A 552,460-nucleotide genomic window follows, 5' to 3' on the forward strand; every position below is an offset into this window, starting at 1 on the left:
CGGAGCGGAGCCGCGTGTGTACGAGGTGTACGGAGCAGAGCCGCGCGTGTACGAGGTGTACGGAGCGGAGCAGCGTGGGTACGAGGTGTACGGAGCAGAGCCGTGTGTGTACGAGGTGTACGGAGCGGAGCCGCGTGTGTACGAGGTGTACGGAGCAGAGCCGCGCGTGTACGAGGTGTACGGAGCGGAGCAGCGTGGGTACGAGGTGTAGGGAGCGGAGCCGCGTGTGTACGAGGTGTACGGAGCAGAGCCGCGCATGTACGAGGTGTACGGAGCGGAGCAGCGTGGGTACGAGGTGTAGGGAGCGGAGCCGTGTGTGTGCGAGGTGTACGGAGCGGAGCCGCGTGTGTACGAGGTGTGCGGAGCGGAGCCGTGTGTGTACGAGGTGTAGGGAGCGGAGCAGCGTGGGTACGAGGTGTAGGGAGCGGAGCCGCGTGTGTACGGAGCAGAGCCGCATGTGTACGAGGTGTAGTGGAGCCGAGCCATGTGTGTAACTATTACTATTTAGGATATATACAGTCCTGCTCATTGTTATTGGCACCCATGAAGTTTAAGTACATAATGTGGAATATCTCCTGAAAAAAGTGTAACAGTTTTTTGTATAGAGCACTCATGTTAAATACAAAAGAGCAAATGATAAATAATAATTTAAAACATAAAACAATGGGAGGGAAAAATAGAAAAACCTAAAGCTTGCTTTGTCACTGGTATTGGCACCCTTTACATTAATTTAGTATGGAAACACATTTTGACTCGCCTTTGGTAAATCACAAAAGAGTTTCACCTGTGATTAATTGTCAGTGTCCATGTGACATGAATAAGCCAATGAATGATGACTTCGGTGTTTTAAAAAGTCACATGGTAGGCCCTGTTCCTTTGTCACAATGGTGAAGACAAAGGAGCTGTCTGAGGACATCATACTGCTATTATTAGGAAACACAAGACTTCCAAAGGGTATATGGTCATCTCCAAAGACCTTGGTATCCCAGTTTCAATAGTGCGCAATGTTATTAAGAAGTTTTCCAAGCATGGAATTGTCAAGAACCTCCCTGGATGTGGGGGAAAGAGGAAAACTGACAAGAGATGTCTTCAAAAGTTGGTACGAATGGTGGAAAAAACACCATGTTAAACATCTAAAGACCTGAAAGCCAACCTGGAACAGTCTGGGGTCATGGTTTCAACAAGTACTATATGCCCCACACTACACAAAGCTGAGCTTTATGGGCGAAGGCCAAGGAAGAAACCATTGCTGAAGAAAAGACATAAAAAGGAACAACTGATCTTTGAAAAAGAGTACCTTGACAAACCACAATCCTTCTGAGAAAATGTTCTGCGGACAGAGAAAACAAAAATAGAGCTTTTTGGCAATGCAAAGCAACAATTTGTTTACAAATGGCATAATGAAGCTTATAAGGAAAAGAATACCTTACCAACAGTTAAGCATGGTGGATGAGCCATAATGCTGTGGGGTTTCTTTGCTGCGTCTGGCACAGGAGGCCTTGACCGTAGCACAGGAATCATGAAATCAGAGAATTATCAAGAGATTTTAGAGCGAAATGTCCTACCCAGTGTAAGAAAACTTGGTTTGAGTGGAAGATCATGGGTCCTCCAGCAAGACAATGACCCAAAGCCCACATCCAAAAGTACACAGGAATGTTTGAAAAAGAAAAAAATGGACTGTTTTAAAATGGCCAGCAATGAGTCCTGACCTCAATCCCATTGAAAATCTTTGGGGTGAGCTGAAATCTGCCATTGGAAAAGAACCCTGCAAACATTCAAGAGCTTGAACAAACTGCAAAGGAAGAGTGGGAGAAAATTCCTGCTGAGAAGTGCAAGAAGCTTATAGATGATTACAAGAAACGTTTGGAGGCTGTCAGCAATGCCAAAGGGTGTGCAACCAAGTATTAATTAGGGGTGCCTTTATTGCTGCACATGCTGTTTCTTCCGTTTCTTCTTTGAAATTGCAAATGGAAGTTGAAAAACAATGTTTTATTGTTGTATTATTTTTGACCACTAATTAAAAAATCCTTAGGATATAACTTTCATACATTTCCATTTATTTCTGAAGATATTGTACAGTCTATAAAAAAATGAAGGGGTGCCAATAATGGTGAGCAGCACTGTATATGTGCTTGTTGCCACTGGTTATGGAAAGTTGTGTAATGTTATCGTATGTGACAAAGTCACTGCCAGAGTGATGGATGGGAGATATGTTTCACTGAGGCTATTAGCTTCAGTGATGTGAAACCAGGAAGTCTTCCCCAGCATGTTATGTGCTGAGAGGGTTAAACCGCCATTTTAAAAGGGCTATTTTTTTGTGAATGACCATAATGTGGGTAGGAGGTCATTCACCATATCTCCACCCCAGGGTGCGGTCTGGGCTATAAATAGCCAGCTTTTTCACTCAGGTGTTGTTCAGTCTCTGGAGGCCAGCTCCAGAGAGAGGAGCTTGTGTTATTTTGTGCTAATCTGAACCGTGTGTTTTGCTAACCCTGAGTGGCCGGACCCCGGAAGGTACAAGGACTATGCTGGACATTTTTCTTTTGTTTTGCTATTATGCCAGAAGGGCCGTGGTTATTTTTATGAACTCTATATTGGTTTATGCTGATTAATAAACCAACAAGAAATTTAAAGAGATAGTGTTCTGTGTCTACCTCCGAGTGCAGCCGAGTGAGCCAATCTACCACAGTTGGTGGAGAATGCGGGCAGCGTTCTTAGCAAACATGTGTGGCTGCTACATGAGGGTCTGCATGTCCTGGGTAAAGGTGGCAGTGAGCCAGAAAGTGGAGTCAGACAGCATGGAGGACCTGATTAAGCACCTTGTGATGGCCCAACAGCATCAACAACTGGCACAAAGGGAGATGAGTAAGCTGCTGATGCAACAGATTAAACAGCAGCAGCACCTGCTGCAGCAGCAGCAAGACCAGTACCGACAGCAGCAGCAGCAACAAGACCAGTACCGACAACAGCAGCAACAGATTGAGTTGCTCACAGTGGCGGTTCATGGGAGGCCAGCAGCCCCTCCCCCAAGTCCAGGTGATGACAACACTTATGTCCGGAAGGCAGTAAGATGAGCGATGCAAAAAATGACCCCAGGAGATGATGTGGAAACCTTTTTTACTATGATTGAAAGGGTTGCAGAGCGGGAGAAGATGCAGCAGGAGCCGTGGGCAGAGGTGATGGCCCCCTATTTGACTGGTGAGCCCCAGAAGGCTTATTATGACTTGGCTTTAAAGGATGCTCAGGAATATTCCAAACTAAAAACTGAGATACTCAGGGGTGACTATGTCTATCCGAGCTCAAAGGGTCCACCACTGCTGTGATAAACCCCCTCGCTCCCAAATGTTTGATCTGCTGCATATGCTACAGAAGTTGTTTCAGTCCTCCACCCCCAGCCCAGATGGTGGAGCGGGTCGTAATGGACAGATTTATCCACTCCCTTCCCCAGACTGGTGCAGACCTGGGTTGCCCAGGAGACCCCTGAAATGCAGATGGTCTAGTGGGCCTAGTAGAAAGGTACCAGCTGGTTGAGAGGTCCCTGAGCAAGGCGGACATTGTTGCATCCCTGTACTGGGGTACATAGAAGGAGCCCGAATCTCATAAGAGGGGTAGTAGAACCACCACTGGGGGGAGTTTGAGGTCCCAAGGGGTCGTTGAGTTGCCAAAGGCCGCTGGTAAGGACTTGACCTGTTGATGTCACGGTCCTGGACACATAGCCGCCCATTGTCCTATGTTCTTCGAACAGATGGACTGCAGCATGGGGAGTCGCTGTTCATATTATGCCTATCCAGCCTGCAGTGTGGACTGTCAGCCCGGTGAGGGGCCTCAGGAATGGCCGGTAACAATAAATGGGATACTGGTGATGGGACTCTTGGACTCGGGGAGTTTGGTGACTTTGATAAGGCCACATTCCCCCACCAGTTGATCCCCGGGAAAAACTTGGGCATCCGTTGTATTCACAGGGACGCCAAAAACTACCCTGTTGCCAGAGTGACTATCAAAACGAACTGCAGCACTGAGTCCCATGAGGTTGGAGTAGATAAGGACCTGCTACACCCAGTAATAATAGGGCCGAACTTTAGCCGATTCTGGAAATTATGGTGGAAAGCAGGCGTAACACGTGACTCAGGAAGGAGCCGGTTCCACCATGTTGAATTCCCAACATAGTGAGAGACAGAGTGCCCTTGCTGGTGACGAGGACAAGACGCTGACCCAAGAGGCCGAGTTTCCTGAGTTGGGTGTTTATAGGGGGAATTTTGGTTCTGCTCAGATGCGGGATCTCACATTGAAAACTGCATTTGATAATGTGTCTGTAATAAATGGGGTTTCTCAAGAGCCAGGGGCTGACACCAGGTTCCCATATTTCATACTAATTGAGGAACTGCTTTATCGGGTCACTAAACCAAGACTGGAAGTGGTAGAGTAGTTGGTGGTGCCAGGTCCCTATAGGCATAGGGTGTTAGACCAGGCTCGTTCTCATATCTTAGGTAGGCATCTGGGAGTAGAGAAAACCGAAGAGTGGGTCCTGCAGAGGCTCTACTGACGTGGATGTCAGAAAGATTGTTAACTACTGCCAGTGCTGCCCCACCTGTCAGATAACTGCTCCCGTGTCCCACTTCCAAATCCCTCTAGTGCCATTGCCCATTATAGAGGTTTCATTTGTCTGGATCGCCATGGACCATGTTGGGCCCTTGGTTAAGTCTGCCAGGAGACACCAATACATCCTGGTAGTGCTGGACTATGCCACTCGGTATCAGGAGGCGGTACCACTGAGAAACTCTTCCGCCAGTAGTATAGCCAGAGGGCTAGTTCATATTTTGTCCTGGACAGGCCTGCCAAAGGAGATCCTGACTGACCAGGGAGCTCCTTTTTTTGTCCAAGGTAATGAAGGAGTTGTGTAAAGCTCTCCAGATTACACAGCTTCGGACGTCAGTATACCTTCCGCAGACAGACAGCCTGGTGGAGAGATTTAACACAACCTTGAAGTCTATGCTGAAGAAGGTCGTGGAGAAGGATAGATGAGACTGGGATTGCCTACTGCCGTACCTGTTGTTCTACATCAGGGAAGTTCCCCAGAGCTCTACAGGATTCTCACCATTTGAGCTGCTATACGGAAGTCACCCTCGGGGACTTCTGGATATAGCGAAGGAGACCTGGGAAGCAGAACTTATCGAAAGGCTAGGGCCAGCCAGATACATCACCCCCCTGGACCTAACAAAAGGGTATTGGCAAATCCTCCTGTCTCCAAGTGCCAAGGAGAAGACAGCTTTCTCTACATCCAATGGGTGTTTTCAGTATGCCAGGATGCCGTTCAATCTGCTGGGTGCCCCAGCTACCTTCCCGAGAGCCATGGACCGGATCCTAGCCTCGCACAAAAAGTACGCCGCCTCTTACCTGGATGACATCATGATCTTCAGTCAAGATTGGGGAAGTCACCTACAGAAGGTCCAGATGGTACTGGATGCACTAAGGAAGGCTGGCTTTACTGTAAACCTGAAGAAGTGCGTATGGGAAAAGAAGAGGCAAAATACTTGGGCTACATCGTCGAAAGGGGCGAAATAAAGCTGTAAGTGAAAACGGGTTCAGGTGTTTCTAGAAATTGTGGGATACTATCAGCGATATATCACGAATTTCGCCATGATAGCGACACCCCTGACCGACCTGCTTAAAGGGACGAAGACGGCGATGGCCAAATGGTCTGAAGTAGAGAGAGCGTTTGAGGAATTGAAGCTCTCCATGTGTTAGCAGTCGGTCTTCATTCCTGGCTTCAATAAGGAGTTTGTGATCCAGACGGACGCCTCAGAGGTTGGGTTAGGAGCTGTGTTGTCCCAACAATTGACCGGGAGAAACATCCCATCCTGTATCGAAGCAGAAAACTCTCTGCCAGTGAGAAAAACTACGCCATTGTGGAAAGAGAGTGCTTGGCCGCCAAGTGGGCAGTTGACACCCTGAGGTATTACCTTTTAGGCCGGAAGTTCAGGTTAGTGTCAGACCATGCACCCCTTAGATGGATGAGGGAAAGGATGGGGAAGAATGCCCGAGTGACTAGGTGGTTTCTAGCGCTCCAGGACTTTAGTTTCCATGTGGAACACAGGCCCAGGAAACTACATGGAAATGCAGATGCTCTGTCCAGACTTCCCTGTTTCGCAAGTGAAGGTGCCAAAACCCCCGGCTTTGGGCAGAGGGGGGATATGTGACAAAGTCACTGACAGTGATGGACAGGAGATATGTTTCACTGAGGCTATTAGCTTCAGTAATGTGAAATCAGGAAGTCTTCCCCAGCATGTTATGTGCTGAAAGGGTTAAACCGCCATATTAAAAGGGCTGTTTTTTTGTGAATGACCATAGTGCGGGTGGGAGGTCATTCACCATATCTCCACCCCAGGGTGTGGTCTGGGCAATAAATAGCCAGCCTTTTAACTCAGGTGTTGTTCAGTATCTGGAGGCCAGCTCCAGAGAGAGGAGCTTGTGTTATTTTGTGCTATTCTGAACCGTGTGTTTTGCTAACCCTGAGTGGCCGGATCCCAGTAGGTACAAGGACTATGCTGGACATTTTTTTTATTTATCTATTATGCCAGAAGGGCCGTGTTTATGTTTAGGAACTCTATATTGATTTATGCTGTTTAATAAACCAACAAGAAAGTTAAAGATACAGTGTTCCGTGTCTACCTCCGTGTGCAGCCGAGTGAGCCGATCTACCACACGTGTAAAGGAAAATCTCCCACAACACCACTCTCTAAAGGGAACCTGTCATGTCAAAATCTGCTGTTAACCTGCAAATATGGGGTTAATCTGCAGGTTATCGGTTTAAAGCCTGTTGCCGCTGCACTGATAGTCCGGTGCCAGAAAGAAATAATCTTTATTCCTCTTGGCAGCCTCCAGCTTTCAGTCATGAAGGAGCAGTTTCCTTCCCCGCTCATTACATGGTGAGCGGCGGCTGTGACTGCGCCCTGGCACTGGCTGACAGCCAGCTCAGCAGTGCATGAGTACGGAGAGAGAATCCTGGTATAAAAAGCTGTGAAGTCGCATAATTTTGTTGCACCTATGTTAAAATTGTGCAACTTTTGATGTTCTCACGCCATTTTTGCACAGCTCTGGCAATGTGGGTGGAGCTGAGGCATTACAGGGGCATGGCGACCTCCACTTGTCAAATTAATGACGAATGGCTCGTTTGCTATGCCACAAATCTTACTCCAGCAGGGACCGAGTCCATCGCTCTTGATTCATGAAGAGGCATACGCATTACTCCAGCACATCTACTCATCGAGGCCAGCATTAGCAAAGCAGATCTTAATAAATCGAGCCCTGTATGTTCTTTGTCAAGACCTAGTGGCACTTCCCACATGATGTATTGTCCAAATGATCATCTACCATTATATCCAGGGGGCAGCACAGTGGCTCAGTGGTTAGCTCTGTTGCTTTGCAGCTCTAATACCACCAAAGACAACATCTGCAATGAGTTGGAAGGTTTTGTTTGTTTTCTCCAAGCTCTCTGGATTTCGCTCACACACTAAAGACACACTGATAGGGAATTTAGATTGTCCTCCAATTTGGATAGTGATGATTATGTGTGTAACGTACTGTTGAATATGATGGTGTTATAAAAGAGAGCAAATATTTTAATATCCTGTGGCCACATACAATACACTGCAGGCTTCTGTGTAGCCCCCTCCTTTAACCCTTGAACTGCTGACACAGGGCAGCTTTGGGTGCTATGATTTCAGTGATCTGCAACAATGACACGTGTGGCGTGTGGATGTTTATTCTTTTTGGCATCAGTCATGACGTGTCTGCTTTTGCACCAAAATGTATGCCGTAGAGGAAAATTAAAATCCATTAAGACTTCTCCAGAGAGGGAACATATCACCCTCTCATTGAACATATGGGATTAATTATGACTGGGGAAGTGAGAGAGCTGACACTTCAACCTCCATGGAAGTAGGGACCTCCTGCAATGAACAGGCATTTACAACTGGAGATCTGCTCTGGAAACCAGCTACCAAGATGTAGATTTTTTACTCAGAGGCAAGAGCTTCTTCTGTTCAAAGCAACAATTGCAGACTTTTTGGAGCCAGGGGTCAGGGATAAAGATTGGGATTTACATCGATCCGATATTTCTGGGAGATATATTTTTGGTGTCGTAGGGAAGGAAGGAACATAACACATTCTCTCACATCACCGAAAAGCCATTCTAAACCGTGCAATTGAATACTGGGGTAATGGATGTGCTACATATGCTATGTTTCATCTCTATAGAAAGGTAAAATCGTGACAGGAAACATGACGACAATATCTACCGCCTGGGACCTCCAGGGGCAAAGATATCCTGGAAGTTGGGGATGTTATAATCTTCTAAAAGACCTAGTACATCCCACAACCAGCCCCCATATGAGCTCACCAAGGGGAAGTATGTGGGCGTAACCTTGATCTAATAAAAAGCAGAATTTGGGTTTTTGGATTTGGTCAGTCCTAGAAGGTTCAGCTTGCTGTGGGTTCTATCCATTTTCCTAAGAATTACCTCCCTCCGCTAAGCTCTGAGCCATTTCTGTGACAAAGGTTTAGTAATTTACTTTTGTTATCCTTTTTACTCCATGTAATTGTATATACCGTATTGTTTTGTTTTCAGTTTGTATCATCTTTGTATATTTTTTTTTTATAAACACTGCCTACCTTTCCAGAATAAATATATAAAATGTACTGTATATATATATATATATATATATATATATATATATATATATATATATATACACACATACATACACACATATACACAGTACAGACCAAAAGTTTGGACACACCTTCTCATTTAAAGATTTTTCTGTATTTTCATGACTTTGAAAATCGTACATTCACACTGAAGGCATCAAAACTATGAATTAACACATGTGGAATTATATACTTAACAAAAAAGTGTGAAACAACTGAAAATATGTCTTATATTCTAGGTTCTTCAAAGTAGCCACCTTTTGCTTTGATGACTGCTTTGCACACTCTTGGCATTCTCTTGATGAGCTTCAAGAGGTAGTCACCGGAAATGGTTTTCATTTCACTGGTGTGCCCTGTCAGTTTTAATAAGTGGGATTTCTTGCCTTATAAATGGGTTGGGACCATTAGTTGTGTTGTGCAGAAGTCAAGTGGATACACAGCTGATAGTCCTACTGAATAGACTGTTAGAATTTGTATTATGGCAAGAAAAAAGCTAAGTAAAGAAAAACGAGTGGCCATCATTACTTTAAGAAATGAAGGTCAGTCAGTCCAAAAAATTGGGAAAACTTTGAAAGTGTCCCCAAGTGCAGTTGCAAAAACCATCAAGCGCTACAAAGAAACTGGCTCACATGAGGACCGCCCCAGGAAAGGAAGACCAAGAGTCACCTCTGCTTCTGAGGATAAGTTTATCCGAGTCACCAGCCTCAGAAATTGCAGGTTAACAGCAGCTCAGATTAGAGACCAGGTCAATGCCACACAGAGTTCTAGCAGCAGACACATCTCTTCAACAACTGTTAAGAGGAGACTTTGTGCAGCAGGCCTTCATGGTAAAATAGCTGCTAGGAAACCACTGCTAAGGACAGGCAACAAGCAGAAGAGACTTGTTTGGGCTAAAGAACACAAGGAATGGACATTAGACCAGTGGAAATCTGTGCTTTGGTCTGATGAGTCCAAATTTGAGATCTTTGGTTCCAACCACGTGTCTTTGTGCGACGCAGAAAAGGTGAACGGATGGACTGTACATGCCTGGTTCTAACCGTGAAGCATGGAGGAGGAGGTGTGATGGTGTGGTGGTGCTTTGCTGGTAACACTGTTGGGGATTTATTCAAAATTGAAGGCATACTGAACCATCATGACTACCATAGCATCTTGCAGCGGCATGCTATTCCATCCGGTTTGAGTTTAGTTGGACCATCATTTATTTTTCAACAGGACAATGACCCCAAACACACCTCCAGGCTGTGTAAGGGCTATTTGACCAAGAAGGTGAGTGATGGGGTGCTACGCCAGATGCCCTGGACTCCACAGTCACCAGACCTGAACGCAATCGAGATGGTTTGGGGTGAGCTGGACCGCAGAGTGAAGGCAAAAGGGCTAATAAGTGCAAAACCCCTCTGGGAACTCCTTTGAGATTGTTGGAAGACCATTTCCGGTGACTACCTCTTGAAGCTCATCAAGAGAATGCAAAGCAGTCATCAAAGCAAAAGGTGGCTACTTTGAAGAACCTAGAATATAAGACATATTTTCAGTTGTTTCACACTTTTTTGTTAAGTATATAATTCCCATGTGTTAATTCATAGTTTTGATGCCTTCAGTGTGAATGTACAATTTTCATAGTCATGAAAATACAGAAAAATCTGTAAATGAGAAGGTGTGTCCAAACTTTTGGTCTGTACTGTATATATATATATATATATATATATAATATAAAATATATATATATATATATATATATATATTCCATGAGTTGGAATCGGAGGTTTATATACCATACACTGTGAATTCCCCAATAACTGGCCTAGCAGTGGAAACAGCCATGGCTTCATCCATCACTCATCAGTCCTGTAGTCGTACTGACGATTGTAGGTAGCAGAGTTGTGCCTCCTGACAAACTGGTGACAACGGTGGGATTTGCGCAGCTCCCACCCAGCTGTTATCCATAAAAAATTGGGGTGAGCAGTCATTTGTGTCACTAAAAACTTGCATGTTCCCTGCGAGGATTCTGTGCAGAGTTTTGAGGATCAGACTCAGTGTTTATTTATACATAGGACAATACTATATGTGTAGCAATTGCATCCCTCTCCCCTCTCTTGTTTTTATGATTCTATCATTTAATTGACGAGTGACTGCTAAGATAGCAGCTGCTTGTAAGAAGTATGAGAAAGCTGTGCTTATCCGTTTGTGTGAGAAACAAGGTCTCGATGGGTTCCGACAAGACCAAAGAGATGTTGATCTGTGCCTTGGTGGAGGATGATGCCAGGCACCAACATGATGTGTCACCAGAGCCTGGGACCAGTGGAGCACCAGGATGCCCTGTTGTGGATCCAGTTCCAGAACTGTGCGACTCAGAAGAGCCCAGTACTAGCCATAGCTACCAGACTAGAATGGATGCTTGCTTGCCACTCATTCTGCAGCATATGGATGTGACCCTAAAATGCAGATGCAGCATGTTCTACAGAAAAGCAGAGCGTGAGTTTGCAGAGCGGCAGGCCCAGCCCGAGCGAGAGGCTTCAGCATGAAAGAGACAATTTGATAGAGAAACTGGTGAGCGACAAGCCAAATTGTTTGATCATCTTAGAGGTGCCAGGATCTTCATCAAGCTGGATCTGAAAGGAGCTTACAACCTAATCCACATATGACAGAGATGAGTGGAAGACTGCTTTTAACACCCGGGATGGTAATTATGAGTACCGTGTTATGCCATTTGAGCTCCGTAATGCCCCAGCTGTCTTCCAGGTGCTTGCGAATGACATCTTACAAGATCTCCTTTACTCTTGCGTGGTTGTTTATCTAGATGATATCCTGTTCTTCTCTCCAGATTTGCCTTCTCATAGGAGGAACGTTCGCCAGGTCTTGCAAAGACTTAGAGAGAATCGCCTGTATACTAAGTTTGATAAATGCATCTTTGAACAGTCCTCTTTGCCTTTCCTAGGATATATGATCTCGGACATGGGTTTAAAGATGAATCCTGAGAAATTGTCGGCAATTCTCAAATGGCTTGTTCCTGATGACGTTAAGACTATTCAGCGATTTTTAGTATTTGCTAATTATTAAAGCCAGTTTATTCCTCACTTCTCGTTCCGGACTGCCTTCATGTCAGCAATGATCTGTAAGGGCGCCAATCCAAGGGTTTGGACTCTGGAGGCTGAGAACGCATTTCTCTCCCTAAAAAAAGCCTTCTTCACTGCTCCTGTACTACTGTACATAGGCCTGAGATCAACAAACAATTCTTCCTGGAAGTGGATGCTTCATGCTCTGGGACAGCAGCTGTTTTCACCCAGAAGTCTTTCTCCAGTCGAATGGGCACCATTTGGTTTCTTCTCTAAGCCCTTCTTTGGTCCTGAATGTAACTACTCGATTGGCGATCTTGAGTTATTGTTGATTAAGATGGCTTTAGAGGACTGGCGTTACCTTCTCGAAAGGGCAGTTCACCCAGTCATCATACACACTGATCATAAGAACTTGGCTTACTTGCAGTCTGCACCAAGACTGAATCCGTACCAAGCTAGGTGGTCACTGTTCATAACCTTCTGTAACATACCTGGCGGCGTCCTTGCATAGTGGTCCATCTCCCACTGTGCAAGAGCGTGCACTTGATCTCCAGTCCAGAATGTCTCTCTGGCTTCCCTCCATGCTGTCTGTTTGTGTCTGTTTCTGCTGCTTAAGGGCGGCGCCAGATCACTTCCTGCTTTTTGTACCTGCTGTGGGTCACACCCCTTGTGCGTCCTCAGCCTATTGCTGTCTGTCACCTGGTATTTAACCCAGCTGCCCCAATCAATCCCTGCCTGAGCATTGTGTTTCTTTCAGTGTGTGCTTTCACTCTGAAGGTGCCAGGTCCCGTTCTGTGTTCTCTTGTCTGCCTATCCTGGAGGCTGTATTTCCAGGCCTGTCTGAACACGCTCTTAGCCTGTTCTTCCCGCCTTCTAGGGGCCGATTACCTAGACCCGCTCCTGTATCCTGTCCTGTCTGAACACGCTCCTTGCCTGTTCGTCCCGCCTCTCTGGGGGCCGTATTCCCAGACCCGCTCCCCTATTCCGCTGCAGTGTCGGTCTCCTCCGTACACTCAGTTCCAGTCTGAACTCTCTCCTATCTTTTACCTGTTTTTTCTCTATGTCCGTTCCTTTCCTTTTTCTGCAGAGTCTGAACTCGTACCTAACTCCTGCTTGTTGTCTCTGTACTCCCGTTTGTGAGTTTGTGGTCCACTCGCTACTTCTCTGCAAGTACCCTGTGGGTATCTGGCTCTGCCTTTCCCTTCCTGTCTGTTCCGTGTGAACAGAGCCCTGTCCCCCCTGCTCTGCCTTGCTCACCGCTCCGGCGGTTCTAGCCTGCTCTGCCTTGCTCACTGCTCCGGCAGCCTTGCTCCGCTCTGACCCTTTTGCTCGCTGCTCCGGCAGCCTTGCTCCGCTCTGACCCTTTTGCTCGCTGCTCCGGCAGCCTTGCTCTGCTCTGACCCTTTTGCTCGCTGCTCCGGCAGCCTTGCTCCGCTCTGACTCTTTTGCTCGCTGCTCCGGCAGCCTTGCTCCGCTCTGACCCTTTTGCTCGCTGCTCCGGCAGTCTCGCTCCGCTCTTATCCTTTTGCTCACTGCTCCGGCAGTCCTGCTCTACTCTTGCTCACCGCTCCAGATGGCCTCGTCCTGCTCTACTCTTGCTCACCGCTCCAGGCGGCCTCGTCCTGCTCTACTCTTGCTCACCGCTCCAGGCGGCCTCGTCCTGCTCTACTCTTGCTCACCGCTCCAGGCGGCCTCGTCCTGCTCTACTCTTGCTCACCGCTCCAGGCGGCCTCGTCCTGCTCTGCTCTTGCTCACCGCTCCAGGCGGCCTCGGCCTGCTCTGCTCTTGCTCACCGCTCCAGGAGGCCTCGTCCTGCTCTGCTCTTGCTCACCGCTCCAGGCGGCCTCGTCCTGCTCTGCTCTTGCTCACCGCTCCAGGCGACCTCGTCCTGCTCACCGCTCCAGGCGGCCTCGTCCTGCTCTGCTCTTGCCCACCGCTCCAGGCGGTCTCGTCCTGCTCTGCTCTTGCCCACCGCTCCAGGCGGTCTCGTCCTGCTCTGCCCTTGCTCACCGCTTCGGGCGGTCTCGTCCTGCTCTGCCCTTGCTCACCGCTTCGGGCGGTCTCGTCCTGCCCTGCTCTTGCTCACCGCTTCGGGCGGTCTCGTCCTGCCCTGCTCTTGCTCACCGCTTCGGGCAGTCTCGTCCTGCCCTGCTCTTGCTCACCGCTCCGGGCGGTCTCGTCCTGCCCTGCTCTCGCTCACCTCTCTGGGCGGCCTCACTCTGCTGTGTTTGTCCGCCACATCTGTGGTTCTGCTCCAGAGTCCCAGTGTGTACTGGGTCCTATCCCGCCTGTGTTCCTACCTGCTAGTGCCTTCCTGTCTGCACTCTAGCCGTGCTTGCCTGTACTCCCCTGCCTGCATACCCGCCTGCCTGCATACCAGTTGTGCCAGCCTAACCAGTCTGTTCCTGTATTCCCCTGTGTGGGTCAACAGCCGTGTCCGGGGTCTGTCCTGGAGTAGCACCTGGTCCCTCTGCTCGGTTCCTCCTTGGTGCACTGGCGTCGTATGCCGTCGTGCGACCCTGGTCGGATCGGGTGAATACCTAGTTACGCCCCTCCAGGCATTCACTCTCCGGCACGGTCCAGTGGAATCACACGCACACGCCGCTCAGCCCGGGCGTGTGCATTACACCTTCTTTGACTTCGTTCTACATTTTCGGTCAGCTGACAAGAGCGTCAAAGCGGATGTGCTTTCTAGGTCATTTCCTACCCAGTGACCAAGAGCAAGAATCCAAAATTATCATCAAGTCTTCTAATATGGTTACTGTGGATCCGGTAAACTTGTCTCAGCTTTCTCCAGGGAAGACTTTAGTGTTGGAATCGCATAGGAGGTAAGTCTTGGACCCCTTCTTGAAGATGGTTCACTTTATCCCATTACCTGGTCTTCCATCAGCTACTGCGTTTGCTTAGAGATTTATTCAGCACATCTTCCACCTCCACTTGTTCCCTTTGCACATTGTATCTGACAGGGGCATTCAGTTCACATTCAGAATCTGGAGAGCCATTTGTAAACTCTTTAATGTGTTCTTGGACTTCTCTTCTGCATATCATCCTCAATCCAACCGTCAGGTGGAGAGGATCAACCATATTTTGTCAAATTTACTGCAGCATTTCACAAGTGTACACCATGATGACTTGGTCAAGCTTTTGCCCTGGACAGAGTTCTCCTATAATAATCGTGTAAGCGAGGCCTATGCGAAGTCATCGTTCGACATAGTCTATGGCCAACAGCCTGGTATTCCTCTTCTGGTGTCGGACGCTTCTTGCGTTCCTGCAGCCGATGGTCTCACTAAAGATTTCTCCAAGATCTGGGAGTACACCAAAGCCACTCTTAAGAAGTTGTCCAAATGGATGAAAAAGCATGCTGACAAAAGATACATGGATCCACCATGTTTTTGTCCAGGAGATAAAGTGTGTCTCTCTTCGAGATCCATTTGTCTCAAAATTCCATCTTACAAATTGGGTCCTCACTTTATCAGACTATTTGAGGTCGCTAAGCAAATCAATGCCAAGTCCTACAAATTGAAGCTTCTGGCCTCATTACATGTACCTAACTCCTTTCACGTATCTCTCCTGAAGAAAGCCATTCTGAGCCACTCGTTCAAGAATCCTGGTTTCACACCAGCATCTGCCTGCTCGGAGGATATCTTAGAGCTGAAGAGCATCATGGCCATGAAGAAAGTGAGAGGTAAAACTTTTTTTTTCTTGTGGATTGGAAAGAATTTGTTCCTGAAGAGAGATCATGGTAGCCCAGAGAAAATATGCATGCCCCACTTCTGAAGAATTTCCTTTCGGGCTTGGAGAGGGGGGGAGTGTAAGAGGGAAGTACTGAAATGACATGCTCATCATCACGGTCGTCCGCCTGTATCTCCTGCTTCCGCCGTGGCTCCTAGGTTCCTAGGGCCTGCACACGTCGCACAAGTCTCCTGGCAACGTGCTTGGTGCGGAAACTCCGGAAATGTCCCCAACCGATAGCTGGGAGGCATTGAGCATGTAATGCCCCTTCCCTGTAGAGAGGTACGTAAGCAACTTTAGTATCTAGTGAGTCTTTAGTTCCCAGATAGTTAGCTTCTTACTAGTTCATTGTCAGGTCCCTGTTCCTTTACATGTCCCGAGATTCTGAGTCCGTGCTGTCAGAACCTGCATTTCTGTCCAAACCTGAACCTGCTGTGTCTGAACAGGCTTCAGTAACATACTGCCAGTGATTCTAATCCTGTCCGGCCCGACACCCGAGGCAATATCTGTGTTCCTGACCCCTGGGGTCATCTGCTGCAGTACTGGGGACTGCCCGGGAGTGGTACCTGGCGGCTACCTGTAGCTCAAGCCAAACCTCATCATCCACACCCACCAGCGTGACATCAGCTGTTGCCAGCTGGAAAGGGGTGTTCGTTGACCTTTACCGATGGCCCGGGTTTTCCTAGACTGGGATGCTGGGAGAGGGTTAAGGGAAGTGAGGGTGTCCGAAATCCTCCCCACAAATGTTTTATTGGTGACAAATCTGGGATAGTTGGTCACTAAGTACGTTCCTGACAACCCTTCTAGATCTGGTACTTCATGTGATTCAAATGTCAATGTTTTGCATGCTGATATTGTTTCTTTGTACAGGAGAACTCAGCCATGTCACGCTGCAGGGTGATGTTGCTGAGGATCCCCTAAAAGGAGCGAACATCAGTGCTAAGGGCGATGGGAACAGGCATGAGGATCATGAAGCAGGTAGTCCCGTGAACCTGACCAGTATCACGACGGACTGTGACATGACCGGTGGTAACTGTCCCATAATTAGCACTGCTCCAGAAGTAATAGGGGAGGATGGGAACAGGCACAGGGATAAGGAAGGTGTTCACGTGCAGCTGACCAGTGTCATGACGAACTGTGACATGGCTGGTGGTAGCTGCCCCATGATTAGCACTGCTCCTGAGGTATCGGGAGACAGGGAAAGTTTTATCCACAGCCTGTAAGGGAGGTGGGAAAGTGTGTCCCACAGCCTGTAAGGGAAAAGTGTTAGCCACAGCTTATGAGGTTGATGGGAAAATGGAACGCATAGCCTGTCAGGGTGATGGGAAAGTGTTATGCACTACCCATAGATGCCAGTCTTGAGGCACTGAGTGACCTCACAGAGAAGCCCATCTCTGAGTCCAAGAAGGAAAGGGTATAATGGGATCCAGGGTGGTTGTGCCATGACATGGGCTTAGGAGATGATCTGCAAATTAGTCTCACATGCCATCCATCTAAAAGGTGGAGCTGCCATAGAGGAAAATTAAAATCCATAAAGACATCTCCAGAGAGGGGACATATCACCCTAACATTGAACATATGGGATTAATTATAACTGGGGAAGTGAGAAAGAGCTGTCACTTCAACCTCTATTGAAGTAGGGACCTTCTGCAGTGACCAGGTAATTACAACAAGAGATCTGCTCTGAAAATCAGTCATAAAAGACACAGATTAATTTACCCAGATTCAAAAGCTTCCTCTGTTCAAAGCACTGACTTCACACATTTTTTGGAGCCAGTGGTCAGTGATGGATATTGGGGTTTGAATCGCTCCAAAATTTCTGGGAGATATGTTTATCCCTTAGTTAAGACGCCGAAAATGTAACGCGTTCACTCACATCAGTGAAAGATCATCCTAACCCCTCCAACTTAATACCGTGAAGATGGATGATGCTATCCATGCCATATTTTATCTCTATAGCAAGGTAATATTGTGCCAAGAAACATGACGATAATATCTCCCACCTGGAACCTCCAGGGCCAAAGATATCCTGGAAGTTGGGGATCTCATAATCTTCTAAAAGATCTAGCACACCCCACAACCAGCCCCATATGAGCTCACCAAGGGAAGGTATGTGGGCGTAACCTTGATGTAATAAAAAGCAAAATTTGTGATTTTGTATTTGGTCAGTCCTGGAAGGTACAGCTTGCTGTGGGTTCTGTCCATTTTCGAAGGAGTACCTCCCTCAACTAAGCTCTGAGCCATTTCTGTGACACAGGTTTCACAATTTTCTTTTGCTATCCCTTTTATTTTAATGTAATTGTATATAAGGTATTGTTTTGTTCCCATTGTGCATCATCTTTGTATTTTCTTTTTTTTATCAACACTGCCTACCTGTCCGGATTAAGTATATAAAAATTAAAAGGTCTGTTCCTCTAGCTCTTTAAAACCTCACCCGTGAAGCCATATGCTACCTGTAACGGGTGTCCAATTGGTCTGTATAAACAAATGGTGGTGGTGGCAGCTAATAGCTCTTTTTGTTATTGTGGAGTTGGCAGTGACTGTACCTGGGTATATACAGTTATATGAAAAAGTTTGGGCACCCCTATTAATCTTAAGCTTAATGTTTTCTTAAAATTGGTGTTTTTGCAACAGCTATTTCAGTTTGATATATGTAATAACTGTTGGACACAGTAATGTTTCTGCCTTGAAATGAGGTTTATTGTACTAACAGAAAATGTGCAATCTGCATTTAAACAAAATTTGACAGGTGCATAAGTATGGGCACCCTTATCATTTTCTTGTTTTAAATACTCCTACCTACTTTTTACCGACTTACTAAAGCCCTTTTTTTTGTTTTGTAACCTCATTGAGCTTTGAACTTCATAGCCAGGTGTATGCAATCATGAGAAAAGCTACTTAAAGTGGCCACTTGCAAGTTGTTCTCCTGTTTGAATATCCTCTGAAGAGTGGCATCATGGGCTCCTCAAAACAACTGTCAAATGATCTGAAAACAAAGATTATTCAACAAAGTTGTTCAGGGGAAGGATACAAAAAGCTGTCTCAGAGATTTAACCTGTCAGTTTCCACTGTGAGGAACATAGTAAGGAAATGGAAGAACACAGGGACAGTTCTTGTTAAGGCCAGAAGTGGCAGGCCAAGAAAAACATCAGAAAGGCAGAGAAGAAGAATGGTGAGATCAGTCAAGGACAATCCTCAGACCACCTCCAGAGAGCTGCAGCATCAACTTGCTGCAGATGGTGTCACTGTGCATCGGTCAACTATACAACGCACTTTGCACAAGGAGAAGCTGTATGGGAGAGTGATGAGAAAGAAGCCGTTTCTGCAAGCACGCCACAAACAGAGTCGGCTGAGGTATGCAAAAGCACATTTGGAGAAGCCAATTTCTTTTTGGAAGAAGGTCCTGTGGACTGATGAAACCAAGATTGAGTTGTTTGGTCATACAAAAAGGCGTTATGCATGGCGGCAAAAAAACACAGCATTCCAAGAAAAACACTTGCTACCCACAGTAAAATTTGGTGGAGGTTCCATCATGCTTTGGGGCTGTGTGGCCAATGCCGGCACCGGGAATCTTGTTAAAGTTGAGGGACGCATGGATTCCACTCAGTATCAGCAGATTCTTGACAATAATGTTCAAGAATCAGTGATAAAGTTGAAGTTACGCAGGGGATGGATCTTTCAGCAAGACAATGATCCAAAACACCGCTCCAAATCTACTCAGGCATTCATGCAGAGGACCAATTACAATGTTCTGGAATGGCCATCCCAGTCCCCAGACCTGAATATCATTGAACATCTGTGGGATCATTTGAAGAGGGCTCTCCATGCTCGGCGACCATCAAACTTAACTGAACTGGAATTGTTTTGTAAAGAGGAATGGTCAAAATACCTTCATCCAGGATCCAGGAACTCATTAAAAGCTACAGGAAGCGACTAGAGGCTGTTATTTTTGCAAAAGGAGGATCTACTAAATATTAATGTCACTTTTCTGGTGAGGTGCCCATACTTATGCACCTGTCAAATTGTGTTTGAATGCAGATTGCACATTTTCTGTTAGTACAATAAACCTCATTTCTAGGCAGAAACATTACTGTGTCCAGCAGTTATTACATATATCAAACTGAAATAGCTGTTGCAAAAACACCAATTTTTATAAAACATTAAGCTTAAGATTAATAGGGGTGCCCAAACTTTTTCATATAACTGTATGTATATTCCATGCATTGAAATCAGAGGTGTATGTAGCATACACTCACTGTGAGTTCCCCAATAACTGGCCTAGTAGTGGAAACAGCCACGGCCTCGTCCATAACTCATCAATCAATTGCATAATTGTCCTGATGACTGGAGATGCAGTTGCGTCTCCTAACAAACTGGTGACAGAGGTGAGATCTGTGTGACCCCCCCGTGGCTGTTATCCCTGACAACATGTAAACTTACTGGACTGGATAGGTCCAGAAATTGTTGATTAGAATATTTGCGTGTTTCTGTGAATGATCCTGTGTGTTAGTGATCGGCTTTCTCTGTCATAATGCTCCATGTTCTACCCTCACACACTGCATTACTTCCCTAAAGAGAGAACCACCCAACTGGTAAGGAATGATAGAAGAAGCCTGATTGGCTGCTCTGGGAAAATGAAAGCTACAGTCAGGGTTTTTTTTGCTATGCGTAACATAAACTGTGTAATTTGAGACAGTTCTGATGAACGAGGCAATAGTAAGCATCATCCAGTACAACCCAAAAAAAGTCTACAAGGGTCCAATTTTTACCCTTTTAAAATACTCTCACTCCCATCGTCACAGCAGACGATCGTCACAGCTGACACCCGGTACTATGTGCTAGGAGCGGTGCCACACCACTCCCAGCACATTAACCCCTGAAATGCTACGATCGAAGTCAATCGCAGCATTGCCGGGGCAAGCAGCGGTGATAGTGCCCCCTCTTACCTCTATCCGGCGTTCCGTGCTGTGTAAGCCGGGTCCGGATAGTTGCCAGGATGAACCGATGTCGTCATGACGGCATCCGGGTCACCAGGCATCAGCAAGATAGGTAGATTGTGCTCAGTGCACAATCTACCTAGCTTGTGTGTGCATGGGCTGACAGCCTACACATCATAGGGGATGATGCTTCATCCTCATGCTGTACAAGAGATCAGACTCCAAAAAATGAAAGTCCCATAGTGGGACAAAGTGTAAAAGTTAAAAAAAACGAAAAAATAATCCGAAAAAAATAAAAATATACTGTATCCATAAATAAATATTATAATGAAGAAAAAAAACAAAAAATAAAAGTACCCATATTTGGTATCGCCGCGTCCATAATGACCTGACTTATAAAGCTGTCCCACTAGTTAACCCCTTTAGTGAACAAGGTACAAAAAAATAAAAATGATGCTTTATCATCATACCGCCAAACAAAAAGTGGAATAAAACGCGATCAAAAAGACGAATGTAAATAAAAATGGTACCGCTGAAAACGTCATCTTGTCCCGCAAAAAAACAAGCCAAAATACAGCTCCATCAGCAGACAAATAAAAAAGTTATAGCTCTCAGAATAAAGCGATGCTAAAAAAATTCTTTTTTTCTATAAAATAGTTTTATTGCGTAAATTCGCCAAAACATAAAAAAGTTATATAAATGTGGTACCGCTGTAAACTTACTGACCCAAAGAATAACGCTGCCTTATCAATTTTATGACACATGGAACAGCATAAAAAAAAACATAAAAACAATTCCTGAATTGTTGTTTTTTGTTTATTCTGCCTCCCAAAAATCGGAATATAAAGCGATCAAAAAATGTCATGTGCCCGAAAATGGTATTAATAAAACACTCTGACTGTCAGCCGAAATATGGAAAAATTATAGCTCTCAAAATATGGCAATGCAAAAACTAGTCTTTGCAAAAAAAAGGGTTTTTTTTAGTGTGTGACAACTGTCAATCATAAAAACCCGATATGAATCTGGTATCACTGTACTCACACCGACCCGAAGAGTAAAGTCGTGTAATCACTTATACCGCATGAGGAAAGGCGTAAAAAAAACCTCTAGGGTTAGGGTTGTGCTAGAGTTAAGGTTGTGCTAGAGTAAAGGTTGGGCTAGAGTAAAGGTTGGGCTAGAGTAAAGGTTGGGCTAGAGTTAAGGTTGGGCTAGAGTTAAGGTTGGGCTAGAGTTAAGGTTGGGCTAGAGTTAAGGTTGGGCTAGAGTTAAGGTTGGGCTAGAGTTAAGGTTGGGCTAGAGTTAAGGTTGGGCTAGAGTTAAGGTTGGGCTAGAGTTAAGGTTGGGCTAGAGTTAAGGTTGGGCTAGAGTTAAGGTTGGGCTAGAGTTAAGGTTGGGCTAGAGTTAAGGTTGGGCTAGAGTTAAGGTTGGGCTAGAGTTAAGGTTGGGCTAGAGTTAAGGTTGGGCTAGAGTTAAGGTTGGGCTAGAGTTAAGGTTGGGCTAGAGTTAGGGTTGGGCTAGAGTTAGGGTTGGGCTAGAGTTAGGGTTGGGCTAGAGTTAGGGTTGGGCTAGAGTTAGGGTTGGGCTAGAGTTAGGGTTGGGCTAGAGTTAGGGTTGGGCTAGAGTTAGAGTTGGGCTAGGGTTAGGTTGGGCTAGGGATAGGCTAGGGTTAGGGTTGGGGTTGTGTTGGACGACGATATGGCGACTAGTGTTGTGCGCAAGTGCTCGCTACTTCAGTTTGCATCAGGTGCTCGGGTATGCACTGAGTATCACAGGTGCTCGACTGACATGCTCAAGTCTCCGCCCCATATGTTTTGCAGCTGTTATACAACCAAAAAAAACTTGCAGGGATTGCCTGCCATACACGAGCGATCCTCGCGAGAACTCGAGCATGTCACTTGAGCACCCGTGATACTTGACACATACCCGACTACCCGATGCAAACTCAAGTAGCGAGCACTTGCGCTCAAGACTAATGACAGCTTATTCAGTATATGATGACCTAATCAAATTCTGTGTCGTACCTATGGGTTCAAAATGTTCACTATACCCCTTGATAAAATCCTTGAGGGGTGTAGTTTCCAAAATGGGGTCAGTTGTGTGGGGGTTTCCACTGTTTAGGCGCATCAGTGGCTCTCCAAATGCGACAAGGCGTCCGCTCTCGATTCCAGTCAATTTTGCGCTCAAAAAGTCACACAGTGCTCCTTCCTTTCTGAACCTTGCCGTGCACCCAAACAGTGTATTTTCCCCACATATGGGGTATCGGCGTACTCAGGAGAAATTGCACAACAGTTTTTGGGGTCCATTTTCTCCTCTTACCCTTGTGAAAATAAAAAATTTGGGCTAAAAGATAATTTTTGAGGAAAACATTTGATTTTTTTATTTTCACGGCTCTACGCTATAAACTTTTGTGAAGCACCTGGGGGTTCAGGGTGCTCACCACACATCTAAGGAAGCTCCTTGAGGGGTCTAGTTTCCAAAATGGTGTCACTAGTGGGGGGTTTGCATTATTTAGGCACATCAGGGGCTCCCCAAATGCAACATGGCGTTTGCTAATTATTCAAGCAAATTTTACATTCAAAAAGTCAAATGGCGCTCATTCCCTTTCGAACCCTGTCGTGCGCCCAAACAGTGGTTTCCCACACATATGGGGAATCGGCTTACTCAGGAGAAATTGCACAACAAATTGCATGGTGCAATTTCTCCTGTTACCCTTATGAAAATGCAAAATTGGGGGCTGAAAAACATTTTTGTGGGAAAAATATGAAAATTTTATGTTTACGGCTCAATGTTATAAACTTCTGTGAAGCACCTGGGAGTTCAAGGTGCTCACCACACAACTAGATAAGTTACCTGAGGGGTCTAGTCTCCAAAATGGTGTCACTTTTGGGGAGATTCCACTGTTTAGGCACATCAGGGGCTCCCCAAACACAACATGGCATCCGCTAATTATTTAAGCAAATTTACATTCAAGAAGTCAAATAGTACTCTTTCCCTTCCGAACTCTGCCGTCTGCCCAAACAGTGGTTTTCCCCCACATATGGTGTATCGGCGTGCTCAGGAGGAATTGCACAATACATTTTGGGGTCCATTTTTTCCTGATACTCATGCGAAAATAAAAAAATTGGGGTCTGAAATAACTTTTTTGTGAAAAAAATTAAATGTTCATTTTTTTCTTCCACATTCCAAAAATTCCTGTGAAGCACCTGAAGGGTTCATAAACTTCTTGAATGTGGTTTTGAACACCTTGAGGGGTGCAGTTTTAAGAATGGTGTCACTTTTGGGTATTTTCTGTCATAAAGACCCCTCAAAGTCACTTCAAATGTGATGTGGTCCCTAAAAAAATGGTTTTGTAAATTTTCTTGGAAAAATGAGAAATCGCTGGTCAACGTTTAACCCTTATAACTTCCTAACAAAAGAAAAATTGGTTTTAAAATTGTGCTGATGTAAAGTAGACATGTGGGAAATGTTATTTATTAACTATTTTGTGTGACATATCTCTCTGATTTAAGGGCATGAAAATTCAAAGTCTGAAAATTGCCAAATTTTCTACATTTTTGCCAAATTTCCGATTTTTTCACAAATAAACGCAAGTGATATCGAAGAAATTTTACCAATATCATGAAGTACAATATGTCACAAAAAAAAAACATATCAAAATCAGTGGGATCCGTTGAAGCGTTCCAGAGTTATTACCTCAAAGTGACAATGGTCAGAATTGTAAAAATTGGCCTAATCATTAACGTGCAAACCACCCTCGGGGGTAAAGGGGTTAAAAAAAAGTGGGTAACAAATTGTTGGGTCAATTTACTCATCTTTCTCCTTGTGGAAATGAATAATTTGTTTAAAACAGTAATTTAAGTGGAAAAATTTTAAATTTTCAATGCGATGGCCCAATGTTGTAACATTTTGTGTAGTACTTGTGGGTTCAAAATGCTCACTATACCCCTAGATGAAATCTTTGGGGTGCGTAGTTTACAAAATGGCATCACCTATCTGGGGTGGGGGAGGTTCTGTTGTTTTGGCAACTTAGGGGCCCTGCAAACGCATCATGGCTCCCGTGATTTGTTCCAGCCAAATTTATGCACCAAAAGTCAAATAGTGCTACTTCCCCTCCAAGTTCTGCCATTTTCCCAAACAGTAGTTTCTGATCACATATGGGGTATCATCATGTTCAGGAGAAAGTGGGTAACAAACTTTGTGTCCATTCTTTAATGTTACCCTTTGTAAAACGACAAAAAAATAGGGCTAAACATTTTAAAAGGAAAACATAATTGTTTACAATTTCATTCTATTTTAAATTAATTCCTGTGAAACATCTAAAAGGAGTAAAAGATTTCTGAAAGCAGTTTTGAATACTTTGAGTGGTGCGTTTTTAAAAATGGTATAACTTTCGGGGAGTTTCCAGTATATATAGATTTTATACGTCTCTTTAAAAAAATAAAAAAATGCTGCTAAGCTTTTAATCCTTCTAATACCCTACCAAAATAAAATTACATTTGAAAAATTATGCTGTTGTTAATATTGTAAATGTTACTAAGTATTTTGTATGGCGTGGAGCTCTAATTTAAGGATATAAAAATTTCTTGGGATTATATTTGATTTTTCCTTCACTCCCTATATCTGATCACTAGCTTACTCATGTCACCTGCACCTCAAAAAATATTTCTAGAACCCAAACTTTTCTTAACGCTGAAACCGAAAAAAACTATTTCTGTCACATTTATTCATTATCGCCTCGACTACTACAATCTTGACTAATTTATCCAGAATGCAACATCCAGACTCATATTTCTGTCCAGCTGCTGCTCCTTGTGCCAGTCATTGCACTGGTTGCCAATCTGCTATGGAATACAACATAAACTTATCACACTCATCCACAAAGCTCTCAACAGTTCCACACCACCCCATATTTCTTTTCTTATTTGTGCTTTCTATTCTGGTAATGATTTAAGACTAACATATTCCATAATCTGAATTTTTCACTCTCATATCTAAAACTTCTCTCATGCTGTACAAGTTCTCTGTAATGCACAACCCCAGACAATAAGTCTAATTCCCAGTATCCGCAAATCTCTTTAGACAGAAATATCAGCTCACCTAACTGTTCTATGTAATCCCTTTCTAAATTTTCAGCAGAATCTTGTCCTTTCTATCATCTGTTCCCAGACACTCCATGCACGAAGTAGCACTCCATACCCTTATTTATTATATTGATGGCTGGACTATATTCTACAAGCACTTTTTACCTGTATTGTCTTCCCTATTTGCTTATAGGTTGAAAGTTTGCGAGCACTGGTTGCATTGTGTGTTATTTTATAATGTCTTATATTATTTGTAGATGTACCCATATCTCCCAACTTTTACAGAACAGAAAGAGGGACAAACTATTCGTCGTGCATAGTGCCACACGGCAGTTTTGGCCACACCCCATAGCCACACCCATTTGCCATTTCTTTCTACCCTGGCAGTTGGAGATGTCACAGGGGGCATGTTGGCAGTAAGGGACATTCAGCAGACCTCCCCAGACGCCAGCAGGGCGTACACCCAAATCCGGGATTATCCTGCTGTATCTGGGATGGTTGGGTCTTATGGATTTTTTGCTCATTCATTCACAGTTGTGGCAGCCATAACCTTTTCATTTTTAGTTTCACTATGTGAGATTGCTTTTTTATGTCTCTAAGGCCTCTATGTGGAGCCTTAAAAAATGCATATAAAAGAAATGCAGTTGCGAATGTAAGTGCAGAATCAGAGCTTTCCTGTATTATAAAAAAAAAACATTAATACACTGCTTCAAATCTGTACCAAATGCCCATTAATAAAGGGGTAAAAGCAATTTAAAAAAATGCAGCAAAAACTCAGAGAAGATTGATATTGCATAGTGTTGTGCAGAAAAAAAAAATGCAGCATTTACACTACGTTTTAAAAAATGTAATGCTGAGGCCGTGTTATTACATTTTCTGTATTTAATGGAGAAAAAAAAAATCAATCACAGCATTTTTTAACCACCATTTAACTATCACTATAAATAATCTTACCGCTGTATTGTAAGGGGTTGATATGATATCAGGGATATAAAATGTGTGTCATTTGCTGATTTGCGTATTTTGATCACTTCAATACTTTTTATACATGTTGTCCTACTCCAAGCTGCATAGGCTTGAGAGCCAACTACCAATTAAGTAAATATGGTGATATGCATCTCTGCAATGAGGAGAGGTGTTGTCTAATGACATCAGCACCCTATATAAGGTGTGCTTAATTATTAGGCAACTTCCTTTCCTTTGGCAAAATGGGTCAGAAGAGAGATTTGACGGGCTCTGAAAAGTCCAAAATTGTGAGATGTCTTGCAGAGGGATGCAGCAGTCTTGAAATTTCCAAACTTTTGAAGCGTGATCACCGAACAATCAAGCGTTTCATGGCAAATAGCCAACAGGGTCGCAAGAAGCGTGTTGGCCAAAAAAGGCGCAAAATAACTGCCCATGAATTGAGGAAAATCAAGAATGAAGCTGCCAAGATGCCATTCGCCACCAGTTTTTCCATATATCAGAGCTGCTACGTTACTGGAGTATCAAAAAGCACAAGGTGCGCAATACTCAGGGACATGGGCAAGGTATGGAAGGCTGAAAAACGACCACCTTTGAACAAGAAACATAAGATAAAACGTCAAGAATGGGCCAACAAATATCTTAAGCCTGATTTTTCAAAGGTTTTATGGACTGATGAAATGAGAGTGACTCTTGATGGGCCAGATGGATGGGCCAGATGCTGGACCAATAAAGGGCAGAGAGCTCCACACAGACTCAGACGCCAGCAAGGTGGAGGTGGGGTACTGGTATGGGCTGGTATCATCAAAGATGAACTTGTGGGACCTTTTCGGGTTGAGGATGAAGTGAAGCTCAACTCACAGACCTACTGCCAGTTTCTGGAAGACAACTTCTTCAAGCAGTGGTACAGGAAGAAGTCGGTATCGTTCAAGAAAAACATGATTTTCATGCAGGACAATGCTCCATCACATGCATCCAACTACTCCACAGCGTGGCTGGCCAGTAAAGGTCTAAAAGAAGAAAAAATAATGACATGGCCCCCTTGTTCACCTGATCTGAACCCCATAGAGAACCTGTGGTCCATCATAAAATGTGAGATCTACAGGGAGGGAAAACATTACACCTCTCAGAACAGTGTCTGGGAGGCTGTGGTGGCTGCTGCACGCAATGTTGATCGAAAACAGATCAAACAACTGACAGAATCTATGGATGGAAGGCTGTTGAGTGTCATCATAAAGAAAGGTGGCTATACTGATCACTAATTTTTTTGGTTTTTGTTTTTGCATGTCAGAAATGTTTATTTCTAAATTTTGTGCACTGATATTGGTTTACCTGGTGAAAATAAACAAATGAGATGGGATTATATTTGGTTTTTATTAAGTTGCCTAATAATTCTGCACAGTAAGAGTTACCTGCACAAACAGATATTCTCCTAAGATAGCAAAATCTAAAAAAAAAACACTCCAACTTCCAAAAATATTAAGCTTGGATATTTTTAAATCTTTTGGGTTGATTGAGAACATAGTTATTGATCAATAATAAAAATAATCCTCTAAAATACAACTTGCCTAATAATTCTGCACACAGTGTATATATATATATAAAAGGAACAATCTCACCAAATAGTTGTCCTAGCAAATACAGATCAGCTCCAGATAAAGCAATTTTCAAATGCCTTACTGGAAAAAGACAGGGGGTGGGTAATTATTATCAAACCCCTACACATTTCTCCAAACATCATAGAATATGAATGGCCGTTGAAACTCCCGATGCGTATAGTTAAGTACTCATCAGATGAGATGGGGAAATAGTCATAACAGCCAGTAAGGCAGGAGCACAAAAATCGCCACCCTAAGAAAGTGGTGAACGATTACCTATTAGTATGAAGCTGCATCCATGTTCCATATATATAAGTTTCCCGCCAAGACCAGGGCGCTACTTCCTGTGCATCCTGTGTTGGAATGCACAAGTGACACGCATGCGTCACTTCCGGTGCGCTCTCCATGGGGAGAATCGTCACATCCGAATCAATCTCTCCATGGAGCGCGGGCTTGTATCACAAGCTTAAATGACCAACGTCATTACCACAGCGTCCCATCCTGAAACGCACCAGTGGCACACACACGTTGCCCCTGGTGCGCTATCAAGGAGATCTCCCTGTGGAATGCAAAATTCTGCTCATCACTAAGCGGCGTCTAAAATAGGGGTTGCCATCATGAGACATATGAATCTTTAATACAATAACTTGTGGTATATGTGCCTGCCAGTTTGGGAGCCAAACTAAAAATACCAATACAGATATTTAAAAGGTATCTTTCAATTTTACAGATAAAAAGTATGTTTCAAATATTCAAATAGGTGGAGAGTAGGAGTAACATTTGTAAAATGTAAAAAGGGTACATCCAACCCACTAACACCCTATAACAAAATAAAGGGATAACACCCAATTTTTGTCTATAATTGTTCCTACAACTTCAAAGATATTTCTTGGAGGAAGGAGTGCCAGCAATTTAGCATTGACAAACTTTTCAAAGGCATCACCACAAGAAGGTGTAATATATTGGCAAGTCAGCGATGGCAGGGAATGGGAGATGGCTGGAGAGCGGAGGAAATTTATATAAAGAGTGTAAGAGAATAATAATAATAATCTTTTTATTTATATAGCGCCAACATATTCCGCATCGCTTTACAATTCAGAGAATTTACAGACATTATGGGCGCTGTCCCCATTGGAGCTCACAATCTACATTCCCTATCAGTATGTCTTTGGAGTGTGGGAGGAAACCGGAGAACCCGGAGGAAACCCACGCAAACGCGGGGAGAACATACAAACTCCTTGCAGATGTTGTCCTTGGTGGGATTTGAACCCAGGACCCCAGCGCTGCAAGGCTGCAGTGCTAACCACTGAGCCACCGTGCTGCCCAGTATGCCCAGAATGCCTAGTAAGCCCTTGATTAAACTATTGAAATGATCCTACCTGGCAGTGGAGGTTGGCACCCTAGAGGAAACAAGATTGGCGCCCCCACTCACCGGTGGCTGTCCCTAAAGATCCCTATGAGTCCCTATATTAAAGGAAACAGCTGAAAGTAAGAATCTCATTGAGACCCGATGGAACTTGCATCCTAAGACGGTATATCAATCTTGTTTCACGTTGTAAAATAAGTTGGTTACAATTTCCTCGCTCCTCCTGTACCAGTCGCTGTCACATTGTGTTCAAGATTATTGTAATTGTTCTTGTATTATACCCCTTTTTCACATGTAAAGCGCCATGGAATAAATGGCGCTATAATAATAAATAATAATAATAATTTCCTCCCCTCCAGGGGATATTGACTTTGTCAATACCCATGAATGACAGAATTGAAATGTCCCCATTGTGGTTGATGTTGATGTGTCTCGCTATAGAAGTGTCCCTCTTATTGATGAAATCTCAGAGATGTTCCCCTATTCTTCTTCTCAGTTCTCGGGCTGTCTTTCCTATGTATTCGAGACCACATTGGAAACCCTTAACATTGGAAGATAGCCAGGTGGTATGTTGTGGGGGAACAGAATAGCTATGGACTAATCTATCGCCAATAGATTAATCACTTTAAAAAAAAAGGAAAAAGGCCATGAACCAACCATCTCCCCAATGTCCCCATTCATTTGTAAGACCGGCCAATGTTTCTGAAGAATTGAGCGTACTTGATGGGAACCATTGTCAAAAGTGGTAATACAGCGAATCGGGGTCTGACTTTCTTGGGGAGGTTTTGGGATAAGAAGATCATTCCTGTTTCTTTTTTTGAGTCCTTGTTTGCTCATTGTAAGATACCATCAAGATAACCCCTATCTGGAAAACATCTACAGAGATTACTTGAATGGGTCTCAAAGGCACTTTCAGAAGAACAATTACGTTGATTCCTCAAATATTGGCCCTTGGGGATTCCTTTTTTCAGAGATGTGGGATGATAGCTATCCCATTGTAAAAGGGCATTTGAGGAGGTGAGTTTTCTATAACTTTTTATTTGTAAAAAACCTGCAGATGTTTTTTGAATAAGTATGTCCAGAAATGGAAGCTCTGTATCATGGCATTCAGATGTAAAGGACGAGCCTATGGTATTGTTGTTCAGATTGGTCACAAATTTTGAGGAACTGGCTGAATCACCCTTCCAAATGATCAGAATGTCATCGATGTAACGTGACCATAGGACAACTCGCTGAGAGACCGCCATGCTGTTCTCACCAAAAACCACAGTCTCTTCCCAAAAGCCCAGAAGTAAATTGGCATATCAGGGTGCGCATTGGCTACCCATAGCCGTGCCCCTGAGCTGGTGGTGAAAATGATAATTGAAGAGAAAGAAGTTTCTGGCGAGACAGAACTCCAGTAGAGTCAAGAGGAATTCACTATGTCCCGTACATTGTCGACCCCTACTTTGCAGAAAAAATATGACTGCCTCATGACCCTTTGAATGAGTAATGGAGGAATACAGGGCCTCCACATCGAAGCTTCTAGGAATCATATCCTGTTCAAGATTGATCCCTTCCAATTTTCTTAATAAGTCTGTGGAATTCTTGGTATATGAATTTAGTGAGAGCAAGTACGGTTTTAATAACTCATCAAGATAAATGCCAAAATTTTGACATAGGCTCCCCACTCCAGAGACTATTGGTCTACCTTTTAGGGGTCCCAACCCTTTGTGAATTTTTGGAAGGCAGTAAAAGGTAGCCCCTATGGAAGAAGATATCCTGTCTGTGTGGGACAATATTCCTGCATTTAAAATCTTTGTCACAGCAAATTACTGTGATACCAAAGGTCAAAGAAGGTCTAACATACTAATAAGATTGGTGTCTTTCTCAGTGTACAGATGTGTTTTTTAGATTCTATTTGATTCTTGATAACAGATGTTTACTGATAATTGCATAATTTTTAATCTTGATTTAGTGCTTAAAAGATTAGAACTCCAGGTAAATCATTCTCCTCATTATTAACATGAAAATGGCTTCTCCTCTACGTGAACCCTCTGATATTTAGAATGATCAAGGTCCTTAAACAACATTTCATAAACTCTGAACATGTAAATCACATTTTTCCTGGTGTGAATGCTCAGATTTGTAACAAGAATTATTTTCTGAATAAAACATTTTCCACTTTCTGCATATGAAAATCACTTGTGTGAATCACGTGTGTGAATTCTCTGATGTCTAACAAGATTTGATTTATCTATAAAACATTTCCCACATTCTGAACATGAAAATAATTTCTTCCTTGTATGAAATCTTTGATGTTTAACGTGATTTGATTTATCTGTAAAACATTTACCACATTCTGAACATGAAAATGGTTTCTCCCCTGTGTGAATTCTCTGATGTTTAGCAAGATCAGATTTTTTATAACAACGTCTCCCACATTCTGAACATGAAAATGGCTTCTCTCCTGTATGAGTTCTGTGATGTATAATAAGTTTTGATTTCTCTGTAAAACATTTTGCACATTCTGAGCATGAGAATGGCTTCTCTCCTGTGTGAATTCTCTGATGTATAATAAGTTTTGATTTCTCTGTAAAACATTTCCCACATTCTGAACATGAAAATATCTTCTCCCCTGTGTGAATTTTCTGATGTTTAACAAGTTTTGATTTCTCGGTAAAACATTTCCCACATTCCGAACATGAAAATGGCTTCTCCCCTGTGTGAATTTTCTGATGTTTAACAAGTTTTGATTTATCTGTATAACATTTCCCACAGTCTGAACATGAAAATGGCTTTTCCCCTGTGTGACTTCTCTCATGTATTACAAGGTTTGATTTCCTTGTAAAACATTTCCCACATACTGAACATGAATATGGCTTTTCTCCTGTGTGAATTCTGTGATGTTGAACAAATTCGGATTTATAAGTAAAACATTTCCCACATTCTGAACATGAAAATGGTTTCTCCCCTGTGTGACTTCTCTCATGTGTTACAATAGTTGATTTCTTTGTAAAACATTTCCCACATTCTAAACGTGCTGGTAGCTTCTTTCTTTTGCTAACTCTTTGATGCTCACCATCTTTTCTGTTATTTTTGTTGTGTTTAACAGTCTTTGATGAAAATTGGAGCTGTTGAAAATAATCAGATGACAGACTTTTGCTGTGTAGGGCTGGAGCTGTATCTGAGATAATGGCACCGTTTTCATATATCTCTGCTTTAACTCCGTAATCATTTGCTTTCAAATTTGAAACTAACAGATAATTCTCTGAACTCTTGGTACAGTCATCTGCCAACAATAAAAACAATTTTATTAATTTCAATAACATGTCAATGAAAGTTTATTTAGTCTATTATTTATAAGCTTTATAGAAAATGTCTATACAATTTGTAATAAAATAACATTTTCAATTGACTAGGTCAATGTTTTCAATGTTTACCACAACAGAGCTCATACTACTGATTTTGACTTTGGCTTAATCTGACCTGCATCATGCCTCATTCTCCTCTTCGTCATCCACCTGCCTGACTTATGTGTATGACGTAACTAAATTTTTAGTAGTTATCGGGGTAAAAATGAAATGAGTGCATAGCGCCACCGAGTCCAATAAACACAATGCGTTTCAGTAGAATACTGCTCACTTCTTCAGGTTTAATACATATAACAAACAACCGTCATTTTAAAATATACAACATTCAAACGCAAATCCCCAAATGGTAAATCTGCCCCCAACACAAATAAATAAAACTGTATTCCAATATGAATAAGTAATAAACATTCTACAATGCATATATCAGAACCATTAGTCACAATTCAAGTAAACAAAAAATGAAAATAGGATAAAGAAAAAGCTGAAAAATTCATAAACATATCCAAATATACATCGATTGGAAAAATACTTTTTTAAACAAAAGCAAATTCATATTTGTATTATACATCTAAAAATCGAAAAGCTTTTGAACAAAAAAAATAACTTAAAAACTATAAAAAAGATGACTGAATTATGTCACACAATTTCTAAATAAAAACGTTCTGGATCATCCTTGTTGCTAAGAAACAAATACGTATGCAAAATTTCTACGAAAGCCAAGGTTCAGAAAACCTACATTCACAATAGTTTGGAGATACCCAAAATAAAACAGGTGAGTAATCTTTCTAAGTTGTCAAATAATTAATTGTAACCACAATCAATTTTTTTTTAAATATGGAGGGAGAGCTGAAACCAGGGCTTGAATCATTGAGCAACTGATACATATTCAAAAAAACAGTTGTGAGAAATCAGTGTTTTCCAAGATGCAAAGTCTAAATGCTTGGTATAGGACCTGTGACTGGAGTTGCTGTATGGCAAAACCAGAGAGTCATGTGGCGCTTGCTTTCCACTGTGAGTGCATTGAAATTGTTGGGTAGATGGCATGCTAGGGATGCCGTGAACTAGTGACCTGAAGTTTGAGTATAGTGAAGTTTAAGTGAGACAGGTTTATTGGCTTCCTCCACAAATTATAGCCCAGGTATTGGGGCAAAGAACTTTGTACCGCCATGGAGGAGTGAACTAGTAAAATGATGATCGGAGCGGAACATCTGATTCTCTACTGCTCTTTACCTGGACGGATTGTGGATTTTCCCATGTTCCCCTGTCTACCCCACTTTAGAAGATGGAATAAAGTATCTGGGATGAAGTTTGCTTGAAACGTAACTATTTATTGTGGTCCCTTTATCTACTATCTCTGGAAGACTCTACTAGCAGCATTGAATGGGCAGGGTATAGACATTTAGCTTAAAATTTAACCTATAACAACAACCTCACCAAAAGAACATAATAAGAGCAAAAACTAAGGTGTTAAAAATAAAAAAAAAATTCTAAAAAAAAAAAACAGGCTGTGAAAAAAAGCTCACAAAACCTACAAAAATCTGTTGGTGTAGTAATTCAAAATTTTCACCATGGTCCAGATTTTTGGTGTTGGAATAGAAGGAATCACAGAATGTCGAAAGAATGGGTTAAACTAGCTAACTTGGGGAGATTCTCTTTGCAGTGCAAAAACGCAACCTAAGGCCCTAGAAATTCAGCAAAGGGGGAAATCTGGGGAAATTTTAAAACAATATGAACAAAGTTGAGATTCATAGAAATTACAACTTTAAGATACAAGGTGGCAGAATTAAAGAAGTAAATTAATAATTTCACTGCAGAAAATACCTTCTTGAAAGTTAGAAAAGTTGACATGGATAGGTTAGGTTCCATCTCTACCAATTGTGCTTTTTGTATACAACCAAATCAAAGAAAGTAATACAAACAGGGATGAACTCCGAACAAGGACTTTTTCCCAGAAGTCCGTTTTACTATTCAGGTTTGGTGCTAAATAAACTTTGTTGAAGGGCTGCAGCACAGCCAAACAACAAGCTTTTAGGCTGTAGGCACTTCCGGAGCCATCACAGCCATGCTAAGTATTGGAATGGCTGTGATTGGCCAGCGCACCACGTGACCCGGCCTGTATAGATGACTGATCACGGGTGTCTCCACCATTCTGCTCTGATTAGCGTAGGGACAGGACACAGCTCAAGTGAGGGACAGTGTTAGTTTCTGTGTGTTTACTCTGAACCTGTCTCTGTGGGAATACTGTGCCAAAAAACCTCTGCATGCTCTGCACCAGTCTATGTGGGAGTACTGTTCCAAAAAGCTTATGTGTGCACTCAGCACATGTCTCTGTGGGAGTACTATGCCAAAAAGCCTGTGTGTGTGTACTCTGCACCCGTCTCTGTGGGAGTACTCTGCCAAAAAGCCTGTGTGTGTACTCTCTGCAACCATCTCTGTGTGAGTACTCTCTCAAAAAAAACTCTCTCTCTTCTCCACTGTGCACTTTTTTGGGTGGAAAAAATGAGAATATCAAAAAGGATATGTGAACGTGGTACTGCTGGTGGTGGGGTAGCTGCTGGTGGTGTAGCTGCTGCAGGGAGATGATGTGGTCGTTCTGTGCCTGCTATGAGCCCAAATGAAACACCTTCCTCTGGTGAAAGCATGTGATAGAACGTTATGCTCATTCCGTAGGGTCGAGTATCGCTGCAAGAATGGTGAGGCCAGAACATGTTGAAGCTGTTTTAGATTGGATGGGTGGGAGTGCCTCCAGTTCCTTCACATTTTCTTCCACCCGGTCCTCTGCTGAAAGTGCAGAGTTGGTACTTGCAGACTCTGGTCTTTTGGGAAAAGAGGACTCATCGTATTACTTGAAAGAAACCATTGTGATCCAGAGAGAATTCTCGTGGTTTGGTAGCATAAATATTCTCAAAATGACAATATTACCTAGACTATTATACCTCTTGCAAACCATTCCAGTATACATACCCTCCTCCTTCTGGACTAAAATACAATGCAGTTTCAGCCGATTTGTTTGGGCAACGAACCGTCCAAGGATTCAGAATGGCATTCTTGTGCGTCCAAAAGAAGCTGGAGGGGTCGGTCTCCCTGACTGCCGCTGATATTACATAGCATCCTCTCATGCAAGGATTCTTGACTTGTTACGTTGCTCCAAGTCTAAATTATGGGTCCGTAACGCACAAGATACCTCTTCCGTGTACGGCTCCACTCTGCCATGGACCTGGTCCTCCCTAACTCGCAATAAAATCTCAGTGTCATTTAGTATAAAGCAAATGCTTAAATCAATATGCATTCCCAGTGTGAGAGGTATTTTAATTGATCCAAATGGACCACTGTTGCCAGTAACTGACAATCCTGTATTCCCCCGGGAGCTTCTGCAAACCTTTTTCTTGGCAGCTCAAGGAACTTACCTCTACGCCTCTTTCAAGTAGCCCCAGGAGGGCTACTCATGCCTCTTTCCGCAATTTTGGGATGTTGGGCTCCTAAGGCACATCTCACCTTTGAATATACCCAACTTAAACACTTCTGCTTGTCGCTAGATAAACATAACTTCACGAGGCCCTTATACTCTTTTGAAGATACTTGTGTAGCCTCATCTAGTTCTGCACCCGCTATTTCAGTTAATTCTAAATTATTAACGGATTCAGACTTGGGACACTCCTTTCTTTTTGTAGGGCTTGGGAGGCTGAACTTCAACAATCATTTACGCGAAGGCAATGGGACAAATGCTTCCATCTCTCTCATAAATCTATAATTCCTACTAAATCCCAAGAAACAAGTTACAAAATAATCTCTAGGTGGTATCGGGTCTCTTCTGCCTCGCACAAATGGTTCCCAGAGGTTTATGCTTATGATTTATGCTGGAAGTATGAGAATCACGAGGGAACAATGTCGCACATATGGTGGTCATGTCCGGTTTTGAAGGCTTTCGGGGAAAAGGTTATTACGGCCACCCAAGAGATGACAGGTGTAGCAATCCCTAAAACTCCTGAGGCAGTTCTCTTATACATGTTCCCTATGTCTAAGAATGTTTTTTTTTTAAAAATCATTACTAAGACATCTGCTTCAAGCTGGGAAAACTTTAATCCCTCGTCACTGAAAGAAAATTGAGCCCCCTTCTATAGAAGAATGGTTTGCATAGATAGAGATTCCATATGATGTGATATTGCTAATAACCCAATTGCCAGATGAAATCAGTGCAGTTGCTTCCAAGTGGTTCCACTGGGAATCCTTCCTTTCCTCTCCAACCTTTCGGAATGTTGCATGACGACCCCTGGAAAGCCATCTTTCTAACCAGCTGTAAATTATCTCTGACCTCTGATTTGGCTGGCCGTTTTTCTTATCTATTATGTTGCAGGCTGACTATTGATTTGATAAATCATATTGGTCATCTTGATCTCCTTGGTATACCTTGGCTTCCCTCCTCATCCTTCAACCCTCTTTCCTCCATTCTTTTTTTTATCCTTCAATGTGCATTTACGCTTATAAACACAGGGTCAATTGAATGAATGTTATGTTATTAACATCCTTTATGCAGCTTAACTTTGGACTTGTTAAATGACTTGTTTTATCGTTCTGCATTTTCTTATCTCTTGATTGTGGATTATATTTTGTTTATTGGTTGATCTGTTTAAGATCTGTACATATTAAATGAATTTGAAAGAAACCATTGCCTGATTACCTACTACAAAGTGTCATAGTGAAGATCCTTTGTTCAAAAGATAGGGGAGGGGGTGCGGAAACAATTGTTGGAATTAGAATAAGTGTCTATCCTGATTTAAAAAAAAAAAAAAAAAAGATTTTTTTTAAATACCTCAGACGATATTATGGTTGGGCTCTAGAGGTTTTTAGAGGTCTTTCACTTAGAGGATTTCTTTGACTTTACTAGACATAAGCTTTATCATCTGGATATGATATATAACAGGTTATCAATTGGGGAGAGAGTATGCTGTTGGATGATACTGCTGCTTGGGTGATGGAGAGCTGTAACAATGATAGTGATATATATGCCATATAATATTTATATATATTTTGTCAAAGATCACAGCCAAGAAGGTCATGACAAACCTACGATGCTGTTACCTTTTTGTCACGAGCAGCCCTCTGCTGCCCCCTATCGTTTGGACAATTACCAAATTGACCAATGATTATCGGAGGAGGCTGCTGTTGTTTCCTCTATTAGGCCGGTTATTGGAGAACTAACAGTGAGTGTATGGGATATACAGCTCTGATTCCAACGCATAGATATGTATATACCCCCGGTACAGCCACTACTAGCTCCGCAATAACAAAAGTAACTACACACTGCCACCATCAATTGTTTATACAGGCAGATTGGATACCTGACAGGTAGCATATGGCTTTAGGGGTGCTGTTTACAGAACAGAAGGAACAGAACTATTAAATTGTATGTTTAATCCAGAAAGATAGCCAGTGTTTATAAAAAATATACAAAAGATTTTACAAAGGGGACAAAACAATAGAGCATGTACAATTATATCAAATAAAAAGGATTAACAAACGAAACTTACTAAACTCTTGTCACAGAGATAACTCAGAGCTTAGCGCACGGAAGCATTGCGATTGAAAAACATCTGGTTAACACGGATCAAACCTACACTGGTATGCATCTTCCTCAGCAATGAACACAAATCATAATTTTCCTTGTCTTTTCATCAGCACCTAAGTTACACCAACACACATCCCTTTGAAGACTCAAAAGGGCTGGTCATGGGATGTGTGTCAGTTTCAGAAAATTATGAGATTCCCATCATTCACAATATCTTCACTCCTGATGATCACAGGCATTCGATATTGCCATCATATTTTATATCGTGATTTTACCTTTTTAAAGATAGGAAACATGGCATGGCTGTTGTCAGCGATCGGTTACTATTAAACTGGGGCCGATTTGAATGTATCACAGTTAGGAAAAAATATGCATATTCTTCCCCTATTAATCCCAAATTTGAAAATGTACAGTACAGACCAAAAGTTTGGACTCACCTTCTCATTTAAAGATTTTTCTGTATTTTCATGACTATGAAAATTATACGTTCACACTGAAGGCATCAAAACTATTAATTAACACATGTGGAATTATATAACAACTGAAAATATGTCTTATATTCTAGGTTCTTCAAAGTAGCCACCTTTTGCTTTGATGACTGCTTTGCACACTCTTGGCATTCCCTTGATGAGCTTCAAGAGGTAGTCACCGGAAATGGTTTTCACTTCACAGGTGTGCCCTGTTAGGTTTAATAAGTGGGATTTCTTGCCTTATAAATGGGGTTGGGACCATCAGTTGTGTTGTGCAGAAGTCTGGTGGATACACAGCTGATAGTCCTACTGAATAGACTGTTAGAATTTGTATTATGGCAAGAAAAAAGCAGCTAAGTAAAGAAAAACGAGTGGCCATCATTACTTTAAGAAATGAAGGTCAGTCAGTGCGAAAAATTGTGCAAACTGAGTGTGTCCCCAAGTGCAGTTGCAAAAACCATCAAGCGCTACAAAGAAACTGGCTCACATGAGGACCGCCCCAGGAAAGGAAGACCAAGAGTCACCTCTGCTTCTGAGGATAAGTTTATCCCAGTCACCAGCCTCAGAAATCGCAGGTTAACAGCAGCTCAGATTAGAGACCAGGTCAATGCAACACAGAGTTCTAGCAGCAGACACATCTCTTCAACAACTGTTAAGAGGAGACTTTGTGCAGCAGGCCTTCATGGTAAAATTGCTGCTAGGAAACCACAGGCAACAAGCAGAAGAGACTTGTTTGGGCTAAAGAACACAAGGAATGGACATTAGACCAGTGGAAATCTGTGCTTTGGTCTGATGAGTCCAAATTTGAGATCTTTGGTTCCAACCACCGTGTCTTTGTGCGATGCAGAAAAGGTGAACGGATGGACTCTACATGCCTGGTTCCCACCGTGAAGCATGGAGGAGGAGGTGTGATGGTGTGGGGGTGCTTTGCTGGTGACACTGTTGGGGATTTATTCAAAATTGAAAGCATACTGAACCAGCATGACTACCACAGCATCTTGCAGCGGCATGCTATTCCATCCGGTTTGCGTTTAGTTGGACCATCAATTATTTTTCAACAGGACAATGACCCCAAACACACCTCCAGGCTGTGTAAGGGCTATTTGACCAAGACGGAGAGTGATGGGGTGCTACGCCAGATGACCTGGCCTCCACAGTCACCAGACCTGAACCCAATCGAGATGGTTTGGGGTGAGCTGGACAGCAGACTGAAGGCAAAAGGGCCAACAAGTGCTATGCATCTCTGGGAATTCCTTCAAGATTGTTGGAAGACCATTTCCAGTGACTACCTCTTGAAGCTCATCAAGAGAATGCCAAGAGTGTGCAAAGCAGTCATCAAAGCAAAAGGTGGCTACTTTGAAGAACCTAGAATATAAGACATATTTTCAGTTGTTTCACACTTTTTTGTTAAGTATATAATTCCACATGTGTTAATTCATAGTTTTGATGCCTTCAGTGTGAATGTACAATTTTCATAGTCAGGAAAATACAGAAAAATCTTTAAATGAGAAGGTGTGTCCAAACTTTTGATCTGTACTGTACATAAAGTGAAGCACAAATTTATCTCAACTAAAAGCCTTGATCCTTAGAGACATTTATAGGACATTTCAGAACGTTCCCAAATTCTTAATAAAACATTTACAGCACAGACTACATTGTACTAATTCTATATTTAAATTTTAAATGAGAAGTTGTGTCCAAACTTTTTGTCTATACTAATATATATATATATACACTGCTCAAAAAAATTAAGGGAACACTCAAGTAACACATCCTAGATCTGAATGAATGAAATATTCTCATTGAATACTTTGTTCTGTACAAAGTTGAATGTGCTGACAACAAAATCACACAAAAATCATCAATGGAAATCAAATTTATTAACCAATGGAGGCCTGGATTTGGAGTCACCCCCAAAATTAAAGTGGAAAAACACACTACAGGCTGATCCAACTTTGATGTGATGTCCTTAAAACAAGTCAAAATGAGGTTCATTATTGTGAGTGGCCTCCACGTGCCTGTATGACCTCCCTACAACGCCTGGGCATGCTCCTGATGAGGTTGTGGATGGTCTCCTGTGGGATCTCCTCCCAGACCTGGACTAAAGAATCCGCCAACTCCTGGACAGTCTGTGGTGCAACGTGATGTTGGTGGATGGAGCGAGACATGATGTCCCAGATGTGCTCAATCGGATTCAGGTCTGGAGAACGGGCGGGCCAGTCCATAGCTTCAATGCCTTCATCTTGCAGGAACTGCTGACACACTCCAGCCACATGACATCTGGCATTGTCCTGCATTAGGGGGAACCCAGGGCCAATCGCACCAGCATATGGTCTCACAAGAGGTCTGAGGATCTCATCTCGGTACCTAATGGCAGTCAGGCTACCTCTGGCAAGCACATGGAGGGCTGTGCGGCCCTCCAAAGAAATGCCACCCCACACCATTACTGACCCACTGCCAAACCGGTCATGCTGAAGGATGTTGCAGGCAGCAGATTGCTCTCCACGGCGTCTCCAGACTCTGTCACATCTGTCACATGTGCTCAGTGTGAACCTGCTTTCATCTGTGAAGAGCACAGGGTACCAGTGGCGACTTTGCCAATCCTGGTGTTCTGTGGCAAATGCCAAGCGTCCTGCACGGTGTTGGGCTGTGAGCACAACAACCTTCTGTGGACGTCGGGCCCTCATACCACCCTCATAGAGTCGGTTTCTAACCATTTGTGCAGACACATGCACATTTGTGGCCTGCTGGAGGTCATTTTGCAGGGCTCTGGCAGTGCTCCTCCTGTTCCTCCTTGCACAAAGGCGGAGGTAGCGGTCTTGCTGCTGGGTTGTTGCCCTCCTACGGCCCCCTCCACGTCTCCTGGTGTACTGGCCTCCTGGTAGTGCCTCCAGCCTCTGGACACTTTGCTGACAGACAGCAAACTTTCTTGCCACAGCTCACATTGATGTGCCACCCTGGATGAGCTGCACTACCTGAGCAAATTCTGTGGGTTGTAGAGTCCGTCTCATGGTACCACGAGTGTGAAAGCACAACCAACATTCAAAAGTGACCAAAACATCAGCCAGAAAGCATTGGTGATCTGTGGTCTCCACCTGCAGAACCACTCCTTTATTGAGGGTGTCTTGATAATTGCCAATAATTTCCATCTATTGTCTATTCCATTTGCACAACAGCATGTGAAATTGATTGTCAATCAGTGTTGCTTCCTAAGTGGACAGTTTGATTTCACAGAAGTTTGATTTACTTGGAGTTATATTCTGTTGTTTAAGGGTTCCCTTTATTTTTTTGAGCAGTGTATATGAGTTTAAATTTTAGTATTGAAGAACTAAAATAAATTAACTTTTTGATGATATTCTAATTTAGTGAGATGCATTCTCTTGGAGAATGTGTGGATCGCGAAGAAACAAAATTAGGCATAATATGCTGATCGCTGAGATTCAAATTGATCCTGGGATTGGAGTTGTGCAGCCACATCCTGAATAGGGTGAATTTGCCAATTCTCTGCCTGCAATCCATTCATCGTCTATGGGCCTGCCGAGTACAATGCTTGGCTATTTCCAGCTGTCCCATAGACAGTAAATTGAAAGGACGTTGAACATGTGCACCTCTATTGCATTCAAGATGGGGCTGCAGCACCGTATTATCAGAATCACTGGTGTTCAGCAGTCATAATTTGTGTTTTTGGAATAACCTTTTCAGTCATCCAAAAATGTTCCCTTTTTGAGGATGAGCAACAGGTTTTGTTTGTAAAGTGAAAAAAAAGCTATTTAACAAACCATCCAAATAGTACAGCAGTTTCTTATATTTACCGTATTTTTCAGACCATAAGACGCACTTTTTTCCCCCCAAATTTGGGAGGAAAATGGGGGGTGCGTCTTATGGCCCGAACGCAACTTACCGGTGGTGGTGGAGCGGGATCGCAGGGCGGCGGCGGAAGAAGAGGTGAGGCGGGCCGGTATCTGGCTGGGGGCCGGTATCTGGCTGGGGGCCGGACCTGGCCGGGTACCGGGGCCGGTGTATTGCTGTGAGCGGAATGGCAGAGCAGAGTGAGCGGCTTCCGGTGGCCGTGGCCATGTTCCTAGAGCTGTGCTCTACAGGAAAATGGCCGCCGGAGTCGGCGCATGCGCTCTGCCGAGTCGGCGGCCATTTTCCTGTAGAGCACAGCTTCAGAAAGATGGCCGCGGCCACCGGAAGCCGCTCACTCTGCTCTCTGCCACTCCGCTCACAGCAATATCCCAGCCCCGGTACCCAGCCAGGCCTGGCCCCGGTACCTGGCCAGGCCCGGCCCCTAGCCAGATACCAGCCCACCGCACCTCTTCTTCCGCCGCCGCCCTGCGATCCCGCTCCACCACCACAGCAATACACCGGCACCAGGCCCCCGGCACCCCAGGTACGAGGCCACCAGGATCAGGGCACCAGACCACCAGCACCCCAGGTACCAGGCCACCGCACCCCGGCCCCAAGCACCAGGCCACCAGTACCCCAGGTACCAGGCCACCAGCACCCCGGCCCCCAGGCACCAGCACCAGGCTACCAGCACCCCGGCCCCCAGCACCCCAGGTACCAGAGCACCAAGCCCCCAGCGCCAGGCCCCCAGCCACCAGGTACCAGCATGCCTCCACTTCCGCCGGCTTCCTGAAGGACCCTGCCTCCTGTGACCCCAGCTCCACCGCTCCCCCAGGTAAGATACCTATTCAGACTATAAGACGAACCCCCATCTTATAAAAAATATTTTTTTTCCTATTTTCCACCCTAAAATTTGGGGTGCGTCTTATGGTCTGGTGCGTCTTATAGTCCGAAAAATACGGTACTCTATGAAGCGAAGGGCAGCAGTGCAGGATAAAACACAACAAACAGGCAGGTATGTCTGGCTGTGTAGAGCCAGCACTGAAAGCCTTGTCAGCAGCACAGAATAGAACATGATGGACAAGCAGGCAGATGCTGTGGCCAATCTAATCATTGACCTCAGCCTAAGTGTATAAAAATAGTCAACGTATAATTGTAGCAGCAAGTGACTGAGTAGAATCTGTGACTTCTCTCCATTTAGTGGTCACTTACCTGGGTAGTCATATGTAGGAATCTCTTCTTTACACCACTCATCAGCCCTCACATAGGTCTCTATAGTATTGATATGGTGGGGGTTATACTGTGGACATTTCTCTGGTGTTGTCCTATTACTGGATAGAACTGGAGGAAACATATACAATTCATTCGTTACATACAGGTAATTATAGGCAGTGTGTATTTAGCCCTATCTATTACCTGGTGGTGTGCGGGGCTGGGGAACCTCCATCATGACGTCCTTGTACAGATCTTTGTGTCCTTCTAAATACTCCCACTCCTCCATGGAGAAATAGACGGTGACATCCTGACACCTTATAGGAACCTGACACATACAATGATACTGTCATCCCCCCGATCCCTTCATAGCGTTACTGTATAATGTCCCAGCAGTGTCACCTCTCCAGTCAGCAGCTCAATCATCTTGTAGGTGAGTTCTAGGATCTTCTGCTCATTGATGTCCTCGTGTATCAGGGGGTGAGGTGGAGGCCCCATGATTGGGCTCAGGGGTCTTCCCCATCCCTCAGACACAGGGTCCTGACAGCGCTCACTAGAGGTCTTCTTCACTACTGTGTAATCCTGGTTATGGACAGTCACATTAATAAATCTCACTACAGACATCTCCAGAGTCCTCACCTCTCCAGTTCTATCCATCTGTTATTCCCATAGATAAGAATGATGTAATGTGACGTCATCAGAATCTCTCACCTCTCCAGTAAGCCGGAAGAGGATCTCTAGGGTGAGGTGTAATATCCTCTCTGCCATCTTGTCCCTGTCCCTATCCATCCTTGATGGGTCACTCAGGAAAATTCTCTTATATAGAAGATCTCCACTGAGAGGATCCGATATTGTAGGGACCTGAATGGGAAGAAGATAATGATGTAACATCATAAAGATGTAAGAAATCTCCGGAGCTGTTACCGGCTTCACATGATCACTACATCCAGTCATGGCTCCGTCCTGCCCCCGGTATAACACACAATCACATTATAGTCACATACAGAGATTTATCACATAATGTCTCCAATCCAGCACCAAAAACACAGAACAAATCTAAAAGCTAAAATATCTTTCTTAAAATGCCACTGTGGAAGATTCTTATTATTTCACTGCTGGGATGTTATCACTCATGTCTGTTCCCTGCCCTTAGCAAAAATACTTACCAGCTGTCATCTTCAGCTTTTGCGAGCGCTGCTCTGGTCTCATTCTCCCAACTTCTAATCGCAGTTCATGACTGACCAGAAATCAGAGGTAACGATCACAATCTGTCAGTGTAAATGTATGAGAGATTCGTTCTGGCCTTGTTCTCGCTCTCATAGCTTTTCATTGAGTAGTGACCCCCGGTCCGTCCAGCAACCACCAGAGCGATCCAGCAGGTAACAACCTGCAGAACAGGATGGAGGGGCGCCGAGGACAGAAGATGAAGGCTGGTAAGTGTTTTACTAGGGGCAGAGAACTGACATTAATAACACTACGTGGTGTGAACAGCGAGCGAAGTCAGGAGGGAAGTGACCCAATCTAATTCAATACAGACAGATCCTGATATAGAGACACAGACGGGAACACGTTCTGTCTCCTGGAATGTGACCGCAGCACTGAGGGGGTTAAAGGAGTTGTCCACTACTTTCACATTGATGCCCTATCTGTAGGACAGGGCATCAATGTATGATTGGCCGGGGTCCTGCACTAGGCACCCCCGCAGGACAGCGGGCCGGAAGTCCTTACCTGCGGTGCTTGGCCGTCCATCTGTAGTGGCTGGGGTGGGGTACTACACAAGCACCTCCCACACAATTGAATAGGAGCCGCATGTGCAGTGACAAGCGCCGGCCACTACAATAAGCACAGCAGGCAAGGACTTCCGGCCGGCGGACTCCGCCGCCGGCACCAATAGCAGCTGATTGGTGGGGGTGCCAGGTGCGGGACCCCAGCCGATCATACATTGATGCCCTGAAAGTAGTGGACAACTCCTTAAATAGCAATGGGGAATCTCCACATACCTCCACCTGCAGAGCCGCCACCACATATATGGCTGTTCTGTGCGCACAGGACCTGTGATGAGGTCACAGGAGGGGAGGAGTCAGGGGTCACATGATCAGGGGCCTCAGTGGATGCAGGACTCTGCTGTGCTGGTTGTCATGGTGCTGGATGAGGTGAAGGTTATGTGTGGGGTCAGGAGGGGTTTACAGTGTGGATGTAGCAGAGCCGCGTGTGTACGAGGTGTACGGAGCGGAGCCGCGCGTGTACGAGGTGTACGGAGCGGAGCCGCGCGTATACGTGGTGTACGGAGCGGAGCCGTGTGTGTACGAGGTGTACGGAGTGGAGCCGCGCGTGTACGAGGTGTACGGAGCGGAGCCGCGCGTGTACGAGGTGTACGGAGCGGAGCCGCGTGTGTACGAGGTGTACGGAGCAGAGCCGCGTGTGTACGAGGTGTGCGGAGCGCGTGTGTACGAGGTGTACGGAGTGGAGCCGCGCGTGTACGAGGTGTACGGAGCGGAGCCGCGCGTGTACGAGGTGTACGGAGCGGAGCCGCGCGTGTACGAGGTGTACGGAGCGGAGCCGCGCGTGTACGAGGTGTACGGAGCGGAGCCGCGCGTGTACGAGGTGTACGGAGCGGAGCCGCGCGTGTACGAAGCGGAGCCGCGTGTGTACGAGGTGTATGGAGCGGAGCCGCGTGTGTACAAGGTGTACGAAGCGGAGATGCGTGTGTACGAGGTGTACAGAGCGGAGTCGCGTGTGTACGAGGGTGTACGGAGCGGAGCCGCGTGTGTACGAGGTGTACGAAGCGGAGCCGCGTGTGTACGAGGTGTACAGAGCGGAGTCGCGTGTGTACGACGAGTACGGAGCACTGTCCTACCCTGTTCCCAGCCCTGAAGACAACAAACGCGCCATGTGAATACCGTTGTTCTGTTTTATATGTAAAAGTAATGTGTGTCTAACTTAATGTATTATGGTGATGTACAGTATGTAAAGTGTTTATGCATAACGTAAAGCATAGGATAGGCTTAGGACAGCATAAGACATAGAGTAAGGATAATAGGTTTAGCATATGAGATAAGAAAAGGTTAAGTATAGAACTAGCCCAGGGGGTGTGCAGTGGGAGGCATTACTGGGCTGCCAAGCCATAGCTCCTGTCATGTCCGGAGCCTAAGCATCGGGTCTGCTGTACACATCGTGTCCTCTGAAGCCTATGGAAGATGGACAGGGACCTGCATAGACTGAAGGTGATGGCCGGTCCCTGGTGCACTTCCGAGGTGGACGAGAAATCCCTGAGACTGACCTAATCAGTGGACTTGGGGGTAGTCCAGGATGAGCTAGTGACAGGACTGAAGAGGATTTGTGCTAAGAAGAAGGAAAATATGAATTGCTGTGCCTATCCCACCTGTCACCACCTGATGAACTTGGACTGTTTAGTAATAGTTTGACTGTTACAAAGAACTTAGTGGCTCCTGAGTACAGAACCCTAGAGACAGCAGAGGCCTGAGGCCTACAAGTGAGTGTGATGCACCCCACACCCTACAGCACACAGGGACTGGGACAACCCTTGTCTGTAAAGTGCCAGGGTGAAGCTGGACAGCCGCTTAGTCACGACTACTGCTCTGCCACACTTGACATGTACTGAGTGGAACCGTGTGTGTAAGGTGTGTACAGAGTGGAGCTGTGTAGGAATGTAGGTATGTGCACTGTCCTACCCTGCTCCTAGCCCTGAAGACAACAAACGCGCCATGTGAATACCGTTGTTCGGTTTTATATGTAAAAGTAATGTGTGTCTAATGTAATGTATTATGGTGATGTACAGTATGTAAAGTGTTTATGCATAACGTAAAGCATAGGATAGGCTTAGGACAGCATAAGACATAGAGTAAGGATAATAGATTTAGCATATGAGATAAGAAAAAGCCATGACCTTCTCTATCACTCGTCAGTCAATTGTGTAATTGTCCTGATGATTGGAGACAGCGGAGTTGCGTCCCCTGACAAACAGGTGACAGTGGTAGGATCTGCGCAATTCTCCTGGCTGTTATCCCTGACAATATGTAAACTGCTAATTACTGGACTGAATAGGTCCAAAAATTGTTGATCAGAATATTGGCGTGTTTCTGTGAATGATCCTGTGTGATAGTGATTGGCCTTTGTAACATACCTGGCGGCGTCCTTGCATAGTGGTCCATCTCCCACTGTGCAAGAGCGCGCACTTGATCTCCTGTCCAGAATGTCTCTCTGGCTTCCCTCCATGCTGTCTGTTTGTGTCTGTTTCTGCTGCTTAAGGGCGGCGCCCGATCACTTCCTGCTTTTTTTGTACCTGCTGGGGGTCACACCCCTTGTGCGTCCTCAGCCTATTGCTGTCTGTCACCTGGTATATAGCTCAGCTGCTCCAATCAATCCCTGCCTGAGCATAGTGTTTTATTCAGTGTGTGCTTGCACTCTGAAGGTGGCAGGTTCCGTTCTGTGTTCTCTTGTCTGCCTATCCTGGAGGCTGTATTTCCAGGCCTGTCTGAACACGCTCCTAGCCTGTTCCTCCTGCCTTCTAGGGGCCGATTACCTAGACCCGCTCCTGTATCTTGTCTGGCCTGTCTGAACACGCTCCTAGCCTGTTCCTCCTGCCTTCTAGGGGCCGATTACTTAGACCCGCTCCTGTATCTTGTCTGTCCTGTCTGAACATGCTCCTAGCCTGTTCCTCCCGCCTTCTAGGGGCCGATTACCTAGACCCGCTCCTGTATCTTGTCTGTCCTGTCTGAACACGCTCCTTGCCTGTTCGTCCTGCCTCTCTGGGGGCTGTATTCCCAGACCCGCTCCTGTATTCCGCTGCAGTGTCGGTCTCCTCTGTACACTCAGTTCCAGTCTGAACTCTCTCCTATCCTTTACCTGTTTTGCCTCTATGTCCCTTCCCTTCCCTTCCCTTTTCTGCAGAGTCTGAACTCGTACCTAACTCCTGCTTGTTGTCTCTGTACTCCCGTTTGTGAGTTTGTGGTCCACTCGCTACTTCACTGTAAGTACCCTGTGGGTATCTGGCTCTGCCTTTCCCTTCCTGTCTGTTCCGTGTGAACAGAGCCCTGTCCCCCCTGCTCAGCCTTGCCTGCTCTGACTCCTTTGCTCGCCGCTCCGGCGGTTCTAGCCTGCTCTGACTCCTTTTTGCTCGCCGCTCCGGCGGTTCTAGCCTGCTCTGACTCCTTTTGCTCGCCGCTCCGGCGGTTCTAGCCTGCTCTGACTCCTTTTGCTCGCCGCTCCGGCGGTTCTAGCCTGCTCTGACTCCTTTTGCTCGCCGCTCCGGCGGTTCTAGCCTGCTCTGACTCCTTTTGCTCGCCGCTCCGGCGGTTCTAGCCTGCTCTGACTCCTTTTGCTCGTCGCTCCGGCGGTTCTAGCCTGCTCTGACTCCTTTTGCTTGCCGCTCCGGCGGTTCTAGCCTGCTCTGACTCCTTTTGCTTGCCGCTCCGGCGGTTCTAGCCTGCTCTGACTCCTTTTGCTTGCCGCTCCGGCGGTTCTAGCCTGCTCTGACTCCTTTTGCTTGCCGCTCCGGCGGTTCTAGCCTGCTCTGACTCCTTTTGCTTGCCGCTCCGGCGGTTCTAGCCTGCTCTGACTCCTTTTGCTTGCCGCTCCGGCGGTTCTAGCCTGCTCTGACTCCTTTTGCTTGCCGCTCCGGCGGTTCTAGCCTGCTCTGACTCCTTTTGCTTGCCGCTCCGGCGGTTCTAGCCTGCTCTGACTCCTTTTGCTTGCCGCTCCGGCGGTTCTAGCCTGCTCTGACTCCTTTTGCTTGCCGCTCCGGCGGTTCTAGCCTGCTCTGACTCCTTTTGCTTGCCGCTCCGGCGGTTCTAGCCTGCTCTGACTCCTTTTGCTTGCCGCTCCGGCGGTTCTAGCCTGCTCTGACTCCTTTTGCTTGCCGCTCCGGCGGTTCTAGCCTGCTCTGACTCCTTTTGCTTGCCGCTCCGGCGGTTCTAGCCTGCTCTGACTCCTTTTGCTTGCCGCTCCGGCGGTTCTAGCCTGCTCGGACTCCTTTTGCTTTCCGCTCCGGCGGTTCTAGCCTGCTCGGACTCCTTTTGCTTGCCGCTCCGGCGGTTCTAGCCTGCTCTGACTCCTTTTGCTTGCCGCTCCGGCGGTTCTAGCCTGCTCTGACTCCTTTTGCTTGCCGCTCCGGCGGTTCTAGCCTGCTCTGACTCCTTTTGCTTGCCGCTCCGGCGGTTCTAGCCTGCTCTGACTCCTTTTGCTCGCCGCTCCGGCGGTTCTAGCCTGCTCTGACTCCTTTTGCTCGCCGCTCCGGCGGTTCTAGCCTGCTCTGACTCCTTTTGCTCGCCGCTCCGGCGGTTCTAGCCTGCTCTGACTCCTTTTGCTCGCCGCTCCGGCGGTTCTAGCCTGCTCTGACTCCTTTTGCTCGCCGCTCCGGCGGTTCTAGCCTGCTCTGACTCCTTTTGCTCGCCGCTCCGGCGGTTCTAGCCTGCTCTGACTCCTTTTGCTCGCCGCTCCGGCGGTTCTAGCCTGCTCTGACTCCTTTTGCTCGCCGCTCCGGCGGTTCTAGCCTGCTCTGACTCCTTTTGCTCGCCGCTCCGGCGGTTCTAGCCTGCTCTGACTCCTTTTGCTCGCCGCTCCGGCGGTTCTAGCCTGCTCTGACTCCTTTTGCTTGCCGCTCCGGCGGTTCTAGCCTGCTCTGACTCCTTTTGCTTGCCGCTCCGGCGGTTCTAGCCTGCTCTGACTCCTTTTGCTTGCCGCTCCGGCGGTTCTAGCCTGCTCTGACTCCTTTTGCTTGCCGCTCCGGCGGTTCTAGCCTGCTCTGACTCCTTTTGCTTGCCGCTCCGGCGGTTCTAGCCTGCTCTGACTCCTTTTGCTTGCCGCTCCGGCGGTTCTAGCCTGCTCTGACTCCTTTTGCTTGCCGCTCCGGCGGTTCTAGCCTGTTCTGACTCCTTTTGCTTGCCGCTCCGGCGGTTCTAGCCTGCTCTGACTCCTTTTGCTTGCCGCTCCGGCGGTTCTAGCCTGCTCTGACTCCTTTTGCTTGCCGCTCCGGCGGTTCTAGCCTGCTCTGACTCCTTTTGCTCGCCGCTCCGGCGGTTCTAGCCTGCTCTGACTCCTTTTGCTCGCCGCTCCGGCGGTTCTAGCCTGCTCTGACTCCTTTTGCTCGCCGCTCCGGCGGTTCTAGCCTGCTCTGACTCCTTTTGCTCGCCGCTCCGGCGGTTCTAGCCTGCTCTGACTCCTTTTGCTCGCCGCTCCGGCGGTTCTAGCCTGCTCTGACTCCTTTTGCTCGCCGCTCCGGCGGTTCTAGCCTGCTCTGACTCCTTTTGCTCGCCGCTCCGGCGGTTCTAGCCTGCTCTGACTCCTTTTGCTCGCCGCTCCGGCGGTTCTAGCCTGCTCTGACTCCTTTTGCTCGCCGCTCCGGCGGTCTTGCTCCGCTCTGACCCTTTGCTCACCGCTCCTGGCGGCCTTGTCCTGCTGTAGCTCACCGCTCCAGGCGGTCTTGTCCTGCCCTGTTCTCGCTCAGCTCTCTGGGCGGCCTCACTCTGCTGTGTTTGTCCGCCACATCTGTGGTTCTGTTCCTGAGTCCCAGTGTGTACTGGGTCCTATCCCGCCAGTGTCCCTACCTGCTAGTGCCTCCCTGTTTGCACTCTAGCTGTGCTTGCCTGTACCCCTCTGCCTGTATTGTTCCTGAGTCCCAGTGTGTACTGGGTCCTATCCTGCCAGTGTTCCTACCTGCTAGTGCATCCCTGTCTGCACTCTAGCTGTGCTTGCCTGTACCCCCCTGCCTGCATACCCGCCTGCCTGCATACCAGTCGTGCCTGCCTATACCCACCAGTCTGTGCGCCAGCCTGTTCCTGTATTCCCCTGTGTGGGTCAACAGCCGTGTCCGGGGTCTGTCCTGGAGTAGCACCTGGTCCCTCTGCTCGGTTCCTCCTTGGTGCACTGGCGTCGTATGCCGTCGTGCGACCCTGGTCGGATTGGGTGAATACCTAGTTACGCCCCTCCAGGCATTCACTCTCTGGCACGGTCCAGTGGAATCACACGCACACGCCGCTCAGCCCGGGCGTGTGCATTACAGCCTTCACTGTCTCAATACTTCATGTTCTACACTCATACACTACATTATTGCCCTAGGGAGAGAGCCACCCAACTAGTAAGGAATGATAGAAGGATCCTTCTTGGCTTCTCTAGGAAAGTGAAAGATAAAATGAGGGGTTTTTTTGCTTTGCGTAGCAAAGACTGTTTAATGTGAGACTGTTCTGGTGAACGAGGCAATAGTAAGCATCATCCAGTACAACCCAAAAACTAGGGTCTGTTTTTTATCCTTTTAAAATACTAGATCCCTTCTTCTCGTGCCCCGTTTTCAGATTAGAATAATTCTTATCCTTATCCTCTGGATTTAGAACCAACATGCTCTGAATTCCAGAGTCCTTATTTATTCAGCTGGCAAAATGTGGAGCAGATTTTATTTGTGTGTACATTGTGGGGTATATTTGTGTTCAGGGGAAACACTGAGGGTTTTTTATTTAGTGACACAGTGTAAGGCATATTAGTATTTAGAGGCAGAGTGCGGAGCAATTTTTACTCTGGAAAGTGAGGGGGATATAGTCCTTTGCATAAATAAATATACCCCAACAGATTTGTCAGAAGTTTCCTTTAGTTTACTTCCAGAATCAACATTTTCTATGGGATACCATAATATAAAATACTCCCACAAATATGGGCCATTGATTACAAACAAGATTTCTTATTTTGCACATCTAAAAAAGTAATTTTCTTAGCAAATTCATTCAAGACCATGTTGCAAAATTGAGTACACCCCAATGAAAGTCTATGTGGAGTTCAAAAATTACTGTCTTCTGGAGGTAGGTGATTGACAAGATAACCACAATCTCCCAAATTTCCCTTTAATGAGTCTCCATTCGTGTGTATTTCTGGTTATGTGGAGGATATTTATCCACATACAGTAAGTGGGTAAAAACTGCAGTAGCTAGACTTCTATATGTAGCAAGGAAACTATTAGCTCACCATTGGATTGATGTGTTGTCCCCAACAATGACTGATTTTAAAAATTAAAATTGTTGTTGATGAAAAAACATGTCCATCATAAAAGAGGAACTTCAGCTAAACACGATAAACTATGGGCTCCGTGGTTGAACACCCTAGGATTGGCCCCAAACATGTTTGTAAGAGAAAGAGGTTTATGGAGTTGTTTGATGTCTAATTTAAGATAATTTTGTAATTAGTGAATTAATTAGGGCATTTTTCTTTCTGAGTTTCTTACTTTTTCAAGATACTGCTGTTATTTGATATATACACTGCTCAAAAAAATAAAGGGAACACTTAAACAACAGAATATAACTCCAAGTAAATCAAACTTCTGTGAAATCAAACTGTCCACTTAGGAAGCAACACTGATTGACAATCAATTTCACATGCTGTTGTGCAAATGGAATAGACAATCGATGGAAATTATTGGCAATTATCAAGACACTCAATAAAGGAGTGGTTCTGCAGGTGGAGACCACAGACCACATCTCAGCACCAATGCTTTCTAGCTGATGTTTTGGTCACTTTTGAATGTTGGTTGTGCTTTCACACTCGTGGTGTTAAAGATAAGATTCTAAAATCTACTAAAAAACATTATATGAAACTCTGATGTATACTAAATATCTATACTTATATTTTGTTAAATGTTATGAATCTTGTTTTGCATATATCTGTTATATTGGATATCATTTAGTCATATATACCCACACTTTAATATATTATGAAAACCTTGATATATATATATATATTAGATATCTGCACTCGTGTGTCACTATATATATATATATATATATATATATATATATATCCTGAAAGACCTAGTTGGAGCTGGTTATAGAAGTGGACTTTCAAACTGTTTACAAGAAGAAGACAAAGGATTCAACATGACACCTCCCAAGAGAATACCCTGGCGAATGAGGAGAATACCTGGGATGAAACACTTAACCCCATAGGGCAACATAATAAGACTTATCTATACCATGGGCCCGAGACTACTGTGATTGCTCAATTGCCTCAGGGCGACACCCTATTGGGACCTTCCTTTATACTGAATATATATATATATGTTGTGCTGGAATAATAAACACACCTTTTTCTGCGCCATCTCTCTTCAAGAGAAGTTCAGTATCTGACTCTGTCTGTCTGATATCAAAGCTTCACGTATACACTTGAATGCCCAATTAGTTCCTCCACCAGTTTCTATATATCCAGTTGTGACTATGCAAGGACAATACTACACCCCACCTCAGCAATCTACCTCCGCATCTCCCCCCACCTCCGACACCAATGTTCCCAGCTCTTACATCACCTGTCTCTCAGTCAGGTGAAGGGGCTCCATCTGTTGCCCCATCATATCAACATGTGGATAATGGCAGCTTTGTGTCGGGCCCCGCAGAGGACTGGGATCCTATTTTTGAGAAAATGATTACCCAGGGACAGACAGGGGCTGGGGTACTAATCTCTGTGGGTGTAGGGATCATGGTCACTCAGTGGGTGGATGCTATAGTGAATGGTACCAATAGCCACTTGCAGCACAGGGGTGGCTTGGCTAGAGATATTGTTATGGCAGGGGGAGACAGTATTTAAAGGGAAAGTGATAATATTGTACGATGACATGGTCCTTTCCAGCCAGGAATGGTCACGGTTACAGAATCAGGCGATTTACCCTGTAACACTATTATTCATGCAGTGGGGCCCATCTATGACCCTTCCTATCCAGATAATAGTGCATGGATCTTGCGCCAGACTGTACACGCAGCATTAGACACTGCAAACAAGACTGCTGGCATTAAGACTATAGCACTTCCTTTAATTAGCTCCGGTATCTTTGGATACCCAGTCAGAGCATGTGCAAGGGAGCAAGAGCAATGAAAGATGCTTGTCAAACAAATGTGACTCCCATCACACCAGTACCAATTAAAAAATGCTGTGGATGAAGAAGAGTTGCTGCCAGGCCTACCTAGACCACCATCTAATTTAACCCCTAAGCCTATCATGCCACCACCTGCTCTTGGCAAACCAGAACCTATCATGTATGTAAAATTCACACCGACGCAGGCCATGACACTCTGCAACCAATTGCCAGACCCAGAAAAACAGCCCATGCCTTTCTACCATGCAGTTTTCGCTATTCAGAAGACATATTCAGCTACGTGGCAAAATTTGTCCTCTCTTGTGTCTGTTAAATCGGGAGATGCATATTGGCCTGTAATATAAAGATCTCTGGATAATGTCTGGTTAGTCTCTGATACTACATGGGAATCGGGACAGGATTTCTGCCAGCAACTTAAAACATGGGCCCAGGAGAAATTAAGCGACCAGTCGACCAATTTATCAGATATTACACAGGAGGAGAAAGAATCAGTGGAAAGGTATGCAGCCAGAATGACTCAAATGTTCCAAGACATGGGCTTCAGTGAACAAATTAAAGTTCAGCAGGGTATTTTAGTTTCTTCCTTTGTTCGTGGTCTTAGAGATTACCTTAAGAAATTGATCACTACAGCTAGGCCAGAAATCGAGACTCTAGATATGAAAACTGCAGTGCTCATAGCTAAAGGATTCCAAAATATTACTCCAAAGCAGATGAAAGCAGTCACTGCCATGTTAACTACAGATGAAGAAGATTATCCCATGATGCCCAATATCTCAGCAGACTCGTGCCAAGTTCCCTATGGTCAGCCACAGGGACAGCAATACTCCCAGCACCAGACTCCAGTTGTTTATTATCCACCACAACAATCTTATCAAGGAAGGCAACAAAGATCTTTTACTGGCCCCTGCTATAGATGTGGCAAGATTGGCCACATGAGGAATGATTGTAGAGCGCCCAAAAATCTTTGTAACCCACTCCCGAGATCAAGACAACCCACAGGACAAGATTACAGACAACATCAAGATGCGAGGAATCAGCCTCACTCCCAGCAATAGGAATTCGGCGGTCTCGTGTCAACAATGGTGTCTAAATCTGGCTTCACGTGTCCCAAGGTACCCTTACAGAAGGGCAAATGCTTGAATTTATGGTTGACACGGGCGCTGCCAGGACTGTTATACGCCAAGATGAGTTGCCATTTTCTAATATGACTACTAAAAACTTTATTACGTGCATAGGGGTGGATGGGAAACCTACTAAAGCCCATTTGACTCAACCGGTACAGATTGGACCCTATGAAGAGGTGCTCGCCAGGTTGGTTGTCTCCCCCACCTGCCCTGTTAATCTCCTTGGAGCTGACCTACTCGCCAGATTACGAGCAAATATCCAATATACTTCTACAGGTCTCCAGTTGATCCTACACAACCCGCGCACAGAGCATATTCTTCAAGATGAAGATATGTGTGTGCTGCAAGCCGTGCCTCTGCTTCTTTTTGAACTAACAATGGGATATGGAGTACCAGACCACATTGTCTCCCAAGTACCCGTTCATCTCTGGTCAAAGGGACCAGATGATATTAGGTGCCTCAGGGTACCCCCTGTTTCTGTGCCACTGAAGGAAGGGGCACAATTACCCCAAGTGCCCCAATACCCTCTCAAGGCAATACATGAATCTTCTCTCAAAGAACAGATCATGGCCCTATTAAAGAATGGTGCTCTCATCAGATGCGTTTCTCCCTGCAACACACCCTTGTTTCCAGTAAAGAAGAAACCAGTGAAAGGTCAGCCAGATAAATTTAGACTTGTACAAGATCTCAGAGCCGTTAATGATGCAACAGGGTTGGAATCTCCAGTGGTCCCAAACCCACACACTCTTCTTTCTGGAGTACCCCCAGATGCCACGCACTTTACCGTTATTGATCTTGCAAATGCTTTTTTCAGCATACCGCTCCACGAAACCAGTCATTTCTTGTTTGCCTTTACTTTTCAAGGGTCCCAATTCACTTGGACAGTAATGCCACAGGGAGCTCAAAATTCTCCAAATCAGTTCACTCAGGCCTTGTCAGTATGTCTCCAACCATGGAAAGATTTACATCCAGACTCTACGCTGCTACAGTATGTTGATGACCTTCTTCTCTGCTCCCCAACCTTCGAGGATTGTGAGAGTCTATCTCTTGATCTCCTTCTACATCTTGCTGCACAGAACTGTAAAGTCTCCAAGGACAAGGTTCAATGGTGCCACCAGAAGGTTGTCTTTTTAGGCCATTGTCTATCTCAGGGCCTCCGACATTTAACGGATGAAAGAAAACAAGCCATTGTGGGTATACCTTTCCCTAAAGAGTATAAACAACTCCAAGCCTTCTTAGGCCTTGTCACCTACTGTAGACAATGGATCCCCGATGCTTCAAGACTCATACAACCTCTCTATGATGCCCTAAGAGAAGGTAATCTTATCGCCTATGGTCGTAACATACCCAGCCAGATGTATGACTCCTTTGAGAAGCTAAAAGAAGCCATCATATCTGCCCCAGCCTTGGGCATACCTGTTTATACCAAGCCCTTCTACCTTTTTGTACACGAAGTCAAGGGACATGCCTCTGGAGTTCTCGCCCAGAAACATGGAGGCAGCATGAGACCCGTTGCCTACTACTAAGGCTTGATCCTGTTGCCAGAGCTGCCCCTTCATGTCTCAGAGCTGTTCAGGCTGCACACTTGCTTCTTGACAAGACGGCTGATGTGATCCTCGGACATGAAACCCGTGTTATGGCTCCTCACGACCTCAAGGCTATCCTTGCTCAGACACAGCCAAGATTCCTATCTGCGCAAAGACATGTCCGTCTTGAGTGTTCCCTTTTGCTTCCTGAGAACATCACTCTCCACAGATGTACAGTACTCAACCCTGCCACTCAGCTGCCTCTTTCCAGGGGGGATGATGTGGACAATTCTCCTCCCGTTAAGCTCAGGCCCCATGATTTTGACCCAGACGGCCCGGAAATAGAAGATCTCCTTGAGCATGATTCAATTGAACAGATGATGTCAGAAGCACAACATAATTTGAAGAGCCCCTCCCCAATCCAGACCTCCAGATGTGGATGGATGGCTCTAGGTTTGCTGATAAAGCAGGAAGGTTCCACACGGGCTACGTGGTAGTCACGATGGACCAGCCTGTCTCAGTAGGCCCATTGCCCCTGTCCATGTCAGCTCAGGAGGCGGAGCTAGTTGCACTCACAGAGGCTTGCAAGGCAGGGGAGGGCAAGTAGATCAATATCTATACGGATTCAAACTATGCTTTTGGTGTGGCACATGATTTCTGTTATCTGTGGAAGAACAGAGGATTTCTTACAGCCCTCGGGACACCCATCAAATACGCAGATCTTGTAAAAGACCTTTTGGAGGCATTGAAGTTGCAGAAGAAGTAGCTGTAATCAAAGTCCGAGCACACAGACACTTGGATACAGAAGAAGCCCTGGGTAATCATTATGCAGATGAAGCAGCCAAGGACGCAGCCCTTCAGTGGTGCCCAGGGAAAGAGACAGCAGACGTGGCACGACAGGAACAACAAATCCCAGCCCAAACAATGGTTATGACAAGAAGTCAGAGACAAATCCAAGATCAGAATGAGAGTGAACATATAACACCACCGTGGACCTTACTATACAAACATCAGGCAGAAGCTGGAGCAAAAGAAAAAGAAGAGTGGAAGAAGTCGGGAGCCAAGCAGGACAAGTATGGCCTATAGATGTTAGGTCCAAGAATATGTCTTCCACGAACACTATACCCAGCGGCAATCTCATGGGCCCATGGAGCCACACACCTGGGAAAAGGATCAGATGTTGTAAAAGATAAACAAATTATACTTGGCACCTGGAATATCAACACCCATTCTGCGATACACAAAGGCCTGCTTGATCTGTGCAACTTGCAATCAAGGAAAAACAGAAAAGACTCCACCAAAACATCTGGCAAAACCACTATACCCATTTCAGAGAATCCAAGTTGACCATATTCAGATGCCCAAAGTAGGGAAATATGAATACGTTCTGGTAATAGTGGATATGTTTTCAGGCTGGCCTGAGGCCTACCATTCACTAACATGACAGCCCGCACCACAGCTAAGAAACTCATGACAGAGGTTGTGTGTAGGTTTGGGGTAACAGAAGTAGTAGAAAGTGATCAGGGACCAGCATTCACGGCCCAACTCTACAGGGATCTGTGGAGTATGGTAGGAACCAGCTTAGGCCTTCATACGCCTTACAACCCCAAAAGTAGTGGGAAGGTTGAGAGGCTAAATGGTACTTTAAAGTCCTAATTGTTGAAGATTAATCAGGAGACACAAATTCCCTGGCCAGATGGCCTTCCCATTGCCCTGTACTCAATCAGAAACACCCCTACAGGCCAACACAAACTGACTCCCTATGAGATTTTGTTTGGAGGAGCCCCAAGGTTGGGAGGGTATTTCCCCCAAGAGATGGTTGCAGGTAGTGATACCTTTGTTAACTATGTAATACTAGTTATTGAACTTGCAATAACACATGCTGCAGTTTTGTCTTCTATCCCAGATCCTGACAGTGACGAGCATACTCGCTCAATCAAACCTGGAGACTGGGTGGTCGTTAAGAAGCACGTACGGAAGTCCTGCCTGGATCCCAGATACGAGGGCCCATTCCAAGTGATCTTGGTGACACCTACATCAGTCAAAGTCGAAAGGAAGGCCACTTGGATCCACGCTTCACATTGCAAGAAGACCCCAGCACCAGCACAGCCATGAGACTGTATATCCTTTCCTGCATTGTTTTTGTGAGCGCTCAGAATCCCGAGTCCCAGGTAGCAATTACTAAAACGGGAGGTGTACCTACCTTCTGGTATAATGCCACCAGCATTCAAGTGGCAACGTTTAGATTTGATTATTGTAGCATTGTTCCCTGTTATCATGAATATGCTCCACAAATAGGTAGGGCCGCCCAATTGAGGGGAGGGCAACAATATATATGTGTAACAGAAGGGGGATGGGGAGAGAGTTGTAGTTCATGGAAAGCGGCTGGGTGGAACACAGGGGATGATTGGGGGTACAGACCTCAGGTAGCACTAAATAAGCAGGACGCCAAACGAAGATTCCTCCTGATCAGAATGACCCTCACCAAACAGCAGACAACACGTAATTATGGGAACGTAGGAAGTTGTAACCCCCTAATTTTAAATATTGACTCTCCCCAACCTGGAGATGCAGGATTATATGTGATGGAAACATATATAAGTGGAGGTTGCTATGGTTGTTCTTATCTTGGGAAGTTTAAATTAGCTGACATGAACTCGCATGAGTGGCAAACTTATCAGAAGTCATTGAAACCTATAAATCCAAATCGCCTGATGCCTCACATTCTAACTTTCCTAGGAATGACCGCAATCATGAACCTTACTTTTGAAGATGTTTTTGCTATTGAAACATGGTTTTCAGAGACTAATGTATGGTTAGAATGGATGAAATATACAGCCAGCCAATATAATAAATCTAATTTGCTTTGTGTGTGCAGGAGCTAGACCCCATTTAGGCTCTGTCCCTCTGAATGTACCATCTGAAATAGAAAAATGTTTTCTAAGTTTATTCACTAATCAGTCTTCTGATGACCCTGTATGTGAGAAATGGAAGCAGAAATATCCTATTGTTACCAAGGCACCCAGTTCAGTTAATGGTATTACTATCTACAAAGGTAATTACACTTGTTTTCACAGTGAAGGAACTGGTAGATTTCTAGGGAATTTTGCTGAAGGGTATTGTGCCAGGTTTAGCAGTGCCACTAAGAAACAAATCACTAATCAGATCCAATCTGTGGCAGACGTTTTCTGGATATGTGGAGATATGAAAATTAGGTCCAGACTTGAAGGTGATTGGACAGGACAGTGTGCATTGGCCAAATCTATCATGCCTTTCCATATAGTAACAGAAGGAGAGGGTGTCAAGAAAGTCAAGAAATCAGAAGGTCTCCATAGGACAAGAAGGGGAGTGGGAATAAATATCAAAGGAAATCTGGATCCCCATGTCTATATTGATGCTATAGGAGTGCCAAGGGGGGTACCAGACGAGTTTAAAGCCAGAGATCAAGTTAAAGCAGGATTTGAATCCTTCATCGTGCCCCTGGTAACTATCAACAAGAATGTAGATTGGATTAATTATCTGTATTATAACCAGCAGAGATTTGTAAATGCTACTAAAGATGCCCTACAAGGTTTGACAGATCAACTAGGTCCTACATCAGTAATGGCATACCAGAATAGAATGGCCCTGGATATTATTTTAGCAGAAAAACGGGGCGTATGTAAGATGTTTGGAGACTCTTGTTATACCTAAATTCCAGATAATGTTGGCCCTACAGGCAAAGTAACAATTGCTCTAAAGAAACTTACTAGTTTATCAGAAGAACTCAAAGAAAATTCAGGGATCAAGGATCCATGGGACCAGTATTTCTCATGGATGAGTGGCTGGCAGAAATGGTTAGTTCAGGTGGGGATGGCAATTCTTGTAATAATGATTATATTAGCGATGATGGCATGTTGTGTTGTTCCTTGTATACGGAAACTAATACAAAAAACTGTGGATCCTATAATGGTAATGACTGATGAGGAAACAACTGGACAGAAGAATCTTTGACAAAAATCCTGATTAAACAGTCAATAAGTCTAACACTTGATTGTGGCCCCTGTATAGTTCCCTTGTTTGTCGTGGTTTGTGTGTGTTCGTGTCCATCCGGCAGTGTAGCGGACAGGCTTGTCTGGGGAATCCGGCCTCTGCTGGCTCCTCCTACTAGGGGAGGAGAAGTACGTGGGCGGGTCTGTGTGTTTGCACTTCGGCTGGAGCGTTCACCCACTGCCAAAGGAGAAGGGAGCAGTGAAAGCAGTATTAATTTTGTTATATCTAGAATTTATATTATAAAATGTAACCTCTATATTCTTTTGTGTGAAAATTTTTGCTATGTATTTCTACAAGTGCTAAACAGAGAGGGGATCTAATGAAGGGTATCAAAAATGTTTTTAGGGGGGACTGTTAAAGATAAGATTCTAAAATCTACTAAAAACATTATATGAAACTCTGATGTATACTAAATATCTATACTTATATTTTGTTATATGTTATGAATCTTGTTTTGCATATATCTGTTATATTGGATATCATTTAGTCATATATACCCACACTTTAATATATTATGAAAACCTTGATATATATATATTAGATATCTGCACTTGTGTGTCACTATATATATATATCCTGAAAGAACTAGTTGGAACTGGTTATAGAAGTGGACTTTCAAACTGTTTACAAGAAGAAGACTGTAGCAGCGGCGTCTCTGCCCCCTGCCAGGCAGAGACGCCGTCCCTCTCACCGCCGCGCTCCCCGCCCGGCGTTCTCCAGCGCTCCTCTTCCTGCTGCTGCCAACGCGCGCTGCTTCCCGGGCACGGTGCTTAGGGCCGCCCTAAGGAGTCCCCGGCCAATTGTCGGAGGTCCTCCCATATATAAGGCACCTCCTCCAAAATGGAGGTGCCCGAGCAATAGTTGTTGCACAGTGTACTTACCTTTGCTTCAGCCCTCAGGTCCCACTGCTAGCCTGACTACTAGTCCTGCCCGCCAGCCTGACTCCAAGTCTAGTCCGCCAGCCTGACTACTCTCCAGCCCGACAGTCTGTCTTTCCGTTCAGTCCGCCAGTCTGTCTATGGGCTTTGCCCACCTGCTTACCTGGAAGCACCTGCCTGCTACCTGCCGTGCCTACCTGGAGGCTCCCGCTTGCTACCTGCTGTGCCTACCTAGAGGCTCATGCCTGTCACTTGCCGTGACCACCTGTCAGCCTACCTGGAGGCTCCTGCCTGTTACTTGCCGTGACCACCTGTCAGCCTACCTGGAGGCTCCTGCCCGTCACTTGCCGTGACCACCTGACAGCCTACCTAGAGGCTCCTGCTTGTCACTTGCCATGACCACCTGACAGCCTACCTAGAGGCTCCCGCCTGCCGTGTCTGCCAGTCCATCCACCCGGAGCACTCGTCAGCCTGCCTGCTGTGCCCATCTGCATTACCGGTCAGTCCCTGCCATCTGTACCATGGGAGTCACCTGCTCCCTTACAAGGTCGTCCCCAGAGTAGCACCTGGTCCCTCTGCTCGGATCCTCCCTGGTCACAGAGTCGATTGAGCCGCCGTACGACCTAGGTCGCTCCGAGTTGATACCTAGTTACGACACCTCTGGGTCCCTCCTTGCACCGCAGCACAGAGGTACCACCACCCGGATCCGTAACAAAGACAAAGGATTCAATATGACACCTCCCAAGAGAATACACTGGCGAATGAGGAGAATACCTGGGAGGAAACACTTAACCCCATAGGGCAACATAATAAGACTTATATATACCATGGGCCAGAGACTACTGTGATTGTTCAATTGCCTCAGGGCGACACCCTATTGGGACCTTCCTTTATACTGAATATATATATGTTGTGCTGGAATAATAAACACACCTTTTTCTGCGCCATCTCTCTTCAAGAGAAGTTCAGTATCTGACTCTGTCTGTCCGATATCAAAGCTTCACGTATACACTTGAATAAGTTAATTTGGCAAGGGATAGGCAAAGAGTTGGGGTCTTCTGAACCCCACTTCCACAGTGGTAGCATGAGACGGACTCTACAACCCACAGAAGTTGCTCAGGTAGTGCAGCTCATCCAGGATGGCACATCAATGCGAGCTGTGGCAAGAAGGTTTGCTGTGTCTGTCAGTGTAGTGTCCAGAGGCTAGAGGTGCTACCAGGAGACAGGCCAGTACACCATGAGACGTGGAGGAGGCCGTAGGAGGGCAACAACCCAGCAGCAGGACCGCTACCTCCGCCTTTGTGCAAGGAGGAACAAGAGGAGCACTGCCAGAGCCCTGCAAAATGACCTCCAGCAGGCCACAAATGTGCATGTGTCTGCACAAACGGCTAGAAACCGACTCCATGAGGGTGGTATGAGGGCCCGATGTCCACAGATGGGGGTTGTGCCCAAAGCCCAACACCGTCCAGGACGCTTGGCATTTGCCACAGAACACCAGAATTGGCAAAGTCGCCACTGGCGCCCTGTGCTCTTCACAGATGAAAGCAGGTTCACACTGAGCACATGTGACAGAGTCTAGAGACACCGTGGAGAGCGATCTGTTGCCTGCAACATCCTTCACCATGACCGGTTTGGCAGTGGGTCAGAATTGGTGTGGGGTGGCATTTCTTTGGAGGGCCGCACAGCCATCTATGTGATCGCCAGAGGTAGCCTGACTGCCATTAGGTACCGAGATGAGATCCTCAGACCCCTTGTGACACCATATGCTGGTGCGGTTGGCCCTGGGTTCCTCCTAATGCAGGACAATGCCAGACCTCATGTGGCTGAAGTGTGTCAGCAGTTCCTGCAAGATGAAGGCATTGAACCTATGGACTGGCCCGCCCGTTCCCGAGACCTGAATCCGATTGAGCACATCTGGGACACATGTTTCGCTCCATCCACCAATGTCACGCTGCACCACAGACTGTCCAGGAGTTGGCGGATGCTTTAGTCCAGGTCTGGGAGGAGATCCCACAGGAGACCATCTGCAATCTCATCACGAGCATGCCCAGGCATTGTAGGGAGGTCATACAGGCACGTGGAGGCCACATACAATACTGAGGCTTATTTTGACTTGTTTTAAGGACATTATATCAAAGTTGGGATGACTCCAAATCCAGGCCTCCATTGGTTAATAAATTTGATTTCCATTGATGATTTTTGTGTGATTTTGTTGTCAGCACATTCAACTCTGTACAGAACAAAGTATTCAATGAGAATATTTCATTCATTCAGATCTAGGATGTGTTATTTCAGTGTTCCCTTTATTTTTTTGAGCAGTGTATTAGTCTGCTATGTATCCAGCAGTGCGGGTTACATTGAGTTATTTCTGTACAGACTGAAAAAAGAAAAACAGTGGCACTCACTGATCCTTTAAAATCCAACGGTTTATTTAAGACATCCAATTAAAACTGTCCGCAAGGGAGAGTGAGGCAGATAGGACGGACGACTGCTATTTCGCGCCTGTTTGCGCTTCAACAGGTTCTGGAGTGGAAGCCTATATAGAAAAAAAATGCATGCGCAAAGAATAGTATATACAACAAAACATGTTTTGCAGGAAATAAAATCCCGAACCTGATGAGTGATGTCTCCCATTGTAATCTGCTTAGAAGTAAAATGAAGATTGCAAAAGGGGCAACCTCCACATCTGATTCCACTTAGGCTGCAAATCTCTCAACCAATAGGAATTAGGCTGTATTTGATTCTGTATAAGTAAATTTTTCAGGCTAGTACATTTTCTGTAAGTGACCAGTGGTTTACGCCCTGTAACCTCTGCTAAATCATGATCTTGTTCCAAACGGTGCCAGTTCTTATAAATGGCAGAACGAATTTGTCTTTCCATGGGACCATATCTAAAATGAAAACGAAATCTTTTATCTTGATTTTTGGTATATTGCCCTTTACGATTCCTATATTTTATTTGAATATTGGTTGATGGAAAATTAGGACATAGCTGTGTGGTGGGGGGTTGATGGAAAATTAGGACATAGCTGTGTGGTGGGGGGTGGGTTTATCTAAAAATGGGTTGTACACTCCAAGACTCATTGAAGCGCAGACAGGCACAAAACGGCCGCCGTCAGTCTTATTTGTCTCACGCTCCCTTGCAGCCAGTTTTAGTGTGATGTCTTGAATAAAACGTTGGATTGTAAAGGACTGGTGAGTGCCACCATTTTTTCTTTTTTCAGCTTGCATGGACTTTTACTGATGTACACCCAGTGCCCAATGGTTTGATTACTCTGTCCAGCTTCAGTTATATAAGGAAACGCACAGGTTTTTGGTAAAGAGCATACAATCATGTCACAATAAATCACAGTACATCCAGGTACTCGGACATCTGTTTGAAATTCCAGCCATTGAAACCAGGTATGACGACATTTTGTGTACAGGTAGGAGTCATGGATGGAGGAAGGTAAGTCCTCCATATACATAATCTCATTAACGTTTGCCAGCCAAAAGGAAATAGGAGAATAAGAAGATTTATTTAAAAAATAGGAATACAAGATCTAGCTACCATAACCAGGAATCTTAGCGCAAGGAGCATTTGTAGACAGAAAAAGGAGTCCCGCAGTGAAGTATGAACAATAGGCCCAGACCCATTTCACCAGTGAGAAGAAAAGGATCCTCCAGCAGAGCGGCACGTAATGGTAGATAAAACTTCACTTTTATTATGTCATAAAATCATGGCAGTTGTAGAACTGATAGAGGACTTATGTGTGAGGGCAAAGATACAAGATCTTTGTTCGGAGGTAAGGATAATATCTAAATTTCAATACCCTCAATGTCATTGTTTGCTCTTACATGTCTAAGGAAAGGTTCAATTGTTAGAATGGCAACCCTGGCGTATGCCATTGTAGATATTAAGAGTCTGCAGGAATTCTATTCTTCCTAACTCTAGCTGAGGGAGAGGAGTATAAAGACCAGATCCATTGCAGCATTCTGTTTCGTAGGCCCAAGTATCTTAATGTCTCCTCGAAAAATACCCAATTGACCCTATCGGAGGCTTTCTCAGCATCTGTGGAAAGGAGCATCAATGGCATATTACATGATTTAGCTTTATACACACTGTTCAAAAAATAGTGAACACTAAAATACCTAGATATATCACTGAATGAAATATTCCAGTTGCAAATCTTTATTCATTAAATGGCGGAATGCATTGAGAACAATAAAACATAAACACGATCAATGTAAATAAAAATGATTATCCGATGGAGGTCTGGATTTGGAATGATACTCAAAATCAAAGTTGAAAATCAAATTACAAACACTCTCAGCCTCTCACTCCATGGAGGGGGTGATTGCCTAGCACTAAATGAATTTTGGATTTTTAAAAAAATTATGTTTATTGCTTTGGCTGTGCGGTTTGTTTTTAACTATAGAGTAGGGACTCGCAAAACAGTGAGGACCCTTGACGTGGATTGCGAGCTTGCGTATTTTGGCCAAAATATTTACTAATACCTATTATATTTTTGCACTTTTCTAATCTGACAGGGTGCAGCCAGGTCCATCAATGGTGACCTTGTGAATTAGGGGCTTGCACCTCTGTGATGCACTGATAGGGTGCTGGACATCCTGCCTAATCAAAGGCGTGTAATAGGTTGCTGGCTAGGAACGATGCTATATGTGTGTGACTTGCGCCCTATTTCAAGCTTCATCTGTGTGCAGTTTTATTGCTAGGCAATCACCCCCTCCATGGAGTGAGAGACTGAGAGTGGTTGTTCATCAGCATTCTGCACCTGTTAACTTTTTCTAACAAAAGGGGGCCTGCTGCATCCTGTTGTGCATTTTCCTTGATACCTTGGCTGGTAACTACCATTGCCTTTTTGCAATTTCATAATCAAATTACAGGCTGATCCAACTTCAGTGGAAATGCCTCAAGACAAGTAAATAATGTTCAGTAGTGTGTGTGGCCTCCAAGTGCCAGTATGACCTCCCTACAATGTCTGGGCATGCTACTGATGAGGCGGCAGATGTTCTCCTGAGGCTCTCCTCCCAGACCTGCATTAAAGCATCAGTCAACTCCTGGACAGTCTGTGGTGCAACGTGGCATTGGTGGATGGAACGAGACATAATGGCCCAGATGTACTCTATTGGATTCAGGTCTGGGGAATGGGCAGGCCAGTCCAAAGCATCAATGCTTTCATCATGCAGGAACTGCTGACACACTTCAGCCACATGAGTCCTTGCATTATCATGCATCAGAAGGAACCCAGGGCCCACTGCTCCTGCATATGGCCTCACAATGGGTATGAGGATCTCATCCCGGTACCTAATGGCAGTCAGGGTACCTCTGGCTAGCACATGGATGGCTGTGCGGTCCTCCAAAGAAATGCCTCCCAACACCATTACTGACCCACTGCCAAACTGGTCATGATGGAGGATGTTGCAGGTAGAGAACATTCTCCACAGTGCATCCAGACTCTGTCACATGTGTTCAGTGTGAACCTGCTCTCAGCCGGGGAGAACACAGGGCGCCAATGTCAAATCTGCCAATCTTGGTGTTCTCTGGCAAATGCCAATTGCCCTGCATGGTGTTTGGCTCTAAACACAACACCCACTTGTGGATGTCAGGCCCTCGTGTAACATACCTGGCGGCGTCCTTGCATAGTGGTCCATCTCCCACTGTGCAAGAGCGCGCACTTGATCTCCAGTCCAGGGTGTCTCTCTGGCTTCCCTCCATGCTGTCTGTTTGCTTCTGTGTCTGCTGCTTAAGGGCGGCGCCCGATGACTTCCTGCTTTTTGTACCTGCTGCAGGCACACCCCTTGTGCGTCCTCAGCCTATTGCTGTCTGTCACCTGGTATTTAAACCAGTTGCCCCAATTAACCCATGCCTGAGCACCTTGTCCTGTCAGTTGGCTTTTTTCTCTGACATGCCAGGTCCTGTCTATGTTACCTGTCTTGCAGTATCTGTTCCCATGTCTGTACTGTGTCCTATCTGTGTACCTTAACCTGCAGTCTGTACTCGTTCCTTGCCTGTTCGTTCCGCCTTCCTGGAGGCTGTATTTCCAGGCCAGTCTGAACACGCTCCTTGCCTGTTCGTCCTGCCTCTCTGGGGGCCGTATTCCCAGACCCGCTCCTGTATCCCGCTGCAGTGTCGGTCTCCTCTGTACACTCAGTTCCAGTCTGAACTCTCTCCTATCTTTTACCTGTTTTTTCTCTATGTCCGTTCCATTCCTTTTTCTGCAGAGTCTGAACTCGTACCTAACTCCTGCTCGTTGTCACTGTACTTCCGTTTGTGAGTTTGTGGTCCACTCGCTACTTCTCTGCAAGTACCCTGTGGGTATCTGGTTCTGCCTTTCCCTTCTAGTCTGTTCCGTGTGAACAGAGCCCTGTTCCCACCGCGTCTGCGGTTTTCGCTTTGCTCGGCTCTGTCCGCCGCGTCTGCGGTTTTCGCTTTGCTCGGCTCTGCCCGCCGCGTCTGCGGTTTTCGCTTTGCTCGGCTCTGCCCGCCGCGTCTGCGGTTTTCGCTTTGCTCGGCTCTGCCCGCCGCGTCTGCGGTTTTCGCTTTGCTCGGCTCTGCCCGCCGCGTCTGCGGTTTCCGCTTTGCTCGGCTCTGCCCGCCGCGTCTGCGGTTTCCGCTTTGCTCGGCTCTGCCCGCCGCGTCTGCGGTTTCCGCTTTGCTCGGCTCTGCCCGCCGCGTCTGCGGTTTTCGCTTTGCTCGGCTCTGCCCGCCGCGTCTGCGGTTTTCGCTTTGCTCGGCTCTGCCCGCCGCGTCTGCGGTTTTCGCTTTGCTCGGCTCTGCCCGCCGCGTCTGCGGTTTTCGCTTTGCTCGGCTCTGCCCGCCGCGTCTGCGGTTTTCGCTTTGCTCGGCTCTGCCCGCCGCGTCTGCGGTTTTAGCTTTGCTCGGCTCTGCCCGCCGCGTCTGCGGTTTTCGCTTTGCTCGGCTCTGCCCGCCGCGTCTGCGGTTTTCGCTTTGCTCGGCTCTGCCCGCCGCGTCTGCGGTTTTCGCTTTGCTCGGCTCTGCCCGCCGCGTCTGCGGTTTTCGCTTTGCTCGGCTCTGCCCGCCGCGTCTGCGGTTTTCGCTTTGCTCGGCTCTGCCCGCCGCGTCTGCGGTTTTCGCTTTGCTCGGCTCTGCCCGCCGCGTCTGCGGTTTTCGCTTTGCTCGGCTCTGCCCGCCGCGTCTGCGGTTTTCGCTTTGCTCGGCTCTGCCCGCCGCGTCTGCGGTTTTCGCTTTGCTCGGCTCTGCCCGCCGCGTCTGCGGTTTTCGCTTTGCTCGGCTCTGCCCGCCGCGTCTGCGGTTTTCGCTTTGCTCGGCTCTGCCCGCCGCGTCTGCGGTTTTCGCTTTGCTCGGCTCTGCCCGCCGCGTCTGCGGTTTTCGCTTTGCTCGGCTCTGCCCGCCGCGTCTGCGGTTTTCGCTTTGCTCGGCTCTGCCCGCCGCGTCTGCGGTTTTCGCTTTGCTCGGCTCTGCCCGCCGCGTCTGCGGTTTTCGCTTTGCTCGGCTCTGCCCGCCGCGTCTGCGGTTTTCGCTTTGCTCGGCTCTGCCCGCCGCGTCTGCGGTTTTCGCTTTGCTCGGCTCTGCCCGCCGCGTCTGCGGTTTTCGCTTTGCTCGGCTCTGCCCGCCGCGTCTGCGGTTTTCGCTTTGCTCGGCTCTGCCCGCCGCGTCTGCGGTTTTCGCTTTGCTCGGCTCTGCCCGCCGCGTCTGCGGTTTTCGCTTTGCTCGGCTCTGCCCGCCGCGTCTGCGGTTTTCGCTTTGCTCGGCTCTGCCCGCCGCGTCTGCGGTTTTCGCTTTGCTCGGCTCTGCCCGCCGCGTCTGCGGTTTTCGCTTTGCTCGGCTCTGCCCGCCGCGTCTGCGGTTTTCGCTTTGCTCGGCTCTGCCCGCCGCGTCTGCGGTTTTCGCTTTGCTCGGCTCTGCCCGCCGCGTCTGCGGTTTTCGCTTTGCTCGGCTCTGCCCGCCGCGTCTGCGGTTTTCGCTTTGCTCGGCTCTGCCTGCCGCGTCTGCGGTTTTCGCTTTGCTCGGCTCTGCCTGCCGCGTCTGCGGTTTTCGCTTTGCTCGGCTCTGCCTGCCGCGTCTGCGGTTTTCGCTTTGCTCGGCTCTGTCTGCCGCGTCTGCGGTTTTCGCTTTGCTCGGCTCTGTCTGCCGCGTCTGCGGTTTTCGCTTTGCTCGGCTCTGCCCGCCGCGTCTGCGGTTTTCGCTTTGCTCGGCTCTGCCCGCCGCGTCTGCGGTTTTCGCTTTGCTCGGCTCTGCCCGCCGCGTCTGCGGTTTTCGCTTTGCTCGGCTCTGCCCGCCGCGTCTGCGGTTTTCGCTTTGCTCGGCTCTGCCCGCCGCGTCTGCGGTTTTCGCTTTGCTCGGCTCTGCCCGCCGCGTCTGCGGTTTCCGCTTTGCTCGGCTCTGCCCGCCGCGTCTGCGGTTTCCGCTTTGCTCGGCTCTGCCCGCCGCGTCTGCGGTTTCCGCTTTGCTCGGCTCTGCCCGCCGCGTCTGCGGTTTTCGCTTTGCTCGGCTCTGCCCGCCGCGTCTGCGGTTTTCGCTTTGCTCGGCTCTGCCCGCCGCGTCTGCGGTTTTCGCTTTGCTCGGCTCTGCCCGCCGCGTCTGCGGTTTTCGCTTTGCTCGGCTCTGCCCGCCGCGTCTGCGGTTTTCGCTTTGCTCGGCTCTGCCCGCCGCGTCTGCGGTTTTCGCTTTGCTCGGCTCTGCCCGCCGCGTCTGCGGTTTTCGCTTTGCTCGGCTCTGCCCGCCGCGTCTGCGGTTTTCGCTTTGCTCGGCTCTGCCCGCCGCGTCTGCGGTTTTCGCTTTGCTCGGCTCTGCCCGCCGCGTCTGCGGTTTTAGCTTTGCTCGGCTCTGCCCGCCGCGTCTGCGGTTTTCGCTTTGCTCGGCTCTGCCCGCCGCGTCTGCGGTTTTCGCTTTGCTCGGCTCTGCCCGCCGCGTCTGCGGTTTTCGCTTTGCTCGGCTCTGCCCGCCGCGTCTGCGGTTTTCGCTTTGCTCGGCTCTGCCCGCCGCGTCTGCGGTTTTCGCTTTGCTCGGCTCTGCCCGCCGCGTCTGCGGTTTTCGCTTTGCTCGGCTCTGCCCGCCGCGTCTGCGGTTTTCGCTTTGCTCGGCTCTGCCCGCCGCGTCTGCGGTTTTCGCTTTGCTCGGCTCTGCCCGCCGCGTCTGCGGTTTTCGCTTTGCTCGGCTCTGCCCGCCGCGTCTGCGGTTTTCGCTTTGCTCGGCTCTGCCCGCCGCGTCTGCGGTTTTCGCTTTGCTCGGCTCTGCCCGCCGCGTCTGCGGTTTTCGCTTTGCTCGGTTCTGCCCGCCGCGTCTGCGGTTTTCGCTTTGCTCGGTTCTGCCCGCCGCGTCTGCGGTTTTCGCTTTGCTCGGCTCTGCCCGCCGCGTCTGCGGTTTTCGCTTTGCTCGGCTCTGCCCGCCGCGTCTGCGGTTTTCGCTTTGCTCGGCTCTGCCCGCCGCGTCTGCGGTTTTCGCTTTGCTCGGCTCTGCCCGCCGCGTCTGCGGTTTTCGCTTTGCTCGGCTCTGCCCGCCGCGTCTGCGGTTTTCGCTTTGCTCGGCTCTGCCCGCCGCGTCTGCGGTTTTCGCTTTGCTCGGCTCTGCCCGCCGCGTCTGCGGTTTTCGCTTTGCTCGGCTCTGCCCGCCGCGTCTGCGGTTTTCGCTTTGCTCGGCTCTGCCCGCCGCGTCTGCGGTTTTCGCTTTGCTCGGCTCTGCCTGCCGCGTCTGCGGTTTTCGCTTTGCTCGGCTCTGCCTGCCGCGTCTGCGGTTTTCGCTTTGCTCGGCTCTGCCTGCCGCGTCTGCGGTTTTCGCTTTGCTCGGCTCTGCCTGCCGCGTCTGCGGTTTTCGCTTTGCTCGGCTCTGCCTGCCGCGTCTGCGGTTTTCGCTTTGCTCGGCTCTGCCTGCCGCGTCTGCGGTTTTCGCTTTGCTCGGCTCTGCCTGCCGCGTCTGCGGTTTTCGCTTTGCTCGGCTCTGCCTGCCGCGTCTGCGGTTTTCGCTTTGCTCGGCTCTGTCTGCCGCGTCTGCGGTTTTCGCTTTGCTCGGCTCTGTCTGCCGCGTCTGCGGTTTTCGCTTTGCTCGGCTCTGCCTGCCGCGTCTGCGGTTTTCGCTTTGCTCGGCTCTGTCTGCCGCGTCTGCGGTTTTCGCTTTGCTCGGCTCTGTCTGCCGCGTCTGCGGTTTTCGCTTTGCTCGGCTCTGTCTGCCGCGTCTGCGGTTTTCGCTTTGCTCGGCTCTGTCTGCCGCGTCTGCGGTTTTCGCTTTGCTCGGCTCTGTCTGCGTCTGCGGTTTTCGCTTTGCTCGGCTCTGTCTGCCGCGTCTGCGGTTTTCGCTTTGCTCGGCTCTGTCTGCCGCGTCTGCGGTTTTCGCTTTGCTCGGCTCTGTCTGCCGCGTCTGCGGTTTTCGCTTTGCTCGGCTCTGTCTGCCGCGTCTGCGGTTTTCGCTTTGCTCGGCTCTGTCTGCCGCGTCTGCGGTTTTCGCTTTGCTCGGCTCTGTCTGCCGCGTCTGCGGTTTTCGCTTTGCTCGGCTCTGTCTGCCGCGTCTGCGGTTTTCGCTTTGCTCAGCCCTGTCCGCCGCGTCTGCGGTTTCGAATTTGTCTCCCAGTCTGTACTGGACCCTACCCAGCCTGCGCTCTAGTCTGCCTGTTCCAGTATTCCCCGGTGTGGGTCAACAGCCGTGTCCGGAGTCTGACCTGGAGTAGACCCTGGTTCCTCTGCTCGGTTCCTCCCTGGTGCACTGGCGTCGTAGGCCGTCGTGCGACCTTGGTCGGATCGGGCAGATACTTAGTTACGCCCCTCCAGGCACTCTCCGGTTCATGGCACAGTGGAATCACTACATAAACACCCACACGCCAGTCAGTCCGGGCGTGTGCCTTACACCTCGTACCACACTCATGGAGTCTGTTTCAGTTTGAGCAAACACATGGATATTAGTGGCCTGCTGGGGGACCTTTTGCAGGGCTCTGGCACTGCTTCTCCTGTTCCTCCTTGCACAAAGGAGGAGGTAGCGGTCCTGCGACTTGGTTGTTGCCCTCCCACTGACCCCTCCACGTCTCCGGGGGTACTGGCCTGTCTCCTGGTACAGTATCTGCTCCATCTACCTACCCATCTTGCCCCACAGCTCTCATTGATGTGCCATCCTGGATGAGCTGCACTACATGAGCAACTTGTGTGGGTTGTAGAACCTGCCTCATGCTACTGTACCTCTAGGGGTGAGAGCAATGACAAAATGCAAAAGTGACCAAAACAGCCAAAAAGGATGAGAACAGAGAAATGGTCTGTGGTCACCACCTGCAGAACCACTCCTTTATAGGGGTTGTCTTTCTCATTGCCTATCATTTCTACTGGTTGTCTGTTCCATTTGCACAATAGCAGGAGAAATTTATTTGCAATCAGTGTTGCTTCATAACCGGGCAGGTTGATGTCACAGAAGTGTGATTGACTCGGAGTTATATTGTGTTGTTTAAGTGTTCCCTTTATTTTTTTTGAGCAGTATATACAAGGTTGATACATTTAGTGGTGTTGTTTCGAGCTTCACGACCCATCATAAAACCTGCCAGGTCTGGGTGAAAGGAATTTGGTAACAAAGGGGATAGTCTGGTGATGAGTATCTTTGCAAAGAGTTTTATGTCAACATTTAAGAGGGATAGGCGGGTAACTGGAGCATTGTGATGGGTCTTTCCCAGGTTTATGAATTTCCAAGATATGAGCCCTAAAGGAGGCTGAGGAGGGAGGAGAAATTTTGAACATGGAGTTAATTGAAGACATTAAGTAAGGTTAAATGCTCTGAGTTGTTTTTTTTTATATAGTAGAGTAGGGGAAAGCCATCAGGGCCAAGTGCTTCACCAGTTTTGGAAGTGAAAATCACATGAGTAATATCCTGTGCCGAGATCGGTTCTTCAAGTGAACTAATATAGTCAGGTTTAAATTTGTGGAGCCTTGCAGTCTTGATGTAATTTTTAATTCAGGCACTAAATTCCGAAGAAATAGTTAGAGGATTTTTACCATCGATATTGTAAAATGAAGCATAATATTTATGAAAGGCTGAGGCAATTTCTGTCGAGGACTGTGAAAGGTTGGGCGAGTAGAAACGATCTCTGCTACATATGTTTTGGCTCTTTGATGTCGTACGGCCCTTGCCAACAATTTACTACATTTGTTGCCAAACTCAGTCATCCAACCTAGAATAGGAATTATGAACCGATGAGTAAAAAGAGAAATCCTTATCACTTGGGTGTAGTAATTGCCATGAGTTATTTAGTTGGTGTTCGTGTAACAGTAGTCTGAATTTACGCAGGGCAGAAGAGGGAAGTGCGGATACACCAGAGACAGTATCAAGAGTCAGGTCTAACGCCATGTTAAAATCACCCCCAGCCTCCTCATTAGACACAGTTCTTGTGGATAAGGATTCGTGATCACTTCTAGCAGCTGTAAGTGCCCGTTACTATGTAGCTTCCACTCTAGCAATTAAAGTATCCAGATTATGCCTTGTTAGTAAAGCTTTAATCTGGACATGAATCTATATATTTGTCTGCGTACTAGGGCAAGCATCTACGCCATCATGGTTGTGCAGCATGTCAGACTCTCTCCTCTCCACCCCGAACAGGAGCACCTTCGTTGGAGTGAAGGCCTCTGAGGCATCAAAGGAACCAGGACTTCGTGTGGAAACGCCAGCTCCACTCCCCTCCTCATTTTCGGTAAGCGATACATTGCTGTATTGAAACAGGAGGGCAAGCGATTAGTTACTGGTGTTTCTTCTAGGTACTGCGGCGGTGGGGGGGGGGGTGCGAGGGTTAGAGATAGTTTTGTCATCTTGATACGCGGAGCTCCTGAGATTATGCTTCCTCACACTGCAATAGGTAAGACACGCCCCCTCTCCACAGTTTTACACCACCTCATATCTCCTCTATTATTTGCGCTCTCCATTCTCTTAATGATCTAAGACTAACATCCTCCATAATCCGAATTTCCCACTCCTGCCTCCAAAAATTTTCTCATGCTGCACCAGTTCTTTGTAATGCACAACCCCAGTCTCACGGGGTTACCACGATAATGTGGAGCCAGAAGGCCACAGCGTCGGATGGCTCCTACTCCAGCTCCGAGAAGAAGCACTTCTCCGTCATTTTAAAAGTGTTTATTTTCTTCTGGCAGAACAGGGGTTAAACGGCCATGTTGGAAATCCCTGTGTTCACAGCTGAGCTCGGTTAGCCACTCCTTTTCCCTTTATAATCTGGGTTCTGATACTAATCCTTGTCAGAGCTAGCTCTTTCTACATGGCTAACAGAGGGAGAGGAGTTGTACTGAGAATGTGAGTTAGAGGAGTAATCGGTGACTATTGTTTGGTTTGCATGCATGATTATCCCTTAACCTCCTCTACTTTGGTTTATTTCTTTACCTTCACACCCCGGTGCATTCCTCTCTTATATGTGAGTGAATATTTTGTGTGCCTGAAGTTTTTCTGTTTACCCTTGATGGTGTTGCCCTGTTCGTTGGGTTAGTGTACTATGGTGCACAGTAGCGCCCCTCTTCCTTGGGTGGAAAAGGTGAACAGAAGGAGGACTTATTCAGGAGGTAGGGCGAGGGCAGAGGCCCCGGCGTCCTCACTATCAGAGGTATCCCGGGGAATAGGGCGAGCTAGGGGTAGGTGCCCCTGGTCCCCGAGATCTTTCAACAGCTGTGTCGTGACACCCAGTCCGTCTAATTCCCAGTATCCACATATCTCTTTAAAGAGGTATATCCGCTCATAAAACTGTCCTGTTATCCCTTTCTACCATCAGTTCCCAGACATGAAGTAGCACTCCATACCCTTATTTGTTATACTGATGGCTGGATTATACTCTACAAGCACTTTTTACCAGTATTGTCTCCCTTATTTGCTTATAGGTTGTAAGTTTCTAAGCAGGGCCCTTACTCCTTTTGTTTTAATTGTTGAATTACCGTATATACTCAAGTATAAGCCGACTTTTTCAGCCCATTTTTTAGCCTGAAAAAGTCCCCATCGGCTTATACTCGAGTGAATACTTACGGTGTATATATATATATATATATCAGCTATGGAAGGTGGTGGGGGGTTGCAGCGGTGGAGAAGAGGTGCACAGGCAGTAGCCGGTGGCTGCAGCTACCACGTGTGCCTGCTGCTAAAGGGAAATGAATATTCACTCTTCTCCACGCCCATGGAAGTGGAGAGGGGTGAATATTCATTTTCTTTAATAGCGGCGCACACTGTCACCGCTGCCCATCTGCGCAGCCCCCCATGTATTGCTGCCTCAGTCACCGCAGCCCGCCATGTACTGCTGCCCCAGTCTGCCCAGCCCCCCATGTACTGCTGTCTCAGTCACTGCAGCCCACCATGTACCGCTGCCCCCCATCCTCCTCTCCGCCATCTTACCCGACTTTCTCAGTTCTCCGATCTGGGATACTGCCGCCTCCATGTCATGTCAGTGATGACCCGCACCCGGCTGCCATGGAGTAACAGTACGTGGTGAAGATGCAGAGCTCCATCGAGCTCAACGCCCCAAGGAACCGCCTGAACAGCGCCCAGTCCGTGCGGTGAAGTAACTGGCAGAAGCAGTGGTTCCTGGGCCTCAGCAGTGGCTCCGCACACACGCTGCCACACAGAGCCTCCTCCAGGACACCGCGGGGACCATGACAGCGGGGGGCGGGACCTGACAAGTGAAGCCTCAGGGCCATGGGGGGCTGTGGTGACTGAGGCAGCAGGACATGGGAGGTCTGCACAGACTGGGGCAGCGGTACATGGTGGGTGCGGTGACTGTGTGTGCCAGCTATTAGAGTATGAATATTCACTCCTCTCCACTCCCATGGGCGTGGAAAAGGGTGAATATTCATTCGCTATTAAAGAACATGGATATTCACTCTTCTCCACTACCATAGTCTCGGGTGGAGAGGAGTGAATATCCCCACAGCGCACCTCAGCGTCTGAGGGCACATGGCAGTGATGTCATGCGCTGTGCAGATGCTGAGGTGAGCTGCTGCTGGATGACAGGACGCAGCGCTGGAGCGCTGGAGCACAGGGAAGAAAGGTGAGTAGGAGTGTTTATTTTATTGATGTGTGCAGTGATGGGAAGCCATCCATACCAGGATTAGGGATGAGGGGGGCAATGTATAGCAGGATTGGGGAGGAGGGGGCCATGCATGCCAGGATTGGGGAGGAGGGGGGCCATGCATACCAGGATGGGGAAATTTACCAGTAGCTGCTGCATTTGGGCGGCACGGTGGCGCAGTAGTTAGCCCTGCAGCGCTGGGGTCCTGGGTTCAAATCCCACCAAGGACAACATCTGCAAGGAGTTTGTATGTTCTCCCCGTGTTTGCGTGGGTTTCCTCCGGGTTCTCCAGTTTCCTCCCACACTTTAAAGACATACTGATAGGGTATCTAGATTGTGAGCCCCAATGGGGACAGCGACGATAATGTATGTAAAGCGCTGCGGAATATGTTAGCGCGATATAACAATAAAGATTATTATTATTATTTCCCACCCTAGGCTTATACTCGAGTCAATAAGTTTTCCCAGTTTTTTTGTGGTAAAATTAGGTACCTCGGCTTATACTCCAGTATATACGGTATGTGTTATTTTGTAATGTCTTATTTTATTTATAGATATACCCATACCTCACAACTTTTACAGGACAAAAAGAGGGACAAACTAATCGTCGTCTTCCGAGATCTAAATCTGCGCAAGCGCCGCCTTCAGCAGCCATTTTCCCAAGGCCCACAGTGGGGAAAGCATTGGGAAAATGGACTGCGCTCACTGGCGCTGACATCGTATGAAAGCCCAGAACCCACAGTATCGCTGTGCTCCTACCGCTGGCCTCCTCAAGCAGCGACCCTGCCTGCTGTGACCCCAGGTAAGCTACTGTTAAAACTGACTAAAAGATGCCCCACCATTTTATTTAAAAAAAAAAAGTTTATCTTAATTTCCACCCCAAAATAAGGTACCGTAATCTTTTTTCTAATATACTAAAATTCTCTATCGTTCCCTCTCTACTTTAACTGCTTTATTTTGTTTTTACCAACTTCCTGTTTAATGTCACTTTGAAAATGTGCAGTGCATGCCGAAATACTCAAACAAAACGCCATCAGGGTGCAGAGGCTGCGGTCACTGCTGCAGCCTCTGTACCCACACTGAAACGAAGCAACATCAGTGATGTCCGTTTCAGGGTCTGAGCTAGTCCCTGCTCTACTGAGAATGCGTTATCAATTCTCACGTATGTTCAGTAAGATCTTGTCACTGTGCAATGTTCTTTTTTAATGCACAGACAGTGCACTCTGTTTCTGGCTCTGCTGAGAAATTGCGAGCCTTCAAGAGAGCGCGCTATTAATGTGCATTGTAAGGAGATTATCCAGCGAGTAGGAAATGCAGAGACCAGCCACATCCCTGAAAGTGACTTTGTGTTACAAAGTGCACGGATGGTGCGCCCTCTTGCCTGCTTGTCATCTCACCAGAGATGGGGAGGGAGCGCACTGTCACTGTGCATTAAAAAGAATATTGTCAAACAATAATTCTTATGAAAAGCTAATGCACAGTGAAGCAAATTACAGCCAAGAACAACTCTTATGCTCTAATTAATGTGTTTTGAACACAACTTATTGCTCCTTAGCCTGAATAGACTAGAACAGCAAATTACCAGCTCCAGTGCCACTGATGTCTAAGGGAAAATAAAGACTCAAGTAAGCAGTGATCCAATTTTTGCAGCATATGCGAGAAGATAACCTGTCTGCGGTGGACAATTCCTACATTTATAATCTTTGTCACAGCTAATTACTGTGATACGAAAGGTGAAAGAAGGTCTAACATACTAATAGATCGGTGCCTCTCTCAGTGTACAGGTGTGTTTTTTTAAGACTCTGATTCTTGATAACACGTTTACTGATAATTGCATAGATTTTAATCATGTTTTAGTGCTTAAAAGATTAGACCTCTAGGTAAAACATTCCTCTTATTACTAATATGAAAATGGCTTTTCCTCTGCGTGAACGCTCTGATGTTTAGCATAATCAAAGTCCTTAAACAACATTTCATAAACTCTGTACATGTAAATCACATTTTCCCTGGTGTGAATTCTCAGATTTGTAACAAGAATTATTTTCTGATTAAAACATTTTCCACTTTCTGCATATGAAAATCACTTGTGTGAATCACGTGTGTGAATTCTCTGATGTTTAACAAGAATTGATTTATATATAAAACTTTTCCCACATTCTGAACATGAAAATGGCTTCTCCCCTGTGTGAATTCTCTGATGTTTATCAAGATCAGATTTTTTAGAAAAACATCTCCCACATTCTGAACATGAAAATGGTTTGTTCCCTGTGTGACTTCTCTCATGTATTACAAGAGTTGATTTCCTTGTAAAACAGTTCCCACATTCTGAACATGAATATGGCTTTTCTCCTGTGTGAATTCTGTGATGCTGAACAAGACTTGATTTGTCTGTAAAACATTTTCCACATTCCGAACAAGAAAATGGTTTCTCCCTTGTATGACTTTTCTCAGGTGTTACAACAGATGATTTCTTTGAAAAACATTTCCCACATTCTAAACATGAATGTAGCTTATTTCTTTTGTGAACTCTTTGATTTTCATCATCTTTTCTGTTATTTTTCTTTTGTTTAACAGTCTGTGATGAAGATTGGAGCTGTTGAAAATAATCAGATGATAAACTATTGCTGTGTAGGTCTGGAGCTGTATCTGAGATAATGGCAGGCTTTTCATATATATCTGCTTTGATTCCGTGATCATTTGCTTTCAACTTTGAAGCTAACAGATCATTCTCTGAACTCTTGGTACAGTCATCAGCCAAAAATAAAAGCAATTTTATTATTTTTCAATAGCATGTCATTGAAAGTTTAGTATTCTATATATTTATAATTTTTACTACAAATTGTATAGACATTTTTCTATAAAAACAACATTTTCAATCGACTAGGTCAGTTTTCCACAATAGACCTCGTACTACTGATATTGACCTTAGCTTACATCGGAACTGCATCATGCCTCATTCTCTTAGACATCCACCTGCCTTACATACAAGTGCTTCTCACTAAATTAGAATATCATCAAAAAGTTAATTTATTTCAGTTCTTCAATACAAAAAGTGAAACTCATATATTATATAGAGACATTACAAACAGAGTGATCTATTTCAAGTGTTTATTTCTGTTAATGTTGATGATTATGGCTTACAGCCAATGAAAACACAACAGTCATTATCTCAGTAAATTAGAATACTTTATAACACCAGCTTGAAAAATGTTTTTAAAATCTGAAATGTTGGCCTACTGAAATGTATGTTCAATAAATGCACTCAATACTTGGTCGTGGCTCCTTTTGCATCAATTACCGCATCAATGCTGCGTGGCATGGAGGCGATCAGCCTGTGGCACTGTTGAGGTATTATGGAAGCCCAGATTGCTTTGATAGCAGCCTTCAGCTTGTCTGCATTGTTGGGTCTGGTGTCTCTCATCCTCCTCTTGACAATACCCCATAGATTCTCTATGGGGTTAAGGTCAGACGAGTTTGCTGGCCAATCAAGCACAGTGATACTGTTGTTTTTAAACCAGGTATTGGTACTTTTGGCAGTGTGGACAGGTGCCAAGTCCTGCTGGAGAATGAAATTTCCATCTCCAAAAAGCTTGTTGACAGAGGGAAGCATAAAGTACTCTAAAATTTCCTGGTAGACGGCTGTGCTGACGTTGGTCTTGATAAAACACAGTGGACCTACACCAGCAGATGACATGGCTCCCCAAACCATCACTGATTGTGGAAACTTCACACTAGACCTCAAGCAGCTTGGATTGTGTTCCTCTCCACTCTTCCTCCAGACTCTGAGACCTTGATTTCCAAATGAAAATAGGAACTCTGGGACCTTGTGGAGTGTGTCAATGACTGCCTTCTGGACATCTGTCAAGTCAGCAGTCTTCTCCATGATTGTGGAGCCTACTGAAACAGACTAAGGGGCCTTTTTAAACACTTAGGAAGCTTTTGCAGGTGTTTTTTGTTAAATATTCTAATTTACTGAGATAATGACTTTTGTGTTTTCATTGGCTGTAAGCCATAATCATCAACATTACCAGAAATAAACACTTGAAGTAGATCACTCTGTTTGTAATGACCCTATATAATATGAGTTTCGCTTTTTGTATTGAAGAACTGAAATAAATTAACTTTTTGATGATATACTAATTTAGTGAGATGCACCTGTATGTGTATGACACAAATCAATGTTTAGTAGTTATCGGGGTAAAAATTAGATGAGTGCATAGCACCCCTGGATCCAATATAAACAAGGGATTTTATTAACAATGTGTTTTAGGAGAATACAGGTTTAATACATATAGCAAACAATCGTCGTCATAAAATATACAACAAAGACGCAAATCCCCAAATGGGAACTCCACCCCTAACACAAAATAAACTGTATTCCAATATACATAAGTAATAATAATGATCCAGATAGCAGAACCATTAGTCACAACTTAAGTAAACAAAAAATTAAAATAGGATAAAAAAAAGCTGAAAAATTCATAAACATATGCAAATATGCCTCGATTGGGAAAATACTTTTTTAAACAAAAGCATATATTATATATGCAGTGTCACAGCATTATATATTATAATGCAGTGTCACAGCAAAATTATATGTATTATATATACCTACATACATACAGTGGGTACGGGAAGTATTCAGACCCCTTTAAATTTTTCACTCTTTGTTTCATTGCAGCCATTTGGTAAATTCTAAAAAGTTAATTTTTTTTCTCATTAAAGTACACTCTGCACCCCATCTTGATTGAAAAAAAAAAAAAAACAGAAATGTAGAAATTGTCACAGTGAATGTCAAACCAAATGAGAATGATGCGCTCAAAGGAACTGCCCAAGGAGCTCAGAGACAGAATTGTGGCAAGGCACAGATCTGGCCATGGTTACAAAAGAATTTCTGCAGTACTCAAGGTTCCTAAGGGCACAGTGGCCTCCATAATACTTAAATGAAAGAAGTTTGGGAGCACCAGAAGTCTTCCTAGACCTGGCTGTCCAGCCCAACTGAGCAATCGTGGGAGAAGAGCCTTTGTGAGAGAGGTAAAGAAGAACCCCAAGATCACTGTGACTGAACTCCAGAAATGCAATAGGGAGATGAGAGAAAGTTCCACAAAGTCAACTATCACTGCAGCCCTTCACCAGTCGGGCCTTTATGGCAGAGTGGCCCGACGGAAGCCTCTCATCAGTGCAAGAAATATAAAAGCCCACATAGAGTTTGCTCAAAAACACATGAAGGACTCCCAGACTATAAGAAATTAGATTCTCTGGTTTGATGAGACCAAGATAGAACTTTTTGGTGATAATTCTAAGCGGTATGTGTGGAGAAAACCAGGAACTGCTCATCACCTGCCCAATACAATCCCAACAGTGAAACATGGTGGTGGTAGCATCATGCTATGGGGGTGTTTTTCAGCTGCAGGACGACTGGTTGCAATTAAAGGAAACATGAATGCAGCCAAGTACAGAGATATCCTGGATGAAAACTTCTTCTAGAGTGCTCTGGACCTCAGACTTGGCCGAAGGTTCACCTTCCAACAAGACAATGACCCTAAGTACACAGCTAAAATAACAAAGCAGTGGCTTCAGATCAACTCTGTGACCATTCTTGACTGGCTCAGCCAGAGCCCTGACCTAAACCCAATTGATCTCTGGAGAGACCTGAAAATGGCTGTCCACCAATGTTCACCATCCAACCTGATGGAACTGGAGAGGATCTGCAAGGAAGAATGGCAGAGGATCCCCAAATCCAGGTGTGAAAAAATTGTTGCATCATTCTCATGGCTGTACTAGCTCAAAAGGGTGCGTCTATTCAATACTGAGCAAAGGGTCTGAATACTTATGACCATGTGATATTTCAGTTTTTCTTTTTTAATAAATTTGCAAAAATGTCTACATTTCTGTTTTTTTTTTCAGTCAAGATGGGGTGCAGAGTGTACTTTATTGAGAAAAAAAAGAATTTACCAAATGGCTGCAATGAAACAAAGAGTGAAAAATTTAAAGGGGCCTGAATACTTTCCGTACCCACTGCATATTAAATATAAATATATATATATATATATATATATAAATATATATATACACACACTGTGTGCAGAATTATTAGGCAACTTGTATTTTAGAGGATTATTTTTATTATTGATCAACAACTATGTTCTCAATCAACCGAAAAGACTGATAAATATCCAAGCTTAATATTTTTGGAAGTTGGAGTGTTTTTTTTTTAGATTTGGCTATTTTAGGAGGATATCTGTTTGTGCAGGCAACTATTACTGTGCAGAATTATTAGGCAACTTAATAAAAACCAAATATAATCCCATCTCACTCGTTTATTTTCACCAGGTATACCAATATCAGTGCACAAAATTTAGAAATAAACATTTCTGACAGGCAAAAACAAGAACCAAAAAAATTAGTGATGAATATAGCCACCTTTCTTTATGATGACACTCAACAGCCTTCCATCCATAGATTCTGTCAGTTGCTTGATCTGTTTTCGATCAACATTGCATGCAGCAGTCACCACAGCCTCCCAGACACTGTTCCCAGAGGTGTACTGTTTTCCCTCCCTGTAGATCTCACATTTTATGATGGACCACAGGTTCTCTATGGGGTTCAGATCAGGTGAACAAGGGGGCCATGTCATTATTTTTTCTTCTTTTAGACCTTTACTGGCCAGCCACGCTGTGGAGTAGTTGGATGCATGTGATGGAGCATTGTCCTGAATGAAAATCATGATACCGACTTCTTCCTTACCACTGCTTGAAGAAGTTGTCTTCCAGAAACTGGCAGTAGGTCTGGGAGTTGAGCTTCACTCCATCCTCAACCCTAAAAGGTCCCACAAGTTCATCTTTGATGATACCAGCCCATACCAGTAACCCCCCTCCACCTTGCTGGCGTCTGAGTCGGAGTGGAGCTCTCTGCCCTATATTGAGCCAAGCTCTGGCCCATCCATCTGGCCCATCAAGAATCACTCTCATTTCATCAGTCCATAAAACCTTTGAAAAATCAGTCTTAAGATATTTCTTGACCCATTATTGACATTTTATCTTATGTTTCTTGTTCAAAGGTGGTCGTTTTTAAGCCTTCCTTACCTTGGCCATGTCCCTGAGTATCACACACTTTGTGCTTTTTGATACTCCAGTAACGTTGCAGGTCTAGAATATGGCAAAACTGTTGGCGAATGGCATCTTGGCAGCTTCACGCATGATTTTCCTCAATTCATGGACAGTTATTTTGCGCCTTTTTTGGCCAACACGCTTCTTGCGACCCTGTTGGCTATTTGCCATGAAACGTTTGATTGTTTGGTGATCACGCATCAAAAGTTTGGAAATTTCAAGACTGCTGCATCCCTCTGCAAGACATCTCACAATTTTGGACTTTTCAGCGCCCGTCAAATCTCTCTTCTGACCCATTTTGCCAAAGGAAAGGAAGTTGCCTAATAATTAAGCACACCTTATATAGGGTGTTGATGTCATTAGTCAACAGCCCTCCTCATTACATAGATGCACATCACCAGATTTACTTAATTGGTAGTTGGCTCTCAAGCCTATGCAGCTTGGAGTAGGACAACATGTATAAAAAGTATCAAAGTGATCAAAATATGCATTTGCCTAATAATTCTGCACGCGGTGTATATATATATATATATATATATATATATATATATATATATATATATATATATATATATATATATATATATATATGCACACACACGCACACATACATACATATATACACTAGCTATTGAACCTGTTCTAAGCCCGGGTGGCGAGCATTTTTATTGGTGTATGGTCTCCTATGACGGTATGTGCTGCCCCCATCCTGTCCCCACCATCCTATCCTGGTATGCATGGCACCCCTCATCCCTATCCTGGTATGCATGGCACCTCTCATCCTTATCTTGGTATGCATGGCACCCCTCATCCCTATCCTGGAATGCTTGGCACCCCTCACCCCCAATCCTGGTATGCATGGGCCCTTCACCCCCATCCTGGTATGCATAGCACTCCTCATCCCTATCTTGGTATGCATGGTACCCCATCCCTCATCCCTATCCTGGTATACATGGCACCCCATCCCTCATCCTGGTATGCATGGTACCCCTCATCCCTATCCTAGTATGTACGGTACCCCTCATCCCTATTCTGGTATGTATGGCACCCCTCATCCTCCACTCCTTGTATATATGGCCTCCTCATCCACCAAATCCTGGTATGCATGGTACCCTGCATTTCTATCCTGGTATGCATGGTTCCCATCATCCCTATTCTGGTATGTATGGTACCCCTCATCCTGGTATGAATGGCACCCCATCCCTCATCTTGGTATGCGTGGCACCCCTCAGCCCTAATCCTGGTATGTATGGCCCCCTCATCCCTATCCTGGTATGCATGGCACCCCATCCCTTATCCTGGTATGCATGGTACCCCATCCCTCATCCCTATCCTGGTATGTTTGGTACCCCTCATCCTGGTATGCATGGTACCCCTCATCCCTATCCTGGTATGCATGATACCCCCTCATCCCCCAATCCTGGTATGCATGGCATCCCTCATCCCCAATCCTGGTATGCATGGCACCCCTCTTCCCCAATCCTGGTATGCATGGCACCCCATCTCTCATCCTGGTATGCATGGCCCCACTCATTCCAAATCTGGTATACATGGCACCCCTCATCCCCAATCCTGGTATACATGGCACCCCATCTCTCATCCTGGTATGCATGGCACCCCTCATTCCAAATCTGGTATACATGGCACCCCTCATTCCTATCCTGGTATGCATGGCCCCTCATCCAAATCCTGGTATGCATGGTCCCCCCACATCCCTATCCTGGTATGCATGGTACCCCTCATCTCTATCCTGGTATGCATGGCACCCCACATCCCCAATCCTGGTATGCATGGCACCCCTCATCCCCCAATCCTGGCATGCATGACACCCCTCATCCCCCAATCCTGGTATGCATGGCATCCCTCATCCCCAATCCTGGTATGCATGGCACCCCTCATCCCCAATCCTGGTATACATGGCACCCCATCTCTCATCCTGGTATGCATGGCACCCCTCATTCCAAATCTGGTATACATGGCACCACTCATCCCTCAATCCTGGTATGTATGATACCCAATCCCTCATCCTGGTATGCATGGCACCACTCATCCCCCAATCCTGGTATGCATGGCACCCCATCCCTCATCCTGGTATGTATGGTACCCCTCATCCCTATTCTGGTATGTATGGTACCCCTCATCCTGGTAAGCATGGCACCCCATCCCTCATCTTGGTATGCATGGTACCCCGCATCCCTAATTCTGGTATGTATAGCCTTCTCATCCCAGAAACCTGGCATGCATGGCACCCAATCCCTCATCCTGGTATGCGTGGCACCCCTCATCCCCAATCCTGGTATGTATGGCTCCCTCAACCCTAACCTGGTATGCATGGCACCCCATCCCTTAGCCTGGTATGCATGGTACCCCTTATCCCTATTTTGGTATGCATGGCACCCCTCATCCCTATTCTGGTATGCATGGCACCCCTCATCCTGGTATGCATGGCACCCCAACCCTCATCCTGGTATGCATGGTACCCCGCATTCCTATCCTGGTATATATGGTACCCCTCATCCTTATTCTGGTATGCTGGGTACCCCTCATCCCCCAATCCTGGTATGTGTGGCCCCCTCATACCCAATCCTGGTATGCATGGCACGACTCATCCCCCAATGCTGGTACGGATTTGTGCCCTCACCCCCCAATGCTGGTACGGATTTGTGCCCTCACCCCCCAATCCTGGTATGTATAGTACCCCTCATCCCCCAATCCTGGTATGTGTGGCCCCCTCACCTCCAAATCCTGGTATATAAGGCACCCCTCATCCCCCAATCCTGATATGCATGGCACCCCTCATCCCCCAATCCTAGCATGCATGGTCCCCTCACCCCTCAATCCTGGTATGTGTGGTACCCCTCATCCTGGTATTAATGGCACCCCATTCCTCATCCCGGTATGCATGGTACCCCTCATCCCCCCAATCCTGGTATGCTCGGTACCCCTCATCCCCCAATCCTGGTATGTGTGGCCACCTCACCCCCCAATCCTGGTATATATGGCACCCCTCATCCCCCAATCCCTGTATGCATGACACCCCTCATCCCCCAATCCTGGTATGCATGGTCCCCTCACCCCCCAATCCTGGCATGCATGGTCCCCTCACCCCCCAATCCTGGCATGCATGGTCCCCTCACTCCTCAATCCTGGCATGCATGGACCCCTCAATCCTGGCATGTGTGGTACCCCTCATCCTGGTATGCATGGCACCCCTTTCGTCATCCTGGTATGCATGGTACCCGTCACCTCCCCCAATCCTGGTATGCTTGGTACCCCTCATCCCCCAATCCTGGTATGTGTGGCCCCCTCATCCCCCAATCCTGGTATGCATGGCACCCCTCATCCCCCAATCCTGGTATGTGTGGCCTCCTCACCTCCCAATACTGGTATGTATGGCACCCCTCATCCCCCAATCCTGATATGCATGGCAACCCTCATCCCCCAATCCTGGTATGCATGGTCCCCTCACCCCCCAATCCTGGCATGCATGTTCCCCTCACGCCTCAATCCTGGTATGTGTGGTACCCCTAACCCTGGTATGCATGGCACCCCATTCCTCATCCTGGTATGCATGGGTACCCCTCATCCCCCAATCCTGGTATGCTTGGTACCCCTCATCCATCAATCCTGGTATGTGTGGCCCCCTCATCCCCCAATCCTGATATATGTGGCCCCCTCATCCCCCAATCCTGATATATGTGGCCCCCTCATCCCCCAATCTTGGTATGCTTCGTACCCCTCATCCCCCAATCCTGGTATGCTTGGTACCCCTCATCCATCAATCCTGGCATGCATGGTCCCCTCACCCTTCAATCCTGGTATGTGTGGTACCCCTCATCCTGGTATGCATGGCACCCCTTTCCTCATCCTGGTATGCATGGTACCCCTCATCCCCCCAATCCTGGTATGCTTGGTACCCCTCATCCCCCAAACCTGGTATGTGTGGCCCCCTCATCCCCCAATCCTGGTATGCATGGCACCCCTCATCCCCCAATCCTGGTATGCATGGCACCCTGCATCCCCCAATCCTGGTATGTGTGGCCCCCTCACCTCCCAATCCTGGTAGGTATGGCACCCCTCATCCCCCAATCCTGATATGCATGGTCCCCTCACCCCCAATCCTGGCATGCATGGTCCCTTCACCCCTCAATCCTGGTATGCGTGGTACCCCTCATCCTGGTATGCATGGCACCCCATTCCTCATCCTGGTATGCATGGTACCCCTCATCCCCCCAATCCTGGTATGCTTGGTACCCCTCATCCACCAATCCTGGTATGCGTGGCCCACTCATCCCCCAATCCTGATATGTGGCCCCCTCACCCCCCAATCCTGGTATGTATGGCACCCCTCATCCGCCAATCCTGGAATGCATGGTCCCCTCACCCCCCTCCTGACATGCATGGTCCCCTCACCCTTCAATCCTGGCATGCATGGTCACCTTACCCCTCAATCCTGGCATGCATGGTCCCCTCACCCCTCAATCCTGGTATGTGTGGTACCCCTCATTCCCCAATCCTGGTATGTGTGGCCCCCTCACCCCCCAATCCTGGTATGCATGGCACCCCTTATCCCCCAATCCTGGTATGCATGGTGCCCTCACCCCCCAATCCTGGTATGCATGGTGCCCTCATCCCCCAATCCTGGTATGTATGGTACCCCTCATCCCCCAATCCTGATATGCATGGCACCCCTCACCCCCCAATCCTGGCATGCATGGTCCCCTCACCCCTCAATCCTGGTATGTGTGGTACCCCTCATCCTGGTATGCATGGCACCCCATTCCTCATCCTGGTATGCATGGTACCCCTCATCCCCCCAATCCTGGTATGTGTGGCCCCCACACACCCCAATCCTGGTATATATGGCACCCCTCATCCCCCAATCCCGGTATGCATGATCCCCTCACCCCCCAATCCTGGTATGCATGGTCCCCTCACCCCCCAATCCTGATATGCATGGTCCCCTCACCCCCCAATCCTGGTATGTGGGGTACCCCTCATCCTGGTAAGCATGGCACCCTATTCCTCATCCTGGTATGCATGGTAACCCTCATCCCCCAATCCCGGTATGCATAGCACCCCTCATCCCCCAATCCCGGTATGCATAGCACCCATCTTCCCCCAATCCTGGTATGCATGTTCCCCTCACCCCCCAATCCTGGTATGTGGGGTACCCCTCATTCTGGTAAGCATGGCACCATATTCCTCATCCTGGTATGCATGGTACCCCTCATCCCCCCAATCCTGGTATACTTGGTACCCCTCATCCCCCAATCCTGGTATGTGTGGCCCCCACACACCCCAATCCCGGTATATATGGCACCCCTTATCCCCCAATCCCGGTATGCATAGCACCCCTCATCCCCCAATTCCGGTATGCATAGCACCCCTCATCCCCCAATTCCGGTATGCATAGCACCCCTCTTCCCCCAATCCTGGTATGCATGGTCCCCTCATCCCCCAATCCTGGCATGCATGGTCCCCTCACCCCTCAATCCTGTTATGTGTGGTACCCCTCATCCTGGTATGCATGGCACCCCATTCCTCATCCTCGTATGCATGGTACCCCTCATCCCCCCAATCCTGGTATGCTTGGTACCCCTCATCCCCCAATCCTGGTATGCTTGGTACCCCTCATCCCCCAATCCTGGTATGCATGGCATCCCTCATCTCCCAATCCTGGTATGCATGGCATCCCTCATCTCCCAATCCTGGTATGCATGGTGCCCCTCATCCCGCAATCCTGGTATGCATGGTGCCCCTCATCCCGCAATCCTGGTATGCATGGTGCCCTTCATTCCCCAATCCTGGTATGCATGGTGCCCTTCATTCCCCAATCCTGGTATGCATGGTGCCTCTCATTTCCCAATCCTGGTATGTGTGGCCCCCTCACACCCCAATCCTGGTATGTATGGCACCCCTCATCCCCCAATCCTGGCATGCATGGTCCCTTCACCCCCCAATCCTGGCATGCATGGTCCCCTCACCCCCCAATCCTGGTATGTGGGGTACCCCTCATCCTGGTAAGCATGGCACCCTATTCCTCATTCTGGCATGCGTGGTACCCTTCATCCCCCAATCCTGGTATGTGTGGCCCCCTCATCCCCCAATCCTGGTATGCAAGGCACCCCTCATCCCCCAATCCTGGTATGCATGACACCCCTCATCCCCCAATCCTGGTATGTGTGGCCCCCTCACCTCTCAATCCTGATATGCATGGCACCCATCATCCCCCAATCCTGGTATGCATGGTCCCCTCACCCCCAATCCGGGCATGCATGGTCCCCACACCCCTCAATCCTGGTATGTGTGGTACCCCTCATCCTGGTATGCATAGCACCCCATTTCTCATCCTAGTATGCATGGTACCCCTCATCCCCCCAATCCTGGTATGTGTGGCCCCCTCATCCCCCAATCCTGGTATGCATGGCATCCCTCATCTTCCAATCCTGGTATGCATGGTGCCCCTCATCCCCCAATCCTGGTATGCATGGTGCCCCTCATTCCCCAATCCTGGTATGTGTGGCCCCCTCACCCCCCCAATCCTGGTATGTATGGCACCCCTCATCCCCCAATCATGGCATGCATGGTCCCTTCACCCCCCAATCCTGGTATGCTTGGTACCCCTCATCCCCCAATCCTGGTATGCTTGGTACCCCTCATCCCCCAATCCTGGTATGCATGGCATCCCTCATCTTCCAATCCTGGTATGCATGGTGCCCCTCATCCTGCAATCCTGGTATGCATGGTGCCCTTCATTCCCCAATCCTGGTATGCATGGTGCCCCTCATTCCCCAATCCTGGTATGTGTGGCCCCCTCACACCCCAATCCTGGTATGTATGGCACCCCTCATCCCCCAATCCTGGCATGCATGGTCCCTACACCCCCCAATCCTGGCATGCATGGTCCCCTCACCCCCCAATCCCGGTATGCATGGTCCCCTCACCCCCCAATCCTGGTATGTGGGGTACCCCTCATCCTGGTAAGCATGGCACCCTATTCCTCATCCTGGCATGCGTGGTACCACTCATCCCCCAATCCTGGTATGTGTGACCCCCTCATCCCCCAATCCTGGTATGTGTGGCCCCCTCACCTCCCAATCCTGATATGCATGGCACCCCTCATCCCCCAATCCTGGTATGCATGGTCCCCTCACCCCCCAATCCGGGGTGCATTGATAAACATATATTATGCATTGATGCTGCTATTGACTTGTTATATATACTCTGTATACAATCTTGGGGTAGACATCAAAATATTCATAGCACTGACACTTTCTAATATCTCACTGTGCACCTTATTTATTATTCACAATTATTCTTTATTTATTTTATCTATTTATAGACTATTTATTCAATTATTATTATATATATATTTTTTTCTATTTTTCTTTCCCACACGGAATATCATATCGGACACTCGCCCCTGTTTTTAGATGTTTTTAGTTATTTTTATCATGTATTTGATCTGCTATTCATTGTTGTCACCTGTTGTTAATAAATATGAAATTATTCACTACATTTGATATTTGGGACTTTATGGTCGGCTTCCCTCTCTCCCCTTCTTCTTGTGGTGTTTTTTCCGATTGTCCCTTTTGCTTATATTGGTCCCTTATTCTGGCTGGTTGAATATTTATGTACTCTGTATTTATACACTTATATTTATTTCCGCCGGAAGTACATCTTGTTTTTTGGTTTCCTTGTTTTATTCTATCAAAGTATTATAGTGAAGATCCTTTGTTCAAAAGAAAGGGAAGGGGGGAGCAGAAACAATATACGCATGTCATTTAATGTGATTAGAATAAGTGTCTATCCTGCTTTAAAAAGAAAAATAATGATTTTTTTTAATTCCTCAGACAAGATTATGGTTGGGCTCTAGAGGTCTATTACTTACAGGATTTCTTTGACTTTACTCGTCATAGTCTGTTATATCCAGATGATAAATCCTATCAATCGGGGAGAGAGTCTGCTGGAGGATGATACTGCTGCTTGGGTGATGAAGGGCTGTAACAATGATGGTGGTATATATGCCATATAATATGCACAGTATGTACAGTTGAAACCAGAAGTTGCATACACTATATAAAAAGACACACATGCATGTTTTTCTCAATATCTGACATAAAATCAGAATAAACTTTTCCAGTTTTAGGTCAATTAAGATTACCATGATTTGTAATATTTGCCAAATGCCATAATAATGAGAGAGAGAGAATGTTTTAAGGCATTTTTATTACTTACTGCAAAGTCAAAACTTTACATACATTTCATTAGTATTTGGTACCATTGGCCTTAAACTGAATGACTTGGGTCAAACGTTTGGGATATCCTTCCACAAGCTTCTCACAATAGTTAGGTCGGAATTTGGGCCCATTCCTCCTGACAAAACTGGTGTAACTGATCCAGGTTTGTGGGTCGCCTTGCTCGCACTTGCCGTTTCAGCTTTGCCCATAAATTTTCAATAGGCTTTAGATCAGGGCTTTGTGATGGCCACTCCGAAACATTGACTTTGTTATCCTTAAGCCACCTTGTTACCATTTTGGCAGTATGCTTTGGGTCATTGTCCATTTGAAAGACCCATTTCCGCCCAAGCTTTAACTTCCTAGCTGATGTCTTGAGATGTTGCTTCAGTATTGCCACATAATCTTCTTTTCTCATGATGTCATCTATTTTGTGAGGTGCACCAGTCCCTCCCGCAGCAAAACAACCCCATAACATGATGCTGCCACCCCCATGTTTCATAGTTGGGATGGTGTACTTAGGCTTCAAAGCTTCTCCCTTTCCCTCCAAAGGTAACGATGGTCATTATACCCAAAATGTTCAATTTTAGTTTCATCACCCACAGGATACAGTGGGGAAAAAAAGTATTTAGTCAGTCACCAATTGTGCAAGTTTTCCCAGTTAAAAAGTTGAGAGAGGTCTGTAATTGACATCATAGGTAGACTTCAACTATGACAGACAAAAGGAGAAAACAAATCCTGAAAATCACATTGTCTGATTTGGAAAGAATTTTTCTTAAAATCCCCCTGACGAAGGAGACCGTGACCTCGGAAACGCGTCGGATAAGCGCTGCACTGTTTTTCCCTCAGTGGAATCCCCCAGTCACACAGATACTAAGTGCTCACATCCTTGATCATCAGCTGTCCTGCAGGTGTGACCGGCCGGCACACCTATCAGGCTGTCTGCAGTTCTTCTCACCCATGATCTTCATCCCTGTATCCACCTAGTGCAATGGCTGCATGTGCCTGAAAGCCCGAGTCTCTGAGAGTCTCTGTAGCCCTCTATCTCTGGCATTAACACGCCGTCTGAACCCATTCTCTGCAATACTCACGGCTTGTTCTACAGACTCCGCCACGCATCCATCACCTCCAGTTGCAGTTGTGACTTCTTCAAAGGACCCCTGGAAGCTGCACGCGTATATCTGAAGTGCTTCATTTGGACTACCATTTTCTCTAAGACAGGTAGAAATCACTCTTTTTGTATTTTACGATTGGTTTGCAGCACATCTCTTTTAACCACTTCGCACCAGAGCCTGTTTTTGCCTTCGTGACAGGGCCAATTTTTTCAATTCTGACCACTGTCACTTTATGAGGTAATTACTCTGAAACGCTTCAACGGATTCCCCTAATTCTGAGAATGTTTTTTCATGACATATTGTACTTCATGATAGTGGTAAAATTTCTTCGATATCACTTGCGTTTATTTGTGAAAAAATCGGAAATTTGGCGAAAATTTTGAAAATTTTGCAATTTTCAAACTTTGAATTTTCATGCCCTTAAATCAGAGAGATATGTCACACAAAATAGTTAATAAATAACATTTCCCACATGTCTACTTCACATCAGCACAATTTTGGAACCAAAATTTTTTTTTGTTAGGAAGCTATAAGGGTTAAAAGTTGACCAGTGATTTCTCATTTTTACAACAAAATTTACAAAAACATTTTTTTAGGGACCACATCTTATTTGAAGTGACTTTGAGGGGCCTTTATGACAGAAAATACCCAAAAGTGATACCATTCTAAAAACTTCACCCCTCAAGGTGCTCAAAACCACATTCAAGAAGTTTATTAACCCTTCAGGTGCTTCACAGGAATTTTTGGAATGTGGAAGAAAACAATGAACATTTAACTTTTTTTCACAAAACTGCTACTTTAACCTCAAATTTTTAATTTTCACAAGGGCAGCCAGAAAAAATGGACCCCAAAATGGGTTGTTCAATTTCTCCTGAGCACGCTGATACCCCATATGTGGTGCAAAACCACTGTTTGGGCGCACGGCATGGCTCGGAAGGTAAGGAGCGCCATTTGACTTTTGGAATGGAAATTTGACTGGAATCGATAGTGGACGCCATTTTGCATTTGGAGAGCCCCTGAGGTGCCTAAACAGTGGAAACCCCCAACAAGTGACCCCATTTTGGAAACTAGACCCCTCAAGGAACTTATGTAGATGTGTGGTGAGCACCTTGAACCCCCAGGGGCTTCACAGAATTTTATAATGTTGAAGTGTGAAAATAAAAAAACACATTTTTAACACAAAACTGCTACTTTAGCCTCAAATTTTTAATTTTCACAAGGGCAGCCAGAAAAAATGGACCCCAAAATGGGTTGTTCAATTTCTCCTGAGCACGCTGATACCCCATATGTGGTGCAAAACCACTGTTTGGGCGCACGGCATGGCTCGGAAGGTAAGGAGCGCCATTTGACTTTTGGAATGGAAATTTGACTGGAATCGATAGCGGACGCCATGTTGCATTTGGAGAGCCCCTGAGGTGCCTAAACAGTGGAAACCCCCAACAAGTGACCCCATTTTGGAAACTAGACCCCTCAAGGAACTTATGTAGATGTGTGGTGAGCACCTTGAACCCCCAGGGGCTTCACAGAATTTTATAATGTTGAAGTGTGAAAATAAAAAAACACATTTTTAACACAAAACTGCTACTTTAGCCTCAAATTTTTAATTTTCACAAGGGCAGCCAGAAAAAATGGACCCCAAAATGTGTTGTGCAATTTCTCCTGAGCACGCTGATACCCCATATGTGGTGCAAAACCACTGTTTGGGCGCACGGCATGGCTCGGAAGGTAAGGAGCGCCATTTGACTTTTGGAATGGAAATTTGGCTGGAATCGATAGCGGACGCCATGTTGCATTTGGAGAGCCCCCGAGGTGCCTAAACAGAGGAAACCCCCAACAAGTGACCCCATTTTGGAAATGACACCCCTCTGGGAATTCATCTATGGGTTTAGTGACCATTTTAACTCAATGGATGATTTCCAGAAACAAGCACGCAATGGAAGGTTTAGATTCTGGAGAACCCCCCCTGGAAATTAAGTGAGCTCTACTCGAATGTGTCATTCACTAAATGAACCAAATGTTTGTATGACAAATTTGGATACATTTTTACAGTTTAAAAACGTGGTTCTGTGTGGAAGATTTTAAAGCAGTCAGTGACCCATAAGGCTGGCAATTATGGGCATTGTGGGCAATAGTAGCGGGTATCACGCCTCATTCCTCTCTTAGTACATACACGACATCTTTTCTGGGGGTTCCTTCTTGTTTCCGTTGCTGGAATAAGTGCAATAAAATGTCGCTCAGTGAGTCTTTTCACATCCTCGGATTCTAATGGATGAGCGGGGCTAACACTTTGAAAGACAAGATTTTCAATTACCTTTTCTTGATAATCAAGAAAAGGATCTGAATTTCCTGCTTTTTTGTACAACACAAAAGAATTGTATGTGGCCACCTGAAACAAATAAATAACCAACTTTTTATACCAGGTATAGGACTTTCTTGATACCTGGTATGGCTGTAGAACCTGGTCTGCAAGGTCCACACCCCCCATGTGTTTGTTGTAGTCAATGACTGACACAGGTTTTTGCTTCGGAGTGGTGGATCCTAGTTCTACAATGGCCCTTGTGGCATCTGTGTGGATCGAGCAGAGGACAAAAATATCCCTCTTATCCCTATATTTCAGGGCGAGCAGCTCTCCGATGCGTACAGCCCCTGACTGCCCCTTTTGGAACTTTTGGTTGACCAATGGCTGTGGAAACCCCTGACGGTTTTTACGAATGGTCCCACAAGCCCCGATGTTGTGTTCAACCAGACTTTTAAATAGGGGTATGCAGGTGTAATAATTGTCCACATATAGATTGTAGCCTTTTTGAAAAAATGGACTTATCAGCTCCCAAACAATTTTTCCAGATGTCCCCAGATAAGTAGGGCATCCTGGTGGGTTTAGTTGGCTATCTTTCCCCTCGTATATGCGAAAAGCAGATGTGTATCCGGTTGAACTTTCGCACATTTTATAGATCTTTATTCCAAACCTTGCCCTTTTAGATGGGATAAATTGCTTGAGGTGCAGTCTTCCTTTGAATTTTACAAGGGACTCATCTATAGAAATATTTTGTGTTGGGGTGTAGAGCCTTAAGAATTTTTCTGACAAATTTTCAATGATGGGTCTAATTTTATATAACCTGTCATGTTCTGGGGCATTTCTGGGCAGGCATTGACTATTGTCGTTAAAATGCCAAAACCGCATGAGCATTTCATAACGGGTCCCAGGCAGAACGACTGAAAACATAGGGGTGGCTTGAACAGGGTGGTTGGACCAGTAGGATCGAATGCTTGGTTTTTTAACAAGCTCCATGGCAAATGTAAGTCCTAAAATTTTTTTTTATTTCCGGGACATTAGTTGGTGTCCATAAATTTGCCCTAGCATAGTAAGATCGGGGATTCTGGCTTATGAATTGGGATGCATATAAATTTGTTTGCACGACAATATGCTCTAGCAAGCTGTCTGTAAAAAACAAATTAAAAAAATGAATTGGTCCAAAATCTTCCACCTCCACATTTATACCAGGAATGGCGTTGAAATCAGGGCTGAATGGAGCAGCCGAATCCGAAGCCTCCCATCTGGGAAATGCTAGATCATGTGGCAAAACTCCTTGTACACTGGCGTGCGCCAATTCACTAGTAGCAGGGACAGCGCTTGTACTGGGCAGTGTTCCCTGATTTGGAGACGTTTCTCCAGTAGCGCTATTTGCCCCTATTGCTGTACTGGTCCTTGGGCTTGAGGATGGAACAGAATCACTGCTCATTTCTGAGCTCTCAGTGTCGCCACTACTAAAGCCCTCAAAATCCATATCTCCATCTGAGATTGCACTGTCATCAGTGTCAGAACATAGCAGGGCATACACCTCTTCTGCAGTATAAGTCTGCAGAAGAGGTGTATATATTTTTATATTTTTTGACTGGACTGAACGGACCGGACTGAACGGACGGGACCGGACTGGACTGACCGGACTGACTGACTGATCTGACCGGACTGACTGACTGACTGATCTGACCGGACTGACTGACTGATCTGACTGATCTGACAGGACTGACTGACTGATCTGACAGGACTGACTGACTGATCTGACAGGACTGACTGACTGATCTGACAGGACTGACTGACTGATCTGACAGGACTGACTGACTGATCTGACAGGACTGACTGACTGATCTGACAGGACTGACTGACTGATCTGACAAGACTGACTGACTGATCTGACAAGACTGACTGACTGATCTGACAGGACTGACTGACTGATCTGACAGGACTGACTGACTGATCTGACAGGACTGACTGACTGATCTGACTGACTGATCTGACAGGACTGACTGACAGGACAGACTGACAGGACAGACTGACAGGACAGACTGACAGGACAGACTGACAGGACAGACTGACAGGACAGACTGATCTGACAGGACAGACTGATCTGACAGGACAGACTGATCTGACAGGACAGACTGATCTGACAGGACAGACTGATCTGACAGGACTAACAGGACTGACTGACAGGACAGACTGATCTGACAGGACTGACTGACTGACAGGACTGACTGACTGATCTGACAGGACTGACTGACTGATCTGACAGGACTGACTGACTGATCTGACAGGACTGACTGATCTGACAGGACTGACTGATCTGACAGGACTGACTGATCTGACAGGACTGACTGACTGATCTGACAGGACTGACTGACAGGACAGACTGACAGGACAGACTGACAGGACAGACTGACAGGACAGACTGATCTGACAGGACAGACTGATCTGACAGGACAGACTGATCTGACAGGACAGACTGATCTGACAGGACTGACAGGACTGACTGACTGATCTGACAGGACAGACTGATCTGACAGGACAGACTGATCTGACAGGACAGACTGATCTGACAGGACTGACAGGACTGACTGACAGGACAGACTGATCTGACAGGACTGACTGACTGACAGGACTGACTGATCTGACAGGACTGACTGATCTGACAGGACTGACTAATCTGACAGGACTGACTAATCTGACAGGACTGACTAATCTGACAGGACTGACTAATCTGACAGGACTGACTAATCTGACAGGACTGACTAATCTGACAGGACTGACTAATCTGACAGACTCACTAACCCTAACCTTACTTTCTTTTTGATTTTTTTTTTCACTTTCCCAGTGGCAAGGCTGACACAGCTCTTGTCACAGTGTTTCTCCTCTGCTCTCTCACTGAGATCGGAGGAGAAACAGTGCATTTATCAGCCAGATCGCCCGGGAAAGTTTGTTGCTAAAACAAACTTCCCTGGTGATCTCTCTGATTGGCTGGTGTGACGCTGACATCATCGAGACCTGAGCCAATCAGGTCTCGATGATGTCAGAGGTCACAGCACCGGGATCCCCGCCGCTGCTGAGGTATGTGTAGGGTCCCGATCGCCGACCACCGGCTGTCACTATCTTTTAAATGCCGCGATCGCTATGGATCGCGGCATCTAGAAGATAGGAACAGGTTAACATCATGGGGACCTGATCCAATCAGGTCCCCATGATGCCACATGTCAGAGCTATCGCTCTGAACCGGTACCGCAGCGCTAGCAGGACCCTGGGGGTCCTGAGCGCTGCGGGACCACCCACCGTTTTTAAACGCCGGCGCTGCACAGAGCCCAGCAAGCGCCGACGTTTATGTACAGTGGGCGGTCGGGAACCGGTTAATCATTTCAAGTATGAAAAATGGTTGTAAACTGATGGCAACAGCTATGTTCTACAAGAAGTACATTCTATAAAATAAGAAGAACCACCCCACACATTATCTAACGAGCCCAGACCCAGTGTAAATGCTGTGTACAACTGTAAAAATACTAGGAAGTAGGAGGATATCATCCAGTAGCTACTGAATAAATCTAACAGTTAACAGCCAATTAAGAAACAAAAGCCCCTATCACATTTCACTGTGGGTCGCCTAGTGAAGATCCCAATACACATTAGGCGATCATCAGGTTTGGCCGTGAGTCTAATGTTGTGGAGATTAGGATCCAGCATGTCTGATATTCGACTGCAGATCCTTTTGTTCTCTAAGAGATAAGGACTTTCTCATACAAGAATATGAGAACCCTTGGCCAGCTGAGCACTTCTGAATATGGGAGAGTAGATAAATATAAATACATACTTCCGGCCAGAACCTGACTAGTGTGCAGGGCCTCCCTCCACACACTTGTATGGAGTGAGGCCGTGCCCACTAGTCGGGTTCTGGACGGCAGTATGTATAAGGCATACGTACCCGTCAGTACCGGATCAGAAACCGGCTAATGCCCACAGCACATAGTGCGTGCGCTGGCAGGATTCAGAGTGACTACAGACTTATCATTTTGGACCAGACAACCTCTCTAAGCACAGCTCCTTTCTAAGCTCTGCCCATCTGCATGATTTACGTTATTTAGACTCGCTTCTCCTCACACTTTGCTAACTTGCTGAGCTCCCCTACACATTTGAAATGAAGCAATTGCACAGACAGCACCCCCTCCCCTCTGCTGGAAATCATTTTCAGACTTTGCAGTGATAAAGCACAAGAGAAATGCTCTGGGACCCAGCAGAAAGCAAGTCTAGAACTGATTTGCTCACATTGAGTATTTGGTCAGTATTTTACATCAGTAGTTGGAAGCCAAAACAAGGAGTGGGTGATAAATACAGACGTGGTGACGTGTTTCTATTATACTTTTCCTGTGATTGTTCCACTCCTGATTTTGGCTTAAAAATACTGACCAAATATTGAACATGTGAATGTGGCCTAAGGCTTGATTTCTATATGCAGGGTGGGCAGTTCTTCTCCTCTGCTGGAGTGCAGTGATGGGCTCACAGCTCTTGACTGCAACGTGCATGTGGAGAATAAACATCTGAAAGCACAACCTACCATGAATTTGACTGTTAGGGCAGATTGACAGTCCCGGCCTGGCATGGCTCATGAAAAAGCTATAGCTTATTATTATTTTATCCTTGGCCCTTTAATGAATTTTTTGGGAGGCAGAAATAAAAGCTGAAGCAATGGCTTATTTCATCGACCCTTGACAACAATGAAACTTTTTTTGGGCAGCTGAGCAATAAACTTGGTTGGAAAAAAGTCTAAAGTCTCTTGGAGAATGTGTGAATTGCGAAGAAACAAAATAAGGCATAATATGCTGATCGCTGAGATTCAAAGTGATCCTGGGATTGGAGTTGTGCAGCCACATCCTGAATAGGGTGAGTGTGCCATTGCTCGGCCTGCAACCCATTCATTGTCTTTGGGCCTGCTGAGTACAATGCTTGGCTATTTCCAGCAGTCCCATAGACAGTAAATTGAGAGGAGGTTGAACATGCGCTCCTCTACTCCATTCATGATGGGGCTGCAGCACCAGCACCAGGATCAATGGAGGGCCAGCTGTCATAATCACAGTGATCAACAAGTTATAACTTGTGTTTTTGGAATAACCTTTTTTAAGTCATCCAAAAACATTCCCTTTTTGGGGATGAGCAACCGGTTTATTTGTAACGTGAAAAAAAAAAGCTATTTAACAAACCATCCAAAAATTAATCTTTTCTGGGGAGCAGCTTCTTATATTTACTCTATGCAAGGGAGGGCAGCAGTACAGGATAAAACACAACGGACAGGCAGGCATGTCTGGCTGTGTAGAGCCAGCACTGAAAGCCTCGTCAGCAGCAAAGTATAGAACATGATGGACAAGCAGGCAGATGCTGTGGCCAATCTAATCATTGACCTCAGCCTAAGTGTATAAAAATAGTCAACATATAATTGTAGCAGCCAGTGACTGAGTAGAATCTGTGACTTCTCTCAATTTAGTGGTCACTTACCTGGGTAGTCATATGTAGGAATCTCTTCTTTACACCACTCATCACCCATCACATATGTCTCTGTAGTATTGATATGGGGCAAGTAGTCCTGTGGAAGAAGATGATGGGGGCATCTCTCTAGTGTTGTCCTCTTACTGGACAGAACTGGAGGAAACACATACAGGGACTGAATTAATACTTTACATACAGATAATTATAGGGCAGGTGTATTTAGTCCTGTCTATTACCTGGAGATGTGAGGGGCTGGGAAACCTCCATTATGACATCCTTGTACAGATCTTTGTGTCCTTCTAAATACTCCCACTCCTCCATGGAGAAATAGACAGTGACATCCTGACATCTTATAGGAACCTGACAAATACAATGATACCTTCATCCCCCAATCCCTTCATAAAGTTACTGTATAATGTCCCAGCATTTCCAGCAGTGTCACCTCTCCAGTCAGCAGCTCAATAATTTTGTCTGTGAGTTCTAGGATCTTCTGGTCATTGATGCCCTCATGTATCAGGGGGTGACAGGGATCACTAGAGGTCTTCACTAATATGTAATCCTGGTTATGGAGAAACACATTAATAAATCTCACTACAGACATTTCCAGAGTCCTCACCTCTCCAGTTCTGTCCATCTGTTATTCCCATAGATAAGAATGATGTAATGTGATGTCATCAGAATCTCTCACCTCTCCAGTAAGCCGGAAGAGGATCTCTAGGGTGAGGTGTAATATCCTCTCCGCCATCTTGTCCCTGTCCCTATCCATCCTTGACGGGTCACTCAGGAAAATTCTGTTATATAGAAGATCTCCAGTGAGAGGATCCAATTTTGTACGGACCTGAATGGGGAGAAGATGACGATGTAACATCATAAATCTCCGGAGCTGTTACCGGCTTCACATGATCACTACATACAGTCATGGCCCCGTCCTGCCCCCGGTATAACACACAATCACATTATAGTTACATACAGAGATTCATCACATATCTCCGATCCAGCACCAAAAACTAAGAGCAAATCTAAAAGAAAAAAATCTTAAATATCTTTCTTAAAACGCCACTGTGGAAGATTCTTATTATTGACAGGCACTGTACTAAATAAGGAAAGTGCCTCTGACTGTGGTGCCTCTCCCCAGGCGGCTGTGACAATTTGTGACCCCCTCCACCACCCTTTACTTGCCAAGTCCCCGAAGGGACCAATAGAATAAAAGGGGACGTCTGTCACAGGCCGTCCTATAAGTATAAAACTTAATGATGCCCCAGCCTCCTTCCTTTCCCCTATGAGTGCTGGAATAGCTTGGTCATCACTGTCCGTTGTCCGGTATAGAGAAACAGGTTACAGGTCAAGTTATGGAGGCTCTGTGTGCTAGGTTAGTGACACGACAGGCGTACTCGCCGCAGTTCCTCTGACTCCACTTCCAAATCCTCTCACAAACGTCACGAACACCAGCGCACATGCCAGTGAGGGAAGCGGTCTTCATAGTTATGGCGGAGATCAGTATCCCACAGGAGGGATCATAAATCTCGGTCCTCGAGGTGGTGCTCTCCATCTTCAACAACCGAGAAGTCGAGCACATCGGAGAGCCCCCGTCAAACGGTTGCGTCGATCCCAGGGGACATAAGCGAGACAAGGGCACCCTCCAGGGCTTCCAGCCTGCTCGAGCCACCGACATCGTCCAGGACTTCAAACCGAGGCACGCCACACACATCAAACGATACTGGTGCCGGAGTTCTTCCATACCTCTGAGTCTCTCCTCCAACCGCAGGCATGAGTGAGTACGATATAACGGTAACACCTACTCGGTCACTGCCCTTAAGGCCCTAGTGGGCCAATTATCTGTGCCAGCAAGCCCAGTAATTAGTGATGAGCGAGCATGCTTGTTACTCGAGATTTACGAGCATGCTCAGGTGTTTTCCGAATATCTTCAGCGTACTCGGGTGTTATGTTTTAGTTACTCAGTGCTCATGATTGGCGACTGTTTGACAGCTTTAATACATGTGAGGAATGCCTGTTTCTTAGGCATTCCTCACATGTATTAAAGCTGTCAAACAGTTGCAAATTATGAGCACCGAGTGACTAAAACAACATAACACCGAGCACCGCTGAAGATACTCGGCGAGCCCCCGAGCATGCTCGCTGAAAGAGTTAACAGAACATACTCGCTCATCACTCCCAGTAACCAATACCATGTAAGTGACACTGCCCTTAGCTGGTGTGCATAAAGATGCATTTTGTTTGTGGGATTAGCCCATTGAGATCTCATATAGATAAGGAAACCAAAATTAAGATATGGAATAACAAGTACATCGATATATGGTCACTCATATCTGCTGACCAGCATATGATCGACAAAGAGAAAAACAGCCGACAGACCGTTCGAAAAGCACAGACAAAAGGTCGCAAAAACAATGAACAACTGGTTACAAGCGTTTTCTGTGCTGGACTGGGTTGCATTATGGGCCAAAAGCATCCGGAACGCTGTTCAGAACTATTCATATACCAAGATATGGTTTACAACTCCTACAAAGCCAACGGCGGTTCCACATGGTGGCGCTATGACAAAGAGTTCCAGTGGCGGTTGGCCCTGCAACGTCTATTAGGCTGGGGGGTAAATGCAACCAACGTTTGGCTGCGCCTTATGTTGTCGCAAAAGCACCACCCCTTTTCACAGCGGCTACTGGACAACCGACAACAGCAGGCCAAAATTCAGTGGTCGTACAGGGGCTTAACGAGGGACACTGTCGCTTTTTCGGACAATGCAAATGCAAACACGATTACTCAGCCTACGGGGGAGCCCACCCTGCCGCAAGATGCTCTTGCCCAACAAGCAAATTAACAACCAAACTCCCACAGCCAGAATCTAAGGACCCCTGTGAGCGTAACCGCGATGGGCCCCTGGTTAGACCGTTATCCTAAGAAGGAAGGGGAGGGACAGTTACGCTTTGGCTTAATATACAGTTTTTTCATTCCTTTCAAGTTCAATAAATCGCCCACCTTCGCAAACAACCTAAAATCTGCAAGAGAACACCCCAAAATACTCAGAAATAAAATTCAAAAAGAAGTAGCCATAGGCAGAAAGGCAGGCCCCTTCACAAATCCACCTTTCAGGAACCTGAGAGTTCCCGGTTGGGTGTAATCCCCAAAAAAGACCCAGGTACATTCCGCCTGATCCACTATCTATCATACCCCAAAGGAGATTTCGTGAACGACGGAATTTCGATGGAAGATGCCTCGGTCTCCTACACGTCCTTGCAGTAACGCTAGTACAGGACGCGGGACCAGGAGCGCAACTCGCAAAATCCGACGTAGAATCCGCTTTTCACCTATTTCCAGTACACCTGGATTGCTACCACCTGTTGGGATGCCAAGTGGACAACGACTACTTCTACGACACTTGCCTCTCAATGGGTTGTTCAATCTCTTGCTATTACTTCGAGCTATTCAGTTCCTTCCAGGAGTGGGTACTAAGGCACGAAACCGGCAATAGGTCCATCACCCATTACTTGGACGACTTCCTATTTGTTGGACCAAAAAACACAAACCTATGCCAATCACTACTGAACGAATTTAAAAACATCTCGCGACGGTTCGGAATTCCACTATCCCCAGAAAAGACCGAAGGCCCAACAATAAAGCTGTCATTTTTAGGCATAAAAATTGACACCTCGGCGATGTTGTTCCGCCTCCCGATGTAAAAAATACAAAAAACAATACACCTGATAGAAGGTTTTTGCGCGGTACGGAAAGTAACCCTACAGCAGATGCAAGCATTACTAGAACTTCTCGTGTTCGAAAGCCGGGTGATGCAGGTCAGCATTTTCAGAGTTTTCTCTCGTCGCTTATCACTCGCAACAAAAGGCGTGTCCAAACCAAACCATAAAATCAGAATCAACAGGCAAGTACGGGCGGACTTAGAAGTGTGGAAAACCTTCTTACAGTCATTCAACGGTCACACGTTCTTCATGTCAGTAGAAACATCCAACCATGACCTAAAACTATTCACCGGGGCGTCAGAATCCAGTGGCTACGCAGCAATACTAGACATCCAGTGGAGCACAGGCCTATGGCCGTTCTACTGGAAAGAGCAAGAACTGACTGAAAACCATACCCTCCTAGAACTCTTTCAGATAGTAGCAGTGCTAGAACTCTGGGGCACGCACCTGGCTAACAAAAACATCCTTTTTCAAACAGAAAACGCCAACCTGGCACACTGCATAAACAAGATCGCATCATCGTCCCTGCCAGTACTAGGCCTCCTGCGCCAGCTAGCATTTAATTTCCAATTACTGAACTGGGAAGACGTGAAAAAAATATTCATCATTAATCAAGCCTTAAATGGGTGGAAAAGGGCTCAGCCAAGCAAGGAATGTAGACGCCCCATTTCGATACACCTGCTTACTCACATCATATCCCTAACGGCAGTAATATGCTACTCCCAATTTGAGTCGACACTCCTGTCTGTCACCTTTGGGATCGCCTTCTTTGGGGCGCTACACATCAGCGAATTAGTCCCTCAATCAAAGAACAGCGCCAGCGGAGGGTTAATCCACAAAGATGTAGTCATAGCCAATAATGTTATACGCTTACGCATACACAAATACAAAGTAGATCCATCCGGCAGGGGCACCTGGTTGCTATTGCACCTTCAAACAGGGCAGTCTGTCCGGTCAAACTAGTCAAAACCTATCTATCCAATAGACCACTAGGCAGTTTCTTCTTATCCCACCTCGACAGCTATCCACTAACGAGGTACCAGTTCCAATCAATATTTAATAAATGTTTAACAGCGGTAAGGACCCACCCCAAAGATTACAGGACACACTCATTCCGCATAGGCGCTGCAATGGAAGCAACAAAAGCAGGATTGCCAGAAACGGAAGTTCAGAGGATAGGGAGATGGCACTCCGCGTATTTTTGGAGATACATAAGACCGGACTTGTTAACTTAACGTGGTTTATTTTCTTCCAGGTGTCACAAAGCCAACAGTTTGGCTATTAGGCGATTCATTTATATACTGGGCAGAACAATGGGCAAAATTCCACTCAGGCAGGAGGAATTTGGGTGTTTGGGGAATCAAATTTAATTGGACAGGTAAAAGAGGCCTACAGTGGCCACAGTTACTCCTGAGGTGGTTGAAATCGGCACTGAAGGGGTTAATAGTAATGGGGAATCTCCACATACCTCCACCTGCAGAGCCGCCACCACATATATGGCTGCTCTGTGCGCACAGGACCTGTGATGAGGTCACAGGAGGGGAGGAGTCAGGGGTCACATGATCAGGGGCCTCAGTGGATGCAGGACTCTGCTGTGCTGGTTGTCATGGTGCTGGATGAGCTGAAGGTTATGTGTGGGGTCAGGAGGGGTTTACAGTGTGGATGTAGCAGAGCTGCGTGTGTACGAGGTGTAGGGAGCGGAGCCGTGTGTGTACGAGGTGTACGGAGCGGAGCCGCGTGTGTACGAGGTGTACGGAGCGGAGCCGCGTGTGTACGAGGTGTACGGAGCGGAGCCGCGTGTGTACGAGGTGTACGGAGCGGAGCCGCGTGTGTACGAGGTGTACGGAGCGGAGCCGCGTGTGTACGAGGTGTACGGAGCGGAGCCGCGTGTGTACGAGGTGTAGGGAGCGGAGCCGCGTGTGTACGAGGTGTAGGGAGCGGAGCCGCGTGTGTACGAGGTGTAGGGAGCGGAGCCGCGTGTGTACGAGGTGTACGGAGCGGAGCCGCGTGTGTACGAGGTGTACGGAGCGGAGCCGCGTGTGTACGAGGTGTACGGAGCGGAGCCGCGTGTGTACGAGGTGTGCGGAGCCGCGCGTGTACGAGGTGTACGGAGCGGAGCCGCGCGTGTACGAGGTGTACGGAGCGGAGCCGCGCGTGTACGAGGTGTACGGAGCGGAGCCGCGCGTGTACGAGGTGTACGGAGCGGAGCCGCGCGTGTACGAGGGGTACGGAGCGGAGCCGCGCGTGTACGAGGGGTACGGAGCGGAGCCGCGCGTGTACGAGGTGTACGGAGCGGAGCCGCGCGTGTACGAGGTGTACGGAGCGGAGCCGCGTGTGTACGACGTGTACGGAGCGGAGCCACGTGTGTACAATGTGTGCAGAGTGGAGCCGAGTGTGTACGACGTGTGCGGAGTGGAGTGTGTACAACGTATACGGAGCAGAGCTGTGTATGTAATTATTACTATATAGGGTATATATGTACTTTAGTGTAATATACTCGCTAAAGGGTACCTGTCATGTCAAAAAACGCTATTAACCTGCACATATGGGGTTAATCTGTAGGTTAGTATTGGTGTAAAGCCTTGCTTCCGCTGCACTGATAGTCCGGTGCGGGGAAGAAATGATCTTTATTCCTCCCGGCAGCCTCCAGCTTTCAGTCATGAAGGAGCAGCTTCCATCACCGTTCATTAAATAGTGAGCGGCGGCTGTGACCGTGCCCCGGCACTAACTGACAGCCAGCTCAGCAGTGCATCAGTACAGAGACAGAATTCTGGTGTAAAAAGATGTGAAAAGTCACAAAATTTTGTCACACCTGTGCTAAAATTATGCGACTTTTGGAGTTCTCATGCCATTTTTGCACAGCTCTGGTAATGTGGGCGGAGCTGGCACAATACAGGATCATGGCGACCTCTACTTGTCCAATTTATGATGAACAGCGGCATTCGCTATGCCACAAATCTTACTCCAGCAGGGACCAAGGTGTACGCTGCTTATCCGACACTCTTGATTAATGAAAAGGCATACATATGTCTCCAGCATATCTACTCATCGAGGCTGGCATTAACAACCAATCTTGATAAATCGGGCCCTGTGTGTTCTTTGTCAGGACCTATAGACACTTGGAGCCAGTCCTCTTCATACATGATGTAGTGTACAGGGTTCAAATGACCATCTACCATCATATCCAGGGGGCAGAACGGTGGCTCAGTGGTTAGCTCTGATGCTTTGCAGCTCTAATACCACCTAAGACAACATCTGCAATGAGTTGAAAGGTTTTGTGTTTGTGTTCTCCGGGTTCTCTGGATTTCTTCCACGCTCCAAAGACATACTGATAGGGAATTTATAATTGTCCTCCAACGGGGACAGTGTTGATGATGTCTATAACATGCTGTGGAATATGATGGTGTTATATAAGCAAAAAAATATTTTAATATCCTGTGGCCACACAATACACTGCTGGCTTTTATGTAGCCCCTCCTTTAACCCTTGAACTTCTGATACAGGGCAGCTTTGGGTGATGTGATTTCAGTGATCTGTAATAACGACAGGTATCAGGGCATGTGGATGTTTATTTTTTTGGCATCAGCCATGACTTTTCTGCTTTTGCACCAAACTGTATGTCATAGAGGAAAATTAAAATCCATGGACCTCTCCAGAGAGGGGACATATCACTCTCACATTGAACATATAGAATTAATTATAACTGTGGAAGTAAGAAAGAGCTGACACTTCAACCTCAATTTAAGTACAGACCTCCTACATTGACCAGGTAATTACAACATGAAATCTGCTCTGAAAACCAGCCATCAAGGTGCAGATTTGTTTATTCAGAGGCAAAAGCTTCATCTGTTCAAAGCACTGATCACAGACTTTTTGAAGCCAATGGTCAGTGACCAATATTGGGGTTTGCATCGATCCGATATTTATGGGAGATATAGTTTCGGCATCGTATCGAAGGAATAAACATAACGCATTCACTCACATCACCGAAAGGCCATTCTAACTCCTCCAACTTAATATTGGGAAGATGGATGATGCTATCAATGCCATGTTTCATTGCTGTAAAACGTAATATTGTGACAGGAAACATGATGACAATATCTCCTGCCTGGGACCTCCAGGGGTGAAGATATCCTTGAAAAGGGGGATCTCATAGTCTTCTAAAAGACCTAGAACATCCCACAACCAGCCCCATATGAGCTCATCAAGGGGAGATATGTGGGCACAACCTTGAGCTAATAAAAAGCAGAATTTACCCCTTTTTCACATGTAAAGCGTCATGGAATAAATGGCGCTATAACAATACATAATAATAATTTGGGTTTTTGGATTTGGTCAGTCCTGGAAGATACAGCTTGCTGTGGGTTCTGTTTTCCTAAGGAGTAGCTCCTTCCGTTAAACTCTTAAGTATTTTCCGTGACACAAATTTAGAAATTTTCTTTTGCTATCCCTTTTATTTTATGCAATTGTATATAATGAATTATTCTGTTCCCATTGTGTATCATCTTTGTATATTTTATTATAAACAGTGCCTACCTTTCCAGATTAAATATATAAAATTTAATAGCCATATGCTACATGTAACGGGTATCCAGTCAACCTGTGTAAACAATTGGTGGTGGCAGCTAGTAGCTCTTTTTGGTATTGTGGAGTTGGCAGTAACCGTACCAGGGTATATATGTATATTCCATGCATTGGAGTCAGAGGTGTATGTACCATAGACAAACTGGTGACAGTGGTGGAATCTGTGAGACACCCCCAGCTGTTATCCTTGACAATATGTAAACTGCTTATTATTGGACTGAATAGGTCCAGAAATTGTTCATCAGAATATTGGTGTGTTTCTGTGAATGATCCTGTGTGATGGTGATCGGCCTTCACTGTCACAATACTCCATGTTCTACATTCACACACTACATTACTTCCCTAATGAGAGGACCACCCGACTCTTAAGAAATTATAGAAGGAGCCCGATTGGCTGCTCTAGGAAAATGAAAGCTCAAGTCAGGGTTTTTTTTCCTATGCGTAACAAAGAATGTTTAATGTGAAACTGTTATGATGAACGAGGCAATAGTAAGCATCATTCAGTACAACCCAAAAAAAGGCAACATGGGTCTATTTTTTTTTATCCTCTTAAAATACTTTCACTCTCTGGTTTTAAAGATCCCTTCTTCTTGTGCCCCATTTTCAGATCAGAATAATTCAAAGCCTTATCTTCTGGATGTGGAACCAACATGCTCCGAATTCAAGAGTCCTTATTTACTGAGCTGGCAAAATGCTGGCAAAATGTAGTGCAGATTTTACTCGTGTGTATATTGTGGGGTATATTTTGGTGCAAGGGGCACACTGAGGTTTTTTTATTTAGTTACACAGTGTCAGGCGTCTTTCAGACGTCCGGATATTTCCGATACTGGAAAACCCAGTACCGGAGATATCCGTGTGCACCTGTGTGGCACATGTGTGGCAACCGTGTGCCGCATCAAGATCATGTGTACCCGCGCTTGGGAATCAGCGGTACACTTAGCACTGTTCCCAAGTGCCGGGTGCTGAACGCTGCCCTCATCATTATCCCCTGCTTGTGTTGCGATCAGCACCTGCAGGGGACAATGTTGAGAGAATGTGCTGCGAGATAAAAAGGACATGTCAGCGTGTTTTGCCCATGGACACATGTTCCGTGGAAATACTAACATGAGCACAGACCCATTCATTTGAATGGGTCTATGTGTGTCAGTGTGTCCAGTACGTGTGGAAACAGACACCACACGTACTCGAAACACTGATGTTTGAAAGGCCATTACTTAGCAAAAGAAAACCTTTCCCATGGTTGGGGGGCGTGGCCTGGGCTCTGGCATGGCTGGTCGTGCCTGATCTTCGCTCCTGCTCCCAGGTCACGAAAAGTGTTTAAAAACCCGGCTTTTTCCCTACTTCAGCTCCTGCAACCTCCAGTGTCCCCTCTCTATCACCTTGTGGGGACACCAGATTGTTTTTTACCTCAGTGAAGGCCAGGAGGTCTGGAGAAGACATAGCGGGGACCCTGGAGCGGCGTGGCTGTATCCGTAGTGGAGATCCCCGGCCGGTCTGCACCGCCTACACCCCATCGGATAACCCGCCGGCGCGACAGTGAGCTGTGAGGCCTCAGGTGATCCTGGGTAATTGCTCCGGCCGGTCCGCCGGCAATTGAGGAACGCCAGCACGGAGGACGGCTGTGGAGCCCAAGCTGCCTGGTGAGCACGGGACAAGGGGGCGGCGACAGTTTACCCGGCTTCGCTCCCAGAGCAGAGCGGGAGCCATTGCCGGGTGTCGGGGCCTCTGTGCCCACATCGGACGGGTGGGAGCACTAGGCGAGGTCCGGTGGTGGATGCCTCTGCCTCCCCTGGATTACAAGAGCCAGGCACCATCTTTCCCTGCATAGCTCCGCCCACGAAGCCTTAGGAGCGGGATAGGTGCCATTACACTGCTACCACTGCCTCTGTTACTGCTCTCCTCAGCTAACGAGCCCAGTTAACCCCCAAGCGCCTGAAGGGGAATTTGTTCTGAGAAATCCCAGCACTGGGTTGATAAATACACCATATAAACTGTGAGCAGCTGAACTGTGTATTCTTTAACCCCTAACTGCCTGGTGGGGAAACAGTCTACAGTGTCTGCGACACCTATAGGACACAAATTCTGATAGCAACCTCTGGAGGTGCACATCCCTGTGGCAGTGACAAACTGCTGGAGGGGAAGAGCTGAGACCTTCTTATTGTGCTTTGATCATATACAGGCACCGGCACCATTTCAGATTTTCTTATGCACATCTTCTCTGTCTGAGTGCTGGGTCCCACCAATTTTTGGAGTGAGAGCTCCACCTGCTGGAAGAACTGGGTTACTACACTTCTACACTTTTGGGTTTATAAACTCCACAACTATGCCCAGAGCCACATAAATATGCTGATATATTGACTTTCTGATGTAACCAAGTGGTGTCTATAATCGCCCGTAATCAGCCGCCTTATGATGGTTCGCACAGATCATAAAATTTGGGCAAAAAGCCTTCAACGGCAAACCTCTACAACTCTGTCTATCACACCTAAGGGAGATTTGGATAAATTCCTAAAAAAAAAATCGGGAATGTCACAGCCATCAGACAAACAAAAGGACCGTAGTGATGCAACCTCTGTGGTTAATGATCACTCTGACGAAGGTCCGGTTGACTCAGACTGCGGGTCCACTTCGGAGGACTCGGCGCCTCTCTCCAGGTCCTATATGGAATCTACTGTACAACCCTTGCTCAAGGAATTGGCTGAACTCAGATCCGACGTAAAACATATAGGGCATAGGGTTGAAACACTTGAGAACACACAGACGGACTTAATAGACGCCTCTAACACCCTTGGCGATCATATTCTTGTCCACCAGCAACACCTCAATTCCGTCTATCTGACGCTAGAGGACCAGGAGCCGGAGAAAAAACGTGCGTCTCCGCGGCATTCCCGAGTCATTCGCACCAGAATCCCTTAAAAAGGTGTCCAAAGAGATATTCGCAGCTATACTAGGCACTGAAAGGGCGGACGCTGTTATCATCGAGAGGGTTCATAGGGCTCTTAGACCAAAGCCCAAACCTAATGAACGCCCAAGGGATATAATTTGTGGTCTCCTCAGCTATGTCGACACGGCGGCCATTTTGTCTGGAGCAAGGGAAAAATCTCCCCTGACGTATGGAGACGTCAATTACCAAATCTTCCAGGATATCTCCCCAACTACGTTGGCCAAGAGAAAAATTCTCAAACCATTGACAGATGCAGTACTAAGCCAAGGCTTCCGTTTCAGGTGGTTGTTCCCCTTTGGGGTGGGTACCACTAAGGAGGATCGTCAGATCACCATTCGCACACCGGAGGATCTTGAGGCTGCCTGGGAATCCTTACAAATAGACCCCATATCCATTCCCTCGTGGATGCCACTTGATATTGGTTTGCCCATTCCACGGCTGGATAAGCCCGACGATTGGTCGATAAAAAAAAAGCCGACATCACCAAAGGCCAAAAAGCAAGCAAACAGACAGCAACACACATGAATGTGTCTATCACCTTTCTTTAAATGGACATTGAGACTGATCGCCTATGCTGTCCTTTTCCCTCTTGGGGGCGTTTGGGTGATGGTGGGGTTCCTCGTACTTTCACTTAGACGCCTGGGAGTATATGGACATTGGTCCCCTCCAATCATGGATGTGGACCATGTAGGTGTAGGGTTGCGCTTGCCACTTACAATTCTTTTCTGGCTTATAGCTAATAGTTTAATGTGTGCATGTCACTCTCTTGTTACACGTTAATAATTATTTTAATTATATTTGACACCACTTGGTTGCTATGGAACTCATCTTCAACAATTGGGTCTTTACAACCCCCCCTTCCCCCTGCGGAAGATGAGACTAGTCTTGTTTATGTACATAATTCTGTTTTGAATTTGTTTAATTCCCATTACAGGTCTATTTTGCAGGTAGAGATCACCGATGACATGTCTGAATATGGCTAGTGGCGTTAGGAAAGGTTCGCTCACTGTGGCGTTTCTCAACACAAAGGGACTGAATAGCCCCGCCAAACGTAGCCAGATCTTGTCCCTTCTGAATAAGGCTCATTCCCAGGTAATTTTTTTTCCAGGAAACCCATTTTAAGAGGGGCAGATCCCCCAACATGTCCTTTTCTAAGTACCCAATTTGGTTTCATAGCTGCCCAGGGTCTGCCTCTAAGGGGGTTAGTATATCCTTTAAGAGGGGACTCCCCTTTACCCTAAAAGATAGCATCTCGGACTCGGAGGGCAGATACATTTTTGTGAAGGGTTTTCTGACTAATACCCCAATTACATTTGCAAACGTTTATGCTCCAAACCAGGGACAGGTGGAGTGGTTGTCAGACACTTTGGACGTGCTCTCACTGTTCATGGAAGGACTATTAATTTTAGGGAGGGATCTTAATTTGATGTTACAACCAGATTTGGACTCCTCCTCAGGGAAGTCTACAATTTCCCATAAAGACTGGAGAAAACTGATCAATAAATTGCAAATTATCCACTTAATAGATCTCTGGAGATTGGCCCACCCCAATGAAAAGGATTATATGTTTTACTCCTCCCCTCACGACACGTACCACAGAATCGATTATTTACTAGTTCAATCCTCGGCCATTAAACTGATCACTTCCACATCGATCGGATCCATAACATTATCGGACCACGCCCCGATTTTCCTGTCGGTTAAAATAGACTCCTTATCGCGGCACCCACCCTCGTGGCGTTTGAATGGAACACTCTTAGGTAACGCTGACAATGTTTCCCAGATTACCTTCTCATTGCAAAGATTTTTTAGGGAGAATAAGGTCAATGGGAAACTTACCCCCATGATATGGGAACCCATAAAGCCGTCCTAAGGGGGGAACTGATTTCCTTGGGTTCCCACATAAAAAAGGAAAGGGATAAAGAAATTTTCTCTCTTTTACACCAAATCAATGTCATGGAGCGTTTGCATAAACAAAAGAAAACGGACAGCATCCGAACAGAGTTGAGGGATCTGAGAGAAAAACTAAAAGACTTACTTAATGTGCGTTCAGCCAAAATGTATGCTCGTTGCAAGCAAAAAATATATGTACATGGCAACAGAGGTAGCAAACTTACTTCCAGAATGCTAAAGGCACAGAGGGACAAATGCTTCATCAGGCAGATTCGATCAGAGGCGGGGGGGGGGTGGTTTCAGAAGTAGAGGGGATAGCAGAGGCCTTCTGCACATATTATCACTCCCTGTACAATCTAAACCCCCATGATTCCATGTCCGAACCTCCTACTGCACTCCACCGCATATATGACTTTCTCTCTACTCTTGCGCTACCTGAGATCTCCACTTCGGCGGGACATTCTGTTTTACTTGCCCCAATTTCCTCTCGAGAGGTTGAGGAAGCACTTGCCTCTACTCCGGGTGGAAAGACCCCGGGTCCGGACGGCTTCCCCATCATATACTACAAGATGTTCGCGGAGGTATTTGATCCTCATCTGGTTGAACTGTTTAACCTTTTCCTCTTGGGTTCGGTAACCCCACCACAGGCTCTAGGGGCACATATCACTGTGCTTCCTAAGGAGGGGAGAGACGGCACCCTATGCAGTAGTTACCGCCCTATTTCCCTGCTGAATGCGGACCTCAAACTCTGGGCCAAAATTTTAGCTAATAGAATACACCTAGTGTTGGCCGACCTAGTTCACCCTGATCAGGCTGGTTTCGTTCGTGGAAGAGAGGGAAGGGACAATACTATTAAAGTCTTACAGGCAATTTCTTATGCTAAGCACAATCGTCAGCTGCTTATATTACTCTCCACGGATGCTGAAAAGGCATTCGATCGCATCAGTTGGCACTATATGGCGTGTGTCCTGCATAGGTTTGCCTTTCCCCCTCTTTTCATAGACGCAATCATGTCACTGTATACCTTCCCCACGGCTAGGGTCAGGGTGAATGGGACTCTATCAACACCTTTTAATATCACTAATGGCACTAGGCAGGGTTGCCCTCTCTCCCCTTCTTTATTTGTCCTAGTGATGGAATCATTTATCCAAGCAATCAGGCAACAGCCTGAGATTGAGGGGTTGAGGATTAACCATTTAGAGTTGAGGGCGGTTGCCTTCGCGGATGACCTCTTGCTCCTCCTTTCCAACCCAAAAATTGCAGTCCCAAAGATTTTGGAGCTCTCCTCCTTATTTAGAGAACTCTCCAATTTCAAGATTAATCTGGACAAATCGGAGGCTCTGAATATATCGGCGTCCGGAAAGGATGTACAAATGCTGAAGGGCCTTGCCCCCTTTAAATGGCAACAACCAAAACTTAAATATCTTGGGATATATATAACGGACGACGCCAGTACGCTTTTCCAACACAATTTCTCCCCATTGGTAGGACAAACTGAAACTCTCCTACGTTCCTATGATACTCCTCTCCTGTCCTGGCTCGGCAAGGTTAACGTGTTCAAGTCTTACGTTTTCCCCAAGATTTTCTATGTGATGAGCATGATCCCAATCCAACTTCCCGTTTCTTTTATGCGCTCTCTCAACCAATTAATAGCCAAATTTGTTTGGAAGTACAAAATAGCCAGATTGCCTTTGAAACTCTTGATGCGCTCAAAATGCAAGGGAGGTGCAGGTCTACCTAACCTGGCTTTTTATCATCAAGCCATCCTTCTGGCAAATTGGCTAAAATTAATAAGATGTGCGGAGAAGGGTTATGACTCGCACATTGAAATGCAACTCCTGGGAAAACATGCATTGAAATATTTATGGACAGGCTGCTCCCTTCCAAGAGAGGGATTGGGAGACATTCTCCTAGCCACTCTACAAACCAGACGTGCACTGATTCCAATCCAAGCACCAACTTGTAATTTTCTAGATAAAATACCAATAGGACTTGCCCCCTACCTCTTCTCTCCAGATTTTACAGATCACTATGAACTGTGGTCCTCTCTTCCACATAAACCCATTTCACATTTGCTACAGGGGAAAACTCCGTGTGTTAACGGTTGGCCGTTGGCGGCAGGGAAACGCCCTCTCAATTATCTACAACATCTACATATTGTCCACTATATGAACTTAACCAAAAAATTATCTCAACCCCATATCAAATGGCTTTGGTTAGAGATTTTAACAAAAGTCAATCATCCTGTTCCGAAATTGTATCTAAATTTTACTCTAATCTCATGAATATGGCAGACAATGCCCTACCGTTATTCTTACACTCCTGGGAGACTGAACTGAACACCCATCTTTCTCCACAAGATAAACAAATGATATGCTTCAATTCACATGGATTTTCACGATGCGTGGTGTCCCAGTAAATGGCGTACAAATTGCTCTCGCGATGGTACTACACGCCGGATAAACACTATCATTTGGGGCTAATTAGCTCCCCTCAATGCTGGAGGTGTGAGGGATCGCGAGGCACTTTGTCCCATGTCTTCTGGTATTGCCCGGCCCTTCGATAATTTTGGTCTGAGGTTATGGGGGTTATGCGCCCTCTCAAACTAATTGAGACAGATTTGACGGCAGTAGAGGTGCTCTTGTCCCTTCCCACAAATAACTTCCACCCCAAAATGCATGAGTTGGCCCCACTGATGTTAGGGGCAGCAAAACAATTGATAGCCCTTAAATGGAAGCAATGAACCCCATCGACACTAGATGAATGGAAATGTAAAATGAGAGACCTATTCAGGTTGGAGGAACTAATGAGTTGGGACTCTCTGACCCATGAGAAGTTTAGAAAGATCTGGGCACCGTGGATACAATATACAGGGTGCATCGCCTCTTAGTCCCTGGTGTCTGGGGGCGCCACAGTGGTCGACTGAGCAGCCAATCACCGTTGGGTGTTACATGTAGCAATGTTAACTCCCCATATATATATTGCCAAATTTCGTAAGGGGATCCGGGGGCATGCTGCCCTGTGGGTGCTAATTTGACGGGGGTCAGGTATTTCAGATCTCTCTCATGTATACTCAACATCGGTATACCTCAGGAATTGCTTAAATTTTAGGGATGCGCTAACGCATTACTGATACTCTCCTATAATTGGGAATGTTTTGACTTGTTGCGATTGGTATTATTTCTCTGTTTGTTAAGAGAAAATTGTTAAATACTGTATTTACTGTATCAAGACGGTGTAACGCAGTGATTATGTTTTCTTTACTAATGAAACTGATATGTGTCTCTGTGTTACATAGTATTTCTTCTTTGATTTTAAAATACAAAATAAAGAATTAAAAAAAAAAAAGAAAACCTTTCCCATTTCATGCTGTCAGCATTGGCACCACATGGAAGAGAAATGTCACAAGACTTGAAAAAGAAAATAATTTATTTACACAAAAATGATGAAGGCTACAAGAAGGTCAGCAAAGCTTTACTTATCAGTCAGAATACTGGAGCAAAAGTGATGCAAAAAGAAAAATTAACAAAGGTGGAACTGTTCTTTATGTCCAAGGTGTGGAATTGAATCTGGTACTCTCCTTCACATGATGTGGAGTTGTTCCAAAATTACTGTCTTCTGTAGGGAGGTGATTGACATGATCATCACAATCTCCCAAATTTCCCTTAATGAGTCTCTATTCGTGTGTATTCCTGGGTATGTGCAGGATAATTCTCCACATACAGTAACTGTGTAAAAACTCCAGTAGCTAGACTTCTATATGTAGCAAGGAAATTTTGGGCTCACCATTAGATTGACGTGTTGCCACCAAAAATAACTGATTTTAAAAATAAAGTGAATTGGTTGTTGTTGATGAAAAAACATGACCATCATAAAAGAGGAACTTCAGCTAAACACGATAAACTATGGGCTCCGTGGTTAAACACGATAGGGTTGGCCCCAGACACGTTTGTAAGGGATAGAAGTTTATGGAGCTGCTTGGTGTCTAATTTAAGGTAACTTGGTAATTAGTGAATTTAATGAGGGCATTTTTCTTTCTGAGTTTGTCTTACTTTTGCAAGATACTGCTGCTATTTCATATATATTTGTCCTTTATTAATCTGTTATGTATCCAGCAGTGCTAATTACATTGATTTATTTCTGTGTTAGTATCATATGACTGAATATGATTTTCTTGGTAATTTTATTAACAAAATATTTTTAACTTTTGTATTTCTGATCATGCTAGTCTCACATATGGTAATAAGGGGTTTTATGCTGTGTGGGGGATATATCATTTTTATTTACAGTACAGACCAAAAGTTTGGACACACCTTCTCATTTAAAGATTTTTCTGTATTTTCATGAATATGAAAATTGTACATTCACACTGAAGGCATCAAAACTATGAATTAACACATATGGAATTATATACTTAACAAAGTGTGAAACAACTGAAAATATGTCTTATATTCTAGGTTCTTCAAAGTAGCCACCTTTTGCTTTGATGACTGCTTTGCACACTCTTGGCATTCTCTTGATGAGCTTCAAGAGGTAGTCACCGGAAATGGTTTTCACTTCACAGGTGTGCCCTGTCAGGTTTAATAAGTGGGATTTCTTGCCTTATAATTGGGGTTCGGACCATCAGTTGTGTTGTGCAGAAGTCAGGTGGATACACAGCTGATAGTCCTACTGAATAGACTGTTAGCTGCTTTTTTCTTGCCATAATACAAATTCTAAGTAAAGAAAAATGAGTAGCCATTATTACGTTAAGAAATGAAGGTCAGTCAGTCCGAAAAATTGGGCAAACTTTGAAAGTGTCCCCAAGTGCAGTTGCAAAAACCATCAAGCGCTACAAAGAAACTGGCTCACATGAGGACCGCCCAAGGAAAGGAAGACCAAGAGTCATCTCTGCTTCTGAGGATAAGTTTATCCGAGTCACCAGCCTCAGAAATCGCAGGTTAACAGCAGCTCAGATTAGAGACCAGGTCAATGCCACACAGAGTTCTAGCAGCAGACACATCTCTTCAACAACTGTTAAGAGTAGACTTTGTGCAGCAGGCCTTCATGGTAAAATAGCTGCTAGGAAACCACTGCTAAGGGCAGGCAACAAGCAAAAGAGACTTGTTTGGGCTAAAGAACACAAGGAATGGACATTAGACCAGTGGAAATCTGTGCTTTGGTGTGATGAGTCCAAATTTGAGATCTTTGGTTCCAACCACTGTGTCTTTGTGCGACCAGAAAAGGTGAACGAATGGACTCTACATGCCTGGTTCCCACCGTGAAGCATGGAGGAGGAGGTGTGATGGTGTGGGGGTGCTTTGCTGGTGACACTGTTGGGGATTTATTCAAAATTGAAGGCATACTGAAACAGCATGGCTACCACAGCATCTTGCAGCGGCATGCTATTCCATTCGGTTTACGTTTAGTTGGACCATCATTTATTTTTCACAGGACAAAGACCCCAAACACACCTCCAGGCTGTGTAAGGGCTATTTGACCAAGAGGGAGAGTGATGGGGTGCTACGCCAGATGACCTGGCCTCCACAGTCACCAGACCTGAACCCAATCGAGATGGTTCGGGGTGAGCTGGACCGCAGAGTGAAGGCAACAGGGCCAACAAGTGCTAAGCATCTCTGGGAACTCCTTCAAGATTGTTGGAAGACCATTTCCGGTGACTACCTCTTGAAGCTCATCAAGAGAATGCCAAGAGTGTGCAAAGCAGTCATCAAAGCAAAAGGTGGCTACCTTGAAGAACCTAGAATATAAGACATATTTTCAGTTGTTTCACACTTTTTTGTTAAGCATATAATTCCACATGTGTTAATTCATAGTTTTGATGCCTTCAGTGTGAATGTACAATTTTCATAGTCATGAAAATACAGAAAAATCTTTAAATGAGAAGGTGTGTCCAAACTTTTGGTCTGTACTGTATGTGTTTGTATTTGTCAAGAACAGCATACCTCTTGCCAACAATTCAGTCAGGGAGATCACATAATTTTTCCACTGCTGCCACCAATGGTGAGAGGACAATTACACAATTGACTGATGGACGATGCAACAGCTGCTTTTCTACTTAGCAGATTATTGAACGTATAGTATATACACATCCCATTACAACACATGGATATACAGTGCTACTCACCATTATTGGCACCCCTTCATTTTTTTCATAGACTATACAATATCTTCAGAAATAAATGGAAATGTACCAAAGTTATATTTTTTTTAATTAGCGGTCCAAAGTAATGCAACAATAAAACATTGAAATTTCAACATGGAAGTTGAAAAACAAAGAAGAAAGAATAAACAGCATCTGCTGCAATAAAGTCACCCCTAATTAATACTTGGTTGCACACTTTTTGGCATTGATGACAGCCTCCAACGTTTCTTGTAATCATCTATAAGCTTCTTGCAGTTCTCAGCTGGAATTTTCTCCTACTCTTCCTTTGTAGTTTGTTCAAGCTCTTGAATGTTTGCAGGGTTCTTTTCCCAATGGCAGATTTCAGCTCACCCCAAAGATTTTCAGTGCGATTGAGGTTAGGACTCATTGCTGGCCATTTTAAAACAGTCCATCTTTTCTTTTTCAACCATTCTTGTGTACTTTTGGATGTGGGCTTTGGGTCATTGACCTTCTGGAGAACTCATGATCTTTGACTCAAATCAAATTTTCTTAAACTGGGTAGGACATTACACTCTAAAATCTCTTCATAATTCTCTGATTCCTGTGATACGATCAAAGCCTCCAGTACTGGATGCAGCAAAGCAACCCCACAGCATTATGGATCCTCCACCATGCTTAACTTTTAGAAAGGTGTTCTTTTCCTTATAAGCTTCATTGAGCTGTCTGTAAACAAACTGTTGCTTTGCATTCCCAAAAAGCTCTATTTTTGTTTCATCTGTCCACAGAACATTTTCCCAAAAGGATTGTGGTTTGTCAATGTACTCTTTGGCAAAGATCAGTCGTTCGTTTTTATGTCTTTTCTTCACCAATGGTTTTTTCCTTGGCCTTCACCCATAAAACTCTTCTTTGTTTAGTGTGCAGCATGTGGAACTTGTTGAAACCATGACCCCAGACTGTTCCAGGTTGGCCTTCAGGTCTTTGGATGTTTGACGTGGTGTTTTTTTCACCATTCGCACCAACCTTTCAAGACATCGCTTGTCAATTTTCCTCTTTCCCCCAGGTCCAGAGAGGTCCTTGATGGTTCCATGCTTGGCAAACTTCTTAATAATATTGCACCCTGTTGAAACTGGGATATCAAGGTCTTTGGAGATGGCCTTATATCCTTTGAAAGTCTTGTGCTAGCTAATAATAGCACTGTCTCTTTAAATTCTTCACGGATTTATTAGGCATCTTAAACCATGAGAAGTAAAACAAACACAGCCCTTTGGGCAAAAACAGGAAGCACAAAACAAAGTGGTGATACCAAACACAGTCCTTGTGGTAGCGGGGATCCACCCTCTTAGAGTCCAGCAAACACAGGGTTCAGATTAGCACAGAACACACAAGCTCCTCTCTGGAGCTAGCTTCTCCAGACCCTGAACACCCAAGTGCCTCAGCAGGTCCAGTATTTAAACCCCCAGACCACACGCTGACGTGGAGATATGGAGAAAAACCTCCCACCCGCTCTATGGTTGTTCTCAGTAAAGCACGCCCTTTTACAAAACATATCTCCCCTCCAGCACTTTACCGGTGACTTTGTCACAATATATTTACACACACACATTTACTGCCACCACCAATCATGTGCTTTATAATAGAGTAAGAGGAGCAAAGCTATTCAATTTTGTATATTTAATCCAACATCAATAAATAATAAAAATTCTAATCTAAAAATATACAAGAGATGTTACAAAGGGGACAAGACAATACAGTATATACAGTCACAAAAGGGATAAACTAAAGAAAGTTACTACACCTGTTGTCATAGGAATGGCAGATATATTGCAAAGGGAAGCTCTTCATTTGGAAAATGGTACAGTCCTTACAGCATGCTGCATCTCTCAGCACTGAACAAGAGTGCCAAGCCAGAATCTACTTTTAAAAAAGTAACAGCCACTCCCCTTGTGACCTCAGATGTGGGGCGGTAAATGAGATGCGGACTCAGGTACCAATTATTATAACATTTCTGACCTTAAGGACATCTTAAGGATGTCTGACCCCTTGGAGGTCCCAGGAGGGAGATATTAACACCATATTTCATATCATGATTTTAGCTTTCTAAACATATGAGACATAAAATACACAACTTTATCCATTTGGCAGATATTAATTCTGGGCTGATGCGCAGACCGCACAGCAATGTAAATGTATGAATTGCGTTTGGCACTGCTCCATGATGCCAAAAATATGTCTACACCTGTCACAAAAAAAACCAAATATTTCTAGCTGGTATCTGACACTATCCTGTCTGCCACTATTAGCCATGTGTTGCTTTGAAGCCAGGAAGGAGCTGTTTACATGGAGACATAAAATATCACCATACAAACCTGTTAGTCACTATTCCCACTGACCACTCTTTTTCCTTTACAATTTATAAAGAAGTCATGCTTTTAAACTCAGTATGATAAATAATAATTCTGATATAATAAAAAATTACTTGATATAAAAAAAGATGGAACTACAGCCATCTCACAGAGACGTCCAGGTCGATACAATATGGAGTATACTGCAAAGGAATGGCATGCAAGGGTGTTGTCTACGAAGGAAGCCTCACCTAAAGCCCATGCACAAAAAATCCTGTTTACAATTTGCCGATTTCTCTCTATACTCTGGAGTAATTAGACCAAGAAAAAATGTTGGAACTGATGGCTTCAAACCTATATGGTGTCACAAAGCTGAGGAGTAAAAAGAAAACTGCATGGTGCCAACAATGAAATGTGGTGGCAGTGTCCTTATGTGAGGCTGCATGAATGCTGCTGGTGTTGAGTTGCATTTCATTGATGGCATCTTGAATTCACAGATGTACTGCTCTATATTTAAAGAGAAGATGCTGCCATCACTCTGTGCCCTTGGTAGACGTGCACTTTTCCATCATAATGATCAAAAACACACATCTAAAGCCACCGATGCATTACCAAAGAAGAATAGTGAGAAAGTAATACAGTGGCCAAGTGTCTTCTGATCTGAACCCAACCCAACACCTGTGGGGAATTCAGAAGAAACAAGTTGAGAATCACTCTCCATCCAGCCTCTAAAAGAGGTCTTTTTTAAGAATGCATTAAGATAGATGTTGCAATATGTCACCAAATTGTTCATAAGGTAACTAGAGATGAGCGTTGTTCTACTCGAACTGTTCGCCAATCTCAAATTCGAGCTGTTTTGGGTGGTGTTCGAGCCGTTCGGCGAACACGAACAATTTGATAAAAATTCGGCTGTTCGAGGTTATGTTCGATAACTGTTCGTGCACCAAAATCATAACTGGATTTTTTCTCAGTAATGATGAAAATTAATGTTAATACGCAGTTTGAGTGTACAGCGGGGTGGGGGGAGGGGCAGGGGATGGATCTCTGCAGGAACAATGAAGATCTCCATTTTTTTTTCTCTTTCCCGCATTTGCAGTGGGGAGGTGCAATCTGTCAGCCTATCAGCAGCGCACACACGGAGCGAAGTGCTTTTTTTCACACAAGCAAGGGCATGTGTCATTGGCAGTGTATGTCACATGTCCTTGCCCTATAAGACCAAGCCATTTTCCCCGTCGCCACCATTTTCTCACTGCTGCAGCTGCGTGTTAGACGGCACCGCTGTTGCTGTGTGCGCTATACCTTGTTAATTTCAAGCCAATTTTCGCACAAATCTACAGATAGCTTGGGAGTAGGGAATAGTTGTGATTGCAGTCCTTTTAAGGACTAGGTTACAGCATTTCCTACGACTTTTATCAGGGAGGTCTGTGCTCTTAAATAGATAGGTTGTGGGAGTAAAGACTAATTGTAATTGGAGTCCTTTTCAGGACTAGGTTACATCAGTTCCTATCAGTTTTTGCCAGGCAGGTCTGTGCCAGTGCTGTGCAAGTTTTTTTCACAGCATTTGGCTGAATCTAGCAAAGCTAATCCTTTTTGGCCTATTGCAGAGTGTGTTAGTCAGTGGAGTAGCCTATCTGTGCTGCAAGATATACCACCTGTGTATAGAATACCAATTTTTTTACTGCACCTAGTGAAGTAAAATCTTTTGGGCATAGCATCATTCTATTAGTCCATCTATACTGACCTCCATCAGGTTGCAAATTAAAACTAATTTTTATCTGCATCTACAGTACCTCTGAAAAAATATTTGGGCTTCTAGCTGTGTGTGGGACTTGTTGTATTAGTCCATCTATACTGACCTCCATCAGGTTGCAAACTGAATATATTTTTTTCTGCATCTACCGCTGAAAAAATATTTGGGCTTCTAGCTGTGTGTGGGTCTTGTTCTATTAATCCATCTATACTGACCTCCATCAGGTTGCAAACTGAATATAATTTTTTTCTGCATCTAGCTCTGAAAAAATATTTGGCCTTCTAGCAGTGTGTCGGACTTTCTCTATTAGTCCATCTATACTGACCTCCATCAGGTTGCAAATTAAAAATAATTTGTATCTGCATCTACAGTACCTCTGAAAAAATATTTGGGCTTCTAGCAGTGTGTGGGACTTGTTGTATTAGTCCATCTATACTGACCTCCATCAGGTTGCAAATTAAAAATAATTTTTATCTGCATCTACAGTACCTCTGAAAAAATATTTGGGCTTCTAGCTGTGTGTGGGACTTGTTGTATTAGTCCATCTATACTGACCTCCATCAGGTTGCAAACTGAATATATTTTTTTCTGCATCTACCTCTGAAAAAATATTGGGCTTCTAGCTGTGTGTGGGTCTTGTTCTATTAATCCATCTATACTGACCTCCATCAGGTTGCAAACTGAATATAATTTTTTTCTGCATCTAGCTCTGAAAAAATATTTGGCCTTCTAGCAGTGTGTCGGACTTTCTCTATTAGTCCATCTATACTGACCTCCATCAGGTTGCAAATTAAAAATAATTTTTATCTGCATCTACAGTACCTCTGAAAAAATATTTGGGCTTCTAGCTGTGTGTGGGACTTGTTGTATTAGTCCATCTATACTGACCTCCATCAGGTTGCAAATTAAAAATAATTTGTATCTGCATCTACAGTACCTCTGAAAAAATATTTGGGCTTCTAGCTGTGTGTGGGACTTGTTGTATTAGTCCATCTATACTGACCTCCATCAGGTTGCAAACTGAATATATTTTTTTCTGCATCTACCTCTGAAAAAATATTTGGGCTTCTAGCTGTGTGTGGAACTTGTTGTATTAGTCCATCTATACTGACCTCCATCAGGTTGCAAATTAAAAATAATTTGTATCTGCATCTACAGTACCTCTGAAAAAATATTTGGGCTTCTAGCTGTGTGTGGGACTTGTTGTATTAGTCCATCTATACTGACCTCCATCAGGTTGCAAATTAAAAATAATTTTTATCTGCATCTACAGTACCTCTGAAAAAATATTTGGGCTTCTAGCTGTGTGTGGGACTTGTTGTATAAGTCCATCTATACTGACCTCCATCAGGTTGCAAACTGAATATATTTTTTTCTGCATCTACCTCTGAAAAAATATTGGGCTTCTAGCTGTGTGTGGGTCTTGTTCTATTAATCCATCTATACTGACCTCCATCAGGTTGCAAACTGAATATAATTTTTTTCTGCATCTAGCTCTGAAAAAATATTTGGCCTTCTAGCAGTGTGTCGGACTTTCTCTATTAGTCCATCTATACTGACCTCCATCAGGTTGCAAATTAAAAATAATTTTTATCTGCATCTACAGTACCTCTGAAAAAATATTTGGGCTTCTAGCTGTGTGTGGGACTTGTTGTATTAGTCCATCTATACTGACCTCCATCAGGTTGCAAACTGAATATATTTTTTTCTGCATCTACCTCTGAAAAAATATTGGGCTTCTAGCTGTGTGTGGGACTTGTTGTATTAGTCCATCTATACTGACCTCCATCAGGTTGCAAACTGAATATATTTTTTTCTGCATCTACCTCTGAAAAAATATTGGGCTTCTAGCTGTGTGTGGGTCTTGTTCTATTAATCCATCTATACAGACCTCCATCAGGTTGCAAACTGAATATAATTTTTTTCTGCATCTACCTCTGAAAAAATATTTGGCCTTGTAGCAGTGTGTCGGACTTTCTCTATTAGTCCATCTATACTGACCTCCATCAGGTTGCAAATTAAAAATAATTTGTATCTGCATCTACAGTACCTCTGAAAAAATATTTGGGCTTCTAGCTGTGTGTGGGACTTGTTGTATTAGTCCATCTATACTGACCTCCATCAGGTTGCAAATTAAAAATAATTTTTATCTGCATCTACAGTACCTCTGAAAAAATATTTGGGCTTCTAGCTGTGTGTGGGACTTGTTGTATTAGTCCATCTATACTGACCTCCATCAGGTTGCAAACTGAATATATTTTTTTCTGCATCTACCTCTGAAAAAATATTTGGGCTTCTAGCTGTGTGTGGGACTTGTTGTATTAGTCCATCTATACTGACCTCCATCAGGTTGCAAATTAAAAATAATTTGTATCTGCATCTACAGTACCTCTGAAAAAATATTTGGGCTTCTAGCTGTGTGTGGGACTTGTTGTATTAGTCCATCTATACTGACCTCCATCAGGTTGCAAACTGAATATATTTTTTTCTGCATCTACCTCTGAAAAAATATTTGGGCTTCTAGCTGTGTGTGGGACTTGTTGTATTAGTCCATCTATACTGACCTCCATCAGGTTGCAAATTAAAAATAATTTTATCTGCATCTACAGTACCTCTGAAAAAATATTTGGGCTTCTAGCTGTGTGTGGGACTTGTTGTATTAGTCCATCTATACTGACCTCCATCAGGTTGCAAACTGAATATATTTTTTTCTGCATCTACCTCTGAAAAAATATTGGGCTTCTAGCTGTGTGTGGGTCTTGTTCTATTAATCCATCTATACTGACCTCCATCAGGTTGCAAACTGAATATAATTTTTTTCTCCATCTAGCTCTGAAAAAATATTTGGCCTTCTAGCAGTGTGTCGGACTTTCTCTATTAGTCCATCTATACTGACCTCCATCAGGTTGCAAATTAAAACTAATTTTTATCTGCATCTACAGTACCTCTGAAAAAATATTTGGGCTTCTAGCTGTGTGTGGGACATGTTGTATTAGTCCATCTATACTGACCTCCATCAGGTTGCAAACTGAATATATTTTTTTCTGCATCTACCTCTGAAAAAATATTGGGCTTCTAGCTGTGTGTGGGACTTGTTGTATTAGTCCATCTATACTGACCTCCATCAGGTTGCAAACTGAATATATTTTTTTCTGCATCTACCTCTGAAAAAATATTGGGCTTCTAGCTGTGTGTGGGTCTTGTTCTATTAATCCATCTATACAGACCTCCATCAGGTTGCAAACTGAATATAATTTTTTTCTGCATCTACCTCTGAAAAAATATTTGGCCTTGTAGCAGTGTGTCGGACTTTCTCTATTAGTCCATCTATACTGACCTCCATCAGGTTGCAAACTGAATATATTTTTTTCTGCATCTAACCCAGCCAATAGTTTTGGCCTAATACCACAGTTTGGCCACTCAGCTCTGCTCGGTTACCATCCATTGTTTTTTTGTGCAAACAACTCCAGAGTTGTGAATTAGTTAACCACCAAAATGAGTGGAAAAAGGCCTGCTGCTGGTGGAAAGGGGAATAGGCGTGTTGGGAAGGGGAAAAAAGGTTGTGTCTGTGGGGTAGGTGTTAAAGCAACAGTAACATCTGCAGAAGAAAGACCATCTTCCAGCCAAACTAAAATGTCTACTTCTTTTAGCGGACAATATGATAAGATCCCTTTCTTACGGCCACGCCAATCGCTACAAATTCCAGATGAGGCACAAAAACAGCAGGTGCTTCAACGGATATCAAGTGCTCCTTTAAGTGGGCTCTCCTCCACATCAACTTCAACATCACAAATACTCCAGTCCTCAAAGGTGTCACCCAAATCGCACTTGCTTCCTCACAGCTCCCAAATCTCCAGCTGCCCGTCTGAGTATGAGGTAGAACAGATGGTTGAGTCTGCAGAGCTGTTTACTCATACTATAGCCTGGGAATCAGAGGTCGACTCCAGCGCTTCTGTGAATCCAGACGAGGAAATGATCTGCACTGATGCCCAGAATCTTTATGAGTCGGATCCAGGACCAGACGCAGAAGGTTCTGACCATAATGTAGACCCTCATTCCCAAACTGTAACTCCTGTTGGTGGAGACAATGAGGAAGACGATGATAAGACTCAAATACCTGATTGGAGCGACAACTTTAGTTTTTTGTCAGGGCAGGAACAGGTTGGCTCTGAGGACGACGGGTGTGATAACACACAGGGTGATGATGATGAGGTTGGAGATCCCACTTACTGTCAACCCACAGTCAGCCAAGAGATGAGGTCAGCAGAGGAGGTGGAGGAAGATGCTAGTGACGATGAGGTCAGGTTGCGCCTTCCTGGACAGAGACGTAGTACTGGAAGCACGTCAACAACTGCATCCTCAAACACAACTCTGCCTCTCACCACAAGTCGTGGTGGCTCTTCAGGTCGCATGGGTGCTAAGCCTTGCATAGCCTGGGCATTTTTTCAGATCGATAAAGATGACCCAACTCGTGTTATCTGTAACATTTGTCAGCAAAAGCTAAGTAGAGGCCAAAAAATACATAGTTTGAGTACTTCATGCATGAACCGGCACATGGACATGAAGCATAAGTTGCAGTGGGAAGCTCAGTGTGCTACAATGCGGCCTAGCCGGCCGGGCCAACCACCGTCTGCCATATCTTGTGCATCCGCGGCCTCTTCATCCTCTGTGACTGGGGGGACAGCAGTCACACCTGTTTTGGGGCGCAGACCTGCCACCTCTTTACCCGCAACAGCCAGCGTGATTGGCAGGTCATCATTTTCTTTGGAGGTGGTAACAGCAGCTGGTGTTGAGCGCTGTCCGACATCGATAGCACCACCTTTGGATCAAGGCAACCTAACATGTCCGCCTGCATCTTCCTCACAGACCGGCAGTTTGCCGGGGACACCCTTATCAACCCCGTCTAAGCACAATAGCCAGCCCTCGGTCCCTCAGATGTGGACAAGTAAAAGACCATTTCCTCCTAGCCATGAGAAAGCTAAGAGGTTGAATTTCACCATCTGCAAGCTCTTGGCTACAGAAATGCTGCCTTTCCGCCTGGTGGACACAGAGGATTTTCGAGACCTTATGTCCGTCGCAGTGCCCCAGTACCAGATGCCCAGTCGGCACTACTTCTCAAAGAAAGGTATGCCTGCGCTCCACCAGCATGTCGCACACAACATCACCGCTTCTTTGAGAAACTCTGTGTGTGACAGGGTGCATTTCACCACAGACACTTGGACGAGTAGGCATGGACAGGGGCGTTACATGTCGCTGACTGGGCACTGGGTAACTATGGTGACAGCAGGACAAGGGGCTGCTGTCCAAGTCTTGCCGTCCCCACGAGTTGTGCGTCAATCCTCTTTATGTCAAAGTTCCTCCACTGCTTCTGCCTCCTCAACCTCCTCTCGGTCTTCCACCTGCACCCAAAGCCTGTCTGGTCATGCCACAAGCTTTCTTACTGCGCAGAAGGGATCCTGCACACCTCCTTACTATGCTGGCAGTAGGGCTCAACGTCATCAGGCGGTTTTTACATTGAAATGTGAGTCACACAGCTGAGGAGTTGTGGTCAGCTCTGGAGAACCAATTTCATGAATGGTTGTCTCCACTGGACCTGAAACCAAGGAAGGCCGTGTGCGACAATGCTGCAAACCTGGGTGCGGCCCTTCGCCGGGGCAATGTCACACACGTGCCTTGTATGGCTCACGTGTTGAACCTGGTTGTCCAGCAATTTTTAGCCCACTATCCCAGACTAGATGGCCTTCTGCAGAGGGCACGGTCGCTGTGTGCTCACTTCCGCCGTTCGCATCCCGCAGCTCAGCGACTTACATCTCTACAGAAGTCGTTGGGCCTGCCACTTCACCGGCTAAAATGCGATGTGCCTACCCGGTGGAATTCAACTCTGCACATGTTGCAGCGACTGTGGCAGCACCGACAAGCCCTGGTGCAATACGTTCTGACGTATAGCCTGGGCCAACGAGATTCAGAGGTGGGGCAAATCACGCTGGAGGAGTGGTCTCAGATCAGGGACCTATGCACCCTTCTGCACAGTTTTGAAATGGCGACGAAGATGTTTAATGCTGACGATGCCATTATCAGCATGACTATTCCGGTGATTTACATGCTGGAGCACATGTTAAACAGAATTCGGAGTCAGGTGGTGGCACAAGAGGAGGTGGAGGAAGTAGAGGAGGAGGAGTTGTATGCGGAAGGGCTAACATCTGCAAGGTCCAGACGGTCGGCAGCACCAAGGCGGCAGGCATGTGAGGGTGGGGGAGATGGTTTTACCAGGGCGCATGGTAGCAGCCAAACTAGTGAAGAAGGTGCAGGAGCCCAGGAAGAAGTGGAGGACGAACTGATGGAAGACTCATCAGATGAGGGAGACCTTGATCACATTTCTGTTGTGCGAGGTTGGGGGGAGAGGACAGAGGAAGGAAGCATGATTGTTACCTCGCCACCAACACAACAGGGACTTGGTGCTCCTGGATGCGCAACACACATGAGTGCCTTCTTGCTGCACTACCTGCAACATGACCCTCGAATTGTGAGAATTAGAAATAATCCTGACTACTGGGTTGCCACACTGTTAGATCCCTGGTACAAAAGTAAATTTGCAGAAATTATTCCTGCCATAGAAAGGGATGCACGCATGCAGAAGTATCAGCAGAGACTGTTGCAGAATCTTACATGTGCTTTTCCACAAAATACCAGTGGTGCACGTAGTGAATCTCACAGTTCCAACTTGCCAACCGTGGGACCGTCAAGTGTTCAGCACTCAAACCGTAACAGAACCACAGTATCTGGTGGTAACATCAATTTTGCGGAATCATTTCACCACTTTTTTAGCCCATCCTTTGCAAGGCCACAGGAGACAAGAAGTCTGACACATAGTCAACGCCTAGAGACGATGGTACAGGAGTATCTCCAAGTAAACATTGAAGCCATGACTGTGTCACTGGACCCTTGCTCTTTTTGGGCTTCCAATCTGGATAAATGGCCGGAGCTAGCCACTTACGCCTTGGAGATCTTGTCATGCCCCGCAGCCAGCGTTCTGTCTGAATGTGTATTCAGCGCTGCTGGTGGTGTGCTGACAGATAAGCGCACGCGGCTCTCCACTGATAATGTAGACAGACTCACGTTCATAAAGATGAACAAATCATGGATCCGAAACGACTTTTCTACCCCTGTGTCATCCTGGGGAGAGTAAAAGCTTGATGATTGGTTAAAATCACCCTACCAACCGTTTTAAGCTTTCAAATTACTAATCATGTTTATCTGTATCTTGACTGGAAAATAATTTGGGCTTTGTAGCAGTGTGCAGCACTGATCCTATTAGGTCATCTATAATAAGCTCCACCAGATTTAAAATTAAAAATAATTTTTAGCTGCATCTAGCCCGGAAAATAATTTTGGGGCTCCGAGATGCGCAAGACACATAAGTGCCTTCTTGCTGCACTACCTGCAGCATGACCCTCATATTGTCAGAATTCGAAGTAATCATGACTACTGGGTTGCCACACTCTTAGATCCCCCAAACTTTTCGATCAACCTTTTCATTTTAATAAAGACCAAAAAAATGGTCATTTTTGAAATTATAAGCATTAGCAGGTTGTTAGAAACTGAAATCAAACAGTTTTCAACTCAAAACTTTATTCTAGGTGATGTTACATTTTCACATAGGACCCCTTGTTCGAAAGGAGCTTCTGAACTCTCTCGTCCATTGAATTTGTCAGGTTTTGGATGGTTTCTGCTTCAATTGTTTTGCATGAGGACAGAATACCCTCCCAGAGCTGTTGCTTAGATGTGAACTGCCTCCCGCCATCATAGACACTCCTTTTAATGATGCTCCAAAGGTTCTGAATGGGGTAGAGGTCAGGGGAGCATGGGGGTCACACCATAAGTTTGTCCCCTTTTATGCCCATATCAGCCAGAGATGCAGATGTTTTATGTGCAGCATGAGATGGTGCATTATCATGCAGAAAAATGATCTTGCTGTGAAATACACGGTTCTTCTTCTTGAACCATGGCAGGAAGTGCTGTTTGAGAAAATCCACATACATTATGGAGTTCATCTTTAGCGCCTTCAGGGATCCTAAAGGGGCCGACAATCTCTCTCCCCATGATTCCAGCCCAAAACATTACTCCACCTCCTCCTTGTTGGCGCTGTAGCCGTGTTTGCGTGGGGTGTCCATCAACCAGCCATCCTCCACTCCATCCATCTGGACCATCGAGCGCTGCACGGCACTCATCCGTGAACAAAACAGTTTTGAAATCAGTCTTCATGTAATGTTTGGCCCACTGGAGCCGTTTCTGCTTGTGTGAAGTGGATAGAGGAGGTCGACAGGATGGCGTATGCACAGCTGCAAACCTCTGAAGGACCCTGCATCTTGTTGTTCGGGGGACGTTGGAGGCACAAGCAGCTTCAAAAACTTGTCTGCTGCTATGACAAGGCTTTTTTGCCGCTGCTCTTTCAACCTGACGTAATTGCCTGTAGGAAAGAGTCCTCAATTTGCCCTTATCAGCACGCACACGTGTGTACTGTGAATCAGCTACATACTTCTTGATTGCCAAGACACTTCATCCTGATCATCGCACAATGTTGATTGTAGTCATGCCTTGACCTAAACACTCCACAATTTGTTGCTTCTCAGCAGCCGACACATCCTTTTTCTTTCCCATTTTGGCAGAAAATGTAGGCTGCTGAATAATGTGAGAGAGCCTTCTTAAGTAGTCTTGCCTTTCATTGGACACACCTGCCAAACTAATTAGCACTGGTGTCTGCAATTGCTTACAGTGATATAAAGAGCCCTGACACACATCACCATCAATGAGTTTAACTGACAAACAAACAAATTCTTCCCTTATCACTCCTAAACACTTTTTGCATAATAATTTGGAACACAGTGTACATGTGCTTTTCCACAAAACACCAGTGGTTCACGTAGTGAATCTTACAGTTCTAACTTGCCAACCGTGGTCTGTATCGAGTTGTTCAATAAAGGGCCCAAAATTAAGATAACATAGATGGGAGAGGTCTCTATGAATAGGAATTCCTAAGTATTTGATACCCTGTGAGGGCCAGGCAAAGGGAAAGTTGGACTGGATGGAATTCTATATGGATTTGGGGAGGGAGACATCGAGGGCCTCAGACTTCGCTGCATTGATTTTAAAATTTGACCATGTAACAAAGTGATCTATTTCAGCCATAACAGCATGGATGGATATATGTGATTGAGTGATATATACTAGGACATCATCAGCAAATAGAGAGCACTTGTACTCGGTGCCTCCCACCTCAATCCACCTAATATTGGGGTTATGGCGAATTGATGAGAGCAGGTGCTCCGTCACTAGGATGTATAAGAGAGGGGACAGAGAACATCCCTGCCTTGTCCCATTGGTGATTGTGAAAGGTGATGAAAATGTTCTGACGCGCCCCCTGGGCCTTGGGACACCCGGAGCCGGACCCTTTTTGGTGGATGCTGGTGGTTGTAGTCTCCGTGGCGGCAACCCGGTTCCGTGGCTCAGGGCGGTCAAACCAGTGGCGGAACTATTTATGTGGTTTTGATGTTTAAATGTCCGACTACGCCACCCGTGGATTGCGGTCAGAGTGAACCGCCGCTCCAGGGCAGACCGCTGAGGCTGGTGTTGTGGGTGCAGCAGAGCGTAGCATAACTCCCCACGGGAGGAGTATAGCCTCAGGGCAGTGTATGCGGAGGATGGGGGCGATGGTGCAGGGCAGCAGCAGTAATGACACGGAGTCAGTGATGCAGTCCAGGGCCTTTACTCACAGTTCTTATTATCCAGACCACGTCTGCAGGTAACGGCTGCCCACGTCGTACTGTGCTCACCAGGTGAGGGGCTCAGACAACTCCCAGATAACTTTGGAGCGCTTCACAGGACCCCCTTTGTGTGTCCTTTGTCTGGCCTTTCTTACCAACCCTTCTGTCCGGCTGCCTCGGGCCTCCTCTTGGTAAACTTGGCGCCAGTTTCCCTGACCCTATGTGGTGCCTTCCTAGCGGGTGTAGCGAGGGGCTGCGCCACATAAAATGTCACAGCCTCCTGTTTCTAGCTGAGGGTCGTTTCCTGCCTCCACTAGTTTCGGGGACCGGTCTCCCCCTTTGGCCTGACCCCTCCACGCAGGTGGATTCTGGCGTGCGGTGGCGACTCGCCCGTCCGCACCCCTGAGATCCCTTCGTTCCTCGTTCCTGGAGCCTTCTCCGCTCCTCTTCCTTCCTTCTCCCTCTTCCAGGCCTGGGCCTCTGTTACTAGGCCCGCCTCCGGAGCAGAGCTCATGCAGAGCCCCTGCTCCCTGTCACTTCTGCTCAGACTTCTCTGCACTGAACTAAGATGGTGCCCACCTTTTATACTCCCTTCTCAATGCACCCAGGAACTGCTTCCTCCCTGCTCCTGCACTACAGGGTTCCCCTTCCTCAGTGTTCCCTCCCCCCACTCCAGCCAGGGACAGGGACTGTCGTGCCCATCTCAGGGGCATATTGGTCGCCCTGCCCCACGGCAATGTGGTGTAATGCATGCAGGTGTCGGGTCCTGATCCACACTACATCCTTACCTGAGAGTGAGATATCACACCTCTGGGTGAGGTGCAATACCTCTGTAGCAACCGAGCCCTCAGGGTGCTACAGTTCCATTTATCTTCAGCCTAGGTGACGTATTGCGATACAGGGCCGTGATTTTGGCTATAAAAGGGTCCCCTAGACCCCTACCCCAAGCTTTTTAAGAGAATCATATATGGCGTGCCAGGAGACTCTATGGAATGCTTTCTCAGCATCCAACGAGAGTATCTAATTACAAATTTTTAACTGCATCTAGCCCAGGAAATACTTTGTGCCTAGTAGCAGGGTCTGCTAGTCAGCGGATTATCCCGGCTGTTAAGCAAGCTACACCACCTGTAGTTTGGACACTTCATTTTTTCAAAGGAAATGCTTCGGGACCACGGGATACTCAGTGAAGAGCATCAGGAGGCACCCCAAGGCATACGGGCTGGGACTGGCAGTAGGATGCCTTGCGGTGGACAGTCGAGCTCGATCCTTATAAAAGCTTTTTAACTGCAGCAGCTTTAGTGGACGCTACTGGAGCTGGAATTACGCGGCTGCTGGCATGAGACTTGCCCTCCAATAGATCCTTGTAAATGGATTTAAAGTGTATTCATTCAAATTAGAGAGACAATTTAAATTAAAAAGCTTAGAGCTGCCTCCACCACAGGGGGGCTCGCTCGACCCACCAGCGGACAGGCACCAGTATTGGGAGAGGGGGGCTGGCCGTCAGGGTCCACCGCGGCTCTGGCACAAACCCGGCGACACGGAGGTGGCACGGGCAGGAACGGACTGGCCGTGTCGGCTTCTCACTTTTTGGATTTTAGAAGGGCATGACATGCCTATATCTGTGTCTCCCCCTCCTTTTACTCCTCCACCTCTTTTCTTTTCGCATGACTATATGTACTTGTCACTTTTCCATGTGTTAGTTATGTCTTCTGAGCAGTTTGTCAGCTTCTGGACACCTTTGAAGGTGTTTTCTATGTGTTTCTATGTGTTTTTGTTTGCCTGCCATTGGTTTTAACGGTGTTCGAAGGTGTTCGACGAACAGTTCGGCGAACACACGGGTGTTCGACGAACCGAACTCGAACACTACGGGGGTGGCTCAACACTAAAGGTAACTAGAAGGAATATAGAGCGCACATAGGGTCTTATCCGAGATAAAGGAAATATATGTGAAAGATAAATCAAATTCACTCACCTATTGGGGTTGTGTAAGACACAACCACTGTACTTAGCATTGGCGGCTGCTGCAAACCCCGAAACAATGATTCTTTGTTGGGTGAAGAGAACGGGGTATCAGACTGCGCTGCTCGCCTGTCAGAGTTATGTACCAGAGGAATCCAAGTCGATGTAATAATAAAATAGACTTTATTTCTACGCGTTTCGTGGTGATCACACCACTTCCTCAGGACAGTCTATACACATACACATACAGGGTCTGTTATTTATAGCAAAAGGATACACATGGAGAAGCCTCCCTTACAAAAAATCACCACACCCAGTGGGCGGGGAATCAGACTAAATGAATGTATACACCATAAAGCACACACAAGACAATCATAAAGCATAATGGAATATATTGCTTAAACATTTAAAAATATGACTGCTGTTTTTTTTTTTTGTTTTGTTTTTTTTAATATATTAAAAAATGATTAAATAAATTGTATTAAATTTTACAAGCTAGGGGCGTGCTTGAACCTATGATGTTGACCCATTTGTTCTTTGTCAGCACCCTGCTGCTACTGCTGCTTTAAACCAGTGAGCCATGGGTGAATTTGATTTGATCTCTTTATTTGGTAATGGTTTCACAAGAATCAAAATAAATGATAATAATATTAATGATAATAATAATACTAATGGATAAAAGGAGCTCCAAAGCTCTTAGACTAGGTTAAAACAAGGGATATTCAATTTTATAAGAAATTGCAGTTAGGTGATCCTTATAAAAATCACATAGCAATTGATGGGTCAAAAATAATGGAAAAAACGGGGGTTAGATAAAAGGAAGCAAAGACAAACCACACTGAAAGGGATGAAACCCCTTCCTAGAAAGAGCTGATTTTTTTCAGTAACATTCATTATTACAAAATACAAAGAAAAAAAGGAGGTGGGTTGTACAGAGGAACAAAGCAGAGTCCATAAATATATCTCAATTAATTGAACAAATCAGTTGTTTCATTGAGTCCATGTGGATTTATAGTGTTCAGCTTGTGAATCCAGAAGATCTCTTTCCTGTTAAGAGTCTGGACTCGGTTGGAGGTCTCATGGGGGACATGGTCAATGGGGATCACCCGAAATGAGATCCTTTTATTGTGATATATCGCATAATGCCTAGAAAGGCCATGTTGTAAAAATCCTTCTTTTATATTATACCTGTGTGAGTTTATTCTTTTATGTAGCTGTTGTGTTGTCCTTCCCACATATAATTTCTTACATTCGCATATAATGACATAGATGACGAAACTGGATTGGCAAGTCAAATGATATTTGATTTGGAACTCACCGGGATTTTCACTGTCTGGTGGAAAATTTTTCGCATTATGAATGATGTTGGAGCAACATAGGCATCTCGGGATGCCACATCTATAGGAGCCTTGTCTGGGCTTTTCTACAGAGGGAGTAAAATCCTCTTTTTTCTTTAGCCGACTTGGGGCCAACATATTTTTTAATGTCGGGGCCCTTCGGAAGGTTATCAGGGGGTTGTTGGGTAGAAGCCTCCCCAATATGGGATCATTGAGAAGTATACCCCAATGTTTTTTCAGAACTAAACGAATTCTCTTGTTCTGGGCTGAAAAAGTGGTGATAAAATTAAAATTAAACGTAGTGTTGGATGCTGATTTTTTTGTTTTTGTATTATTAGAGATTAAATCTATCTGTTCTATTTTTTTGCTTTCAGAGAATGCTCTCTGGATCAATTTTTTCGGGTAACTTCTTTCAAGAAATCTATGTGATAAAACTTTTGATTGGTTGATGAAATCTATGTCCATACTACAGTTCCTCTTAATTCTTTTGTATTGGTTGAGTGGGATATTCCTCAACCATTTAGTGTAGTGTCCACTTTGATAATGGACATAACTGTTCGCATCTACAGGTTTAAAGTAGGTTCTTGTGTGAATTTCTTTATTGTCATGAAAGAAAGTAAGGTCAAGGAAGTCGACTTTGTCCGGGTTTACTATGGGGGTGAAACCCAAACCCCAGGTATTATTTTCAATGCTCCTGAGGAAAGACCCCACATCATCCTTTGAATTATCATAAATAAAAAATAAATCATCTATGTAACGTTTGTAAATGATGATATTGGGTGCATGTATACTACTGTATATGAAGATGGACTCGAAGATGGCCATGAACAAATTTGCATAAGTTGGTGCCACCTTCGAGCCCATTGCGGTCCCAAGTATCTGATGGTATAAGGTATCTTGAAAAGTAAAGAAATTGTTATAAAGTATAAACTGCATGCTTTCATACAGAAAATCTTTTTGTATGGGTGTCAACCGTGGATCAATGTCTATGAACGTTTTGAAACACACCAGTCCCAAATCATGTGGGATTCTGGAATAAAGGGCAGAAACATCCATGGAAATAAAAACAAATGTGTTCTTCCATGGAATGCCCTTCGTAAGTCTGATTAAATGACTGGAGTCCCTCAAGTAACTGTGTAGTTGGTCTACATGTGTGTACCCCAATACTTACAAAAAGGTTAATAACACTCAATATAATAATGCAGTGATCACTTATAACGCTTTAATATCAAAAGCGGATAGACAGAACATTCTGAACAAATCAGAGAAAAATTTTCTAAAAGTTGTTAATCCACAGATCGCTTTCTTCTATCACCTCCCCAAAATCCATAAGGATGCTGTAAGACCCCCTGGGAGACCCATAATTTCAGGGATAGGGTCCCTGACATCAAATCTTGCCAATTATGTGGATGTAGTAATGCACACACATGTAGACCAACTACACAGTTACTTGAGGGACTCCAGTCATTTAATCAGACTTACGAAGGGCATTCCATGGAAGAACACATTTGTTTTTATTTCCATGGATGTTTCTGCCCTTTATTCCAGTATCCCACATGATTTGGGACTGGTGTGTTTCAAAACGTTCATAGACATTGATCCACGGTTGACACCCATACAAAAAGATTTTCTGTATGAAAGCATGCAGTTTATACTTTATAACAATTTCTTTACTTTTCAAGATACCTTATACCATCAGATACTTGGGACCGCAATGGGCTCGAAGGTGGCACCAACTTATGCAAATTTGTTCATGGCCATCTTCGAGTCCATCTTCATATACAGTAGTATACATGCACCCAATATCATCATTTACAAACGTTACATAGATGATTTATTTTTTATTTATGATAATTCAAAGGATGATGTGGGGTCTTTCCTCAGGAGCATTGAAAATAATACCTGGGGTTTGGGTTTCACCCCCATAGTAAACCCGGACAAAGTCGACTTCCTTGACCTCACTTTCTTTCATGACAATAAAGAAATTCACACAAGAACCTACTTTAAACCTGTAGATGCGAACAGTTATGTCCATTATCAAAGTGGACACTACACTAAATGGTTGAGGAATATCCCACTCAACCAATACAAAAGATTTAAGAGGAACTGTAGTATGGACATAGATTTCATCAACCAATCAAAAGTTTTATCACATAGATTTCTTGAAAGAAGTTACCCGAAAAAATTGATCCAGAGAGCATTCTCTGAAAGCAAAAAAATAGAACAGATAGATTTAATCTCTAATAATACAAAAACAAAAAAATCAGCATCCAACACTACGTTTAATTTTAATTTTATCACCACTTTTTCAGCCCAGAACAAGAGAATTCGTTTAGTTCTGAAAAAACATTGGGGTATACTTCTCAATGATCCCATATTGGGGAGGCTTCTACCCAACAACCCCCTGATAACCTTCCGAAGGGCCCCGACATTAAAAAATATGTTGGCCCCAAGTCGGCTAAAGAAAAAAGAGGATTTTACTCCCTCTGTAGAAAAGCCCAGACAAGGCTCCTATAGATGTGGCATCCCGAGATGCCTATGTTGCTCCAACATCATTCATAATGCGAAAAATTTTCCACCAGACAGTGAAAATCCCGGTGAGTTCCAAATCAAATATCATTTGACTTGCCAATCCAGTTTCGTCATTTATGTCATTATATGCGAATGTAAGAAATTATATGTGGGAAGGACAACACAACAGCTACATAAAAGAATAAACTCACACAGGTTAAAACAAGGGATATTCAATTTTATAAGAAATTGCAGTTAGGTGATCCTTATAAAAATCACATAGCAATTGATGGGTCAAAAATAATGGAAAAAACGGGGGTTAGATAAAAGGAAGCAAAGACAAACCACACTGAAAGGGATGAAACCCCTTCCTAGAAAGAGCTGATTTTTTTCAGTAACATTCATTATTACAAAATACAAAGAAAAAAAGGAGGTGGGTTGTACAGAGGAACAAAGCAGAGTCCATAAATATATCTCAATTAATTGAACAAATCAGTTGTTTCATTGAGTCCATGTGGATTTATAGTGTTCAGCTTGTGAATCCAGAAGATCTCTTTCCTGTTAAGAGTCTGGACTCGGTTGGAGGTCTCATGGGGGACATGGTCAATGGGGATAAAAGAAGGATTTTTACAACATGGCCTTTCTAGGCATTATGCGATATATCACAATAAAAGGATCTCATTTCGGGTGATCCCCATTGACCATGTCCCCCATGAGACCTCCAACCGAGTCCAGACTCTTAACAGGAAAGAGATCTTCTGGATTCACAAGCTGAACACTATAAATCCACATGGACTCAATGAAACAACTGATTTGTTCAATTAATTGAGATATATTTATGGACTCTGCTTTGTTCCTCTGTACAACCCACCTCCTTTTTTTCTTTGTATTTTGTAATAATGAATGTTACTGAAAAAAATCAGCTCTTTCTAGGAAGGGGTTTCATCCCTTTCAGTGTGGTTTGTCTTTGCTTCCTTTTATCTAACCCCCGTTTTTTCCATTATTTTTGACCCATCAATTGCTATGTGATTTTTATAAGGATCACCTAACTGCAATTTCTTATAAAATTGAATATCCCTTGTTTTAACCTAGTCTAAGAGCTTTGGAGCTCCTTTTATCCATTAGTATTATTATTATCATTAATATTATTATCATTTATTTTGATTCTTGTGAAACCATTACCAAATAAAGAGATCAAATCAAATTCACCCATGGCTCACTGGTTTAAAGCAGCAGTAGCAGCAGGGTGCTGACAAAGAACAAATGGGTCAACATCATAGGTTCAAGCACGCCCCTAGCTTGTAAAATTTAATACAATTTATTTAATCATTTTTTAATATATTAAAAAAAAAAAAAAAAAAACAACAAAAAAAAAAAAAAACAGCAGTCATATTTTTAAATGTTTAAGCAATATATTCCATTATGCTTTATGATTGTCTTGTGTGTGCTTTATGGTGTATACATTCATTTAGTCTGATTCCCCGCCCACTGGGTGTGGTGATTTTTTGTAAGGGAGGCTTCTCCATGTGTATCCTTTTGCTATAAATAACAGACCCTGTATGTGTATGTGTATAGACTGTCCTGAGGAAGTGGTGTGATCACCACGAAACGCGTAGAAATAAAGTCTATTTTATTATTACATCGACTTGGATTCCTCTGGTACATAACTCTGACAGGCGAGCAGCGCAGTCTGATGCCCCGTTCTCTTCACCCAACAAAGAACCAAATTGTTCATTGCATACTTAGAAGACTTTGTCCTTCGTGATTTTTAAGGACCGCACTTACAATATACTAGATGTAGTAGTTATTGGTGTAGGGCAAATTAATTTTTGCATCAACTAATTTGATTTAAACGGAAGATCTTGTAATGAAAGTCATCTGGTGAAGTGATCAATTTTCTCATATTTCCCCTTGTGAAAATGAAACATTTTGGGCTAAAACAGTAATTTAGTGGAAAAATTTTAAAACTTCAATATGAAGGCCCAATGTTGTAAAATTTTGTGTAGTATTTGTGGGTTCAAAATGTTCATTATACCCCTATTGAAATCTTTGGGGTGTGTAGTTTACAAAATGGGGTCACCTATGTGGGGGTGTGTGAGGTTCTTTTGTTTTGGCAACTTAGGGGCCCTGCAAATGCATTATGGCTAGATCAATCTGTTCCAGACAAATTTGGGCTCCAAAAGTCAAATTATGCTTCTTCCGTTCCAAGTTCTGACATTTTTCCCAAACAGTAGTTTTTGATCACATATGAGGTACTGTCATGTTCAGGAGAAAGTTGGTAACAAATTGTGTGTCCCATCTTTCATGTTACCCTTTGTAAAATGAAAAAAATTATAATAAATAGATAAATAATAGGACAAAATTAAAATTTTAAAGGAAAAATTATAATTTTTCATAATTTTATTCTGCTTTGAATTAATTCCTGTGAAGCATCTAAAAGGGGTAAAGAATTTCTGACAGCAGTTTTGAATACTTTAAGGGGTGCTTTTTCTAAAATGATTTAACTTTTGGGGAGTTTCCAATACATAAGCCACTTAAAGATCCTTCAAGCTTTTAATCCTTCAATGTAATTATTTTGTATGGCTTGGCAATCTGATTTAAGGATATACAAATTTCTTGAGGTTGTATTTGATTTTTCCTTCACTCCCTATATCTGATCACTCACTAACATGTCACCTGCACCTCAAAAACATCTCTAGAACCAAAACTTTTCTTAACATTGAAACCGAAAAAAAACTCTTACTGTCACGCTTATTCATTCTCGCCTTGACTACTACAATTTTGACTAATTGGTTTTCCCTTTCACTCAACTACCCCCCTCTCCTATTTATCCAGAATGCAACAGCCAGACTCATATTTCTGTCCAGCTGCTGTTTCTTGTGCCAGTCATTGCACTGGTTGCCAATTTACTATGGAATACAACATAAACTTATAAAACTCATTCACAAATCTCTACACAGTTCCACACCGCCCCATGTCTCCTCCCTAATTTGTGCTCTTCAGTCTGCTAATGATCCTAGACTAACATCCTTCCTAATCTGAATTTCCTATTCCCATCTCCAAAATGTCTCTCATGCTGTACAAGTTCTCTGTAATGCACAACCCCAGAAAATCTGTTTAATTCCCAGTATCCACAAATCTCTTTAGACAGAAATATCAGCTCACCTAACTGTTCTATGTAATCCCTAAATTTTCATCAGAATCTTGTCCTTTCTATCATCTGTTCCCAGACGATCCAGGCACAAAGTAGCACTCCATACCCTTATTTATTATATTGATGGACTATACTACTACTCTAGAAGCACTTTTTACCTGTATTGTCTTCCCTATTTGGTTATAGGTTGAAAGTTTGCAAGCAGTGCCCTCACTCCTTTTAATTGTTGAATTATGTGGGTTTTTTTGTAATATCTTATATTATTTGTAGATGTACCCATATCTCCCAACTTTTACAGAACAGAAAGAGGGACAAACTATGCATCGCGCATAGTGCCACACACCATAGCCACACCCATTTAACATTTCTTGCTACCCTAGCAGAAGGAGATGTCACAGGGGGCATAGTGTCAGTGAGGGACATTCAGCAGACCTCCCAGGACAGCAGGGCGTACACCCAAAACTGAGATTATCCTGCTGTATCCAGTTATGTTTTTTTTGCTCATTTAGGGTATGTGCACACGATGCAGAAATGAAGCAGAAAATTTCTGCATCATTTCTGCATCTCCCTGGCAGAAAAAACGCATGCAGATTGTGCATGCGTTTTTCCTGCAGAATACATGCGGATCCACATGCAGATTCACATGCGTTTCCGCATGCAGATTGACAAGCGCTTTCCAGGCGATTTTAGCATCACCTGGAAAGTGCTTGACAACTAGGTCACACTATATAAATCCATGCAAACAGCATGGATTTATATAATGTGACCCGAGAGAGTGTATATACTTACCTCCGATGGCCCGCGCTGTCCTGCTTTACAAAGTTCCCGGCTGCCGGCAACTTTGAATTGAAAGACCTGCCGACGTCAGCGTCACGTGACCCGTCACATGACTCTGACGTCAGCGCAGGTCCTACAACTCACTGCAAGTGCCGGGAACCAAGCGGGAGCGCTGCGCGGGCCGACAGAAGGTAAGAATACATTTATTTTTTATTTTATTCTTTTTTTACAGCTTTTTTAATGGTACCTGGGTGTGGATGAGACTCTCCTCTCCTCCACACCCGGGTACCATCCGCATATTAGAACGCGCCAATAGCGCAAGTACAGATGCTGTCTTGCGGAATTGGCGCGTTCTAATGCAAGTCAATGGCGGCGAAATAGCCGCGTTTCCGCAAAATTAATTGACATGCTGCGGATTTTTGACCGCAGCGTTCACGCTGCGGAAAAATCCGCATCATGGGCACAGCACATGCGGATTTCCATTGGGGAACATTGCTTCCCTTCTACCATGCGTTTCCGCGGCGTTTACGCAACTGCAAAAACGCCGCGGAAACGCATGAAATACGCATCGTGTGAACTCAGCCTTATTCACAGTTGTGGCAGCCATAACCTTTTCATTTTTAGCTTCACTAATATGAGACCTTGCTTTTTTTCGTCTCTAAAACCTCTTTGTGGAGCCTGAAAAAAACGCATGTAAAAGAAACGCAGTTGCGAATGTAAGTGCAGAATCAAAGCTTTTCTGTATTATAAAAAAAAGCATTAAAACACTGCCTCAAATCTGCACCAAATACCCATAAAGGGAGAAAAGCAATTTAAAAATACAGTGAAAACTCATAGAAGATTGATATTGCATAGTGTGGTGCAGACACCTGCAGAAAAAAAATGCAACATTTACACTGTGTGAACACGGCTTCAGCGTTACATTTTTTGTATTTAATGAAAAAAAAAAATCAAATCACACCATTTTTTTAACACCATTTAACTTTCACTATAAATAATCTTAGCACTGTATTCTAAGACGTTGATATATTAGGAATACCAAATATGCGTGTTGCTGATTTGTGTTTATTTTAAGTGTGTTAACAGATTGGTCCAAAACTAATACTGACTTAATTCTAAATATCCATCTATTTAATGTAATAATCTAATCTTGTTTCTAATTTACTTTAATTAAAAATTCTCTAGCATTCCCTCTCTCCATTAACTGCTTTATTTTTTTTTTACCAACTTCCTGTTTAATGACGCTTTATTTGAGAATGCGCAGTGCATGATAGGATACTAAAACAAGATACCATCAGGGGGTGAAGGCTGCAGTCACTGCCACAGCCTCTGTCCCCACACTGAAACAAAGCGTTATCAGGGACGTCCAGTTCGGGTGCAAGGCTAGTCCCTGCTCTACTGAGAATGCGTTGTTTGTCAATTCTCAAGTATGTTCAGTAGGAACTTGTCACTGTACAATATTATTTTTTATGCACAGAGACAGTGCGCTCTATCTCTGGCTCTGATGAAAAATTACAAGCCGTGGAGAGCGCTCTGTCAGTGAGCATTATAAGGAAGTTACCCAGACAGTAGGAAATGCAGAGACCAGCCCCACCCCTGAAAGTAACATTGCATTACAATGTGTACTGACATTGCCCTCTCTTGCCTGCTTGTCATTTCTCATCAGAGATGGTGAGGGAGCGCACTGTCACTGTGCATTAAAAAGAATATTGACAAACAATAATTCTTATGAAAAGCTAATGCACAGTGAAGCAAATTAAAGCCAAGAACAACTTTTATGCTCCAATTAATGTGTTTGAACATGCAACTAATGGCTCCTTAGCAAGAATAGACTATAACAGCAAATTACCAGCTGCAGTGACACTAATGTCTAAGAGAAATTACAGACTGTGATCCAATTTTTGCAGCATATGCGAGAAGATATCCTGTCTGCTTGAGACAATCCTGAATTTAAAATTTGGCCCAGCAAATTACTGTGATACCAAAGAAAGTCTAACATACTGATAGATCGGTGTCTTTCTCCGTGCACAGGTGTGTTTTTTAGATTCTGTTTGATTCTTGATAAAAGATGTTTACTGATAATTGCATACATTTTAATCATGATTTAGTGCTTAAAAAATTAGACCTCTAGGTAAAACATTCCTCTCATTATTAACTTGAAAATGGCTACTCCTCTGCATGAACTCTCTGATGTTTAGCATAATCAAGGTCCTTAAACAACATTTCATTAACTCTGAACATGTAAATCACATTTCCCCAGTGTGAATGCTCAGATTTGTAACAAGAATTATTTTCTGATTAAAGCATTTTCCATTTTATGCACATGAAAATCATTTGGGTGAATCACGTGTGTGAATTCTCTGGTGTTTAATAAAGATTTTATTATCCATAAATCATTTCCCACATTTTGAACATGAAAATGGCTTCTCCCTTGTGTGAATTCTCTGATGTGTAATAAGACCTATTTTTTGATTAGAACATTTCCCACATTCTGAACATGAAAATAATTCCTTCCCTGTATGAAATCTTTGATGCCTAACGAGATTTGATTTATCTGTAAAACATTTCCCACATTCTAAACATGAAAATGGCTTCTCCCCTGTGTGAATTCTCTGATGTTTAGCAAGATTAGATTTTGTAGAACAAAGTCTCCCACATTCTGAACATGAAAATGGCTTCTCTCCTGTGTGACTTCTCTGATGTATAATAAGTTTTGATTTCTGTCTAAAACATTTTGCACATTCTGAGCAGGAGTATGGCTTCTCTCCTGTGTGAATTCTCTGATGTATAATAAGTTTAGATTTCCTTGTAAAACATTTCCCACATTCTGTACATGAAAATGGCTTTTCTCCTGTGTGAATTCTGTGATGTTGAACAAGTTCAGATTTATATATAAAACATTTCCCACATTCACAACATGAAAATGGTTTCTCCCCTATGTGACTTCTCTCATGTGTTACATCAGTTGATTTCTTTGTAAAACATTTCTCAAATTCTAAATTTGCATGTAGCTTCTTTTACTTGTCAATTCTTTGATGCTCACCATCTTTTCTGTTATTTTTCTTTTGTTTAACAGTCTGTGATGAAGATTGGAGCTGTTGAAAATAATCAGATGACAGACTTTTGCTGTGTAGGGCTGGAGCTGTATCTGAGATAATGGCAGGCTTTTCATATATATCTGCTTTGATTCCGTGATCATTTGCTTTCAAATTTGAAACTAACAGATATTTCTCTGAACTCTTTGTACGGTCATCTGTCAAAAATAAAAACAATTTTATTATTTATCAATAACATTTAATTGAAAGTTTTATTCTATTACGTATTTATAACTTTTTTTTAAAGAAAATGTCTATACAATTTGTAATAAAATAAAATTTTCAATTGACTAGGTCAATGTTTGCCACAATAGACCTCGTACTACTGATATTGACCTTGGCTTACATCATCTGACTTGCATCATGCCTCATTCTCCACTTATGTGTATGACACAACTCAACTGGATCAAATATACAAAATGGATTTTATTGACAATGCGTTTCAGGAGCATACAGCCTCCTTCTTCAGGTTTAATACATACAACAAACAATCGTCGTCTTAAAATATACAACGTACAATCAAGACGCAAATCCGCATATGGTAACTCTGGCCCCAACACATAAATAAAACTGTATTCCAATATGCATAATTAATAATAATGATTTTACAATGCATATCTCAAAACCATTAGTCACAATTCAAGTAAACAAAAAATGAAACCATAATTTAAAAAAAAAAAAAAAAAAAGCTGAAAAGTTCGAACATATACAAATACACTTCGATTGGAGAAATAAGTTTTCAAATAAAAGCCGATATATGTATAGTACATTTGCAGAATAAAAATAAGATGAATTGATTATATCACACAGTTTCTAAAAAAAAGAAAGATCTGAACTGTCCTTGTCACTAAGAAATGAGTATGTATGCAAGATTTCTACAGAGGTCAAAAAGTTTCAGAAAACCTACATTCACAATGGTTTGGAGCCACCTCAGTCCTCAAGAGCCACCAACAGGTCATGTTTTCAGGATTTCCTTAGTATTGCCCAGGTGATAATTGTATCAACTCCACAGGCAAGAATTCCATCAACTGTGCAATACTAAGGAAATCCTGATCTGTTGGTGGCACTTGAAGATGAGGTGCTGGGGAACACTGGTTTGGAGATACCCCAAAAAAAACAATTGAGTAATCTTTCTAAGTTGTCAAATAATTAATTGTAACCACATTTAATTTTTGAATTATGGAGGCAGAGCTGAAATCAGGGCTTGAACCATTGTGCAAGTGATATATACAGTGCTGGCCAAAAGTATTGGCACCCCTGCAATTCTGTCAGATAATACTCAGTTTCTTCCTGAAAATGATTGCAATCACAAATTCTTTGGTATTATTCTCTTCATTTAATTTGTCTTCAATGAAAAAAACACAAAAAGAATTGTCCTAAAGCCAAATTGGATATAATTCCACACCAAACCTTAAAAAGGGGGTGGACAAAAGTATTGGCACCCTTTGAAAAATCATGTGATGCTTCTCTAATTCGTGTAATTAACAGCACCTGTAACTTACCTGTGGCACCTAACAGGTGTTGGCAATAACTAAATCACACTTGCTGCCAGTTAACATGGATTAAAGTTGACTCAACCTCTGTCCTGTGTCCTTGTGTGTACCACATTGAGCATGGAGAAAAGAAAGAAGACCAAAGAACTGTCTGAGGACTTGAGAAACCAAATTGTGAGGAAGCATTAGCAATTTCAAGGCTACAAGTCCATCTCCAAAGACCTGAATGTTCCTGTGTCTTCCGTGCACAGTGTCATCAAGCAGTTTAAAGCCCATGGCACTGTGGCTAACCTCCCTAGATGTGGACGGAAAAGAAAAATTGACGAGAGATTTCAACACAAGATTGTGCGGATGGTGGATAAAGAACCTCGACTAACATCCAAACAAGTTCAAGCTGCCCTGCAGTCCGAGGGTACAACAGTGTCAACCTGTACTATCCGTCGACGTCTGAATGAAAAGGGACTGTATGGTAGGATACCCAGGAAGACCCCACTTCTTACCCAGAGACATAAAAAAGCCAGGCTGGAGTTTGCCAAAACTTACCTGAGAAAGCCTAAAACGTTTTGGAAGAATGTTCTCTGGTCAGATGAGACAAAAGTAGACCTTTTTGGGGAAAAGCATCAACATAGAGTGTACAGGAAAAAAAAAGAGCCATTCAAAGAAAAGAACACGGTCCCTACAGTCAAACATGGCGGAGGTTCCCTGATGTTTTGGGGTTGCTTTGCTGCCTCTGGCACTGGACTGCTTGACCGTGTGCATGGCATTATGAAGTCTGAAGACTACCAACAAATTTTGCAGCATAATGTAGGGCCAAGGGTGAGAAAGCTGAGTCTCCCTCAGAGGTCATTGGTCTTCCAGCAGGACAATGACCCAAAACACACTTCCAAAAGCACTATAAAATGGTTTTAGAGAAAGCACTGGAGACTTCTAAGGTGGCCAGCAATGAGTCCAGACCTAAATCCCATAGAACACCTGTGGAGAGATCTCAAAATGGCAGTTTGGAGAAGGCACCCTTCAAATATCAGGGACCTGGAGCAGTTTGCCAAGAAGAATGGTCTACAATTCCAGCAGAGCATTGTTAGAAACTCATTGATGGTTACCGGAAGAGGTTGTTCGCAGTTATTTTGGCTAAAGGTTGTGCAACCAAGTATTAGGCTGAGGGTGCCAATACTTTTGTCCGGCCCTTTTTTGGAGTTTTGTGTGAAATGATCAATGATTTGATTTTTGCTTCATTCTCTTTTGTGTTTTTTCCTTGCAAGCAAATTAAATGAAGATAGTAATACCAAAGAATTTGTGATTGCAATCATTTTCAGGAAGAAACTGAGTATTATCTGACAGAATTGCAGGGGTGCCAATACTTTTGGCCAGCACTGTATATATATACAGGACAGTCATGAGAAATCAGTGGTTGTCAAGATCAGGGCTGTGGAGTCGGTAAGCCAAACCTGGGACTCCTCAATTTCCATGACACCAACTCCGACTCAGACTCCTCGACTCCGACTCCCTCATACATGGCTCATGTTTAAGTGATAAATTTACTGTAGCACAGATTCATCTCAGCAAAAAGTCTAGACCCTTAGATCAGGAATAGGACAGACATTTATAGGACATTTCATAACTTTACAAAATTCTTATGAAAAAATATTCCCCACAAACCTGCATTGAACTACTGTACCCAATTTATTATATATTCTAGGCGCTGGAGTCGGTCCATTTTATACCGACTCCACCAAAATGGACACAGACTCCGACTCCACGACTTCGACTCCACAGCCCTGGTCAAGATGTATAGTCTACATGCTTGGCATAGGACCCGTGACTGGATTTGCTGCATGACAGAACCAGAGAGTCATGTGGTATTGACTTTCCACTGTGTGTGAGTCCATTGAAATGGTTGGGTAGATGGCATGCTGGGAATGCAGTGGCATTGTAGTGCTGCAACTGGTGGCCTGAAGTATTGGCATGGCTGTTATTGGCCAAAGTACCAGGTGACCCCGCCTGTATAAATGCCAGATCATGGGTGTCGGTGCCATTCTACTCTGATTAGTGTAGGGGCAGGATGCAGCTCGAGTGAGGTACAGTGTTATGTTCTGATGTGTACTCTGCTCCCATCTCTGTGGGAGTATGGTACCAAAAAACCTGCGTTTGTACTCTGCAGCCGTCTCTGTGGGAGTACTGTGCCAAAAAGCCTGCGTGTGTACTCTGCACCCATCTCTGTGGGAGTACGATGCCATAAAGCCTCGCTCTATTCTACTATGCACTTTTTTGGTGTGGAAAAAATGGGAAGAGCATCAAATTGGATATGTGGTGAAGTGGCTGCTGCTAGTGTAGATGCTGCATGCAGATTAGGTGGTAGTTCTGTGTCGGCTACGTGCCCAAATGAAACACATTCCTCTGGTGCACTCAGGCGACAGGACTTTTTTCTAAGTCTTTTCATAGGGCAGAGTACCACTGCATGAATGGTGAGGCAAGAACATGTTGACGCGGTTTTAGATTGGATGACTGAGAGTGCCTCTACTTCCTTCGCATTTTCTTCCATCTGGTCCCCTGCTGAAATCGCAGAGTTGGCACCTGTGGACCACTGGTCATCTGGCTTCTTGATGACTCCGCTGGCTGTGGTTCCATGGGCCATCTATCTAGCCCTGCCCTACTAGTGGAAGAGATCGAGTGAACTGATGCTGAACACCTTGTTCAGTTGGAGGAGGAGTATGTGGGAAGGTTAGTGAACACAGTCAGCGGACCACCGCAGCACATCTCTGAAGATGACGATACACGGGTGCCAACTGCTGCGTCTTTCTGTAGTGTGCAGGGGCGAGGAGTGGGTGGAAGATTACGAGGTCCTAGACCCACATACAGTGAAGGCCATCCGTGTTATGTGCTCAGTTCGGAGGAAGAGGAGGTGGCCACGCTGCCCCATCTGCACAGCAAAAGATGGAGCAAGATGCAAAAGCACAGTGACCAGTCCCTAGTCAGTACGTCGGCTGCAACTGCACACTGCGCCAATGAAAGGAACACACCAAAGCCTGCTCAAAAAGAGCCCTCCGGGTTCTTCAAGAAATGTGCTGAAGACATGAAATGGGATGTTTGCACGCTGTGCTATCAGAGAGTGAAATTATATATATATCTGATAACCAGCTGCATGATGAGGCATCTGAATTCTAAGCACGAGCTTAGTGGAGTACATATCTGAAAAAAACAGGAAATATCTGAGGCTCCTCCTGCTCCCTTTTCTGCTGCAGTTTCGGCCTCTTCCTCCCGCTCCCAATCAACAGGGCCACCTAGCTCACTGCAAAGAGAGGATGTGACAGCGCCACCAACACAAGCAGTGTCACCAAGCATCTCCTCACCATCCCATGGAAGCTTCAGCTGTCCATCCCTCAAACACTGGAGAGAAAGAGAAAGTACTCCCCTATACACCCGCGGAGTCATGGTCCTGAATGAGATCATTTCAAAATTCCTGGCCTTTTTGAAATGCTGCCATTCCGGCTGGTGGAGACAGTTTTATAAAACTGATGGACAGGGATCAAGCAACAGATCGATGAGTGGTTGGTGCCACTGAACCTCAAGCCCAGCCTGGTGGTGTGCGATAATGGGCAAAATCTCGTACCAGCTCTGGGCCTAACCAGTTTGACGTACATCCCTTGCCTGGCGCATGTGCTGAATTTGGTGGTGCAGAGCTTCCTTAAAAATTACCCCGATATGTCAAAGCTGCTGCTGAAATTTGGGTCGTCTGTGCGCGCTTTTGGTGTTCTCACTAGAGATGAGTGTTGTTCTACTCGAACTGTTCGCCAATCTCAAATTCGAGCTGTTTTGGGCGGTGTTCGAGCCGTTCGGCGAACACGAACAATTTGAGAAAAATTCGGCTGTTCGAGGTTATGTTCGATAACTGTTCGTGCACCAAAATCATAACTGGATTTTTTCTCAGTAATGATGAAAATTAATGTTAATACGCAGTTTGAGTGTACAGCGGGGTGGGGGGAGGGGCAGGGGATGGATCTCTGCAGGAACAATGAAGATCTCCATTTTTTTTTCTCTTTCCCGCATTTACAGTGGGGAGGTGCAATCTGTCAGCCTATCAGCAGCGCACACACGGAGCGAAGTGCTTTTTTTCACACAAGCAAGGGCATGTGTTATTGGCAGTGTATATCACATGTCCTTGCCCTATAAGACCAAGCCATTTTCCCCGTCGCCACCATTTTCTCACTGCTGCAGCTGCGTGTTAGACGGCACCGCTGTTGCTGTGTGCGCTATACCTTGTTAATTTCAAGCCAATTTTCACACAAATCTACAGATAGCTTGGGAGTAGGGAATAGTTGTGATTGCAGTCCTTTTAGGGACTAGGTTACAGCATTTCCTACGACTTTTATCAGGCAGGTCTGTGCTCTTAAATAGATAGATTGTGGGAGTAAAGACTAATTGTAATTGGAGTCCTTTTCAGGACTAGGTTACATCAGTTCCTATCAGTTTTTGCCAGGCAGGTCTGTGCCAGTGCTGTGCAAGTTTTTTTCACAGCATTTGGCTGAATCTAGCAAAGCTAATCCTTTTTGGCCTATTGCAGAGTGTGTTAGTCAGTGGAGTAGCCCATCTGTGTTGCAAGATATACCACCTGTGTATAGAATACCAATTTTTTTACTGCACCTAGTGAAGTAAAATCTTTTGGGCATAGCATCATTCTATTAGTCCATCTATACTGACCTCCATCAGGTTGCAAATTGAATATAATTTTTTTCTGCATCTAGCTCTGAAAAAATATTGGGCTTCTAGCTGTGTGTGGGACTTGTTGTATTAGTCCATCTATACTGACCTCCATCAGGTTGCAAACTGAATATATTTTTTTCTGCATCTACCTCTGAAAAAATATTGGGCTTCTAGCTGTGTGTGGGACTTGTTCTATTAATCCATCTATACAGACCTCCATCAGGTTGCAAACTGAATATATTTTTTTCTGCATCTACCTCTGAAAAAATATTGGGCTTCTAGCTGTGTGTGGGACTTGTTGTATTAGTCCATCTATACTGACCTCCATCAGGTTGCAAACTGAATATATTTTTTTCTGCATCTACCTCTGAAAAAATATTGGGCTTCTAGCTGTGTGTGGGACTTGTTGTATTAGTCCATCTATACTGACCTCCATCAGGTTGCAAATTAAAAATAATTTTTATCTGCATCTACAGTACCTCTGAAAAAATATTTGGGCTTCTAGCTGTGTGTGGGACTTGTTCTATTAGTCCATCTATACTGACCTCCATCAGGTTGCAAATTGAATATAATTTTTATCTGCATCTAGCTCTGAAAAAATATTTGGCCTTCTAGCAGTGTGTGGGACTTTCTCTATTAGTCCATCTATACTGACCTCCATCAGGTTGCAAATTAAAAATAATTTTTATCTGCATCTACGTCTGAAAAAATATTTGGGCTTCTAGCAGTGTGTGGGACTCATTGTATTAGGCCATCTATACCAAGCTCCACCAGCTTTGAAATTAATAATAATTTTTAGCTGCATCTAGCCCTGAAAATAATTTTTCCCAATAGTGGTAGCAATAGAAATATGGGGCGCGCGCCTGGCTAACAAAAATATACGCTTCATAACACAAAACACCAGCCTAGCGCACTGCATTAATAAGATGGCATCATCGTCTCTCCCAGTGCTAGGCCTACTATGCAGGCTAGTATTCCTGTGCCTAACACACAATGTATGGGTCCGCGCTAGCCACTATGCTGAGGGGTATAAAGCTGCTGCTAACGCTTTATAACAACGCTCTTCCACAACGCCCACCCATCGGGCAACAGTTGCCCACCCTCCCTATGGGATCTAGTGGCGAATAGTTGATGCCATTAATCAGAGCGTCAGTTGCCCCGTCAACGTGGCAAGCATACGGTAAGGCATGGGAAGAGTGGACACGACTAGTAGCAGGCAGACGGGTTGACCAATGTGAACAAGCCAGATCACAAGTCACCATAGAATTTCTCCACCAGCTAATGATGAGGGGCATATCAGGGGCGTCAGCGCAGCGGTGTCTGACCGGAGTAGCATTTCACTTCTAACTACTGAATTGGGGAGATGTGACAAAGATTCATCATCAGACAATCCATAAAAGGGTAGAAAAGGGGTCAGCCAAGTCAGGAATGTAGACGTCCCGTCCCGTGTCACTAAAACTGATTTCTCACATCTTATCCCTAACACCATTAACATGACACTCACAATTTGAAGCAACACTAATGTCTACTGCATTTGTGATCGCCTTCTTCGGGGCGCTATGTATAAGCGAATTAGTCCCTCAATCCAAAATTACCACCAGTGGACGCTTATTACACCAGGAAGTAGTCATAGCCAATAATGCAATACGTGTACGCATACACCAATCGAAAACGGTTCCAGCGGGCAGGGGTACTTGGGTACTTCTACAACCCACAAACGGTACACTGAGTCGGGTAACAATAGTAAAAACATATCTAACCATCAGATCACAAAGTAATTTCTTCGTATCACACATTGATGGAACGCCATTATCAAGATACCTGTTCCAACCTATATTTAATAAATGCATAACATCGGCAGGGAACCACCCCAAAGATTACGGGACACACTCATTCCGCATAGGTGCGGCCACGGAAGCAGCAAGAGCAGGACTGTCAGAAACGGAAGTTCAGAGGATAGGGATATGGCGATCCACGTGTTTGGCGAGATACATAAGACCGGACTTGTTATCCTAACGTGGTTTGTTTCTTTTACAGGTGACGCTAAGCCAACAGTGTGAGTGATAGGCCACTCGTATATATATTGGGCACAAAAAAGGGCGAAAGTCCGCCCAGGCGGGAGGAAATTAGAGTTTCATAACACATATTTCAACTGGAGAGGTATTAGAGGCCTGCTATGGCCACAGGTACTAATGGAGGTAATCAAGGTAGGGAGAGAGGCAAGAGGTCCGGTCATCTTAGTTATACAGGCCGGGGGAAACAACCTAGGTCATCACAAGAGCGCATAACTAATGGCAATAATGAAACTAGACACTGAGCGCTTCAGAGAATTTTTCACAAAATTAGCTATAGTATGGTCAGAGATTGTGCCGATAGCGGTATGGCAAGGTGCGCGAGACATCACGGCCATCGAATGGACAAGGCGGGTAATAAATATTCGGATGGCAAAATTTAGAAGAGACAGAGGCGGTGTAGTGATACGACACTGACAACTGGAAGGAGATAAAGCAGGCCTCATACGGCCCGACGGTGTTCACTTAATAGATATTGGACTGGATATATTCCTGTCAGGACTCCAGGACGGAGTGGAACAAGCGTTAAGAGTGATGGGTGGGGGTCAGAGTCCTGCATACGAGTACGCTGGATCCTCCGTGGCCTGGAAATAGAAAGGACATGTTGGAGAGTTACACTTGTTGGCCAACTTGCCGGAGTGGGGACCCAGGGCATGCTGCAACAAGCTGAATTATTTTAGAAATAAAATGCCTTTCTAATGGAATGAGTATAAAGAGTTAATAAAGCTGTGACCGATCCTCACCCATCCAGTTGTAAGAGTTACATTATTGGGTTGTCCATGAAAGGGGGGCGGTAGGGGGGCTGAGCATCTGGGTTTGGTTGGGGGTCCCCACAGTCTGCCTAGGCTAGATTAATTTAAAAATTCTTATTAGATACACAGGCGGTGCAGCTTGCTTCGCAGCTGGGCTACTACGCCCAAAGTATTGCCTAGGCTAGATGCAGTTAAAAATTCTACGCTGACTAGCAGACACTGAAGATTTGGAGCAGACCTCTGAGTAAACAGCTCTTCAGACTCAACCATCTGTGTTACCCCAAGCCATAGTGTATGTAGTTTCTTACAGTTAAAAGGGGGGGTGCGACCCAACCCACCTGGAATTGACGATGCCAACGTCACGTAAGACACAGCAAGGGGACTCCCAAAATTGTGGCACAGACACCACTTATCCCTAGAACGCATACCTGTAGCCTTGCAGGCCCACCCAGTTAATTGTTTTCTATTTTCTGCAAGATTGCTTTAGTTAGAATTTTGAAACTCTAGGTATTCTTCATGTATATAGTTGTTTGTCATTTGAGTTTGAGTTATTCCATGTTATTTGCACACGGGCCTAAAGGGCCCCAGGTATGTGAAAGTGTAGATTTTTATGGTCATGCGTTCTAGGGTTAAGTGGCATCAATTGCCCCACTGTTGCTTAAAACGGTTGGTGAGGTGATTTTACCAAATCCCCAAGCTTTTAGTCTCCCAAGGATGACACAGGGGTAGAAATGTCCTTGCGAATCCATGATTTGATCATCTTTATGAACGTGAGTCTGTCTACATTCTCAGTGGACAGCCGCGTGCGCTTATCTGTCAGCACACCACCAGCAGCGCTGAACACACGTTCAGAGAGAACGCTGGCTGCATGGCATGACAAGATCTCCAAGGCGTGAGTGGCGAGCTCCGGCGATTTTTCAAGATTGGAATACCAAAATGAGCAAGGGTCCAGTGACACAGTCATGGCTTCGATGTTCACTTGGAGATTCTCCTGTACCATCCTCTCTAGGCATTGACTATGTGTCAGACTTCTTGTCTCCTGTGGCCTTGCAAAGGATGGTCTAAAAAAGTGGTGAAACGATTCCACAAAATTGCTGTTACCAGCAGATACTGTGTTACTGTTACTGTTTGAGTGATGAAGACTCGACAGTCCCACCGTTGGCAAGTTAGAACTGTGAGATTCACTACGTGCACCACTGGTGTTTTGTGGAAAAGCACATGTAAGATTCTGCAACAGATACTCCTGCATTCGTCAATACCTTTTTATGGCAGGAATTATTTCGGCAAATATACTTTTGTACCGGGGATCTAAGAGTGTGGCAACCCAGTAGTCGGGATTACTTCGAATTCTGACAATCCGGGGGTCATGTTGCAGGTAGTGCAGCAAGAAGGCACTCATGTGTCTTGCGCATCCAGAAGGACCAAGTCCTTGTTGTGTTGGTAGCGAGGTAAGAATCATGCTTCCTTCCTCTGCCCTCTCCCTCCAACCTCGCACAACAGAAATGTGATCAAGGTCTCCCTCATCTGATGAGTCTTCCATGCCCATTGCCAGTTCGTCCTCCACTTCTTCCTCGGCTCCTGCACCTTCCTCAACAGTTTGGCTGCTACCATGCGCCCTGGTTAATCCCTCTCCCCCACCCTCCCATGCCTGCCGCCTTGGTGCTGCCAACCGTCTGGACCTTGGAGATGTTATCCCTTCCGCATACGACTCCTCCTCTACTTCCTCCACCTCCTCTTGTCCCACCACCTGACTCCGAATTCTGTTTAACATGTGCTCCAGCATGTAAATCACCGTAATAGTCATGCTGATAATGGCATCGTCAGCACTAAACATCTTTGTCGCCATTTCAAGACTGTGCAGAAGGGTGCATAGATCCCTGATCTGAGACCACTCCTCCAGCGTGATTTGCCCCACCTCTGGATCTCGTTGGCCCAGGCTATACGTCAGAACGTATTGCACCAGGGCTTGTCGGTGCTGCCACAGTCGCTGCAACATGTGCAGAGTTGAATTCCACCGTGTCGGCACATCGCATTTCAGCCAGTGAACTGGCAGGCCCAACGACTTCTGTAGAGATGTAAGTCATTGAACTGCGGGATGCGAACGGCGGAAGTGAGCACACAGCGACCGTGCACTCTGCAGAAGGCCATCTAGTCCGGGATAGTGGGCTAAAAATTGCTGGACAACCAGGTTCAACACGTGAGCCATACAAGGCACGTGTGTGACATTGCCCCGGCGAAGGGCCGCACCCAGGTTTGCAGCATTGTCGCACATGGCCTTCCCTGGTTGCAGGTCCAGTGGAGACAACCTTTCATGAAACTGGGTCTCCAGAGCTGACCAAAACTCCTCAGCTGTGTGACTCACATTTCCCAGACATTTCAAAGTAAACACTGATGCGTTGAGCCCTGCTGCCAGCATAGTAAGGAGGTGTGCAGGATTCCTTCTGCGCAGTTAGAAAGCAGGTGGCATTACCAGACAGGCTTTGGGTGCAGGTGGAGGACCGAGAGGAGGTTGAGGAGGCAGAAGCAGTGGAGGAAGTTCAAGATAAAGAGGATTAACACACAACTCGTGGGGACGGTAAGACTTGGACAGCAGCCCCTTGTCCTGCTGTCACCATAGTTACCCAGTGCCCAGTCAGCGACATGTAACGCCCCTGTCCATGCCTTCTCGTCCAAGTGTCTGTGGTGAAGTGCACCCTGTTACACACAGAGTTTCTCAAAGAAGCGGTGATGTTGTGTGCGACATGCTAGTGGAGCGCAGGCACACCTTTCTTTGAGAAGTAGTGCCGACTGGGCATCTGGTACTGGGGCACTGTGACGGACATAAGGTCTTGAAAATCCTCTGTGTCCTCCAGGTGGAAAGGCAGCATTTCTGTAGCCAACAGCTTGCAGATGGTGAAATTCAACCTCTTAGCTTTCTCATGGCTAGGAGGAAATGGTCTTTTACTTTTCCACATCTGAGGGACCGAGGGCTGGCTGTTGTGCTTAGACGGTGTTGAGTAGGGTGTCCCCGGCAACTGCCGGTCTGTGAGGAAGATGCAGGCGGACATGTTTGGTTGCCTTGATCCAAAGGTGGTGCTCTCGATGTCGGAGAGCGCTCAACACTAGCAGGTGTTTCCACTTCCCAATGAACTGACGACCTGCCAATCACACTGGCTGTTGCGGGTAAAGAGGTGGCAGGTCTGCGTCCAAAAACATGTGTGACTGCTGTCCCCCCAGTCACAGAGGATGAAGAGGCTGCGGATGCACAAGATGGGGCAGACGGTGGTTGGCCCAGCCGGCTAGGCCGCATTGTAGCACAGTGAGCTTCCCACTGCAACTTATGCTTCATATCCATGTGACGGTACATGCATGAAGTACTCAAACTATGTATTTTTTGGCCTCTACTTAGCTTTTGCTGACAAATATTACAGATAACACGAGTTGGGTCATCCTTATCGATCTGAATAAATGCCCAGGCTATGCAAGGCTTAGAGCCCATGTGACCTGAAGAGCCACTACGACTTGTGGTCAGAGGCAGAGTTGTGGTTGAGGATGCAGTTGTTGACGTGCTTCCAGTACTCCGTCTCTGTTCAGGAAGGCGCAACCTAACCTCGTCGTCAATAGCATCTGTGATGCCCCGCTGCGCTTGGTATCACAGATCCTACAAGAGTGCATTGATGGAATCCTCCACAAGACGCCCCCATAAACATTCACACATCTCCACCTTCCACCTCAGACCAGCAGAGGGAGCCCGTTAGGGATATAAATAGGGAAGGTGGAGCTAGGCAGTTCAGTTCCTCTGAAGAGTTCCTGCAGTAGAGAAGCCTAAGAGAGGTCAGTCTGCAGTGGAGCTCAGTCTAGTCTAGAGAACGCAGTTAATAGTTCAGCAGTGGAGCACGAGGCTCCTGCTTGCTAGATTCAGGGAGCCCAGATAGAGCTTAAGGTGTGCCGGTGCCGTAAGATCAGTGAAGCGCGGCAAGCTGCCGTTAGTGTGTATAGCCTAGTGAGGGCCCGAGTAGGCCGAAGGCGAGTGGTGAGTTAGTACATAAGGGGCAGAGGAGCTTAACCAGCTCACCCCGAAGCATTTACCGGACACAGGATCCGAGCTTACCGGTATCTCTATGACCCAGTAAGGCATAACCGGAATCCCTGGAGAACTACAAGCCAGGATCGCTAAGGTGCTGATATGTAACAGAGCCAGGAGACGCTTAGGCCCCGCATACTGGGAGCGTGAACTCCAAGAGAAGGCCCTACCACAAGGTCAGCCAGCGCAGGACAGAGACAAAGTTAGGCCTAGCTCCAGGCAGGTCAGAAACTTACTATGCAGAGGCAAGAAACAGGAGGCCCTACACCCGCTCATTGGGGAGGATCCTGATATGCACCCTTCACCCTACAGTGCTCCGGGATGTGCCTGAATTTCCACCAGTAAAAGGTACTGAAGTGACTACCGTGTCCGTTCCCGTTCTTGCTCTGACCCAGCTGGGTCTCGCCTGTCCTGCATTCCCCCTGCATACGCTGCCCTGAGACCTAGCTCCACCTGTGGGGAGCTATACCATCGAGCTGCCTTATCACCGGCCTCAGTGGACTGCTGCAGCGCTGGTGCTTGTCACCAGATACCACAGGTGGCGTCATGAACTCTTATAAAATTAACAATTATCCACCCTTTTAAAGAGAGACCCCAGGGTACGGGCCAGGGAGCCGACCACCGCGACATCCCCAAGGCCAGGCAAATGCCCGGGTACCGAGTCATCCCCATCCCCAGGGCTAGTCACATCCTCCTCCACCTCCTCTGCTGACCTCATCGACTGTCTGACTGTGGGTTGACAGTAAGTGGGATCTCCAACCTCGTCATCATCACCCTGTGTGTTATCACACCCGTCGCCCTCAGAGCCAACCTCTTCCTGCCCTGACCGAAAAGTCAAGTTGTCGCTCCAATCAGGTATTTGAGTCTCATCATCGTCTTCATCATTGTCTCCACCAACAGGAGTTACAGTTTGGGAACAAGGGTCTACATTATGCTCAGAACCTTCTTCATCTGGTCCTGGATCCAACTTATAAAGATTCTGGGCATCGGATCAGATCATTTCCTCATCTGGATTAACAGAAGCTCTGGAGCAGACCTCCATTTCCCAGGCTATAGTATGAGTAAACAGCTGGGCAGACTCAGCCATCTGTGTTACCCCATACTCAGACGGGCAGCTGGAGACTTGGGAGCTGTGAGGAAGCAAGTGCGATTGGGGTGACACCTCTGAGGACTGGAGTATTTGTGATGTTGAAATTGAGGTGATGGAGAGCCCACTTGAAGGAGCACTTGATATCCGTTGAAGCACCTGCTGTTTTTGTGCCTCATCTAGAATTTGTAGCAATGGGCGTGTCCGTAAGAATGGGATCGTATCACATTGTCCACGAAAAGAAGTCGACATCTTAGTTTGGCTGGAAGATGGTCTTTCTTCTGCAGATGTTACCCCCCCCCCCACCGTGGGGGGCCTCGACCCACCGGCGGACAGGCACCAGTATTGGGATAGGGGGGCTGGCCGTCAGGGTCCACCGCGGCTCTGGCACAAACCCGGCGACACAGAGGTGGCACAGGCAGGAACGGACTGGCCGTGTCGGCTTCTCACTTTTTGGATTTTAGAAGGGCATGACATGCCTATATCTGTGTCTCCCCCTCCTTTTACTCCTCCACCTCTTTTCTTTTCGCATGACTATATGTACTTGTCACTTTTCCATGTGTTAGTTGTGTCTTCTGAGCAGTTTGTCAGCTTTTGGACACCTTTGAAGGTGTTTTCTATGTGTTTCTATGTGTTTTTGTTTGCCTGCCATTGGTTTTAACGGTGTTCGAAGGTGTTCGACGAACAGTTCGACGAACAGTTCGGCGAACACACGGGTGTTCGACGAACCGAACCGAACTCGAACACTACGGGGGTGGCTCAACACTAGTTCTCACCCTGCTGCTGCTCACCTGTCTGCGCTGCAGTGTCACTTCTGCCTTCTCGCTTACCGCCTCATATGCGACATAGCCACAAGATGGAACTCCACCTTACATATGCTGGACAGACTGTGCGAGCTGTAGCAGGCAATAGTGAGCGCAGGTGAGTCGCTCTGCGGAACAACACCACTTCACCACCGAGTGTGACTCCATGCAGGAATCAGGTGCCGTGTTGCACTGCTTTGAGTGCTCCACCAACATGGCCAACGCTGATGACATCATCATCAGTGTTACTATCCCACTTCCATGCCTGCTTGAAAAAACGCTTCAGGATGATGGATGAGGTGGAGGCACAAGAGGAGGAACAGAGACCATTCACACTGTTATCAGGCCTGTTATCCACGCATGGCTTGCAGGGTGGGTTTCTGTACCAACAGAGGCCAGGTACCCAACTGTCCAGCCAGGGAACAGTTTTGGAGGATGAGAAGGAGGAGCAGAGTTCACAGCAGGGTGGCACTCAAATCAGCTCATGGGCATCACTGGAGTGTGGCTGGGGGATACAGAGGACCCAGATGATATACCTCCCACCGAGGACAGTTTGTCATTACCTCTGGGCAGCCTGGCATCCAGAGCTGTGGAGTCGGAGTTGTGGAGTCGTAGTCGGTGTCCATTTTGGTGGAGTCGGAGTCAGTATAAAATGGACCGACTCCAACTCCTAAAATATATAATAAATTGGGTGCAGTAGTTCAATGCAGTTTATGGGGAATATTTTTTCATAAGAATTTGGGAAACTTATGAAATGTCCTATAAATGTCTGTTCTATTCCTGATCTAAGGGTCTAGACTTTTAGCTGAGATGAGTCTGTGCTACAGTAAATTTATCACTTAAACATGAGCCATGTATGAGGTAGTCGGAGTCGTGGAGTCGAAGTCATGGAAATTGAGGAGTCAGAGTTGGAGTCGGAGGTTTGGCTTACCGACTCCACAGCCCTGCTGGCACCCATGAGCCAATATATGCTGCCCTGGCACCCATGAGCCTGCATAATGACCCTCAAGTTGCCCGAATTGTTACCAGTGCTGATTATTGGGTGGTCACTCTGCTGGACCCCCACTACAAGGACAACGTACCAGCCTTACTTCTGTCACTGTAGCGGGATCGGAAAATGCTGGAATACAAGCGCACGCAGTGGACACACTACTTACGGCGTTCCCACCTGAGGAGGAAGTCGCCAATGCAGCTGGGGCACCAGCACCGCCTCGGAAGGGAGGGTTAGCATGGCCAAAATGTGGAAAGTCTTCCTCAGCACGCCACAACATCTGGCACCACCATCTGATACGTTCCATATTAGCATGAGGCAGCGTTTCAACAATATAGTGGAAGAGTACGTTTCCACATGTCTCCACGTACTGACTGATGGGTCTGCCCCATTTAACTTCTGGGTCTCCAAATTGGACACATGGCCTGAGCTTGCCCTTTACGCCTTTGGAGGTGCTGGCCTGCCCTGCGGCAAGTGTACTGTCGGTGTGTTTAGCACGCTAGGAGGTGTGATCACAGAGTGGCGCATCTGCCTGTCCACAGCTCACATTCATTAAAATGAACTAAGCGTGGATCCCACAGGACTTGTCCGTACCTTTGGCTCACTAGAGAAGTATACCAGCCGCACGAAGCCATTGTTATACTCCACCGCAGTTTGTTTGTTCTATTTGCTATTCCCAATGTTTTGGGGCCTCCCCAAATATATCTAAAAAAGTAAATAAATAAAAAAAGTAAAAACCAAAAACAGCGTTGGCTACCTTCTTCTCCGCATCTTCTACCTACACCGCCACTTGGACCTTGCCTCCTGATTCCAGATTATTTTTATTTTTTGCTATTTTAAGTCATTTTCCTATCCACATTTGTTTGTAGGGCAAGTGTCTTGCTCTTACCCCCATTTTGCTTCCTTTTTCAGACCCCCAGCCTTTACTACGATCATTTTACAGCACAGAAGTTCGGGTCCTCATTGACTTCTATTGGGTTCGGGGTCAAGTTCGGGTCAAGTTATGATGCCTAAACCGAAATTTAAATGACAGTTCGGCCGAACCTGAACATCCACGAGTCTGCTCATCCCTAAATACAACCATGGAGTTCATTCAGCAGTGTATTTTAACCCCTTAAAGACTGCCGTAATGGATTTTCACGGCGGTTGTTAAGGGTACTTGTGCCTCAGTGCCGCTCTTTCATGGCGCTGAGGCATAAGTGAATAGCGCTGATCATGGCCAATTAACCCCTTGAATACAGCTGTCAATCGTGACGGTGCTATCTAAGTGGTTACAAGGGGGTCGCAAGACCACCTTAGTAACCATCGGACCCCCGCAATGAGAATCGTGGGTCCCGATGGTTACCATGGTACCCTGAGATTGTGTGATGACCCCAAGGTATGGGTGGCCTGTGAGATCTAGCAATAAGCTGAATCTCACAGGCACAGTCAGGATGAGTCAGTGACTCACTGACAGGTCTCATACACTGCAGTACAGGAGTACTGCAGTGTATTAAACCAGCGATCAAAGTGAAAATTGCACATGATCCCATGTCCCACAGTGGGACTTAATGAAAAAGTAAAAAAAAAAAAAAGTGCACACAAATTACTAAAATCCGTTTCGCCGCTCAAAATGCAGCTTTTGTGATAAAACAAAAATAGTATACATAATTGGTATCGCAGCATCTGGAACGACCTGCTCTATAAAACTGTCACGTTATTTATTCTGTTTGGCGAACACCGCAAAAAACATAAATAAAAAACACGTCTAAAATGGTGCTCTTTCATCATACTGACTCATAAAAAAGTTACAGCTCTCAGAATATGATGGTGCAAAATCAAATTATTTTTTGTAAAATACTGTTTTTAGTGTATAAACATAGCAAATCCTAAAATAAAAAATATAAATCTGGTATCACTGTAATTGTACCGACCCCACGGACAAATCAGTCTTATCACTATTACTGGACGGTGAACGGCGCAAAAAATAAAAACAATAACTGAACTGCTGGCTTTTGTTCATTCTGTGTCTGAAAAATCTGAATAAAAAGCGATCAAAAATTACTATGTGCCCCAAAATGGTACCAAAAAATCTGCAACTCGTCCCGCAAAAAATAAGCCCTCATGCAGCTCTGTTCACCAAAAAATAAAAAAAAAGTTACAACTCTCAGAACATGGCAACGAAAATTACTACTTTTTATATAAAAAAAGCATTTTTACTGTGTGATAGCAGCAAAACTTAAAAAAAATATATAAATCAGGTATCATTGTAATCACACCAACCCGAAGAATAAATCCGCCTAATACTTATACCGCACAGTGAACGACACAAAAATAAAAATAAGGACTATTCTTGTACTGTTGTCTATTTGTTCATTCTGCCTCCAAAAAAGAAAATCGGAATAAGGCTCGGCTTACATTTATTCTGTGCTCTCCGCTGAGCACATACGTTGGGGTTTCCGTGTAAATTCACCAAAATTGCAATTCAGACAAAAAAACCCAGAAGGAGCTACTCACTTTGAAGCCGATGGAGTCCCTTTGGACTGGTCTCTGTTCCGGCGGCGTCCCATCATTTTAAGCTTTTTTTAGCGCACAAGTGTGGCCGACCACAGATCTGTGCTCGCCTAAAAAGATGCAGACAACCGGAGCAGACGTCAAACAGACTCCAAAGTGTCTCCATCTGCCTCATTATAGTGGGTGGTTCAGTTGGGGGTTTCGTCTGAATCGGATTTTTGTGGAATTTACATGGAAACCCCGACGTAAGTGCTCAGCGTAGAACACAAGAAGGCGATCCAGTCTTATTCTGGAAGCAATTGAAAATTATGTACCGTATTTTTCGGACTATAAGATGCACCCCAAATTTTGGGGTGGAAAATAGGAAAAAAATGTTTTTTATAAGATGGGGGTCCATCTTATAGTCTGAATAGGTATCTTACCTGGGGGACGTTGGAGCGAGGGTCACAGGAGGCAGGGTCCTTCAGGAAGCCGGCGGAAGTAGGGCCTGGGCCTGTGGCCTGTGGTGGGGCCTGGGCCTGTGATGGGGCCTGTGGCCGGGCCTGGGCCTGTGGTGAGACCTGGGCCTGTGGTGGGGCCTGGGCCTGTGCTGGGGCCTGGAGCTGGAGCCTGGCTGGGGCTGGAGCCTGGCTGGGGCCTGTGGTCCGGATGGGGCCGAGTCCTGGGCCTGTGAGCGGCGTGCGCTGCTGTGCAGCGGTGTGGCAGAGCGGTGGTGGGTGCTGCGGTGCGGCTTTCCGGTGACCGCGGCCATTTTCATGAAGCTGTGATCCACAGAAAAATGGCCGCCCGAGCTCCCAGACGGCGCATGCGGCCATTTTCCTGTAGATCACTGTGCACCCAGAGCCGCTCTGCCTTGCCACCATAGTGCTGCCTCGCAGCCGCACAGCCGCTCTGCCTCCCCGCCGCTCTCCTACATCGGCCCTACCGCCGCACCCACCACCGCAACTATGTGGTAAGGTTTGGACCATAAGACGCACCCCCCATTTTCTTCCTAAATTTGGGGAGAAAAAAGTGCGTCTTATGGTCCGAAAAATACGGTACCCCAAAATGTTACCAATAAAACCCCTAATTTATCCCACACAAAACCAGCCCCCTCTCAGGTCCATCATCTGTCACTGGAACTATAGAGGGGTCCCACATTACTGGTGGAACAAAGACTCCGGAAAAGCGACAGCTTCCATCCCCTCAAATAAAATCCAGTGAATTCTGCGCTCCCAAATCCAAATGCCCTCCTCCTTCTGAGCCCCACTGTGCCTAAACTGCAGTAAGCGACCACATGTTTGGCATTATTGTAGCGGGGAGAGCACTTAATTTATGGGGTGTGTGTCACCAGGAGAAATGTATAGCGGCGCTACACTTTATGGGGGCACTAAACTAGCATATTTGCAATACTCCAGAATAAAGCCTGGCGTGGATGTTACATAATTGTCACTGCAGTCGTAGATAAATTCATTGAGATGTGTAGTTTCTACAAAGGGGTCACTTTTGGGGCTCCGCAAATTTCGCCCACAAACTCATACCAAAATCTATGCTCAAAAAGACAAATAGCTCTCCTTCCTTCTCAGCACTGACGTGTGGACTAACAGTAATTTCAGATGACATAATAGGCATCATCGCGTTTGGGAGAAATAACAAATTACGGGGTCCATTTTCTACTATTTTTTTCCCATTGTAAAAATTACAAATTTGGGGCTAAAACTACATTTTCGTGAAAAATATGAAATTTTTCAATATGACGACCTAATGTTATTAAATTCTGTGCAGTACCTGTGGGTTCAAAATGCTCACTAAACACCTGCATAAAATCCTTAAGGGGTGTAATTTCCAAAAAGGGGTAACTTGTCTGGGTTTTCCACTGTTTAGGCACATCAGGGGCTCTCCAAACGTGACATGACACCTGCAGACCATTCCATGAAAGTCTGCGTTCCAAACGTCACTCCTTACTTTCTAAGCCCTGCCGTGCGCAAAAACAATAATTTTACCCTACATATGAGGTATGTCCGTACTCAGGAGCAATTGCACAACAAATTTTGGGGTCCATTTTCTCCTGTTACCCTTGTGAAAGTAAAAAAAATTGGGGTTAAAAGCACATTTTTATGGAAAAAAATTTGATTTCTTAATTTCACGGCTCTACATTATAAACTTCTGTGAAGCACCTGGCGGTCCAAGGTGCTTACCACTTATCTAGATAGATTCCTTGAGGGGTCTAGTTTCCAAAATGGGGGGGTTTCCACTGTTTAAGCACATCAGGGGCTCTCCAAATCCAACATGGCGTCTGTTCTCGATTACAGCCAATTTTGCGTTCAAAAACTCAAACAGTGCTCCTTCCCTTCTGAGCTCTGTAGTGCACCCAAACAGTGGTTTTCCCCCACATATGAGGTATCGGCATGCTCAGTATGCAGTTTTTAGAATGGTGTAATTTTTGGGTATTTTCTGTCATATACAACCCCTAAAAGTCACTTCACATATGATGTGGTTCGTAAAAAAATGGTTTATGGTTTAAATTTTGTTGGAAAAATGAGAAAACGCTGGTCAACTTTTAACCCTTATAACTTCCTAACAAAAAAAATTTTGTTTCAAAACTTGTGCTGATGTAAAGTAGACATGTGAGAAATGTTATTGTGAAGACCTGGGGTCTTCCGAGGGCATAACACTACTCAGACAACACAGGTTGATGGTAAAACAGCGTGTCAATACTTTATTGAACCACAAAGCGGACAATAAACACACAGAACAGTCCCAGCAAATACCCAAGATGGTACAACATTACACAGTCTTACCCTTCCTTCTTCGCCCGCCTGGGACAGAACAGCTGCGACTTTGGAGACTTCCAGGGCCGACTACCTCAACCAGTGGCCCCCCACATCTGGCGGGCCCCCACAGAGAGAAGGTAGCAGCAAACTTAGGAAGCTAGCAATCCATCAAGGTACAAGGCCAGAAGACCCGAGGTTCCCAACCTGGCCTCTCCGAAAATTTCCATGGAGCCAGATGACCGGATGGATCCCAATCTGGCTTCTCCGAATGTCTCCGTGGGTTGCAGTCAACCGGTGGGTCCCTTCTGGCAACCCCAAACAACATATCCATGGGGCCAGGTGACTTCTTCGTTCCAACCTGGTCGCCCCAAAATGTATCCATATCTCTCTGATGGTTAATGGAGCAGATCCGGATCTTTCCAGTCAGGGCTGTACCCTTAGGCTAGAATCATAAAGAATTCAAATCTGTGTCTCTTTTGGTAATGCCATGCAATTCATCTGCTGTCCTGAAGGATGTCTCTCATTCTCCTTGTAAAGTCTTTCTGATGCTCCTTGATTCTGTTTCCCAAGTCTGACTGCTACAAAAACACATGTCCCTCTGCTTCTCTGGGCTCAGCCCCCTGAATGGCAGAACTGATCTCACCCTCCCCCCCAAAGCTAAGTGTGCATTAGTGGAGGTATCTTTCTCAGGTCAACCAAATCACCTGGGTCTACATGTGAGACTCATTGTGGTTAAGGCTCCGCTGGATCTTCTTTCAACACTTACACAATTGGCCTAGATGATTTTTGAACAATGGTCAGAGGCTCCTGAGATACTAATGAGATTAGTGGAATGCTGGACACTTTACAAGTTAAATTAGTGTACATAAACTGATGAGCAAGCAGAACATTAATAAAACACAGCCAGCAATCTCTAATAAAACACAATAAGGTATTTCTCATGGATTAACAAATCTAATCATCTGGCTTATTAAGATTTTAGGCTGCATTGTCACAGTTATTTATTAACTATTTTGTGCAACATAACTTTTTAACTTCAGGGCATAAGAATTCAAAGTTTGAAAAAATTTCACCAAATTTCCATTTTTTTCACAAGTAGATGCAAGTGATATCAAAGAAGTTTTACCACTATCATGAAGTACAATATGTCACGAAAAAAACAGTCTCAGAATCAGTGGGAGTCATTGAAATGTTCCAGAGTTATTACCTCATAAAGTGACACTGGTCAGAATTGTAAAATTTGGCCTGTTCATTAAGGATATACAGGTGAATCCAGAAGATTACATACATTATATAAAAAGAAACATATGCATGTTTTTCTCAATATCTGACATGAAATCAGAATAAACCTTTCCCGTTTTAGGTCAATTAGGATTATCATCATTTCTAATATTTGCTAAATGCCAGAATAATATGAGAGAGAGAAAGAGAGAGAGAGAGAGAGAGAGAATGTTTTAAGGCATTTTTATTACTTACTGCAAAGTCAAAAGTTTACATACATTTCATTAGTATTTGGTACCATTGCCCTTTTTTTTCAACAAATCTTTTTATTACATTTCTTGAGAATACAAAAAGTCACGTTTGGATGAATATAAGAAGTCAAAATGATGATGTGTATCAATAAACATTGCATTCTTACATAGTTCAGATGAAAGACTATGATAGACTCATAGAGTGTTTTAACGAGTAAAAATTTAGAATGGTAGCACAAATTAGTAAACGTATAAAGCACAAGTTAAACAGGGGTAGAACCTAAGAATAGGCGAGAGGTGGATAGGGGAGTTTGGAGGAGGGGGAATCAGGTGGTATTTTACTAAGCTGTTATTTGTTCACATTAGTTTGTTTTATGTCTGTATTGATCTATACTTGTCTCTGTGTGTTATCCAGGGCACCAGTATTCTGCGAAAGCCTTTTGAGAGTGATTGACTTCCGTTGCTAGTTCAGCTGCACAATATAGTTGGTCTATTTTTTCTATTAGTTGGTGCCTCGATGGGATGAGAGGAGATCTCCAGAAGGTGGGAATAAGTATTTTCGCTGCGGCTAGAATATTTAGGGCTATAGTGGAAAAATTTTTATGGTCTGGCCATATGGGAAAGTTCAAGAGAGCCACCTCAGGGGTTAGTCGGACGTCCTGTAATATCTTGAATAGTGTTCTCAGTCACTTTCCAAAAGGGGATCAAAGTCGAACATTGCCACCATAAATGAAAGAAGCTCCCATCTACCTCCCCACATCTCCAGCAGTTGGTCTGTGTACTATGTTTCCAGATTTTCGATTGAAGAGGTGAAATGTACCATCTGGATACTACTTTATAGGAGTTTTCTTGGGTTTTTACACAGCTTGTCGGACCATGAGAGTGTTTGTAGATATAGAGGGTTACTCGGGTGTAAGCTGGTATCCCAGATCTTTCTCCCAATTAGTAATGTAAGCTCTTTTCAGGCACAAGTCACTTGTCAGGAGGGACAGGTAGATCGTGGAGAGGGTTTTGGTAGGTTTAGTGCTTCTGGCACACAGTACCTCAAATGGAGCTAATTTATGTGTTATATCTAAGGTATAATGAGTTTTTTGAAGCATGTTCTTAAGTGGGTTATATTGGAGAAAATTGAGATTCGACAGACCTGGGAGCTTTTGCAGATCAGGGAAGGAGAGGAGGGCTCCATCGGATAGAATCTGGTCAATTGGAATATTGTCTATCTGAGAAATGCGTTTATCGCTTGTGTATGACAATTGATCTGCTCTCATCAGAACATCCGATAGTTTTAGTAATGGAGTTGAGGGTGGAACTAGTAGCTTGTGGGATTTTGACCAAATTTTTAGCATCGTGCAGGTTAGAGGGTTGGTTTGGATATGATAAGGGTATTCCTTAGAGTAGGTTAATAGTAAAGCCCTGAGAGGGTGTGAGGACAGAGTATTTTCTATATCAATCCATGGTTTATTATGGTTATTCCGGATTATATCAACTTACCTTGAGAGTATTGCCGCGAAGTAATAAGTCCTAATGTCCGGGGCTCCCATGCCTCCGTTCGATCTGTGTAACATCAATGCGCATGCATTTATGCCAGGTTTTGCGGTTTTCCATATATAGGGAAAAAAAAGTGAGTTTACTATTTTGATGTAAGAATCTGGTATTTGGATAGGAAGAATAGAAAATAGATATATGAATTTTGGGAGAATTAAACTTTTAAGTATATTCTTACGTCCTGTCCAGGAGAGGAAGGAATCCTGCCATGTTTTAATAGTTTTAGTTATTTTATCTAACAATGGATGGTAGTTAAGGGAAAATAGGTCTTTTTGGGATCTGCTCAGTTTGATACCTAAATAGGATATGTAATGTTTGGGCCAGGAAAAGGCGTATAAAGATTTCAGTTTGGATAAAGTTTTGGGGGGGATATTTAAGTCTATTGCTTCTGACTTTGACATATTCACCTTAAAGTTAGTTAGTGAGCTATATTCCTTTAGTATTTGCATTAAGGCCGGGAAGCTTTTAATAGGGTTGGACATAAGGATTAATAAGTCATCTGTTTTGTGTTGTGTTCCGCCTACTGTAACACCCGTTATTTCTCTGTTGAGTTGTATTGCTGCTAAAAGAGGTTCCATTGTTAGAATAAATAATATTGGGGATAGTAGGCAGCCTTGTCCCGTGCCATTATGGATGGTGAATGATTCAGTTAAAGAGCCATTGATTCTAATGCGTGCTGAAGGGTTTGTATACATACTTAGGATGGCCTTGACTAGTTGAGCTGGAAAGCCAAAGCTAAAGAGTGTTTCTTCCAGATAGATCCAGTCCACCCTGTCAAAGGCCTTCTCTGCATCAGTCCCCAGCAACACTAGGGGGAGTTTCTGTTTGTTAACGTAATGCATTAGGTGTAGTATTTTATGGGCATTATCTTTCCCTTCTCTTCCTCCTACAAAGCCTGTATGGCTCAAAGATATTATATTAGAAAGAAGTTTTGAGATACGACCAGCGATCAGGCTGGCGAATAGTTTTAAATCCACGTTTAATAAAGAGATCGGTCGATAGCTACTGCACAGTTCCTGGTCCTTACCCACCTTATAAATCAAGGATATTCTAGCTTCAAGAGCTTGAGCTGGGAACTTGTCGCCATCTAATAATGAACTGAATGAAGCCAGCAAGCGAGGCAAGAGGATCGAAGGGAACGACTTGTAGTATGTGACTGTAAAGCCGTCTGGGCCTGGTGCTTTGCCTGAAGGGCATCTTGACAGGGCAGACCAGAGCTCATTTATTTGGAAGGGTCTAGTTAGCTGCTGTTTTTGTAGGGTTGTAATTTTTGGCATGTTAAGTTTGGATAGGAAGGATTGAATTTTATGTCTTCTTTCTGCTTTTTCCCTAGAATTTTCATTTGGTCGTAAATTATACAATTGCTTATAGTAGTTTAAAAATTCCATTTCTATCTGGTCGCAATTAGACATGGAGGTCCCTTTCGGGTTTTTAATTGTGTGTATGTAAGTTCGGGGTTTTCTTTGTCTAATTCTTGAGAGCACAAATTTAGATGCTTTATCACCATGTACATACATTCTATTCCGCCAAGACGCATACCATTTTGCAGCTCCAACGTTTAAAATATCTTTAAGCTGTTGTCTTTTTTGAGATAGCAGCCTTAGCGCTTGAGGGTCCATGTGCTTCTTATGTTTGAGTTCAAGGTCAGAAATTTCCATATATAATGTATTTATTCGATGTTGCTTTTTTTGTTAATAAATGTGTTAAGAGATATCTATTCTCCTCTCATCACGGATTTGTGGGCTTCCCACAGAATCGGCGCCGATGCCTCACCATTGTCATTCTGCTCAAAGTACTGATTCAGTACCTTGGTGATGCGATCATGGGCATTAGGTAGGTTCAGCACCGATTCATTGAGCCGCCATGATCTATGAGTGGGGTAGGGTTTATGTAGCATCATTTCTAAGGTTACTATACAGTGGTCGGAGTAAACATTCGGTAGTATTGAGGATTTTTTAATCATGGAGAAAGTATTTTTAGGCGCTAGTAAGAAGTTAATTCTATGGTAGGATTTGTGCGGGTGAGAGTAGAAGGTGTAATCGCGATCATTTGGGTGCATGTACCTCCACACGTCAATCATTTGTAGTGACTGAATATGTGATTTTATTCTATTTAAATCTCTCTGGGAGAATTTACTTTTCTTTTTTGTGGTGTCTATTAGAGGTTCCAAAGCTACGTTGAGGTCACATCCTCTAATAAGGACTCCCTCTCTGAATTCGTTAATTTTCCTCAAGGTCGCTATTAGCCATTTCATAAGCTTTTTATTAGGGGCGTATAGACTGCATCTTGTTACCAGATTTCCTGCTAATAGTCCTTTTATGACAATGAAGAATTCATTCGCATCTATGAGGGTTTCTTGGATCTGGAGTAGTATTCCTTTCGCGATTGCTATTGAGACGCCTCTCAACCCTGTTTGTGTAGAGGTGGCATGGAACCATGTGTCATAATGTGTTTGTTCAAAGTTAGGGAGTTTGGAAAGTTTGAAGTGTGTTTCTTGAATTAACAAGATGTCCGCTTTCTATTTTTTTAAGTAGATTTAGTGTGTGTCGTCTATTTACTGGAGAATTTAGCCCCTTAACGTTGAGAGTGGCAATGGTATATACCTTATCTTGCGAGTCCATCATTGTGCTAAATGTAACATTGGGACTGGTGACTGGATTGTTGACCACCTGGGTATGTACTCTTATCCTGGTAGGTAGGAATCAGAGGGTATGGGTTGGAGAGGTTGGAGAAGGAAACGGGGCTTAGATGTGAAAGAAAAATTATTACTATCGATAACCAGTTTAACATAACACAATCTTATAGATTTGAACGAAGTCTCCCAATTTCTGTAGGCTCTTAGGGAGATACAAGTTATTTATCCCATCATTAAAACAGTGATGACAACTTCTTAAAGGTTGGGTTAGGGGGGCGGGATAGGGAGGAGGAGTAGGGAGGAGGGGTGGGAAGGGGGGGATAGGGAGGAGTAGGGAGGAGGGGGGGGGATTATTCGACATGGGGAATCAAGCAGGTTTTATAACCATAGAAAAACATTTCTAGCCAGTAAAGATATTGGCTTGAGGCACTAAAGGTTTCTTGCTCATGTTACATCGGTTCCTTCCTTGGATGGCGTTCTTCTGGCAGATTTCATTTTTTGTCTCTGAGATTTGGGAGATCCAGCTTGTTGCCATTCAAATGGGTTTTGCAAGGGATGATGTAGTGAGGCTGAATGGAATTCCTCCAAGTCTGGATAGGTTGATAGTGTAATATCCAGTGACTGGCAAGCCTCTTTTATTTCAGCGGAGGATCTGACAGAGAGTTTTTTTATCTCCTGCCGTGATGAGCAGGCCAAAGGGAAAAAGCCATCTGAAGCGGTGGCCTTTTTGTAGTAGGGCTCCTGTAAATGGTTTTAACATCCATCTCTTCTTTAAAGTTGTGGTCGATAGATCTTGGAAGAGTTTTAGTTGGGCCTCTTCGTATGTTATCTCCTCTACTTCTCGAGCTCTGCGTAGAATGAGGTCCTTTGTTCTATAGTCTAAGAATCGGCATAGAACGTCTCGCGGAGGTTCATTCTGTTTTGGTCTGGGCCTTAAAGACCTATGTACTCTAATCAGTTCTATGTCTTTAGGGTCTTCTTCGAGCAGTTTACGGAAAATTTCTTTTGCTGCTGTATTTAAGGCTTCTGGGGCGATCGATTCCGGTAGGCCCTTAATGCGGATGTTTTTTCTTCGTTCTCGGTTCTCATGATCCTCTATTGTGGATAATATGTTCTGAAGCTGAGTTTCATGTGAGATGAGACAGTCCAGTAGGTTGTTGGAATGGTGTGTCATGATTGCTTGATTGTGTTCTACTGTTTCCAATCTGTGGCCCTGTTGTACTAGGTCATGTTTGATCTCCGCTAGTTCCTTGCAGATGGGTTCTAATGATTTGGACAGAATTCTCTTTATAAATCAGCGGGTTACCGTGTTGTCTCTCATGTCCCCTCTAATATCCGAATCACTGTCTGGACGAGAATCTGAGTCCTCCACTTGATGTGGGTCATTGCGTTTAGAGGACTTGTCAAGGTCTGGCATTCCTGCTTGTTTTTTCAAGAATTTGTCCACGTCTGCTTGTGTGACTACTTTGGTTGGTTTAGAAGACATTCGAGGTGTTTTAACTCCTGATTTCCCCATGTTTAATGTTTGTGTGATAGGATTTGTTAGAAAAGAAAAAAAGAGAGCTACGATTGAATCTCCTTTTGCCTACATGTGGAGACTTTTAATCAGAATCGGGTCATTGTCTGTTCAGGGGTTGTTAGCTGAGTTGAGACTGTTTAGCTCTTTCTTTAGTGGTGGATGTCAGATTTTTCTTTGGCCACTAGATGTCAGCAGAGCTCTGTCTCCGATATTGGTTGTTGCAGCTATAAGAATCTTGCTATTTTCCGTACTAAGGCTGAAAGTTATTTATAATGGCCTATGGTGTTTATAGAGAGTGTGATCCTGTATACTGAGATAGGCTGAAGGGGCTATCTTTGTCTCTGATATTTTTGCTTACTCTCTCCTTCCAAAAGCACTCAGTGCTCTGTCCCAATTACACTCTCTGAGACACCAGTGTCTCCCTCTCAATAGAAATTTTGTTTATGGGTGAGTTGGGGGTATTTGTGAGAGTGAGAGTCGGGGGGGGAGGGGTGCAACGGCTGTGGTGGGGCACCAAAGATTCTTACGGCCGCAGGTGAGCCTCTGCACAGTACCTCAGACACTCTTTTGCCTCCTTCTTCTTATTGTCCTTAGACGTTCACTGGGGGAGGGGGGACTTCTCCTGTATGCAGGGCCAGCCAACACCAGTCCCCCTGGTGACCCCTGTGTAACGCAGAGCCGGGGGGGGGGGATAACACGTGGACCGGCAGTGTGGCGCTAATGCCTTCAATGTCCCAGGCACCAGTCCGAACCACAGGCGTCGCAAGATGGCGGTGCCCAGTGACACCGCGTCTCCTCTCCTAGCCACCCGCTGGTGGGCGCTGTATGAGTGGGCCGCTCCCAACGAAACCCCGCTTGAGGGAGCTGGCTTCTCCGGACCGGTAGTGCTGGTGGGACCGGTGTGGGTTGTTAGAACGTTGTGGCCGGACTGGCGGGGGGGGGGACGAGAGCGATACGGGCCGACCGTCGGTCGCGGCACGAGCGGCGGCTCCGATTGCCTCTTGTCACCTCACTCCTCCTCACGCTCCCCACGGCCTCAGGACAATCCTCAGTCCTCAGCCAAGGGGCGATGCGGGGGCGTCTCCCCTCAGCGGTCCCAGGAGCTGCCCGGGTGAGTACAGGCTTAAAGTCCACAGGTAGGCCTCAGTATGGCTCCAGGCCTACATACAGGCCGCAAGGCTCTGATGCTTCCTTAAGAAAGATGGCCCACACAAGAGGGTGCCTAAACTACGCAGTCCCTCTCCAGGGTCTTCCAGGTGCTGATTAATAGGTTAATCCTGCTTATTTGCAAAGATGTTGGAGGATTACTTGAGGAGCTCTAAACCATGCTACCTGCTCCTTCCCGTGCTAGCCACGCCCCGGTACCATTGCCCTTAAAGTGAATAACTTGGGTCAAACGTTTGAGATATCCTTCCACAAGCTTCTCACAATAGTTGGCTGGAATTTGGGCCCATTCCTCCTGACAAAACTGGTGTAACTGATCCCTTGCTGGCACCTGCCTTTTCAGATTTGCCCATAAATTTTCAATAGGACTGAGATAAGGGCTTAGTAATGGCCACTCCAAAACATTGACTTTGCTATCCTTAAGCCACTATGTTACCATTTTGGCAGTATGCTTCGGGTTATTGTCCTATTTCTGCCCAAGCCTTATCTTCCTGGCTGAAGTCTTGAGATGTTGCTTCAGTATTGCCACATAATCTTCTTTTCTCATGATGCCATTTATTTTGTGAAGTGCACCATTTCCTCTTGCAGCAAATTAACTCCACAACATGATGCTGCCACCCCCGTGTTTCACAGTTGGGATGGTGTTCTTAGGCTTCCAAGCTTCTCCTTTTTTCCTCCTAAAGTAACGATGGTTATTATGCCCAAAAAGTTAAATTTTAGTTTCATCAGACCACAGGACATGTCTCTCATTGGCCACTCACAGGCATCACATGCATCCACCGCGCGCTTTCCCAATGAATGGGGAGAGGAAGAGCGTGCGGTGGATGCTGGGTGTGACGCGCAAGGTAACCCTGCCCACAGCCCAGCAACCACCGTGGAACGCAGAATAGAGAGACGCTCGGCTGCATCCGGAACATGACGTGACATCATCGGATGTCAGAGCCGGTTGCAGCCGGGGGTCACGTGATGCCTGAGAGCGGCCAGTGATAGCGCTGCTCACAGGCAGTAACACCAGCGCAAGTTATTTACAAAGAAACTTATTTTCATCATAAAAATACATTGGCCTATTTTAAATAGTAGTGGACAACCCCTTTAAGCTCCCCTAAACACTTTAGAAAGCTGATCAGTCACCTAGGAAGCAGTCTTCTCCCTGACTTTCCCATATTAAGGAGTGCTCAGCTGGCCAAGCGTTCTCCTGTTCTGTATGAGAGAGCCCCAGAGGCAAAAGGATCTGCAGTCGAATATCAGACATGCTGGATCCCGATCTACAGAAACATTAGACCAGGGGTCTCAAACACGCGGCCCGCGGGCCGCATGCGGCCCCTGAGGCAGGCATCTGCGGCCCGCGATGCACCAGAAGTCTCACCCTAGCAGAGAGGAGTGCGCTGCTCCGTAGTGGCTGTGTCCCTCTGGCGCTGCGTGATGACATCACGCCAGTGCACAGAGAGCGGAGGCGTGACTCTCCCCCCCCATTGCTGGATTTTGCAGGTGACATATGCTGTGGCTGTACGTTTACAGCACGATGATAGCGCCGGCTCACACACAGAGCCGACACTATCATCAGCTGAACCGAGCACATGTCAGCTGATTATTACAGCTGACATGTGCCCGCAGCAGGCGCGGGTGGAATCGCGATCCACCCGCGGCTGTTAACCTGTTAAATGCCGCTGTCAATCTCTGACAGCGGCATTTAACGCGCGCTTCCTGGAAGCGCGACCTAAGCCCCGCCCATCGGCGACCCCGTCACGTGATCGCGGGTCGCCGTTGGGTGGTCATGACAACCCTGGGTCTGCAGCAGACACCAGTGGTTGTAATGATCCTGTCGCTATGAGCGCCACCTAGTGGTCGGCGCTCATAGCACAGGAGCATTTCTGCTGCATGCAGGGGATCTGCTGGTCCCCTGTATGTAGCAGAGGCGATCGGACAGTTGCTGCTTATAGTCTCCTATGGAGACTACAGAAGCATGCAACAAGTGAAAAAAAAAAAGTTTTAAAAAATATGAAAAAAATATTAAAGTTTAAATCACCCCCCTTTCGCCCCATTCAAAATAAAATCATAAAAAAAAAACCCACATACACATATCTGGTATCGCCGCGTTCAGAATCACCCGATCTATCAATATAAAAAAAGAATAAATCGATCGGTAAATGGCGTAACGAGAAAAAAATTCTAAACGCCAGAATTACGTTTTTTGGTCGCCGTAAAATTGTAATAAAATGCAATAACGGGCGATCAAAGCATCGGATCTACCCCAAAATAGCATCAATAAAAACTTCAGCTCGGTGCGCAAAAAATAAGCGCTCACCCAGCCCCAGATCCCAAAAAATGGAGACGCTACGGGTCTTGGAAAATGGCACCATTTTTTTTCACCACTTAAATAAAAAAAAACCTATACATGTTTGGTGTTTATGAACTCGTAATGACCTGGAGAATAATAATGGCAGGTCAGTTTTAGCATTCAGTGAACGTGGTAAACAAAATAAAAAAAAAACCTCAGTGGTATTGCACTTTTTTTGCAATTTCACGGTGCTTGGAATTTTTTTCCCGTTTTCCTGTACACAACATGGTAAAACTAGTAATGCTCTGCCAGCACCATTATAGTCCATACTCTGCATATGCCCGCAGACTATGATGCATTTCTATGGGAGCAGGACGGTGTTGCTAACAGACATATTTTTCTATACACAGAGCACCTGTTTAAAATCATAAATGGCATCGTCATCAAAAAAGCGCAAGATTGCTGATGAAAAACGAATATTTCAGGAAAAGTGGGAAAACTTATATTTTGTTACAGAAGTAGGAGAGAGAGTCCAGTGTCTGATTTGTCTTCAGTTTGTTGCAGCTTAAGGACTACAATGTGCGTCGACATTACATGACGCAGCATGGAGAACAGTATGAAGCACTGTCTGGCAAACTGAGAGAGGAAAAGCTTCATCAGCTGAAAGCATCTCTTCAAAAACAGCGAAACTTCTTCTCAAGTATTAACAGGTCAAGTGAAGCTTCTGTAAAAGCGAGTTTTGTACTTAGTAACATGATAGCAAAACATTCACGACCATTTACTGAGGGTCAGTTTATTAAAGACTGTTTTATAAAAGCAAGTGAAATTATTTGTCCGGAAAAAAAAAAACTGTTTGAAGGTATAAGCTTGTCAGCAAATACTGTTGCTAGTAGAATCACTGAATCTGCTAGTGACGTTCATCAGCAACTGATTGCAGCAGCAGAAAGTTTTGAAGCATTTTCCATAGCGCTTGACGAGAGCACCGGGGTAACAGATACTCCATACTGTGCTGTGTTCATTCGTGGGGTTGATGAAAACCTAAACATCACCGAAGAATTATTGGATTTATTACCAATGAAAGGCACAACGACCGGTCGGGACATTTTTAAAGAACTTGAAGGCTGTATTAACACAGCAGGACTGCCATGGGATAAACTGGTGTCTGTGGTAGCGGATGGTGCACCAGCAATGTGTTCTGAAAACATTGGTGTTGTGGGATTATTGAAAGCAAAACGAGGCCAGCTTTCATTGTCAGGTCCTTTCAGTGCTATACACTGCATTCTGCATCAGGAAGCGCTGTGCGGAAAAAGTGTACAAATGAAAGAAGTTATGGACTTTGTGATTAAGACTGTTAACTTTATACGGGCAAGAGGTCTTAACCATAGGCAGTTCACTTCATTCCTGTCTGATATGGACAGTGAATATGGAGACTTGCTGTATCATACCGAGGTCAGATGGTTGAGTCGGGGAAGAGTGTTGAAAAGATTTTTTGCTTTGAGACAGGAGATAGCGCTTTTTATGGCACTTAAAGATAAAGACGCTTTCCAACTTTCTGACCCAGCTTTTCTATCTGACTTAGCATTTCTAACAGATGTCACAGAACACCTCAACGCACTCAACGTGAAGCTCCAGGGCCCAAAGCAGATGATTACAATGATGTTTGATAATATAAAAGCATTCAGATGTAAGCTGTCTTTGTGGGCTCAACAGCTGCAGTCTGGCAATTTGGCTCATTTCTCAGCTATGCAGTCGCTGGTACGAGCTGAACCAGAACGCTTGAACTACTATTCCAATATAATTTCTCAGTTACTACAAGAGTTTGATAGACGTTTTCATGAGTTTCAGGATCTTGAAGCTGAATTTACACTCTTCGCCACTCCATTTGCGGTAGACATTGCTTGTGTTTCAGAAGATCTGCAGATGGAGATTGTGGACTTGCAATGCGACACAGTTCTTAAACAGAAGTATATGGACATTGGTGTTCCAGATTTCTATAGGTTTGTCGCACGAGAAAAATTTCCAAATCTTCTTAAAGCCGCTGCCAGGATCATGGCCATGTTTGGAAGTACATACGTATGCGAACAGTTTTTCTCTTCAATGAAGCTTAACAAATCAGCATTACGCTCAAGACTTACAGATGAACATCTTCGTGAAACATTGCGATTGGCCAATGCTCATGATTTCAAGCCCAATCTTGACATTCACGTATCTGGCAAACGCTGCCAACTGAGCAGCCAGACTGAATTTTGCGACACTTGAACTGGAAAACTGGATTGTTAAAATAAGCATGTGGAGTAAGCCTGCAAATTTCCGTTAAGTTTAAACCTAGCAGTATTATAGTACACTAATGTAGAATTGTTATAGTAGTTCAAATAAATAATTGTTTAACAATAATTTTGTACTGTATTAAATTTGAAAGGAATGTGGCCCGTCAGCTGAAATTTTTTTTTTATGTGCGGCCCATTTACTCTACCGAGTTTGAGACCCCTGCATTAGACTGTCGGCCAAATGATAGCCTAATGTGTATGGGGATCTTGAGTAGTCCTCCCACATTGGAAGGTGATAGGGGCTTTTGCTTCTTAATTGGCTGCTATCTATTAGATTTATTCAGTAGATAATGGATGATATTCTTCTACTTTCTAGTATCTTCTACACAACATTCACAATGGGTCCAGGAGCGTTAGATAATGTGTGGCAGTGGTTCTTATTATTTGATAGAATGTACTTCTTGCAGAAAATAGTTGCTGCCATCAGTTTACATCATTTTTCATATTTTCTGTTATCTGAATATTTTTCGTTTTGTAGTGATGGTGGGCTGAAAGGCGCTTCTAAGTAAAATAAAACGTGAAAAAGCGAATTTCAGCAATGTTTTTGTGATATGAGAGGTATACCTTGTATGTTGGCTCGTCAGGTTTGTGTGCCTCGGCTGCTCTTTACTCCCAGTCCGGCCATACTGCCTGGGCCCTGGACTGGTTCTTCAAGCATGTCTTCCCTGCTTTTATAAAGTACCGCTGTATTTGTTGTCCAAGTATGTATGAAAAAAAGCACCTTTAGCCTACGGACATGGTGAGTGCTGCTGTTCTATTTATCTTCAATTCTGCCTAGACGTTGTATTAGCAATGCACCACCAGTATTGTCCCATTCAGCTGCTGGTTCAGAACTTTGTAAAATTCACACACTGGTGCCTAAAAGACTTTCCAATACCTCTTTGTGCTGCTAGTAACCTAGTAGAGCACATCACCCACATTGGAATACTTACCCGTTTTTTTTTTACCCAGTTGATCCTAGGAAACTGGCAGGACTGTTGCAGGCCATAGGTATCTGGGCTTGAGACTCTATTCTAATGCAAAGCTGGAGATGTACAAGTAAGAGGGGTTGTCCATTCCAAAATGATAAGTCGGCAGTCACTCTATGTGACTGTAGACTTCTGAATCCCCCTCCAGCATGCACTGTGCGCCGAGCAGATTAGCCAGTTTCTTAGCCAGGATCGGCAGGTATGTATGCGCTATACATACTCCCGGCCAGAACCGGACTATCGGGAGCGGCTTCGCTCAATACAAGTGTAGTAGGTGTAGGAGAAGAGATTCAGGTGTTTCTATTATACTTTTCCTTTGATTGTTCCACTCTTGATTTTGGCTTACAAATACTGATGAAAAAATACTGACCAAATACTGAACGTGTGACTGTGGCCTAAGGCCCGATTTCTTTACGCAGAGTGGGCAGTTGTTCTCCTCTTCTAGAATGCAGTGATGGGCTCATAGCTCTTTACTGCAATGTGCATGTGCAGAACAAATATCTCCCTGCTAACTCCAAATCAGTGGAGATTTAGTTTTGAACTCCAAGCCCAATGGGAAATCTTATGTTGTGATGTAGCTCAATGCCAGAAAAGAAACATGTATTAAACACATGTAACACATACATGGCCTAATGTGTGTTCAGCAAGTGCAGCCTACCATGAATTTGATCACTAGGGCAGATTGACAGTCCTGGCCTGGTATGACTCATGAAATAGCTTATTATTATTTTATCCTTGGCCCTTTAATGACATTTTTTGGGGGACAGAAATAAAAGCTTTATTCATTTTTTTTTGCCTGCACCAAAAATGGTAATAAAAAAATGAAGCTGAAGCAATGGCTTATTTCATCGGCCCTTGACAACAACATTGAAACTTTTTTTTAGGTAGCTGAGCAATAAACTTTGGGGTGGGAAAAGTCTAAAGTCTCTTGGCGAACATATGGAACAGGAAGGAACAAAATGAGGTATAATATGCTGATCACGGAGATTCAAAGTGATCCTGGGATTGGAGCTTTCAGCCACATCCTGAATAGGGTGAGTGTGCCATTTCTCTGCCTGCAATCCATTCATCGTCTTTGGCCCTGCCGAGTACAATGCTTGGTTATTTCCAGCAATTCCATAGACAGTAAATGGAACTGAGCATTTTTAACGGCTTTTGATGATTTGTGCGCCCTTTTTTTATATATTTTAATTTAGTTTTTTACTTAGTCCCTCTGTGGGACATGTATAATTTTTATTTTTGGTCTAATACACTGAGGTATTCGTGTACTGCAGTGCATGACAATGTCAGTGTCTCACTGACACAGCCCGTGAGACCCAGTTTATGGCTAAAGCCCCACTATCAGTATTTGGTCAGTATTTTTTCTCAGTATTTGTAAGCCAAAACCAGGAGTGGGTGAAAAATGCAGAATCGGTGCACTTGTTTCTACTATACCTTTTCTCTGATTGTTCCTCACCTGGTTTTAGCTTACAAATACTGATAGTGGGGCCGTAGCCTATAGCTGGATCTCACAGGCCACCGTACCCTGGGGTCATCATATCTCTAGGGTGAGGTGTAATATCCTCTCCGCCATCTTGTCCCTGTCCCTATCCATCCTTCACGGGTCATTCAGGAAAATTCTCTTATATAGAAGATCTCCACTGAGAGGATCCGATATTGTAGGGACCTGAATGGGAAGAAGATGATGATGTAACATCATAAAGATCCCATGTAAGAAATCTCCGAAGCTGTTACCGGCTTCACATGATCACTACATCCAGTCATGGCCCCGTCCTGCCCCCGGTATAACACACAATCACATTATAGTCACATACAGAGATTTATCACAGAATATCTCCAATCCAACACCAAAAACACAGAACAAATCTAAAAGAAAATAAAAATCTAAAATATCTGTCTTAAAAAGCCACTGTGAAAGGTTTTTATTACTTCACTGCCGGGATGCTATCACTCATGTCCATTCCCTGCTTTTCCGAGCGCCACTCCGGTCTCATTCTCCCAACTTCTAATCGCAGTTCATGACTGACAAGAAATCAGAGGTAACGATCACAATCTCTCAGTGTAAATGTATGAGAGATTCGTTCTGGCCTTGTTCTCGCTCTCATAGCTTTTCATTGAGTAGTGACCCCCGGTCCGTCCAGCAACCACCAGAGCGATCCAGCAGGTAACAACCTGCAGAACAGGACGGAGGGGCGCCGAGGACAGAAGATGAAGGCTGGTAAGTGTTTTACTAGGGGCAGAGAACTGACATTAATAACACCACATGGTGTGAACAGCGAGCGAAGTCAGGAGGGAAGTGACCTAATCTAATCCAATACAGACAGACCCTGATAGAGCGACACTGACGGGAACACGTTCTGTCTCCTGGAATGTGACCGCAGCACTGAGGGGGTTAATAGTAATGGGGAATCTCCACATACCTCCACCTGCAGAGGCGCCACCACATATATGGCTGTTCTGTGCGCACAGGACCTGTGATGAGGTCACAGGAGGGGAGGAGTCAGGGGTCACATGATCAGGGGCCTCACTGGATGCAGGACTCTGCTGTGCTGGTTGTCATGGTGCTGGATGAGGTGAAGGTTATGTGTGGGGTCAGGAGGGGTTTACAGTGTGGATGTAGCAGAGCCGCGTGTGTACGAGGTGTACGGAGCGGAGCCGCGTGTGTACGAGGTGTACGGAGCGGAGCCGCGTGTGTACGAGGTGTACGGAGCAGAGCCGCGTGTGTACGAGGTGTACGGAGCAGAGCCGCGTGTGTACGAGGTGTACGGAGCGGAGCCGCACGTGTACGAGGTGTACGGAGCGGAGCCACGTGTGTACGAGGTGTACGGAGCGGAGCCGCGCGTGTACGAGGTGTACGTAGCGGAGCCGCGCGTGTACGAGGTGTATGGAGCAGAGCCACGTGTGTACATAGCGGAGCCAAGCCGCGCGTGTACGAGGTGTACGTAGCGGAGCCGCGCGTGTACGAGGTGTACGTAGCGGAGCCGCGCGTGTACGAGGTGTACGTAGCAGAGCCGCGCGTGTACGAGGTGTATGTAGCGTAGCCGCGCGAGTATGAGGTGTACGGAGCGGAGCCGCACGAGTACGAAGTGTACGGAGCGGAGCCGCGCGCGTACGAGGTGTACGGAGCAGAGCCGCTCGAGTACGAGGTGTACGGAGAGGAGCCGCGCGTGTACGAGGTGTACGGAGCAGAGCCGCTCGAGTACGAGGTGTACGGAGCGGAGCCGCTCGAGTACGAGGTGTACGGAGCGGAGCCACGCGCGTACGAGGTGTACGGAGCAGAGCCGCTCGAGTACGAGGTGTACGGAGCGGAGCCGCGCGAGTACGAAGTGTACGGAGCGGAGCCGCGCGTGTACGAGGTGTACGGAGCAGAGCCGCTCGAGTACGAGGTGTACGGAGAGGAGCCGCGCGTGTACGAGGTGTACGGAGCGGAGCCACGCATGTATGAGGTCGGGGTTGTTTGCATACATTGGGACCTCCGAGAATACCCGACCGCGGAGGTTACTTTTTCCACTCCGTGTGGGGAGGTGAATCATGTGGTGGGAGTGGTGAAGACCCTTCCCTATGGGTCTGTGTTGGAAAGAGACTTGCCGCTGTTCTGGTCCCTGTGGGAGAACAAAATTAACCCTCCCAGGGTAAATGTCATTCCGGGCACGGAACCCGAAGATCCCAAGTCAGGGATACCTGCCATAGGGGTCGCCAACCTAGGGACAGAGTGTAACCCCAATAGGTTTTCCCTAGAGGTGTTGGCAGGAGAGGTCGAAGAGACCTCATCGATTCCAGAGCTGGAAGTGTCCCCTGGTACGTTTGGGACAGCTCAGCTCCAGGATCCCACTCTAGCCTGGGCACGAGAAAGGGTGGTACAAATAAATGGAGTGCCTCAGCAACCGGATGCAGAGTCGGTTTTCCCCCACATGGCTGTCAACCAGGAGTTATTATATAGGGTTGATAAAATCCGGGATGAAGTAGTGGAACAGCAGGTAGTGCCCCAGTCGTGCCATCGGGCGGTGCTAGAGATGGCCCACACACACCTGCTGGGTGGACACTTAAGCGTAAAGAAAACACAAGAACGTATTCTGCAGCGGTTCTTTTGGCCCGGGATTTATGCCGAGGTGCAGAGCTTATGTCCCGAGTATCAACTTACCACACCCACTGCAAATTTCCGGAGTTCATTGGTACCTCTGCCCATTATAGAGGTACCATTTGATCAGATTGCGATGGATCTGGTGGGGCCCATAGTAAAATCCGTCCGTGGCCACCAACATATTTTGGTGGTAGTAGATTATGCCACCCGTTACCCAGAGGCAATACCACTTCGCCACACTTCGGCAAAATGTATCGCCCGCGAGCTGTTTGCAATGTTCTGCTGCCTTGGGCTACTAAAGGAGATCCTTAAAGATCAGGGGACTCCTTTATGTCCAAGGTGACAAGAGAGCTATGTAAGCTGCTCTGGATTAAACAGTTGTGCACATCGGTGTACTACCCACAGACTGATGGGTTGGTGGAGAAATTTAATAAGACACTTAAATCTATGCTAAAAAAGTGGTCTCCAAGGACGGGAGGGATTGGGACATGTTACTTCCCTACTTGATGTTCGCTGTCCACGAGGTACTACAGGCTTCCACGAGCTTCTCACCCTTTGAGCTGTTGTATGGCATGCATCCTAGGGGGTTGCTGGACATAGCCAAGGAGACGTGGGAACAGGAGCCAACTCCACATAGGAGTGTAATTGAGCACGTGGCAAGCATACAGGATCTGATCACGACGGTTATGCCTATATTAAAAGAGCATCTAATGGATGCCCAGGCAACGCAGAGTCACACTTATAATAAAAGAGCCACGGTCAGGTCCTTTAAAGAAGGGGATTGGGTGTTAGCGCTGTGCCCACAGCAGAGAGTAAACTCATGGCCAAGTGGCAACGGCCATATGAATAACGGGAAAAGGTGGGGGAGGTGAATTACAGAGTGAACCAGCCTGGAAAGAGAAAACCGGAACAACTGTATAATGTGAACCTGCTAAAAGCCTGGAAAGACCGGGAATGTTTGGTTACAGATGCCACTACGGTCATACCATCGGGGAACCCTCTGTCTCCAGCCAGGGACTTGGCCAGGGTTGAGGTTAAGATAAGTGATGCTCTCACTAAACAGCAGCGACGGGAGGCTCGGAATCTGGTGCAGCAGAATACTGACGTATTCTCAGAACTGCCTGGCCGGACCTCGGTGATCCAACATGACATTGTCACCAAGCTAAGGGTACGAATGAAACCGTAGCATGTGTCAGAAGCCAGGAGGCAAACCATCGCGGCTGAAGTAAAGCAAATGCTTCAGTTAGGAGTCATCGAGGAATCCAGGAGCGAGTGGCTAACCCCATTGTGCTGATTCCAACGCCAGACAGGTAATTACGATTCTGTAATGACTTCTGAAAATTGAATGAGGTGTCAAAGTTTGACCTTTATCCAATGCCCTGGGTAGACAAGCTAGTTGAGAGACTGAGGCAGGCCCAGTACTTCACCGCGCTCGATCTTACCAAGGGTTACTGGCAGGTGCCACTGACAGAATCGGCGAAAGAAAAGACCGCCTTTATAACACCAGATGATCTCTATCACTATGTCATCTTGCCTTTTGGATTACATGGGGCTCCTGCCACCTTCCAGAGGTTGATGGACATAGTGTTAGAGTCTCATCAGAAGTATGCGTCAGCATATTTAGATGATATCATCATCTTTAGTACCGACGCAATCTACCATCCAGGATCCCAGGAAAAGATGGGTGAATCTCAACTATTAAGCTGGACAATCACTCTGTAACTATTTAACTATTTTATGTAACTACTGCAATCATTCTTTTTAATGGACAATCCAAGAATAAATCAATACATTTTTTTATAAGAATATTGTGATATAGTCTGTGATCGATCGCATCTGATAAGAAGTCCTTGATACAAAAAATATACGGAAATAAGTATTTTTTTACATTGGCGAGCCTCAGCCAGTCCCGATTTTTCGTGTTTTCAAGTGAATTTCCTTCTTGAACAAAGGGGGGAGAGACGAGACGAGCTGAACAGCTGTTGTTCACGTGTCAGGAAATCCACTAACTTTTTCACAAGAATCAGAAAGAACCTACCGATTGAGGACTGATATATTCTCCAGATGGATTGACAGGCACCAGAGGTATTACAAAGATCAGACGAGCTGAAGATAATACGTGCTGATCATCAGAAGCTAAGAAATCTGAAAGTAAACAAAATATGGATAGAATTTCTTCTTTTGCCAAGCAAAGTAAAGTGAAATTTAAAGATACTAACGAAACTGACTTAGATGTTTTGTGGCTTAGTTTATATAGAGAACGTGAATTGGAGAATTTACAGTTAGATTCTAAGTTGGTATCTTTTTATAGAGACAAAGAAAAATTGAGAAATATTCTACAGTTGGTAGATGCATTTCATAGTCTTGTGTTAGAAAAGTCTAAGCAGGACAATTGTGTAAAAATAGTGTCAAATGGTGATACTGATTCTGAATGTAATGTGGAAATTGAGCAAAATGCAAGACACGTGTCTGTAACAAGAACTGAAGGTGACCTTGCGTCTGAGGAATAGACGGACATACCAAAAACTGACAAGGGAGGAGACATGATTGACATACGAGAAACTGACATAGTAGGTGATTTGGGAGGAGACATGAGTGATGTAGGAGGAGCTGATGTACAAGGACCACTAAAAATAGCAGAAAACTACATAGCAACTACAGAGGCCCAACTCCAAATAAAAGTTGGGAAAAAATGTTAAAATTATACAAAATCATGCCAAAATATGATGTAAAAATTCATGTCTGTAGAAATTCAGAGTTATTTGAGAGCTTTTCTGATAAGTTTGATTTATCCAATCAGGAGAGGAATCAACTATTTAAAATGTGGATTCCAGTCACATTTGCCAGACGTTTAATTTTAATGCCCTGTGAAAATTACTCTTCTAATGAATGGAAAAATGATTCAGACAGATTAAAATATTTGATTTATTGTGCCACAAAGGATTTCCCAGATATAGATGATCTGCAAAAATTAAGGATTGGTAGGAAAGAATGTACATATACATTCATGTCCATATTTGAACGGTTGTACAAAGCGCTCATCAAAAATGGAAAATTACAACAAATGATAACTTTTGTACAAAAATTCTAATTCTTAAATCCAGTATCTCGAGTTATGCGTCACAAAAAGTTTCTCTATTTAAATGTGCGCAGTTGTTTCATTTTGTTAGAAAACATGAAAATTGTGAAAAGAAAATAAATCAAGCTAAATTTGTAAAACCATAAAAGGAAAAATATCAAAAGCCAATGAATCATCCTCTAAATAAATTCTATGAAATGCGGAGAAGATTTCATATGTTATAAGCCATATCAGATGATTCAAAAGTCAATTTCTCCACAGAAAGAGTTAAAAATTTAAAACTGTAACTCTCTAAAAAGGAAAATGGCCAAAATTGACGGACAGAGGTAGGTGAGGCGACCAGCTCACAGTGACATCATGGAATGTAGACTGAAGAACAGGCAATTACTGAGCTTTTGAAGGATAGGAAAATGTCTTTTCTAAACAGAGATTTTCTGGAGATTTTTGACAGAGACATAAGATTTGGTTTAGGGAGTGGCTAAGAAAAATCTGTAGTTATACAATACAGACCAAAAGTTTGGACACACCTTCTCATTTAAAGATTTTTCTGTATTTTCATGACTATGAAAAATGTACATTCACACTGAAGGCATCAAAACTATGAATTAACACATGTGGAATTATATACTTAACAAAAAGTGTGAAACAACTGAAAATATGTCTTATATTCTAGGTTCTTCAAAGTAGCCACCTTTTGCTTTGATGACTGCTTTACAAACTCTTGGCATTCTCTTGATGAGCTTCAAGAGGTAGTCACCGGAAATGGATTTCACTTCACAGGTGTGCCCTGTCAGAAATTAAGGTCAGTCAGTCCGAAAAATTGGGAAAATTTGAAAGTGTTCCCAAGTGCAGTTGCAAAAACCATCAAGCGCTACAAAGAAACTAGCTCACATGAGGACCGTCCCAGGAAAGGAAGACCAAGAGTCACCTCTGCTTCTGGGGATAAGTTTATCCGAGTCACCAGCTTCAGAAATCTCAGGTTAACAGCAGCTCAGATTAGAGACCAGGTCAATGCCACACAGAGTTCTAGCAGCAGACACATCTCTACAACAACTGTTAAGAGGAGACTTCGTGCAGCGAGCCTTCATGGTAAAATAGCTGCTAGGAAACCACTGCTAAGGACAGGCAACAAGCAGAAGAGACTTGTTTGGGCAAAGAATGGACATTAGACCAGTGGAAATCTGTGCTTTGGTCTGATGAGTCCAAATTTGAGATCTTTGGTTCCAACCACCGTGTCTTTGTGCGAAGCAGAAAAGGTGAACGGATGTACTCTACATGCCTGGTTCCCATCCTGAAGCATGGAGGAGGAGGTGTGATGGTGTGGGGGTGCTTTGCTGGTGACACTGTTGGGGATTTATTTAAAATTGAAGGCATACTGAACCAGCATGGCTACCACAGCATCTTGCAGCGTCATGCTATTCCATCCGGTTTGCGTTTAGTTGGACCATCATTTATTTTTCAACAGGACAATGACCTCAAACACACCTCCAGGCTGTGTTAGGGCTATTTGAACAAGAAGGAGAGTGATGGATGGGGTGCTACGCCAGATGACCTGGCCTCCACAGTCACCAGACCTGAACCCAGCATCTCTGGGAACTCCTTCAAGATTGTTGGAAGACCATTTCCGGTGACAACCTCTTGAAGCTCATCAAGAGAATGCCAAGAGTGTGCAAAGCAGTCATCAAAGCAAAAGGTGGCTACTTTGAAGAACCTAGAATATAAGACATATTTTCAGTTGTTTCACACTTTTTTGTTAAGTATATAATTCCACATGTGTTAATTCATAGTTTTGATGCCTTCAGTGTGAATGTACAATTTTCATAGTCATGAAAATACAGAAAAATCTTTAAATGAGGTGTGTCCAAACTTTGGGTCTGTACTGTATGTTGTATCAAAGTGTTATATAATGTATCATTAGTCATTTATAATCTTATACAGTAAAATTGTATAATTGCATAGTTTTTGTAAATTCATATATTATACTTGTTTAAGTAGAGAGAAAGCTGGGTCTCCCATGACCTCTGAGGGAGACCCAGCTTTCTCACACTGGGCCCTACATTATGCTGCAAAATTTGTTGGTAGTCTTCAGACTTCATAATGCCATGCACACGGTCAAGCAGTCCAGTGCCAGAGGCAGCAAAGCAACCCCAAAACATCAGGGAACCTCCGCCATGTTTGACTGTAGGGACCGTGTTCTTTTCTTTGAATGCCTCTTTTTTTTTCCTGTACACTCTATGTTGATGCTTTTTCCCAAAAAGCTCGGCTTTTGTCTCATCTGACCCGAGAACATTCTTCCAAAACGTTTTAGGCTTTCTCAGGTAATTTTTGGCAAACTCCAGCCTTGTTTTTTTTTTGTCTCGGGGTAAGAAGTGGGGTCTTCCTGGGTATCCTACCATACAGTCCCTTTTCATTCAGATGCCAATGGATAGTACGGGTTGACACTGTTGTACCCTCGGACTGCAGGGCAGCTTGAACTTGTTTGGATGTTAGTCAAGGTTCTTTATCCACCATCCGCACAATCTTGCATTGAAATCTCTCGTCAATTTTTCTTTTCCGTCCACATCTAGGGAGGTTAGCCACAGTGCCATGGGCTTTAAACTTCTTGATGACACTGCGCACAGAAGACACAGGAACATTCAGGTCTTTGGAGATGGACTTGTAGCCTTGAGATTGCTCATGCTTCCTAACAATTTGGTTTCTCAAGTCCTCAGACAGTTCTTTGGTCTTCTTTCTTTTCTCCATGCTCAATGTGGTACACACAAGGACACAGGACAGAGGTTGAGTCAACTTTAATCCATGTTAACTGGCTGCAAGTGTGATTTAGTTATTGCCAACACCTGTTAGGTGCCACAGGTAAGTTACAGGTGCTGCTTACAATGCTCTGCTGGAATTGTAGACCATTCTTCTTTGGCAAACTGCTCCAGGTCCCTGATATTTGAAGGGTGCCTTCTCCAAACTGCCATTTTGAGATCTCTCCACAGGTGTTCTATGGGATTCAGGTCTGGACTCATTGCTGGCCACCTTAGAAGTCTCCAGTGCTTTCTCTTAAACCATTTTATAGTGCTTTTGGAAGTGTGTTTTGGGTCATTGTCCTGCTGGAAACGCATGTAAAAACGCTGAAAAAACGCTTCTCTCTGGCAGAAAAAACGCATGTAAATCTGCATGCGTTTTTTTCTGCCAGAGAGAGGCAAAAACGCACTGCATCAAATCTGCTACGTGGGCACATAGCCTAACAGTGACTCACTTTGTGCCACTACTGTTTTCCCTGCCCCCGGCCTGCAGCACTTGGTACCTGCTGGCTGGAAACCTTGGCTGCAGTCTTTGCCCTCCCTTGTCAATTGTACCCCTTTCACCGCCATGGCCTGCATGATTGCTGTGCCTAGTCCTCCGTTCCATGGGTGCGTGTATGATGTCATCATTCTGCGTCCCGCACTTATGATGCTGTGACACAGGGCTAGGTCTTAAACGCTGTGGAGCTCTAGCACGGCGGCGGGGCCTGCCGTGCTTCGGGGTCCTCGTTTCCTTTGATCCATCCATCTGCTGATTCCAGGTCAAGAAACGTTGCAGCTATCCCAGGCCCTCTTGCTCAATCCTGGCCCGAATCTGGTCTTCCAAGCCTGCCATCCTGTTCTTCTGGTAAGACACGTCCCCAACTGGGGTTTTGGTGCCAAACACCCCATATATACCACTTATCCACACCCCCTAAAAAAACAGTACAGCCTTCATTTTTCCAGCACTTTTATTAACCCTCTCTTAACTCATTTGCAGTCCCTGGGCCTATCCTTATACCAGTTCATGCCCTATTATTCTAGGAAACAATGAAAGCAGATTGGTTTGGAAAGTAGTTGGGTAATGCCAGGAAGAGGCCTTCACAAGGGAACATCACACTGGTCCTAGTCCTGGAATTATGGTGTATGGCAGCTTGGCGTTGTTTTGGCCATGGAACCTGTTCTATGGCCACTTTAAAGTATTCTAGGAGCAATCTGCAAAAAGTCAACACCAGGCCACATATATTACTGTGAGCAGCTTACCTGGCCTAAACGAGCTCCCATGGCCTGCAGCATCTCCCATCAAGCACATCTGGGACTTCATTGGTCACCAAGTACACAGGGAGCTGCAAGATTTTCTGAAGATTTTCTTGGCCACGTAGATTGTGCGAGGTAGAACCTTTCCCAAAGAATCATTAATAACTTATTTTGTAGCAGCTAAGGCTTTCTATGGGAGCAGTGGTGTAATGTGTGACCCCACTCTGTTTACTTTTATGGGAGCAGTGGTGTAATATATGACCCTGTTCCCCCCACTTCTATGGGAGCAGTAATGTAATGTATGACTCTACTCCCTCTACTTCTATGGGAGCAGTAGCATAATATGTGACCCTGCTCCCTCCACTTCTATGGGAGCAGTGGTGTAATATGTGACCCTGCTCCCTCCACTTCTATGGGAGCAGTGGTGTAATGTGTGACCCCACTCAGTCCACTTCTGTGGGAGCAGTGGTGTAATGTGTGACCCTGCTCCCTCCACTTCTATGGGGGCAGTGGTGTAATGTGTGACCCAGCTCAGTCCACTACTATGGGAGCAGTGGTGTAATGTGTGACTCTGCTCAGTCCATTTCTATGGGAGCAGTGGTGTAATGTGTATCCCTGCTCCATCCACTTCTATGGGAACAGTGGTGTAATGTGTGATCCTGCTCCCTCCACTTCTATGGGAGCAGTGGTGTAATGTGTGACCCCGCTCTCTCTACTTCTATGGGAGCAGTGCTGTAATGTGTGACCCCGCCTAGTCCACTTCTATGGGTGCAGTGGTGTAATGTGTGAGCCCGCTCCATCCACTTCTATGGGAGCAGTGGTGTAATGTGTGACCCCGAATCATCTACTTCTATGGGAGCAGGGGTTTAATGTGTGACCCCACTTTGTCCTCTTCTATGGAAGCAGTAATGTAATGTGTCACCCTCCGCTCCGTCCACTTTTATGGGAGCAGTGGTGGCTCCATCCACTTCTATAGGAGCAGTGGTGCAATGTGTCACCCCTCCGTCCACTTCTATGGGAGCAAAGGTGTAATGTGTGACCCCCGCTCCATGCAGTTCTATGGGAGCAGTAGTGTAATGCGTGACCCCTCTCCGTCCATATCTATGGGAGCAGTAGTGTAATATGTGACCCTGCTCCATCCACTTCTATGGGAGCTGTGGTGTAATGTGTGACTCCCGCTCCATCCACTTCTATGGGAGCAGTGGTGTAATATGTGACCCTGCTGCTTCCACTTCTACGGCAGCAGTAGTTTAATGTGTGACCCTGCTCCATCCACTTCTATAGGAACAGTGGTGTAATGTGTGACCCCGCTCTCTCTACTTCCATGGGAGAAGAGGTGTAATGCGTGACCCTGCTCCCTCCACTTCTATGGGAGCAGTAGTGTAATGTGTGACCCTGCTCCCTCCGCTTCTATGGGAGCAGTGGTGTAATATGTGACCCCACTCAGTCCACTTCTATGTGAGCAGTGGTGTAACATGTGACCCCGCTCAGTCCACTTCTGTGGGAGCAGTGGTGTAATGTGTGACCCCACGCTGTCCACTTCTATGGGAGCAGTGGTGTAATGTGTTTCCCTGCTCTGTCCACTTCTATGGGATCAGTGGTGTAATGTGTGACCCAGCTCTCTCCAATTCTATGGGAGCAGTGGTGTAATGTGTTCAGTCCACTTCTATGGGAGCAGCGGTGTAACTTGTGACCCCGCTTCATCCACTTTTATGGGAGCAGTGCTGTAATATGTGACCCCGCTCTGCTCTATCCACTTCTATGGGAGCAGTGGTATAATGTGTGACCCCGCTTTGTATACTTCTCTGGGAGCAGTGGTGTAATGTGTGACCCTGCTCTCTCTACTTCTATGGGAGCAGTGGTGTAATGTGTCACCCTCTGCTCCGTCCACTTCTATGGGAGCAGTGATGTAATATGTGACCCTGCTCTGTCCACTTCTATGGCAGCAGTGGTGTAATGTGTGACCCTCCTCTCTCTACTGCTATGGAAGCTGTGGTATAATGTGTGACCCCGCTCTGCTCTGTCCACTTCTATGGGAGCAGTGGTGTAATATGTCATCCTCTGCTCCATCCACTTCTATGGGAGCAGTGGTGTAATGTGTGACCCTGTTCTCTCTACTTCTATGGGAGCAGTGGTGTAATGTGTGACCCCGCTCTGCTCTATCCACTTTTATGGGAGCAGTGGTGTAATATGTGACCCCTCTCTCTCTACTTCTCTGGGAGCAGTGGTGTAATGTGTGACCCCTCTCTCTCTACTTCTATGGGAGCAGTGGTGTAATGTGTGACCCCGCTCTGCTCTATCCACTTCTATGGGAGCAGTGGTGTAATATGTGACCCTCCTCTCTCTACTGCTATGGAAGCTGTGGTGTAATGTGTGACCCCGCTCTGCTCTGTCCACTTCTATGGGAGCAGTGGTGTAAAGTGTCACCCTCTGCTCCATCCACTTCTATGGGAGCAGTGGTGTAATGTGTGACCCCGTTCTCTCTACTTCTATGGGAGCAGTGGTGTAATGTGTGACCCCGCTCTGCTCTATCCACTTTTATGGGAGCAGTGGTGTAATGTGTGACCCCTCTTTCTCTACTTCTATGGGAGCAGTGGTGTAATGTGTGACCCCGCTCTCTCTACTTCTGTGGGACCAGTGGTGTAATGTGTGACCCCGCTCTCTCTACTTCTATGGGACCAGTGGTGTAATGTGTGACCCCGCTCTCTCTACTTCTATGGGACCAGTGGTGTAATGTGTGACCCCGCTCTGCTCTATCCACTTTTATGGGAGCAGTGGTGTAATGTGTGACCCCTCTTTCTCTACTTCTATGGGAGCAGTGGTGTAATGTGTGACCCCGCTCTCTCTACTTCTATGGGACCAGTGGTGTAATGTGTGACCCCGCTCTCTACTTCTCTGGGAGCAGTGGTGTAATGTGTGATCCCGCTCTCTCTACTTCTATGGGACCAGTGGTGTAATGTGTGACCCCTCTCTCTCTACTTCTATGGGAGCAGTGGTGTAATGTGTGACCCCGCTCTGCTCTATCCACTTGTATGGGAGCAGTGGTGTAATGTGTGACCCCTCTCTCTCTACTTCTATGGGAGCAGTGGTATAATGTGTGACCCCTCTCACTCTACTTCTATGGGAGCAGTGGTGTAATGTGTGACCCTCTGCTCCATCCACTTCTATGGGAGCAATGGTGTAATGTGTCACCCTCTGCTCCGTCCACTTCTATGGGAGCAGTGGTGTAATGTGTGACCCCGCTCTCTCTACTTCTATGGGAGCAGTGGTGTGATGTGTGACCCCGCTCTCTCTACTTCTATGGGAGCAGTGGTGTAATGTGTGACCCTGCTCTCTCTACTTCTATGGGAGCAGTGGTGTAATGTGTGACCCCGCTCTGCTTTATCCACTTCTATGGGAGCAGTGGTGTAATGTGTGACCCCGGTCGGCTCTATCCACTTCTATGGGAGCAGTGGTGTAATGTGTGACCCCTCTCTCTATACATCTATGGGAGCAGTAGTATAATGTGTGACCCCTCTCTCTCTACTTCTATGGGAGCAGTGGTGTAATGTGTCACCCTCTGCTCCGTCCACTTCTATGGGAGAAATGGTGTAATGTGTGACCCCGCTCTGCTCTGTCCACTTCTATGGGAGCAGTGGTGTAAAGTGTCACCCTCTGCTCCATCCACTTCTATGGGAGCAGTGGTGTAATGTGTGACCCCGTTCTCTCTACTTCTATGGGAGCAGTGGTGTAATGTGTGACCCCGCTCTGCTCTATCCACTTTTATGGGAGCAGTGGTGTAATGTGTGACCCCTCTTTCTCTACTTCTATGGGAGCAGTGGTGTAATGTGTGACCCCGCTCTCTCTACTTCTATGGGACCAGTGGTGTAATGTGTGACCCCGCTCTCTCTACTTCTATGGGACCAGTGGTGTAATGTGTGACCCCGCTCTCTCTACTTCTATGGGACCAGTGGTGTAATGTGTGACCCCGCTCTGCTCTATCCACTTTTATGGGAGCAGTGGTGTAATGTGTGACCCCTCTTTCTCTACTTCTATGGGAGCAGTGGTGTAATGTGTGACCCCGCTCTCTCTACTTCTATGGGACCAGTGGTGTAATGTGTGACCCCGCTCTCTCTACTTCTCTGGGAGCAGTGGTGTAATGTGTGATCCCGCTCTCTCTACTTCTATGGGACCAGTGGTGTAATGTGTGACCCCTCTCTCTCTACTTCTATGGGAGCAGTGGTGTAATGTGTGACCCCGCTCTGCTCTATCCACTTGTATGGGAGCAGTGGTGTAATGTGTGACCCCTCTCTCTCTACTTCTATGGGAGCAGTGGTATAATGTGTGACCCCTCTCACTCTACTTCTATGGGAGCAGTGGTGTAATGTGTGACCCTCTGCTCCATCCACTTCTATGGGAGCAATGGTGTAATGTGTCACCCTCTGCTCCGTCCACTTCTATGGGAGCAGTGGTGTAATGTGTGACCCCGCTCTCTCTACTTCTATGGGAGCAGTGGTGTGATGTGTGACCCCGCTCTCTCTACTTCTATGGGAGCAGTGGTGTAATGTGTGACCCCGCTCTCTCTACTTCTATGGGAGCAGTGGTGTAATGTGTGACCCCGCTCTGCTTTATCCACTTCTATGGGAGCAGTGGTGTAATGTGTGACCCCGGTCGGCTCTATCCACTTCTATGGGAGCAGTGGTGTAATGTGTGACCCCTCTCTCTATACATCTATGGGAGCAGTAGTATAATGTGTGACCCCTCTCTCTCTACTTCTATGGGAGCAGTGGTGTAATGTGTCACCCTCTGCTCCGTCCACTTCTATGGGAGAAATGGTGTAATGTGTGACCCCGCTCTGCTCTATCCACTTCTTTGGGAGCAATGGTGTAATGTGTGACCCCGCTCTCTCTACTTCTATGGGAGCAGTGGTGTAATGTGTGAACCCGCTCTGCTCTATCCACTTCTATGGGAGCAGTGGTGTATTGTGTGACCCCTCTCTCTCTACTTCTATGGGAGCAGTGGTGTAATGTGTGACCCCACCCTCTCTATTTCTATGGGAGCAGTGGTGTAATGTGTGACCCCGCTCTCTCTACTTCTATGGGAGCAGTGGTGTAATGTGTGACCCCGCTCTGCTTTATCCACTTCTATGGGAGCAGTGGTGTAATGTGTGACCCCGGTCGGCTCTATCCACTTCTATGGGAGCAGTGGTGTAATGTGTGACCCCTCTCTCTATACATCTATGGGAGCAGTGGTATAATGTGTGACCCCTCTCTCTCTACTTCTATGGGAGCAGTGGTGTAATGTGTCACCCTCTGCTCCGTCCACTTCTATGGGAGAAATGGTGTAATGTGTGACCCCGCTCTGCTCTATCCACTTCTTTGGGAGCAATGGTGTAATGTGTGACACCGCTCTCTCTACTTCTATGGGAGCAGTGGTGTAATGTGTGAACCCGCTCTGCTCTATCCACTTCTATGGGAGCAGTGGTGTATTGTGTGACCCCTCTCTCTCTACTTCTATGGGAGCAGTGGTGTAATGTGTGACCCCTCTCTCTCTACTTCTGTGGGAGCAGTGGTGTAATATGTGACCCCACTCTCTCTATTTCTATGGGAGCAGTGGTGTAATGTGTGACCCCTCTCTCTCTACTTCTATGGGAGCAGTGGTATAATGTGTGACCCCTCTCTCTCTACTTCTATGGGAGAAGTGGTGTAATGTGTCACCCTCTGCTCCGTCCACTTCTATGGGAGAAATGGTGTAATGTGTGACCCTGCTCTGCTCTATCCACTTCTTTGGGAGCAATGGTGTAATGTGTGACCCCGCTCTCTCTACTTCTATGGGAGCAGTGGTGTAATGTGTGAACCCGCTCTGCTCTATCCACTTCTATGGGAGCAGTGGTGTAATGTGTGACCCCTCGCTCTCTACTTGTATGGGAGCAGTGGTGTAATTTGTGACCCTGCTCTCTCTACTTCTCTGGGAGCAGTGGTGTAATGTGTGACTCCGCTCTCTCTACTTCTATGGGAGCAGTGGTGTAACGTGTGACCCCTCCCCATCCACTTCTATGGGAGCAGTGGTGTAATGTGTGACCCCGCTCAGTCCACTTGTATGGGAGTAGTGGTGTAATGTGTGACACCGCTCCGTCCACTTCTATAGGAGCAGTGGTGAAATGTGTGAACCCGCCCTGTCCACTTCTATGGGAGCAGTGGTGTAATGTGTGACCCCGCTTCATCCACTTCTATGGGAGCAGTGGTATAATGTGTGGCCCCGCCTCATCCACTTCTATGGGAGCAGTGGTGAAATGTGTGACCCCGCTCTGCTCCACTCACTTCTATAGGAGTAGTGGTGTAATGTGTGACCCCGCTCTGTCCACTTCTATGGGAGCAGTGGTGAAATGTGTGACCCCGCCCTGTCCACTTCTATGGGAACAGTGGTGTAATGTGACCCCACTCTCTCTACTGTACTTCTATGAGAGCAGTGGTGTAATGTGACCCTGCTCTCTCTACTTCTATGGGAGCAGTGGTGTAATGTGTGACCCCGCTCCACCCACTTCTATGGGAACAGTGGTGTAATGTGTGACTCCACTTTCTCTACTTCTATGGGAGCAGTGGTGTAATGTGTGACCTCGCTCTGTACATTATATAGGAGCAGTGGTGTAATGTGTCACCCTCTGCTCCGTCCACTTCTATGGGAGCAGTGGTGTAATGTGTGACCCGCTCTCTCTACTTCCATGGGCGCAGTGGTGTAATGTGTGACTCCGCTCTCTCTACTTCTATGGGAGAAGAGGTGTAATGTGTGACCCTGCTCCGTCCACTTCTATGAGTGCAGTGGTGTAATGTGTGACCCTGCTCCGTCCACTTCTGTGGGTGCAGTGGTGTAATGTGTGACCCTGCTCCGTCCACTTCGATGGGAGCATTGGTGTAATGTGTGACCCTGCTCCGTCCACTTCTACGGGAGCAGTAGTGTAATGTGTGACCCCGCTCTGTTCACTTCTGAGAGCAATAGTGTAATGTGATGGAATTAGATACATGGCTCTGGGGCGTATCACGTATGATGGGGATTAGATACATGGCACCTCCCACAAAACTTTACACACTCTGACGGCACCACACTTCATCCCTTTGCACCTGCAACTTCTCATTGATGCACAAAACGAGCAGTAAAGATGGAGCCGTGTGTCACAGCTTTCTACTACGATTAAGGCTGCGTGCCCACTATGCGTTTTTTAAGCTTTTCCGCACCATAATTTCCGCTGCGGAAACGCTTAATATCCGCAGCATGTCCATTAATTTTGCGGAATCGCGGCGTTTTAGCCGCCATTGACTTGCATTGAATCGCATAACATCCGCATGACTACACGTGCACATGCGGATATTAAGTGATTCAATGCGCGGATGGTACCCGAGTCTGAAGAAGAGGAGACTCTCATCCAGACCCGGGTTCCATAGTACCTGTTAAAAAACAAAGAATTAAAATAAAAAATAAAGATATACAGTACTTACCTTCTGATGGCCCCCTGTCTGCTCCCTGTGGCGCTGCTGGCTCTTCGGCTGCTTGCGGTGGTGTAAAAGGACCTTCCATGACGTCATTTAGTTATGTGACAGGTCACCGACTGCTGACGACGGCGTCGCCTGACTTGTCGCATGACTAAATGACTTCACCGCAGGTCCTTTTACACCACCGCGTGCAGCCGAAGACGCCGGACGCAGCGGGGGCCATCGGAAGGTGAGTATAATGTGTTTTTTTTATTTTTCACAATTTTTAACCTTTTTTTTTTTTACTATTGATGCTGCATTTGCAGCATCGTTACTTGGTCACACAACATAAATCCATTCTGGTTGCATGGATTTATATAGTGTGACCAAGTTGTCAAGTACTTTTCCAAGTGATGCTAAAAATCGCTTGTCAACCCGCATGTGGAAATGCAAGTGAAGAACGCTTCACATCCGCTTGTCCCTGGCAGGAAAAATGCATGTACAATCAGCATGTACAATCCGCAGCATTTCTGCATCGTGGGCACATAGCCTGATGGCGCGATGAGGAAACCAAAGCACACCCACAGCACATAAAGTCATATGAGGCAAGAGCGCATACATTTTAGCATCTACCATCCACTGAGGCCCCTGATCATGTGACCCCTGACTCCTCCCCTCCTGTGACCTCATCACAGGTCCTGTGTGCACAGAACAGCCATATATGTGGTGGCGGCTCTGCAGGTGGAGGTATGTGGAGACCCCCATTACTATTAACCACCGCAGTGCTGAGCCTGTGATAAATCTCTGTATGTGACTATAATGTGATTGTGTGTTATACCGGGGGCAGGACGGGGCCATGACTGGATGTAGTGATCATGTGAAGCCGATAACAGCTCCGGAGATTTCTTACATGGGATCTTTATGATGTTACATCGTCATCTTCTCCCCATTCAGGTCCCTACAATATCGGATCCTCTCAGTGGAGATCTTCTATATAAGAGAATATTCCTGATTGACCCATCAAGGATGGATAGGGACAGGGACAAGATGGCGGAGAGGATATTACACTTCACCCTAGAGATCCTCTTCCGGCTTACTGGAGAGGTGAGAGATTCTGATGATGTCACAATACATCATTCTTATCTATGGGAATAACAGATGGACAGAACTGGAGAGGTGAGGACTCTGGAAATGTCTGTAGTGAGATTTATTAATGTGTCTCTCCATAACCAGGATTACACAGTAGTGAAGAAGACCTCTAGTGATCACTGTCAGGACCCTGTGTCTGAGGGATGGGGAAGACCACTGAGCCCAATCACAGGGCCTCCACCTCAGCCCCTGATACATGAGGACATCAATGTCCAGAAGATCCTAGAACTCACCTACAAGATGATTGAGCTGCTGACTGGAGAGGTGACACTGCTGGGAATGCTGGGACATTATACAGTATCGCTATGAGGGGATTGGGGGATGACGGTATCATTGTATGTGTCAGGTTCCTATAAGATGTCAGGATGTCACTGTCTATTTCTCCATGGAGGAGTGGGAGTATTTAGAAGGACACAAAGATCTGTACAAGGACGTCATGATGGAGGTTCCCCAGCCCCTAACATCACCAGGTAATAGACAGGACTAAATACACACGACCTATAATTATCTGTTTGTAAAGAATGAATTCAGTCCCTGTATGTGTTTCCTCCAGTTCTATCCAGTAAGAGGACAACACCAGAGAGATGTCCCCGACCTCTTCTTCCGCAGGACTGTAAACAAGAAGATCCCAATGTTCCTCAGGATCATCAGGTAGATGGAGACAAAGTGTCATGAGATCTCCCCTATGATGTGTAGATGGCTATGAAGGTCTTGTGCTCAGTCTTGTTTTATCCACCAGTATTATATGTTTTATACTTGTGTAATGAGGACAGTCAAGATGGCAGGATTAGAGCTGATCATAGATGTGACTTCTTCATCTGTCTGTGACTTTTACAATATTTCTTTCAGGATGAAGATCTGACCCATATTAATACTACAGAGATATATGTAAGGGGTGATAAGCAATGGAAAGAGGAGATTCCTACAAACAGCACAGGTGAGTAGTGATGAGCGAGCACTAAAATGCTCGGGTACTCGTTGCTCGGGTCTAACAAATTGAAATACTCGGGTGCTCGAGTAAACGAGCCCAATGTAAGTCTATGGGAAACTCGAGTGTTTGTCAGTTTGTCAGGCGGCCCCCCCCCCCGGCGGTCTGCAGAGGGCCTAAAAATTGCCCAAATCGATGGGAACAGTGCTCAAATGACATGGGAACAGCATGGGAAAGACCCCTGGACCCATTTCTGACTCCCAGGTCACTGCTGTCAACAACGTTGTCAGAGGTATTACGCCTTTCCTTGGAAATATGTTAAGGAACATCCTTTCCAGGGTAATGACTTGTGTATAAGACAAAATAAATAACCAAAACCAAAAATACTCCTCCACACCTTGGGCTATGTTCACACATAGCGTTTTTGATGCTTTTTTGCACTTTTGCATTGCTTTCAACCAAGACAAATGCATTCACTGGGAAATGTTATTTTAACATTTTACAACCTTATCTGGCCATGTGGTGTGTGACACATCATCAGACACATGCATACAGTGCTGAAAAGACATGGGAACAGCATGGGGAAGACCCCTGGAAGCCTCTCTGACTCCCAGGTTACTGCCTAAACGTGTGCTCATCATAAGTGATCCTTGGTGCATGCGAAGATGCCTCCCGCCATACACCTGTCGTTGCAGACTTGCAACAATCACCGTCCACGTCCTTGTCCCAGTGCAGCATTCAGTTGTCCCTACCCCATTCCTTGGAATGCAAACGCAAATATGCTGCCAGCCACCCACCCTCCCACAGGCTGCAATACTATACTGACAAATTTTTGACAGCTGCTTGCACTTGAAATGTGGCCTTTTAGGCTCGTGGAGGCGGAAGCTGTCCACAATCTTATGGTGGCGGCGATCGGGTATCCATACTCGGTCCCCAGCCACCACTATTTGTCCAGGTGTTGTCTCCGCCTTCCACAAGCACGGGTTCCACAACATTACCCGTGCCCTCCCCAGTGAACTTACTGAGAAGGACCGCCTACCCACAAACACGTGGTCAAGTGAATGTGGCCAGGGACGGTACGGAGCCAGTCCACATCTTTTTTTACTGAGTTGTATTTCACCACAGCCATATTCTTTAGCTTGGTGAAAGGACTTGGGAAACCATATCTACTCCAGCTGTCATTTTTCCCAGGAAGTCCTCTAAAGCTGCTTTCACTTGAAATGTGGCCTTTTAGGTTCGTGGAGGCGTAAGCTTTTCACAACCTCATGCCGGCGGCGGCCGGGTGTCTATACTCGGTCCGCAGCCGCCACTATTTCTCCCGGTATCGTCTCCGCCTTCCACAAGCACGGATCCCACAACATTACCCCCACCCTCCCCAGTGCACTTACTGGGAAGGACCGCTTAACCACAAACATGTGGACAGGTGAATGTGGCCAGGGATGGTACGGAGCCAGTCCACAGCTCTTTTTTGCTGAGTTGTATTTCACAACAGCCATATTCTTTAGCTTGGTGAAAGGACTTGGGAGACCATATCTACTCCAGCTGTCATTTCTCCCAGGAAGTCCTCTAAAGCTGCTTTCACTTGAAATGTGGCCTTTTAGGCTCGTGGAGGCGGAAGCTTTTCACAACCTCATGCCTCGTGTCCATACTCGGTCCCCAGCCGCCACTATTTCTCCCTGTGTTGTCTCCGCCTTCTACAAGCGCGGGTCCCTGAACATTACTGCTGGTACTTTTCTGTGGGAATATGCTTGCCTCCTACCAGCCTGGAATATTTCCTGTAAACTATGGTACGACGCCATGGTATTAGCACTGCCCCCAGTAGTAGTAGCGAAGCCATCCCCAATTTCCTTCTCAGGAATTTTATTTGGTAGACTGAGTGGCTGCCCAAATACATTAGTTTCTCACAAAGGAGCTGAAGATAGAGTGGCAGTAGGTGCAAGTTTCTCCAGCCTGTTAGATATCAGAGGGTGAACGGCAGCACATTGGATCAATGGTTAGCACTGAAGCCTTGCAGCGCTGGGATCCTGGGTTCAAATCCCAGCAAGGACAACATCTGCAAGGATTTTGTATGTTCTCCCCGTGTTTGCGTGGGTTTCCACTTCAGTAAAAAAGCAGCCATAGAGTGTCCAGGAACCTTCCCACACACTTTTCTTAACCAGGACTGCTTCTTGGCAGGGTTAGACAGTCCCACCAGAGAATCCTCTGGTGTGCCCTGGCTTCTACATCAGGAGAGTTCATGATAGCTCTAGCTTTGCAGCGGCTATGGTGTTCTTGAGCGAGGGAGAAAGGTGAGCCCTCAGAATCAAATCCTCTGCTAGGCCCAATGTTTTTCAATCTGAAACAGCTTCTCTGGGAGTTGCATTTAATCACAGCCATATTCTTTAGCTCGGTGAAAGGACTGGCATAGAGGGAAACCGTATCTACTCCGGTTGTCATTTCTCCGTCACCAGGTTCCACCCATTGTCACACATGACCATGCCTGGCTGTATGTTCAGTGGTGAGAGCCACAGATCAGGCTGCTGTGTTACAGCTTTCAACAACTCTGCAGCGCTGGGCGGTTTGTCACCTAAGCATTAAGCATGTTATCTTCAGCACAGCCTGTTGCCGCTTGGCCAAGGCACTCCTGCAGTGCTTTCAGCTTGCGACTGATGTGGTCATTTCGGAGTTGGAGGAGGAGGTGCAGGACCTGAACAATGTGATTACATTGAGGTTAAATTGGCGACGCTGTTTTTTATACTAAAGAAAGATCCTAATGGGTTTTTTTTTTACGTTAGTTTTTAAGACAAATGCATTCGCCGGGAAATGTCATTTTAACATTTTACAACCTTATCTGGCAATGTGGTGTGTGACACTTCAGACACATCCTGTTTCATTTATAATAGAGGGACTCTAAAAGTCACAAAGCCTATTTTTATAGTGCCATCAGGCGGCCCTTACTATTCTTAAAAGGCCAGCAGTCGGCCTTCGCTATTGTTAGAGAGCCATCAGCCGGCTATGCTTTGTTATTCCCATTAATAACGAGTGGGTCTCCTATACTGTTATTGCGTATGCAGTGACTGCAAGGGCTGCCAAAAATTCGGACGCAACCCAATACCTCTTTGAAGAGACATAGAGGAGGGTCTCAGTAAAAAAAAAATGTTCCCATTATAAAATGTTCCCATTATAAAGGAGCGGGTCTCCTATAGTGGTAATGACTGCAAGGGCTGCCAAAATTTGGGAAAAACCCCACTAAGAATTTAAAGACACATAGAGCAGGGCCACAGTAACGAGTACTACATGTTCCCATTAGAAAGGAGAGAGTCTGCTATACAGTTATAGGGTATGCAGTGAGTCGAACGGCTGACCAAATTTAGGAAAAATCCCACTAAGAATTTAAAGACACATAGAGCAGGGCCACAGTAACGACAAATTCCCATTAGAAAGGAGAGGGTCTCCCATAATGTTGGCTTATGCAGTGAACGCAAGGGCTGCCAAAAGTTGGGAGGCACTCCAATGCCCCTTGGAAGAGACTTAGAGGGCCTCATAAAACAATGTTCCCATTAGAAAGGAGTGGGTCTCCTATCCTTGTAATGCCCATTCACTAAGTTTATGGGCTGATAAACATTTACCCCTGGGGGTATACATGAACCTACTGTATAAAAAATCTTTTTTACGGGCATCATAAACACCCTTTAAAAAAATTATGTGGGTGTTGCATCACGGACCACAGTCACCCTGGTGATATGGTGGTGGAGGATGAGGAGAAGGAGGAGGTCAAGAGCAAATAGCCAAAATCAGGAAGCGTATACCCATGTGTGGGTGTGAAAAGGTGCATGGGAATACACCTCCCAAAAAAAGACACTGGATTTGAGTTTGTTACGCTGCTATCATTCGGGGGTGTTGAGAAGTCTGGCCCAATCCAGCCCTTGTTCATTTTTATAAGAGTCAGCCTGTCAGCATTTTCAGTTGACAGGCGGATGAGTTTATCAGTTATAATTCCATCAGCGGCACTAAAAACCCGCTCTCATAAAACGCTGGCGGCAGGGCAGGCCAGGACCTCCAAGGCGTAGAGAGCCAGTTTATTCCACGTATCCACCTTGGATACCCAATAACTATAAGGCACAGAGGAATCACGGAGGATGTTGGTACGGTCGGCAAGGTACTCCCTCAGCATCTTTCCAAACTTTGCACTCCTTGTGAGAGTACCCCGCGCCTCAGGGCTTGTGCGAAGGGAGAGGCTGAGAAAATTCTCCCAGAACTTGGACAGTGTTCCCCTGCTGGATTGGAGTTGTCTCTCTCGCCTGTAGTCCTTGGTTGTCCAACGAACTATGACCTCTGCCACCAGCGTTTTCAGATGGGAATTTTTTTAATAGTTCCGCAACAAGGGCCTTCTGGTACTGCCCCATTTTTGTAGACCTGTCCGCCTCAGGAATAAGAGATATAAAGTTCTCCTTGTAGCGTGGGTCTAGAAGTGTCACCAACCACTAGTGACTGTCACCCAAAATTTTGAGCATGAGAGGGTCATGGGAAAGGCAGCGTAACATAAACTTAGCCATGCGTGCCAGACTGCTATGCTAACAGGCAAGACTTCCGTGTCACTTGGCCAAGGCAGTGAATCCAGTTTGTGACTGATGTGGTCATTTCGGAGATGGAGGCTGAAGAGGAGGAGGGGGCTGAGGAGGATGAGGTGTAGGAGCTGTAGACTGTGGAAGCAACCCTACTTGACCTAGGGCCTGCAATCCTTGGTGTCGGGAGGACGTGTTCCGTCCCAAGGTCCGACTGGGTCCAGGCTTTCACTAAGTTAACCCAGTGTGCCGTCAGCGAGATGTACCGTCCCTGCCCACAAGCACTTGTCAACGTGTCTGTGGTTAGGTGGACTTTCCCAGTAACTGCGTTGTTGAGGGCACGGCTAATGTTTTGGGACACGTGCTTGTGTAATGCGGGGACGGCACACCGGGGTAAATAGTGGTGGCTGGGGACCGAGTACCGAGGAACGGCCACCGCCATCAAGTTGCGGAATGCTTCCGTCTCCACGAGCCTAAAAGGCAACATTTCTAGCGCAAGCAGTCGCAAAATATGGGGATTTAGTAGTGTGGCCTGTGGGGCGTTGGCAGCGTATTTTCACTTGCGTTCCAAGGACTTGGGTATGGACAACTGAACGTTGCGCTGGGACAAGGATGTGGACGTGCTTCCTGATGCTGCTACTTGAGAGTGTGCAATGACAGGTGCAGGGCAGGAGGCATCTTCGCATGCACCATGGACAGGGGATTGGCTTGCATGCACAACAGTGGAAGAAGCAATGGTGCCACCCGCAGACACTGTTCCTGGACCCTGGGGTTCGGCCCACAAAGTCGGGTGCTTTGCTGCCATGTGCCTGATCATGCTGATGGTGGTCAGGCTGGTCGTTTTGCCACCTCTGCTGATGCTGGCCTGGCAGGTGGTGCAAATGGCCTTTTTGGGGTTATCGGCAGAGTCGTTAAAAAAACAACCAGACTTGGGAAGACCTAACAGTTGTACTGGCAACTTCCTTCGTGTTGGTGTTGCGGGAAACGGTTGCCTGCCTTCTTTTTGCGGCCACCACACTGCTTCTTCCTGCCTTTTGCGGTGCTCTGCCTCCCTCCCCCCTGTGTGCTGCTCTCCTTGCTCTGCATGTCCTCCTGCCAGGTTGGGTCAGTTACTATATCATCCACCACCTCGTCTTCCACTTCCGCACTCTGGTCCTCCTCCTGACTTTCTGGCAATTGTGTCTCATCATCATCCCCCTCTTGTGACACTTTCCCACTGTCTCCTTCGTGTGACCGTGGCTGCTCAAATATTTGGGCATCGCTACATGCGATCTCCTCTTGCTCCGCTTCAAGTGGACCGGGCAAGAGGCCTGAATCTATTAATGGAAAAGTGAACAGCTCTTCTGAGTGTCCAAGTGTGGGATCAGTTGTCTTCGGGCACTCGGCATGGTGGGAGGAAGGAGGTTCAGGGTGAGGAATATGCGGTCCAGACTCACGGCTACTGAGACTTGACCGTGTGGAAGACAAGGTGGTGGTGGCTAAGTGACTGGAAGCATTATCTGCTATTCAACCAATAACCTTTTCACACAGCTCTGTGTTCAATAGTGGTGTTCTGCAGTCCCCTTTTAATTGGGACAGGAAGGTCAAGCGAGAAAATGTGGGTGTTTGTTGTGGCACAATATCAGCTTGCCCACGGCCTCGGCCTCTGCATGCACCATCACCATCATGTCCAGTTCCCCGTCCCTTGCCACGTGCCTTGCCCATTTTAAATGGAGGACAATATCTTCCACGCTCACTACAAATGACATGACTGAATTTGGAGCGAACTTATATGTGATCCGTGTGACGGACAAACCACAGTTTTAAATAGCATAGGTTTATTTTGCCAGTAAAAGCTATTTGTTAACCACTTAGGAAAAAACACAAGCTTTTTCCAATTTTGTTTACTAAAATGTTTGTAGCGACAAAATTTCAATAGGAAAAACTGACATGACGATTGTTTTCCACTTTGAAAAATATCCATTGATTCAATCATCTTCAGAACGATGCTGGAATGCCCTAAAGCATACAAGCCTGCAAGCAATGTGCGCTCTTTTGAGACTACAGAGGTGGCCAGTAACCTAGGAAAAGAGCTGTGCACTATAGAATTAAAAATCCCTCTATCAAGTGGAGAGAGGTTTTTTATAAGAGGTAAATTGCAAAGTTGCTAGTTTTTACAAGCACTTCATAATTTTTCCCATTAATGAACAGGAGACAACCTTTTAAACCATGCTAGATTGTTTTATAAAAAAAATTAAAATTAGACGCGGACACCCTTTAATGTTGTCCACATAGTCATTTTTTTCCATTCCAAGACAAAATAGCTTTTCTCTGGATCTTATTGTGATGAATGCCGGCCGGTGGGTGCAGCTCTCTGGCGCCCTCCTACCTCTCAGGTGAGTCAAGGTACTTTACCTAGAGTAAGTGGTGCAAGGAAGCTGCTACCAGCGGGGGAAAACACGGTGGTGTGTTGTCCCTTACACGTCACCAATCCGCGACGCCACGATACAGGCACAACTCTCTGGCACCCCCTTGCCTCTCAGGTCAGTCAAGGTACTGCACCGAGAGTGAGTGGTCGCTGGAGAGGCCGTCCTGTAGCCCTCTGGGTATTTGAGGCCCTCTGCAGTGAGGGAGGTATATATATATTCCCCTGGCTGCGCCAGTAATATATATCCACACCTCCGACAGTCACTGCCAGCCTTCCTCAAATCCCCCAGATGGTATGCTGCCATCAGTTCTCGTTTGATACATGCCCGGTCCGTTAATAGACTTGTATCGGGTCAGGAACCAACCCAGTAGCGTTTCAGCCAAGCGTTTCCGGACCAATGGATTCGTATATGCAGAGTAAAGGATACAGCCCACGATTAATTTATTATTTAATCGATTATAAGAATGCACTAGATTACAAGGCTATACAATTAACTATACAACGGTATTTGGCCAGAATAAGAGCTATAACAATTAGAAATACAAAACACAGGAATAACAGCGATAAATCAGTTACCGTTCTTGTGGTGCAAGGGAGGATTTGCGATCCCACAGGTTCAAGCTTAGTTGCAGTCGTCCTAGCCTCAGTAGCACATGGCAAAGGTGCTCCTCCCACTCAGAGACCTGGACCCGACGTTAGGAGTTGTTCACATCATCTCCTGGGTCAAACTGAAGGGATTTCTGGCTGTCGGCTATACTAAAGTCCTGTCATGCCCACTCTTGGTGATGTCAGTTTACTAAGCCCCACCCCCCTACCAATGCTCGTTTTAGCTCCATTTTAGAAAAGTACCCATAACTTTCCCTGGGGTGATCTCATCGTATCACCAGAGGTCTCGTCGTGATCCTCCTCTTGTGGGGAAGCCATTGACTCTAAACATGCCTCCCCTGGGACCTTGTATATGGTTCTTCTAAATATCCAGCTTTCCAGGCCACTCATGGATTTATAAGTCCCATGATTGTGTCCGCGGGCACCTTCCTCACATGATACATTTTATTTGGGTTCCCTAACTTGTATCGTGTGGTTATGAATTGATATTGTATCTTGTAGCTTTTGGTGGCCATTTTCCACAAAGAAAGCACATGGTTCCTGGACAATGGAGAGGTTTGCAGGCTTGCACAAATGGTTTGCTTCTGGTTTCAAGTGACATCCAGGTGCTGATTACCCCCCTGGAGCCTAGCTGACTCTGTCCTGCTTGGACACAGCAAAAACTGGCCCATCTATTTACCATCTCAAAGGAGTTTCTGGAGACTGATCTCCAGAGGTGGGGGCAAATTGCTCTGTTTGCCAGGGTCTGCAGAAATGTGACATGGTAGAAGCTGTGTGACAATAGGGAATATCTTCAGGTATGACGTATCATATCTAAGCTGGCGGCTAACTTTCATGACACCTCCCCCCTATAAGATGGCGCGAGGGGGTAACACACTCCTGTGTTCTCCCATGCGTCCTTCTGCACCCTCCCCTTGCCGGGATAACCCGTCAGTGTTACCGTGGTCACGGCCTCTTCTGTGGCGAATGGAGAAGTGATACTGCTGGAGAGCGAGGCTCCATCGTAGCAACCTTCCATTCGACCCAGAGACCATGTGTAAACAGCTGAGGGGGTTGTGGTCCGTCTCCACGGTGAAATGGCTCCAGTACAAGTAGGGCTGCAGACGCTGCAGGGCCCATACAATTGCCAGGCATTCCTTTTCCACCATGGAGTAGGCCACCTCCCGTGGCAGTAGCTTCCTGCTCAGGTACAAGACAGGATGTTCCTGGCCTGTCGTGTTGACCTGACTTAGCACAGCACCGAGGCCAAAATCACTGGCGTCGGTCTGTACCACAAACGGCCGGTCGAAGTCAGCAGCTTGAAGTACAGGGGAGCTACTTAGGGCGGTCTTGAGTGCCCTGAAGGCTGTCTCGCAGGCGACTGTCCAGTCGACTGCGACGGGCAGCTTCTTCTTGGTGAGGTCCGTCAGGGGCTTGGCCAAGGTGCTATAGTGTGGAACGAACCTCCTGTGGTACCCGGCAGTCCCCAAGAAGGACAGCACCTGCTTTTTGGTCCTGGGGGTGGGCCTGGATGCGATGGTATCCACTTTTCCAGGTTCTGGCTTCAGAACACCCCCGCCTACCCGGTGACCCAGGTAGAGGACCTCACTCTTGCCCAGCTGGCACTTTTCCGGCTTCATGGTCAAGCCTGCCCGGTGGATCCGACCGAGCACCTGCCGCAGGTGCTCTAGGTGATCCTCCCAGGTGGGACTGAAGACTGCAATATCGTCCAAGTACGCAGCCGCGTACCCTCCAAGTCCCTCAAGCAGCGTATTGACCATCCGCTGAAAAGTGGCAGGGGCATTCCTCATGCCGAATGGCATCACCGTGGACTCATATAGTCCAAAAGGGGTGATAAAGGCAGAGCGTTCCCTTGCCGCGGGGGTTAGGGGAATCTGCCAGTATCCCCGGCTCAGATCAATGATGGCCATACGATCGAGCAGGTCATCGATGCGTGGTATGGGAAATGCTTCGGGGACCGTCACCGCGTTGAGCCCCCGGTAGTCCACGCACAACCGCGTAGTTCGGTCCTTTTTAGGAACAAGGACTACAGGTGAGGCCCGCGCGCTGTTGGATGCCTGGATCACCCCAGCTTCAGCATCTCATCTATCTCTTGGCGCAGGTTTTCCTGCACCTCGAAAGAGACCTGATATGCTGAACGCCGGATCGGGGGGTGATCGCCGGTGACCACGTCGTGGACAGCCATCTCAGTTCTTCCGGGCAGGCTGCTGAACAGCTCCCGGGAGGAGTGCAGGGTGGCCTCCAGCTGGGACCGTTGGTCCTCCGTGTGCTGGTGGCCAACCCTCACATCCTCGATGGATCCACCTGCCTTGGCTTGGGCGAGCAGATCCAGGAGGGTTTCCACTTCTCCCTCCTCGGGAAGGTTGCACACTGGGTGGGCATACGCTTCCCGCTCATGATGAGCCTTCATCATGTTCACGTGGAAGACTTTCCTCCTACCACGGGCGTGGTCCAGGGTGACCAGATAGGTGACGGCGTTGAGTTTCTGGTGCACGAAGTATGGACCTTCCCAGGCTGCCTGAAGCATGTTCTGTGGTAAGGGGACCAGTACCCACACTTTTTGACCCACCTGGTAGGTCCTCTCACAAGCATTCTGGTCGTACCACCGCTTCTGGTTGGCCTGGGCCATATTGTCCTGCACCAGCTTTGCCAAGGCCATCATCCTGTCCCGGTGGCGCGCGACATACTCGATGACCGACACCTCCGAGGTGGCTAAATCCTCTTCCCATGCTTCCTTCACCAGAGCCAGGGGTCCCCGTACACGTCGCCCGTACAGGCGCTCAAAGGGGGAGAACCCCGTTGAGGCCTGCGGAGCCTCCCGGTAAGCAAATAGCAGGTGCGGGAGAAGACGTTCCCAGTCGCTCCCGTAGGAGTCGGCGAACATCTTAAGCATCTGTTTCAAGGTGCCATTGAACCGCTCACACAGGCCATTAGTCTGTGGGTGATACGGGCTGGCCACCAGGTGTTGCACCTGTATTTGCTTACAAAGGGACTCCATCAGCTCCGACATGAACTGGGTCCCCTGATCGGTGAGCATTTCCTGGGGAAATCCTACTCTGGAGAAAATCTCCAATAAGGCGGTTGCCACTTTGTCGGCCTTAGTGGACGACAAAACTACCGCTTCCGGGTACCGGGTGGCGTAGTCTACTACAGTCAATATGAAGCGTTTCCCGCGGGAGCCAGTGGGCAGGGGTCCCACGAGATCCACAGCCACCCTCGAGAAAGGCTCTCCAATGATTGGCAGAGGTATCAGTGGGGCTTTGGAGCGCCGCCCCGACTTCCCCACCCTCTGACAGGTGACACACGACTTGCAGTAGGCCGTTGCCTCGACTCCCATCCCAGGCCAGTAGAAATGCTGAGCTATCCTGGCCTTGGTTTTAGCGATCCCCAGGTGTCCGGCCATCGGGATCTCGTGTGCGAGCCTCAACAATTCCGCCCTGAACGGATAGGGTACCACTAACTGTCGGTCCCTTGGCCACGCCTCCGGTGAACCCTGCTGGACCGTCATCCGGTACAGCCGTCTCTGGTCCCAGACCACATGCTCGCCATCTGAGTCCTGGGGAGGCTGTGCCGCCCGCTCCTTGAGCGCTTTCAGGCTGTCATCGGCTTCCAATGCAGCCCGAAACTCCTGACTCGATGGGGCAAGAATCGAAGAAACTGCCACATCTTCCGTCAGCACCTCCGGACATGTCTCCTGGCCGCTGTCTGACCCAGCTGCCACTTGGTCAGAAATGGGGAAGCCTTCGCACCTTTGCGAGGCTTCTTGGGCTCCGGCACTCCCACTCCTGGTGACAGCGGCTATGACCGCTGTGACCGTGGGTAGTGCCCGCTTCCCCTCGGTTTCTGACCAAGCCGCCAGATCAGGCAGGCTTCCTAGGCCTGTCGACATCCCGGACGTGGGGAACTCCTGCTCTGGGGTCTTACCTGGCGGTTCCTCTCCTGGGACACTCCCACCCCCCATGGCTCGCTCCCCCTCCTGCAGAGGCCCTAGACTCAGCGGCTTGGATTCTCCTGGAAGCCCTACACTGCCGGTAGCAACCTTCTTCTCCATCCCTGAGCCTCCCTCTACAGGATCCTGCCCCCCTCGTCCCTCACCGGAGAACAAGAGGTGCCTGTGCGTTGGCTGAGCACCTCTGGGGGCATCCTCACCTTCTCTCACTAACAACCCTGTTTGTGTTGTGTCTGTGTGTGTTACTCTCAGGTTCCACTCCCTCCTCGTCCGCAGGAGACACACTCCATACAACATTATTGGCGTTAGAAGCAGATAAATCAAGACATTCTGGGGGGGGGGGCGAACTTGGGGGTTCAGTGGGTACATACTGCAACACTATCCGCCCCAAGTCGGTCCCTAATAAAACGTTTGCGGGAATATTTGGTGTTACTCCCGCATCCCCCTCCCGGCACCCCAATCCAAATACACCATGGCAACGGGAAGTGCTGGCTCCACGCCTCCAATCCCTGAGACGGAAAGGGTCTTTCCCGGTACAAAGTCTTGAGGGGACACCACCTCAGGCCGTACCAGGGTTCGTTCAGCGCCAGTGTCCCGCAGTCCCATGACCGCAGAACGGCCTATGGTGACGGGTTGGATATTGTCCAGGGACCTACCACCACCCCCTCCCACACACAGAACATTGGGCGCTCTCTGGGACTGGGATGGGGCCTTTTGGCGCTGGGGACACTTAGCCCTAAAGTGTCCTGGCTTGTAGCAATGATGACAACGTCTTACGTCTGTTCCTTGCCTGGAGAGGACAACAGGGGGATACACCCCTTGTGTTCTGGGGGCTGGGGAAACAGGGGCAGGATTGGGCTTACCCCCTCTCCAGGTGCTGCTGGCAGACTTCTTCAGCTCAGGCGCCCTGTTATTGGCATACTCATCTGCCAGGGTGGCTGTAGCAGAAGCCCCCATTGGTTTTCGGTCGCAGAGGAAATGCTCCGTGACGAATAGTTCCTGGACCTCCTGGCGGGTAGTAAGCGCTAGACCTGAGGTCCAGTGCTCTGCGGCTCTCAACAGCGCCCGCATATGATCGGTCCAGGTGTCCTTGGGGCCACGCAGCAGGCTCCGGAACTTCTGACGGTACAACTCCGGACTGAGGTTGTACTGCAGGATCAGGGCCCGCTTGATGCTGTCGTAGTCCTGTACCTTCCCGGCAGGTAAGTCCCACAAGGCATCCAGGGACTTACCCCTCAAACGGGGGGTCAGGTATCTTGCCCACTGATCCTGGGCCAGATGGTGCTGAAGGCAGGTCCTTTCGAATGCCACCAGAAAGGAGTCCAGGTCTCCATCTTTCTCAAGCACGGGGAAGTCCTCGGCTCGGACCTTTACAGGTCTTCGCCTCCTGCTGTGCTGGAGGTGCTGGAAGGAATCCATGTAGAGCCAGGTCCAGTTGATGCTTGCGCTCCGCAGCTCGTTCTGCACGCTCCGCCTCTCGTTCTTCCATGAGGAGCCGAAAAGTGGCGGTGTCCCCAGACCGCTGACTGGCCAGGGCCAGTGGGCAGGCGGTGGGCAGTCCACTGCGGGACCGACTACTGGGGACTGTCTCCTTGAGGTGCCCGAGATGAGCTCCTCCCCGCCATGAGTAACATTGTCCTCCCCCGCCTGCTCACCGACCAAAGCATTGGTCTTCTCCTTCACCTTGTTCGTGGTGCCTTCCGCCATCTTGGTAACCTTGGGTCACTGACAACGCTGCAACCCTGAGTTTGCACACACCTTGTTATAATTTTACTCTGACCGTCTAGTGTTGGGCTGACCTTAAGACTCCAGCAGTGGAAATTACCACTGGCAGTCTTTAGTGTCTGGGAGTAGGGATCCCACGTACACTATACTCTGCAATCCCACCGCTCTGCCACCAATGTGATGAAATCCGGCCGGTGGGTGCAGCTCTCTGGCACCCCCTTACCTCTCAGGTGGGTCAAGGTACTGCACCTAGAGTAAGTGGTGCCAGGAAGCTGCTACCAGCGGGGGAAAACACGGTGGTGTGTTGTCCCTTACACGTCACCAATCCGTGACGCTACGATACAGGCACAACTCTCTGGCGTCCCCTTGCCTCTCAGGTCAGTCAAGGTACTGCACCGAGAGTGAGTGGTTGCCGGAGAGGCCGTCCTGTAGCCCTCTGGGTATTTGAGGCCCTCTGCAGTGAGGGAGGTATATATATTCCCCTGGCTGCGCCAGTAATATATATCCACACCTCCGACCGTCACTGCCAGCCTTCCTCAAATCCCCCAGATGGTATGCTGCCACCAGTTCTTGTGTGATACAAGCCCGGTCCGTTAATAGACTTGTATCGGGTCAGGAACCAACCCAGTAGCGTTTCAGCCAGCGTTTCCAGACCAATGGATTCGTATATGCAGAGTAAAGGATACAGCCCACGATTAATTTATGATTTAATCGATTAGAAGAATACACTAGATTACAAGGCTATACAATTAACTATACAACGGTATTTGGCCAGAATAAGAGCTATAACAATTAGAAATACAAAACACAGGAATAACAACGATAAATCAGTTACCGTTCTTGTGGTGCAAGGGAGGATTTGCGATCCCACAGGTTCAAGCTTAGTTGCAGTCGTCCAAGCCTCAGTAGCACATGGCAAAGGTGCTCCTCCCACTCAGAGACCTGGACCCGACGTTAGGAGTTGTTCACATCATCTCCTGGGTCAAACTGAAGGGGTTTCTGGCTGTCGGCTATACTAAAGTCCTGTCACGCCCCCTCTTGGTGATGTCAGTTTACTAAGTCCCGCCCCCCTACCAATGCTCGTTTTAGCTCCATTTTAGAAAAGTACCCATAACTTTCCCTGGGGTGATCTCATCGTATCACCAGAGGTCTCTTCGTGATCCTCCTCTTGTGGGGAAGCCATTGACTCTAAACATGCCTCCACTGGGACCTTGTATATGGTTCTTCTAAATATCCAGCTTTCCAGGCCACTCATGGATTTATAAGTCCCATGATTGTGTCCGCGGGCACCTTCCTCACATGATACATTTTATTTGGGTTCCCTAACTTGTATTGTGTGGTTATGAATTGATACTGTATCTTGTAGCTTTTGGTGGCCATTTTCCACAAAGAAAGCACATGGTTCTTGGACCATGGAGAGGTTTGCAGGCTTGCACAAATGGTTTGCTTCTGGTTTCAAGTGACATCCAGGTGCTAATTACCCCCCTGGGGCCTAGCTAACTCTGTCCTGCTTGGACACAGCAAAAACTGGCCCATCTATTTACTATCTCAAAGGAGTTTCTGGAGACTGATCTCCAGAGGTGGGGGCGAATTGCCCTGTTTGCCAGGGGCTGCAGAAATATGACATGGTAGAAACTGTGTGACAATAGGGAATATCTTCAGGTATGACGTATCATATCTAAGATGGCGGCTAACTTTCATGACACTTATACTATTCAAAATTCCTTTGTACCTGAATTTAACATCAAGACCAAAAGAGGAACTTATAGAAAAAGGAACTATCTAGAGTTAGTGACACGTACAAAGAATTGAGACACTGCTACAAATTCTTTTTAAGATCCACGTAATGGCACTGACTCCTTTTTACGAGTTTTCACTGAACATGTAACTGGAAATGGTTGGTGACAGGAACAGTGAAATATGAACCTATGGAGAAGACAGCTTCGACAGGGAAGTGAAAAATTTAAATTTGGTGGCCAAACATAATTTATTAGTCCCTGCTTTGTGGTATTCAGTCAATAATTTAATTGTATTAAAATATGTATGAAAATGTTATAAAATATATAAATATTAATAGAATTTCAAGGCAGTAATATAGAAAAATAACTAGCTCAATTTTATTTTGGCAGGTAAATGTACCAGTAGCTTCACAGGACATCCGATAGTTTTAGATTTCACAGCAAAAGATCGCGGTATCACACTTGATACATATGATGAACATGCAGTTAACCCAGAAACACCTCAAGCCATTCGTGGCAAAAATCTATCATCTGATTTTTTTCGACAAGTCCTATCTCCTGCTTCATCAAAGACCAACATACCAATTGAAAGTCACAGAAGGGCTGTTGAGCATCAAAAAGCTCACATAGATGGAAAGCCATTTTCATGTTTAGAATGTGGGAAAAGTTTTAGTCGGACAACAAATCTTGTTACACATCAGAAAAGTCACGCAGGGGAGAAGCCGTATTCATGTTCCAAATGTGGGAAATTTTTTACACGGAAATCCGTTTTAGTTGCACATAACAGAGCTCACACTGGAGAGAGGCCATATTCATGTTCAGAATGTGGGAAATGTTTTACAGTGAAGCAAGTTCTTGTTACACATCAGAGAACTCACACAGGGGAAAAACCATTTTCATGTCCAGAATGTGGGAAATGTTTTGTTCAGAAATCAATTCTTCTTAAACATCAGAGAACTCATACAGCGGAGAAACCATATTTATGTTCAGAATGTGGGAAATGTTTTAAAGAGAAATCATATCTTGTTAACCATCTAAGAAATCACGCAGGAGAAAAGCAATTTTCATGTTCAGAATGTGGGAAATGTTATGGCGATAAATCCAAACTTGTTAGGCATCAGAGAATTCACACAGGGGAAAAGCCATTTTCATGTTCAGAATGTGGGAAATGTTTTAATGAGAAGTCAACTCTTGTTACACATCAGAGAATTCATACAGGGGAGAAGCCATATTCATGTTCAGAATGTGGGGTATGTTTTAACCAGAAAACAAATCTTGTTACGCATCAGAGAAGTCACACAGTTGAGAAGCCATTTTCATGTTCTGAATGTGGGAAATATTTTAATGACAAATCAGATCTTGTTATACATCAGAAGAGTCACACGGGGAAGAAGCTATTTTCATGTTCAGAGTGTGGGAAATGTTTTAACCAGAAATCATATCTTATTATACATCAGAGAATTCACACAGGGGAAAAACCATTTTCATGTCCAGAGTGTGGAAAACAGTTTATTGAGAAATCGAATCTACTTAGACATCAGAGAAGTCACACAGGGGAAAAGCCAATTTCATGCTTAGAATGTGGGAAATGTTTTTACGAGAGATCAGAGTTAGTTAGACATCAGAGAACTCACACAGGGGAGAAGCCATTTTCATGTTCAAATTGTGGGAAATGTTTTGCAGTGAAATCAAACCTTGTTAGGCATCAAAGAATACACACAGAGAAGTAGATGTTTTCTTGTTTTCTAAATAATTTTTTTGATGTATACAAGGAAAAATACAAGTTATAGTTAAGTGAAGTCACACTTCTAAAAGAAGAAAGAGAAAGCAATTGATGGCAATATGGAATTGATTCGTCAAGCAGAATTCTAGTATAAAATTGCTGTAAATGTTTCAAAATGGTTGTGCAATTTTTAATTGTGCAAAACATTTGTGACATTTGGCATTTTTATTCCATTTCGACTAACCAGTTTTTGCATAGTGGGGAAAGCTGCGACAGTGTGTTGTCAAGCTTTCCTAATAATGACATGAATGACAAAAGAAATGCAATCCAGTCCCTGCTAGAATAACCTTTCTGGCTAAAGTACACAGTAGCTGTAAAATGCATCAAATTGATCAAGAAGCTTATACATATTACTCCAGCGCTCCCTTCAATAATACCAATGAGGAAAACACCAGACTAATGAATTTGGGCCTAGATAATTACAAAATGTGTACAATAACCAATTGTTATTGAAAAGCAATTAGAATCACATCAGCCATGCAAAGTCACTGCTATACATAATCAGGATAATTGCTGAAGCAATCATCTAATGCTAACCGTGTCTTACCTAATAGTATGTTCTAGGTGTAGAATATTTATGATGCTATCCCTTAATTGTTACTCCATTTTTTTCCTTCTTCGCCTCCCTTCGACTAATTTTATACTCTTATTCTAAAACTGCTCTGAAAATGAAAATGGTCCTCTCTGGAATGTTGGGATTTGGGTTTAGGGTGGGTTAGGGAATTGAAGTTGTGATACTTTGTCTATGTTTTATACTATGGAATTATGTCATTCATGTTATTTGAAAGATGGAAATTCTGTATTTGGAGTTTTTCAATAAAAATGATTGGATTTAAAAATAGTGTGTTCTCGTAATTAGATGAGATCAGTTGAGAATCAAATGGTTGCAGATTTTTTTTAACTTTTAATATCCGGCAAAGAATATTATAGGAAGTCAGCCGTCTTCTCCTGATGGGATTATTAGAAAATAAATGTCCATGGTAAATCATCACTTACCTTGCAAAAACAAACGTGTAGAGATGTAGCAAGTAAATCCCGTAGGATCTCAAAATTGAATGCCAAAGACAATCTCTTCTGCAGATCTTTTACTATGTCTTACACTTAATAGGGACTCATTTGGATGTCTGTTCAAATCGGTCCGAAATCAGGAGCAATGCATGGACTGCCCACAGCTCCCCCCGACCCAAGCATGACAGCCTCATTTAAATACAGTGGCGATCAAAAGTTTAGCATTTTTTTTTAAAGTGTGATTACTTCTGTATTGTTGTTGTGATGCCATTTTCCTGGTTCTTTTAGTAAACCGGAAGCAAATAGTTGTCCGCTGTAAAGCCGAAAATTGTGTTTGACACTGTTTTATCATTTTATGTGTTCGTTTTCAACATTTGCAGGCCCAAATGTTTTGTATATTTTGTCATGGGTAGTCGAATTTTGCCTACAATTATTTTTTCTTTCTATGTGTAACATGACAAAGACAAATATATCACCAGATATCAGGAAGCTTTTTATTTTGAGAGTGAAGTCAGGCAAAAGCTAAAAAGAGGTAGCTATGGAATTCAACAGTTCTCAGAGTCAAGTATCACGTATATTAAACAAAGAAAAAGAAGGTCATGGAACAGCTGACAAACCTAGAAGTGGACGACCATAGAAAACTTCCTCCAGAGTTGGTCACATTATTAAGAAAAAGTCAGTATCTGATGTCCATAAAAGTGCTGTACAGATTTCACACGAAATGAATGAAAAATATGGGGTCAAAGTGAGTCGCCAATATGTGGTGCAACTGCTAAGAGCAGTAGGGTTGAATGCACAAGTCCCAGTCAAGAAGCCTTTCATCTCTGCAAAGAACCGGAAGGTCCGAGTTTACCAAAGAACATGGCCAATAGAAAGAGACAGATTGTTTAAGTGTTGTGGTCAGATGAATCGAAGTTCAATCTGTTTGGTAGAGATGACAAGCACTATATATACCGCCCAATTGGAAAACGTAATGATATAAGGTATCAAACACTTAGTGAAACATGGTGCTGGAAATGTCATGGTTTGGAGCTGCTTTTCTGCATTGTCCCTCTGCATAGAATTGATGGAAATATGAATAATACCATGTACAAGGATACACTGGAGAATGTAATGCTGCCAAATTGTAAAACCAAAGGAAGCAAGGGATGGAAATTTCAGCAAGACAATGATCCTAAGCACATATACAATTTAGTAAAAAATTGGTTAACAAAGAAAAATATTCCCCTGTTGCAAATGGCCAAGCCAATCACCTGATTTAAACCCTATAGAGCACCATTGGGATGAGTTAGGGCGACGAGTTGGGGCCCGTACCCATAGCAATAAAGATTAATTGTTTGCAGATTTGCAAATGGAATGGAGCATGATCCCTCAAGATGTCTTGAATCCCCTAGTGGTTTCAATGCCCCGTCGGTGTGGTGCAGTAATTAAAGCTAGAAGTTATACTACAAAATACTAACTTATGGTATTGTAAACAATGAATTACTCTCTATGTTGTGATCAATAAATAGTATATGCAAAACTTTTGGCAGTCAGTTTTTTTTTAATAAATGACCATACCTATATTCAAAAGCATTTAGGTTAAAATTAAGGTCTTGCATGCTGACAACTTCATGCACTTTCAATTCATCACCAGGAAAATGGCATCACAACAACCAGACTACATGAAGCTGTCACGCTCAGGCCAGTACTGCCACAGCCAGTTTGTGCATAAGGGTTCTCATCTCGGCCTGATGTGCAAAGACATTTAAATGATCCTTAAAGAAAAGCATTAGAAGAGGCCAAGTCGTCTACAGTAATACTTGAGGATTGTAGCGTTGGCGTCTCTGCCTCCTGCCCGGCAGAGACGCCGCTCCCCTTACCGCCGTGGCCCTGGTCTGGCATCTCCTGCTCCCACTCCGTGTTTGGCCGGGGTGCGCGCACCGCGGGCAGATCCCCGGACACTGCTCTTAGGGCACGCGTGCACTACCTGTTTCTTAAAGGGGCCACACGCGCCGTCCTAAAATGTCCCCGGCCAATGGCCGTAGGACATCTGCTATATAAGGCCCCTCCTCCAAAATGCAGGTGCCTGCGCAATGTTGTAGTTTGTTTTCTAAACACTCTCCAGCCCTCAGGTCCCAGTACTTGCCCGCCTGCCTATCAGCCAAGCCTGTCCATCTACCTGCCTGCCTACCAGCCGTGCTCATCTGCTGTGCCTGTCCGCTTCGGCTGCCAGTCCCGTGGGGGTCGTCGGTTCCAGAGTGGCACCTGGACCACCTTCCCGGTCCCTCCTTGGTCCACGGAGTCGACTAAGCCGCCGTGTAGTCAGGGTCGGTCTGGGTAGGCTCTTAGTCAAGCCCCTGTGGTCCCTCCTTGCACCACAGCACAGTGGTTCCACCATTCGGACCCGTAACAAGGATGAGATTCTAGGTCTAACATTCCCTTCGCCTTCCTGACCAGGCCACATTTTTCAAATCTGACGTGCTACTTTATGTGGTAATAACTCTGACATGTTTCCATATATCTCAGTGATTCTGTGATTGTGTTTTCATGACACATTGTACTTTGTTAGTGGTAAATTTAGGTAGATATGATTAGCATTTATTTATGAAAATATAAAATTTTACAAAAACATTGTGAATTGTGCACTTTTTTAATTTTGATACCTTTAAAAGAGATAGTCATATTACATAAAATAATTATCAGCATGATTTTTTAAAACTTTTTTTTAATAAAATTTACCAAACGTATTTTGTGGGATCTTCACTTTTTAAGTGATTTTAAGGGGCATATAGGATGGAAAACCTGCAAATAAGTCCCCAATTTATAAACTACACTCCTCCAAGTTGTTCAAAACTTCATCCAGGACGTTTGTAAACCCTTCAGGTGCTTCACAGGAATTAATGCAAAAAAATGAAAAATTATTTATTTTTTTACTATAATGTTGCTTTAGCTTCAAAAGTTTTATTTTCACAAGGGTAAGGTTAGAAAATAGACCCCACTATTAGTTCTGGAATTTCTCCTGAATATACAGATATCATGTGTGGTCAGAAACTACTCTTTGGGCACAAGATAGGGATCAGAAGAGAAGAAGCGTTATTTGATTTATTTTTCTAAGCGCAAATTTGGATGGAATAATGTTACACGCACGCCGCTAGGTTCAGATAGGGGCGAGACAGGTTACATGAATTCTTTGGAATCCTGGGGGAACCGTTACTCAGGGTGACCATAGACCATGTGCTGCAGCTTCTCTCAGGCACACAGGGGTATTGACCCACAGGCACAGACACGGAGGTTGTTTCATTTGCTGACCAGACACACTCGACAACAGTCCTCATAAACGGTAGAACAGTAGCATTTAATAAGAAGCCGCACAGCCAGTGCAAGTTAAGTCTTATGAGCAACAGGCTGCAGTGACAAACAGTACAGTTTACTTAGCAGCACAGCAGTTCACAGTCTTCCCAGTAGTACAGGACAGCACAGTTCTAATTAAAAGGCACATTAATGAACACAGCATTCTTTAAAGCACAGTGAGATGGAGGAGGGGGGGAGGATTTGCTGAGGGAGATGATCCCAGTGACACCATTTCTTCCAGTCCTTATCTTTCTCCCTTACAATACTCTGCACTGCTAGTTCAGGAACTCTACCTGACCTGTGCTTAGCTTCACTCCTGACTTGAATCCTTTTCACTTGCAGGGGTGCTTCTGTGAGATACAGAACACACACACCACCTTTCTCTTTGGCTCCAGCCAGACAGTAAACAACTTCCCCACAATCCCCCTGGGGCTCTGCTAAAACACTCCCCTTCTCATGTGACTGTGTTAACCCCTCTAGTTGCTGGATGCTTCTGGAGCACAACACTTCCTGTCTCATGTGCTTGTGTTACTTCTAATAGTTGCTGAATTCTTTTAAAGCAACAGCACTACTTCCGCATGTCACACTCTGCAACAGCACTACTTCTGCATGTCACACTCTGCAACAGCACTACTTCTGCATGTCACACTCTTCTTTCCTTTTTGAATGTCGTCCTCGACATTCATCTTAATTGGTCAAGCTGACTAATTCTGAGACAGTGGTGAAAGTTGGATAACTTTATATACAAATTGGCATTGTGAAATTGGTATAACGTTCATAAACATTGATAACAACCTAAGCTTACAACCTTTATCTTGTAGGATGCCTGTAAGAAATAAACAATTAAAACAATCAGCATCTCTTCAGCTGGAGCTTTTCGTACGTCTTCAACCAGCTCTCTCTCTCGCTATGCTTTAACAGTTCTTTGTTTCTACAAATTCTTTTAAGGAAAATCAAAGTGTGAAAACAAGTCTTTCCACCAGGCAACATGTTCCATACTGCTTCTCAGTGTTGAATGCCACTCAAGTGGGCTTACCTGCTCCACAGGCAGAGATACCAGTTTCCTGTCGACAGTCCTTGGCACTTGACTCGGTTCACCAAGTGTCTCATACGTCAGTATCACGGGCCTCCACAATTCTTGAGTCAACATCCTCCTGGTGGGTTGTTCCTCAGAGACCACGGGTTTTTCGGTCACAAAAGTTTCTTCCGCTGCACTCGTTTCCCGTGCTTCCTCAGATGCTCTTGGAACTGCCTCTGTAAGTTCCTGTACTTCTCCTGAGTCGCTTTTTTCTGCACGGTCTGGTAATTCTGCTCCTCCTGAGTGTCGATCGGTCTCTTTAGGGGCCGGTGTTCCATCATTAGATCTGAATTTGACTTCATCTGTACTCCTTTGTACGAACTCTGGAGCCTCAGGACTTGGTTCATTCTCCTGAGGATGGTACATCCCTCTCCTTGCTGGTTCGAGAAATACAACGGTGTGTTCTTCTCCTTCGGAACTTTCAAGGTCACTATCCACCTCCGAAGCTTCAGTCTGTGGTGGTCCCTTAGTCGATCTCGGACGATGTCGGTCTACTTCTGGGAAGTCTAGTTGTGGTGGGAGATAATCACAGGGTAGCAGTAAATTCCGATGGACTATTCTGGTTTTCTTGTCTCCCGTTTCCAATCGGATTTCATACACTGGGCTGTCATCAGCTTTCCTCCTTACAACCACATGCACCTTGTCTTCCCAGTGCGAACAAAGTTTTCCTGGACCGCCTTTCTCATGTACGTTTTTGACTAGCACCCGGCTTCCAGGTGCCAATTCAGCTCCATAACATTTTCAATCATAGTACTCCTTACTCTTGCTCTGTCCTTGCGTAACCACTTTGGACGCTATGTTGTATGCCTCTGCCATTCGTTCCTTCCATTTCCGAAAGTACTCCGGATACGTTCTGTAAGTCTCTGACACTAGAGTAATGAACATGATGTTGATTGGCAGTCTTGGCGATCATCCATACAATAGGAAAAAGAGTGAGTAACTCGTTGCATCGCTCTTTGTACAGTTATAGGCATGTAACACTTTTGACAGAGAACTCTTCCAGTCTTTCTTCTCATCAGCTGTTAAAGTGCGCAACATCGATAATAATGTCCAGTTAAAACGTTCCACTTGTCCATTACCCTCTGGGTGATAGGGCGTTGTGTGGGATCTCTGAATTCTACAGTACTTTCTTAGCTTGGCATAGAGCTGGTTCTCAAATTCTCTTACTTGGTCGTGGTGTAACCTCGTAGGGAACCCAAACCTCAAACCAAAATCATTGAAGTTCTTCTCTGCTGCTGTTCGACCCAATTTATTGGTGGCATATGCTTGAGCAAATCGAGTGAAATGGTCCGTCACCACCAAGATGTATTTGTAACCACCCTTGCACGTTTCGAGATGTAGATAATCTATTTCAGACCATCTCAAATGGATACGTAGTTAGGATGTTGCCCATAGGTGCCCGAGTTGATGTGTTGGGACGTTTATCTTTCAGACACCCACACTCAATGGTCACGTACCTCTCAATATCTCTCTGCATGTACGGCCAGAAGAAACATTCACGGATCAAATTTGTTGTCCTTTCCACTCCAATGTGTCCCATGTTTTCATGGAGTTCTTTGAAGACCAACCTACGGAATACTCTGGGTAGTACCAACTGCCGGTTTTGTCCTCCTTTACGATACAAGATACCTTCTTCACTGAGGTAGAACTTCGCCCATTCTTTAATTAAAACAGATACTGCTGGTGACTCATTGTCTCTCTCCCGTCTACTTGGAAACCGATTTTGGTCCACATAAAGTAGTATTCTACCAATTATCTGATTTTCCCTATGTGCTCTACGGATTATGCCTTTTGCTAGTTGTTGAATAGACGGTGGTGACTTTGTTCTCTCGCTTTTATGGTGGTTTCCACCATCAACGGACACTACAATGGTGTGTCTTCCTCCTGATAAGCTTGTACTGCTTGGGTAGTGCTCTCAATTGCTTCCAGACTGACTTCCTCAGAGTATACTTGCATGAACTCCTCAGGCTCTAGTGGCATTCTTGACAATCCGTCAGCATCCGCATTGCATTTTCCTGGCCTGTACTTGATGCTGAAATTGAAGTCAGCTAGTTCAGTGACCCATCTCTGACCCGTTGCATTCAGTTTGGCTGTAGTAAGGACATAGGTCAAAGAATTGTTGTCAGTGTATACCTCAAACTCTTTGCTGTAGTAGAGATAATAGCCCATTTCAATGTCCAAGTTTCCGGAATGTAGATGGTAATTCTTCTCTGCGTCTGCCAACGTTCTAGAACCGTAACCAATGACTCTCATTTTTCCATCTTGATGCTGATACTGGGCAGCTCCCAGTCCAACTTGAGAAGCGTCACAATGAAGAACAAATGCTATATTGAAATCAGGATATCCCAAGATGGGTGGTTTTACCAGGTAGTCTACTAGTTCCAATACCTCCTGGTGGTCTGCTGTCCAGAGAATGGGCTGTTGGGATGAAACGGCGTTGTTTCTTTAAAGACAGGCTACATGAATTCTTTGGAATCCTGGGGGAACCGTTTCGCAGGGCGACCATAGACCATGTGCTGCAGCTTCTCTCAGGCACACAAGGGTATTGACCCACAGGCACAGACACGGAGGTTGTTTCACTTGCTGACCAGACACACTCGACAACAGTCCTCATAAACGGTAGAACAGTAGCATTTAATAAGAAGCCACACAGCCAGTGCAAGTTAAGTCTTATGAGCAACAGGCTCCAGTGACAAACAGTACAGTTTGCTTAGCAGCACAGCAGTTCACAGTCTTCCCAGTAGTACAGGACAGCACAGTTCTAATTAAAAGGCACATTAATGAACACAGCATTCTTTACAGCACAGTGAGATGGAGGAGGGGGAAAGGGTTTGCTGAGGGAGATGATCCCTGTGACACCATTTCTTCCAGTCCTTATCTTTCTGCCTGACAATACTCTGCACTGCTAGTTCAGGAACTCTACCTGACCTGTGCTTAGCTTCACTGCTGACTTGAATCCTTTTCACTTGCAGGGGCGCTTCTCTGAGAAACAGAACACACACACCACTTTCTCTTCGCTCCAGCCAGACAGTAAACAACTTCCCCACAATCCCCCTGGGGCTCTGCTAAAACACACTCCTTCGCCTGTGACTGTGTTAACCCCTCTAGTTGCTGCATGCTTCTGGAGCACAACACTTCCTGTCTCATGTGCTTGTGTTACTTCTAATAGTTGCTGAATGCTTTTAAAGCCACAGCACTATTTCTGCATGTCACACTCTGCAACAGCACTACTTCTGCATGTCACAATAGATTACAGATGCCATATTGCATTTGCAGAGATACTGAGTGCTAAAACAGCAGACCCCCCACAAATAACCCCATTTTGGAAACTACACCCCACAAGGAATTCATCTACAGAATTGAGGAGTATCTTAAACCGACAGGTGCTTCACAGAATTTTACAATATTGGTCCGAGAAAATGAAATATTATTTTTTTTTCCATGAAAATGTTGCTTCAGCCTCACATTTCTCATTTTCACAAGTGTAACAAGAAATTTCACAATATATTGTGGGGTCCACTTTCTCCTGAGTACGACAATACCCCACATGCAGTTGGAAACTACTGTTTGGGCACACGGCAAGACTCGGAAGTGAAGAAGCACTATTTGACTTTTGAAGTGCAATTTTTGCTGCAAAAGATTATGGATGCCATGTCATATTTGGAGACCCTTGAGGTGCCAAAACTGCAGAAAACACCCACACGTGACTATATTTTAGAAACTGAACCCCTCAAGTAATTCATCTAGTGGTGTAATGAGATTCTTGATCCCACAGGTGATTCACATAATTTTATGACTCTGGACTGTGAAAATAATGTTAAATGTTTTCCACAAATAATTGCTTCATCCCCAGATTTATCATTTTCTCAAGGGTAACAGGAGAAAATTGACCCCGCAATTTCAGTTTGCATGCAAGGAAAAGAGACTTCCTGTTTTTATATAGAGATTTGAAGAATTCAGCTAGTTTTTTTTAATCATGTGATGTCCTAGATCTAACAGTAAAGAGAAGAATCAATTGCACACAGTAAAAGGCACCCAGTGCCAGAGGCAGCAATACACCCCCAAAACATCTTTGAACCTTCACCATATTTGACTGTAGGTACTGTGTTCTTTTCTTTGTAGACCTTTCCAAATTCAAATGTCGATGGAAAGTTTGCGCTGACACCCTGAGGCTGCAGGACTGCTTGAATTTCTTTGAAGCTTGATTGGGGCTGCTTATCCACCAATCGGACTATCCAGCATTGCAACCTTCCATCAATTTTTCTCTGCCGTCCACGTCCAGGGCGATTAGGTACTTTGCCATGGGTTGTAAACTTCTTGATTAGGTTGCGCACCGTGGAGAAAGGAACATCAAGATCAATGGAGATGGACTTGTAACCTTGAGATTGTTGATATTGTTCAACTATTTTTGTTCTCAAGTCCTGAGATAGTTCTCTTCTCTTTCTGTTGTCCATGCTTAGTGTGGCACACTGTTATGCGCTTCACAGAAGGACCCAGCAAGACTGGCACCAAAACAGCAAGGGCGCAGCCGCACTTGGCACAAGCTGCCCAGCTAGGCGAGCCCTTGAGGGCTGAGAATACTCTTCAGCCATATCCCAGTAAATGGAAGGGGGACTTTGGCAGAGCCCTTCCCAGGCCCTCTGTCGCCTGACAGCGGGCGTCTGTTGACGCCGCTGGTGCTGATGCCTAGTCAAGAACCATGTGAGTACCTCTGCAAGAACCCCAGGATGTAAAACCAGAAGAGAAAATGAAAAAACCCCAGAAAAATTAGCAAGGCTAATGCTAGTATCACTCACCACCAACCACATAGGGAACTGCAATAAATAGCAAAGGACTGAGCAGGGAGCAGGATTATATAGCCCACCTAATGATGTTGATTACCTCCCATTGACCTCCAGACAACCACTCCCTGCTAGCCTCAGCAGCCTGGAAAAAATCCCACCACAGCCTAGTGGCAGACAAAACAGCGTCCTATGTTGCCTGTGCAGAGAAATCAGTGAGAGACATATCCTCACACATCTCACAACACCAGAACAGTTTCCCTGCACCCGTAGTATCTCTGTCTCCAGGGTCAGGATAATGGCGACGCTTGCGACCTGAGTAGCATAGCTCCGGACCTATTCCATTCCCAGGAGAGAGCACAGAACCACAATTCGTAACACACACACAGACAATGCAAAGATTGAGTCAAGTTCTCCCCTTTTTATCTGGTTTCAGGTGTGATTTTCATATTGCCTACACCTATTATTTGCCACAGGTGAGTTTGTATGAGCATCACATACTTGAAACAAAGTAATTTACCCACAATTTTGGAAAGGTGCCAACAATTTTGTCCAGCCAATTTTTGGGGTTTTGTGGGAAATTATGGCAAATTTGCCTTTTTTCTCAGTTTTTTTTGTGTTGTTCCAATACACACAAAGGAAATGTGTACATGTGTACAAAACATGTGTAATTGCAATAATTTTCTGGGAGAAATACTTCATTTTCTGGAACAATTTCAACCAACACTTTCAGCTAAGACTGAAAGCTTTCATATAAATATATGAAAATCAGAAATACTCCATTAATGCCCATCACAGAAATCAGGTATATATAACCTGTAATATTTTATGTATCAAAAAAGGCATCCAGGTCCTCTTTGAATTTGGCAAGTGAATCGACCATTACACCATTGTGAGTCAGTGAGTTCCATAATCTCACTATCCATCTGTCACTGTGAATAAACCTTTCCTCTAAACATAGAAGATGCCCTCTTGCCGTCATTGCAGGGCTAGAGAGATCATTAGAAAGATCTCTGTACTGTGCATTCATATATTTGTACATTGTGAATTGATGGCCCCAAAAGCCTCCATTTTCCCAAACTCAATATCCTCAAGTTTGATAACCTGTTTTGGTCACTTTTTTCTGCACAAGTCCTAGTTCAGCCATGTCCTTCTTATAGAATAACGCACTAAATTGTACACCGATTTCCAAGTGAGTCCTGACTAGTGATTCATATAGAGACAAAACTATGTTCTTGTCGTGAGCATCTATGCCTCTTTTGATGCATCCCATGATTGTACTTACCGTTGGAAGCAGCTGCCTGGCACAGGTCACAAAAGTTGAGTTTATTGTCCACCCATACACCCAAGTTACAGTTTAAGCTAGTGTTAGTTAGTATATATCTGTACATTTTGTTTCCTTGGCCCAAGGTCTATGCAATTCCTTCACGTCCCCTATCAGTGGGATAAGACTAAAAAAAGTCAGGCAAATTACTATCAGTATGGTGATAGTGGAAGACATTGCATATTATTAGAAAGAAAAGGCTGGACAATTGGCCCAAGGCAATAGGGTGGAAGCTGGCATGATGGGGGTGTGGCATAGGTGGGGACAGGTATAGAGGTGTGGTCAGATGGGGACAGATTATAAGGCCGAAAAGGGGAGAGGCCTGGTCTTTTTCTCCTCTCTTCCGGACACAACACAAGTCTTACCTGGACCATGTCAGTGGAGCAGCTGCTTGAGGCCTTGCGGATTGCGACTACGGAGGACCCTTCTGGTTGGCTGGTGGAACAGAGCTGCTGTCAGGAGCAGGCCTATGCCTGCAGAGTGGGCAGACACAGGCACAGTGCGGGTGGCGAGCGGCGCGGCGATACAGGCCAGGCACCCTCTCATGCCCGGCCGTGAATGCATTAGCCTCGGAGGGGCAGGTGGCGCAGCGGGAGAGGCAGCACAGCAGCACTCTCGGTCACGTGACCGCGGGGAGGGGCGATCGCCCGGCCAGGAATGTATCTGTCATGGGGGGACGCTCATGGCGCCATGGCACCGGCGGTCACGTGACCTCGAGGACCCTCCCTGCGCTGTGGCGACCAGGCACCCCCTCATGCCCGGCCCGGCAAAACGCAGATTCGGTGCAGTGCCAATGAGGGTGACCATGCAGCATACGCGGTCAGCCCCTCAGACCATTCCTCTTCATAGCCTCTACCGCACACCGGGCTCTGTAAGAGCCGCCTCCATCCCCTATCTCCCGCAAACCGCAGACCATTTTCAGCACGCAACCTCCTCCCACCACCCCATACATTGGGCACATGACCCAGCGGGTCCGCCTGCCAGCCATAGGCTGGCTTTTTCCCCCACAATAAACCCCCTTCCTGTCACCCCTGCTCGGCCCCCCGGGCTTCGCCCTTCACAATGGGCACCCGAAATTTTAGTACCCCCCTCCCCGATCAGCGGTGACGTTGGAGATGCCAAGACAGACAACGCCATGCGTCAGGGAAGGACAACAAGGGACCGGAATATCGGTCGGTGAGACAGGATCGCTCATGCGGTTCGGTGAGTATGAATCCGTGTCATGTCCATGTCTACCTACACTTACGTTGCAGTGCTTGAGACACAGTCAGAGGACAGAAGGTTTAGATTGAGCAGCAAGAGGAGGGGGTAACAAGGAGGGAACAAGCAGGCAGGACGCAAAACAACTGGCAGGCGCCAGCGTCAGCATGGGTCACATTGGGAAGCGAGGTAAGGATGAGTGAGGGCGTTGCGCTGGAAGTAGGAGATTCGCAGCAGGAGGCAGTGGCAGACCAGAACACGAAAGAAAAAGGGGATAGGATTCACCTGGATGATAGGGCGCAGGCCGAGGTTTACGTCTGCTTCAGGGGTCCCCTGGGGGTGCACTTAAAAAAGGAGGTAAAGGAGCAAATCTGGAGGGATGAGTATGTGGAGATATTATCCTTACTGCCGTCATTTTTAAATTGGATAAGAATAGGAACGACGATAATAAAAAAGAGGACGAAAAAAAACGGAGATGGCGACTAATCCTGCAAACATTCACAAACTGGACACAAGCGTTCCACATCTTAGCAAGCGTCATAGGCGAGCGGGGAACCAGAAAATTGCTCCGCCCTATTTGGCTACATAGACGCCATTGGGAAGGCGTACAGGGTGTACGGGGGTCAAACGTGGCTGAGATACGATACATAATTTAGTCAAAGAAAGGCAGTTCGACCACCAATAAGATGGGACCACAAAGATATAGGACTGTGGTTGAGGGTAATGGCCCCGGCTAGGTTCGGGCACCCCTTTCCAGGCGGGGCCGGGTCATCCGGCCACTACGGAGCCAAGGGAAATATAAAGGACAGGGGGGGCACACGAGCGGACAGAGGTCAGGAGTACGCTGGCAGTTCAATGAAAGCCAGTGTAAATACAGGCACGACTGCTCCTTCTGTAACGGAACATCACACAGAGCGTACAAATGCTATAAAAAAGGAAGAGGGGGGCCACTCACGGGAATTCTCAAAGGAGTGACGCCAGTGAAGCTAGCAGAAAGGCTTCCCTTCCTAAATAGGTTCCCAAACAAGGAAATAGTGCTGCTATTGATGGCAGGCTTTGAGGTGGGTTTCAAAATTTCATCCGTTGCGGTCGAGGTTCCCATCACCAATAAAAATCTAAAATCGGCCTATCAGTACCCGGCGGTAGTTTCTGGGAAGTTAAAAAAGGAGGTGGCCTTGGGTAGAATGGTAGGACCATTCAAGGAGTTACCATTAAAAGATATGGTGGTGTCCTCACTCGGGAGTTGTTCCTAAAGAAGAACCCAACAAATTTAGGCTAATCCACCATCTTTCGCACCCAAGAGGTGGTTCAGTGAATGACGGCATACCCACCGAACTAAGCTCAGTGGTCTACACCTCTTTTGACGAAGCGGTCAGGTGGGTCCAAAAGTTAGGAAAGGGTGCGTTAATGGCCAAGACAGACATTGAGGGGGCGTTCAGATTACTGCCGGTACACCCGTACAGTGTCTGGCTGGGGTGTTTTTGGGAGGGGGCATAGTATGTAGATCGCTGCTTGCCCATGGGTTGTTCTATTTCCTGCTCCCTATTTGAAGCTTTCAGCCACTTCCTTGAATGGCTTGGAAAAGATGTGCCTGGGGGGGCACCACTTATACATTACCTCGATGATTTCCTGTGCCTCGGCCCAAAAGACTCGCAGCAATGTAAATCCACATTAAACATTATGCAGTGGGTTGCGGAGTTATTAGAGGTTCCCTTAGCACCCAGAAAAACGGAAGGCCTAGCCACGCAAATGCGCTTCCTGGGGATTGTCATAGACTCTGAGAAGTGGGAACTGCGGTTACCTGATAATAAAGTGGTGGCGTTAAGAGCTGAAGTAGGAAGAGCTAGGCGACTTAAAAAGATGACTCTGAGGGAGACACAATCTATTAGGCAAACTGAATTTCGCATGCAGGGTGATGCCCATGGGACACATCTTCTCCAAAAGGTTGGTAGGGGCGACGGCAGGTGTAAGGATCCCACATCACTACATCAGGCTGACAAAAGACCATAGGGAGGACTTGGCTGTTTGGGCCACATTCCTAGAACAATATAACGGATGTTCTTTGATAATGGAGGAAGCGACGGATAATGTCGATTTAGAACTGTTCACAGACACAGCAGGTAGCACATGGTTTGGCACTTGCTTCAGAGGCCAATGGTGCGCACGGGAGTGGCCCAACGAATGGAAAGAGATAGTACTAGTAAAAAACATAGTGCTGCTCAAAATCTTCCCAATCATTGTAGCGGTAACATTGTGGGGCCAGCAGATGCGCAACAAACAGATTCTTTTTCGCTGCGACAACATGGGAGTAGCAATGGCAGTTAATAATTTGTCGGCATCTTCACCACCAGTAGTCAGGGTCTTAAGGCAATTTGTTTTGGAGTGTTTATTGATAAACGCCTGTATAACGGCCTCTCACATACCAGGCGAAAAGAACGTGATCGCTGACGCACTTTCTCGTTTTCAGTGGGATCGTTGTCGGTCCGTGACCCCGGAAGCAAAGGAGAAGGGGCTCTAGTGCCCACAACACTTATGGAAATTGGCATTCAAGCAGCACAACCCTTAATTAAGTCATCCCTAGCCCTTAACACGTGGAAAGCATACCAGGCAGCCTGGGGGCTGTGGGAAGACCGTAAGAGGCGAATAAGTCATGCTTTATCTGAAGACGATCAGGTAGGTTTGCTACTCATATGGTTAAGAGAAGGAGCTCGAGAGGGGTGGTCACCCGCCAAGATAAGTCGGGTAATCTCGGGCATGGAATTTGGTTTCAGGTCCCGGGGACTTAGAGACTTAACGAAGAACCAATTAGTAAAACAGGCGGTAAGAGGGTTTTATCGTGGGCGGGTGCAGAAAGACGGTGGGCGCCCGGTGTCGTTCAAACTTCTGGAACGGTTGGGTAAAGAACTACTAGAGATCTGCAGCTCAGAGTATTAGCTAACACTCTTCTGTCTAGCTTTCTCCTGGGCTTTTTTCGGAGCTCTACAAATTAGCTCGTAGCCCCATCCAGAAAAGAAAGTGGGGGGATATTAGCGAAGGACGTGTTAGCAATAAAAGAAGGAGTGGAATTTTGGATAAGGCATTATAAGACGGACCAGCTTGAGAAAGGAAAGAAAGTGTGGTTGGGAGCAGTGCGGGGATCAGAAATGTTCCCCGTGAAAACCTTTCAGTGTTTCAAGAAACTTGGGGGGATCCGAGCGGCCCCCTCTTATGTCACGAAGATAGCACATTTCTATCAAGATACCAATTCACCAGCATTTTTAGGAAATGCCTAAAGAGGGTGGGGCTGGATCCGCTCAGTTTTGCCCCCAATTCCTTCAGCATAGGGGCCGCCACAGAGGCGGCGGCGTGCGGTCTAAGCGCAGAGACCGTCAAACGCATAGGGAGGTCGGAATCAAAATGTTTTTTATCATACGTGCGTCCCCAGGCAACAGTTCACTTGCAATAAATGTGTGTGTGGTGTGTTCGTGTTTTAATAGCAATATTATCTTCCGCTTAGGTTTCCCGGGCTCATACGGATATTGGCCCATTCCCATGTTAATCGGGGGCATCACGAGCAGACATGAGGCGATTCAGAAAGCAACTCGGCATTCCAAGGAACACAGCCACTATCAAGGGACACAGCCATTATACACCAGTTGGGGTCTAGAGGGATAAAGGGGGAGCAGGATATTGCAGGTAGTAACAACAAAAGTCTTACGCGTAGGCCTCACCCCCCCTTCAAATATACAGGGGCCGCGTGAGGGGGGTCTCGAGTACTTAAGGTGTCAAGTACTCTCGTGGTGGCGAGTTTAGGGTCCTTGAAGTTGGTTTCTAAATTGGCATGGGAGTGTCCACAGGACATGGATCCCTCGGTTATACATGTGGCTTGGGGGTCTGGTGATTGGTGGGACTTCGACAAATGGAGGTCAAGTCCCGGGTGTGGCGGTTTAAAACCCCTTGGACCATCCCCCCACGTGGCGGGGAAGGTTCGTTGGTGCTCCTGGGCTGGTGATGGGAGGCTGGTAGCAAGTGGAATTGTGTCATTGGGATCACCAGTCCCCTTCTTAGCTTCAAGGACCTTAACGCGTCTTTATGTCTAGAATGCACAACACTTCTTAACCATGCGTTAATAAAGGCCACTGCGGGCAATTGCATCCAAGCCATGGTGTCTGTCATTTTTTGGGGGGTCAGACTGACCACCATCATGGACCTAGAAAACGCTGTCCAGATGTGTTCTCCAGCCTACCTGGGTGTTGTTAGTTCTGACTTACCTCCATTTTAATTATCAGAATAAACTCCTGATGGATGGATTTCTCCTTTAGGTTACCAATTTTATCATATAAGCCATCAATGGTCGTACTGAGCTTGGATAAGATTCTAACTAATCAGGTCTAAATGCCCCTTTATCAAAACTGATGAGGTTTAGTATCCACCATGGATGCTGCACTAGTGGAATGTAAGATGGTGGATTTCTGATTAATCTGATGACTTGATGGTAGAGATATCGTGAAGTTCTCTCCATCTATAATATACCTGATGTTTTGGATGCTCATAGACAGTTTTTACGCCACTCTGGATCTCAGGAGGTTCAGAGTCTGATGAATCACATTTTACATCATGTGAAAAGTAGGGTGCATGTGTACAGTGCAATATATCCGGGAATATGCGAACACTCACATCAGGGAGGTAGAGGACATGAACTATAGTTTCACTCAGTCCCGTACACATTGTACACACACGGCTCCGACTCCGTGCATGCACAACTCCGCTCATTACTCATCTTATGCACATTTCTCCCATTCATACATACTGGATCATACACACACGACTCCGTACACACATTGTTTACATATGGATCCACTTCCTACAAACACAGCTCCGCTACGTGCACCTCGTACATACACTGCTCTGCACATACGGCTCCGCACACGTCGTACGCACGTAGCTCCATGCCGTACATGTCGTACGCACGCAGCTCTGCTCCGTACACGTTGTACACATGCGGCTCCACTCTGTACACGTCGTACGCACACGGCTCCACTCTGTACACGTCGTACGCACGCGGCTCCGCTCATTACACGTCGTACGCACGCGGCTCCGCACAGTACACTTCGTACGCGCGCGGCTCCGCTACGTGCACGTCGTATCCATGCGTCTCCGCTCCGTACACGTCGTACGCACGCAGCTCCGCTCCGTACACGTCGTACGCACGCAGCTCCGCTCCGTACACGTCGTATGCATGCGGCTCCGTACACATCATACGCACGGGGCTCCGCTCCATACACGTCGTACGCACACGGCTCCGCTCCATACACGTCATATGCATGCGGCTCCGCACACGTCATACGCACATGGCTCCACTCCGTACATGTCATACGCATGCTGCTCCGCTCCGTACACGTCGTACGCACGCGGCTCCTCTCCGTACACGTCGTACACACACGGCACCGCTCCGTACACCTCGTACACACGTCGCTCCGCTCCGTACACGTCGTACACAAGCGGCTCCAATCCGTACGCCTCGTACACACGCGGCTCCGCTCCGTACACGTCGCTCCGCTCCGTACACCTCGTACACACGCGGCTCCGCTCCGTACACCTCGTACACACGCGGCTCCGCTCCGTACACGTCGCTCCGCTCCGTACACCTCGTACACACGCGGCTCCGCTCCATACACCTCGTACACACGCGGCTCCGCTCCGTACACCTCGTACGCACGCGGCTCCGCTCCGTACACCTCATACGCACGCGGCTCCGCTCCGTACACCACGTACGCACGCGGCTCCGCTCCGTACACCACGTACGCACGCGGCTCCGCTCCGTACACCTCGTACACGCGCGGCTACGCTCCTTGCACCTCGTACACACACACGGCTCTGCTCCGTACACCTCGCACGCACGCGGCTCCGCTCCGCACACGTCGTACGCACGCGGCTCCTCTCCGTACACGTCGTACACACTCGGCACCGCTCCGTACACCTCGTACACACGTGGCTCCGCTCCGTACACTTAGTACACGCGCGGCTCCAATCCATACGCCTCGTACACACACGGGTCCGCTCCGTACACGTCGTTCCGCACACCACATACGCACGCGGCTCCGCTCCGTACACCACGTACGCACGCGGCTACGCTCCTTACACCTCGTACACACACGCGTCTCCGCTCCGTACACCTCGTACGCACGCGGCTCCGCTCCGTACACCTCGTACACACACACGGCTCCGCTCCGTACACCTTGTACACACGCGGCTCCGCTCCGTACACCTCGTACGCACGCGGCTCCGCTCCGTACACCTCGTACGCACGCGGCTCCGCTCCGTACACCTCGTACGCACGCGGCTCCGCTCCGTACACCACGTACGCACGCGGCTCCGCCCCGTACATCTCGTACGCACGCGGCTCCACTCCGCACACGTCGTACGCACGCGGCTCCTCTCCGTACACGTCGTACGCACACGGCACCGCTCCGTACACGTCGTACGCACGCGGCTCCTCTCCGTACACGTCGTACACACACGGCACCACTCCGTACACCTCGTACACAAGTGGCTCCAATCCGTACGCCTCGTACACACGCGGCTCCGCTCCGTACACCTCGTACGCACGCGGCTCCGCTCCGTACACCTCGTACGCACGCGGCTCCGCTCCGTACACCTCGTACGCACGCAGCTCCGCTCCGCACACGTCGTACGCACGCGGCTCCTCTCCGTACACGTCGTATACACACGGCACCGCTCCGTACACCTCGTACACACGTGACTCCGCTCCGTACACATCGTACACGCGCGGCTCCAATCCGTACGCCTCGTACACACGCGGCTCCGCTCCGTACACGTTGTTCCGCTCTGTACACCTCGTACACATGCGGCTCCGCTCCGTACACCACGTACACATGCGGCTCAGCTCCGTACACCATGTACACACGCGGCTCAGCTCCGTACACCACGTACACACGCGGCTCAGCTCCGTACACCACGTACACACGCGGCTCAGCTCCGTACACCACGTACACACGCGGCTCAGCTCCGCACACGGCGTTCGCACGCGGCTCCTCTCCGTACACGTCGTACGCACGCGGCACCGCTCCGTACACCTCGTACACATGTGGCTCCGCTCCGTACACGTCGCTCCACTCTGTACACTTCGTACACACGCGGCTCCGCTCCGTACACCTCGTACACGCGCAGCTCCGCTCCGTACACCTCGTACACACGCGGCTCCGCTCCGTACACCACGTACGCACGCGGCTCCGCTCCGTACACCTCGCACGCATGCGGCTACGCTCCATACACCTCGTACACACACACGGCTACACTGCGTACACCACATACACACGTGGCTCCACTTCGTACACAAGCGACTCCAATCTGTACGCCTCGTACACACGTGGCTCCACTCCGTACACGTCGCTCCGCTCTGTCCACCTCGTACACAAGCGGCTCCAATCTGTACGCCTCGTACGCACGCGGCTCCGCTCCGTACACCTCGTACACATGCGGCTCCGCTCCGTACACCTCGTACACACGCGGCTCCGCTCCGTACACCTCGTACACACGCGGCTCCGCTCCGTACACGACGTATGCACGCTGCTCCGCTCCGTACACCTCGTACACAAGCGGCTCCAATCCGTACACCTCGTACACACGTGGCTCCGCTCCGTACACGTTGCTCCGCTCCGTACACCTCGTACACACGCAGCTCCACTCCGTACACCGCGTACACACGCGGCTACGCTCCTTACACCTCGTAAACACACACACGGCTCTGCTCCGTACACCTCGTACACACGCGGCTCCGCTCCGTACGCCTCGTACACAAGCGACTCCAATCTGTACGCCTCGTACACGCGCGGCTCCGCTCCGTACGCCTCGTACACGCGCGGCTCCGCTCCGTACGCCTCGTACACACGCGGCTCCCCTCCGTACACCTCGTACACACGCGGCTCCGCTCCATACACCTCGTACACACGCGGCTCCGCTCCGCACACCTCGTACACACGCGGCTCCGCTCCGCACACCTCGTACACACGCGGCTCCGCTCCGTACACCTCGTACACACGCGGCTCTGCTCCGTACACCTCGTACACACGCGGCTGTGCTACATCCACACTGTAAACCCCTCCTGACCCCACACATAACCTTCACCTCATCCAGCACCATGACAACCAGCACAGCAGAGTCCTGCATCCACTGAGGCCCTTGATCATGTGACCCCTGACTCCTCCCCTCCTGTGACCTCATCACAGGTCCTGTGCGCACAGAGCAACCATATATGTGGTGGTGGCTCTGCAGGTGGAGGTGTGTGGAGACCCCCCATTACTGGGCGCAGGGGACATTAAAGGGAGTGTCCTCTTTCAGGAATGTGTTACTCAAACTCTCTAAAATATTTAAAATAATAACCTCAGCAGGCACTGAGCTCATCAGCTTTGCCAAGGTTGACAGCATACAGCACTGATCTCTGTGATTGGCTTCATTGATAAATGTGTTGTTAGACTGGCTTTAGTACACAGTTGATGTGGCTCGCTGGTTTATTACTGGAGATTTCTTACATTGGATCTTTATGATGTTACATCGTCATCTTCTCCCCATTCAGGTCCCTACAATATCGGATCCTCTCAGTGGAGATCTTCTATATAAGAGAATTGTCCTAAGTGACCCATCAAGGATGAATGGGGACAGGGACAAGATGGCGGAGAGGATATTACACCTCACCCTAGAGATCCTCTTCCGGCTTACTGGAGAGGTGAGAGATTCTGATGACGTCACATTACATCATTCTTATCAATGGGAATAACAGATGGACAGAACTGGAGAGGTGAGGACTCTGGAAATGTCTGTGGTGAGATTTATTAATGTGTCTCTCCATAACCAGGATTACACAGTAGTGAAGAAGACCTCTAGTGAGCGCTGTCAGGCCCCTGTGTCTGAGGGATGGGGAAGACCCCTGAGCCCAATCACAGAGCTTCCACCTCACCTCCTGATACATGAGGACATCAATGAGCAGAAAATCCTAGAACTCACCTACAAGATGATTGAGCTGCTGACTGGAGAGGTGACACTGCTGGGAATGCTGGGACATTATACAGTAACGCTATGAAGGGATCGGGGGATGACAGTATCATTTTATGTGTCAGGTTCCTATAAGGTGTCAGGATGTCACGGTCTATTTTTCCATGGAGGAGTGGGAGTATTTAGAAGGACACAAAGATCTGTACAAGGACGTCATGATGGAGGTTCCCCAGCCCCTCACATCACCAGGTAATAGACAGGACTAAATACACACGGCCTATAATTATCTGTATGTAAAGAATGAATTCAGTCCCTGTATGTGTTTCCTCCAGTTCTATCCAGTAAGAGGACAACACCAGAGAGATGTCCCCATCCTCTTCTTCCACAGGACTGTAAACAAGAAGATCCCAATGTGCCTCAGGATCATCAGGTAGATGGAGAGAAAGTGTCATGAAATTTTCCATATGATGTGTAGATGGCTGTGAAGGTTTATTGTTAAGTGTTGTTTTATCCACTAGGATTATACACTGAATGGACAATTTATTAGAGAGATCCTCTCCCAATTGAAACATTTTTGTGTGGAAATTAGATCCATGATCCTGGAGTGCAGAACGATATAAAGTGATTTGATTTCAGTGTGAATTTTCATTAGAATGGGAAGATTTAGTGATCTGAGCATATTCAAACATGGTCATCAGTATTATATTAACCAGGACCAGTTTTTCAAAAACTGCTAACCTCAAGCAGTTTTTACATGCAATCGTGTCAAGAGTATACTGACAATGTCGTGTAGGAAGAAAAACATCCAGCCCAGGGGATCCTTGGAACATAAATAAATCATCAAGCAAGTTCTATAGAATCGTTCAGATGATCAGGTGGAGCACAGCCATGTAAATTGCTGAATACAGTGTTGTTGTCTAATGTGTCTGAATTTGTTGTTCCTTAGCACAGATTTGGGCAGGCTGTAGCTGGAGATAACACTGTCCTACAGCAAAATTGGTTCAGAGACAAAAACAGTTGAACTCAACTAATTTTGTGGTGCTGAAGACGAATATGATGCTTAAATTTGCTGACTGGCTCTAATTTTTAAGATCCAGAGGAGGTGGTATTTACACCTTTTATGAAGGCCTATAGAAAAATTTTATCTTTATTATTTGATCATCATTATTGCTTTATTAGTAGCTAGTCTTTTACATTATCTATTTAGTCTTTTGAGCCCTCAGTATTCTATCATATTAGGGTGACCAATCAAAAGACGCCAACTCTGCTCCAATGACGTAACCCTAATTACAGTTGCATCACCTACTTTTGTAAATGCTCTCTGTGTAAGGTATACAGCTTTAGGATTTCTTAGCTTAGTTTCTTAGCATATTGACATGTTTATATGTGTTTTTTCAGATGTGCCTCATTTTTGATTTAACAAAACGGATAGTTTTTGCTACATATGCGGAGAAGTCACTTTTGCGTCATAAAGGCAAAACTTGTCTACCATGATAAGGAAAGCCTGCAACCTGTACTTTGGCTGCAGAACAGGAGATCAGGACAAGAGTTGGGCTCCACACATTCTGCAATAGATGTGCTTCACAGCTTACCCAGTAGTTGCATGGGAAGAGGCAATCAATGCCTTTTGCAGTCCCAATGATCTGGAGAGTGCCAACCGATCACACTATCAATTGCTATTTCTGCATGGTGCCCCCCATTAGTAAAGGAGTTTCAAGGAAGAAGTGGACTTTACAGTATCTAAACATTCCATCTGTAATACACAAAGTACCATATACAGAAGAACTGCCCGTTCCAAAAGCACCAGAAACCTTTTCTGTTGAGTCAAGTGAGGAAGATGAGGGTGCTTGGTGTCCTGAATCATCTTACTATCATGAGCCAGATTTTCTTTCAGTAACCTAAACTGAACCACACCTTATAACACAAAGTGAACTGAACGATCTTTTTAGAGATTTGGATCTGCCCAAGAGTAAGTCTGAGCTCTTAGGTTCCAGGCTATAGCAGTGGATTCTCTTAGCTTGCGATGTTCGGATTTCTTTGTTCCACAACAGTGATAAAGATCTTGTCTAATACTTCTTCATGGAGGGTGATCTTGTGGCATGCGACAACATCAACAGTTTAATGGAAGTTCTGAAAATAAGTCATAATCCAGAGGAATGGAGGCTCTTCATCTATTCATCCAAAACAAGCCTAAAAGCCGTCTTGTTGCATAATGGCAATGCGCTAGCTTCAATTCCAGTTGGTTATGCAGTCCACAGGTAAACCTATGACAGTATGAAACAGCTGTTGAGGTGCCTGAGCTATGACCAACATTTGTTGCCCCTCTGTGGTGACTTAAAGGTGGTTGCCCTCTTATTTGGTCTCCAGGGTGGATACACAAAGTACTGCTGCTTTCTGTGTGAGTGGGATAGTTGTGCAAGAGAATAGCACTACGATAAAAGAGACTGGCCTCTCTGACATTCACTTCAGCCAGGGAGTAAAAATGTCCTGCATACAGCACTTGTTGAACCATATAAGATTTTGTTACCACCATTGCATATCAAGTTGGGCCTAATGAAGAACTTTGTAAATGTCAATAGATAAAATTGCAAAAGCATTCAAGTATCTCATTGATCAATTTCCAAGGTTGAGTGAAGCAAAGATAAAGGAAGGAATCTGTATTGGACCTCAGATTCGTAAGCTTCTTCAAGACGAGGAGTTTCTCCGTTTGTTGCAGGGCAAGGAAAAGGCTGCATGGGTAGCATTCACATTAGTGGTAACTATTTTTTTGGGAAACTCAAGAACAGATAACTATGAAGAGTTGGTGGAAAATCTCAAAACATATAAGGATCTGGGCTGTAAAATGTCCTTAAAAATTAATTTCTTACATTCGCATCTAGACTTTTTTTTCCATCAAACTGCGGAGCAGTGAGTGACAAGCACGGTGAGAGATTTCACCAAGATATTGTGGCTATGGAGAAAAGATATCAAGGAGAATGGAATCCATCATTGCTTGCAGATTACTGTTGTACAATTCTAAGAGATGATCCGATGAAGGAGTACAAGAGACAAGAAAAAAAGAGTTGTCAGTGAATGAAGTACAAATTTTGTAGTGCAATTTCTGTAACTGTTTATAATTCGCTTCAGTCTTTAGACACGTTTTAGGTACTTGAATTTTGCTAAATTAAATATCAGAAAATTGACATACAATATTCTGCATCTTTATATTTGCAAAAATAATAGTGTTTCAAAGAACTGAAACTGTTATGCATTAGTTATTTGTAGCACTAAAGGGAAAACTCTTTGATATCATAGAAACGAGTCAACTAAAATTTTTCATTGTCAGATTTCAATTAAGGAGGTCAAAATCATAAAGAAATGGCTCATTTCATAACTGAACCTGACAATTTTTGAAAATATTTAGATCTGTGTAACCAGTACCCTTGCTGTCTAATGGAGCTGAAAGGAAAAACTTTGTTGGACAAAGAGCAAAATATCACTGAGCAGTGGAAACATTGCTTGGTCAGATGAATCCAGATTTCTGTTGCACCATGTTGATGGGAGGTCAGAATTAGGCTCAAATAGCATGAATTCATGTATCTGCCCTGTCGGGGAGTTTACATTTCAGACTGGTTGAGATGGAATAATGGCACGGGTGATATTTGTCTGGACACATCATGGGTCTTCTGATACCTGTGGATGGATGTTATTTTTAATTCAATATTTACAGTGTTGTCCCTCATTTTTCAAGAATTCTGCCATTCGCCCTGGCAGCTGGATATCGGCTTCTGGGCCAAATCCTGACTTATAACCCATTCTTGCCTATTCAGTGTTTGGAGTGTATCAAAACTGTATTTTTGTTTGTCCTTCTGCTTTTTGAGAACTGACCACAGGTTCTTAATGGGATTGAGATCGGGGGAGTTTCCTGGTTATGGACCCGAAATTTCAATCTTTTGTTGACAAAGCCACTTAGTTATTCCTTTTACCTTGTGACATGCTCTTCTTCATGCTGGACAAATCATTGTCCCCTCACCAATTACTCCTCGATGTTTGGGAGAATTTGCTTTTGAGGATTTTTAGATCCCATTCTTTATTCATGGCAGTGTTCTTAGGCAAAATTGTGAGTCCCCTCCATGCATGAAAAGCTCCCACATATGAGTGGTCTAAGGATCCTTTACTGTTAGAATGACCCAGGACTCATGGTAGCGCTCACACATTTTTAGGCCTGCAGAACATTTTTATCCTTGCATCATTTATGAGGCCCACTCAGTTCTTGCTTTACACCACACACAGTACTTCACTTGTTTATTATGTATTTTGCTTCACCTATGTTTTGCTCATTTCCAGCCTTTTTAGTATTGTGAGAAGCTCTGAAACTATTCCAGGACATTCTAACCAAAATCAGTGGGAGAAATTATATATATACTGGGTGGTCAAAAAGTAGGTGGACAGAAAGTGTAATAAGGTTATGAAGGGGGAGATTTATCAAACAAAATCCAGTAATTTTAGATAACATTATGTGGAGTGATGAAGCTTCTTTCAAATTATCCGGAGATATTAACAGACATAATTGTATTTACTGGTATAATGAGAACATGCATTTAACATTAGAGCAACAACTAAATGAGCCTGGTGTCAATGTTTGGGGTGATATTTCAAGTTTTGGTGTTTTAGGACCAATATTTTTTGATGGAACAGTCACAGGAGAGAAGTATCTCGAAATTCTAATGAATCAAGTTGTTCCCCAGTTACAGCAACAGCCTAATTCAAATGACCTTTATTTCCAACAAGATGGGGCCCCTCCACATTATTCAAGAGTAGTCCGCGAGTATCTTGATGAAATATTTCCTAATAAATGGATTGGTCGAAGAGGCCCATTTGATTGGCCAGCACGTTCACCAGACTTGACCCCAATGGATTTTTTCTTTTGGGGAGTACTCAAGGACAAAGTTTATAGTCGAAAACCAAAAAGTGTCAGTGATTTGAAAAATTACATAAGAGATGCATTTCAAGAAATTAAGAGACTTGTGCAAAAAAGTTTGTTGAAGCGTAAGAGGCAGACTTCAAAGCTGTGCAAATTGTAATGGAAAACAGTTTGAGCACCTGCGTTGATAAAATTTAGGGGCTTTTGTATTATTGTTCAGAATAAAATTTAATTGTCAATGTTATGCTTGTGTTAGTAAATATAATTTTATATATAAATCAAAATAAATGTTATTATTTTCTGTCCACCTACTTTTGGACCACCATATATATATATATATATATATATATATATATATATTAAACGATCAGTTTTTTAGCTGTACAGTCACCTTCAGCACTTTTATTATTTCCACTAATCTTGGTGATTCCGTCTGTATCCAATGTCTTGTAATAATTTTCCTGGTATGATAAATAATTTTTGCAATAGTCAAATGTTCTGCAGCTGTAACTGTTAATTCCTCAACATATTTGGGTATATATTGGTATATATACAAAATTCCTTTTGAGTCCTTGCCATTCCAGCTAATGGCCTCTCAGTCATTTCTCTTTCTTCATAATATTGTTGTTTCATAAACATCTGATTCTTATCTGCTTGTTCTAATACATATTCTCAATAGGTTATCTGGACATCCTTCCAGTTACATAGAGAGTCTCTGTTGCATGAGGTGCTTTCCGCCTCTATTATCATATTTTTAATCATTTTGCCTTGCTTTTGTGACTTATTCTTAATGGAAGTAAATTCCCCAATAAATACACCCCAAGAAATGCCTTACCGACATCCCATATTATATGTCTTTTCGAATACAATCTATATTAAAGTGGAATTGATCCTTAATCTGCTCTAACACCCTTTCCCTATTAATAAAAGAAAGCCAGAACAGGTTAAGTTTGTACCCCAACTGTCTTCTAGGACTGATGCTAACCATACACATTAGATAGCTGTCGTCTGAATGGAGCTTCGGCAGATCGTTCGGCCGACAGTCATCTCAGCCGACTCTCCCGTGTACGGTAGCCGATTGCTCCTGTGTTCTCTATGAGAAAGCCGCCAACTGACACGTTGACTGGCAGCTTGTCTACGGGGGAGCAATGATATCAGCGGTATGAAATTGAACATACGCTATCGACATCTCCCCCAACCATCAGTTGGCTGAAGCTGCCATACACACTAGCCTGGGGGTCAAACCCATCGATATAGGTGGGATCGGCCAACAGTAGTCTAATGTATATAAGGGGTCTTAAGTCTCTCCCATCTTATTTTTACTACTGTTGGAGAATGGTCTTAAAAACCTCTTGGAAGATGTTCTACTACATCCGTATATAACGGTGCTTTCCGATTCCCCAAAGCGAGATCTATTTATGATAGTCTTAAATGTAAATGAAGCACAGGTAAACTGCTTAACTCTTGAGTGTTTAACTCTCCACACATCCTCTAAACCTAGTGATCTCGTTTTCTCTTTCACTCCCCTCTTCTGGATTTTATCCATGTTTGCATTAATAACTTTATTGAAATCCCCAAGGACAATGGAATGGTACATCTGCTAAATTAGACAAATGTTCTAATACTTTTTTCATGGTGTGCTGAAGAACAATATATGACAATAATACATTCCCATTGATAAATGGTGTAATGAACACCAATATATCTCCCTTCTTTGTCTTTAGAGGGGTAATGACATACAGTATATTACAGGAATGCTCCTGTGAACGAGGAGACTTACTTCTCTAGATTAAGATGTATGAAGTGCATGATACCCATGTTGCATCGATACTCTATGCAAAGATTGCACTGAGTCATATGCGTTTCTTGTAGCCTGACTGTAGCTGGAGATAACTTTTTAATATACTCAAAATTAGCTGTAAATTTAATAGCTTCCCTCATATCCTTCTCGTTCCATGACACCACATTTATCAGTTCCCCCATACAAAAAAGAAGTATTCATTTGCCTTCAGGAGCTTACTCATAATTTGTTCCTGAAGATTTCTGATCTCCACAATGTACCTTCTGTTATTCCTACTGCCCTAAGCCCCGTGGATGGATGTTTGGAAACTAAGGCTTACTTAAGCATTGTGGTCAACCAAGATCATCCCTTCTTGGCAGATGTTTATCCTGGGTAGAAGGACAATGTACCATGTAACAATGGTCGTATAGTCATTGATTTCCTCCAGGAACATGAAAGCTTGTTTTTCTTGCTTCCTCGGCCTTCATAGTTACCAAATCTTAATCCTATAGAACATCTCTGGGACAAGGTAGAACGGATTGTTCAGAGCATGTCATCACCTCCATCTAGGCTTCTTGCAGTTGCCACAAATAACTTGTTGTCTTGGACCATTTTTTCAGCAGAACTATTTTATAACCCAGTAGAAAGTATGATCTATGATGTACCAAGTTATTGACATTCTGAAAGTGAATTCAATACTAGATGGTAGATTTGGTTTCAGTCCAGCAGCCAAGCTGGATGGGAACCCTGAGAACCGCCTCCTCTCTGCCAGCATCCGCTACTCATCTTTTGTTTAGCCGGCCTTTCCTAACATCAGGTATGCATCAAGCCTCATCCATGATGTTGCACATGGCCAGCTAATCAAAATAGGAGCCGTGAATTCCGTCAAGTAAGACATGGTCTCAGGGCTCATATCCAGTTCCCATAGATTACTGACTAATCTGATGAATAGGGTAATGCAAATGAATTCACACAAGCTCTACTTTTATGGGTGTGTCTAATAATGTGGCCATTCAGTGTATGTTTTATACTTGGTGGAGATGACAGGATAAAGCTGATCATAGACATTAGATGTTGTCTGGATCTTCTCACAATTTTCTGGCTATGGAGACTGCTGGTAAGAATTAGGACCCGACACATTGAGTTTATACAGGAGACCTGCAGCTATTTGATAACTACTGCTGTCATTTTGTGTCATCATGTTTATTTATGATCTTTACTGCTACTTCTAAATAATTTCTTACGACTTCTCCATCTGCCTGTGACTTTTACATTATTTTTCAGGGTGAAGATCTGCCCCATATTAATACTACAGAGACATATGTGAGGGGTGATGAGCGGTGTAAAGAGGAGAATCCTACCGATAACCGCACAGGTGAGAAGGGACCACTGAATTATACTCGCTTACTGGCTGTTGTAATTCCATGTTGTATTTTACAGTTTTTTGCGTAGCTTTTACTGGCACAATAACCTTATTTATTAACCACTTGAGAAAAACACAAGCTCTTTCCACTATCTTTTATTTTTTACTAACAAGTTTGTAGCGACAAAATTTCAATGGGCAAAACTGACATGACAATTGTTTTCCATCCTGAAAAATAACCACTAAATGCAGAGAAGTCACAGATTGTACTCTGTCATTCCACTGTAGAATTACATGTTGCATTTTTAAGGCATATTCACACAGTTTTTTTTTATGTGGATTTTGCACTTAGAGTTAGGTCCATATATATTTGGACAGAGACAACATTTTTCTAATTTTGGTTCTAGACATTACCACAATGAATTTTAAACAAAACTATTCAGATGCAGTTGAAGTTCAGACTTTCAGCTTTCATTTGAGGGTATCCACATTAAAATTGGATGAAGGGTTTAGGAGTTTCAGCTCCTTAACATGTGCCACCCTGTTTTTAAAGGGACCAAAAGTAATTGGACAATTGACTCCAAGGCTATTTCATGGACAGGTGTGGGCAATCCCTTCGTTATGTCATTCTCAATTAAGCAGATAAAAGGCCTGGAGTTGATTTGAGGTGTGGTGCTTGCATTTGGAAGGTTTTGCTGTGAAGTAAACATGCGGTCAAAGGAGCTCACCATGCAGGTGAAACAAGCCATCCTTAAGCTGCAAAAACAGAAAAAATCCATCCGAGAAATTGCTACAATATTAGGAGTGGCAAAATCTACAGTTTGGTACATCCTGAGAAAGAAAGAAAGCACTGGTGAACTCATCAATGCAAAAAGACCTGGGCGCCCACGGAAGACAACAGTGGTGGATGATCGCAGAATAATCTCCATGGTGAAGAGAAACCCCTTCACAACAGCCAACCAAGTGAACAACACTCTGCAGGAGGTAGGCGTATCAATATCCAAATCTACCATAAAGAGAAGACTGCATGAAAGTAAATACAGAGGGTTCACTGCACGGTGCAAGCCACTCATAAGCATCAAAAATAAAAAGGCTAGACTGGACTTTGCTAAAAAAAACATATAAAAAAGCCAGCACAGTTCTGGAAGAACATTCTTTGGACAGATGAAACCAAGATCAACCTCTACCAGAATGATGGAAAGAGAAAAGTATGGCGAAGGCGTGGTACAGGTCATGATCCAAAGCATACCACATCATCTAGAAAACACGGTGGAGTCAGTGTGATGGCTTGGGCATGCATGGCTGCCAGTGGCACTGGGTCACTAGTGTTTATTGATGATGTGACACAGGACAGAAGCAGCCGAATGAATTCTGATGTATTCAGAGCCATACTGTGTGCTCAGATCCAGCCAAATGCAGCCAAACTGATTGGTCGTCGTTTCATACTACAGATGGACAATGACCCAAAACATAAAGCCAAAGCAACCCAGGAGTTTATTAAAGCAAAGAAGTGGAATATTCTTGAATGGCCAAGTCAGTCACCTGATCTCAACCCAATTGAGCATGCATTTCACTTGTTAAAGACTAAACTTCAGACAGAAAGGCCCACAAACAAACAGCAACTGAAAACCACCACAGTGAAGGCCTGGCAGAGCATCAAAAAGGAGGAAACACAGCGTCTGGTGATATCCATGAGTTCAATACTTCAGGCAGTCTGTAACATGCCTGGTGGCGGGCTTGCATAGTGCACCATCTCTCACTATGCAAGATCGCAAACTTGATCTTCAGTCCAGTCTGCTAGCCTGGCTTCTATTCATGCTGTCTGTTTGTCTCTGTTCTAACTGCTTAGGGCGGCGGCCCGGTTACTTACTGTTTCTTGTAGCTGCTGTGGGCACACCCCTAATGCGTCCTCAGCCTATTGCTGTCTGTCACTGGATATTTAAACCAGCTTCACCTGGAAGCTGATGCCTGAGCAACGCTATCATTCAGTGTTCTCCTTGACTCTGAATGTGCCAGGTCCTGTTCTGTTCTTGTCTATTTCTGCCACTCTGGGCACTGTATTCCCAGACTGGCTCCTGTATCTCTTTCAGTAGCAGTTCCTGTCTGAATTGTACCTTAGCCTGTACGTCCTGCCTTCTAGGGGCCGCATACCTAGATCTGTTATCTGTGTTTTCTTGCCTGTCTGTCCGCCTTCCTGGAGGCTGTATTTCCAGGCCAGTCTGAACACGCTCCTAGCCTGTTCGTTCCGCCTTTTCTGGGGGCCGCATACCCAGACTCGCTCCTGTATCTCGCTGCAGTGTCAGTTCCTCTCTGAACACTCAGTTCCTGTCTGAACGCTCTGTTACCTATCTTTCTCTATGCCCGTACCTTCCCTTTTTCTGCAGAGTCTGAACCTGCACCTAACTCCTACTCTTTGTCGCTGTACTTCCGTTTGTGAGTTTAGAGTCCACTCGCTACTTCATTGCAAGTATCTTGTGTGTATCTGGTTCTGCCTTTCCCTTCCAATCTGTTCCGTGTAAACAGAGCCCTGTCCCCTCTGCTCTGCCTTTGCTCACCGCTCCGGCGGTTTCTGCCCGCTCTGCCTTGCTCACCACTCCAAGCGGTCTCGCTCTGCCCTGCCTTTGCTCACCGCTCCAGGCGGTCTCGCTCTGCCTTAGCTCACCGCTCCAGGCGGTCTCGCTCTGCTCTGCCTTTGCTCGCCGCTCCAGGCTGTCTCGTTCTGCTCTGCCTTTGCTCGCCGCTCCAGGCTGTCTCGTTCTGCTCTGCCTTTGCTCGCCGCTCCAGGCGGTCTCTCTCTGCTCTGCCTTTGCTCACCGCTCCAGGCGGTCTCGCTCTGCTCTGCCTTTGCTCGCCGCTCTAGGCGGTCTCGCTCTGCTCTGCCTTTGCTCGCCGCTCTAGGCGGCCTCAGAAGCTCCTTTCGAACAAGGGGTCCTATGTGCAAATGTAACATCACCTAGAATAAAGTTTTGAGTTGAAAACTGTTTGATTTCAGTTTGTAATAACCTGCTAATGCTTATAATTTCAAAAATGACCATTTTTTTTGTTCTTTATTAAAATGAAAAGGTTGAAAACTCTGCTGTGCATAATAATTTGGAACATGCATTTTGAGTGCAGTTTGAGTGTTTTATTTTTTTAAAAATATACTGTTATCATAGGCAGTTTCTACAAAAATTTTCAATTGTACTCTAATAGTTATTTGACTGGAAAATTACAATGACTGCAATTCATATAGGTAATTTGGGAAAATCTGAGAAAATATTATTTCCATAATAATTTGGAACACAGTGTAAATCACGCACACGCCTGTCAGCCCGGGCGTGTGCATAACACAGTATTGCCAACAAAGGGTTTTCAATCAAGTACTAGAAATGAACATTTTATTTACAATTATTTAATCTGTCCAATTACTTTTGGCTCCTTTTAAAAACAGGGTGGCACATGTTAAGGAGCTGAAACTCCTAAACCCTTCATCCAATTTTAATGTGGATACCAGGGGCGGACACAGACTGTAGTGGGCCCCTGTGCAAGAAATTTTTGGGGGCCCCCCCCCTGCGCTTCATAAGGCAACAAAGTTATGTAAACATAATCCCCCCCATGTGCATCTCTCATCCCCCCCATGTGCATCTCTCATCCCCCCCCCATGTGCATCTCTCATCCCCCCCATGTGCATCTCTCATCCCCCCCCCATGTGCATCTCTCATCCCCCCCATGTGCATCTCTCATCCCCCCCCATGTGCATCTCTCACCCCCCCCATGTGCATCTCTCACCCCCCCCCATGTGCATCTCTCACCCCCCCCATGTGCATCTCTCACCCCCCCCACTCCTAGTTAATTAATTGTATTTAAAACAAATAAAACTTGTTATACTTACCCCCATGCGATCCCTGCAGAATCCTGGCGCTCGTCCTCGTCGCTGCCACCAGGCTCTCCTGACGTTCGGCCATGTGACGGTGCCACATACATAGCCATCAGCTTTTGTTTTGGCCAAAAGATTTTTAAAGCCGCCACCACAATAAGGTAGACTCTTCTGGCCGGGCCCTACTCTAACCTATTAAAATTTTCTTAAAATATCCAATACTCTTTTTAGATATATTTTTATTTAGTTTTCTCTAAGGGAATGTGTCATATACATTTTTTTTAAAAAATGACCAATAATACCACATACAGGGAATACCGCCACACCATGACCAGACCACATATTACCACAACATAGTGACCGAATAATACCACACAGAAGGGGGAAAAACTGCCACACCATGACCAGACCACATATTACCACCACATTACTAATATTACCACCACATTACTAATATTACCATAAGTGTCATTATACACAGGAGCTCTATACATGGTATGTATAATGTAAGTGTCCAGGTAATCTAGTGATCACCAGTGACATTATACACAGGAGCTCTGTATATAGTGTACAGGTAATACAGTGATCACCAGTGACATTATACACAGGAGCTCTGTATATAGTGTCAGTGTACAGGTAATACAGTGATCACCAGTGACATTATACACAGGAGCCCGGTACATAGTATATAGTGTAAGTGTACATGTAATACACTGACTCACTGGTGACATCTCTAGGTGAAGTCCTTCAGCTACGCTTTTCTCCTTCATCCAGCACAGACCGCCATCACGTCTTCCAGCCAGGACTCGTCTCTGCATAAAATAACACAGTTATCTAGAGCACATTCCCCAACTTCTACATTACACAGCTGAATACAGACGTGCATCCACCATCAATATATGGTTAGTTATTATGCAACCTACCATTCCAAATATAAATTGTAATCCACCACGATGCCCCCATTAACTGTAAATAGGCACTTAATATATAATTTAATTAGAACCTCTACTCTTTCCGCCAATTTGTTACTAGTTACACTCCTGCATCCGCAACGCCCCCTACTCTATACTTCCTGCTCCCCGCATTCATTATTTACATGCACCCCCTGCCCCAATTCATTATATCATGTCCGTGCTCTCCCCACCCCATCATCATTTAACATTTACTGTCCCCCACCCCACATTCATTATGTGCAGCTCGCTATCCCCCTACTCCCAATTCCCCCATGTGCAGCTCATTTTCTCCCAATCCCCCCATGTGCAGCACTCACCCCTCCATGTGCACCTCTCTCATCCCCCTCCCCCACATGTGCACCTCTCATCCCCCCCATGTGCATCTCTCATCCCCCCCCCATGTGCATCTCTCATCCCCCCCATGTGCATCTCTCATCCCCCCCATGTGCATCTCTCACCCCCCCCATGTGCATCTCTCACCCCCCCCCCATGTGCATCTCTCACCCCCCCCATGTGCATCTCTCACCCCCCCCACTCCTAGTTAATTAATTGTATTTAAAACAAATAAAACTTGTTATACTTACCCCCATGCGATCCCTGCAGAATCCTGGCGCTCGTCCTCGTCGCTGCCACCAGGCTCTCCTGACGTTCGGCCATGTGACGGTGCCACATACATAGCCATCAGCTTTTGTTTTGGCCAAAAGATTTTTAAAGCCGCCACCACAATAAGGTAGACTCTTCTGGCCGGGCCCTACTCTAACCTATTAAAATTTTCTTAAAATATCCAATACTCTTTTTAGATATATTTTTATTTAGTTTTCTCTAAGGGAATGTGTCATATACATTTTTTTTAAAAAATGACCAATAATACCACATACAGGGAATACCGCCACACCATGACCAGACCACATATTACCACAACATAGTGACCGAATAATACCACACAGAAGGGGGAAAAACTGCCACACCATGACCAGACCACATATTACCACCACATTACTAATATTACCACCACATTACTAATATTACCATAAGTGTCATTATACACAGGAGCTCTATACATGGTATGTATAATGTAAGTGTCCAGGTAATCTAGTGATCACCAGTGACATTATACACAGGAGCTCTGTATATAGTGTACAGGTAATACAGTGATCACCAGTGACATTATACACAGGAGCTCTGTATATAGTGTCAGTGTACAGGTAATACAGTGATCACCAGTGACATTATACACAGGAGCCCGGTACATAGTATATAGTGTAAGTGTACATGTAATACACTGACTCACTGGTGACATCTCTAGGTGAAGTCCTTCAGCTACGCTTTTCTCCTTCATCCAGCACAGACCGCCATCACGTCTTCCAGCCAGGACTCGTCTCTGCATAAAATAACACAGTTATCTAGAGCACATTCCCCAACTTCTACATTACACAGCTGAATACAGACGTGCATCCACCATCAATATATGGTTAGTTATTATGCAACCTACCATTCCAAATATAAATTGTAATCCACCACGATGCCCCCATTAACTGTAAATAGGCACTTAATATATAATTTAATTAGAACCTCTACTCTTTCCGCCAATTTGTTACTAGTTACACTCCTGCATCCGCAACGCCCCCTACTCTATACTTCCTGCTCCCCGCATTCATTATTTACATGCACCCCCTGCCCCAATTCATTATATCATGTCCGTGCTCTCCCCACCCCATCATCATTTATCATTTACTGTCCCCCACCCCACATTCATTATGTGCAGCTCGCTATCCCCCTACTCCCAATTCCCCCATGTGCAGCTCATTTTCTCCCAATCCCCCCATGTGCAGCACTCACCCCTCCATGTGCACCTCTCTCATCCCCCTCCCCCACATGTGCACCTCTCTCATCCCCCTCCACCACATGTGCACCTCTCTCATCCCCCTCCCCCACATGTGCACCTCTCTCATCCCCCTCCCCCACATGTGCACCTCTCTCATCCCCCTCCCCCACATGTGCACCTCTCTCATCCCCCTCCCCCACATGTGCACCTCTCTCATCCCCCTCCCCCACATGTGCACCTCTCTCATTCCCCTCCCCCACATGTGCACCTCTCTCATTCCCCTCCACATGTGCACCTCTCTCATTCCCCTCCACCACATGTGCACCTCTCTCATCCCCCTCCACCACATGTGCACCTCTCTCATCCCCCTCCCCCACATGTGCACCTCTCTCATCCCCCTCCACCACATGTGCACCTCTCTCATCCCCCTCCACCACATGTGCACCTCTCTCATCCCCCTCCACCACATGTGCACCTCTCTCATCCCCCTCCACCACATGTGCACCTCTCTCATCCCCCTCCACCACATGTGCACCTCTCTCATCCCCCTCCACCACATGTGCATCTCCCATTCCCCTCCCCCACATGTGCACCTCTCTCATCCCCCTCCACCACATGTGCACCTCTCTCATCCCCCTCCACCACATGTGCACCTCTCTCATCCCCCTCCACCACATGTGCATCTCCCATTCCCCCCACTCCTAGTAAATTGTATTTAAAAAAAAAAAAACTTGTTATACTTACCCCCTTGCGATCCCTGCAGAATCCTGGCGCTCGTCCAAATCGCTGACACCAGGTTCTCCTGACTTCCGGTCATGTGACGGCGCCGTCACATGACCGGAAGTCAGGGGAATCATGAAAGCGCTGCCGCAGCAGCGCAGCGCTGAGATGTCCCGGACCCGGCTCTTAGCATGGGGCCGGGGGCCCCATGAGGAGAGAGACGCACAAGATGGGGGCCCCCAAGGGGGCCCCTACCGGCTGGGCCCCATACTGGAGTCAGGGCAGTCATGCCCTGATGGCGGCCCTGCTGGAGGGGCCCCCTCTCCCTCGGGGCCCCCGTTCAATGAACCGGCTGCACGGGCGGTAGTTCCGCCCCTGGTGGATACCCTCAAATGAAAGCTGAAAGTCTGAACTTCAACTGCATCTGAATTGTTTTGTTTAAAATTCATTGTCGTAATGTCTAGAACCAAAATTTGAAAAATGTTGTCTCTGTCCAAATATATATGGACCTAACTGTAAAAATGTTGCATTTACACAAAAACACTTTAGTACACAGTTTTATATGGCGGTTTCTCCTCTGCAGCCATAGCACACTTATGAGCTATAGCATAAGAGTAACTTCTGTGTTCACAGACATGTCTTAACACAAGACACTGTTCTTTTGAAGCTTGTCGTGCAGAGAATTCGAACACAGCACCCCTGATAAGGCAGAAAGACTACCTGTCAGCCACAGGTATACTGTTGTGTACAGGAGAATTTTCTCAGCCTAAAAACGTTAATAGCTTTCTTCTTTGCACTATAATATACCTGTATATACAGTGTGACAAAGTCACTGGCAGAGTGCTGGAGGGGAGATGTTTCACTGAGGCTGTTGGCTTCAGTGATGTGAAACCTTGAAGTTTTCTCCAGCATGTTATGTGCCAAAAGGGTTAATCAGACATTTTTAATGGGCTAAGTTTTATGTGAACATCTGTAGAGCAGGTAGGAGGCTGTTCTTCATATCTCCACCCCAGGGTGTGGCCTGGATTATAAATAGCCAGCCTGTTGAGTCATGTGGTTGGTGTTCAGTATCTGGAGAGGCTAGCTTTTTTTGTCTAACCTGAATAGTGTGTGTTGTTAACCCTGAGCGGCGGACCCCTGTAGATGTAAGGACTGTGTTGTATATTTTTATTTTGCTTTGCCATTATGCCAGAAAGGCCATATTTATTTTATGAACTCTACATTGGTTTATGTTGTTTTTAATAAACCAATCAGAAGCTTAAAGAGACCGCGTTCGGTGTCTACCTCCATGTGCAGCCAAGTGAGTCGTTCTTCCACAATAGATATTTCTTTACATGCCAGTACATTATTAGGGCTAAAAATTAAATGTTCAAGATTTTTCTCTATAGTGTTATTAATAAAACTAAAAGGGCAAATTAAAATAAACAAAGACATATTCTGTGTTCCTGTAATCTTAACAACCGGCACAATATAATGAGCACAATATTTATAGTGAACGGAAAATAGCATGAATAAAAATGTCGAAATTATATTTATTCATGTCAGGCGTTAGAATGCTACCAAAAAGAGTATCACGAAGAATTTTGTTTTCCATTCTAAAAATGTAAAATAACAGAATAGAGCCTGGTCACATTGTGTTCTAAAGTGCATTCCTGTCTCTGCCCAGGGCTACTGTCTGAATTTTCATAAAACATCATTCAGTGATCTTTTCACTAATTTCAGCCGAACCAGCCAATATCGACAGGTTCGGTCGACAGACTAATGTGTATGGGGGCGCCAGCCTAGTCGTCGGAGATATCGATCGTGTATGAGCGAATTCAGACTGCAAATTTCAAAGTCCTCCAGGAGGTAAGACGCCATCCAACATGTCAGTTGGTGGCATTCTCCTAGAGAACATAGGTGCCCTCATTCAGCCGACTGCTTTTATATATGGGTGAGCCAGATGAGGTGGCTGTCAGCCAAACGATCAGCCGCCAGCCATCAAATGTGTATGGAGACCTTTTAAATTGCTTTGGTAGTGTGTGGACATGGTTATACTAAACAACTTTAAAAAGTGGAGAAAAGAGGGCAAGGCTGGGAATGTGCTGTGCTATTTTATGAGTAACAAAAATATACAAAATATACCAGGTGACCTGTGCTGGAAAAACGCCCACAGCAGCAAAAGATTGAATATGGAAGAGGTGGAGCATCAGCTGTGAGGGTTTCTGGTAAGAAGCAAATCTCAATGCAAAAAAATGGATTTAACTTTATTAACTGCAGAACCACAAATGTGTTTACTGATTTTTAGTGCATAAAGGTGTCCATAGACTTTAAGCTACGGAGGTGATCTACAAACAAACCTGGGACTGGCAACCATGGCTTGGAGAGAACACTACTGCAAATAGTTTTTCAGATCCACAAGTGCTCTTACATCCATGTTAGAAGGCAATATTTCTGTTCACTTCTAAAAAAAAAATAAAAAAGGATAAATGGACTTGTTCTCCTTTCAAGTATCCCTAATTAGAACAGGTGTAGTGTTTGGAATTTTTTTTTTAAATGGAACTAAAGAGATATCTTATTTGTACAAGACCATACTGCTCCCCCCCGTGTGTTCTGCTCTGTGCTAGGTTGTATATAAGTGTCAGGGATTAATAAGACAGACACCACCTAATAGCACTGACTTACAGCCCCTTTAAGAATCTCCACTGAACATGTAACTGGAAACAATTGGTGACGGGCGCAGTGACGCATGAACCTTCAGAGAAGACTGCTTCAACAAAGAAGTGAAAAATTAAAGAAGCACAATCTGGTAGCCTAACATTAGTTCCTGTTTTGTGGTCTACTGTCTTAGCTAGTTGATAATTTAATTTTATTACAATTTGTATGAAAATGTTATAAAATATAGACTAATATAAATATACTTTGAAAGCACTGATATTAAAAAATAATAAGTGTATTTCTTTGCAGATGAATGTACGGTGAGCTCAGATGGATATCTGATATTTTCAGATTTTGCTGCTGAAGATCATGGTATCACACCAGATAAATATGAAGAGTATGCCATCACTTCAGATATGTTTCCAGGCCTTCAAAGGAAACCTCTATCATCTGATCCTTTACATCAGGTCCTTTCTTCAGTTTCAACAAAGACTAGTATGCAAAATAAAAGTCAAAGAAGGGCTATTGAACATGAAATAGCTTACATAGAGGAGAAGTTATTTTCATGTTTAGAATGTGGGAAATGTTTTAATCAAAAATCAAATCTTGTTAGACACCAGAGAAGTCACACAGGGGAGAAACCATATTCATGTTCAGAATGTGGGAAATGTTTTACTGAGAAATCACATCTTGTCACACATCACAGAATTCACACAGGGGAGAAGCCATTTCTATGCTCAGAATGTGGAAAATATTTTTGTCGGAAACCAGATGTTGTAAAACATCAGAGAATACACTCGGGGAAGAAACCTTTTTCATGTTCAGACTGTGGAAAACGTTTTACAGAGAAATCACATCTTGTTACACATTTGAGGAGAAGTCACACAGTTGAGAAGCCATTTTCATGTCCAGAATGTGGGAAATGTTTTACAGAGAAATGCAATCTTATTAGACATCAGAGAACTCACACCGGGGAGAAACCATTTTCATGTACAGAATGCGAAAAACGTTTTACAGAGAAATCCAAACTTGTTATACATCAGAGAACTCACACAGGGGAGAAGCCATTTTCATGTTCTGAATGTGGGAAATGTTTCAATGAGAAATCACATCTTATTACACATCAGAGAATTCACACAGGGGAGAAGCCATTTTCATGTTCAGAGTGTGGGAAATGTTTTACAGACAAATCATCACTTATTAGACATCAAAGAACACACACAGAGAAGTAGCCATTTTTATTCATTGTATTTCATTGGCAACACGTGGAAGAAAAAATACAAGCTATAGTCAAGTAAAGTTGAACATCTATAACAGAAAGGCAAAATAATTTAGAGCAGTAAATGATTATTTGATATACAGTACAGACCAAAAGTTTGGACACACCTTCTCATTTAAAGATTTTTCTGTATTTTCATGACTATGAAAATTGTACATTCACACTGAAGGCATCAAAACTATGAATTAACACATGTGGAATTATATACTTAACAAAAAAGTGTGAAACAACTGAAAATATGTCTTATATTCTAGGTTCTTCTGCTTTGCACACTCTTGGCATTCTCTTGATGAGCTTCAAGAGGTAGTCACCGGAAATGGTTTTCACTTCACAGGTGTGCCCTGTCAGGTTTAATAAGTGGGATTTCTTGCCTTATAAATGGGGTTGGGACCATCAGTTGTGTTGTGCAGAAGTCTGGTGGATACACAGCTGATAGTCCTACTGAATAGACTGTTAGAATTTGTATTATGGCAAGAAAAAAGCAACTAAGTAAAGAAAAACGAGTGGCCATCATTACTTTAAGAAATGAAGGTCAGTCAGTGCGAAAAATTGGGAAAACTTTGAAAGTGTCCCCAAGTGCAGTTGCAAAAACCATCAAGCGCTACAAAGAAACTGGCTCACATGAGGACCGCCCCAGGAAAGGAAGACCAAGAGTCACCTCTGCTTCTGAGGATAAGTTTATCCGAGTCACCAGCCTCAGAAATCGCAGGTTAACAGCAGCTCAGATTAGAGACCAGGTCAATACCACACAGAGTTCTAGCAGCAGACACATCTCTTCAGCAACTGTTAAGAGGAGACTTTGTGCAGCAGGCCTTCATGGTAAAATAGCTGCTAGGAAACCACTGCCAAGGACAGGCAACAAGCAGAAGAGACTTGTTTGGGCTAAAGAACGCAAGGAATGGACATTAGACCAGTGGAAATCAGTGCTTTGGTCTGATGAGTCCAAATTTGAGATCTTTGGTTCCAACCACCGTGTCTTTGTGCGACGCAGAAAAGGTGAACGGATGGACTCTACATGCCTGGTTCCCACTGTGAAGCATGGAGGAGGAGGTGCTTTGCTGGTGACACTGTTGGGGATTTATTCAAAATTGAAGGCATACTGAGCCAGCATGGCTACCACAGCATCTTGCAGCGGCATGCTATTCCATCTGGTTTGCGTTTAGTTGTACCATCATTTATTTTTCAACAGGACAATGACCCCAAACACACCCCCAGGCTGTGTAAGGGCTATTTGACCAAGAAGGAGAGTGATGGGGTGCTACGCCAGATGACCTGGCCTCCACAGTCACCAGACCTGAACCCAATCGAGACGGTTTGAGGTGAGCTGGACCGTAGAGTGAAGGCAAAAGGGCCAACAAGTGCTAAGCATCTCTGGGAACTCCTTCAAGATTGTTGGAAGACCATTTCCGGTGACTACCTCTTGAAGCTCATCAAGAGTGTGCAAAGCAGTCATCAAAGCAAAAGGTGGCTACTTTGAAGAACCTAGACTATAAGACATATTTTCAGTTGTTTCACACTTTTTTTGTTAAGTATATAATTCCACATGTGTTAATTCATAGTTTTGATGCCTTCAGTGTGAATGTACAATTTTCATAGCCATGAAAATACAGAAAAATCTTTAAATGAGGTGTGTCCAAACTTTTGGTCTGTACTGTATAGTTACCAATGATGTTTAAAAGCAACTAGTATCCATTTAGTATACTTGTATATGAACCATGTAAATAAAATATTTATATTCTATATATACTGTTTAGCTGCAGCTATCTGGTATTGTTCCCTTCTAATCTATTTAATATCGGCCATGGAGAGAAGCTGCTATACATGTTCAGAATAGTTGCTAAGGCAAGCATCCAGTGCCCCGCTTGTATCATCTAATTAATAGGTTGATCTGTTAATTAAATGCCCCATCCCTCCCAAAAAAACTAAAATAAAAATGGACACACGTTTAATTGAAATGTATTGCCGGTCAGAGACCGGCTCTCTGCACGGCAATACCAATGCCAGCCGCCGGCCAATCAGAGGGCAGCAGCTGACACCTGTGCATGCCAGTGATGTCATACGTCACTGCGCCTGGACGCAGCGCTGTTGGCGGCAGCTCCTGGCCGGGATCGTCAAGGAGTCTACAGTGCCTGTGGGCCACGTGCGGAAAGGACACCAAGGGAATGGAGGACAGGTGAGAAGAATCTTTTTTTTTTTTCTCTTTTATGTGTATGTAAAGTACTGCACAGGTGACATACCTGCAATATGGTGACCTGAATGGGGCCTTAACTAAATTATGGGGACCTGGATGGAGACATAGCTACAATATGGGGACCTACATAGGGACATAACTACAATATGGGGACCTGGATAGGGACATAACTACAGTATGGGGACCTGGCTAGGGGTATAACTACAATATGGGGACCTGGATGGGGATATATTTACAATATAGAGACCTGGATGGGGACATAACTACAATATGGGGACCTGGATGGGATCATTACGATATGGGTCATAACTACAATATGGGGACATAGCTACAATATGGGGACCTGGATGGGATCATTACGATATGGGGACATAACTACAATATGGGGACCTGGATGGGGACATAACTACAAGATGGGGACATTACTTTAAGAAGGGGACCAGGATGTGGCATTACTACAAGATGGGGACCAGAATGGGGGACATTACTACAAGATGGGGACCAGGATGGGGCATTACTGCAAGTTGAGGACCAGGATGGGAACATTACTACAAGATGAGGACATTACTACAAAATGATGACCAGGATGGGGACATTACTACAAGATGAGGACCAGGATGGGGGACATTACTACAAGATGAATACCGGGATGGGGAAATTTCTTCAAGATGAGGAACGAGATGGGGCATTACTACAAGATGAGGACCAGGATGGGGCATTACTACAAGATGGAGACCAGGATGGGGACATTACTACAAGATGAAGACCAGGATGGGGAAATTTCTTCAAGATGAGGATCGGGATGGGGCATTACTACAAGATGAGGATCAGGATGGGGCATTACTACAAGATGGAGACCAAGATGGGGCACATTACTACAAGATGTTTGCAATAATTACTATATGGTGCTAATTGTAAGGCAATATTACTGTATGTGGCCTATTGGGGGAAACAAAATGGTAAAAATTTGAAAAAAAAGCATGAAAAAATATTTTGCCACTAAAAATTCTGTTTTATATATAAAATAAATAAACAAAAAAAGTGCACGTTTGTTATCGCCACATCCATAACAACCCAAGCTATAAAAAAAATAAACACGGCAAAAATGTTCAAAAGGTGTATAGAAAAAAATTTGTATCACTAAAAATGTCACTTTGTCCTGCAAAGAATGCGCCCCCCCCCCCCAAATTAAAAAAATTTCTATGTGCGACTAGTGTACCCAGCCAAGTTTGAGCCCCTTGCTCTAGCATATATACACATTACTGTTGGCCATTCCTAATTGAAAAACGTGTTATAACCATATGAATGAAATATGCATATACACTCCCTGACAGAAGTTATGTCGCTTATCCATGTTATGTAAATAAAAGCTTATAACCTGACGTTAAATTCATCCATTGGTTTTATAAATTACTCTTTTGAAAGCTGAAACCCTCCCAAATTTGGTTTAGGTAAAGAAAATAAATTGGCATCAATGCTGAAATATTGATCATTTAATGAACACAGAATGGTCATTTTTTGGCAAGACAAAAGTTTTGTCGCCCACAGAAAGTAATGTGATATTCAAACAAATAATTATCTTAAAATACAAATATATGTTGCATAACATTGGTGAATGAAGTTGTGGTGCTATTAGAGTCATATTTAATATTTTGTGTGACTTCCATGAGCTTGAAGGACTGCATCCATGCGGTTCAACAATGATTCATACAATTTATTAATGAAATCATCAGGAATAGCAGAGAATGCAGTCTTACATGCCTCCCAGAGTTCATCTAGATTCTTTGGTTATGTCTTCCAAGCTTCCTCTTTCATCCTACCCCAAACATGCTCAATGATGTTCATGTCTGGTGACTGGGCTGGCCAGTCCTTGAGCACCTTGATCTTTTTTGCCTGGAGAAACTTTGTTGTAGAGATGGATGTATGAGATGGAGCACCATCCTGCTGCAGAATTCGACCCCTTTCATGATTTGGAATGTAAGAGGTAGCTAATACATCTTGATATTTTAGGCTCTTGATATTGCCTTCCACCTTGCAAATGTTTTGCACACCCCCATACTGAATGTAACCCCAGACCATGATCTTTCCACCACCAAATTTAACTGTTTTCTGGGTGTATTTTGGATCCATACAGGCTCCAGTAGGTCTCCTGCTGTATTTGCGGCGGCTGTGGTGTAATTCTACTGAAGATTCAGAGAAATCCACCTTCTGCAACTTTTCCAGCATCCATCTGTTTAGCAGGGTGTGGGACTTTGCAAATGCCACACGTTTTTTTATTTGCCTTTTGTTTAGTGCTGGCTTCTGGGCTTGCTTTGAATTTTCTAACCAACAAACGTTCCTCCTGAGCAGTTGCCTTGCGGGGTCTGCCGGACCTGGGCTTGTCAAACACATCTCCAGTCTCTTCAAATCTTTTTTTAATTCTTTGTACTTGACGCTGAGACACATTAAAGGTGCCAGCCACCTCTGCAGTGGATCTGGTCTTCAGGCTCTTGATAATCAAGGCTTTGGTCGCAGGGTGGATTTTTGGCATGTTGTCAGAGCTCAAGTTGCAGTTCAAGTGAAGGTCTGGGGTGCTGGGTTTCTTTTTATACACACCCACTAGTTAACCGATCATTTACTGAACACTGGTGAGGATGTAAACTAGGATTGGGTGCATTATATGACCAGGCGACAAAACTTTTGTCTTGCCAAAATCTGACCATTCTGTGTTCATTAAATTATCAATATTTCAGCATTGATGCCAATTTTTTTTCTTAATCTAAACCAAATTTGGGAGGGTTTCAGCTTTCAAAAGAGTAATTTATAAAACCAATGGCTGAATTTAACGTCAGGTTATAAGCTTTTATTTACATAACATGGATAAGCGACATGACTTCTGTCAGGGAGTGTACTTTTGGTAGTAAGCTTATCACTCTAATAGTCTTTAAGTAAATGCATAAAGCCTTCACCCCAGTGCTGCCACAGATTGACATTCAACTATATAAAGTTAAAATGAATCGATATTTCTATAAATAGGTATTACCTGTCGCTATATTTGAGAAGGAGGGCTACTGTACACCTCAATGCTGCAGGCGGCCGTGAAAGGCGCGTCGAGGTGTGCTGTAGCCCTTCTTCTTCAATATGGCCACAAGTAATAGCTAATAATAGAAGGGGGAAGTTTCACCAGCTCACCCGAGCAAGATCGTCCTGAAGCACGGATGCGAGGAACTGCTCGCAGTGATTTTACAAGGCATGAAAAAAAAGTTTCCAGCTTCATGAATAGTCCAAAATTCTTTTATTGCAGAAAAACTTTTTAAAATCAGATTCCACAGTCATATTTTTGTAGCCAGGGCAACGCGTTTCGAACGGTAATAGCTGCTTATAGAGATGCTGATTCATTTTGTGCAGTTGAGGTGTGCAGTTGGCTGAACTTGCACACCACTGAGCAACACAAAGAAGTAAAAGGTGTTCAATGCTCAGACATAGCCAAGGTAAGAAAGGCTGAACCCAGCCACCACTGAACTAGGCACAGAATTACAAGGTGCTCAGTTCTCAAAGAAACGGCCGAGGTAAAGAAGGACGAATCCTGACCACCACTGAGCAAGAAACAGAAGTACAAGGTGTTCAGTGCTCAGAAACATAGCCGAGGTAACGAAGGCTGAACCTGACCACCACTGAACAAGACACAGATGTACAAGGTCTTCAGTGATGGTTGGGTTCAGCCTTCCCGAGATACACGGCGAAGGTGAGGATGACTGAAACCTGACCACCACTGAACAAGGCAGAGAATTGGAAACGTCAACTAGAGTTTCACTCAGCTGCTCTCAATAGAATTGAAACAAGCCGATTGAGACTGGTTGGCATGTGATGGCAAGGATGCAAATCATACACATAATAATCTCATAATAAGCCCCCCAACACCTCTCCTCAGACAGTAACCATTACATATATTATGAGATTATTACACGCAGTTAAGTTTATGTCAAGATTACTGTCTGGGTTGTGGGGAGGGGGATAGAAGGGGGTTTATTATGAGATTATTACATATACTGCAGATTCTGCCAGCCTACATGTAAAAATCTCATAATAAACTGCTCCCTCACTCCCCTTCCTAGGCAGTAATCCTGTCAATAGCAAGGCAGGCGGCATATAAATGCATGTCAAAGAAGTCCAGCGCTGTCTGACAAGATGCGCACGCAGGGTGGAGCTAACAGCACTACCAACAGCTGAGCTCTTCCTGCTTGTTCCCACCTGCTCGCACAGACGTGATCAGTGTATTGTCTCGGCCAGTGAAAGGAGAATACATTGTGCCACCCTTTATCAGGCTCCTCAAAGTGCGGCCTAAGACCAGATGCTTATCTCACCTCATGGACGGAGCAGCCCTGACAATACCAAATATGTTTATTTTCTTTAATTTCTTTATATTGGAAGAATTAAATGTGGGCGATTTAAACGTGTATATATATGTAATTTTAGCCTCTTTCAGAGTTTAAAACCTGCAATTGTTTAATCGCTTACACTATATAGTGCAATACTACAGTATTTGTGGTTTATAGCAAAACCGCTGTTCTAAAATGAAGCCCAGATTATGAGGCTTTAGATAAGGACTAACATGAAAGTTAAATCACCAGCTGCTATCATTCAGTCCAGCTCATCTATCTCACTCACAATCCAACTGTTGAAAGGTTTGTGGATTTATTGCAACCTTCAGAAGTACAGCTCCAATGTTTTTGGATCATGTCAGCAGAGTCTGTAAGACCATCATTTACATCAGGAGAACAGCTCCAACTTTTACAGGATTGTATAAGATAAATACACAGTACTGTGCAAAAGTTTTAGATGGGGATGTAAAAATTTGCTGTAAAGTAAAAATGTTTTAAAAAATAGAAGTGTTAATAGTTTTTATCAATTAAAATGCAAAGTGAATGAACAAAAGAGAAATCTAAATCAAATCAATATTCGGTGACCACCTTTCACAACTCTGTTGTTAGACATCCCAGGGGCTCCCTCTCTGTCCCTAACGCTAGGGTGCCCTAGCTATCCTTGCTGGCCGGATTACTTCTAATGGTGAAGACGCAGGGGCCACATACCTTGCTGAGCTCCTGAATCAGCACTTAATCTGTTCCCTCCCCCACCAAAGGAAGTGGGGAGTAGTAGTGTATAAGAATACACAAACCAGACTAACAAGGGAAGTCATACAGGGATAAATAAAAATACCAATCATACAACTATGTATTCACAGACAACAGAGTGGAACACCGGGGACTGAAGGAAAGAAAAAAACAAAATAGGAGAGGTAGAGGATTTGCACAGCCGAATCACCAAGCAACAGTCTTTAGACTTTAGACACTCCAAACGCCTCCTCAAATAACCAACTCCTCAAGCTCCAGAACCAGGCAGCATGAGACTAACACTGGCATCCCTGATAGCCAGAGGCGAGTATATATAGGAGAGGGGAGTGGCCGACACTGAACAGCTTCGACCATCAATGCTAGAAAGCACTAGAAACTCTCAACTGAACATTTAACCACTGCACTGGTAGCAGAAACCTGCACCGTTTAATATGACAGTGAAGTGCTTCTAATAAGTGCAGGAGTACGGGAAAACAGACGCTGCAGTCTTCTGACACCTTTCTGCCACAGTAAACCAATGACACCACACTTTGCCCTCAAAACACCATACATTTTTCTAAGTACTGTGGTAGATCAGCTCACTCAGCTCCACATAGAGGTAGATACAGGAACACTGTCTCTTTAAATCTTCCGATGTGGTTTATTAAGGGAACTGCATAAACCACGGCAATTTTAGCAAAACAAACACGGCCTTCCCAGCCTAAAAGGAAAAACAAAACATAATGTATGGCACGGTCCTTGATGCTACGGGTAACTGTAAAATAATACTTCTTTCTGTATTTTTTTCTCTATCGAGGACTTCTCAAAGTATCAATATCAAGATATTCTTATAAAAAAATATATCTATTTATTCTCGGGTTGTCCATTGAAAAGAATTATTGCAGAAGGTACATACAATAATTAGTTAAAAAATGATTGTCCATTTGTCCATAATTAGCTTAATTGTTGAGATTCACCCATCTTTCCCTTGTGATTCTGGATGGTAGATTGCTTCTGTCTGTGTCCAGCACGTGTGTCCGGATGACACCATGTATCCGGGTAAAGAACGTGTTTCCTTGGGCCTACATCAGCAGCTGGTTTACACACAAACCCTCGTCCTGTGTCCTGTGGAATGGCAAGCGCCCCCCCCTGTCTCTAACATGGGCTTTTATAGCACCTGTCATTCCGCATATGGTGGTGAACTAAAAATACACACACAAATAGCGCGTGGCTAGAAACGATGGCTGATGCAATCTTATGTATAGTACAGAACTCATAATAAAATGAATATCCATAATTAATATTTAACAGTAACCACCTGCTTCAAGAACAAACAATTCAAGGTTTAGCTTTCCTTCACATGGCAATACAGCTCCAGATCTTGTGCCTCCAGACCCAACCCACACCAAATGCTCTAAAAGGCTGGGAATTTATCCTCTGACCTCCTCCTTCTCTACAGATGTTTAATCACCCTAGCACTAAATATGGCTGTTTAACCCCTCATCACTTCGTGTGCTGGAACATTTTTCCTATGTTTATATTACTGGAGCTAACAATCTCAGTGCTACATATCTCCCCTACAGTATTTTGCCAGTGACTTTGTCACAGTACACTTTCACAAAGTAAGATTAAAGGGGTTGTCCACTACTTTCACATTGATGACCTATCCGTAGGATAGGGCATCAATGTATGATCGGCCGTGGTCCCGCACGCGGGACCCCCGCCGATCAGCTGCTATCGGTGCCAATGGTGGCGGCCGCAAGTCCTTACCTGCGGTTCTTGGCCGTCAAGTTGTAGTGGCCGGTGCTTGTTACTGCACATCCACCTCCCATTGAATTGAATAGGAGGCGGATGTGCAGTATTTCGCAGTGGCCACTACAGATGGACGGCCAAGCACCGCAGGTAAGGACTTCCGGCTGTCGGCGGCGGCTGTCGGCACCGATAACAGCTGATCGCAGGGGGTGCGGCGTGCGGGACACCGGCCGATCATACATTGATACCCTGTCCTACGAATAGGGCATCAATGTGAAAGTAGTGAACAACTTCTTTAAGTAAGATTATAGTCAGGTGCATCAGTAACCAATTATACCAAACAGGTGATAATGAAAAGACAATTGACAACAAATATCCACACCGGATTGGCGTCTTTCTCAAGTGTAAAAACCAACTTGGTTACACTTGAGAAAGACATGTGGTCTGGAAACTCGTTGGGTGATAAAAAATGCTTCTTTGTATAATGGATCAAGGATCATCATTTTGGTTAGTGCAGCCCACCACTATGAATTGCCTTTTCTTTCAATCATCCTGGTGGAGTTTATCCTCCAGCCACATGGCAGCAGCAACCAGTATTGAGCTTTTTAATATATCTTTTTATCAAGGTAAACTCTATGGTATGGTGTGCTGTTTCCCTACAGTGTTTATCTAAACAAGTGATAATGATCATCATTTTCATATGTAGCTACAAAGGTGTGGTTGTGAAGGACCTTTTCATGTCACACGTCATACACCATGACAAGACAGAGTGCAGCAATGAGACATAAGGTAGCTATACTTCATCAGCAAGGTCTCTCCCTGGCAAAAAATTCAAAACAGACTGGGCTTTCAAGATGTGCTGTTCTTTTGAAGAACCAAGAAATAGGCAACAGTGCAGCAGAAGACAGACACATCATGCTTACTTTCCTTCAAAATCAAAAGATGTCCAGCAGTACCATCAGCTTAGAACTGACAGCTACCAATGGGACCCAGCTACTTCAATCTAATGTCCAGAAAAGTCTAACGAGAAGTGGTATTCATGGAAAAATTGTGGACTGGACAAAAAGCCATATCTTTTATATGGATACAAGAAGAGACACAAATATACACAAAACATGGGAATTAGTGTTTCAGAATAATGGCAGCAGGTTTTCTGAACTTATGAGTTAAAGTGTAAAATATTTGTCTGCCACAGGTTTTTCGCTGAAAGGCTGTAGAGTGGAACAATAATGAGTGGCTGTAGAAACAATGAAGCATGGTGGTGGGTCCTTCCAAGTTTATGGCTGTATTTCAGTAAATGGAGCTCAGGATTTATTTGAAAAAATGATGTCCTCAATGCTGAGAAATACAGGCAAATACTTACCCATCATGCAATACCATCTGGGAGATATCTGATGCAACTGTCAGACATTGACAACGGCATTTAACAGGTTTAATACCTGCCAGGTATGGGGCGGGCCCGCTCCATAGACCTGCTTCCGACTTGCGCCTTACATGTACGGCAGATGTCGATAAGGGATTAAAAAAAGGCAAATGGTAGACTTTTATTTTCATTATTAAGTAATGTTTTCTAAGCCTAGAATCTCATCCTGAAGTATTACTGTACACAACTTGTCCTCTCCTAATACCTCTCTTTACTCAGAAATCGTAAAAGACAAGCAGAAGAAATGTGTTGTACTGCTGATGGGACTAAGAGAAAACATATTTACATCCTAAGCAATCACTTTTCACTTGTACAATTTAATTCTCACTTCACTAGTTTAATACAAAATCCCTACTATTTCTCACTCAGCTTTTTAGGTTCTTAGGCAATATCTTAACATCCAAAGAACTAGGAAATTTAGGTCCAAACACAATGTTATAGGTTTAAAAAGTAGATGTTTATTAATGATTGGTAACAAGTTTGTAAGGAGTTGTCCAATGCCTCTCTTCTACTTCATCTGACATCAGGCTTCTACTACTACTGCTGTAGGTAATAGGAAACATTTGCAAGCATTTGAATCTCAAATGATTTCATTGAATTACTAGAACACGCTATTAATTAGGGCAGGCCACGTTCACACGTTCAGTATTTGGTCAGTATTTTACATCAGTATTTGTAAGCCAAAACCAGGAGTGGGTGATAAATACAGAAGTGGTGACGTGTTTTTATTATACTTTCCTTCTGATTGTTCCACTCCTGATTTTGGCTTACAAATACTCATGTAAAATGCTAACCAAATACTGAACGTGTGAACATGGCCTAAGAAGACACGCACAGCATTAGATGATTGCCTCAGCAACTGTACTGATTATGTATAGCAGTGTCTCTCAATGGCCGATGTCAAATAGGATGAAAGACAGCAGCATCAGACAACCCTGTTAAGCTGAAATTATACAAAATATATACAATTTAAATATTTGATACATATGGTTCATATATAGGTGTGTCACATTAATTCTAATTGCTTTTCAATAAAAATTGGTTATTGGTAATTTTATTTTAAAAAGTGGGCAGAACTAGCCAGTAATGGTGTAAAAATACAAAATTTTACACAATTTTGAGTTGCACAAACATTTTGAAACATTTGCAGAAATTTTACGCAAGAATTCTGGTATGAACTGCTGGATGAATCAGGGCCCTCGTGTTCTAAATTTCTTAAACTTTCTTCTTTTAGATGTGTGACTTCACTTAAATTATAACTTGTATTTTCCCTTGTACACATCAATAAAATTATTTTGTTCTTTGATATCTAACAAGCTTTGATTTCTCTGTAAAACATTTTCCACAATTTCAACATGGAAATGGTTTTTCACCTGTGTGAAGTCTCTGATGTATAAGTAGTTTAGATTTGTTGATATACCATTTCCCACATTCTGAACATGCAAATGGATTTTCACCTGTATGATTTCTCTGATGTCTAACAAGTTTAGATTTCTGGTTATAACTTTTTCCACATTCTGAACATGAAAATGGCTTCTCTCCTGTGTGAATTCTCTGATGCATATTAAGACTTGTTTTCTGACTAAAACATTTCCCACACACTGAACATGAAAATGGCTTCTCTCCTGTGTGAGTTCTCTGATGTATAACTAGATATGATTTCTCTCTAAAACAGTCCCCACACTCTGAACATGAAAACGGCTTCTCCCCTGTGTGAAGCCTCTGATGTCTGACTAGACATGATTTATCATTAAAATATTTCCCACACTCTGAACATGAAAATGGCTTCTCCCCTGTGTGTGTTCTCTGATGTGTAACAAGATGTGATTTCCGATTAAAACATTTCCCACATTCTGAACATGAAAATGGCTTCTCCCCTGTGTGAAGCCTCTGATGTGTAATAAGTGTTGATTTAAAACGAAAAAGTTTACAACATTGTAAACATGAAAATGGCTTTTCCTCTAAGAGAGTTATTTGATGTTCAGTAACTGTTCTGTTAGTTTTGTTTAGTATATCGGTCTTTAATGAAACAGAAGATGGAACTTGTTGAAAAAAAAGAGATATATTTTTGCTGTCGAAGGCTTGAAGTATATCTGGGGTAATGGCATGTTCTTCAACTGTACCGAGAGTGATACCGTGATGATTTGCTGTGAAATCTGAAAATATCGGATGACCATCTAAGCTGCTGGTACTTTTACCTGCCAAAATAAAACTGATATTGTTATTTTTCAACAATAGTGCCTTGAAATTCTCTTAATATTTATCTTGTTTTTTGGACTATAGGGCTCATCCAGGTTTAGACAAAAGAAAAAAAATATTTCATACTAATTAAACTTTCATGATGATCTGTGCTAGTTCCTGTCCCCTGTTTTTTTTCACTTTGTCCTGTGGGCAGCACTGTGCTTTGGGTTGCGGGGTGACGCATGATAGTTACATTCTTGTTTTATTCCAGAAACATTTGGTGTCGCTGAATCAGGGAACTATGGGGTTAATTCTTGTCTGGTTTAAATTATTTAAATTACTGTATCCTGAGAGCCCTGCGAGGGGCTGTCAGATATTTAAACTCCTGAACCTCTGACTCCCACTGCCAATCGATAAGTTCTGCTTACATGGTCTAGAATTGTGTTCTTTGCTCCTGTTGTATCATACGGATTTACCCAGTTTTCTGACCTTGGCTTGAGTCTTGATTACCCCCTTGCTGTCTGATTTTGTCCCTGACGTGACCTCGTTGTATCGACCCTGTGTGACTCAGTGGCTCCAGCCCAGGGGTCCCTGTGTAAGTCCAGATCCCTGTAACGTCTTAAAGGGTGAAGGCCAGGATAAGCCCTGGCATCTAGTAAACAGAGTGGCTTGCGCAAAGCCTGTCAGTAGACACCATTAACAGTTGCCAGGCTTCCACGAATGAGGTAACATTAACTTTAGAAAAAAAAAGTAAGTTTTGCACTTCAAATTGCAATGCATGGATGGAGGTTTCAAAGGAGTCTGTCACATCCAAAATCACTAACTATAAAGTGATTTAGGGGACTTCACCCCTATAAAACCATACTAGCACTGTATATGTTACTGTTACAGTGCGGGTGAAAATAACTTTTAATCCACATGTAAATGAGCGGGCTTTGGTGCACCCATGGTGTGCAGGAGCAGAGTGCACAGTTAGGGCCCCTCAATTTGCATCTTGGGGACTACCCTAGCCTGTGATGGACAGTGCTCACACCTAGAGTGAACGCCGCCCTGCATTGTGTGCACATGCGAGCTATTACAGGCTGTGCTGGCCGCACGCGCACCCAGTGCCTGGGTGCATTCTCTTTACTGGCACGTCTCTGGAGATGCCTCTCCTATCACTGAATAGTTAGTCTAAAAGGCATTTTGGGCGTGACAGACTAGCTTTAATAAGGAAGTGTAGGTGTTAATGTAACTGCACAAACATTACTTCAGGTCTCCTCTGCTGCTGTATGTTTAGATGACATCACATAAAGGTTTGGGTACATGTCTTTCACCGATGCAAAACAACTGCTTACAGAGGCATAACAGGCTCGTGAAGGAAGCCGAGGCCCACCGATGCCAACGGCTTTTTCTGCTGGATGTGCTGACGCCGGCAGGCCCCCTTCTTCAACGGACCCGCAAGTACTAAGATGCAGAGAGCCATCTGCTCCCTGCACTGAAATAGTTGTATATGCTGCCAACCTATCAAAAGCTGGCAGCTAATGTGAATTGTGCCCATTGCAGGCGGCACATGACATCACTGCCTTCTCTATGCCCTGCCCCCTTGCACCCACTATGATGGAACAGGAAGTGAATGATGATCATTATAGGAGCGAGGAAAGGTAAGAAGAATCTTTGAATTTGTTTTTTTTTTTAAATGTGTTGGGGAGAAGCACCAGGAGAGGGGACATAATCAAGGAAAGCGGACACGATGGGGATATTAAGGAAAGGGGCCCAAGCTGGAAGACAATATTAAGAAAAGATGTCCCCCAGGACAGGGGATATTATTATGGAAAGGAGCTATTATAGAGAACATTATTAAGGAAAGGGGCAAGAAATGGGGACATTATTAAGGAAAAGGGCAAGGACAAAGGATATTACAAGAATGGAGGCCAGGAAAAAATTACAGGAATGGGGGCCAGGATGTAGAACATTATTAAAGCATGGAGGACATCATTACAAAATGGGTGACATAATTACTGTATAGGGGCCAGAATAAGGAATATACATTATTAGTTTATGGTACCAAGTGGAGGAGAAAATTACTGTAAAAGGCCAATTGGGAGACATTATTGCTGTCTGGGGCCAATTGTGGGACAACATTACTGTATGAGGCCAGAAGAGAGGGACACTGACTCCACAATGGGGGACATTAATAATATACATTTTTAATTTATGGGGCCACAATATGGAATTTTCCAACTGTACCGAATAGAAAAGGTAGACACTTTTATTGTATGGGGCAGAAATGGTGTTTGTTACTACTGTTATGTTGCTACTGAGGAGGGGGCATTACTGTTGTATTTGATTACAAAAGGCAGACATTACTTCTGTATGGGGACATAAAGTTGCACCGGGGCCACAAATTGGGACATATGCATTAGTAATGGACAGAGGCCAAGGAGGGGTAGATTTCTACAGTGAGGGGGTCACAAAGGGAGCCATCACTACTGTAATATATTGTATTTTGGTGGATACTGTTACCATGGGGGAAACAAAAGGGAGGTACTGTTACGGTGCAGGACACCAGGGTGGTACTACTGTACTTTTCTTCTTCATCTGGTGCAGTGTAGAAATGGTGGAAAAAGTGTGTATGGCGCTGTAGAAGTGATAATACATGTGGTCATACATTTGTTTATAGGATCTAGAATGATACAGGAGCCCATAAATCTGACCAACATATTGGTGGAGGTCCAGGTTTAAAGTTTGCAACGGGGCCCATAGGACTCTAGTTACGCAACTGACTGTTTAATATGACTTGAGAAAAAAAAACACAGCAACAGCTGAATCGGGATGTACTAAACAGATGTAGCGGAGCTGAGTTGTATATCATGAAACCTCATACTCTCAAAATCTTGTGGCACAAAGCAGATTAATTACATATTGTAGGAAAGCAGGAGGTAAAGTCCTTGATGGCAGATATTTGTACTTAGGTGGTTGGCCTCGGTAATGTAAATTTGTACCAGTAACACTAGGCTACTGAGAAGGGTTTAATTTGACAGGATTTGCGCCAGCCCGGAGCTTACAGACCTATTAACAGCGGCTGGGTTAGGTCAGCAGTGTGGAATTGTGCTGGAACTAAACAAAGAGGTGTTTGTTTGGTGAATGCGTTTAATACACTATGGGCTGCTGCTTGGGATACCAAGAAGCTGCTTCATTTACCTTGTGTCATCACAAGGACTGTTTATGTTATTCATTTATACTGAAGGAAGGCTGTTTTTGTTTTGAGCTGTAAAGTTTATGATGGATAATAAACTTTATACTGTTTTGATATAAAAACCTTGCGCCTGTGCGTATTCACACAGAACCCTTACAATATGTATAAGTAATTAAAGTAATATCACAGCTCCCATGCTGTCTCCCTGTCTATGCAGCAGTCCCCACAGTTAGCTCTGCTGTGAACTTTCCGTTCCAGCTCCAGTGACGTAGTAGTTTCCCTGATATAGGGAAGGGGTAGAGGATAAAGGAGCGACAGACAGCTAGAGGATATGTACTGTATGTATGAGCTCAGAGCCGAGGAGTGTCCGGCAGATTGTTCGATGTTGTTTCTATCCTGCTCTGCACTGATCAGACAAGTCAGAGTCCAGTAGAAAGAGAAAGCATTGAACGGCCATGTATGTATCACTGTACATTGCTTTCAGTGATCAGGGAAGGAGTAGCTTTCTAAACTCTGTCCCGAATCGCAGGGGGTAGGGGGCAGCAGAAAAGGTCTTGCACTGCATGGAGTGGGCAGGGAGACTATAATATGCAGGCACTTTCAGCAAAATTTTTTTCTTGATAAAAATGCATCTAATAGTCATTGCCCAAAGTGTTGGCACCCTTTAAATTGTTTCAGAAAATGAAGTATTTTTCCCAGGAAATCATTGCAATTACACATGTTTTATACACGTTTATTTCCTTTGTGTGTATTGGAACAACACAAAAAAATCTTTAAAAAAAAAGGAAAATTGGACATAATTTCACAAAAAAAAAAAAATTGGCCCGGACAAAACCGTTGGCACCTTTCCAAAATTGTGGGTAAACAACTTTATTTATATGCTCATTCAAACTCACCTGTGGCAAGTAACAGGTGTGGGCAATATGAAAATCACACCTGAAACCAGATAAAAAGGGAGGAAGAATGCAATCTTTGCATTGTGTGTGCCACACTAAGCATGGAGAACAGAATAAGGAGAAAATAACTGACTGAGGATTTGAGAAACAAAATTATTGAAAAATATCAACAACCTCACGGTTACAAGTCCATCTCCAGAGATCTTATTGTTCCTTTGTCCACAGTGCGCAACATAATCAAAAAGTTTACAACCCACGGCACTGTAGCTAATCTCCCTGGACGTGGACGGCAGAGTAAAATTGATGAAAGGTTCCAACGCAGCATAGTCTGGATGGTGGATAAGCAGCCTCAATCAAGTTCCAAAGAAAGTCAAGATGTCCTCCAGGCTCAGGGTGCATCAGTATCAGCACAAGCTATCCATAGACATTTGAATGAAATGAAACGCTATGGAAGGAGAAACAGGAGGACGCCACTGCTGACACAGAGACATAAAAAAGCTAGACTGCAGTTTGCCAAAATGTATGTCAGGAAGCCAAAATCCCTATGGGAAAGTATCTTGTGGATCGATGAGACCAAGATAGAGCTGTTTGGTAAAGCACATCATTTTACTGTTTACCGAAAACAAAATGATGCCTACAAAGAAAAGAACACAGTACCTACAGTCAGATATGGTGGAGGTTCAAAGATGTTTTGGGCTTGTTTTGCTGCCTCTGGCACTGGATACCTTGACTGTGTGTAAGGCATCATGAAATCTGAAAACTACTAAAGGATTTTGGGACGCAATATAGCGTCCTAGGTCATGAGTCTTCCCCAAACATAATTCCAGAAGCACACAGGAATGGATGGAAACAAAGCGCTAGAGAGTTCTGAAGTGGCCAGCCATGAGTCTGGATCTAAATCCCATTGAACACCGGTGAAGAGTTCTTAAAAGTGCTGTTGGAAGAAGGCGCCCTTAAATATGAGAGTCCTGGGGCAGTTGGCAAATAAAGAGTGGTCAAAAATTCTTGTTGAGAGTTGTAAGAAGCTCGTTGATGGTTATAGGAAGCGATTGATTGCAGTTTTTTATTCCAAAGGGTGTGCAATCAAACATTAAGCTGGGGGTGCCAACAATTTTGTCCAGCCAATTTTTGGGTTTCTGTGTAAAATTATGTCCAATTTGCCTTTTTTTCTCTGTTCTTTTAGGTTGTTCCAATACATACAAAGGAAATAAATGTGTGTAACAAAACATGGGTAATTGCCATAATTTTCAGGGAAAAATAATTCATTTTCTGGAACAATTTCAAGCGTGCCAACACTTTCAGCCATGACTGTAGTCCAAAAAATACCCTTCATTACTTACTAACAGGTTATAATGTAAGATCTTCAGATTTCAATTTTTCACTTTTCCGGTGAAGCCGTCTTCTCCGTAGGCTCATGATTCATTGTGCCCGTCGCCAGTCATTTTTATTTGTTTAGTGAAGACTCATAAATGCTATTAGGTGGCGTCCGTCTCATACCCTCTCTATTACATGCAGTATAACACATGCAAATAAGCACATATATATGAATATAATAGCAATCTGGGCTGAAAAAGAATTTGGAGCAGTGTCCCAATTCTTTTCATGTGTCTCTTCTTCGACCACGAATTCTAAATATTTTTTTTTTCTAGAAGTTCCTCTTTTTACCTCGTTATCTTGTGACTTAGAAAAACTATGACCCAGAAGAAATATCTTGGAAACTGTGGAGAACATGAAATAGGATATCCATCGCTAATATCTATTTTTTAAAAAAAACATTCAACATGCTTTAAATGGGTTGTGTCAAGATCTTTTACGGGAAAAATTACTAAGTGCTTGCTAAAAAAAAAACAACAACTTCGCTTTGCAATCTACCGCTTATTAAAAATCCTTGTTGTTCTCAAGAATGGAGGGGTTTGTAATTGTATAGTGTGCAGCTCATTGCCAAGGTTACTGGCCACCCTCCAATCTCAGAAAAGTGCAAATTATGCACATGCGCAGACTATGTGCTTTAGGCCGCAATCAGACGGCTGTATTACTCGCGCGAAGATCGCATCACAATCCTCGGACTGGCCGTCGGATCGTCTGACCTGAGTGTGACAGCTGCATAGAAATACAGGCAGGAGGGCCGACGGCCAGTCCAAGGATTGTGATGTGATTCTCATGCAAGTAATGCGGCCGTTTGACTGCGCCCTTAGTGTAAAATATCCTAAAGAATGCAACATAGAAATACATTAGCCAGTAAATGAGCAGAATTGCCTGGTTATTACTCACCTGTATGGTTATCTGTAGGATTCTCCTCTTTACATCGCTCATCACTCCACGCATATGGCTCTGTAGTATTAATATGGGTCAGAGCTTCACCCTGAATCAAATACTGTAAAAGTCACAGACAGATGGAGAAGTCACATCTATGATCAGCTCTAATCCTGTTATCTCCACAGTTCTCATTACACAAGTATAAAACATATAATACTGGTGGATAAAACAAGACTGAACACAAGACCTTCACAGCCATCTACACATCATAGGGGAGATCTCATGACACCTTCTCTCCATCTACCTGATGATCCTGAGGAACATCAGGATCTTCTTGTTTACAGTCCTGTGGAAGAAGAGGAAGGGGACATCTCTCTGGTGTTGTCCTCTTACTGGATAGAACTGGAGGAAACACATACAGCGACTGAATTCATTCTTTACATACAGATAATTATAGGATGTGTGTATTTAGTCCTGTCTATTACCTGGTGGTGTGCGGAGCTGGGGAACCTCCATCATGACGTCCTTGTACACATCTTTGTGTCCTTCTAAATACTCCCACTCCTTCATGGAGAAATAGATGGCGACATCCTGACACCTTATAGGAACCTGACACATACAATGATACTGTCACCCCCTGATCCCTTCATAGTGTTATTGTATAATGTCCCAGCATTCCCAGCAGTGTCACCTCTCTAGTCAGCAGCTCAATCATCTTGTAGGTGAGTTCTAGGATCTTCTGGTCATTGATGTCCTCATGTATCAGGGGCTGAGGTGGAGGCCCCGTGATTGGGCTCAGGGGTCTTCCCCATCCCTCAGACACAGGGTCCTGACAGCGCGCACTAGAGGTCTTCTTCACTACTGTATAATCCTGGTTATGGAGAAACACAATAATAAATCTCACTACAGACATTTCCAGAGTCCTCACCTCTCCAGTTCTGTCCATCTGTTATTCTCATAGATAAGAATGATGTAATGTGACGTCATTAGAATCTCTCACCTCTCCAGTAAGCCGGAAGAGGATCTCTAGGGTGAGGTGTAATATCCTCTCTACCATCTTCTCCTTGTCACTATCCATCCTTGAAGAGTCAATCAGGAAGATTCTCTTATATAGAAGATCTCCACTGAGAGGATCCGATATTGTAGGGACCTGAATGGGGAGAAGATGACAATGTAGCAAAAAGATCCCATGTAAACCCCTATGCAGTTGATTAATGGTTTCTTGGTTCTTTAGAGCAGTACAATTACGGCACTATTACACTTGTGTTTGTGTGTATATATATATATATATATATTTTTTTTTTTTTCATTTAATAGGTGAAAAAATGTTGTAGTTTGCAAAAAATTAAATACAATTTTTTTTGTATCGTCATTTTCCAAGGCAGATAACGCTTACATTTTTTCGTCTATGAGGATGGTGGACGGGTTCTCTTCCTCTGTTGCCCTGATGTTTTTATTTATACTAATTGTGGCACTTATGACATTTCACTTACTGCATTTTTATGTCAAAATCAGTGATTATGACTCAAAAGGAATAAAATAGTAAATATACAAACACAGCGATAAAATAAATCAGCTCTATCTTCAGTAATGAGGAATCTCCACATACCTCCACCTGCAGAGCCGCCACCACATATATGGCTGTTCTGTGCGCACAGGACCTGTGATGAGGTCACAGGAGGGGAGGAGTCAGGGGTCACATGATCAGGGGCCTCAGTGGATGCAGGACTCTGCTGTGCTGGTTGTCATGGTGCTGGATGAGGTGAAGGTCATGTGTGGGGTCAGGAGGGGTTTACAGTGTGGATGTAGCAGAGCCGCGTGCGTACGAGGCGTACGGAGCGGAGCCGCGCGTGTACGAGGCGTACGGAGAGGAGCCGCGCGTGTACGAGGCGTACGGAGAGGAGCCGCGCGTGTACGAGGCGTACGGAGAGGAGCCGCGCGTGTACGAGGCGTACGGAGCGGAGCCGCGCGTGTACGAGGCGTACGGAGCGGAGCCGCGCGTGTACGAGGCGTACGGAGCGGAGCCGCGCGTGTACGAGGCGTACGGAGCGGAGCCGGGCGTGTACGGAGCGGAGCCGGGCGTGTACGAGGTGTGCGGAGCGGAGCCGGGCGCGTACGAGGTGTGCGGAGCGGAGCCGCGTGTGTACGAGGTGTGCAGAGCGGAGCCGCGCGCGTACGAGGTGTGCGGAGCGGAGCCGCGCGCGTACGAGGTGAGCGGAGACGCGCGCGTACGAGGTGAGCGGAGCCGCGCGCGTACGAGGTGAGCGGAGCCGCGCGCGTACGAGGTGTACGGAGCGGAGCCGCGCGCATACGAGGTGTACGGAGCGGAGCCGCGCGCGTACGAGGTGTACGGAGCGGAGCCGCGCGCGTACGAGGTGTACCGAGCGGAGCAGTGTGTGTGTACGACGTGTGCGGAGCAGAGCTGCGTGTGTTAAAGGTGTACGGAGCGGAGCCGCGTGTGTGCGTGGTGTACGGAGCGGAGCCGCTTGTGTGCGAGGTGTACGGAGCGGAGCCGCGCGTGTACGAGGTGTACGGAGCGGAGCCGCGCGTGTACGGAGCGGAGCCGGGCATGTACGGAGCGGAGCCGGGCATGTACGAGGTGTGCGGAGCGGAGCCGGGCGCGTACGAGGTGTGCGGAGCGGAGCCGCGTGTGTACGAGGTGTGCGGAGCGGAGCCGCGCGTGTACCAGGTGTGCGGAGCGGAGCCGCGCGCGTACGAGGTGTGCGGAGCGGAGCCGCGCGCGTACGAGGTGTACGGAGCGGAGCCGCGCGCGTACGAGGTGTACGGAGCGGAGCTGCGCGTGTACGAGGTGTACGGAGCGGAGCCGCGTGTGTACGAGGTGTACGGAGCGGAGCCGCGTGTGTACGAGGTGTACGGAGCGGAGCAGCGCGTGTACGGAGTGGAGCAGCGCGTGTACGAGGTGTATGGAGCAGCGCCTGTACGAGGTGTACGGAGCGGAGCAGCGTGTGTGAGAGGTGTACCGAGCGGAGCAGTGTGTGTGTACGACGTGTGCGGAGCAGAGCTGCGTGTGTTAAAGGTGTACGGAGCGGAGCCGCGTGTGTGCGTGGTGTACGGAGCGGAGCCGCTTGTGTGCGAGGTGTGCGGAGCCGCGTGTGCGCGAGGTGTGCGGAACCGAGTGTGTGCAAGGTGTGCAGAGCTGCATTTATGCGAGGTGTGCGGAGCTGCGCGTGTATACGAGGTGTGCGGAGCCGCGTCTGTGCGGAGCGGAGCCACATGTGCTGAGCTGTGTGTGCGTCACGTGTGCGGAGCTGCGTGTGTGTATGACGTGTACGGAGCAGAGCCGTGTGTACGACGTGTACGGAGCGGAGCCGAGTGTGTACGACGTGTACCGAGCGGAGCAGTGTGTGTACGACTTGTACGGAGCAGTGCCCTGTGTCTACGAGGTGTACGGAGCGGAGCTGTGTGTGTGTACGTCATGTGCGGAGCCGTGTGTGTACGACGTGTACAGAGCGGTGCCGTGTATTTAAGATGTGTACGGAGCGGAGCTGTGTGTGTACGAAGTGTACGGAGCCGAGCCGCGTGTGTACGAGGTGTACGGAGCGGAGGCATGTGTGTACGAGGTGTGCGGAGTCAAGTGTGTACAAGGTGTACGGAGCAGAGCCGTGTGTGTACGACATGTTTGGAGCCGTGTGTGTACAACACGTACGGAGCGGAGCCGTGTGTGTACGAGGTGTGCGGAGCCGAGTCGTGTGTGTCATATTAATATTTGCACCATATTCACCATAATGGCTCACTTGTCTCGTGAATTTTGCTCCCAGTCCTAAATTGTCTTTTTTTTTTTTTGTTTAGCTGGTTTTGCAACCTTTTTAATAGTTAAAAATGTGCCAAAATAATTGCTAGAGTGAAACCAAATTTTGCAACTTTTTCAAAAAGTCACGTCATGAATTTGTCTATAACATCTGGAAAAGCCACATTGACTTAAAAATCAGAAAAGTAACTAAATCAGAAGAATCTTGGAAAAAAAAAAAGGCAAAAATCTTCCAAAAAACTGGCGATGATGGCAATGATGAATCGACTCCAAGTGCTTAAAATCCAGCTTATTGGAACTCTTTTTGGAAATTTAGGGCTCGCTCACACGAGCGTATAAATCGGACGAGTGCCATGCGATGTTTTATTGGATATCGGACGGGTGCATGTAAAACATCAGACTGCACTCGGATATCATCCAATGGTAGGAAGCATCAGAAAAAAGGAGGACCATATACTCTGGGATAATAGACAAAACAAAAGATAAAGGGTCATTCCATGTCAAGTGATCCAAATCTCAATTTTTTTTTACTCGATGTCTTCAGATTTATTTTTTCTTTGTTCTTTTTTTGAAGTGCTGCTTTAGTGAATTACAAAAAATAAAATTTTGCATTTTTATCTTCATTAGTTAATTTTTTATAGATTTCTAAAGTTATGAAAGTCTGAATTTTGGGCTTGTACGATATTCAATTTTTTATCATATTATATCATATCATATTGGGTTAGAAATAAGAAAAAGATGGGAAAGGCACCATTTTTGTTTAGAACGGTACAGGCTTTAATTTGATATGTCACAAGATTATGTTTGTTGATATTTTGTTTTCGAGGAGTCAAATTCATAATTTTGATGGACAATTTTGAAAAAAAACAATATGTTATAAAATTTTCAAAAAAGGCATATGTGCTACATGAGTTCTTGGTTACAGTTGTACAGGGATTCAAGTTGGGCTCTCCTTGGGATCATATTTTTAAGTGTGATTTTCTAAATACAGTCTCATCCTAATCATACTGTATGTGTAAAGGCAGCAATATTAAATATATGTGTATCAATTTTTTTTTATTATGTCACTAGACTTGTCCTTTTTCAAGTTTTTAGCCAGAGTATAGTAATTAAGTCATCAAGCTTTAAAATGAAACAAAATGAACTAGTCTGAACAATTAATAGTAAGTCTTTACACTGAACTTTTATCATCCATTTGTCCCTTCTACTGGGCGAGATTTAATCTTGTCCACAGTCTCTTACTAACAATGGCCGTTTCCTTGTGTCAGTATTTTCGGCTGTTATGGGGTTTGGGGCCACCTGAGTTATATGTAGAACGAGCAAGAAAGCTTGTAAAAGAACTTCAACATGACGTTTCAAGGATGGAGCGAGACTGCCATCTACTGGCCAGAGACAGTCAAGCGGAACCAAAATATACAAGGGAAGTTGCAGGGAGGGCAGATTCAGACGCTGGACCCGATCAGGTGACTTCCAGGAAGGAGTTCAGAGAGATAAGAGGCCAGCGCGCCAAACCTGAGGGGTCTTTGGCGCCAAGCAGCAGAGAGGAGCAGACGTGCTCCCTGCGTCCTGAGAAACCCCGCGTGACAGGCCAAATCCAGAGGCCTGAGAGGTGCTCCAGCCGGGCACCGATAAAAGAGCTCCGGATCCCTCACAGTTGTGACCCAAGTGCTGTGCCTGCTGAGGATACTAGGAACCTGATCGCGGTGCTGAGTGAGTTCGCGGAACCCGACGTCGGCCGCCGACAGACGAGCCTTGGACCCCCCTATCCAAGGCTCGAGAGACTGCCTCCAACGGCCAAGCAGAGAGGAGCTGCATACGTGAGCAGGGCCGTCACTTCCACTGCTCACCCACGGTACCAGGGACAATTGGGTTTAAGTACTCAGGTTGGGGCTAAAGTAGCACAACGTGATTTAATTGAATTCATCCGGAAAGAGACTCACGGCCTAGCGGGAATAACCGGTGACCCCCGCTAGGGCCAAATTCACGGTTAAAGAACTTGTGTGGTGTCTCTCATGCTTGAGGGCATCACCTTACTTTAAGAGACTGCGCCTTACTTTAAGAGACTGCGCCTTACTTTGAGAAATTTCGTATTTTTCTGATATTTCAAACCACTGTTCATTACCCTTGTTGCTAATCCCTTGTTTCAGTATACCTGTTGTATAAAACTGTTTACAATCATCTCTGACTGTTCTCGCCTTGTGTCTCTGTGCGTTGCATTCCGGCACCTGCATTACATTTGGCGTAGTCGGCAGGATGCAACATTCAGACGCAGAGATGGCGGATCAGTCTGTGGCTGGGTCCGGCCGGAGCCATATACCCCTGGGGGCTATGCTCAGCCACCTTCCCAAGTTTACAGGGGATGGCATGTCACTTTGGGACTGGGCAGAAAGACTGAGAAGTATGCTACGTATGTATCCCCTTGACCCTCTAGCCCAGGTGGAGCTGGCCCTCCTAACCCTTGATGGAGAGGCCCGACAGACTGTGATGTACCGCCCACCTGGGGACCGTGACACCGTGGATAAAGTGATAAAAATTCTAGAGGACATGCACGGTGACACTACAGATTTGGGACACTTGCGTTTACGGTTGTTTCAGCGGGTCCAAGGGGAAAATGAGACAGTAAATCAGTATGTTAATGCATTACAGGAAGTGACGGCCCATATCACTAAGAAAACTCGAGATGGGAACTGAGGACTGGGACCATTGGATGAGGTGTTGCGTGACCAACTGATTGCTGGCTTGAAAGACCCTTCCCTGAGGCAGATCCTGAAGGAGCGACTGCGATTGAGCCCTGATATGGGCTTCCTGGAGGTAGGGGCTGAAGCTAGAGTCCTGGAGAGAGGAGTTCCTGTTCTCAAAGCCACAGTTAGAAGTCATGAGGCAATTGCTCCTGGATTCACCAACCAAGAGCCTGATTGGGTACGGGAAATACGTCAGGAAATTCGAGACATTCGGGGTGAGCTGAATTCTATTGGGAAGACTCCTACTGCCCCCTTGCCGACGGACCGTACTGCTCAACGCGGACGGAGACCAGAACGAGAAAGACGTTCCTATCCGGCCCCAGCACGACATGTACCCGACCTATCGGCAGAACGAGGACCGGAGTGCTGGACCTGCGGAGGTAGGGGGCATATCTCCAAAGATTGTCCCAACCGAGAAAGGAGGAGGAGGGGACAGCCGTTAAACTAAAATGCCCCACGGTTGTGGAGCATACCGTGGTGTCTCGAGCTTCAGAGAGTAGAAGAGGGAGCTCTGAAGACATTGTCTCCGAGAGGCCCATTATCTGGGCTGAATTCAATGGGCAGCGGATCCGCTGTTTGATGGACACCGGGTCTCAAGTGACCACTATGCCTGAGACGTACTTCCAAAGTCACTTTCCTGAAGTCACTCGTTCCTGCCGGGAACCCACTGTCAAACTGGTGGCGGCTAATCAACTACCTATCCCAGTAGCGGGAGTAGTATGGATGTCCGTGTGGGCATGTGGAAAGGACCTCGGTCGAAAAGGGATCGTACTGACCACCGGGCCCGGAGGCGATGGGCCCATTGTAACCCTGGGCATGAATGTGCTGAAATAACTCGGACAGTTCCTGGCTGAGGGCTGTAGCAAAAACAACTGGACCCGCGCCACTCGAGACTCAGCTAACAAGAGAGTGTTCCAGCACCTCGTGCGGGTCAGTCAGATTCAAAAGTTGCCCACTACCTCCCAGTACCTTGGTAAGGTATCGATACCGCCCGAAGCCACAATGACACTGCCGGTGGGACAGACTGTACTCACTTTGCCGGTACTGGCACATGTGTCCTTAGAGGGCGTGGACATTCAAGTTGAACCAATGGAGGGAGAAGAAGCACCCTCTGGACTCCTGATTGCTCGAACTCTGGCCACCGTGCGGCACGGTCGAGTACCCGTGCGCTGCATCAATTTAAGTGGCACCAGTTTACAGTTGTTGCCCCGACAAGAGGTGGCGCGAGTGTGCGTAATGCCGGAGGCCCTTACTAGAGCTGACGCTATAGGGCTGGCACCTGTGGAAGGAAAACCATGGACCCTAGAGGTGTCCCTCAATAGCCAGGAACATGGAAGAGAACCGTTGGCTGGACGCCACCTCCTGGAAGAAATGGAAGCTAACCTGACTGAGTTTTCTGCTGGACAAGTAAGGCAGATCGAACAACTTCTACAGCGATATCAGGGAGTGTTTGCACAGCATGAAGATGATTTCGGGTGCACTCGGGACATTCAGCACGAAATACCCACCGGAAATACTGCTCCCATCCGAGAGAGATATCGGCAGATCCCGCCTCAAATGTACCAGGAGGTGAAAGAGCTGTTGGCCCACATGTTGCGGAACGGTGTGATCCGTGAAAGCCAGAGCCCCTGGGCGGCTCCGATCGTGCTGGTCCGAAAGAAGGACGGTACCCTGTGATTCTGCGTAGACTATCGAAAGCTGAATGCCTGTACAGTACGGGACTCCTATCCACTCCCCCGAATCGAAGAGTCTATATCTGCACTAGGGAGCGCCAAATTCTTCTCCTCCCTCGACCTGGCCAGTGGCAGGTCCCAGTAGCTGAGAAGGATCGTCCGAAGACAGCTTTTGCTCTCCCTATGGGCCTGTTTGAGTTCAATCGAATGCCGTTCGGACTAACAAATGCGCCAGGAACCTTCCAACGGCTGATGGAGAGATGCTTGGGGGACCTCAACTTTGAAGCCACTTTAATATATCTGGACGATATAATTATCTATTCCGCAACGTTTGAGGATCATCTCCGCCGATTGGAACAAGTGTTAGAACGGCTACAAAGGCACGGCCTGAAAATTAAGCCTCGTAAGTGTCGTCTCTTCAAACGAGAAATTGAATATCTGGGGCACACTGTGTCCAGTGCAGGGGTGCACCCCACTGCGGAGAGAGTAGCTGCCGTGCAGAAGTGGCCCACGCCCGCCAATCTAAGGGAACTAAGGGCATTCCTGGGGCTTGCTGGATACTACCGCAGATTCATTAAAGACTTCGCTAAGATTGCGATCCCGCTCAATGAATTGCTGAGAGGAACAGCCGGGGGAGCCAAGCGGCAGCCCATTCAGTGGGGCCCACGACAAGAAGAGGCATTCCGAGCATTGAAATTGGCGCTAACAGATGCCCCGATTCTGGCCTACGCTGACTTTTCGCAGCCTTTCATGTTGTACACTGATGGAAGCTTGCATGGGCTGGGAGCAGTGCTGGCTCAAGTACAAGGAGGGAAAGAGCGAGTGATCGCGTATGCCAACAGGTCACTCCGAGATACGGAGAAGAATCCGGACAACTACAGTTCGTTTAAGCTGGAGCTACTGGCACTGGTGTGGGCCATGACCGAGAAATTTGCTGAGTACCTGTCAGGGTCAGAAGTGCAAGTGCGGACAGATAACAACCCTTTGGCCCACTTGGAGAACGCCAAACTGGGCGCGTTAGAACAGCGGTGGGTCGCAAGGATGTCCAAATTCCAGTATAAAATCGCCTATCGGTCCAAGGCCCTGAACACACATGCAGATGCCCTGTCCCGGGTCACTCAGGCGGGGCCGAAGAAGGACAGAGATGAGGAGCTTGAAGGCGGTGAGATCCCGGATTTCAGCCAGTTCACCGCTGCTGTGGTCGACGCCCAAGAGACCAGAGAGGAGCCGAGGCCCGCTCAGATTCTGGGCCGTTCAAGAGACGATTGGATACATCTGCAGCAATCCGACCTGGAGCTAGCAAAGTTGAGAGAATGGGTCGCCCTTAATCAGAGACCTGACCAGGAAACCAGAGCCGCTTCACTTCCAACTACCCTACAAATCCTAGGCCAGTGGGAGAGGCTCCTCCTGAAGGACGGCTTGCTATGCCGAAGAATCCAGCCGCCTCGAGAGTTTGATGTTACCTGGCAAGTGGTAGTTCCAGGAGCGCTAGTAACACAGCTAGCCCAAGAAGCTCATAGAAGAGGTGCTCACTTCGGAGTAGAAAAGACCTTCCGGTGGTTGCAACGGCTGGTGTATTGGCCTCAACTGCGACAAGAAGTCGAGGGGGTCTGCCGAACATGTCGCCAGTGTGAGTTGAACAAGCCCCCGGAGCAAAGAGCTCCCATTCAGACCATCCGAACTTCTGCCCCCTTGGAAGTCTTGATGATTGACTACTTGATGGTAGGAACTTCATACAACAGTTATGGACAGTTTAGTCATGACTGATCACTTCACCAAGTTTGCAGTAGTGACGCCCACTAAAGATCAGACGGCAGAAGCCGCAGCCAAGGCCATCTGTTAAGATTTCATCCGGATTAATGGGTGCCTGAAGCGAATACATTCTGACCAGGGGGCCTGCTTCCAAGGACGAGTGATGGATGAGCTATACCTCATCTATGGGATCGACCGATCCCGAACAACGCCCTACCACCCGCAAGGCAACGGTGCATGCGAGCGCTTTAACCGAACCCTGTTGCAAATGTTGCGAACACTGGAAGCAGACAAAAAGATGAAGTGGCCCGAATTCGTGTCCGAGCTGGTGTGGGTGTATAATAATCGAGTTCATGCAACCACCGGCTACACCCCCTACATGTTGCTGTTTGGAAGAAGTGGCCGAGAAATCACCGAACTGGAGCTAGACTCAGAAGACCCCGGTCCGGGCAGTAGCCCAAGTACCTGGATTCGAGAACACCAGCGTCGACTCCATACCGTGAGAAGACTGGTTCCTCAGAAGTTTCAGGAAGTAGAGCATGCAGTTCGGCCCCCGACCACAGGTGGATCGCTTCAGCCAGGAGACCGAGTGCTGGTGAGGGCTAAACGATTTGGGAGTAAGCTGGACCATCGTTGGGAAGCAATACCATATCGGGTGGTGAAGAAGGTTCACCCAGACAACCCCGTCTACGAGGTTAGGCCCGAAGGGGATGACGCCGCGACATCCAGGGTGTTGCACCGTAATATGTTGCGACCTTGCTCCTCTGAAGCAGAAGTCTGTAACGGGGCTGGGCCCTCAGACGTGTTGGCTGAAGTGCCACATACAGGAACATTGGGGGATGATGAAGGGTGGGCCACAATGCAGTTGGGCCCGTCAGAACCGTTGGTGCCACTCCCGAGTGGAAGTCAGAATGAGTCAGGAAATGATTTGCAATCCCCAGTAGTTGATTCCTCGGATCTCCCGGAGTCTCCTCCGCAAGAAGAGCCCCGCAGAACTGAGCGGGCTAATGCCGGAATTCCTTCTAACCGGTATGCTCAGGAAGAGTTTATCTGGTCACGAATCCAACAGAAAACGCAGGAGTGTGCCCAACTCCTGTCTGAGCTTGCACTGTCTGGAAGGAGACAACAATACTGCGAGGAGTCCACTCGCCCGAGGACTGGCGAGCAAAAAGGAGGGAGGAATGTAGAACGAGCAAGAAAGCTTGTAAAAGAACTTCAACATGACGTTTCAAGGATGGAGCGAGACTGCCATCTACTGGCCAGAGACAGTCAAGCGGAACCAAAATATACAAGGGAAGTTGCAGGGAGGGCAGATTCAGACGCTGGACCCGATCAGGTGACTTCCAGGAAGGAGTTCAGAGAGATAAGAGGCCAGCGCGCCAAACCTGAGGGGTCTTTGGCGCCAAGCAGCAGAGAGGAGCAGACGTGCTCCCTGCGTCCTGAGAAACCCCGCGTGACAGGCCAAATCCAGAGGCCTGAGAGGTGCTCCAGCCGGGCACCGGTAAAAGAGCTCCGGATCCCTCACAGTTGTGACCCGAGTGCTGTTCCTGCTGAGGATACTAGGAATCTGATCGCGGTGCTGAGTGAGTTCACGGAACCCGACGTCGGCCTCCGACAGACGAGGCCTGGACCCCCCTATCCAAGGCTCGAGAGACTGCCTCCAACGGCCAAGCAGAGAGGAGCTGCATACGTGAGCAGGGCCGTCACTTCCACTGCTCACCCACGGTACCGGGGACAATTGGGTTTAAGTACTCAGGTTGGGAGGGGAACGGTTGGGGCTAAAGTAGCACAACGTGATTTAATTGAGTTCATCCGGAAAGAGACTCACGGCCTAGCGGGAATAACCGGTGACCCCCGCTAGGGCCAAATTCACGGTTAAAGAACTTGTGTGGTGTCTCTCATGCTTGAGGGCATCACCTTACTTTAAGAGACTGCGCCTTATTTTAAGAGACTGCGCCTTACTTTGAGAAATTTCATATTTTTCTGATATTTCAAACCACTGTTCATTACCCTTGTTGCTAATCCCTTGTTTCAGTATACCTGTTGTATAAAACTGTTTACAAACATCTCTGACTGTTCTCGCCTTGTGTCTCTGTGCGTTGCATTCCGGCACCTGCATTACATATATCTGATTTTTTTTTTCATTTGCATAATCTTTGGAGAGTCCATTAGCCACCAGTGCCGATCACTGGTCACATACCCAGTTATGTCATCCATTGCCAATCTTGTGCCATCTTCAATCACTTCATGGACTTCAATGTCATTGCTGAATGAAAAAATCCTTGTTTTTATTTCTGTTTCACTCAATGGAATGAAAGTGTGGTATTGCTGAGTCTCCTTTAATGGGTTGTCCTTTGCCTCTCTCACTTTTATAATAATACTTCACTTCTGACAGTATTAACCCCTTCATTTCTCCCTTCAGGTATTTATTCATTTGTTCGTTTATTGTAATTATTGCTATATTCCCCACCCATTCTGGGGTGTGCTTGTGGTACTCACCTTTCTAGAATCTGCTCAGGTTGTCCGTTACAGGGCAGATCTGTGAGATGTGACTGGATTGGTGGAGAGCAGTCTGAGCGGGAAGATTTGAGTGTGTATAAAGCTCATCTCACGGTCCAGTCAGCTGTTCGTCATGTGAAGATGCAGCTGAAGCATCCCTCCACCTTCCCAATATCTAAAAAAACATGAGTTTTTTATGTGAAAAACATAGGCCCTACATTTTTAGAACACAAGCTGAACAGATCTGAATTCAAGATTTTAGAATCGACACTGTTTATATAGGTTTTTTTTTGTTATTTTTTTAATATGATCCCATTGAGAGCCTATCTTGAATTTTGGTACAGATGTGGCTAGGAGCATAGGAGGCACATGTGATTTTTTTGCAAATTTAATATCATATTGAGTTTTTGGAAATGCGTTTTTAAATTTTGCGTTTGATTTTGCATGGGTAAATATGACCAAAGATACTCTTGTGACAGATCTGTTGAAAGTCTGTACTGTTCTGAGTTGAATGGTCTTTTCCCCATTTCTCCATCTTGTTTCTTGCCTAAGTTATAAGGAGAAACGTAAAGGCATGCAACCCAGAAATTCACACTTTTTCACAACTTTGAAAATTACCCTATTTTGCGGATTATAAAATGCACCGGTTTATAGGATGCACCCCAAAATGAGGAAAACCTTGCATTTCTTCACATATACGCATGCAACTGGAAATATTGAGGAAGTATAATGAGTGCTCTACAGCCTGTAGTTAAATACAATCTTGTATATGTTTCTCAATGTAATGGAATAAAATGATTTGCATATAGCGCTTGCTCTTGTTCCCACCACCAGGTGGCGGTAGAATATTGATAATGTTCTTCATACTGTGAACCTGAAGGGCTTTTTGCACATTACAAATATTACGAGTATCCCATTTCTTATGCACTTGGCACTTTACTGGAGTGAGTATCCAGCCAGCCATTTTTGTTTGACTATGTTTATATTTCGCCCAAGATTACACATATAGTGATTGGCTTGGATACTGGAGTAAATTTTCTCATATGAATATGGGTTTATTTAACTGCTGCTTACTTATAAATGTTTATGTGATGCTTTCTTGCACATTACCTCCTAAATTCCTGTATGTTTTATATTTGTATTAATTGTACTTTAACCCCTTCATGACCGGAGCATTTTGCGTTTTCGTTTTTTGCTCCTTCTTTCCAGAGCCAGAACTGTTTTTTATTTTATCTTCAATATGGCCGTGCGGGATGAGTTGCACTTTTAAACGCCATCAATGGTTTTACCATATTGTGTACTGGAAAACAGGAAAAAAAATCCAAGTGCGGTGAAATTGCAAAAAAATGCAATTCCACAGTTGTTTTGGGGTAGATCTGATGTTTTGATCACCCATTATTGCATTTTATTGCAATGTTGCGACGACCCAAAAAAACGTAATTCTGGCGTCAGGAATTTTCTCGTTACGCCGTTTACCAATCGGATTAATTATTTTTTTATATTGATAGATGGGGCGATTCTGAATGCGGAGATACCAAATTTGTGTATGTGGGTTTTATTTTTTATTATTTTATTTTGAATGGGGCAAAAGGGGGGTGATTTAAACTTTTATATTTTTTTAATTTTTTAAATATTTTTAAAAACTTTTTTTTTTACATGCTTCAATACTCTCCATAGGAGACTAGAAGCAGCAGCAGTCTGATTGCCTCTGCTACATAGAGGCGATGAGCAGATCGCCTCTATGTAGTAGAAATGCTCACGTGCTATGAGCGCCGACCACTAGGTGGCGCTCATAGCAATCTTTACATGACAACCACAGCGGTCTGCTGCAGACTCCGAGTTGTCATGCCCATGCATCGGTGACCCGCGATCACGTGACGGGGTCACCGATGGGCAGGGCTAATGCCACACTTCCGGTGCCGCAATGTTAAATGCCGTTGTCAGAGATTGACAGCAGCATTTAACTGGTTAACAGCTGCGGGCGAATTGCGATTCCACCTGCGGCTGTTGCAGGCACATGTCAGCTGTATAAATCAGCTGACATGTGCCCGGTTCAGTGCGGGCTCACCGCCGGAGCCCGCGCTGAACAGGGGGTGCCGACGTGGTGCGTACTATTACGTACCACGTCGGAAAGAGGTTAATAAAGATTCTGATAATTTTTAAAAACTCTCTCCATTTTTGTGATAGGATGTTTTTGTAGTAGAGTAGTTTAAAATTATGTATTTTATATGTATATCAGTTACAGCTTACTATGACATTAATTTATATCTTTATTCTATTCAATACGTCTAACAATCAGATATTAGCTGTCACGATTCCACCTATCGGTGTATCTGGAAGCAGTGAGTGACAGTTCAGCCATCCAATCTAGGACAGGGGTGTGCTGAGCTGTTAGTATGGTGATGGACAGCTCAGCCTTCCAATCACAGGCTGGGAGTTTCTCCATGTGTCTGCTATTCAAGTGATTACCTGGCTATTTTACTGGCTCTTTGCCTCCAATTACTGTCAGTGGTAGCTTAGCTCAAATGATGTGTGCTTGCTCTGTATTCTGTGTTCCTGTATTTGATCTTTGTTGTCCAACCTTGGACCATCTGTTTTCCTTGCCCCTTTGTCTTGATAAGCTCCCTTCCCAGAATTCTGACCTTGGAATGTGAGTTTACTACTCATTCTCGTTACCATTTTATGAGGCTATGTGCCCACGATGCAGAAATGCTCCGGATTTTTCCTGAGCGTTTCTGCATCTCCCTGGCAGAAAAAAACGCATGTGGATTGTACATGCGTTTTTCCTGCCAGGGACATGCGGATGTGAAGCGTTCTTCACATGCTTTTCCGCATGCGGGTTGACAAGCGCTTTCCAAGCGATTTTAGCATCACTTGGAAAGTGCTTGACAACTTGGTCACACTATATAAATCCATGCAAACGGCATGGATTTATATACTGTGACTGTAAAGAATGGTAAAAAATAAATCCATACTTACCTTCCGATGGCCCCCGCAGGCTTGCTTCACTCCGCCCTGGCTGCCGGCAGCTCGCGGTACACTGAAGGATGTCAGCGTCGCTTGACCCGTCACATAACTATGACGTCAGCGCAGGTCCTCCAGTCCATCACGATCTGCCGGCAAGGGAGGACGAGCGCACCACGGGCCATCAGAAGGTAAGTATAACATTTATTTTTTATTTTATTCTTTTTTTTTTTTTTACAGGTTCTATGGTACCCGGGTCCGGAGGAGAGTCTCCTCTCCTCCACACCCGGGTACCATCCGCACATTGAACGCATGTATTCCTCATGTGCTTATCTAGTGAAGCGGAATACATGCGTTCTAATGCAAGTCAATGGCGGCGAAAACGCAGCACTTCCGCAAAATAATTGGTAGTGCTGCGTTTTTTTCCGCAATGATAATCCGCAGCGGAAATTTCCGCAGCATGTGCACAGCACATGCGGATGATCATTGGGGAACATGGCAGACCTACCAAGCATTTTTTAAGCCTTTCTGCAACGTTTTTGCCGCTGCGGAAACGCTTAAAAAACGCATCGTGGGCACACAGCCTGACGAGCCTTCTTGGTATCTGACCCCAGATCTCTTGACTACCCAGCCTCATTGCTTGTGAGTAATGACTAGTGTTATCATTGAATAATAAAATATTAATGTATTAAATTGCGTCACCAAAAAAGAATGAAGATCTCATGGTCCTATTGATAAATTTAAAGTGAAATGTAAAAAACTGCAGTAGCGCTGCTGCTATAGTAAGATCAGATAGGCAAAGAGCCGCAATCTCAAAGCACTGTATGCCCTGGTGCAAATAATAATGAAATGATTAAAAGAAAGAGATGCACTGCAAACCACTCATAAAATACAAAAAGAGTGATTCCTACCTGTCTTAAAGAAAATGGTAGTCCAAATGAAGCACTTCAGATACACGCGTGCAGCTTCTAGGGGTCCTTTGAAGAAGTCATAACTGGAACTAGAGGTGATAGACAAGTGCCGGAGTCTGTAGAACAAGCCGTGAGTATTGCAGAGAATGTGTTCAGACGGCATGTTAAATCCGGAGATAGAGGGCTGCAGAGACTCTCAGAGACTCGGGCTTTCAGGTACATGCAGCGGTTGCACTAGGTGGATACAGGGATGAAGATCATGGGTAAGAAGAACTGCAGGCAGCCTGATAGGTGTGCCGGCCGGTCACACCCGCAGGAGAGCTGATAATTAAGGATGTGAGCGCTTAGTATCTGTGTGACGTCACAACAGCTGGGGGATTCCACTGAGGGAAAAACAGTCCAGCGCTTATCCGATGCGTTTCCGAGGTCACGGCCTCCTTTGTCAGGGATCCTTCATCATTCGCTGGAGGCTTTGGTGAACCTGTGATTTGCCATAAATTGAATTTTATCGTTCACCCATAACAGCACCAAGAGAGAGAATCCTCCTTTCAGGGACAGGAAACCTACAGGCTTAACCCCTTTACAGCCTGGGGCGTAATAGTACGCACCAGGCTGTCACCCCCTGTTCAGCGCGGGATCCGGCGCTGAGCCCACAGTGAACCAGGCACATGTAAGCTTATTTATACAGCTGACATGTGTTCGCAACAGCCGCGGGTGGAATCGCGATCCACCTGTGGCTGTTAACATGTTAAATGCCACTGTCAATCTCTGACAGCGTCATTTACCAGCGCCGCGCCGGAAGCGTGTCACCCCGCCCATCGGTGATCGCGGGTCACTGATGGGTGGGAATGATAACCCTGGGTCTGCAGGTCTTTTTTTTTATTGATAGAATAAGTACAGTAATAACCCTGGGTCTGCAGCAGACCCCAGTGGTTGTCATGTACTGATCGCTATGAGCGCCACCTAGTGGTCGGCGCTCATAGCACAGTAACATTTCTGCTACATAGAGGTGATCTGCTCATCACCTCTATGTAGCAAAGGCAATCGGACAGTTGCTGCTTCTAGTCTCCTGTGGAGACTATAGAAGCATGCAAAAAGTGTAAAAAAAATGTTTTTAAAAATATTTAAAAAATTAAAAAACTATAAAAGTTTAAATCACCCCATTCAAAATAAAATAATAAAATAAAAAACACATACACATATTTGGTATCGCCGCGTTCAGAATCGCCCGATCTATCAATGTAAAAAAAGAATTAATCTGATCGGTAAACGGCGTAACGAGAAAAAAATTCTAAATGCCAGAATTGCATTTATTGGTCGCCGCAACATTGCAATAAAATGCAATAATGGACGATAAAAACAGCGGATCTACCCCAAAATGGTATCAATAAAAACTTCAGCTCGGCGCGCAAAAAATAAGCCCTCACTCGGCCCCCCAATCCCGAAAAATGGAGACTCTACGGGTCTTGGAAAATGGCGCCATTTTTATTTTTTATAGCAAACTTTGGAATTATTTTCCACCGCTTAAATAAAAAAGAACCTATACATGTTTAGTATCTACAAACTCGTAATGACCTGGAGAATAAGAATGGCAGGTCAGTTTTAGCATTCAGTGAACGTGGTAAAAAAATAAAAGAAAAACATCTGTGGTATTGCACTTTTTTTGCAATTTCACCGCACTTGGAATTTTTTTCCCGTTTTCCCGTACACGATATGGTAAAACCAGTAATGTCGTTCAAAAGTACAACTCATCCCACAAAAAATAAGCCCTCACATGGCCATATTTCCCAAAAAATAAAAATGCTATGGCTCTGGGAACAAGGGGAGCAAAAAACGAAAAATCCCAGAGTCCTTAAGGGGTTAAAAGGGCGGCACCTTTCCCACGCATCAGTTGATTTCCTGTCCTTGATGGGTGAATCTCTTACAGGTCTACCTCAAGATCCAAACACTGAAGACGGTTTCCCAAGTCCGGTCGGTCGCTCCAGGGCGCGGTATTTTTCCTGCCTCGGCCGGTGCGGGGTCCCTGGAAGTGGCACTGTGGGTCCAGGGAGGCATTCACGGTTGTATGCCTGCGCAGGTGAGTGGCATCCCGGGTAGGAATGACCGGCTATGCCGTCGCTCATCTACCAGCGGCAGCAGCATGTGGCACCGGGACGCGAGGTACGGAGCAGGAGCACATCGGCTGGCGTATTCCAGTCTGGAGGCACGCCTCTCTGACATGCACAGGAGGCTTGTCGGATGCTGGTGCATGCCCGGACAGTGTGTAGCGGCTGCACCCGGGGAGTGCCCGGATGATGCTGGCATGGCCGGGGTGTGCCAAGATGATGCAAGCCACGTGACCGGAAGTGGGGAACCTGCTGACCCGGAACTTTTGGGGGTACCAGAGCCTGGAGGGCGAGCAAGAGCGCTGCTGTGACATTTAAGTGACGGCAAGATTATGGATCGGCGCTTCCTTGCTCGTAGTCCTCTCCAGGATAATGGATGTCACCAAGCAGCAGCATGTGCAGCAGCAGCATGTGCAGCAGCAGCCTGATGGGAAGCCCCAGATGCACCCTCAAAGTCCAGGTGTCAGCTCTTGGGACCCTGTATAGCTGTGATCTAGCACTTAATTATTGGGTGTCTAGATTTATTAGGACTTCATCTAGATCCTGGCAGTGCCATGGGATTTAAATCTAGTCTTAGCAGTCATGACAGAGTTGCCATTTGGAATCTGTTCAAATACTTTCTATTAAAACAACCCTTTTGGTAGCCTTAACCCCTTAAGCCCCGGAGCATTTTCCGTTTTTGCATTTTCGTTTTTGCTCCCCTTGTTCCCAGAGCCATGGCGTTTTTATTTTTTGGTCAATATGGCCATGTGAGGGCTTATTTTTTGCGGGATGAGTTGTACTTTTCAACGCCATTACTAGTTTTACCATATCCTGTACGGGAAAACGGGAAAAAAATTCCAAGTGCGGTAAAATTGCAAAAAAAGTGCAATACCACAGTTGTTTTTTATTTATTTTTTTACCACGTTCACTGAATGCTAAAACTGACCTGCCATTCTTATTCTACAGGTCATTACGAGTTCATAGACACCAAACATGTATAGGTTCTTTTATATTTAAGTGGTGAAAAAAAATTCCAAAATTTGGTAAAAAAAAATAAAAATAAAAAATAGCGCCATTTTCTAAGACCCGTAGCGTCTCCATTTTTCGTGATCTGGGGCTGGTTGATGGCTTATTTTTTGCCACCGGGCAAACGTTTTTATTGATAACATTTGGGGTAGATCCGATGTTTTGATCGCCTGTTATTGCATTTTATTGCAATTTTGTGGCGACCAAAAAACGTAATTCTGGCGTTTAGAATTTTTTTCTCGTTACGCCGTTTACCGATCGGATTAATTCTTTTTTTATATTGATAGATCGGGCGATTCTGAACGCGGCGATACCAAATATGTGTATGTGGTTTTTTTTTTTTTTTTTTATATTTTATTTTGAATGGGGCGAAAGGGGGGTGATTTAAACTTTTATATATATATATATATATATATATATATATATATATATATATATATATATATTTTTTTTTTTTATATTTTTAAAAACTTTTTTTTTTTTACTTTTTGCATGCTTCTATAGTCTCCATAGGAGACTAGAAGCAGCAACTATCCGATCGCCTCTGCCACATCTCGTCCCCTGAGCAGGTCCCCTGCATGCAGCAGAAATGGTCCTGTGCTATGAGCGCCGATCACTAGGTGGCGCTCATAGCGACAAGATCATGACAACCACAGGCGTCTGCTGCAGACCCTGGGTTGTCATGCCCACCCATCGGCGACCCGCGATCACGTGATGGGGTCGCCGGTGGGCGGGGCTTATGACGCGCTACCTGGAAGCGCGTGTTAAATGCTGCTGTCGGAGATTGACAGCGGCATTTAACATGTTAACAGCCGCGGGTGGATCGCGATTGCGGGCACATGTCAGCTGTAAGAATCAGCTGACATGTGCTCCGTTCAGTGAGGGCTCAGCGCAGTACGCAAATATGCGTACTAATACGTCCCCGGTAATTAAGGGGTTAACATCTGCCCGAAGGGTCAGTGACATTCAGGCCCTTTCCAGAATTCCACCATCTACTTAGTTTTCTGGAAGACAGGGTAATTTTGAATCCGGATCCATCCTACCTACCTAAAGTAGCGTCTCGGTTTCATAGGCTACAGGAGATAGTTCTCTCTTCCTTTTGCTGTAGCCAAAAAAATCAGAAAGAAGAGAACCTTCATAGGCTAGATGTTAGAAGATGTCTTCTGAAGTACCTCTCTGTTACTGACTCCTGAAAGAAAGATAGTTCTTTGTTCGTGTCCTTCCAGGGATCCAGGAAAGGGCTTAAGGCTTCAAAGCGCACATTAGCTAGGTGGATTAGGGAGGCTATTTCTTTAGCTTATTCTGCAAGTGGCAAAGTAGTTCAAGAAGGTCAGACGTCTCAATTGAGCAGATCTGTAAGGCAGCAACCTGGTCTTCTCCTTCCACTTTCTATAAGCATTATAGACTGGATATGGGTTCCTCTTCCGACTTCACCTTTGGGAGAAGGATGCTCCAAGCTGTGGTCCCTCCCAAATTCTTAATTTTCTCTGTAATTCTCTCATGGTGCTGTCATGGGTGATCGATAAAGTCTTAGTTACTTATGGTAACAGGATTTTACAGAACTCATGACAGCACCCTTATATTCCCTCCCATCACGTGTGAGTGAGCACTTAACTAGTATTATAAGTTCACATTTTTAGTTGTGATTTGTGGTGAGGGTAAATTTTGTGTTTTGCAATAACCATTGGGGATCCTCTTGTGCTCTGTTATGCAACTGATCCATGGTAGAGGTGCAGCTCTTTTAAGCCTGTAGGTTTCCTGTCCTTGAAGGGTGGAATCTCTCTGTCGTGGTGCTGTCATGGGTTCCGAAAAATCCTGTTACCGGTGAGTAACTATGACTTTCTCAGACAAATCTAGGAATCTGACTTGAATTTGAATTTCAGAAGATTTGCTTTTCTCTAATAACAATGTAATTGTAGCAGGGGAAGTAAACTAATCCCGACACGAGGCCTCCGATAACAAGGAGAGAACTCCAGAACCAGAGATACCAGATAAGATAAAGCGTATATTAGACATTGTATAACTTAGGCAATGTATAACCCTGTGATATGTGATGGAGACACACATGGCTCTGCTCCGTACAGGCACATCGTACACACACAGTTCTGCTCCGTACACATTGTGCACATATAGCTCCGCTCTGAACATGTACACATAAAGGTCTGCTCCGTACATACCATACACACACACACGGCTCCGCTTGTACACATTGCACGCATCACAGCAACCCCTGACTCCTCCCCTTCCATGTGACTGATCACATGACTGTGACCTCATCACAGGTCCTGTGCGCACAGAACAGCCATATATGTGGTGGCGGCTCTGGAGGTGGAGGTATGTGGAGATTCCCCATTACTAGGCATTAACCTCTTCTGTGCTGCAGTTATATTACAGAAAACATAACTTTTAAAACATTTTTGGTTTACATCTCTGTATTTTAGCCTGTTTCATGCGTTTCTTAGTGAGCCATTGTCTAACGGGAAAACAGAACAAAAAGACCCGCCATAGTCGGAGTCACCCTGCGTAAAATCACAAAGATGCCAAAAAGATCATGTATACAGACTTTTTATTAATAATAGATGTAGCCTTTAAGGTCTGTGACAAAAACCTGAAATCAGTTCTACAGGTCAACCATTATTGTTATTATTTATTATTTTTACTTATATTTAGAGCACCATTCATTCCATGGTTCTGTACATGAGAGGAGGTTACATACAACATGCAAATATAAATTACAGTGAACAAACTAACAATGACAAACTGGTACAGAGAGGAGAGGACCCGGCCCTTGCGGGCTAACATTCTACAGGATGATGTGAAAGGAGACAGTAGGTTGTGTGTTGTGACAGATTCGGTGGTGGTGGTGAGGTGACAGCTGGGTCATTGCAGGCTGTAAGCTTTCTTGAAGAGATGGGTTTTCAAGTTCCATCTGTGATGGATAATTATCGGATGTGTTGGGGTATAGAATATGGGGAATACTCGGGAGAAGTCTTGGAGGAGATTGGGTGAGGAATGTATGAATGAGGAGTAGACTGGAGGTCGGGTCCAGGAATGGTTTATTTAGGATAATTGTAATTGTGGTATGTTTGAAAGCAGAAGGGAAGGTACCAGAAGTTAATGATCGGTTGAAGAGATGGGTTAAAGCCTGGATAAGCATGGTGGTGAGATTGGGGAGAAAGTGGGATGGCATAGGGTCGAGTGCACAAGTGGTGCAATGGGATTTGGATAGGAAATGAGAAAGCTCTCCTTCAGTGATGGTGGGGAGGATGGTTATGGTGGAGGGGCAGTGTTCTGTTATTCATAGGGGTTGTGGTGGCTGTGTTGTGTGTTGTCTTGTATGGTCAATCTTATTTTTGAAATGTGTGGTATAGTCTTCTGCAGAGATGAGGGAGATTGGAGAGGGCAGTGGTGGGCAGAGGAGAGAGTTAAAAGTGTTGAATAACTTTGGGGTTGTGGGATAAAGAAGATACGAGGGTTGTGAAGTTGTCCTGTTTGGCAGAGGTGAGGGCCGACTTGAATGTGAAAGTTGCTTTTTTGAATGCGGTGAAGTCTTACTGTGAGTGTGTTTTCTTCCACTGCCGCTCTGCAACCCTGGACACTTGCCAAAGCTATTTTATGATTGTTGCGCCAGGTTTGTCTATTGGTTCATGTTATTCTGCCATGCACAAGAGCGACGACAGAGTCCACAGTTGATGAGGAGCTCCTAATGAAACTAAGATATAATGTGCATGTGAGAAACAATCTGTATAGCTACAGTATATCAAGATATACAGTATTCAGAAAAAGTTTTAGGCAGGTGTGGAAAAATGCCACAATATAAGATTACAAAAATAGAAGTGTTATTATTATTATTTTTGAGAAGCTCTGGAGGGTGACAGAATCGCACAGAAAAAAGGGCAACACCGTCTGCACGAAGCACGGTGGATATTCCTCCCAGTTTAGCATGAGCATTTCAGCAAATGGAGTTGGAAATTGGTCAGGAAGAGTGGTGTCCTCAATGTTGAGAAATACAGGCAGATACTATTTATGTCTTTATTACAATATGCAATTATCATCAGGGAGGTGTCTTATTGGTTGAAAATTTATCCTGCAACCGGACAGTGTCCCCAAACATACAGATAATGACATTAAGATCGAGGAGTCCTGGAAGTGATGATCTGATCCCACAGAGCCCTGATATCAGCAACACTGAGTCTGACAGGGATCACATGTGTAGCATCGGCGTCTCTGCCCTTTGCCGCCGCGCTCCCTGCCCGGCGTCTTCCAGCGCTCCTCTTCCTGCTTCTGCTGCCGGCGCGCGCTTAGGGCGTGCGCGCTCCCCTCCTCTTATAGGGGCCGCACGCGCCGCCCTAAGGAGTCCCCAGCCAATTGCCGCAGGTCCTCCCATATATAAGGCACCTCCTCCAAAATGGAGGTGCTCGAGCAATAGTTGATGCACAGTGTTCTAACCTCTGCTTCAGCCCTCAGGTCCCGCTGCTAGCCTGACTACTAGTAGTCCTGCCCGCCAGCCTGACTACTCTCCAGCCCGACAGTCTGTCTTCCATTCAGTCCCCCAGTCTGTCTATGGGCCTCATCTGCCTGCTTACCTGGAAGCACCTGCCTGTTACCTGTCTGCCTACCCGGAGGCTCCTGTCCGTCACTTGCCGTGACCACCTGACAGCCTACCTAGAGGCTCCCGCCTGTCACTTGCCGTGATCACCTGTCTGCCTACCCGGAGGCTCCTGCCTGTCACTTGCCGTGACCACCTGTCTGCCTACCCGGAGGCTCCTGCCCGTCACTTGCCGTGACCACCTGACAGCCTACCTAGAGGCTCCCGCCTGTCACTTGCCGTGACCACCTGACAGCCTACCTAGAGACTTCTGCCTATCACCTGCTGTCTCTGCCAGTTCATCTACCCAGACCTCTCGTCAGCCTGCCTGCTATGCCCATCTGCAGTATCGGTCAGTCTCAGCCATCTGACCCATGGGAGTCACCTGCTCTCTTACAAGGTCATCCCCAGAGTAGCACCTGGTCCCTCTGCTCGGTCCCTCCCCAGTCACGGAGTCGTTAGCCGCCGTACGACCAGGGTTGGTCCGGGTTGATACTTAGTTACGGCCCTCTGGGTCCCTCCTTGCACCGCAGTACAGAGGTTCCACCACCCAGATCCGTAACAGTTTGCTTGGGCCATGGAACCCGGTGGCCCCCAAGCCCCCTCGCCCTCTGACCTGTACCAGGAGGTTTCTCGTCAGAGATCCCAACAGGAAACCATCCTGAACTTCCTGCGGAGTGTCAACTCCCGCCTGGACACACTGCCTGCTCCACCTGTGTCCGCCTCGAGTCGTGCGACTCCCTCTCCGGCAGCGCCGCTGCCCACCAGTACCACGGCATCCAACCCAGGTCCCCGGCTTTCTGCACCTCCTTGTTTTGGAGGCGACCCTGCTCTAGCTCGGGGTTTCATAAACCTGTGCACCCTGCACTTTGAACTTTTGGCACATCAGTTTCCCTCCGACCGGGCCAAGGTGGCATTCATCATGTCTCACCTCACTAGGGAAGCACTGGCATGGCTTAATCCCCTGTGGGAGAGAGGGGATCCCCTGGTGTCTGATCTATCGTCTTTCCTCGCTGCTTTCCGGAAAGTCTTCGATGAACCAGGACGAAAATCCTCTACTGCTTCCTCTTTGCTCCGTCTCCGCCAAGGGATTCTCACCGTGGGCCAGTATGCCATACAGTTCGGTACCCTCGCTTCTGAGCTTGCCTGGGACAACAAGGCCTTGGTGTCCATCTTCTGGGAGGGCCTTTCCGGTCGGATTAAGGATGAGTTGGCCGGCCGGGACATTCCTACCACCCTGGATGACCTGGTGTCGCTAGCTACCCAGATCGACATCCCGTTTCCTGGAACGTGCTAAAGAGACCACCCGGGAGCGAAGAGCGAAGATTTCCTCGCCTTGCTCCGACTTTCCAGAGACCTGTCTCTCAATTAGCTACTCCCCGGGCACGCTCGCCCGAATCTATGCAAGTCGACCAGACCAAGATGGTCAAATTTCGCCAAGAGTCACGCCGAGCCGAGGGGAGCTGTTTCTATTGTGGCAGTAAGGAGCACTTCATCCTTTCCTGCCCGGTGAAGCCGGGAAATGCCAGTACCTAGGACCTCTCGGAGAGGTCGTCCTAGGCAAAAGTAAACCCTCTCCTTCCCTGACTTTGTCTGTCTCCATCTCCTGGGGAGAGAACCGCTACTTTGAAATTGCACACCTAGATTCCGGAGCTGCTGGGAACCTCATTTCCCAGTCCCTGGTAGTGAAATATCACATTCCCACCAAACCTTTGGCTGAACCATTGGCAGTCGCCTCCGTGGATGGAAGACTCCTTCCGGTGACCATCCTGCTCGTCACAGAACCTATAACCCTGCAGGTGGGAATGCTGCACTCTGAGAGGATCTCTTTCCATGTGCTTTCCGGTCTCTCTCACTCCCTATTGCTAGGTCTACCCTGGGTTCAGAGACATGAACCCGTGCTGAACTGGCAATCCGGTGAAGTACTCCGTTGGGGGCAGGATTGCCATGAGTCCTGCCTGGTCCCGGTCCGCCCGGTTCGTCCGCCCCTCACCCCGGCTTATCTACCCGGTTTACCGGCACCTTACTGGTGCTATGCAGATGTCTTCGACAAAAAGGAAGCAGAGATACTGCCACCTCATAGGCCATATGATTGCCCGATCGACCTGGTACCCGGTGCCACTCCACCCCGTGTGCGTATTTACCCGTTGTCGTCGTCCGAAACCCGGGCCATGTCGGAATACATTAAGGAGAATCTGGCTAGGGGATTCATCCGGAAATCTACCTCCCCGGCTGGAGCCGGATTCTTCTTCGTCAAGAAGAAGGATGGTTCACAACGTCCCTGTATAGACTATCGAGGACTTAACCAAATCACGGTCAAAAACAAATACCCCCTGCCACTCATCTCCGAGTTGCCTTAAGGGTGCTAGGATCTTTTCTAAGCTGGATCTACGTCGGGCGTATAACCTGGTCCGGATCCGTCAAGGAAACGAGTGGAAGACGGCATTCAATACCCGGGACGGTCACTATGAATACCGTGTAATGCCCTTCGGTCTCTGCAATTCTCCCGCCGTCTTCCAAGAATTAGTCAATGACATCTTCCGTGATTTTCTATATTCCTGCGTGGTGGTGTACCTGGACGACATCTTGGTCTTCTCTCCGGACCTTCCCACACACCGGAGGGATGTTCGTCAGGTCCTGCTTAGGCTCAGGCAGAATCACCTCTATGCCAAATCTGAGAAGGGTCTCTTCGAGCAGACCTCCCTTCCGTTCCTGGGTTATATTATCTCCCAGACAGGTCTACGAATGGACCCCGAGAAGCTCTCTGCCGTCTTAAAATGGCCCCGTCCAGAGGGGTTGAAGGCGATTCAGCGATTCCTGGGCTTCGCCAACTACTACCGTCTCTTCATCCCGCACTTCTCTTCTCGGACTGCTCCCATCTCTGCGCTCACTCTTAAGGGAGCAAATCCTAAGGTATGGCCGCCCGAAGCCGAGGAGGCCTTCCTTTCCTTAAAGCAAGCCTTCTCCTCTGCCCCAGTGCTGCACCGTCCGGACTGCAACAAACAGTTCTTCCTGGAGGTTGATGCTTCCTCCTCTGGAGCCGGAGCGGTGCTCACCCAAAAATCTTCATCCGGGAGAATGGTAACCTGCGGCTTCTTCTCCAAACTCTTCTCCTCGTCTGAGCGCAACTACTCCATAGGAGACCGAGAACTGCTAGCCATCAAATTGGCGCTGGAGGAGTGGCGTTACCTGCCTGAAGGGGCTCTATACCCAGTGATCATCTATACTGATCACAAACACCTTACATATCTCCAGAATGACCAAAGACTCAATCCGCGTCAGGCCCGGTGGTCTTTGTTCTTTGCTCGCTTCGACTTTATTCTACATTTACGCCCGGCGGACAAGAATGTTAAAGCTGACGCCTTGTCCCGATCCTTCCTGTCCTCCGGTCTAGAGGAGGAGCCTACGCACATCATCGACCCCTCCAAAGTAATGAGTATGGCCCCCTTAGATCTTACTCGTCTCCCACCTGGTAAGACGTTAGTAGCAGTTCTAGATCGGGAGAGGATTCTTCACTGGGGTCATTCATCTAAACTAGCCGGCCATGCCGGTCAGAAGAAGACTTTCCTGCTCATTACCCGGCATTACTGGTGGCCCACCCTGCGCAAGGATGTAGTTGACTTCGTCTCGGCCTGTTCGTCTTGTGCCCGCAACAAAGTTCCCAGACATCTTCCAGCCGGTCACCTCCTGCCTCTTCCCGTACCTGCTGCTCCTTGGCAACACATTGCTATGGACTTTATTACAGATCTCCCTGTTTCTGACGGCTGTACAGTCATTTGGGTGGTCGCCGACCGCTTTTCTAAAATGGCCCACTTCATTCCTCTGCCCGGTCTCCCTTCTGCATCAGAGCTGGCTAAGGACTTCTTCCTTCACATTTTCCGTCTCCATGGCCTACCCCTCCATATTGTGTTGGATCGAGGGGTTCAGTTCACCTCACGCTTCTGGAGAGCTACGTGTAAGCTGCTGGATGTCACCCTGGATTTCTCCTCCGCTTACCATCCACAGTCCAATGGCCAAGTGGAGCGTATCAACCAGATCCTTACCAGCTACCTCCGGCACTTTGTTAATGCTCACCATACCGATTGGGTGGACCTCCTACCATGGGCCGAATTCTCCTACAACAACCATGAGAGCGAATCGACTTCCAAGTCTCTGATCAGCGAATTTTCCACCATTTGGGAGAATACTAGGTCCGCACTTCTTCAGTCCTCCAAGCGGATGAGATATGCTGACAAGAGACATCTGGATCCGCCTCAATTCCGTCCGGGCGACAAGGTTTGGCTCTCCTTCAAACATGTTCGGCTCAAAATACCCTCCTACAAGCTGGGTCCTCGGTTCATCAGTCCATTTGAAGTCCTCAAACAAATCAACCCAGTGGCCTACAAGTTAAAACTCCCGGCCACCTTACGGATTCCCAACTCCTTCCATGTATCTCTCCTCAAACCTGTTGTGTTTAATTCTTTTTCCAACAATCCAGGTACTCCCCCTGCTCCGGTTTCCGCTGAGGACGTTTTTGAGGTAGAGAACATTATGGCCACCAAGAGGGTAAGAGGGAAAACCTTTTTTTCTGGTGGATTTTAAGGGGTTTGGCCCAGAGAAGAGAACTTGGGAACCCAGGGAGAACATTCATGCCCCACTTCTTCTTGAAAAATTTTTTTCTGGCCTAAAAAAGAGGGGGCATGAGGGGGGGGGGTACTGCAGCATTGGCGTCTCTGCCCTCTGCTAGGCAGAGATGCCGTCCCTCTCACCGCCGCGCTCCCTGCCCGGCATCTTCCAGCGCTCCTCTTCCTGCTTCTGCTGCCGGCGCGCAGCTTCCCGGGCACTGTGCTTAGGGCGCGCCTGCTCTCCCCTCCTCTTATAGGGGCCGCGCGCACCGCCCTAAGGAGTCCCCGGCCAATTGCCGGAGGTCCTCCCATATATAAGGCACCTCCTCCAAAATGGATGTGCCCGAGCAATAGTTGATGCACAGTGTTCTAACCTCTGCTTCAGCCCTCAGGTCCCGCTGCTAGCCTGACTACTAGTCCTGCCCGCCAGCCTGACTATCAGTCCAGTCCGCCAGCCTGACTACTCTCCAGCCCGACAGTCTGACTTCCATTCAGTCCGCCAGTCTGTCTATGGGCCTCACCCGCCTGCTTACCTGGAAGCACCTGCCTGTTACCTGTCTGCCTACCCGGAGGCTCCTGCCCGTCACTTGCCGTGACCGCCTGACAGCCTACCTAGAGGCTCCCGCCTGTCACTTGCCGTGACCACCTGTCTGCCTACCCGGAGGCTCCTGTCTGTCACTTGCCGTGACCACCTGTCTGCCTACCCGGAGGCTCCTGCTCGTCACTTGCCGTGACCACCTGTCTGCCTACCCGGAGGTTCCTGCCCGTCACTTGCCGTGACCACCTGACAGCCTACCTAGAGGCTCCTGCTCGTCACTTGCCGTGACCACCTGTCTGCCTACCCGGAGGTTCCTGCCCGTCACTTGCCGTGACCACCTGACAGCCTACCTAGAGGCTCCCGCCTGTCACTTGCCGTGACCACCTGACAGCCTACCTAGAGACTTCTGCCTATCACCTGCTGTCTCTGCCAGTTCATCTACCCGGACCTCTCGTCAGCCTGCCTGCTATGCCCATCTGCAGTATCGGTCAGTCTCAGCCATCTGACCCGTGGGAGTCACCTGCTCTCTTACAAGGGTCCCCAGAGTAGCACCTGGTCCCTCTGCTCGGTCCCTCCCCGGTCACGGAGTCGTTAGCCGCCGTACGACCAGGGTCGGTCCGGGTTGATACTTAGTTACGCCCCTCTGGGTCCCTCCTTGCACCGCAGCACAGAGGTTCCACCACCCGGATCTGTAACAACATGAAGAGACAGAAGAATTTGCACAAGCTACATCCACAGAAGATCTGTGGTTAGTTCTCCATGATGTCTGGCACAACCTCCCTGACAAGTTTCTTCAAAAACTGTATGCAAGTGACCGAGAAGAAATGATGAAGGCAAAAGCCAATCACCAAGTATTGATGTGATATACATTTCTCTTTTCTTCATTCAAGGCAGCAAAGATTGAGACAGAGAGACTCATTGCCAGAGAAAGTAAAATAATCCCAAAATATTCTTTAACTACATAAATAGTAAAAAACTAAAAAATGATAGTGTTGGCCCCCTTAAAAATAGTCTGGGTGAAATGGTGGATGAGGATGAGGAAAAAGCCAATATGCTAAATGATTTTTTTTCAACAGTATTTACACAAGAAAATCGCATGACAGAAAACATGATCAGTGATGACAAAAATTCTCCATTAAATGTCACTTGCTTAACCGCAAATCCCCGGGCCCGGATGGGATACACCCGCGAGTACTGCAGGAGTTAAGTAATGTCATAGATAGACCATTATTTTTAATCTTTAAAGATTCCATAATAACAGGGTCTGTAGCACAGGACTGGCGTATAGCAAATGTGGTGCCAATATTCCAAAAGGGTACAAAAACTGAACTTGAAAATTATAGGCCGGTAAGCTCAACCTCTACTGTGGGTAAAATCCTGGAGGGTTTCCTAAGAGATGCTATACTAGAATATCTGAAGAAGAATAACCTCATGACCCAATATCAACATGGGTTTATGGGACCGTTCCTGTCAAACTAATCTGATCAGCTTTTATGAAGAGGTAAGTTCCGGACTGGACCAAGGAAACGCAGTGGATGTTGTGTATATGGACTTTTCAAAAGCTTTTGATACGGTTCCACACAAAAGGTTGATACATAAAATGAGAACAATGGAGATAGGGGAAAATATACACTGCTCAAAAAAATAAAGGGAACACTTAAACAACACAATGTAACTCCAAGTCAATAACACTTCTGTGAAATCTACCTGTCCAGTTATGAAGCAACACTGATTGTGAATCATTTTCTCCTGCTGTTGTGCAAATGGAACAGACAACTGGTAGAAATGATCGGCAATTAGCAAGATACCCCCTATAAAGGAGCAGTTCTGCAGGGGGTGACCACAGACCATTTCTCTGTTCTCATCCTTTTTGGCTGTTGTTTTGGTCACTTTTTCATTTTGCCATTGCTCTCACCCCTAGAGGTACAGTAGCATGAGGCGGTGTTTACAGTACAACCCAGAGAAGTTGCTCAGGTAGTGCAGTTCATCCAGGATGGCACATAAGTGCGAGCTGTGGCAAGAAGGGTAGCTGTGTCTGTCAGCATAGTGTCCAGAGCATGGAGCAGATACCAGGAGATGTGGAGGGACAATAGGAGGGCAACAACCCAGCAGCAGGACCGCTACCTCCTCCTTTGTGTTAGGAGGAACAGGAGGAGCACTGTCAGAGCCCTGCAAGAGGACCTCCAGCAGGACACAAATGTGCATGTGTCTGCACAAACGGTTAGAAACCGACTCCATGTGGGTGGTATAAGGGCCCGACGTCCACAGATGGGAGGTGTGCTCACAGCCCAACACCGTGCAGGACGCTTGGCATTTGCCACAGAACACCAGGATTGGCAAAGTCGCCACTGGCACCCTGTGCTCTTCACAGATGAAAGCAGGTTCACACTGAGCACATGTGACAGACGTGACAGAGTCTGGAGACGCCGTGGAGAGCGATCTGCTGCCTGCAACATCCTTCAGCATGACCGGTTTGGCAGTGGGACAGTAATGGTGTGGGGTAGCATTTCTTTGGGGGGCCGCACAGCCCTCCATGTTCTCGCCAGAGGTAGCCTGACTGCCATTAGGTACCGAGAGGAGATCCTCAGACCCCTTGTGAGACCATATGCTGGTGCGGGTGGTCCTGGGTTCCTCCTAATGCAGGACAATGCCAGACCTCATGTGGCTGGAGTGTGTCAGCAGTTCCTGCAAGATGAAGGCATTGAAGCTATGGACTGGCCCGCCCGTTCCCCAGACCTGAATCCGATTGAGCACATCTGGGACATCATGTCTCGCTCCATCCACCAACGTCACGTTGCACCACAGACTGTCCAGGAATTGGCGGATGTTTTAGTCCAGGTCTGGGAGGAGATCCCACAGGAGACAATCTGCAACCTCATCAGGAGCATGCCCAGACGTTGTATGGAGGTCATACTGGCATGTGGAGGCCACACACAATACTGAGCCTCATTTTGACTTGTTTTAAGGACATTACATCAAAGTTGGATCAGGCTGTAATGTGTTTTTCCACTTTAGTTTTGGGGGTGACTCCAAATCCAGGCCTCCATTGGTTAATAAATTTGATTTCCATTGATGATTTTTGTGTGATTCTGTTGTCAGCACATTCAACTTTGTATAGAACAAAGTATTCAGTGAGAATATTTCATTCATTCAGATCTAGGATGTGTTATTTGAGTGTTCCCTTTATTTTTTTGAGCAGTGTATGTATGAGGGTTAAGAACTGACTCAATGATAGGAAACAAAGGGTAGTTATTAATGGAACGCACATAGACTGGGTCCCAGTTAACAGTGGGGTACCACAGGGGTCAGTATTGGGCCCGCTTCTTTTTAACATTTATTAATGACCTTGTAGGGGGCATACAGAGTAGAATTTCAATATTTGCAGATGACACTAAACTCTGCAGGGTAATCAATACAGAGGAGGACAATTTTATATTACAGGAGGATCTATGTAAACTAGAAGCTTGGGCTGATAAATGGCAAATGAGCTTTAATGGGGATAAATGTAAGGTAATGCACTTGGGCAGAGGAAATAAAATGTATAATTATATGCTTAATTGTAAAACACTGGGCAAAACTGTAACTGAAAAAGACCTGGGTGTATTGGTGGACGACAAGCTCACGTTTAGTGTCCAGTGTCAGGCAGCTTCTGCAAAGGCAAATAAAATAATGGGATGCATTAAAAGAGGCATAGATGCTCATGAGGAGAACATAATTTTACCTCTATACAAGTCATTAGTGCGACCACACTTAGAATACTGTGTACAGTTCTGGTCTCCGGTGTATAAGAAAGACATAGCTGAACTAGAGCGGGTGCAGAGAAGAGCGACCAAGGTTATTAGAGGACTGGGGGGTCTGCAATACCAAGACAACCCCAAGTGTAATAACCTATTTAGTTTGGAAAAACGAAGGCTTAGGGGTGATTTTATTACTATGTACAAGTATATGAGGGGACAGTACAAAGACCTTTCTACTGATCTTTTTACTCTGAGGCCAGAGACGGGGACAAGGGGGCATCTTCTACGTCTGGAGGAAAGAAGGTTTAATCATAATCACAGACGAGGATTCTTTACTGTAAGAGCAGTGAGACTATGGAACTCTCTGCCGCATGATGTTGTAATGAGTGATTCACTGTTAAAATTTAAGAAGGACATGGATGCCTTTCTTGAAAAGTATAATATTACAGGTTATATATACTAGATTCCTTGATAGGGCGTTGATTCAGGGAACTAGTCTGATTGTCGTATGGAGTCAGGAAGGAATTTTTTTCCCCAATGTGGAGCTTAGTGTTTGTCACATGTTTTTTTTTGCCTTCCTCTGGATCAACATGTTAGGCTATGGGTTGAACTAGATGGACTTAGTCTTCCTTCAACCTTAAAAACTATGTTACTATGTTACTTTGCATTTTTTTAATTCAGAAAAATAAAGAATTAATACTTCTATTTTTAAAAGCTTCTTACTTTGCAGCATTTTTTTTACACCTGCCTAAAACGTTTTGCATTGTATTAAATTGACATCAATACTAACTTATTCATTATTTTGGTGTTGGATTGGAAATATTACAGTATGTGAAAAATCTGTTTGTGACTGTAATGTGATTGTGTGTTATACCGGGGGCAGGACGGGGCCATGACTGGATGTAGTGATCATGTGAAGCCGGTAACAGCTCCGGAGATTTCTTACATGCGATCTTTATGATGTTACATCGTCATCTTCTCCCCATTCAGGTCCCTACAATATCGGATCCTCTCAGTGGAGATCTTCTATATCAGAGATTTTTCCTGATTGACCGGTCAAGGATGGATATGGACAGTGACAAGATGGCGGAGAGGATATTACACCTCACCTTAGAGATCCTCTTCCGGCTTACTGGAGAGGTGAGAGATTCTGATGACGTCACATTGCATCATTCTTATCTATGGGAATAACAGATGGACAGAACTGGAGAGGTGAGGACTCTGGAAATGTCTGTAGTGAGATTTATTAATGTGTCTCTCCATAACCAGGATTACACAGTAGTGAAGAAGACCGATAGTGAGCGCTGTCAGGACCCTGTGTCTCAGGGATGGGGAAGACCCCTGAGCCCAATCACAGGGCCTCCACCTCACCCCCTGATACATGAGGACATCAATGACCAGAAGATCCTAGAACTCACCTACAAGATGATTGAGCTGCTGACTGGAGAGGTGACACTGCTGGGAATGCTGGGACATTATACAGTAGCACTATGGAGGGATGGGGGGATGACGGTATCATTGTATGTGTCAGGTTCCTATAAGGTGTCAGGATGTCACCATCTATATGTCCATGGAGGAGTGGGAGTATTTAGAAGGACACAAAGATCTGTACAAGGACGTCATGATGGAGGTTTCCCAGCCCCTCACATCACCAGGTAATAGACAGGACTAAATACATACGGCCTATAATTATCTGTATGTAAAGAATGAATTCAGTCCCTGTATGTGTTTCCTCCAGTTCTATCCAGTAAGAGGACAATACCAGAGAGATGTCCGCGTCCTCTTCTTCCACAGGACTGTAACCAAGAAGATCCCAATGTTCCTCAGGATCATCAGGTAGATGGAGAGAAGGTGTCATGAAATCCTCCCTATGATGATGATGTGTAGAAGGCTGTGAAGGTCTTGTGTTCAGTCTTGTTTTATCCACCAGTATTATACACTGAACGGCCAATTTATTAGAGACACCGGCACTTTCCCATCAGGAGCTTCCCTCTATGAAAATTAGACCTGTGATCTTCTAGTGCAACGTAAAATGAAGTGATCAGTTTTCAGTGTGAATCCATATCAGAATGGTAAAGCCAGGCAATCTGATGGACTTCGATTGAGACATTGTCATCAGTGCTGGATTTGCTAGGGCAAATATTTCAGAAACTGTCAGCTTTGTTTGTTTTTTATATGAAGTGGTGTGGAGTATACTTAGAATGTTGTGATCGAGGAATAACATCCAATGAAAAGGGATCTCTGGCCTTGAACAACTTGTCATTTTTTCTGAGGATCATGTGTTGCAGAGTCTTGAAAATTGCATCTGAATACAGCGACAGTGTACAACTAATCTATTAAAATTTTTCAGCGAAGACTGTATACAACTAGACCTGGGCAAAGCAGTCTCCATTTTTGCAGCCAGCATCTTTAGAAGCTACTGGGGTTTCATTAGCCCTGGGATATCATCAAATTGCAGCTTCTACTAAATGGCAGCGTCTTCCAGGATGCAAACCGCTGAAGTAAAGACTGTCCTTATCCAGCTGCCATCAAGTACAGTACTGGACACCAGACAGGCCAGCACAATTATTTTTTCTCAATTCTTGATATAGCAGCAGATGACCTATTCCTGTGCCATTAATATCTAAGGGAAACATAAAAGAGAGTGCAAAAATTACATCATGGAGCAGAGGTAAAAATACCCTCGTCCAATTAATCCAGACTTCTGTTGCACCATGCATATCGGAAGTCAGAACTTGGCACAAGAAGCATGAATCCATGTATCCTTCCCGTCAGGTGTCAACAATTCCGGCTCGTTGTTGTGGTGTAATTGTGCAGAGAATGTTTTCTGGGACAATCTTAGGTCCTCTGACATTTGTGGGTGGATGTTCAGACACCAGAGCTTACCTAACCATTGTGGTCAACCAAGTTCATCCATTCATTGGAGCTGTATTCTGTATGTATATATATCACGAGGTTCTGCAAGAAGCGATCCTGTTGTCGCAAGCGGTCATTCCTGCTGAACGATTTCAACACCAAGGGCAATCAATAACAACAAATTGCTGAGGTTCTGATGGTCCTGGATGTCCAACCTGCTACTACATGGGTGTCTTTAATAATATGGCCATTCAGTGTATGTTTCATACTTGGTGGAGATGACAGAATAAAGCTGATCATAGACATTCGATGTTGTCTGGATTTTCTCACAATTTTCTGGTTATGGAGACTGCTGGTTACAGTCAGGAGCTGACAGGTTGGATTTATACCGGAGACCTGCTGCTCTGTGATAACTGCTGCTGTCATTTTTTGATCATTGTTAATTTATGATTTTTTTCAGTTCTTCGAAAACCTTTTATGCGACTTTTCCATCTGTCCTTGACTTTTCCAATCTTTGTTTCAGGGTAAAGATCTGACCCATATTAATACTAGAGAGACATATGTGAGGGGTGATGAGCGGTGTAAAGAGGAGATTCCTACAGATTATTACTTAAGTGAGTAGTAACCACTAAATGCAGACAAGTCTCAGATTCTCCTGTCACTGGCTTGTAAAATTATGTGTTGAATTTTTTAGGGTTTGTTGCACAGAAATACATTGTTGCTGGCAAAGTTTCACTGGCCAATATTAAAATTCAGATTTTTAGAATGAAAATACGGGGCCGATCTCCATATATTGTGTTCTGACCATTCAGAAATGTAGTTGCTGCAGACAATAACTGGCTACAGCAGAGATATATTGATCACTGCTGAGGTCGGTGATTGGCAGCAGAGAAGTTTCAATAGGTGGGTTGTCTGCTCTGCTATTCGAGATCTGAAAGACTGGTCCAGGATACAACGTAGACTTGATGCTATTTTGCTATCAACGCATTTCGAAGTCTTTAGAGTGCTTCATCAGGATATAATCACATACAAAAGGCTCCTCATCTTTTTTGGCCAGAAGAGGAAACACAGAAACTGGAGGGGTACCAGAGCAGCATAGGAAGAAGAGGGTCAAAGAATCTATAAAAATAAGTATACTTTATTATTTTATCGCATGCTGGACTATAGTTTTTACAATCCTTGAGATAAAATAGTTTAGATTTGTTAGCATTCAAAATCTTTTTGAATCTGAACTCAGGATCAGGACTAGAAGACACTGAGGTAACAGCGGGACTTGTTGTAAGGAAACCTTTTAAATAAGCGGTATAAGATGAGATAGATTAAATAATAGAGAATCTGCAAACATGTTGGAATGTATAGCCTATAAATGTTTGGAGCTCTGAACCCCAATGAAAAATCATACTAACAAATAACTTGTAGTATATAAAAAATATAATTGTTATTATTATTAATTCATTAAAATCTAATTGGTGAACAGATACAGATGGGTATATGGTGAGGATACAAAAACCTACGAACGAAAATGGCAATCATGGCGTACAAAGTGATGCAGTAACAATGATAGGAGAAATGGGGAGCTGTCACAACAAAGTCTACATCCAGCCACAAGGCTGTGTTGTGATATCCACCTCAGAAACAGATATAGAGTACAAGTATACTGAGAACGGCTGATCGGGGGGGGGTGCAGGGTGTCGTACCCCCACCAGTTACACATTGAAGACCTATCCTAAGGATAGGCCAGTAATGTTAAAGTAGTGGACAACCTCTTTAAGAGACGAAATCCAATGTCTTGTTTAGACCTAGATGTCAGTCAATTTAGCGAAATGTCACCAGGTGTTATGGGTAGCACAGTGGCTCAGTTGTTAGTACTGTTACTTTGCAGTTCTGGGTTCAAATTCTACTAAGGACAACATCTGCATCTAATTTGTATCTTCTCCCCCATGTTTGCCAGTGGCAGGGAGAGCTCCCCAGACTGCATGCTCTTAGAAGTACTTGTTTACTACTTGATTACTACTACTACTGCCACCAGTAGGCGTATGCGCCCGAAAATGATGCAAATGATGAATCACTTTTAATAGTGATTTGGACTTCACTGCATGGATTCCCCAGGTCATTCCAGGGATTAGTTGCTGACTGTCAGCTTACAGTTTATGATGAGCTCAACTAGGTCAATATATTAAACTAGGTCATATGCAGAAATCAGGCAGGTGGATGAAGAATCAGGTAATGAAAGGAGAAGGTGGTCAGAATCAAGCCGAGGTCAATTCTAACAGCAATACAAGGTCAATCAAGCAATACAGTTGCCGTCGCCAATGTCCTAATTATTTTTTAAAACAAGAATGAAAGGATTTGGAAATCTCTTATAGTCATATTATATTTACAACAGAACATAAGACAGATCAGAGGGTGTAAATTAGACTTTTTTTCCATTTAATTAACCCCTTCGCGACCTTGGGATTTTCCGTTTTTGCATTTTCGTTTTTTGTTCCCAGAGCCATAGCGTTTTTATTTTTTGGTCAATATGGCCATGTGAGGGCTTATTTTTTGCGGGACAAGTTGTACTTTTCAACGCCATTACTAGTTTTACCATATCATGTACTGGAAAACGGGAAAAAAATTCCAAGTGCAGTGAAATTGCAAAAAAAGTGCAATACCACAGATGTTTTTTTTTTTTTTTTTCATACCACGTTCACTGGATGCTAAAACTGACCTGCCATTATTATTCTCCAGGTCATTACGAGTTCGTAGACACCAAACATGTATAGGTTCTTTTTTATTTAAGTAATGAAAAAAAATCCAAAGTTTGCTAAAAAAAAATTTTAAAAAATGGCGCCATTTTCCGAGACGCGTAGTGTCTCTATTTTTCAAGATCTGGGGCCGGATGAGGGCTTGTTTTTTGCACGCCGAGCTGACGTTTTTATTAATACCATTTTGGAGTAGATCCGATGTTTTGATTGCCCGTTATTGCATTTTATTGCAATGTTGCGGCGACCAAAAAAACGTCATTCTGGCGTTTAGAATTTTTTTCTCATTACACCGTTTACTGATCAGATTAATTCTTTTTTTATATTGATAGATCGGGCGATTCTGAACGCGGCGATACCAAATATGTGTATGTGGGGTTTCTTTTTTATTATTTTATTTTGAATGGGGCAAAAGGGGGTGATTTAAATTTTTATACTTTTTTAAAAAACTTTTTTTTAAACTTTTTGCTTGCTTCTATAGTCTCCATTACTCATAGTAATAGCTCATAGTAATCTTTACATGACAACCACTGGTGTCTGCTGCAGACCCAAGGTTGTCATGACCACCCATCAGTGACCCGCGATCACGTGACGGGGTCACCGATGGGTGGGGCTATTGCCGTGCTTCCGGCGCAGCAATGTTAAATGCCGCTGTCAGAGATTGACAGCGGCATTTAACATGTTAACAGCCGCGGGTGGATTGCGATTCCACCCGCGGCTGTTGCGGGCACATGTCAGCTGTAATAATCAGCTGACATGTGCCCGGTTCAGTGCGGGCTCAGCGCCGGAGCCCTCATTGAACCGGGGGTGCTGGCCTGGGGCGTACTAATACGCCCTGGGCCAGTAATGGGTTAAAAAAAATTAACTAATTTAGAAATTGAATGCAACAACACTTCTCAAAAAAGTAGACCAATTTCTGGAGTTGTGGGAGAAGAATGTTGTCCCATTCTTGTCTGATGTAATATCCTTGCTGCTCCACAGTCTGGGATCTTTGCCGGATTTTTTGTTTCATAAAGCACCAAATATTTGCTATTGGTGAAAGGTCAGGACTGCAGGTCCGGTTCATCACCCGAACTCTTATGCGAAGCCATACTGCTGTGATGGATGCAGTATTTGGTTTAGCATTGTTTACCTGAAATATGCATGGCCTTCCGTGAAAGGCTAAGTGCCCACGATGCAGAAATGCTGCTGATTTTTTCTGCATCTCCCTGGCAGGAAAAACGAATGCGGATTTTACATGCGTTTTTCCCGCCAGGTAGAAGCGTTTGTCAAGCGTTTTTGCATGCATTTTTGCATGCGGGTTATAAAGCGCTTTTCCAAGCGATTTTAGCATCACTTGGAAAAGTGCTTGACAACTTGGTCACACTATATAAATCCATGTAACCGGCATGGATTTATATAGTGTAACCAAGTAATAAACAAAACACATTATACTCACCTTCTGATGGCCCCCGGTCTCCTTCTCCGGTGCATCTGGTCTCTTGTACGGCTCGCAGTGGTGTAAAAGGACCTTCCATGACATCATTTAGTCATGTGACAGGTCACGCGACCGCCGAGGTCAGCGATCGCGTGACGTGTCACATGGTCAAATGACGTCATGGAAGGTCCTTTTACACCATCGCGAGCCGCCGGGGAGCCAGGACGCACCGTACAGGAGACCGGGGGACATCGGAAGGTAAATATAATGTATATTTTTTTATTTTAAATTTATTTTTTTTTAACAGGTACTATGGTACCTGGGTCTGGATGAGAGTCTCCTCTTCTCCAGACCCAGGTACCATCCGCACATTGAATCGCTTGATATCCGCATGTGCACATGTAGTCATGCGGATATTAAGCGATTCAATGCAAGTCAATGGCGGCAATTACGCCGCTTGTCCGCAAAAATAATGGACATGCTGCGGATTTTTCCGCAATGATAATCCGCAGCAGAAATTTCCGCAGGATGTGCAGAGCACATGAGGTTTATCATTGGGGACCATGGGGCACATATTACCAAGCGTTTTTTAAGCGTTTTCGCTGCGGAAGTTCCCCCGCAAAAACACTTGAAAAACGCATAGTGGGCATGCAGCCAAATAGACATTGTCTGGATGGAGCATATGTTGCAAGATGTGTAAACTGCATTCTCTATAGGCACTAATGCAACCCCATACCATCAGAAATGCAGGAACTGTGCGCTGATAACAACAAGCTGGATGGTCCCTCTCCTCTTGAGTCTGCAGGACACGACATCTGTGATTTTCATTAAAAAAAATGTAAAATTTTGATTAATCTGACCACATAATAGTTTTTCATTTTAAATGAGCTTTGACCCAGAGAAGACAACAGCATTCCTGAATTGTGTTGACATATGGCTTCTTCTTTGCATGATAGAGCTTTAACTTGTATTTGTGGATTGCAAGGCAAACTGTGTTGACTGACAATGATTTCTGGAAGTTTTCCTGAGCCCATATAGTGATTTGTATGACTGAACTATGCCTGTTTTTAACGCAGTGCCACCTGAGGGCTCGTAAATCACGAGCTTCCAATGTTGACGGTCAGCCTTGTCCCTTGAGCATATGGATTTCTTCAGAACCTCTAACTCTTTTGATGATATTATGAACTGTAGATGGTGGAATACTCAATGTCTTTATTTTACATTGAGGAACATTTTTCGAACATTGTTCCACAGTATTTAGTCGCAGTTGTTCATAGATTGGTGAACATCCGACCATCTTTGCTTCTGAGAGACTCTGCCTCTCTAACATGCACTTTTTATACACAGTCACGTAGCTTAGTTGAAAATTAACCCTTCAGCTGTTTTTCATTTATACCACAATTTTCCAGCCTTTTGCTAACCCTGTCCCAACTTTTTGAGAAATGTTGTTGCCATCAATTTCTAAATGAGTTTTTTTTTTTTCAAATGAAATGGAAAAATGTCTATCTATCTAGAGAGACAGAGATAGATTTATAAAGATATAGATTAGATTAGATTAAATATATATAATCATATTTTAGAATAAATATATTTTCCAGTCTGTGTTATTGAATAATACAAATTTTATTTTTTGCAGATGACTGCACCAGGAGCGCAGAGGGATATTTGATATTCCCAGATGTTATAGCAGATGATCTTGGTATAACACCAAATACACATGAAGAGCATGCCATTATCCCAGATACACGTCAACCTCCAGCACTTCACAGCAAAGATCTATCATCTGATCCTTTTCAAGATGTTGTATCTACTGATTCATCACAGACTGTTAAATTAAAAAAATATACCAGAATTGATGGTGAACATCAAAGAGCTCCCACAAAAAAGAAGCCATTTTCATGTTCAGAATGTGGGAAATGTTTTCATCAGAATTCACATCTTGTTAAACATGAGAGAATTCACACCGGGGAGAAACCATTTTCATGTTCATTATGTGGGAAATGTTTTACAGAGAAATCAACTCTTGCAAGACATCAGAAAATTCACACAGGAGAGAAGCCATTTTCATGTTCAGTGTGTGGTAAAAGTTGTTCTCTGAAATTTGATCTTGCTAAACATCAGAGAACTCACACTGGAGAGAAGCCATTTCCGTGTTCAGAGTGTGGGAAATGTTTTACACACAAATCAACTCTTGTTAGACATCAGAGAATTCACACAGGGGAGAAGCCATTTACGTGTTCAGAATGTTGGAAATGTTTTACAGACAAATCAACTCTTGTTAAACATCAGAGAATTCACACCGGGGAGAAGCCATTCTCATGTTCAGAATGTTGGAAATGTTTTAGCCAGAAATCAGGTCTTGTTTCACATCTGAGAAATCACCATGGCCGTATTTGCCACTAGGCACTGGAAGTACAGTGCCTAGGGCAGCAGGCTATTGGGGCAGCACCAGGAGCAAGGAATTTTTTTTTTTTTTTTTATCATCCTCACTTTACCTTCCACTAGACTGTACCAGCATCTTCTAGGCAAGGGGAAGAGTGTCAGCGTTCCATTAGCTCTTGGCATGATGCACTCAGATCCACATGTGTTGTGCAGATTTGTGTACACCGGATTGCTGCTTCGCCAATCAGAGCTTGATACACTCACACCGCTGAGGAACCACCAGAGGCAAGATGTCATTTCTCACCTCCAGCATTCCCTCCACTGCCAGCATGATTTCTATATAAGTGGAAGAGTGGAGTAAAGATACAATAGAAAGTGTATGTACACAGCATATATATTTGTATATATAAGCACTACTGTTGCCTGAACTGTGCAATTCACAGGGGCTTTTTGAGTGATTTATGGGGGGTTTTAATGGGGGACTCAAACCGATGTACTTGCAATAGAAAGGATTAAAAAATTATATGAAAGGTTAAGCCCATAGCATTATCCCTCCTATATCAAATTTAAGGTTTGCCTAATGCAGTCAGGCAGGTAACATTCTGACATTTGTCAGACCAACACTCAATTTATCAAAATGACACATAAAGAAGTGTAATTTGTCACTCCACAGAATACGTTTACTCAGCTCCATAGTCCAGTGGTGGCGGCTTTACACCACTGCATCTGACACTTGGCATTGTGCTTGGTGACGTAAGGCTGCATGCAGCTACTCAGCCATGAAGCTCAAGTATTTTATTTTTTTCTTAAAAAGCACATGATGTTCACATTGGTGGGATTTTTGTTTTCAGTGGTGGTATAGGGGGGCTGTAGGTCGTGCAGTGGCTCATTGAATCCGGCTTCAAGATTTGAAAAGAGCCGACACTCTTGAAAATCATGTTATTCACACCTACAGGGGTGTAATAACATTAATGGGATGATTAGTCTGGGGGAAACCAATACCCCGATGACTAGTCATCCACTAATTAGCATATCACTGTCCAACTTATAAAAATGATTTTATGGCTATTTATAAAGCAAAAAGGGGCCTATTTAAACTGTATTAAGAGTGGAATTAAGAAATGGCGGGTGGTTTGGAGGACATGGGAAAGCTGTAAGGGAATATTATCTAACCCAGCACCTGAACCTTGGGGTACACCACGTATACCCTCTGTAGACAGTTTTTAACTATTTCCCATTACCACCAGTTTTGTTTTTTTTGCACTTTTATTTTCACCACCCCTTCTTCTAAGTTTTGTTTGACATCATTCATATTGTCTTAAAATGTACTGGAAAAACAATTTAAGTGCAGTGAAATGCTGAAAAATGCAATTTAGCCATTTTATTGTGTAATAAAATTGTGAAAACATGATTTTCTTGGTCAATTTGATTATGGTGATACCAACTTTGTATAGTTTACTTTTTATATGAGTGGATATAAGTGGTAAGAAAAAAATATGATCTGTGTCGCCATTTTCTGAGAGGTGTGAGTTTTGTTTTTTTTCTACTCTCATGGACCTATTGATGGAGCTTGTGTTTTACATGGCAGGCTGTTTTTATTGATACCATTTTAGAGTACATACAATGTTTTTTAGTGGGGTGTGTGATGTCTGAAAATCTGCAGTTTTGGCCATTAAGATTTTTCACTTCTCATGGCGCTTACCATGCGGATTCATCTATTTTATATTTTGATAGATTGAACTGTCTTCTTATTCTTATTCATTTTATATTTTTATTGGAAAAGGTAGTGATATGACTTTTTAGATATTTTATTTTTTCATAATTTTAAATGATTTTTCTTTAAACTTTACATTTTAGTCCCCTTAGGGGACTTGAACCCGAGATACCCAATTACTGTATTGCAGTATATAGTCCACAATATATCATCAAAATTATGTTCTATGAAGCCCAACCACAGGTTGTGCTTCACAGGCCGACTAAGTTGGCAGTCTTAAGGTATGTGCCCACAATCAGGCTATAGCATTGCTTTGGAAGCAGCGTATTTTTGCTGCATCCAATCACGCAGGTAAAAACGCATGTGTTCATTGAACACATGCGGAGTTACTGCATCCAATATATTCTAGCATCTCCGCAACAGAAAATGACATGCTGTGGCTCATACAGCTGCGCCACCGGTCAGTTTACGCGGTGTCAACTAGAAGCACATTTCTATAAATCCCATCCACTGTGCTACTACTGTAGAATGCGTTTTGGACACAGTGCAGGTGAGGTGCATCCAAAACACTGCCATTAAGGATTGTGGGCACGCAGCCTTGGAGGCTTTCACAAAACCTGGCTGCCATGCCAACCCATTGGCATCCTGTGATCGAGGGAGCGGAATTCTGGGAGGAGTTGTCAGTTATTGACAGAGGAACTTAAATAGTAAAACAGCAGCGATTGGAGCAAGCTGTGGTCACTGCTGTTATAGTCAGATGTTGGCTGTGGCCAGGTCTGGTTCAGAACTCACATCATAAATGGGGACTCGATGTAAAAGAGTAGATGGGAATGTCATTGGGTAGAGGGAAGTTCATGGGGTTCTGGTTCAATGGCCATGGACTATCAACGAGGCTGCTATACCTGGGTCTTGTGAACCTTTTTGCATTTTTTTAAATTAATTACTATAGATTTAAAAAGCATAGTTTGTGTCCAGACCAAAAACTGCCCTAACCCCACCATAACCTTGGATGTCATAGTTTGTCCTCATTAGTAGACTTGAAATAATGTGGTATCGGGCTTACTAAACAGATGAGCCACCAGGATGCTGTCAGAAAGGAGGAGTTTTTCCTGGCTCTGAACTACCAACCTGTGTCTTGCTAATCTCTTTACTAGCGATGAGAAGACCCGTAGAAGTTCTGGTTCTTGTACCTGACCCGAACTTTATTCCAAAGTTCGGTTCAGGTACCAGAACTGTACCTGAACTTGAACCAGAACCCGAACCTCATTGAAAACATTGAAAATATTCTCTCTCTCTCTCTCTCTCTCTATTGATTGGCTCACACATTACAGAAATAGCTATACTGTTTCCATATCTTCCATTCAGTTATGTAGAGGTCATGGAAACAGCGAGCAGAAGCTCAGGAGCTCTCGAATGTTTTCGTGATCACACCTCCAGCAGTCGGCTTCTGGACAGAGTTATTCACGTTTCTAGCATGAAAGTCTGAAATGGGACTGACCCTTTAAAGGTTTTAAAAAAGCAGGATTGTGAGGAGCTGGTTTTATTGTGAAATATCATAACTCATGTAAATGTTCACAAATCAGTGTAAATGGTATAAAACAAGTACGGCGTGTGCAACCAAATAGAAAGTAATGCACAATCAAGTAAAAAAAGAAAACTAAACATTTCTTAACATAGTGTGACGGAAAAGCTCAATAGCAGGTATGCAAACTATAATGTATTTGTATAGTGGGGATAGAGAAGGGGGGGGGTGGAGGTCCCAAGAACTATGGATGATCACTCCATCCTGGCTACAATGAACAGTAAACCCATATTATAGGGACATCAGGGACTGTAATAGAGGAGATCATATCTTTAACCAGGGAAATGTATTAAAGGGGTTGTCCACTACTTTATATGATCCCCCAGTGTATTCCCCCAGGGCCCATAAGTGTTTCTCTAAATACCTTGTGGTGCCTTTTCTGCCTGTGAGCGGTGCTATCATTGGCCACTCACAGGCATCACGTGACCCCCGGCTGCAGCCGGCTCTGACATCCGCTGATGCCACGTCAAGTTCCGGCTGCAGCAGGGGGTACTCACTTCTGTGTTCCACCGGTAGATGCTGGGTTTTGGGTAAGGTTACCCAGCACGTCACACCCGGCATCCACCGCGCACTCTGCCTCTCCTCATTCACTGGGAAAGCGCGAAGGATGCTGGGTGTGACGCACGGGGTAACCCCGCCCACAGCCCAGCATCCACCGTGGGGAGCTCGTCACTGATGTCATGCCTCACTTGACGTGACATCATTGACGGATCACGAGATGCCTCTGAGCGGCCAGAGATAGCGCTGCTCAGAGGCAGAAAAGGCACCACAAGGTATTTACAAAAACACTTCTGGGCCACGGGGGATACATTGGGGGGTTCATATAAAGTAGTGGACAACTTCTTTAAATGTTAATAATATATGTGATGCTCAGCGGTAAGACCATTGGATTTTTTTTACCGATTTATTAAAAGGCTTCAAAAGGTTGTTTTTGGGCAGTTTTTATTTTAATAAAGGTGTTTTTCATATTTATCACATTATTACAGTGTATATAATAAAGGTTTCTGACAAGCATCTCACCGGTACTAATTATGGGACCTAGTGCCAGCCGATGTCATCTCTTAGCAGAACCTAACCCAGCCCTTCATTATTACCCCAGTACCCACTTATGCTAGAAGGGAATGTGTAGCTAGGGGTTCAGCTCAGGGGGAACGAGGCGAAACATCTGAGTGGGCCCCTTACCAGTAACCCTGATTACAACCATGGTGGCGCACCATAAGGCCAGTGTCACACGAACGTAAATTCTCTCATCCGATAGAATTGAGTCGATTATGCTAATGACACTCATATCACACACTTTTCCGAGTTTGGTCAGAGTATCAGCAGTGTGCTCCAATTCTCTCGGATGAGAGAATCATAGCGCACTGTGAGAAGATGGAGAACAAAATTTCTCCATCTTTTCCATTATATGAGTCTGCGAAATCAGATTGCACTCAGATGTCATCTGATTTCAGAGTGAAATCATCAGCACTGCCCCATTGAATAACATTGGTCCGAAAGCCATCCGATAAAAAAATCTGATGGCACTCGTCCGAAGTATACATCAGTGTGAGTGAGCCCTAATTGTGGGTATAGGGGAATGTCAGCAGATGACCGGCCTGTTACTGAAAATATACACAAAGACAAACACCACTCATTTTTCCCATATTTTCCATCTGGTCTAGACCGACAAGACAACTTCTTCCATCCACAACTCATCTGCAGAGATTATAACAAAGACACATTAGGCTTCTCATATTTCCTGCACCGTCCCCATCTATTCGCAACCTGCACAAACTCCTCATCCTGCTGTCACCCCAATGCTGAGCTGCTGCTGTTACGATCTGCAACAAGAACTAAGGAAAGATAGGGGAAAGCTGTCCCTACAGTAAGACTAAGCTGAATCCCTATGATGTAGCGGGCTGCCTGTTCCTAGTGAACAGACCTGCCTTCGTCCTCGGCTAGTCTGAACGAAGACCTATAGAATTAAGGAAGGGGTCCCTAAAAGAACTAAGGACTGGGACAAAAATGGGACACCTCCTAAACAGAAGTTGTTGTAGAACACAAAAGACAAACTGACAAAAAGTACTAGAGGTCCCAGAGGACCAAGCGAACTGACAGAGATAGGCACAGAAGCACCAGGCTAGCAAGATAGTCAAACAACACTGTAGTCCAGCAAAGTCAGAAGGGCGGAGCTGGAATATATAGGCAGATGGTCACGTGACCGCAAAACACAAGAGAGAAAAAACTAACAGGAGGGTTCTAACAGTACCCCCTCTTTTATGAGGATCCTCCGGATCCTCCAGGACCAGGCCTATCCGGAAACCTCCTGTGGAAAGCTTTAACAAGCCTAGGAGCAGAGACATCATCTATCCTTACCCAGGAGTTGTCTTCGGGACCGAAACCCTTCCAGGAGACAAGATACTGTAATCTCCATCTATGCCATCTAGAATTCAAGATACGCGAAATCTCAAATTCGCCGTCTTCCACCACAGGAGGAACTGTGACAGGGGCGTCCCTATCAGAAACGTCAGCCTTTATTCAACAAGGAAACATGAAACACAGGATTAATCTTCCAGGAAGTAGGGACATCCAACCTAACAGCAGACGGGTTAACAACCTGAAGCACTTTAAATGGACCCACAAACTTAGGACCCAGTTTTTTAGAGGGAATCCTCAACCGCAGGTTCTTCGAGGACAACCAAACCACGTCACCCACAGTAAACAAAACCTCTTTACGTTTCCTGCCAAAATACTTCTTGGATTTCTTGTTAGCCTCTTGAAGGTTTCAACGTACATTAGTCCAAACTCTCTCCAAATCACAGGAAAAATTCTCCTCCTCCGGCACCGCCGACCCTAATTTGGAGAACGAACCAAAAGACGGATGTCTCCCAGTACAACAAAAAAAAGGAGAACACCCAGCAGAGGGGGATGTATGATTGTTAAGAGCAAATTCTACGAGAGGCAGAAAATCAGATCACACCTCTTGATTGTCTGCCACAAAACAACGCAAAAACTGTTCAACATCCTGGTTCTTTTTTTCAGTCTGTCCATTAGACTCAGGATGATAACCAGACGAAAATGACAAATGGACTCCCAACCTGTCACAAAAAGCACGCCAAAAGCGAGCCACAAACTGAGGTCCTCTATCAGAAACAATATCTGTGGGAACGCCATGGAGTTTGACAATCTCCTTAACAAACGCATTAGCGAGTGTCTTGGCACAGGGCAACTTAATGAATGGAACCAAGTGACACATCTTACTAAAACGGTCCACGACCACCCAGATGACAGTAAAACCCTCGGACACAGGAAGATCAGTAATAAAATCCATTGTGAGATGCGTCCAAGGCGCACTAGGAACTTCCAGAGGGCAAAGCAACCCCGCAGCAGGAGTATGTGAAGCCTTTGACCTAGCACACACAGTACACTGACGCACCCACTTGATGACTTCCCTCTGCCATCCAGGCCACCAAAAACTGCGACTGATAAGTCTCTTAGTTTCCGAAATTCCTGGATGACCTACCAACCGAGACTCATGACCCTCCACAAACAAATCTCTCCTAAAGGCTCTAGGCACGAACAACCTCCCATGGGGAGTGTTAGATGGAGCATCATCTTGAGCTTTCAGAATCCCATTCTCCAAAACGGAGTCCAAAGCCGCCACCACAACTCCTTTCTGTAAAATGTTCTCCTCCTACTCGGCACCGACCGTAGGAGAGAAACTGCGAGATAAAGCATTGGCTTTAACATTCTTAGTACCAGGGATATAGGTAACAAAAAAATGAAACCGAGAAAAAAAAAGTGCCCACCTAGCTTGACGGGCGTTCAAGCGCTTGGCAGCATCCAGATAGATCAAATTCTTATGATCTGTGAAAACCTGAATAGGAAATCTAGCGCTTTCCAAAAAATGACGCCAATGTTCAAACGCAAGTTTAATAGCCAGCAACTCCCGATTTCCAACATCATAATTCATTTCGGTTTCTGAAAATTTCCTCGAAAAGAAGTTACAAGGATGTACTCCATCCTTGTTCTCCTGAGACAAAACTGCTCCGACCCCCACCGATGAAGCATCGACCTCGACCAAAAAAGGCTTGGTCTCATCAGGCTGCATAAGGATAGGGGCAGAACTGAACCTCTCCTTGAGATACTCAAACGCTTCAATGGCCTCAGTAGTCCACTGGGCCGTATTCGCACCTTTCTTGGTGAGATCGGTTAGAGGTTTAACAATTACAGAAAAAAAATTAATGAATTTCCTGTAATAATTGGCAAAACCCCAAAATCTCTGTATAGATTTCAAACCAATAGGCCTAGGCCATTCCTGCACAGCCTGAACCTACACAGGGTCCATCTCAAAGCCCTCGCTGGAGACAATGTAGCCCAAAAAACTAATTTTCTGCACAGCGAACTCACATTTCTCCAGCTTAGCAAAGAGTGAATTATCACTCAATAACTGCAAAACTTCACGTACACTCTGCCAATGGGACTCCAGATCTGGCGAATAAATCAAAATGTCATCCAAATACACAACCACATTCTTACCAATCAAAGGTCTCAGGACGTCGTTAATAAGGTTCTGAAAAAATGCAGGTGCATTGGTAAGACCAAAAGGCATCACCAGATTCTCAAAATGACCTACCGGAGTGTTAAAAGCAGTTTTCCATTCATCACCCTCCTTCACTCATAACAAATTGTAAGCCCCCCGGAGATCAATTTTGGAGAACCACTTGGCTCCCACTAACTGGTTAAACAAGTCAGGAATTAATGTCAATGGGTAGGAATTGCGTACGGTAATCTTATTAATTTCACGAAAATCCAGACATGGACGTAAACCGCCGTCCTTTTTTTTAACAAAGAAGAATCCAACTGCCACCGGCAACTTAGAAGGTCTAATGTGACCAGCAGCCAGGCTAGTCTCTATGTACTCCTCCAAAGCCTTTCTTTCAGGGATAGTCAAATTAAACAAGCGACTTTTGGGAAGAGTAGCACCCGGAACAAACTCAATGGCGCAATCATAATACCTATGAGGAGGTAAAACTTGCGACTCCTCCTCCGAAAAAAACCTCCAAAAATCTTGAATAGTTACAAGTAATTCCCCTTTTACCACAGCCGCAATGCGACCATTACAACATTTATCATAGCACTTCGGACTCCAAGACTTAATCACATTAGTAGACCAGTCCAATAAAGGATTGTGCAGTTTTAACCAAGGCAATCCTAGAACAACTGGAGAGGGCAAATTATCCAAAACAACCAAGTCCAAAATTTCTTGGTGAACTCCATTGATAGTGAGGGAAAATGCAGCAGTCTTGTGAGTAATACATTTCAAAGGAGTGTTATCAATTGCAACCACAGAAATAGGTGATGACAAAGGTTTGGATTTCAATTTAAGGTTTTCCAAAAACCCTTTATCAATCACATTAAATGTTGAACCACAATCCACAAATACCTGAAATTCAATCAAATCTTCTTGCAGAGTGGTACTCCCCGAAAGAAATACTCCTGCAGAGCATAAACAAGCTATACGGGCGTAACTGACCTTTTTTTCTTATTTACTTAAACGACGCTCACAATACTTAATCAAATGGTCAGTTTTACCACAATAAAGACACAATCCTTCGGCGAATCTCCAGTCTCTTTCCTGAGAGCAGAGTGACATTGCCCCCACCTCCATTGGTTCTCTGCTGTCAGAGCAGTTTTTCTGGGAAGTAGGACCTGACGTTACAGGAGTTTTTACATCATTCATCCTGGACCTCAGTCTCCTGTCTATACGAACAGCTAACTGCATAGCTTCCTGCAGTGTCTCTGGTGCAGGGAATGCAATTAGCAAATCCTTAACCCTTTCACTCAGACCAGCAGGAAATAAACATCGCAGCGCAGAATCATTCAATTTAACTTCTGAGGCCCATCTCCTGAAGTGTGTGCAATAATTTTCAACATCATCTGACCCCTGATTCAAACGTCTAAGTTCTGATTCAGCAGATGAGATTCGATCAGGATCGTCATATAATAGCCCCATAGCAGAAAAAAAATCCTCAACAGACCTTAAACACGGATCATTAGGTTGGAGAGAAAAGGCCCACCCCTGTGGTTCCTTGCGCAAAAAAAGTGACATAAAACCAATGCGCTGTGATTCATTCCCAGAGGATCTTGGTCTCAAATGAGAATATAACAAACAAGCATTTTTAAAGGAAAAAAAATCTTGCTGTTTACCACAAAAAACATCAGGCAGTCCTACCTTGGGTTCGACAAAATGCGCTTCAGAATGGCTACTCACACGTTGCTGGAGCTCGGCCACCTCCAGAGACAATCCCTGCAAGCGTTGAGCCAATTCCTGGACGGAAACCATTCTGATCTCCCAATTTCTTTCCTTTAAGTTTTTTTTGGGCTGGACTTACTGTTATGATCTGCAACAAGAACTAAGGAAAGATAGGGGAAAGCTGTCCCTAAAGTAAGACTAAGCTGAATCCCTACGATGTAGCGGGCTGCCTGTTCCTAGTGAACAGACCCGCCATCGTCCTCGGCTAGTCTGAACGAAGACCTATAGAATTAAGGGAGGGGTCCCTAAAAGAACTAAGGACTGGGACAAAAATGGGACACCTCCTAAACAGAAGTTGTTGTAGAACACAAAAGTCAAACTGACAAAAAGTACTAGAGGTCCCAGAGGACCAAGCGAACTGACAGAGATAGGCACAGAAGCACCAGGCTAGCAAGACAGTCAAACAACACTGTAGTCCAGCAAAGCCAGAAGGGCGGAGCTGGAATATATAGGCAGATGGTCACGTGACCGCAAAACACAAGATAGAAAAAACTAACAGGAGGGTTCTAACAACTGCTGCCGTATGTGTCCCTGGTACTGCACCTTCTGTGTGGCACAAAATAAGTGCTCCTCTTACTGTCCCACATAATAATGCCACCTCTGTGCCCCTTTCATAGTAATAATGCTTCCTTTGTGCCCCCTAGAAAATATTAATGCCTTGTGCATGTTCCCTAGAAAACAGTGCCCACATTTTGCCCCTAGAAAGTAATAATGCACCTGTGATGAACCAGCTTATCTTAATCAGCCAAACATCTAGATTTGTTAATCCAAGAGAAATACACTATTGTGTTTGTGTTGACTTGTGAATGTATGTGTGTTTCTTTTGTTCATCAAGGACAGTGACTCCAGGTGAAACAATGATGTTTGTTTCTATGCTAATTGCATATTGTACTAAAGCCAGCTAGATGTTAATATAAAGAATCCCCCCCTACTATACCAACTATGTAAATTGATTAAATGCACAATGAGAGCTGAGCCCCCTGGAATAATACCCTCCCTAATCCTTGACCTGTGGATGTGTACTTCAATGGACAATTGTAACTATTTTTAAGGGACATTTGCCTTTGTAGCAGGCAGACTTTACAGAGAGAATCAAAGATCAGTCACACTCTTTAGGAGAGTAGCTTGGAAGCATGGCTCGATCCAGAGAGACACAGATTTAGATTCTACATGATTCTGGCCTAAGGGTATACGGCCCTGACCGGAAGGATACGGATCTGCTCCATTGACCATCAGAGTACCCATGGATACATTTGGGGAGACCAGGTTGGGAAGATTAAGTCACCTGGCCCAATGGATATGTTGTTTGGGGTTGCCAGGTTGGACCCTCCGGTCGCCTGGAACCCATGGAGAAATTCGGAGAAGCCAAATTGGGACCAGCCAGTCATCTGGCCTCATGAAAACTCTCGGAGAGGCCAGGGTAGGACCCTTGGGTCTCCTAGCCTTGTACCTCGATGGACTGCTGGCTTCCTGAGCTTGCCGCTATCTCCTCTCTGTGGGGGCCCGCCAAAAGCGGGGGGGGGGGGGGGGGGCGGGGGCACTGGTTGAGGTAGTTGGCCCTGGAAGTCTCAAGGTCTCAGCTGTTCTATTCCCAGGCGGGCCAGCGGAAGGGTGAGACTGTGTAATTTTGCACCATCTTGGATACTTGCTGGGAATGTTTTATGTGTTTATTGTCCGTTTGGTGGTTGGGTAAAGTATTGCCACATAGTTTTACCCTCACCCTGTGTTGTTTGAGTAGTATTACGCCCACCAAAGACCCCGGGTCTTCACAGCCCCTTGTGCACTTTTGATGATCACTGTACTCTGAGTGCCCCTATAACAATAATGCTTTTTAAGTGTCCACTTAAAATGTAATAATGTCCTGTGAGTCTCCCAATGTAAGCTCTTCTATGTACAGCATGGTGGGCCCAAAGCTCCGCTATACACAGTATGATGGGTTCATGACTCCCCTATACACAGTATGAGGGGCCAATGGCTCCCTATACACAGTACGATGGGCCCACAGCTCCGCTATACAGTATATCCCCACAGCTCCCCTAAACATAGTATGATATCCCCAATGCTCCCCTCAAAAGTTTAATGACCCCCACAGTAGCCCTCAAACTGCATAATGGCCCCACATTAGCTCCCATATTGTATAATGGCCCTCACATTGGCTCCCAAACTGTATAATGGCTCCTGCATTAGCCTCCAAACTGTACAATAGCCCCTGCATTAGCCCACAAACTGTATAATGGTGTCCACATTAGCCCCCAAATAATGTATAATGGTCCCCACACTTTGAGAGACGCCACAGTTGTTTCTACAAAGTATGAGGGCCCACACACACACAGTTTCAGGGTCCTCCACAGTAACCCCTACACTGTATGAGGGTCCCCTTTTGTTTATGATGCCCCCACAATCACACCACAAGTTTTATTTAAAATAAAAAAACATATTACCTAATCTAGACCTTGCGGACCAACGCGCAGATGTCATAGTGACGGCACACACACAGGACCTCAGAGTCCCGGCACGATGAAGTCATTATGATGGGACTCTGACGTCATGTGCGTGCATCTGCGCCTCAGCCACTCTATCACCCTGCCGTACTGTAGACCACAAGCACCTGCTGTCTACAGAAAGGAGAGTGGTAATGCAGGGATATCATGTCTCCCTGCTCTAACGCAGAGCTCAAATATATTGTATGTGTGTAAGGAATGACAATCAGTGAACTAGGGAGAAGATTAGCCCATCTAGTCCCATCCCAAAGAAGAGTGACTTAACTCCAAATTACTGATAATTTTACTGGTCTGATTTAAAGGTATCAGAATACACAGTGCCTCACAGCTTGTTGCATATAGAGGTTATACAGCCACTGCCTGCATCACCTATGAGGGGTACATGACCATCAGAACTGACCATGGAGTTTGGATAACGTAAGAAGATGGTCTGGTCTGATAAATTATGTATTCCATCCTGTGGACAGTCGAGTGTGTGTGCATTACTTACCTGTGAAAGAAATGGTATTGAGATAAGAAGAAGAGAAGCCGAGGAGGTAGTGTTATGGGGCAATGTTGTGCTGGGAAACCTTGTATCTTGGCATTATCTGCATGTGACATTACCCCCCAACCTAAACATTGTACAGACCAATTACCCTCTCGTTCATGGCAGTAGGATTCCCTAATGTCCTCTTTCAGCAACATAATGGTCAGCATAGGGGCGTACATAGGAATCATGGGGACCAATACATAAGTTCTAATTGGGCCCCCCTCCCCAAAAAATGTAAATAATTGTCGGGGTCACAGAAGAGCAGAACTCACAACTTTCCATCCTTTACATAGTAATTTTCCTCCTGTTGAAGTCCTAGATTCCTCTTTCATTGCCCCATAAAGTGTGATGCCAACAAAAGTGCTCCCCAAACACAGTATGATACCCCCATGTCGAATTCCGCCACATGCGCAGTATAATAACCCTACTGTACCCCACCTCAACTCCCAGGGCAAAGTATTCTGACCCCAACACAGTATGATCCCCCAACTGTGATCCCCTAGAGCTAGAGAGGATGGTACATAATAAGGGAGGGTGTTATACATAATAAAAGAGGAAACTATATAACTAAGGACGATACTATACATTTATTTTACAGATAACATTATCACTCCAAGTCACACAGTGCAGATACAGAATAATATTTACATCCAGGCACTTAAAGCTGACGTCTCATCTGATCAGAGTGGGTTTCTGCTGCTTCTTCTCCATCTGGTCAGACCTTCATGTCGACATCTCCCAGCCATGACTCGTCTTGTCACGATGATCTCCAGCCTAGAAAATAACAAGGTCACATATATTGTATACATACATGTGTCTCCCCCACACTGCGCCCCTGACTACAGATATGTACCCCACCATTAATATACTGTTAGCCACTTAGTAATCAAAATATAAAAGTGATAAGCAGCACTGTGCCCCCCATTAACTATAATCTCCGCCGCCCAATAATACAAATTATTCAGTCTTTGTTACTCTCCCCAATTAACTGTAAGGCTATGTGCACACGAAAAATATACAAGGCTTTACAGTACAAGCAAAGTGAAACCCCCATCATTGCTCTCTCCCAGCACCCCCATCATTGCTCTCTACCAGCAACCCGTCATTGCTCTCCCCTTCCCCAGCATCCCCATCATTGCTCTCTCCAGCCCCAACATCCCCATCATTGCTCTCTCCAGCCCCAACATCCCCATTATTGCTCTCTCCAGCCCCATCACAGCTCTCCCCATCGCCACCATCCCCATCATTGCTCTCCCCAGCCCCATCATTGCTCTCTCCCAGCACCATCATTGCTCTCTCCCAGCAACCCCTGTCATTGCTCTCTCCCAGCACCATCATTGCTCTCTCCCAGCACCCCCATCATTGCGCTCCCAGCAACCCGTCATTGCTCTCCCCTTCCCCACCATCCCCATCATTGCCCTCCCCAGCCCCACCATCCCCATCATTGCTCTCTCCAGCCCCATCACTGTTCTTTCCATCGCCATCATTGCTCACCCAGCCCCATCATTCCTCTCTCCAGCCCCATTATTGCGCTCCCCAGCCCCACATCCCATCATTCCTCTCCCCAGCCCCACCATCCCATCATTCCTCTCCCCAGCCCCATTATTGTTCTCCCCAGCCCCACCATCCCATCATTGCTCTCTTCCACCTCCCCTCCCCAGTGTTTCAGTAAAAAAACAACTTACCTCAGCCCGCTCCCCTGCAGCATCCTCCTGGTTGCCGGCAGTTTTCTTCCTGACCCAGGCGCGCGCTGCATGATGACGTCATCAAGCCACGCGCACCTGAGTCAGGGAGGAAGCAGAGGACGATCCCTCCAGCTCCGCTGCTATTCTTCTCCTGTCAGCAGCGGAGCTGCAGGGATAGCTCCCAGCCCGCAGCGTGAAGGGAGCAGCTGCACCGGTATGTCCGCCCCTGGACTGCTATGGGGCCCCCATGGCTCACGGACCCCATAGCAGTCGTGTGGCCTGCCGTCAGCCCCATCATTGCTCTCCCCAACCCCATCATTGCTCTACCCAACCCCATCATTGCTCTCCCCAGTTCCCCATCCCCATCATTGCTCTCCCCAGCCCCCCATCCCCATCATTGCTCTCCCCAGTCCCATCATTTCTCTCCCCAGCCCCACCATCCCCATCATTGCTCTCCCCAGCCCGATCATTGCTCTCCCAAGCCCCATCATTGCTCTCCCCAGCCCCATCATTGCTCTCCCCAACCCCATCATTGCTCTCCCCAGCCCCATCATTCCTCTCCCCAGCCCCATTATTGCTCTTCCCAGCCCCACCATCCCATCATTGCTCTCCTCAGCCCTATTATTGCTCTTCCCAGCCCCATCATTCCTCTCCCCAGCCCCATTATTGCTCTCCCCAGCCCCACCATCCCATCATTGCTCTCCCCAGCCCGATGATTGCTCTTCCCAGCCCCATCATTCCTCTCCCCAACCCCATTATTTCTCTCCCCAGCCCCATCATTCCTCTCCCCAGCCCCATTATTGCTCTTCCCAGCCCCACCATCCCATCATTGCTCTCCTCAGCCCTATTATTGCTCTTCCCAGCCCCATCATTCCTCTCCCCAGGCCCATTATTGCTCTCCCCAGCCCCACCATCCCATCATTGCTCCCCCCCCTCCCCTCCCCAGCGTTTCAGTAAAAAAAAACAAAAAAAACCAACAACTTACCTCAGCCCGCTCCCCTGCAGCATCCTCGTTACTGGAAGCTTTCTTCCTGACCCAAGCGCGCGCTGCATGATGACGTTGTCAAGCCGCACGCGCCTGGGTCAGGGAGGAAGCAGAGGAAGATCCCTAGAGCTCCGCTGCTATTCTTCTCCTGTCAGCAGCGGAGCTGCAGGGATCGCTCCCAGCCCGCCGCATGCAGGGAGCAGCTGCACCGGGGGCCCCAGCGCAGCTGCACTGGCGGCGGCATGTCCGCCCTTGGACTGCTATGGGGCCCCCATGGCTCACAAGCCCCACAGCAGTCGCGTGGCCTGCCGCCATTGGCAGTATGCCACTGGGTCAGTCTGAGGACCAGGACACAGAGATAATGATGGAAGACTTGACTCCAAAATCTCAGATCTCAATTGAAACAACATATCCCATTAAGGCCATGTGGTTCACCCCCATGTGACACTGTGATGCCAAGCACAGGCTTTAGGGCTGTAAGTGAGCGCAGGATTCCAAAGATCAGCGTGGAGGAAAGGTGAGCTGCAGCGATGTTAGGACAGGTGAACGGATCATCCAATGCTTTGAGGTCTGGAGAGACTTCAGAACATAATAAACGTTTTTATTCAGTTTTTTCCATTCAAATTGATTTTATTTAGATTGAATCAAATCTGCCACCCGAATCCATTGAATCTACCCAAAGCTAATTTTATAGACATTCGCTCACCTCTAATGGGACGTACTAAACTGCATATTGGGATCATGGGCTGCAATGCTAGACTCGACCACTAGATGGCAGCACATTTTTCAAATGCAGACCAGGAAATGACTTCTGGCCTTGATACTGGATTAGAAGAAGCCGCAGTTTTTAACTCTTGACCTGTAATATAGAAAGAAATCAGAGGGAATTCAATGGAAATACTTAAATGAATCAGAACATCCACACGGCTGGATTAAAGTTTAATAATAGAACCAAGGAAAAAAGATTGTAACTATTTGGGATTATGTGTAGAATATCGGGGTTTACACACGCCTGGTGATATATCTCATCAACATCTCATAGGAATATAGGTATAATTATTGTTCTGTATGGGGATTATGGCTAAAATATAACAAATACACATGCCCAGGAACATATTTCATCTACTTCTGATAGGACTATGGGTATAACTATTGTTCTGTATGGGGATTATGGGTGAAATATCACAAATACACATGCCCAGGAACATATTTCATCTACATTCAATAGGACTATGGGTATAACTATTGTTCTGTATGGGGATTATGTTTGAAATATCACAAATACACATGCCCAGGAACATATTTCATCTACATTCAATAGGACTATGGGTATAACTATTGTTCTGTATGGGGATTATGGTTGAAATATCACAAATACACATGCCCAGGAACATATTTCATCTACATTCAATAGGAATATGTGTATAACTATTGTTTTGTATGGGGATTATGGGTGAAATATCACAAATACACATGCCCAGGAACATATTTCATCTACTTCGCATAGGAATATGGGTATAACTATTGTTCTGTATGGGGATTATGGGTGAAATATCACAAATACACATGCCCAGGAACATATTTCATCTACTTCTGATAGGAATATGGGTATAACTATTGTTCTGCATGGGGATTATGGGTGAAATATCACAAATACACATATCCAGTAACATATTTCTTGTACTTCTGATAGGAATATTGGTATAATTTGTATTCTATATGGGGATGTTGGGTGACATATCAGGAATACATATGTGAACAATTTTCAAAAAGAATATGAGTTGTGGCAGGTTGACCACAGTAATGATAGTTGTTGGCTGCTAGGAGGCCATATGGACACCCATCCCAGCAGCATAGGGGTTAATCTATTGGGTGGGGCAATTTGGACACTGTTGGGAGGGTTATTTGTTGGCCCTATGTCCTCACAGCAGTGTCAAGCATTGTTCCAGGAGGGAGCCGGACGCGGAAGTCTGAAGGGTCCCGCGCAGGCGAGAGAGGCCTGTGGGCAAGGAAAATTATTGGGGCATGGGGCCCAAAAGTGTTTGAACAGTGCTGTAACTGAGCCATATCTTTTTCTGTTGAAATAAACCTGGCAGGAGCCAGAATTACCTTTAAAACCCATGTGAAGTGCCTTTAATTGAAGAGTGCCATCCGCCTGGAGACGCTAGGCGGCGATCCCGAGACTGAAGTCGTCACAGGGTATAAATATTTTTACTGGGAACTATCATTACTGTGGTCAACCTGCCACAACTCATATTCTTTTTGAAAATTGTTCACATATGTATTCCTGATATGTCACCCAAAATCCCCATATAGAATACGAATTATACCAATATTCCTATCAGAAGTACAAGAAATATGTTACTGGATATGTGTATTTGTGATATTTCACCCATAATCCCCATACAGAACAATAGTTATACCCATATTCCTATCAGAAGTAGATGAAGTATGTTCCTGGGCATGTGTATTTGTGATATTTCATCCATAATCCCCATACAGAACAATAGTTATACATATATTCTTATGAGAAGTAGATGAAGTATGTTCCTGGGCATGTGTATTTGTGATATTTCACCCATAATCCCCATACAGAACAATAGTTATACCCATATTCCTATGAGAAGTAGATGAAATATGTTCCTGGGTATGTGTATTTGTGATATTTCACCCATAATCCCCATACAGAACAATAGTTATACCCATATTCCTATGAGAAGTAGATGTAGTATGTTCCTGGGTATGTGTATTTGTGATATTTCACCCATAATCCCCATACAGAACAATAGTTATACCCATATTCCTATCAGAAGTAGATGAAGTATGTTCCTGGGCATGTGTATTTGTGATATTTCATCCATAATCCCCATACAGAACAATAGTTATACATATATTCTTATGAGAAGTAGATGAAGTATGTTCCTGGGCATGTGTATTTGTGATATTTCACCCATAATCCCCATACAGAACAATAGTTATACCCATATTCCTATGAGAAGTAGATGAAATATGTTCCTGGGTATGTGTATTTGTGATATTTCACCCATAATCCCCATACAGAACAATAGTTATACCCATATTCCTATGAGAAGTAGATGTAGTATGTTCCTGGGCATGTGTATTTGTGTATTTTTTTGTTGGTGGCCTTGAGGACTGGAGTTGGGAAACCCGGCTCTATGAGGCTGACTGTGATAGTGGCGTTCAGGACTCGTCTGTTTTCAGTAATCCCATAGAGATTGAATGGAATGGAGGAGCACATGCCTGGTCATCGCTCCATTCAAGCAGAGCCCCGTTCCCAGAATTGATAATTTTGAAAAATGTGCTGCCATCTAGTGGTCGAGTCTAGCATTGCAGCCCATCATCCCAATATGCAGTTTAGTATGTCCCCCTCTAATTGTGTTTTATAAAGATCTGCTCAAGCTACAGCCAGCGCACACAAATCTGCTACATGCACATAATGTGACTGAGGGAGATGAGTGAATTGATTTTAAGTGATTAATTTAATTTGTGTCTAATATTTAGGAATTTGTTGAAATTAATTTGAACAATGTGCCATTCACTTTGTGCAGTTTGCCTACAATAGCCACAACCATTTTGCACATTTCAGAAAATTGCATCAGCCAGATCACAAGTCAAGCAGCTTTCCTCAGAATACCTTAAAGGGAATGTGTCACCCGCTGGGTGATATTAGACCTCTACTATGGGCATACAGGTTATAGAAAAGTAAATCTATACATACCGGCATAGCCCATAGCAGAGGTTTGATTGCAGAGAAATGTGTTTTTATGAACTCCATTGTGCACAGGCTTGGCGTTCAGGGGATGCCAAGAAATCCCCACCTAATTGTTTATTATTCCCTGAAATCCCCACCTATGTGTGTATTTATCATAATCACCCCCTCCCCTGCACGTCACAGGGCCCTGTGACGTGCACTGTGCTCCCTGACTTCCCCGGCATGCGCAAAGCACCGCTCACATAGAGCATTCTTTGCTTCCTCCCGGCCCCGTCTGCCTGTGCACTGCGCCGCAGGGTTCTATTGTGCAGGCGCCGGGAAGTGACAGTGACTCCCCGGCGCCTGCGCAATAGAACCCTGCGGCGCAGTGCACGGAGAGACAGGGCCAGGATGAAGCTAAGCGCGCTATATGTGAGCGGCGCTTTGCACATGCCCGGGAAGTCAGGGCCCTGTGACGTGCAGGGGAAAGGGGAGATATGGTAACTAAACATATAGGCGGGGATTAATAAACAGATGGGTGGGGATTTCTTGGAGGCCAAGCCTATGGAAAACAGAGGTGATAAAAACAGATTTCTCTGCAATCAAACCTCTACTATGGGCCATACAGGTATGTATAGATTTACTTTTCTATAACCTGTATGCCCATAGTAGAGGTCCGAAATCGCCCAGGGGTTGACAGATTCCCAGCTATAACATCATACAGTATAGCACAGCCAATCAGAATGGACAATCATAGCCTGAATAAAAGCAGAAGCAGGAAATGCAGCAGTCATCTTGTGGTAAAGTTGAGCCATAGAGCTAGAAAGAGAAAGCCATAAGACACTAAAGAAACTGTACAGATAGCGTGTGACAGCACAACAGTGAAGATTAGTGTAGGAGGAAAATAGAAATATAAAGATTTAATTAATAGCAAAAGAGAAGGGAAAGTGTAAGGCAGGGTCAGAGAGGGACACTGTAGCGCTGGCATACCTGCAAACTGCCCCTCTTCCCCGGCAGCGATGCCGGCTCACTCACCGCCGCAGCCCCCGTCCAGCACTTCCTCCTTCTTCCTTGTTGGCAGTAGTCCGGGGTACGCGCAAGGCGCGCAGATCCGTGGGCATTGTGCTCAGGGCGCGCGCTCCCTTTCTCTTAAAGGGGCCGCACACGTCGTCCTAAAGTGTCCCCAGCCAATAGCTAGAGGACACTTACTATTTAAGGCACCTCTTCCACCATGGAGGAGCCTGAGCAACGTTGTTTGCCTGTTTCTAACACACTTGTTATTTCTCAGGTCCCAGTGCTCGTACCCTGTATACCAGTATATCAACCGTGCCCGCCAGCCTGTCTGTCAGCCGTGCCCACCTGTCTATTAGTCATGCCAGCCTGCCTATCAGCCGCGTCTGCCTGCCTATCAGCCGTGCCTGCCTATCAGCCATGCCAGTCTGCCTGTCTACCAGTCGTGTCCACAAGTACCAGCCTGTGTGTCTGTCGTGCTAGTCACTGTACCAGCCGTGCCAGCCAGTGCTTGCCACGTCTACCATTCCTGGCAGTTCCTGCCTTCTGTCACCTGGGGGTCAGCTGCCATCCACCTGAGGTCAGTCCCGGTGTAGCACCTGATCCCGCTTCCCTCGTCTCTCCTCGGATAGCGGTATCGTCAGCCGCCGTGCATCTGAGGTCGGACTTGGTGAGGTGCCTAGTCACATCCCTCCAGGTTTTCCTCAGATCATGGCACAGTGGTTCCACCACCCAGTCCATTACAGACACATACAGTTTGGTCCAGATATATTTTGACAGTGACAAAAGTTTTGGCATTTTAGCAGTTTACCAAACCATATTCAGAATACAAAACCTAAGACGGAAACAAAATGATCAAATACCGTCTGCTGTAAATAAGTTTAACATAATAGTACATATAAATAACATAGGGTACTTATTAAACAATGTTTTGGATTGAAAAAAAAAAAGCATAAAAGCCATCCCACCGCATCAAGATGTACCCAAATGAGGACTAATACTGTCTCTAATATTAAAACCTTACCATGTGTCAAAAATGACCTCAATGTGAATAAGGATAGAGCAGGACCGAGGTCCGACTGTGGACACCCAGCCATGAGAAGCTATATAAAAGCAAAGTCCAGCTCAAAGAAAAGGAGGCAAAGCCCTTGTTTGTACTAAGTGCATGGCTAAGTGTACGGCTGGTATAAAGGCAGGCAAGTGCTGGCGGGCATGGCTGAGATACAAGCAGGCGGAAGCAGGTGGGCACGGCTGGTATACAGGCAGGCAAGTGCTGGCAGGCATGGCTGGTATACAGGCAGGCAAGTGCTGACGACCACGGCGGATATACAGGCAGGTGGGTGCAGGCAGGCACAGCTGGCATACAGATAGGCAAGTGCTGGCGGGCACAGCTGATATACAGGCAGACATGTGAGATGTAAGATATAACTGTAAGACAGGCAGACACGGCAGGCATAGACCTGAGAACTAGCAAGCATGCAAGACAAAACTAAGGCCGTGTGCCCACGATGCGTTTTTTAAGAATTTCCGCAGCAGCAAAAACGCTGTAGAAACGCTTAAAAAACATGGTAGAAGGCCAGCCATGTCCCCCAATGATAATCTGCATGTGCTGTGCACATGCTGCGGAAATTTCCGCTGCGCATTATCATTGCGGAAAAATACGCAGCACTACCAATTATTTTGCGGAAGTGCTGCGTTTTCGCCGCCATTGACTTGCATTAGAACGCGCTAATTCCGCAAGACTGCATCTGTACTTGCGTAATTGGCGCGTTCTAATGTGCGGATGGTACCCGGACGTGGAGGACAGGAGACTCTCCTCCACACCCAGGTACCATTAAAAGCTGTAAAAAAAAGAATAAAATAAAAAATAAAGATTATATTCACCTTCCGACGGCCCCGGTCTCCTTCTCTGTGCTGGGTGCCGACAGATTGCGCAGGACTGAAGGACCTGCGGTGACGTCACAGTCATGTGACGGCAGGTCTTTCAGTACAGCGTACTGCGATCTGCCGGCAGCCAGCACAGGAGCGCAGCAAGACACCGCGGAAGGTAAGTATAGGTTTATTTTTTTATTTTTAACCATTCTCTCGGGTCACACTATATAAATCCATGCCGTTTGACCTAGTTGTCAAGCACTTTCCAAGTGATGCTAAAATCACTTGGAAAGCGCTTGTCAACCCGCATGCAGAAATGTCAGTGAAGAACGCTTCACATCCGCATGTCCCTGGCAGGAAAAATGCATGTACAATCCGCATGTACAATCCGCATGCGTTTTTTTCTGCCAGGGAGATGCAGAAACGCTCAGGAAAAAATCCTGAGCATTTCTGCATTGTGGGCACATAGCCTAACACGTTGCTCAGGCATCTCCCTTCAGATGGAGGTGCCTTAAATAATCAAAGTCTCTCAGCCATTGACTGGAGACACTTTAGGACGGCGTACTCTGTCCCTTTAAGAGGGCGTGACAAGAAGCGCCCTAAGCATAGTGCCCTGGGATCTGCAAGCCCTATGCAGACCCCGGACAGCGGCAGCAGAAGAATGAGGAAGAGGTACAAAAAGCATAACTGTTTGCCCATAAAGGTCTCTGCTCTATACACATCGTACACACGCGGCTCCGCTCCAAACACCTCGTACACACGCGGCTCCGCTCAGTACACATGCGGCTCCGCTCCGTACACCTCGTACACGCGCGGCTCCGCTCCGTACACCTCATACACGCGCGGCTCCGCTCCGTACACACACGGCTCCGCTCCGTACGCCTCGTACACGCGCGGCTCCGCTCCGTACGCCTCGTACACGCGCGGCTCCGCTCCGTACGCCTCGTACACGCGCGGCTCCGCTCCGTGCGCCTCGTACACGCGCGGCTCCGCTCCGTGCGCCTCGTACACGCGCGGCTCCGCTCCGTACGCCTCGTACACATGCGGCTCCGCTCCGTACGCCTCGTACACACGCGGCTCTGCTCCGTACACCTCGTACACACGCGGCTCCGCACACCTCGTACACACGCGGCTGTGCTCCGTACACCTCGTACACACGCGGCTCTGCTCCGTACACCTCGTACACACGCGGCTCCGCACACCTCGTACACACGCGGCTGTGCTCCGTACACCTCGTCCACACGCGGCTCCGCTCCGTACACCTCCTACACGCGCGGCTCTGCTCCGTACACCTCCTACACACACGGCTCCGCACACCTCGTACACACGCGGCTCCGCTCCGTACAACTCGTACACACGCGGCTGTGCTCCGTACACCTCGTACACACGCGGCTCCGCTCCGTACACCTCGTACACACGCGGCTCCGCTCAGTACACATCGTACACACGCGGCTCCGCTCAGTACACATCGTACACATGCGGCTCCGCTCAGTACACATCGTACACGCGCGGCTCCGCTCCGTACACCTCGTACACGCGCGGCTCCGCTCCGTACACCTCATACACGCGCGGCTCCGCTCCGTACACACACGGCTCCGCTCCGTACGCCTCGTACACGCGCGGCTCCGCTCCGTACGCCTCGTACACGCGCGGCTCCGCTCCGTACGCCTCGTACACGCGCGGCTCCGCTCCGTACGCCTCGTACACATGCGGCTCCGCTCCGTACACCTCGTACACACGCGGCTCCGCTCCGTACACCTCGTACACACGCGGCTCCGCTCCGTACACCTCGTACACACGCGGCTCCGCTCCGTACAACTCGTACACACGCGGCTCCGCTCCGTACACCTCGTACACACGCGGCTCCGCTCCGTACACCTCGTACACACGCGGCTCCGCTCCGTACAACTCGTACACGCGCGGCTCCGCTCCGTACAACTCGTACACGCGCGGCTCCGCTCCGTACACCTCGTACACACGCGGCTCCTCTCCGTACACCTCGTACACACGCGGCTCCGCTCCGTACACCTCGTACACACGCGGCTCTGCTACATCCACACTGTAAACCCCTCCTGACCCCACACATAACCTTCACCTCATCCAGCACCATGACAACCAGCACAGCAGAGTCCTGCATCCACTGAGGCCCCTGATCATGTGACCCCTGACTCCTCCCCTCCTGTGACCTCATCACAGGTCCTGTGCGCACAGAACAGCCATATATGTGGTGGCGGCTCTGCAGGTGGAGGTATGTGGAGATTCCTCATTACTGAAGATAGAGCTGATTTATTTTATCGCTGTGTCTGTATATTTATATGTTTAATGCTTTTTGAGTCATAATCAGTGACTGTGACCCTTCCATAACATGATTGCAGTGTGTGCACACCAACTCCCATCAGCCCCACCCGTGACAGCCGATCACAATGAGCTGATGGGTTGACATGGCAGCTGATCGCCTGATGAAGGCCAGGCTTCATTGGAGAATATTATTTTCTCTATATATTACGATCTATGATGAAAAAATGATTATATTCTGGTACAGTGTTAGTCAGAAAGCTATATGTAAATACTTTTATGCCAAAAATGACAAAAGTATTCTAGGTGTGATCCCTTTATTGGCTAACCAGAAGTATGATTTTTGCAGCTTTCAGAGCACAGAGGCTCCTTCGTCAGGTGAAATAACAAATGGCTGAGACAAGAGCACAATATGTTAGAGATGTTACAACAGGACATTTGTATGTGGGGTAGATGGGGTGATGCCTCCTAAAGATAAGTCAGAGTAATAAAACTTAGGTTTGAGAGGTGGGAAGGGTGAAGACTTCGGGAGCTTACTTGGGGCTCGTGCAGACATCACAGATTTTTTTTTATATGAGAAAATCAGTCTGAGTTTCATCAATGTTTCTGATCAGAAAAAAAAAGTTCCTCCAGCTGCTCCTAAGTTTGGTGACTGTAGGAGAGTACTGGTAGATCTGGGAATATTTCTTTCAGTCTGTGGTCCATGTGGAATATGGGATGAAGGATTAGCATTAATTTTCCTGAGTATGCTCATTTGGAGGTTGTATGTGACCCCAAGAGACACCATGGTGTTATCCCCTTTCTGTTTGTAGTCCAGGAAGCATCTTCTTGGGATTCTTGTAGCTGTGTGGATCTGCTCATCTATTAGTGGTGGATCCTTGTTGTAAGAATGTATTCCTCAGTGATAGTGATTGCAGGTGTAGTTTTCTATCTTCTCTGTCTGAACAGATCTGACTGTACCTCAGAACTTGACTGTAGATGGTGGATTTTTCTGTGTGCCTTTTATGAAAGCCTTTCCATGTACGATATGGCAGATGGCCTGTGGGTTTATGGTAAATTGATGTTTGTATGGTATTGTCTTTGATGTATATGGTCATGTTCAGAAAATGTATCTGACATTTTGAGAAGTTGAGGATGAGCATGATGGTTTTATGGAAGTTATTGTGGAAAGTAAGTGACGCGCCCCCTGGGCCAGTGCTGTTTGGGGATTACCCGGAGCCGGATCAGATGGGGGTTGTAGTCTCCGAGTGGCGGCGACCCGGTCCGTGCCCAGGGTGTCAAACTCAGTGTGTGGCAGTCTTTACAGATGTTATAGTTGTTCTTAGTGTCGACTACGCCACCCGTTGATTTGCGGTCAAAAGGCCGCCGCTGCAGCAGGGTCCGCTGAGGCTGGTGGTATATGTGCAGCTGTGGTAGTATAACCCCCAACGGGAGGGGTATAGCCTCAGGGGGTCAGGTGTAGAGGATGGTGGTAGTGGTGGTGCAGTGTGGATGGTAAGAAGACTCAGAGTCGGGCTGTGCAGTTCAGGGTTTTTACTTACTGCTGTTTTGTTGGTCACTCTGGCCTTGAGTGACCGCCCGAGCCGTGCTGCGTCCACCAGGTCCTGGACTCGGCCAACCCCCAAGCAAGTCTGGAGCGTGGTCCTGAGCTCCCTTTCTGACTGTCCTCTCTACTGGCCGTTCCCACCAGGGGTCCACTTATGTCCGGCTCCCTCGGGTCTCCTGTTGGGTGAACCTTCTTTGGCTTCCCTGACCCTATGCTCGGTGTGCCTTCTTAGTGGACTTGGTGAGGGGCTGCTCCACATGTAATGTCGCAGCCTCCGGTTCTTAGTTGAGGGTAGTTTCTCTCCTCCACTAATTTGGGATCCGGTTCCCTTGCGTGCCAACCCTTCACCCTTCTGGTTGTATACTGGGTTCTTGGGGTTCCTTCTTCTCCCCCTCTGGGTCCTTCTCTTCTCCTCTCTCTCTGCAGGCGCTCCTGGACCTCTCTCAGGACTGACTGACCCTCTACAGAAGACTGACCCTGATCTAAGATGGTGCCCACCTTATATACTCCCTCTATGTGTGAGCTCAGGTGACCAGCACCCAATGAGCTCCTAGCCTTACCCAGACTGCTCCCCCTATCTGCCCCTACACTACTGGGATGTTCCACCCCCCTCCCACTCCAGCCAAGGACAGACACTGTCGTACCTGCACATATACTGGTGGGAGTACCGTCGGTCTGTCCCCCGGAAATGAGATGTATGTAGTGTATGCAGCTATCTGAGCTCAGTCCCACACTCCATCCTTACCCGGGAGTGGAATACCACACCTCTGGCTTGAGGTGTAATACCCCTGTAGCAGCCGAGTCCTCAGGGTGCTACATAAGCATATCCTCTTTTGAGCCTGCCCAGATTATTAGCAGATCATCAATGTAGCGGGTATATGTTAGAGGTTAAAGGGAATCTGTCACCCCCTGGGATTTATCTGACCTAATATGGGCATACAGGTAATAGAAATGTAAATCTATTCATACCTGTATGCCATATTAGAGGTCTTGTTGCTGTGAAATGTCTTTTTATTGTATTAAGTTTCTGATGCTTGCAGGCCAGGGGCCCTGAAGAAATCCTGCCTCCTGTGGTAATTATGTCCCCCCCCCGCCCTCATATCACAGTGCCCAGTGAGGTGCAGTTGCCATGACCAAATCTGGGCACTGTGACATGCAGGGGGGAAACTGTAATTAACTCAGTATGCGGGGATTTCATCAGGGCTCCGGCTCCACTGCATCAAAACTTGATTGAATAAAAAGAGATTTCACAGCAACAAGACCTCTAATATGAGGCGTACAGGTATGTATAGATTTACATTTCTATCACCTGTATGCCCATATTAGAGGTCAGATAAGTGCCAAGGGGTGACAGATTCCCTTTAAATAGCACAAGATGATAAATGCTCCTCCTCTAGTTTGGCATATTATGGTGACATTTTACTTCCCATGGTCTTGCCCATATGTTGCAATTACAAATCTTTCCCCCCCCAAAAAAAATTGTGATGGAGCACGAATCTCAGTTGTGGGGCTGGTCCTATAGCCAGATAGTTGTTTTTTTTTAAAGTCAGTATTGGCATGCAGCGATACCATCCTCGTGGGGAATATTTTAGTAGAGACTCTACATCTATAATGGATAATATATTGACCTCTGGAAGTGGACTCCGGGCTCAGAATTTGCACAGAATGTCCATGGTGTGCTGAATATAAGTGTGTGTGTGTCTTACCAAGGGTTTTAGAAAGTTCTCCACCCAGTCTGTGATCTTCTCAATTAATGTCTCGATACCAGAGGTAATTGATCTTCTTGGATTGCCTTCTTTATGAATTTTAGGTAACATGTAGAAGGTACCTGTTTTGGTATTATCTGATATAAGATCCAATAGAGAGTCCATTTATGATATGTGAAAGTTCCTCTGTGCATTTGTTGTTGGGATCTTCCTTAAAGGGGTTTCCCACGAACAAAAGTTCATTTTAATCAATACATCTAGGAATAATAATAAGTTCCACAATTTGATGTGTTTAAATAAAATGTTCCTGTGATGAGATAATCTTATAAATGTTCCCCTGCAGAATGGCTGTGTCTGACCGTGCACGGAACATGGTCTGATCATACCACAGCTCCTGGGCAGAGGAGGACGCAAAAGAGTATACAGACATTACAGCAGGGGATCGCAGAGGATTAATTTTTTTGAGGTAAAACATTTCCCTGCATGTTTTTAAACAATGTTTTACCTCACAGAATCAGCTGTGATCCTCTGTCAAGATAATCTCAGCACAGGAACATTTTATGTAAATACATGCAATTGTGGAAATTATTATTATTCCAAGATCTATTGATTAAACTGAACTTCTGTTTGTGGGACAACCCCTTTAAGTGGGATGCAGTATTTTTTAGCTGAGTGTTGTGTTTGTGCTTACTGGATATAATTTGACATGTTCGTACTAACCAGAGCTCCTCCTTTATCTGCTGGTTTAATGATGATATTGTTGTTAGATTTTAGGTATTGTATGGCTTTCCTTTCTTTACTCTATGAATGATCAAGCGATTACAAGTTCAAGTTCCCTAAAAAGGCTAAGGAAATAAATTAAAACAAATAATATTAAGTTAATATAAAAAATGTAGCTACCCCAGATTTGGTATAGTGCCATCCATAAAAGTACAGTCTATCGAAATATAAAAGCAATTAACCCCCAACAGTAAATGCATTTTATTTTTAGTCGCCAGTTGCCACTAGTGTTGAGCATTCCGATACTGAAATATCGGGTATCGACCGATATTCGCGGTATTGAAGTTCCAATACTGAGTTCCGATACTTTTAGAATATCGAATACCGGAATCGGAAGTTCCCATAATGCAATGAGCCAGTTTGATTTTACTCAGCCTATGAGGATCCTAAGAAATGTGGGCACATCCTGTTAGGCATGTTAACTAATGGTATGGCTGTGATTGGCTGCTGAAATGATGTCATGATGCACTATAAAAGCCGCCGCTGCCATTTTGGGTTCACTCTGCTGTGAATTCAGTTAGGGACAGGACGCTGCTGTTCTGAGGGACAGTTTTAGCTACCTATTTGTTTTATTGTGCTTTACCCAGGCTACTTTATAAAGCTTTCTTTTGCCTTGCAGTGCTAGTGCACAGTTCTCTGCACTGTTCACGGCTGTCTGCGAGGTCTCTGTGTGTGAGTGCAGCTCACGCTGTAGTGTGTTCTGCAGCCACGTCCGGTTGTAGTCCGCTCAGCGTGCGTCACTGCCTCATACATTGTGCTTTTTTGCATTAGTGCTGCTCATTTTTCCTAATTTCTCCTATTAGTGTGGTTCCATCCGTATCCAGATAGATTGCTTCCAAACATGCTATATAGGAGTAGATAGAGAAGCTTTCTTTTGCCTTGCAGCGCTAGTGCACAGTTCTCTGCACTGTTCACGGCTGTCTGCGAGGTCTCTGTGTGTTAGTGCAGCTCGCGCTGTAGTGTGTTCTGCAGCCACGTCTGGTTGTAGTCCGCTCAGCGTGCGTCACTGCCTCATACATTGTGCTTTTTTTGCATTAGTGCTGCTCATTTTTCCTGATTTCTCCTATTAGTGTGGTTCCATCCGTATCCAGCTAGATTGCTTCCAAACACACTATATAGAAGTATATAGAGGAGCCTTTCTGCAGCCTTGTGCCCTGCAGCCCCAGCCAGATTATTATGGGCCTATTTTACCAGTACGTCCATCATAACGGCACGACAGGAGTTAAGTCCTCTGTTCCTCTAGGGACAGGAAACACATGAGAGGTTAAAAGCCCCCCCCCCATCACACCCTCAGTGTTTTTCCTGTCCCTAGCAGGACAGGACGCTATGGGAGGTTTCCGAAGATAAAGAGTTACCTGAGAGCCAGGGGGATTGGGGGGGGGTCTCAGAACTCTCCCCTTCCTTCGGTCCAGAGGCTCCATGCTGATACCCCTTTGCGGGGTCCCTCAGCCAGAAGACCGCTTCTGTATCCCCCGGACAGGGGGCTCTGAGCGTTGCGCTGTACCACCGGCTGAAGGGCCGGCATGCGCTCCACGGAGGAGCGCGGTGTATGGCTTCCAGCGGGAGGCGGAGTCATCCAGGAACATCCGCTTTGGGCGTGCGTTCCAGGGTGGAACGCACGCCGCACGCTGTGCGAGACTTCCGGCCGGGAGGCGGAGTCAGAAGAGCGGACATCCGCTTTGGCCAGCGTGCGTTCCAGGGTGGAACGCACGCCGCTTGTCTTTCTAGTGAGGAGAGGGGCTTCGATGCACAGGTGCCCGGAGGCAGTGATGAACCTCCAGGGCATTAAGAATGCTTATCGCTGGGGCGTGGCTACCACCTGGATCAGGTAAGACCCTATTAAAGGGTGCACCTCAGCCACACACACACTGACACCATGGAAGCTAATCCTTCACGGTCAGAAGCCCCCTCAGAGTCCCTGGGCAGTGAGAAGGGAACCCAGAGGTCTGGATCTTCTTCCAAAAAGTCAAGACGATGTGTAGACTGCAACACAAAGCTTCAGGACTCATATAAAAAGCGTCTGTGTAAAAAATGTATAGCCGAGGTCCTAAAGGAAGAAAAAACTTCTTTTTTGACGGATATAAGATCTATGATACGTGAGGAGGTCCAGAGTACAGTCTCGAGCCTCATGCCTTCCCGTACACAACCGTCACCCCAAATAGTTCAACCCTCTCCTCGCCAGAAAAGACCTAGGTGGGAGATGGAAGAGGTGTCTGAGGAAGGAGAATATTCAGATTCCTCATCAGAGCACAGTCTAGAAGAGGATGAGGATCGCTTCTCTCAGTTACCCTCACAAGAGAGAAAGAAATATATCTTCTCTACAGAACATACGGACGAACTGTTAAAGTCCGTCAGGCATACTATGAACTTGGAGGACACTCAGGTCTCCCATTCCAGGCAAGATGAAATGTTCGCAGGTCTGAGAACTCGGAGAAATAGAGTGTTCCCAGTAAATGAGCATTTAAAATCAATGATTATGGAGGAATGGGAAGAAGTGGAGAAAAGACTCATTGTGCCAAGAGACTTTAAATCCCGTCTTCCTTTCAATCCGGAGGATATCAAACTTTGGGAGGAAATCCCTAAAGTAGATGTTCCAATAGCGAAAGTGGCTAAGAAAACATCTATCCCCTTTGAGGACTCGTCTTGCCTCAAGGACGCAATGGATAGGAAGGCTGAGAGTATGCTCAAGAGGAGTTGGGAAGCCTCAGCTGCCATAATTAAATCAAATATCGCTGCCACTTCAGTGGCAAGATCCATGTGCCTTTGGTTGGACGAGCTATGAGATCAAATTAGGTCAGACTCCCCTGTAGAGATGCTATCAGACTCTCTTCCCATGTTAAAGCTGGCAACGCAATTCATGGCTGATGCCTCGGCCGAATCGGTCAGATTCGCAGCTAGATGTAGCGTATTATCTAATACAGCTAGACGGGCAATATGGCTAAAGACGTGGTCGGGGGATAGCCACTCAAAGAATAAATTGTGCTCAATTCCCTTTTCGGGTGCTCGGGTTTTTGGTCCAGCGTTGGACGAGATCCTAGAAAGAGCATCCGACAAGAAAAAAGGATTTCCCAAAGATAGGGTTAAAAGATACCGACCCTTTCGTGGACCCCGTCGATCCCCTAAAGGTGATTACAGGGGTAAGGCTAAGACGGGGAGATGGTCTTACAGGAAGGGAGGAAAGGACAGAGCAGATCAGGTCGCCATTGGAGTAGGGGGCAGGCTTCTTTTCTTTCAGGACAAATGGGCATCCATTACAAAAAATCAATGGGTCCTACGTTCCTTAGGGGAAGATCACTCGTCCTTGCTCCCCCGTAGATCTCAAAAGTCTATGGCAGGATATATTAGTCCTTCAATCCCTACACGTGGTAAAACTGGTCCCCCCTTCAGAGCAGGGTTTAGGCCATTATTCCTCCCTCTTCTCGGTGTTAAAACCCTCGGGCAAACGCCGTACGGTTATAAACCTCAAGCCCTTAAACCAGTGGGTGGAATACAAAAGGTTCAAAATGGAAACTATAAAAAACCAGCATTCCATTGATAGAGAAGGGATCGGTAATGTGCACCCTAGACCTCAAGGATGCATATTACCATGTTCCAATTCACCCAAGTCACCAGCAATACCTAAGGTTCGCTCTAGAACAGGAGGGCTCAGTACACCACTTTCAGTTTACTTGCCTACCCTTCGGTCTATCCTCGGCCCCTCGAATATTCACAAAGGTTATGACAGAAGTAGCGGCCTTCTTAAGAACACAGGGGATTATAATCATCCCTTACCTGGACGATATATTGTTGGTGGCAGAGTCAGAGTCTCTTCTTCTCAGTCATCAAGAGCATACGATCGAAACCCTGGAATATTTGGGATGGAACATCAATTGGGAAAAATCAAGCCTCCATCCAAGTACTACAAAAGTATTTCTGGGGGTACTCTTAAATTCCAGTCTTCAGAAGTCCTCCTTGCCCCAGGAGAAAAGAGAAAAAATAAAACTGGAAATTTGCAACTTCGAGAAACGGAAGACCACTTCAATCAGATACGCTATGCGGATCTTAGGACTGATGACCTCATGCATTCCAAGCGTGAAATGGGCACAGGCCCGTTCAAGGCCGTTACAGAAATCTATCCTGTCAGTTTGGAACGGACGACCATCAGGGTTAGACAAGAAAATGAGACTGTCAAGAGAACTAAAAAACTCCCTTTCCTGGTGGACAGACCTTTCAAACTTGGAAAACGCAGTAGACTGGATCCTTCTTCCTTCAATCCAGATCCATACGGATGCCAGCCAAAGAGGCTGGGGAGCAAGCATAGGAAACAGATATCTACAAGGGATGTGGCCCAAAGAGATACAACACAGGTCGTCAAATTTCAGAGAGCTAAAGGCGGTCTGGGAGACTCTTCAAAGATGTCAGCGTTTGCTCAGAGGAAATCATATAAAGATTTTCTCAGACAACAGCACCACCATCGCTTTTCTTCGTCGACAAGGAGGTCCAAGAGGGAAATGGTTACAATCCTTGGCGGCAAGAATTTTCTACTGGGCGGAGAGAAATGTCCTTTCTATATCGGCTATTCATCTAAGGGGGTCCGAAAATGTAGTTGCAGACTTTCTCAGCAGAGCAAGAGTAGGTCCTTCAGATTGGAAGTTGAATCCGGAGGTGTTTCATCAAATCATTCAACGATGGGGCACCCCGTTCATAGACCTGTTTGCAACAAGAAAAAACAGAAAGCTGCAGCGCTTTTTTTCCTTGGACCCAGCCGACAGCCCAGAAGGAATAGATGCCCTTTCTCAATCGTGGGGGACAAGACTGGTGTACGCCTTTCCTCCAGTCCCTCTCATCTCAAGAGTACTAAGGAAAATCCAACAGGAGAGGGGAGCTCTTATTCTGATAGCGCCCTACTGGCCCAAAAAGAGCTGGTTTCCTCTGCTATACCGGATGGCGGTGGATCTCCCATTCAGACTCCCAGCCAGGAGAGATCTTCTATTGCAGGGTCCCTTGATACATCCGAACATCCAATTCCTCCAATTGACAGCATGGAACCTGAGAGGCGGATCCTAGCCTCTAAGGGTCTTTCCCATCGGGTAATTACGACTCTACAAGCCTGTAGGAAACCAGTAACGTCAGCCATCTATGCTAGGATTTGGAAACAGTTCTGTTGCTTTGCAGGTCAGTCTGAGAGAAATTCGTCTCACCCCAATATTCCAACGATATTAGATTTCCTCCAAGAGGGATTTGATAAGGGTCTGAGGCCAAATACGTTAAAAGTTCATATCTCGGCCCTAATTGCTTTTTTGGACTACTCCTTAATAGACCACCCATGGATATCAAGGTTCATAAAAGCAACTTCTCGTTTAAAACCCACGATAAGGAGTCTAGTACCGCCGTGGGATCTGAACCTTGTGTTGAGGGCTTTATGTAAGTCTCCCTTTGAACCCCTAGAAGAAACATCAGTAGACCTGCTTTCTATGAAATCAGCCTTTCTTGTCGCAGTTACTACAGCGAAACGGGTAGGCGAGATCCAGGCCCTCTCAGTTCTGGACCCATACCTTAAGATTCTGGAAGACAGATTGGTTCTTAAACTGGACCCCTCTTTTCTCGCTAAGGTGGTGTCCAGTTCAAACCTGAATCAGGAGATAATACTGCCGTCTTTCTGCCAGTCCCCCAAAAATGAAAAGGAAAAATCCTTCCATACCTTGGACGTCAGGAGGGCAATTGTTCGTTATATAGAAATCACAGCCCCCTGGAGGAGAGACTCAAACCTTTTTCTGCAATTTTCGGGTGTGAATAAGGGCAAGAAAGCTTGTAAGCCGACTCTAGCAAGGTGGTTGACAAGGACTATCGCCCTCGCATATGAATCTGAGGGGAAGGATCCACCAATTTCGCTTAAAGCTCATTCTACCCGGGCAATCTCCACCTCTTGGGCAGAGAAAGCTGGAGCGTCAGTGGGCCAAATTTGCCAGGCAGCAACCTGGGCCAATATATCCACATTTAGTAAACATTATAAATTGGATGTATTGTCCAGTCAACAATTTAGCCTATGGCCGTAAAGTCCTTCAGGCAGTAGTCCCGCCCTAAATTTCCATTTCTTTGATTTGGTATGTCTCCTGTCGTGCCGTTATGATGGACGTACTGGTAAAATAGGAATTATTCATACCGTTAATTACGTTTCCAGGAGTCCATCATAACGGCACCATATTTCCCGCCCCGCTCTTGACACTAATGTGAATGTAACATTGGTATATGTATATAATAAAATAGAGTTGTATCCATCCTGGTTTGGTGATTAGTACTAACACTGAGGGTGTGATGGGGGGGGGGGGGGGGGGGGCTTTTAACCTCTCATGTGTTTCCTGTCCCTAGAGGAACAGAGGACTTAACTCCTGTCGTGCCGTTATGATGGACTCCTGGAAACGTAATTAACGGTAGGAATAATTCCTATTTTTTGTAGCCTCATCTATTGCATTGTAGGTTACCTTCCTGCATTGTAATAGCTACAAAAAGTTTGTGATACTATCGGTTTTACATCTTTGGGCACATCCAGTGTCTTTTTGTGAAAAAAAAAAAACGTAATTAAAGTTCACCAAACACTCCACTTTATAGTTGTGTAGGCTACATTAGCTCATATTAAAGTCTAGCCCACACTTTATAAAATTAGTGTTTCTTATACCTGTTAGCAGCTGTTCAGGAATAAGCACACTAAGCCCTTAGTACTTTTCTGCCTATCTTTATCAGTCTACCAAGATGAAGGCAGGGAGTAAGGCATGTGGTCGTGGTTGTGAGCGTGGAGTTTCTGCAGGGAGAGGACGTGGGGATTCTGTGCCTGCTGCGGGCACCAGTGACTCAGCATCCCCCGGTTTTACCAGGGAACAGTCCTTTATGCGCAGCTTTGTAGGAGCTCGCCATACCCCACTGTTGCGGGAGGACCAAATTGAAGCCGTTGTCGGATGGATGGCAGCTAACGCATCGACTTCAATTCGTTCCAGATCCTCTTAGGTCCTGAGCAGTGAAAAGCACCCATCTGTCTCTTCAACACCTGCCAAATTGCCCAGGCAGTCAGAGAGCCCTGGACAGGAGCCATCTCTACTTCTGTTCTCTGAATCTCTTGGCTTGGAAAGAGGGGGCCAGCCAAGCAGAATTCTAGAATTTGAAGAGGAGGTAGTATGCAGTGATGCGCAACCGCTTTGTCTCTCTGAATCTGAAGAGGCGGGTGGGCCAGTGCCTATGGTCAGCACACATCAGTAATCATCTGATGATGAGACTCAGGTGCCACTTTCTGGTGCGTACTGTGCTCTCGAGACTACCCAGGAGAAGCAGTTGTTTGAAGACGGTAGTGTAGATGATGAGGTCCTTGACCCAATATGGCGTGAGGTACAGGAAGGTGGTGGGAGCAGCTCTGAGGAAGAGATTCCCCAAACGGCCCAAAAAGGAGGGAGAGGGAGGGGGCAGACTTGGTTGCCTGTAGCACCCATTAGGAGCATGCCTCTTCCAAAATCCAAAACGGGCGCTTCCAAGACTTGCAGTGCCTGGTTCTTTTTTTGCACAGTTGCAGATGACATTTGCTTTGTCAAATGTAAGTTGTGTAATCAGAAAGTGAAAAGAGGGAAAAGTGTCAGCAACCTCAATACCACAAATATGTGGAAACATGTGCGGACCAAGCACGTGATGGAGTTACAAAGACACACTGAAGACCTAGGCCAACCTACAGTGCCACGTACCACCTCTTCAACTCGTGTTGTAGCCTCTTCCTCCAGCTCACACACAGCTGGTTCGGCTTCCTCATAGGATCGCCATGGAAGAACCTCTGGCATTGTTTTACAGAGACACAGTGTCATTCCACCCAGAGCACCACGTTCCCTGTCATCCTCACACTCCCAGGCCAGTCTACAGCCATCGTTAGCACAGGCATGGGAGAAAAGGCGCCTATACTCGGCAAACCACCCCCGAGCACAGGCTCTGAATGCTGGCATTGCAAAACTACTGGCCCTTGAAATGCTATCATTCAGGCTGGTGGAGACTGACACCTTCCGTAACTTGATGGCATTGGCAGTCCCACAATACAACGTGCCCAGCCGCTTTTATTTCAGCAGGCAAGCCGTCCCTGCCCTGCAACAGCATGTGGAGGGAAAAATTAAACATGTGCTACAAAACGCCGTCAGTAGCAAGGTCCACCTGACCACTGATGCGTGGACCAGTAAGCATAGACAGGGACGATACCTTTCCCTAACTTCCCATTGGGTAAATGTTGTGGAGCCCGGTACAGATCTTGAGAGTGGCGCTGTACATGTTCTGCCAACTCCAAGGATTGCAGGAATCCAGTCTGTACACATTGACTCCTCTTCATACTCCAGTTCCTCTGAATCAGCACTGCAGGAGCCGTCACGGTCTACCTCCACATCGACCCGTGAACGGGTTACCTGTTACGACCGATATGAGCACAGCTGTGGCCAAACGTCAACAGGCCGTATTGAAATTAATTTATTTGGGGAATCAAAGCCACACAGCGCAGGAGCTCTGGAATGCCATCAAGCAGCAGAGCGACGTGTGGTTTGTGCCAGCGAATCTCCAGCCAGGCATGGTAGTGTGTGACAATAGCCGCTCTGGGCCTAGGCAACCTCACTCACATCCCATGTCTGGCACATGTGCTCAACTTGGTCGTGCAGAGTTTTTTGAGGGACTATCCGGATCTTGATGTACTGCTGCACAAGGTCCGCATAGAGTGCACTCACTTGCGGCGTTCCAGCATCACAAGATCGCGCATTGCAGCTCTGCAGCGCCGATTACGCCTTCCGGAACATCGCATCATATGTGACCTACCCACCAGGTGGAATTTAACGTTACATATGTTGGAGAGGTTGTGTGACCAGCAGGCAGCAATAATGGAGTACCAGCTGCAGCAGGCGCAAACAAGTCGCACTGCGCGCCTTTCACACTTCAGCACCACTGACTGGGCCTCTATGAAGGACATCTGCCACGTTTTGCGTGCCTGCGATTATTCCATGCGGATGGCGAGTGCAGATGATGCACTAGTCAGCATAACTATCCCCCTTATCTGCCTGCTTGAAAAAACACTGCAAGCACTAAGGGAGGAGGTTTTGGAAGAGGTGGAGGATGATGAGTCACAAATGCCATCTGCTTCTGTACAGTCTGCGCAACGTGGTTCCTCACAAAGGCCTAGGCAGGGGACACTTTGTGAGGAGGATGAGGAGGAGTCAAAGGAGGAGGAAGACATCTGTCCAGAGGAGGGAGGTACACAATGCTCTAGTAGTCAGTATCTAGAGTGAGGGTGGGGTGATGCAGAGCAGGCAGAGATCACGCCTCAAGCAGGGGACAGCGTTTCTTGGCCAGTTGGCAGTCTGCAGCACATGGTTGATTTCATGCTGCAGTGCCTGAGAAACGACCGCCGCATCGCCCACATTCTCAACACGGCTGATTATTGGGTGTCCACCCTCCTAGATCCTCGCTACCGGGACAACTTACAAAGACTCATAACACCGTTGAACCGGGAGCGTAAAATGCGGGAGTACCAAGACACACTGGTGCATTCCATCATGTTCTCCATTCCACCCAAGAACAGTACTGCTAGTGCTTTACAAAGCAGCTCAGTGCGTTGAGGCAGCTCTGCACAAAGAGGGAGCAGAAGCAGCTCCTCAGCACAAGGCAAGACCAGTATGGCCCAAATGTGGCAAAGTTTTGTGTCCCCGCCACAAATGTCTACACCATCACAGACGGCTCCAGTCAGCAGGAGGCAACGTTTCCGTCAGATGGTCACAGACTACATGTCTTGCCCTCTCAGTGTACTCCCAGACGGCTCTTCCCCCTTCAAGTTTTGGGTCTCTAAGCTGGATACATGGCCAGAGCTTAGCCATTATGCATTGGAGATGCTGGCTTGCCCTGCTGCTAGTGTATTATCGGAACGCGTCTTTAGTGCCGCAGGTGGTGTACTAACAGACCGTCTCATCCGACTATCCTCCGATAACGTTGACCGGCTTACTTTTCTGAAAATGTACAAGGCCTGGATCTCGCATGAATTTGCCAGTCCTCTTCCAGATTAAATAATTGGTTGGCAACAGTATCCAGGTCTCCTGTTGTGTTCATGTTTCTACCACCTGAACTGTAATCCCTGGGCTCCAACACCGCCAGTTGCTGCTCAGAAGTGCCGTCTGCACAGTCAACACTTGCTCCAGTGTTATTGGGGTTCAGTAACGTCAGCTGATCCCCCTACTGTGTGCCCGGCAATTTCTCCTGCTCTGCCCACATTCACACTGCTACTGATTTTAAACTTGCTCCAATTAGGCCTCTGTCTGGCTCCACTCTGTTTTTAGTATTTACCCTGGGTTCCAGCACCGCCGGCTGTTTCCCAGCAGTGTCTTTGGCACGGGTACTCCCTCCTGGCCAGCCTGGTTCCAGCACACCAGCTGTTTCCATGTAGTGTCAATGTCACTTTGCCTCCAATGCGTTATCCTGTCGTGTTGCGGTCGGGTTAGCCGACTCTATGGTGCCTGCAGTTTAGGTGACTCCTATGTGGGCTCCGCGATCTGGCAATGAAGGCTAGGTTTGTGGGTTTCAGTAACCCCGGCCGGCTCGCGGCCTTGCAACTTTTTTTTTTCATGTGTACCTTCTGCTACCTATCCGGGTTCCAGTACAGTCAGCTGGTTCTCGGCAGTGCCTTTGGCTTAGGTGCCTCCTTCTCGGTATCCGAGTTCCACCAACGTCTGCTGGTCCTTGGTAGTGCTTTCTGGCACAGGTACCTCCTGCTTAGTAACCGGGTTCCAGTACCATCAGCTGGTCCTCGGTAGTTCCACTGGCTCTTGTACCTTCTGCTACCCATCCGGGTTCCAGTACCGTCAGCTGGTTCTCGGAAGTTCCTCAGCCCGAAGACGACGACCCTGAAGACCACCCCGAAGAAGACGAGGACCCCGAAGACGACGACCCTGAAGACCACCCTAAAGAAAACCAAGAAGATGACCCTGAAGAAGATGACCTAGAGGACAAAGAACAAGAAGACAACCCCCAAGATACAGAAGAACAAGAGACAGAAGACCAAGAAGCAGAAAAACAAGAAGCTGCAAAACAAAAAGCAGAAGAACATTAAGCATAAGACTAAAAATCAGAGCAAAAGATATTATCTAAATTATAAGCAGAAGACGACTAAACAGTGTATGGGGGTGAGTCCGTTCCTCCTCGTGGTGCCCCTGGAAAATACCTGCTGTTGCAGGCCAAACTGAACGTGGACAAATCCTGTTGTAAATCTTTTGTGACAGGCAGAACGGAAGGCGTAATCTTCAAACTTTTATAGATAACAACTACTGGAATGCCTGTCACAAATAAGAATATGATGAAGAAGATGAAGAATAATATTTGAATAAGAAGAATATGAAGAATGTAAAAAAAAAAGAATAATCGGAAGAAGGTGAAGAAGAAGGTGAAGAAGAAGTTGATGAAAAAGATGCTGCTGCTGAGGATGATGAAGGAGAAAGTGTGGGAGAAGTAAAAAAGAAGGTGAAGAGCATGGAAGTAGTGAAACATAAATATCTGATCAAATATAAAAAAGCTTAACATAGTCAATATCTTTGTAACTCCAAACGTCTTAAAAAAAAATATTAATTCCTGCTATTCCATTTGATTGGGCTAAACCTCTATGCCTTTAATGTCTCCTCCCCCTCCCCCAATACATTCTACATTATTCTTAGTTGTTTTCCTTCATGTAGAATTAACCTACAAGGAAAGAAAGGGTTTATTTTCATTCCGATATTTGTGTCCCATTGACTTGCATTGGTTTCCGGTATCTGAATCGGCGATATCCGATATTTTTTGGGTATCGGTCCGATCCAATCCGATCCGATATTTCCCGATATCGGAAGGTATCGCTTAACACTAGTTGCCGCCACACATTCCTAAAAAATGCAATAAAAAGTGATAAAAATATCATGTGTATCCAAATTAGTATCAATAAAAAACATCAATTCAGCACTGAAAAATAAGTTGTCACGGGCTTACCGTGACAGAGCGGAGCCAGAAGACCGCAGCGTCTGATTTCTCCCACTCCTGCACTCATTAGAAGCCTTTCACCTTCATATTAAATGGTACAGGTTTCTTTTAGCAGTGCAGGGGTTAGTCTGCTCAGTTGTGAGCTCCTGGAAGCTTACCTTCATTTAGGCTCTCAGCTGTTCACTGTTAGCCACTCCCCGCTCCTATATATTGTGGGCTTTGGCAGGCTATCATTGCTAGAGCTAGCTTCATGCTGCATGGTTCTTGGAGTGTAGTGTAGAGTTGTTGTTTGAGAAGGATTTTTGATGGATTTAAGCTTAGACTGTTATGTGGTTTAGGTTGTGTGTTAATCCTATTCTTCTCCTATTTTGATTATTCCCCATTCCCACTTCCTGGTGTTAATCTCTGTTTTTTGTGTGCATATATTTGTATGATTGGTATTTTCCGTTAGCCCTGTTTGTAGTATTACCTTGTTAGTCTAGTTTGTGTACCGTCATACACTACTACCCCCCTCTTCCCTGGGTGGGGAAAGGGAACAGACTGAAGTTGGATTGAGGAGCTCAGACAAGGTACGTGGCCCCGGTGTCTTCATCTTCAGAAGTAATCCAGGGAACAGGGCTAGCTAGGGCGCCCCTAGCATTAGGGACAGCGTAGGAGCCCCTGGCTCCGGGATACCGAACAACAGAGTCGTGACATTAGCTCTGGCTGAAACGGTTTTCTCATCCATCATGGTTCCTATTACAGCTATGACAGGGCAACTGCAGTAACTCAGCCTGGAGGTGGCAGATCTACACACTGTAGTGTTGCAGAACTCTAAAAAATCTCCTAGGCAATCTCCGGTGGAGCCTAAGATCACTTTGCCTGACCAGTTCTTTGGGGGGCATGACATGTTTGTAGTTTTCAGGGAAGATAGTAAGCTGTACCTCCTATCTTCTCAGGAACCGAGGAGCAACGGGTGGGGGATAGTAATCTCACTCCTTCAGGGTGACCCCCAAGCATGGGCATTTTCTCTCCTCCCGTATTCCTAGTCGCTCCGGACGGTGGAATTTTTCCAGTAGCTGGGTCATATATATGACAACCCCGACTGCATCTCCCTGGCTAAGTCCACGATACATCAGGTTCAGCAGAGAGACCGGCCGGAGTATTGATCCGAGTTTTGGAGGTGGTCCACTGACACTAAGTGGAATGACCCCGCACTCCGTAGCTAGTTTTGCCAAGGGCTATCTGCAAGGTTGATGGATGCCCTTGCATTGTATGAGACTCCAAACTCTCTTGAAGCGGCCTTGTCTCTGGCGATCCGGGTCGATTGCCATCTTTCCCAGAGACATAAACTGAAACGCCAATATGCGGGAGGTTCAGGTCCAAGGGAACCCTGGTCTGAATCTCCTGAGGAGCCCATGCAGTTGAGTGGGGCAACTCGTTCTGTGGATCAAACTGGAGTTCAGCGTAAAAGGGGAGTATGTTTTTTACTGTGAGAGGAAGAGTCACTTCATGGGTGCTTGTCCTTCCCTACCTCACCCTAAACAGCCGCCAAAAAACTAAGGAGCCCGGGTTGCGGGGAGGTCATCAACCCGGGTGTAAATATCTCCTCCGTGGGTAGGTCACAATTTTTCTTACCGGCTGAAATCCATCTGGGCAAAATAAGGTGACCATTTCTGCCTTTCTGGACGGCGGGGTTTAATTTGATTGACGTCAGGTTAGTCAAGACCCAGGGCCTCAAACCACAAACACTGTCCAGACACATGCCCATAATTGCAATCGACTCTGCACCCTTGAGCCAAGGGTATTTTACTCAAGTCATCCGAGGGTTACATCTACAGGTAGGGGCCATGCACTTAGAATGTATTGACTGTTATGTGCTAGAGGGTCTGCCCTCTCCTGTGGTTCTGGGACTACCTTGGCTCATGCTGCACAACCCTGTGGTAGATTGGCATATTCAGGAGATGGCTAAGTGGAGCGAGTATTGTCAAGGACACTGTTTGGGCACTCAGCTGGCTAGGGTGGATACTCAGTCTGTGCCTAAATACCTATCTGACTTTGGGGATGTGTTCTCGGAGCAGGAGTTTGAAGAACTCCCTCTCTGTCCCTTTTGATTGCGCTGTTAATCTTGTTCCTGGGGCCAAGCTGCCTAAGAGCAGACTTTATAATATCTCTGGTCCAGAGAGGGAGGCCATGAAGGACTATATTGCGGAAAGTTTGGCAAGGGGTCATATCAGACCATCCTCATCCCCGCTGCTGCGGGGTTTTTCTTCGTAAAGAAGAAAGACGGGGGGGGGGGGGGGTTAAACCCCTCTCTAGATTTCCGAAAACTGGATCAGATCACGATCCGGGATCCATATCCGCTCCCTCTCATCCCAGACATATCATATTTAATCGAATCGTGGGAGCAAAATGGTTTTCTAAACTGGATCTCAGGTGGTCGAATAATCTCATTCGTATTAAAGAGGGGGATGAGTGGAAAACAGCCTTCAATACGCCTGAGGGACACTATGAGACCCTTGTGATGCCATTTGGGTTAACTAATGCTCTCGCTGTTTTTCAACATTTTGTAAATGACATCTTAAGTCACCTGGCAGGTAGATTTGTGGTGCTCTATCTTGATGACATATTAATTTATTCGCCTGACCTTGAGTCACATCATGTACATGTCAGGCAGGTCTTACAGATACAGAGACAAATTATTTGTCAAACCAGAGAAGTGCAAGTTCGGGGGGTACTGGATTGGGTTCATCCTGAGGATTTAAAGGCGTTGCAAAGGTTTTTGAGTTTCGCCAACTACTACCGCAAGTTCATCAAAAACTTTTCGATAGTAGCCAAACCTCTAACGGATATGAGCAGGAAAAGGATGGACTTTTCCACATGGTCCAGTCCGGCCAGGGAAGCATTTAATACCTTATAGGAGTGCTTTGCATCTGCGCCGATTCTCATACAGCCTGGTGACACTCATCCATTCATTGTAGAAGTTGACTCGTCTGAAGTGGGGTTAGGGGCTGTTTTGTTGCAGGGTGCGTCTCCTGGTAAATGGCGTCCTTGTGCATACTTTTCTTAAAAAAACTGTCACCCGCTGAGAGAAATTATGACATTGGTAACAGGGAACTCTTGGCAATCAAGTGGACTTTTGAGAAGTGGCATCATTTTCTGGAAAGGCAGTTTATCCGGTTTTGGTAATCACGGATCATTAGAATCTGGTATATCTAGAGTCTGCAAAACGTCTAACGCCTAGACAGGCAAGATGGACTTTATTCTCCACCAGGTTTAACTTTTTTGTAACATATAGGCCGGGGAACAAGAACATTAAGGCAGATGCCTTATCTTGTTGTTTTCCTGGAGGTGGAGATAATTCTGAACCAGTTCCTATACTTCAAAATGGGGTGGTTATTGCATCTATATGCTCCGATCTTGAGAAGGAGGTTGTTGAAACTCAAGGGGATGCCCCTGCTGCCTGTCCATTAGGTAAACTGTTTGTACCCGTCAATCTCCTTCTTAGAGTTCTTAGTGAACATGATTCGGTCTTGGCCAGACATCCCGGTAATAAAGCCACCACAGATCTTCTTATTTGGCGGTTTTAGTGGTCAGGGGTTCATCAGGATGTTCAGGAGTATGTGGCCGCCTGCAATGTCTGTGCGCATTCTAAGACCTCTCATACTCGTCTGGCTGTGTCTCTCCAACCATTGGCAATTCCCAGTAGACCGTGGACTCCTGTATCGGTTGATTTTATCATTGATCTACCTTTGTCGGCAGGTAATACTGTAATTTTGATGGTGGTGGACAGATTCAGTAAGATGTCACATTTCACTGCGCTACCCAGGTTACCTAACGCCAAGACTTTGTCTCAGCTTTTCATCAGAGAAGTTGTAAAATTTCATGGGATCCATACCGATATTGTTTCTGATCGGGGGGTGCAATTTATTTCCAAATTTTGGAGGGTGTTTTGCACTCAGTTGGGGATTCATCTGTCGTTCTCTTCAGCATTTCACCCACAGTCTAATGGGCAAACTGAACGTGTTAATCAGAATCTTGAAACTTCTCTTAGGTATTTTGTGTCTGAGAATCAGGAGGATTGGGTTACTTACTTACCTCCAGCTGAATTCACTATGAATAATCGTTGTCATGAATATACTGGTAAGTCCCCATTCTTCGGGGCATACGGGTTTCATAGTTTAGGAATACCTGAAGAAGAACAGTTTTCATCTTCAATTACATTAGTGTGGCAAGGTGTTCTTAACACCTTGAGGAAGATGGGGTCCAAATATAAGAGTGTGGCTGATCGGAGACGTGTGGTGGCGGCTTGGTGTGGTTGTCCTTAAGGAACATTAAGTTGAAGGTTCCCTCTTGGAAACTGGGTCCCAGGTTCATCGGTCCTTTATAAGATTGTGTCCGTGATCAATCCCGTAGCATTCCGCCTTGCTTTGCCGCCCACTTTTAGGTTCCATAATTTGTTTCATCGGTCTCTACTCAAAAAATACATTGCGTCCTCTGTACCATCACCGCTATCGCCATTTCCGGTCATTGTGAATGGAAATTTGAAATTCCAAATAGCTAAGATCGCTGATTCTCGCTTAGTTCGTCAGTTGCTTCAGTATCTGGTACACTGGAAGGGTTACGGTCTTGAGGAGCGGATGTGGGTACCAGTATCTGATGTCCATGTGGCCAGGTTGATCTGATCTTTTCACACGGCACAGCCGGATAAACCCGGTTCTGAGGTTCCAGTGGTCCCTCGTAGAAGGATGGGTACTGTCATGGGTTTACCGCGACAGAGGGGAGCCAGAAGACCGCAGCGTCTGATTCCTCCCCCTCCTGCACTCATTAGAAGCCTTTCACCTTCAGCCTTTCTCAGCTGTCCAGTGTTAGCAGCTCCCCGCTGCTATATATACTAGGCTGTGGCAGGCTATCATTGCCAGAGCTGGCTTATGCTGCATGGTTCTAGGAGTGTGGTGGAGAGTGGTTATTTGAGAAGGCGTTTGGTGGATTTCAGCTTAGACTGTTGTGTGGTTTAGGTTGCATTTTAGTCCTATTCTTCTCCTATTTTGGTTTGTTTCCCATCCTCCTCTTCCCAGTGTTAATCACTGTTGTTTGTGTGCACTTATTTGTGTGATTGGTATTTTCCTTTAGACCTGTTTGTATTACCTTGTTAGTCTGGTTTGTATCCTGCCATACACTACTACTCCCCTCTTCCCTGGGTGGGGGAAGGGAACAGACTAAGGGCGAATTGAGGAGCTCAGACAAGGTACGTGGCCTGGCGTCTTCACCTTCAGAAGTAATCCGGGGAACAGGGCCAGCTAGGGCGCCCCTGGGATACCCGACAACAAAGTCGTGCCAGAAGCCTTCACATAGCTCCATCGACAGAAAAAATATAAGCGTTACCCATCTCGAAAAAGCACAAAACAAACCAATTATTTTTTTAAAAAATTTCACTATTTACCGTATTTTTCAGACCATAAGACACACTTTTTCCCAAAAAATTTGGGAGGAAAATGGGGGGAGCGTCTTATGGTCCAAATATAGCTTACGAGTGAGTTGCGGTGGTGGAGGAGCGGGATTGCAGGAAGCAGGGTCCCTCTCTCCCTCAGGAACCTAGCAGCGGCAGAAAAGGTGAGATGCTGCAGGGCCGGTGTTGGCAGAGTGCGTTGCTTTTCTGACGGTCACGGCCATCTTCCTGAAGCAGTGATCTACAGGAAAATGGCCGCCCGCCGGCGCATGTGCAGACTGAGATCTCTGCAGCCATTTCCCTGAGGCCCACGGCTTCAGGAAGATGGCTGTCGAGACACCAGTCTGCGGATGTGCCGGCTCGGGCTGCCATTAGCCTATAGATCACTACTTCAGGAAGATGGCCGCGGCCGCCAGTAAAGCAATGCACTCTACTCTGCCTGACCGCCGACACCGGCCCCACAGCATCTCACCTCTTCTGCCGTCGCAGGGTTCCTGAGGGAGGGACCCTGCTTCCTGCAATCCCACTCGACCACCACAGACCCCCATCTTATAAAAAATATTTTTTTTGTGTTTTCCACCCCAAAATTTGGGCTTTGTCTTATAGTACAAAAAGTACGGTAAATAGAAAAAATATACTAGTTTTAAATCGCCACAATTGTCCTACCTTAGAGAATAAAGAAACCTTTAATAAACTGCATAGGATTTTACATAGGACTCTTTATGATTTTCCATCATTTTTTTCCATTCAGATCCCTACAATATCGGATCCTCTCAGTGGAGATTTTCTATATAAGAGAATTTTCCTGATTGACCCGTCAAGGATGGATAGGAACAGGGACACGATTGTAGAGAGAATATTACACCTCACCCTAGAGATCCTCTTCCGGCTTACTGGAGAGGTGAGAGATTCTGATGACGTCACATTACATCATTTTTATCTATGGGAATAACAGATGGACAGAACTGAAGAGGTGAGGACCTTGGAAATGTCTGTAGTGAGATTTATTAATGTGTCTCTCCATAACCAGGATTACACCATAGTGAACAAGACCTCTAGTGAGAGCTGTAAGGCCCATGTGTCTGAGGGATGGGGAAGACCCCTGAGCCCAATCATGGGACCTCCACCTCACTCCCTGATACATGAGGACATCAATGACCGGAAGATCCTAGAACTCGCCTGCAAGATGATTGAGCTACTGACTGGAGAGGTGACATTGCTGGGAATGCTGGGACATTATACAGTAGTACTATGAAGGGATCGTGGTGATGACGGTATCATTGTATGTGTCAGGTTCCTATAAGGTGTCAGGATGTCACTGTCTATTTCTCCATGGAGGAGTGGGAGTATTTAGAAAGACACAAAGATCTGTACAAGGACGTCATGATGGAGGTTCCCCAGCCCCTCACATCACCAGGTAATATAGACAGGACTAAATACACATCGCTTATAATTATCTGTATGTAAAGAATGAATTCAGTCCCTGTATTGTTTTCTCCAGATCTATCCAGTAAGAGGACAACACCAGAGAGATGTCCCCATCCTCTTCTTCCTCAGGACTGTAAACAAGAAAATCCCAATGTTCCTCAAGATCATCAGGTAGATGGAGCGAAGGTGTCATGAAATCTTCCCTATAATGTGTAGAAGGATGTGAAGGTCTTGTGTTCAGTCTTGTTTTATCCAACATTATTAGACATTGAACAGCCATTGAAACTTTCCTAAATTAAAATTTAACTAGTGACCCTGGACTGCAGCATAAAATGAAGTGACTTGCCCCCTGGGCCGCGTGGGGAACCCGGAACCAGGCCTCTGGTGGGATGCTGGGGGTGGTAGTCTCAGTGTGGCGGCGACCCGGTCCATGGCTCAGGGTGGTCAAACCAGTGGCAGTCTTAGTGTAATAACAAATGTCCGACTACGCCTCCCGTGGATTGCGGTCAGTGGGGACCGCCGCTGCACTGCAGGCCGCTGAGGCTGATGTTGTAAGCGCAGCCAAGTATGGGATAACTCCCCATGGGAGAAGTATTGCCTCAGGGCAGCTAGTATGGATGATGGGAGTGATGGTGTGAGCGTCCCAGTACTAATGGTGCTGGTGCGGCGATGAAACACAGAGATGTGTGGTGCAGTTCAGGGTCTTTACTGATGATATAAAGCAGACCCTCCCGGGAGTACTGGTTAGCAATAGAGGCCTGGTCAGTCTGTGAGCAAGGAGGATCTCCCCCTGGCCAGGTGGAGTTGTAGGCCTCCCCGTCTATCTGCACTCTTTCCTGGCTACCTTGCTCTATGCGGGTTGAAGTAGCCCACGTCCCTGAGTATACCGTGTGGTGCTCACCCGTATGGCCGGTGACTTGGGGCCTTCTGTTAGCCTCCGCTCCACGACGGCGGTGCTGGTCCCTTGCCTGTGACCGTGCCTCCGGGCTTCTAAGGCCAGAGGACCTGGAATCCCCTGCCGGTTGGATTCTGCTGCTGGACCTGGATGTCCCCACAGCCTTGGACTCCGTGTCCGGGTTTAGTGTCTTCAGCCAAGGCGAGCTATCTAGCTTCCAGCCTCTGGCTCTCACTCCTGCTCCTACAGAGCTCCTGCTGTATCTTTCCCTCTCCAAGCTCTGACTCTCCTAATCCCACCCCAGACCCAGTTTATAAGGGCAGATTCCTCCCCTCCCAGGTCTGGGTGGGCAGTGTTGCATGCTTAGGGCTCCTGACCAGAGAAACCTCCCACTTGCTCTCAGACATAATATTTCTATTACTGTGGCAACCAGACCCCTGGGGTGCCACATTCCCCCCTAGTAAATTTTAGTACTCCGGGACTAAACACATTTTTAAAGAAACATAAATACAAGGGTATAAACGATAATACAATAACATATTTACAAGAAGCTTTAGTTCTTTAAAGGTCACGGCGTGTCCGCAACCGGGTGTCCATATCACCCAAGGTGAAGTTTGTGAAACAAGAGGGCGTCCATGTCACCCAAGGTGAAGCTTTAAGCGAAGTAGGGGACCTATCCAAAGCAAACCCCTTGCGTTGGCCTTGGGCGTGGCTGCAAGGCTGAAGCTAGCTACTTTGGGCCGTAAGGAGGCCACGCCAGACAGGTTTTCTCTTCCGCGGCCATCTTCGCAAGAGGCACAGTGTGCAACTATCTACAAGATTGTTCCGGTTATCCAGCGTCCATAACCTGTTAGTCCAAATAAATCTGCAGGGTAACTGAGAAACATAATTAATAACAGGCAACAACAAAAACCGTAAACTTTTTCAAGAAACAGGTAAATTTACAGTGCATTACTTTATATTTTCCAGCGAGCGGGCATCTGACCTCTAGTGACTCTAGTGGACCTACGGAGCTCACTAACTGGTTCTGCACTACTGGGTGTAGGAGGTGTTATGGGTAAGCTGGGCAGCTGTCTGCGCACTCTTTGGCTCACTAGGGGCATGGCAGGCTCACTACTAGCAGAGGGTTGATCCTCCTGCGCTGCTGGTGTGGACTCTTCTGCCTCCTGGGCCGGCTGCTCTTCCAGCTCTACCTGGTCTTCTGTAGGCACTTGAGGGGCTGGCTGGAGAAAGGTGAGGACGGGCACCACGATAGCGTTGTTTACTTGTGTCCAGGACCGGGGAAAGTCTCCGAGTACGGTGCTGATCATTTCCTCCTTTTCCTCTACGGGTTGAGGGTCTTCCTGATCTTCATCCGTGCTTTGCAACTTCTCGGGGCACTTTTTCAGGTGGTCTCTGGAGACAGTGGCTGTGGTCTCTCCTCCATCCTTGCTGATGACGTACACCTTTGGATTATTGTGGCTTGAGGGCAGTACGGTGTACGGGTCCTTTTCCCACTGGTCGTCCAACTTATGGAGCCGCCTTTTTCTTTTCAAGACCTGCTCTCCAGGTACCAGGGGAACAGCGGGAGCATGTTGGTTATAAGTCCTCTCCTGCCTTTCTCTTGATTGACAGAGACTTCGCTCGACGCTCTCCTGTACTTTCCGGTACTGCTGCTGCCGTTCTGTATCCCAGTCTGCCTCTGGCGAGGTGTCCTCAGGTGTCAGGACTCCCATATCCAGGTCAATAGGCAGCTTACCAGGTCTTGCTCTCATTAGGTAAGCCGGGGTACAGTTGGTGGAACCTACCGGGATGTGGTTGTACAGGTCCACCAGATCGGGCAGTTTCTCAGGCCACAGGCTGCGTTCTTCCAGGGGCAATGTTTTTAGCAGATCTATCACCACCTGGTTCATCTTTTCGCAGAGTCCGTTGGTCTGCGGGTGATAGGGCGTTGTTCTTATCTTCTTGCAGCCATACAGGTTGCAGAACTCCTGGAAGACCTGCTTCGAAGGCTGGTCCTTGGTCTGTCAACACTTGCTCCGGGTACCCGTGTGGACGGCAGAAGTGCTGCTGGAAGGCTCTAGCTGCTGTTTGAGCCGTTAAGTCCTTGACGGGAACCACCACCAGGAACCGGGAGTAGTGATCTACGATTGTGAGGGCGTAGACATACCCAGATCTGCTCGGATCCAGTTTCACATGGTCCAGGGCTACCAGTTCCAGTGGCTGTCTGGTGATGATGGGCTGCAGGGGAGTCTTCAGGCTGGCACGGGCCACAGTCTCTGCACTACCTCTCGATGGCTCCTCTCATGCCTACCCAGTAGAACCGTTCACGCAACAAGTACTCCAGCTTCTTCCATCCAGAATGTCCTGCTCCGTTGTGGTATGCCTCCAGAACCATAGCCGTGTCTCGTCTTGGGACCACTACCTGCCAGGTCAACTCATGTGTTCGAGAGTTAACCATTCTCCGACACAGCTTCTCCCTGTAGAGGAACAGTTTACTTTTCTCCTTCCACAGTTGCTTGGTCTCCTCCGGAGCGTCTGGGTCAAGACGGGCATCGGCCTGTGTCAGCATTTCATTCACCAGACGGACTGCGGGATCACTGTCTTGCGTTTCCGCCCAGCTGTAGTGGGGCAAGGGATTGAACCTCACAGAGCGCCTGTCCTTCACACGGTGGGAGTACAGGGTAATCCCATGACGGTGGAACGCAGGGAGCTCGACTTCTTCCAGATCTTCTGGATCTTCTCCTACGTCCGGTAAGTTTGACATTCTAGACAGGGCATCCGCGTTGGCATTTGAGCGTCCCGCCCGGTATTTGATGGTGAATTCATAGTTGGACAGGCGGGCCATCCATCTCTGCTCCAGGGCACCGAGCCTTGCAGTGTCCAGGTGTGTCAACGGGTTGTTATCCGTGTACACGGTGAACTTGGAAGAGGCAAGGTAATGCTTGAAATGTTCGGTCACTGCCCACACCACTGCCAGGAACTCCAGCTTGAATGAGCTATAATTCTCAGGGTTCCTCTCCGTGGGCCGTAGCTTTCGGCTGGCGTAAGCGATTACCCGTTCTTTCCCCTGCTGGATCTGGGACAGTACGGCTCCTAGCCCGATGTTGCCTGCGTCCGTGTGGAGGATAAAGGGCTGGCTGTAATCAGGGTACGCCAGGATTTCATCCCCTGTGAGGGCCATCTTCAGCTGGCAGAAGGACTCCTCTTCCAGCTTTTCCCACCTGAAGGGCGGCTTCTGGTTTTTAGCTTTCCGAGATTGACCTATCAGGAGGTCCTGCATAGGGGCTGCCATTTTGGTGAAACCGGGAACGAATCTTCGGTATTAGCCTACCAACCCGAGGAACTGCCGCACTTCCTTTATGCTGGAGGGTCTTGGCCAGTCTTTAATCACGGTGATCTTATCGGGGTCGGGAGCCACTCCATCAGTACTCACCACGTGTCCCAGGTATTGCACCTTTGGTTTCAGGAGGTGACACTTGGAGGGTTTCACCTTTAGGCCGTAGCTTGCCAGGGCGTCAAACACTTCTGCCAGGTGTTTCAGGTGGTCCTCGTAAATCTTGGAATAAACGATGACATCGTCCAGGTATAACAGGACCGTCTCGAAATTCCGGTGTCCCAGACAGCATTCCATCAACCGCTGGAAGGTTCCTGGTGCGTTGCAGAGCCCGAACGGCATACAGTTAAATTCGCTGAGTCCCATCGGGGTGGTGAATGCGGTCTTCTCCCGGTCCGCCTCTGCTACAGGAACCTGCCAGTACCCGCTAGTGAGATCCAAAGTAGAGAAGAAGTTAGCAGATTTTAATGCAGCTAAGGACTCTTCTATCCTTGGTAACGGGTACGCATCTTTGTGTGTGATATGGTTGACCTTCCTGTAGTCAACACACATTCTCATGGTGTTGTCTTTCTTTTTCACTAAGACTAGTGGAGCTGCCCAGGGGCTACAGCTGTCCCTAATTACCCCAGCCTCCTTCATGTCCTTTAACATCCCCTTGGCTTGCTGATAGTGTGCAGGGGGTACGGGTCGGTATCTCTCCTTTATGGGAGGATGGTCTCCCGTTGGGATCTGATGTTCCACCCCCTTCACTCGCCCAAAGTCTAGCGGGTGTTTGCTAAACACTCTCTCGTACTCCTGAACCACCCGGTAGACTCCCTGTTTTTGGTGTGAGGGAGTGGAGTCAGTACCCAAATGCAGTTGCTGACACCAGTCCTCCATTGGTTTCTTAGAGCCGTTACCTTCCTCTGGTTGAGATGGAGGCAAGGGTTCCACGGCCTGTACAGAGTTCTGGTTGATGGTGAACAATTTGGCTAGCGTGGCATACCGGGGCAGGTATACTTCTCTCTCCCCGATATTTATGATGCGGACGGGCACCCTCCCATGGCGTACATCGACCACCCCCCGTGCTGTCAAAATGGTGGGCCTACTGTCTGAGTAGACTGGTTCTACCATTGCTTGGTAGTCTCTACCTCTTAGACCAATAGCTGCCCGGCACCAAATCATCATCTCACTTTTCGGGGGCATGGCAATAGGGAACGGGTCACACATTCTCACGCTACCAATCTCACCACCAGATAGTTCCACTTGTTGCCGCTTCATCAGTGCCCGGATCTCTTTTTGGAGCACACGCTGCTGGCTGGAACTGGCGTTCCTGGCAACCTGCTGCAAAATAAGAATCACCTCTGCAAGACAGTTTTCAATTACATTAGTACCTAGGGTTATTTTTGGGTGACTCTCGCGACGGTCAATGTCCACAATGATCAGTCCTTGTGCCGGCAGTTCAACTTTATCGACCTTGATGGTCACTTCTTTAAATCCTATCTGTGGCACGGGCTGACCTTTGCTGGCGATAATGCTCAGGTCGTCATCTGGGTAGCGGGTTATGTCCGAGTCATTCCAGTACCGCTTCAAGAGCACGTACGGGATGGTGGTGACCTGTGACCCGGTGTCCAGTAAGGCACTCATAGGAATGCCGTCCAGTTACACAGGCAAGACCGGACGTCCCCCTACGTACTTGTCACGCCAGTCCGATGGGCCTGATGATCTTAGGCCTGGGGGTTGGCCCTCTACCCCAGGTTGTGCCCTTTTAAATGACAGTGCCTTGCCATATGTCCGGGTTGATTGCAGCGGCGGCAGATGGCTCGTCCGTCCTCGTTGTACCTGTCGCTGGGTCTCCCTCTGGCCGGTGGGGTCCTCCTTAGTCGGCGCCACAGGACGTCCTCCGGTCCGGATGCCAGCTGGATCTTTCCTGGAGAAGAGACCTGTAAAGACTGCACAGTTCTGGTTAGCGCGGCAACGCTCTTAGTCAGCTCTTGGACCTGATGGTGCAGGTCTGTAGCCGGGTTATTGTTCAAAGCCTGCGCATCAGCTCCCACAGGCCCTGCAGACAAGGGTGCCGCGTCCTGATGATAAGTGATAGCAGGGCGCCTGTGGGTCACAGCGCCACCTGGTGCCGGTTCTCGGAGCACCCGGATGGCTCTGTCCTTGAACTGTGCAACGTCCAGGTCAGGGTCCTGTAAGACCATTGCCCGCAACTGGGTTCGGTGGGCATTGCACAGTAGATCCTCAATAAATTGTTCGGTCAACAGCTTATCTTCATTTCCCACGCTGTCAGGGTCTGCTTGCTTAATGACTCTAAGGGCCTCTTGTAGGTTTAGAGCATAGTCTCTTATACTTTCATGTGCCCGTTGTTTGCACCCGTAAAATCTGAGCTTTATTTCGGCTGAGGTTCGGGTATCAAATGTGTCTTTCAGCCGGGCTAGTATTTCTCTGACAGTCCTCTTCTTCCCAGGTGACCAGGACTTTACCTCCCTTTGGGCTGCCCCGATTAACTGGGCCACCAGGATGCTTAATTTTTGCTCTTCCGTGAGGGGGTATACCTGGAAGAGGCTATCCAATCTTTCCCTAAAGTCACTTAGGGTATGTGACTCCCCTGAGTACTGGGGTAGCCAGGTTGCCCCCGGGATATAGGGCATGGTGAATGGCATGACCGCTGCAGCAGTTGCGCTGGTTGCCGGTGTGGCGGTGGAGCTCCCCTCGGTATCCGACATCCTTCTACCCCCCCTAGTGGACCGTTGCCTACCTTGCGATGCTCTTCTTCCGTAGGTCGCGGCTCCGCAGTCAATCGTCGGGGTAGAGGACCTGGCGTCGCGCTCCGATGACGTCAGCGTCGCTCTTCCTCCCTTCCAGGACCTTGCGCAGCGTCAGTGCGTGGGGCGGAGCTTCGGATCTCGCGCTCTTTTGGCTTCCACGCCCCTCTTCCCGTGCGGCGGCGAGAAGCTGCTGCGGCTGCGGATGGCGGGAAGACGGCAGAAGATGGCGGGAAACGACCCAAGATGGCGTCCGATGGCGGGAAACGACTCCGGACGGCGGGAAACTTCGCCACAGGTAAGTACAAAAGTCTTTTTCAGGCACGCAGTACCCGGTGGTTGCGGGGACGAAATCCTGCCGACTACGCCAAAATTGACTCGCCCCCTGGGCCGCGTGGGGAACCCGGAACCGGGCCTCTGGTGGGATGCTGGGGGTGGTAGTCTCAGTGTGGCGGCGACCCGGTCCGTGGCTCAGGGTGGTCAAACCAGTGGCAGTCTTAGTGTAATAAAAAATGTCCGACTACGCCACCCGTGGATTGCGGTCAGTGGGGACCGTCGCTGCGCTGCATGCCGCTGAGGCTGATGTTGTAAGCGCAGCCAAGTATGGGATAACTCCCCACGGGAGAAGTATTGCCTCAGGGCAGCTAGTATGGATGATGGGAGTGATGGTGTGAGCTTCCCAGTACTAATGGTGCTGGTGCGGCGATGAAACACAGAGACGTGTGGTGCAGTTCAGGGTCTTTACTGATGGTATAAAGCAGACCCTCCAGGGAGTACTGGTTAGCAGTAGAGGCCTGGTCAGTCTGTGAGCAAGCAGGATCTCCCCCTGGCCAGGTGGAGTTGTAGGCCTCCCCGTCTATCTGCACTCTTTCCTGGCTACCTTGCTCTATGCGGGTTGAAGTAGCCCACGTCCCTGAGTATACTGTGTGGTGCTCACCCGTATGGCCGGTGACTTGGGGCCTACACGACGGCGGTGCTGGTCCCTTGCTTGTGACCGTGCCTCCGGGCTTCTAAGGCCAGAGGACCTGGAATCCCCTGCCGGTTGGATTCTGCTGCTGGACCTGGATGTCCCCACAGCCTCGGACTCCGTGTCCGGGTTTAGTGTCTTCAGCCAAGGCGAGCTATCTAGCTTCCAGCCTCTGGCTCTCACTCCTGCTCCTACAGAGCTCCTGCTGTATCTTTCCCTCTCCAAGCTCTGACTCTCCTAATCCCACCCCAGACCCAGTTTATAAGGGCAGATTCCTCCCCTCCCAGGTCTGGGCGGGCAGTGTTGCATGCTTAGGGCTCCTGACCAGAGAAACCTCCCACTTGCTCTCAGACATAATATTTCTATTACTGTGGCAACCAGACCCCTGGGGTGTCACAGAAGTAATCCGTTTTCTGTGGATCACTTGCAGTGTAAATCTAATTACAATGGGAAAGTCAAGTGATTTGATAGAATTTAAATATACAGTGGTCTTGAGATTATACGGAGAATATTGTGATCAAAGAAAAACATTTAGTGAAAGGTGATTCCTTATAAGCAACTCATAAGAAAATCGCGTGAGAGACGTTCATTCACAATCATTGTAAGAACAAGCGGTGGACAGTGATGTAACGCAGGTGAATACAACACTGGATCTACAACTAAAGTGTCCGAATGAACAACTTTTCAGCACAGAAGCTTAATTAGACTTTGTGGCCAACCAATTTCATCTCCTTATGGCAGAAGGACACTTATGGCAGGATGATGCTTGATGCCACAATGGTCATATAGTCATGGATTGCATCCAGGAATATGAAGTTGAGATTTCTCTTGCTTCTTCAGTCTTCACAGTCTCCAGATCTTAATCCAATAGAACAGGGGTAGGCAATTCATTTTCCCGAGGGGATGCACGAGAGACTGTGACTGTTATGGAGGACCGAACTAATAGGATGATATTAATTCTGCTCAATATTAATAGTGACATATTAATTACATTTATAATTATTATTTAATATTTATATATTCACTTAATATTGAGCAGAATTAAGTATGCTGACATCTCCTATATACAAAATGATCCCCTACACAGCCTCCTATATACAGCATAATCCCCCACACAGCTTCCCTATATACAGCATGAGCCCCAACATTGCCCCATATATACAGCATGAGCACCCACACAGCTTCCCTATATACAACACTAGACCGCACACAGCTTCCCTGTATACAGTATGAGCCCCATACAGCCTCCCTATATACAGTGTCAGCCCCCTGACTGTCATAGTCATACAATATGAGCCCCCACATAGCCTCCCTATATACAGCAAGAGCCCCCACATGGCTCTCTATATACAGGATGAGCCCTCTATACACAGGATGAGCCCCCACATAGACTCCTATATACAGCATGAGCCCCCATAGCCCCCAATATACAGCATGAACCCCAATATAGCCTCCTATATACATGTAAACATCCCATACACTTATGAAAGAAAGGAAGAAACACATACTTGCCTCAATCCCGTTCCCTCGGCGCTCTGCTCCTCTCTCCTGTGCACTGAGTCTCAGCAGCAGCTGAGCGACGAAATGACGTCATCGCAACTGCTGTTTAACACGCTGATTGGTGGAAGAAGGAGATGGCGGCCCCGTCCTCCACCAATGTATTCAACGCTGTTTGCATACCAAGGATGCACTTTGCCCAGGTCTACAATAGAAGATCTCCAGGACGAAGTAGAACAGGTTATTCAGAGCATGTCAGCACCTCCTTCTAATTTGTGACAAATATAAAAAGTCATCCTGTCCGCAAGGGCCAATATTCACGCAGAATGATCAAAACTTATAGGAATTTGAATTGCTGGATTTCTGAAGGCCAAAGGGGGCTAACGCCTTTATATATGAATGTCTCTAATAATGTGGCCATTCAGTTTATGTTTTAGACTTGGTGGAGATGACAGGATATAGACATTAGATGTTGTCTGGATCTTCTCACAATATTCTGGTTATGGAGGCTGCTGGTTACAATTAGGAACCAACAGGTGAAGATCACCGGAGACCTGCAGTTCTGTGATAATGACTGTCGTTAAGCCATTGTGGTCATCATGCTAATTTATTTATTTATTTTACTCCCTTATATAGCGCCATTAATTCCACAACGCTTTACAGACATTATGTACAGAATTTATTATCTTTTCTGTTCTTCAAATTAATTTCTCTCAAACTCTCCATCTGTCAGTGACTTTTACTGTATTTGTTTCAGGGTGAAGATCTGCCCCATATGAATACTACAGAGACATATGTGATGGATGATGAGTGGTGTAAAGTGGAAATTCCTACAGATGACTACCCAGGTGAGTAGTAACCACTAAATGCAGAGAAGTCACAGATTCTTCTCAGTCACTGGCCAATTTGTTATACAGAATATTGATGTGTAATTGGACCGGTAGAAACATTTCATGTATAAATGGTAAAGTTTTAAATTGACAAATGGTGGGTTTTTTCTCACAAAAAAACACAGGGCTACATAGGAGACCATCAGCTTCCCTATATATTGCAATAACGTTGTATTTAGGTATACAGTAAAAGCAATAACGCGAAGACAAGTTCAAGTTCCCTAAGGTGACCAAAAAAAATGTTCGAAAAACTATCAAAACATTTTATGTTTTCTAAAATTGTACCAATTAAAATGTCAGGTCACCACGCAAAAAAACAATTCCTCATACAGCTTTATCGACAGAAAGAGAAGTACTTTACTGGTCTCAGAGAATCAAGTCACAAACCAATTTTTTTTTACAATTTTCAGATTTTTTAAAAATAAAATATAAATATATATATATATAACATTATACGTTTGGCTTTGTTGTAATTGTTCCGCCCAAAAGCTTAATGTTGTTGGGTCATTTTTACAGCACAATGAATGCAAAACCCAAAAAGCAATAGTGGAATTCCATTTTTTCAACACAATGGGAAATTTATTTACTGTTTTCCAGTATGTTGTATGGTAAAATGTATGACCTCATTCAAAACTAAAATGCATCCAACAAAAAATAATCAGGCTCTCATATGGCTATGGCAGTTGAAAAATGAAGAAGTTATGGCAAAAAAAAGGAAAAAGGGCAAGAAAATGCGAAAGAGAAAATTGGGGTTAAACCAACGTGCATGAAATAATACAACTTTTTTGGGGTAACACATAGTGAAAGTTTACCATAAAGAATGGTTGGCACATATGGGGGCTGTCATGCTCCATTTCCCCACACATGTTTTGTTTTTTTATTTCCCATTCCTATTGATATGGTAAAGTGAATAATGTTCCTTTTATTTTGTTTTTTTAAAGCCCTAATATGACTATGTTGGCAGGAAAATATAAAAAAAAGTTCTGGCTCTTAGAAAAAGAGGAGGAAATAAAAATTCAAAATGAATGTTGGCTGCATCTTTAGACGGGTACATTAAAACCTCTCTTCTTGATAAAGAGCGCTTGCCACTTGAAATGCGTCGAAAGATGCTTGTATTCTCTTTGTTGTGAATACACAATTTTTAATTTTTGCTTCATGTACCTTGGAAAATAAAATGCACTTTTTTGGACTTTATCTGTGAGCTGGATTTTTCTGCTTCTTCTACATTAAAACATGGACCTATGTAATAGGTCAGTTAAACAGTGAAGAGAAAAACAAAAAGAGCACAAACCTTTTGGCCTAACATCAAAATCTATAATTGAATTGTACTACAATTTGTTTAGAAATTAACGTGTTACATCAGTTAATTTGCAACTACAGTACAATTATCAATGGCTGCCGCACTTGTGATTTGCACTAAAGAAGAGCAGTGTTCATTGATTCATTTTCTGTGGTCTCAGGGTGTGTCTGGTGCCGATATTTATTGAAGGCTTGGTGCACAGAACAGAGAAAGTGTTTTGTAATAAAAAAAATTGTGTATGAATGGATAGACAAGTTCAAGAAAGGCCACACAAGTGTCAAATATAAAAAAGGAGCTGGACACAGGTTCGCGTTTACGACTGATGACAACATTGAGCTTGTACGTGAATGGAGTGTGTTGGTTAGATGAATGATATTGGATTATGTAAGTAATCAAAGTAAGAAGCTCAACAAAGAAAAATATTTACATCTGAACCACATTCGTGGTTCATGCTCAGCCTAAAATATTTTGTTTACATTATATTAAAAAATTGCGCATTTATCTTCTCTAAATTCTACAGCTAGAGAGTGGAACATTTTTGACTTAGCCTCGTAAAATGTATAAATATTGTATTTTAATATAATTTCAAGGCTATGTGATTGAAAAATAATAAATTCAGTCTTATTTTTGGCAGATGACTGTTCCAGCAGATCAGAAACACATCTGATATTTTCAGATTTTACAGCATATGATCATAGTATCACACCAGATACATATGAAGAGCATTACAGTGTCCCAGTTACATCTCCAGCCCAGTTTCTATTATCTGATCCTTTTCAAGAGCTCTTATCTTCTGATTCATCACAGATTGTTAAGCAAAACAAAAATAACACGAGGGATGATGAAAATCAAAGAGCTCACACAAGAAAGAAGCCATATTCATGTTCAGAATGTGGGAAATGTTTTACACGAAAATCACATGTTGTTACACATTGGAAAATTCATACAGGGGAGGAGCCGTTTTCATGTTCAGAATGTGGAAAATGTTTTATAGAAAAATCAAATCTTGTTAAACATTTGAGAATTCACACAGGAGAGAAGCCGTTTTCATGTCTAGAATGTGGGAAATGTTTCACACTGAAAGACCATCTTGTTAAACATCAGAGACTTCACACAGGAGAGAAGCCATTTTCATGTCAAGAATGTGGGAAATGTTTTACAGAAAAAGCTAGTCTTGTTAACCATCTGAGAATTCACACAGGTGAGAAGCCATATTCATGTTCAGCATGTGGAAAACGTTTTATACAAAAACTTCAACTTGTTAAACATCAGAGAAGTCATAATGGGGAGAATCCATTTTCTTGTTCAGAATGTGGAAAGTGTTTTACAGAAAAAGCAAGTCTTGTCAAACATTTGAGACTTCACACTGGTGAGAAGCCATATTCATGTTCAGAATGTGGGAAATGTTTTACAGTCAAAGACCTTCTTGTTACACATCAGAGAATACACACAGGGGAGACTCCATTTTCATGTCGAAAATGTGGCAAATGTTTTACAGAAAAAGCAAGTCTTATTCACCACCTGAGAATTCACACTGGTGAGAAGCCATATTCATGTTCAGAATGTGGTAAATGTTTTGCAGTCAAAGACCGTCTTGTTTCACATCAGAGAATACACACAGGGGTGAAGCCATTTTCTTGTCGAGAATGTGGGAAAAGTTTTACAGAGAAATCAAATCTTGTTAAACATCAGAAAAGACACACAGGGGAGAAGCCATACTCATGTTCAGAATGTGGAAAATGTTTTACAACGAAATTAAGTCTTATTAAACATGTCAGAATTCACACAGGGGAGAAGCCATTTTCATGTCTAGAATGTGGGAAATGTTTTGCAGTGAAAGACTATCTTGTGAAACATCAGAGAATTCACACTGGTGAGAAGCCATTTTCATGTCAAGAATGTGGAAAATGTTTTACAGTCAAAGACCGTCTAGTTGCACATAAGAGAACTCACACAGGGGAGAAGCCATATCCGTGTTTAGAATGTGAAAAATGCTTTGCACACAAATCAAATCTTGTTGCACATGAGAGAAGTCATACAGGGGAAAAGCCATTTTCTTGTTCAGAATGTGAGGAATGTTTTATACGGAAATCAAATCTTATTGCACATCAGAGTACTCACAAACAGAAGTAGCCATTTTCTATTTCCTTTCAAAACCATTTTATTGTGAAATGCTACAAGAAGAAATACAAGCTTACAGTCTACGAGAGAAAGGGAATGCAGTTTACTGTATTTCATGGTTAATAGTAAATGTATAAAACTACTAGTAAACATATTTTATTGAAAAATAAGCAGAAACTACGTATCACACCTAGGAATCAATCATTTCTAGAATGAATTGCACTTTAAAATGAAGATATACTGTATTTTTAAAAGTGCTTGTCAGATGCCTTTCTCTTCAGCCTGATATGACATTGGTCGCGGAGAGATGCTCCTGTGCGTGATTAGGACCATTACCGAGTCAACCACCAGTAATTGTCCTGATCACATACAGTATCATCTACCCATGGCTGATGGCAGATAAAGTGGGAGAGGTGGTTGGATAACCCTTTTAAAACTTGTTACCAATCATTATTAAACATCTGCTTTTAAACGTATATCCTTGTGCTTGGATCTACTATGTATATTTTTTTTATTCTTTAGACTTCAAGGTATTTCCTAAGAACTTATGGAATTGAGGGAGAACTGGTTCTCTGCATCTAAATTATGAAGAATTACATAGCTACATGGTATGGTCAAAAAAGTTATACCATACTTTGCGGATTATAAAGCGTACTGAACTATAAGATGTACCCAAAATTTTGGAGAGGAAAATAGGAAAAAATAATTTTTAATAAAATGGTGGTGCTTCTTATAATCCGCTTTTAAGACAGCTTACACTGAGTGGTGGCGGCGGTGGAGCGGGATCCCAGGTGTCCGGGTCGCTGCTGCAGTAAGTTGAGGGCAGGAGTGGGGCAATGCTGCGGGCCCCAGGCTGGTAGGAGGTGGTGTTCGGCTGAGGTAGGAGTGGGGCAATGCTTCGGACCCCAGGTTGGTAGGAGGTGGTGGCGCAATTGAGATCTCGGGAGTCGAGATCTCAGTGCCGAGATCTAAATCTGCACTTGCACTTCCTCAGGCGGCTATTTTCCCGGAGTCCACCGCATTGAAAACATGGAAAGTGGGAGGGTCTCCAGGCTTTTACAAAATGTCGGCGGAGCCCCTGTAGCGCAGAACACCCCGTCTTCCAGCCTGGGACCCACAGCATCGCCCCACTCCTGCCGCCGCCATTAGTTTCCTGCAGCAGTGACCCTGGGACTCCGCTCCACCGCAGCCGGAGAGCTACATTTGGATTATAAGACGCACCCCCATCTTCCCAACAAATTTGGGGGAAAAAAATGCTTCTTATAATTGTAAAAATACAGTATTTCCATGACGTTCACCTGAAGAATGGCGGAAAGGAAGGGAAGAAGATAAAACTGTAATGCATTAACCAATCTGCCCTAAGAGGGCAAATTTTCGCTTCTGATCCCAAGTGTTGATTAGAATGGTTTGACATCCAGAATATGAATATGATACATTTACATAAAGTTTTATTTTAAATAAAGATTTATTTTACAAAAAAATGTTGGGACACAGTTTAAAATGTAAAGAAAACAAGAATGCAATGATTTGGAATTTTCTTATAGCTATTATTTATTCAAAACAGACTATAGAACACATATCAGAAGGAGAAAAAGTTAAATAGACCAGGTAATACGGTGTTCCTGGGACAGGAAACAACCAGCTTAAAAACAAAAAATTAGCTTTATTTAAAGTCACAATGTGTTTTGGCTGCATCCAGCCTTCGTCAGGTATACAGCTTTTTTATTTTCATGGTGGTCTTATGTATTTACATTTTTTCCATTCTTCAATTGATCTCCGGGAGCACCTTTTCACTTGGTTAATTCCACTTTTCCAGTATGTCCCTCCGGACAGCACACAGGAGGTGTCCTTCCTTGACCTATACAGGGACAGGATCATAGAGAGGTTAAAAGGACCCCTCTCATCTCCATTCTTCAGTGTTTTCCTGTCTTTACAGGGCACAATTGCGTGAGAGTTGCTCGTACACCTCTGACCTCTGGGCTTGTGCCTCATGTTGTATGTCTCTGGCCACCGGGCCCATGCCTCCAGGCTTGTGCCTCGTGCCTCTCTGCCTAGTGCCTCTGGGATTCGTGCCTCTGGCCTACGGGCTTGTACCTCACAACTTGGGATTCTATCCTCAACTCCAGTTAGAGGGGCCTTGTGCCTCTGGATCCATCTTCATTTGCCTCATTCTGTCACACTCTACCCCTAATTGATAAACTCTGGATTCTATTTTATAATTTATGGCTGAAGGGAAACCTATATGTCTATCGAGTTTATCCTAGAACATGACATACTATTGCTCCAGGGAGAGGAGTTAAAATCCCATGAGGCAGATGTGGGGAAAAGATTATTCCCGACTCCACATATGGCAATCAGACTAGTTCTGGGATCAACGTCCCATCACAGAATCTAGTGCCCATAACCTGTAATATTATATTTATCAAGAAAGGCATCCATACCTCCTTGTACTTTGTTGGGAATCAAACATTACAGCATCATGTTACAGTAGAGAATCCATAGTATCACTGCTCTGACAGTAGAGAGTTGCCTTCTGTGATTGGTACGAGTCTTTCTTTCCTTTAGACCAGGGATGTCAAACTCAAATACACAGAGGGCTAAAATTAAAAACTTGGACAAAGTTGCAGGCCAACCTTGATATTCATTAAAAAAATGTCTACAATTGAGGAAGTTTTTTCCTATCAAATATAACGATGAACCTTTTCATATGGAAACAAACTTAAATGGGTTGTCCCACGAACACAGTACATTTTAGTTAATAAATCTTAGAATATAATAAACATATAATCACAAATGGGGCATACTGGAATAAATTTAATATGTAAGAGCAGTAAAAAGCATATGGCTCAATGGCATAATTTAAAAATGTAATAATTAAGGATAAAAACCTTGAATTAATAAATAACAGATAATAAAGCATGATGCCAACAAAAGTGCACCCCCCAAACACAGTATGATACTCCCACAGTGAATTCCTCCACAGTACACTACACACGCTCGTTATGATGACCCTACTGTACCCCAGCAGAAAAGTATGGTGACCCCAACACAGTATGATGCCCCAACTGTGATCCCCGCACAGTATAATGGGGCTCCTCATAGTCCTTCATACAGTATAATGGGCACCCCATAGTCCTCCATACAGTACAATGGGCCCCACATAATTCTCCATACTGTATAATGGCCCCACATAGTCCTCCATACAGTACAATGGACCCACATAGACCTCCATACAGTATAATGGCCTCACATAGTCCTACATACAGTATAATGAGCCCACATAGAATGTCGGCCCCACATAAACCCCTTTACCCCCTAGGGTGGTTTGCACGTTAATGACCCGGCCAATTTTTACAATTCTGACCGCTGTCACTTTATGAGGTAATAACTCTGGAATGCTTCAACGGATCCCACTGATTCTGAGACTGTTTTTTTGTGACATATTGTACTTCACTATAGTGGTAAAATTTCTTCAATATGACTTGCGCTTATTTGTGGAAAATCGGAAATTTGGCGAAAATTTTGCAATTTTCAAACTTTGAATTTTCATGTCCTTAAATCAGAGACATATGTCACACAAAATATTTATTAAATAACATTTCACACATATCTACTTTATATCAGCACAATTTTGGAACCATTTTTTTTTTTTAGGAAGTTATAAGGGTTAAAAGCTGACCAGCGATTTCTCATTTTTCCAACAAAATTTACAAAACCATTTTTTTTAGGGACCACATCACATTTGAAGTGACTTTGAAGGGCTTTTATGACAGAAAATACCCAAACCATTCTAAAAACTGCACCCCTCAAGGTGCTCAAAACCACATTCAAGAAGTTTATTAACCCTTCAGGTGCTTCACAGGAATTTTTGGAATGTGGAAGAAAAAAAATGAACATTTAACTTTTTTTCACAAAAATGTTAATATGGCCCAAAATTTTTTATTTTCGCAAAGGTAACAGAAAAAAATGGACCCCAAAATGTGTTGTGCAATTCCTTCTGAGCACGTCAATACCCCATATGTGGGGGAAAACCACTGTTTGGGCACACGGCAGGATTCGGAAGGGAAGGAGTACCATTTGACTTTTTGAATGTAAAATTTGCTTGAATAATTAGGGGACACCATGTTGTCTTTGGGAAGCCCCTGATGTGCCTAAACTCTGAAAAAACCCCACAAGTGACACCATTTTGGAAACTAGACTCCTCAGGGAACTTATCTAGATGTGTGGTGAGCACATTGAACCCCCAGGTGCTTCACAGAAGTTTATACCATTGAGCTGTAAAAATCAAAAAATCAAACTTTTTCCACAAAAATGATCTTTTAGCCCCAATTTTTTTATTTTCACAAGGGTAAGAGGAGAAAATGGACCCCAAAAACTGTTGTGCAATTTCTTCTGAGTACGCCGATACCCCATATGTGGGGAAAATACACTGTTTGGGTGCACAGCAGGGTTCAGAAGGGAAGGAGTTCTGTGACTTTTTGAACGCAAAATTGGCTGGAATCTAGAGCGGACGCCATGTCACGTTTGGAGAGCCCCTGATGCGCCTAAACAGTGGAAACTCCCCACAAGTGACACGATTTTGGAAACTACACCCCTTAAGGATTGTATCAAGGGGTGTAGTGAAAATTTTGAACCCAGAGGTATGACACAGAATTCGATAACATTAGGTCATCATATTGAATAAGTTGTCATTAGTCTTGAGCGGAAGTGCTCGCTACTTGAGTTTGCATCGGATACTCGGGTATGCACCATGTATCGCAGGTGCTCGAGTGACATGCTAGAGTCCCCGCCCTTCATGTTTCACGGTTGTTAGACACCCAAAAACAAACATGCGGGGATCGCTCGTGCATGACAGGCAATCCCTGCGGGGGTTTTTGGCCGCGAAGCATATGGGGCGGAGACTCGAGCATGTCACTCGAGCACCCGCGATACTCGGTGCATACCCGAGTACCCGATGCACATTCAAGTAGCGAGCACTTGCGCTCAACACTAGTGACCATATCGTCATATTTTTTATTTTTCTTTACTTTTGAAAAAATCCCAACACAACCCTAACCGTAGAGTTTATTTTTTACGCCGTTCCTCGTGCGGTATAAGTGATTAGACTACTTTATTCTTCGGGTCGGTGCGATTACAGCGATGCCAGAATCATATCGGGTTTTTATGATTGACAGCTGTCAGACACTAAAAGACGCTTTTTTTCAAAGACTAGTTTTTGCATCATCATATTTTGAGAGCTATAATTTTTCCATATTTGAGCCGACAGAGTCATGTGACGGCTTGTTTTTTGCGGGACGAGTTGACGTTTTTATCAGTATCATTTTCTGGTACGTGACATTTTTTGAACGCTTTTTATTCCGATTTTTGGGAGGCAGAATAAACAAAAATCAACAATTCAGGAATTGTTTTCTGGGGATTTTTTTATGCCGTTCCATATGTGGTAAAATTGATAAGGTAGCTTTATTTTTTGGGTCAGTACGTTTACAGTGGTACCACATTTATATGTTTTTTTATGTTTTGGCGCTTTTACACAAAAACTATTTGATGAAGCTGATTAAGCTGTATGGTGGCTTGTTTTTTGAAGGACAAGATGACGTTTTCAGCGGTACCATTTTTATTTACATTCGTCTTTTTGATCACGTTTTATTCCATTTTTTGTTTGGCAGTATGATGATAAAGCATCATTTTTTGCTTCGTTTTTTTTTTACCGTGTTCACTAAAGGGTAACTAGTGGGACAGTTTTATAGGTCAGGTTGTTCCGGACGCGGCAATACCAAATGTGTGTACTTTTATTGTTTGGTATTTGTTTTGCATAATAATATTTATTTATGGGTACAAAATATTTTTTTATTTTTTGGGGGATTATTTTTTTTTAAATGTTTTTTTTTTTTTTCACTTTCTGACACTTTATTAACTTTTACACTTTGTCCCACTATGGGACTTTCACTTTTTGCAGTCTGATCACCTATATAGCATAGAGATGCAGCAGCAGCATCTCTGTGCTATCCAGACTCTCAGCCTGCATGCAGAAGTTAGTTTGATCGCACACTGATCAAAGTAACTTCCTGGTGTTTGGTGACCCGGATGTCGTCATGATGACATCGAGTGACCATGACAACCAACGGGACCCCGCACAGACAGCACGGGACGCCAGTGAGCAGGTAAGTAATGGCGCTTACCTCCTCTTGCTCCCGGAATGCTACGATCGACTTTGATCGCAGCATTTCGGGGGTTAATGTGCTGGGAGCGGTGCGGGACCACTCCTAGAACTTAGCACCAGATGTCAGCTGTGACAATTAGCTGACACTCGGCGGCGATCGCGCCCGCACAGCCAGGGCGTACTAATACGTACCTGGCCCAAAAGCCCCAGGGCACAAATATGTATTAGTACGGCCTATGTCAGAAAGGGGTTAAAAATAAATACCTCTCCCCGGTCCCCCGCTGGTCCGGTCTTCTCCGCGTGTCTTCTTCAGCTCTGCACTGCTCAGCACATCAGACGAGAAATAGTGACGTCATGGCGCCTGCTGCGCTGTGACGTCAGCCGCAGAGGGAGAACGATGGAGGGAACGTTATTTGATGCTCTCTCCTACATCATTGCTTCAAACTGTCCCAGGATGCCGATATGGTTGAAAGCGCAATTCCGGGCGGGTGGTGATGGCGTCGTGGGCCAAATATAATCACCCTGCGGGCCAGAGTTTGTGTGCTTTAGAAGTAGAGGATGGTCCCTTGTCGCTGTTGCAGACTATATGTAAAATATCATTGGAAAAATATTGCTGTTTCCTCATACACTTGCACATTGCGGTGTGTAAGGGATCAGCTCTCTGGTAGACGCTGATGCACACACACAATGATCCTGTTCTTTGGTTCAAAAGAAATGTGGGGCTTATTACATGTCCATAAACCATGGACCAACAAAGCAAAACAGCCTCTTCTGGGTACAAAGGGTATAACAGAACCAAAATGAAAGATAAACAATCTACCGTATTTTTTGGACTATAAGACGCACTTTTTTCCTCCAAAATTTTGGAGGAAAATGGGGGGTGCGTCTTCTAGTCCGAATGTTGGGGGGTGTATATTTTTGTGTGGTGTGGGGGGAGCGGTATTTGTGGAGGAGCGGGGCACAGGAGGCAGCAGCCGTGCGCTGCAGCCTACACTGTCCCCGCTGCTAAAGAAAATGAATATTCAGTGCTCCTTAATAGCGGTATACAGTGTAGCCGCGCTTGCGGCTGCTGCCGGCTATCTCCTGTGCCAGCTGTTCAAGGGCATGAATATTCAACTTCTCTCCATGCCCATGGGCGTGGGGAGGGGGTGAATATTCATGCCCTTTAATGAGCGGGCACAGGAGATAGCCGGCAGCAGTCGCAGCGCTGCTCCGCTGTGTACCGGCTATGAAGGAGAGTGAAGTCACTGCTCCCCGCGCACACAGACCCGGCGTGGGGAGCAGTGTCTTCCGGCAGCTGATCTCTACTTGTGAGCCGTGCATGGCAGTGACGTCATGCGTGGCACACATGGAGAGATCAGTGCGGGCAGACAGGAAGTAGCGCTGGAGGAGAGAAGAGTGTTTATTTTTTTTTTAATGTGCAGCATGATGGGGATTAGGGGGAGCATGCATACTAGGACAGGGATTAGGGGTGCCATGCATACCAGGACAGGGATTAGGGGTGCCATGCATACCAGGACAGGGATTAGGGGTGCCATGCATACCAGGACAGGGATTATGGGTGCCATGCCTACCAGGATAGGGATTAGAGGTGCCATGCCTACCAGGACAGGGATGAGGGGTGCCATGCATACCAGGATAGGGATGATGGGTGCCATGCATACCAGGATAGGGATTCGGGGTGCCATGCATGCCAGGACAGGAATGAGGGGTACCATGCATATAAGGATGAGGGGTGCCAGGCATACCAGGTTGGAGGGATGCTAGGCATACCAGGATGGGGAAGGGGACCATGTATAAAAGGAAGGGTGGCGGTATATATACCAGGATGGGGGATATTGTCAGAATTGGGGGACATTACCCCTATACCAGTGTCAGCAGAAGACCCCCTCCCCCTTAAAAGTGCATCATGACCACATTTTTTGCTTGAATTTTTTATTTTTTTTTATTTTCCTCCTCTAAAACCTAGGTGCGTCTTATGGTCCGGTGCGTCTTATAGTCCAAAAAATACGGTATATACAGCATGGGCTCACCCACCTGTTTAGATGTCTGTACTTCTCTCAACCTCTAGCAGACTGAGCCACACAAACAAGTTCTTTTCACCTTGCACACACAGAACTTACTGAGAGAGCCTGGCTACTTTATATAGGCCATAAATCAAGGGAGCCAAGTCTGGTACAGAGGGGTCTGGCTTTTAAAGGGTTGCTTTTTAAAGGACTAAAAATGAAATATGCCAGAAATGGGCCAGACGTGACCAGAAGGTATGGATAACTATCTACTATTTGTACTTAGATTCTCTTTCTCATTCTCCCTTACACTTTCATCATGCTTACATATGCCCTTACTGTTTGTGCCCCACTAATCCTCACTCTCCTTCGCTATCCCCAAACCCCAGCACCCTCTAACCAAATCATCATCTCATCTTCCCTCCTACCTCCCCACCTAACCTCATCTACAGACCTGCTCCTCAACCTCAGATCGATCCTACCAAAACCTAACACAAGCCGGACACTCTCCTTCTCCCACCTGCTCTCCCTCTCTCTGCTTCTCCTCACTGCTAGCTACATATCTCCCAATCCTGGACCCCCACAGCTTGCACCTTCCACCAATTCCCCCACCTATCGCATTAAACCAACTGCAAACTACCACAACCTCTCTTACGCAAAACTGGTCCCCCTGACGCCCACCCCGCTGCTCCCTCTCTCTGGAGCACTCTGGAATGCACGCTGTGTCTGCAACAAGCTCCATTTTGTCCACGACCTCTTTACCTCTCGTCATCTCTCCTTCCTGGGCATCACAGAGACATGGCTGACACCCTCTGACACTGCCTCCCCTGCTGCGCTGTGTTACGGCGGCATCCACTTCACCCACACTCCTCGCCCTGGAAACAGACATGGTGGAGGAGTGGGTCTTCTCCTCTCTAACAACTGCACCTTTAGCTCTACTCCTCTTCCCTCCCTTATTCTCCCTTCTTTTGAAGTCCACTCTGTCCGCATTTACTCTCTCTCCAACATCCAAGTGGCTGTCATATACCGACCTCCAGGCTCGGTCACTGCCTTTATTGACCAATTCTCCACCTGGCTTCTTTACTTTCTCTCGGCTGACATTCTCACAATCATCATGGGCGATTTCAACACCCCCACTGACACTCGCCAGTCAGCAGCATCCAAACTCTTGTCGCTTACTTCATCCTTTGCACTTACTAAGTGGTCCTCCTCAGCCACCCACACAGACGGACACACACTAGACCTTATCTTCACCCGACTCTGCTCCCTATCTAACCTCACAACCTCCCCCCAACCCTATCTGACCACCATCTACTCAATTCTCATCCCTGTCCTCCCCACTTGTCACCCATGTCCGGCAACTAGCACACCCCCGCAGAAACCTTGCACATCTAGACACTCACACACTCTCTGACTCTGTTCTACCACTGACATTCATATCCTCACTCCATGACACAGACAGCGCCACCGCTTTCTACAATGCCACTCTCACATCAGCTATTGACTCGGTCGCCCCTCTTGTGCATGGCAGAGCGCGACGAGTCAACAGGTAACCCTGGCACAACAACCTCACTAAACAGCTTCGACAAGCGTCCAGGGTTGCGGAGCGGCGTTGGAAGAAAAAACATACTCAAGATGACTTCACTGTATTCAAACAAGCAACACTCGCATTCAAATCAGCACTCACCTCTGCTAAACAGACCTACTTCACAACCCTCATATCCTCCGTGTCCTACAACCCCAATCAGCTATTCAACACTTTTAACTCTCTCCTCCGCCCTCAACTGCCCCCTCCGACCTCTGTCATCTCTGCTGAGGAGTTCGCCATGCGCTTCAAAAACAAGATTGACCAAACACGGCAAGTCTTTACTGTCCGACCACCACAGCCCCTTTGTTTTCCACAGCATTTCCCTACCCCCATAACCTCCCTTCCCAACATCACCGAAAGAGACCTTACTCGTCTCCTCTCCAAATCACACCTCACCACACGTGCACTCAACCCCATCCCATCTCCTCCCCAACTTCACCCCCACACTCATCCCATCCCTAACCCATGTCTTCAACCTATCACTATCTTCTGGTACTTTCCCCGCTGCCTTCAAACATGCCACAATCAGGCCCATCCTCAAAAAGTCATCCCTCGACCCAAACGCCTTGTCCAGCTACCGCCCCATATCGCTGCTCCCATTTGCCTCCAAACTCCTTGAGCAACACGTTCACCCTGAACTTTCCTCCCACTTTTCATCTAACTCTCTCTTCGACAACCGACAATCCGGCTTCTGCCCCCACCATTCCACCGAAACTGCCCTTACCAAACTCACCAATGACTTACTTACAGCCAAAGCTAACAGACAATTCTCTGTACTCCTTCTTCTTGACCTGTCCTCTGCTTTTGATACAGTTGACCACTGCCTCCTACTACAGATCCTCTCTTCCTTTGGCGTCAAAGACCTTGCCTTATCCTGGATCTCCTCATACCTTTCTAACCGCACATTTATCGTCTCCCACTCCCACACTACCTTCTCACCCCGCCCCCTCTCTGTTGGAGTCCCTCAAGGCTGTCCTAGGACCCCTACTCTTCTCAATCTATACCCTTGGCCTGGGACAGCTCATAAAATCACATGGCTTCCAGTACCATCTGTACGCTGATGACACCCAGATCTACCTCTCTGGCCCAGATGTCACCTCTCTGCTATCCCGAATCCCAGCACGTCTAGCAGCCATATCCTCCTTCTTCTCCTCCCGCTACCTCAAGCTCAATGTGGACGAAACTGAACTCATTATCTTTCCCCCATCTCGCATATCTTTCCCACCTGATCTTTCTATCACAATAAATGACCTCACTCTTTCCGCTGTACCGACAATCCTCTGCCTCGGATTAACCCTTGACTCTGCCCTGTCCTTCAAACCCCACATCCAAGCTCTCGCCACCTCCTGTTGTCTCCAGCTCAAAAATATTTCCCAAAATCCATCCTCTCCTCAACCCTCAATCTACTAAACTGCTTGTGCATACCCTCATCATCTCCCGCCTCGACTATTGCAACATCCTCCTCTGTGGCCTACCTGCTAAAACTCTCGCACCCCTCCAGTCCATCCTCAACTCTGCTGCACGACTTGTTCATGTCTTGCCTCGCTACTCCTCTGCTACCCCCCTTTGCCAAGCCCTTCACTGGCTGCCATTCCCCCAGAGTATCCAGTTCAACCTACTAACACTGACCTACAAAGCCATCCATAACCTCTTTCCTCCTTACATCTCTGAACTAATCTGCTATATTCCCTCACGTAACCTCCGGTCCGCCCAAGACCTCCTTCTCTCCTCCACACTTATTCGTTCCTCATGCAATCGCCTCCAAGATTTCTTCCGAATATCCCCCGTTCCTTTGGAATTCTGTGCCTCAACACGTCCGATTATCCACCACACCTGGATCCTTCAGACGGAACCTGAAAGCCCATCTCTTCAAACAAGCTTACAGCCCACCATGACCTTGCTTGCTGCCACCCCCAACAACACCGGAGCTACTGCAACCCCTCAACCTACTGTCTCCGCCCCATTCCTGTAGAATGTAAGCCCGCAAGGGCAGGGTCCTCTTCCCTCTGTACCGTTCTATCATTGTTAGTTTGTTTATTGTAAGTGATATCTGTATTTGGTATGTAACCCCTTCTTATGTACAGCACCATGGAATCAATGGCGCTATATAAATTAATAATAATAATACCACACACAAGGGTGGAGATATGGGAGCAGTCAGACTTGCCTATCTCTTTCTGACTGCTCCTAAAAACAGAACCATTGCTACGCCCTATTAACCCTCTCAGCACTACTTGTGCTGGAGCCTGCTTTTTCAGTCTTTACTAAGGCCAAGAACCTCTGTGATACCTACCCCCCCCCCGGCCCAAAGCCAGGGTTTGGGCATTTTCTGCTACCCTAGAGTTGACCCTCGACAGGGCGTCAGAATTCCCATGTAGTTTCCCGGGCCTATTCTCTACATGGAAGCTAAAGTCCTGAAGGGCTAGGAACCACCTAGTTACCAGGTCATTGTTCCCCTTAATAATAATAAATAATAATGTTTTCATTTATATAGCGCCAACATATTCCACAGCGCTTTACAATTCAGACAATTTTAAAGACATTTTTGGGCTCATTTGAGCTCACAATCTACATTCCCAATCAGTATGTCTTTGGAGTGTGAGAGGAAACCCATGCACGGGGAGAACATACAAACTCCTTGCAGATGTTGTCCTTGTGGGAATTGAACCCAGGACCCCAGCGCTGCAAGGATGCAGTGCTGCCCATTCTCCCGTATCCACCTCAGCGGGGCATGGTCCGACACAAACCTGAACTTCCTGCCTAACAAGTAGAGTTTCCAATGTCTACATTCCGGGGGATGCCAAGAAATGCCCGCCTATATGCTTAATTTAAATATTTACCCCCCTCCCCTGCCCGCACCTGCACGTCACAGGGCCCTGTGACGTGCAGTCTAGGGCTGCACATCCCGCTAATGCGCAATGCGCCTTTAGCTTAAGGCGCTTTTTTTTTTTTCTCCCTGCCATGTTTTCTCCAGGGACTCCTGGAGACCCTATTACCGGTAGGTCTAATGCCTACTTTCCAGGACGTCCCTCCTAACAGCACCATCAGGAGAATACCAGAGTATACATTTAGGGGGGGACCACTGCCTGGAGGACCTTCCTTCCGAAGGCCATCTTTTGGCCTGATAGAATGTCCAATTTATAATGTTTACAGAAGGTGTTCAGATTTGTCCAAGTTGCCACTCTGCAGATCTGGTCCACAGATGCCCCTGCTCTTTCTGCCCATGATGTGGACATAGCTCTGGTAGAATGGGCTCTAATATTTTCTGGAGGGGACTTCTCCTCGGCTAAATATGCTAGACTAATTACTGATCGAACTCCTCTTGCTAATGTAGATTTTGTTGTTTTTTTCCCCCTATTTTTTTCCCCAAACTGTATAAATAGGTTGGAATCTATACGCCAGTCCTTTGTGACCTCTAAGTATTGTAGAACTACTCTCCTGACATCAAGTGAGTGGAAAGTTAGTTCCTGATCATTCTTAAAGAGGGTAGAACTACCTCCTGATTCATATGGAAAGGGGTAACTACTTTTGGCAAAAAAGCTGGGTCTAACCTGAGGATAATACAATCGTCTAGGCATTTCAAGTATGGGTCTCTGATTGAGAATGCTTGAATTTCCCCTATCCTCCTCGCTGTGGTTATTGCGACTAGGAATTTTATGTTTGATTCTATGAGAGGCTCGAAGGGTTTGTTGCATAGGCTCTTTAGGACCATATTCAAGTCCCATGGTGGGATATGGGTTTTAATTGTTGGTCTTAACCTTGTTGTAGCTTTATCAAATCTTTCTACCCATGGATGGTGAGCTAGTGGGTAATCCATGAAAGCACTCGATGCAACGATTTGTACTTTTAATGTGCTGGACCTTAGACCTTTTTCAAACCCTGTCTGCAAGAATTCTAATATTTTGGGGAAGTCTGGAGCGGAACTCTCAGATGCTGTTTGGTACTGTAAACAGAATCTCTTCCAGATTTTTGTATAGATAGCCGATGTTACCGGTTTCCTACTATTTTGCATGGTTGAGATTACTGCATCTGATAGGCCTCTAGATCTCAGGATCTGCCTTTCAGGGTCCATGCCGAAAGCTGGAGAAATTTCACATCGGGATGGAATATCGGGCCCTGAAACAGCAAGTCCTGCCTCTCCGGAAGGATTATTGGATCCTCCAGGGACATTTTCTTCAGTAAGGGGATCCAACTTCTCTTGGGCCAGAAAGGTAGGATTATTATCACCCTGGCTCGGTCTTCCTGAATCTTCTTTAGCACCCACGGTATCAAGGGTATAGGAGGGAATGCATATGCTAGATTCATGTTCCATTTCTGAGATAACGCATCTATCCCTTCTGGTCTGTCTTCTGGATTGAGGGAGAAGAACTTTCCTGCCATTGCGTTTTTCCGAGTAGCGAAAAGATCCCATTGGGGAATGCCCCATCGATGTGTTACCTGACGAAACACCTCCCAGTTCAATTCCCATTCTGACTGTAGAACAGTTTCTCGACTGAGGAAGTCTGCTACTGTATTTTGAGAGCCTTTTAGATGTACTGCAGATATTGAAAGGACCGAACTTTCTGCCCACTGGAAGATTTTGCCCGCCAAGGATTGTAGAAGGTGGTGACGAGGACCTCCCTGATGTTTGAGGAAGGCTACTCATGTCATGTTGTCTGTTAATACTCTGACATGTTGATGTTTTTGACCCTTTTTCAACGCCTCCCAGACGGCCTGAAGCTCTCTTAGATTTGATGATCTGGGACGATCCTGCTTTCGCCAGGTACCTTGTAGATATTGACCGTTTACGTGAGCCCACCAGCCTCTGCTGCTCACATCGGTAGTGAGAGTCACGAATGGGGTCAACCTCCACATGACTCCTTCCTGTAGGTTGGCTTTGGAGGTCCACTAAGTCAATGATCTTTTGGTTACCTTTGATAAGGAAACCTTTTTGTCCAGATCGACCATTTTCCAATTCCAGGTTGATAGAATTTGTTGTTGCAACTTTCTTAAATGGAATTGGCTCCACCTGACTCCCGGTATGGAAGCTGTCATGAGTCCCAGGATTTTCATACATTCCCGAATGGTAACTTTCGTGTTCCTCATGAATTTCTTGATCCTGACTCTGAGCTCTGTCTGTTTCTTTTCCGGCAGAAAAGACATTTGTTGTTCTGAGTCTAGAAGGATTCCCAAAAAAATCTTTCTTCTTTCTGGTACAAGATGTGATTTTTCCCAGTTTATAATCCATCCTAAATTTTTCAGGGTCAGGATGGTTGATGTTAGGTTGGTCTTTAGCTGTTGTGGAGAGTCTGCCAATACCAGGAAGTCGTCTAGATACTAAATAATTAATATTCCTTGTTCCCTGAGGAACGCCATAACTTCGGCCATCAGTTTGGTAAATATACGTGGAGCTGAAGATAGGCCAAACGGAAGACAAGTAAACTGGTAATGTAGAATGGTGTCTCCTTTTAGAGCAAACCGTAGGAATTTTTGACTGTGACAGTGAATTGGGACATGATAATAGGCCTCTTTGAGATCTATTGTACACATCACCATGTTGTGTCCGATTAAGGGAATTGTCGACCTGATTGATTCCATTTTGAATTTTTTGTAAACGACTGATTTGTTTGGAGATTTCAGATTTATTATGGTGCGATAATCGCCCCCGGGTTTCTTTATTGAAAAAAGACCCGAGTAAAAGCCCAGGAACTGTTCTGCTTTAGGTACTGGTATTACTGCTCCCGATTTTATTAGCTTCCTCACGTCTGTTAGCAGCCTTTTGGAGACCTGGGCGGAATGGGTTGTTGTCAGGTGAAACCTTCCCTGCGGAATCTGTCCGAATTCTATCTTGTAGCCCTCTGCGATAGACTGGAGAATCCTCCCTTCTGGTAGCTCCATCTACCTGACTTCCCTTTCCCGGAATATTCTGGCTTTTGCTGGTAACGAGGTTTCCGAAAGGAGGACACCTTCTTAGGTTTCTCCTCCGGAAAACCCTTTTTTTCATCTGAGGCCTTCTCCAGTATTTCATCCAATACTGGACTAAACACCCGGAGGCCTGAAAAGGGAATGGCACATAATTTACTTTTAGAATGACTGTCACCTGACCAGGTTTTTAGCCATATTGCTCTTCTGGATGCAGTAGAAAGGGCCCCATTCTGAGCAGCAAATCTTATTGATTCTGCCGAGGCATCGGCGACGAACCCTGTTGCCATCTTAAGTAGTGGAATAGAGTCGAGGATCTCCTGTCTGGATGTCTTCCTCCTCAGGTGGTCTTCCAGTTGTTCCAGCCATATACTCATGGATCTTGCAACTGAAGTGGGTGCGATATTGGCTTTTATTATTGCTGCAGATGTTTCCCAGGTCTTTTTAAGGAGACTGTCTGTCTGCTTTCCTATCCATTGCATCCTTTAGAGATGATGAATGTTTTTTTCGCTACCTTGGCAATCGGGATATCAATTTTTGGGGTTTCCTCCCATAATTTTATATCTTCTGGTTCGAATGGTAGGTGAGTTCTGAAGCTTCTGGGAATTATTAGCTTTTTCTCTATGTCCTCCCACTCTTCCAGGATCATTGCCTTAATGTGATTATTCACAGGAAAAACCTTATCCCTGCGGGTGCTCAACCCCCCCAAACATCTCATCCTGCACTGATGATGGTTGGTAAGTGTCTTCTATCTGCATAGTGTTTCTTACTGCAGTTAACAGTGTATCGGTATCTCCCAGGAGAAGAGATATTTTTTTCTTCTCTTCTGGAGGGTTAATGATAGAGTCTTCCCTGTCCTGATCGGGGGCTGAAAAATCCGACAACTCTATTTCCCCAGAACTGGACTCCAGCTCCTGACGTGGCCTCTTGAGACGGGGCGCACACTGAGGAGCTTGTGGAACGACTAAGTCTGTGACAGTACTCTGCACTTCCTCTCTTACTATGGCTCTTAAGTCTGACATGAAGGAGGAATGTTCTTCTTTGACAATTTTTGCAATACAGGTAGAGCATAACTGTTTTCCGTATGTGTCCGGTAGTTTCTTGTTACAGATGGCGCATCTCCTTTTCTTAGGAGCTGATGTCATCGAGTCTTTTTTAGGTGTCTCCTTGTCCTAAAAGACAAGGAGCACAAGACTTTTACTACCGTATACCAATGGGAATGAGGTGAGAAGAGGGGAAGTACCCAGTAAACTTACTTAGGCTGGAGGTTCAGTCAGAGTGTCAGAATGACCAGTGGTTTGATCTACCTTTGCTGGTGTGCTGGTTGACTGATGACCTTAGTCCCATCCCCCCTCAAATAGATCTCACCTGTCTTCCATCTGAATCATTAGAAAAAAAGGCGTTTCTCCTTTAATTTTTAGTTTGGCGCCATTATTTTCAAATTTTCCGGAAGTGCGTTCCACCGTGCAACGCACGCCGGTTACTAGGGGTTCGCGTATCGCTCCCTCTGTAACCGGAAGTGCCGTCTCCACCATCTTGCGCACACTGGAGTATGCAGGGCTGCAGCAGCAGGAACCAAGAGCCCCCTTTGCGGGGAAGATGGTGCCACTCCCACCGGAAAAAAGGCTGAGGGACCCCTCGATTCAGCAGGGTGTCGGCCTCCGGACCCTGGCAGGAGGGAGGGGAGGAGTGCGAGGACCCCGGCCCGATCCTCCTGCGCCCGTCTTCAGGAACTCCTGCTCCCGGTGGCTACTTTGAAGAACCTAGAATATAAGACATATTTTCAGTTGTTTCACACTTTTTTGTTAAGTATATAATTCCACATGTGTTAATTCATAGTTTTGATGCCTTCAGTGTGAATGTACAATTTTCATAGTCATGAAAATACAGAAAAATCTTTAAATGAGAAGGTGTGTCCAAACTTTTGGTCTGTACTGTATGTGGGAGAAAGCCACTGTTTGGGCGCACAGCAGGGTTTGGAAGGGAAGGAGCGCCATTTGACTTTTTGAATGTAAAATTTGCTTTAATAATTAGCGGACGCCATGTTGCATTTGGAGAGCCCCTGATGTGCCTAAACATTGGAAACCCCCCACAAGTGACACCATTTTGGAAACTAGACCCCTCAGGGAACTTATCTAGATGTGTGGTGAGCACCCTGAACCCCCAGGTGCTTCACAGAAGTTTATAACATGGAGCTGTGAAAATAAAAAAATCTAACTTTTTCCATAAAAATGATGTTTTAGCCCCAAATTTTTTATTTTTACAACGGTAAGATGAGAAAATGGACCACAAAACTGTTGTTCAATTTCTTCTGAGTACGCCGATACCCCATATGTAGGGAAAATACGCTGTTTGGGCGCATGGCAGGGTTCAGAAGGGAAGGAGCACTGTGTGACTTTTTGAACGCAAAATTGGCTGGAATTGAGAGCGGACGCCATGTCGCGTTTGCAGAGCCCCCTGATGTGCCTAAATAGTGGAAACTCCCACAAGTGACCCCATTTTAGAAACTAGACCCTTCAAGGATTTTATCAAGGGGTATAGTGAACATTTTTAACCCAGAGGTACGACAAAGAATTTGATAACATTAGGTCATCATATTGAATAAGTTGTCATTAGTCTTGAGCGCAAGTGTTCGCTACTTGAGTTTGCATCGGGTACTCAGGTATGCACCATGTATCGCAAGTGCTCGAGTGACATGCTCGAGGCCCCGCATGTTTCACGGTTGTTAAGACACCCTAACGAAACATGCGGGGATCACTCGAGCATGGCAGGCAATCCCCGCAAGTTTTTTGTGGCCGCGAAACATATGGGGCGGAGACTCAAGCATGTCACTCCAGCACCCGAGATACTCGGTGCATACCTGAGCACCCAATGCAAACTCAAGTAGTGAGCACTTGCGCTCAGCACTAGTCCCCATATCATCATCATTTTTTCTTTACTTCTGAAAAAATCCCAACCCCAACACAACCCTAACCCTAGCACAACTCTAACTGCTCCTTGCACATAGTACCGGGTGTCAGTTGTGACGATCAGCTGACACCCGGCGGCGATCTCGCCCGCACAGCCTGTGTGCAGGCAAAATAGCCATGACGTACTAATACGTATCTGGCTCTTAAGTCCCAGTGCGCAGATACGTATTAGTATGTCATGGGCTAGAAAGGGGTTAAGCATATAGGTGGGCATTTCTTGGCGTCCCCTGGACGCCAAGCCTAGGTAAAAGGATTTTAGAAAAAGCAATTTTACAGCCACAAGACTGCTAATATGGGACATACAGGTAAGTAAGCATTTCTATCACCTGTATGCCCATATTAGCGGTCAGATAGGTCCCAGGGGGGTGACAGATTACCTTTAACTGTGCCGACTGTGTCTTAAGGAGGTGTTCCTTCACAATGGGCATCACAAGGTCCAGATCTGTGAAATTCTTACATAACTCCCACGCGACTTTTGACAAACCGTGTCCCCTGATCCAATAATATCTCTTTCGGCAAGCCCATTCGAGAAAATATTTGGACCAGTTCTCGAGTAATAAAGTTAGCAGAGGAATTTCTTAACGGCACCGCCTCTAGGTAGCGGGAATCATAATCCAGAACTACTAAAATATACTGATGTCCTCTTACAGAATTCACTAGTGGGCTTAACCTGGGCCCCACTAAATCCATTGCGATATGCTCGATCTCGATGATGGGCAGCGCAACTAGGACTGAAGAAAGAGGCCATCCGGGAGGTTAGCTGGCACTTGGGACAGGACCGACACTAGTTCAGGATTTCTCTGTAGCACGCGGGCCAGTAGAACCTCTCGAGGATACGCTCCTGGGTGTTGTCTACCCCCAGATGACCACCCAACACATACATATGAGCCATGTCTAAAACATGGTGCCTATAGGCCCCTGGCATCTGTAATTCATCTATTACCTCACTCCTTTGTTTGGTCACTTTATATAATAGATCTCCATTCATGGCAAAAAATGGTTACTGAGTGTCAGCCACTGGCTCTTCTGGAACACCATTCAAACGCCCCTTTCAATGTTAAGTCACTAAGTTGGGTGATTCCAAAGTTTCCCTGGGAAACCTCCAGCTCAGGCAAATTGGCTTCAGAGAATGCTCCCTCATCCTTATTGCCAGGAAGCCCAGAAAATGGAAGCGTGTCAGCCGCGATATGCAATGAAGTTTCTTTCATTGCAACTTGGTTGTCAGCTAAGCTACTAGGCGACACGGCTTTCCCCCACCAGTCCCAAAGCAAGGTAAAGTTATAACCAATAATGACAGGGTGTAACAAGTCTTTGACTACTCCCACTTAATGGGAGGTTGATCTACAGTCCATGATTATGTTGACCCGGGCCACACGATAATTGTTAGCGTCCCCATGGATACACCTGATGCCCACCACATTCCCAGGGACAAGCAGATGTGGAAGTGTGCCCTTTACCAGGGTCACCAACCTTCAGGAGCCCAGTCACTTGTTTCCCTTTTACAGTCTCCTGGCATGCCTGAGGCCCCTTGCTAGGTTTAGGAACAGCGCTGAAGGCAGGGTAGGCAAAGTAGGAGCAGTGTCGACCTATGCTGCAGTCAATCGGCTCAGAACATGGGGTAACAAGCAACTATATGACCCGGGGCGTGACACCTCCAACTGACCACTGTATGAGACTGATCCCTTTGCAGTGGCACAAATGTCTCCTGGAACTTTGGACGCCTCCCAGACATCTTGTGACGTCGTACACACACGGCTCCGCTCCTTACAATGCATATACACACGACTTCGCTCCATACACACATGGCTCCAATTCGTATACGTCGCACACACGCGGCTGTGCTCCATACACGTCGTAAACACGCGGCTACGCTCTGTACACACGCAGCTCCGCTCCGTACGCCTCGTACACGCGCGGCTCCGCTCCGTACGCCTCGTACACGCGTGGTTCCGCTCCGTACGCCTCGTACACGCGCGGCTCAGCTCCGTACGCCTCGTACACGCGCGGCTCAGCTCCGTACGCCTCGTACACGCGCGGCTCAGCTCCGTACGCCTCGTACACGCGCGGCTCAGCTCCGTACGCCTCGTACACGCGCGGCTCAGCTCCGTACGACTCGTACACGCGCGGCTCAGCTCCGTACGACTCGTACACGCGCGGCTCTGCTCCGTACGACTCGTACACGCGCGGCTCTGCTCCGTACGACTCGTACACGCGCGGCTCTGCTCCGTACGACTCGTACACGCGCGGCTCTGCTCCGTACGACTCGTACACGCGCGGCTCTGCTCCGTACGACTCGTACACGCGCGGCTCCGCTCCGTACGACTCGTACACGCGCGGCTCCGCTCCGTACGACTCGTACACGCGCGGCTCCGCTCCGTACGACTCGTACACGCGCGGCTCCGCTCCGTACACCTCGTACACGCGCGGCTCCGCTCCGTACACCTCGTACACACGTGGCTCCGCTCCGTACACCTCGTACACACGCGGCTCCGCTCCGTACACCTCGTACACACGCGGCTCCGCTCCGTACACCTCGTACACACGCGGCTCCGCTCCGTACACCTCGTACACACGCGGCTCCGCTCCGTACACCTCGTACACACGCGGCTCTGCTACATCCACACTGTAAACCCCTCCTGACCCCACACATAACCTTCCCCTCATCCAGCACCATGACAACCAGCACAGCAGAGTCCTGCATCCACTGAGGCCCCTGATCATGTGACCCCTGACTCCTCCCCTCCTCATGACCTCATCACAGGTCCTGTGCGCACAGAACAGCCATATATGTGGTGGCGGCTCTGCAGGTGGAGGTATGTGGAGATTCCCCATTACTATTAACCCCCTCAGTGCTGCGGTCACATTCCAGGAGACAGAACGTTTACCTTTCCTCTGATATTTGCAGTAATAGAAGCACTTGAGACACTGTAATAATAATTTCAGAAGATGGAACTTATTATTTTTTTTCTATTCTAATTAATGCAGACTTCAGCTCCTTTGCACCTACATGTAACTGTACGTCGTGCGCCTATGTGTAGGGGGCTCAGGAGCCGAGCTCTGTCCACATGCGGCCGATGCATTTGTGTCTAACAGCTGCGGCATTTCATTAATGTCATAACTAGTGCCATATCCTATTGCCTCCCCGCAGCGCGATCGCTATGACTCCCAGGAGCCTGCTGAATGTTTCTGTCATTGGCATCTTGGTCCCACTGATCAGCAGTAAGCTGAGCTTCAACAGAGACAGCGATATTTACACCATATACTGCAGTACAGTGGAATTACAGTATATAGTGTAAGCGATCAGACAATCAAAGGTTTAATAGTGAGAAAAACTTGGCACTCAGAAAGAAGTGAATTTTCATAAACTTTAATTGCAGTCCATAAGTGGTAACAACAGATGTTTCGGTCTGTACGACCTTCATCAGTGGACCAACTGCTGAGGATAAAGGAAGAGGAAGGAGGAAGAGGATATCAAGATATCTTGAATCAGCGGTGGATAGCGCATTCTCTGCCCCACACGCCACTCATCTGGATACATGATTTACCTCTATTTGGACTTTGTGTCCTCTTCCTCCGTCCTCTTCCTTTATCCTCAGTAGTCGGTTCACTGATGAAGGTTGTATAGACCGAAACATCTGTTGTTACCACTTTAAAGTTAATAAAACTCACTTCTTTCTGAGTGCCAAATTTTTCTCACTACTCATCTGGTATTGGACCCTACTTGTGCACCTTAGTCCAGTAGTTCTGTGTTTATCTGCATTATAATCATAGGTTTAAGTCTCCTAAAGGGGAAACCAAAAATAAAGTAAAAATTAAAAAGGTTTTAAAAAATTCCCCTCATAATTTTAAAATATAAAAATTTGAATCAACCCTTTTTGCCCCCATTAAAAATAAAGAAATGAAAAAAAAATAAACATGTTCGGTATCGTTATATTAAAGTCCAGTCTATCAAAATATGAAATGAATTAACCTTACCAATAAACACCGTAACGAGAAAAAAGTCAGAGCAACAGAATTTTGGTTTCTAGGTCACCGCTCTCCCCTTAAAAAAAGAAAAATGGAAGAATAAGCGATCAAAACATCACGTAGACACCAAAATGGTATAAATGAAAACATCAGCGTGCCTCCAAAAATCGAGCCTTCACACAGCTTCATTGATGGAAAATTACAAACATTATGCCTCTCAAAAACCAAAATTATTTTGTTTTATAAACTTCTGAAATGATTTTCTGTTTATTCAATACATTGTACCCTAAAATGAATAGTGTTATTCAAAAACACAACTTTTCCCCCGTGAATATAAGACCTCATGCAGTTAATGGAAAAATAAAAAACATATGGCTTTTGAAAGAAGTAGAAAACTGAAACACAAATTGCCCAGGAGTGAAGGCGTTAAAGGGGTTGTCCACTTTGAGGAAAGTGTGCCCCAAACTGTGCGAAATATCTAACATAACTGAGCTTACTTTATGTGTAACGAGCTCAGCAGCATGTGCTATCAACCTGCTGAGCACAGTGACTGGCTAGAGCGGTGACGGGCTCTGTTGACATGACATGACTGTTGCAGCCGAAAACCAGGACCAGTGCAGTGGTGGAGAACCGTCGCTGGACCCTGGGATGGGAGGAGTACCTGCTGAGTTTGTTATTTTAGGTACAATGTATTTTCCCCAGTTTGAGGCCCACTTGGACAACCCCTTTAAGATTACATCTGTGTAAATGTGTATAAATCAAGTCTGAGAGTAGTTTTTCATTTCTCTTACGAGAAGGTTCAATGAAAAGTGAGTTATTAGATTTAGTTTGCTGTACTACTAACTTCGCTCACTGGTTTCTTACTGGATGTTTCTTACATGGGATCTTTATGATTTTCCATCTGCTCCCCATTCAGGTCCCTACAATATCGGATCCTCTCAGTGTAGATCTTCTATATAAAATAATTTTTTTGATGGACCCATCAAGGATGGATAGGGACAGGGACAAGATGGCAGAGAGGATATTACACCTCACCCTAGAGATCCTCTTCCGACTTACTGGAGAGGTGAGAGATCCTGATGACGTCACATTACATCATTGTTATCTATGGGAATAACAGATGGACAGAACTGGAGAGGTGAGGACTCTGGAAATGTCTGTAGTGAGATTTATTAATGTGTCTCTCTATAACCAGGATTATACAGTAGTGAAGAAGACCTCTAGTGAGCGCTGTCAGGCCCCTGTGTCTGAGGGATGTAGAAGACCCCAGAGCCCAATCACGGGGCCTCCATTTCACCCCCTGATACATGAGGACATCAATGACCAGAAGATCCTAGAACTCACCTACAAGATGATTGAGCTGCTGACTGGAGAGGTGACACTGCTGGGAATGATGGGACAGTATACAGTAACGCTATGAAGGGATCGGGGTGATGACGGTATCATTGTGTGTGTCAGGTTCCTATAAGGTGTCAGGATGTCACCGTCTATTTCTCCATGGAGGAGTGGGAGTATTTAGAAGGAAACAAAAATCTGTACAAGGACGTCATGATGGAGGATCCCCAGCCCCTCACATCACCAGGTAATAGACAGGACTAAATACACACCGCCTATAATTATCTGTATGTAAAGAATGAATTCAGTCCCTGTATGTGTTTCCTACAGTTCTATCCAGTAAGAGGACAACTCCAGAGAGATGTCCCCATCCTCTTCTTCCACTGGACTGTAAGCAAGAAAATCCCAATGTTCCTCAGGATCATCAGGTAGATGGAGAGAATGTGTCATGAGATCTTCCTTAGGAAAAAGACAAGTGGGTTTCAAATGATTTTTTTCCTGCGCTGCTGGTACACCATGCGGAGAGAACATCTCAGGAATCCAGAGTTTGCATTAAAGGGAATGTATAGCTCAACAAGGTCAAAGTTATTACTCCCAAAGTAATTTTAAACAAAAAACTCAAGCTGTATAGGCCAAGTTTAAAGGAAGATAAATAGACACATATAAAACCAATATAATTTATTTCAAAAGTTTTAAAATATATTTTTTTATAAAAAACAGGTGCCTTCAAATATTACAACAACCAAACCTCCATCATAGCTATATTGGTACGTGAGAGATAACCCATCCATGGCAAATTTAAATCATAGATTCAATATTGCACTAGCCCTATTATAAAGTGCTATTGCCAATTAATCCGTAAGTAAGGAATGCCTATAGAAACCCCTCTAAAAAGGTAAAGTGCAAGTGCAAAAGGAGGGGATTTTGATTTAAGTATGTAGGAAAATTAGCATCAAAGTAGCAACACAGCATAAGAATCTTTTACAGACAAAAGTTCAAATATTGGAGCATATAGCCTCTATATATGTGTCAGTTAATAAGCAAAAATATACAAGTATAAGGCTAATGCATATTAAATGTACTGATTGCTAAGGCTATGCATATAGTGTAGCTGCATTTAGGGTGTGCTAAGACAGAACATAGATGCCAATGGAGGGTACTCACATATAGTAGTTCAATAAATTGACCAAAGGAAGTATGGTGAAGTTAACCCCTTGCGTATGCAGGGGTACATGAGGCCCCCATCGCAGTTCCCTGTTTCTGTAGATAGATTTTCTTATTGAAAGTAAAAACATTATGTTCCAAAACAAATCGGAGTATTGTTATAATCAAAGTAGACATGGGTTTATCAATGTTACTTTCTTCCATAAACAGAGATACTGCTCTAAGCCCGTCATCATGCTTGATTGAGGAATACAAGGCCTCAACATCCGTGGTCACCATAATAGATCCAGCTTCCAGTTGTATTGAGTCTAGTCTTTTCAGGGCTTCAGTTGAGTCTTTAATGTAGGATGGTAAAGTATGTACCAAAGGTTGGAGGAAGTGATCTATGATTCTACATATGTCTTCACACAAGCTACCGTTGCCTGAAATGATGGGTCTCCCCGGTGGATCCAACTGATCTTTGTGTAGTTTCGGCAATAAATAAAAAGTTGACAGTTTTGGTCATGTCCTCTTAATCAAGTCTACCAATCTTTTGGGTATAAAATTGTCTTCCAATGCTTTCTCCAATATCTCTATTAATTGAGACTGATATTGAGTCAGTGGGTTGTATGTTAATTTTTGATAGCACCCATCATTTCAGGCAACGGTAGCTTGTGTGAAGACATATGTAGAATCATAGATCACTTCCTCCAACCTTTGGAAGAAGGCTGTCCCACATTATTAAGCAGCCTACATTTTCTGCCAATATGGGAAAGAAAAAGGATGTGTCTGCTGCTGAGAAGCAACAAATTGTGGAGTGTTTAGGTCAAGGCATGACTACGATCAACATTGCCAAGACACTTCATCCTGATCATTGCACAATCAAGAAGTATGTAGCTGATTCACAGTACACACGTGTGCGTGCTGATAAGGGAAAATTGAGGACTCTTTCCTACAGGCAATTACGTCAGTTTAAAAGAGCAGCGGCAAAAAAGCCTTGTCATAGCAGCAGACAAGTTTTTGAAGCTGCTGGTGCCTCCAACGTCCCCCGAACAACAAGATGCAGGGTCCTTCAGAGGTTTGTAGCTGTGCTTAAGCCATCCTGTCGACCTCCTCTATCCACTGCACACAAGCAGAAACGGCTCCAGTGGGCCAAACAATACATGAAGACGGACTTCAAAACTGTTTTGTTCACCGATGAGTGCCGTGCAACGCTCGATGGTCCAGATGGCTGGTTGATGGACACCCCATGCAAACACGGCTATGGCGCCAACAAGGAGGAGGTGGAGTAATGTTTTGGGCTGGAATCATGGGGAGAGAGATTGTCGGCCCCTTTAGGATCCCTGAAGGGGTAAAGATGAACTCCATAATGTATGTTGAGTTTCTCAAACAGCACTTCCTGCCATGGTTCAAGAAGAAGAACCGTGCATTCCGCAGCAAGATCATTTTCATGCATGATAATGCACCATCTCATGCTGCACATAACACATCTGCATCTCTGGCTGCTATGGGCATAAAAGGGGACAAACTTATGGTGTGGCCTCCATGCTCCCCTGACCTCAACCCCATTGAGAACCTCTGGAGCATCATCAAAAGGAGTGTCTATGATGGCGGGAGGCAGTTCACATGTAAGCAACAGCTCTGGGAGGGTATTCTGTCCTCATGCAAAACAATTGAAGCAGAAACCATCCAAAACCTGACAAATTCAATGGACGAGAGAGTTCAGAAGCTCCTTTCGAACAAGGGGTCCTATGTGCAAATGTAACATCACCTAGAATAAAGTTTTGAGTTGAAAACTGTTTGATTTCAGTTTCTAATAACCTGCTAATGCTTATAATTTCAAAAATGACCATTTTTTGTTCTTTATTAAAATGAAAAGGTTGAAAACTCTGCTGTGCATAATAATTTGGAACATGCATTTTGAGTGCAGTTTGAGTTTTTTATTTTTTTAAAAATATACTGTTATCATAGGCAGTTTGTACAAAAACCTTTCAATTGTACTCTAATAGTTATTTGACTGGAAAATTACAATGACTGCAATTCATATAGGTAATTTGGGAAAATCTGAGAAAATATTATTTGCATAATAATTTGGAACACAGTGTATATACTTTCTCAAAAGAGAAAAAGACAAGCAAGGGGAGGGATGTTCAAAGGAACCACATCATAGGGCAAGTATCAGAGTTCATCACTTGTCATATAGTATACTCAAAAAGCATTTGGAGCACTAATATAATATCATTGGAAACCAATGTCATACGCATTTAACATCAGTCTTTATGACTAAACACAAAAAGGAAAGAGAACAAAAGAAGAAAAAATACGAATGATGATTCACAAAAATCTATACTACAATTGTCTATTAGATTCGATCCACTGAACTAGATATATACCTTTTATCAGTGAAGTTCACGCTTAGTCCACAGCACCATTGATAATTTCTGTAAATTAAAGGAGAGTCCTCATGCCCTGTATATAGTTCCCTTTGCAAAACACTGTATTAAAATAACAGTAAATGCTGTGAGTTTTTAATGTAGCCGGGTCCGCTTCATTTTTACTGGTAAAACCATGAGTAGGTAAAGTTCAAGTTTTTTTCCCCCTTTTTTTTACAAAATAAATAATGAAATTTCAGTGGAGGAACAGGATCTAATTTTTTTAATCTCTGTCCGGCTCTCCGACATTACTGATTTTAAGTAGTGCGGGAATTAGTATAAAAGCGTGCGCTCACCAGGAGTGCTAGTTAATGATTTCCCATTTCTTCTCTTATCTCTCAAAACCCCCTCCTCCGTCTCCTAGTTTGTTAGACTAACAGAAATGGCCAGTGGTGCTACGGACTAAGTGTTAACATGACCGACAGGTCAGGATTCACTAGTCCATGGGATCGTGACTCACCAGCATTTACCAGCAAATGGACTGTCTGGAAGTGTTTTTAACAGGTTTTCATTTTTTCATTCCCCTTTCTTCTTGTTCCTAATAAATGAGACTGACAGAAATTATCAATGGTGCTGTGGACTAAGCGTGAACCGCACTGATAAAGGATGTATATCTAGTTCCGTGGATCGACTCTAAGGCTATGTGCCCACGATGCAGAAATGCTCAGGATTTTTTCCTGAGCGTTTCTGCATCTCCCTGGCAGAAAAAAACGCATGCGGATTGTACATGCGGATTGTACATGCGTTTTCCTGCCAGGGACATGTGGATGTGAAGCGTTCTTCACATGCATTTTCGCATGCGGGTTGACAAGCGCTTTCCAAGCGATTTTAGCATCACTTGGAAAGTGCTTGACAACTTGGTCACATTATATAAATCCATGCAACCAGCATGGATTTATATAGTGTGACCCGAGAGAATGTCAAAAAAAATATATATATATACTTATCCTCCGATGGGCCGCACTGTCTTGCTTCGCTCGGTCCCGGCTGCCGGCAGTGGTAGACTGAAGGACCTGCCGACGTCAGCATCGCGTGACCCGTCACATGACTCGTCACATGACTGTGACATCAGCGCAGGTCCTTCATTCCATCGCGAAGTGCCGGGAAGCAAGGAGAAGCGCATCGGGGGCCGCCAGAAGGTAAGTATACATTTATTTTTTATTTTATTATTTTTTTACAGCTTTTTTAATGGTACCTGGGTGTGGATGAGACTCTCCTCTACTCCACACCCGGGTACCATCCGCAAGTACAGATGCAGTCTTGCTGAATTGGCGCTTTCTAATGCAAGTCAAAGCGGCGAAAACGCAGCACTTCCGCAAAATAATTGGTAGTGCTGCGTTTTTTTCCGCAATGATAATCCGCAGCGGAAATTTCCGCAGCATGACTTTGAAATGCGTTGATTATAACAGTGTGAAAAACAGAAATAAAATCCTTAATGCAAACTCTGGATTCCTGAGATGTTCTCTCCACGTGGTGTACCAGCAGCGCAGGAAAAAACATTCGAAACTCACTTGTCTTTTTCCTCTGGTCTTTTTTGATCTGCGGTGTGCAGCGGCTGGTATGAGCATACATAAGGTTGCAGGAGGCAACCTGTAAAGGTGAGTTTAAAACCTATCTTATCGACACTGGTTTTATCAGTTAAAGCCCTATTTTTCGCTCTCATTTCCTTCCAGCAATTTTACAATGAGATCTTCCTTATGATGTGTAGAAGGCTGTGAAGGTCTTGTGCTCAGTTTTGTTTTATCCACCAGTATTATACACTGAACAGTTAAACAACCAGTCAACAAATATATAAAGAAGGTCCTAATTAATCAGCAACAATCTGTGTGGAATCCACACTGGAGATTTATTATTCAAGAGAGATTGATCAGGATAGCTGTGTAGTGGATCACTGTAATGCATCAGGATATTAGTTGCTAACTATCTATGAATTAATTTTATTTAAGCAATACTAGGATTAATCACCTATTTTGGTCTCCAGTTGCTGGCATCTGTCCCATTGAACAGGTTTGGTCATATTTATTATTATATACCGGCTTCTAAAAACCTATACGTTCACTTACTTTTCTACCCTCTTCTTACCATTGTGTTTTTTTTAAATATTTTGAAGAGGGTCTTTGTAGGGACTTAAGGGAACCGACGTGGAGCGGGGGCGCCACAAAGTACAAATTAGGGTGCCAACCTCCGCTGTCAGGAAGGGAGATGAATTATGGACAAAACAGGGACAGTATTAATCTGTAATCCTTCGTGTCGGTACAAGATCTGAATTTGATGTCCCATTTTTTTAAGTTTTTTTTGAGGATTATTGTTGTTCGTGTATGGATTTTTTCAGTCCTTTTTAGACTTAATAATAAAAGCTATTTTTTAGGGGTCTTTTTTCCTGTGGTTGTTGCTTATACACTGAACAGCCAGTAAATAACAGACCCCTACCCCCTATGATCGATGCATCTCTTTATGGAAATTAGACCAGTGAGGAAAAATGGGAAAATTTGCGTGACCTGAGCGTCTTTGCACTTTTTTTTACGTGTCATGTGTATACCTTGAATTTTGTGATAAAAAACTATTATAGTTTGTACTAACCATTATATACTTTTCAGATTTTCCTTTTTTAAAATTATTCCAAAAACTAACGGCACCAAAACTTTAGTACAGATACCAATCAGTAATGTGTGTCTGTGATCAGCTCTCATTGGTCATATGATGCAAGTGTAAAAAATCAATAACTGATAGAAAGCAAAAGTCCGTCAACAAAATGTTAACACCATCACGGATCACACGCTACTTAATCTCTCAGCATCTGGTATCTCCTAAAATCTGACCTTGGCTATTCCTCTGACTACTGTTTTATCTCTTGATTTTGTCCCTAATCGATCGTTATTGCTATTGACCCAGCTAGTTTGATCATCCTTGCTTTAGGCTTGTTTCATTTGCCGACAGCTACTCTGGGGACACAACCCAAGTGGTTCCATTATAAGTCCAGTCCCTTTTGTAGGGTATAAAGGATAAAGGTTACGGTTCCTCCGAGACCAGTTGGACAGAGTGCTTAGTGCCACATTTGTGCATGGTAGCTATTTTGAACTGCTTCAGACAGACTTTACATAGAGTTTTTTTGCATTTCAGGGCAAAAAATATATAATTTGCCTGTCAAAATTGACGAGCTATTGACAGCAATCACGATTCAGTGGAACACAAATTCACCTGGACGATTGTTATGATCTGCTACAAGCTCTAAGGAAAGAAAGGAGATCTGTCCCTACAATAGAACTAAGCTAGATCCCTACGATGTAACGGGGAACCTGATCCTGCGATCAGACCCGCTAAAGTCCTCAGCTAGTCTGTACGAAGACCTATAGATGCAAGGGAGGGATCCCTACAAGAACTAGGGACTGGGATAAAGTTGGACACCTCCTAGCAGAAATTGTAGCAGTAAAAGACAAACACACAACATAGAACATAAAGGTCCGAAGACCAAGCTAAACAGACTGAGAAAGGTAACTAAGCACCAGGCTAACTTAAGAGTAGACATTACAATGAAGTCCAGCAAGGCCAGGAGGGCAGAGCAGGATTAAATAGGCAAAAAAGGTCATGTGACCAGCAAGATAGAAAAAACCTAACAGGAGAGTTCTAACAAAGATAAGTTGAGATTGTCCGCTGTCAAGAACAGCAGACACTTTTACTCATTCACGCGGCAATTATACATGGTTGCCTATTCCTGCTGCGTAGTAAATGTATGTCAGATGTCTGAAAAAAGTTAATATTCTATCATTATCAGTTACTGACGTCCCCGGTTCTGTTGTCCTGCTCTGTGTGGATGTTCCTTGTATTTTAAAAAGGAATTATCACCAGGTCAAAAATGGCCAGTTTTTCTCTTATTTTATTTCCGCCACTCACCTGAGTTTTCTGTTTCTTAAATTCTGCCTTACAGTTCCAGAGATATGGACCTTTCTACTTAGTGCTAATTTTTAAGGTTTTTACCAAAGGGGTGTGACTCACAGTATGCTCTTGTTGGGATGTGTCTTTAGGTTGTATGCATTATTTATCTGAGCCACGCCCCTTTTCTTAAGACAAAAAATGTGCACTAAATACAAAGGCTCATATCTCAGGAACCATACAGGGGAATTTAAAAAAGCAAAAATGGAAAACTCTGGGGAGCCGCAGGAATAAAATAAGAGCAACAGAAGGCTACTTTTGAACTGGTGACAGGTCCTTTTAAGAACTTTGTCTTGTTTTTATGAAATACTTACTAAAGATTCAGATATTTTAGATTTTTCTTTTAGATTTGTTCTGTCTTTTTGGTTCTAGATTGAAGATATAATGTGATAAATCTCTGTATGTGACTATAATGTGATTCTGTGTTATTCTGAGATTTCTTACATGGGATCTTTATGATGTTACATCGTCATCTTCTCCCCATTCAGGTCCCTACAATATCGGATCCTCTCAGTGGAGATCTTCTATATAAGAGAATTTTCCTGATTGACCCATCAAGGATGGATAGAGACAGGGACAAGATGGCGGAGAGGATATTACACCTCACCCTAGAGATCCTCTTCCGGCTTACTGGAGAGGTGAGAGATTCTGATGACGTCACATTACATCATTCTTATCTATGGGAATAACAGATGGACAGAACTGGAGAGGTGAGGACTCTGGAAATGTCTGTAGTGAGATTTATTAATGTGTCTCTCCATAACCAGGATTACACAGTAGTGAAGAAGACCTCTAGTGAACGCTGTCAGGACCCTGTGTCTGAGGGATGGGGAAGACCCCTGAGCCCAATCACGGGGCCCCCACCTCACCCCCTGATACATGAGGACATCAATGACCAGAAGATCCTAGAACTCACCTACAAGATGATTGAGCTGCTGACTGGAGAGGTGACACTGCTGGGAATGCTGGGACATTATACAGTAACGCTATGAAGGGATCGGGGGGATGACGGTATCATTGTATGTGTCAGGTTCCTATAAGGTGTCAGGATGTCACCGTCTATTTCTCCATGGAGGAGTGGGAGTATTTAGAAGGACACAAATATCTGTACAAGGACGTCATGATGGAGGTTCCCCAGCCCTTCACATCACCAGGTAATAGACAGGACTAAATACACATGGTCTATAATTATCTGTATTTAAAAAATGAATTCAGTCCCTGTATGTGTTTCCTCCAGTTCTATCCAGTAAGAAGACACCACCAGAGAGATGTCCCCGTCCTCTTCTTCCACAGGACTGTAAACAAGAAACTCCCAATGTTCCTCAGGATCATCAGGTAGATGGAAAGGAGGTGTCAGGAGATCTCCTCTATGATGTGTAGAAGGTTGTGAAGGTATTGTGTTTAGTCTTGATTTATCCACCAGTACTATACACTGAATGACTAGTTTATTAGAGACACCAGCCCCATTCCAATGTAATCTTCTAGAAATTAGAACTGTGATCGCTGAGTGCAGCATATAATGAAGTGTTCAGTGTGAATCCTCCACAGAATGCCAAGAGCAACTTCAGTAATGACATGGTCATCACTGTCAGTGCCAGTATTTTAAAAACTGGCAGGTTTGTGGGATTTTGACATTTGCTTCCTTCAAGTGTCCTTAACCCCTTTAAAGCCCATGACGTATTAATACGCGTCAGTGCCCTGGGCTTTAAGGGCCTGACCCGTATTAGTACGTCATGGCGATCGCACGCGCACACAGGCTGTGCGGGTGCGATCGCCGCCGGGTGTCAGCTGATTGTCACAGCTGACACCCGGTACTATGTGGAGGGAGCGGTCCCACACCGCTCTCGACACATTAAGCCCCGCAATGCTGCGATCGAAGTTGATCGCAGCATTGCGGTGGCTAAGGTGAGGTGATCGGTATACTCGCCTCCTCTTCCGGCCTCCAGCGCTGTCTGCCGTGGCTTCCCGGATGTTGCCATGACGACCCGATGTCGTCATGACAACATCCGGGTCACCAGACAGCAGGAAGATTTTTTGGTCATGCGCAGTACATGACCAAACTATCTTCTCACTGTGCAGCGTTGATAGCTTGTATAGCACAGGGATGGTGCTCCATCCCTATGCTATGCAGGCGATCAGAATAAAAAAAGTGAAAGTCCCATAGTGGGACAAAGTAAACAAAAAAAAAAACTGTCAGAAAGTGAATTTTTAAAAAAAAAAAATAATAATCCACCAAAAATAAAAATATAATGTACCCATCAATAAATATTATTATGAAAAAACAAACAAACAGACAAACAATAAAAGTACACATATTTGGTATCGCCAAGTCCGGAACGACCTGACCTATAAAATTGTCCCACTAGTTAACCCCTTCAGTGAACACGGTAAAAAAAAAAAAAAAAAAAAAAGAAGCAAAAAACAATGCTTTATCATCATACCGCCAAACAAAAGATGGAATAACACGCGATCAAAAAGACGAATATAAATAAAAATGGTACCACTGAAAACGTCATCTTGTCCTGCAAAAAACAAGCTGCCATCATCCGAAAAATTAAAAAGTTATAGCTCTCAGAATAAAGCGATGCAAAAAAATAATTTTTTCGATAAAATAGCTTTTATTGTGTAAAAGCGCCAAAACATAGAAAAACTATATAAATGTGGTACCGCTGTAAATGTACTGACCCGAAGAATAAAGCTACCTTATCAATTTTACCACACGCGGAGAAGAATAAAAAAAATTAAAAAAAAACAATTCCTGAATTGTTGGTTTTTGTTTATTCTGCCTCCCAAAAGCTGGAATAGAAAGCGATCAAAAAATGTCACATGCCTGAAAATGGTACCAATAAATACGTGAACTCATCCCACAAAAAAAAAGCCGTCACATGACTCTGGCGGCCAAAATATGGAAAAATTATAGCTCTCAAAATATGGCGATGCAAAAACTAGATTTTACAAAATATGTGTCTTTTAGTGTGTGACAGCTGTCAATCATAAAAACCCGATATGATTCTGGTATGGCTGTAGTCGCACCGACCCGAAGAATAAGGTCGTCTAATCACTTATACTGCACTAGGAACAAATAAACGCTAGGGCTAGGGTTGGGGTTAAGGTTGTGCTAATGTTAGGGTTGGGGTTAGGGTTGGGCTAGGGTAGGGTTAGGGTTGGGGTTAGGGTTGTTTTTTTTTTTTTTTCAAAAGTAAAAAAAAAGAAAAAAAAAAAGGTGACGATATGGCAACTAGTGTTGAACGCAAGTGCTCGCTACTTGAGTTTGCATCGGGTGCTCAAGTATGCATTGAGTATCGCGGGTGCTCGAGTCTCCGCCCCATATGCTTCGCGGCCAAAAAAACCTCGCGGGGATTGCCTGCCATGCACGAGCGATCCCCGCATGTTTTTTTTGGGGTGTCTAATAACCGTGAAACATGCGGGCGGGGACTCAAGCATTTCACTTGAGCACCTGTGATACGTAGTGCATACCTGAGTACCCGATGCAAACACAAGTAGTGAGCACTTGCTCTCAAGACTAATGACAACTTATTCAATATGATGACCTAATGTTATCAAATTCTGTGTTGTACCTCTGGGTTCAAAATGTTAACTATACCCCTTAATAAAATCCTTGAGGGGTGTAGTTTCCAAAATGGGGTCACTTGTGGGGAGTTTCCACTATTTAGGCACATCAGGGGCTCTCCAAACGCGACATGGCGTCCGCTCTCGATTCCAGCCGATTTTGCATTCAAAAAGTCACACAGTGCTCCTTCCCTGATGAAGTCTACCGTGCGCCCAAACACTGTATTTTCCCCACATATGGGGTATTGGCGTACTCAGGAGAAATTGCACAAAAGTTTTTGGGGTCCATTTTCTCCTCTTACCCTTGTGAAAATCAAAAAATTGGGGCTAAAACATAATTTTTGTGGAAAAAGTTAGATTTTTTTATTTTCACGGCTCCATGTTATAAACTTCTGTAAAGGACTTGGGGGTTCAAGGTGCTCACCACACATCTAGATAAGTTCCCTGAGGGGTCTAGTTTCCAAAATGGTGTCACTTGTGGGGGGTTTCCACTGTTTAGGCACATCAGGGGCACATCCGCTAATTATTCAAGCAAATTTTACAATCAAAAAGTCAAATGGCGCTCCTTCCCTTCCGATCCCTGCCGCGCACCCAAACAGTGGTTTTCCCCCACATATGGGGTATCTGCTAACGCTGGATAAATTGCACAACAAACTGCATAGTGCAATTTCTTCTGTTACCCTTATGAAAAGTGGGGGATGAAAAACATTTTTGTGGGAAAAATGTGAAAATTTTATTTTTACGGCTCAATGTTATAAACTTCTGTGAGGCACCTGGGGGTTCAAGGTGCTGTCCCTTCCAGACGGTTCCTCCCTTAAGGATACCACGGATAGACAAGTTGAGGCCCTCTCTAAGTCAGCCTTTGAGGCTGCGGGCACCTCTCTGTGCCCTTCCTTCGCCTCAACTTGGGTATCAAAAGCGGTGTCCGCATGGGCCAAACAGCTCAGACAGGGCATCCTAGCAGGGGCCTCCCCGAAAGATCTCGCCGACTTAGCTGATCAAATCGGCCACGCCGGGAAATATCTGCTAACGGCGTCCCTCGACTCCGCTGCATGCTCAGCCCGGGTTTCCAGTAATTTCGTTGCCTTACGTAGAATTTTTTTGGCTTAAAGCCTGGAACGCCGACCCGGCTTTCAAAAGATCTCTAACTAATCTTCCTTTTCAAGGTTCCAGGCTGTTTGGCTCCAAGCTAGATCAGATCATCTCTGATGCTACCAGGGGTAAGAGCACCTCCCTCCCCCAGCCCAGACCCAAACGCCCTTTTCCTAGGAGACGCCCCCTTCAGTTCCGGTCCTTTCGTCAGTTCGCTCAACCGAACCCCTCCTCTCAAAAGGACCGTACTCCAGCACAGCGGGACAGTCGTAAACCCTCCTTTAGGCCCACGCCTAACTGGCGCCCAAAGAGTCGCTCCTCCAAGTCCTCTGGATCACGATCTCGATCCAACAGGTTTTCCACAACATGACGGGTCACTCCCACCTGGGACTTCTCCCAGGGTGGGCGGCCGTCTCCTTCTGTTCACAGATTCTTGGCTCCCGGCAATAGAGGATGCCTGGGTCAAAGAAATTGTGACTTCCGGCTACAAAATCGAGTTTGATTCCAGCCCACGATCACGTTTTCTCAGGTCCCGCCCCCAACAACCATCTCTGCTTCCCGGTTTCCTCCAAGCCATCACTTCTCTTCTACGCTCAGGAGTCATAGTCCCAGTTCCCGTTCAGGAAAGGTTTTCCGGTTTTTACTCAAATCTCTTCGTCGTCCCAAAAAAGGACGGCTCACTACGTCCGATTATGGACCTCAAACAGCTAAACCAACACGTACGCATCCGACAGTTCAGGATGGAGTCCCTCAGGTCGGTAATCGCCTCAATGGAGGCCGGGGAATATCCATGTTCAGTGGACATTCAGGATGCATACCTTCACATCCCAATATGCGCGTCACACCAGAAGTTCCTACGCTTTTCCTTCAAGAACGCGCATTACCAGTTCACTGCCCTCCCCTTCGGCCTCGCCACAGCCCCGAGGGTTTTCACGAAGGTGATGGCTACAGTTATGGCCATTCTTCGAACAAGGTGAATTGTAATCATACCCTACCTCGACGACCTGTTAATCAAAGGCCCCACGTTCAGGGACTGTCTCCACAGTCTCCAGATCACCTTGAACACTCTCTCCCGGTTAGGCTGGCTGATCAACACGGACAAATCCTCCCTGGTTCCATCCCAACGCTTAACCTTCCTAGGGATGCAGTTCGACACGACCCGTGCCCGGGTCCTCCTTCCAAGGGAAAAGATGAACTCCCTACGACAAGGAATCCACATCCTCTCCGACCCAGGTCCACACTCCCTTCGCCTATGCATGAGTGTTCTGGGAAAGATGGTAGCAGCCATGGAGGCAGTTCCGTTTGCCCAGTTCCATACCCGGTCCCTTCAACTAGCCCTTCTCTCAGCTTGGGACAAGAATCCGTCATCTCTAGATCGACGCATCAAGTTGCCTCGTTAAGTAAGACGGTCGCTAACCTGGTGGTCCCGCCCTTCTTCCTTCAGACCCGGGAGATCATTCCTTCCGCTTCGCTGGCAGGTGGTCACGGCCGATGCCAGTCTCATCGGTTGGGGGACAGTTTTTCTACAACACACGGTCCAAGGCCGGTGGAGTCCCCACGAAGTCTCTCTCCCCATCAACATTCTGGAGATAAGGGCGATTTACCTGGCGTTGCGTCACTGGCAGAAGATCCTGGCAGGGTTCCCAGTCCGTGTACAATCGGACAATGGCGCGGCAGTGGCATACATAAACCATCAGGGAGGAACGTGCAGCAAGCCCGTCCTAAAAGAGGTGGCAAGAGTGCTACTTTGGGCCGAGAAGATGGTCCCGGCAATCTCAGCAGTCCACATTCCAGGGGTCGACAACTGGGCGGCCGAATTTCTCAGTCGGCAGGGCCTCGCCTCAGGAGAATGGTCTCTCCATCCCGAGGTGTTTCACCAAATCTGCTTACGGTGGGGCACGCCGGATGTCGACCTCATGGCGTCCCGGTTAAACCACAAGGTTCCGGCCTTTGTAGCTCGGTCCCGCGATCCGGCAGCAATCGCCCAGGACGCGCTAGTCATATCATGGTCACAGTTCCAACTGCCCTATCTCTTTCCACCTCTACCTTTTGATCCCTCGAGTCATAAAGTAGGTCAAGACATAGGGAGTACCAGTTCTCCTAGTGGGCCCAGATGCGTCTGGTACGCAGATCTGATAAATCTGCTTGTCGACTCCCCCTGGAGACTACCAGACCGTCCGGACCTCCTTTCTCAGGGTCCTATTCTTCATCAGCGTTCTCATTCTCTGAATTTAATGGTATGGCCGTTGACGCCGCGGTGTTGAAGATGGCGGGCTTTACTGACAATGTCATTCAGACCCTAATTAACGCCAGAAAACCCGCTACCTCGCACATATACCACAGAACTTGGAGAGCCTTTTTTCGTCACTGCGAACAAGATCAGCTAACTCCTATGTCCTTTTCTTTGCCAGTCATTTTGGCCTTTCTTCAGTCTGGCCTAGAGGCGGGACTATCTCTCAGCACTCTCAAGGGCCAAGTTTCGGCATTGTCCATTCTATTCCAACGTAACTTAGCTAGCCGTCCTCAGGTCAGGACCTTTCTACAAGAGGTGGCCCACCTGGCGCCCCCCTATCGCTCTCCAGTGGAACCATGGGACCTTAATCTGGTCCTAGGCATCCTACAGCAGCCTCCGTTTGAACCCATTCAGGACATTCCAGCCTCTCTTCTTTCCTGGAAGGTGGCTTTTCTGGTGGCTGTTACCTCTATTAGAAGGGTTGCAGAACTCGCAGCCCTCTCATTTCGGTCGCCTTTTCTGGTGTTCCATCAAGACAAAGTAGTGCTCAGGCCGGTGCCTTCCTTTTTGCCAAAGGTGGTTTCCGCTTTTCACATTAATGAGGACATCGTTTTGCCTTCCTTTTGCCCTGCTCCAGTGCATCCACGGGAGAAGTCCCTACACAATCTGGACCTGGTCAGAGCTCTACGTGTGTACCTTTCCAGAACGGCCTCCCTTCAGCGCTCGGATGCCCTTTTTGTCATCCCTGAAGGGCATCACAAGGGGCTCCCTGCTTCCAAGTCAACCATCGCCCGTTGGATACGTTCGACCATCTTTGAGGCACATCGCATCTCGGGCAAATCTCCCCCTCCCGGAGTTAGGGCTCACTCCACCAGGGTGGTGGGGGCCTCTTGGGCTTTCCGCCATCAGGCTTCGGTCTCTCAAATCTGCAAGGCCGCAACGTGGTCTTCCCTTCACACCTTTTCAAGGTTTTACAAGGTCCACACTTATTCTTCGGCTGACGCCAGTCTTGGACGGAAGGTCCTGCAGGTGGCAGTTGCCGAAGTCTGACCTAGTCTGTGACTATCTTCTGTTCTCCCACCCAAGGGACTGCTTTGGGACGTCCCATGGTCCTGTGTCCCCCAATGAAGTGATAGAGAAAGATGGATTTTTGGTACTCACCGTAAAATCTCTTTCTTGGAGCCTTCATTGGGGGACACAGCACCCTCCCTGTGTTTGGACATATGTCCTGTTGGCCCTGTTGGGCATCTCATTTAGTTTTTCATGGTTGTGCCCCATTGGGCATTACATAGTTGGTTATTTTGTGCTTCTCCTACTGCTCTAGCCACTAACTGGTGAGCTTGGTGCCTGTAGGCGGGTGCATACTGCGGAGGAGGAGCCATTTTCCTTTTTTTGCATAGTGTCAACCTCCTAGCGACAGCAGCATACACCCATGGTCCTGTGTCCCCCAATGAAGGCTCCAAGAAAGAGATTTTACGGTGAGTACCAAAAATCCCTCTTTTCCTGTTACCCCTGCGAAAATTAAAAAAATTGGGTCTAAAGTAACATTTTTGTGAAAAAAGTTAAATGTTAATTTTTTTCTTCCACATTCCAAAAATTCCTGTGAAGCACCTGAAGGGTTAATAAAGTTCTTGAATGTGGTTTTGAGCACCTTGAGGGGTGCAGTTTTTAGAATGGTGTCACTTTTGGGTATTTTCTGTCATAAAGATCCCTCAAAGTGACTTTAAATATGATGTAGTCCCTAAAAAAATGGTTTTGGAAATTTTGTTGGAAAAATGAGAAATCCCTGGTCAATTTTTAACCCTTATAGCTCCCCAATAAAAAAAAAATTTGGTTCCAAAATTGTGCTAATGTAAAGTAGACATGTGAGAAATGTTATTTATTAATTATTTTGTGTGTGACATATCTCTCTGATTTAAGAGCATAAAAATTCAAATTTTGAAAATTGCAAAATTTTCAAAATTTTTGCCAAATTTCCGTTTTTTTCCCAAATAATCGCAAGTGATATCGAAGAAATTTTACCACAATCATGAAGTACAATATGTCACGAAAAAACAATATCAGAATCAGGGGGATCCGTTGAAGCATTCCAGAGTAATTACCTCATAAAGTGACAGTGGTCAGAATTGTAAAAATTGGCCTGGTCATTAACGTGCAAACCACCTTGGGTTGTAAAGGGGTTAATATGTTGTAATTGAGAAAAAAAGCATATAATAATAATAATTTTTATTTCTATAGCGCCAACATATTCCGCAGCACTTTACATTTTAGAGGGGAAGTGTACAGACAATAAACTAAATTACAGAATAACAATCACATAAATCAACAGGTACCAAAAGGAGTGAGGGCCCTGCTCGCAAGCTTACAATCTATGAGGAAATAGGGGAGACACGAAAGGTGGGTGGTAACAATTGCTTGTATTTTGTATGGTCAACCAACAATTTAATAAATAGGGTATTCTTATGAAAAAGGATCTTATTAGTGTTAAAACCCCATCTATCAGGATGTCAACAGTCACTCTGAGGTACAGGTGGTGCACAATAATGCAAACAGAAACTGAATAAAACACCATCCTATCGGTATGGGACAATATTCCTACATAACTATTCTAATGCCTATTGTGATGAATTGCTGGAGGCAACGTGTCTCTAATAAAATGGGCATTCAGTGTATGTTTTATGCTTGGTGGAGATGACAAGATAAAGCTGATCATTAATGGAACACACTCTGATTGGGTCACAGTTAACAGTGAAGTACCACAGGGATCAGTATTGGGCCCTCTTTTTAGCAGGGCTGTGGAGTCGGTAAACCAAACCTCCGACTCTGCCTCCTCAATTTCCATGACACCAACTCCGACTCCCTCATACATGGCTCATGTTTAAGTCATAAATTTACTGTAGCACAGATTCATTACAGCTAAAAGTCTAGACCCTTAGATCAGGAATAGGACAAACATTTATAGGACATTTCATAACTTTCCCAAATTCTTATGAAAAAATTTTTCCCCACAAACTGCATTTAACTACTGTACCCAATTTATTATATATTTTAGGAGTTGGAGTCGGTCCATTTTATACCGACTCCGACTCCACCAAAATGGACACCGACCACAGCCCTGCTTTTTAGCATATTTAGTAATGACCTTGTAGGGGGCATACAGAGTAGAATTTTAATATTTGCAAATGATACTAAACTCTTCAGTGTAATCGATGCAGAGGAGGATAATTTAATTATTATTATTTATTATTATAGCGCCATTTATTCCATGGCGCTTTACACGTGAAAAGGGGTATACATAGCAAATACACTGTGGTAGGACGACTCGCTTGGCCACTTCTGGAAGTAGACTCAGGAACCCGGGTTTTCTTTGCAGGCTTTATTAAACAGCATAAAGCTCTGCACTCCCGCAAAATAAACACAGCCTTACTTGGCAAAACAGAAGAAGACCTATACGGTTCAAACGCGGAGTCTGTTCCTAGACAGCTGTGTCCTCTATACTGCCATAAAGTGCCCACTGTATGTACATACCTGGTCCAAAAAGGAATGATGTTCTTTTAAGGATTGTTGATAAATAAAAAGATTTTAAGAAAAATGCCAAAATAAGGGTTCCTCCGCTGGACTTTATTTGTTTTGGTTCCAAAAGATAAACTGTAGCACAGTCCATATATGTGTGTGTGGTTTACCCACACAGATTATGTCCACCCTTTAGCTCCCTCCTGAGCTATGGCTGTCCAGTCTGGAGACCTTGCCTCTCTAAATACTACACAGAGAAGAAAAAAAACAGAGCTGAACATTTAAACGGTGCTCAGCCACACCCTGGGGTGGAGGTATGGGGAATGACGTTCCTCCCATCTCTATGTCACTCCCCTAAAAACACTCCCTTTAAGTGAGTTAAAACCTCCAGCATATAACATGCTGGCAGAAAGTTTATTGGTTTCAGTTCACACAGGCTAGCAACCTGAGCAACCTGTGTGACACATACCTCCCCTCATAAATCATAACAGTGACTCTGTCACATATCCCCCCCCTCTGCCCAAAGCCGGGGGTTTGGACACCTTCTGATACCAGACAGGGAATTCTAGAAAGGGCATAAGCATTCCCGTGTAACTTTCTGGGCCTATGCTCTACATGAAAGTTGAAGTCCTGAAGAACTAAGAACCATCTAGTTACCTTGGCATTTTTACCCCTCTTTTCCATCAACCATCTCAACGGGGCATAGTCTGACACCAATTTAAACTTCCTGCCTAGTAGGTAGTATCTTAGTGTATCTACGGCCCACTTTATGGCTAAACACTCTTTTTCTACTATTGCGTAGTTTTTCTCACAGGACGAAAGCTTCCGTCTCAGATAGAGAATGGGATCTCTTCCCCATTAGTCTCTTGAGAGAGTATGGCTCCTAGACCAACCTCTAAATGCGTCTGTCTGGACCACAAACTCTTTCTTGAAGTCTGGTGCGACCTGGACTGGCTGTTTACACAGTGCTGACTTTAACAGTTGAAATTCTTTCCTCCGTCCACTTCACCATGGTTGATCTGGTGCCTTTTAGGAGATCTGTCAGTGGCGCGGCCATCATGGCAAAATTTGGGATAAACCACCGGTAATATCCCACCATTCCAAGGAACGCTCTCACTTTCTTCTTGGAGAGCGGTTTCGACCAGGTCTGGATTGCTTCCACTTTATTTACTTGCAGCTTTATTTCTCCTCTTCCAACGACATAGCCCAAGTACTTGGCCTCCTCTTTTCCGACGGCACATTTTTTTGGATTTATAGTAAATCCCGCCTCCCTTAGAGCATCCAGAACTGCCTGTAGCTTAGCAAGATGACTAGCCCAGTCTGGGCTAAAGACTACAGTGTCGTCAAGATAGGCTGCGGCATACTTCTTATGTGGGGCTAGGATCCGATCCATAGCCCTCTGGAAGGTGGCTGGGGCCCCCTGTAGTCCGAACGGCATCCCATCAGGTGTCGAGAAATCCGTCTTCTCCTTGGCCGTCTGGGACATGGGGATCTGCCAGTAGCCCTTCATCAGGTCAAGAGTGGTGATGTACCTTGCCGATCCAAGCCTCTCAATGAGTTTGTCGACGCGGGTCATCGGGTACGCGTCACACTTGGACACCTCATTCAGCCGGCGGTAGTCATTACAAAACCTTCACTCTCCATTGGGTTTTGGCACGAGGACGATTGGGCTCGACCACCCACTCTTTGACTCCTCTATCACCCCGAGGTCTAGCATCCTCTTTACCTCATCGGAGATCACCTTCCGCCGTGCTTCCGGAATCCGGTACGGCTTCAGATTCACTCTTACATGTGGCTCTGTCAGTATGTCATGCTCTACAACCTCAGTATGCCCCGGCAACTCTGAGAACAACTCCCTATTTCGCTGTAGTAGTTCTTGACATTGTTGCTTCTGGGCCAATGATAGAGTCTCTGCTATAGTGACCTCTTCCACCTTGCCTTCTCCAAGGCAAGGAGTTTCCACCGGTTCCCGGTCCCGCCACGGCTTCAGCAAGTTCTCATGGTTTACTTGGTGCGGCTTTCTTCGGCCAGGCTGGTGGACTCGGTAGTTCACTTCACTGAGTTTCTCCACCACCTCATACAGGCCTTGCCACTTGGCCAGGAATTTCCTTTCGACAGTGGGAATGAGAACCATAATACGATCCCCAGGCTGGAGCTGTCTCAGCCTTGCCGACTGGTTATACACCCTCACCTGGGCTTCCTACGCCCGGAGGAGATGTTCCTTCACGATGGGCATCACTTTCGCCATTCTCTCCTGTAACTGGGCAGCATGTTCGATGATGCTCTGGTGGGGGGTGACCTCGGCCTCCCAGGTTTCCTTGGCGATATCTAGGAGACCCCTTGGATGCCAGCCATACAGAAGCTCAAACTGAGAGAAGCCAGTGGAGGCTTGGGGAACTTCCCTGACGGAAAACAGTAGAAACGGAAGCAAGTAGTCCCAGTCTCGACCATGCTTCTCGAAAACCTTTTTGAGCATTGTTTTCAATTAAAGTGCTCCACCAGGCCATCTTTCTGCGGATGGTAAATGGAGGTTCGCAGCTGGGTAATTCGTAGCACTTTACACAGCTCCTTCATCACCTTGCTCATGAATGGGGTTCCTTGGTCCGTCAGGATTTCCTTCGGCAGGCCGGTCCTGGCAAAGATGTGGACAAGTTCCCGAGCTATGCTCCTACTGGACGAGTTCCTTAAGGGTACCGCTTCAGGGTACCGGGTCGCATAGTCCATGATGACCAAGATATATTGGTGGCCCCGGGCCGATTTAACTGAGGGGCCCACGAGGTCCATGGCAATCCTCTCAAAGGGAACTTCTATCATAGGTAGTGGAACTAAGGGGCTACGGAAGTGGGAGGTGGACGTGGTTATCTGGCAGGTGGGCCAGGACCTACAATAGTTATGATCTCCTGGTAACATCCTGGCCTATAAAACCTCCTCATTATTCTCTCCTGAGTTTTTTCCACCCCTATGTGTCCCCGCAGGATATGTGAGTGTGCCATATCCAGTACCCTCCGTCGGTATGTTCCGGCAGTAACAGCTGTTCCACTGTCTCACCACCCCTTAGTTTAGCCACCCGGTATAACAACTCCCCCATAACTGCAAAGTGGGGGAAACTGGTATCGACCCCCGGCTCTTGGGCAACCCCATTACATACAGTAACCTGGTCAAACACCCCCTTTAAGGTCAGGTCCCGAACTTGAGCAGTCCCAAAGTTTTCTCCAGACACATCTAACTCAGGGAGGTCGGCCTCCTCGATCACAGTCTCGCTCTCATCGCCGGCAAGGGTGCACAGTGGGAACTCATCCACTTGAGACTTCGTCGGGGGTTCTTCTCCAGGGACCTGGCCTTTTCCCATGCTACTTATTCCTGTTCCCTTCCCCCACAAGTCCCAAAATAAAGAAAAATCACGGCCCAGTATAACAGGATGTATCAGGTCCTTTTTTTTTTTAAAATCAGATACTTTTTATTAAAAGACTTTTTTAACATTACACATAAACAACATTGAGGCATCACCCAACTGGCAATGCCCTTCAAAACCCACCCGTTCCCCCTCCCCCCACACATTACACCCCCAAAAACCATATGGCAAAGATAAATTTAATTACAGACCGCATATTATCATATAGCTTATCTAACTGTTAAAGCATTGATAATTTGATCCATGGATACAGAGCATAATATCTAATAGTCAGTGATTAGTTAAGTAGAACCACAACATTTCAAACTCAATTGATATTTAAAATGGGTATCAGGTCCTTAACCACCCCGACCTCGTTGGACTGGGCTCCACAGTCTGTTCCCACTGTCACTGTGGCCACGGGATAGTCCTTGGCGTCGCCATGGATGCACCGAACGCCCACTGTTTTGAAAGGGATCAACTGATGGGGAAGGGTAGCTCTGATTAAGGTCACCAGATTCCCAGAGTCCAACAATCCAAGCACGTTTACTCCATTATTGGATACAGCACATGCCTGCGGCCCCTCGCCGGGTCGGCAGTCCGTACTGCAGGCTGGATAAGCATAATAGGAACCCCTTCTTCCTAGGCTGCAGTCCATGGGCTCAGGGGACTTATGACACCAGGCGGCTACGTGTCCAGGGTTGTGACACCGCCAACAGACTATATCTTTAACAACAGTGCTTGTGGCACCTTCAGTGGGAGTGGGACGCCCCCCAGTGGTGACTCTAGACCTTTTCCGTGGTGAACCCGTCCCCTTTTGGGGAGTAGTGACTATATCTGGTTTCCCGAGGGATTTCTCAACCACCTGATACCTCTCTACCAGGCCGATGAAGTCATCTTCATTCTGGGCATCGCCCTGGGCAACCCAAGTCTGTACGGACTTGGGGAGGGAGTGCACTAATCAATCACCACCCGCTCAACCATCTAGGCCGGAGTGGAGGACTCTGGCTGCAACCACTTCTGAATGAGATGCAGTAGGTCAAACATCTGCGAGCGAGGGGCTTTGTCGCTGGCATATGCCCAGTGGTGTACTCGTTGGGCTCTCACAACCATATTCATTCCCAGATCTCTGTCTTTAGTTTGACATATTCCTTGGCATCCTGCAGTGCCAAGGCATAATATGCCTTTTGGGGTTCACCCGACAAATATGGCACCAGAACCTCTGCCCACTGTTCTGGTGGAAGTTTCTCCCGATCAGCCACCCTCTCAAAGACTGTCATAAAGGCTTCTACATCATCCCCGGGTGTCATCTTCCTCATAGCCTGTCTTACCTCCTTCCTGACGTGGGAGTCATCAGTCGGCCCTGGGGGTGGGGCGGTTGCTCTGCCCTGGATGGCGTCCGCCAGAAGCTGTATCTGCTGTTGCTGCTCTTGCTGATGCTTTTGTTTCTCCCGCTGGTGCTGCTGCTGCGACTTTTGCTGCAACTAGATCTCTTGTAGCAACAGTTTGGTTGTCTTCTGGTGCTGCTGCATGCTCTGCTGGCTCTGCTGCTTGCTCTGCAAGTTCTGCTGGTGCATCTGTTGTTGGCTCTGCACCGTGTGCTTAATGAGCTTTTCCATGCTGCCGGCTTCTCTGGCTGGCTGGCAGCCTTCACCCAGGACATCCACCGGTCTCTGTTGCAGGTACATGTGTTCCTGGAATCTTTCCAGCACTCTCACACGAACTGTAGTTGGACGACTCGCTCGGCCACTTCCTGAAGTAGACTCAGGAACCCGGGTTTTCTTTGCAGGCTTTATTAAACAGCACTGCACTCCAGCAAAATAAACACATCCTTACTTGGCAAAACAAAAGATAAACTGTTAACCCTCCAGCATATAACATGCTGGCAGAAAGTTTATTGGTTTCAGTTCACACAGGCTAGCAACCTGTGTGACACATACCTCCCCTCTTAAATCATACCAGTGACTCTGTCACAACACTTACAATAATCTTGAACAAAACGAGTCAGCGAGTGGTACAGGAGGAGAGAGGACCCTGTCCATGAGGGCTCACAATCTACAAGGGAGGAGTGAGGATACAGTAGGTGGGGGTAGAGCTGGTCGTGCAGCGGTATGGTGGAAAGTGGTTACTGCAGGTTGTATGCTTGTCGGAAGAGGTGGGTCTTCAGGTTCCTTTTGAGGTTTGCACGGTAGGCGAGAGTCTGATATGTTGGGGTAGAGAGTTCCAGAGTAGGGGGGATGCACGGGAGAAATCTTGTATACGATTGTGGGAGGAGGAGATAAGAGGGCAGTAGAGAAGGAGATCTTGTGAGGATCGGAGGTTGCGCGCAGGTAAGTACCGGGAGACTAGGTCACAATATGTATGGAGGATACAGGTTGTGGATGGCTTTGTATACTAAGGTTTGGGTCTTGAACTTGAGTCTCTGAGTAATGGGGAGCCAGTGAAGGGATTGCCAGAGAGCAAATGCCGGGGAACAGCGGGGGGACAGGTGGATTTGTCGGGCAGCAGGGTTTAGAATAGATTGGAGGGGTGCGAGAGTGTTAGAAGGGAGGCCACAGAGCAGGAGGTTGCAGTAGCCGAGGCGAGAGATGATGAGGGCATGCACTAGTGTTTTTGCAGAGTCTTTGCTGAGGAATGTGCGGATCCGGGAGATATTTCTGAGTTGAGTCGGCAGGAAATGGAGAGGGCTTGGATATGTGGTTTGAAGGAGAGATCAGAGTCCAGGGTTACACCGAGGCAGCGAGCTTGTGTTATTGAGGAGAGTGGGCAGTCATTAACTTTGATGGATAGGTCAGATGGGGGGGGGGGTGAGTGAGGTGGGGGAAAAATGATGAATTCAGTTTTGTCCATGTTAAGCTTTAGAAATCCTGCAGAGAAGAAGAATTAAATAGCAGACAGACATTGTGGGATTCTGGTTAGTAAGGAGGAGATATCGGGTCCAGAGAGGTAGATTTGTGTGTCATCAGCATAGAGGTGATACTGAAAGTCGTGAGACTCTATGAGCTGTCCCAGGCCAATTGTGTAGATAGAGAAGAGCAGGGGCCCTAGGACTGAACCTTGGGGGACACCGACAGAGAGAGGGCGAGATGAGGAGGTGGTGTGTGAGTGGGAGACGTTGAATGTCTGGTCTGTTAGGTATGGAAAGAGATCCAAGATAGAGCCAAGTCTGTGATGCCAAGAGAAAAGAGAGTCTGTAGTAAGAGGGAATGGTCCACTGTGTTGAAGGCAGATGACAGGTCCAGGAGGAGGAGGACAGAGTAGTGACGCTTGGCTTCGGCGGTTAGTAGGTCGATGGTGACTTTACTCAGGGCAGTGTCAGTGGAGTGGTGCGGTCGGAAGCCTGATTGTAAGCAGTCGAAGAGGGAACAGGAGGAGAGGTGGGAGTACAGTTCAAGGTGGATGTGTTGTTCCAGTAGTTTTGAGGCATAGGGGAGGAGTGATATGGGGCGATAGCTAGACAGAGAGGACAGGTCAAGGGAGGGCTTTTTGAGGATGGGTGTGATTGAGGCATGTTTGAAACATGAGGGGAAGACCCCAGTTGTTAGTGACAGGTTGAAGAGGTGGGTTAGGGTTGGGATGAAGTCTGTGGAAAGGTTATGGATTAGGTGGGACTGGATTGGGTCGAGTTCACAGGTGGAGAGGTGTGATTTGGAGAGTAAAGAGGAAACTTGATCTTCTGTAATGGTGGAGAAGCTGGTTTTGGAGGAGGAAGGTTGGGTAGATATTAGGAGGGGCTGGCTGTGGGGACTTGAGGCAAACGCTTAGTCTGATGGTGTCAGTCTTCTTCTTGAAGAATGAGGCAAAATCTTCGACTGAGAGGAGAGGAGAGGGAGGAGGCACTAGGGGATGGAGGAGAGAATTGAACGTGTTGAATAGCTGTTTAGGGTTGTGAGACAGGGAGGATATGAGAGATAAAAAGTAAATTTGTTTTGCTGCAGTGAGTGTGGACTTGAAAATGGTGAGGGATTGTTTTGAATGCGATGAAGTGCTCGTTGGAGTGGAACTTTTCTATCTCCACTCAGCAGCCCTGGAGGCCCGTCACAGGTCTTTAGTCCGGTTGGTGTGCCAGGGTTGCCTATTGATTGTGCGAGCTTTGGTGTGTGTGAGAGGGGCGACCGGATCGAGTGCTGCAGCTGTTGTGGTATTATATAAAGCAGCAGCAACATCTGCATCGTGTAAGGAACTTATGTCTGTAAGAGGGAGGAGGGATTCAGAGAGTGAGTGTAGGTCAAGGAGTTTGAGATTTCTGCAAGGAGTTTGTGAACCTGGAGAGGAGAGGGAAGAGAATCAGGCAGGTGATGATGAGGTCCAGTGTGTGGCCATCTTTGTGAGTGGCTGTGGAAGACCACTGAGCAAGGCCGTAGGAGGATGTGAGGGATAGAAGCTTAGAGACTGATGAGTGGGAAGTGTCAATGGGGATGTTGAAGTCGTCCATGATGATAGTGGGGATGTCAGTGGAAAGGAAGTGAAGTAGCCAGGTGGTGAAATGGTCGAGAAAGGTGGTGGCTGACCCTGGGGGACGGTGAATGACAGCCAGTTGGAGGTTGGAAGGGGAGTAGATGCACACACAGTGCACTTCAAACGAGGGGAGAGTAACGGAGGGCGGTAGTTGCAGACGGAGCGAGTATTCCATAGAGCTCCTGTTAGTGTGTCTGGGGACGTGGGGGCTGGGTGTATGTTAATGAGGTTAGAGAGGTTGCGAGAGTTTGTGACCGATTGTGGATAGGAGGTGGAAGTGACTGGGGATATGGTGAGGAGGACCAGGATTCGGAGAGATGTCGTCAGCAATGAGGAGGAAAGTGTAAGCAGGTGGGAGTAGGAGAGAGCATGAGGTGGCTGTCTGTGATTAGAGACACAGGATTGAATGTTGAGGAATAGATTTGAGGAGGAGGTGAGGTGCATGGGGAGGATGGAGGGATAGATGAAGAGTTCATTATTAGGTGTAGGGATTAGGTTGGGTTAGTAGAAAGTGAAGGACTATAGTGGAGAGAGTGAAAACTTACAAAAACTTGGTTAAAAGAGAGTAAGCAGTCAAAGCGTGAGTTACCTGACTCCTACCCTGACTAACTGCCTCTGAACTAACTGCGCACACTTGGCGAAGAAGACACACTTTGCGGAAGAAGATGCGTGCATTAACCCCACACGCGTGCACCCGTGTAATTTAATATTACAGAAGAATTTAGGTAAGCCGCAGAGAAGTTGCAATTGAAGTTTAATATAGATATGTAAGGTCATACAACTAAAATAATGTGATGCATTAAAAGAGGCATAGATGCTCATGACGAGAACATAGTTTTGCCTCTATACAAGTCACTTGTGCGGACACTCTTTCCAATTTTGGTCTCTGATATATAAGAAGGACATTGCTTAACTAGAGCTGGTGCGGAGAAGAGCAACCAAGCTTATCAAGGTAATGGTTAGACTACAATACCAAGACAGGTTATCAAACTTGAGGTTATTCAGTTTGGAAAAACGAAGGCTTAGGGGTGATCTTATTACAATGTACAAATATATGAGGGGAGAGGACAGAGATCTTTCTAATGATCTTTTTACACCTAGGCCTGCGACGGGGACAAGGGGGCATCACCTACGTCTAGAGTAAAGAAGGTTTAATCTTAATCACAGACACAGATTCTTTACTGTAAGAGCAGTGAGACTATGAGACTCTCTGCCATAGGATGTTATAATGGTTGATTCACAAGAGGCCAGGATGCCTTTCTTGAAAAATATAATATTACAAGTTATAAGTGCTAGATTCTGTGATGGGACGTTGATCCAGGGAACTAGTCTGATTGCTGTATGTGAAGTTGAGAGGGAATTTTTTCCCTAATATGGAGCTTTTAGGCTCTTAGTGTCTGCCCCATGGGGTTTTTGCCTCCTCTAGATCAACATGTTAGGCTATAGGTTGAATTTGATGTACTTAAGTCTACCTTCAACTTTAAAAACTGTGAAACTATAGACATTAGATGTTGTCTGGATCTTCTTACTATTTTTGGTTATGGAGACTGCTGGTTACACATGATGGATTTATTCAGGAGACCTGAAGATATGTGATAACTATGCCTGTCTTATCATGTTTGGTCATCTTTTTCATTTATTATCTTTTTTGGTCTTTGAAATCATTTAACACGACTTTTTCCATCTGTGAGTGACTTTTACATTATTTCTTTCAGGGTAAAGCTCGGACCCATATTAATACTACAGAGACATATGTGAGGGGTGATGAGCGGTGTAAAGAGGAGATTCCTACAGATAACCGCACAGGTGAGTAGTGACCACTAAATGCCGAGAAACCACAGATTCTTCTCAGTCACTGATTTTTAAACTTTTATGTTGAATTTCTAAAAGTATATTCACACAGCGTTTTTTATGTGAATTTTAGCCTTGAAGATTTGAAAATTTTACTCTTGAAAATCCCACTTTTGTACATTGTGTATGGAGGTTGTTGTTCTGCTGCCACAGCACTCTTCTGAGCTGCTGGACTGGAGATACTTCTGTGTTCATAGTCCTGTCTAATACCAGACATTTTTACTCAGTGGATGTTTCTAAATACACAGTGTGAATGATTCCAGCTCAGGAACCCTGATATTGGAGGCAGAAACATTACCAGTCAGTCAAAGACAGCATTCTTTAGGCTGAGAAAATTCTCTTTCTTAAGATCTTAATAGATTTCTTCTGCACAAGTATAACATACTATTACATAAATAGTGGCAATTTTTAAGTCAGTTTTTAGAACTGTACAAAAACGTAATATGCAGAACTTTTTTTTTTCATTCTAAAAACGGACACAAAACTGCATATACTAATCAATGAGGCCACTCTGCTTCAGTTGTTCAACAGATCAATATTAGGCATTAATTCAGTTTGTTCCTAAACTGCAACAAACAAAACTCAAAAATGCGAGTGTGAACATATCGCAAGGCTTTTAGCCAAAATAGGTTGTCCACTACTCTAACTCAGTTACTAGTTTTCCACAATCGGATAATGCCCCTAAAGATCCAGTATACCTTTTCTACTACGTTTCATGTTGTTTTATGCCTTTCTACTTCTCTTCCTGTGTCTTGTTACCAGTTCTTTTGTCACAGCTATCACTTCCTCTTCAGAATCCTCTGCTCCGTTCTGCCTACATTTCCCAATCAGCCCTTGTGCAGGGCTGCAAGCCAGCAGTGAGCACAGACCTGTAACTCTGCCCAAGCGTCACACACATTCCCAGTACAATCTCCGTTACAGGGCACTGCAGGGAAAAGAAGTGCTGCACACAACACCATTACTCCAGCCCTAACAATAAAGATTATCCCCTACTCCCCACCTCAATGACTAATGCAGGGTTGTCAAACTCAAGTACACCGAGGGTCAAAATTAAAAACTTGGACAAAGTCATTGCCAACCTTGATATGTATTAAAAAAATGTCTACAATTGAGGAAGTTTTCCCGTATCAAATATAACTATGAATCTTTAAAGGGGTTGTCTCACGAACAAAGTATATTTTAATTAATAGATCTTAGAATAAAATAAACACATAGTCACAAATGGGGCATACTGGAATAATATAATATGTTATGTGAAAGCAGTTAAAGCATATGGCTCAATGGCCTAATTGAAATATGTGATAAAAAAAGGATAATACAACTTGAATTAATAAATAATACAGATAATAAAATATGCCAACAAAAGTGCCGCTAAACATAGTATGATACCCAAACAGTGAATTCCTCCACAGTACCCTCTACAGATACCGTATGATACCAAACTGTTCTTTACGTATATAAATAGTAAAAGGATTAAATCGGATAATATTGGACCGATAAAAAGTGAGGAAGGCAAAATCATAGAGAAAGATGAGGATAAAGCTAATCTATTAAATAATTTTTTTTCGACAACTTTCACAAAGGAAATCGAACTAACAGGAGAAATGAGAAGTGACAAACTTAATCCTCCACTAAGTATGACAAATCTAACCCAAGTTGGGGTACAGAAACGCCTCAGTAACATTAAAATAAACAAATCACCAGGACCTGATGGCATACACCCACGGGTACTAAGGGAACTAAGTAATGTGATAGACAGACCGTTATATCTTATATTTAAGGACTCTGTTGAGACTGGGTCTGTACCACTTGATTGGCGACAGGCGAATGTAGTGCCAATATTCAAAAAGGGAGCGAAAAGTGACGCCGGAAACTATCGGCCGGTGAGTCTGACGTCCGTTGTGGGCAAAATTTTTGAAAGCTTCATTAAAGAGGCAATTACGGAGCATCTTGATGCTAATAATCTTTTAATCCCGAACCAACATGGATTCATGAGGAATCGCTCCTGCCAAACAAACCTGATTGACTTCTACGAGGAGGTTAGCTCTCGAGTAGATCAGGGGGAACCAGTGGATGTCGTGTATCTCGACTTCTCAAAAGCGTTCGATAGCGTGCCACATTATAGGTTGGTATACAAAATGAGAATGATGGGGCTGGGGGAAAATGTCTGCAAGTGGGTAGCTAACTGGCTAAAGGATAGAAGGCAGAGGGTGGTTATAAATGGAATATACTCAGATTGGGTAAGCGTCACTAGTGGGGTACCACAGGGGTCTGTACTAGGCCCAATGTTATTTAATATCTTTATTAACGACATAGTCAACGGGATAAATAGTAAAATATCAATATTTGCAGATGACACAAAGTTATGTAAAGCAATTAATACAAAAGAGGACAGTGCAGACCTAGAGAGGGATTTGGATAAGCTGGGTAGGTGGAGCATTAAATGGCAAATGAGGTTTAACGAGGAGAAATGTAAGGTCATACATATGGGAAGGAAAAATGGAAGTCACCAGTACTCACTGAATGGGAAATCATTGGGGAATTCAGAGATGGAGAAGGACTTGGGCATCTTGATTGATAGCAAACTAAATTGGAGTGCCCAAAGTCAGGCCGCTGCTGTAAGGGCAAACAGGGTAATGGGATGTATCAGAAGAGGTATAGCTGCAAAGGATGAGAACATTGTTCTTCCACTGTACAAAGCACTGGTCAGACCACACTTGGAATACTGTGCTCAGTTATGGGCCCCAATATATAGAAAGGATATAAATGAGCTTGAAAGGGTACAAAGGAGGGCAACAAAATTAATAAAGGGAATGGAGGGACTGCAATACCCAGAGAGGTTGGCAAAACTAGGACTATTCAGCCTGGAAAAGAGAAGGTTGAGGGGGGACATAATAAATGTGTACAAATATGTTAGGGGACAGTATAGAGATCTTGCCCGGGATTTGTTCAAAAGGAGGGATATTACGGTAACAAGAGGGCACTCACTAAGACTGGTAGAGAAAAGGTTTCAGCACCAGCATAGGAAGGGGTTCTTTACGGTAAGAGCAGTGAGAATATGGAATTCACTGAGTGAGGAGACGGTAATGTCGGATTCACTACACCAGTTCAAGCGGGGACTGGATGCATTTCTAGATACCAGGCAGATTTCAGCATATACTTAAAAATAAAATAAAATAGTAGGTTGATACAGGGATTTATTCTGACTGCTGGTTTCAGAGTCAGGAGGGAATTTTTCCTCAGGTGAAGATTGGCTAAATCATTTGGGGTTTTTGCCCTCCTCTGGATCAACTTTAGCAATTACAGAACTAACAGGTCGAACTTGATGGACGCAAGTCTTTATTCGGCTTTACAAACTATGTTACTATGTTACTATGACCCTACTGTACCCCCCAGCAAAATATAGTGACCCCAACACAGTATGATTCCCCAACTGTGATCCCCACACAGTATAATGTGCTCCACCTAGTCCTCCATACTGTATAATGGGCAGTCCTCCAAAAAGTCAGATATACAGTACAGACCAAAAGGTTGGACACACCTTCTCATTTAAAGATTTTTCTGTATTTTCTTGACTATGAAAATTGTACATTCACACTGAAGGCATCAAAACTATGAATTAACACATGTGGAATTATATACTTAACAAAAAAGTGTGAAAAAAACTGAAAATATGTCTTATATTCTAGGTTCTTCAAAGTAGCCACCTTTTGCTTTGATAACTGCTTTGCACACTCTTGGCATTCTCTTGATGAGCTTCAAGAGGTAGTCACCGGAAATGGTCTTCCAACAATCTTGAAGGAGTTCCCAGAGATGCTTAGCACTTGTCGGCCCTTTTCCCTTCACTCTGCAGTCCAGCTCACCCCAAACCATCTCGATTGGGTTCAGGTCTGGTGACTGTGGAGGCCAGGTCATCTGGCGTAGCACCCCATCACTCTCCTTCTTGGTTAAATAGCCCTTACACAGCCTGGAGGTGTGTTTGAGGTCATTGTCCTGTTGAAAAATAAATGATGGTCCAACTAAACGCAAACCGGATGGAATAGCATGCCGCTGCAGGATGCTGTGGTAGCCATGCTGGTTCAGTATGCCTTCAATTTTGAATAAATCCCCAACAGTGTCACCAGCAAAGCACCCCCACACCATCACACCTCCTCCTCCATGCTTCACGGTGGGAACCAGGCATGTAGAGTCCATCCGTTCATCTTTTCTGCGTCGCACAAAGATCTCATATTTGGACTCATCAGACCAAAGCACAGATTTCCACTGGTCTATTGTCCATTCCTTGTGTTCTTTAGCCCAAACAAGTCTCTTCTGCTTTTTGCCTGTCCTTAGCAGTGGTTTCCTAGCAGCTATTTTACCATGAAGGCCTGCTGCACAAAGTCTCCTCTTAACAGTTGTTGAAGAGATGTGTCTGCTGCTAGAACTCTGTGTGGCATTGACCTGGTCTCTAATCTGAGCTGCTGTTAACCTGCGATTTCTGAGGCTGGTGACTTGGATAAACTTATCCTCAGAAGCAGAGGTGACTCTTGGTCTTCCTTTCCTGGGGCGGTCCTCATGTGAGCCAGTTTCTTTGTAGCGCTTGATGGTTTTTGCTACTGCACTTGGGGACACTTTCAAAGTTTTCCCAATTTTTCGGACTGACTGACCTTCATTTCTTAAAGTAATGATGGCCACTCGTTTTTCTTTACTTAGCTGCTTTTTTCTTGCCATAATACAAATTCTAACAGTCTATTCAGTAGGACTATCAGCTGTGTATCCACCAGACTTCGGCACAACAGAACTGATGGTCCCAACCCCATTTATAAGGCAAGAAATCCCACTTATTAAACCTGACAGGGCACACCTGTGAAGTGAAAACCATTTCCGGTGACTACCTCTTGAAGCTCATCAAGAGAATGCCAAGAGTGTGCAAAGCAGTCATCAAAGCAAAAGGTGGCTGCTTTGAAGAACCTAGAATATAACACATATTTTCAGTTGTTTCACACTTGTTTGTTAAGTATATAATTCCACATGTGTTAATTCATAGTTTTGATGCCTTCAGTGTGAATGTACAATTTTCATAGTCATGAAAATACAGAAAAATCTTTAAATGAGCAGGTGTGTCCAAACTTTTGGTCTGTACTGTGTGTAACTTTAATTATTCCAGAAACGTGACATAAGATTTTTTTTTCATTCCCAAAGAGTCTGTAGTATTTAAAGGATAGTCTCAAGTTGTCTCTTGAGCAACTCATAGCTCTTTGCAGTCCCCTTACTGTCTCTTTCCTCCCTGGTTGTTTGGAGGGCGGGCGATCCTCTTTGAGTGACATTGAGTTGCTTCATTCTACTACTGCACATTAATGGTCTTTCAGTGTTTGTTCTGAGTCTACACTGTTATCACAATATATACTTATAGAGATAACAGGTCTTTTGAACAAGCACAGGGCTTAGGAAAATGAGAGCAGTGATAAAGAGGACTGATTTGGAAACTGCTGATTACTGTGTGCCAATGCTGGGTGCCCATGCTTGGTGCTGTGTGATTGTGATTCTAAAGCACTGCTAAAAGCCATTTCAGGAGCTAAGACTGCTGAATATAAATCAATAGGCTGGAGAGAGCTTTCAGGGATGTTAGGCATTAATTCCTCTCCTGGAATGTAGCTACTGCACACAGTGGCCAGGCTCTGGTGGCCAAGCTCCATGGAAACCAACTGTACACTATGAACTTAGAAGCTCTCATTGCAGGAGAATGACGGCAGATAGAAAAAGCAAGTCAATGTCAAACTTGCATAATTTAATGCTAACTAAAGCAATTTACTAACATGGGAATACCACTTAAGCGAAATAAGAGATCTATGAAAGAACCAGTGACTGGCAAGGATGGCTTGCAGTGGACACTGCTGCTAACTCTTTTTCAGATTCACTCAATGCGCCTATATGTTGGCTTCTATTAAATATACCGTATTAAATATACCGTATTTTTCTGACTATAAAACGCACTTTTTTCCTCCAAAATTTTGGAGGAACGTGGGGGGTGCGTCTTATAGTCCAATATACATAAATACTGTGGCTGTGGGTGGTGGGGGAAGCGACAGCGGCGGAGTAGCGGTGCACAGGAGGCAGCAGCCGCTTGTTGCAGCCTACACTGTGCTCGCTACTAAAGAAAATGAATAATCACTGCCCCTCACGCCTATGCGTGGGGAGCAGTGAATATTAATTTTCCTTTATAACCAGCACACTGTGCCCACAGGCCGACTCCTGGTATGTATGGCACCCTTCACCCCTGTATGTATGGCCTCCCTCATCCCGGTATGTATGGCACCCTTCATCCCTGTATGTATGGCCCCCCTCATCCACTTATGCTTGGCACCCCCTGACCCCCGTCATGCTGCACAGAAAAGAAATAAACTTTCAAACTCCCATGGGTGTGGGGAATATTCATGACCTTTAATAGCGGGCACGCTGACCGCCGAGCGCAGCAGGAGCCACGCTGCAGCTTAAGTGTGCGCGTAATTAGGGAGAATGAATGGTCACTGCTCCCCACGCACGCAGTCCCGGCGTGGGGGAGCAGTGACTATTCCAGCACAGAGCGGAACACAGCACTGGAGGAGAGAGGAGGTGAATATGATTGTTTATTTTTTTTTTCTGTGCAGCGTGACGGGGATCAGGGGGTGCCAAGCATACCAGGATGAGGGGGCCATACATACAGGGATGAAGGGGGGCCATGCATACAAGGATGAGGGGGCCATGCGTACCAGCATGGGGGATTTGGGTGCCTTGCATACCAGAATGGTAGAATGGGGTGCCATGCATATCAGGATGTGGATGAGGGCCACGTATAACAGGAAGGAGGGGGCCATATATACTAGGATGGGGGATATTAACAGAATTGGGGGACATTACCCCTATAACAGTGCCAGCAGCAGACCCCCTCCCCCTTAACAGGGCATCATGACCACATATTTTGCTTAAATTTTTTGTCTATTTTCCTCTAAAACCTAGGTGCGTCTTATAGTCTGAAAAATACGGTAAATTAATATAAAGGACTTGTTCTCCTATCTTGTATCCACTACTTAGTTACATTAAAGAAAAAAAAATACAAAACCCTACAATTAGCTCTAAAGCTATTTCACACTTTAACATGGCCATACTGTTTCTCTCATGTGTCCCGTGCTTTGTGCTAGACTGCATGTAGTTGTAAAGGAGGGTGTGAGATGGACACCACCTAATAGTACTGACTTAAAGCCCATTTATGAGGCTCCGCTGAACATGTAAGTTGAAATGATTGGTAACAGGCACTGTGAAACATGGAGCTATGGAGAAGATGGCTTCAACAGAAAAGTGAAACACTGATAAAGCAAAACCTGGAAGATTCCTACTTTGAGGTCTACTGTCTTAATCAGTTGATAATTGAATTGTATTACAATTTGTATGAAATCATATACTATAAATATTAAAGGGATTGTTTACTACCTTTTATATTGATTACTTGCACCAGGAACAACTTATTGTGGGGGGTGATGGGTGTCGCAACCCAAGTATCTGATATTGATGACCTATCCAGAGGATAGGATATCAATATAAAAATCGTGGACAACACTTTTAATATATATTCAAAGCAGTGTTATTGAAAAATAATAAAATCAATGTTCTTTACAGATGACTGTACCAAGAACTCAAATGGACATGTGATATTTTCAGATTTTACAGCAGATGAGCATGGTATCACACCAGATACATATGAAGCACATGTTAACATGCCGGATACACCTAAAGCCCTTCTTAGGAAAAATCTATCATCTGATCCTTTTCAACAGGTCCTTTCTTCTGCTTTCTTAATGACCAATTTACAAAACAAAAATTACAGAAGTTTTGATAAACATGAAATAACTCTTATAGGGGAGAAATCATTTTCATGTTCCGAATCTGGGAAATCTTACAGTGTTAAATCAAGACTTGTTACAATTGAGAGAAGTCACAAAGGGGAGAAGCCATATTCATGTTCAGAATGTGGGAAACCTTATGGCAAAAAATCTCAACTTGTTATACATCAGAGAATTCACACAGGGAAGAAGTTATTTTCATGCTCAGAATGTGGGAAATCTTTTAATCGGAAAGCAAATCTTGCTAGACATACGAAAATTCACACAGGGGAGAAGCCATTTTCGTGTTCAGAATGTGGGAAATGCTTTACAGAGAAATCGAATTATGTTACACATCAGAGAAGCCACACAGGGGAGAAGCCATATTCATGTTCAGAGTGTGGAAAATATTTTACCCAGAAATCAGATCTTATTCGACATCAAAGAATTCACACAGGGGAAAAACCATTTTTCTGTTCTGATTGTGGGAAATATTTTAATTGGAAAACAACTCTTGTTAAACATCAGAGAACTCACACAGGGAAGAAGCCATATTCATGTTCAGAGTGTGGAAAATGTTTTAATGAGAAATCACATCTTGTCACACATCACAGAATTCACACAGTGGAGAAGCCATTTTCATGTTCAGAATGTGGAAAATGTTTTTATGAGAAATCACAACTTGTCACACATCACAGAATTCATACTGGGGAGAAGCCATTTTTCTGTTCAGATTGTGGGAAATCTTTTAATTGGAAAACAACTCTTGTTAAACATCAGAGAACTCACTCAGGGAAGAAGCCATTTTCATGTTCAGAGTGTGGAAAAGGTTTTAACGAGAAATCACATCTTGTCAAACATCAGAGAACTCACAAAGGGGAGAAGCCATTTTCATGTTCCGAATGTGGGAAATGTTTTAACTGTAAAATAAATCTTGTTAAACATCAGAGAACTCACACAGGACAGAAGCCATTTTCATGTTCAGTATGTGGGAAATGTTTTAATGAGAAATATGATCTTGTTAAACATCAGAGAACTCACACAGGGGAGAAACCATTTTCATGTTTAGAATGTGGAAAATGTTTTACAGAGAAAAAATATCTTGTTAAACATCAGAGAATTCACAGAGGGGAGAAACAATTTTCATGTTTAGAATGTGGGAAATGTTTCAATGAGAAATATAATCTTGTTACACATCAAAGGACACACACAGGGGAGAAACCATTTTCATGTTCAGATTGTCAAAAATGTTACAGAATTAAATCAAGTCTTGAAAGACATCAGAGAACTCACACAGGGGAGAAGCCATTTTTATGTTCTGAATGTGGGGAATGTTTTAATCAGAAATCAAATCTTTTTAGACATCAAAGAACTCACACAGGGCAAAAGCCATTTTCCTGTTCTGCATGTGGGAAATGTTTTAAAGAGAAATCACATCTTGTTACTCATCAGATAGTTCACACAGGGGAGAAGCCATTTTCATGCTCAGAATGTGGGAAATGTTTTGCAGAGAAATCACGTCTTACTGCACATCTGATCAGTCATGCAGGGGAGAAGACATTTTCATGTTCAGAATGTGGGAAATCTTTTAATGATAAATACTATCTCACCAGACATCAGAGAGTTCACAAAGGGGAGAAGCCATTTTCATGTTCAGTATGTGGGAAATGTTTTAGCGATAAATACTATCTTTCCAGACATCAGAGAATTCACACTGGGGAGAAGCCATTTTTATGTTCTCAATGTGGTAAATGTTTTACAGAGAAATCAAGTCTTGTTAGACATCAAAGAGTACACACAGAGAAGTAACCATTTTGTTTTATTAGCATTTTTTTCACAACTTGTAAAAAAAAAAATACAAGTTATAGGCTGCTAAAATCACACATCTACAAGAGAATGGTAAATAATTTAGAGTATTAAATGGTTTAGAAAATCTATACAATTACCAATGACCATTTAATATTGAAAAGCATTTAGTAGTTCCCATTGCTATATTACTGTACTGACGTTATATGCCATTGATTTCTTTTGTGTCCAGTATAATATAATTTTCAGAAAGTTCTTAAAGTGAATCCATCAATAGGAGCAACCTGATCTACATGTCTCACTCTGGTAACACCACCTTTCATTTAAAATAAGATGATTCCCAGGGAAATCTGTGTCCGGCCCATAGAACTTAACAGCTCATTTCCATACTAAGAAAAATGTGGATTTATCTGGATTAAATCATCAGATCCCAGATGTCAAGATATTATTTTATTCAATTTATATGACCTGCATGCCCATATAGACGGCTTCAGAAAGTTGATCCTACTGACAGATTCCCTTTAAGTTACATGCCAAACATTACACTTGGTTGTATTGGTAAAACACAATAAAATATTTGAAAGAGAAAAGCAATTAGTATTCAAATAATACTAGTCACAGCACTGTTGTTTGATATCCTGAGGCTAGGGGCTCCCTAGCTATCCCTGCTCCCCGGATTACTTCTAATGGTGAAGACGCCGGGGCCACGTGCCTTGCTGAGCTCCTAAATCAGACTTATCTGTCTTGTCCCCCACCCAGGGAACTGGGGAGTAATGGTGTATACGATTACACAAACCCAACTAACAAGAGATAAATGAAAATACCAATCATACAAATATACACTCAGAAACAACAGAGTGGAACACCGGGAAGTAAAGGAAGGAAAAAACAAAAGGGAGAGGATAAGGAAGCACACAGATAAATCACCAAGCAACAGTATTCAGAACAACACTCCAAACTCCTCCAACTCCAGAACCAGGCAGTATGAAATGAACACTGGCAATCCCTGATTGCCAGAGGTGAGTATATATAGCAGAGGGGAGTGACCAACACTGAACAGCTTAGACCATCAAAGCAGAAAAGCTCCAGAAGCTCTCAACTGAACAGATTAACCCCTGCACTGCTAGCAGAAACCTGCACTGTTTAATATGATCATGAAGTGCTTCTAATTAGTGCAGGAATATGAGAAATCAGACACCGCCGTCTTCTGGCCCCTCTCTGTTGCGGTAAACCTGTCACAATACTCCTAAATATGAAACGTGTATAAAATATTTAACATTTGTTAAACCTGAAATTTCACTTTTTTTTTTTGAGGGTTTGCATCAGTTTATGTAGAAAACATGCCTAGAACTGTGAACATTTGGTTTTCTTTTTAATGTGAAGCAAACAACAAACAGGACAAAATAACTGAAAACTTCAGTGTGCATAACTACTCATTCCCTAAAGTCAGTACTTTGTAGAGCCTCTTTTTGTAGAAATTATTGCTGCAAGTTGCTTTGGATAAGTCTCTATGAGCTTTCCACATCTTGCCAATGGGATTTTTCCCGTTCCTCAAAGCAGAACTGCTCCAGCTCCTTCAATTTATATGGTTTCCTCTGGTAAACAGCAATCTTCAAGTCTGATCACAGATTCTCAATTGGAGTAAGGTCTGGGCTTTGACTAGACCACTCCAATACATTTACCATATTTTTCGGACTATAAAATGCACCGGACCATAAGACGCACCCCAAATTTTAGGGTGGAAAATAAGAAAAAAAATGGGGGTCCACCGGCAGCGGAAGCGGTGAGATGCTGCAGGTCCAGTGTCGGCAGTCAGGTGAAGTGGAATGCATTGCTTTCCTGGCGGCCGTCTTCCTGAAGCAGTGATCTACAGGGAAAGGGCTGCCCATCTGGCTCATGCGTAAACTGGGATCTTGGCTATTTCACTGAGACCCATGCCTTCAGTTCAGCCTAGCAATCAGTGGATCCCAATAATGCTTGCAAACTGCCCCCAATACAGTATGATGCCCCGCAGTGCCCCCAGAATACCATAAGCTGCCAGCATCTCCTAATACAGTATGATGGTGCCACAGTGCCCCAAATACAGTATTGATTGCTCCATAGTGCCCCTAATACAGCATGAGCCTTCTAGTGTGCTCCATAATTCAGTGTAATGCGTCTACTTTCTCCCAATATAGTTTGATGCTCCCACAGTGCCACCAATGTGGCGAGATCTCAGTCTGCGCATGCGCCGCCTCTGGTGGCCATTTTCCTGAATCCCACTGCTGGGAAATCAATGGGCAGAGGGGGGACTCCATTAACCGCTCACATTTTCTGGAAGCCAAGGGCCCACAGCCTCACACCGCTGTGACACCCCCTCCTCCACGTGTGGGGCCTGTAGCATCGCCCCCGTCCTGCCACTGCTGGCCTCCTGTGACCCTGCTCCACCACCCCTCCCTCCCAGTAAGCTACCATAAATTTGGACTATAAGGTGGACCTCCATTTTATTAAAAAAAATGTTTCCTATTTTCCTCCCCAAAATTTGGGGTGCATCTTATGGTCCGGCGCTTCTTATAGTCCACAAAATACGGTACTCAATTAGCCCCAGTGCACTGCTGTTTTCTGTCATCTATGGAGTAGAGTGAGAACTGGTATTTTGTATAAAAAGATTGAAGGGCAAACTACGAAGAACTGTACGGTTGAAAACTTGATTTAGCATTTAAATCTGTTTTCTCATTCCAGTCAGCAGTAGTGTTGAGCATTCCGATACTGAAATATCGGGTATCGGCCGATATTCGCGGTATCGGAATTCCGATACTTTTGCAATATCGTATACCGGAATCGGAAGTTCCCATAATGCAATGAGCCAGTTTCATTTTATTCAGCCAATGAGGATCCTAAGAAGTGTGGGCACATCCTGTTAGGCATGTAGGCATCTTAACTAATGGCATGGCTGTGATTGGCTGCTGAAATCATGTCATGATGCATTATAAAAGCCGCCGCCGCCATTTTGAGCTCACTCTGCTGTGAATTCAGTTAGGGATAGGACGCTGTTGTTCTGAGGGACAGTTTTAGCTACCTATTTGGTCTATTCTGCTTTACCCAAGCTACTTTATAAATCGCTGTGCCTTGCAGCGCTAGTGCACAGTTCTCTGTGCTGTTCACCGCTGTCTGCAAGGTCTGTGTGTGTGAGTGCAGCTCACCCTGTAGTGTGTGCTTCAGCCACGTCTGGTTGTAGTGCACTCAGTGTGTGTCACTGCCTCATACATTGTCCTTTTTTGCCAATTCATAATTTTTCCTGATATCTCCTATTAGTGCGGTGGTTCCATCCGTATTCAGCTAAATTTGTTCCAAACACACTATATAGGAGTAGATAGAGAAATTTTTTTTGTCTTGCAGCGCTAGTGCACAGTGCTCTGCATGTGTACTGTTCACCGCTGTCTGCAAGGTCTGTGTGTGTGAGTGCAGCTCACCCTGTAGTGTGTACTTCAGCCACGTCTGGTTGTAGTGCACTCAGTGTGTGTCACTGCCTCATACATTGTCCTTTTTTGCCAATTCATAATTTTTCCTGATTTCTCATATTAGTGTGGTGGTTCCATCCGTATTCAGCTAAATTGGTTCCAAACACACTATATAGGAGTAGTTAGAGGAGCCTTTCTGCAGCATTGTGCCCTGCAGCCCCAGCCAGATTAGTATTAGCCTATTTTTTGTAGCCTCATCTATTGCATTGTAGGTTACCTTCCTACATTGTAATAGCTACAAGAAGTTTGTGATACTATCGGTATTACATCTTTGGGCACATCCAGTGTCTTTTTGTGACAAAAAAACCTAAATAAAGTTCACCAAACACTCCACTTTACAGTTGTGTAGGCCACATTAGCTCATATTAAAGTCTTGTCCGCACTTTATAAAATTAGTGTTTCTTATACCTGTTAGCAGCTGTTCAGGAATAAGCACACTAAGCCCTTAGTACTTTTCTGCCTATCTTTATCAGTCTACCAAGATGAAGAAGGCAGGGAGTAAGGCATGTGGTCGTGGGCGTGGGCGTGGAGTTTCTGCAGGGAGAGGACGTGAGGATTCTGTGCCTGCAGGGAGAGGATGTGGGGATTCTGTGCCTGCTGCGGGCACCAGTGACTCAGCATCCCCCAGTTCTACCAGGGAACAGTCCTTTATGCGCTGCTTTGTAGGAGCTAGCCGTACCCCACAGCTGCGGGAGGACCAAATTGAAGCCGTTGTCTGATGGATGGCAGCTAACGCATCGACTTCAATTAGTTCCAGATCCTCTCAGGTCCTGAGCATTGAAGAGCACCCATCTGTCTCTTCACCACCTGCCAAATTGCCCAGGCAGTCAGAGAGCCCTGGACAGGAGCCATCTCTACTTCTGTTCTCTGAATCTCTTGGCTTGGAAAGAGGGGGCCAGCCAAGCAGAATTCGAGAATTTGAAGAAGAGGTAGTATGCAGTGATGCGCAACCGTTTTGTCTCTCTGAATCTGAAGAGGCGGGTGGGCCAGTGCCTATGGTCAGCAGCACACCTCAGTACGCATCTGATGATGAGACTCAGGTGCCACTGTCTGGTGCGTACTGTGCTGTCGAGACTACCCAGGAGAAGCAGTTGTTTGAAGAGGGTGGTGTAGATGATGAGGTCCTTGACCCATCATGGCGTGAGGGACAGGAAGGTGGTGGGAGCAGCTCTGAGGAAGAGATTCCCCGAACAGCCCAAAAAGGAGGGAGAGGGAGGGGGCAGACTTGGTTGCCTGTAGCCTCCACTTCGGCACCCATTAGGAGCATGGCTCTTCCAAAATCCAAAGCGGGCGCTCCCAAGACTTGCAGTGCCTCGTCCTTTTTTGACACAGTTGCAGATGACATTTGCTTTGTCAAATGCAAGTTGTGTAATCAGAAGGTGAAAAGAGGGAAAAGTGTCAGCAACCTCAATACCAGAAATATGTGGAAACATGTGCGGACCAAGCACGTGGTGGAGTTACAAAAACACACTGAAGACCTAGGCCAACCTACAGCGCCACCTACCACCTCTTCAGCTCGTGTTGTAGCTTCTTCCTCCAGCTCACACACAGCTGGTTCGGCTTCCTCACAGGATCGCCATGGAAGAATCTCTGGCACTGTTGTACAGAGACACAGTGTAATTCCACCCACAGCACCACTTTCCCAGTCATCCTCACACTCCCAGGCCAGTCTACAGCCATCGTTAGCACAGGCATGGGAGAAAAGGCGCCCATACTCGGCAAACCACCCCCGAGCACAGGCTCTGAATGCTGGCATTCCTAAACTACTGGCCCTTGAAATGCTATCATTCAGGCTGGTGGAGACTGACACCTTCCGTAACTTTATGGCATTGGCAGTTCCACAATACAACGTGCCCAGCCGCTTTTATTTCAGCAGGCAAGCCGTCCCTGCCCTGCAACATCATGTGGAAGGAAAAATTAAACATGCGCTACAAAACGCCGTCAGTAGCAAGGTCCACCTGACCACCGATGCGTGGACCAGTAAGCATGGACAGGGACGATACCTTTCCCTCACTGCCCATTGGGTAAATGTTGTGGAGCCGGGTACAGATCTTGAGAGTGGCGCTGTACGTGTTCTGCCAACTCCAAGGATTGCAGGAATCCAGTCTGTACACATTGACTCCTCCTCATACTCCAGTTCCTCTGAATTAGCGCTGCAGGAGCCGTCACGGTCTACCTCCACATCGACCCGTGAACGGGTTACCTGTTATGATGACCGATATGAGCACAGCCGTGGCCAAATTTCAACAGGCCGTATTAAAATTAATTTCTTTGGGGAATCGAAGCCACACAGCGCAGGAGCTCTGGAATGCCATCAAGCAGCAGAGCGACGTGTGGTTTGTGCCAGCGAATCTCCAGCCAGGCATGGTAGTGTGTGACAATGGCCGAAATCTGGTGGCAGCTCTGGGCCTAGGAAACCTCACTCACATCCCATGTCTGACACATGTGCTCAACTTGGTCGTGCAGAGTTTTTTGAGGGACTATCCGGATCTTGATGCACTGCTTCACAAGGTCCGCATAGAGTGCGCTCACTTGCGGCGTTCCAGCAACGCAAGATCACGCATTGCAGCTCTGCAGCACCGATTACGTCTTCCGGAACATCGCATCATATGTGACCTACCCACCAGGTGGAATTCAACGTTACATATGTTGGAGAGGTTGTGTGAGCAGCAGGCAGCAGTAATGGAGTACCAGCTGCAGCAGGCGCAAACAAGTAGCAGTGCGCGCCGTTCACACTTCACCACCACTGAGTGGGCCTCTATGAAGGACATTTGCCACGTTTTGCATGCCTTCGATTATTCCACGCGGATGGCTAGTGCAGATGATGCACTAGTCAGCATGACTATCCCCCTTATCTGCCTGCTTGAAAAAACACTGCAAGCACTAAGGGAAGAGGTGGAGGATGAGGAGTCACAAATGCCATCTGCTTCTCTACAGTCTGCGCAACGTGGTTCCTCACAAAGGCCTAGGCAGGGGACACTTTGTGAGGAGGATGAGGAGGAGTCAATGGATGAGGAAGACATCTGTCCAGAGGAGGGAGGTACACAATGCTCTAGTAGTCAGTATCTAGAGCGAGGGTGGGGTGATGCAGAGCAGGCAGAGATCACGCCTCAAGCAGGGGACAGCGTTTCTTGGCCAGTTGGCAGTCTGCAGCACATGGTTGATTTCATGCTGCAGTGCCTGAGAAACGACCGCCGCATCGCCCACATTCTCAACACGGCTGATTATTGGGTGTCCACCCTCCTAGATCCTCGCTACTGGGACAACTTACAAAGCCTCATAACACCGTTGAACCGGGAGCGTAAAATGCGGGAGTACCAAGACGCACTGGTGCATTCCATCATGTTCTCCATTCCAACCAAGAGCAGTGCTGCTAGTGCTTTACAAAGCAGCTCAGTGCGTCGAGGCAGTGGAGGAAGCTCTGCACAAAGAGGGAGCAGAAGCAGCGCCTCAGCACAAGGCAAGACCAGTATGGCCGAAATGTGGCAAAGTTTTGTGTCCCCGCCGCCACAAATGTCTACACCATCACAGACGGCTCCAGTCAGCAGGAGGCAACGTTTCCGTCAGATGGTGACAGACTACATGTCTTGCCCTCTCAGTGTACTCCCAGACGGCTCTTCTCCCTTCAAGTTTTGGGTCTGTAAGCTGGATACATGGCCAGAGCTTAGTCAGTATGTATTGGAGGTGCTAGCTTGCCCTGCTGCTAGTGTATTATCGGAACGCGTCTTTAGTGCCGCAGGTGGTGTACTAACAGACCGTCGCATGCGCCTATCCTCCGATAACGATTGTAACATACCTGGCGGCGTCCTTGCATAGTGGTCCATCTCCCACTGTGCAAGAGCGCGCACTTGATCTCCTGTCCAGAATGTCTCTCTGGCTTCTCTCCATGCTGTCTGTTTGTGTCTGTTTCTGCTGCTTAAGGGCGGCGCCCGATCACTTCCTGCTTTTTGTACCTGCTGTGGGTCACACCTCTTGTGCGTCCTCAGCCTATTGCTGTCTGTCACCTGGTATATAGCTCAGCTGCTCCCATCTATTCCTGCCTGAGCATAGTGTTTCTTTCAGTGTGTGCTTGCACTCTGAAGGTGCCAGGTCCCATTCTGTGTTCTCTTGTCTGCCTATCCTGGAGGCTGTATTTCCAGGCCTGTCTGAACACGCTCCTAGCCTGTTCCTCCTGCCTTCTAGGGGCCGATTACCTAGACCTGTTCCTGTATCTTGTCTGACCTGTCTGAACACGCTCCTAGCCTGTTCCTCTCGCCTTCTAGGGGCTGATTACCTAGACCCGCTCCTGTATCTTTTCTGTCCTGTCTGAACACGCTCCTTGCCTGTTCGTCCTGCCTCTCTGGGGGCCGTATTCCCAGACCCGCTCCTGTATTCCGCTGCAGTGTCGGTCTCCTCCGTACACTCAGTTCCAGTCTGAACTCTCTCCTATCCTTTACCTGTTTTGCCTCTATGTCCGTTCCCTTCCTTTTTCTGCAGAGTCTGAACTCGTACCTAACTCCTGCTTGTTGTCTCTGTACTCCCGTTTGTGAGTTTGTGGTCCACTCGCTACTTCACTGCAAGTACCCTGTGGGTGTCTGGCTCTGCCTTTCCCTTCCTGTCTGTTCCGTGTGAACAGAGCCCTGTCCCCCCTACTCAGCCTAGCCTGCTCTGACTCCTTTGCTCACCGCTCCGGCGGTTCTAGCCTGCTCTGACTCCTTTGCTCACCGCTCCGGCGGTTCTAGTCTGCTCTGACTCCTTTGCTCACCGCTCCGGCGGTTCTAGTCTGCTCTGACTCCTTTGCTCACCGCTCCGGCGGTTCTAGTCTGCTCTGACTCCTTTGCTCACCGCTCCGGCGGTTCTAGTCTGCTCTGACTCCTTTGCTTACCGCTCCGGCGGTTCTAGCCTGCTCTGACTCCTTGCTCACTGCTCCGGCAGACCTGTCCTGCCCTGCTTCTGCCCGCTGCTCCGGCAGTCCTGTCCTGCCCTGCTTCTGCCCGCTGCTCCGGCAGTCCTGTCCTGCCCTGCTTCTGCCCGCTGCTCCGGCTGTCCTGTCCTGCCCTGCTTCTGCCCGCTGCTCCGGCAGTCCTGTCCTGCCCTGCTTCTGCCCGCTGCTCCGGTAGTCCTGTCCTGCCCTGCTTGTGCTCGCTGCTCCTGCAGCCCCGTCCTGCTCTGTTCTTGCCCACCGCTTCGGGCGTTCCCTCTCTGCTGTGGTTGTCTACCGCATCTGCGGTTCTGTGACCCAGTCTGTACTGGGTCTTAACCTTTCTGTGCTCCAGCCCGTCCTTTCGGCCAGTACCTCCCTGCCTGCATACTCGCCTGTATCCACCCATCTGCATACCTGCCGTGTTTGCTTATATCCACCAGTCTGTGCCAGCCTAACCTGCCTGTTCCTGAGTCCCAGTGTGTACTGGGTCCTATCCCGCCTGTGTTCCTACCTGCTAGTGCCTCCCTGTCTGCACTCTAGCTGTGCTTGCCTGTACCCCTCTACCTGTATTGTTCCTGAGTCCCAGTGTGTACTGGGTCCTATCCCGCCTGTGTTCCTACCTGCTAGTGCCTCCCTGTCTGCACTCTAGCTGCGCTTGCCTTTACCCGCCTGCCTGCATACCAGTCGTGCCTGCCTATACCCTCCAGTCTGTGCGCCAGCCTAACCAGCCTGATCCAGTAATCCCTGTGTGGGTCAACCCCCGTGTCCGGAGTTTGACCTGGAGTAGCACCTGGTCCCTCTGCCCGGTTTCTCCCTGGTGCACTGGCGTCGTATGCCGTCGTGCCATCTTGGTCGGATCGGCCAGATACTTAGTCACGCCCCTCCAGGCACTCTCCGGTTCATGGTCCAGTGGAATCACTACAATCACACGCACACGCCGCTCAGTCCGGGCGTGTGCATAACAGCATGCTCAGGCCATGGTTCCCGTTGAGCCCCACGGCCTTCGCTCTCTGAGAAGTTTTCCAGCGAATACATGCATTAAAATAAATAAATAAATTTTTTTTTTTTTTTCCTTTAGCTGAGTTCCAGGCGAATTACGCACCCGTCCAGATGGATCTATCTGCTCTCGTTCCCGCGGATCCGCTACGTTATTATGGGGATCCTAGACAAAGTCGTGCATTTGTGGAGCAATGCATGCTACACTTCAAGTTCTACCCTCTATGTTTTCCCACCGATCGGGTTAAGGTGGCATTCATTATGTCTTACCTGGCGGGTGATGCCTTGGAATGGATCAACCCCCTATATGAAACACAGGATCCGATCCTCCTGGACCTAATGGCCTTCCTGGTGGCCTTTCTAATGGTCTTCGATGATCCTAACCCGGAGGCTCCTGCTGAAGCTTCACTTCCCAATATCCCGGAGCAGCCCCAATGGGTAATGTGTGTGGGTAGCGCAATAGTCCTCCAGCCCAATGAGACTACTGCCCACCCAGAATCCTCACAGGGTGACTACGCTTTCCGGAATACTTCTCCCAACCTCAAGAGGCAGTCCAGACGTGCTAGACGTAGAGGCAAGCCGTCACGCCAGGGTCTGTCCTCCCTGAGACCTCCTGACCCCAACCTTGAAGTCCCTACTGAAGCTTCATCTCCCTGTATCCCGGAGAAGCCCCAACGGGTAATGTGCGTGGGTAGTGCACCAGTTCTCCTGCCCGAAGAGACTTCTGCCCATCCAGACTCCACACAGGAGAACTTCCTGCACCCGGCATCAGATGCTTCACCCACTTTAACCGGTGTGCATGTCCAAGGATGCTCCAAAGCTGTGGTTACCTCAGAGTCTGTGCACCTCTACTACCTGGCGGAGGACCCCCTGTTGCCTCCTGAATCCTCCGGGATACCACTCGATGACAAATGGAGAGAGAATTCTCTACACCCGGTACTCGATACTTTGTCCGCTTCGTCCTGTGAGCCTGACAATGGGTACCCCAAAGTGGTAGTTACCCCCGAGTCTCTACACCCCTCCGACCAGGCGGAGGACCTCCAGTTGTCTCCTGAACCCTTCGGGGTGCTACCTGGTAGCGAAAGGACAGAGACTCTCCTATACTCTGTACCTGATACCTCGCTCGCTTCGTCCAGTGAGTCCAACCTAGTGTACTCTGAAGCAGTGGTTACTCCCGAGTCTCTACACTCCTCTGACCAGGCGGAGGACCTCCAGTTGTCTCCAGAACCCTTCGGGGTGCCACCTGGTGGTAAATGGACAGAGACTTTCCTATATCCTGGATCTGATACCTCGCTTGCTTCGTCCAGTGAGTCCGACCTAGTGTACTCTGAAGCAGAGGTTACCCGTGAGTCTCTACACCCCTCTGACCAGGCGGAGGACCGCCAGTTGTCTCCAGAACCCTTCGGGGTGCCACCTGGTGGAGAATGGACAGAGACTTTCCTATACTCGGTACCCGATACCTCGCCTGCTTCGTCCAGTGAGTCCGACCTAGTGTACTCTGAAGCAGATGTTTTCTCTGAGCCTCTGCACTCTTCTGACCCGGCGGAGGACCTCCAGTTGTTTCCTGAATCCTCCGGGGTACCACCAGAAAACAAAGAGACAGTGACTTTTCCTCATTATGTACCTGATAACCCGTCTATTTCTTCCTGTGAGCTTGACAAGATGTACCTCGAAGCAGAGATTACCCCCAAGTCTCTGTCCCCCTCCAACCCGGTGGAGGACTTCCAGTTGTCTCCTGTACCCTCTGGGGTGCCACCTGAAAATATGTGGAGAGAGACTTCCTTGTGTGCTGTTCCTGGTACTCCACCCGTTTCGTCTGTTGCTAAGGGTGGCTGGATGGGAGGTAGCATCCTAGCTACCCAGAGGAGACCAGTTTTTCCGGTGGACAGGGGAAGTGATCTCTTCGAAGTGAAGAATTGGCCCTCGAATTCCCTGCGGAAGATTCTGGCAGGCCTGAAGAAGAGGGGGCGTAAGGGGGGGGGTACTGTAACATACCTGGCGGCGTCCTTGCATAGTGGTCCATCTCCCACTGTGCAAGAGCGCGCACTTGATCTCCTGTCCAGAATGTCTCTCTGGCTTCTCTCCATGCTGTCTGTTTGTGTCTGTTTCTGCTGCTTAAGGGCGGCGCCCGATCACTTCCTGCTTTTTGTACCTGCTGTGGGTCACACCTCTTGTGCGTCCTCAGCCTATTGCTGTCTGTCACCTGGTATATAGCTCAGCTGCTCCCATCTATTCCTGCCTGAGCATAGTGTTTCTTTCAGTGTGTGCTTGCACTCTGAAGGTGCCAGGTCCCGTTCTGTGTTCTCTTGTCTGCCTATCCTGGAGGCTGTATTTCCAGGCCTGTCTGAACACGCTCCTAGCCTGTTCCTCCTGCCTTCTAGGGGCCGATTACCTAGACCTGTTCCTGTATCTTGTCTGACCTGTCTGAACACGCTCCTAGCCTGTTCCTCTCGCCTTCTAGGGGCTGATTACCTAGACCCGCTCCTGTATCTTTTCTGTCCTGTCTGAACACGCTCCTTGCCTGTTCGTCCTGCCTCTCTGGGGGCCGTATTCCCAGACCCGCTCCTGTATTCCGCTGCAGTGTCGGTCTCCTCCGTACACTCAGTTCCAGTCTGAACTCTCTCCTATCCTTTACCTGTTTTGCCTCTATGTCCGTTCCCTTCCTTTTTCTGCAGAGTCTGAACTCGTACCTAACTCCTGCTTGTTGTCTCTGTACTCCCGTTTGTGAGTTTGTGGTCCACTCGCTACTTCACTGCAAGTACCCTGTGGGTGTCTGGCTCTGCCTTTCCCTTCCTGTCTGTTCCGTGTGAACAGAGCCCTGTCCCCCCTACTCAGCCTAGCCTGCTCTGACTCCTTTGCTCACCGCTCCGGCGGTTCTAGCCTGCTCTGACTCCTTTGCTCACCGCTCCGGCGGTTCTAGCCTGCTCTGACTCCTTTGCTCACCGCTCCGGCGGTTCTAGTCTGCTCTGACTCCTTTGCTCACCGCTCCGGCGGTTCTAGTCTGCTCTGACTCCTTTGCTCACCGCTCCGGCGGTTCTAGTCTGCTCTGACTCCTTTGCTCACCGCTCCGGCGGTTCTAGTCTGCTCTGACTCCTTTGCTTACCGCTCCGGCGGTTCTAGCCTGCTCTGACTCCTTGCTCACTGCTCCGGCAGTCCTGTCCTGCCCTGCTTCTGCCCGCTGCTCCGGCAGTCCTGTCCTGCCCTGCTTCTGCCCGCTGCTCCGGCAGTCCTGTCCTGCCCTGCTTCTGCCCGCTGCTCCGGCTGTCCTGTCCTGCCCTGCTTCTGCCCGCTGCTCCGGCAGTCCTGTCCTGCCCTGCTTCTGCCCGCTGCTCCGGCAGTCCTGTCCTGCCCTGCTTGTGCTCGCTGCTCCTGCAGCCCCGTCCTGCTCTGTTCTTGCCCACCGCTTCGGGCGTTCCCTCTCTGCTGTGGTTGTCTACCGCATCTGCGGTTCTGTGACCCAGTCTGTACTGGGTCTTAACCTTTCTGTGCTCCAGCCCGTCCTTTCGGCCAGTACCTCCCTGCCTGCATACTCGCCTGTATCCACCCATCTGCATACCTGCCGTGTTTGCTTATATCCACCAGTCTGTGCCAGCCTAACCTGCCTGTTCCTGAGTCCCAGTGTGTACTGGGTCCTATCCCGCCTGTGTTCCTACCTGCTAGTGCCTCCCTGTCTGCACTCTAGCTGTGCTTGCCTGTACCCCTCTACCTGTATTGTTCCTGAGTCCCAGTGTGTACTGGGTCCTATCCCGCCTGTGTTCCTACCTGCTAGTGCCTCCCTGTCTGCACTCTAGCTGCGCTTGCCTTTACCCGCCTGCCTGCATACCAGTCGTGCCTGCCTATACCCTCCAGTCTGTGCGCCAGCCTAACCAGCCTGATCCAGTAATCCCTGTGTGGGTCAACCCCCGTGTCCGGAGTTTGACCTGGAGTAGCACCTGGTCCCTCTGCCCGGTTTCTCCCTGGTGCACTGGCGTCGTATGCCGTCGTGCCATCTTGGTCGGATCGGCCAGATACTTAGTCACGCCCCTCCAGGCACTCTCCGGTTCATGGTCCAGTGGAATCACTACAATCACACGCACACGCCGCTCAGTCCGGGCGTGTGCATAACAACGATGACCGGCTTACTTTTCTCAAAATGAACAAGGCCTGGATCTCTCATGAATTTGCCAGTCCTCTTCCAGAATAAATAATTGGTTGGCAACAGTATCCAGGTCTCCTGCTGTGTTCATGTTTCTACCACCTGAACTGTAATCCCTGAGCTCCAACAGCGCCAGTTGGCGCTCGGAAGTGCCGTCTGCACAGTCAACACTTGCTGCCGTGTTATTGGGGTTCAGTAACGTCAGCTGTTCCCCAGCTGTGCGGACGGCAATTTCTCCTGCTCTGTCCACATTCTCACTACTACAGATTTTAAAGTTGCTCCAATTACACCTCTGGCTCCTCTGTTTTCAGTATTATCCCTGAGCTACAACACCGCCAGTTGGCGCTCGGAAGTGCCGTCTGCACAGTCAACACTTGCTGCCGTGTTATTGGGGTTCAGTAACGTCAGCTGTTCCCCAGCTGTGCGGACGGCAATTTCTCCTGCTCTGTCCACATTCTCACTACTAAAGATTTTAAAGTTGCTCCAATTACACCTCTGGCTCCTCTGTTTTCAGTATTATCCCTGAGCTACAACACCGCCAGTTGGCGCTCGGAAGTGCCGTCTGCACAGTCAATACTTGCTGCCGTGTTATTGGGGTTCAGTAACGTCAGCTGTTCCCCTGCTGTGCGGACGGCAATTTCTCCTGCTCTGTCCACATTCTCACTACTACAGATTTTAAAGTTGCTCCAATTACACCTCTGGCTCCTCTGTTTTCAGTATTATCCCTGAGCTCCAACACCGCCAGTTGGCGCTCGGAAGTGCCGTCTGCACAGTCAACACTTGCTGCCGTGTTATTGGGGTTCAGTAACGTCAGCTGTTCCCCTGCTGTGCGGACGGCAATTTCTCCTGCTCTGTCCACATTCTCACTACTACAGATTTTAAAGTTGCTCCAATTACACCTCTGGCTCCTCTGTTTTCAGTATTATCCCTGAGCTACAACACCGCCAGTTGGCTCTCGGAAGTGCTGTCTGCACAGTCAACACTTGCTGCCGTGTTATTGGGGTTCAGTAATGTCAGCTGTTCCCTTGCTGTGCGGACGGCAATTTCTCCTGCTCTGTCCACATTCTCACTACTACAGATTTTAAAGTTGCTCCAATTACACCTCTGGCTCCTCTGTTTTCAGTATTATCCCTGAGCTACAACACCGCCAGTTGGCGCTCGGAAGTGCCGTCTGCACAGTCAACACTTGCTGCCGTGTTATTGGGGTTCAGTAACGTCAGCTGTTCCCCTGCTGTGCGGACGGCAATTTCTCCTGCTCTGTCCACATTCTCACTACTACAGATTTTAAAGTTGCTCCAATTACACCTCTGGCTCCTTTGTTTTCAGTATTATCCCTGAGCTCCAACACCGCCAGTTGGCGCTCGGAAGTGCCGTCTGCACAGTCAACACTTGCTGCCGTGTTATTGGGGTTCAGTAACGTCAGCTGTTCCCCTGCTGTGCGGACGGCAATTTCTCCTGCTCTGTCCACATTCTCACTACTACAGATTTTAAAGTTACTCCAATTACACCTCTGGCTCCTCTGTTTTCAGTATTATCCCTGAGCTACAACACCGCCAGTTGGCGCTCGGAAGTGCCGTCTGCACAGTCAATACTTGCTGCCGTGTTATTGGGGTTCAGTAACGTCAGCTGTTCCCCTGCTGTGCGGACGGCAATTTCTCCTGCTCTGTCCACATTCTCACTACTACAGATTTTAAAGTTGCTCCAATTACACCTCTGGCTCCTCTGTTTTCAGTATTATCCCTGAGCTCCAACACCGCCAGTTGGCGCTCGGAAGTGCCGTCTGCACAGTCAACACTTGCTGCCGTGTTATTGGGGTTCAGTAACGTCAGCTGTTCCCCTGCTGTGCGGACGGCAATTTCTCCTGCTCTGTCCACATTCTCACTACTACAGATTTTAAAGTTGCTCCAATTACACCTCTGGCTCCTCTGTTTTCAGTATTATCCCTGAGCTACAACACCGCCAGTTGGCTCTCGGAAGTGCTGTCTGCACAGTCAACACTTGCTGCCGTGTTATTGGGGTTCAGTAATGTCAGCTGTTCCCTTGCTGTGCGGACGGCAATTTCTCCTGCTCTGTCCACATTCTCACTACTACAGATTTTAAAGTTGCTCCAATTACACCTCTGGCTCCTCTGTTTTCAGTATTATCCCTGAGCTACAACACCGCCAGTTGGCGCTCGGAAGTGCCGTCTGCACAGTCAACACTTGCTGCCGTGTTATTGGGGTTCAGTAACGTCAGCTGTTCCCCTGCTGTGCGGACGGCAATTTCTCCTGCTCTGTCCACATTCTCACTACTACAGATTTTAAAGTTGCTCCAATTACACCTCTGGCTCCTCTGTTTTCAGTATTATCCCTGAGCTACAACACCGCCAGTTGGCGCTCGGAAGTGCCGTCTGCACAGTCAACACTTGCTGCCGTGTCATTGGGGTTCAGTAACGTCAGCTGTTCCCCTGCTGTGCGGACGGCAATTTCTCCTGCTCTGTCCACATTCTCACTACTACAGATTTTAAAGTTGCTCCAATTACACCTCTGGCTCCTCTGTTTTCAGTATTATCCCTGAGCTACAACACCGCCAGTTGGCGCTCGGAAGTGCCGTCTGCACAGTCAACACTTGCTGCCGTGTTATTGGGGTTCAGTAACGTCAGCTGTTCCCCTGCTGTGCGGACGGCAATTTCTCCTGCACTGTCCACATTCTCACTACTACAGATTTTAAAGTTGCTCCAATTACACCTCTGGCTCCTCTGTTTTCAGTATTATCCCTGAGCTCCAACACCGGCAGTTGGCGCTCGGAAGTGCCGTCTGCACAGTCAACACTTGCTGCCGTGTTATTGGGGTTCAGTAATGTCAGCTGTTCCCCAGCTGTGCGGACGGCAATTTCTCCTGCTCTGTCCACATTCTCACTACTACAGATTTTAAAGTTGCTCCAATTACACCTCTGGCTCCTCTATTTTCAGTATTATCCTTGAGCTACAGCAACGCCAGTTGGCGCTCGGAAGTGCCGTCTGCACAGTCAACACTTGCTGCCGTGTTATTGGGGTTCAGTAACGTCAGCTGTTCCCCTGCTGTGTGTCCGGCAAATTCTCCTGCTTTGTCCACATCCACTGTACTACTGATTTAAAACTTGCTCCAATTACACCTCTGGCTCCTCTGTTTTTAGTATTTACCCTGGGCTCCAATACCGCTAGTTGCTGCTCAGAAGTGCCGTCTGCACAGTGAACGCTTGCTCCAGTGTTATTGGGGTTCAGTAACGTCAGCTGTTCCCCAGCTGTGTGTCCGGCAAATTCTCCTGCTTTGTCCACATCCACTGTACTACTGATTTAAAACTTGCTACAATTACACCTCTGGCTCCTCTGTTTTTAGTATTTACCCTGGGCTCCAATACCGCTAGTTGCTGCTCAGAAGTGCCGTCTGCACAGTCAACGCTTGCTCCAGTGTTATTGGGGTTCAGTAACGTCAGCTGTTCCCCAGCTGTGTGTCTGGCAAATTCTCCTGCTTTGTCCACATCCACTGTACTACTGATTTAAAACTTGCTCCAATTACACCTCTGGCTCCTCTGTTTTTAGTATTTACCCTGGGCTCCAATACCGCTAGCTGCTGCTCAGAAGTGCCGTCTGCACAGTTAACGCTTGCTCCAGTGTTATTGGGGTTCAGTAACGTCAGCTGTTCCCCAGCTGTGTGTCCGGCAAATTCTCCTGCTTTGTCCACATTCACACTACTACAGATTTTAAACTTGCTCCAATTTTTTCCTCTGGCTCCACTCTGTTTTTAGTATTTACCCTGGGTTCCAGCACCGCCAGTTGGCGCTCGGAAGTGCCGTCTGCACAGTCAACACTTGCTGCCGTGTTATTGGGGTTCAGTAACGTCAGCTGTTCCCCTGCTGTGTGTCCGGCAAATTCTCCTGCTTTGTCCACATCCACTGTACTACTGATTTAAAACTTGCTCCAATTACACCTCTGGCTCCTCTGTTTTTAGTATTTACCCTGGGCTCCAATACCGCTAGTTGCTGCTCAGAAGTGCCGTCTGCACAGTGAACGCTTGCTCCAGTGTTATTGGGGTTCAGTAACGTCAGCTGTTCCCCAGCTGTGTGTCCGGCAAATTCTCCTGCTTTGTCCACATCCACTGTACTACTGATTTAAAACTTGCTACAATTACACCTCTGGCTCCTCTGTTTTTAGTATTTACCCTGGGCTCCAATACCGCTAGTTGCTGCTCAGAAGTGCCGTCTGCACAGTCAACGCTTGCTCCAGTGTTATTGGGGTTCAGTAACGTCAGCTGTTCCCCAGCTGTGTGTCCGGCAAATTCTCCTGCTTTGTCCACATCCACTGTACTACTGATTTAAAACTTGCTCCAATTACACCTCTGGCTCCTCTGTTTTTAGTATTTACCCTGGGCTCCAATACCGCTAGCTGCTGCTCAGAAGTGCCGTCTGCACAGTTAACGCTTGCTCCAGTGTTATTGGGGTTCAGTAACGTCAGCTGTTCCCCAGCTGTGTGTCCGGCAAATTCTCCTGCTTTGTCCACATTCACACTACTACAGATTTTAAACTTGCTCCAATTTTTTCCTCTGGCTCCACTCTGTTTTTAGTATTTACCCTGGGTTCCAGCACCGCCAGTTGGCGCTCGGAAGTGCCGTCTGCACAGTCAACACTTGCTGCCGTGTTATTGGGGTTCTGTAACGTCAGCTGTTCCCCTGCTGTGCGGACGGCAATTTCTCCTGCTCTGTCCACATTCTCACTACTACAGATTTTAAAGTTGCTCCAATTACACCTCTGGCTCCTCTGTTTTCAGTATTATCCCTGAACACCGCCAGTTGGCACTCGGAAGTGCCGTGTGCACAGTCAACACTTGCTGCCGTGTTATTGGGGTTCAATAATGTCAGCTGTTCCCCTGCTGTGCGGACGGCAATTTCTCCTGCTCTGTCCACATTCTCACTACTACAGATTTTAAAGTTGCTCCAATTACGCCTCTGGCTCCACTCTGTTCTTAGTATTTACCCTGGGTTCCAGCACCACCAGTTGGCACTCGGAAGTGCCGTCTGCACAGTCAACGCTTGCTCCAGTGTTATTGGGGTTCAGTAACGTCAGCTGTTCCCCAGCTGTGTGTCTGGCAAATTCTCCTGCTTTGTCCACATCCACTGTACTACTGATTTAAAACTTGCTCCAATTACACCTCTGGCTCCTCTGTTTTTAGTATTTACCCTGGGCTCCAATACCGCTAGTTGCTGCTCAGAAGTGCCGTCTGCACAGTCAACGCTTGCCCCAGTGTTATTGGGGTTCAGTAACGTCAGCTGTTCCCCAGCTGTGTGTCCGGCAAATTCTCCTGCTGTGTCCATATTCACACTACTACAGATTTTAAAGTTGCTCCAATTACTCCTCTGGCTCCACTCTGTTTTTAGTATTTACCCTAGGTTCCAGCACCGCCAGCTGTTTCCCAGCAGTGTCTTTGGCACGAGTACTCCCTCCTGCCCAGCCTGGTTCCAGCACGCCAGCTGTTTCCAGGTAGTGTCAATGTCACTTTGCCTCCAATGCGTTATCCTGTCGTGTTGCGGTCGGGTTAGCCGACTCTATGGTGCCTGCAGTTTAGGTGACTCCTATGTGGGCTGCGGGATCTGGCAATGAAGGCTGGTTCCATAGTGCCAATAGGACAAGCACCCCCTGTAGGACTGTGGGTTTTGGTAACTGCGGCCGGCTCGCGGCCTTGAAACTTTTTTTTACATGGTACCTTCTGCTACCCATCCGGGTTCCAGTACCGTCAGCTGGTTCTCGGCAGTGCCTTTGGATTAGGTGCCTCCTTCTCGGTATCCAAGTTCCACCAACGTCTGCTGGTCCTTGGTAGTGTTTTCTGGCACAGGTACCTCCTGCTTAGCAACCGAGTTCCAGTACCGTCAGCTGGTCTTCGGTAGTTCCATTGGCTCTTGTACCTTCTGCTACCCATCCGGGTTCCAGTACCGTCAGCTGGTCCTCGGTAGTTCCTCAGCCTTCTTGTACCTTCTGCTACATTTCCAAGTTCAAGCTATTTGAAATGGTTCTTGGTAATCACTCTGGATCTCCCTGACGAGGACCCTGAAGACGAGGACCCTGAAGACCAACCCGAAGAAGACGAGGACCCCGAAGACGACGACCCTGAAGACGACGACCCTGAAGACCACCCCGAAGAAGACGAGGAACCTGAAGACCACCCCGAAGAAGACGAGGACCCCGAAGACGACGACCCTGAAGACGAGGACCCCGAAGACGACGACCCTGAAGACCACCCCGAAGAAGACCAAGAAGATGACCCTGAAGAAGTTGACCAAAAGGACAAAGAAGAGAAGACAACCACCAAGATACAGAAGAACAAGAGACAGAAAACCAAGAAGCAGAAGTACAAGAAGCTGCAGAACAAAAAGCGGAAGAACATTAAGCATAAGACTAAAAATCAGAGCAAAAGATAATATCTAAATTATAAGCAGAAGATGACTAAGCAGTGTATGGGGGTGAGTCCGTTCCTCCTCGTGGTGCCCCTGGAAAAGACCTGCTGCTGCAGGCCAAACTGAACGTGGACAAATCCTGTTGTAAATCTTTTGTGACGGGCAGAACGAAAGGTGTAATGTTCAAACTTTTATAGATAGCAACTACAGGAATGCCTGTCACAAATAAGAATATGATGAAGAAGAAGAAGATGAAGAAGATGAAGAAGTAGAATATGAAGAAGAATAATAGTTGAATAAGAAGAATAAGAAGAATGTAAAAAAAAAAGAATAATACGAAGAAGGTGAAGAAGAAGAAGATGAAGAAGGTGAAGAAGAAGTTGATGAAAAAGATGCTGATGCTGAGGATGATGAAGGAGAAAGTATGGGAGAAGTAAAAAAGAAGGTGAAGAGCATGGAAGTAGTGAAACATAAATATCTGACAAAATATAAAAATACTTAACATAGTCAATATTTCCTTAACTTAGAACGTCTTAAAAAAAATATTAATTCCTGCTATTCCATTTGATTGGGCTAAACCTCTATGCCTTTATTGTCTCCCCCACCTCCCCCAATACATTCTACATTATTCTTAGTTGTTTTCCTTCATGTAGAATTAACCTACAAGGAAAGAAAGGGTTTATTTTCATTCCGATATTTCTGTCCCATTGACTTGCATTGGTTTCCGGTATCGGAATCGGCGATATCCGATACTTTTTGGGTATCGGTCCGATCCAATCCGATCCGATATTTCCCGATATCGGAAGGTATCGCCCAACACTACTCAACACTAGTCAGCAGCACAACATACTGTATGTAGACATTTTTCACCTGCAGATGGGACTGTTGGAAATTTTAATTGACACATAAACACTGTATAAGGTGCCATATTCTCAAACCCTTTGTGTATTTTAAACTTTGATTAGAAGAATATTATAAGGAAAGAAGCCTTCTTCTTCTGATGGATCTACGGGAAAATAGATTTACATTCAAAATCATCACTTCCCTTACAGCAGTAAAATGTGAAAATGTAGCAAGTAAATCTCCTAGGAAGAGACCAACTGCACAGATGTGAAAATTGACTACTCAAGGCAATCTTTCAGAACAGGAGAACATGGTTATCACTGGGGTCCTTAATTTAAATTCCCCCAAAGACAACATTTGCAAGGAGTTTGTATTGTCACGATGGTGTTGGGACTATGGGAGCAGTAGCAAGACGACTCATTCGGCTGCTTCCAGACGTTTCCGTCTGCAGGTTTATTTACAATGGCATAAAGCACTGCATGTTCCACAAAGTAAACACAGCCTTGCTGACATAACAGTAGAACAAAAGATAAGCATTAGCACAGTCCATATGCCTGCGGGGGTTTGCCCTCTTAAGTTACAGCACACTTCAGCTCCTTCTGAGCTGAAGTTCCACAGTCTGGAGATTTCCTTCTCCAAACTCACAACCAGAGAAAAAAAAACAGTGACTGAGCATTTAACTTGCCCAGCCACACCCTGAGGTGGAGATATGGTGAATGACTTCCTGCCCTTCTCAATGCGATTCACAAAAAAACACTCCCTTTGAAAATGGTGGTTTAACCCCTAACACATAACATGCTGGAGGAAATTTGTAGGTTTAGTTCACTGAAGCTAGTAGCCGCAGTGAAACATATCTCCCCTCACATATATCACCAGTGACTGTCACAGCGCTAACCAGGTCCCTAGAACTAGGGGCGCCCTAGTCAATCCCTGTCCCCCAGATTACTCCTGAAGGTGGAGATGCCGGGTTCACATTCCTTGCTATGCTCCTATATCAACCCTGATTTGTCCCCACCGAGGGAATTGGGAATCTGAAGTGTATAGGAACACACTAACCAGACAAACAAGGGAAAACAGACAGGGATAAATGAAAATGCCAACCATACAAAATACACACACCAAACAACAGAGTGGGACATGGGAGTTAAAGGAAGTAGAAACCCAATAGGAGAGGATGAGGATGTACATACAGACAAAACTCCAAGCAACAATCTTTTGAATAAATCTCCAGGGGGCAGGGGGTTCAGGTGCCACTCTGGGACCGACCTTGTGTGACAGCAGACGACTTCCACGGGACTAACAGCCGAAGCAGACAGACATGGCAGATGGGCTGGCAGATTAGAACAACTGGTAGGCAGGCTCGGCTGACTGGCGGGCATGGCAGAAAGACAGGCTGTCGGGCACGGCTGATAGGCTGGTGGGCACGGCTGAAAGAAGCTGGCAGGAACGGCTGATAGACAGGCTGGCGGACAGCACTGGGACCTGAGGGCTGGAGAGAGTGTTTAGCACACAAAACAACTTTGCAGAGGCACCTCCCCATTAGCCGGGGACATCTTAGGACGGCGTGCCCGGCCCCTTTAAGAAGCAGGGAGCGCGCCCTAAGCACAGTGCCCAGGAATCTGCGCTGCCCGAGCAAGCGCAGTGTGGGAGCCAGTTGGAGGAGAGGCGGACACCGGACGGGGCTGAGGGGATAAGGTGATCGGTGTCTCTGCCGGGCAGGAGGCAGAGACGCTGATGCTACAGTACCTCCCCTTTACAACCCCTCTTCTTCAAGCCCACAATAAATTTTTCCAGAAGAAGAGTAGCATGAATGTTCTCCTTGGGCTCCCATGACCTCTCCACAGGACCAAACCCCTTCCAATCCACAAAAAAGAAAGTCTTTCCTTTTACCCTCTTGGTAGCAGTTCTCAGTAGAGACTGGAGCTGGAGTGGTTCCTGGATCGTCAGGGAAGGAATTGAGGACTACAGGCTTGAGGAGAGACACATGAAAGAAATTGGGGAGCTGTAATGAGGGAGTTTCAACTTGTACGTCACTGGATTTATTTGGCTAAGAATCTCGAAAGGACCAATGAACCCTGGATCCAACTTGTATGAAGGTATCTTGAGAAGAACATACTTGGAGGATAACCAGAACTTGTCCCCCGGATGGAATAGAGGCGGGTCCAGACATCTCTTGTCGGCATGTCTCTTCATCCGCTCAGAGGACTGCAGCAGCGCAGTTTTAGTGTCCTCCCAAATCGCAGAAAAGTCTTTGACGAGAGACTCTGCAGCAGGATTGTCAACAGAAGTAGGAAACAGGAAATGGAATATTGGGATGCTGACTGTACATCACAAAGAACGGAGATTTGGCTGAGGATACACTCACATGGTTATTGTAGGAAAATTCGGCCCAAGGCAGAAGCTCCACCCAGACGCTATGGTGAGCGTTGACAAAGTGCCGAAGTAAGCTAGTGAGGATCTGATTGATACGCTCAACCTGACCATTGGACTGAAGATGATAAGCTGAAGAGAAATCCAATGCGACATTCAGCAGCTTGCATGTGGCTCTCCAGAAGCGTGAAGTAAACTGAACTCCTCTATCTGAGACAATATGAAGAGGTGGGCCATGGAGATGAAACTTGTGAAGGATGAAGTCTTTAGCCAGCACTGGTGCAGAAGGAAGACTCGGTAAGGGGATGAAGTGGGCCATCTTGGAGACCACCCAAATGACAGTACAACTGGCCGATACAGGAAGATCCGTAATGAAATCCATCGCAATATGTTGCCACCGAGCGGAAGGCACAGCTAGAGGAAGTCGACCAGTCGGAAGTTGCCTAGGCATCTTGTTATGGGCACAGAAAGAGCAAGCAGAGACAAAATCCGCAATGTCCTTGCGCAGAGTCGGCTACCAATAATGTTGGGAAATTAGCAGATGCGTCTTCCTCTGACCGGCATGACCTGCCAGTTTGGATGAATGACCCCAGAGTAAGACCCTCTTCCTATCCGGAGCCACCACAAAGGTCTTACCAGGAGGAAGATGAAACAGGTCAAACGGGGCGACAGTCATTATTCTGAAGGGCTCAATTATGTGTAGAGGCTCCTCCTCTTGATCAGTAGACAGGAATGATCGGGAGAGCGCATCTGCCTTAATATTCTTGTCTGCTGGACGGAAGTAGAGAGTGAAGTTGAAGCGAGCAAAGAACAGAGACCATCTGGCCTGACGAGGATTAAGTCGTTGAGCTCACTGCAAATAGGCGAGATTCTTGTTGTCCGTGTAGATGACCACTGGATGCAAGGCCCCCTCTAGCAGAAACCGCCACTCCTTGATGGCAAGTAGTTCTCGATCTCCAATGGAATAATTGCACTCCAAAGGAGCGAAGAGCTTGGAAAAGAAGATGCACGTCACTATTCGCCCGGATGAGCACTTCTGAGTGAGAACTGCTCCAGCCCCAGAGGAAGAAGCGTCAACCCCCAGGAAGAAGTGCTTGTTACAGTCAGGACAATGAAGCGATAGAGCAGAAGAGAAGGCTTGTTTCAAGGATACAAAGGCACTTTCCGCCTTAGGGGTCCATTCCTTGGGATTAACCCTTTTGCAGGTCAGGGCAGAGATGGGAGCAGTGCGGGAGGAAAAATGAGGAATTAACTGCCGGTAATAATTAGCAAACCTCAGAAACCGCTGAATAGCCTTCAACCCCTCAGGTCGGGGCCACTTTAGAGCGGCAGACACTTTATCGGGGTCCATCTTAAGCCCGGTCTCTGAGATTATGTATCCCAGGAAGGGAAGAGAAGTCTGTTCAAAGACTCATTTCTCGAATTTGGCATACAGACAATTCTTCCTGAGCCTCTGCAATACCTGTCGAACGTCTCTTCGATGTGAGGGCAGATCAGAAGAGAACACCAGGATATCGTCCAGGTACACTACCACGCAAGAATATAGAAGATCTCGGAAGATGTCATTCACCAGTTCTTGGAAGACTGCTGGTGCGTTGCAGAGTCTGAAGGGCATCACAGGGTACTCGCAGTGGCCATCCCAAGTGTTGAATGCCGTCTTCCACTCATCACCCTGACGAATTTGGATCAGATTGTATGCGCCATGGAGATGGAACTTAGTAAAGACCTTGGCGCCCTTGAGGCGATCAAACAATTCAGAGATGATAGGCAGAGGATACTTGTTTTTGATAGTAATCTGATTTAGACCCCTATAGTCAATACAAGGGCAAAGAGAGCCATCCTTCTTCTTGACGAAGAAGAATCCTGCTCCAGCCGGAGAGGTGGCTTTCTGGATAAACCCCCTTGCAAGATTCTCTGTGATGTATTCGGACATGGCACGGGTCTCAGCCAACGACAGGGGGTAAATTCGACCTCGGGGTGGTGAAGCACCAGGAATGAGGTCAATAGGACAGTCATAAGGCCTAGGAGGTGGTATTGTCTCAGCCTTCTTGTCAAAGACGTCAGCGTATGACCAGTAGGGTGCCGGCAAGCCGGGCAAATTAGCTGGAGTGGGTGGAGGTTGAGCAGGACGGACAGGAACCAAGCAGGTCTTCTGACACTCCTGGCCCCAGCAGAGCACCTCTCGCGAACTCCAATTCAAAACTGGCTCGTGTGTCTGAAGCCAGGGCAGTCCAAGCAGTAAAGAGTGAGAGAGGCCGAACAGCTCGTAGAAGGAGATTTTCTCCCAAGTGTAGCATTCCTATCTGAAGAACTACAGTCTCGGTGATGAACAAGATGGACTCTGAAAGGGGCCTCCCGTCCATGAAGGAAACCGCTAATGGATCTGAAAGACGTTGAATAGGGATCTGATACTACTCCACAGTGGCCTGTTGGATAAGATTCCCAGCGGCACCAGAATCCAGATAGGCAGTCTCGAAAAAATGTATCTTACTACAGGTTATTGATACAGCCAGAGTCAGAGATGAAGATGAAGAATTTTTGTCCAGGACGACCTCTCCAAGCGATCCTAGGCACTGGAGTTTCCCGGTCTCTCTGGACAAGAGCGGATTAGATGCACCGAGCTGCCACAGTAAAAACATCTTCCCTCGGCGTGGCGGACCTCCTGGCGAGACTTGACCATCTTTTCCTGGTCTACCTGCATAGCTTCTGGGGTAGATGCAGAGGCAGAGGCTTGTTGAAAGACTGGCCTTTGGAAGGTTGGTGCATGATGCACAGATTTTCTTTCACAGATCGCCTCCTTAGAACGCTCCTGGAACCTGATGTCGATCCGTGTGGCCAAAGACACCAGGTCGTCCAGAGAGGTGGGTATGTCACGACAGGCTTGTTCATCCTTGGTCCGCCCATAAAGGCCCTCCCAAAAGGTAGACACCAGAGCCTCGTTGTTCCAGGCCAGTTCAGACGTGAGGGTACGGAAACGCACAGCGTACTGGCCCACTGTGAGGTTCTCTTGGCATAGACAAAGAAAAAAGGAGGCAGTCAAGAATGTGCGGCCGGGCTCATCAAAAACCCTCCGGAAGGCCACAAGAAAAGCTTGGAGGTTAGACACCAGAGGATCCTCTCTCTCCCATAGGGGGTTAAGCCATGCCAACACTTCTCTGGTGAGATGAGACATGATGAATGCCACTTTAGCCTGGTCAGAAGCGAACTGATGAGCAAGGAGCTCAAAGTGCAGCGTGCACTGGTTGATGAAGCCCCAACATAGAGCGGGATCACCGCCAAAGCATGGTGGAGCAGATAGTCGGGGTCCTAAGTCGGGTGCCACACCGCCACTGGGTTGAGGTGTCACCGGAGCAAATGACGCTTGGTTAGAGGCGGACACAGCCGGGGTGGACAGTGCATCCAAGCGGGAGTTAACAGTCCGCAGATAGGACAGGATTGTATCCTGTTGAGATCTCTGGTGGGAGACCTCCTGGTACAGGTCTGAAAGCGAAGGAGCCTGGGAGTCACCGGTTACGGGTCCGGATGGTGGAACCACTGTGCTGTGGTACAAGGAGAGACCAGAAGGGCGCAACTAAGAGCCTACCTGGGCCGACCCTGGCTACACGGCGGCTTAGTCGACTCAAGGTGGGACCGGGCAGGGGGTCCAGGTGCCACTCTGGGACCGACCTTGTGTGAGAGCAAGTGACTCCCACGGGACGGAGAACCGAAGCAGACAGACACGGCAGATGGGCTGGCAGATGAGTACGACTGGTAGGCAGGCAGCGCTGGTAGACAGGCTGGCCCGGCTGACTGGCAGGCTCGGCAGAAAGACAGGCTGGCGGGCACCGCTGATAAACAGGCTGGCGGGCACGGCTGATAGGCTGGCAGGCATGGCTGATAGACAGGTTGGCGGACAGCACAGGGATCTGAGGGCTGGAGAGAGTGTTTAGCACACAAAACAACAACTTTGCACAGGCACCTCCATTTTGGAGGAGGTGCCTTAAATAACAGAAGTCCTCCGGCCATTGGTTGGAGACATCTTAGGATGGCGCGCGTGGCCCCTTTAAGAAGAAGGGAGCGTGCGCACACCCTAAGCACAGTGCCCGGGGATCTGGGCACGGTGCGTGCACCACAGGCAAGCGCAACATGGGAGCCAGTCGGAGGAGAGGCAGACGCCGGACCGGGGCCACGGCGGTAAGCTGACCCCCGTCTCTGGCGGGCAGGAGGCAAAGACGCCGATGCTACAAGTTATTACCTTAATGTTTAAATGGGGAACAGCAATACTTGAGGATGAGGTTCTAGGCCTAGAATATTTTAATGTTTTGCTGAAATGTAACCCTACTAACTGCTTAATTTTATTGAATATAAAATTCTTGTTACGCTGCCAGGGCATTTCCTGCTAGGTAGGACATCAGGAATCCCTCTTTAACCCAATCCAAGTAAAAATGCTGAACAAAAAATTTGTAGTGCTGCATGCACTGCTCCAGGAACAGTCTGAACTTGTCCCACTGGCTGTCCTGTCTTCACAGTCTGAACCTGTCCCAGTGGCCGTCCTGTCTGTACAGTCCATTCCTGTCCCCAAGTGGCCATCCTGCCCTGTCTAGGAATCTGAATTAACACCATCGTACCTTGGGGTCAGCTGCTACTGCCGGACGCCGCCATGGAGTGGCACCTGGCAGCTACCTACTGCACAAACCTGACCTCTACACCAGAGGCTGTATTGAACACCAAGGTAGCTGCTTAGTTATGCCCCTCCAGGGTAAGTCCGGTCTGTGGAACAGTGGGTCCACGAACCACGTGCTCTACGTACGGGTGCAACAGTCTTTCTGTAACATACCTGGCGGCGTCCTTGCATGGTGGTCCATCTCCCACTGTGCAAGAGCGCGCACTTGATCTCCAATCCAGAATGTCTCTCTGGCTTCCCTCCATGCTGTCTGTTTGCTTCTGTTTCTGCTGCTTAAGAGCGGCGCCCGATCACTTCCTGCTTTTTGTACCTGCTGCAGGCACACCCCTTGTGCGTCCTCAGCCTATTGCTGTCTGTCACCTGGTATTTAAACCAGCTGCTCCAATTAACCCATGCCTGAGCATTGTGTTTCATTCAGTGTGCTCTTTCACTCTGAATGTGCCAGGTCCCCTTCTGTGTTTGCTTGCCTGCCCTTCCTGGAGGCTGTATTTCCAGGCCTGTCTGAACACGCTCGTTGCCTGTTCGTTCCACCTTCTAGGGGCCGCATACCTAGACCCGCTCCTGTATCTTGTCTGTCCTGTCTGAACACGCTACTAGCCTGTTCCTCCCACCTTCTAGGGGCTGCATACCTAGACCTGCTCCTGTATCTTGCTACTGTGTCTGTTCTTGTCTGTATACTCTTCTAGCCTGTTTCCTGTGTTTCTCTATGTCCGTACCTTTCCTTTTTCTGCAGAGTCTGAGCTCGTACCTAACTCCTGCTCATTGTCACTGTACTTCCGTTTGTGAGTTTGTGGTCCACTCGCTACTTCACTGTAAGTACCCTGTGGGTATCTGGTTCTGCCTTTCCCTTCCTGCCTGTTCCGTGTGTACAGAGCCCTGTCCCCCCTGTTCTGCCTTGCTCACCGCTCTGGCGGTTCTAGCCTGCTCTGCCTTGCTCACCGCTCCGGCGGTTCTAGCCTGCTCTGCCTTGCTCACCGCTCCGGCGGTTCTAGCCTGCTCTGCCTTTGCTCACCGCTCCGGCGGTTCTAGCCTGCTCTGCCTTTGCTCACCGCTCCGGCGGTTCTAGCCTGCTCTGCCTTTGCTCACCGCTCCGGCGGTTCTAGCCTGCTCTGCCTTTGCTCACCGCTCCGGCGGTTCTAGCCTGCTCTGCCTTTGCTCACCGCTCCGGCGGTTCTAGCCTGTTCTGCCTTTGCTCACCGCTCCGGCGGTTTTAGCCTGCTCTGCCTTTGCTCACCACTCCGGGCGGCCTTGTCCTGCTCTACTCTTGCTCGCTGCTTCGGGCGGCCTTGTCCTGCTCTGCTCTTGCTCGCCGCTCCGGGCGGCCTCGTCCTGCTCTGCTCTTGCTCCGGGCGGCCTCGTCCTGCTCTGCTCTTGCTCGCCGCTCCGGGCGGCCTCGTCCTGCTCTGCTCTCGCTCACCGCTCTAGGCGGTCTCGTCCTGCCCTGCTCTCGCCCGCCTCTCTGGGCGGCCTCACTCTGCTGTGTTTGTCCGCCACATCTGTGGTTCTGTTCCTGAGTCCCAGTGTGTACTGGGTCCTATCCCGCCTGTGTTCCTTCCTGCTAGCGCCTCCCTGTCTGCACTCTATCCGTGCTTGCCTGTACCCCCCTGCCTGCATACCCGCCTGCCTGCATACCAGTCGTGCCTGCCTATACCCACCAGTCTGTGTGCCAGCCTAACCTGTCTGTTCCTGTATTCCCCTGTGTGGGTCAACAGCTGTGTCCGGGGTCTGTTCTGGAGTAGCACCTGGTCCCTCTGCTCGGTTCCTCCTTGGTGCACTGGCGTCGTATGCCGTCGTGCGACCCTGGTCGGATCGGGTGAATACCTAGTTACGCCCCTCCAGGCATTCACTCTCCGGCACGGTCCAGTGGAATCACACGCACACGCCGCTCAGCCCGGGCGTGTGCATTACACTTTCCATCCAAGTTCGGAAGACAATGTGTGGTACCGGACAACTTACCTGCTGACCGACAATTCTCCCTGATGCAGTTTGAGCAGGGAAGATGCAGTGGAGGAAGCACGGCCAGGTTCATCGAAGACCTTCCAGAGGGACACCAGGAAGGCCTGTAGGTCCATGGTCACAGGATCCCCTCTTTCCCACAAGGGGTTAATCCATGCTAATGTTTCTCCGACAAGGTGGGACACCAGGAATCCCACCTTAACCCAGTTGGTAACTGATGGGCCAAAAGTTCAAAGTGCAGGGTACACAAGTTCAAGAATCCATGGCACTGCTTAGGGTCTCCGTTGAATCGTGGTGGAGCCGATAAGTGAAGTTTACCTCCTGGGGCATAGGTGACAGGCAGGGTAGACTCGCCCACAGCTGCAGCAACTTGAGCTGGAGCAGAGGAAGTTGCAGTGGTCAGAGCGTCTAACCGTATATTTACAGTCCTTAAATATGACAAAACAAATTCTTGCTGATCATGCTGATGGGAGATTTCTTGATACAGGTCCGAGGCCTGGGGAATATTGGAATCAGCGGGATCCATGGCCTGAGCAAACTGTTACGCTCTTAGGTGACGCACGTAGTTCGTGGACCCACTGTGCCACTGACCGGACTTACCCTGGAGAGGCGTAACTAAGCAGCTACATTGGTGTTCACTGGAGCCTCTACTGGTGAGGTCAGGCTTGTGCAGCAGGTAGCTGCCAGGTGCACTCCAGGGTGGCAACTGGCAGTAGCAGCTGATTCCAAGGATCAACGGCGTTAATTCAGATTCCAAGACAGGGCAGGATGGCCCCTTGGGACAGGAACGGACTGCACAGACATGACGCACACTGTGACAAGTTCAGACTGTGCAGACAGGACAGCCACTTGAGAAACAGTTCAGGTACCGCCGATGCGGCCACGGAGTATAGATACCACGGAAGCGGTAATGTATAACCTAGATACAACTACAGGAACATTACTGGATAGGGAAACACTACAATAGACTACGAAAACATAGGATACAGGAATCGCTTTAACAAACTAGGGATGGGGGACCTGGCAACATACAATTGCACACACCAAACCACCTAACAGTAACTATAGACTATAGGGGTTGTTCAGGCAATTCTCTATTGGGGAGGGTGCATTTTGTACAAGATGCCTCCCAGCTATTGACTGTGAGACATGTTGCAGGTATTCACATTAAGTAAATGCCTCCCGGTTGTAAGCTGGAGGAATTTACCACATCCGTGCGCTGCCCATTTAAGAGCAGGGGAGCACGCACGCACTAGGCGCACCGCCGGGAGACAGTGCAGCGTGCATTGAGGAAGACAGGAATCACACCAGGACCCCGCCAGAGGGGCGGAGTAGTGAGTAAGCCAGCGTCCCTGCATGGAGGGGATCAATATAGTAGTTAATCACTGCACTACCTATATATGGTGCTCGGGCAGGGTCCAACGCCAGTAATATATATTGCAAGAACCTGGCACTCAAGGTAAAGTTTCAAACAATTTAATAAGCCAGCAAGCAAAGAGTGTTATACAGCAGACATTTGGGTTAAGATACCTTCATCAGTACACTCTATAATAATGAAATCCAAAGTAAAAAATACATCAGTACAACATGTATGGAAAAAATACCAAAACAATAAACAAAAAAAGGAAAAGGGAAAAGAAGCAACAGGCCTCCTGTGTTGTGGCATACCGACGCGGTATCCACTGCTTGTCAGTGAGCTGCGCCTGTATAGAAAGGCACCCGGAAGTGTTTTATACAGTCACTGAATGGATGTGAGAGAGCCGCAGCCAATCAGAAAATCCGAGTGCGGCGGAAATGACGTGATTAGTTGCTAGGTAGATTAGTAACTGGCCATGTGATCTCATGGTGCGTTCCAGATGGGCGGAAGGATGCGTTCCACACATAAGAGGCGAAAATAGGAGGCGGAACGGGGTGGGATAGGGGAGATGGGATGATCCGGGATAGGACCAACAGGGATAGGATTTGATGATCCACAGGGGAACAATGGGACATTAATGCTGGGTCTAAAAAAGAAGAAAATATATCAATATCCCTTAAGTCGGTACAATATGGGCTGTTAAAGCATGTAAAAGCATAATTAGTTGCAACAATGAAAAAAACATAAACTAAGCAGCATATTAGATTCAAATGAACGACAGCAGATCGCATTCCCTCTTCAAGTCTTTTGGTGTCAAAGTCTGCAATTCATGTATCCAAAAGGCTTCCCGGTATTTAAGGAACCGGACCCGATTCCCTCCCCGTCTCAATGAGGGAACATGCTCAATCACTTGTAGTTTTAATTGTGATATGTTGTGACCCAATGAAATAAAGTGGTGAGGAACTGGCAACAGGGTATTTTTGCATCTGATTGTGGATTTATGTTTTGAAATCCTTTCCTTCACAAATTTTGTGGTTTCCTCCACATACAAAAGACCACATGGACATTTTATAAGATAAACCATGTAAGAAGTATCACACGTGGTAAAGTCCTTAATCAGATATTTCTTGCCCGTGTATGAGTGAAGTATATGCTATTTTGGGACCATGCCATCCTGTGGATGAGTTATATAGATGATATCTTCTGCATATGGGGGGGCACATTGGAATCCTTAGAAACCTTCTTTGGTACCTTTGACTCAAGTTGGCCCGAATTGCGGTTTGTCATGTCACATAATACCAAGCAAATGAATTTTCTGGACACCTTAGTCATCAAAGATGACAGGGGTTACCTATATACGGACCTTTACCGTAAACTCACTGACCGAAACGGTCTGCTACACTACACCAGTCTCCATCCACCAGCAATAACAAGATCCATTCCCAGATCGCAATTTAAGAGAGTACAACGAATTGTCAAAAATCCTGAATTATGTGCCATCAGACTCAATGAAATGCAGTCTAAATTTAAGGAACGGGGTTATCCTGACAGGGTACTACAAGAATCATTGAGACCTACCACCTCCACACGCCCTGTTGTCACCGACAGGATCCCCTTCGTACACACGTATCACCCCTTTTCCTATATCATACATTGTTGCATTCGTAAACACTGGAGCATACTGAGCACCGCATATCCTCACATTAAAGAATTTTCACAACCTTTCCTCCCGTGCTTTAAAAGAGCTCCTAACCTTAGGGACAGTTTGGTACATGCCGATTTTGGTACCACACCTACTCGGAGACAGAGGGTCCTGCAGACACAAAAAACTGGGACTTTCCCATGTCTACAATGTAGACAATGCAACAATGTACAAAGGGGCAATCAGATACTTCACTCATACACGGCCAAGAAATTTCTGATTAAGGACTTTACCACGTGTGATACTTCTTACATGGTTTATCTTATAAAATGTCCATGTGGTCTTTTGTATGTGGGGGAAACCACAAAACCCGTGAAGGAAAGGATTTCAAAACATAAATCCACAATCAGATGCAAAAATACGCTGTTGCCAGTTCCTCACCACTTTATTTCATTGGGTCACAACATATCACAATTAAAATTACAAGTGATTGAGCATGTTCCCTCATTGAGACGGGGAGGGGATCGGGTCCGGTTCCTTAAATACCGGGAAGCCTTCTGGATACATGAATTGCAGACTTAGGCTCCAAAAGGCTTGAATTGGGAATACGATCTGCTGTCGTTCATTTGAATCTAATATGCTGCTCAGTTTATGTTTTTTTCATTGTTGCAACTAATTATGCTTTTACATGCTTTAACAGCCCATATTGTACCGACTTAAGGGATATTGATATATTTTCTTCTTTTTTAGACCCAGCATTAATGTCCCATTGTTCCCTGTGGATCATCAAATCCTATCTCTGTTGGTCCTATCCTGGATCATCCCATCTACCCTCTCCCACTCCGTTCCGCCTCCTATTTTCACCTCTTATTTGTGGAACGCATCCTTCCGCCCATCTGGAACACACCATGAGATCACATGACCAGTTACTAATCTACCTAGCAACTAATCACGTCATTTCCGCCGCGCTCGGATTTTCTGATTGGCTGCGGCTCTCTCACATCCATTCAGTGACTGTATAAAACACTTCCGGGTGCCTTTCTATACAGGCGCAGCTCACTGACAAGCGGTGGATACCGCGTCAGTACGCCACAACACAGGAAGCTTGTTACTTGTCACATGGTATGCCTTGACTTCTATTTACTGGGGCTGTCCTTGGCACGGTGTATACTTATTTTACTCATCTTTTTCCACAGCCTGACACATCTCTCTGATGAGATACCGCTATATTTCTACTACATAGCCTTGCAGGTATGGTCTTCCTTCTCTCAGATCTCTTTCCTTCCCCCCCCCCTCTCGCCTTCTTTTTTTTGTAAGTATTATGTTAGAATGTATTACGCTGTTCTCATTCATAAAGCCCAGGATTGAGCTATACATTTTGTCTAAAAGGATTATATTGCATTCTTCTTTTTTTTGCTTCTTTTCCCTTTTCCTTTTTTTGTTTATTGTTTTGGTATTTTTTCCATACATGTTGTACTGATGTATTTTTTTCTTTGGATTTCATTATTATAGAGTGTACTGATGAAGGTTTTTTAACTGAAACGTCTGCTGTATAACACTCTTTGCTTGCTGGCATATTAAATTGTTTGAAACTTTACTTTGAGTGCCGGGTTCTTGCAATATATATTACATGCATGGAGGGGGACACCATGCAGGGGCGCCGACCATAGCGCTACAATTCTATACTTTATAGTGTAGAATATTTCAGCACAGAGCATAAGACGCATTCATGCTTTTTTACAAAATGTCTCTTCAGAGAGGAAGAGGACCAGAACTCTAGCGTCACCTACAGGAAGTATCAATCCTAAAAGTCAATAGTGACCTTTTAACGAGCCTTCTCACATGACTTAGGATATAAGCCAGAACCTAAAACTCAGAAATTTAGCTTAGGTAAATTTGTTTAAAGGCTTTTTTTTCAGTTCTCTTTTTACTAGAAATTTTTACACAATATATGGCAAATATTTCAATATGTGAAGTATTAATCTTTCAGTTAAATATTCACTAAAAGTACAATTGGAGAACAAGATGAATATCACCAACAAGAAAAGGTAGGCAATGGAAGGATTTTCGGTTCCTCTCTGTATTGTGGGTTGAATGTGGAGCAGAACATATTCTGGCATTTTAAATTCGAGCTGTTGATCCTGATCATTTGATACATAGCAATATTTTATAACTTGTGTCCTCCAGAACAAATTTCTTATCCAATTGGGAATGATGGCTAGCTAGTCATGCACTGGTTGCCAATCTGAATACAATATGAATTTATCACATGGATCCACAAAGCCCTCCACGGTTCTGCACCACCCTACATCTCCTCCCTCATCTCTGTCTATCACCCTTCTGTGCCCTCCATTCCGCTAATGACCTAACACTAACATCCTCAATAATCCAAACCTCCCACTCCCGTCTCCAAGACTTTTCTCGTGCTGCCTCAGTTTTTTGGAGTTCACTACTTCGGTAAACTTGATTATTTTCTAGTATCTACCATTTTAAACATTCTCTAAAATATTTTCTAAAACCACATTTCTTTAGACTGGCCTATCGCCTCACATCACTAATCTAACTATTCCTTTTTTGCCCTCCTCTTGTTATCTATTGAAATTTCCCCTCTGAATTGTAAAGTGCTGTGGAATATGCTGACGCTTTAGAAATAAAAATTATTATTACAATCTGATTTCTGTCCCCATCATTCCACTGTAACTGGCCTGACCAAAATTACTAACGACCTACTTACAGCCAAAGCTAACAGACAATTCTCTATACTCCTCCTTCTAGACCTGTCCTCTGCCTTTGACACAGTTGACCACTGCCTCCTACTACAGATCCTCTCTTTCTTTGGCATCAAAGACCTTGCCCTATCCTGGATCTCATACCTTTCCAACTGCACATTCAGGGTCTCCCACTCCTACACTACCTCCTCATCCCGCCCTCTCTCTGTTGGAGTCCATCAAGGCTCTGTCCTAGGACCCCTACTCTTCTCCATCTATACCCTTGGCATGGGATAACTTATAAATTCACATGGATTCCAGTATCACCTATATGCTGACGACACTCAGATCTACCTCTCCCAGAGTGTCTATCAGCCATATTCTCCCTCTTCTCCTCGTGCTTCCTCAAACTCAATGTGGATAAAACTGAACTCATCATCTTTCCTCCATCTCACATATCTTCCCTACCTGATCTATCTATCACAATAAACAACATCACGCTTTTGCTTGTACCGGACATCTGCTGCCTCGGAGTAACCCTTGACTCTACCTTGTCCTTCAAATCGCACATTCAAGCTCTTTCCACCTCCTGTCGCCTCCAGCTCAAAAATATTTCCAGAATCTGTCCTTTCCTCAACCCTCAATCTACTAAAATGCTTGTGCATGTCCTCATCATCTCCCGCCTGGACTACTGCAACATCCTCCTATGTGACCTACCTGCTAACACTCTTGCACCTCTCCAGTCCGTTCTTAACTCTGCCGCCCGACTAATTCATCTCTCTCCTCGTTACTCCTCCGCTTCCCCCCTCTGCAAATCCCTTCACTGGCTCCGATTTCCCCAGCGTATCCAATTCAAACTACTAAAACTGTCCTACAAAGCCATCTATAACCTTTCTCCTCCATACATCTCTGAACTAATCTCCCAATATTTTCCCCCATGTAATCTCTGGTCCTTACAAGACCTCCTTCTCTCCTCCACACTTATTTGTTCCTCACCCAATTGCCTCCAAGATTTCTCCTGAATTTCCCCTGTCCTCTGCTATTCTGTGCCCCAACACGTCCGACTATCCACCACACTCAGATCCTTTAGACTGAACCTGAAAACCTATCTCTTCTAGAAAGCTTACAGCTTGCCATGACCCTGCTTCCTCCTCAACACCACTGGATCTGCTGCCTTAGAAAACCCAGACCTGCACATCACCAACACCGGAGCTGCTGCAACCTCCCCACCTACTGTCTCCTTCCCCACCATCCTGTAGAATGTAAGCCCGCAAGGGCAGGGTCCTCTTCCTTCTGTACCAGTCTATCATTGTTTATTTGTTATTGTTAGTGATATCTGTATTTTGTATGTAACCCCTTCTCATGTACAGCACCATGGGATCAATGGTGCTATATAAATAAATAATATTTATTATTATTATTAGGGGAATTAAACATTTGGGTTATATTTTTGGCTTTTCCAGTCATTGTGACCAAGCCAGCAGATAACATTTAGTTCAAAGATGAATACTTGGGGGTTTGTTATGGGGAGACAAGCCAAAGACAAATCTATTTGACTACTCAATACACAGCACAGAAATCTACTCCTTCTCAGCATTGATGCCAAAAAGGATTTTGATAGGATGTGCTGAGACTTTATGAAGGCCAACCTCTTGAGTTTCAACTTCCTGACAGAATTTCTAGCAGCCATTCTCACATTTTATAACCAACTGCAGGTCCGACTCAAAGTAAATGGGACATTGACTCCAGTGTTCTATATACCAAATGGAAGGAGGCAAAGGCTGACCTGTTTCAGATGAGACTAGACTATTTCATTCAATGGATGTTCAAAAAAAACCATACACCCGTGATTTTTTCAGGATACATTGCAATTCTTCATATAGGAAATTGTACTTGGTTTTGTAAATGTTAATAACTAGTGATATACAAAACAGATTTACAAGTCCAAATACAATTGTTAAGAAGTACAAATGTATCCGTAAAAATCAATACACTCAATCTGTATGGGATCTGATTTTTTTTTTGCTCGATGCATACAGATGAAAAAACATTTTATTACTGATGAAAATCAGACGATTATTATATATGCTTGTGTAAACCCGGGCTGAGGGTGTGTGCGTCCAGCATCTCATAGAAGCCGACGTACCCGCTGAGTTTTGCCATGAGAAGATTCGTCAGAAAAACGCTAGTGGTGATTTTCCTTTTTTTTATTTTACCGCTGGAGTGGTGCTTTTAATCTAAAATCCCTGACCCTACACATATACTCACCTGCCGTTTTCTTCACCTTTTATCACCTCTGCTCCCCGGTCGTTTTTGACCTGCCGGATCACTCTAGTGTTTCATGCAGCGAGACGGAGGTCACAACCCAATACGAGTCTATGAGAGCCTTTTTCTTGCTCTCATACACTTGCATTGAGAGCTTGTGACGTAACTTCTAACTTCCGACCAATCAGAAGTTGTGGTCACAAGATGGCGCCGGAAAAAAAGTGAATACGCCAGAGGATGAGTAAAAGACCAGGGGCAGGGACCTTACATTAGAAACACCATTAGGTGTGTCAATACAATCTACTATATAATTGTCTTATCCCGTCTGTCTGTCTGTCTTTTTGTCTGTCTGTCCTGGAAATCCCGGGTCTCTGATTGGTCCGGCCGCGGCCAATCAGCGATGCGGTATTTCTGAAAAACATGGCGGCCGTTAGCGGCTCATGTGCGGCACGGAGGTCAGCGGCGATGCAGCCGGGAGATGCAGCCGGCTGCTCACAGCATAAGTCCCCCGACCGCAGGCGCCGCTGACCTACATGCGGCTATCGTCGGGAGATCAGCGGCTACGGCCGCTGATCTCCTGAGGACAAGTTTGACGCCCCTCCCCTCCTCTCCCCTCCTCTCCTCTCCTCTCCCCTCCCCTCTCCTCCCGTCCCTCCCCCCGCTCGATCAGGACCCCGTCACCTGGCGTCATATTTACCCCTCCCCTCCTCTCCTCCCGTCCCTCCCCCCGCTCGATCAGGACCCCGGCACCGGCGTCATACTTACCCCTCCCCGTGCCTCCGCAGCAGCTCCTGTGTCTTCCCCTGATGCTCTGTGATGTCTCAGGTCAGAGGGCGCGGTGACGTCTTTACACCGCGCTCTCTCCTGACCGGTCACAGCGCACAGCGTCAACATGCCGGCTACGCTGGAGTCCAGAGAAGCAGCTGAGCAGGGAGGCGAGTATTGGATTTATTTTTTTTTGTATGGGGCCATAGGGGACCTGCATGGGGCACTATGGGGGGATGGATATACAGGGGATATGACTTCCTGCATGGGGCATTATATGGGGGGGGGAGGTGAAATCCTACATGGGGCATTATATGGGGGGGAGATGTGACATCCTACATGGGGCATTATATGGGGGAGAGGTGACATCCTGCATGGGGCATTATATGGGGGGGAGGTCACATCCTGCATGGGGCATTATATGGGGGAGAGGTGACATCCTGCATGGGGCATTATATATGGGGGATGTGACATCCTGCATGGGGTATTATATACGGGGGATGTGACTTCCTGCATGGGGCATTATAAAGGAGGGTCGGGAGACATATGCTAGAATACCCGATGCACTAGAATCGGGCCACCATCTAGTACTACATAAACAACATGTGATAAAGTGATCCTAAAGAAAATTTATTAACACATATTTGCCCAGAACATAGAATGGAAAACCATTTGAAATAATACATGTACCCAAAGGAAGAAAAAACACCCGAACTAATAGTCGTATAAAGAGTCAGAACAGGGAGAATAAATAAAAAAGCCTTTATTTAAACAACCAATGGTTATATGGTGGCACTGTACAAAAAGGGCGTACACACACCATTAAAAACAACATATATTTCTAAAAAAAAATGTGTATCACATATTTGACAAATAACAAGACCATTAATACAGATCCGGACACACAGTACGCATGGAAAAAATAAGATGTGTCAAAACAATCCAAACAGAAGGTAACAGATAAATACTTTATAATAATGTCAGGTTGCTATATATTTCAAAAATATAATATCCCCCCAAAATTGGTATATAGTTCTATCTATGATAGTAAATACCAACACCATCCACTAGGTGGCATGATGGTACAGCATACAGAGTAGGATATAACGCGCTTGAGCATATAATACTACTATTAGTGAATATAATGTATTCAAACACTAAGAACTTAGCCAGCCTCTATGGGGCCTAACCTATAGCAAACATGCAGTTCATAAAAGTGATCAATGGTCAATAGCAAATATTCACCCCCATTAGAAGCACCACCAATGTCTTTTAACCTGACTATATAAACAAGTGAGTGGCTGAAGAATGGTCCAGTCACTGTTTTCAGACGCTTCACGGCATTTGAGGCCTAAAATGGTTAAAAGAAGCTCAAACAGACTGAACGTAACAGCAGGCCTTATTGACATTGCTATGCATATCTTCAAATGTGGCACCCTGCTGCCACAGGTACCACAGGACCCAAAAGAGTGCATGGATGGACTTCTCCACAAGAGGCCCTCACTACAAACAGACACCTCCACCCTTCCACCTCAGACCACCAGAGGGAGCCCTGTTAGGGATATATATATGGAGGGTGGAGTTAGGCAGTGAGTTTTTAGTCAGAGAGCAGTCTGAGAGCAGCACGTGAGCTGCTGTGTGTGTTGAGGGCCCCGAGTGTGGCCGAGGCAAGAGGAGAGGAGAGAGGAGTTGAGGGGGCAGAGGAGCTTCACAGGCTCACCCCAAGACACAACCTGGACACCGGGTCCACGCCTGCAGGGTTCTCTACACCCAGTAGGGACAACCGGCATACCAGGAGGCTTCCAGACCCCTGGTCATCCTGAAGCTACCATCAGTAACAGGACTAGGAACCACGAAGGCCCCGGCATCCAGGGATAGTGGTTGCCAAGGAAAAGTCCTACTACCAAGCGGTCTGGTGAGAAAGCAACACAACATAGAAGCTAGGCCAAGTTCCCGCTCACTGGGGAGAGTCCTGAAGTGCACCCTTCCTAGCAAGTACCCTGGATCATAGCTGCCGTTACACCAGTAAAGGTACTGAAGCGAATTCCCTGTGTGCATGTCCGTCATTCCCCCTGACCCGACCGGGCCATCTCTCACCTGCATCCCATCTATCAACTCTGCCCAGGGGGCCCGCTCCGCCTGTGGGGAGCAGAAACATCCCAGCTGCCATTCCATCACCCCCAGAGGTCTGCAGCAGCGCTGGTAACTATTACCAGAAACCACAGGTGGCGTCACGAGACAAACTGTTAACAAAAACACTAAAACCCCTTTTAAAGAGTGACCCAGAGGACGGGCCCGGGAGCCGACTGCCACGACATCCCAAGGAGGTAAAGGCCCGGGTACCGAGTTTCCCCCATATATCCCCCCTGGGCGAGTCACACTCTTCCTGGCGTCACGAACAGGATTTCGTGCCCATTGCCACCGGGTACTGTGTGCCGTATTTGAACTGTGTTTGAACTGTGGTGAACATCGCCGCCATTACCGTGTCGCTGCGCGGGAAGAAGAGTGGCGTAACCGCGGGAACCAGGGAGGCGTGACCGTGGTAGTACGCGAAGCTCAAGCCCCGCATCGCGCTCTGACGCAGCACCAGGAAACGTCAGGTCCTGGAAGGAGACCGTCGTCTGCGGAGCTACGGCCTACCCGAAAAAGAAAGAGAAGGTAGGCTACGGTTTACTAGGGGGGCGCAACCATGGCCGACGACCAGCAAGACACCGGAGCACCAGTTAACGCTCCCGATGTTCAACTCGCGCCCAGCGCTGCTCAGGCTGGAGCAGCCGCCCCACCAGCAGGGGTCGTGACTTCATTGATACCCATGGCCTTGCCGTATATCCCCAGAGCGAAATGGCTTCCCCAGTATGGCGGCAAACCAGACACCCTGTCAGGATTCAAAAGGAAAATATGCGGTGTACTGGATATGTACTCAATGACTGGTAAACAGAGAGCCGCTGTGGTGCTGGGACAATTGACTGGTGCCCCATAGCGGGAAGTTGAAACCTGGCCAGCCGCAGAACAGGAATCGGTATCCATTATATTTAAGAGACTGCAAACTGTCTTTGAAAACCGCACTGAGACAGATCTTCGGATGAGGTTCTACCACTGTACCCAGAAACCTGAGGACAGTATCCGGGACTATGCCTGGCATTTACAAGAGGCACTGCGGGCCCTGAAACAGGTTAGTCCGGTCAGCCTACATGATGAGAACAAAATGCTGACAGAACAATTCATCCGGGGGTTGAGGTCCCAGGAGGAGAGCAGAACCGTACGGTGGTGGGCCTTAGATCATCCAAATGCTCCCTTTGACTCCCTGAAGGACATGGCTATTAAGGGCCTTCAGCCCCTGGAAACATCAGATACTGCTATCCAGTGTTACCAGGGTGGGGCCACCCCAATGGCCACAACACTCACTGCCCCTTCATTAGCGGCTGAGATAAAAGTGCAAACAGCGCCCTCTAGCGAGCTGGAGAGCCTGCACTCTGAAGTGCTTCAGCTAAGTAAAACCCTGACCACTGTCCTGAGCGCCCTGCAGCTACAGGTGGAGCCCGAGCGGGATGGAAGGATCCTACTCGCAGACAGTCCGGAGGAGGTCCCCTGGATGAGGAGAAGAAGGAGGACAACGCCACCCCGTGGGAGGACCAACGACCAATGTCGCCCTCCAGGAGAACTCATCTGCTACCGTTGCCACAAGACAGGCCACACCACGCGGATCTGTCCTTTAAACAGGCAAACCCTGGGGCCAAAGGCCGACACCCAGGAGTAGATCAACCAGGCCCATCAAGCTGGTATGACCAGTTTGTAGGAGGAAGGCCTTTCCTGTCCATCGTGCTGGACGGCATAGCAACACCTGCACCACTGGACACCGGCTCACAGGTAATCATCATACCTGATGTCCTCTACAAAAGGTACTGGTCCATACATGAACTCCACCCACCAGCCCTAAATCTCTCTGTGTATGCCTCCAATGGCCTTCCTCTTAACCTGGTAGGGGTTAAAGACGTAACAGTGAAGGTGGGGAGAGTGGAACTAAAGGACCAAGGACTGATTGTCATAGAATCTAACCCTGGTGATACAAATCCATATATGATACTTGGTACAAATGTTGTTGGTAACTGTTTGGGAGAAGTGTTGTTTTTACTCTAACAGATTGCTGACACTGCCAAACCAGGGCAGAGGAAAAGGTGCTCCAGAAGGAAATTCGCGCCCTCCTGTACCTGCAACAGGTAAAGCTAACAGGTGGTGAAATTGGTAATGTACTTGTGACAGACCCGATACCCATTGTGATTCCCCCAATGAGTGAAATGCTGATTTGGTGTAGGGCAGCTATAGGTCTCAAGGGACAGAACTACCAGCCGATAGTAGAGCCCATCAACTCAGAGCACAGACCTACACTCCTAACTGCTAGAGCAGTAGTTGATGTACGCAATGGAAGGGTACCCGTTTGCCTCCTAAATTGTGGGGAGGAGGAAGTTAAATTGCCACGATACGCCACTGTTGCCAGACTGTATACTGTGAATAATGATGCCATACACACAGTGGAATCCTTGACCCCACCGGATACAGTGGAGGACAATGACTCCGAAGCTCAGCTGGAGGAATGGTGTCAACAGCTCCATGTTGGGACTGACGCCACTCCTGTCCATCAGAAACACAGTGTTTACAGAGTGGTTCAGGAATATGAGCAGGTGTTTAGTAAACACCCACTTGATTTTGGAAGGGTTAAAGGGGTACAACACCACATACCCACCGGTAAGGATCCACTCATTAAGGAGCGTTACAGACCCATACCACCAGCACATTACCAAAAAGTCAAAGAAATGTTGCATGACATGAAAAAGGCAGGGGTAGTAAGGGATAGCTGTAGCCCCTGGGCAGCCCCCCTGGTCCTGGTCAGAAAGAAGGACGGCAGCATGAGGATGTGTGTAGATTACAGACAAATTAATCGGATAACACATAAAGATGCATACCCTTTGCCCCGTATAGAGGAATCCCTGGCTGCACTAAAATCTGCCAATTATTTCTCTACATTGGATCTCACTAGCGGGTACTGGCAAGTCTCTGTTGCTGAATAAGACCGGAAGAAGACAGCCTTCACCACCCCGATGGGATTATGCGAATTCAACAGCATGCCATTTGGACTCTGCAACGCACCCGGAACGTTCCAGAGGTTGATGGATTATTGCTTGGGACACCGGAACTTTGAGACAGTGCTGCTATACCTGGATGACGTTATCGTGTACTCGAGGACGTATGAAGACCATCTAAAGCATGTGGCGGAGGTATTTGAGGCATTGTCCCAGTATGGAATGAAACTAAAACCTTCCAAGTGCCACCTGCTCAAATAGAAGGTTCAGTACCTGGGACACGTGGTCAGCTCAGAGGGAGTAGCACCAGACCCGGAGAAGGTCACTGCCATCCAGAAATGGCCTGAACCAAGGAACATCAAAGAAGTACGTCAATTTCTGGGACTGGTCGGGTACTACAGGAGGTTCATTAAGGACTATACCAAAAAGGCAGCACCTTTACAAGACCTCCTGGTAGGACAGTCCAAAAGAGGTAAAAATCCCCCATTCCAGTGGGGCAAGGAGCAGACTGAGTCCTTTGCATTATTGAAGAAAGTCCTAACCGGTGAGGAAATCCTGGCTTACCCCGACTACAGCCAACCTTTCCTGTTGTACACCGATGCCAGCAACGAGGGACTGGGAGCTGTGTTGTCCCAGAAGCAAAACGGCAGAGAAAAGGTAATTGCCTATGCCAGTAGGAAGCTTCACCCTACTGAGAGGAACCCGGAGAATTACAGTTCCTTCAAGCTGGAGTTCCTGGCCTTGGTCTGGGCTATCACTGAAAGATTCAAGCATTACCTAGCCTCAACTAAATTCACAGCTTTTACCGACAATAAACCCTTGACACACCTGGAGACAGCCAGGTTGGGAGCCATGGAACAGCGTTGGGTGGCCAGGTTGTCGAATTATCAGTTCACAATCAAATACCGGGCAGGTCACAAGAACACCAATGCAGATGCCCTGTCAAGAATGCCCCACCAGTCGGACACCGAGGATGAAGTGGATGACCTAGAAGAAATTGAATTACCTGCTTTCCACAGAAGCGGAATGGTCCACGAGCAACACGCCTCCAGAAGACGTCATGGTAAGACGCTAAATCCTTTACCTCATCACAGTTGGAAGGAGACCCAGGACAGTGACCCGGTTGTCAGCCTCATCAAAGGACTGATAACCCAAGAAGGTTCTCACCTGGAGAAGGATGCTCCTCCACAAGCAAAACACCTGTGTAATGAGAGAAGTCGGCTGTTAATCTACAGAGAAAAGCTGTCCAGAAGGTATGTCAACCCCAGAACCCATGAAATGGTGTGGCAGATTGTTGTACCCAGGAAGGATATCCAGATGGTGTTAGAGGCCTACCACGACCAAGCAGGTCACTTTGGCTGGAAGAAGCTGGAAACCCTGCTGAAGGACCGATTCTATTGGGTTTGAATGCGGAGTTCCATGGAAAGGTGGTGCCGGAATTGTGGGCCCTGTAGCCTCAGAAGGAAAGACTATGGCAGCCAGAAAGCACCCTTGCAGTCCATCAAAACTACCCAACCCCTGGAGGTTGTCGCTCTGGATCACGTCAAACTGTCGCCCAGCAGATCAGGCTATTCCTATACCCTGACTATGGTGGATCACTATTCCCGGTTCCTGGTGGTAGCCCCCGTCATGGATCTGACAGCAGAAACTGCAGCAAGAACATTTCAAGCCTAGTTCTGCAGACCCCATGGATATCCGGACAAGGTGCTAACAGATCAAGGCCCTGCTTTTGAAGCTGAGCTATTCAAGGAATTCTGTCACCTGTATGGATGCAAGAAGATCCGGACTACGCCATATCATCCGCAAACCAATGGTATGTGCGAGAAAATGAATAACATCGTTATAGACCTGCTAAAAACCCTACCTTTGGAAGAGAGGAACCAGTGGCCAGACAAGCTACCTGACCTAGTGGACCTGTATAACCACATACCTGTGAGTTCTACTAATTGTACCCCAGCGTACCTCATGAGAGCAAGACCTGGAAAATTGCCCATGGACCTGGAGCTCGGAGTGGTAGAACCTGCTGCAGATACGTCCACTGAAGATTGGGACACAAGTCGGCAAGAGCAATACAGGAAAGTAAAGGCCTGTGTCGAAGACAGTCTAAACAAGGTGAGGGAAAGACAAGAAGATCAGTATCACAAGAACGCACCAGCAGAACCCTTGGCACCCGGAGAGATAGTGCTAAAGCGGAAAAGAAGAGGTCACAAGCTCGATGACCAGTGGGAAAGAGAGCTCTACACAGTGTTAAATTCCAAATTCGACAACACCAAAACTTGCCTGATCAGCAAGGATGGAGGTAAGACAATCGCAACAGTCTCAAGAGACCACTTGAAATTGTACCCAGGTCTACTGAAGACACCGGAGGAAGAAGCACCTCTTGTAATACCGGAGAAACCCAAGGAAGATCTACTTCATACAGTTCTAGGAGACTTCCCTGCAGACTTGCTTCAACTTGATGGAGCAGTTATTATACCAGTAATACACTTCTGTCAACCACCAGAAGAGCCTCCACCACAAGAAGAACCTGTGAGCGCCCTAGAAAAACCTGCTCTGGAACAGGAAGAGTCCCCAGTAAGAGGAGGATCACCCGTTGAAGCAGAGGCGGAGGGCCCAGTAAACAGTGTACTTGCCAGTCCTATAGAGAGATTGAGGCAGTTTTATAATCTACCCGCACGTAGATCTGATAGGTTAACAGAGAGTGCATGCACAGATACCAGTATCACCCCAGTGCTACGACGGTCCACACACAGCACACAAGGCCAAATCCCTCCCAGGTATAGGGAATAAATACAAAACACCTACCGTGTAAATAGTTACCCAGTTGGGTATTGCCTACTGTTATTTATTGTGTGAACTGAAAATAATGTGTTCATTTAGTTACCCATAAGGGTATAAAGACTATAGGTTATGGATGGTGAATAACCGAGAAACTTTCTGTTGTACATAGTTGTACTTATCAAAGTGCCCCCTTGTTTGTTTCATAAAAAGACCACAGAATAAAAACCCGTTTGGCGTGGCCAAAGACGTGGTTCAACACCTGGATCACTTATGCTCTGTAGCCACGCACAGGGCCTACGTTGAGGGTTTTCAGGCTGGTCCCTCATGCTACTCTTGTTACACCTTCATCAGTGAAATGGACACCTGGTGACGGGACTTACTGTAACATTGTTATTGTTATTATTATTACTATTGTTACTTGTTGTTACCTGTTTAAAATGCTTCAGTCCAGGAGTACTGAATTGTACTAGGGGGAAATGTGGCACCCTGCTACCACAGGTACCACAGCACCCAAAAGGGTGCATGGATGGACTTCTCCACAAGAGGCCCTCACTACAAACAGACACCTCCACCCTTCCACCTCAGACCACCAGAGGGAGCCCTGTTAGGGATATATATATGGAGGGTGGAGTTAGGCAGTGAGTTTTTAGTCAGAGAGCAGTCTGAGAGCAGCACGTGAGCTTCTGTGTGTGTTGAGGGCCCCGAGTGTGGCCGAGGCAAGAGGAGAGGAGAGAGGAGTTGACGGGGCAGAGGAGCATCACAGGCTCACCCCAAGACACAACCCGGACACCGGGTCCGTGCCTACAGGGTTCTCTACACCCAGTAGGGACAACCGGCATACCAGGAGGCTTCCAGACCCCTGGTCATCCTGAAGCTACCATCAGTAACAGGACTAGGAACCACGAAGGCCCCGGCATCCAGGGATAGTGGTTGCCAAGGAAAAGTCCTACTACCAAGCGGTCAGGTGAGAGAGCAGCACAACATAGAAGCTAGGCCAAGTTCCAGGCGGGCCAGAAGCTTAGAGAGGGGAAGAAACGGATCAGGAGGCCTTATACCCGCTCACTGGGGAGAGTCCTGAAGTGCACTCTTCCTAGCAAGTACCCTGGACCATACCTGCCGTTACACCAGTAAAAGTACTGAAGCGAATCCCCTGTGTGCGTGTCCGTCATTCCCCCTGACCCGATCGGGCCATCTCTCACCTGCATCCCATCTATCAACTCTGCCCAGGGGGCCCGCTCTGCCTGTGGGGAGCAGAAACATCCCAGCTGCCATCCCATCACCCCCGGAGGTCTGCAGAAGCACTGGTAACTATTACCAGAAACCATAGGTGGCATCACGAGACAAACTGTTAACAAAAACACTAAAACCCCTTTTAAAGAGTGACCCAGAGGACGGGCCTGGGAGCCGACTGCCGCGACATCCCAAGGAGGTAAAGGCCCAGGTACCGAGTTTCCCCTATATATTCCCCCTGCGCGAGTCACATACATCTAAATGCTTTTTTTCGGCAGGTTACGGAGCAATACCCACCTGAAAATGCAGAGGAATCTCATAGCGGGTGATGTTTGGATTTCATTGGTCCGCAACCGTGATAAAGATCTTGTCCAATGCTTCTTCATGGAGGGGGATCTTGCGGCATGCAACAACATCAACCGTTTAATGGAAGCTCTTATATTCATGGATTCATCCAAATCAAGCCTAAAAGTCGATTTGCCGTACAATGGCAATGCGGTACCTTCAATTCAAAATGGTTATGCGGTCCACATGAAAGAAACCTATGACTACATGAAACAGCTGCTGAGGTGCCTGAACTACGACCAACATTTGTTGACCCTTTGTGGTGACTTAAAGGTGGTTGCCCTCTTACTTGGTCTACAGGGTGGATACACAAAGTACTGCTGCTTTCTGTGTGAGGGGGATAGTCGGGCAAGAGAATATCACTACAATGAAAGAGACTGGCCTCTTCGAATTTCACTCCAGCTAGGGAATAGAAATGTCCTGCATCCAGCACTTGTTGACCCACATAAGATTTTGTTACCACTATTACATATCAAGTTGGGCCTAATGAAGAACTTTGTAAAGGCAATGGATAAAAATACAAAAGCATTCAAGTATCTAATTGATACATTTCCAAGATTGAGTTAAGCAAAGATAAAGGAAGGAGTCTTTATTAGACCTCAGATTCGTAAGCTTCTTCAAGATGAGGAGTTTCTCCGTTTGTTGTAGGGCAAGGAACAGGCTGCATGGGTAGCATTCATATTAGTGGTAACTAATTTTTTTGGAAACTCGAGCAGAGAACTATGAAGAGTTGGTGGAAAATCTCCTCAAAATATATAAGGATCTTGGCTGTAACATGTCCTAAAGATTAATTTCTTACATTCACATCTAGACTTTCTTCCACCAAACTGCGGAGCATTGAGTGATGAGCATGGTGAGAGATTTCATCAAGTATGTCTTTTTAAAATGCATTATGTCTATTTATGTGGGTTCTTATGCCTTTCCAATTTAAATAAGATATTTCTCTGTATTGGTTCCAATACTAGGCTGGTACGTGTGTAGACACCTGGCCTTTTAATATTCATCTCTATCCTGGAGATGTCACTCCAAATGATGATGTCATCGGTCTTGTGGCATGCCTGGTATTGCAGGGCAAAATGTAATGGAGAATGTGGATGAGGATTGCTTGCGCCAATATGTACAGGCTATTATATTAACATAATTCATGTCTGGCTCCCTATTGGCTTGTGTCAGTTTAAGAAGAGACTTCTGATAAAAAGAGGCCATCTCCTGACAAAGACTGATTGAAATACGCATTAAGGTTGGCTCAATTTCATCGGGTAAGCATACCCTCATTATGGGTATTGTTAAAGCAGTTCTAACTCTAAAAGTTTCTGGGATTCATTTAACGGTGCCCGTGAGAATTAAACAAATACACAGGCATGTGACTTACAAAGTTCTCCAAAGTGTATCATGAGCGTTTCGTAAATGATTGCAAACAGCAGAATAGGTAACTGTATAAGTAAAGGCACTCCTTGCATCCACCCAGCTTAGTCACACCCTTCAGCAGTTCTTTGTTTCAGTAAATTCTCATGAGAATTACCACACCCTATGAGATTTTGGCAGACCTGAAGACATTAACCCAGGGCCGGCATCAGCACCCGGCACACCCGGGCAAGTGCCAGGACCCTGGGCAGGCGGGGGGGCCTACTCACCGTTGGGCACCACGGTGCGCTATGGGACCCATGAGCGGTGTGGTACCGGTGTCAGCGCGGGCTCCCCCCCCCCGCTTGCTCAGGGCCTCGGCACAATACTTACCTCTCCCCGTGCCTCCGCAGCAGCTCCAGTCTCTTCCGCGGCTGCTGCACTGTAACGTCTCAGGTCAGAGGGCTCAGGGCCTCGGTGATGTCTTTACACTGCACTCTCTCCTGTGCCTTCACAGCGCAGAGCGGGAAGACGCCGGCGCGGGTGAGGGGTCCGGAGCAGCGTCAGCAGGTGAGAAGTGAGGTGAGTATTTGATTTTTTTTTATATGTATGGAGGCATGGGGCATTATATGGGGGGAGGGACAAGTGACATCCTGCATGGGGCATTATATGGGGGGGGGGACAAGTGACATCCTACATTGGGCATTATATGGGGGGGAGGTGACATCCTGCATGGGGCATTATAGGAGGGGATAGGTGACATCCTGCATGGGGCATTATATGGGGGGGGAGGTGACATCCTGCATGGGGAATTATATGGAGGGGAGAGGTGACATCCTGCATGGGGCATTATATGGGGGGGAGGTGACATCCTGCATGAGGCATTATATGGAGGGGAGAGGTGACATCCTGCATGGGGCATTATATGGGGGGGGGGAGGTGACATCCTGCTTGGGGCATTATATGGGGGGTGACATCCTCCATGGGGCATTATATGGGGGGGAGGTGACATCCTGCATGAAGCATTATATGGGACGAGGTGACATCCTGCTGGGGGCATTATATGGGGGGGGACCTAACATCCTGCATGGGGTATTATATGGGGAGGAGAGGTGACATCCTGTATGGAGCATTATATGGGGGGGAGGTGACATCCTGCATGGGGCATTATATGGGGGGATGACATCCTGCATGGGGCATTATATGGGGGGGTGATATCCTGCATGGGGCATTATATGGGGGGGAGAGGTGACATCATGCATGGGGCATTATAAGGGGGGGTGACATCCTGCTTGGGGCATTATGTGGGTGCCAGTATTCTGTATGGAGCATTATAAGGGGGCCAGTATCCTTTATGGAGCATTATATGGGGACCAGTATCCTGTATGGAGTGTTATATGGGGACCAGTACCCTGTATGGCACGTTATATGGGGACCAGTATCCTGTATGGAGTGTTATACGGGGACCAGTATCCTGTATGGAGCGTTATATGGGGACCAGTGTTCTGCATGGAGCGTTATATGGGGACCAGTATTCTGCATGGAGCAATATATTGGGCCCATAATACTGTATGGAGGACTGTACTGTCCGGTCTGCACTGTGCGCTGTGAGGATTCGCCGGTTTCTGAGATGTTGTAGAATTTACAATAGATATCACTCATGTAATGTAAGAAGTGAAATCTTCGGCATTGTACTATATATATATTTCTCTGCGGTATTTGTGCATCATGAATCGTGGTATATGTTAAAGGGGCCCACTGAGACTCTTTCGCCCAGGGCCCACGAAAACCTGGACCCGGCCCTGCATTGACCCCTTCCTTACTCTAACATTTCCTCTTTTTCTTCATGCCTGTCAGATAAATACTGTCCCTTCCTAATAGATGAAGTTCGTTAACCCACCCCTACTTCAGACAGTGAAACGGATAGGCCCTTAACTACATGGGGTAGACCATTCAGGGTGGGCATCACCACACTTACCTTCCCTGTCCTGTTCTAACTACAGATTTCACAATATATAAAATATGCAGTGGGTGACGTTATGGGGGTTGCTTCACTGCAGCTGCAGGGCCACCATCAGGGCCTCACCGCCCTTACTGGGGTATGACGCCCGAACCAGACCCTCCTCCTCACAGGGCCCCAGGGGCAGGAGTCGGGCGCTCGCTCACTAACTGAACGTTCGGTTTCAGACGCACATTCAGTTGAATTCTATTGCCGTACAGGACCCTCTTCCTGCACAGCAATAGAAGCCACCAGCCAATCAGAGGCCGGTAGCTGATGAGACCACGCCTCAAATGGTTGATGAAGAGGACAGGACACCGCTGGACTGCGGCCAGGTAAGGAGAAACTTTTTCTTTGGTGCTGAAATAAGCAATATGGGGAGACATATGGGGGGCCAGGATGAGACGACGTATATGGGGGCAGGATGGAGATTTTTGGGGCAGGATGAGAGGACATATGGTGGAGCATGATGAAGACATGTGGGGCCAGGATGAGAGGATATATATGGGGGCATTTTGGAGCCATATATATGGGGGTAGGATGAGAGGGCATATGAGGGGACATGATGGAGACAGGTGGGGCCAGGATGAGAGGACATATATGAGGGCATGATAGAGACATGTGGGGCCAGGATGAAAAGACATATATGGGGGCCAGATAAGAGGACATGGGGGGGCATGATGGAGATATGTGGGGCCTGGATGAGAGGATATATATGGGGGCATGATGGAAACACGTGGGGCCAGGATGAGAGGACATATATGGGGGCATGATTGAGACATGTGGGGCCAGGATGAGAGGACATATATGGGGGCATGATTGAGACATGTGGGGAACAGGATGGAGACATGTGGGGCCGGGATGAGAGGACATGTGGGGGAGCATTATGAAGACATGTGGGGCCAGGATGAGAGGATATATATGGGGGCATTTTGAAGCCATGTGGGGCCAGGATGAGAGGACATATATGGGGGCATGATGGAACCATGTGGGGCCTGGATGAGAGGACATATATGGGGGCAGGATGGAGACATTTGGGGCCAGGATGAGAGGACATATGGTTGATGAAGAGGACAGGACACCGCTGGACCGCGGCCAGGTAAGGAGAAACTTTTTCTTTGGTGCTGAAATAAGCAATATGGGGAGACATATGGGGGGCCAGGATGAGATGACATATATGTGGGCAGGATGGAGATTTTTGGGGCAGGATGAGAGGACATATTGGGGAGCATGATGAAGACATGTGGGGCCAGGATGAGAGGATATATATGGGGGCATGATGGAACCATGTGGGGCCTGGATGAGAGGACATATATGGGGGCATTATGGAGCCATGTGGGGCCTGGATGAGAGGACATATATGGGGGCATTATGGAGCCATGTGGGGCCAGGATGAGAGGACATATATGGGGGGATGATGGAACCATGTGGGGCCTGGATGAGAGGACATATGGGGGCAGAATGGAGACATGTGGGGGACAGGATGGAGACATGTGGGGCCAGGATGAGAGGACATATATGGGGGAAGAATGGAGACATTTGGGGGGCAGGATGTGGAGACGTGGGGGGACAGGATGGAGACTTGTGGGGCCAGGATGAGAGGACATACAGTATATGGGGGCTAGATAGAGACGTGTGGCCAGGATGAGAGGACATACAAGTGCTTCTCACAAAATTAGAATCATCAAAAAGTTTATTTTTTTCAGCTCTTCAATATAAAAAGTGAAACTCATATATTATATAGTCATTACAAACAGAGTGATCTATTTCAAGTGTTTATTTCTGTTAATGTTTATGATTATGGATTATAGCCAATGAAAACACAAAAGTCATTATCTCATTAGATTACAATACTTTATAACACCAGCTTGAAAAATTATTTTAAAATCTGAAATGTTGGCCTACTGAAATGTATGTTCAGTAAATGCACTCAATACTTTGTCAGGGCTCCTTTTGCATCAATTACTGCATCAATGCAGCGTGGCATGGAAGCGATCAGCCTGTGGCACTGCTGAGGTGTTATGGAAGCCCAGGTTGCTTTGATAGCAGCCTTCAGCTCGTCTGTATTGTTGGGTCTGGTGTCTCATCTTTCTCTTGACAATACCCCATAGATTCTCTATGGGGTTAAGGTCAGGCGAGTTTGCTGGCCAATCAAACACAGTGATACTGTTGTTTTTAAACCAGGTATTGGTACTTTTGGCAGTGTGGGCAGGTGGCAAGTCCTGATGGAGAATGAAATTTCCATCTCCAAAAAGCTTGTCGGCAGAGGGAAGCATGAAGTGCTCTAAAATTTCCTGGTAGACGGCTGCGCTGACTTTGGTCTTGATAAAACACAGTGGACCTACACCAGCAGATGAAATTGTTCCCCAAACCATCATTAATTGTGGAAACTTCACACTAGAGCTCAAGCAGCTTGGATTGTGTGCCTCTCCATTCTTCCTCCAGACTCTGGGACCTTGATTTCCAAATGAAATGCAAAATTTACTTTCATCTGAAATCAACACCTTGGACCACTGAGCAACAGTCCAGGTCTTTTTCTCCCTGGCCCAGGTAAGACGCTTCTGGCGTTGTCTATTGGTCATGGGTGGCTTGACACAAGAAATGCGAAACTTGTAGCCCATGTCCTGGATATGTCTGTGTGTGGTGGCTCAAGAAGCAATGACTCCAACAGCAGTCCACTCCTTGTGAATCTCCCCCCAATTTTTGAATGGCCTTTTCTTAACAATCCTTTCAAGCCTGCGGTTATTCCGGTTGCCTGTGCACCTTTTTCTACCACACTTTTTCCTTCCACTCAACTTTCCATTAATATGCTTGGGTACAGCAACAGCCAGATTCTTTAGCAATGACCTTTTGGGGCATTACCCTCCTTGTGGAGTGTCAATGACTGCCTTCTGGACACCTGTCAAGTCAGCAGTCTTCCCCATGATTGTGGAACCTACTGAAACAGACTAAGGGACCTTTTTAAATGCTTAGGAAACCTTTGCAGGTGTTTTTTGTTAATTATTCTAATTTATTGAGATAATGACTTTTGTGTTTTCATTGGCTGTAAGCCATAATCATCAACATTAACAGAAATAAACGCTTGAAAGAGACCACTCTGTTTGTAATGACTCTATATAATATATGAGTTTCACTTTTTGAATTGAATAACTGAAATAAATTAACTTTTTGATTATATTCTAATTTTGTGTGAAGCACCTGTATATGGGGGCTGAATGGAGATATGTGGGGCCAGGATAAGAGGAAATATATGGGGCCATGATGGAAGGACATATGGGGGCAGATGGAGACACATGGGGCCATGATGGAAGGACATATGGGGGCAGAATGGAGACACATGGGGCCAGAAATGAGACACATGGAAGACATTATTACAGGAAGTAGGACATTATTACTGTAGGGCTAATTAAGGGATATTATTACTGTTGTGATGTATTTTATTTTTTAGGATACTGTTTTCAGTGGGGGGAGGACCTATCAATGTGCAGGGCGACGCTATCTCTTTTTTCTTCATTTGGAGTAGTGTAGAAGTTGGGGAAAAATTGGGGAATGCGCTCAAGAAGCGGTGCCCTAGATAACTGTTATTTTGTGCAGAGACAAGTCCTGGCTGGAAGAAGTGATCGCGGTCTGCACTGGATGAAGAAGCAAAGTGAGAATGAATATCTTCAACTTGTGATGTCACTGGTAAGTCAGCGTGTTACCTGTACACTTACACTATATAGTATATACAGAGCTCATGTGTATAATGTCACCGATGATCCCTGTATTACCTATACACTAACACTATATACAGAGCTCCGGTGTATAATGTCACTGGTGATCCCTGTATTAACTGTACACTGTCACTATATACAGAGCTCCTGTGTATAATGTCACTGGTGATCCCTGTATTACCTTTACACGGACACTATATATAGAGCTCCTGTGTATAATGTCACTGGTGACGCCGGATATTACCTGTGCACTGACACTATATACAGAGCTCCTGTGTATAATATCACTGGTTATCCCTGTATTACCTGTACACCTGTAGAGCTCCTGTGTATGTCACTGTTGAGTCACTATTACCTGTACACTGACACTATATACAGAGCTCCTGTGTATAATGTCACTGATGATTACTTATAGTGATCAGTATTGGTGATATTACCTGTACACTGACACTATAGACTGTATACTATGTACAGATCTCCTGTGTATTATGGCACTTATGATAATAGTATTGTTTTTTATTAATGATCAGTATTCTATTATTTAGTCACTATGTAGTGGTAATATGTGGTCTGGCCATGGTGTGGTGGTATTTGTCCCTTGTATGTGGTATTATTCGGTCAGTATGTGGTGGTAATATGTGGTCGGGTCATGTTGTGGCGGTATGTGTCCCTTGTACCTGTATGTGGTATTATTCCGTCACCATGTGGTGGTAATATATGGTTTGGTCATGGTGTGGTGGTATTTGTCCCTTGTATGTGGTATTATTCGGTCAGTATGTGGTGGTAATATGTGGTCGGGTCATGTTGTGGCGGTATGTGTCCCTTGTACCTGTATGTGGTATTATTCCGTCACCATGTGGTGGTAATATATGGTCTGGCCATGGTGTGGTGGTATTTGTTCCTTGTATGTGGTATTATTCGGTCAGTATGTGGTGGTAATATGTGATCTGGTCATGGTGTGATGGTATTTGTCCCTTGTATGTGGTATTATTGATCATTTTAAAAAATGTATGTGACATTCACTTTCATAAATAAAAATATACCTAAAAAAGTAATGGGTATTTTAACAAATTTTGAATAGGTTAGAGTAGAGTAGGCCCTGGCCAGAAGAGAGTACCTTGTCGGGTGGCGGCTGAAAAAATAATTTTGCCAAAACAAAAACTGCTGGCTATGTATGTGATCTGGTGTTTGAGGACATGGTGCAGAAATTTTTTTTTTTCAAGAGTGGGCGGTGGGACTGTGGGAGGTTCAAAGGGTGGAGCTGGGGTGGAGCCTGGGCGGAGTCTCAAGGGGGCCCGAAAATTTTGCCAGTATGGGGCCCTGAAATTCCTGGTGGCTGCCCTGTGCTGTTTTGACATCTTTTGGTCAAACTTGGTTGCGATGATGCTGCATCGGTGGTCAGGCGGCCATAATGCAGAACAGGAGTGTTATCTTTCTCAGCTGGAACATAAAATACAGCATTAGATTTCTTGAAAGGTTAGGTTAGCCTTTTTTCACAAGCTGATACACAAATCATTATTATGCATATCGCTACATATAGTGTCTTGTGAAAGTACTCAACCCCCCTATGCATTTTTCGTGTTTGAGAGTTTGCATCAGTTCATGTAAAGAACATGCCTACAACTGTGAACATTTGGTTTTCTTTTTATTGTGAAGCAAACAACAAATAGGACAAAATAACTGTAAACTTCAGTGTGCATAACTATTCACCCCCCCCCCCCCCTCCTAAAGTCAGTACTTTGTAGAGCCAAATTTTGTGGCAATCACAGCTGCAAGTCACTTTGGATAAATCTCAATAAGCTTTCCACATCTTGTCACTGAGACATTTGGCCATTCCTCAAGAAAAAGCTGCTCCAGCTCCTTCAAATTAGATGGTTTCCTCTGGTGAACAGCAATCTTCAAGTCTGACCACAAGTTCTCGATTGGATTAAGGTCTGGGCTTTGACTAGGCCACTCCAAAACATTTACACGTTTCCCCTTAAACCACTCAAGTGTTGCTGTAGCAGTATGCCTTGGGTCATTGTCTTGTTGCAAGGTGAACCTACATCCCCATCTCAAATCACTGACAGACTGAAATAGGTTTTGCTCAAGAATATTCCTTTTCGCACCATCCATCTTCCCCTTGACTTGGACCATATTCCTTGTCCCCAGCACATGATGATGCCACCACCATGTTTCCCTATGGGGATAGTGTTCTTGGGATGATGAGCTGTGTTTGTTTGGCGCCAGACATAGCTTTTACTTTGGTGGTCAAAAAGTTCAATTTTGGTCTCATCTGACCTCATCATCTTCCTCCCTACATTTGGAGAGTTTCCCACATGTCTTTTGGCAAACTCAAAACAAGCCTTACAATTTTTGTGTGCAAATAAAGGCTTGCTTGTGCCCACTCTTACATAAAGGCCACCTGTATTGAGTGTACAGCTTATTGTCGTCGTATGGACAATACTCCAGTCTCTGCTTGGGAACTCTGCAGCTTCTTGAGGGTTACCTTTGGTCTCTGTGCTGCCTCTCTGATTAATGCCCTCCTTGCCCAGGCTGAGAGTTTTGGTGGGCGGTCCTCTCTTGGCAGGTTTGCTGTGGTACCATGATCTTTCCATTTGGTGATAATGGATTTGATGGTGCTCCGGGGGATTATCAGAGACTGGGATATTTTTTTTTAGAACCCAACCCTGACTTGTACTTCTCAACTACTTTGTCCCTCACTTGTTTGGAGATCTCCTTGGTCTTCATGGTGTTGTTTGGTTAGTGGTGCCTCTTGCTTAATGGTGTTGCAGCCTCTGTGGCCTTTCAGGAAAGGTGTGTATATACTGACAGACCATGTAACACTTAGATTACACTGGTGGACTTCCTTTTACTAAGCATATGACTTATGAAGGTAATTGCTTGCACTAGATTTTTTAGGGGCTTCATCGCAAAAGAGGTGAATACATATGCACATGCCAATTTTTAGTTATTTGGTTCCATAAATTTAATTTATGCCTATATTTTTCCTACTTCACTTTATCAACTAATGCTGATGCATCACACATAAATCAGATTACAAAAATATATTTAAACAAAATCTGTAAAGTAACAAAATAGGTAAAAAGACAAGCCACTGTATGTAACTAAATAACCGTGTAGTAAATACTTCTAATACTGACTAGTGTTGAGCCACCCCCGTAGTGTTCGAGTTCAGTTCGGTTCGTCGAACACCCTTGTGTTCGCCGAACTGTTCGTCAAACTGTTCGTCGAACACCTTCGAACACCGTTAAAGCCAATGGCAGGCAAACAAAAACACATAGAAACACATAGAAAACACCTTCAAAGGTGTCCAAAAGCTGACAAACTGCTCAGAAGACATAACTAACACATGGAAAAGTGACAAGTACATATAGTCATGCGAAAAGAAAAGAGGTGGAGGAGTAAAAGGAGGGGGAGACACAGATATAGGCATGTCATGCCCTTCTAAAATCCAAAAAGTGAGAAGCCGACACGGCCAGTCCGTTCCTGCCCGTGCCACCTCCGTGTCGCCGGGTTTGTGCCAGAGCCACGGTGGACCCTGACGGCCAGCCCCCCTCTCCCAATACTGGTGCCTGTCCGCTGGTGGGTCGAGCGAGCCCCCTTTGGTGGAGGCAGGTCTAAGCTTTTTAATTTAAATTGTCTCTCTAATTTGAATGAATACACTTTAAATCCTTTTACAAGGATCTATTGGAGGTCAAGTCTCATGCCAGCAGCCGCGTAATTCCAGCTCCAGTAGCGTCCACTAAAGCAGCTGCAGTTAAAAAGCTTTTATAAGGATCGAGCTCGGCGGTCCACCGCAAGGCGTCCTACCGCCAGTCCCAGCCCCTATGCCTTGGGGTGCCTCCTGATGCTCTTCACTGAGTATCCCGGGGTCCCGAAGCATTTCCTTTGAAAAAATTAAGTGTCCAAACTACAGGTGGTGTAGCTTGCTTAACAGCTGGGATAATCCGCTGACTAGCAGACACTGCTACTAGGCACAAAGTATTTCCTGGGCTAGATGCAGTTAAAAATTTGTAATTAGATACTCTCGTTGGATGCTGAGAAAGCATTCCATAGAGTCTCCTGGCACGCCATATATTATTCTCTTAAAAAGCTTGGCGTAGGGGTCTAGGGGACCCTTTTATAGCCAAAATCACGGTCATGTATCGTAATACGTCACCTAGGCTGAAGATAAATGGAACTGTAGCACCCCGAGGGCTTGGTTGCTACAGAAGTATTGCACCTCACCCAGAGGTGTGATATCTCACTCTCAGGTAAGGATGGAGTGTGGATCAGGACCCCGACACCTGTATGCATTACACCACATTGCCGTGGGGCAGGGCGACCAATATGCCTCTGAGATGGGCACGACAGTCCCTGTCCCTGGCTGGAGTGGGGGGAGGGAACACTGAGGAAGGGGAACCCTGTAGTGCAGGAGCAGGGAGGAAGCAGTTCCTGGGTGCATTGAGAAGGAAGTATAAAAGGTGGGCACCATCTTAGTTCAGTGCAGAGAAGTCTGAGCAGAAGTGACAGGGAGCAGGGGCTCTGCATGAGCTCTGCTCCGGAGGCGGGCCTAGTAACAGAGGCCCAGGCCTGGAAGAGGGAGAAGGAAGGAAGAGGAGCGGAGAAGGCTCCAGGAACGAGGAACGAAGGGATCCCAGGGGTGCGGACGGGCGAGTCGCCACCGCACGCCCGAATCCACCTGCGTGGAGGGGTCAGGCCAAAGGGGGAGACCGATCCCCGAAACTAGTGGAGGCGGGAAACGACCCTCAGCTAGAAACCGGAGGCTGTGACATTTTATGTGGCGCAGCCCCTCGCTACACCCGCTAGGAAGGCACCACATAGGGTCATGGAAACTGGCGCCAAGTTTACCAAGAGGAGGCCCGAGGCAGCCGGACAGAAGCGTTGGTAAGAAAGGCCAGACAAAGGACACACAAAGGGGGTCCTGTGAAGCGCTCCAAAGTTATCTGGGAGTTGTCTGAGCCCCTCACCTGGTAAGCACAGTACGACGTGGGCAGCCGTTACCTGCAGAAGTGGTCTGGATAATAAGAACTGTGAGTAAAGACCCTGGACTGCATCACTAACTCCGTGTCGTTACTGCTGCTGCCCTGCACCATCACCCCCATCCTCCGCATACACTGCCCTGAGGCTATACTCCTCCCGTGGGGAGTTATGCTACGCTCTGCTGCACCCACAACACCAGCCTCAGCGGTCTGCCCTGCAGCGGCGGTTCACTCTGACCGCAATCCACGGGTGGCGTAGTCGGACATTTAAACATCAAAACCACATAAATAGTTCCGCCACTGGTTTGACCGCCCTGAGCCACGGAACTGGGTCGCCGCCACGGAGACTACAACCACCAGCATCCACCAAAAAGGGTCCGGCTCCGGGTGTCCCAAGGCCCAGGGGGCGCGTCAGAACATTTTCATCACCTTTCATAATCACCAATGGGACAAGGCAGGGATGTACTCTGTCCCCTCTCTTATACATCCTAGTGACGGAGCACCTGCTCTCATCAATTCGCCATAACCCCAATATTAGGTGGATTGAGGTGGGAGGCACCGAGTACAAGTGCTCTCTATTTGCTGATGATGTCCTAGTATATATCACTCAATCACATATATCCATCCCTGCTGTTATGGCTGAAATAGATCACTTTGTTACATGGTCAAATTTTAAAATCAATGCAGCGAAGTCTGAGGCCCTCGATGTCTCCTTCCCAAAATCCATACAGGATTCCATCCAGTCCAACTTTCCCTTTGCCTGGCCCTCACAGGGTATCAAATACTTAGGAATTCCTATTCATAGAGACCTCTCCCGTCTATGTTATCTTAATTTTGGGCCCTTTATTGAACAACTCCATACAGACCACGGTTGGCAAGTTAGAACTGTAAGATTCACTACGTGAACCACTGGTGTTTTGTGGAAAAGCACATGTACACTGTGTTCCAAATTATTATGCAAAAAGTGTTTAGGAGTGATAAGGGAAGAATTTGTTTGTTTGTCAGTTAAACTCATTGATGGTGATGTGTGTCAGGGCTCTTTATATCACTGTAAGCAATTGCAGACACCTGTGCTAATTAGTTTGGCAGGTGTGTCCAATGAAAGGCAAGACTACTTAAGAAGGCTGTCCCACATTATTAAGCAGCCTACATTTTCTGCCAAAATGGGAAAGAAAAAGGATGTGTCGGCTGCTGAGAAGCAACAAATTGTGGAGTGTTTAGGTCAAGGCATAGCTACAATCAACATTGTGCGATGATCAGGATGAAGTGTCTTGGCAATCAAGAAGTATGTAGCTGATTCACAGTACACACGTGTGCGTGCTGATAAGGGCAAATTGAGGACTCTTTCCTACAGGCAATTACGTCAGGTTAAAAGAGCAGCGGCAAAAAAGCCTTGTCATAGCAGCAGACAAGTTTTTGAAGCTGCTGGTGCCTCCAACGTCCCCCGAACAACAAGATGCAGGGTCCTTCAGAGGTTTGCAGCTGTGCGTACGCCATCCTGTCGACCTCCTCTATCCACTTCATACAAGCAGAAACGGTTCCAGTGGGCCAAACATTACATGAAGACTGATTTCAAAACTGTTTTGTTCACGGATGAGTGCCGTGCAACGCTCGATGGTCCAGATGGATGGAGTGGAGGATGGCTGGTTGATGGACACCCCACGCAAACACGGCTACAGCGCCAACAAGGAGGAAGTGGAGTAATGTTTTGGGCTGGAATCATGGGGAGAGAGATTGTCGGCCCCTTTAGGATCCCTGAAGGGGTAAAGATGAACTCCATAATGTATGTGGAGTTTCTCAAACAGCACTTCCTGCCATGGTTCATGAAGAAGAACCGTGTATTCCACAGCAAGATCATTTTTATGCATGACAATGCACCGTCTCATGCTGCACATAACACATCTGCATCTCTGGCTGATATGGGCATAAAAGGGGACAAACTTATGCTGTGACCCCCATGCTCCCCTGACCTCTACCCCATTCAGAACCTCTGGAGCATCATCGAGTGTCTATGATGGCGGGAGGCAGTTCACATCTAAGCAACAGCTCTGGGAGGGTATTCTGTCCTCATGCAAAACAATTGAAGCAGAAACCATCCAAAACCTGACAAATTCAATGGACATCACCTAGAATAAAGTTTTGAGTTGAAAACTGTTAGATTTCAGTTTCTAATAACCTGCTAATGCTTATAATTTCAAAAATGACCATTTTTTTGGTCTTTATTAAAATGAAAAGGTTGATCGAAGAGTGTGGGGGATCTAAGAGTGTGGCAACCCAGTAGTCAGGATTACTTCGAATTCTGACAATCTGAGGGTCATGTTGCAGATAGTGCAGCAAGAAGGCACTTATGTGTCTTGCGCATCTCGGAGCCCCAAAATTATTTTCCGGGCTAGATGCAGCTAAAAATTATTATTAATTTTAAATCTAGTGGAGCTTAGTATAGATGGCCTAATAGAATCAGTACTGAACACTGCTACAAAGCCCAAATTATTTTCCAGCCAAGATACAGATAAACATGATTAGTAATTTTAAATCTGGTGGAGCTTAGTATAGATGGCCTATTAGAATCAGTGCTGCACACTGCTACAAAGCCCAAATTATTTTCCAGCCAAGATACAGATAAACATGATTAGTAATTTGAAAGCTTAAAATGGTTGGTGAGGTGATTTTAACCAATCATCAAGCTTTTACTCTCCCCAGGATGACACAGGGGTAGAAAAGTCGTTTCGGATCCATGATTTGTTCATCTTTATGAACGTGAGTCTGTCTACATTATCAGTGGAGAGCCGCGTGCGCTTATCTGTCAGCACACCACCAGCAGCGCTGAACACACGTTCAGACAGAACGCTGGCTGCGGGGCATGACAAGATCTCCAAGGCGTAAGTGGCTAGCTCCGGCCATTTATCCAGATTGGAAGCCCAAAAAGAGCAAGGGTCCAGTGACACAGTCATGGCTTCAATGTTTACTTGGAGATACTCCTGTACCATCGTCTCTAGGCGTTGACTATGTGTCAGACTTCTTGTCTCCTGTGGCCTTGCAAAGGATGGGCTAAAAAAGTGGTGAAATGATTCCGCAAAATTGATGTTACCAGCAGATACTGTGTTTCTGTTACGGTTTGAGTGCTGAACACTCGACGGTCCCACGATTGGCAAGTTGGAACTGTGAGATTCACTATGTGCACCACTGGTGTTTTTGTGGAAAAGCACATGTAAGATTCTGCAACAGTCTCTGCTGATACTCCTGCATGCGTGCATCCCTTTCTATGGCAGGAATAATTTCTGCAAATTTACTTTTGTGTGGCAACCCAGTAGTCAGGATTATTTCTAATTCTCACAATTCGAGGGTCATGTTGCAGGTAGTGCAGCAAGAAGGCACTCATGTGTCTTGCGCATCCAGGAGCACCAAGTCCCTGTTGTGTTGGTGGCGAGGTAACAATCATGCTTCCTTCCTCTGTCCTCTCCCCCCAACCTCGCACAACAGAAATGTGATCAAGGTCTCCCTCATCTGATGAGTCTTCCATCAGTTCGTCCTCCACTTCTTCCTGGTCTCCTGCACCTTCCTCACTAGTTTGGTTGCTACCATGCGCCCTGGTAAAACCATCTCCCCCACCCTCACATGCCTGCCGCCTTGGTGCCGCCGACCGTCTGGACCTTGCAGATGTTAGCCCTTCCGCATACAACTCCTCCTCCTCTACTTCCTCCACCTCCTCTTGTGCCACCACCTGACTCCGAATTCTGTTTAACATGTGCTCCAGCATGTAAATCACAGGAATAGTCATGCTGATAATGGCATCGTCAGCACTAAACATCTTCGTCGCCATTTCAAAACTGTGCAGAAGGGTGCATAGGTCCCTGATCTGAGACCACTCCTCCAGCGTGATTTGCCCCACCTCTGGATCTCGTTGGCCCAGACTATACGTCAGAACGTATTGCACCAGGGCTTGTCGGTGCTGCCACAGTCGCTGCAACATGTGCAGAGTTGAATTCCACCGGGTAGGCACATCGCATTTTAGCCGGTGAAGTGGCAGGCCCAACGACTTCTGTAGAGATGTAAGTCGCTGAGCTGCGGGATGCGAACGGCAGAAGTGAGCACACAGCGACCGTGCCCTCTGCAGAAGGCCATCTAGTCCGGGATAGTGGGCTAAAAATTGCTGGACAACCAGGTTCAACACGTGAGCCATACAAGGCACGTGTGTGACATTGCCCCGGCGAAAGGCCGCACCCAGGTTTGCAGCATTGTCACACACGGCCTTCCCTGGTTTCAGGTCCAGTGGAGACAACCATTCATGAAATTGGTTCTCCAGAGCTGACCACAACTCCTCAGCTGTGTGACTCACATTTCCCAAACATTTCAAAGTAAAAAACGCCTGATGACGTTGAGCCCTACTGCCAGCATAGTAAGGAGGTGTGCAGGATCCCTTCTGCGCAGTTAGAAAGCTTGTGGCATGACCAGACAGGCTTTGGGTGCAGGTGGAGGACCGAGAGGAGGTTGAGGAGGCAGAAGCAGTGGAGGAACTTTGAGATAAAGAGGATTGACGCACAACTCGTGGGGACGGCAAGACTTGGACAGCAGCCCCTTGTCCTGCTGTCACCATAGTTACCCAGTGCCCAGTCAGCGACATGTAACGCCCCTGTCCATGCCTACTCGTCCAAGTGTCTGTGGTGAAATGCACCCTGTCACACACAGAGTTTCTCAAAGAAGCGGTGATGTTGTGTGCGACATGCTGGTGGAGCGCAGGCACACCTTTCTTTGAGAAGTAGTGCCGACTGGGCATCTGGTACTGGGTCACTGCGACGGACATAAGGTCTCGAAAATCCTCTGTGTCCACCAGGCGGAAAGGCAGCATTTCTGTAGCCAAGAGCTTGCAGATGGTGAAATTCAACCTCTTAGCTTTCTCATGGCTAGGAGGAAATGGTCTTTTACTTGTCCACAGCTGAGGGACCGAGGGCTGGCTATTGTGCTTAGACGGGGTTGATAAGGGTGTCCCCGGCAAACTGCCGGTCTGTGAGGAAGATGCAGGCGGACATGTTAGGTTGCCTTGATCCAAAGGTGGTGCTATCGATGTCGGACAGCGCTCAACACCAGCTGGTATTACCACCTCCAAAGAAAATGATGACCTGCCAATCACGCTGGCTGTTGCGGGTAAAGAGGTGGCAGGTCTGCGTCCCAAAACAGGTGTGACTGCTGTCCCCCCAGTCACAGAGGATGAAGAGGCCGCGGATGCACAAGATATGGCAGACGGTGGTTGGCCCGGCCGGCTAGGCCGCATTGTAGCACAGTGAGCTTCCCACTGCAACTTATGCTTCATGTCCACGTGCCGGTTCATGCATGAAGTACTCATGTATTTTTTGGCCTCTACTTAGCTTTTGCTGACAAATGTTACAGATAACACGAGTTGGGTCATCTTTATCGATCTGAAAAATTGCCCAGGCTATGCAAGGCTTAGCACCCATGCGACCTGAAGAGCCACCACGACTTGTGGTGAGAGGCAGAGTTGTGTTTGAGGATGCAGTTGTTGACGTGCTTCCAGAACTACATCTCTGTCCAGGAAGGCGCAACCTGACCTCGTCGTCACTAGCATTCTCCTCCACCTCCTCTGCTGACCTCATCTCTTGGCTGACTGTGGGTTGACAGTAAGTGGGATCTCCAACCTCATCATCATCACCCTGTGCGTTATCACACCCGTCGTCCTCAGAACCAACCTGTTCCTGCCCTGACAAAAAACTAAAGTTGTCGCTCCAATCAGGTATTTGAGTCTCATCATCGTCTTCCTCATTGTCTCCACCAACAGGAGTTACAGTTTGGGAATGAGGGTCTACATTATGGTCAGAACCTTCAGCGTCTGGTCCTGGATCCGACTCATAAAGATTCTGGGCATCAGTGCAGATCATTTCCTCGTCTGGATTCACAGAAGCGCTGGAGCCGACCTCTGATTCCCAGGCTATAGTATGAGTAAACAGCTCTGCAGACTCAACCATCTGTTCTACCTCATACTCAGACGGGCAGCTGGAGATTTGGGAGCTGTGAGGAAGCAAGTGCGATTGGGGTGACACCTTTGAGGACAGGAGTATTTGTGATGTTGAAGTTGATGTGGAGGAGAGCCCACTTAAAGGAGCACTTGATATCCGTTGAAGCACCTGCTGTTTTTGTGCCGCATCTGGAATTTGTAGCGATTGGCATGGCCGTAAGAAAGGGATCTTATCACATTGTCCGCTAAAAGAAGTAGACATTTTAGTTTGGCTGGAAGATGGTCTTTCTTCTGCAGATGTTACTGTTGCTTTAACACCTACCCCACGGACACAACCTTTTTTCCCCTTCCCAACACGCTTATTCCCCTTTCCACCAGCAGCAGGCCTTTTTCCACTCATTTTGGTGGTTTACTAATTCACAACTCTGGAGTTGTTTGCACAAAAAAACAATGGATGGGAACCGAGCAGAGCTGAGTGGCCAAACTGTGGTATTAGGCCAAAACTATTGGCTGGCTTACATGCAGAAAAAAATTATATTCAATTTGCAACCTGATGGAGGTCAGTATAGATGGACTAATAGATCAAGTCCCGCACACTGCTAGAAGCCCAAATATTTTTTCAGAGCTAGATGCAGAAAAAAATTATTTTTAATTTGCAACCTGATGGAGGTCAGTATAGATGGACGAATAGACCAAGTCCCACACACTGCTAGAAGCCCAAATATTTTTTCAGAGCTAGATGCAGAAAAAAATTATATTCAATTTGCAACCTGATGGAGGTCAGTATAGATGGACTAATAGACCAAGTCCCACACACTGCTAGAAGCCCAAATATTTTTTCAGAGCTAGATGCAGAAAAAAATTATATTAAATTTGCAACCTGATGGAGGTCAGTATAGATGGACTAATAGAACAAGTCCCACACACTGCTAGAAGCCCAAATATTTTTCAGAGCTAGATGCAGAAAAAAATTATATTGAATTTGCAACCTGATGGAGGTCAGTATAGATGGACTAATAGACCAAGTCCCACACACTGCTAGAAGCCCAAATATTTTTTCAGAGCTAGATGCAGATAAAAATTATTTTTAATTTGCAACCTGATGGAGGTCAGTATAGATGGACTAATAGACCAAGTCCCACACACTGCTAGAAGCCCAAATATTTTTTCAGAGCTAGATGCAGAAAAAAAATATATTCAATTTGCAACCTGATGGAGGTCAGTATAGATGGACTAATAGAACAAGTCCCACACACTGCTAGAAGCCCAAATATTTTTTCAGAGCTAGATGAAGAAAAAAATTATTTTTAATTTGCAACCTGATGGAGGTCAGTATAGATGGACTAATAGACCAAGTCCCACACACTGCTAGAAGCCCAAATATTTTTTCAGAGCTAGATGCAGAAAAAAATTATATTCAATTTGCAACCTGATGGAGGTCAGTATAGATGGACTAATAGAACAAGTCGCACACACTGCTAGAAGCCCAAATATTTTTTCAGAGCTAGATGCAGAAAAAAAATATTTTTAATTTGCAACCAGATGGAGGTCAGTATAGATGGACTAATAGACCAAGTCCCACACACTGCTAGAAGCCCAAATATTTTTTCAGAGGTAGATGCAGAAAAAAAATATTTTTAATTTGCAACCTGATGGAGGTCAGTATAGATGGACTAATAGACCAAGTCCCACACACTGCTAGAAGCCCAAATATTTTTTCAGGGCTAGATGCAGAAAAAAATTATACTCAATTTGCAACCTGATGGAGGTCAGTATAGATGGACTAATAGACCAAGTCCCACACACTGCTAGAAGCCCAAATATTTTTTCAGAGCTAGATGCAGAAAAAAATTATATTGAATTTGCAACCTGATGGAGGTCAGTATAGATGGACTAATAGAACAAGTCCCACACACTGCTAGAAGCCCAAATATTTTTTCAGAGCTAGATGCAGAAAAAAATTATATTCAATTTGCAACCTGATGGAGGTCAGTATAGATGGACTAATAGACCAAGTCCCACACACTGCTAGAAGCCCAAATATTTTTTCAGAGCTAGATGCAGAAAAAAAATATATTGAAGTTGCAACCTGATGGAGGTCAGTATAGATGGACTAATAGACCAAGTCCCACACACTGCTAGAAGCCCAAATATTTTTTCAGAGCTAGATGCAGATAAAAATTATTTTTAATTTGCAACCTGATGGAGGTCAGTATAGATGGACTAATAGAACAAGTCCCACACACTGTTAGAAGCCCAAATATTTTTTCAGAGCTAGATGCAGAAAAAATTATATTCAATTTGCAACCTTATGGAGGTCAGTATAGATGGACTAATAGAATGATGCTATGCCCAAAAGGTTTTACTTCACTAGGTGCAGTAAAAAAATTGGTATTCTATACACAGGTGGTGTAGCTTGCAACACAGATAGGCTACTCCACTGACTAACACACTCTGCAATAGGCCAAAAATGATTAGCTTTGCTAGATTTAGCCAAATGCTGTGAAAAAAACTTGCACAGCACTGGCACAGACCTGCCTGGCAAAAAGTGATAGGAACTGATGTAACTTAGTCCTGAAAAGGACTGCAATTACAATTAGTCTTTACTCCCAACCTATCTATTTAAGAGCACAGACCTGCCTGATAAAAGTCATAGGAAATGCTGTAACCTAGTCCTTAAAAGGACTGCAATCACAACTATTCCCTACTCCCAAGCTATCTGTAGATTTGTGCGAAAATTGGCTTTAAATTAACAAGGTATAGCGCACACAGCAACAGCGGTGCCGTCTAACACGCAGCTGCAGCAGTGAGAAAATGGTGGCGACGGGGAAAATGGCTGGGTCTTATAGGGCAAGGACATGTGACATACACTGCCAATGTCACATGCCCTTGCTTGTGTGAAAAAAAGCAGTTCGCTCCGTGTGTGCGCTGCTGATAGGCTGACAGATTGCACCTCCCCACTGTAAATGCGGGAAAGAGAAAAAAAAATGGAGATCTTCATTATTCCTGCAGAGATCCATCCCCTGCCCCTCCCCCCGCCCCGCTGAACACTCAAACTGCGTATTAACATTAATTTTCATCATTACTGAGAAAAAATCCAGTTAAGATTTTGGTGCACGAACAGTTATCGAACATAACCTCGAACAGCCGAATTTTTCTCAAATCGTTCGTGTTCGCCGAACGGCTCGAACACTGCCCAAAACAGCTCGAATTTGAGATTGGCGAACAGTTCGAGTCGAACAACGCTCATCTCTAATACTGACGGTGATATTTCTGGAAATCAATTCTCTGGATTCTTAAAGCAATTAGCTGGATTTAGCCAGGATAGTTCTTAACCTACTCCGACACGGGGAGAGCTACTACTAGGATTCTGAATTATCCCCTGAATTCAGTTCTGGCATGTTCTACCAATCAAGTATAAACTCACCTTCCATCAAAGAGCTGGCTATAGCCATCTATAGCCTGATGGGTGTCTGATGAAATTTTTTTATCTCATTCATCTTGGATATGCTTGTGTACGTATATGCTGAATCGTGTTCATAACTAACAGAAAACCCCTTGTCAAAACACATGCATGGTGTGTTGTAACTCGTATTGGCCATTATTGAAACCTTTTTACCATGAGAGGGGTATATACAAGAGTACTTTCTTTCCAATTTAATTGAAAGTGGGGTGGTTAATTGGATTCTGAATGTCCCTTCAACTTTAGGTTTCAAACTTTTCCTCACATGCTTCCTCACTATAACCAGTCTCCTGGCTTCAGTCCTCTAGTCCTTCTGTATCGGTTATAGATAAGAAAATATTGTGATAAACTTATGGCAGTGTCAGTTGTGATGCATTGGTATGACATATTCTGTCATGTCTGTCCCCATGTAGGTGTTGTAAATGTTGATGAAAATAACAGCCTGTCTTAGAAGGACTTCCAAAGACAATCTTATAGTGAGAGAGCCTTGTCTTTCTGCTAGAAGTGATTCTGAAGGAATATAAATCTATTGACACACAATCAGTTCACGGCTTCTTTATTTATACAACCATTTCCTGAAACTTTAACTTCAGTGTCCCATTCACCCTCTCAACTTTCCCACTGTGCTGAGGATGGTATGCTGTAAGCAATGCCAATGCCTACTGTGTCCTTTAAACTCATCCCCACTACTTCTCTGTGACTTTCTATTACCTCTGTAACCCAATATCATCTTGATTACTGCTTTTCACACAGGGCCAGACCTCAGACAATCCTGAAATGAGATCTAGACCGACAAGAACATACTCATGTGTCCCTACCTTGGGTAACTGTACCGACAAGATCATACTCATGTGTCCCTACCTTGGGTAACTGTACCGACAAGATCATACTCATGTGTCCCTACCTTGGGTAACTGTACCGACAAGAACATACTCATGTATCTCTACCTTGGGTAACTGTACATTCTGCAGTTACTGGAATGAGTACTGTGGCCTTGGACTGCGTCTTTGCAGGTCCTTGACAGTTTTTCATCAGTTGTGGAGGGTACAGACAGAAAAGGCAAAAACATAGGCAGCTGCATCCTGAGTAAACCCTAGCCTGGTGCTAATCAATGTTGAGTCACCAAACTTTCCATGGCTCCTTTAGAGCAATGAGATGTACTATGAATCAAACTTCTCATCATACGGAAGGGTTATTTGGGAAAGCAACACATCTCACCCAATCTCCACACCCATGTTGCTCCCTTACTCTTGCATGCTTTCCCTATCTGATGACTGCTGGTGTAGTCTACCCAAAAGCCCAAAATCTACATGTGCATCCAGCTGCACACTATATATGTAGATCTCTGATAGCAGCATGATGGTGGCTGCTTTAGCAGTACTGTAAGCAAAGGCATTACCCTGGTCTTGTCTTTTCCATTGTATGAGCTTGGACTTTGATAATAGTCACTGCTTAGGTAGTTCCAGAGCCTTAATGAACCGTCTGATACTTTCAAGCACTAAGTGCAGTCCTACCTGATGACCCAATGAAATCTCTGCTCCTCAAGATGGGTTCATAGTCATGTGTCACTCTGAAAATATATGCTGTACAATTTTCTGCTATTGTACACACTACAGCAAGTGCCTTCAGTTCTACCTTCTACGCTGAATATGAGGATGAGGGTGGTTTCTGTATTGATACATCTTCAAAGGTGGTCACTGCATACCCCGTGCAGACTCCTATTATGGTAGTAACTATCTCCAAAAAGCTCAGAATCTGCCTGATCAAGGAGCTTCAGCAACATTCTCAAGTTCATTCATATCAGTGTTCATTAGTACCATACAATCATTATCATTAACGTCATCCGGATCAGAAAAAAAATAATATTTTGTTTATAGACCCATTCTCCTTTTTTATCTTCTATCCCTGTTCATGCTTTTCCCATTCCAGACCCATTCGCGTTTTCTATCCCTATTCATGTTCTGCCCATTCCTTTGTCATCTCTTTGAACTGAGCTGATATAATGTAACTGGGTTTGATATATAATAATAATAATAATCTTTATTTATTTAGTGCCAACATATTCCGCAGCGCTTTACAATTCAGAGGTTCATATTCAACAGTCATAAGTAACATAGCTAAAGATAATACAATAATTAAAGCAAAAATAATGATGACCCTGCCCGTAATAGCTTACAATCTACAATGAGGTGGGGGTGAAGTAAAGTGGCTTATTTACAATGATGGTCCAGCCATCTTGAGGGGATGAGGGATAGATTGGAGAAATAAGGGATGAGCTATAAGAATATATAAGGACTTCGATTAGGGAATGTAATAGGCTGCCTTAAACAGGTGTGTTTTTATGGAGCGCCTAAAACTGTGTAAGTTGTGGTTCGTCCTAATTTCTTGGGGTAGAGCATTCCAAAGAATAGGTGCAGCTCGGGAGAAGTCTTGAAGCCGGCAGTGGGAGGCACGGGTTAGTGCGGATGTTAGTCGAAAGTCGCTTGCGGAGCGTAGAGAACGGGTAGGCCGATAAACAGAAATGAGGGAAGAGATGTAGGGGGGTGCCACACTGTGGAGAGCTTTGTGGGTGAAAACAAGCAATTTAAATTGGATCCTATAATTTATGGCCAGTCAGTGCAATAACTGGCACAGAGCGGAGGAGTCTGAGTAACGGTTAGCCAAATAGACGACCCTGGCTGCAGCATTAAGGATGGACTGGAGAGGGGAAAGTCGAGTGAGGGGGAGGCCAATTAATAGAGAGTTACAGTAGTCAAGGCGGGAGTGGATCAGGGCAACAGTGAGGGTTTTTGTTGTTTCCAAGGTGAGAAAGGGGCAGATTCTAGAGGTGTTCTTCAGGTGCAAGCGACAAGAGCGGACAAGAGATTGTATATGGATGGTGAATACATATATATGTATATAAGGGAACACGACACATGCAGAGCTGGGAATTAGTTACTGTATGAATCATTGTTCAATGCAGTGATATCATTTACTCATATAAGATTCAGTGAGAATCTAACAAATACTAGTTCCAGAAAAGCGAATGGAATTTAAAGAAATCTCATGCCCACTGTATTGGGTTTATGATGCGTAAACTGACCTGCAATGCGTTTTTGAAATTGGCAACAAGTTAATTTTTCTTGCAGGTACGACTTTTATGAGTGGATTTTTTCCCCATGGAATTGCATTTGAAAATCCACAGGTTAAAATTGCAAATGTGTTATTAGTGCATGTTCGCTGTGAAAACGCATTAAAAATGGATGTTATTCACACGACTGGAAGTACAGTACATAAATCCACAAATACCAGGAAGTATATAAAACAAAGCAGTTTATATTTTAAACTAACCTAATTCACCTAATAGGGGAAGAAATCATGCAACATCGAAAACTCACCTAATGCTCATTGTAGGAACGTTTCCTTAGGCTCCTCCAAATATCTATTTGATTTAACTCCTGGCGTCCATTTGCAGTTTGCTAATAGCGCTCTGGGAGATGGGAGATTTTTTGAAGAATCAAGTGCTGGGTTTTTAATCACAGTCAGATCACAGCTTAACATAACTGAGCCCACCGGAAAGAGCTCCAGGATTTCAAATGTGATTATCAGCCATGAGATTTGATTGACGTTTGCAGGTATTTTTTTTTTACTTTAAATATTATTATTGGGTTTTAACAACAATGATATGAAAACATCATGTCCCAGATTAGAAATGAGTCCACACCTGAAGCAGGGTTGAAATCTGGGTTGTGAAACAAGGGCATTAATAGACCCAACCTACATGATATAGATGATGAGATTAAAGATGTGCTCCAATATTTGCAAAAAGTGTTGAGTGAGTATTGATAATTATTTAGTTAATACATGTATTTTGTCGATCAAAGGTAAAGATGTGAGTGTCCAGGGAGAGAGGTCCCCTTCCAGTTTCATCCATTGCTTATGTTCCACAGACCTGAACCAGTCCACAGCTCTCATAAGAATTGCAGACTGATGGTATCTTTTTAGATCGGGGAGTCTAGTACCCCCTTTAGTCTTTGGACGACACAATATTTTAAAACGTATTCTAGGCCTCGGTGTTTCCATACAAACTTGCCAATAGCCTTGTTGAGACAGGAGGAAAAGGTCTGGAGGAACGCAGATAGGAACGATCTGGAATATATAAAGAAGTTTTGGCAAAATATTCATTTTGATCACATTAAAACGACCAAAGCAGGACAAGGGTTTCAAGTTATGATTCATTAGATTTTGAAGAGTTTGTTCAAGGATGGGGATATAATTTAAACAATACAGATCATCCAAGTTACCCGAAATTTGTGTACCCAGGTACTTAACTGCGTCTTTCTGCCACTTAAAGTGAAAGTTAGAAATGAGTTGTGCCAGTTCAGCGTTCACAGTTCTGTTCATGGCTTCTGTTTTAGAGTAGTTGACTTTAGAATTGCTTACATAATCGAATTCTTCAGATTCCTTTATTATAGAGGGAAATTAGATCATTGGGTTTAAAACATAGAGCAACAAATCATCTGCATATAGAGCTGATTTATAGTGATGTGAGCTTATAGTAACTCCACTAATATCTGGATTTTTACATAATGCTACCGCTAAATGTTCCGTTACCAATGTGTATAGGAGAGGCGAGAAGGAACACCCTTGCCTCGTCCCATTTTAAATAGAAAATTTGTCAGATAGAAGGCTGTTTACCCTCTCGCTTTAGGGTCAGTGTATAAGGATAGAATTTTAGATAACAACAAAGGGCCAACCCCAATTTGTCGTAGGATGCTCTTCAAGAAAGTCCAATGCACTCTGTTGCTTTTTCAGTGTCTATAGAAACAAGGCACAATTGGGATCCCCTGTTTTTTTGCATGTGAAATTAACAACGTTTTATTTGTATTAACACGAGCTTCTCTACCCTTATCGAAGCCAACCTGATCGTTGCTAACATTTGAGGGTAGGTAGTGGGAGAGTCGTGTTGCTATCACCTTAGAGAATATTTTGACGTCTACATTAATTAAGGATATTTGACGAAAATTAGGGCAGGCATTTGGTTAGTTTCTAGGCTTTGATAAAACCGTTATGTGAGCCTCAAGTGATTGAAGGCAAAGGTGGTACGTTTGCAGGTATGATATAAAATTACCAGAACACACAGAGCTTCACAGCCTATTAGACATAACAGTTGTGTAGCCATGGAAAGGTCAAAATGCCCATCACTTACCTGACGTAGATGATACCAGGATGTTTTATGGGAAGAAGACAAGCTGATGGATGCAATGTGATTGGGTAATGTTCTGCTGGCATTATGTGGATGTGACAAGTACCACATAACTAAAAATTGTACAGCGCCCCCTTTATGGCAGTGGTATTCCGTAATAGCAGTGCCATTTTCTGCAAAATAATAGGAATGATCTAAGGAACACAACAAAGAGATAATGACTTGTCTCGCAAACCTCAAATCGAATGTCTTGGAAAACAAGTCTGATTCACGGAGGCCACACCAAGCGACAAACAGGGAGTAAAGGATTGACTGCTAACGACCTGGAGCCACATACTACAGAAGCCTTCAGAGATCTGCTGGTGCCAGCATGAGTTTAAAGGGAATCTGTCAGCCCAAGTGATGGTATAATCTAGGCACATAGCCTAGTAAGGGATGTCACTCGCCATAATGATTACACCTTTCATGATGTAATCACTCTGGGAAATATCACAAACATTCGGCTCCACTCCTTACAGACATTGCATCCCTCCTGACCCCACACATAAACGTCACCTCATGCAGCACCATGACAACCAGCACAGCAGAGTCCTGCATCCACTGAGGCCCCTGATCATGTGACCCCTGACTCCTCCCCTCCTGTGACCTCATCACAGGTCCTGTGCGCACAGAACAGCCATATATGTGGTGGCGGCTCTGCAGGTGGAGGTATGTGGAGTTCCCCCATTACTGGGCGCAGGGGACATTAACCTCTTTGGCGCCAAGACTATTTTGGTGTTTTTGTGTTGTCACATTCAGCGACACATAGTTAAATTTTTTACATCATTTCGTTCTGTATTTTTGGTGCTGCATTGGAGATATTCTGTGATAAATCTCTGTATGTGACTATAATGTGGTTGTGTGTTATACCGGGGGCAGGACGGGGCCATGACTGGATGTAGTGATCATGTGAAGCCGGTAACAGCTCCGGAGATTTCTTACATGGGATCTTTATGATGTTACATCGTCATCTTCTCCCCATTCAGGTCCCTACAATATCGGATCCTCTCAGTGGAGATCTTCTATATAAGAGAATTTTCCGGATTGACCCGTCAAGGATGGATAGGGACAGGGACAAGATGGCGGAGAGGATATTACACCTCACCCTAGAGATCCTCTTCCGGCTTACTGGAGAGGTGAGAGATTCTGATGACGTCACATTACATCATTCTTATCTATGGGAATAACAGATGGACAGAACTGGGGAGGTGAGGACTCTGGAAATGTCTGTAGTGAGATTTATTAATGTGTCTCTCCATAACCAGGATTACACAATAGTGAAGAAGACCTCTAGAGAGCGCTGTCAGGACCCTGTGTCTGAGGGATGGGGAAGACCCCTGAGCCCAATCACGGGACCTCCACCTTACTCCCTGATACATGAGGACATCAATGACCAGAAGATTCTAGAACTCACCTACAAGATGATTGAGCTGCTGACTGGAGAGGTGACACTGCTGGGAAAGCTGGGACATTATACAGTAATGCTATGAATGGATCAGGGGATGACTGTATCATTGTATGTGTCAGGTTCCTATAAGGTGTCAGGATGTCACTGTCTATTTCTCCAAGGAGGAGTGGGAGTATTTAGAAGGACACAAAGATCTGTACAAGGACGCCATGATGGAGGTTCCCCAGCCCCTCACATCACCAGGTAATAGACCGGACTAAATACACACGGCCTATAATTATCTGTATGTTAATAATGAATTCAGTCCCTGTATGTCTTTCCTCCAGTTCTATCCAGTAAGAGGACAACACCAGAGAGATGTCCCCGTCCTCTTCTTCCACAGGACTGTGAACAAGAAAATCCCGATGTTCCTCAGGATCATCAGGTAGATGGAGAAAAGGTGTCATGAGATCTTCCGTATGATGTGTAGAAGGCTGTGAAGGTCTTGTGTTCAGTCTTGTTTTTTTTTTTTTTTTTTATAGATGACCGAATTAGTTTGAGGCAAATTAAAATCACCTCAAATTTTACAAAAAATGTGGATTCTCCTGAACCTGAATTTTTTGTTATGTCATGCGAGTTCAGTAAAATGGCAGCAGGACAATCTATAGAAGGCTGGCAGAAGGGTGAAAATAAGACACTCACCTGATTGCTCACCTGTCCTAGTGCCATGACCCCTTTTCCGATTCTCTGCACAGCTCCCTCAGCCCTCTTTCTTATTTCTGTACTGCGAGTACCCTTTCTCCATTATTCTACTCTTGAGCTGTCAAAATTAGAATTTGACAGTTCCTTGAATTTAATTCGATTAGCATCTTTTTTTTTTATTAGAATGTTCCTTATTATGCTCCAGACTCTAAAAGTATTCTAATCTCGAGGTGAAAAAAAAAAATGCTCTCTACTCTCCTCTTTGAAGTTCTGAAGGCCAGAGGAGATCCAAAGCTCTACTAGATGGGTGTCTCTAGTAATGTGGCCATTCAGTGTATGTCTTATTTATGGTGGAGATGAACAGAATAAAGCTGATCATAGACATTAGATGTTGTCTGGATCTTTTCACAAATTTCTGGTTATGGAAACTGCTGGTTAGAATTAGGAGCCGACAGCTTGAATTCATACAGGAGACTTGCAGCTATTTAACTCAAACTACTACTTCTGACATGTAATTTTTGGTCATCATTAGTGTTGAGCGAGTATGTTTTGTTAACCCTTTCGCCGAGTATGCTCGGGCCGAGCTCCGAGTATTTATAGCTGCTCGGTGATATGTTTGAATCGCTCCCGTGTGCATGATTTGAAACTGCTTGACAGCTTTATTACATGTGAGGAATGTCTATTTCTTACACATTCCTCACATGTAATAAAACTGTCAAACCGTTGCAAATCATGCACACGGGAGCCATTCAACCACATCACTGAGCAGCTATAAATACTTGGAGCTCGGCCCGAGCATACTCGGACAGAATATACTCGCTCAACCCTAGTCATCAAACTAACTTTTCATCTATTTGTGACTTTTACAATCTTTGTTTCAGGGTAAAGATCTGCCCCATATTAATACTACAGAGACATATGTGAGGGGTAATGAGCGGTGTAAAGAGGAGATTCCTACAGATAACCGCACAGGTGAGTAATGACCACTAAATTCATCTCAGTGACTGGCTGGAATTATTATGTATTGTAGGTCTTATGTTTTCTTTCTTGTCACGGATTTTACTGGATCAAAAATCTGATTTATAAACCATGTAAAAAAAACAAATGTTGGCTACACTTTTTTTTCTATTTATAGACCATGTTAATGGCAAAATTTTAATGGTAAAAATTGCCTTGATATTTTTCTTCACACCGATAAAGCAACTAAAGGGCCGATCTACATACAATACTCCAGGAAACGCGTCGGTCACAACTTTGGTTAGTGATTATTGGTCATATGCTTGTCTGGCCAGAAAAGTAAGTACGAAGACCAGAATCATATTGAGGTAGCATTGGAAAAAGAGTGCAGGAAATTAGGAAGGTACATATGATTTATTTTATTAGGGTGTGTGCCCTCGACGAGTTTTACTAAGCGAAGCCGCTTCAGGAAAACACTGGCAGTCTTTTTCCTTAAGTGGCTTTGTTTTTTTGTGGCCGCTGTCATCTTTTCTCTGTACTTTCCACTATAGTCACCTGAAAAATGAACATGTTACTTCTTTAACCGCTTCATGGTTTCCGAACCCTGAAGCAGTTAAAAGAAGAAACAAAAGATGGAACGTGTGCACAGCAATGTTGTTTTTACATTCCTAGGTATTATATTCATTTTTTGCAGCGGGTTTGTGGAATTTTTTCAGGAGGAATCCACCGGAAAAAAACATCATGTGCACAGACGCTAGAGTTTTTGCACACTGAGCCTTTTTGCTGAGTTTTTGGAGCAGAAACTGAGGGTAAACTCACAACTTTTTGAGGAGTTTGTGAATTGGATTTGGAGAGTTTCTACTCAGTTTCTGCACCAAAAATTCCTCAAAAAGACTTTTTGTCACATACCCTTATTTGAAAAGATTGCAGATTTTTTTTAATTTTTTTTATAAACCTTGTAATGGACAAACTCCTTCAATGCTCTCTACAGGTTCTCAAAATCTGAACCGTGGTATTTTGAATCCCAATATAAAATAGCTTTCTAGATCTCATAACATTTAAGAAAAATTTGAACTCTAATTCAGTATCATGACAGAAAAAGACTATGTGGCAACAGAGGGACTTCTAGAGAAAGTTTGTGAAAAAAAGGAGATTTGTACCAGCACTATTTATCCCCTTAAAAGCAGCAAACCCAAAAGCACCTTTTGCCTTGGTGCATACCGGACAAAATCCAGGGAAAGATATACAGCTCTGGCAAAAAATTAAGAGACCACTGCAAAATTTTCAGTTTCTCTGATTTTTCTCTTTATAGGAATATTTTTGAGTAAAATGCACATTGTTGTTTTAGTCTATAAACTACTGACAACATGTCTCCGAAATTCAAAGCTAAACATTTTGTATTTATTTGCAGCAAATGATAAAGCGTCAAAATACTAAAAAAGAAACAGTGCTTTCAGACCTCAAATTTCTCATGTTTTAACTCAGGAAGAGTTCAAAAATCAATATTTGGTGGACTAACCATGATTTTTAATCACAGCTTTCACGCGTCTTGGCATGCTTTCCACCAGTCCTTCCATGCTTTCCAATAGAAAACTGTTCAGTGGTCTCTTCAATTTTGCCAGAGCTCTATGTTGTGCAAAAGTTGAGATGCGCTAAGCAGGGGCGTATATAGAAGTCATGGGGCCCCATAGCAGAAGCTCTAATTGGGCCCCCCCTACAAAAAATAAATATTTGTCTGTGTCACAGAAGAGCAGCTCTCATAACTTTCCAGCCTTTACATAGTAATTTACCTCCTTCTGAAGTCATAGATTCCTCCTTCATTGCCCCCATAAAGTATGATGCCAACAAAAGTGCCCCCCAAACAGTATGATACCCCTATGGTGCATTCCTCCACATGCACAGTATAGTGACCCTATTGTACCCCACTTCAACTCCCACGGCAAAGTATGGTGACCCTAACACAGTATAATCCCCCAACTGTGAACCCCACAGAGCCCTCCATACACTCTCATGGCCCCCACACAGCCCTCCAAACAGTACAATGGCCCCCACACAGCCCTCCAAACAGTATAATGACCCCACACAAACCTTCACACTGTATAATTGCTTTCATACAGTATAATGGCCCCCCACATAGCCCTCAAAATATTATAATGGCCCCACATAGCCTTCCATATAGTATAATGCACCACCAATAATCTTCCATATAGTATAATGCGCCCCCATAATCCTCCATATAGTATAATGCTCCCCCCATAAACCTCCATATAGTATAATGCGCCCCCCATAATCCTCCATATAGTATAATGAACTTCCCATGGTCCTCCATAGAATATAATGCACTCCCCATAGTCCTCCATACAGTATATTACACACCTCACAGGGTAAAATGCAGCCCCCATATAGTATAATGCAAGCCACAGTCCTGCAGTATTATGGGCACCACGTACTCACTGATTTTAAAATACCGTATATTTTAAATAAGCCGACCCGAATATAAGCTGAGGCCCCTAATTTTACCACATAAAAATGGGAAAACCTATTGACTTGAGAATAAGACTAGGGTGAGAAATGCAGCAGCTACTGGTAAATTTCCCCATCCTCGTATGTGTGGCCCCCTCAATCCCACAATCCCTGGTATGTGTGGCCCCCACAATCCCTGTTATGTGTAGCCTCCTCAATCCCCCAATCCCTGGTATGTGTGGCCCCCTTAATCCCACAATCCCTGGTACGTGTGACCCCCACAATCCCTGGTATGTGTGGCCCCCTCAATCCCACAATCCCTGGTATGTGTGGCCCCCTTAGTCCCACAATCCCTGGTATGTGTGGCCCCCTCAATCCCACAATCCCTGGTATGTGTGGCCCCCTCAATCCCACAATCCCTGGTATGTGTGGCCCCCTCAATCCCACAATCCCTGGTATGTGTGGCCCCCTCAATCCCACAATCCCTGGTATGTGTGGCCCCCTCAATCCCACAATCCCTGGTATGTGTGGCCCCCTCAATCCCACAATCCCTGGTACGTGTGGCCTCCTCAATCCCCCAATCCTGGTACGTGTGGCCTCCTCAATCCCCAAATCCTGGTACGTGTGGCCTCCTCAATCCCCAAATCCTGGTACGTGTGGCCTCCTCAATCCCCAAATCCTGGTACGTGTGGCCTCCTCAATCCCCAAATCCTGGTACGTGTGGCCTCCTCAATCCCCAAATCCTGGTACGTGTGGCCTCCTCAATCTCCAAATCCTGGTACGTGTGGCCTCCTCAATCCCCAAATCCTGGTACGTGTGGCCTCCTCAATCCCCAAATCCTGGTATGTGTGGCCTCCTCAATCCCCAAATCCTGGTAGGTGTGGCCTCCGCAATCCCCCATTCCTGGTATGTGTGGCCTCCTCAATCCCCCATTCCTGGTATGTGTGGCCTCCTCAATCCAAGTATCCTGGTATGTGTGGCCTCCTCAATCCCCAAATCCTGGTATGTGTGACCTCCTCAATCCCCCATTCCTGGTATGTGTGGCCTCCTCAATCCCCCATTCCTGGTATGTGTGGCCTCCTCAATCCAAGTATCCTGGTATGTGTGGCCTCCTCAATCCAAGTATCCTAGTATGTGTGGCCTCCTCAACCCCTCAATCACTGCACACATAAAACAATAAACACTTATACTCACCTTCCTTCCTTCCTCACCTCTGCTCCAGCGCTGAGTCCTGTCTGCAACAGCTCGTGTCGGCATCTGAGCTGCGCGCGCTCTCAGAAGCCGAGGTGAGCTGCTGCTGCTGCTGGCACATTCACTCCTCTCCACGCCGAGACTATGGGCGTGGAGAAACGTGAATATGCTTTCTCTTTAGCGGCGGGCACTGACAGCAGGAGCCGGGACTCAGCGCTCCTCCGTGCCCGCTACTAAAGAGAATAAATATTCCCTCTTCTCCACGCCCATGGGAGTGGAGAAGAGGGAATATTCATGTACCTTTAGCAGCGGGCACACGTGGTAGCTGCAGCAGCGGCTACTGTGTGTGCTCCGCTCCTCCACTGCCGCAACCCGCTCCTCTGCCGCCGCAACCTCCTACTCACCTATCCTCCTCGTTCCTACGCTGCTTGGGGCCCTCACGGGCCCCCTCCGGCCACGGGCCCCATAGCAGTGGCATGGTCTGCCGCCACTGGCGCTAAGAAGTTGTGCTACACCATACACCACAAAGAAGGTAAAGAGAGAATATTCAATCAGCTATTTTCTCCATCTTTTATCTTTATTTTAATAGTCTTTTGGAACTAGATTATTTTGAATAATTGTCTCACCTTCTTCTTAGCACATCTCAGCTTTTGTACAACACTTCTAGAGAAAGGATTTAGAATTAGACATTTAACCTCTTTACACCCCAGGGTGGTTTACATGTTAATTACCAGGCCAATTTTTACAATTCTGACCAGTGTCACTTTATGAGGTAATAACTCTGGACTGCTTCAACGGATGCCACTGATTCTGAGACTGTTTTTTCATGACATCTCATACTTCATGATAGTGGTAACATTTCTTCGATATTATTTGCATTTATTTGTGAAAAAAATGGAAATTTGGCGAACATTTTGAAAATTTCATAATTTTAAAATTTCAATTTCCATGCCCTTAAATCTGAGAGATATGTTGCACAAAATAGTTAATAAATAACATTTTCCACATGTCTAGTGGTAAAATTTATTTGATATCACTGGTGTTTATTTGTGAAAAAAATGGAAATTTGGCGAAAATGTTGAAAATTTTGCAATTTTCAAAATTTGAATTTTTATCCCCTTAAATCAGAGAGATATGTCACACAAAAGAGTTAATAAACAACATTTCCCACATGTGTACTTTACATCAGCACAATTTTGGAACCAAATTTTTTTTCTGTTAGGGAGCTATAAGGATTAAAATGACCAGCGATTTATCATTTTTGCAACAAAATTTACAAAACCACTTTTTTAGGGACCACATCACATTTGAAGTGACTTTGAGGGGCCTTTATGACAGAAAATACCCAAAAGTGACACCATTCTAAAAACTGCACCCCTCAAGGTGCTCAAAACCACATTCAAGAACTTTATTAACCCTTCAGGTGCTTCACAGGAATTTTTGGAACGTGGAAGAAAAAAATGAACATTTATTTTTTTTTTCACAAAAATGTTACTTTAGACCCCAATTTTTTTTATTTTCGCAAGGGTATCATTAAAAAATGAACCCCAAAATTTGTTGTGTAGTTCCTTCTGAGCACGCTGATACTCCATATGTGGGGGAAAACCACTGTTTGGGCACACGGCAGGATTCGGAAGGGAAGGAGGGCCATTTGATTTTTTGAATGTAAAATTTGCTTGAATAATTAGCAGACGCCATGTTGCGTTTGGAGAGCCCCTGATGTGTCTAAACAGTGGAAACCCCCCACAAGTGACCTCATTGTGGAAACTAGACCCCTCAGGAAACTTATCTAGATATATGGTGAGCACCCTGAACCCCCAGGTGCTTCACAGAAGTTTATAACATTGAGCTGTAAAATAAAATTTTCACATTTTTCCAACAAAAATGTTTTTCAGCCTCCAATTTTGCATTTTCATAAGGGTAATAGGAGAAATGGCACCATGCAATTTCTCCTGAGTAAGCCGATACCCCATATGTGGGGGAAAACCACTGTTTGGGCACACTGCAGGGTTTGGTAGGGAAGGAGCGCCATTTGACTTTTTGAATGTAAAATTTGCTTGAATAATTAACTGACGCCGTGTTGCGTTTGGGGAGCCCCTGATGTGCCAAAACAGTAGAAACCCCCCAGAAGTGACCTCATTTTGGAAACTAGACCCCTCAAGGATTTTATCAAGGGGTATAGTGAACATTTTGAATCCAGAGGTACGACACGGCGGAGACTCGAGCATGTCACTCGAGCACCCGCTATACTCGGTGCATACCCGAGCACCCGATGCAAATTCAAATAGCGAGCACTTGCGCTCAACACTAGTCGCCATATCGTTGTCATTTTTTTTCTTTACCCAACCCTAACCCTAGCTCAACCCCAACCCTATCACAACCTTAACCTTAGCACAACCCTAACCCCAACCCTAGCCCAATCCTAACCCTAACCCTAGCATAACCCAAACCCCAACCCTATTGTTTATTTTTTACTCTGTTCTTCGTGCGGTATAAGTGATTAGACGACTTTATTATTCGGGTCGGTGCAATTGCAGCGATACTAGATTCATATCGGGTTTTTATGATTGACAGCTGTCACACGCTAAAAGACGCATTTTTTTGCAAAGACTAGTTTTTGCATCTCCATATTTTGAGAGCTATAATTTTTCCATATTTTGGCCGACAGAGTCATGTGACGGCTTTTTTTTTGCGGGACAAGTTGATGTTTTTATTGGTACCATTTTCGGGCACATGAAATTTTTTCGCTTTCTATTCCGATTTTTGGGAGGCAGAATAAACAGAAACCAACAATTCAGGAATTTTTATGGTTTTTTTTTATGCCATTCTGCGTGTGGTAATATTGCGGCACCACATTTATATATTTTTGTATGCTTTTACACAATAAAAACTATTTTATAGAAAAAAGAATTGTTTTTGTATCGTTTTATTCTGAGAGCTATAACTTTTTTATTTTTCGACAGTTAGAGTTGTATAGCAGCTTGTTTTTTGCAGGACAAGATGACATTTTCAGCTGTACCATTTTTATTTACATTTGTCTTTTTGATCACGTTTTATTCCATTTTTTGTTGGCGGTATGATGATAAAGCATCGTATTTTGCTTTTTTTTTTAATTTTTTTTTACCGTGTTCACTAAAGGGGTTAACTAGTGTGACAGTTTTATAGGTCAGGTCATTCCGGACGCGGTGATGCCAAATATGTGTACTTTTATTGTTTGTTTGTATTTTCCGTAAGATTATTTATTTATGGGTACAATATATATATATATATATATATATATATATATATATATATATATTTATTTTTTTGATTATTTTTTTCATTTTTTTTTATATATATTTTTACAATTTTTGTTTTTCACTTTCTGACATTTTTTGATCTTTTACACATTGTCTCACTATGGGACTTTCACTTTTTGCAGCCTGATCGGCTGTATAGCATAGAGAGCAGCAGCTCCCTATGCTATGCAGCCTGTCAGCGCTGCACAGGGAGGTTACTTTAGTCCCTTTAAGGAGAGAAACATGAAAAGAATTGGTAATCCGAAAAGAGTCTGGAATGTGCAGCTTGTAGCTCACCAGATTGACCTGTCACAGAGGCTTAAAAATCATGGAGTCAGTTGAGACCAGCACCCCAATTCATCATTTGCGATTTATTGAAGTCACTTTTCTATTTTTTGTGTCTTGTATACTGACGTTATTTGCACCAAATTCTCAAATTACGCACCCTCTTCATATATTTGGCGCAAAATAGAAAAAAATGCTTTTTGTTTTAGTCCTTAACCAGTTACTGCGACTTGCAAAAATGCGCCAGATTTAAAACTCCGCCAGAAACCATACTCCAGGCAGGAATTGGAGTGAAATGCAACTTTTACCAAGTGTCTTGTTTTTTTGGCACATTTCATGAATCTGTCTCAAATATCTGGATAAGCAAAGTTGTGGAGGAAAAATAAAAAAAGGAATACAAGCTAAAAATAGGAGCAAAATGTATAGAGAATAAGGCACAAATATAAATGCCAAAATACGATATAAAAGTGGTTACTCGATAATGGTTGTTTAACCGGTTCCCGACCGCCCACTGTAGATAAACGTCGGCGCTTGCCGGGCTCTGTGCAGTGCCGACGTTTAAAAACGGTGGGTGGTCTCGCAGTGCTCAGGACCCCCAGGGTCCTGCAAGCACTGCGATTCCGGTGCAGAGCGTTAGCTCTGACAGGGTACATCATCGGGACCTGATTAGATCAGGTCCCAGTGATGTTAACCCTTTGCTGTCTTCTATATGCTGTGATCTATAGTGATCACGGCATATAGGAGACAGCAGGAACAGAGGGGGTCGTCATACTTACCTCCGAAGACCTCCGTTTCCTTCCAGGACCTGGGGTTGCTATGGCAGCTGGAGGTCACATGACCGCCTCCAGCTCTGCCATATATGGTGTCCTTCCTGTCTGACTTCAGCCTGTATGTAGCTGATGCCAGACAGGAAACTGACTGAAACAGTCAGTGAAGATCTCATATAATGTAATATATGTGTATTACATTACATGAGATCAGTGATCAGAAAAATAAAAATTAATGTCCCATACAGGGACTAAGTAAAAATGTAAAAAAAAGTAAAAAAAAAGTTTTTAAACTATTAAAAAAAAATCACAAAATAAATAAAAATAAATAAATAAAATATTAAACCAATAAATCCGTAAATTATTACAAAACCAAAAAAAGTACACATATTTGGTATCGCCGCGTCCGAAACAACCCGAGCTATAAAACTGTCACACTAATTAACTCCTTCTGTGCACACCGTAATAAAAATAAATAAAAAACGAAGAAAAAAAATATGCTTTTTCATCATATCGCCAAACAAAAAGTGGAAAAAAATGCAATCAAAAAGCAGAATAGAAATAAAAATGGTACCACTGAAAACGTCATCTTGTTCTGCAAAAAAAAGCCGCCATACAGCTCCATCAGCCAAAAAATAAAAAAGTTATAGCGCTCAGAATAAAGCAATGCAAAAAAAATATTTTTTTTTCTATAAAATTGTTTTATTGTGTAAAAGCGCCAAAACATGAAAAAAATACAGTAAGTGTAGTATCGCTGTAAACGTACTGACCCGAAGAATAACGCTGCCTGATCACTTTTACCACACGCAGAACGGCATAAAAAAAAACTCAAAAAACAATTCCTGAAGTGTTTGTTTTTGTTAACTTTACCTCCCAAAAAACGGAATAGAAAGCGATCAAAAAATGTCACGTGCCCAAAAATGGTTCCAATAAAAATTTCAACTCGTCCCGCAAAAATCAAGCCATCACATGACTCTATCGGCCGAAATATGGAAAAATTATAGCTCTCAAAATATGGTGATGCAAAAACTAGATTTTGCAAAAAAAGCGTATTTTAGTGTGTGACAGCTGTCAGTCATAAAAACGCGATATAAATCTGGTATCTCTGTAATCGCACCGACCCGAAGAATAAAGTAATCTAATCAGTTATATCACACTAGGAACGGCATAAAAAATAAATAAAACAAATATTCTTCACCTGCTACTGATTTGTTTATTATGTCTCCCAAAGATCCCAGTAAGGCTCTGCTCACATTTATCCTGTGTTCTGCGCTGAGCACTTACACCAGAGTTTCCGTGTAAATCTCTGAAATACGTGATTCAGCCAGAACCCATGACGGTAGATTCCCTGTAATGAGGCAGATATAGGCCACTGTGGATGCCGTCTAGCCTGGGATCCCACGGTGTCATTTGTTTTAGGCGTGCATAAAAGTGCGGTTGGCCACAGTTTTGTGCACTTCTGAAAAAAAGGACACCACTAAACAGAGGCCAGACGGAGTCCAGAGTAACTCTGCTGCCTCATTACAGTGAATGGATCCTGCAGGGGTTTCATCTGAATTACATCACTTGGAAAATTAGATGGAAACCCCGATGTAAGTGCTCAGCCTAGAGCGCCGGATAAATGTTACGTAAAATGTTCCCAATAAAAGCTTCAACTCAGTCCTCAAAAAAAGCAAGTCCCCACTCAGGTCCATCATCTGTTAAAAATATAAGGGACTTCCAAGTTACTGGTAGCAGAAAGGCTCTGGAAAAGCAAAATGGTCCTTGCCCCCCAAAAGAAATTCAGAAAATTTTGTGCTCCCAAATCCAAATGCCTATTCTACAATAATTTGTTCTCCAATTGTCAAATAGCGCTCCTTCCCCCTCAAATCTCACCGTATGGCTAAGTGGTACGATACAGCCACATATGGGGTATTGACACTTTTAGAAGAAATTGTGTGACACATTTCGGCACCATTTTTACCCATTGCCCTGTGTGAAAATGTAAAATCTGAGGGTAAAACATTTTTTTGTGGTAAAAATATAATTATGCTTTTTTCACTGCCCAATGGTATCAATTTAAAAATTAAAAAATGCTCACTACTTCCCTAGATGAATTCCTTGAGAGGTGTAGTTTACAAAATGGGGTCACTTGTGGGGGTTTCTGCTGTTTTGGCATGTCAGCGACTCTTCAAATGTGACATGGCGTCTGTGCCTATCCCAGCCAACATAGCGCTTCTTTCTCTTCCGAACCCTGCCGTACACCAAACCAGTGATTTTCACCCACATATGGGGTATCGGCGTGTTCAGGAGAAATTGCACAACAAATTTCATGGTGCAATTTTTCCTGTTACCCTTATGATAATACAAAATTAGGGAATGAAAAACATTTTTTGAGGGAAAAATGTGAAAATTTTATTTTTACGGCTCAATATTATAAACTTCTGTGAAGTAGCTGGGGGTGCAAGGTGCTCACCACACATCTAGATAAGTTCCCTAAGGGGTCTAGTTTCCAAAATGGTGGCACTTGTGGGGGGTTTCCACTGTTTAGGCACATTAGGGGCTCCCCAAATGTGACACGGCGTCCGCTAATTATTCAAACAAATTTTACATTCAAAAAGTCAAATGGCGCTCCTTCCCTTTCAAACCCTGCCATGCGCCCAAACAGTAATTTGCCTCCACATATGGGGTATCGGCGTGTTCAGGAGAAATTGCACAACAAATTTCATGGTGCAATTTTTCCTGTTACCCTTATGATAATACAAAATTAGGGAATGAAAAACATTTTTTGAGGGAAAAATGTGAAAATTTTATTTTTACGGCTCAATATTATAAACTTCTGTGAAGCAGCTGGGGGTGCAAGGTGCTCACCACACATCTAGATAAGTTCCCTAAGGGGTCTAGTTTCCAAAATGGTGGCACTTGTGGGGGGTTTCCACTGTTTAGGCACATCAGGAGCTCTCCAAACGCAACATGGCGTCCGCTAATTATTCAGACAAATTTTACATTCAAAAAGTCTAATGGCGCTCCTTCCCTTCCGAACCCTGCCGTGCGCCCAAACAGTGGTTTTCCCTCACATATGGGGTATCAGCACGCTCAAGAGAAATTGCACAAAAAATTTGGGGTCCATTTTTTCATGTTACCCCTGTGAAAATAAAAAAATTGGGTCTAAAGTAACATTTTTGTGAAAAAAGTTAAATGTTAATTTTTTTCTTCCACATTCCAAAAATTCCTGTGAATCACCTGAAGGGTTAATAAAGTTCTTGAATGTGGTTTTGAGCACCTTGAGGGGTGCAGTTTTTAGAATGGTGTCACTTTTGGGTATTTTCTGTCATAAAGACCCCTCAAAGTGACTTAAAATGTGATGTGGTCCCTAAAAAAATGGTTTTGTAAATTTTGTTGGAAAAATGAGAAATCGCTGGTCAACTTTTAACCCTTATAGCTCCCTAACAAAAAAAAATTTGGGTTCCAAAATTGTGCTGATGTAAAGTAGACATGTGGGAAATGTTATTTATTAACTATTTTGTGTGACATATCTCTCTGATTTAAGGGCATGAAAATTCAAAGATTGAAAATTGCAAAATTTTCAAAATTTCCGCCAAATTTCCGATTTTTTCACAAATAAACGCAAGTGATATCGAAGAAATTTTACCACTATCATGAAGTACAATATGTCACGAAAAAACAATGTCTGAATCAGGGGAATACGTTGAAGCGTTCCAGGGTAATTACTTCATAAACTGGCAGTGGTCAGAATTGAAAAAATTGGCCCGGTCACGAAGGCAAAAACAGGCTCTGGCGCGAAGTGGTTAAGAAATGTTCTGCCACACCGAATACACCAAAGTGTTCCAAGAACCAGTTTTCAAAACGAGGCCACCGGGCCGGATCATGCTGGTGCTTTTGTGAGCAGGCTGCATGGCCTAAACATGCTACAATGGCCTGAAGTATCTCCAGACTTGTCTCTCATCAAGCACATCTGGTACATCTTCAGTCAGCAATTGCAAAGGCAGTTGCCAGTAGTAGATCTTGACGATTTGTTTGATCAAGTAAACTCAACATGATACAATTTTCCTCAGATAACCTCACTGATACCACGCCAAGGCACGTAAGAGCTTGTATTTCTGCATGTGGCGCTCATACTCTATACTGAATAGTTCGAGATGACTTGAAAATATTTCTTTAAATTTTTTCATCATTTGCATACCATTAACATGTCTACCCATCCACAATTCCTCGACTTTTCCTTCTTGCTGCTGAAATTTCAATGTTTAGAAGCGTAATATTATAATTATAGAATTTCAAAGTTGTCTTATGGAAAAATAACAAATTAAGTTTTATTCTTGGCAGACGACTGTACCAGGAACTCAGAGGGATATCTGATTTTTTCCGATTTTGAAGCAGATGATCATGGTTTCACACCAGATACATATGAAGAGCATGCCATTATACCAGATCTACCTCCAGTCCTTGACAGAAAAATGTTATCATCTGATCCTTTTCAGCAGGTTATATCTTCTGATTCGTCAAAGGTTGATGTTCAACATTCAGTCTGTTATGTAATTTTTTCTCAAGAAAGTGCTCACAGAGTCGAGAAGCCATATTCATGTTCAGAATGTGGGAAATGTTTTACACAGAAATCACATCTTGTTAGGCATCATAGAACTCACACAGGGGAGAAGCCATATAAATGTTCAGAATGTTGGAAGTGTTTTACTAAGAAATCAAATCTTGTTACACATCAGAAAATTCACACAGGGGAAAAGCCATTTACATGTTCAGAATGTGGGAAATGCTTTTCAGAGAAATCAGATCTTGCTAGACATCAGAGAATTCACACAGGGGAGAAGCCATTTTCATGTCCAGAATGTGGGAAATGTTTTAACCAGAAATCAAATCTTGTCAGACATCACAGAAGTCACACAGGGGAAAAGACATAGTAATCTTCAGAATGCAAAAAAATTATTTACAGATAAATTACACCTTCTTACATGTCAAAAAAATTAAGTAGCCAATTTATTTTTATTTTAATCCCTTTTTGTTGTAGGGCTTAAAAGGGATAGTCGGGGAATACACAAATGTATTTCAATCTACTATAGATGAGCAGATCACTTTACGCAACCCTGGCCCACAGTCCAGGTCAATGCTCTCTGACTGTGGACGGGAGCGGCGCACTGGTGACTTCTCTCCAGCCTGGGAAATCAAACACCGCCCCAGGGAACCCAGAAGCTCAGGAAATTCGCACAGCTCCTGTCCTCAGGCAGCACTGACCTAGACCGTTGAACGGGGTAGTGCGAAGTGATCTACTCATCTCTCTAATCTACTTTCTGTCTCAAACTATAAAGGCTCATACATCTGTGTTCGTTCTTAGATGTAACTTTGCGTGATTTTATTACCTCTCTCTGTGACCTCACGTAACACCACTGGTGCTGCTACTAAGTGCTCCTTCTCCTTTCTGGGACTCTATGTCAGATGACTTTACATGGTTAGCATCCTGCTGCACATTACATATGCACCTTCACCAATACTTATTAGAGTCTGTGTGCAGGATTGATGTCCACCCCTCACTCTCATTGTGCGCTGCCTGCATCTCCTTAGCTTGTATATGACCTATCATTTCCCTCTCCCTGCTTCTCCAGCTCTCACTCCAGGCTTCTTGACAGGTCATATACAAGCTGTGAAGGTGCAGACAGGCAGGAAGTGTTGTAAGAGAGTGAAGGGGAGGGTGAGCATCACATCAGCACAGATAGTGATAAGCCTTGGTGATAGGACATGGCTTATGTGCAGTAGGATGCTAGCTATACCCCCTGAGCTCTGACATAACATCCAAAAAGGGAGAGGAAGCACTTAGGAGCAGCGCTAGTGCTATCATGTGAGGTCGTATTGAGAAGTAGTAAAATCACATGAAGCTACATCTAAAATCAGGCTTTCATAAGTTTACACAGAATGGAGATTGAAATACATTTGTATCTCTCTGGAGTACAACTTTAATAGTACACCGCTCTGATTGCTCCAGTTTAACCATTTATTTGCTGCAATCACTATCAGAAGCTTTTAAATGGCACAATGGCTGGTGCTTTTGATGCAATCCTGGAGTGCCAATGAGCTGCCATGGTGGTAGCCAGGGGCCTGTTGAAAGCCCCACTGAAGCCATCTTGTTGCAGCTAGAGAGTCCAGCCTGTGGCTGGGCTTCATAGTATCATGTCAACTATTTTATATACTGCACGTGTGTGTAGAGCCAGCGATCTATAGTTTCAATAAAATATTATGGATTTCAGAGAATGACAACACAAACCTATTTTTTTTTTATTTAGGTTTGGTATTGTCATAATCAGACCTGGAAGATCGTTTTGCCAAGTCATTTTTACCACACAAAGGAGGCCGTAAAAAAATCCTTAAAAAAATACCAATCTCAGAATTGCATTTCTTTAAAGGGGTCAGACAACCCTTTATCAATTACTACACTCCCCCATATAAAATAATAACAGCCTGTGTTCCCCTCCGTTCCGGCAATGTTGATACTGAGAATCCCAGGATATTATGTCACATCAGCCCTGCAGCCAATCAGCTTCACTCTCACATCCTTTGAATGAAATTGACATTGTCTGCTGAATGTTATGTCTCTTGAGCCCAGACGCCAACATCACTGGAGGTGAGTACAGAACATTATTATTTTACATGGTGGAATATAGTAACTAAAAAGGGAAAATCAGGTACCCCGCGCCCCCAGAACCACCAACAGTCGCTAAATTCCATTACATACATAAACAGATCTTTAGAAAAAGTATTTTTAAAATCCCTTTATGATATGTAAATGAGGCCTATGACAAGTCGATGGGGCATTAGTGTCCCCAGAGTAGTCGGCCCATTCAGCATGTTATCACGCCCCTGTGGGGCGTCCTGGCTTCAGAGTGGTGCACTGCGCATGATTGGAAGTGCAGAGCGCACACATCCGAGCCCCCGTTTTGCTGAGGTAAAAGCACCCTTAGCCTTTTTTAACCTCTTCCCAACATATAATTTTATTGTATGTTCAATGTCGGGTCCTCTTCTTTGATGCAAGCTCAGGAGCAGAGCTTGTATCATTACTGGACAACACCGGTTGTGTTATGCAGCCAATATCTGCCTCTAACAGCAGCAGGTGGAGCTGAGTGTCAACCGGTTAAATGCCACAATCTCAAACAACAGCATTTAATGCTCGTAAACCGTACAGCACGCCATTCCGAGCGCCTATTGCCCCTTCTCAATTTTCCATGACGCAATTGCAGGGTGCTGACGGGTTGTCATGGCAGCTAGGGGTCTGCTGAAGACCCCCCATGTCCGCCAGTACGGTGCTGTTATTCATAAGAAATTGTGATTTTCACTATATATTGCGATATTGCAGTATATAGAATAAGTGATCATTCGATCTCAGGTTCGAGTCACCCAAGACGACTAAAAAAAAACGAAGAATATGTTTTTAAAAATATGTATAAAAAATATAAAATATTCAAATCACTTAAACATTTCAGAAAATCTTAACCTCAGTAGCTTTGCCTGTGTAAACGGAACGTCCACCTTAAGAGACGCTGAACACACTTATTTGCTGCCGAGGTGGCGTCAGTGCTGCAGCTAATACCGAACAACAGAAGCAGAGCTAAATACTAAACGCTGGACCTGGGGACGGTGAGTATTCCACAGGTATTTATTTTTTATAACAAACTGCAGCAGAGGCCGAAGGTTTTCTGAATGGGGACAATCACTTTAAACTACACAGCAGAGGTGGTGATGAGAGAAAATGACTTCTTAGCCTTTCTGGACCTTTACTTTACACACAAGATCTCCACAACTCAGATGTATAATATACTATTATTAATGAATTTCATCCTTTGCCTAGAATCTGTTTTTAATGTCATTATGTGATGTTTTTAACTTTAAATATCTTTCACGTGATGTCCCACTACCAATGAGAAGTGTCAGGGGATTTGGGGGGTAACGCCGTGGATTATTTTGTATGAATAGTTTATAGTAGTTGTAAAATGTGACTGTCAGTAAGGACACGGAGTCTGACACGAGCGGTGTTACATGCCAAGATGATGATTTTTACTATGATGTGAAGAAATAAAAGCATTTTTGTGAGAACCGATATCTTTTTTTCACTTTGTGAAACCTATCACCACACCAGCAGTTATCTTCCTACCTAGGGCATGTCTGTTTTGGTTAAAGGGGTTGTCCACTACATGGAGAACCCCTTCTTGAGCTAAATGTTTGCACCCGGTAAAATAAAAAAGCTTATACTCACCTCCCGTGCTGGTGCCATTCCAGCGGTGTCGGCACTTGTGGTCCCGGGGCTTCCATACAGTTGTTATGACACGTGACATCAGTGCCGGCATCGCTGTCTCCGCTTTCGGACAAATCGAACATTAAGAGGAAGTCTGGACTGCAGCTCATCTCTGACTTCCCCTTCATGTTCAATTCGACAGGAGGCGGGGACAGTGACCCTAGCTCTGATTGGGCGCCAGGCACCACGTGTCATTCCACCACATTACAGCCCTGGGACTGAGAGTGCTGACCCTGCTGTAACGGCGCCAGCACGGGAGGTGAGTATAGGCTTTTTTATTTTACTGGGTGCAAACATTTAGTTCAAGACTGGGTTGTCCAAGTAGTGGACAACCCCTTTAACCAAAGAAGCCGTGACCTAGGGAGGAAGAGGCGAGAGGTTTCTGATTGGTTTATGGTAAAAAGGATATATTCAGAAGTAAGATGGACACACCCAGATCTGATGATGCTACAGTAAGCGCACATGGCTCCGTTCCATACACACATGTCTCCGCCCCATGCGATTCGTACACAGGGCTCCGCCCCAAACATGTCGTTAACACACGTTTTTGCCCCATACATATCATACACACATGGCTCCACCCTACATGCATCGTACACACACGGCTCGGCTCCATATGCATCGTACACACACAGCTCCACCCATACATGTCGTACACACATGGATCTGCTCCATACACACACTGTTCTGCTACATACACATGCGGCTCTGCTACATCCACCCTGTAAACTCCTCCTGACCCCACACATAACCTCCACCTCATCCAGCACCATGACAACCAGCACAGCAGAGTCCTGCATTCACTGAGGCCCCTGATCATGTGACCCCTGACTCCTCCCCTCCTGTGACCTCATCACAGGTCCTGTGCGCACAGAGCAGCCATATATATCTGGGGTTCTGACTATTTCCTAGTGGGCCCAGGTCGGTCCTTTCTCTATAAGATGCTAAATACCAGTGGCTGCCGGACCCTTATTGTATATAGATATATATGAATCCTGTATTGTTATGTTTTGCAGTAATATTGAGCCGCAGACTAGATATGAAAAAAAAACACAAAATTTGAGCTTGGTTTAAGTTGGTATACATGCAGCACATAAATGATGTTTCAAAATGGCCATGAATCAGAAAAACCTACACGAAGCAAAACGATCAAAAAACCCTGCTGTAAATAAATAAAAAGCAAGTGCATTTAAATAAAATAGGGTTCTTAGTAACAGTGTTTTTGATCAAAAATAGTATAAAAGCTTTCCCACCGCGACAAGGTGAACCTGTTAGGGATAGTCCTACACTGTCTAATATTAAAAAAAGGGCAGACAAAGGACTGGGTCCCGATATGAAGTCTGATCACCGATAATTATTTTTAGGTGACGTTTATACTGCGGAATTTTCCCCCTGATTCCCGTCTGTACAATATCCTGCGCCAATCACATCCACGTCCCATTTCACTTACTGGTAATCATTTTTTGTGGATCATACAACCGCATATGTTTTCCCTGCAGGTCCCTAGGAATGGTTTATCCCCTTAACCCCCGGGCTATTTTCCAGTTTTTCCCCTCCTTCTTTCAACAGCCATAACTTTTTTATTTTTCCTTCTCCATCACTGTATGAGGACTTGTTTTTTGTGGGTTGTGCTTTTGAATTACATCATTCGTTCTACCCCATAGTGCACTGGAAAACAGGAAAAATAATTCCAAGTGCGTTGAAATAGGCAAAAAAAAAGTGCAATTCCACAATTTTTTTACTTTCTATGTTCACTATATGGTAAAAGTGACCCGGAAATATGATTCCCCAGGTTAGTACAAGTATGCAGATACCAAAGATGTTTAATTTTTTTTTTTTTTCAGTGGTGAAAAAAATATTTGGAAATTTGTAAAAAAAAAAAAATTAGTTGTCACCATTTTCTGAGACCCAGAAATGTAAATTTTGTTTGTGTATGGGGCTGTGTGATCGTTATTTTTTGCGCACTGAGCTGACGTTTTTAATGGTACCATTTTGGGGTGGATACCATGTTTTGATCGCCTCTTATTGCACTGTACTTCAATGTTGTGGCGTGCAAAAAAATGTAATTCTGGCGTTTTGGATTTTTTTTTTCTCTTTGGACCGTTTACCGTTCGGATTAATTTATTTTATATTTTGATAGATGAACACGGCAATACCAAATATGTGTACTTTTTATTGTTATTTTTAAAGGGGCAAAAGGGGCATTTTGTATTTTTTTTCAGATTTTTATAACATATTATTATTATTATTATTTATTATTATAGCGCCATTTATTCCATGTGATAGGGATATACAGTGCTGGCCAAAAGTATTGGCACCCCTGCAATTCTGTCAGATAATACTCAGTTTCTTCCTGAAAATGATTGTAATCACAAAATCTTTGGTATTATTATCTTCATTTAATTTGCTTGCAAGGAAAAAACACAAAAGAGAATGAAGCTAAAATCAAATCATTGATCATTTCACACAAAACTCCAAAAAAGGGCCGGACAAAAGTATTGGCACCCTCAGCCTAATACTTGGTTGCACAACCTTTAGCCAAAATAACTGTGAACAACCGCTTCCGGTAACCATCAATGAGTTTCTTACAATGCTCTGCTGGAATTGTAGACCATTCTTCTTTGGCAAACTGCTCCAGGTCCCTGATATTTGAAGGGTGCCTTCTCCAAACTGCCATTTTGAGATCTCTCCACAGGTGTTCTATGGGATTCAGGTCTGGACTCATTGCTGGCCACCTTATAAGTCTCCAGTGCTTTCTCTCAAACCATTTTATAGTGCTTTTGGAAGTGTGTTTTGGGTCATTGTCCTGCTGGAAGACCCATGACCTCTGAGGGAGACCCAGCTTTCTCACACTGGGCCCTACATTATGCTGCAAAATTTGTTGGCAGTCTTCAGACTTCATAATGCCATGCACACGGTCAAGCAATCCAGTGTCAGAGGCAGCAAAGCAACCCCAAAACATCTTTTTGTGTATTTTTCATTGAAGACAAATTAAATGAAGAGAATAATACCAAAGAATTTGTGATTGCAATCATTTTCAGGAAGAAACTGAGTATTATCTGACAGAATTGCAGGGGTGCCAATACTTTTGACCAGCACTGTATCTTCGGATGGCGGTTCTAGAGACCTATTAATTTACTGATAATGGTTCTGGTGTCATTTTTATGTACTGTTCATGGCTCTGGTGATGTATTCATGTACTGATGATGGTTTTGGTGATGATGATTATAATTTTTACATAATTACTTTGCATTTTATTGCATGAAATAAGTATTTGATACAATAGAAAAACAACTTAATATTTGGTGCAGAAATCTTTGTTTGAAATTACAGAGGTCAGATGTTTCCTGTAGTTTTTGACCAAGTTTGCACACACTGCAGCAGGGATTTTGGTCCACTTCATACAGATCTTTCAGGTTTTGGGACTGATGCTGGGCAACATTGAGTTTCAGCTCCCTCCAAAGATTTTCTATAGGGTTCAGGTCTGAAGACTGGCTAGGCCACTCCAGCACCTTGAAATGCTTCTTACGGAGTCAAACCTTAGTTGCCCTGGCTGTGTGTTTCGGGTCATTGTCATGTTGGAAGACCCAGCCACGACCCATCCTCCCTTCAATATGGTGCAGTTTTTCTTCCCTTTTGCAGAAAAGCACCCTCAAAGTATAATGTTTCCCCCACCATGCTTCATGGTTGGGAGAGTGTTTTTGTGGTTGTACTCATCCTTCTTCTTCCTCCAAACACGGTAAGTGGAGTTGATACCAAAAAGTTCTATTTTGGTCTCATCTGACCACATGACCTCCCATGCCTTCTCTAGATCATCCAGATGGTCATTGACGAACTTCATTGGGGTCCCCATCGCTGTCCCCGTCTTTTTTCTAGTTCCTCGTTGATTTCCAGGTAATTATTATTATTTTGTCTTTGCACTAACTTTAATAGATCCTGGGAGCAGTGTAAAAGTATTGCCTCCCATTCCATTGTAAATTCTTTACTGAGGCTTTGAGAAAGAGCGCTGTTTGCGCTCGAAACGCGTCGCCATGTGTTTCCCTGCTCCCCATTGTTTGTATATGGATTTTTAATCATTTTGGAATAAAGGAAATTTTTATGGAATTTTTTCTACCAGAAGCTGGACTCTTTTTCTAAATGTGAGGCAAGCATTTAAACCAGGATACCACAGGGTGAGGGAGTGGAGGCCATAAGAGCAATACTATCTAATACAAACAAAAGTGTAGATACCATTGAATTCATTTGTGGGGGGGGGGTGGATTTTATATTAAAGCATAATGCCTTCAGATTTTTGGAACATTGGTACCTACAAAAGACGGGGAACACCTATGGGGACCCCGGTGGCATGCATGTTTGTAAATTTATTTTTAGCTGCATTTGAAGATAAATTAATTTATGCCCTCAATAACCCCTATCTCAGATACATCAGATTTTTTCTTAGAAATGTCGATGGCATATTTATGATTTGGGCAGAGTCCCATGAACTTTTCTCAGAATTCGTTGACTAACTCAACCGGACCAATGATATGAACATGAGATTCACTTCCACTTATGGGGGGATGTCCCTTGAATTCTTAGATGTCAAAATTTTTGTCAATGAGGGTTCCTTAGTTCCAGAAGTACATAGGAAACCATCCTCAACAAATTCCCTTTTACACTATGACAGTTCCCATCCTTTTTACACTAAACAATCCCTACTTTACAGCCAGTTTGAAAGGTTGAGAAGGATTAATACGTACAATGAACTATTTGCAGAGCAGGCAATTTACTTAACAAAGAGGTTTTTACAAAGGGGTTACCCAGAATCCACTTTAGATTTAACACTCCAGAGAGCAAGCGCCTTTTCTCAACGAGATTTACTAAAAGGTCAAAAGAAAAGGAAAGAAAATACAGGGAAAAGATTTATTTTCAGCTTTAAATTTGGTGCCATGGATAGACTGATTAGATCAGCAATCCATAAAAATTGGCACATCTTGGAGCAAGACAATAGTCTAGCTGAAGTAGTGGTGCGAGGCCCTTTTATCTCTTGCAGGAGGAGCAAGAACCTAAGGCTGTGTGCCCACGTAGCGTTTTTCAAGCGTTTTTGATGCGGAATTTCCGCAGTGGAAACGCTTGTAAAACGCTTGGTAACCCGCACCCCATGGTCCCCAATGTGATTCCGCAAGTTCTATGCACATGCTGCGGATTTTTCCGCAGCGTTTATGCTGCGTTCAAAAATCCGCAGCATGTCATTTAATTTTGCGTTTCCGCAAGCAGAATTGCCTTTGTCCAATGCATAAAAAACGCAAGGCAATTCCGCATGTGGAAAACGCGTGATAAACGCGCGAAAAATGCGCGATAAACGCGTGCGGAATTCCGCATGCGTTTTTCCGGGAGAGGACTTGCAGAAATGAAGCAGAAATTTTCTGCTTCATAAATGCAACGTGGGCACATAGCCTAAAAGACATCTTGGTCCATAATAGACTGAGAACACCCTCAAACAATTGGTTGAACAAGAATAAACCGTCAGGCAACCACAAATGTGGCAATTGTAATTTCTGCCGGTTTCATCTAACAGAAAAAACTCTAAAGAGAGGTGAAATTATGCATAAAGTCCAGCACTTCATTACTTGCCGTACCAGTTGTGTTGTCTATGCGATATTTTGCCCGTGGCTTTTATTACATAGGCAAGAAAATTCGGCCATTGTTTGTTCGATTCGGGGAACATTTTAAATCTATAGAAACTAAAAAAGGGACTCAGACATTGATTCAACACATTTGGAGTACACATGATGGTAACCTACAAGTTTTAATATTTGCAGGTGTAGACAAAGTCAATTTACTTGTCCAGGGAGGAGATCTGCACAGACTCCTGCTCAGGAAGGATGGCAGGTCGATTATGCGCACTCAGGCACAGGGTTTAGCCGGTTTTAATGACAAATTAGACATGTCAGGTTTTTTTTTTTTATAACCATGAGTGTGGTAGAAATGTTTGTTTTTAATAGATGCTGTATAGATATTGTTGTTGTAGGTGATCTCTTTGTGTGCAATACTGGGGATTAATTAATTTACATATAGTAATGTCGTAGTTTGATGGGCGGTACGTTGCTTTAAGTGGCACCCTCGTCATTTCCCCTGTAACACAGGACCCGTTGAAGCGCAAGGAGCACGAAATGGCCGTTGTCCGTAATGTGCTCCAGATGCTCCCCTGCATCATCATTTTTAATGTAATGTAATGAATAAAGAAATGTTCTTAAAGGATCGGTGAGTGCTACTCCTTTTCTTCTCAAACGGAATCTTAAATGGTCTTTACTGGATATTTTTGGAAATTCCTGTAATCGCTTCAACAGTGCATTTTCAAGACTGCCAAAGCTTTATTCTAGTCTCTCGCATGCAGCCATGAGTCCAGACGCTGGAGTACTGATGAGGACAGATCTAAGTCTCTTGACCCGTTCTATGGATTGTGGCTCGATCCACCTGATCAGCAGATCTAGCTCTTCAGTGACAGCGATGCTGAGGTCACTAATTACAGTTCTAGAGGAACATTTCCAACTTCTGTAGTTTTCAGGTTGATCATCGAACCTTGTGAAACCGGTCTTAGTAACTTCGCATCTGTAACATCCCTGGCGGTGTGCTTGCATGGCTTACCATCTCCCACCATGCAAGACCACAATCTTACCTATCAGGCCAGGCTGCACACTTTGCTCCAGTACCTGCTGTTTGTATGTCTCTTGTCTGCTGGCTTAGGGCGTCGGCGCTGTTGCTTCCTGATTCTTAAAGCTACAGTGTGCGCAGTCCTAATGCGTCCCCAGCCTATTGCTGTGAGTCATTGGATACTTAAACCCCCTCCACCCAGTAGGAGGTGTCTGAGCAACACTTTCTTACAGTGTGTTCTGTGCAGCTGTGAGTTGCCAGGTCCTGTCCTGACTCTAGTCTGTTTCCGCCACCCTGGGGACTGAGTACCCAGGGCCGCTACCTGCATCTCTGACTTCTAGTCTTTTTCCGCTACCCTGGGGGCTGAGTACCCAGGGCCGCTACCTGTATCTCTGACTTCTAGTCTGTTTCCGCCACCCTGGGGGCTGAGTTCCCAGGCTCATTCCTGTATCTTGTTCCCGGTTCAGTTCCTGTCTGAACAGTGTCCTAACCCGTTACCTGTTTGTCTCTATGTCCGAACCTTCCCTTTTCCTGCAGTGTCTGAACCTGCACCTAACTCCAACTCGTTGTCTCTGTACTTCTGTTTGTGAGTTTTGTGTCCACTCGCTACTTCATTGTAAGTACCTTGTGTGTATCTGGTTCTGCTTGTCCCCTTTCCCTTCCTTCGTATCTACCTCCTGTGTTCTAACCATCTTCCTGTATTTTCCAGTCTGTTTCATGTGAACAGTGCCCTGTCCTGTCTGCCTGCACCTTCTGCTCTGCTTGTTCACCGCACCTGCGGTTCCGCTGTGCTTGTTCACCGCACCTGCGGTTCCGCTCTGCTTGATTCACCGCACCTGCGGTTCCGCTCTGCTTGATTCACCGCACCTGCGGTTCCGCTTTGCTTGTTCGCCGCACCTGCGGTTCCGCTTTGCTTGTTCGCCGCACCTGCGGTTCCGCTCTGCTCGTTCACCGCACCGGTGGTTTTGCTCCGCTCTGCTTGTTCACCGCACCTGCGGTTTTCCTCTGCTCTGCTTGTTCGCTGCACCCACTGTTTTGCTCCGCTCTGCTTGTTTGCCGCACCTGCGGTTTTGCTCCTCTCTGCTTGTTCGCCGCACCTGCGGTTTTGCTCCACTCTGCTTGTTCACTGCACCTGTGGTTTTGCTCTGTTCTGCTTGTTCACCGCTCCGGCGGTTCTGCTCTGCTTGTTCACTGCATCTGCGGTTTTGCTCTGCTGTCCACCGCACCTGCTGCTCCATTCCTGTGTCCCAGTCTGTACTGGTCCCTATCCTGCCTGCGTTCCTACCTGCCGGTACCCGCCTGTCTGCATACCAGCCGTGCCTGCCAGTGCCCACCTGTCTGCATGCCAGCCATGCCTGCCAGTCCCCTCCTGTCTGCATACCAGCCATGCCTGCCAATAACCACCTGTCCTTATACCATCTGTGCCAGCCAGTACCCACCTGTTTGTATGCCAGCCTAACCTGCCTGTTCCTGCATTCCCCGGTGTGGGTCAACAACTGTGACCGGGGTCTGACCTGGAGTAGCACCTGGTCCCTCTGCTCAGTTCCTCCCTGGTTCACGGAGTCGACTGAGCCACCGTGTGACCTTGGTCGGACCGAGTAGATACTTAGTTACGCCCCTCCAGGCTCTCCTCGGTTCATGGTCCTGTGGGATCACTAATCACGCTCACACCAGTCTGCCCGGGCGTGAGCGTAACAGCAGCGAACCATGTACTTTGCAAAGTCAGACATCTCAGTTTTCTCTGATTTTGGAAAGACAATATTCCTATTGCCTGTAGTATCTGGACCTAGAAATGCAGGAAAGTAAGGCGCAGCATAGGCATTCATCCCAGTAACTGGTTTAACGTGCATAGTTTCTGCCACACATGGAACTGGAACTGTGTGGTTGTTCGGAATGTGATGAATTGCCTGCTTATTGGCTTGCACGTGAGCTTCTGTGTATAGGGTTTGATGAAGTGAAGGGGCCTGGTACATTCCGGTACACAAAGGAGTTTCAGGATGAGGGGTTGTCAGAACGTTGTGCTGACCTTGAATGCAGGATGCTGGTGAAGGATCTGCATCCTGTTGCTTTAGAGGAATGTCTGTGCTGTCAGGAATGATTGCTGGGGTCAAGGATGTGCTATTTTGGCTTAGTACATAGTCTCTTGTGCGCTTAAGAGGGTCTTGAGTATCAAAATCACTTAAACTGATGCTGTCTCTAAGACTCCCATTGAAAGCTTGTTCCAAGACCTTTAATCTTGCCATGGCTGTTGCATACTCACATACACACATGGTCAAAATTATTGGTACCCCTTGTTTAATGAAAGAAAAACCCATAATAGTCACAGAAATAACTTGAATCTGACAAAAGTAATAATAAATTAAAACTCTATGAAAATGAACAAATGAAAGTCAGACATTGCTTTTCAACCCTGCTTCCAAAGAATTTAAAAAATAATTAAACTCATGAAATAGGCCTGGACAGAAATTATGTTACCCCTGAAAATAATGTGACAAAAGGGACATGTTAAATCAAGTTGTGTCTACTAATTAGCATCACAGGTGTCTACAATGTTGTAATCAGTCAGTGGGCCTGTATATAGGGCTACAGATACTCACTGTGCTGTTTGGTGACATGGTGTGTACCACACTCAACATGGACCAAAGGAAGCAAAGGAAAGAGTTGTCTCAGGAGATTAGAAAGAAAATTATAGACAAGCATGTTAAAGGCAAAGGTTATTAGACCATCTCCAAGCAGCTTGATGTTCCTGTGACTACAGTTGCACATATTATTCAGAAATTTAAGATCCATGGGACTGTAGCCAACCTCCCTGGACGTGGCCGCTGGAAGAAAATTGATGACAAATCAAAGAGACGGATAATACGAATGGTAACAAAAGAGCCCAGGATAACTTCTAAAGAGATTAAAGGTGAACTTCAAGCTCAAGGAACATCAGTGTCAGATCGCACCATCCGTCATTGTTTGATCCAAAGTGGACTTCATGGGAGACAACCAAGGAGAACACCATTGTTGAAAAAAATCATAAAAAAGCCAGACTGGAATTTGCCAAACTACATGTTGACCAGCCACAAAGCTTCTGGGAGAATGTCCTATGGACAGATGAGACAAAAATGGAAGTTTTTGGCAAGGCAAATCAGCTCTATGCTCACAGACAGAAAAATGAAGCATATAAAGAAAAGAACAATGTCCCTACTGTGAAACATGCAGGAGGCTCAGTTATGTTCTGGGGCTGCATTGCTGCATCTGGCACAGGGTGTCTTGAATCTGTGCAGGGTACAATGTAATCTCAACACTATCAAGGGATTCTAGAGAGAAATGTGCTGCCCAGTGTCAGAAAGCTTGGTCTCAGTCGCAGGTCATGGGTCTTGCAACAGGATAATGACCCAAAACACATAGCTAAAAACACCCAAGAATGGGTAAGAGGAAAACATTGGACTATTCTGAAGTGGCCTTCTATGAGCTCTGACCTAAATCCTATTGAGCATCTTTGGAAAGAGCTGAAACATGCCTTCTGGAAAAGGCAACCTTCAAACACGAGACAACTGGAGCAGTTTGCTCATGAGGAGTGGGCCAAAATACCTGTCGAGAGGTGCAGAAGTCTCATTGACAGTTACAGGAATCGTTTGATTGCAGTGATTGCCTCAAAAGGTTGTTCAACAAAATATTAAGTTAAGAAGAGAACCATCATTTCTGTCCAGGCCTATTTCAGGAGTTTAACTTTTTTAAAAATTATGTGGAAGCAGAAAAGCAATGTCTGACTTTCATTTGTTAATTTCCATAGATTTTTAATTTATTATTACTTTTGTCAGATTCAAGTTATTTCTGTGACCATTGTGGGTTTTTCTTTCATTAAATGAGGGGTACCAACAATTTTGACCACGTGTATACCTTCTCGAGGACCTCTTTCTGCCCTTTTGTGTGCTGCGCTGACTTCCATCTCTGGCTTCTTGCGTGCTGCGCTCGCCTCTATTTCTGCCTTCTCATGTGCTGCTTCAGCTGCAGTGTTCGCTTTCAATGCATCCATTACTGCCTTCTTGATGCTGCTTCCACTTCCATCTCAGTTTTCCTTTGTGAAAAAATAGCTTGTACCTTAGTTAGCTCAGCTTCTGCATGTGCTCTTATAAACTGTTCACTGAGTGTATAAGATTTCAAAGAGCGTGACTTAGATGATCGTTTTGACAGCCTGGCGGACCCAGCAATGCGAGATTATGTCTCAGGTATTTGATCAATTATTGCCTCTGTCTTAGCTTTAATATTGCCCACTATGCGTTCTCTCTCAGAATTAAGTTGTTGGAAACCATGCAAATCTTCAAGAAAGTCAGATGTATTAAACCCCTGCAGCGTTGTGATGTATTTGTTTGCCTTTCTGGTATAAATTTCATAAACTGAGTACAATTGTCCTAGGGCTCCCTCTAGTGGTAGTTTGAGAGAAGCAGGCTGGGAGATGCTCTTGATGTGACTAAGCAATTATTGCCATAAGTCTGATAATATCACAAGTAAGTTCACATAGTGGGGGAAAAAAGTATTTAGTCAGCCACCAATTGTGCAAGTTCTCCCACTTAAAAAGATGAGAGAGGCCTGTAATAGACATCATAGGTAGACCTCAACTATGAGAGACAAAATGAGAAAAAAAATCCTGAAAATCACATTGTCTGATTTGGAAAGACATTTTTTTTAAAATTTTGGTGGAAAATAAGTGTTTGGTCAATTACAAAAGTTCATCTCAATACTTTGTTATATATCCTTTGTTGGCAATGACAGAGGTCAAACATTTTCTGTAAGTCTTCACAAGGTTGGCACACATTGTTGCTGGTATGTTGGCCCATTTCTCCATGCAGATCTCCTCTAGAGCAGTGATGTTTTGGGACTGTCCTTGGGCAACACAGACTTTCAACTCTCTCCAAAGGTTTTCTAGTGGTTTAGATCTGGAGACTGGCTAGGCCACTCCAGGACCTTGAAATGCTTCTTACGAAGCCACTCCTTTGTTGCCCTGGCGGTGTGCTTGGGATCATTGTCATGCTGAAAGACCCAGCCACATTTAATATTCATTGCCCTTGCTGATGAAAGGAGGTTTGCACTCAAAATCTCACGATACATGGCCCCATTCATTCTTTCATGTACACGGATCAGTCGTCCTGGTCCCTTGGCAGAGAAACAGCCCCAAAACATGATATTGCCACCCCCATGCTTCACAGTAGGTATGGTGTTCTTTGGATGCAGCTCAGCATTCTCTCTCCTCCAAACATGCCAAGTTGTGTTTCTACCAAACAGTTCTTCTTTGGTTTCATCTGACCATATGACATTTTCCCAATACTCTTCTGGATCATCCAAATGCTCTCTAGCAAACTTCAGACGGGCCCGGACATGTAATGGCTTAAGCAGGGGGACACGTCTGGCACTGCAGGATCTGAGTCCCTGGCGGAGTAGTGTGTTACTGATGGTAGCCTGTGTAACGTTGGTCCCAGCTCTCTGCAGGTCATTCACTATGTCCCCCCGTGTGGTTCTGGGATTTTTGCTCACCGTTCTTGAAATTATTTTGACCCCAAGGGGTGAGATCTTGTGTGGAGCCCCAGATTGAGGGAGATTATCAGTGGTCTTGTATGTCTTCCTTTTTCTAATTATTGCTCCCACAGTTGATTTCTTCACACCAAGCTGCTTGCCTATTGCAGATTCAGTCTTCCCAGCCTGGTGCAGGGCTACAACTTTGTCTCTGGTGTTCTTCGACAGATCTTTGGTGTTCACCATAGTGGAGTTTGGAGTGTGACTCTTTGAGGTTGCGGACAGGTGTCTTTTTTACTGATAACAAGTTCAAACAGTTGCCAGTACTACAGGTAATGAGTGGAGGACAGAGGAGCCTCTTAAAGAAGAAGTTACAGGTCTGTGAGAGCCAGAAATCTTGCTTGTGTGTAATTGACCAAATACTTATTTTCCACAAAAATTTGAAAAAAAAATTCTTTCCAAATCAGACAATGTGATTTTCAGGATTTGTTTTCTCATTTTGTCTCTCATAGTTGAGGTCTACCTATGATGTCAATTACAGGCCTCTCTCATCTCTTTAAGTGGAAGAACTTGCACAATTGGTGGCTGACTAAATACTTTTTTTCCCCACTGTATTTAATGGTTTCAAAGTTCTCTCTAACTTTCCATGTAGGCTTTGTGGAACATTTAGCCTTCTCACTGGACTATGGATTAAACTGTACACAATCTTAATCTGACAGTGAATCTGGTAGAGACCGTGTAGTCTTTCTCTGCCATAGCACTTCACAGGCAGAATGGATCTGTATATGATGTAAACTGCTTGCTTGTAGCAGAGTGAAAGCTGGGGGATGCTGTGCTGTGATGCTTACACACATACACTGGATTATTTCTTATATACTGTAAGCAAATGCTCTGCTGTATATTCTGTAGCTTTATAGAAGCTGTAGACTAGCTTTACAGATGTATCTGACAGAAGTATTTTTTACTATTCTAACTCCATAACTAAGCTGCAAGTGTCGACACTTCAGACACCGTTTCTAGGCTGCCTCTATCAACCGTTATGCACACAGAGTGATGTCCTCATAGCTTGAACTCGACTGTAGGAGGCACGTATGAAGATTCCAGAAGGTTTATTTTCCAGCTGAATTCTTGTAGTTATGCACAATTACAGTAGGTAAAAAAGACTTTTCTAACCAGAGCTGCAAACACATGGGCTTCTAAGATGGCTGAAGGACAGTAAATGAGGAGGAAGAATGGGTAAGAAGGCAAACCTTATTGCATAGCAACAAACAGCACAATATAACACAATGATAATACAATACTGTCTGAATGATTCTCAAATCATGGGACAGAACACTGTCTATTAGGGCTCAATCAAATGTCCATGCACACAGGTCCAACCTTATACCACAACTCATGGACTGGCTGCCAGTCTCCCGACCAGACCATGATAGTTTGATATATTTCTATGAGGCTGGCGCGCCCTGGTTGGGAGAGCCTCGGCTAGTCCATGCATTGCATTCTGAGATGAGACTGATGTGCATGGACGTCTGAATGAGCATGGACGTCTGAACAAGCCTTATATAGACTACACTAAGGCTTCTGTACACATAAAGCTAAAGTCGGCAGGATCAGCCAACAATCTGCATGAGAGCTTCCTGCCTCTCCCTCGCGCTTTGTTTCCTCCCGTGCCCGTTTGGCTGAGCACAGTGCTCTATTGCGCAGGCATCGGGGAGTCCAGAGTGACTCCCCGGCGCCTGCGCAATAGAGCACTGCGCTCAGCCAAACGGGCCCGGGAGGAAACAAAGCGCGCTCCCTGTGAGCCGTGCTTTGCGCATGCGCCGGGATGTGAGGGAAAAAAGCGCACGTCACAGGGACCTGTGACGTGCGGGGAGGGGGGAAATATAGTAAACGTGGACATAGGCGGGAAATTGGTGGAATAATAAGCAGATGGGTGGGGCCAAGTCTGTGAAAACTACATTTTTCTGCATTCAGACCTCTACAATGGTATGGATAGGTATGTATAGATTTACTTTTCTATACCCTGTATACCCATAGTAGAGGTCT

The 552,460-nt window shown here is 45.7% G+C and overlaps 6 protein-coding genes, 1 long non-coding RNA gene and 1 pseudogene across 8 annotated transcripts; 5 read left to right on the forward strand and 3 right to left on the reverse strand.

Annotated features, from left to right (window-relative positions):
• Positions 1 to 29,107: 29,107 nt before the first annotated feature.
• LOC141271998 (uncharacterized) lies at positions 29,108 to 45,945 on the reverse strand. 2 transcript variants are annotated; one of them, XM_073682271.1, is made up of 7 exons: positions 45,887 to 45,945; positions 45,053 to 45,273; positions 44,598 to 44,747; positions 44,289 to 44,468; positions 44,091 to 44,214; positions 43,887 to 44,015; positions 29,108 to 32,707 (listed from the first exon to the last, which is right to left on the reverse strand). In XM_073682271.1, the coding sequence occupies exons 3-7, from the start codon at positions 44,673 to 44,675 to the stop codon at positions 31,617 to 31,619; spliced, it is 1,602 nt and encodes a 533-aa protein (XP_073538372.1). In that variant the 5' UTR covers positions 44,676 to 44,747; positions 45,053 to 45,273; positions 45,887 to 45,945; the 3' UTR covers positions 29,108 to 31,616. The 2 variants fall into 2 exon arrangements, with proteins under 2 accessions (XP_073538372.1, XP_073538373.1); XM_073682272.1 differs by lacking the exon at positions 43,887 to 44,015.
• A 46,694-nt stretch (positions 45,946 to 92,639) lies between these two features.
• On the reverse strand, positions 92,640 to 106,821 carry LOC141272035 (gastrula zinc finger protein XlCGF66.1-like). The gene is made up of 6 exons (XM_073682325.1): positions 106,759 to 106,821; positions 102,266 to 102,415; positions 102,020 to 102,136; positions 101,814 to 101,937; positions 101,587 to 101,730; positions 92,640 to 93,373 (listed from the first exon to the last, which is right to left on the reverse strand). Exons 2-6 carry the CDS (start codon positions 102,341 to 102,343, stop codon positions 93,357 to 93,359), a joined length of 480 nt encoding a protein of 159 aa, XP_073538426.1. The 5' UTR covers positions 102,344 to 102,415; positions 106,759 to 106,821; the 3' UTR covers positions 92,640 to 93,356.
• A 95,380-nt stretch (positions 106,822 to 202,201) lies between these two features.
• Positions 202,202 to 445,185, forward strand: LOC141272036 (uncharacterized). Its single transcript, XM_073682326.1, has 11 exons — positions 202,202 to 202,347; positions 202,477 to 202,656; positions 202,739 to 202,862; positions 202,946 to 203,043; positions 203,242 to 203,329; positions 218,681 to 219,797; positions 225,271 to 225,297; positions 260,439 to 261,053; positions 322,008 to 322,297; positions 381,972 to 382,895; positions 442,806 to 445,185. Exons 1-11 carry the CDS (start codon positions 202,270 to 202,272, stop codon positions 444,323 to 444,325), a joined length of 5,061 nt encoding a protein of 1,686 aa, XP_073538427.1. The 5' UTR covers positions 202,202 to 202,269; the 3' UTR covers positions 444,326 to 445,185.
• On the forward strand, positions 241,019 to 244,832 carry LOC141272034 (gastrula zinc finger protein XlCGF66.1-like). Its single transcript, XM_073682324.1, has 6 exons — positions 241,019 to 241,077; positions 241,373 to 241,522; positions 241,652 to 241,831; positions 241,914 to 242,037; positions 242,121 to 242,218; positions 243,187 to 244,832. Exons 2-6 carry the CDS (start codon positions 241,445 to 241,447, stop codon positions 243,280 to 243,282), a joined length of 576 nt encoding a protein of 191 aa, XP_073538425.1. The 5' UTR covers positions 241,019 to 241,077; positions 241,373 to 241,444; the 3' UTR covers positions 243,283 to 244,832.
• On the reverse strand, positions 272,012 to 281,217 carry LOC141272007 (uncharacterized; annotated as a pseudogene).
• LOC141270787 (oocyte zinc finger protein XlCOF7.1-like) lies at positions 399,801 to 407,520 on the forward strand. Its single transcript, XM_073680896.1, has 5 exons — positions 399,801 to 399,860; positions 406,650 to 406,799; positions 406,929 to 407,108; positions 407,192 to 407,315; positions 407,399 to 407,520. Exons 1-5 carry the CDS (start codon positions 399,801 to 399,803, stop codon positions 407,518 to 407,520), a joined length of 636 nt encoding a protein of 211 aa, XP_073536997.1.
• A 32,926-nt stretch (positions 445,186 to 478,111) lies between the features above and the next one.
• LOC141272046 (uncharacterized) lies at positions 478,112 to 481,233 on the forward strand. The gene is made up of 4 exons (XR_012321958.1): positions 478,112 to 478,213; positions 478,288 to 478,342; positions 479,082 to 479,139; positions 480,918 to 481,233. It is a non-coding gene; the product is annotated as an uncharacterized lncRNA (long non-coding RNA).
• Positions 481,234 to 519,965: 38,732 nt separating this feature from the next.
• Positions 519,966 to 538,073, forward strand: LOC141272023 (oocyte zinc finger protein XlCOF8.4-like). The gene is made up of 6 exons (XM_073682308.1): positions 519,966 to 520,095; positions 520,225 to 520,404; positions 520,487 to 520,610; positions 520,694 to 520,791; positions 521,930 to 522,020; positions 534,316 to 538,073. Exons 1-6 carry the CDS (start codon positions 520,018 to 520,020, stop codon positions 534,903 to 534,905), a joined length of 1,161 nt encoding a protein of 386 aa, XP_073538409.1. The 5' UTR covers positions 519,966 to 520,017; the 3' UTR covers positions 534,906 to 538,073.
• Positions 538,074 to 552,460: the final 14,387 nt, after the last annotated feature.

This window comes from Phyllobates terribilis, unplaced genomic scaffold (genome assembly GCF_046119375.1).
Source record: "Phyllobates terribilis strain yellow unplaced genomic scaffold, ASM4611937v1 Scaffold_5__5_contigs__length_657084704, whole genome shotgun sequence".
NCBI lineage: Eukaryota > Metazoa > Chordata > Amphibia > Anura > Dendrobatidae > Phyllobates > Phyllobates terribilis.

What these genes read in the sequence shown, in the direction of transcription:
- LOC141272034 (XM_073682324.1), top strand. Translation starts at nt 241,445, where the DNA reads ATGAATGGGGACAGGGACAAGATGGCGGAGAGGATATTACACCTCACC. An exon ending in TCTTCCGGCTTACTGGAGAG is followed by an intron (nt 241,523 to 241,651) that starts GTGAGAGATTCT and finishes CTCCATAACCAG; the next exon opens with GATTACACAGTAGTGAAGAA. An exon ending in ATGTGCCTCAGGATCATCAG is followed by an intron (nt 242,219 to 243,186) that starts GTAGATGGAGAG and finishes GTGTTTTTTCAG; the next exon opens with ATGTGCCTCATTTTTGATTT.
- LOC141270787 (XM_073680896.1), top strand. Translation starts at nt 399,801, where the DNA reads ATGGCTCTTAAGTCTGACATGAAGGAGGAATGTTCTTCTTTGACAATT. An exon ending in TTGAGCTGCTGACTGGAGAG is followed by an intron (nt 407,109 to 407,191) that starts GTGACACTGCTG and finishes TGTGTGTGTCAG; the next exon opens with GTTCCTATAAGGTGTCAGGA. An exon ending in CCAGCCCCTCACATCACCAG is followed by an intron (nt 407,316 to 407,398) that starts GTAATAGACAGG and finishes TGTTTCCTACAG; the next exon opens with TTCTATCCAGTAAGAGGACA.
- LOC141271998 (XM_073682271.1), bottom strand. Translation starts at nt 44,675, where the DNA reads ATGGATAGGGACAGGGACAAGATGGCAGAGAGGATATTACACCTCACC. An exon ending in TCTTCCGGCTTACTGGAGAG is followed by an intron (nt 44,469 to 44,597) that starts GTGAGAGATTCT and finishes GTCCATAACCAG; the next exon opens with GATTACACAGTAGTGAAGAA. An exon ending in TTGAGCTGCTGACTGGAGAG is followed by an intron (nt 44,215 to 44,288) that starts GTGACACTGCTG and finishes TGTATGTGTCAG; the next exon opens with GTTCCTATAAGGTGTCAGGA.
- LOC141272023 (XM_073682308.1), top strand. Translation starts at nt 520,018, where the DNA reads ATGGATAGGGACAGGGACAAGATGGCGGAGAGGATATTACACCTCACC. An exon ending in TTGAGCTGCTGACTGGAGAG is followed by an intron (nt 520,405 to 520,486) that starts GTGACACTGCTG and finishes TGTATGTGTCAG; the next exon opens with GTTCCTATAAGGTGTCAGGA. An exon ending in ATGTTCCTCAGGATCATCAG is followed by an intron (nt 520,792 to 521,929) that starts GTAGATGGAGAA and finishes TCTTTGTTTCAG; the next exon opens with GGTAAAGATCTGCCCCATAT.
- LOC141272036 (XM_073682326.1), top strand. Translation starts at nt 202,270, where the DNA reads ATGGATAGGGACAGGGACAAGATGGCGGAGAGGATATTACACTTCACC. An exon ending in TGTCCAGAGTGTGGAAAACA is followed by an intron (nt 219,798 to 225,270) that starts GTTTATTGAGAA and finishes TAAAACAATCAG; the next exon opens with CATCTCTTCAGCTGGAGCTT. An exon ending in CGGGGAGAAGCCATTCTCAT is followed by an intron (nt 322,298 to 381,971) that starts GTTCAGAATGTT and finishes AAATTCATACAG; the next exon opens with GGGAGGAGCCGTTTTCATGT.
- LOC141272035 (XM_073682325.1), bottom strand. Translation starts at nt 102,343, where the DNA reads ATGGATAGGGACAGGGACAAGATGGCGGAGAGGATATTACACCTCACC. An exon ending in TTGAGCTGCTGACTGGAGAG is followed by an intron (nt 101,938 to 102,019) that starts GTGACACTGCTG and finishes TGTATTTGTCAG; the next exon opens with GTTCCTATAAGATGTCAGGA. An exon ending in CCAGCCCCTCACATCTCCAG is followed by an intron (nt 101,731 to 101,813) that starts GTAATAGACAGG and finishes TGTTTCCTCCAG; the next exon opens with TTCTGTCCAGTAAGAGGACA.